This window comes from Schistocerca piceifrons, chromosome 6, assembly GCF_021461385.2.
Source record: "Schistocerca piceifrons isolate TAMUIC-IGC-003096 chromosome 6, iqSchPice1.1, whole genome shotgun sequence".
Classification (NCBI taxonomy): domain Eukaryota; kingdom Metazoa; phylum Arthropoda; class Insecta; order Orthoptera; family Acrididae; genus Schistocerca; species Schistocerca piceifrons.
The window spans coordinates 292,674,052-293,250,767 of record NC_060143.1 but is presented as its reverse complement, the minus strand read 5'-3'; the positions used below and the strand labels follow the sequence as shown (position 1 = coordinate 293,250,767).

General features: G+C 43.2%; 1 protein-coding gene and 1 pseudogene across 1 annotated transcript; one reads left to right on the top strand and one right to left on the bottom strand.

Moving 5' to 3' along the window:
* The first annotated feature begins 234,809 nt into the window (after window positions 1-234,809).
* LOC124803278 lies at window positions 234,810-538,871 on the top strand. The gene is made up of 9 exons (XM_047264461.1): window positions 234,810-234,916; window positions 344,601-344,821; window positions 354,688-354,997; window positions 405,593-406,218; window positions 435,493-435,741; window positions 470,987-471,189; window positions 522,207-522,298; window positions 532,160-532,352; window positions 536,547-538,871. Exons 2-9 carry the CDS (start codon window positions 344,610-344,612, stop codon window positions 536,879-536,881), a joined length of 2,220 nt encoding a protein of 739 aa, XP_047120417.1. The 5' UTR covers window positions 234,810-234,916; window positions 344,601-344,609; the 3' UTR covers window positions 536,882-538,871.
* On the bottom strand, window positions 396,829-396,946 carry LOC124803968 (annotated as a pseudogene).
* Window positions 538,872-576,716: the final 37,845 nt, after the last annotated feature.

Here is a 576,716-nt window from a genome sequence, read left to right as displayed (position 1 = left end):
TAAATCGGAGGGGGGTGCGATGCGGAGGTTCCCTTGTCAGGTTTCTCAGACGAAGATCGCAACACCTCTGGCTGTGAGGACGTGCACGTGTAGCCCCTAACCTCAAAATATACTAATCATCATCAAAACTTACAAATTTCTTCACAAATCTCGTATTTCGGAACAAACTACTTCACTAAAATTATCTTCAAAACGATAGAGAAATGTCCTAAAGAACAGACACCACACATAGAAACATATAATTTTCTTTGAGTTCTTAAACAACTGAAGGACAGTTTAGAAATAATACAAGGGCCATTCGGTAAGTAACGCAACACAAAATTTTTTTTTGTCGGCCAATATCGGTTAAAAAATGTGGATTTTTTCGGGGGAACATCGTGGAATATTCTCGCTTCAGCCACTATAATTTCATGGACTTCCGATAGGTGGCGGCGCTTTACACAGCCTTCAAAACGGTGTCTGTAACAGAAACAGAAGTGCGTCCCAAGTAGACAGCTGTCATTGAGTTTCTTTTGCCGGAAAACCAGAGCGTCGAAGATATTAATAGGCGTTTGCAGAGTGTCTAAGGAAAGCTGGCAGTGAACAACTGAGACGCTTGCCATCATCGCAACAAGATCAAACAAACCTGTCCGACAGCCCACGTGCCGTCCGGCCGCACACAGCTGTGATTCCTGCAATATTGGACGGACTAAAGCGTTTTAATCGCCACAAAAATGCAAACGAATTTCTCCTTCTCAATGGCAACAGAAGGCCCTACTAAAACTGCACACCCGAGAGGAGCTCACAAAACTTCATGGGACTCTTGATGTCTAATTCCATTGGGAACCGTGTGCACCATTCGTTGTACGTTGGATCGGCAGCTGCTTAGGTTAACTGCTAAGTTTACAAAATAGGCTCCTTTGTAAATTTGAAGATCATTGTATGCAGAAAAAGTGAAGATACCTGTTGAGAGTAATCATGTTACACCTCATAGAAAATGTTGTGCTTTTATGATATGGTGGCCGAGCGGTTCTAGGCGCTTCGGTGTGGAACCGCGCGACCGCTACGGTCGCAGGTTCGAATCCTGCCTCGGGCATGGATGTGTGTAATTTCCTTAGGTTGGTTAGGTTTAAGTAGTTCTAAGTTCTAGGTGACTGATGACCTGAGATGTTAAGTCCCATAGTGCTCAGAGCCATTTGAACCATTTTTTTTATGATATGGGCCTACAACTTTCCAATAATTTGCACTGAGGATGGTCACTCAGTGACCGAAATCTATCTGTAAAATATTGTTCATTGGATTCTTCTTCGTCATCCACTCTACAGTCCGGGTCTCACACCTCCCGACTTCTTCCGTTTAGCGCAGTGAAGGATGCACTCCGCAGGAAGGGGATTCCTGAGGCAGCGAGACGTTGGCTCCGACGTCGACCAGTAGATTGGTATCATGCGGACATACGGGATCTCCAAGTAATGCGCCATAAGGCCGTCGCGTTGAAGTGGAATTATGTTGAAAAACAGGGTTTTGTAGCCAAAAGACTGGATGATAAAAACAAACCTGCTTTCAGAATGAGACGTGTTGCACTGCTTATTGAACACCCCTTAAATATCGTTACCAGTACGAAAATTGAAAATAATTATTGTGACTTATCTTGTTTCTTGAGAAACGTCGTTAGCGCTGAAGATTTCACGCGTTAGCAATAATTTCGTGCAAACGACACATAACACACAACTTTTCTGGAAAATGGCGCTTGGAATTTATTATGAATCAAGATACACCACAGAAATTTCACTGCCAAAAATTTCAAATAAGTTTTACATTTATTGGATTTTTTCTGATTCAGTCAATACAGCCGGCCGGAGTGGCCGAACGTTTCTACGCGCTTCAGTCTGGAACCGCGCAACCGTTACGGTCGCAGGTTCGAATCCTGCCTCGGGCATGGATGTGAGTGATGTCCTTAGGTTAGTTAGGTTTAAGTAGTTCTAAGTTCTAGGGGACTGATGACCTCAGTAGTTAAGTCCCATAGTGCTCAGTGCCATTTGAACCAAGCCAGTCAATAGACATGCGATTAGTACACATTAAAACTACTTTGTTTCATTATACACTGGAATACATTCATGTGGAAATCTACTACGGACATGGGTAGATAAATGAAAAGCAAAAATAAAAGTGAGTATAATAATGTAGTTTTGAAAAGGGGGCGCAAAAAATGTGCGACCCCTGTGTTATCCAGTGGACAACGCCTCGATTGAGTTGTTTACTCACTAAAAGGCACGTAAAGTATCTCGTAAACAATGACCGTCGTTTTCTCACGTGTTCGTTTATTTTGGCCCCTGTTCCAGTGAGGGGAGTTTCTGGGAAATCGGCTATGGCTCTTGTCGTCTTTCACACCACGAAGGACAGATGTGCTGAAGATCGACGACACACACGTCTGGACTAGCCAGAGATGTCTGTTATGGCCGAACAGTGTCTCGGTACAGAATTCGGTATTGGCTACGAAAATACCATAATTCTCTCGTCGACGTCTTCATACTGGGACAGCGTTATTAAAGAAGCAGTGGAAATCCGCATTTCGGCTAATTTGCGGAACAGGGACACAGGATATCAACTTATACAGCAAGGGATCCAGCGCTGGCCATATGAAAATCACAGCGATCAGAAAGAGGAACTGTCGATCGTACAGCACGGGATGACGCTGCGGTGGCGACATACATATTCGGATGACAACGGCGAAGGATGGCAGACGCCAGCGCGGACGCGTATATCGGCAGGCGGCTCCCGACAGAGGGCGACGGCGCGGCTGACGGCAGGGGGCAGTGTGACTGACAGACTCTGCGAGTGCGTTCATCGCCCGACAGGTGGAGTAGCTGTCTGTCTCGTCACCCGTCAGGATATACGCACTATTGGTCGCCGAATTCGACGTGTTCACACCTGCGCTGTTTCTTTTTAGAATGGCACGAGTGGGAGGCTTCGGATACAGCCTCAGTAACCTGTTCTCTGCACCCGAAAATGTGGATCAGTTGCGTCGATGAAATATTGTGGGAATTTCACGACGACTTCCGACATATCGTCCGAGATGCATATCTACAACTAGTCCGTCTTTCTCTTATTCGTTTTTCTCAAACCATAATTATTAAACTTTGACTGATAAAGGGAACAAAGGAAACATACAAAAACATTTCGTTGCACTTTGTTACGGTTCCTCATTAAATTCGATATAATTCATGAATTAAGTTCCCAAGGACGTCTTTAATCCAACTGTGAACTTCTTTTCTGTCGCCACGCAGCAGGTGAGCAATCGTAGTCTAACTAGCAACAAAAAGAACCCGCTTTACACTTAATGCAATTAATTGTACTTCCATTAAGTCCAATTCTTCAGTAATAGAATCTATTCACTAACAAGAAGTAGATGCAGGAATATTTTGGAATTAGGATGCTGAATACTATTCGTGGGTAAATAATTTGCAATTTTGTGAAACAAACTTTTAGTATATTCAAACATTTCGATACTCTCTTGTTGCACGTCCTTCATTTTATACACCTATAGTGGTAATTTTTTCCGATAAACCTTTGTTGAGTAGAGAAATGCCTCTCTGAACTTTCACACTACATACTTCGTTAATATAGGTTAATGAGCAATGCAGTCAGAGATAACAGGCCCACCAAGAATCGTAAGTGTCCGTTCACAAATTTCACTTTGGTATTTGTCATTGAGAGATGAAACTGACTGAAATAAACCTATAGTACTCACAATTAGGTTCCATAAAGCCTTGTCCAAGTTAAATGCCGTTAATAGTTCAACTTTGTATCGCTCGCCGCAAGATCCCCGGAAACTGAATTCGAAAATTTTTGTAATAAGTCTGGCTGTTGCCTTTGAAATAGCGAATGACTGTTAACTGAATTATACCGATCCTAATACTTCACTAAAAAGTCCATTACAGGATCTAACTCTTACGTGCCTATTAATCATCAAAGTTCATTCAGAATTCGCTATCAAAGTTATTACTATTACGCGATGGGTGAAAACCTTTATCGTCTTTAACATTCATTTAAAACTTTCGTAGACTTCATGCGAGTTCTAAGAAAGTGCATTAAAGTGGGCTAATAAATCGTCCTTTAAATATAAGTCTCAAAATATTATATATCTCCATATTTAATTATCAGTCGTTTCTGAGCTATCTCAATACTTCTTTACATCGTTTCTTCAATAACAAGAATCACCACTACACATGTCTGACAGAACACAAATATCAATATTCACAGCTTGATGTCAGATACAATAATGAGTTAAAGTTCATCATCTCACTTCATTAGCATAACGTTTTAATAATATACAAATCGCGACACTGACTTCTTGGTGGAGTACGGAGAAAGGAAAGGAAAGGAAAGAAAATCTTGATGTTAGCGATAGCGGGACTACATGCGAAATCGGCGGCGACGAGTGAAAGTGCGTGCCGGACCCGGATTGGAACGCGGGTTCTCCTGTTTACTAGACAGTTGCGTAACTAGCGCCACCTATTTTCAGCCCCGGCTGTCTCCTCTATGTTCGCTACTTATATGAATGTGTGGTGTCTGTTCTTTCGGGCATGTCAGAAGCAACAGCCACCACATATTCATGTAACTGATTCGTCTCAATGGTCAATGAATCCACCACCTTCAGTGCGGGTCCACAATTCGTTATCCCTCCTGAGGGAACCTATGAGTAGCGAGCATGGAAGACATGGACGGGGAGTGCAGATAGGTGGCACAAAGTGCAAATGTGGGTCGGCCGAGAGGCGTGCCGACACAGTCGGCGCAATTGCGAAAAACACTGTGTCAGAGTGGCGCACTGCGTAGAAAGTCCCGTTGGAGCTGATATCACTTGTTCTGATACCTTTCCTTTCCCCTTCCCCTCCCCCCCCCCCCCCCCCCCCACCGGACTGGCATTTGGGAGGACGACGGTTCAAACTCACGTCCGACCGTCCTGATTTAGATTTTCCGTGATTTCAGGGAAATGCCGGGGTGGTTCTTTTGAAAGGGTACAGCCGACTTCCTTCCCCATCCTTCTCTGATCCGATGGGACCGATGACCTCCTGCTTGGTCCCCTCCCCCAAATCAGCCAACCAACCTTTTTCACCCCACCAGCGTCAGTTTACATAATATGCATCACAACTGCGGATTCGGCACCTGTCTGTTGTTTCGGGCATATTACAAGTCGGCTGTCACCCGCTGGCCGTTGGTTGGAATCCCGTAGCGTCCAGTATACACGCAGTCGCGTCGTCAGCAGAGCACTGGAACACCTTGCGAAGACTCGATCGTAGAACATGAAACAACAAAAGTAGCATTTTTATTACAATAATTCATTTAAAATTTATAATCCAGAATTGTGAGTTGTATCTATACTTGCCTAGCGCCGCTCACCGTAACATCTCAGTGGTGATCACAGTTATCGAAAACACTACAGACCGACTTGCACTACGGAAAAAAATATCAGGCTTAGTCATAAAGTTTTCATTTGCGCCAAGAAAAAATGAAATGACGTAATTGTTTGTTTGTTTGCACGTACATGCCTGCAGCCCCGATATACAGGAATATAGCAGTCACAGTGCCGTAGTACCGTAGTACGCCGCTACAGGAGACAAGGGAAAATGCGTCAGCCTTCCGATAAAGTGAAGTACCATACGGTAATTCGTTTACTGCAGTTGCAGGGGAGCAACGCTGCAACAAACAATGCTTAGTTGGTGGAAGCAAACGGCGATGATATACCATAATACACTGTCCAGTCATTAATGTGAACACCTGTCAAAATCCTGGACAATCGCGAACCGCCTGCGAGACGTGAAGGAAAAGAGTGAACAAAGTTCTGGGAAGCACTGCTAGGAACGCGGAGCTATGCTGACTCAAGTGACGTGGCTAACTGCGCTAGCTTTGTCGGCATTGGATCCATGACGCGAGCAGCCCAATCGAAGTAGTCCCACAGATTCTCGATGGGCATTAAATCTGGAGAGTATGGTGGCCAAGGGAATACGGCAAACTAATCCTGGTGCTCCTCGGACCACGTATGTACACTTCGAGCTGTGTGACACATTGCATTGTTCCACTGTTTTATGTCATCACGCCGTGGAAAAACAAACTGCATGTAGGTGTCGACATGGACCCCAAGGATGGATGTAAAAATGTTTTGATCCATTGTGTCTTCTATAATGACGAGATCACGCAGGAAATGTCTCGAAAACATTCCTCAAATCATAATACCCCCTTCTCGGATATGAGACCTCGTGACGATTGTTGCAGTGTGTCAGCTTTCAGACGTTTCACGCCGTACACAATAACAGCCATCTGAACCGATGGAGCATAAAACGTGATTCATCTAAAAAGAACATCTGTCACAACTCAGTGGGCATCCAGTTGCGCTACTGGAGTGCGAATTCCGTCTTCATCGCCAATGGACAGCAGTCGTCATGGGCGCATGAACGAGCCACCTGCTGCGCAGGCTCATACGCAGAAACATTTACTGAACGGTCGTTGAGAAGACACAATTGGTATCCCTTTGGTTTGTCTGGATGGTCATTTGAACGTCTATTCGCTCATACACATCTCCAAACCGTCATCCAACCCTGACATCTATGGCCCAAGGTGCACCACAGTTGCCTCAGCGCCGGTTTTGGATAGCACCATTTTGCCATCCGTAGTATACTTTTGTCAGCACATAAATGGACAAAACATCTCTGAACTGTCTTCTCACACCCAGGGTGTTAAACAGACATTTTAAATAAATATGAACTTGGCCCTTTAAGGCAGCTAATATCAAGTGCGGATAGTAACAAAAATCATTAGAAATACTGCTGCCACGTAACTATAATGCATGAATTAATGAAGGTGAAAGTATGACGTCTACTCTAGAAAGACAAAACCGCTATTCCGTTTTTTATTGTACATATAATTTATCAGCTGTGCTTTCAGGGATCAAGTGATACACAACAATCATATTCAAATACTTTTGACACTCAGTAACAAAATATTTAACTCTTGGACATACTGAACTGACGATTATTAAAATCATTATCTCTAAACACATGAAAAAAAATTTTAAGACAGGAAAGAAGGTCAAAAATCTTCATCACCTCATTTACATCTACATTGTCGTATGCTCTTAGTTGGTGGAGGTTAAGTTTACTTTTTGAACCAATGAAGAAACACTCATGTGCACAGTGTAAGAGTAGGTTAGTATCCAAACTTTTGATATTCAATGGTCAAAGCCTAAGCAACTTGGAGTGAGCAAAATCTAGAGTCAACATTTACTGTAGCCTAATGCGCGATGGTACTTTAGCAAGTGGCATCTGCAAATGGCGTTCCATCGATGCTGCATCTGAAGCGCCAATTCCCTATTCTGACCTTGACTGAACTCTCTCTGTCTCAACTTTTCTGCGGTCTGTAGGACGTCAATCTTTCCCTAGTCGAAACAATGGCTATTGCACACTCGCTAAGCGTTGGAGCGACGTGCACAATTTCTTTGCCCGCAAAAATTCATGCAGGAATAATGAACTATCTCTTTCCTATCTGTCGCCACGATACCTGAAGCATATCGTCCTCACTTCGCAGAAAGCAAAGCTCTCAGCTCCCTCGCTGGCCGGAGTGGCCGTGCGGTTTTAGGTGCTACAGTCTGAAGCCACGTGACCGCTACGGTCGCAGGTTCGAATCCTGCCTCGGGCATGGATGTGTGTGATGTCCTTAGGTTAGTTATGTTTAAGTAGTTCTAAGTTCTAGGGGATTGATGACCACAGCAGTTAAGTCCCATAGTGCTCAGACCCATTTGAACCATTTTTTTTTTTCAACTCCCTCGCTTCCTTCCACACACTTTTGTGGTCCTTCAAGAGACGAGAGATGACAATTTTAGGTCTCAAAATGCTTTTATATAATGGAGATCTCCCCACCAAGTCCAGTATGGCTTCAGCCAATCACTGTCTCGCTAGAGGTGAATTTTATTTTTGTTGCTGTGTTGCAGCCTAGCCCTGTTAATGCCGTGCAGCCACTTACCCTCGGGTCCCAGCCGTATTTACGTTAAAAGGAATAATGTATTGTTCTGGCCTTACCCTTTCTGGGCTAAAGCCCGCCATTCTCTTGTTAAATGGAGTTTTCCAATGCCATTAACCACCTGCTCAGTTCGTCTCCAAAATGCGTTTACTTTAACTTGTTTATTCATGCCGCTGTGCGTATATTCATAGGTATTGCTTTGTTAGTTTTTGGTACATGAGATTAACTGCAGTTGCCTTTTGTTGATATAATATAATTACTATCTTCTGAGGATCTCATACTGTATTATACTGTTGTTATGGATCAAGCTTATGTAAGGTCCATAAAATCCGGACGCCTTACACTTTAGTCACAGTGGCATGCGAACAGCTAACACAATTTGCCATTTTGGAAATGCTTCCACCCTTGGATGAAAGCTAATGATCATGCTGTTTTGGATGACAGATAAGTAGCTCCGTTTCCGCATTACAATGATCGCTTTGTTTTCTATGTCCCCAACACGCCTTATATACTCTCCACTATTAACGCTGTCACCTGGCATCCATGACTGCTTATTCTACATTGACATCGAACATAAGCGGTGATCTTATTAACCCTGCATTGCTAGTGTGTTCGTTTGTACCACCAGGTGTCTCACTGACCCGACCTGCGTATCAGTTTGAGTTGTTAAGGATAGGGAGCACAAAAGGGCTTCACGTTCACATATGTTTCCTAGATGAAGTAAACAAACACTTTCTGCTTTGGGTTTGAGTAAATTGTTGTCCTTTATTACTATGTAAGCATATTAGTGTTTATAGCACTTACATACCATACAGGCCAAAAATGGTTACACAATGCGACTGTCGTGTGTCATAGCACACAAAGTAGAAAGTGGAAGCTACGAAAACCAAACTCAGGTATGAACAGATGAGTAGAAAACATATACGAAAACACTGTAAGTAAACAGAGTCTCCACAACGTCTTTTGAACGTACTGTTTACACATGTCGTTTAACCACACCAGGCCACTACATGCAGTTTTCACAAATTAAATTTGAGTGTCTTTTGAGACACACAAACTTAGAGCATTTGTAACAAACATATTGCGTTTTGCTATCTTCATACCCATAGCAGCGTTCCCTCTTAGCCACCATACTCCGGTCCACACTCCCATCACCTTGCTGTTCGACCCCCGCCAGTCTGTTGGCAGGTCGGTTTATATGCTTACTGCCAGCCCTGTGTAGTAATTGTCCTCTGACAAGAGTCATACCAAGCGATTTCAGAAAGTCTCTCCTCCTGATCTCCCCCTGGTTGTTAGCTCTGAAGATGACGAGACTTTATGCCTGCTACATTCAGTAAGCAAAAGAATAAGGCCAACGGCCACCTTCTAGTTGTTCTTGCTACATCATAGGTGGCACACATCTGATCTATTAAATTTACCCCACCCTTAGTAGCATTATACAATCATCTCTGGCTTCATTTCTTCCCCAGTTGTTGCATCCATTTTGTTGTCATGGTGCATATTACTCATTAGAAGTAGGCGCCTGTTTTTCTTGGGTACATAACTCACTAATGTGCACGTCTCCTGAAAGCCAAAGATACTTGTAAAAGCATTTCTGCCCCTTGTGTTCGCGAATTCTGGTGGAATTTCCGTCTTGTTCTTCCTTACTGATCCCAAAAGAGTTAATTTATCGTCTTTCAGAAGTAACAGGGCCAGTTCATAGTTTGTAAACCAGTTATCCATCGTTATGTTCCTTGATGTTTTGCAAATATGATTACTCAACCTTTTGACGTCATCAGCTGGACGATTACTCAATTTATACGGTCCATCTGGCTGCTGACCTGAATAAACTACCAAATTTGACGTGTACGCCGTTCTTGCATCGGCTACATTGAACACTTTTCTTCCATATTTGCCAGGTTTCGAAGGAATGTACATTCTAAAACTACATCGTCCTCGAAATTTGACAAGCATTTCATCTGCAGTGACATATTCTCCAAGAGAATAGTGTGCTATGCAGTTTTTGGTGAACAAATCAAACATATTTCTTATAGGAGCCAATTTATCCTCTTTTCGCCTATTGGACCTCGTTGACTTATCGTCAAATCTCAGATACTGTGCCAGAAACTTGAATCTCTGTAGGGTTAGTGTAGAGTAGAATAATTCCAATCTTGTTTCATCTCTGTCCCAGAGTTCTTCTAATTAACCCTACCAACCTTGTAGATTCCACACAAATACAACAGACCAGGAAATGCTTCAATTCACCTTTGTCTATCTCATGAATGAAGGTCTGAGATGAATATCTCGACTTAGCGGATTCGATACATTGATTATATATATATCACTACTTCATCCTTGCAAAACAGCCGCCATATTTCTACATATGTCCTTTTTACTCTTTTCCATTCCCCTCACACCAGGAGTATGTGACACAATATTATGTGACGTCGTTCTGATACGAGGAGTAGGCATGTCTTTCATCCATTTAGTACGCTTGTCCTTCCCAACAAAATATTTGTTATTGTTCTGACATATATCACTGCCATCCCCACTTTCGTCGCTTTCCGTATCGTGTTCACTATATAGTTCGACGTCTACGTCTCCACCTTCGTCACCTGATTCGTCACTAACGATTTCATTTCCCAGTGCATCGTTACACAGATCTTCTGTTACACTCATTATAGCCTTCGTCTGAAATAAACAGACTGATTCAGCAATTTGAATGTGTGCTACAAACGAATTTGTGTTGGGACAAACGATAGCATCATTGCTACTCTGCGTTCTATAGCCCCAACAAGCACTTACCTCCTTGCTGTGGTCGATCTGGCAGACCCAAACACGCTACAAGCACCCCTAGACGGTGGACTTCCGCAATCACTTGACGAGAAAATGACACAGCTGTGTCAGGTAGGAAGCTACAAGGAACGCTGCTCGTGTGCAGAGGTGTGAACCTAACGAAAACGAATCGCTCACACAAGTCAGGGGCTGGGAGATCCACCAGTAGCAGTGCAGGGTTAATGTGACTGTGCCGTGTATGACGCAGTGGTTACGTAGTGCAGCCTCTTGAATCTCTCTGTGATGAACCATGAATCCCACGAGAAGTCGAGGCTCTGGTACTCGAAGACTGGTGTATCAGAATCAGGATGAGTTACGCGACTGCTCACACCCACTCAAGAAGACCTCCGAACCGACGCTGGCCAGTCCGTGCGACTTCTTTAGGCGCCTATTCGTCAAGGAAGAGTGGTGGCTGCATTGTTATGAGCCCAGACAAGCAAAGCAAGCGGTTGACATGTATGTATTCAAAACCATAGAAAAAAGGGAAAGTCCAACTACCTTCGTCCGTCTATCTGTCAGTGGTTAGTGTGTCTGGCTGCTATGCAGAGGACCTCGGTTCGACTCCTGGCACTGCCACGTATTTTTTCCTTGGTGGGAGGATTGGAAAGGAGTACATTCAGAATCGTCATGGCAACTGAGGAGCTACTTGAGTGAGGTGTAGCGGCTCCACGATAAAGAAAGCCGGCAACGGCCGGGAGAGCGGTCTTGTTGGCCACACGCTCCTACATACTGCCTCCAGTGACGCCACTGGTAGAGGATGACGCGGCGGGTGGTTGGTCCCTATTGGCCAGTCAGTGCCCGAACTTGGAGCTTTGCTTTTTGTTTGCCAACCACCCTCAGAGGATTCGACGGTGAGTGCGTTTTGGGACTGCCATGGTGTAGCTCGTAAGAGGCAAACCATCACAGGACGATTATACCGGAATCTCCTGATGGGAACTGTAAAGGCGAAACGTCGCACAAAGCTGTCGAAAGGAATAGTTTCACTCACGACAATGCCGCAGCTCACTCTGCACAGGACACTCATGGTGCTTCTTTCACCCTGTCTAAATTTGTTTCTTGACGTGGCACTCTCTGACTTCGTTCTCTTTTCTCAGTTGATGAAACCATTATGCGATAGGCATCTCCAGAATGACGTGATTGTCAAGGTGAATCGTTTCCTGAACAGCCGTAATGTAAACTTGTATAACCAAGATCTTCGCCGCGTATGTTGGGGAAAAATTGCAGCATTGAAGGATGAATACGCCATCTGCTCATACGTATCAGAACATAATCTCTATATAACGTGGAATTGACCACCAGATGTCAGGAGAGGCGGACCTGCCACTATATCTGCATTTCGCAAATACCTATTTCCTAAGTATATTTCTGTAAGAAGAAGAAATATTCGCAGTTCGTACCAGTATTTATACTTATTGCATTTGTGTTAAATTAGTTCCCCGAAACTGCAACGTTCATCATTTACCAACGATAGTGTCAAAATTATATATTAAACAAGTGTTCTTCGTGTCTCTCTCCCACCTCTAGGGTCTATGGTTCCCTAATATGGAAGTGCAATTCATATGACATCCTGATTCTTTGTATGTGCACATCACTAAAAAAGCTATTTCTGTTTGGTCTCTTTACATGCTGAGGAGCTAAACACGACAATGGAAGTGCTTAAATCCTTCACACAACTAACTGGTACACTGTAGTAAGGAATGCAACTATGAATTTGTGTGATATTTATATGTTGATACAATCACGTTGTACCGTCAAATTAAGCGATTTTATCACTTAAATCAGGTAACTCAAATCCTGCCACTAATTTCCAAGATAGCAAGTATCTACACTATCTGTTCAAAATTATCTGTACTCTACTATGTAATTCTGGATTCACCAGTAAACGTCACGAGAGGCGATCCCGCCGCTATAAATAGCATCAGGAAGCACTGTTTCGCCGGTAGAGAAGCAGCGACAGCAGAATGGGTCAGTCAAGGGAGCTTAGTGACCTCAGACGTGGACTAGTTACTGGATGTCATTTCAGTAACAAATCCATAAGGGATATTTCAACGCTTCTGAGGCTGCTCAAGCAGAATGCTGGTGTTGTGATTGTGAAGAGGAAAAGCGAAGGAAGTACCACAGCTAATCCAAGAGCAGGGATAACTCATCTACTGATGGACAAGGGCCGTCGAACACTGGGGAGACAGGGTGGATAGAATCGCCTGAAATCGGAGGAAGGAATCATTCATGAACTCTAAAGTGCTACTAGCAGTTCATCTGGCACTAATGTGAATACGGAATTAAGAATAGCGTACAATGGCGGAGCAACTGCTCATAAGCCATAAATTTCTCTAATCAGTGATAAGTGAGGATTCAAGCGGTGGAAAGAGCAAAGCCATTGGACATTGAATGACTTGAAATGATTGATTAGTAGTGATCACGCTCTGTCCTGTGGTGATCTGATGGAAGAGTTTGGGTTTCGCGAATCTCTCGAGGACGTTACCTGCCACCATGCATAGTGCTAAATGTGTAGTATGGAGGAGGTGCAGTTACGATATGGGGGTGCTTTTCGTGCTTAGGTTGCGGCCCCTTAATTCGCTTCAGAAAGCACTAAATGCGGTAGGATATAACTACATTTTATAGCAAAGCGTATTGCTTTCAGTAGGAGAACAGCTGGGAGAAGATGATCGTTTGTATCAACATGAGAATGCACACTGCGACAAAGCACCGTTTCTGAGACAATGGTTTCTCGGCGATAATATTTCTGCAATGGATTGGTCTGGCCAGGGTTCCGATGCGAAACCAATGGAACATCTGTTGTGTTGGCAGAAGAGCCAACACCGTTTTACTAGAGGAGGCCGAAATGCACGCGTTTTAGCTCACGCAGGCTGGAGTGAGGATGGAAGAACTATACTGACGTGAGGCCTGGAACATGACAAGGAATTAGAATTCAGAAAGTGGACGTAATTAGTTTGATGCTTAACTTTAATCCGTTAATGGTGAACGTCGCTCTTGACGGTACATGATTCACAATATTATCTGTTCAGAATTCATTCTAATTACTGAATATGGCGCCTTGCTAGGTCGTAGCAAATGACGTAGCTGAAGGCTATGCTAAACTACCGTAAGTAGACAGTGAACCATCATAAGCAAAGTCGGCTGTACAACTGGGGCGAGTGCTAGGGAGTCTCTCTAGACTAGACCTGCCGTGTGGCGACGCTCGGTCTGCAATCACTGATAGTGGCAACACGCGGGTCCGACGTATACTAACGGACTGCGGCCGATTTAAAGGCTACCACCTATCAGGTGTGGTTTCTGGCGGTGACACCACAACATCTTTGGCAAGAGTTGGGCCGTCGACGTAGCCCCAATGTCCAGCATCACTAACTTTTATGGTTTCGGTCCTTGAGAATAAATGAGCTGCCATTCCTTTACGACCGAGCGAAGGCGCACAGGTTTTCCGCGATTTCTCTAAACCGCCAACTTCCATCTCCATTCGTCCCTAATCTGACGAGGCCGATGACCTCGCTATTTGGTCTCCTCCCCCAGATCAGTCGAACCAACCATTCCTTCACAGCAAAGGCTGTACACAGCAAAGGATAGACACGTACTATACTAATTTCCATAAGAGCCGTTCGGATACTTTTGACCAGGCAGTGTATGTAGAGAATGACTGACACCGTCTGCGGACATCCGAATTTTTTTCTCGGTGATAATTAAAATGTTCTGGTTACCATTCGCGTGTAACTTGCTGATAGATGGAAATGTGGAATCGTAGAACTTGGCTGTAGGCCAGGGTCACGCGAAATGTACCCGCGCACCTCTGTCGGCGAGTGCTGAGCTGTAGGCAGCCACAGGACGCGGTAGGTTGCCACAGAAGCGGGACATTCGCGGAACTCGGTAGGCTTACGTCGCCCGTGCTATGGCCCGGCTAGCAGATCGTCCCTTGGCATTCTGCCATCGCGTGGAGCCGATGCTGGTGGCGGGAGGTCCGTATGTGCGCGGCCGCAGTGCGGGGCAATTTGGGCTAGATTATGCAGATGGCCGGCGTAAATCCGGCGGCCGGCGCTTGGCAAGCGTCGCGTCTGGAGCGGCCGGACGCCGCGCTCGTTGCGGTAGTGCGCCGCCGACCCAACTGGAAGGCGCTGCTATGGGCGGCGCAGGCTCCAAGGAAGGCGCCGCTGCGTCTCAGGTACGTTCCATAATCGCCAACCAGCATGTTTACTTCCGCCCAGGTCTTGAAAATACGATAAGAGGAAGTAGAGTGCGCCATCAAATTCGTCATCGTCACAAGTCTATGTACTCATTGCTGCGGGTCATGACCCCATGAACCAAGGGTCGCCATTCCTGACGGCAACCAGATTCTCTTTGAATCTGCTGGAGAAGTATACTGGAGATCTGGACCTTCAGCCCCTCTGACGTTCCTCTTGCTTAGTGAAAATAGATGCCAGCATTCAGTGACTGGTATCCAGTTTTAAGGGAGAGGCAGCGAGCAGGTGGAAGGATCAACCTTGATCCTTCCACCTGCTCGCTGCCTCCCCCTTATAACCGGCCTCTCGCATTATCAACTTTGTCAAAATATGATTTTAATTGCAAACTTTGCAGTTCACCTCTTTGTATATGTTTTCGTATTCTGTTATTCCGCTCAGGACATATACGAGAGTATCTACAAGTCGATCTCTATACAGATGGTTGCCAGACCTCGCTTGTTCATTATAAAATAGCGTATCAAAACGTCCTTATCAGTCTAAATTTCCAGTTGTTACTTCATTAGAGCAGCCAGGTTCAACGCTATATCACGCTATCTGCAGCCCCCTCACGGACGTGTAGGAAGAATCCTACAACTGGTCTAAGCAAAATAGGTGCCATCATTCAGTGATTGGTATTCGTAGAGTCCTTATTAACACAGCGATCCCTTCGATTAACATTTCTCGGCAAGTGATCATCGAAGGGATCACTGTATTAAGGAGAAATCTACGGATATCAGTCAGTGAATGCTGGTCCCTATTTTCACTAAACCAGAGGAAGGTCAGGGGGCCTGAAGATGCCGTAATGTAGCGCTGAAACTAATTTCTCGAATAAAATAACAACTTGAAATTTAGACAGCTGAAGTGTTTTTGTTGTTGTTTTTTGTGTGTGTGTGGGGGGGGGGGCGGCGTAAACCCTGTAAAGGCATCGTCGCTACTGCTGTGGAGGCCGAGTTGCCACTGTTGCGATAGGCCGAGTTTGTGAGTCCGTGAAAGGGCGTCTGGTGCAGTACACCGCTATGACAATTTCTCCCTACTGCTGTTACACAGCTGTGCACCAGGGTGAGGTTACAGGATAAGAGAACGAAGGTTCTACAAAACTCTAACAAATTACTGATAACAAAGTCACACAAATGAGTTCAAAAGGTTTACTTATCTTTGTGACTTGTCGAATAATGAAGTCCGGGACACTGTATGTAAGATAACACGAAAAAGGCCCTCAATGGCTAAGTGCAATAATCGTAGATAGACTTATCAGTACATAGCAGATGTAATTTACAACTGTCTTTCGCTTCTAAGGGTTCTCTAAACGACGTTCCCTATCAAAGTCAGCCCTCGACGACGATCTGTAACTAAGTGGGCGAAAGCTGCTCTTCTGTCTCCCGAATAGGCTTCTGCCCGTTGTCGTCCGGTCATTGGCGGATTGTACTCGGCCGGCAGTTGGCCGAGAAGAAGTCGATATCTTCGTCCTCAGCGCCGCCCGTGGCACTCTCGTGCGTGGTGCAGCTCGTAGCAGCCCATACACACTGCAGGGTGGTAGCTACTGCGCCTCCAAACACAGAGCGTTCGTAACTCGGCACTTGTGGAAAAACGAACCCTGCATCGACTCTCTTATGTTTGTTGCAGACGTTGAAACAACTCTTTCTTTGACAATGTGAAGAATATAATTTACGAATTAACTTTTAATGATTCTGTTGACAAGTACGTGCTTACGAAATTGTGCCGTAGAGTTACTAAAATATACCTACACAGGAACTTTTTGATGTTGTACCAAATCTAGGATTGAAGAGAAATAATATTTGGGAAATGAAATAACTGTAGAAGGGCGTGCTAGAAAGTAATGCCTCCGAATTTTTTATGTAATGTCTTAAAGCTTTTAAGATAAAAGAAACGGTGTTAACATTTTACTCCTTTACTGTTCATGCCCGCATCTCGTGGTCGTGCGGTAGCGTTCTCGCTTCCCACGCCCGGGTTCCCGGGTTCGATTCCCGGCTGGGTCAGGGATTTTCTCTGCCTCGTGATGGCTGGGTGTTGTGTGCTGTCCTTAGGTTAGTTAGGTTTAAGTAGTTCTAAGTTCTAGGGGACTGATGACCATAGATGTTAAGTCCCATAGTGCTCAGAGCCATTTTTTTTTTTTTTTTTACTGTTCATGTCTACACATTTGTTTCTCAACATAGGCACTCTGCCGGTCACACATTTCTCCCGTCGAGAGATTAATTTGTTGATACCGTCACCGTGGAATGTTTGCTTTTGTTGACAGAGCCGCAACCTCACATGCCCTTGTGCCGCTTCGTCACAATCATGGTGAAGCCGTCGAAGGTGTTCTTTAAATTTCGGAAATAGATCGAAATCGGATGGGGCCAAGCCGTGGCTGTATGGAGGGTGACCGATGGCAGTGAGCCCAAGGCCCCGGGTAGTTGCAGATCTCGCAGCACTGGCGTTCTGGGAGAGAGGGTGTTCCATGTGTGCACAAACTTTTCGAATTCGAAACGGTATTTCCCAGGCATCGCGCTAGATATTCTCCATCGTGTTAGACGCTACAATTCGGAGCACTTTAGCGGCAGAGGGCTGAAGATATTCACCAGTTTCTCTCCTTTTTTCATTAATTGTGGCACCTCCGTAAGAAGCTGCGCTTTAATTATAACCACCCGGTACGTAATTAAGTCCCCACGGAATCCTCGGCGCACGACTCCTCGCACTTGTCCAGATTTTTCCGTAGAGACTGGTATATGAAAAGGACGTACTGCTGTTCATGTCTTCGTAAGAAACCAAGGTACAAGAAAGGCATTTGTGCTGGTTTATGCCCCCCTGGTAGCTAATGAACATTTGCTTGAGACGTTTCTTCTGGGTAAAAAGTGGCAGCGAAGATAAATGGGACTCCGTGCATATCACAGTGAAATACATGAATTCAGCGAACGACCTCCCCCAGATTGCACTAGTGGTGCTAAAGAGCAAGCTCATCAGAAGTGGAGGACTATGCCTCCAGTTTTTGTGACGTACGAACTTACTGCTCACGCGGTTTGTAATAAATTAGAGGCTGTTAGTGCGTGCACCAGGCCCTCGGAGAGCCTTCCAAACTCGGCGGCCGGTCGCGGGTCGATAGCCGCCCTCCGCGGCTGTTCGCTGGCACGCATCCAGGCCATCGGAGGCGCACGCCGCCGTTTAATTACGCCCCCACTGCGTGTCTGCTCGGGATGTGTAAGGCTGCGTCCTCTGCAAACGGGACGAAACCACCCCGCATCTATTCATTCTCCCCGTACAAAAGAGGTTCTGACGTTATGAGGAATAAAATTCTCTGAGAAGAAGGATGTCTACATCTTGCGCGGTATACAGACTGCAGTTATAAGAGACGAATGACGGGAAAAGAGATGGGACAGAAACGGAGAGAAGAGCGTAACACTGATGTGTTCAACCTACACCACGCGATTAAAATTGCTACACCATGAAGATGACGTGCTACAGACGTGAAATTTAACCCACAGGAAGAAGATGCTGTGATATGCAAATGATTATCTTTTCAGAACATTCACACAAGGTTGGCGCCGGTGGCGACACCTACAACGTGCTGACATGAGCAAAGTTTCCAACCGATTTCTCATACACAAACAGCAGTTAACCGGCGTTGCCTGGTGAAACGTTGATGTGATACCTCGTGTAAGAAAGAGAAATGCATACCATCACGTTTCCGACTTTGATTGCGGTTTATCGTATCGCGTCATTGCTGCTCGCGTTGGTCAAGATCCAATGACTGTTAGCAGAATATGGAATCGGTGGGTTCAGGAGGGTAATACGGAATGCCGTGCTGGATCCCAACGGTCTCGTATGGCTAGCAGTCGAGATGACAGGCATTTTATCTGTCTTATCATGACTGTAACGGATCGTGCAGCCACGTCTCGGTCTCGATCCCTGACTCAACAGACGGGGACGTTTGCAAGACAATAACCATCTGCACGAACAGTTCGACGACTTTGCAGCAGCATGGACTATCAGCTCAGAGACCGTGGCTGTGGTTACCCTTGACGCTGCATCACAGACAGGAGCGCCTGCGATGGTGTACTCAACGGCGAACCTGGGTGCACGAATGGAAAAACGTCATTTTTTCGGATGAACCCAGGTTCTGTTTATAGCATCATGATGGTCGCATCCGTGGTTGGCGACATCGCGGTGAAAGCACACTGGAAGTGTGTATTCGTCATCGCCATACTGGTGTATCACCGGCGTGATGGTATGGAGTGCCATTGGTTACACGTCTCGGTCACCTCTTGATCGCATTGACAGCACTTTGAACAGTGGACGTTACATTTCACATGTGTTACGACCCGTAGCTCTACCCTTCATTCGATCAATGTGAAACCTTACATTTCAGAAGGATAATGCACGACCGCATGTTGCAGGTCCTGTACGGGCCTTTCTGAATACAGAAAATGTTCGACTGCTGCCCTGACCAGCACGTTCTCCAGATCTCTCACCAATTGGAAACGTTTGGTCAATGGTGGCCGGGCAACTGGCTCGTCACAATACGCCAGTCACTACTCTTGCTGAACTGTGGTATCGTGTTGAAGCTACATGGGCGGCTGTACCTGCACACGCCATCCAAGCGCTGTTTGACTAAATGCCCAGGCGTATCAAGGCCGTTATTACGGTCAGAGGTGGTTGTTCTGGGTACTGATTTCTCAGGATCTATGCACCCAAATTGCGTGAAAATGTAATCACATGTCTGTTCTAGTATAATATACTTGTCCAATGAACACCCGTTCTTCTTGGTGTAGCAATTTGAATGGCCAGTAGTGTATTTGTTGTAGATCACATGGAAGATGTGACACTAAGGAAAGAATTTGATGCAGTACTGGAAGACCTATGTGGAAACAAAGTGCCTTAACAGGAGATATTTCTTCGGAATTGTTGAGAGTCGGCCTTCACAGAATTGCGTGTGCGTGTGAAATCTTATGGGACTTAACTGCTGAGGTCATCAGTCCCTAAGCTTACACACTACGAAACCTAAATTATCCTAAGGACAAAAACACACACCCATGCCCGAGGGAGGACTGGAACCTCCGCCGGGACCAGCCGCACAGTCCTTGACTGTAGCGCCTTTGATTCACAGAATTATTCCACTTGGTGTACAAGATTTTGAGGCAGCCGAAATACCATGAGACTTCAGGAGAAATGCAAACATTATAATTCCAAAGAAGGCACATCCTGACAAATGTGAATTTTACCAAACCATCAGCTTAGTAAGTCATGATTACAAAGTAGACACGAATTATTTACAGTAGCCCAGATAATTGGTAGAAGCCGACCAGTGGCAATATTGGTTTGGGCTCCAGAGAAATGCGGGTCGATGTGAGGTGATATTGACCCTATGGAGTACCCCAGAAGGTAGACTGTATAAAGCCAAACTCACGTTCATACCGTTCGTAGATTTGGTGAAGCTGTTGGCAATATTGACTGTAGTACACTTTTTGAAATTCTGAAGATAGCTGGTATAAGACACAGTCAACGAAAGGTTATTTATAACTTGTACAGAAACAGGACTACAGTTATAAGAGTTGGAGGACATAAAATGGAAGCGGTGGTAGAGGTTACAGTGAGACAGGTTCGGAGCCTCTCCTTGGTTCAAATGGCTCTGAGCACTATGGGACTTAACATCTAAGGTCATCAGTCCCGTAGAACTTAGAACTACTTAAACCTAACTAACCTAAGGACATCACACACATCCATGCCCGAGGCAGGATTCGAACCTGCGACCATAGCGATCGCGCGGTTCCAGACTGAAGCGCCTAGAACCGCTCGGCCATACTGGCCGGCCCTCTCCTTGGTGTTATTCAATCTGCACATTGAGCAAGCAGCGGAGGAAGCCAAGGAGAAATTCGGAAAAGAAACGAAAACTTGAAGATTTGCTGCTGACATTAGAATTCTGTCAGAGACGGCATAGGATTTGGAATAACTGTTTAAGGAAATGGAAATAGGTTATAAGGTGAACATCAATAAGAGTAAAATAAGGTTAATTCAATGTAATCTTATCAAATCGAACGGTATCGAGGGAATTAGATCAGGAAACGTGCAATAAAAAGTGTTAGATGAGCTCTGTTATTTGGGGAGTAAAGTAACTGATGGAGGGCGAAGTAAAGAGGCTATAAAATGCACGCTTGGTAAGAATTCTTTTCTGAGAGCATTTGTTTGGAGTAAAGCATTGTACGAAATTGAAATATGGACGATAAGCAGTTCAGACAAGGAGACATCAGAAGCTTTTGAAATGTCGTGCTACGGAAGGGCGCTGAGAAGGCTCAAATACAATAAGCAGGTTCCAATGCATGTAAGATGCGGCAGTTAGGCAGAAAAGAAGATTATACAAGATAGACTAGCATGGAGAAGTATATCAAACCAGTCGTCGGGCCTCCTCTTCTTTCCAGCGACGACAGGCCCTGTAAACCTCACGCAGCATCAACGATCTGCTTCCATCTTCTTCTGTCTCTCGCTGTCTCTCTCCACTTTGTAGGGATTCCTAGTGCTGCGACATTCTTCTCTATGTCATCTTTCCACCTTGTGCGACGTCTGCCCAATGGTCTTGTTGCTTGGAGAACGCGCTCAAATGCCTTTTTCGGAATTCTGTTGCTTTCCTTTCTAGCTACATTCCCAGCCCATTGCAGTCTCTTACTTTTTTAATTTCTGGACGATAGTGGGCTGCTTCCTTAATTGATAAATTTCGATGTTCTTTCAAACACTTCTTATGTCATTCTCCAACGCAGGTCCCCAGATCTTGCTCATCGCCTTTCTTTGGGAAAAATCGGTCTTTCTTTGGAAAAAATCGGTCTTTCTTTGGAAAAAGTCGGTCTTTCTTTGGAAAAAGTCGGTCTTTCATTGGAAAAAGTCGGTCTTTCATTGGAAAAAGTCGGTCTTTCATTGGAAAAAGTCGGTCTTTCATTGGAAAAAGTCGGTCTTTCATTGGAAAAAGTCGGTCTTTCATTGGAAAAAGTCGGTCTTTCATTGGAAAAAGTCGGTCTTTCATTGGAAAAAGTCGGTCTTTCATTGGAAAAAGTCGGTCTTTCATTGGAAAAAGTCGGTCTTTCATTGGAAAAAGTCGGTCTTTCATTGGAAAAAGTCGGTCTTTCATTGGAAAAAGTCGGTCTTTCATTGGAAAAAGTCGGTCTTTCTTTGGAAAAAGTCGGTCTTTCTTTGGAAAAAGTCGGTCTTTCATTGGAAAAAGTCGGTCTTTCTTTGGAAAAAGTCGGTCTTACTTTGGAAAAAGTCGGCCTTTCTTTGGAAAAAGTCGGCCTTTCTTTGGAAAAAGTCGGCCTTTCTTTGGAAAAAGTCGGCCTTTCTTTGGAAAAAGTCGGCCTTTCTTTGGAAAAAGTCGGCCTTTCATTGGAAAAAGTCGGTCTTTCATTGGAAAAAGTCGGTCTTTCATTGGAAAAAGTCGGTCTTTCATTGGAAAAAGTCGGTCTTTCATTGGAAAAAGTCGGTCTTTCATTGGAAAAAGTCGGTCTTTCATTGGAAAAAGTCGGTCTTTCATTGGAAAAAGTCGGTCTTTCATTGGAAAAAGTCGGTCTTTCTTTGGAAAAAGTCGGCCTTTCTTTGGAAAAAGTCGGCCTTTATTTGGAAAAAGTCGGCCTCTCTTTGGAAAAAGTCGGCCTCTCTTTGGAAAAAGTCGGTCCCTCTTTGGAAAAAGTCGGTCCCTCTTTGGAAAAAGTCGGTCCCTCTTTGGAAAAAGTCGGTCCCTCTTTGGAAAAAGTCGGTCCCTCTTTGGAAAAAGTCGGTCCCTCTTTGGGAAAATTCGGTCCCTCTTTGGGAAAATTCGGTCCCTCTTTGGGAAAATTCGGTACCTCTTTGGGAAAATTCGGTACCTCTTTGGGAAAAGTCGGTACCTCTTTGGGAAAAGTCGGTACCTCTTTGGGAAAAGTCGGACCCTCTTTGGGAAAAGTCGGTCCCTCTTTGGGAAAAGTCGGTACCTCTTTGGGAAAAGTCGGTACCTCTTTGGGAAAAGTCGGTCCCTCTTTGGGAAAAGTCGGTCCCTCTTTGGGAAAAGTCGGTCCCTCTTTGGGAAAAGTCGGTCCCTCTTTGGGAAAAGGTCGGTCCCTCTTTGGGAAAAGGTCGGTCCCTCTTTGGGAAAAGGTCGGTCCCTCTTTGGGAAAAGGTCGGTCCCTCTTTGGGAAAAGGTCGGTCCCTCTTTGGGAAAAGGTCGGTCCCTCTTTGGGAAAAGGTCGGTCCCTCTTTGGGAAAAGGTCGGTCCCTCTTTGGGAAAAGGCCGGTCCCTCTTTGGGAAAAGGCCGGTCCCTCTTTGGGAAAAGGCCGGTCCCTCTTTGGGAAAAGGCCGGTCCCTCTTTGGGAAAAGGCCGGTCCCTCTTTGGGAAAAGGCCGGTCCCTCTTTGGGAAAAGGCCGGTCCCTCTTTGGGAAAAGGCCGGTCCCTCTTTGGGAAAAGGCCGGTCCCTCTTTGGGAAAAGGCCGGTCCCTCTTTGGGAAAAGGCCGGTCCCTCTTTGGGAAAAGGCCGGTCCCTCTTTGGGAAAAGGCCGGTCCCTCTTTGGGAAAAGGCCGGTCCCTCTTTGGGAAAAGGCCGGTCCCTCTTTGGGAAAAGGCCGGTCCCTCTTTGGGAAAAGGCCGGTCCCTCTTTGGGAAAAGGCCGGTCCCTCTTTGGGAAAAGGCCGGTCCCTCTTTGGGAAAAGGCCGGTCCCTCTTTGGGAAAAGGCCGGTCCCTCTTTGGGAAAAGGCCGGTCCCTCTTTGGGAAAAGGCCGGTCCCTCTTTGGGAAAAGGCCGGTCCCTCTTTGGGAAAAGGCCGGTCCCTCTTTGGGAAAAGGCTGGTCCCTCTTTGGGAAAAGGCCGGTCCCTCTTTGGGAAAAGGCCGGTCCCTCTTTGGGAAAAGGCCGGTCCCTCTTTGGGAAAAGGCCGGTCCCTCTTTGGGAAAAGGCCGGTCCCTCTTTGGGAAAAGGCCGGTCCCTCTTTGGGAAAAGGCCGGTCCCTCTTTGGGAAAAGGCCGGTCGCTCTTTGGGAAAAGGCCGGTCGCTCTTTGGGAAAAGGCCGGTCCCTCTTTGGGAAAAGGCCGGTCCCTCTTTGGGAAAAGGCCGGTCCCTCTTTGGGAAAAGGCCAGTCCCTCTTTGGGAAAAGGCCGGTCCCTCTTTGGGAAAAGGCCGGTCCCTCTTTGGGAAAAGGCCGGTCCCTCTTTGGAAAAGCAAACAGTCTTTCATTGGAAAAGCAAACAGTCTTTCATTGGAAAAGCAAACAGTCTTTCATTGGAAAAGCAAACAGTCTTTCATTGGAAAAGCAAACAGTCTTTCATTGGAAAAGCAAACAGTCTTTCATTGGAAAATCAAACAGTCTTTCATTGGAAAAGCAAACAGTCTTTCATTGGAAAAGCAAACAGTCTTTCATTGGAAAAGCAAACAGTCTTTCATTGGAAAAGCAAACAGTCTTTCATTGGAAAAGCAAACAGTCTTTCATTGGAAAAGCAAACAGTCTTTCATTGGAAAAGCAAACAGTCTTTCATTGGAAAAGCAAACAGTCTTTCATTGGAAAAGCAAACAGTCTTTCATTGGAAAAGCAAACAGTCTTTCATTGGAAAAGCAAACAGTCTTTCATTGGAAAAGCAAACAGTCTTTCATTGGAAAAGCAAACAGTCTTTCATTGGAAAAGCAAACAGTCTTTCATTGGAAAAGCAAACAGTCTTTCATTGGAAAAGCAAACAGTCTTTCATTGGAAAAGCAAACAGTCTTTCATTGGAAAAGCAAACAGTCTTTCATTGGAAAAGCAAACAGTCTTTCATTGGAAAAGCAAACAGTCTTTCATTGGAAAAGCAAACAGTCTTTCATTGGAAAAGCAAACAGTCTTTCATTGGAAAAGCAAACAGTCTTTCATTGGAAAAGCAAACAGTCTTTCATTGGAAAAGCAAACAGCCTTTCATTGGAAAAGCAAACAGCCTTTCATTGGAAAAGCAAACAGCCTTTCATTGGAAAAGCAAACAGCCTTTCATTGGAAAAAAAATCAGTCTTTCTTTCTTGGTAACCATCCAGCTTTCCGAACCATACAGTACAACTGGGCTGAAGACGGTGCCATTTATCTTCATCTCAGTGGTGACTGACAAAGCATTACTTTTGAAGGGGCTGCTTACAGCGTACAAACACCTTGATCCTGAGCCAATACTCTCATTTATGTCCGAAGTTGTTATACTTTTACTGCTGATATGCGATCCAAGGTATTTAAACTGATGAACTTCCCTGAATCTAGAGTGGTAGTCAGTTTCAGAGTGTGAATTTGGGCTTATGACTCGACTTGTTTCCATATATTCTGTTTTTTCTTGGTTGATCAAAAGTCCCATTTTTCTGGCACTGTGTCTGAGAAATCTGTACATGTCCCTCGGATATTCTTCTGTTTCGCTGAATAAGACTGTATCATCTGCGTATACCAGGCGTTCTATTTCCCTGTGTTGGAATGTAGGAATCGCAGACCGCTATATAGCTGTAAATTACTCTATCGAACCACTTTATCTAATGCAAGATTGAACTGAAAGTATGAAAGAGCATCTCCCTGTCATCAGTCTATTTTGATTGGGAAGTTGGGAGACATGTATCCTGTGAGCTTCACTACTGCCTGTGAGCCATCCGTGCACAGTTGTATCATCCTAATGATTTTACGGGGTATCCCAAATTCTCTTAGTGTGTTAAAGAGGTTACTTCTGTGGATTTTGAACATAAGATAGCTGGAAATCTATGAACAGACAGTGAATCTTTTCGTTAAATTCCCAGTATTTCTCAGAGAGCTGCTGTAGAGTAAATAAATTATGATTTGTGGAATAGTGTGGTCGAAATGCAACCTGGTATTCCTGAATAATGTTTTCTGTGAAAGACTTAATCTTTTCGAGAGTGATCATTGTCAGAACTTTGTACGTTATGTTCAACAAACTGATTCCTCTGTAATTTCCACATTCCATTTTGTTTCCTTTCTTGTGTGTGGGGCAAATTATTGCAGTTTTCCAGTATTCAGATATTGTTTCAGCTTTCCAGTATTCAGATATTGTTTCAGCTTTCCAGATCATTGTGATAAGGTTATAAATTTCTTCGTGTGGTTTGCTTCCACCCTCTTTTAACATCCCTGCTGATATTTGGCCATCGCCTACAGCCTTGTTGTTTTCAGCTTTTGAATTGTGTGCACCACTTCCTGTTCTAAAACGATAGTGATGGAATGTAGTCGAATTAAATTTATTAATACTGAAGAAACTGCATTAGTAAATTAGTCACTAAGAGTAGTAGATGAGTTTTCCTATTTGGCCAGCAAAATAACCGATGATGACCAAAACGTAGACGATGTAACGTGCAAATTGGCAATGGGAAGCCAAGCGATTCTGAAAATGAAAAGATTTTTAACATCTAATATAAATTTAAATGTTAAGAAGTCTATTCTGAAGGTATTTGTGTAAATTGTAGAGTTGTTCATAAGTGAAACTTAGACCATAAATAGAAAAGGAAAGAACAGGAGTTTTCGAAATGTGGTTGCTAGCTTTCAGTTGTGAGTGTTAAGGAGGTGGTGTGGAAATTGGGCCCACTAAATGACATGCGTTAATGCTCCAAAATAATGAATTAGGAATTGACTATTAAATGCCACAAGAAACACGATTAGTTAGATTTTTTTCTGTTAAAGAAGACATTTGACAAACAGATTTTTTTCTGTTAAAGAAGACATTTGGTAAACAATGATAATATTATTCTAGCAAAACGTTGGCAAATGTGGTAAAATGATCTGGGATATGACTGCAATAATTGCATAAAAACGCTAATTGGTACCGTGGTTCTCATCACGCTAGTAGAAAAACTTAATAGTAATAAAGAAGGGAAAGCTTCGAACCTGTGGTCAGGTTGTGGGAATTGCTGATCACTGAATCTGAATGCAAGTCTTCAAAGTGAAGCTTCAATTTGTGAAATTCTATAAAATGGTTTTAATGTCCCTACGCATCGTCTCACGTTTGCGGCTCGATCTCACCACAGTAAATATTATGTGGAGGCTGAAGTGGCTGTAGAATCAGTCAGTGGCGGCACCAAAGAATCTCGCCAGTTGCAAAGTGCGAATCAGCCCGAAATCTTTCCAAGACCTTCGATACACCTGCTCTGGGGGTGGACCCTGGCGGTCGAGAGTCTTGGAGGTGAAGCAATAACAGCTATGAAAAAGAAGTAAAAGGAAAACTCACATTTCCACGTTTTTGCTTTTTGATCTATTGGATTGGCTTGGTTATGGATCTTCTGAGCGAAGATCAGTGAAATGTTCCTTATAAAACACAGCTCCCCTTCCCTGGGCTAGTCTGTAGATAGTTAATCAGTAATCAGCACAGTAGAGATTCTCTGTCCAGCGTCTGGTTTATTAATATTAACCAATCCTGACGGTTCTTATGTTGTGTAAACGTTTGGTTTTCTTGAAGTCAACGTTCAGCGGCGTGTCACGCCTAAAAAGCGACTCAAAACTATGGCTGTCCACTCCATTTTGAGACAGCATCCGGCACTTTTTGGAGAAAACACAGCTTTCTACGTTTTCTGTACAATAGTGTCTCCTTGGTCTTCAGTAAAAACAGTGTCCCTTCTCAATCCACTACTATACTGTAAAAATGGTTGTAGCCGGGGCCTTCCGCCGTAGAAGATCTTACCTGTGTTGGCTTGCGGTGCCTTGGCCACCCAACTACAGTAATACAAAATGAGAGTCCAGCCGCCTGCGAGCCACTGAAGTAAGTGAGGCTCCACTAGGAATGGAACTTGTCGTTGAAACAACCAGTTTTCGGTTGCACTGATTTTTTCCACGCCAGTTTATCCTGACTGTTAAAAATCGCTCAAAATAACCGGTTTCTAAAGTAACCTATTTTCAGTTGTTTATTATTTTCTGTATTAAACGTGTAAATCGAGCAAAGACTAAAGTTGTTGACTCATTCAGTTTCAAGATGCATCGACTCAGAATCCACCGACCGCTGGTTTTGATGAAAAATTAATAAGTGGTTGAATGCTACAAGAAAAAACACTAGCGTTCTCCTATTTATGATTTCTTAAAGCTTCATTCATGTTGTAATCGGTAGATCGTACCGCTATTTGGGCATTACGAATAGTGAGTACAAAAGGGCGAAACCATAGGTTGAAGAACTTTATTTTTCATGTTAACTTTTCCGTTTTCAGGGGCTACAAGCAGATGATATGAGACAAACTACCGTATAGGTGACGTGGTGGCAGGTCTTACCCACTGAAAGTACACGTGGAACTCACCCCACGCTTCACTACAACGGAGGCATCATTGTCTCAGCAACGCTGTACCAATTCTTATGTCATGTGTTTGCGGATCGATTCTGTTGATGTTGTTGCTAAAATACCAATAACCACACTTCCGATTTGTTGAGGGCCCCACAAATCAACTATCATCGTCATCATCAACTCTTCAGATTTTCTGTAATAATGCAAATTTTTCAAATCAAAATTACTCATTTTTAAAAAGAGGTTTATTTAAAAAGGAAAAATTTTAATACTACTGCTGTGGTTAACTGATATTTCGGTTTTTCTACCCACTTTATTACTAAAAAATAAACACACCTCTTGTAACTGTCCGCAGCTCGTGGTCGTGCGGTAGCGTTCTCGCTTCCCACGCCCAGGTTCCCGGGTTCGATTCCCGGCGGGGTCAGGGATTTTCTCTGCCTCGTGATGACTGGGTGTTGTGTGATGTCCTTAGGTTAGTTAGGTTTAAGTAGTTCTAAGTTCTAGGGGACTGATGACCATGGCTGTTAAGTCCCATAGTGCTCAGAGCCATTTGAACCAGCCATCTTGTAACTGAGATCAGTCAGTTACCAAAAAATAGCGGTTATTCAGAACTAACCGGTATCGGTTTTAATCGTTCAGTTTTTCCCTTCCCTTCCCTAGACTCCTCGGCAGTGCCGCCTCCTTCCAGACGGCTTTCAACGCCCTCTCAGTTATGTAAGCCACGAAAATTCGAATAAAAGAGTAAATGAGGAGTAAATTTCATTAGTCAGCTACTGACAGTCAGTAGTAATGTTACATGTCACATTTCTTTGCATTGATTAATTATTTCGGTTGAATGGGTCTTTGCAATACGATTTTAAGTACGCTGTGAGACTGTTTCCGAAAAAACGGTTGTGTAACAGTGTGCAACAAGAGAAGGATGAAGGCTAAATGGGTGGATCGTATCACTAACGAGGAGGTTTGATTCGAATTTGGGAAGAAGGTATTTATAACACAACTTGACTGATTTAAGGGATCGATTGATACACGTCCTGAGACATCAAAAATCGTCAATTTGGTAACGGTACATGAAGCGGTGGGAGGGGGTGGGGAGGGGGGGGGGGGAGAGAGGGGACACTCGCTGAGGGTAGAAACACTTGCAGAAGATAGACTGGGGTGGAGGGCTGCGTCTACTAGTCTTCCAACTGAGGACTACAAGAACAGGTGAGTAAAGAGCCGGAGGACTATCACGTGATGAGATAACGTCACTGTTCCTTTCAGACAAGACTTAAACAGATATTAGCAAAGAGTCTAGAATTGCAGAGAACTGTGTCAGATGTTTCCAGTTCGCCACAGGATGTAAGTATATTGTTTTCAATGGTTCTCCTCCTTTCACAGGTGAAAAGAAAAATTTGCGGTTATTCTGCTTATATCGATGAGCGGTGACCTTGACGTTGCAAGTATAAAAGTATTTTTTTAAATCCATTTCTGCTACCGGTTTCGACCAGTACGATCACATTAGACTGATCTAAAAAAGAAAAGACATGCTTGAGATATATTAAACTGCAACAAGAAAGTTTGAGCGTTGATTGTCATGACCTGCGAAGCATCTAACAAATAACATATTTGTCTCCTTAAGTTTGCTAAAACAAACAAATGCTTTTTTAGCCCTGACTGGCTTAGAAACAAGATAGAAGAACGTGACAACACCGTGATGAACACTCACGGCCCGTGATGTATGGCCAGCTCTATTTTGAGACATCCTATTTTGGCTTATGTAGGACCTTGTCCAGGATGTCGAGAAACAGTCGGGAAAACTCGTAGAAACTCGTAAGGGTGTTGCAGGTTAGGTTCTCCTGAGAAATAACTGTTCCGAGTTAATCAGCATTGAAGTTAGGAAATCAGGCTGTTGCATTGGCAAATTCAAGCAGCCCACCAAAAACGGTCTCGCCATACGTATTTTTCGCTTCGTTTCCTAACAGCGAACAACAGAACGATACAAAAATTTGATATGACAGGGTAGTAAGGGACGAACGCTGGCCAAAGGAAAAAGAGTCTCGTGTGGTATCATCTACGCTATGAGAATAATTGACACTAACTGTATCTGGCGGGCTGCTTGAGTTTGCGCGCACAAGGTTCTGATTGTTTAACTTCAATCTCAATAAACTCAGAAACGGCGCAACGTATAGAATTTTTCTTAACAATTAGTTTCAGCACAGCCTACCCAGCAACACCCTTATAAACTTTTCACGCTGTTTCTGACCACCTTGGCTTTGTAACAAGCCATTGTACACCTACATGCATACTCTGCAAGTACCGTACGGTGCATGGCGGATGGCACCATGTATCACTGCTAGCCATTCCTTCGCCTGTTCCACTCGCAAATAGAACTAGGGAAATCAACTGTCTGGAAGCCTTCATACGAGCCCTGATTTCTCGCATCTTACCTTCTTGATACTTACGCGAAATTTACGTTGGCGGCACTGGAATCGTTCCGCCGCCAACTTCAAATACGGGTTTTCTAAAATCCCACAGTATTATCTCGCGAAAAAGCGTCGTCTCCTCTCCAAGGATTCCCATCTAAGTTCATGAAGCATGTCTGTAATACTCGCGTGCTGATAGAACTGACCAGTAGCAAATCTAGCAGCACCCCTCTGAATTGCTTCAATGTGTGGATCTCAAACGTTCTAACAGTAGTCAAGAAAGCGTTCTATGCACCGTATCCTTTATCGATGAGCTACCCTTTCGCAAAATTCTCCCAACAAAACGAACTCGATCATTTGCCTTCCCTAGTAACAGAATGACATGATTATTCCATTTCATATCGCTTTGCAGCCTTACGCATAGATTTTTAATCGATGTCACTGTGTCAAGTTGCGCCCTACTAATGGTGTATTCAAACGTTACAGGATTGTTTCTGCTACTCATCTGCATTGACTTACATTTTTTCTACATTTAGAGCAAGCTGCCGTTCAGCATACCAACTATAAATTTTGTCTAAGTCACCTTCTGTACTCCTACAGCCACTCAACGACGACACATTCCCGTACACCACCGCGTCATCAGTAAACAACCGTAAATAGCTGCTCACCCTGACCGTTAGATCATTTATGCAAACAATGCTTGCGGACACCGTGCGGCCAAGCCCCCTCAGCTGGTAGTTTAGCTGTATGCACAGTGTGCTAAGGACATCCCTTCATCAAGGATCACGAATGTTCATGTTAGTATTATCACATTAATAGAACTTGTGACTATGGCAAACATGGCTAAAATTATTTGCTTCTTTTACTAACTTTAAGGATAAAAGTATCTGTGAAATGGTTCTCAGGTCATGTGAATCAACGCTACTACTTACACTGCTGTAACTTACTACTTCTATGTCTATACATACTCCTCGATACTCTATACGGTATATGGTGGAGGGTACCATGTACCACTACTAGCCATTTCCTTTCCTGTTCCACTCGCGAATAGTCTGAAGGAAAGACAGCTGTCTAAACTACAATGCTGTTACCCATAAACATTCAAGTCTTTTTGACGTTCATCTGATGATGATCGCAATGGTGAAATCGGTGACTTATTTACATTAATTTACATTAAGAAATTTGTAATTAAATATTGTTTTAGTTTCTACGTATTCTGCTTATACTCGCAATTGTTTAGTTACATATTACACAGTTATGAGGAAACAACAATTTAACTTTCTTAGGGACAATAGCACCAAAGTGAACGAAACCTTGAATATTTGAAGATTTTGCTAAACACACTGAATTGATTCGGCTTTAACATTGGATATGATCCATCATATTAAAAGAGATTGAGAGGAAGGATACCATTGGATCACTCATAGATACAGAATTCAGGACCCACAGCTGGAGGCATACACAGCAGAAGAGCAGGAACCTGGTTACTTGCTTAATGCGAAAAGTACGAAGACCACAAAACCACAAGATAAAAAAGGGACGTATGTGTCCTCCACAGTGCTGAGAAAATTTTTATTTAATTTTTTTAATTTTCTTCCATAATTTGCTTTTTAGCAATAGTAGAAACACAAGAAAAATGTTTAAAAAATCATTCATTGCTCCTCTTCCAGTACAGAGTTAAGAAAAATCCACATTATATTCTGTTTCAAAGTGATCAGAATACACTCAGGTTACGATGACGTTCTGCAAAACTGAACTCCTGTGTAGTTTAGAACTCTTCATATCAAATACAAACAAACTGTTTACGATTAAATTCTGTAATCAGTATACAAACGAGGGTGTTAATTCAAAGAATGTGAAACAGAAAAGGATCGGCCTGAAAAGGCAAAACTAATTTACTTATTCACCATTGGTGAACAGTGCTAAGCTAGCACGATACAAATCAAATTAATTTTCGCCTTAAAACAACTTTCATCTCATTATTCTCAACATACATCGCCTCAGCTAATTACGTGCATTAATGTGGACTAGATGATTAAATTCGGTATTGCGTTTGCTATACCATGAGCACCCGTAAGCTCCTTTGCGTTTGCCATATTTTTGCTCTTATCATTATGATCACAGAGACTGCTTCATTGTCTCTTGCAACATATCTTTCTTTTAGTTGCAGATCTTTGCTTTTCCTTGCTGCAGTGTTGGATTATAATGCTGTAATACTATAACACTGGCGTGAAATCCAAAACAAAAAATTCTTGTGAGCACAAAAATTAAACTATTTTGTTGCTGCGTCCATACGCTATTCGGAAAACTAACACTTCAAAATAAATTAAATGAGGAGTAAGGTATCCTGCGTCATTTTCCTCTATAGAATTTCCCACACACAGCCCTACATTGTAATGCGCGAAAATATTTTGCCTGACGTTACTTTAACACATTTGCATATCTATTAAGGAATGTCCGAAATCTAAACCCATGGATTCTGAAAAACTGATATATCTCGGTTTACTCTGAATTAACTAACACATTAGCGCGCAACATTCCAGTTAATCATTACACGCTATATTACATGGATTGCCTAGGTGTCGGGCAGAGAGATGGTTGCGTGATCCGGTGACAAGCAGATAAAATCTCCAAAAGTTATCTGTTACATAGGCGGCAACTCCTTCCATCAACAACCAATACGTAGAACAGAAACCACCGAACATGTACTACCTCAGCGGCAATGTCACTGTCTCTGTGTGTATGCCATGTTTTTGTGCGGTCATTAAATAAGCTTTTATTTAGTTCGTCATCAATATTGTCGTCATCATCATCATCAACAGCAGCCATTTGTCAAGCAGTGTTTAGTATATGCGTCTTCCAGACTACTCGATAGATTGCGATTTACTTTTTAATTTTTTACTTGTATGTTTATTTATTCGATCTGGCTGTACTTGGGTCTTCAGGCCCTCTCTCACACAGGAGCAGGATTCCATACATACGTATTTTACTTACATCATAGTTGGTATTAAAAATTATTTCAATGTATGTAGGGACTACGTCAATAATTAGTACAGAATAAGAACTAATATAGCTAATGCCAGCAGTACTTCTACTCCCTCTAATAATATAATAATAATACGCTACTGGACATTAAAATTGCTACACCACGAAGATGACGTGCTACAGACGCGAAATTTGACCGACAGGAAGAAGATGCTGTGATATGCAAATGATTAGCTTTCAGAGCATTCACACAAGGTTGGCGCCGGTAGCGACACCTACAATGTGCTGACATGAGGAAAGTTTCCAACCGGTTTCTCATACATAAACAGCAGTTGACCGGCTTTGCCTGGTGTAACGTTGCTGTGATGCCTCGTGCAAGGAGGAATAATGCGTGCCATCACGTTTCTGGCTTTCATAAAGGTCGGATTGTAGCCTATCGCGATTGCGATTTATCCTATCGCGACACTGTTGCTCGCGTTGGTCGAGGTCCAATGACTGTTAGCAGAATATGGAGTCGGTGGGTTCAGGAGGGTAATACGGAACGCCGTGCTGGATCCCAACAGCCTCGTATCACAAGCAGTCGAGATGCCAGGCATCTTATCCGCATGCCTGTAACGGATCGTGCAGCCACGTCTCGATCCCTGAGTCAACAGATGGAGACATTTGCAAGACAACAACCATCTGCACGAACAGTTCCACGAAATTTGCAGCAGCATGGACTATCAACTCGGAGACAATGGTTGCGGTTACCCTTGACACTGCATCACAGACAGGAGCGCCTGCGATGGTGTACTCAACGACGAACCTGGATGCACGAATAACATAACGTCATTTTTTCGGATGAATCCAGGTTCTGTTTACAGCATCATGATGGTCGCATCCGTGTTTGGCGACATCGCGGTGAACGCACATTGGAAGCGTGTATTCGTCACCGCCATACTGGCGTATCACCCGGCGTGATGGTATGGGGTGCCACTGGTTACACGTCTTGGTCACCTCTTGTTCGCAATGACGGCAATTTGAACAGTGGACGTTACATTTCACATGTGTTACGACCCGTGGCTCTACCCTTCATTCGATCAACGTGAAACCTTACATTTCAGAAGGATAATGCACGACCGCATGTTGCAGGTCCTGTACGGGCCTTTCTGGATACAGAAAATGTTCGACTGCTGCACTGGCCAGCACATTCTCCAGATCTCTCACCAATTGGAAATGTCTGTTCAATGGTGTCCGAGCAACTGGCTCGTCACAATACGCCAGTCACTACTCTTGATGAACTGTGGTATCGTGTTGAAGTGCATGGTCAGCTGTACCTGTACACGCCATCCAAGCTCTGTTTGACTCAATGCCCAGGCGTATCAAGGCCGGTATTACGGCCAGAGGTGGTTGTTCTGGGTACTGATTTCTCAGGATGTATGCACCCAAATTGCGTGAAAATGTAATCACATGTCAGTTCTAGTATAATATATTTGTCCAATGAATACCCGTTTATCATCTGCATTTCTTCTTGGTGTAGCAATTTTAATGGCCAGTAGTATAGTAATAGTAAAGGGGATAGAGGCTGATACAAAAAGTATTTATAGGTGCTCGAAAGTGGTGTTTTCTGATATAGCGATTTCTGAAGGAGGGTAATTTAGGTAGACCGCACAAGCTAAGGAAATACTGGGAAATGAGGAAGATCTAGTTGGAAAGAAGGGCGTAATGGGATAACGAGTGCAAAAATGGACAAAGGCAGATATAATCGTTGCTTCTGTCGATACGATACGTCATTAAGTGCCTTTTGAGATGTTATTCAGTTCTCTGATATAATGTGGGAGTATTCCAGAGCCGTGTTCCTTCTACTAAAAAAGACTTCGGAAAAATGGCTGAATGAGGATTTGAACAGAAAAGATTTTGCACTGATGGGAACGATTTTTTCTGCTTGGTAACACAAGAGCGTTAAGGTCGAGGAGATAGATGAGGAAATGTGCACGTCGATAAGAAAATCCCTGCTATCTTCATCACAGCTCTTTCTATTATATATAGAGCATCCTCAAGGTTTGGTTGTTTGTGTATGATTTCATATTTCACTTCATGAAACTAGTATTTACATTATATACTAATTATAGCATTTCCGTTTATTTCTGTGTACAGAAATCAGTTTCTGAAATAAATTCCAAGATATTTTTGCACCCCCCCCCCACCCTCCCCCGCTACGTTTATTTTTTTCAGTGTTCTAACAAACATCCCAACATCACTTCTATCAGAAATAACCGACTTCACGTAAAAACAATAATACAACTAAATCTCTCGTATTAAAGCAGAATCTGACAAAAAATGTTAAGAGTAGGGAAACCTGACCCATTAGTACTGAAACAAGAATAAGGTCTCTAGAACGATGTTTTGGAATAAATGAAAGATGACTGTTCCGAAAATACACTGAATATTACACCAATTGGACTGAAACTATTACTGGTGTCGATCAAAGTAGATAATTTCCCATATCAGAATACAACAGTATGACACGTTTTCATATTTAAACAAACTGTAGTCAAAACATGTGTTTTAAATTTAATCCTCTCTCGTAATCTAAAAACACCAATGAAAATCCTCTTACTCTCACTGGTCGAAACCAACAGCCTTAACGAATGGCTCTGAGCACTATGGGACTTAACATCTATGGTCATCAGTCCCCTAGACTTAGAACTACTTAAACCTAACTAACCTAAGGACATCACACAACACCTAGTCATCACGAGGCAGAGAAAATCCCTGACCCCGCCAGGATTCGAAACCGGGAACCCGGGCGTGGGGCCGGCCGCGGTGGTCTAGCGGTTCTAGGCGCTCAGTCCGGAACCGCGGGACTGCTACGGTCGCAGGTTCGAATCCTGCCTCGGGCATGGATGTGTGTGATGTCCTTAGGTTAGTTAGGTTTAAGTAGTTCTAAGTTCTAGGGGACTGATGACCACAGATGTTAAGTCCCATAGTGCTCAGAACCATTTTTTGAACCGGGCGTGGGAAGCGAGAAGGCTACCGCACGACCACCAGCTGCGGACCAGCCTTAACGGCGGACCCCATATGAAACACGTGTTTTATCAACTCATTGCATAGAACACCACTTACTTCGAGTTTAAATTTACAAATACACGCAAATAAAGTCGTAAAAATCGCAAACAAAGCAAATCCCCATTTATAAGTAGAAAAAACAGCGGTAAATGGAATAATTTTATATCACAACAGAACAATGTGTAACACATGTAAATGTAAAAAAATGGAAGCCTTGTCCAAGTGAAAGCCTGTACATACAGATTTTACGTTGCTATGAAAAGAATTTAACGTCAAGTTTAGTTTCAGGTTATTTTTTAGTTACTAGAAGGGAAAGAAAATACGTGGGAACGAAGTTAAGTGACATACTCGTAGATAGCAACAGTTTCTGACACAAGTAACGAGACCCTTCGCCTCATCTTTGAGCTCAATTGCACAGCATTACTGTCTGTTGGCACAGCATACCTTACAAGGACACGAATGATTCCAACATACTGTCAATAGGCGTGAAGTCGAAAAACTACCCAAACATTGTGAGACTGTTTTAGATAATGTAGGAGACTACATTACTGCTGAATTATTTCTTATATTTTCCACTGTGTCAATAAGCTAACAAAAAACCGTTTTAGTATGAACTGTAGTAATAAAAATGAATTACAATGTATCATGACAAAGTTGCAAAAAAATCTTTTTTAATAAAACAAAGTACCCCAAATTGTCACAGATAAGCAGTAAAATACGCACTTTCGGTTCTAAAACGGTCTGGTCTATTTTCACTCCACAGTCATACTAAAGTAGCGTTACTGGTCTATCACGGAAGTATGATAATGTAACAGTAGATGTATATACATTACCAAATCTAATTAAGAAAACACTCAGCGCGACTATTAAGTCAGAAAAATTAACAGAAGCAGAAAAATCAGGCACTAGCAAATGAGTAATTCAGCAGTTTTTTCACGTTTACATCTGTAGGCCTCAGGATCAAGGTAACGGCGAAATTTATGGGAGAGAAGTTGTCTTAGTATTTTTTATTGAATTATGAGTTGCCAGCTAGTGGTTATTCACAGAAGAGGTAAAAATGTCTTCAACAAGATAATACCTAAACCTAACAGTCTCTTCAGTTAGAAAGGCATTGACCAAAAAGTAAGATTCAAAAACTGCAAAGATAATTAAACAAAATTGAATCATGGCATTCCAGGTTCGATTCCAGCTTCTGATAACATGAAATGAGGAGCAGTTGTGATGAGAAAGTGAAACAAGGAACAGAAAATGCCGTCAGTAATGTGTCGAATATATCATTCTTAATCAAAACTGTCATTCACTCTATAAAAACCAAAGATACAAAAAGTATCATCGAATCACAACAATCTCAATGTAACTGCCGCTGATGCTTTGCCAATAACAGCGAAAAGACTTCTAATGCCACGTACCTCTACGAACGTACCAACAAACTGTGGGGTCCCTGATACGCAGTATCAGTTCCAAAGACGGACAAACAAGCTAATAAGCAGTTGGTCATAATATTTTGGCTTATCTGTGTGTGTAGCTTTCTGCTGATTATCCACGCTGGTCTCTTACCCGTTTTCCGTGCCAAAATGCTGTCCCCATAGCTAGTGGTTCACGTGAACAAAGAGGACGGAGCCAAGTCCGTGCTGTACGGCGGGCGATCAAACACCTTCCAGCGACAACGCTGTGGGAGACTCCCTGCTGCAGCTGCAGAGCGCGGCCGAGAACTTTCATGAAGAAGCACAACATTCCTTTCACTTGTTCCGAATTACCCTTCGTAGATTATGTTGTGGAATCGCCCGAGCCACTCGCTGATAAAGGTCTCTGGTTGACACTCGCATCCTTCCCTGACTGCGTGGATTAAGAACGGCTGCCGGCCGCGGTGGCCGAGCGGTTCTAGGCGCTGCAGTCCGGAACCTCGGGACTGCTCCGGTCGCAGGTTCGAATCCTGCCTCGGGCATGGATGTGTGTGATGTCCTTAGGTTAGTTCGGTTTAAGTAGCTCTAAGTTCTATGGGACTCATGACCACAGTGCTCAGAGCCTTTTGAACCATTAAGAACGGCTGTACGTCCTGCTTCATGGTTACTGCATCAGTGCCGCATTTTGTTCTCACACCTGAGAGTTACACTATGTGGGCTGCATGGAAATCAGGCTCAACCACTGACCGTGAAGAAATCGAATGACGGCACACATTCTGTTGTTATAGGCAACTTAACACACTCACTATGCGCTCAGACCTGAAAAGTGCGATGTTCCGCAATCGACGGGCATACTTCAGGCACTTCACAACACAATCACACAAAGCTTCATCGGATTTTCACTGTGACTTTAATTTAGCGACGGATCGGACCTTGAAAAGAAAAGTAGTTCCGGTGTATTATTGTAATAACGAGGGATAGTCACAAGGCTACAATTATGAAACTTGATGATGGTGTTATTCCTCTACAAATTCACCCACCAATATCACCCATCCTTCACAGCGATGGATGACGGGGTATTTACTATGGTTGCTGAAGTCCACACTTTGGCTGTTCAAGAAAAGTTCCACATCGTAATTCGCATCGGCATCATTCTGCATCCTGCGCAGAATGATGTGGGGGTTTGTTGTGGAGCGGAATCTAGCTGCCGGTGAACTTCGCCACATTCACACTAACGTGCAAGATGTTCTAAACTGATCCACGACTGATTTTCACAATTGCCTCGATTGTGACGCGCCAGCCGTCGAGCACCGCGGCCTCCACCTCTCTTGTAATTCCCAATCCACCACAAAGAGACGATCTGTCTCTTCGTTCTTCACCATTCAGACTTACATGTCATTCACATCAATGTGACCACGACCTACGTTTGACGTCGACCTGCGATAACCACTCACAGACGGCAGGTGGCAGCACTGGCAGTCGACAGTATATAAAGCGCGTCGGTGGAACCCGGAAATCAGTGCAGCGGTCGTCGTAATATGGAAACGGAACAATTTACCTGCGGTCTAAAATGGCAATATCATTGGCTTTCGGGCCAAAGATGGAAGCATTTTCGAAATGACTAACTTTGTAACCTGTTTCCGTGCCGCCGTGGTTAAAGTATACAGTGCATAGCAAAATGGCACTAACGAAAACCGGAGCTGAGGCAACTTTGGTGCACAACAACCCGTCAGATGGCAGAAATGAACGACGGCAGCAGAGATATGTACGGGCGAATAGGCGTGTGACAGTTGAGCGTCTGGCTGCCCAGATGAAGCGAGGGGCTACCAGCAGTGTCCTCTCAACGACGTTCATCCAATGCTTCTACGTGCGGGCTTCGACAGCAGGCACCTGGTTCACGCACCTGTGCTAAGTGCTCTTCATCGGCAACAAAGCCTGGAATTTGCTCCTTTTACGCCCCATCGCTGATGACTTTTTGGTGTGTATGGCTTTAAACCTTCAAAGCGAACTCCCTGCAACAGTCTTCAGGAGGATCCAGGACGGAGGGCATTCGCCGCGCGGGATTAGCCGAGCGGTCTCGGGCGCTGCAGTCATGGACTGTGCGGCGGGTCCCGCGGAGGTTCGAGTCCTCCCTCGGGCATGGGTGTATGTGTTTGTCCTTAGGATAATTTAGGTTAAGTAGTGTGTAAGCTTAGGGAGTGATGACCTTAGCAGTTAAGTCCCGTAAGATTTCACACACATTTGAACATTTTTGGAGAGCATTCCCGGGGTAATATTGTTATTCCGGAAGGTACAATGGATCAACATTAGTATGCATCTACTCTTGTTGACCATGTCCACCCGCTCATGTAGTTTGTTTTTGCTCGGCATGACGGCAACTACTGGCAGGACAACACAGCGTGTCACACAGCTCGCAGTGTACGTGCGAGGTTCGAAGACACCGCTGGCAACATAATTGTTCCTGCCTCCCTCTGACCGGCGGGACCGCCTCTCGTGACATCTAGTGGTCCATTCCGAAATACATAGGAGTATCCGGGTAATTTCGATCAGATAGTTTAGGTGATCTCTAACTTGAAAATTAGTGACAGGATTTGAGATATCTGCGTTTGGCAGAGTAACGTGCTTGTATCAAAGTACAGAAGTCATGGGATAGCGTAGCGATATGCTGGTATGTAGTATCTTGTACACGACGTATAAAATGGCAGCTGATTGGCGGAGCTGTCGTTTGTACGCAGGAGATTCAAGAGTGTGCCAAGAAAAATGTGTTACTTCTCACCACGGACAACGCAGTGACCGACGACCTCTTCACGACCGCCAGCACTGGCGTTTGCATATACTTACCAGTGCTAACAGACAGGCAACACTACGTGAAATAACCAGAGAAATCAATGTTGGACGTACGACGGACGTTTCCGTTACGGCAATGTGGCGAAATCTGGCGTTTATGGGCTATCGGAGCAGAAGACCGATGCGAGTGTCTTTGCTAACGGCAGGACATCGCCTGCAGCACTACTCCTGGGCTCGTGACCATATCGGTTGGACCCTAGACAACTGGAAAACCGTGATCTGGTCAGGTGAGATCCAACTTCAGTTGGTAAGAGCCTATGGTAGGGTTGGGTTCGAGTGTGGCGCAGACCCCACGAAGCCATGGACTCAAGTTGTCAACAAGGTACTGTGGATGCTTTTGGTTGCTCCACAATGGTGTTCGCTGTGGTTACGTAAAATGGATTGGGTCTTCTGGATGTTCGGCTACTTGAAGACCATTCGCAGCCATTCATAGACGTTATGTTACCAAACAACGATGGGATTTTTATGGATGATAATGCACCATGTCACTGGGTCAATATTGTCCGCGATTAATTTGAAGAGCACTGTGGACAGTTCGAGCGAATGATATTGCCAGCCACATCACCCAACACGAATTCCATGGAACATTTATGGGACATAATCGAAAGGTCAGTTTGTGCACAAAATCCTGCAACGACAACACTTTCGCAATTACCAATGGCTATACAGGCGGCATGGCTCAATGTTTCTGAGTGGCACTGCTACAGTATGCCGGAAGAAAGGTCCTACACGATAGTAGGAAGTATCCCATGAATTTTGTTACGTCAGTGTATAAGTAGAGTATTACACAAATTCATACTTGCATTCCTCGCTAATGCGTAGAAATTATTTGTAATAAGATCTTAGACATCCACTGTCGTGATCACCCGCTTAGAATCAGGAGGGATCAAAGAGAAATAGCTTTTTTAATCATGTCCACACATAACAAATCAGGTATCTCATGCGAATTGCTCTTCAATATTGGCGAACACACAGCTTATACCTAGGCCCTAATAGTGAGAGACAGAGACAGAGCACACTTACTTGACGTATAATTCCGACATTGTCGTTGGTAAATATGAAATTTACAGTTTCGTTGTATCTAATATACTGCAAATACAATAAGTGCTCGTATAAATTTTCATAAGAATTGTGCATATTTTTCTTTGCTAGAGTCGTTTCCTTAGGGCAAAGTTATTTGGATGCGAAATTCTACGTCACTGTTTTTCGATGAATAAGGGCGACGCAGAGAGGTAACAGTGCTACCACACTAACCGAATTAGACCGGGACTTCCGATTGAGTAATTGATGACGGCAGTACACACAGGTGCTCTATTGTTTTGGGATTCAGTTTCGGAGAAGCGTTGCAGCAGGTAGCTTCGCATTTGGCTGCAGTCCCAAAGCGACGACGTAACCAGCAACACGCCGTGCCCACTGTCTAGACACGGGACGCGGGTGTCTGGCACTCTGTGACAAGGGCTTACCCACATGACGCGCTGTGTACCCAAGCATTCAACTGTCTCACGTTAGTGTCTTTTGATGTCACTCTTTGTTTTCCCTTCTCGGCATGGTTATGCGCATAGGCTTCATCAACCATCACTTTAATATCGTTTCGCAACGACGCACCTTGACATTTAACCAACTGATTTGAAAGATAAGAGTTGCATTAGTCTTACATCGAAAATCCTGTGTCGTTTTATAGCGCAGTTGACTGACTTCGAAGCAGTTCATTTTTCGACGAACTGTAAGCAATATTCTAGATTTTTTTTAGATGAGATAGTGTAGAGCAGCGCGCACACGCACACACGCGCGCGCGCGCGCACACACACACACACACACACACACACACACACACACACACACACACACGCTCGCGCGCGCGCCTAATTACGAGGGCATTCAAAAAGTAATTGTAGGTTACATATCATTATGACAGATGGACGCCGCACTACACTTCAGAGTGACACGAATACAAAATACATTTCTCAGTACAGTGAGAAAGTCTTTGTAAACAACGATCGGAACATTCTGTCTGTCTTTTAGTTCCCCGACAACAGATGTCTGCTTCCTCGTCACGGAGCCAATCGAGAACCGGTCTGTGAACGTTCTTGTTGTTGTTGTGGTCTTCAGTCCAGAGACTGGTTTGATGCAGCTCTCCATGCTACTCTATCCTGTGCAAGCTTCTTCATCTCCCAGTACCTACTGCAACCTACATCCTTGTGAATCTGTTTAGTGTATCCATCTCTTGGTCTCCCTCTACGATTTTTACCCTCCACCCTGCCCTCCAATACTAAATTGGTGATCCCTTGATGCCTCAGAACATGTCCTACCAACCGATCCCTTCTTCTAGTCAAGTTGTGCCACAAACTTCTCTTCTCCCCAATTCTATTCAATACCTCCTCATTAGTTATGTGATCTACCCATCTAATCTTCAGCATTCTTCTGTGGCACCCCATTTCTAAAGCTTCTATTCTCTTCTTGTCTAAACTATTTATCGTCCACGCTTCACTTCCATACATAGCTACACTCTATACAAATACTTTCACAAACGACTTCGTGACACTTAAATCTATACTCGATGTTAACAAATTTGTCTTCTTCAGAAACGCTTTCCTTGCCATTGCCAGTCTACATTTTACATCCTCTCTACTTCGACCATCGGCAGTTATTTTGCTCCCCAAATAGCAAAACTCATTTACTACTTTAAGCGTCTCATTTCCTAATTCCCTCAGCGTCACCAGATTTAATTCGACTACATTCCATTATCCACGTTTTGCTTTTGTTGATGTTCATCTTATTCCTCCTTTCAAGACACTGTCCATTCCGTTCAGCTGCTCTTCCAGGTCCTCTGCTATCTCTCACAGAATTACAATGTCATCGGCGAACCTCAAAGTTTTTATTTCTCCTCCATGGATTTTAATTCCTACTCCAAATTTTTCTTTTGTTTCCTTTATTGCTTGCTCAATATACAGATTGAATAACATCGGGGATAGGTTACAACCCTGTCTCACTCCCTTCCCAACCACTGCTTTCATTTCATGCCCCTCGACTCTTATAACTGCCATCTGGTTTCTGTACAAATTGTAAATAGCCTTTCGCACTCTGTGTTTTACCCCTACCACCTTCAGAATTTGAAAGTTTTTATCATCGGAAAATTTGTGATTGCTGGGAATCACTTCCTCGATTGTCTGGACATGTCGACTGTGCACACTGTCGATGGCTTTCATTCCCAATCACCAACACCCACCTCTGTGCAGCCTTGACCAAACTGTAGAGTATTTCACAACAAATTGCCGTGACACTGCGTTTGGTACTTACACCAACAGAACACAAAGGCGAATGTGCGTGCAATTTAGGCGTTTTGTCTGCGAAAATCGTTGTCTCCGGCGTACGAAAACTTTGGAGTCTGTCTCAAGTTGGCACTCCATTTCACTCCTCCAGAATTGTTACCGTAGGAAGCCCGGAACATCTACTCTCTTCCCGTAATGCACCACTTTTGTTGTGCAATGGTATCTGCGTGAGACGATCAGTCACACTTAATTTTTGAAGTCATCTCGTATTAAGGCCACACAAATGTTTGCTTAAAAATAAGGCGATTTACAACGACAAAACAGAGCGAAAGAGTGTGTCTGAGAGATTACATTATGCACTAGTATAGGGACGTCAAAAAAACTGCCGTTTTAGTGTGCTGCTGCAGCCTATATGGAACACAGTGCAACTTAGATGCAGTATATAAGCACCAACATGTAGGCAAGGGATTAGCGTGGCATTCAGATGATTCAGACATGCCTTTGGGGAGTGCAGAAACTCGAACTATGGCGATGTTGTTACCAAATGTGTCCTAACAGGACAAACGTGCCTTTGTTCTCTTCATGGATGCCAAAGACCAATCACGGATAGACATCCATTGGAGAACGAAGAATGTGTATGTGATGTCTGTCGAAAATCACCATTGTGGAATGGTGCGCCAAATTCCGTGCTGGTCGCGATTCGGCGCAAGACGCACGCTACAATTGGCGTAACGCAGAAGTTACGTCAACTCAAGCGGGAGACACGCGAGCACCCGCCCTGTACTCCTGATCTCTCCCCATTCGATTACTATGAGTTCTGTCTTTTAAAAAAGGCCTTGAACGGTTGACGATTCAAAAAATGGTTCAAATGGCTCTGAGCACTACGTGACTTGGAACATCTGAGGTCATCAGTCCCCTAGAACTTAGAACTACTTAAACCTAACCAACCTAAGGACAACACACATATCCATTCCCGAGGCAGGATTCGAACCTGCGACCGTAGCGGTCGCGTGGTTCCAGACTAAAGCGCTTAGAACCGCTTGGCCACACCGGCCGGCTGGTCGACGATTCGCGTTGGACGAGCATGTGCAGCAGGCAGTCACGGACCTCTTCATGCAGCGGGACACGGTGTTTTAACAAAAGGACATCTGCTACCTTTTGCGTCTGTCGGATGAGTCTCTGTGCTTATAGCTATTTTGCCTCATTGGCATACAGATTCCGGTCTGTGCGACTTTTGAATGGAAACTTTTTGATCGTCCCTTACACACAAAAATGTTACAATAGAATATTCTCAGGGCATAAATGTTTTAATATATCCAACGTACGTTGAATAAGCGAAAATGTAAGTAATGTAAAAAGAAAGATAAAAACGATTCATCTTAAAAATGTTTTGGAGATAGACATTGTGCTTTACATTGTAAAAGACAAAATCCAAACAAAATCAATTATACTCCGATTAAAATTGCTTTGTGATCGACATTTGCGCGAGTCCAGCGGTATGACCAAGCCGCCATCCAATCGTAACTGTTTCTCGTTTGCTACGTGCTCGCCGTGTTGCCTGTTTTATAGGCACATACTGAGAGTTTTGTCCAGCGTGGCTGGCTGCACGCCAATAACACTGCCCACCGCCACTGCAATCTGTCAGTCACAAAGTAATTTTAGTGGGAGTATATGAATAACCTGTACTCAAAATATTATGTAAAAGCACATTTCAAAAATTCTCAATAAAGGTGGGCGCCTGCCACCGAGGGTGTTTTCTATAAGCGGCTCTTGGAGGGACCCCTTGCTGTTTTATTCACAGATGTGTCAGTGTCGGACCCTCTCCCCATAATCATACAACAGGAGAGCTGAAAATGTGTAAGCACCCTTTTCCGTTTCGGATTACTTTCAAATTTCGTCGAACGGCTGTGAATTGACCCCAGTGATACCTTCTAGTACACGAGAGCAAATATTGCTATCGCACTGCACTCCGAAGAGATGCGCTCAAGTTCAATTGGGATGCTGCCCCCAAAGCGTCCTCAGAGAAGTGTTGAAACGTCTTGGGGTGTTACAAGTGTCAAAGGTTGCCAAGAACGTCTCCTGATGCTCATCGCGTTACGAACTACCGTTTTGACCACGAAATGTTTGGTAATCAACGTCCCTAAGAAAGGGGTGATTTCATTGGGGTCCATCGTGACACCCCGATAGGACTTTTCGTGTCAGTTCTGAGCGACGGTGTGTCTGAAATGTTTTCTTCGTCCACCCTTAATAAAACCGCATGATGTCAACGCTGGTCGTCTCGATTTCGACCTCCTTCGCAGAGGCGTTAAAAGAAAAAAATGGTTCAAATGGCTCTGAGTACTATGGGACTTTACATCTGTGGTCATCAGTCCCTTAGAACTTAGAACTACTTAAACCTAACTAACCTAAGGACATTACACACATCCATGCCCGAGGCAGCATTCGAACCTGCGACCGTAGCGGTCACGCGGTTCCAGACTGAAGCGCCTAGAACCGCACGGCGACACCGGCCGGCCCGTTAAAAGAAGGGGTGGTATGTTGATAAGCGGGAGGGGGGGGGGGGGGGGGGTGACGACCTGCCCATCTTGTGACGTCCGAGCTGAGTTTGGGTAGTATTGCGGCGAAATTTGGCACCAATGTGAGGTCATTAATCGACCTAAAACGTCACATGAACTTCTAAGATCTAACTTTTTTTCGCACGTGCTGTTTGACATGTCGACAATCCCAATGCTGACATCGCAGAGCGCTTTTGCATAGCTACAGAGGAATATTGTACTCACTTTTTAGCAAAATGTCAAACTTCTGCATCGCTGTGGGAGACAGTTATGGCATATTGAAAAAAGTTATGCCTGAAATCTGTTCCGCAGTGTAGAAGGACCAGTAGTTGAATATGAACTCCTAACAACGGAGCAACGCGGCTTATTTCATATTAACAAATATTGTCAGAGGTAAAAGAAGTGATCCCTGACGGATAAAAAATAATAGGACTGACGGATCGAACGTGATGTCTTGGGATACGCAGTGTACCACTTAACATCGTTTGCTTTTTGGTCGCTGATAGCAAAAAATAAGGCGTGATTCGAGTGCAGCCATGGGCGGCTGTGCAGTCTGCCGCCTTACACCTTCTAGTGGACATTAACCCGGGGTGTGTCAAACCTTCATCTTTTCGACGGGTGGAACTGTGCTGGGGATACTTTCAGTGAGGTGTCCGTATGTTTGTGGAGGAATGGCAACCCAAACTTCCTCAAGAGTCGAAATCAGAGACGCTAGGGTCTCGAGCGAGATCAGAGGAAGTAGTGATGTTAGACGATAGGGTCCGAAGAGACGAAAACGTTGTAATTCATGCCAAAGTTACTATAATCGACATTATCGTTTGAGAGATTCAGCAAATGTGAAGATGTTTAAGATACGTATCATTTATTGTTCCGTCGCAGTTGCACATTTTTGTTTAGATTACGTGTTTCGATCACTCTGGATCATCTTCAGTACTCTGATGTATGGATGTGAAGGAAAGACGGGTTGCTGACGCAAGTCCAAAAATGATCCAGAGTGATCAAAACATGTAATCTAGTCATAAATGTGTATTTGAGACGGAACAATAAATGAGAATTATCTTAATTGATCCCAAAGGTGTTCCACTGGATTCAGGTGGCGATTCCATAAAGCATCGCCTCAAAAATGTTGCTTCATGATAGAGTGCAGTTTTCTGATGGTACAGTCACTCAATTCTCTCTGTCTGCGGCTCGTGGAGTTTGTAAAAATTGGACTGTGTAAAAATTCGGACTTTATACGGGCACTGATGACCGCGCAGTTGAACGCCCCTCGAACCGAATATGATGATGATGATGATGATGATAATCATCATCATCATCGTATTCTCCTGGTTGTTCCTCTACTGCACGCAGAACACAGCGACCTGAAATGTGTTCATATCCTTACGCATATAGCGCTTACTTATGCTCAATGAGGGAACCACACCCTAACCACGAAAAATATTCCCATACCGTAACACAACTCTACCGCATTATTTTCACTGTTGCCAATATACTTGACGGCAAATAACATTCTCCAAGCGTTTGGCAAACCCAGTCGCTTCCATCGGATTGTCATAGGGTATAGCGTCACTCATCACTCCAAAATCACTCGTTTCCACTGATCCACCGTCCAGATGCGTCGCTCTTTATACCACCACATTGCTTGTCATTGATTACGGGTATGTATGGCTTATAACGACTACCCTGTGGGCTTTCAGATAAAAATACGATGTGGTGTGGCCCCCAGCTACGTACCCTCTGACTCAGAGTTGAAATATTAAAAGTTTTGGTTGGTTTCGTTGTCTAGGGGCTGGGATACGTATTTGCCAGATTCCAGGCCAAATACTGCTGAGTCTATAGTATACAATACGAATATACACATGAATCGAATGGTCGAAGGTTCCTATTGTAAGCGTATTGTCATATCGCTGGCTTAGTTGTGGAGTATCTTTGCGGGCAGGCGCGTCTGTAGAGTGTCGAGCACAGGACACGAAGCTGTTCTGTTGTGTAGTGTGTAGCTCTGCACGCAAGAAATATTGTTAGTATTCAGGTTGAAGTGTTGCTACAAGTGCTACTACGTATTTGTGTATCCTCTCGTTGCGTGTCGCACAGTATCAATCATCCGCGCCGTGTTCGGTCTCCCAGAATGAACTGATCTGAATTTGTACAAATTAGTTACCCTAAAAGAGTGTAGTCAAATGCCAGCGTCTTGTAGCGAGCGTGAGGACGTGCGTTCGATCATCGCGTTTCCGTATTATCAAAACAATCAGCCGCGCCGCGCCGGTTACGCTAACGCTCGTACAAGTGAGAACTGAGAACTGAAAAATTAGCTTTACGAATAGTGTTATATCATTACTAGTGACAAGGAGGACTATTACCAGATATCTGTATGTGTGACGAGCGTAAGAACTTTCGTTCGATCATTCGGCTTCCGCATCATCAACAATCACCCGCGTCGTGTCGGTTACGCGTACGCTCGTCCGAATGATCTTTTTGGACTGTTGCCGGCCGCGGTGGTCTAGCGGTTCTAGGCGCGCAGTCCGGAACCGCGCGACTGCTACGGTCGCAGGTTCGAATCCTGCCTCGGGCATGGATGTGTGTGATGTCCTTAGGTTAGTTAGGTTTAAGTAGTTCTAAGTTCTAGGGGACTGATGACCACAGTAGTCAAGTCCCATAGTGCTCAGAGCCATTTGAACCATTTTTTTGGACTGTTAATCATCAAGATTGTTAATTGGGATAAACAGTTAAGAGTTAGAGTGTAAACAGTGCAACCTGTGATTTCCATATCGTCTCAGAATATAGATGTTCATACCAGACATAGGACAGTGTTGAGTTTTAACGTTGGGTGGCTCCCCTAAACCCGCTTGCATATTTCGATAAATAATTCCAGGCAAGCCAACAACAGTGTGGAGCAGAACAGTACGACCGCCGCGGGATTATCAGGTACGTGGTGTGGACAGGGCGCACGGTCAAGAAAAGCAGCGGTCACGAAACGAGAAGTCAGTTTCAAGTATCCCACCCATTTGTACTTCCGGGCGTGTTACACTATCACTCAGCAATTGTGAATTTTGAATGAATAGACATTTACAAACGAAAGATTGGAATTAAATAAAATCTGCAGGTGCTATTCTTAACGACTTTAAATGACAAGTACGATAGTAGATGTACCTATAAGAATGCCATTTATTATTACAAAACACTTGGTGTCGATAGTCCAGTAATTAAATAAAATATAAGTTGAATAACAGGTAAACAATAGATTGCTACTTCACGTAATAAGTTAAGAACAACAACATAGCTCGTGAAATATTCACTTCTAAGCGCATACTACGTCTTCACTACAGAAGTCACGGGAATCTCACAAGTGCACAAGTCGGCACTACGAAATATTTCTATCTCCCGCGACCACGCGCCGACTCTTCCACTCTCCAAGCCTTTTCTCGCGACCGTGCGGCCGTTGCTGTACTTTCCAGGACTCTACGTGTCCTCTGCGACTGTTCCTCCGGTGCACTGTTCAGAACTCCCCCTCCATTCACTTCGGTAATCGCCTCCCTTAGTAAAGAGCGCTGTGATTGGCGACAGCGCTCCCGCCATGTCTCCAAGCCAACGTACACTCACAAACATTTTGAAACACATTCGAAATACTGTATTTACATTTAAATAACTTGAAATTAAATAAATATTCGTACGGCTGGACCATAAACACGCTCTAACACACATTATTAAATACATAAACAAATTAAATAAACAGATATCAAAGGAAGAGCAACAAAAGGTAGGCCAGTAGTCTATGTCTCTGTGCTTTATAAAACACAGTAAATATTTAACCATTTTCTTCAATAATAGTGTGTATCGGATATAATCAAAGACATAGATGAATAAATATATTTATAAGCATGGTGCTACCGTTTCTTCGTGTAACTGTGGAGTACTTATGGCCGGACGCGATCTATAGTAATCATCCACTTTGACCTCGAATAACTCGTGCACTATTCAAGTTACATGCCTGTAATTTATACCAATTTAGGTTTACACTAATAGCTTTCTAAAGACACGTCGAGCGACAAAATCAGATGAAGCGTTTAGATTTTGGAAATTCGTTGCTGGGTGTTACTTGTATAATTTATCGTCAAATACTAAACTTTAAACTAATAAATATATTGAAAATCTAATTACACCATCAGAATCGGCGTGCAAATAACTGTAATGTAGATGTTTCTTTTTGAGGTATCATGATTCATCTGGCTACCGTTAATTTCTATACGAACTGTGAAATGTCTGCCATGATGGTTTCACTAAGTCCGCCATCTTTGGCAGTCTCGGCATACAAGTCTCTTTCATCGACACAGCGTCGCCAAGGAATTTCCAGCCACACGGTCGGCCTGGACCCCGGCTAACGTTCGGCACCACGCGGCCGCCGCCGATCCGCGGCCTGCCGAGAGGCCCCAACGCGGCCACGCCAACTCCGAACTTGAGTATTTTCAGGGCGCCACAACTCGCCCGTTACCTCACAACCCGACCATTGTACGCCATTTTTTGAACTCCCTATGCACAGTCATTGCAGAAGCTACCCTGGTGGTAGCAATTTGGAACTCGTGAATGATACCTTCCCCAATGTTCGACGCTCCCTAACCGTCAGTAAACGAGGTGTGCGTGGTCTTTGTTTAGTTTTGGTCGCCTCTTCGTATTTCCACTTAACGTTCACGTAACCAGTAGCCGATTTGTGCAGCTTTGGAAGAGGTCAGATGTCCCTGATGGGTTTTTTACTCACGTCCACTTTCGACGTCTCTTAGCTCTGCTGCCTTACCCGCTCTGCTGCCACTGCTTCGCTACTGACGACACAGTGATCGCGCCTCCTTTTATACGTACAGGTCCGCCTCTCGTGGTATCTAGTAGTCGATGCCGCGTTATACAGAGGTGTCCGGATACTTTTGATCGGATACTCTAGTGGTCTGGTTATCGCTAGGCTATAGCGGAGAATGTGAGCAATTGCCTGACACGCCGAAGTAATTATTAACGTTTACAATACAGCACCGATGATGGTTACTATTCGCTTGTATCCTTTGTTCTTAAGTTGACCAGTTTTTAGAAATGATTCTCACTATAAACATTTTAATTGCTCGGTCATAAAGTTGCAGCAGTTCTTCTTATTTCTTGTTTCAATTTGGTCTTGTTCTTTAAAGAGTGTATTAAACGAAGGCGGATTCGGTCCTGTAAGGTTGAGATGTTCTTCAAATCTTGTTTTGAAAGTTCGTCCAATTTGCCCTATGTACACACTTCAGGAACAATACCACACAGCCAGTGACTGAACACAATGTCTGTCAGTCCTACATGTTGCAGAAAAAGGCTGTTTACGAAATGTTGTAGAAGAAATAGAAATTTTCATGTATATAAAGAATCATCATGACATTACTTTAAATGAACAGACCGTTCAAATAGCAAAGAAAGTCATCGAAAATTTCGCTAGTGGACTGTAACAGAAACACATTTACTATTCAACTATCAGAGACAATGGGAACCAGAAATAGCATTATATATACTCTCTGATGTATACCAAAATTAATTTTTGCATGTACAGCAATTGCCAATGGCAACTACATGTATTTTGTAAATAATTCCTTATGATGATTACATATATGTATATACAAATCGTGTAATCGTATTGTTACGTGACCATTACGAAATATTGTCACTGAAATATGCAACAGAAAATCACATATAAGCAAGTTGAAATTCAGTGAATTGAAATATCGCATATGCATAAATCGTTACAATATAATATACTAAGAGTAACTCATAAGAAATATGTGTCTTTTGGAAAATCCAGGTACAGCTGATCATACTACCACAAAGCAGCTTTTGTAGAACAATATGACGTGCTGACAACTTCAACGAGTGCTAGCCACCAACTCCCAGAGCGCGCTCTTCGTCGAACGCTAGTCTCACTTTCACAAATTTGATTTTGAGTTCTTCATTGTTTGCAACGCTGACGTGTTTGATCATGTATATGTCTGTGTATTTCTTACAGTCGACGTCTTGTACGAACACTATCAATGATATGTAGTTGTATAAAATTTTTAGACACTACATTCACTAATAGTGTAGACAGCGTTACACACCAGTGCTAATTAGTTTGGACTACGCACACCAAACTCCTTACAGTTTCTTTTAAAAAAAATTTAAATTTATGTTGTGGAAAGAACTGATCGAAATCATTGGTTATTCAATATGTATGATATTCATAGAATGCAAATTTATTTTCAGATGCCAAAATACGACATATGCCATCTGGCGATACTCGTTTCTTAAGGCTTTCGTGAATGTAGATTAATCAGTTTGCATTTGAATGTGATGACATTAAGGTTGACGAGTTACTGTGTATCTATAAAGGACAGGCTCATTTTGATTTTCTTTTTTCGATTATACATCGTGTTATATTTTTGGGTAAGTATAAGTTCTATTCGCATTTATGGTGTTCTTACTCTTTTGGATATTATCATATGCGTATCATTGATACCCATTTAATTGTAGATCCTTCGAAAATGGCGTAACGGTGAAAAGCTTAAGATGTATTAAAATGAATAAAATACTGTGGCCAAGAGAGTATTATTTTTATAGTGCAACTAAATGATCACGACATCTCGTAGAGCATTTATACTGGTATTAGGAATAAAGTGACCCAGTTCCACAACAGAACGGCCTGCTCTCCTGAACACTGAATTAAAAAAGACAAAGATAGAGACGGAATCGGAAGGGGAGGGAAAGGAAAAAATTAAGATGAATAGTTCTAAGAGAAGCTGTTACCAAATCTAGTTAGGAAGAGAGAGGAATATCTGTTTTTTTATGTCTGGAAATTTTCCTCTGAGCCGGCCGCGGTGGTCTCGCGGTTAAGGCGCTCAGTCCGGAACCGCGCGACTGCTACGGTCGCACGTTCGAATCCTGCCTCTGGCATGGATGTGTGTGATGTCCTTAGGTTAGTTAGGTTTAAGTAGTTCTAAATTCTAGGGGACTGATGACCACAGAAGTTAAGTCCCATAGTGCTCAGAGCCATTTGAACCATTTTCCTCTGAATAAAATGGAAACCTAATAAAAATACAGAGTTGGCTGTGATTTAAACCGCTCTTTTTCCAGCAAAAACGGATCGCCTCGCTTCATGAATTTCCTTCGCGAAATAGATAGTTCGTATTTTAAATGATAAATCTCTGCGGTGAAAGACGATGGAACTCAATACATCTGAAAGATAATACGGTCCTGTCACGTGGCGGGGGATTTAACGTTCCACTGAAACGGCGTATAATTTGAGTATTCCTTCTCTCATTCGCTGCATCGAGGTATGGACGATCATGCTCCACATTCCATTTTACCGCGTTGATGTTGTTGTCTGCAGTTCGCAAACTTGTTTGTTGTAGCTCTCCGTGGTACCCTATGCTGTGAAAGTCTCTCCATCTCTGCACAAATACTGCAGCCTACATACATTTGAACATGCCCTCTGTAGACGACTTCCTTTCTTCATTTTCTACCTCCCCCCCCCCCCCCCCCCCCCGCCTCCAGCAGAAAGACGTTTTCCACTTTTCGTTGGTTATCCTGTCTACCCAACTAATCTTCAGCATTTTTCTGCAGTAACACATTTCAAAGTCCTCGTTTCTCTTCTCATCTGTGCGAGTCATCGTCTCCATCTCTGCAACACTCCAGACAAATACATCCAGAAGAGAGTTTCTAACAATTAAGTTTATACGTTTCTCCTTTACAGAAGTATTTTCCTTGCTATTACCAGTTGCATTTTATATCTCCTATATTTCTGCTGTCTTTAGTTATTTTGTTACCCAAATAGAAAATCATGTATGTGTCTATAGAAACTCATTTCCTCATTTAATTCCCCAGCATCGCCTGATTTATGAGGGGCTGTTGACTGAAACGAGAAATATAGAAAAAATGTAAGTGAACTGTTGAGTATTTCAAAATTAACTGCCATAACTCTTAATGCATTTGCCCACTTTGAGGCTAGACGGTCAGTTCCTTCACGGTAAAATGTTTGTGGTTCGTTACGAAAACATGTCTGTAACCCGGCGTGCACATCTTCTATAGACGGGCACGAATGTCTTTCTTCAGGGCTCGAAAAATGTGGAAATCACTTGGGGAGAGATCGAGACTGTTACAGAAGATGTGTAAGGGCTTCCCAGCGAAACTTCTGCAGCGTAGTCGGATCAGCCATGGCACCGTGCTAACTCTCTCGCTGAAGAATTTTCTCTGGGAAGCCCTTAGACACAGTCCCGATCTCTTCCCATGCGATTTCCGTACTGTCGGACTCCTGAGGAAAGACAACGCTTCGGACGAAGAAGTGCACTCCTGCGTACAATGGTGTTTTCTTTCAGGAAATATTTTCCCGTGAAGCCACTGACCATCTCACATTGGGATAAATGTGGTGATAGTTAAGGCGATCACGTTTGAAATAATAAACAGTTTACATATTGTTTTCCATATTCATCGTTTATATGTGACAGCCCCTTTGTATCTGGATGCAGGCCATGATCCTTGTTTCACTTTTTTTTTCTTACTCGCATTAAAATCTTACATTATCTATTCAGTTCGATTGACTTTCCAAGTCTTTTGCCCATTCTGCTAGGATTACAATGTCAGCAGCAGACCTAAATGTTTGTTTGTTCTCGTTGAAGTTTAATTCTCCGTTCATATTTCTCGTAGGATTGCTTTACTGCGTGCTCGGTGTATAGGAGAACGGCCAGAACGTAAATTGCTACCACCTGTTGTGACTATTCTGGGTATTGTCAGGTTCCTGTACAGTTATGTATTATCTTTAGCAGTCTACAATTTATCCGCGATAAATTCATAATTTCAAAGAGCTTACTCATTCAACTTTGTCAAAAACTTTTTCTAAATTCCAATGCTGCAAATCCGTGTTCGCCTTTCTACCATCTTCTAAGATATGTCTTATGGTCAAATGGTTTAAATGGCTCTGAGCACTATGGGACTTAACATCTGTGGTCATCGGTCCCCTAGAACTTAGAACTACTTAAACCTAACTAACCTAAGGACATCACACACATCCATGCCCGAGGCAGGATTCGAACCTGCGACCGTAGCGGTCACGCGGTTCCAGACTGAAGCGCCTAGAACCGCACGGTCACAACGGCCGGCTCTTACGGTCAGTATTGCCTCAAGTGTTCCCACATTTCTGCGGAACCAAGACTGATCTTCCCACAGGTCACCTTTTAGCAGTGATTCGATTCTTCTATCCATTACTCGCGTTAGTATTTTGCATCCATGACATATTGTGCAAGCTGATCGTACTTTGTGTTCCAAAAATGAGCAGCATAGAGAAAGAAGTGGTGATACTTACTACAGGACTTGACCATCTTTTCGCACGACAATGCTCAAGCACGTACATGCAAGCTGTTACTGATTTTTTTTGACTGATGGGGCTGCTAAGTGCTATGCCACCTACTGCACTCCCTTCACTTAAACCCTCGTGAGTTCTACTCGATTTCTAAACTGAAGGAAACACTTCACGGCATTCGCTTCAGAACTGCTACAAATTCGTCTGGCAATAGACCGCGTCGCTCGAACTGTCAACACAACTGGCACTGCTAAGGGTATCCTGCAACTTCCACATCGCTGGAAATGGGTTATACACAATGTTGATGACTACTTTGAAGTTCAGTAAAACTTTGAAACACGTATCTATTTTGTACGAGCTGCAAATAAATAGTTGGCACTATTAAAGTTCCAACCCTCGTACATAAACTATTTATCAGACAGGATCAGCAGTACTGTAAAATTATTCGCTGACGCTGCTGTTGTATGCAGGGAAGTTGCGTCGTTGGACGGTCGTAACGAAATGCAGAAACATTCGCGAAAATTTCCGCTTCATGTATAATTACGGGTAAACGTATGAAAATGCTTATAACATAGAGATGGAAGCCGATGTAGTCTGATTGTAAGATCAGCGATGAACATCTAAAGGCCCTCCAAACCGCGTCATATTTAGGGTAATACTAAGAAACTATATTAAATGAAACGACCATGTAAAGCCAGTGATAGGGGAGGTGAATGGGATATTTAGGAGGGCGTCATGAAAAATTCCTCAGAAATTTGTAGGTGCAGCTCTTACAGCTTTTTCAATAAAACAAACGTTAATAACATTCTACATCTTTATTCTTCATGTCCACATATTTATTTCTCAACATAGTCACGCTGGTGATGAACACATTTCATTCAACAACAGACCAGTTTGTTGATACGGTCACTGTAGAATGCTTGACTTTGTTGACGGAGCCACAACCTCACCTCTGTTTGCACCACTTCATCACTATCAAAGTGAAGTCCATGAAAGTGTTCCTTAAGTTTTGGAAACAGATGAAAACCGGATGTAGCCAAGACGGGACTGTATGGAGGATGATGCATGACACTGAACAGCGCTCGTGTGTTGCCTAGCATTGTCATCTTGAAGGAGACGAACACTTCGAACTCCATACTTGATATTTCTCACTCACCGAAACAGCTGCGTTATACGCTGCCATGTTACAGCTTACAGTTCGCTGCCGTCTAGCGACGAATGGCTGGAAAAATCATTCGAGTGTACGAAATACCCAATGATTACAATGTTGAACTGAGCTAGAAGTCAGTAATATTTCCTGGTGAATTATTGGGACTATACTCTTGATTTTTTCACAGAACGCGGACATATGTTCAGTTTTTCTCCTTAATCAATCACTCTGGAAAAATAAAGTTTAATTTTTGAGGTATTCTACTTTTTCTGAGTGTTAAAAATGTTATCATCTGAACAAGTATTCTAAAATATAAATCCCTTAATACGCAATAATCTCTCATATTTTTAAATTCAGATAAATTACAGTCTATTAGAAGGCCTTAAGGAACAACTTCTGATAATTTCATCTTTCTACTATAATCAGACTCGGAGAAAATGTTCCTTATAGACAAAAAATTAAAGTTAGGGGAAATAGCTTCAAAGAACAGTCCAACAGCTTTCTCTTGATGGCTGTCCTATACTGACTCACCATCTTTGAATAGATTATTGCTGCATTTTCTGAAGACCTGAGCCGTTCCTTGCCAAAAGAAAGCTCAGATGTTGCAGTTCATAATCCCACAGAGAGCCCCATCGTCTGTCAAACTATGCACTTTGTTATATTGCCCTGGTTGAATGATGAAACAGTATCATAAACGGCAAACTGATGAGTGTTTACATTCACAAACACAATTTTATGTAGTTTGTTCGGCATGGTTCACACATTCATATGGATTTTTAGTCCGGCCATGGAAATATTTCTTTAGTAGACTAATATCTGAGAGGTCTCTGAATATTTGTTTTATTTCGTCCATTATGGCAGGTGGTAAGTGATGAGGGTGATATTATTGCTGCTTAGTTACCCTGCCTATATTGTACTTGCACTATCTTCTCCTTTTCGACACATCCCATGTTTGATATTCTCATCGCTTGAAGCTGAGTGAAAAAGCAGCCCAGACTGCTCTTCTTTTAATTCTGCATCTCCTATGTTCTATCTGATTGCTGGACAGTAGTACTTCCGAATATGGTCTATCGCAGCAGCGGTCGACCTTTTTTTCTCATTTTAAGTTTATCTATCCCTCAGTTTCATGCTCTTCACGCTATCCTTGAACCGTAGAGGTCTTCATCGCATCCGTTCCTGAACGTTGGCAAGACACTCTTAATTACAAATGTTTACGTTGTTCCCACAGGGCCTAGGTTCCTCACTTTCTTTGAACGCATTCATACATAATTTATGTATGTAACGTTTTGCCATTTCAGTGAGAGATGATAAGTACTTCTTACAACAGCGACTTGCATACCACCATTTGAACCATAATAATTTGCTACGCGTTCGTCTTCATTTATGTTTTTCATTTTATCCTTGCATCTGCATTGCTTGTAAAGTATTGCCTCATTAACTACCTTGTCAGTGTCCACACTTGTTGCTCTTTCACCACCATTCAGAGCTGTGTGGCCTCCATTCTACCAGCTCCCCCCAGGGGGTCCACAACTCTTTTGTGGACACGTGCGTAGCGAGCACGGGACCCCGAGCTAATGTGGCCCTCCTTCCTTTCCAGGCTGCATACCTTCCCTTCCCTTTCCGCATCCCTCCCTGTCCCCCATCTCCGCCCCCCCCCCTCACCTCTGGCTCTTTCCTTCCCTTTCCCCCCCTCTGGGAGTACGGTTTGTGCCTACGTCTGGAGACGGACGCTCGAAACTGTTCCAAATTCCTTGCTTTCTACACTTGCAAGTCCTCGTCCTTCCTCTGTCCTTCTCCTTTCCTTCCCTCTTCTCCTTCTCCTTTCCTTCCCTCTTCTCCTTGCCCTTTTCTCCGCTGCGGAGTTTGAGACCCCCTCTTCTTTCCTTTCCCTTTCTCTTTCTTCCTCCCTGTGCGTGTCTGAAGGCCGACCCACGCACTTCAATGCGTAGCCGGTGACGGGGTAACGCGTAATTCCCCGCCCCGGGTAGACAGGTAGGACACGTACGTACCCCCTGGTAACGGCCAGGCCCAGGGAGGGGTGATTACCCGAGCTGATACCTTCCGAAAGTTCCGATTGGTCCCTCCATCCGTTTGTCGGGAGGTGTGACCTGAGGTGTGAACAATCACCTAAGGCGGGTGTGCCCTCGGTGAGGGCCCCACAAGGGAGGAGCGCGCCATCGGAGACGCCGGTAATCATGGGGGATTCTTCCGCAATGGTTTCCTCACCTTCCACTATGTCTGCTCACAAACGTAAGTTCACTGAGTCTCAGCCACAGACGGTTCTTCCATCGTTGCCACAGTTCCTTGTTGTTTCTCAGCATGACGAAGGTCACGACTTTTGCATGGTCAACCCTTTCATTATTCAGAAAGGTGTCGACGCAATTGCGGGTCCTGTAAAGTCTTGTTCCAGATTACGGAATGGCACCCTGTTGTTAGAAACACACAGTGCCCTCCAGGCTCAAAAATTGCTGCGTACTTCTCTGCTCCACACCTTCCCTGTCCGGGTGGAACCGCACCGTACCTTAAATTCCTCGCAAGGAGTCGTTTATACACGCTCCCTCGATGGATTGTCTGACGAAGAAATTGAGCACTATCTGTCTGATCAGGGCGTCACGGCTGTTCATCGGGTTATGAAAAGGGTTGACTCAAACATCATTCCAACCCGCACTGTCTTCTTGACATTTGACAAAGTTCAACTCCCATCAAAAATCAAAGCAGGCTATGAGATAATTTCCGTTCGCCCTTATGTCCCAAACCCTACGCGTTGCTATCGATGTCAGCGGTTCAATCACACCAGCCAGTCCTGTTCCAATCCGGCCAAATGTGTTACGTGTGGCAAGGATGCCCATGAGGGTGCTTGTCCACCTCCATCCCCTCGCTGCATCAACTGTATGGGTGACCACGCTGCTTCCTCTCGAGATTGCCCTGTTTATAAGGACGAAAAGCTCATCCAGGAAATAAGAGTGAAGGAAAAGGTGACAACCTTTGCTGCTCGAAAATTATTCGCCAGTCGACAGCCCACCATGCCTCAGAAAGGAAAATACAGCACTGTCCTTGCTTCTCCTCGGCCAACAAAGGAGGCGGCCACGCAGACTTGCGACCTCACCTTTAGTACCATGGTCGTCAGATCGACCAGCGCAAAGATCGCCTGTTCAACCTCACCACTTTCGCCTGCCCACTCAATGGCTCACCCTTCATCGGGTTCTGCTAAATCTCGAGCCCAAAAGTCAGACGCCAAGTCTTCGAAAAAAAAGCATTCTCGTGAAGAGTTTTTACGTACCGCAACTTCACAACCATCGGTTCCTCCTTCATCTAAACATCATACTTCCAAGAAGGCTACGAAGAAACACAGTTCCTCTCCTTCTCCGCCAAGGCGTGTCCCATCTACAGCACCACCTGGCGGAAATCGCCCTCGGCCGTCTTCTGTGTCGCCGAGGCGCACTGCTGCTGGCCGGTCAACCGGCCGATCGCTGGTGGCAGGAGCTGCTCCTGACCAACCTGTGGATCAGGATCTTCTGCCTTCGGCTGAATGCCATTCCATGCTGTCGGTCGCAAGCTCTGAGCAGTCGTTGAGTTGACAGCACCCTTGGTCACGTTCCTCCATTTTCTGTTCACCCTATGTCCATTATCCACTGGAATATCCACGGCATTCGAGCCAATCGGGATGAATTGTCGATCCTCTTACGATCCTACTCGCCGGTCATCTTCTGTCTTCAGGAAACAAAGCTGCGTCCCCATGACCGCTTTGTTCTCCCTCATTTTCAGTCCGTCCGATATGACCTCCCCTCTGTTGAAGGCACTCCAGCCCATGGAGGACTCAAGATTCTGCTCCATGATACTCTCCATTATCACCCAATCCCCTTAAACAGTTCCTTCCAAGCTGTCGCCGTCCGTCTTTCCCTTTCTGGATACACGTTCTCTCTTTGTACGGTATACATTCCATCGTCCACACCAATGGCACGAGCTGATCTCCTTCATCTTCTTGATCAGCTTCCACCCCCCTATTTGCTGGTTGGGGACTTCAATGCCCACCACCCGCTTTGGGGATCTCCGCATCCTTGTCCACGTGGCTCCCTATTGCTAGACGTCTTCCACCAAGCGGATCTAGTCTGCCTCAACACTGGGGTCCCCACATTTTTGTCTGTCTCCACAACAAATTTATCTCATTTGGACCTTGCGGTCGGTACTGTTCCGCTAGCTCAGCGCTTCGAATGGTTCGCCCTTGATGATACACACTCGAGTGACCACTTTCCATGTGTCCTTAGACTGCAGCCTCAACTGCCCTACATGCGCCCGCGACGCTGGAAGTTTGCCCAAGCCGATTGGACACTTTTTTCGTCTCTAGCGACATTCGATGACCGTCGCTTTCCCAGCGTCGACGATGAGGTCACACATGTTACCGACGTTATTCTCACCGCTGCGGAACGTTCAATACCACGCACCTCCGAATTGCCCCGGCGCCCCCCAGTTCCTTGGTGGAACGAGGCATGCCGAGACGCAATACGTGAGCGGCGACGTGCTCTTCGCATTTTCCGTCACCATCCAACTTTGGCCAACTGTATCCGATATAAGCAGCTCCGTGCGCGATGCCGTCGCGTCATCCGCGATAGCAAGAAGGCAAGCAGGAAATTCTTTATTAGCTCATTTAACACCTTCACTCCCTCCTCGGAAGTTTGGAGTCGGCTTCGACGGTTCTCAGGCGCGCCTAGTTTCTCCCCGGTCTCTGGGCTCACTGTCGCGAATGATACCCTAGTGGACCCCGTCGCAATTTCTAACTCATTGAGTCAGCACTTTGCTGAGATTTCGAGCTCTTCAAATTACCCACCAGCGTTTCTCCCGAGAAACGTGCAGCGGAAGTGCGACCTCTTGCTTTCTCCTCTCACAATCACGAAAGCTACAATACTGTTTTCTCCATGCGGGAACTCCAACATGCCCTCTCTTCTTCTCGCTCCTCTGCCCCAGGACCGGATGGTATCCATGTCCAAATGTTGCTGCATTTATCAACCCATAGTCTGCGTTACCTCCTTCGCCTTTATAATCGAATTTGAACCGACGGTACCTTTCCCAGGCGATGGCGGGAAGCTATTGTCGTTCCCGTTCCGAAACCTGGAAAGGACAAACCTCTCCCCTCTAGTTATAGCCCCATTTCTCTCACGAGTAGTGTCTGTAAGGTTTTGGAGCGTATGGTGAATTACCGTTTAGCTTGGTGGCTGGAATTCCGCAGTCTCTTAACACCAGCCCAATGCGGATTCCGAAAGCATCGTTCTGCAGTTGACCATCTTGTTGCTCTCTCCACTTATATCATGAACAATTTTCTCCGGAAACGCCAAACGGTAGCAATATTTTTTGATCTGGAGAGAGCATACGATACCTGTTGGAGGACAGGCATCCTCCGCACACTGTTCTCTTGGGGCTTTCGGGGCCGGCTGCCCCTTTTTCTTCGCGATTTATGGCAGAGCGCACATTTAGGGTGCGGGTGAACACTACTCTCTCCCGTACTTTCTCCCAAGAAAACGGGGTACCCCAGGGCTCCGTGCTGAGTGTTGTATTGTTTGCCATCGCCATTAATCCGATTATGGATTGTCTCCTTCCTGATGTCTCGGGCTCCCTCTTTGTGGACGATTTTGCGATCTACTACAGCTCTCAACGGACCAGCCTTCTTGAAAGACGTCTTCAAGGATGTCTCGATCGCCTCCACTCGTGGAGCATCGAAACCGGCTTCCGTTTCTCACCCAGTAAGACCGTTTGTGTTAATTTTTGGCGACGTAAGGAGTTTCTTCCGCCCTCCTTACATCTAGGTCCTGTCAACCTTCCGTTTTCCGACGTCGCTAAATTCTTGGGTCTTATGTTTGACAGAAAACTGTGCTGGTCCTCCCACGTTTCCTATCTTTCGGCTCGCTGTCTGCGTTCCCTTAACACCCTCCGTGTCCTGAATGGTACCTCCTGGGGAGCGGACCGAGTGGTCCTTCTCCGCCTCTATCGCGCCTTAGTGCGCTCGAAATTGGATTATGGAAGCATAGTCGACTCCTCTGCTCGGCCGTCTATTCTTCGGCGTCTCGACTCTATCCACCACCGTGGATTACGTTTAGTGTCTGGAGCTTTTTACACCAGCCCTGTGGAAAGCCTTTATGCTGAGACTGCTGAACCTCCGCTGTCCAACCGGCGGGCAGTCCTTCTGAGTCGTTATGCTAGCCATCTTTCTTCCATGCCTGCTAATCCAGCCCATGACCTTTTTTTCGACGCCTCCTTTGATGTAGGGTATGCAGGCCGCTCCTCCTCCCTACTACCCCCGGGAGTCCGCTTCCGTCAACTGCTCCATTCTCTTTCCTTCCGCTTTCCTAAAACCTTCTTGACAACTTGGGGTACGGCACCGCCTTGGCTCCGTCCCCGGATCGACTTGCTCAGAGACCTATGTCAATTTCCCAAGGATGGTACCCCCTACACTTGTTTACCGTCGGGCATTTGCTGCTCTATGTGCACAAATGACGGACGCCACATTTATTTACACCGACGGCTCGAAAACATCGTTAGGTGTAGGGAGTGCCTATATTGTTGGCGACACCCCAAATCACTTTCGGCTTCCCGACCAGTGTTCTGTTTATACTGCGGAGCTTTACGCTGTTCTCCAGGCTGTCCATTACATCCGCCGCCATCAGCGGATACAGTACGTAATCTGCTCAGATTCTCTCAGCTCTCTCCTCTCTCCTCAGTCTCCAAGCTCTTTACCCTGTGCACCCTCTGGTCCACCGGATTCAGGACTGTCTGCGCTTGCTCCACCTGGGGGGCGTCTCGGTGGCGTTCCTCTGGCTCCCGGGACACGCTGGTATCTGTGCGAATGAGGCGGCTGATATAGCGGCCAAGGCTGCAGTCTCTCTTCCTCGGCCAGCTATTCAGTCGCTTCCCATTACCGATCTACGGAGCGGTTTCTGTCGCCAAGTTGCTCATTTATGGCATGCGCATTGGTCAACACTTCCCCATAATAAATTGCGGGAAGTGAAAGCCCTTCCTTGCGCTTGGACCTCTTCCTCCCGAACGCGTCGTCGGGAGGAGGTAATTTTAGCTAGACTCCGGATAGGGCACTGTCTTTTTAGCCATCGACATCTTTTAAGCGGTGATCCTCCCCCACTCTGTCCCCACTGCTCTCAGCTGTGGACCGTCACACCTTTTAATTGAATGCCCCTATTTTAATCCGTTACGCTCCCGTCTACAGCTATCGCCTGATCTATCGTCGATTTTAGCAGATGACACGCGCTCAGCCGACCGCGTTCTCCAGTTTATTAGTGACAGTGAAATGACGTCGGTCATTTGAAGCTTTTTTGGGGACAACCAACCCCTTTCTGTAGTGGATTTGTAAGCATTCCTTCTGCCTTTAGTTTCTCAAATTTTATGACTTTGTTCCCATTGCTGCTGGTTTTAAATTTTGTTTTTTTCCTGTTTCCTATGTCACGGGCCGGGCGATAATGACCATAGACGTTTTGCGCCCTAAAACCACAAAAAAAAAAAAAAAAAAATCTACCAGCTCCCATCAATAGCTATGGACAAGTCCCTGTTATTATTAATTTCAACAACACCTTCCTCAACAGCACCTTTCACATTTTCCTGTGCTACATTTTCAACAGCAAGGCCTATAGCAATGATGTGTTAGTTAGATTTTGAGAATGGAGCAGGGGGTTCATCACAGTACATAACATAGCACCTGCAGCCCTTCCTTACTCTAGACCGTAATCCAAAAACCAGCTTCATGTTTATATCATGTGGTTTGTCTGTATCTGCAGTAACATGTGAGGAACTGAAAAATGTGAACTGTGTTTGGAATAATTGCACATTAACTGTAATTCACAAGCGAGTCCTACATGTACGTTTGCCTTCATTGAAACGTCATATTTTCCTCATTATCTGCAGCATACAGTGTTCTCCAAAACATCTAATAATAAAGATACATTAATTACCTCATATTTTGTAATCCTAACATTTAGTTTCTCGTAATGTTCCAGCTAGTTATCCTTTTAAAGCACTTTCAAGTGTAGTGGCAACAACATCACTCATTGTCTCGCTGCTAGTTTAGGGATTAGACGCTACTAGGAGGTCAAATACTGATGTAGACGATGAATCAAACGAATTCTGAGTGTACCTTACTTTCTTGCGCCAATGCACACAGGTTTTAAATACTTTTATACTAGGTATTGACCTGTTGAAGGGAAGAAAACTCAATGACTTCCCCAAATATGACTTTCGCAACCAAGGAAATAGTAGAAATGGCGCAAAATCGAGTGTCAATTGTCTTTCAGTACAGCAAACACAAAAGATAACTCTTTTGGGTTCAGTTATGTCTCTGGCAAGGCGGGCTATAGCAGGCATGTTTCGAGTCCGATAAATGCAGTGCGGAATGTTATGTGCAGCATTGTTTATCAAACTATTTAAAATATTTCTGTGCATATCATCTCAATATTTTGTACACAGTTTTAAGCGGGAGAGTCTAAATATTTCGAAAATTTTCCCAAAACTCGATTTTCTCATCGAAATACTCATTCTGTATACCCTTAAGAGTTTTCACATGTTCCGCTGAGATCAGAGATAGCTTTCCCAATAGCACCAGCATATCATTTAGCCAGAAAGAATCACATGTTTCTCCAGAAACACTACGCTTATGTAAATAACAGAAGTTTAGAAAACAGCAATGACGTAACCGACAAAAATGTAAGATATGAATGTATCCAACAAAGCCACATTACATTCATTTGACGTTACAGCAGTGTACACCCACATACCAACTGAAGAAACGTTCAAAATGATTAAAAGAAAACTAAGGCAGACAAGCACTTCCCACAAACGCAGACGCATGAAGTCTCAACCAGTTTTATAGTAATTACAAGTCAAAAATTACTTCAAATTTGAGGATGAACTCCACATCCAACAGGAACAACTCCCTTGGGATCACCTGTAAGTGGCCAGCTGGCGAACATCTTCCTTAATCACCTTTAAAACGAAGTCTTTGAAGAAATAATAAACGAAAACGCCACAAATTAACATACTGTTAGAGCTATGTTGATGACATAGAATGCTTGGTGCATGAAACACATGAGTGGATACTACAGTTACACAGAGACATCAGTACTGCTCACCCAAAGATGCACTTCACCATCGAAACTGAAACAGACAATAAGATAAATTTCTTAGACGTCAAAACAGAAAATCACAAATAACGGTTATCAATATACAAAAAAACCTACAGTACAGTTACTCACATCAGGGCAAACCACACTGATAGCCCACAAGCAGGTCAAGAGAATACCAGTGGACAAAGGCAGCTATGCACGATAATCAAACACAGATTGCCACAGACAGTGGCTACCAAGTAAATACTTTTGATAAACTGAACCATAAATTAAAAACACAACTGACACCGGACAAACGCAACAGTATCACAGCACAACATACCAATAGCAATCACACAGCGCAGAACACACAGAGCACACGAGTTGAAGAAACCACAAACAATAAAAAACATGGCGCACTCTCACATTTGACAATAAAAGAATACATCGAATTATGAGGAAACAAGATATACGAGTGGCACACACAATAAACAACATGCTGCAGAAAAGATTAAAAACACCCAACACCACTGTAGATAAACTCCATAAAGTAGATAAATACCAGTTAACCTGCAAAGACTTCGATTTAGTATAGATGGGACAGGCATGCAGAAATTTTAGGACAAGGTAAACAGAAGCTTTAACAGCACATAATAAGATAACAGAATTCCACATTTCCAGACTACCTACTTATAAACAGCCACCACCGTTGTGACATAGAAACAGACCGCCAAGTCTTAAAACACAGTAATCACCTGTACATTGTGTAACAATAGAAGAAAATTATCACATCCAAAAAGGCATCACAGAAGGCAAAAAAGTCTTCAATGCCAAACGGTACGCTGCGGCAAAACACTATTAAACACTCTAAACGAACTATCAGACAATACAGAGGTAACTCAAAATATCTCACACACACACACACACACACACACACACACACACACACACACACACACTGAAAACAAATGGAACAAATTCAAAGTCGGTAGACGTCAAACAAACCATATCAAAACATTGAAGTAAACGACAGTCGAAAGCTCATGAGACAAGTGCGGTGAAACGTGTTTCCAAGCCACAGCAACCTGACAGGGTAGAGCAGATGCAGTATTCGCAAATGAGCAAGAGAAAATGTGAGTAAACATTGTCGAAATACGAAATATAATTCATAAAACAAACCACACCAAAGCTAAACAAAAATTTTTACAGATGTCCACAGATCAGTCCAACTCAAAAACACGTTCGGCGCACAAATACGAACTAGCCACAGCCCAGGACAAGCCAAATAGAGCAACGTTAAGGCCAAAAACGGCATATGCCACAAATTTAACGGAATATTCATTTTAAAGTTCGGACTACAAACAAAACTTCAATGCAGATCATATCGTATCATCCCTTATGTTTGCAGATGACGTGTGTACAATTTAAGCCTGTGGCTGATTTAGGTTGGCAGCCACAGGATACACACAACTTAAATTATAAGGAAAGCTACATATGTAATTTAATTAACAACAAAATTCAATGTAACATATTCCATAACCTAAACATAATCTGTATTTACATATTTCAGAAGAATAAAAGGAAAAAGCCCAACGAGAATGCTACAGCTGCGGTGAAGTATGTTTGGGTATCAAAGCAAAACAAATCAAAAACTTGCTAGAGGTGGATCCATCCTTAACTCATTGTTGTTTCACAGAAAGGAAGTTATTTTGAAATATACTGCAATTTGGATCGTAAGCTCCTACATCGTGCCCTGATCAGATAGTCTATAACATTTTTGTGGAACTAACACCCTTCTGAACTTAATTGTTTCCTTGTCTTTAAATTATCCCTCCTGTATTACCTTACTGTCGTCCGCAGTTACTATTTTCAGTACGTTTAATCTGTAGTACAGAATCAATAGTGCTTAGAAGTTAATTTTTATTGTCTTCAGACTTCATAGATCGCCTCTCGATGCTTGAAAGCGAGCGAGGCGCCACAACCGTCGATACAGTGGTCTCGTTTCCGCCAAAGCTGCGGTTAAAATCGCTGCCAATTCATCCACATTCAGGTTAATCTACATACTTAAACCACTTCAGGCAATTCTGGAATGGTCCCTTAAACGAGACCGCGTCCTGTTTCCTTACCTGTTCTTGTTTAAATTGACTAGCGCCTCCTCTCTAGTAACGTTAATGCCATAAAATCATTAGAACCGAAACATGCAACTCATCTTCGTTGTGTTGGTACAGATACATATAATTTATTTGTGGTTCTGTAAATCTGCTGATGCCTAACAATAACGGATTATATATAGTGAGTTGGTTAAAACAGGCCGCCCCAAATGTATCCAGAACAAGTAATCACATACACTATATTAGCAACAGATCAAATAGTTAAGAGACAGCAGTGCCGAAAACCTTTGTCCACCTACCTCCCCCGTCAGCAGAAAGTGTCACAAGCAGCTTTCCTAGTGTACTAAGTATAAGACAGCATAAAAATGATGTACTATTCGTATGTTAATCTGGGAGCTTTGAAGCAAGTCAGTGTTAACCTGTACGTATGAAGAAAATCTGTACCAGCTCTGTTGTCTTCGATTAGATAACTTGCTCATGAACGTGTTCAGACATTCACACTGTATACGATAGTCGAAAGTGGCTTTAGTCTACGGAGAATGTCACCACGCTGAGCTGGAGCAGCGGTGCGGTTACATGCTGAAAGATACTTCGATTGCGGCGAGCCTATACGGTCTGTGCTTGCAAAATACCTCAGGAAACCGGAGGTGTGGTGAATAGAATACGTTAAGGAAAGTAATTTCCTGGCTGTACTGCATTCTAAAATGCGGCGTTTCTATGCAGAATTTTATTTACGGATGGAGTGTCGATTATAAACCATGCTTCACAATACGCACTACTGGTCAGCTGGAAATTTACGCTGCATGAGAGAACTGGATAAACGACGACTTTCGTCTGTCAAGGTGTGGTCGGTCTTTTCAAGAACCGCATCGTTGGTCTTTGCTTTACTGATGGGGCTCCAACTGCTGAAAAACTGAACGGAAGGAACTTCAGAAGTGCTGGAAGCTGAAAGGAGAGCCTGAAAGTTGTCGAACCTAATCGACAACTAGCGAGTGAGCTTGTGATAAGTAAAGCTGGCTCAGACATCGCCGTACATAGCTACAAGGAGTTCTCGATTAGCGGCATTTATTCATCAGATCGTCCCATTTTCATCGAGAAAGATGATCTGCCATCGATGTTGCAGACTAGAGTAACTGTTTTACCGATGCAGCCACAGTCTAAGCTCCTAGGTTCGCGAGCAATTTTAACCACAACCGAGGACCAAGTACCTTTTCTCCCACAAAGAAATTCATTCCCCAAGAAAACATATGAACAAAAATAGACGAAAGGGAAGAAATCAGAAATAGCATCTAGGTCCCTGTACAAAAAGCGACTGGAATAGCAATTTCGAGAAAAAAGGAAGAAAGAAACGGAAGAGGAAACCATCCGATTTAGATTCCGCAAAGAACAGGATTCTAAAAAATTCCAAGAATGTCGACAGAAAACCTGCATACTTTTCTCCGTCAGGATTGTAATGAAAAGAACAATAATTCGCCATCAAAAGATTCAGTTCAATGGCTGAAATTCAATGAGCAGTGCCATGAATTCTGCTCTTGTTGTGAAGATTCTGGACGCCTCGTTAATTAGTTTCTGAGATACATGTTCCATTGATCATTTGAACGATTCTTTCATTGCATGCCGGGATGGTTCCTTTGAAAGGGCACGGCCGAATTCCTTCCCCGTCCTTCCCTAATCCGATGAGACCGATGACCTCGTAGTTTGGTCTCTTCCCTCAAAACAACCAACCAACCTTTCATTGCAACGACGTCGAACGAGTCAGTGTACAGGATATGAATATGTGGCTAGTATTAATGCAACTACATTTAAAAACAAGTTTTTGTTCTGGCTACTAATTTTTAAGTAGCAGTTCGTCTGTGGAATCTTTCAAATATAGCTTCCTCTGATTGGAAAGCATTAGCAAGTTTTTGTGTTTTTCACTCTCACTTATTCGCAAACTTTACAATTGTTCATTAAATCAATTTCTGTGTTAACAGTAGGTGTGGATGGCCAATTCAGCTGAGGGTGACTGAAGTTCATCCAGATGATGATTTGCTCGTAAGCACTGTGACAGTCGGTTCTGTTTGTAACAGTGCTAACAGCGCCCAGCATGTTGCGCAGTAACGGAACAAATCGTGACATTATCAGTGCTTTCACTCACCGCGCCGCGCGCTTTTGTACGAAATTGGCCGCAAACTGGCATAAATATTTCATAACATCAATTTTTGATCGAAGGAGCCCTGTCACTTCAGAAAACGTTGCTTTTGTTTGTTAAATACTCGTACGCCAGCCACCGATGAACCCACGTCTTGTCGCTTACCAACACAAAAATTGAAAAGGTTGGGTGTTATTTACTAGGTGGCAGAGACAAGCATATGCCTAACACGTACGCAAAAATCTATTACTGAAGATAAGAAGGGATGAATCAGTGTCTGTTAAGAATCTTCGTAGAACAATCTTCAGTACACAGGACAAAGCAGCTAAAGAGGGGATCACGGCAAGTGCCATAACCCGATTTCCAAGAAACTTCGGTCAGTGGAAGAGGAGTCAAAGTAAGAGAACACGTATCCCGGCTTCTCCGCAGATACTCTACCGTTTCTGAGAAAACGACAGTCAAATTTTTCTAAGTAACTTCTCGCTTTTGCGTCTTCCGTTCGAAACCCCATTATAATTCGTATTTATTTTACTTTTTTTCATTTATATACTAATGTCCGTAGACGGTTACTACTTGCACGTTTCTTATCAAGTTAGGGGATATAAGGGCGTTGCATTAATTTTAAAACTACAGCTCGGTTTCACAATAAGTGTCATACTATTATTGTACGTATAATACATGTTTATGTGGTATTTTTTGGGCTTAAAATCTCTTTTAATCCTCATATTCTTACGTGTCATTCTTACATCAGTTCTTGTTTCTTATATTTTAATCTTATTTTTATTCTTCAGGAATATTTGGTGCATCCGCTTGAATGGTACTCATCACTGGAACATTCGAAACATAGGAATTCCAAATGCTACGACCATGGCGCGACGGCAGTTTTTCCAGAACGACATTTCGTCGTATCAGTGTCACTCGGGGAAGAAACGTCGTTAATACTGATAAAGATCTCACGCGTTAGCAATAATTTCTCGGCAAGCCACGCACAACGGATCACTTTCCGTAGTTCGCATTTCCAAATGATTGTGAATCAAGAAAAACTTTAGGAATTTCACAGTAAACAGTTTCAAATTATTTTATTATTTATTTATTTACTTTTTTAATTCATTCGCCAGTCATACAATCACTAGCCCAATAAGGCCAACTTTACAGGTATTTCTATGTATATTGGAAGATATTCATGTACTAATCTCCTACGGACATCGTTGTTGTCTTAACAATTTCAACCACGCGAGCACGGTTCCAGGAGCTGCCCTATTTTCCATTTGTCCTGGTGTCTCCTCATTTGTGCCCGTACTATGTTACTGTGATACCGCACAGGGTGAGACACTATTTACCTTCACCATTGCCTTGTTCCGAAATATTCTACAGCTGAAGCGGAACCGCAATCGCAGTTGGTGAGTTAGTTCCTAATTAAATGCTGTTGTTCGTCGGCGCGGTGTCTCAGACGCTGCACTGCGGGATTTCAGGCCATAGCGAGGCAATGACGAGAGGAAACAGTAACTCATAATACAGTGCGGGCGCCAGGGAGTTTAGTCACCAGAGTAAATGGAGATTTGGGCAGACCCTGCAAGCACATCAAAGTCTCAAAAAGTGAACAGTGAGCACTGATACTTTGCGATGGCACTTAAGAGTGGTGGTGCCAGACAGAGCCGCGTGCAACAACATTTAGGTAACATCCTCACTAAAAACTTAAAAATCTCAACTGACAGATGAAAATCAAGAGGTGGGTCGCCAGTTCACATTTACAGTTCAGTAATACGACTTATCATAGCCCCAATAAACGGGCATAAAAGAGGAAAATGCAGGACAGCATCACCTCTGAAGAAATTTTCAAAATTTAACTCCTACTTTACGCAATTGCGAGTGCCACAAATAAAAAAAGAAATACCCCGAAAGTCTATGATGTCATTTACATTTCCGTTGATACACTAACCCAACATGCATTCGTGTGAATACATTAGCCACTTGCTCTCTTGTCGTTAGTACACTGCACAATCATTGTTGTTCCAGACACTCAGACCATTATGATCGTAAAACTCCAGATGGTCCTTCCAAAAAATCAGTTACGAGATGTTCCAGCAAACAATGTTTAGTCTAAATGGAGCCACCCAAAGCAAGCAACAGCGAGAACATTAGCAATAAAGACGGCTACAGATTATCACAAATGTCCTTGGCGAAAACAACTGCTATTCAGTCGACAATGTGAGCCAATATAGGGCTTATGACTATTAATCAGTAATGAATAGAAAAAAATTTCTGGAAATAAAAAAAGGAAATACTTTGACCTTGACGACAGCACTTTGGCGCGCATGCCTCTTTGCCCAGCTCACAGTAGATTTTACTACGACCATTTTTAACAAGTTTATAAAACGTCTATAATCCAATTCCGCTGGCGCACAACAGGTTACCAGCGAGCTAAGAATACAAAACTTCATTTGATACAATAGATCTCCATTCCACACAAGCCGCACTGAGCCGATACTTACGCAAGGTAACGTTCTAGCGGCGAATACGGTTGATGAGTCCTATTTCTCGCCAGGTTGAGGCACGTGGTACTAAACACTCTCACCGACAGTGTGACAGTAGAGCCTGTTATTATGATGGCTCAACAGGGAAGATGATGCTCAGAAAACCGCGCCGCCCAAAGCCAGTCCCGCAGTGCCCCACCGTTGGATGTGTAATAAGGAGAGAGGTGACGGCACAAACTTGACTCCGACGCCCACCTTGTTTGTTGCCCCAAACATTAAATATTTTCAACAGTCCGAACAACATCGCTTTGGTTCACTCCGAGACGCCTGGACACTTCCCTTGTTGAGAGCCCTTCCTGGCACAGAGTAACAATGCGGACGTGATTAACCGCGGTATTGACCGTCTAGGCATGGTTGAACTACAGACAACACGAGCCGTGTACCTCCTTCCTGGTGGAATGACTGGAACTGATCGGCTGGCTGACCCCCTTCCTCGAATAGGCGCTGCTCGTGTATGGTTGTTTACATCTTTCGGCAGGTTTAGTGACGTCTCTGAACAGTCAAAGGGACTTTGTCTGCGATACAATACCCACAGTCAACGTCTGTCTTCAGGAGTTCTCGGAATTGGGGTGATGCAAAACTTTTTTTTTATGTGTGTAGTATAAATCATAGAGAGATAGCTTTCCATTCATAACCGGATACAATCAAAGAGATATTTTCTATTACATACACACATGAATTTTAGTTGCGTTGTTTATTTTTACTGCGGTGGTTTTATTTCTGCCATTTGACATTACGTTTCCTATCACCCCAATTCAAAAAGCTCTATATTTGGAAACTGTCAGAAGTAAAAACTGCAAATCGACGAAACTCAGTAAAGTAAATTATCAGCATTTTTGGGTAGAGAACATAGACTGAACATTAATTTCGTCAGTCTGTATTAAGTAAAATGCCAGATTGTGAAATTAGCCTCGCCACAACATATACGTCTCTCTTAGTTGTTATCCGAAACGCTTTAAAAAGTTGAATTAACTAGACCAAATTCTTCGTATTACTGGATCAAATAAGCATTTAAGATCACAAAATCATCTGTAAATGCATTCCTGAAGTTGAGGTATTCACGAAAGCACTGTAAAATTTTCTGTATAGAACAACTGTTGCGTGCACACGACAGAAATTAAGAACGAGAAGCAATCGCAAACAGTTACCTGCTAATATTTTGAGAAGTCTTACGTGGAGGCAGCTGTTGAAGAGAAAGCAACGTACAGCGTACATCTGTGGTGCCATCTCCCCTCATTATATCTACATGGCCCCACCAGTTGCAACCGGAATCATTTAAAGGGGGTTGAAACGACTCGGTGAAGTACTGGAACTGAACCTTCATAGACAATGATGACCCAAAACGTTATGATCACTGTCCACCGCGAGGTTGAATGCCTCCTCCTGGTGTTACTGGCACGCCACGCGGTAAGGAAAGAAGGGAAACGGAGAAGAGACGAATGGGCAGTGTTTATATCAAAGATATGGGTCGCAAATGCCGAATTCCACTGATATAAGCGGTTGTGACAAAGGGCACATTGTCATGGCACTGCGGCTGTAGAAGAGAATCTCTGAAACGGCGAAACTGGTCGCTTGTTGGCGTACTGCTGTCGTGTGCACCTATGGAACATGGTTGAACGATGGTGAAATAACGAGTAGGCTATATGGTACTGGAAAACCACGTCTTATCACAAAACGTAGAGGTCGAGAGGTCGGAGGATCCCCCCGCGAAATCCAGGATAGGCGGCGACCTGCGGCCGACAGAGTACATCATCTTCAGTTAGACTGCAGTGGATACAGCCAGCATCACTCAATTTTCACTGTGGATCATTAGAAACATGTCGCTTGTCGAATGAATCGTATTTCTTATTACACTAGGTCGATGGTTGGGTCCTTACACACACCGTGATTCAGGTGAGTGGCTTCACGAAACTAGCACAGTGCCACAGATATAGGGCGGCGAGGGCAGAATTATGCTATGGGGTACGTTTAGTTGAGCTTCCGTGGTATCTGCGGTGGGTAATCGAAGGCACCAAGACAGCAGTGAACTACGTGAACATTATTGCAGACCGCCTGCATCGCTTCAAGCTTGAAATCTCCTCATACAGCGATGACATCTTTCAGCAGGATAACAGTCCATGTTGCAAGGTCAGAATAGGGCTAAAGTTGTTTGAAGGGCATTATAGAGAACTCAGATTGATGTCTCAGCTAGCAAATACGCTAGGTCTGTGCCCACTGGAACACATTTCGGACGCCACCTGCCTGCCCGTAAATCACCATCCCATAATTGCTTGACCTGTTTTGTTTGTTTTGTTTTGTTTTAGGGCGCAAAAACAATTAGGGTCATATGCGCCTATGTCAGAACTGTAGAACACTAAAAAAAGACTTCGAAACAACTACTCGTTAATCCCAATCGACGGAAGAAAAGACAGCTAAAAACAGGGACTGAGAGAATGGTCCATAAAATACGCCAAAGGGAAAGGGAGGTCCTGAACTAAAGATTAAATAACCTGTGCCATATCCCATGATGAATAAAAAGTAAAACACGGTCGACAGCCTGCGCGTCGTTCACTAAAACTGCAACAATAAATGAGAACGTACGTGGTTCAATAAAGTCCATTCCGTCAGGAAATGGCGAACTTTCAGAGGTCGAGGGCAATGAGCACATTGTGCTGGGGAAGCACCACTTAACAAATGACGAGGGGTAAAAAGACAGTGGCCAATGCGTAACCTAGCTAAAATGGTCTCCTCGCGGCTAGAGGGCCGAGAGAAGGTCGTCCAAGCCGATGGGGGAGGCTTACTTCCCCGGAGCTTGTTCCCATGAAGGGAGGGGACCATTGGTGATGCCAAAGTGACACCTCCTGCTGACAGTAGGCTACACAGAGATCATTGGAGGGAGTGGAAGAACTAGCGGGCCGTGGTAGGAGGACTGCAGCCTTGGCAGCAGCATCAGCGGCCTCCACATAAACATCACAGTGGTTCCATCAAGAGTCAGCAAGTGACAGGTTTCCTGTACCCGTTGCACCAAGGGATGGACGGTGTACAGCGTACTGTAACTCTGAATGGCACTAAAAGGGTTGCAGCACAAGACGCAACTGAAAAGCCAGTGTCGCCGGATGTACCGCCTGCCTGGTATAGAGCGAAGAGCTCTGCTGTTAAGTACCGAGCAGTGTTCAGGAAACCGATACCGAATATCATCGGTGCCAGTGAAAGAGGCACACCCGACACCAGAGGGCAGTCCGAGATCAATCAGTGTACACAAAGGCACTATCGCGAATTTCCTCGCGAAAGTCGCGAAACTTACGGCGATAGAGCGAGGCTGGAGTAGTGTCTTTAGGAAGCGAATAAAGGCCAAGGTGGACGGCCACACGAGGCTAAGGTGGTGAAGGGTTCACACCCACCGAGAAAGTGGCAGGTAGCTGGAAGTCAAGCTGCCGGAGCAAGAGCCGAAAGCGAACTGCAGGAGGTAACAAAGAAGAGGGACGCGTCCCATACTAGTGATCAAAGGAGCCATCAAAGAAGGAGGCGTAGGATGAGTGGCCAGGCATGGCAGACAAACGGCAGGCGTACCCGCCGAGGAGACGGCCGTAGGCAACGGTAGTTCGGCTGCTGCTGCATATAGACTCTCAACTGGGGCAGTGTAAAAGTCGCCAAAGGACAAACAGATGCCGCGATGGTGGATAGTATTGAATCGGCGTAAGAGTGAAGGACGTGCAGATGCATAAACGAAACACCCACAGTCTAGTTTTGAATGGAAGCGGGACTGATACAAACGGAGGAGGGTAGTCCGATCCGCTCTCAATGAAGTACCGCTGAGGACACGTAGGACATTGAGGCACCGCATACAGCGGGCAGCCAGCTAAGAAATGTCGGAGGACCAAGAAAGTTTCCAATCGAGTATGAGCCCCAGGAATTTCGTAGTTTCAACGAACGGAACAGCAACAGGTCCATGATATAAAGACAGTGGAAGAAACCAACTGCGCCGCCATAAATTCATGCAAACGGTTTTGTCAGTGGAAACGCGAATGGCATTGTCGATGCTCCATAAGTAAAGACAATCGAGACATAGCTGAAGACGCCCCTCGAGGAGACAAGTCCATGGAGAACTGCAAAGATGGCAACATCGTCAACGAGAAGGGAGCCTGAGATGCCCGGCGGGAGACAGGCCATAATAGCAAAGAGGACGATGCTCAGGACGGAACCCTGAGGCACATTGTTTTCCTTGATAAAGGTGCCCGACATGGCAGAACCCACACGTGCCTTGGAAACACGGTCTTTTAAGAATTCTTAAAGGAAATGGGGCATGCGGCCACGTAAGCCCCACATGTAGATAGTACGGATACCAGTCCTCAACAGGTGTCGTAGTCTTTCTCCAAGTCGAAAAATACGGCCATAGTCTGGCATTTTCGCAGAAAACCATTAATTACGTGGGTTGACAAAGTTCTTGACTTGTGCATAGACATCAGTGCCGCATGCTGCTTGTATCCTAGGAATATGTAGAATCCATGCCAAACAGAATCTCTATTGTAACAAGTTTGAAAAGTAGAACAACATGCTATTAAACAAGTGGTCGCATAGTTTTTGGCTCATGGTTGAACATGCTATTAAAGCCATTCCAAATATGCAACATTGTAAGATTAATTTCACGTGGACTTACCGTAGTAGATGCTAGTGTTACATGGCATTTCATATCTCCGGGACTCGTCAGATTTCCGTATAGATGCTTGTTTCAATTTTCCCCACAATTCTTGTTTTAAATTTCGCCGCAGATAAAAGACCAGAGGTTTGACTAGGCAGGCCATTCTGTTTGTGCAGTATGTGCGGAACATCAGTCCTGTTTGTGCCAGATAGATTTCCCTATCTCCAGTGGGGTGCTTTCAAGTAGCTGCGGTAGCGTATCTATGAGGAACCGTAAATACATGTTGGATAAATGACGCATATCTTGAACTTCTTTCTACCTCTTTACGGCGATGTACGAGTCCGCCTTCACTTACTCCGGGTTCTTTCGCTACTTGTCGATTACACTTGCCATTCGTCAGGTCTTCTTCTTCAGATTCTAGTATTTCTGGAGTGCATGCTATCCGTTCAGTTTTTCTTTTGTAGCGGTTCAGACAGCATAAATCTGGGTCTTCAAAGGCTGCAGTCGTTTTATAACATTCATTTCTAACGTTCAAAAACAGTTCTAGCTTTATATCATCGAGAAAAACCAGCAATGGTAACGGATAGAGTAAGATAACAGAACGGGCAGTCTTACCCTACTTGTAACGCTTAACCTCACCCCATGACAGGGCAGACAATCTGATCTGCAGCCTACGGACCAGTACCACAAGGGAGCCTTCACCACAAAAATTACAAAAGCGACTTTATTTTAAAACTCTGTCGCAAGTGCTCCTATTATTGTAAAATATGTGAACATGATTACTTTTTACGGGTTTATTTTGATCAGTTTTTCAGTGAACAAGTGAAATGCATTATGTCGGCATTCACCTCTCAAATATCGCATCATTCCAGTGGGACCTTGTCAGACGCGTTGCACTTCAGTTGGCAAAACAGCTGAGACATTTAGAAGGAAGTTGAACAGAGTTTTGGCAGCTTGAAGTGAGTTCGATTTCTCGAAAAACCGATTTATCAGTACCTCAGTCCATCCAAACCAGTCAAACGTGTTTTCCTAATATCGAGATCGCTGAATTATGATTACAGGAAGCATTGAAAAGAAGTCACTGTCAAAACTATATTTTCTCAAAAGCAGGGTGCGAACCTCCACATTAGAAAACAAGCTCAACATTATGGCCTGCTCATTATTATTTGCTCGTGTATCTCCAAGCATCGACACCAGCACGACTTGTTCGACCTAGTGGCCATCCATACTGCTACGTATAAAGACAAGTCGTTGTTTAGCGTGGTTACCAGAAGTCTCGAAAACTACTTCACCGATATACCTCAGATTTTTACTAGCTATCATAATGGACATTCGGGAGGGAAAAAGGCTACGTAATTTTTAATGTTTTTGGCATATCAATTATATTTAATACAGAAGTGGTAAATGCTGTTACCAAAAATCGTATTTGACCGATTTACTTCAAATATTTACACGATGCCCTAATAAACATTTTGACGAACACCAGCTACATATTATTGTTTAAATAACAGTGTACAGGTTTACTGTCAACCCAGACTGCATGAAAGAAAATGCTGTGCTGTGAAAATGTGTGGTTTAGCAGTACATGTAAACCTTTAGACAATTTGGTTCTCTCATATATCTCATGCATATTCTTTCTCCCCATATACAGGGAGAACATTAATATAATTGACAAACTGGAGGGACCGATTTCTGACTGAAAATAGAGGTAGAAGGATCTAATGAACATGTGGCCGAAAATGGAAAATTTGCGTGCAACGACAACGGATCGTCCCGAAACACAGTGCAGTGCTGCACCACATCCAAATCACAACAGATGTTCAAAGTGGCCTCCATGGGACTGCAGGTGATGGAGGTAGTAGCGGTTGTCATTCAGGACACGCACTCTCGTACTTTGGCATCCAACATGTTGGCGGACCACTTGCCTGGAGCTTGTAGTTCGTCTCAACGTCCTGCAGAATCCGGTCCTCCAAATCTGGCGTACGCACATTCCACAACCTGCCTGCACGTTTGTCTATCTGAAAAGGCCCATGATCACACAAACGCCCAAAATAGGCCCTGAAATAGTGCATAATGTGGTTGGTGTCTGTATAGGTACTAGTTTTAATATAGTCGTGCTGCCTCTCCAACGTTTCCATCTGCTTGGCTGTACACGAACATCATCTCGTCTTATTCCCGACATAAATATCCATCATTCTGCAGCGTACAGTACGCTACTTCAATCACACAGCCTGCGACACACAAGAAACACATGGCACGTGATCAGAGGAACTTCCATTCATCAGCGCCATCTACCGTGTCATCGATAAATTTCCTGACACGTATTCATACTATTTTTTCCCTTCATTTCCAATCAGGAATTCGTCCCTCCTGTTTTTCGGTTTTATTAATGTTCACCCTGTGTATAATTTCAGACAAAAATTGTGCACACAGGAATGGTCTGTTTAGTTTTATTTCATGCCGTCGGTTTTACAGAAAAGAGGATAGTTGTATTGATGGCTTTTCGGCTTTTCATTAGGACACTACAACGAAATCCGAGTAGTCTGAAACTTTATAATCACACTCATTCGCCGATTAAAACTGTGCAAAATACTATCATTGAAGCTGTTATACTCACAGACCCCGCAGGTGGAGAGGTCTCTCTCATGTCCTGTTTACGAGTGATACCAACCTTTTTATCTATTCATTTTAAGCGACTTCAGTTCGCCATCAGGGTTTCGTTTGCAATAACAGTAAACAAGGCTCAAGGTCAGAGAGAGGGTAAGGGGACAGGACAGATGATGTGCAGATAGATGGGGGCGGTGGAAGTAGTAATTCCCATAGATGTTCATCAGTTTCGAAGTATTGAAGGCTTCGCTAGTAAATTATGAACACGAATTTTCCGCGCGAATCAGCCTGTCTATCGGTGAACATCATATCAAAGCCCACAGGAGTTCCTTAGAAAAGCCCTCACACACAGACAAAAAAACGCAGCGGTGATCTTCAATTTGTAACAGGCTACCGGAAAAAAAATTAGTACACCTGGAAATATGACGTCGATTTTCATTCGGTGATGGTATGTGCCACCTGGGGATAGTAAATGTACTGATAATCGTTTCAACTTCGTCATCCAACACAAGGCGTAGTGTCATAGCTACCAGAGTGCCAACACTGTCTGCTCTTTAATAGGGAACGCTCAGAGCTAGAAGTTTCAGTGTGGTGCAAAAGTGTGAAGAAAGCAGCAACCATGACACAAGAACGCATTCGTGCTTCCTAAATGAACTGAGAAAGTGTGAAAGCGGTCAGACTGTTGCCTTCCGAGGGGCGAGATGATCCATTCGGAGAATTGCCACACAAGTTGGACGTGCTGCGTCAGCTGTGCAACGATGCTGGTGCAGTACAGACACACACGCACAGCCGCTAGAATCGTTGTATTGTAAGAGTAACAGTGGCAGATCGTACAGCTACCACAGCACAGACAAGAGGGCTTGTGACAACAGATGTGTCAACACGAACTGTTGCAAACCAGTTATTAGCGGTAGAACTACGGCCACGCGCACCTCTGCCCGTCTTCCACTCACGCCACAGCATCGACGTGCACGGTTCGACTGGTGCCGTCAGAGGATCACTTTTCAGAGCGAATGGCACGCCTTGGTCTTCAGCGATGAAAGCAGATTGTACCTGCACGCAAGTGATGATCATTTGCGTGTACGACGTAGATCTGGTGAGCGATGTCTCGTAGAGTGCATTCGTCCAAGACACACTTGTCTCACCGCACGCCTTATGGTCATGGGAGCGATAATGTGCACAATCTTTCATTCCTGGAGGGGACACTAAGCAGCACTCGGTACGTGCAAAATGTTATTAACCCCGTTCTTTAGCTGTTCTTGCAACAGGAAGGGTATGTGTTGTTCCCACACGATAATGTTCGCCCATACACTGCCCGTGAAACTGAACATGCTCTGAAAGAAGTGTAGCAACTTTCCTGGCCAGCACGGTCGCCAGACTTGGCTTCAATATCGAGCGCATGTGGGATATGATAGGGCAAAAAGTGTCTCGTGCAATTCGCCAGACACCAACTCTTACAGTACTATGTGAACAGATCGAGCAGGAGTGACATAACGTATCGCAGGAAAGTATTCGTCAACTGTACGATCCACTGGAAACCAGAGGTAGCGCCTGCATTGCTGCCGTTGGAGGCTACACCACTCATTAATATCGGTGTTTCAGCATGGGTCGATACGTAACACCACAGAACCGCTTGTGCTATTGATCGGTAAATGTAAATCTTATGTGTACTTCATATACACTGTTGCAATAATAAATCTTGAGTGAATTAGAAACACCTCAAAGGGCGTACTTTTTTTCTGGCAGTGTACTCTGATGAGCCAATACGCTACGACCTCTTTTTTAAAAGCGTCTTGTTCTACCTTTCAAAGACAGTACGACAGACTCTGTGCTTGACATGTATTCTAAAAGTCCTTGACAGAATTCCAGAAGTATTCGCACCAGATGCTTGCGCACAGATCAAGCAATTACGGGATGGTGTTTCACGGCAGGCCGCCTGAAATGTGTTCCAGTGGGCACAGGTCTGGCGTATTTGCTAGCCGAGACATCAATGTGAGTTCTCTATAATTCCCCTCAAACCACTTTAGCACTATTCTGGCCTTGCAACACGGACTGTTATCCTGCTGGAAGATGCCACCACTGTAGGGGAAGACTTTAAGCATGAAGCGATGCAGGCAGTCCGCAATAATGCTCACGTAGTTCAGTGCTGTCATGATGCCTTTGATTACCACCACAGATCCCAAGGAAGCCCAATTCAGTGTACTCCACAGCATAATTCTGCCCTCATCGACCTACATCTGTGACACGGTGCATGTTTGGTGCAGTCATTCGCCTGGATGACGGCGTGTAAGGACCCAACTATCGACCTGGTGTAAGAAGAAATGCGATACATTCGACAGGCGACACGTTTCTATTGATCTACGGTGAACACTAAGTCTAACTGACGATGTTCTACTCTGTCGGCCTCAGATCGCCGCCAATCCTGGATTTCGCGGAAGGAGGGAGCGTTTTGTGATAAAACGTGGTTGTCCAGTACCATATGGCCTACTCGTTATTTCACCATCCTTCAACCACTTTTCATAGATGCAAACGACAGCAGTACGCCAACAAGCGACCAGTTTCGCCGTTTCAGAGATTCTCTTCTACAGCCGCAGTGCCATGACAATCAGAACCGCTTATATCAATGGAATTCTGCATTTGCGACCCATATCTTTGCTATAAACACTGCCCATTCGTCCCTTCTCCGCTTCCCTTCTTTCCTTACTGCGTGGCGTTCCAGTAACACCAGGAGGAGGCATTCAACCTCGCAGTGGACAGTGATCATAACGTTTTGGCTCATCATTGTATATGAAGGTTCAGTTCCATTACTTCACGGAGTCGTTTCAACAACCGCTAAATGATTCCGGCCGCAACTGGTGGGGCCATGTAGATATAATGAGGGGAGATGGCGCCACAGATTTACGCTGTACGTTGCTTTCTCTTCAAGAGGTGCCGCCACGTAAGACTTCCCAAAATATTAGCAGGTTACTATTTGCGATGCTTCTCGTTCTTAATTTCTGTCATGTGCACGCAACAGTTGTCTATACAGAAACTTTTACAGGGCTTTCGTAAATACTACAACGTCAGAAATGCATTTTCAGATGATTTTGTGGTCTTAAATGCTTATTTGATCCAGTAATACGACGAATTTCGTCTAGTTAAATTAAATTTTAAAGCGTTTCGGATAACGAATAAGAGAGACGGATATGTTGTGACGAGGCTAATTTCACAATCTGGCATTTTACTTAACACAGACTGACGAAATTAATGTTCAGTCTATGATCTCTTCCCGAAAATGCTGATAATTTACTTTACTGAGTTTCGTCGATTTGGAGTTTTTACTTCTGACAGTTTCCAAATATAGAGCTTTTTGAATTGGGATGATAGGAAATGTAATGTCAAATGGCAGAAATAAAACCACTGCAGTAAAAATAAACAATGCAACTAAAATTCATTTGTATGTGTAATAGAAAGCCGGCCATATTGGCCGTGCGGTTCTAGGCGCTTCAGTATGGAACCGTGTGACCGCTACGGTCGCAGGTTCGAATCCTGCCTCGGGCATGGATGTGTGTAATGTCCTTAGGTTAGTTAGGTTTAAGTAGTTCTAAGTTCTAGGGGACTGATGACCTCAGATGTTAAGTCCCATAGTGCTCAGAGCAATTTGAACCATTTTGTAATAGAAAATATCGCTTGATTGTGTCCAGTTACGAATGGAAAGCTCTCTCTTTATGATTTATACTACACACATCAAAAAAAGTTTTGCATCACCCCAATTCCCAGAACTCCTGGAGACAGACGTTGACTGTGGATATTATATCACAGACACAGTCCCTTTGACTGTTCAGCGATGTCACTAAACTCGCCCAAAGATGTAAACAACCATACACGTGCAGCGCCTATTAGAGGAAGGGAGTCAGCCATCCGATCAGTTCAAGTCATTCCACCAGGAAGGAGGTACACGGCTCGTGTTGTCTGCAGTTCAACCATGCCTAGACGGTCAATACCGCGGTTAATCACGTCCGCATTGTTACTTTGTGCCAGGAAGGGCTCTCAACAAGGCAAACGCCCACTGCAATTTTAACTGACGGTGTCGTTGGGTCAACACAGGAATACATAGGGGTCGCGTGATGTGGAGCTCCATGTTCAACAATGACATTAGAACGGTGTGCTCCGAAACTCTTATGCCTGTACCAGCATTGTATTCTGTCGTCAGATATGCCAGAGATCGCAGCCTATCCTGGATTACACGGGAGGGGGAAGTGTGATCCTCCGACCTCCACGTTTTGTGATGAGATGTGGTTGTCCAGTACCATATGGCCTACTCTTTACTTCACCATCCTTCACCAGTACCCCGCCATAGGTGCCCACGGCAGTAGTACGTCAACACCTGACCAGCATCGCCGTTTCTGAGTTTCTCGTTTCCAGCCGTAGGGCGATAACAACGTGCTCTTTGTCAAAACCGCCTATATGAGTGTATTTCCGCATTTGCGGACTGTATCTTCGCTTTAATGACTGTCCATTCGTCTCTCTTGCGCTTACATTGTTTCTCTACTGCCCCACGTGTCCACAACACCATCAGGAGGCATTCAGCTTTGCGGTGGGTACTGGTCAAAATGTTTCGGCTCATCAGTGTATGTATACATTCTGGTTATATGTCACTGCTCTCTGGAGTTGCAACAGCTGCATACTTTCCTGCTTTCCCCCCCAGATACCGCCTTCCCTCTAACTGGCCAGCTCGTAGGTCCCTTCGTTGACACCAGATGTCCCTCCAAACGCCAATTAAATATGGAACAGATAATACATATATTACACACTGATCATTACTGTTGTAAATTATGTACACAAATCTTCCTCATTAATCATTTTATAGATCAGCGAAAACTATATCAAAATACTTAAAGCGATTCCTGATATTCTCATCACATACGGACAGAAAAACGCAACGGGCTACTTTAAATTAACTGTGTAGGATAGGAACGTATAACCATTCTTACGTCATTGTTCAGCTATTAGCATTAGCAGAGTAGCTAACGAGAGATAATCAAACTTAATTCAGTCCGAACAGGAGTTGGGAGGCCCAATGGTACCGACCGACCGCCGTGTCATGCTCAGACGATAGGCGACACTGGATGCGGATATTGAGGGGGCATGTGCTCAGCAAACGGCTCTCCGGACGTTGTCAGTTTTGGTTAGCGGAGCTACTACTGCTGTCAAGTAGCGCCCGAATTGTTGTCACAAGGGCTGAGTGCACCCCGCTTGCAAACACCACTCGCAGGCCAGCCAAGCCTGATAGGGCTTAACTTTGGTGGCCTGACGGAAAGCGATGTTACCATTGCGGCAAGGCCGTCGGGAACTGGAAATAACGCGGTGCGCAATCCTACCTGGTATGCAGACTCACCCCGCTCCACTCCACTCTACTCACAGGAATTTAGTAATGTGAACACTAACTGTGTCGTACATCGTTCTGCATTACATCAGGACTGATGTAATAAAAGCTCTGAACGCTGTTGAGGATTCATCGCAGTGTTCTTCGAAATTTTCACGCGCGCCTGCCGCGTTATATGGCTCGATAGTTTCATCAGGCAAGAAGGCTTCACCACCAGGGAATTACATAAGCATAAGCGTGCCAGAGTTGGTGCTATTTGCAGTATATCGACATACGGTTCAGCCGTTGGGCAAGTGCAGCAATGCACTTATCCACCGCACGGAAGACAGCACGTAGTTTCTAAACTTACTGACCTGATTTATCAAACCACAACCGACGCATTCTGTTGGTTCCCACTCCGAGCTTGATGCTTAAGTTCGTAACGTTTCTATTCGTTGCCACAACATTTCGTTGCTAGGTCATCACTAACTGTTTGCCATTTGCTGTTTCGCGTCAATTTTGCAGGTATGAAGAACGCTTGTGCCATTAGTGAACTAAAGGGTGAAGAGTGTCTAGCCCAGTTGAATAGGCAACGAGGGAGGCTAGAATCGTTTGTTCCGTCTATGGAGAGAATGTCATTAGAGAGAGCACGACAAGATAATAAGGTCCACTTTGACCTAAGCGATTTGCCACAATGAGAAAGGCTGTAATGTCAATATGCTGAAGACTTCAACTCACGGTAACCCAAATATGTCATCCCCATATTCACTCGATGCTACGTCACATTTGCGACTGCGACTTGCATCCCTTTTTAAGCTAAATTATTGCTTTCGTGCAAGCTTGGAAGTGTGTAACTGAATACACTTTAGATTTATCAGTCTTTCGCCCGTCTGTCTATTAGTCTAAGAACGATAATACATATGTGAAAAGTAGTTACATTACAGTGTATAGTTTACAAAGTTCACTGCAGAATATAGTCTGCACGCAATTATCAGATTATAGTTGGAATGTTACTGAATGAGTGTTATGCGACGACCAGGCGTTAGGTTTGCACTGGAACTACTTACTAATCGAACGCTCGCAAATTCGCCGTAAATAAATAACTGGGTTCGGCTGTCGGTAGTTGCAACGATCAAATATTTTGCTACTTTATTATTAATTTGTTCATTGCAAAGCTGCCTCATAGTACATCGCGAAGGTAACTTAACTTTGTTTATTCCGCTTCATTGCCGAAATTTATAAGGCTTGCATCTTTAACATTCCATATACATTGTTTAAAATCCTGCCGTGAGCGTACTGCACAGTTTGACTGAAGATCACAAACATCCCCGGGTGATCGTCTGTCCTTTATACTTTCTCATCATTTCTGGACAACACTGTTACTGCTAGTAGAAAATGATACCGTTGTGTGAATATAATTGTTACGGCGTAAAGTCGAGCGCCGGCACCCCAGTCGGAAACGATAGAGAAAGCCGGCCGCAGTGGCCGAGCGGTTCTAGGCGCTTCAGTCCGGAACCGCGCGACCGTTACGGCCGCAGGTTCGAATCCTGCCTCGGGCATGGATGTGTGTGATGTCCTTAGGTTAGTTAGGTTTAAGTAGTTCTAAGTTCTAGGGGACTGATGACCTCATCAGTTAAGTCCCATAGTGCTCAGAGCAATTTTAACGATAGAGAAGAGATGGCTGTGAGAATACGTCAGCCAGGCTGACCGGCCCCTCTCCAGGACGACTACGCGACAGCAGCGGCCCCTATGTAAAGAGGACATAAGCGCCTGGTGACGCCCCAGTTCAATAGCAGCTTCAAGACTAGTTACTTCGTTTGTACTCTCTATGTAGCACAAACTTGTAATTGTTTATATTGAAGAAGATTGCTTATTTCGTATGTAGTCCTTTGCTTGCGACACATATGTGCAATTGCAAATTTAGGTATTGTATCTTATCATTTTGTAATAAAACTCATTAATACGATTTGTTTGAATGTTTGTCTAGCGAACCTAGTAAGCAGGCTTCCTAGACACCACAATAATAAATAAAAGAGAGAGCAAAAAGTGTAGCTGAAGCACACAAAACGCAACAGATCAAACAAATGGTTTTGTCCGCTCACAGAATATAACGATATACAAAGGCTGCCATTAATATTTTGTCACTTCTTCTAGAAATATGTTTTTTTCACTCATGCATTTAATAAACAAGTGAACTTTCCACAAGTGAAAAACCAATCCTCTTAATAAATGTAAAATACACACTGTGCAACAGAATTAAAGGATCACTTTTTCGAAACCGCGTAATTGCCTGCCGTTGGGACGCAAAACTTTGAAATTTGGCTGAAAAGTGCCTGAAGTCACTCTCGGTAGTAGTGTCCTACTCTGTAGGAATCAGCATGGGTTTCGAAAAAGACGGTCATGTGAAACCCAGCTCGCGCTATTCGTCCACGAGACTCAGAGGGCCATAGACACGGGTTCACCGGTAGATGCTGTGTTTCTTGACTTCCGCAATGCGTTCGATACAGTTCCCCACAGTCGTTTAATTAACAAAGTAAGAGCATATGGACTATCAGACCAATTGTGTGATTGGATTGAGGAGTTCCTAGATAACAGGACGCAGCATGTCATTCTCAATGGAGAGAAGTCTTCCGAAGTAAGAGTGATTTCAGGAGTGCCGCAGGGGAGTGTCATAGGACCGTTGCTATTCACAATATACATAAATGACCTTGTGGATGACATCGGAAGTTCACTGAGGCTTTTTGCAGATGATGCTGTGGTGTATCGAGAGGTTGTAACAATGGAAAATTGTACTGAAATGCAGGAGGATCTGCAGCGAATTGACGCATGGTGCAGGGAATGACAATTGAATCTCAATGTAGACAAGTGTAATGTGCTGCGAATACACAGAAAGATAGATCCTTTATCATTTAGCTACAAAATAGCAGGTCAGCAACTGGAAGCAGTTAATACCATAAATTATCTGGGAGTACGCATTAGGAATGATTTAAAATGGAATGATCATATAATGTTGATCGTCGGTAAAGCAGATGCCAGACTGAGATTCATTAGAAGAATCCTAAGGAAATGCAATCCGAAAACAAAGGAAGTAGGTTACAGTACGCTTGTTCGCCCACTGCTTGAATACTGCTCAGCAGTGTGGGATCCGTACCAGATAGGGTTGATAGAAGATATAGAGAAGATCCAACGGAGAGCAGCGCGCTTCGTTACAGGATCATTTAGTAATCGCGAAAGCGTTACGGAGATGATAGATAAACTCCAGTGGAAGACTCTGCAGGAGAGACGCTCAGTAGCTCGGTACGGGCTTTTGTCAAAGTTTCGAGAACATACCTTCACCGAAGAGTCAAGCAGTATATTGCTCCCTCCTACGTATATCTCGCGAAGAGACCATGAAGATAAAATCAGAGAGATTAGAGCCCACACAGAGGCATACCGACAATCCTTCTTTCCACGAACAATACGAGACTGGAATAGAAGGGAGAACCGATAGAGGTACTCAAGGCACCCTCCGCCACACACCGTCAGGTGGCTTGCGGAGTATGGATGTAGATGTAGATGTAGATGTCACCCTCGGGCTCCGTGACGCTTCAAACAGTAAGATGTCGACACAGGCGAAAAAAGGCCAAATCTCAAAAGTTAAAGTGACGTGTATCGTCGGCTAATGATGTGACACTGGCACCAAATTGCGCCACAATACTGCCCAACGCCAACGCGGCTATGTCACGCAATGGGAAGGTCGTGACAGCCCCTCTCATCCACACTTCGCCCCTTCTTTTGACGCCTCTGCGATGGAAGACGGAACAGCGCTGACCTGCGTCGAAATTACTCGTTTTCTTACATGTGGCCGAGGAAAACACTTCAGACACACCGTCGCTCATAATCGACTTGAAAGGCCTCAAGTGGTGGCATAAATGACGTCAACAAAATCTCTCCTTGGCGCGTGGACCCCCATAATCTTCGCGGTCGAAAACAACGGCTCGCAGATGAGCAACACGATGGCGTTCTTGACAACTTTCGGCAGTGCTGACGCTTCCGGACGATTCAGCTATTCCCTACGGATGTTGTTGGACTGCACCTCATTGAATACTATCTCATCCGTTTGCAGTGAAGCACGACCGCAATTCTTGCGCTCGTGAACGGCTGTAACCACTAGGAACCGTGATTCCGAAGCTGTGTGTCGTGTTTCTGTGCCCCATCGCAGAGGCGTCGAATGAGGGTGTCACATGTGGTAAAGGAAAGGGGGGGGGGGTACGACCTTCCCATCGTGTAACACGTCCATGGTGGTGTTCGCTAGAACTGTGATGAAATTTGGTGCCAGTGTGACATCTTTAAGCCATATCACATGTCACATGAATTTCTGAAGTCTAGAGTTTTTTTCCATGTGTCGACACTTTGCTGTCTGAAGCGTCACGGAGCCCAAGGGTGTAGTCGCAGGGCGCCTCTCCTTTTCACCATAACAGAGAATCGTTGAAGTCACCTTTGAGTCAAATTTTAAACTTCTGTGGCGCAATGGGAAGCAATTACGTGTTTTTGAAAAAGTGATCCTCATCTTGTTGTATTTGAGTAATAACACAGTAAGACAATACATTCTTAAGTAATATTCGGCACAGCACAACTGTTCTTCAATAGAGAAATAATATTGGAGCTCAATACAACGTCCGCTATCTTTTTGGCTTTATTAACCGCTTCCAAATGTTCAAAGGATCCTTTTACTTCTATTTCCAGTCAGACATCGGTCCTTCGAGTTTGTCAATTTTATTAATGTTCTTCCTGGATATGTGAGAAAGAATGTATATGAAATATATGAGAGAAACAAATTGTCTAAAGGTTCACATGTGCTGCTAAACCACACACTGGCAGTTTATCGGTTTTATTAATGTTCACCCTGTGTATAATTTCAAACAAAAATTGTGGACATAGGAATGGTCTGTTTAGTTTTATTTCTTGCCATCGGCTTTCCAGAAAAGAGGGTAGTTGTATTGATGGTTTTTCGGCTTTTGATTAGGATACTACAACGAAATCCGAGTAGTCTGAAACTTCATAATCCCACTCATTCGCCGATTAAAACTGCGTGAAATACTGTCATTGAAGCTGTTATACTCACAGACCCTGAAGGTGGAGAGGTCTCTCTCATTTCCTGTTTACCAGTGATACCAACCTATCTATCTATTCATTAAAAGCGACTTCGCCATCAAGGTTTCGTTTGCAATAACAATAAATAAGGCTCAAGGTCAGAGAGAGGGTAAGGGGACACGACAGAGGATGGGCAGAGCGAAGGGAGCGGTAGAAGTAGTTGCAATTCCTGTAGATGTTCATCAGTTTCGAAGTATTGAAGGTTTCATTAGTAAATTATAAACACGAATTTTCGTCGCGAATCAACCTGTCTATCGGTGAATACCATACAAAGCCCATCGGAGTTTCTTACAATAGCCTTCATCTGCAGCTGTTAAGAAACATCTCTCTATGAAATCTGAATCCTACATAGAAAGAACAGCTACACTGTAGTATGAAAAGTCGCTGAACACTTTCATTCTAATACAATACTAACACTTGGAGGTTTGTAGCGCCCTACCTCTAGAACTCCTTAAGAAACTTCTGGACAGGTCTGGAGAACGTTGCTGAGCACGCACTGCCGCCTGTAGTGACCACAGACCATATTAAGAAGCACTTCCGCCTTTTGCGATGTCCAGCAGAACATCATGAAATCGCGGTGACATCAGCGTAATTACCATCAAATATCATTCCTGTTCTTCTCATTGTGTGTTTCTTTCGGTTACCTTTTGTACTACACCGTAAAAGTTCCATGGAGACATGTTACATTAGTGCGACACATCATAAGGAAGTTTTGCAACCCATTGTGTTATCGTGGTGTACTCGAATCCAATTAGTTCCCATTTTTCCGTCAGCTTCTTTTTCAGATATTCTTCCGGGTTGATTGTCGTTCTCTACAATCTTCTATAAAGTAAATCTCATAAATTTCTCGTGGAGTTAACATCTAGCAGCTCAAGTGGCATCTGTGTAAGTTTGAGCACTTTCTGTTACAAAGTATGACGTGTGCTTCAGGTCATTATCTTCTAAAACATTTGATGTGCGTATGATACCCAAATTTTCTGCTCACCTGTGCCAATTTTGGTTGAGGATATTGAGATAGTGCAGCTTGTTGTCATTGAAATTAGTCTATCCCACAACAGATGAAGAAATATAGCTCTGAGGCAAACCTCCCTCCCTCCCTCCCTCCCTCACTTACTCACTCACTCACTCACTCACTCACTCCCGCCCTCCCTCTCCGCCCCCATTCATCTCCGCCCCCCCTCAGCGACGCGTTTTACAGTAAGTTGCAATTGTACATCATGTACCGTGTACCTGTAGCTCGTCACTTGACTTTCGCCACACCACAATTCTTCCATATCTTGAAAAGATATCGAATTCTCTGTCACTGGTAGATATACCATAATCCCATCAGGTATCGCTTCTTCCGTTGTACCTTTCTCCTCTAATAGCCCTTTGGGCAGATACCTCCATTATTTGCATGTGATGTACTGCAGTTTAATGTGCGCTTAATCAAAAATTTTGCTTAATTATCCCTATGATTAATCGCCTTTCTCTTACATTTAGCCTCTTTGGGTGCCCTTCTTGAAGGACAGATTCTATGTAATGCTCCTCCTCAACATCTGGGTATGTCTGCCTCTGTAGATGATATGTAATTGCGGCTGACCACCATGCGGAGGAACTGGGTTCGATGCCTGATACTGCCAGAGTTTTGCTTGGTGGAGGGCCTGGAATGTGGTGCACTCAACCTTCACCGAGTAGCAACGGCTCCAGGTCACGAACTAACAACGGCTGGGAGAACAGTATGGTACCCTCACGCCCTCCTACACTGCATTAGTAACGCCACTGTCGGAGGATGACACGGCGGTCGGTCGCTACCGACGCCCTCTCCCCCTCCCCGCCCCAGGTCTTACTGACGGAATTTACGTTTACTTCTGGGTCTATTCACCAAGCTAACAATATCTGCGTCACTGGATTCCTTCAGAGTGTGAAAAATGACTAGTTATCACTGTTCGAACTTCGTTTTAAATCTCTTGCGACCCGCTGTGACCTTGTAGTCCATGCAGTGGGTTTGAAAAATAACAAATGAGCGGTCAGGAGGAGACAAGCCGTACCATACTGCACACAGCACGTATTCATACAAAGGAAGTCATGTCACGCTCTTCAGTAACCGAGCATTCATTTCTTTACTACTCGTATTCTCCAAAATTTTATTAATTTCCACAGAACGCTTATTGAATTTCACAGTGATTCAGCTAAACTCTGTTATTTAACAGCTACCTCTCAACTGATCTGGAATATTTTCGTATTCGTTTGACAGGTAATCGTTCAGCTGATGTCGAAAATTATAAAAAAATACACAACACCTGGCCAAATATTAAAGATAGCCTTTCTGCATGTGAGTAGGTATTGTAGTAACAGCTGCAACAATGTAGAAGAATTGCCGCAACGACTGAATAAATATTAGCAAGAAGAGTGCGTCAAGCCCTAATGCCAGGCGGATGCACATCCGAACGCCGATGACATGCTACAAGCAATTTTGCGATGAGATGATAACACAGCCCCCACATTCTCCTGAAACACGCGCTGTTTTTCTATTTCGTTTCCTAAAGTGTTTTCCCAGTTTGCTTTGACTGACTACGTGTTGAGTACGTCATTGATCCCTTACCCTCATTCATTAAAGGCGTTTTAAGACAACTTCAGTGTTTTGTATTTCAGCTAGCTAAAGTCGACTGAGATTTCTCAGAAATCTCTTCATTACTGAGGCTTTCAGATGGGAAGCCATGTAAGTCATGAAAGTTATATTTTGTAGGACAAGTGAAGAACATTAATGTCGTATTAAAAAGGAGTATGAGTTGTTTAAATTGGCTTGGAAACACAAAACTCGTGTGGAACAAACTCATGTGCAACAAATCTTTTTCTAGTGTAATAGTTTTTTTTCAATTGGTTACTATCTATATTACTAAATGGCTGCAAAAGTCGCACGATCCCAGTTACAAGGTGTCTATCTAACGGCTTTCAATGACAGAAAAAATTTGGTTTTCAGTGTTTCATGTGGTTATTAGCAAAATTCAAAAGTATAAAATGATGTTATAGTCTAGGGTTTAACACAACAAGTGAAGTATTAAAGTTAGAATAAATATATATTCTTTTTTGAGGCAACGTATCTCACGGCGCGCAACTTATCCAGACGATATTCATACAGTACTTGAGAGTTAGAGCACTGAGCGACTTCCAGCCAAACCAACTTTATTAATAGTTTCAAGCAACTTTTCTTGCTGGCACTTCCCACAAAATAAAGAAAGGGAAAATGTTTATTGCATACTACTTTTTCGCTGGTCATGCAGTAGAACTTCAGCATCTGGCATGACTATTTAATTTATTACTTCTTCACTACCAACTCTATTCGCCTACATGTTTAACGTCAAATATTGTAATGTAATCAGACATCTGAAGCAGTGATAAACATGTGAGTTTGATCCTTAAAACAACGTGGTTGGTGTTACAGGTGAAACATATTGGAAAGGGACAACGTTAGCACGTCAGTTGCCGCATGCCAGTGCAGGGTGTGCAAACGATAGTTGACGACATTAGATATATACTACTACCGTATTCAAGTGTTGTCTAGTCCCACACTTATTTTGTGTTTGGTTGCCATCAGGTCACAAGTAGCGCTAGTATCTGAAGAGGGATGGTGACATTAAAGCTTCTTGAAGTATTTTCCGAAAACATGGTGACCTAACGGCTGGTCAATTGCTGGCTGAAGAGCGCGACACATTTTGTAGATGTTTAAATCTACGCTTAACAATACACCCGTTAACTCCTGTCGTGAGTAATGACTTTATTTCTGGAAAGATTAAATCAGCATCTTGTTCTGTGTTACTCACTTCGTGGCGATGAGACCAGTGATTTCATTCCTCCAAGATTCTGATAGATAAAATCCGCTGTCTTCTTCTTTTTTTGTCAAGGTCTTAACACAATTCCTAGGGAGACAAAAATAGTTTTAAACGACTGAGTGCATATTAGAAAGTTATGACAAGGCGTTATTTAAGTACAATGAACAGATACTTGTTGTCTAAAGGGCTGAAATTAGGGATCACCACAACGCGACCGTGTCTTTTTTATTGCCACATAGTCTCTCACTCAGAAATGAAAATATCCTTCATTCACCGTTATTCGTTTCCAAACTCACTATACTTTTTTTCCATTCAATTCTTTTACATCTGAGAAAATTGTAGCGACGCTTGCGGGTGACCCAAAAGAATAAACTGTCAGCCAAGAAAACACGCACAAGGGGGTGGGGGAGGGGGAGGGACGAAATAAAGCCTCATTGGTAGAGAGGACACGTGGTGTTATTTTAGTGGTTACAAAATCCTGTCAGATTCACAAAGAATTTAATCGTATTATTCCACTTATTAGTAGAAAGTCACCCCCCCCCCCCCCCCCTGGCGTGGATACATGAACCTGTTCGGTTGGATAGAGTGTAACGTCTTCTGAGGCAAGCTGCCCCACAGCTGTTGTAACTGGATCCAGATATCCTGAATACTTTAACTGCGACGGAGTTGAGGTCCGAGCTGGTCTCTCACGTGTTCCGTTGAGGACAGATCTGGGGATCTTGTTGCCCACGGGAGAACTTCAGTATCACGCAGAGTGTCCATACGGACACGTTTCATTTGTGGACGAGCATCGTCCTGCTGAAGAATGATACCACTATACTGTTGCGCGAAAGCTAACACATGCGGACCCAGGATGTACGTGGTGTGCTGTTGACCCTTCAGAGTTCCCCCACTCACTACCAGCCATGAAATCATACCCGACGGCTCTCCCCACCAAGATACCTCCATTAAGACCTCTGTGTCTCTACAAAACATTGGAAAAATCGGACTTCTCCCTAGGTCATAGCCAAACCATGACGATGGTCATTCCGGGTAGTACAAAACAGCGGTTCCTCGGTGAACACAGTGCGACGCCGTTCATGAGCAGTCCATGTTTCATAGTCATGGCACCATTCAAAATGCAGCCATCTATATTGTGGCATTAACGGTAGCCTGCGCGTGGGATGGTAAAGCCCTTGTCCAGCTAATGCCAGTCTCCGACCAATGGTGCGGGATGATACAGAACGTTGCACGGAGCTAGTTACTTGTTCTCGGATGGCAGGCGCAAATAAAGGCGTCACGGCACAATATGGCGATCCTCCCTTGTGATGGTCGGACGTGCTCGGCCGAAACCTTAACGAGGAGTATACCTTTCCTAACGTTCCCATAAAGTCCTGCAGCGGATCACGTGTACATCCGAATGCCACACAAATCTGGATATTGCACAATTCAACCAGATGTGAAAATGGAGACCATAATGAGGCACCTTTCAGACTCTTTCAAGTGTTGATAACGTTGTGTCGCGGGAGTACACGGTATCTCCGTCTCCTTCACAGCTCGCATTCGGGAGGACGACGGTTCAATCCCGTGATTTCCCTAAATCGTTTCAGGCAAATGCCGGGATGGTTCCTTTGAAAGGGCACGGCCGATTTCCTTCCCAGTCCTTCCCTAACCCGAGCTTGCGCTCCGTCTCTAATGACCTCGCTGTCGACGGGACGTTAAACACTAACCACCACCATCCTTCACTGTGGTCATTCAACAACTCACTCTGTTTATGTCCCTTATACAGAGCATTTCAGGAGTGATGGTCAATAATTCACACATGGAAATAATTCATACATGGAAAGTACAGGCCAAATGTAGCTAAAAAGCTTCAATAAACATGGGTCCACAAATCAACCGTTGTCGAGATACATTTGCTGTTGCCGTTCATCAGTGTCCATGGACACATGGCATCTCTAAACGTTAAAGTAGGTGTTCGGAATGTTGTCCATGCGTCTTAATGTAACGCTGAACTCGTCTCTGAAATGAGTAGGGAATCGTCCCTCTCAGTCAGTCCTGGGGAATTCCGTAAACGCTGGAAGGCTGCTTCAATCCACAAGCGTAATTCCTCAAAAGAGTTAACCTCGGTAGCGTAGACCAGGCTTTTGACATGACGCCACACGTAGAAATTCATAGGATTTAAATCCGGAGACCTTGAAGATCGTGGCAAAGGCCATCCTCTACCAGTCTAATGCCGACCATACCGAGTTAGAAGCCGGCGCACTCGTAAATGAAAATGTAGTGGAGCACCGTCAAGCAAGAACCACACGTTCAGGCGTTGGTACAGTGAGACATCATCATGTACATGTAGAAGTACAGTTCGCAGAAACGGCGTGTACTGCTGTCCGGGTAGTCTCTGTGGTTGGCAATGTGGGGTCCAATTATGCAGTCACGGAGCAGTCATGCCCAGACGTTCAATGAACAACGCTGCTGATATCGCGATATATGTTTTGCATTATGATTATCATCGACCCAGATGTGACAGTTATGGTAGCTGAAAATACCATCACGGCTAAATTCAGCCCCATGCTTACAAACAGGGGTTCAGGGTACACTGTTGTGGAACGCATTGGCAGAAATTCTCTCCGGGATGGAAGTCTGCATTGCTGATGGCTTGCACTCGCTAGAGATGATATGGATAGAGTTCTTGCCTGTGTAAAATTCGCCACTCACTGCCATGACTCAGGACACACTCTTGGGTAACGATCCTCCTTGTTGAAATACTCGGACGTTCGTGCACAATGCGTAATACCCTTTCCCCACCATCGGATGTTATGGGTCAACCTTCTCGTACAGGGTGTGCGAAACTCCCGGCTCTCTTAGGCTCTGGTGTAACCGTCTAAATGCACGCTTGTAGGGCAGCCTGCGGAGAGGAAAAACTTCTTCACACAATCAAACAGCCTCATTGGCACTGCCATTCGCTTTGCCGTACGTGAAGTGGAAGTCAGCGTACTCTTCATTGGTGTAACCTCTGTCGATGGTGTCTTGTGAGGCCGATACGGCACAGTGCACGGAGGGGGAAAGGGAAGTAGTTGCACATGCGTAAACAAACAGATAATCGACCCCAAACCCTGATATACCAAAGTAAATAGGCGTTTACAGTTCGTTCCCAACTCGACTTAATGCGATACCTCAGCGTGGTAGGAACGCTAAATACAACAAGAGTAATGCACTCTTACGGCTGTTCTATCTCTCACAGAGAATTGCAACTCTAATTATGTGCATACCCGTTGAGGGTGTGTATGAGTACGAAGTCACACTGTCATCCAACGATGTCGTCTTAGTCTTTTACTCTCTTTGACAGATAGCGTATATTTAAAAAAAGAAATTGTCTAGAGGACATAGTCTCAAGAATTTGGTTATCCTAAGCGACAATACGAAGTGTATCTTTTAGTTTTATGGAAATAATTTTAGTTGACACTTATCCAGCCAATACAATTACTTAGATAGCAACACCGGGAAATGGAAACTCTGTTGGTAGCGTTACAGCACCGACAAGTATGAAGGTCAGCTGGCTAGAAGGTCGTTCTATGGCGTAGACTTAGTGGTCTCCGTTCAGAAGCTCCCATGCTTCTCGGTAACGCTATCTTTGGAGAGCTGAAGAAACTAAATTATTGAATCTTTCTGGTTTCAACAAGCCACTGCCATTTGTCACTACTATATTTCCCACTACAGAACTGATTTTCAGTTTAGTAAAATTTCTTGGAAATCGATCTCATGCTTCACGTACACTTGACACTCTACGCTCTGGAGAAAAGATAGACACTACTACAGTTGAAGAAACAAGAGGATAAAAATCTAGAACTAGCCCCAACATCCTTCACGAAAATTAATAGAATTATAAAGTTCTAAAAAACGAAAACTCACGGTGTGTTTGTGGAATTTCAAACAGAATTCTGAAAGGTTGTTTCAACTAAGTAAGCCGGCCGGTGTGGCCAAGCGGTTAAAGGCGCTTCAGTCTGGAACCGCGCAACCGCTACGGTCGCAGGTTCGAATCCTGCCTCGGGCATGGATGTGTGTGATGTCCTTAGGTTAGTTAGGTTTAAGTAGATCTAAGTTCTAGGGGACTGATGACCTCAGATGTTAAGGGGAGCCGGAGGTGGTCAAATCCAAAAAATTACGATTTTTTTTTTGCCACCGAAAATTAATTGGAACATTCCTCTTTAATGTAAACTTTGAATTATTGTTCTACTCGCCTTAGAAGTGGAGTTATTACCATTTTCCTCCACGCCTGCAGAGGAAATGGGCGGCCGCTGAATGCATCTAACACCCTCTCGTGACTTCCTGGCGAAATGCTTTGGATTTTCTCGGCCTGTTACGCATACAGCACCTTATGTTACCCATACAGCGAGTGTGCAAGGGTTGGCTACATTGTTTTCTGTGACAAATGAAGCGCTAAGAACGCGGAACATCTTCTCTCTGCTGTTTACCGTTTCGAATTAGTTCAGTGTTGCGCCTGTTGTTGGTAGTATTATACTTCTTGTGTAAAGCGTTGTTCTGGTTACGATGCCACGTTTTAGTAACCGTGTATATAAGAAGAGGAAGAACGCAGGGAAAAGAAAATTAAGACTAATACCAAGTTGCGATACTACAATTACTGAAACAGTGCGTTCTTCTGCTAAGCAACACATGGCCGGCCATAGCCCTGTGACATCTTCTAGCAAGAAGCTGACTGGTGGAAGTGACAGATTTCGTGAATATGTTAGTGACAAAGATTATATTAACGAAGCACTGAATATTGGATTATTATCTTCTGTGCTGAAAGAAAGTGTTCTGTGCAAAATGTGTTCAAGTGTAGGAGTGGGACTAGAGATAACAAAGCACTTTGGTTTAGCTTGTGAGATGAAGATAATCTGTGCATGTTGCAAGTGTCAAGTGGCTTTCTACAATTCACATGCCAGTCTCTTTGGTGAAAATGGACGATCTAGTGTGTTTGATGTGAATGTTCGACTTGTGTATGGTCTTTGGTCCATTGGAAAAGGGTCTGCTGCTGGTAAACTGTTTTGTGGTATTAAGAACTTGCCATCGCCTCCAAGCAAATTTGGGTACTACTGTGAACTGGTTGGATCCTCTGTTGAAGATATGGCTTTGAAAACCATGAAGGAAGTAGTGGAGGAATCTGTAGAAATGAACGGTGGTCCTAGGGATTTGGTAGTGGCATTAGATGGTTCCTGGCAAAAGAGGGGTCATAAATCCCTGAATGGGGTTGTAACTGCTACTTGTGGTGATAGTGCAAAAGTGATAGATGTTGCAATATTATCAAAACATTGTAGATGCAAAAATAAAATCAAAGGAGAGCACAGTGGAACCTGTGAGGCAAGTTTTAGTGGATCAAGTGGAGCAATGGAAGTGGATGGAGTGAAACAAAATTTTGAACGTTCAGTTCCCAGATACAACGTTAGGTACAAATACTTCCTTCGGGATGGTGACTCCAAAGGTTTCAAGATTATAGAGGAACTGAAACGATATGGAAATGAATTTGTAGTTGAAAAGTTGGAATGCATTGGGCATGTGCAAAAGCGTATGGGTGCACGGCTTCGAAGGCTCAAACAAACTTTGGGTTCAAGTAAGCTCAGTGATGGAAAGACAATAGGAGGGAGAGGCAGGCATACTGATGAGGTGATTGAACGTCTACAGAGATACTATGGGTATGCTATAAGGCAAAATACTAGTCATGTTAGTGACATGCGAAAAGCAGTGTGGGCATTGTTCCTTCATACTGCCTTTTCCAATGAATACCCTCAACACAGCCTGTGCCCAAAAGATTCCTGGTGCAAATATAATGCAAAAAAGGACTATGATCACAAACATGGTTTGCCAGCAGCTGTGATAAATGCAATAAAACCAAATTTTCATGACTTAGCACAGCCAGAATTGTTACACAAATGTCTACACGGAAAGATGCAGAATCCTAATGAGAGCGTAAACAATTTGATTTGGAAAGTGATTCCTAAAAGGGTGTTTGTAAGCATAAAAACACTGCACTTTGGCATTTATGATGCAATAGCAACCTACAACCAAGGGAACAGTGTGAAGTGTGAAGTTCTGAAGGCATTAGGATTTACAGCTGGGGTGAACACTGTACGAGCACTAAGAAATATTGACAGAGAAAGGATAAGAGGAGCAGAAAGAAGAGAACGGCATATGAAGTATGATAGAACAACAGGCCAGAAAAGAAGACAGAAGAGGAAGCTTTTGGAGGATGAAGAAGACGACCCTGATAATCCATCATATAGTGCAGGAATGTATTGAGAAACTTTGATAGTCATTTCCCGTAAATTAGAATTTTTCGAATATAAGGAACATTTTCTCAAAATCCACTCAAGCTAGAGAGATGAAATTTTTATACAGCACTCCTAGTGGTCAAACGTACATTGTAACACAGCCATTTGGCAATATGTTCAGTAGTTTCATTTCAGTTTAATTATAAAGCAATTATTTGTAAAAAAAATTTGGGTCATTAATAAAAAAAATAATTGGAAGGAAACTAGAAAAGATACTCCAAAATCCCTCTGTCATAACTGCAATACTAAACCACTCTATATGTAAAAAAAATTCAAATTTTTCTATTTGGTAGTTTATTCATAAATGTTCCTGAAACTTAGTGATTTTAACATGGGCAGCATAGGCACCTCCGGCTCCGCTTAAGTCCCATAGTACTTAGAGCCATTTGAACCAACTTAGTAAGTATAGTCCTTAGTTGAAATTTTTCCAGAAAGATTAAAATATGCAATTGCTAAACCACTTCATAGGAAAGGTGACAAGACAGACGTAAACAGTTATCATCCAGTTTCCTTGCTGACAACCTTTTCCAAATTATTCAAAAAAATGATGAGTAGTCTCACACTCAAGTGGAAACAATTTACATAGCATGTCACAGTATGGATTCCAGGAGGGTTGCTCGACTGAGTGTGCTATTCATAAATTCATTCATTAACTAGTACAATGCTTAAATACTAAACAAATCGACCTCCTGATGTATTTTCCTATTTCCATTCCATAACGTCTTATGGAATAATTTTCTGGGGTGAATGACCACTTAAAAAGAAAGTATTAATTGCACAAAAGCGAGCAATAAGAATAATATGTTATGTTCATCCACGAACATCATGTAGATACCTTTTGAACGAGCTAGGGATTTGAACTACGCCGTCACAATTCATGTATTCGTTAATGAAATTCGTTGGAGATAATCCATCATCACTTGAGAAGAGTAGTGATGTCCACACCTACAACACTAGAGGGAAAAATGGCCTTTATTTGCCATTATTAAAACTGTCAGTGGCTCAGAAAGGAGCTCAATATGCATCAACAAAAATATTTGATGATTTGTCCAATAACGTAAAATGTCTGACAGGTAGCAAAGGAAGTTTCTCCTGGACAACTCCTTCTATTCCATTGACGAATTTCTATTTAAAAACTGGTAACCAGGAAGAAAATCCTGTTTCTAAGTGTAGTTACATAAGTAGTAACATGTTGATTAATGTTGACACTAATCATGTATACACATCCTCTAAATTGAGTCGTTCGCTATCATTCCGATAAAAGAATCCTTCAAACGATGGATGGAATTTGTAACTAACTGACTAAGTATCAGTGCCTACTGCCTGTACCCAACCGATGAAAGTACAAGAAATGGGAGTTAAATGAACGTCGGAGTATTTGCAGTTACGATTTTCGCGCGCAGGAAATCGTGCAATTACTTATCAGCTCTCGTGTTCAACGACAGTCGTTACTTTCCCCCCTGAGGCTATCAGCAGCATTCCGTGAGTGGCAATACTGCAACAAAGAAACAGGGTCACTACTCACGCGACAGCTGCAGTGGCAGTCCAGTGCTGTCCCGACTAACTGGCGGGCTGCGTGATCCGGCACAGTCGCACCTCCGGAAACATCCGTCCCACGTTGCCCTTATCGTTCGGAGGCCTAGCGTGACTGCAGTCTGAGCAGTGAATACCTGAGAGGGGTCGTACACGCTCAGAGTTCTCACAAACGAGGACAGCGTGGGTCGCACGCCTCAGCTGACGCTTGACTCGGCGACGGGCTGCAGCCACGACTTTGGGAGCAACACCGAGGCACGCGGCGGAATCGCGCATGCAGAATCACAGGGAAAACAGCACCTCACAAGGGAACTGCGCCTACTTGTCCAAATTTCCGTCATCCTAGCTGTAGTACCCGGCCACGCGTGGCCTTTTCCCCTCTGTAGGTCCATTTCTTCACGTCTATCTGTCCATCTCCTCATCCCCCAGTATACCTACCATAAGTCAATAAGCATTATAGACAGCGTGTCCCATTTATCTTGACCACCCTAAATAACTGTTTTCGCAGATGCAAATTAGAAAATGTTTCAAGCAAATGTTGTTTAGCCGTCAGGGGGACATCAAACATGATTGCCTTTGTTTTAGCTATGTTGTTCGTTGTAGATATGAACAGTGGTATGACTTTTTCAAACGGCACCCTGTATTTTTTATTCGGTAATTCATTTCCTCTCCTAAAGACCTATTCAAAAATGTATCACGGTGTACCACACACTGAAACACAACGTTATCAATTACATAACACAACACTGACTTTGAGCCTGGGATCACAAACTCGTCGACTTGCTGGCGTTGTCCGAAATCAAATGGAAACCGACTAAAAACATAACATAAAATTGACTTTGACTCTCTTGTACCATTTTCCAGGAGTAGAACATTCAAACGTGCTCATAGTGGTGACCCTGGACACTCATACACTGGTGCACTCCTGGAATGAAAGAATTATTTACTGCTTCCAGTGTTGCCTGCTGAAGAGAACTACAAGCAAGCAAGAAACATTCCTGCATGTCCTCTGGAGTTGTTGGAGTATCGAAGTAGACAACGTCTTTAATGCATCCCCAAAGAAAAAAGTCTAGAGTATTTAAATCAGGAGACCTAGCAGGCCAAGTAACTGTTCCTCCTCGACCAATTCATCTGGCAGGATACCTTCGGTTCATAACACGATGTGCACGCAAGGCATTATGTGCTGGACATCCATCGTGTTCTGGTTCTTAGCGGCACTTCATCCAGAAGAGGAGGAAGAATTCGTCTGAAGAAGTTGGCATACGCAGTGCCGTTTAGACTACCATTGATGAAATAAGGGCCAATAATTGTAGTACCTAGCATCCCACACCAAACGTTAACTTTCCATTGACGTTGATGCACCTGTCTAAGCCATAGTGGGTTGTCGCTAGACCAAAAATGCATGTTCCTTGTATTTACCTGTTCTTTATCAGTTAACTCTTCCGGGCGAAGTTGCCGTGGTCGATCTGTAGAACTTCTTCTCCCTGACGTTTCGTTCTCAACTACGGAGAACATCTTCCGAGGTGAGTCGACGACTGGCTGCTAGGAGCTGGGCCGCCGCTTATATAGAGATCGTAGGGGGCGCCACCACACGTCACATGGCGTCGATGTGCAGCTATCTCTGGCTATCGTTTGTTCTCTCGATTGCAGGCAATCGATTGTCACGTGATTGATGCAACGTCGACCGCCATATCTTATCTAATTTTAATCCTTCTTCTTTACGATTAAAATTGTATTGATGTTTGTGGATTTCAATTGCCTCTCTATACATACGTGTATAATAGTGCGACGTCCTCGCTAGCACGCTTGTTTCACCAAATTTTATGTCGTGATCTCCATCCTTAAAAACATGTTCCGCTACTGCCGATTTGTCGATATGTCCCAAGCGACAGTTTCTTTTGTGCTCCGTCAACCGTGTATTGATGCTTCTTTTTGTAGTTCCTATGTAAACCCTGCCGCAAGTACACGGAATTTTATATACCCCTGGGGTGGCTAGGGGGTGACGAGCCTCTTTTGTTGATCTTAGGCATTCACTAATTTTCTTAGTAGGTCTGAAAATGGTCTCTACCTGAAACTTGGCTAGTACTTTTCCAATGCGATCCGTGATATTATGGATGAACGGAAGAAATACTTTTCCAGCTGATGGTTGTTGCTGTCTCCTATTTTTAGGCATTTTTCTATTTGGGTGAAGTGCTCGATTAATCTCGTTTTTTGTGTAACCATTTTTCGCAAAGGCCATTCGTAAATGATTTAGTTCTTCTTGTAAGTAGCCTGGTTCACAAATATTATTGGCCCTATCCACTAGTGTTTTTATGACCCCCCTCTTTTGCCTAGGGTGGTGGTTTGAGTTCTTATGGAGGTAGCGATCGGTATGTGTACCTTTCCTGTAGACCTTATGGCCTAAGGTCCCATCCGCCCGTTTGATAACTGATACATCCAAGAAGTTACGTTGTCCATTCTTCTCCTTCTCCATAGTAAATTTAATCTTTGGGTTGATGCTATTTAAGTGTACCAGAAAATCATTCAAGTCTTCTTCCTCATGATTCCATATTACAAAGGTATCATCCACATACCGATACCACTTCGAGGGGCTTTTTTTTGGCCGACTGCAATGCTTGATGTTCAAAATATTTCATGAATAAATTCGCAATTGCGGGACTTAGGGGGCTTCCCATGGCTACCCCATCGATCTGTTCATAAAATTCACCATTGTACTGAAAATAGGTTGAGGATAGACAGTGCTGGAACAAGGCTACTATATCAGTAGGGAACATATTGGCTATATGGGAGAGAGCTTCATCAACTGGAACCATCGTGAACAAGGACACTATATCAAAACTGACAAGTATGTCATTAGGACCGACAGTAATTTCCCTCAATTTCTCAATGAAGTGTAGAGAGTTTTTAATATGACTCTCAGTTTTGCCTATGTGAGGTTGTAACAAAGAGGCAAGGTGTCTGGCTAGTTCTTGGGTAGGAGCTCCAATTGCGCTGACTATTGGTCTCAAAGGAACATCAGGTTTATGTATCTTTGGTAATCCATATAATCTCGGAGGATAAGCCTCCGTTTCACAAAGATACTTTTTAACTTCTGTAGGAATTGAAGACTGTTTTATCAGAAGTTAAAAAGTATCTTTGTGAAACGGAGGCTTATCCTCCGAGATTATATGGATTACCAAAGATACATAAACCTGATGTTCCTTTGAGACCAATAGTCAGCGCAATTGGAGCTCCTACCCAAGAACTAGCCAGACACCTTGCCTCTTTGTTACAACCTCACATAGGCAAAACTGAGAGTCATATTAAAAACTCTCTACACTTCATTGAGAAATTGAGGGAAATTACTGTCGGTCCTAATGACATACTTGTCAGTTTTGATATAGTGTCCTTGTTCACGATGGTTCCAGTTGATGAAGCTCTCTCCCATATAGCCAATATGTTCCCTACTGATATAGTAGCCTTGTTCCAGCACTGTCTATCCTCAACCTATTTTCAGTACAATGGTGAATTTTATGAACAGATCGATGGGGTAGCCATGGGAAGCCCCCTAAGTCCCGCAATTGCGAATTTATTCATGGAATATTTTGAACATCAAGCATTGCAGTCGGCCAAAAAAAAGCCCCTCGAAGTGGTATCGGTATGTGGATGATACCTTTGTAATATGGAATCATGAGGAAGAAGACTTGAATGATTTTCTGGTACACTTAAATAGCATCAACCCAAAGATTAAATTTACTATGGAGAAGGAGAAGAATGGACAACGTAACTTCTTGGATGTATCAGTTATCAAACGGGCGGATGGGACCTTAGGCCATAAGGTCTACAGGAAAGGTACACATACCGATCGCTACCTCCATAAGAACTCAAACCACCACCCTAGGCAAAAGAGGGGGGTCATAAAAACACTAGTGGATAGGGCCAATAATATTTGTGAACCAGGCTACTTACAAGAAGAACTAAATCATTTACGAATGGCCTTTGCGAAAAATGGTTACACAAAAAACGAGATTAATCGAGCACTTCACCCAAATAGAAAAATGCCTAAAAATAGGAGACAGCAACAACCATCAGCTGGAAAAGTATTTCTTCCGTTCATCCATAATATCACGGATCGCATTGGAAAAGTACTAGCCAAGTTTCAGGTAGAGACCATTTTCAGACCTACTAAGAAAATTAGTGAATGCCTAAGATCAACAAAAGAGGCTCGTCACCCCCTAGCCACCCCAGGGGTATATAAAATTCCGTGTACTTGCGGCAGGGTTTACATAGGAACTACAAAAAGAAGCATCAATACACGGTTGACGGAGCACAAAAGAAACTGTCGCTTGGGACATATCGACAAATCGGCAGTAGCGGAACATGTTTTTAAGGATGGAGATCACGACATAAAATTTGGTGAAACAAGCGTGCTAGCGAGGACGTCGCACTATTATACACGTATGTATAGAGAGGCAATTGAAATCCACAAACATCAATACAATTTTAATCGCAAAGAAGAAGGATTAAAATTAGATAAGATATGGCGGTCGACGTTGCATCAATCACGTGACAATCGATTGCCTGCAATCGAGAGAACAGACGATAGCCAGAGATAGCTGCACATCGACGCCATGTGACGTGTGGTGGCGCCCCCTACGATCTCTATATAAGCGGCGGCCCAGCTCCTAGCAGCCAGTCGTCGACTCACCTCGGAAGATGTTCTCCGTAGTTGAGAACGAAACGTCAGGGAGAAGAAGTTCTACAGATCGACCACGGCAACTTCGCCCGGAAGAGTTTACTGATAAAGACGCCGGCCGTGAAAGCCTACATAGAATGATTACCTGTTCTTTGTTTGAGAAGGAACATTCATCGGTAAATAGGACATTGGAGAAGAAGTTTGGGTTGGCGAGGATTTGCTGCTGTGCCCACTGACAAAACTGTACACGGTTCCGGAAACCGATCCCATGCAATTCTTGATGTAGGTGTACATGGTATGGATGGAACCGGTGACGTGTAAGAATACGATGTACACTGGTTTTAGGAATGCCAATCTCGTGTTAAATCTATTGTGTGTTCACATGTGGAGTCATAGCAACTGAAGCGATAACAGTAACTTCGGCGCCGGCCGGTGGGGCCGAGCGGTTCTAGGCGCTTCAGTCTGGAACAGCGCGACCGCTACGGTCGCAGGTTTGAATCCTCCCTCGGGCATGGACGTGTGTGATGTCCTTAGGTTAGTTAGGTTTAAGTAGTTCTAAGTGCTAGGGGACTGATGACCTCAGATGTTAAGTCCCATAGTGCTCAGAGCCATTTGAACCATTTGTAAATTCGGCAGCTTCATCTGTGTGAGTGCTAGGACGATTGCACTGTGGTAGGTTGAAACTTCCCGTTTCCTGGAGAGTCGCAACAAGAAGAGAAAACACCCGCCGGGAAGGTGTGTTCTTGTCAGGATGTCGCTCTCTGTACAATCCCGTTGCCTGCGTAGCTTTTCGCCTACTTTCAACAACAATAAAAGAAACGTTTGGTCGTTGCAGTTTGTAGGAAGGTCAGCCTTTACTGTATGAACTACTCTACACAATAGTATTTAAAAGGACTGAACAGCTGTATTAAATGTACCCGTACATAAGAAAACAGTATCGCAATTAGTGTTCTGCTAACTTACGTTCCCCATAGATGAGTAGCATCTCTACCATCTCTTCGTTGGTGCACATTTTACTCACACAACTCTTCAACTGACGTTGGTTGACGGAATGACGGGTGTGCATTCTACTTATGTTTACATTTGTCCTCTCTCAACGTCAACACGTGGATGTGTTCCATTACCCCGAGTATCAGTACTAAGCGCTGGGAGCGTCAACGTCAATGTTGTGTTATGTAATTAATAACGTTGTGTTTCAGCGAATGGTACACCGTTATATATTTTTGAATAGGTCTCTAGGAGAGGAAGTGAATTACCGAATAAAAAATACGGGGTGCCATTTAAAAAGTCATACCGCTTTTCATATCTTTGTAAAAAAACAAAGCTACAACGAAGGCAATCACGCTGATTAATATCCCCCTGACGGCTATAGAACATTTACTTGAAACATTTTGCGTGTTCATACATTTTTTTTACAGTAACGTGAAAAAATATGAAGTAAATCGTTCGAAACTTCTCGAGACTTTTGCTAATAATATTTTCCCTTTATGAATTACACACATATTTATACATTACGTGTCATAAAAATATGTGGCCGTGGCCTGTGTACGTCTGAGCGCTCATTGGAGTGTTGTGTAACATTTTAAGAAATCTGTCAAGCTCGTATAAAAAAATGAAGCGGATGTTGGTGCACAAGATGGCAAAGCGTTTAGAAAAAGTTGCACTTTTAGGGCTGGGCGGACGAGTCGTCATCTATTCATGTTTACGTAGCTTTCAGGCAGCGGCTAGTGGAGCAGAAAGAAAACAGCAGTGGATTCAGAGGGCATGGAGTCCAATCCCTGCGCAAGAACTTTTTATTTTGAATTTTCACGTTACTCGTGTTGCAAATAAACCAAATTATTAGGTCTACTACTTTGCTTCCGCTGTTTTGGTACAGGTTGGACCAGCGGTAAATGGTGGTGTGGGTGATAGATCGTGTCATACGATACTCTTACGCATTTGTAAAGAAAACGCCATCAAAATATTAGTCAATATGTGATTGCATCATAAACTTATTCTCGATTGAATATGTCAAGTTATGAGCCCATTTCTCGCTGTCTGCGGGAAGTTACAGTTTTCTGCTTCAACATGAAGAAATCTGCGACTGAAGCTGATGAAATGCTGGGTAAGATCTAAGGTGAGGCGCCTATTGGTGAAAGGACGTGCAAAGAATGGTTTCACCGCTTCAAGAACGGTGATTCTGACGTCGAAGACCGGCACGGTAGTGGGAAAGGGAAGATTTTCGAAAATACTGACAGCGACGGAAACAATCGCAAGAGATCCTTATCGAAAGCAATGGATGCGTTTTAGCCGCAATACAACGAGAGACACGAAAAGGCGATTTTGCGGCATGATAACGCTCGACCACATGTCGCAAAACCCATCAAAACGTATTTGGAAACGTTGCAGTGGGAAATCCTACCCCTTCCGCCGCATTCTTCAGACATTGTTTCCTCTGACTGCCACCTTTTTCGATCAGTGGCACGTGGCGTGGCTGACCAACACTTCATGTCATACGAACAACTATAAAATTGGATCGATTCATGACTCTCCTCAAAAGACGCCAAGTTCTTCCGTAGCTGAATTCATTTGCTGCCCATAGTGGCCTCCGATGGCCACTACTCTCAGTCGTAAACTTTCTGCAAGTTTTTCACAATAAAGCCTCGTACTCCGAGAAAAAAGGGCAGAAGCAAAATTGTAGATCTAATAATGTTCAGAATATTATGTTTATTAAAATTTTCGTGAAAAGGAAAGGCAAAGGATAATTTAGAATTGGAAATAAATTTCTATGAAGGGATTACAAGATATACACGAGAACTTCGTAACTAAAATTAGATGCTTTTATTATTTTACAATTGATGGATGATATACACAAGCTGGGATGATAGGAATCGTAAAAACAGGAGAAGCATTAATTTTCTCGGCATCTTCGGTACTTCATAAAAGCAGCATAAAAGCAGCATATATACAGTTACATGTTGGTTTTATGTTTCTGTAGAAAGAAAAACTTTCTTTCCACCCATAAAAGGTTCTCTCCCATTGCACAGTTCGGCAGCCACGCGTAACGCATCATTTCGCGAAATGTTGCCGAGGATAAATGGTGATGTACAATGGAATGTATTTTGATACAGATTTCTCTGGGTGTGATTTCTTTTCTTCTGTCGATGCGATAAGAGCAGTTTTGAATCTTTTCGATCTAATTGTTTCGCTGATGAAAAGGAAAAAGGAAACATTTCAGGGTTGCGCTAGCGAAGTGCATTTGTACGGCGGGGTGGGGGAGGTAGTAATCTGTTATCATTTTAGAACTGCACGATGAAAGTCCTCTTTCATTTTGAAAAATTTAGTCGAGTAATTGATTGTGGATTTGTTTGTCCTCCGCACGAGAGTGTCAATAGAAACATTTGTCTTCCTGCACATCGGGCTTTATCATATCAGTCAAAAAAATTTTTGTGTACGGCTGTTGAAAGTTTCCCAGATTTTGACAAAGTAATGACAATATTTCTATATTTTGCCGCTATTCATGGACCGTTTTTACGAGTCTCGGTTCAAAAGAGCCAGTGCTCTTTTGTAGGATTACGTAGACTGTTAACAATAATTTTCCAGAAAGTATTACAGCATGTTGTGCTGTACTCGAGTGGACTATCTTGTACATTTTGCACTTTGAAGTGTTTGAAGTGTACGTAACGTAAAAATTTAAAATAAAGAAATATTTCCACATACGGACTCGACCTCACGACCCCCCGATTAACGTTCCATACTCTTTCCGCTGCGTCAATCGCTGCCTGGAAACTACGCTGTCATAAATGGCTCACGAGCCAAAAATGCCTTTTTTTCTTAGCGCTACGCCCTCAATGATGACGGTCCTCTTGTGAGGTATATATAAGGTGAACAGTCCTTCGCCTTCAGAGAGATTACTTGTCGTGGTCTGAAGGCCTCTTTGATACAGCTCTCCACTGCACTCTCTAACGTGCACAGCCTCTTTCATCTCTGCGTAGTTAGTGAGTCCTCCATCCACTTGAACCTTCTTACTTTGATGAAGCCTTCATCTCCACCTACAGTGTTTATTCCCAACTTTTTCTATTACCAAATAAATTGTTCCTCGATGCTTCAGGCTGTCTCCTATCGGTCCATAACTTTCTTTAGTCGAGCTGTGCCATAAAGCTCTCTGCTCTCCAGATCGACATACTATGTCTTCAGCAGCTGCTGCATCTGCCCAGCATTCTTACGTAACACTACGTTTCAAAAGCTTTTATTCTGTTCTTGTCCGAACTGTTAGTCGTCCAAGTTCACTTCCGCACACGGCTACAATCCAGACAAATACCTTCAGAAAAGACTTCTTAATCCTTAAAACGTAAATAGGAGTAAGCTATAGGGGATACTAAGGCTAAAGTAATGGAAAGCAGCAGAAATTAGATTAGCCCTAAATTTTACATTAAAATAGGGGACTTCGAAGCAAACAAGTTGACGAATTCTTTTGCCGAGTAGAACAATAAACACATGACAGATGAAGCAAGTAAGACATAAAAAGCAGAGTAGCCTAGACAAAGAGGCCATTCCTGACCAAGAGAAGTCTACTAACAAGGGAAACTCCCCATCGCAGCCCCCTCAGATTTAGAGGTAAGCCGGCCGGGGTGGCCGAGCGGTTCTAGGCGCTACAGTCTGGAGCCGTGCGACCGCTACGGTTGCAGGTTCGAATCCTGCGTCGGGCATGGATGTGTGTGATGTCCTTAGGTTAGTTAGGTTTAAGTAGTTCTAAGTTCTAGGGGACTGATGACCTTAGAAGTTCAGTCCCATAGTGCTGAGAGCCATTTGAACCATTTAGAGGTAAGCTGGCCCATTGGATAGCCCGTCAGAAACTGAACAGAGATCACGCATGAAAACAGGAAGAAGGTGTACTGAACTGTGGAGAAAAGAAGAAAAACAGGAGCAGTGAACGGTCCAAATTTAATGCGTGCAATATTGAGCAACATGACCGTTGTGCCGTGATTGCGTGGCCACGGTGTTGGTCTGTGACAGGGGAGATCCCGGTTCAAATCTCACGCGGTCCAATTATTATTTTTTTCACAAAATTACGAACTTTCCATCCGGTCATTGACGTCTCTATTCGCTGCATTCAAATTAGTGTATGTGTCATGGCGTAATGTCAGTTCTCAACAGCGACGTGTAACGAAGAGATCTTCGGAAGTACGTACCTCCTATTTGTTCTACACAGTTACCACATCTTATGCCACGTGAGTTCCGTTTTGGAAGTTTTGACTCTTGAATTCCTTCGTTGTAACATAATTCACTCCCGTTTATTTGTTGTTCACGTTTCTGTGAGAGGTCTGTGCGGTATCACGCCTGCTCTCAGTATACATCACAGAATATGAGCCATATACTTATATGGTCCTCTGTGCCCTCGATGGCTCAGATGGATAAAGCGTCTGCCATGTAAGCAGGAGATCACGGATTCGAGTCCCGGTCGGGGCACACATTTTCACCTGTCCCGGTTGATGTATATCAACGCCCGTCAGTAGCTGAAGGTATTGATGTAATTTCGAATATGAGTGATGTGGTAAGAATATTTTACCGTAGCAAGTAAATGAGATGAATAGTTACGGCGAGCGTGATGCCGCATAGATTTCTCACAGAAATGAGACAAAAAAATAAAAGGGTGCGAACTATGTACAACGAAGGAATTCAAGAGTTAAAACTTCCAAAATGGAACGCAATAGTCGTAAGACGTAGAACAAATAGGATGTACGTAGGTCTGGAGGTCCCTTCGTTATACGTCGCTGTTATGCCACGACACATAGACAAATTTGAATACAACCAATCCAACTGGCCAGCTTACCACTAAATCAGACGGGGTGCGATGCGGAGTTTCCCTAGTAGGTGTTAAACATCGGCCTTAATCTGAGGAAGAGATATCTGGCAATGTATTTTTGGGGCGCAGCATTGTATGATAGTGAATCATGGGCGGCGGGAAAACCGAAAAGGAAGAGAACCAAAGCGTCTCACATGTGGTGCTGTACAAGGATGTTGAAAATAACGTGGATTGGCAAGGTCAGAAATGAGGTGGTTTCTCCGTAGAATCAGTGACGAAAGGGAAATATAGAAAACCGCGACAACAAGGAGTAGTATGACGGCACGCCATGTATTAAGGTTCAAAAAATGGTTCAAATGGCTCTGAGCACTATGGGACTCAACTGCTGAGGTCATTAGTCCCCTAGAACTTAGAACTAGTTAAACCTAACTAACCTAAGGACATCTCAAACATCCACGCCCGAGACAGGATTCGAACCTGCGACCGCAGCGGTCTTGCGGTTCCAGACTGCAGCGCCTTTAACCGCACGGCCACTTCGGCCAGCCCATGTATTAAGGCAACAGGGAATAACTTCCATGGTAACAGAGGGAATTGTAGAGTTTGAAAACTGTATGTTAGAACACATCCAACAAATAGCTGTGGAAACTGGGTTCAAGTGCTAGTACGAGATGAAGAAGTCGGCACAGGAGAGGAATTTATTGTGGGCGGCGTCGAAATGGTCACACGACTGATGTCTGCATAAGAAATTTTAATTTTTATTCCATTTATATTCCATGTTAACAAATACCTGTTTTTCAGAAACAATGTTTCTTGCTCTCGCCAATCTAAATTTTATACCATTTCTTCTTCGCATGTCGTTAATTGTTTCCTTTTGGCTGATGTTCATCACATGACATCATTTCAAAGCGCTATTCATTTCTTTCAACTGTTCTTTCATGTTCTATTCTATGCCGTCTCATGTTGTTTCCTGCGTTTCACTCGCTCTTCCAAATATTCGCTGACATTGTCTATGGCATTAATATCAGGCGATTTAGCGGGCTAGTCGGAATGTGAGAGGATGTCTGAGCGTTCCTCACACCAGGAACGTGTGCCTGCAGCCCTGCAAATACGGCTGTTGTCATCTTGGGAGTGCCCACAGCTCACTCATCATGAGGACGCAGAAGAGAGGCCGCAACAAGAATGATGAGTAAACGTCCGGTTTCACGATCACGGTAATCTGAATATGTGAGCCAAAATCATGCTACGAAAAACGCTCGCAGAATATGTGGGCCCAAATCGTGCTACGAAAAACGCTCGCAGAATACGTGGGCCCAAATCACGGTACGAAGAACATTCGCAAGATCACTTTCAACCCGATCTATAACCTCCACACGCTGCGGGGTGATCGCCTTATTGAGACGTCGATACACCAGGCGCCTCGCATCATTCGAAAAGAAGCGACATAGCGACGCGTCGAGCAACACTGCACGACTACAGTCAGTTACTATCAAGTTTTTGTGTTGTTTGGTCCATTAAAGAGTTGCAGTTTTATTTGACGCTGTGACAAATGGCTTCTGCGAGGTACAGCATCCGAGATATCCATTACATATAGTTCCCTTCCCAATTTTCGCTGCGAAGCTGGTTGACATGGGCCTGCACTGATGGCAACTCCTGACGCAGTTGAAGGCGATTGTCACTGACAAGACTTGGTGTTCATCTGGCGTCTGTGAGGATTAGTAGTATTTTTTTCTTTTATTTACAGCTATTCTTAGGTTGTGCAATATAGCTGCGAGTAGTACGCAATTCCTTGTACATACTCCAACAAATCGGGCAACTTCATTCACATTAAGGATATGTGCGTGTTCAAATACGATAGTTCCTTTCCGTCATTCTTTCACAAACACGTCGACCTATCGTACTGCACTAAATCAATACAAGCCTGGCACGTACACGTCACTTCACTCTCAGACTTATATCAGCAGGGTAGGGCCAGCTTGCCCTCCTGGTATCGGTTCGACGCTATCTGCTGCGCTCTAACGGGATAAGTGCGCTCTTCCAATCAGGGTGACTAACATTTTGTGCGTTGAGCTTACCTGCAAACACATACCGCAACTAAATGGGAATATTTTCCTGGAGCGAAAAGGATACACGGTGTTGGCTGAAGAGTGACGTCCTGTAGGAAAGTTGGTACCTCACGACGGAACCACAAGATGAAGACAGTCGCTGTGAGAGCTAGTCACGAAGGAGAGACGTCGACGAAGACACCACTCAAGAGGTTCCACACACACCGCTGCTTGAAGTCTACTCACGTAAGAGAGCACCACTCTTTCAACAGTCGAGACTGACAGCAGCAGCAGCATCTCTCAGATCCAGGAGCGTGTTTGTGTCATTGATCACAACTGTGTACGTAACTTAATGGTTAAATGTACAGTGATATTTGACTATCGTTCAGTACCATTCAACCAAATAAAAAGTTATAGTATATTTGTGGTGTCTGTTCTTTCGGACACGTCCGAAAGGATAGACATCACACACACACACACACACACACACACACACACACACACACACACACACACACACACACACGCGCGCGCGCGCATACACTGACTGAAAAAAATCGCAACAACAAAAAATAATTAATGTAGAGTAATGAAATTTGGGGAATACATTTTTCTAGGTAAGATATGAGATTAAAATTGTACGCTCAGAGATTAATGTAAGCGCGAGACTAGCCACTGCTGATGTGAAATGCTGGTACAACCGACAATGTGTTGAATGCAAGCATGCAAACGTGCAAGCATTGTTTTTTACAGGTTCCAGATGTCAGTTTGTGAGATTATGATCAATGCCTGTTTGACTTGGTGGGCCAATACAGGTACGGTTAATGCTGGTTGCAGATGACGCTGGAATTGTCGCCCAGTGATGTCCCATACATGTTCGATTGGAGCCAGATCTGGTGACCGAGCAGGTCAAGGTAAAATGTCGACACTTTGTGGAGAATGTAGGGCACAACAGTAGTATCTGAGTGAGCATTATCCAGTTGGAAAACAACCCCTGGAATGCTGTTCATGAATGAATGGCAGCACAAGAAGTCGAATCACAAGATTGACGCACAAATTTGCAGTCAGAGTGCGTGGACTACCCACGAGAGTGCTCATTTTGGCATACGAAATTGCACCCCAGACCATTACTCCAGCTGTAGGTCCATGCAGACACTTGGTTGCAGGCTCTCAATCTTCCTCCTCCTAACCCACACACGACCGTCACCGAGGCAGAACCGGTTTCCATCAGAAAATACAACAGACCTCCACCCTGCCCTCCAAAGAGCTCTCGCTTGACACCAAGGAAGCAGAAAATGGCAGTGGTTTGGTGGTCAGTCGCGTCTGGCTCGGAGTTGTCATTTTACCGACTTGTTCGTTGTGGCACTGTGTTGCCAACTGCTGCTCAGATTGTTGCTGCAGATGCAGTGTGAGGCGCCAGAGCCATACCTCAAACACAGTGGTTTCTCCCTGAGTAGTGTCACATGGCCAACCGGCTTGTTTCGGCCATAAATTCTCGTGACAAACGCTGCCAGGAATCATCTACATTGGCTACATTCCTGCCAAGTCTTTATACAATATCGTAGGAGGATTATCCAGCATCTCGCAGCACTATTACACGACCTTGTTCAAACTCAGTGAGGTGTTGATGATAATGGCGTCTTTGTCGCCTTAAACGCATTCTCTACTAACATCAACTTACCATGTCCATTCTCAAAGGAAAATAACTTTCACGGCCATCACAGCATGTATTTAAAGGAAACTGAGGAGGAGGAGATTAGTGTTTAACGTCCCATCGACAACGAGGTCATTAGAGACGGAGCACAAACTCGGGTGAGGGGAGGATGGGGAAGGAAATCGGCCGTGCCCTTTCAGAGGAACCATCCCGGCATTTGCCTGAAGTGATTTAGGGAAATCACGGAAAACCTAAATCAGGATGGCCGGAGACGGGATTGAACCGTCGTCCTCCCGAATGCGAGTCCAGTGTGCTAACCACTGCGCCACCTCGCTCGGTTAAAAGGAAACTGAGTCTAAACAGATAGCACAGCTGGGAGTGTAAGTAAAAAGTCTATCTCGTCGGTGATGCTGGGCGAGGGTATTTTCGGGTGCTGACATAACAGACTCCATCTGGGCGGTGCATCTTCATTTCGCAGTGCTTAGCATGTGATTATTCGGCGAGGACGGCGGTCTGACAGCACGGCGTGTAAACTGGCCTATGCGGCTCTCGCGAAATTTGAATAGACACCATCTTTCAGATGTAGAAACAGAGCTACCAACTTTCGTTTATGTTGAACAATTCTTTTTTGGTGTTCCTTTTCTTTCCATCAGTATAAATGCGCCTGACGGCGCATAATATCATCCTCAGCACGGATGCACACTATACTTGCAGGACTCAGGTAAAGCAGCAGGCAATGACGGTAACAGACGGTGTGTACCGTGCGACAAGTTGAGAATTTGAATTGGACGGAAAGCGTGCTGAGTCTGGGTTAGTCGAAGCCGTTAACTGCGACCCCTCACGTAAAACAGGAAATCCAAGTTCTAATTCCAGTCCGGACCAAATTTTCACTTGTCTCCATTGGAATTATTTCAGTGCCCGACTGCGGCTGTGGTCTGAGTTTCTCTTACGCTGTAGTTATCATTGTGTTCCTCGGAAATACTAAATGTATGTTGTCATTCATGTGGACATTGATTTCATCCAAGTTAAGTATTTTGTATTAAAGAATTTGAACTAATATTGTCCATACATGTTGTAGTAACGGTTCGACCTCCTCAAGAAGTAAAACTGTTGAACTGTTATTTAGTCTTAGTATGGCATTTATAAAAGTATATGATAACGAGAAAATACGACACTATACCCCACTAACATCATAAAATTCTAGTTGATCTGTGGGAACACGTGTCTGGTCTGAACCAGGCACAGCCGTGGCACGAGTTTAAAATAGTGGTGCCAGCTCACGTGCAGACTGTGGTGTGTTTAGGATTTCCGCCGCTCACCGCCCTCTGATTGCCGGCCACGACTCAGACCCATCTGGCCAGTTTACACGCCGCACTGTCAGACCGCCCTCCTCGCCGAGTAATCACATGCTAAGCACTGCGAAATGAAGATGCACCGCCCAGATGGAGTCTGCTATGTCAGCACCCGAAAATACTCTCCCCCAGCATCATCGACCAGACAGACGTTTTACTTACACTCCCAGCTGTGTTCTCTGTTTGGACTCAGTTTTATCGATTATCCTTCTTAAAACATTGTGTTTAATGCTACAGAAGCCAATCTTTTATACAATTTTACATAAAGGTACTTGTTGGTAGTGGCTTTTCAACACAATCGTAGCTCGCAAAACGCGTACAGAACTACAAAACAGACTATGACACTTCATGAGCGTAGTTAACATCCCATCCGTTCGACATGTGTTCTCTTCCCATTCTCTTTCCAGTTACCTTTTCTAAGCACCAGAAAATATTTCCTCAAAGTGTTTGTCTGAAGATTTTTAAATTCTAATTTGTTCTTCAATAGATATTAATGAAAATCATCGTTACGTTACACAGGTTCAGAAAAACAGAACACATTGAGCGACTAGAGATAAGACGTCCATATTCACAGAACATGTACATTAGTATGTTCTGCTAAAATGATCAGCATTTGGACCATATTAGCCCGCGGGTTCAAGGTCATCAGCGATATCGCGGCGCAGCACCACTAACCAGAAAAATGTTCGTGCAGCTCTCGTTATCGCTATAAACCAAAGGTAACGGATCTGTGTGACTTGAGTAGACGTTTAGGATGCCTCGCAGACGCATCCGCGAAGTGTACCATCAAATCATTGAATTTTAAAGGGGTCGCATTGTTGGCATGAGATAATGTGAGGAATCAATCCGATAAATTGCTGTTCATGTGTGACAAAGTGTTTTGGCAGTGCTATTGGTTTGTGCGGAATGGTTGACTGAAGGCCGTAGAACAGACAAGATGGGTCAGGTCACATCACCTAGACCAGACCACCATCCGAGAAGATCGCCATCTCAGCCGAACGGCATTGCAAGACAGATCTGCCTTCTCCCCAGTTCCGGCGAAACAGCGGAATAGTACACTACCAGGGGTTACAATACATCGCCGTTTATTACGGGATGAGTCGCATGCGCGACGTTCGCTTCTCCTCCTAACTTTGACGAGTGTGCAGAAACATGCTAAACGAAAATGTTTTATGGAACGACGTCACTGGGGACAGGAGTATCTACGGATGAATCCAGGTTCTGTTTGTTTGAAAATGATGGCCGCATTTTGGTTCGCTGCAGACAGGGGAACCGTCATCACGGTGACTGCATTCGCATAAGACATACTGCGCCAACTCGAGGCCTTACGGTGTGAGGTGCTATTGGGTGCAACCACAAATCACAGGTGGTGCATAGCCAGGGCACTGTGATCAGTGTAACTACGGAAATGACGTCATGCGACCCGTAGCCATACTTTTTCTGCACAAGACCCCAGACACTATTTTCGGCTGCACGAACATTTCCCTTTTGGTGTCGCACAGTTTCAGCCTTTTGTCCTGACTCGCCACATAACCAGATTCTTCGCCAGCCGAAAATGTGCGGAATATGATGAAACGACGGATGCAGCGCTGTGACCCAATACCTACCACCATAGATATACTCTGGAACCAGGAAAATGCAGCTTGGATGACTATACCACAGGAAGCCATATGCGCCTTACAGGCGTCGATACATCACGCTTGGAACAAGGTAACAGGTCCCATGGCGGACCCTGTGCCTACTAGTTAACAGGACGAGGTGACTGAAATGCTAATCTTTTCTGTAGAGTATACTAATATACATGACCTGTGAATATGAAGGTCCTATCTCTAGTCGTTCAAGGTGTTCTGTCCTTTTCTGAACATAAGTACATGTGTACAGGATGGACAAAATAAAATTGGCACTGAAAAGATTTCATGCAGCTTAACAGAGGTAGGACGTCAAACAGACTGGCTTGGAGCACGAGAGGCACCAAGGGACATTTTAATTTCCACTGTCTATACTTTTACAAATAAATTTATAAAACTTTGTCAGCATGACCTGGAAGGATTCAGAATTCATAGTCATAGTAGTGGAAGTTCAAAAACATTACAAAATAATTTTTTTACCTGTGAAATTTCATCATAAGTAAGAGAGATTCTTCGATAAATTCTGCACACCGTACAAACCATACTTTCAGATGTATGAAACTCTAGAATTTATTTAATTTATGAAAATATGAGTGAGCTCTTACATTTTAAACTTCACGTTTAGAAGAAAACTCAAATTTTATAGTTAATTATATCAATTTTTATCACAGTTATTTGTGTAAAAACGCAACGAAGTTACATACTCCTACTAGTCCTAATGGCAGGGGCAGGGATAAGAAAGAACGCCATGTGAAATGTTCGAAAACCACCTCTCGGTATTTCCTGCCTGTGTTTAGTTAACTTCGAATTCTTTAAAAGTGAATCAATCTATCTCTTATCTGTGTTGTCCATTTTGTCAATCAGATTGCGAGAATGAGCGCTGTAGCAATACAATAATGTTGTCTGCGGATAGGCAACAGTTTTATATAGTGTGCGTGTAATATAAGTGACATTTGTGTACGTTAGCGTAGCTGCCGACGAAAGGTGGTTTTCAACAAAGTACGGGTAATATTTAGTCACCCTCTTGGCATTTCTCTCTAACAAAATTTCAAATTATTTTACCATATTTTATTTTCTACAGGCAGTGCTATCAGCTCTTAAATCATTCAGAAAAGACGTCTTAAAATCAAGTGCTGTAGTATTCCTTGACATGAAGATTTAAGATTATGAAATAATAATAACTGGTATTGTAACATCTTCCGGAGCTTCCAAGATGTCTGTTTAGGGAATTCAGTGTGATGTTTCAGAGTTTTCGAATCACAGCTCACTCCATTGGTGCATGAAATTTAGAGGAACGCAAGCAAACGTGCCCTCGTTGACGCCGTGTTCCTGACGACTTCCAGGAGGCATTTGATACAGTGCCGCAAAGTCGCTTAGTGAAAAACAAATACGAAATTACCGAGTATTGGGCGAGATTTACTACTGCATTTAGGCCATCCTACCAGATAGTACTCGACTCGTCGTTCCTAACTGGACGAAATCGACAGACGTAAAGGCTGTTTCGAAAGTTGGCCAAGGGAATGTTGTAGAGCTGCCACGGTGTACAATGTACACCGATCTGATGCTTAGCATCGGAAGCTCTACAAGGATGTTCGCAGACGAAGTTGTCGTCTACAGGAAAGTTGTAACTCCAGAAGACGGCACCAAAATGCAGGAAAACCTGCGGAGGATCGGTGATTGATGAGGGGGCAGGCAGTTAAGCTCTAACGCAAACAAAGGCAACGTAACGCACGCAATAGGCGCAGAGACCCATTACTGCGTTACGCAGTGCCTTTGCCTAGCACATAACGCACGTGGCGGGTCCAAGGCCTCTGTCCAGACCAGTCTTCACCACAAAAGAAGAAAGAGTAATTAAATTCGAATTACCAATTAAATTACGAGTAAACTAATACCAAGCACTGATGATCGCTTAATTAACTAACAAGACGTCGATCTTAATTACACAGTTAGTACGACTAAACTAATTTTCCCAGGTGCGCAGACGCTACCAGGTTATTGTCTACATAGAGGAACAGCGACTGGAGAGTGGAGATGAGAGCAGGATAATTCTGGCATTCCCCATTCATTTACTGTACAAAACGCTCAAGAAGGCGAAATCAGTCGGTTTCCTGGCCTTTTTTCGAATCGCCGTTGAAGCCGCGCGGTAGCAGAGACGAGCAAAGTCTCCCAAGTTCTGGGAATCCGCGCCAGCTCCGGTCACCCGACTTCAAGGCAAGAACTCAAGCCGCTCCATCCAGGCAGAACAGCAGGAAACTTCTGCAACTTCTGTTAGGTTGACAACATGGACCTTTCCTATATCGCGGAAGTGAACGAGTCTTTAAATAGCCCGCAGAGCACATCTCCATCCCATACCGTTGCGGTTACTAAAGGCGTCGACATCACCAGGTTCATATTGCAGCAGTTACTAATGTTCTGTGGCAAGTCTTGTCTTGTCTTCCGTTACCTTGGGAGCAGCCTTGTGTCCGCGAGTTGCTTGTGATGTTTGGAACGAAGCAGGCAGCAACTACGATCGTTGCATCTCTGGTGTCGTAACGTTTGCACCACGAGACACCGCCGCTGCAAATTGACATGTATTGTAGTTAGTTCATATTGTTAGAGCCGTGTTACTGCGACCGCATTCTTGATCCGTGGCTTAGCTTCTTACGTCCGCTCTCTGTAGTGACCGGTCTTTACCCTGAAGACTTTATCGTTTGTGATAACTTTTGTGCTTTTCCTTCATTGTCAGTGATAGTTACGAAAACTTGTGACAGCGCCGTCTCACATTTACGTGCTCATTTCTGAATAGAGACATTGCCAGAATGTACTGACTTTGATGGGTCTGTACCTTCCCTGCTGTCCCTTTTTGTTAATCAGTTTTTTATTAATCGACGAAACACCTGCTGTAACAGGGAAAGAAAATCAGCAGGTCTGTGATCCGCTAGGGAACAATGAAAACTGGTGCATCACCAAAGACCATTTCTCTCGTATTTCGAGAATTTGTATAATCCAACCACAGCTACAGCTATTCACCGACCGACAGACGCAACACCTCTTTAATTACGCTGTTAGCGCTAAACCACTGGAAACAGTGGAAACCCTACGTTACCTAAAAGTAAATGTCCGGAGAGACCTACCTATTGTGTCGTGGTCTAGAGCCCAAAGACTGGTTTGCTGCAGCTGTCCACGTTGATCTATCCTACTACAACCAACACCTATTTGAACCAACTTAGACTAATTTTTACCCATTTCGATTCAGTACGTGTCCATTAGTTAATCAATATACGCGTCTAATCTTGAGCACCGCTTCTCAAAGCCTTCTATTCTCCTCTTGCCCGTACAGCTTCTCGTCCCGTGCAAGGCTACACTCCAGAAAAATACTTTCATAAAAGACTTTGTAACACTTAAATTTATATTAGGTATTAACAAATTCCTCTTTTTCAGAAATGCATTTCTTGTTACAGCCATTCTGCATTTTATATCGTCTCTTCTTCGGCCATCATCGGTTATTTTGTAGCCAAATAGCGAAACTTATCTCCTATTTCCAGTGTCTCATTTCCTTTTCTAATTCGCACTGCCTGATTTAATTTGTATACGTTCCATTATCTTTGTTATACCTTTCATGACATTAGTATTTCTTTTAAAGATATTGTCCATTCCGTTCAACTTCTTATAAAAGTCCTTTACTGTCCCTGACAGCATGACAATGTCAACGGTAAACCTCGAATTTTAATCTTAAGGAATGCACTTCATTCACGAAGTGAGTTCAAAACACATGTTCGATAGATTCTTGGAAACTGCTTGACAGTTTGGTACCCTTACTAAGCAGGTTCAATGGAAGAGATGGAGAAGATTCAAAGAAGAGCGGTGCGTTTCGCCACGGGGCCGTTTAGTCGGGAGGAAAATTCTCAGCAAACTCTGGTGGATATGTTACAGGAGTAATGCATCTCGGAGAGGTTTCCAAAACTGGGTTCGAAGAAGAATTACGCAACACACTACATTCTCCAAAGTATGTTTCCCGAAGTGACAACGACGAGAAAATCAGAGAAATTCGAGCTCAGTGTCAGGTTTATGTTCAGTCATTCCTCACACAAATCTTTCGCGAAGGCAAAGGGGAGGCTAACGAGGGCATGCGGTAGAGTGTGCTGCCAAAAGTACGCTTACACGCACACACAACATAACGTGCCTTGTGCACTATTATAGATGTAGATACAGATGTAGATGTATAAATCTGAAAAAAAAACTGACTTCCTTCACTGTTGCTTTGGACTCTCGAGCTGTCGGCAGTTTGCTGAATCAGGACGCCGTGCCAGAGTCGTAATAAATGATCGTATAACACGCACATTCTCTCTCTCTCTCTCTCTCTCTCTCTCTCTCTCTCTCTGTCTCTCTCTGACTTAATGCAATGAGGACTGACAACCAGAGCCCTGAATCCGGCGTAGTAGAGACTCCACCTGTACGTACCTGTGATCTTCCTCATTCACCTGTTGGTCTAGAGTGTCGCCCTGAACTGTTCTGTGGTTGTTGGCTCTTTAACGATACACATACTCATCAGCGTAATGACATCCCTCACGTAGACGAGGTCTGTAATCCACGCTTCTACCGTGGCGCACAACTCGTACCTATTCAGTCCGACTCCTGCTTGTGGAACAAACTTCCGGCGCCAGTATTTCATTGGAATAGAAAGACTCTCTCTCTCTCTCTCTCTCTCTCTCTCTCTCTCTCTCTCTGTGTGTGTGTGTGTGTGTGTGTGTGTGTGTGTGTGTGTGTGTGTGTGTGTGTGTGTGTGTGCGTGCTCAGGATTACTACGTGGTTTTCAGATTTGTGATTTAGCACAGATTTCTCAAATCATTGAAGACATTTGCTGGGAGGGTTATGACACTAGGCCTTAGCCAACAACTTTCACACCCTATGCGTGTCATCGTGATATTGACAGTCTTATCTGGTTGCTTGATCACTATTTTTTAACTCGTTAGTCAGCCTCTAAGAACCGTGATGTGCTTACAACCATGATGACATTCAGTTTTTTCCTTATTTGTGTAAACCAGATATTATTTATCAGGGCATCTTGTCTGGCAATGGGTTCATCTGATCAATTGAGACCAGTTATTCGTTTCTCGTAGCGGGAAGTACTAACCGTCACTACAGCTGTTATGAAATCTTTTCGGTTTCACAAGCTTCTGTTTGTATATACATTTCCTCTAGATCTTTTTTGACAGTCATATGCCACGGTATGCTTGTTTTCTGGCTCAAGTCAAAATAGGCTGAAAATATATTTAGTTTATATGGAATCACGGAGTCTTCTTAAGTCTCCATAAATCCGAAATCCACCTTTCGCACTCTGTCGGTATTTTCTTTCCTTTTTCGAACATATTTGTGTTTTGAATTTTCTTATGCAGATCTCGTTTCTACAATTAGAAGTCAGTATGCTGCATAGTTTCATTCCCCTTTTCTTTCTAATTCCGCTAACAAACATCTCACGGAGAGGATAAACCCTCAGATGTTTTATAGTCACATTTATTTTGCGGCAGAACCGTTTTTTCACTGCAGTCCGTGACTGCAGTTGATGTTCGTGTGTGTGTGTGTGTGTGTGTGTGTGTGTGTGTTTATATTTAGGTATTGTAGTACGACCGGTATTTTAATACGATTCCCCCATCCTTAGCAATTGTACACATCCACTCGTTCGATGACAGACCCATACAAATCTGCACAAGTCACACCAGTACTCGAGAAATGAAACACGAATAATTGAATTACAGAACAGTATCACTGACGTCGATTTGAAGTATGATTTCGGAACATATACAGAGTTCGGACATTATGAATTACTTCGAAGGTAATGGGCTATTAACACACAGTTATCACGGATTCAGAAAATACCGTTATTATCAAACACAATTGGCTCTTTATTAGTAGCAAGTAATGAGTGCTATCGACAGGGGATCTTAAATTTTTCCATATTTCTAGGTTTTCAGAAGGCATTTGACACCGTTCCTCACAAGAGGCGTCTAATCAAGTTGCGTGCCTACGGAGTATCGCTGAAGTTGTGTAACTGGATTCGTGATTCCCTCGCAGAAAGGTCACAGTTTGTAGCAACTCACGAAGAGTCATCGAGGAAAACAGAAATGATATTTGGCGTTCCCAAAGGAAGTTTTACAGATCCACTGCTGTTTTTAATCTATATGAATGATGTAAGAGGCAATCTGAGCAGGCCGCCTCGATAGTTTGCGGGTGATGCTGTTATTCACCGTCTAGTATAATCATCAGAAGACGAAAATCAATTTGAAAATAACTTAGATACCGTATCTGTATGGTGCAAACAGTGTCAATTGTGTCTGAATAAGGAAAAGTGTGAGGTCACACGCATGAGTTCGTAAAGAACTTCAAATTTCGGTTACATGATAAATCACATTTAAATCCTGTCAATTCAGCTAAATAAGTCGGAATTACAATTACGAACAACTTAAATGGGAACTTTCACATAGATCATGTTGTGTGGGAAGAAAACCAAAGACCGTGTCTTATTTGCGGAACACGTAGACGATGCAATAGGTCTACTAAAGAGCCTGCACTACGGTTGTTCGTCCTGTGCTGAAGTACTGCTTTGGGATAGGGGACCCGTACAACATACGATTGAAGGAGCACATAGAAAAAGTCCCAAGAAGGGCAGCTCGTTTTGTATTATCGTGAAGTAGGGGAGAGACTGTCACGTATATGATAAACGAGTTGGGGTGTCAGTCGTTAAAACGAAGGCGTTTTGCGTTGCGGCGAGATCTTTCCATGAAATTCCTATCACCATCTTTCTCTTCTGAATGTGAAAATACACTCCTGGAAATTGAAATAAGAACACCGTGAATTCATTGTCTCAGGAAGGGGAAACTTTATTGACACATTCCTGGGGTCAGATACATCACATGATTACACTGACAGAACCACAGGCACATACACAGGCAACAGAGCATGCACAATGTCGGCACTAGTACAGTGTATATCCACCTTTCGCAGCAATGCAGGCTGCTATTCTCCCATGGAGACGATCGTAGAGACGCTGGATGTAGTCCTGTGGAACGGCTTGCCATGCCATTTCCACCTGGCGCCTCAGTTGGACCAGCGTTCGTGCTGGACGTGCAGACCGCGTGAGACGACGCTTCATCCAGTCCCAAACATGCTCAATGGGGGACAGATCCGGAGATCTTGCTGGCCAGGATAGATGACTTACACCTTCTAGAGCACGTTGGGTGGCACGGGATACATGCGGACGTGCATTGTCCTGTTGGAACAGCAAGTTCCCTTGCCGGTCTAGGAATGGTAGAACGATGGGTTCGATGACGGTTTGGATGTACCGTGCACTATTCAGTGTTCCCTCGACGATCACCAGTGGTGTACGGCCAGTGTAGGAGATCGCTCCCCACACCATGATGCCGGGTGTTGGCCCTGTGTTCCTCGGTCGTATGCAGTCCGGATTGTGGCGCTCACCTGCACGGCGCCAAACACGCATACGACCATCATTGGCACCAAGGCAGAAGCGACTCTCATCGCTGAAGACGACACGTCTCCATTCGTCCCTCCATTCACGCCTGTCGCGACACCACTGGAGGCGGGCTGCACGATGTTGGGGCGTGAGCGGAAGACGGCCTAACGGTGTGCGGGACCGTAGCCCAGCTTCATGGAGACGGTTGCGAATGGTCCTCGCCGATACCCCAGGAGCAACAGTGTCCCTAATTTGCTGGGAAGTGGCGGTGCGGTCCCCTACGGCACTGCGTAGGATCCTACGTTCTTGGCGTGCATCCGTGCGTCGCTGCGGTCCGGTCCCAGGTCGACGGGCACGTGCACCTTCCGCCGACCACTGGCGACAACATCGATGTACTGTGGAGACCTCACGCCCCACGTGTTGAGCAATTCGGCGGTACGTCCACCCGGCCTCCCGCATGCCCACTATACGCCCTCGCTCAAAGTCCGTCAACTGCCCATACGGTTCACGTCCACGCTGTCGCGGCATGCTACCAGTGTTAAAGACTGCGATGGAGCTCCGTATGCCACGGCAAACTGGCTGACACTGACGGCGGCGGTGCACCAATGCTGCGCAGCTAGCGCCATTCGACGGCCAACACCGCGGTTACTGGTGTGTCCGCTGTGCCGTGCGTGTGATCATTGCTTGTACAGCCCTCTCGCAGTGTCCGGAGCAAGTATGGTGGGTCTGAAAAAATGTTCAAATGTGTCTGAAATCTTATGGGACTTAACTGCTAAGGTCATCAGTCCCTAAGCTTACACACTACTTAACCTAAATTATGCTAAGGACAAACACATACACCCATGCCCGAGGGAGGACTCGAACCTCCGCCGGCACCAGCCGCACAGTCCATGACTGCAGCGCCTTAGACCGCTAGGCTAATCCGACGCGGCTTATGGGGGGTCTGACACACCGGTGTCAATGTGTTCTTTTTTCCATTTCCAGGAGTGTAGTCTGAAGGTGGTTCGAAAAACCATCTGCCTGGCACTTCAGTGTGAATTGCAGAGTGGTGATGTAGATATGAGGAGGTGAACATTGTTTCATTCCATAGGATTGTGTGTTCTTTTTAAACCGATTTCCAAAGCGTTATCGTCTTCCAGCAGTATAAACCCTCTTTGACGTTAACCGTACTGGTTTTGCGATAATAAATAAGAAATCTAAGATTTCCATACTACTGACAAAACGGTGACTCTAAATTTTACCCTCTTATCAGGTACCCAACTACCATTTTCTAAATGGAAGCCGATTTTTCCAGATGTAAAATGATGATAATGACAGAGAAACGTAGAAACATATGTGACTGCAGAAATAAATGTGAATAGTGCTTCTAGAAGCCTATCATTATTTCTGTAAATACTTTTATTAAAAAAAATAACATACCGTCGAGATTTACCCAAAGTTCCAGAAATCTCAGAAATTCATTACTCACTACTTTCGGTAAGATCTACATCAACAGAAGTTTGCATCTTATTTCTTTTCATACATATGTGTTACAAATGGTAAGATAGAGGGATTAAGAAGAAAAGTAACCTATTTCCTTTCATATGGCATTTTATCATTATGTTTGTAATCTTTTCCCATAGCTCCTATGTTTTGTTATTGCGTGGATCTTTAAGTTAAGCATTTTTCTGCTTGAAGATGTAATTAGCCATAGAGTGTTCTTTAGTATTACTGCCTTAGCTGTGTGACATAGTCGTTCACCAGGTATAAGGAATGGTCGTTACCAATTGTGAATTTTTTCAACTTAGCTTCTCAGTCCCCATACGCCACAAGAATTGATAGAAGTTACAATTTGCTACGTATTTACTGGCGCCTTCCGCACTGGTTCCATGTTGTCTATCAAACAACACGCTAACAAACGCGTAAGCGTCTGCTGTTTGGCCGCGTCCAATTATGACGCAGACGAACGGAATGACTTTCGACTAAAGTACCCTGCGACGATATTTTTGGTAGGCAGTGGAGAAAGGAAGAGATTGTCACAGGATATCCGAGAGTGAAGAGCTGTATGGAACCAATCTTCACACAGAGCACTACGACAGCAACGGATCATTCTGTTGCCTTCATCCATCTGTTAGTAATTTCTGCTAATCTGTTCAAATCTAGATATGAACTAAGGAAATTTGTTTCACGCACTGCAATCCCTTCCACCGTCTTTTTGAAACAGAACAAACGCTTCGTGGTTGAGGCGTAAGACGTAAATCGATTTTCTGTAAGTCGATGTGGCCCGCATTAGCTTATTACGTTCAGCGCACGTTAATTATTATCGACGTTTCTGAAGGACATCTTCTGATCCTCACGCAGTACAGGAATGGCGCAGTGCAGTCACTTAACCTCACATTACAGTAATTGCTCAACTGCGTACCCCACTGTGCACGGTGTGTTTGTTGACGCTACGTCTCTCTCGTAACAAGACATCCGCGTGCGTCACGTTGTGCACATAGTGAGCCAGCTCTCCTGCGTACTGTATTACTGCTGCGTGCAGTATGCTTCGGCTGCAAATGCTTTCAAGATTGCTCATTGCAGTGCGTATGAGATGTTACATCCACATCATACTCTGCAAGCCACTTATGGTGTGTGGCGGAGGGTACTTTTGTTACCGCTATCTGATCCCTCCAACCCTGTTCCACTCGCGAATAGTTTGTTCGAAGAATGATTGTCAGTAAGCCTCTGCATTGGCTCTAATTTCTCGTATTTTCTCCTCGTAGTCAATACACGGAGGGGTGGAAGTAATATGTTGTCCGACTTCTCCTAAAAAGTGCTGTCCCGAAATTTCAATAGTAAATCTCTCCGTGATGCACAACGCTTCTCTCGTAACGTCTGCCGGGGGAGTTTGTTTAGCATCTCCGTAACGCTCGCTCGCCAGTTAAACGAAACCGTGACGAAACACGCGGCTAATCGTTGGATCTTCTCTATCTCCTCTATTAGCCCTATCCGATAGGGATCCCAGATAGATGAACAATACTCAAGAATCTGGCGAACAAGCGCCTTATGAGCCACTTCTTTCGTGGACGAGTTGCATTTCCTTAAGATTCTTCCCACGAATCTGAGTCTTGTGTCTGCTTTTCTCACTATCTGTTTTATATGGTCATTGCACTTAAGGTCGCTCTGGACAGTTAAGACTATATGTCTCCAGCTGTTTGTCATCAATAGTGCAGCTGTACAGTAGTGGATTTCTTTTCCTGTGTATGCGCAACATGTGACATACATTTCAGTTCAGGGTCAACTGACAGAATCTGCACCATTTATCAGTTCTCTGCAGGTCGTTCCACAAATTCTATCTTCTGGTGTAGCTAGTTTGGTATAGACAACTGCATCATCTGCGAATAGCCTTAAAGATTCATAATTCTTGAGCATAAAACGTTTTCCATAATTCTACAACAGATTGACGTCAGCGATATAGGTCTATAATTCTATGTATCTGTCGTACGGCCTTTCTTAAAAACGGGAATGACCTGCGCTTTTTCCAGTCGTTAGCTATCTTTCATTGCTCAAACGATTTACGATAAATTACTGTTAGAAGAGGAGCAAGTTCTTTCACATAATCTTTATAGAATCTTATAAGTATTTCATCTGCTCTTGAAGGCTTTCCACTACTAAGCAATTGTAGCTGCTTTTCAGTTCCGCGATCGGTTATCTCAATATCTGCCATTTCGATGTTCGTACGACGATTGAAAGGAGGGACAGTGTTACAATCTTCCGTGCTGAAACAACATCTGAAGACCGAATTCAGTATTTCTGCCTTCTCTCTCTTATCTTCCGTTTCGGTGCCGGTGTGGTCGTTGGGAGAATGAATAGATGATTTTGATCCACTTACCGATTTTACATACGACCAAAATCTCTTGCGATTTTTACTGCGGTCGGTGGACAACAACTTTTAGAGCTGGCTGACGCGAGTTTTGCAAGGCGGCTGGTACCGCAAGTGAGTGCCAGATACGCGTGGCGTTCACACGCCTGAATAAACTTTTTTAATAGTAAAAAAAAAGTGTCTTAACAACACTGAATAGCTAAGAAATAATAAGTAATTAATCCATATAATCTGTGCTATGACATAATTATTCTTATATAAAAAGATTGTCGATGGATGTACTATCCATTTCGGTATAATAGGGGATGTAGCGCTACAGACTTCCACTGTAGTTGCTTTCATGCCGGCGTCGCCATGTCAGATGTTAAACTGTAAGGAGTCTAATGTTAACAACAGCTTCTTGTTCTTAATTTCTGTCGAGTGCTCGTAACATTTGTTTCAGACAGAAAATGGTAACTGTGCTTTCGTAAACAATACAGCATCAGGAAGGCATCAGCATACTTCTTCTGGCCTTAAATGCATATCTGACCCAGTAACACGACCAGTGGGAGGTCCTACAAAGTTTTACCAAAGTGCTGCAATGTGGTTAGCTACAGCCTTTTGACTTAGAAGCGTGCTAATCGTAAATAAATTGAATATATTAGTGTTACGAATATAAACAGAACTGTTTAAATATATTTAAATTTTACAGTTAGTCGTATAATATTGCAAGGAAAATAATTTAAAAAATGAAAAAATGAAAAAATATGGTAGCAGTGGGAACCGAAACAGAGCTGGTAAGCTGCCCGGCAGTGCACGTTACCACTCTCCCACACCACCATTGCAGCATCTCCTCCTCATGATTCTCTCATACTCTAAGTTTGCACAGTAGGTTACATGCACTTTTAAAGAAAATACTGACCTGGTGATGTAAGCAATGTAGCACTCACAGTGCAGAAAGGGATGACGTCACATCACAATATGCACAGAAATAGACAGAAAGCTGCGTCACTTTTCTGATCTGATCGCAGCGCTTCTGACTATCAGTTCAGCACTCAACGCTGGATTTTAGTTATGGCGAAGAGAGCGCTACAAACATCTTTCCGTCCGTTTTATTTGCATACCAGTACGCAATTGAAGAAAAATGGCGTAATTTTACTGTGATATCCGGCTCGTGTTCGAAGAGAAATAGCATAATTTTAGTGCGATATTTGCGGTGTGTTCAGTTGCCACTGAATACGATGCATTTCGCCTAGTTGATGAAACTTACTTTTTGTTATTCGTTTCGAATCACCAAGAATATAAGTAAGTGAGATGAAAGGCCTCCTTCGTAATCCACCACTTTCCTCAAACTGACTCAGGAATGTTCCTCTTCCCGAAAATGTTGAGAACCCATTTCGTTACGTTTGGTCGGTTTGCAATTTTTCACTTCTCACTGCGTTCACACAGAGAGCCTTTCAGGTTGGACTGATAGGAAATCTAAAGTCAAATGACAAAAATAAAACTACCGAAGTGAAAGCAAACAGTGCAACCAAAATTTGTGTACATAAAAGAAAATATCGCTTGAACAAGTACACTTACGAATGGAATGTGTTTTCTTTACACAGTAGACTAAATCAGGACGGTTAGTGCACCATAAATGACGCAGGCTGGCTTTTTTCATCAAAGCCAGTGATCTCCACACTAACTGGATGTAGATCTCTGAGCCGGCCGAAGTGGCCGAGCGATTCTGGGCGCTACAGTCAGGAACCGCGCGACCGCTACGGTCGCAGGCTCGAATCCCGCCTCGGGCATGGATGTGTGTGATGTCCTTAGGTTAGTTAGGTTTAAGTAGTTCAAAGTTCTAGGGGACTGATGACCTCAGAAGTTAAGTCCCATAGTGCTCAGAGCCATCTGAACCATTTTAGATCTCTGATCTCACGAAAATGTAAGTACATCAGCGACATTATTTAAACATACACCTCACTTTATATATGCACTGAAATAAACTTATCTTTCTGTACAAGAATAAAATTCACTACATAAGCTTAGTGGCATAAACAGCAAACAGACATCATCATACGCGAAAATAATGTGTAATTACGAATTAACGTACACGTAATGTACATAACCTGACGCGTTGTGCTAATAAATATAGGTAATGAGTGACTATAGCAAAAAAATCTAAACATGTTGTAAAAATAGATGTACGTATATACGTAATGTATTTATGTATAGATGTACATATGTTGCACATCTGCTCCTAAACCATTGGTCCCATTTCAACTAAACTTGGCACACAAACCACTTACTGTTTGGAGAGAATCGCTGTGGGGGTAAGAAACACGTACCTATCTAAGAGGAGGGGGTGGGTGTGAAAAAGTAATTTAGCTCACGACGCGGGAATTCGAGAACATTATTCATCCAATAGTTGAGAATAAGAGCACTTAGTGGCTTGCAATAAACTTTACACATAATTTCAAACCTTCACGAAACTTTTTCTAGCTGACAACCCCCAAAAATGATAAAACGGAAAAACGTTTATCGCCTACTCCAATTTTGCTGTTAATGCAATACACCTGGCGCATCAGGTCTAACGTTTCAATTTATTTCTTCTGTGCTACTAACTGTATTCGTGACACATTTTGAAGTCAGTATTCACATACACAACTGAATGTAGCTGCAAAATTATATCATTAGACGACACATTATTCAGGAGATGACGTTATACAGATGGAGCTGTGTGGAAAAGAAACTGCAAGACAAAATTCGCTAGAGATGAAAGTGTAACATGTGTACAAACTTATGTTAAGTAAATTGTGAAATGTATGTGACAAGTGTGTTCTCTGGCAAATCATCGGATAAAAAGCTCCTCCTAAACCCCAAACGAACTTAGTAACCATATTACTGTCTGGAAAGAGATACTGTGTGGGCAAGAATCAGCAACCTCCTATTGGAGCCGCAGTGACAACGTGGAGACAGAAAATGGGCAGAAAAGGATATTGGAAGGAAAGAGAGGGAGATGGATAGAGAGGTTGAGGAGGAGATGGATGAAGAGATGGAGAGGGGATGAGGAAATAGGGAAAGGGAAGAGGGCGTAGACAGAGAGGGAAGGGAGAAGGATATGGACTGAGAGAGGGGGAGAAGGAAGTTGACAGAGCGAGGGGGAGATGGAGGTGAGCGTAGAGAGGGGAGGAGGAAATAGAGGGGCAAAAGGTGTGAGGAGGATATGGATAGAGGAGGGAGGAGCAGATGGTCAGAGGGAGCAGTAGCAGATGGACAGAGAGAGTGACAGCAGGAGTAGAGAGTGGGGGGGGGGGGGGAGGTGGCAGACAGAGAGGAGGAGAAAAAGATAGAGAGGAGGGCGAAGGAGATGGAGACAGAGGGGAAAAAAAGAAATGGGCTAATGAAATAAATACATACCCGGGCAACGCCGGGTTCTGAGCTAGTTATTTCACAAATAAATGCCCGGTGCTCGTTCCTCAGTTTTTGTAAGTTGCGGATCGACTGCAGGCGAGCGCGGCAGGTGCTTGGCGGGCTCCACCACCGGCGATTAGTCGCGAGTGGAGCGGTAATTACGCAGTGAGTGAACCAGCAGCAATTAGCAAAGTGGGCCGTCAATAGAGCTCGGCCCCGCCGTGCTGCTGCGCTGCCGGGTTGCCGTCCAAAAAGGATCGGGCGCGAGTCTGGATCCCACTGGCGCTCCTCCCGTGCTAGCCAAAACACAATTATTATTGACTGGCCGCGCCTCCAAAGGAGAGGGCGCAGCGGCGCGCTCATTACCAATTCCTGTCTTCCGCTCCAGTATTTGCATTACCTTTGACTATTCGCACCCTCCAATGAAAGAAAAGCGACTACAGTCGATATGAAAAGCGAACTGAAGATCAAAGATTCTTCTAGGCAGCTGAATTCGTTGCACCATTGAGTTGAGATAGAAATGTTTGTCTCTCACGCAGAAACTGAAACGAGGAGAAATACCTATTTTTCAGTACTTTATACTCCTAAGGTTTATTTATTAATTTGATTGTTTTCCTTGATCAGATTGATGCTACCATACCTTATCTTGCATCAGACCAGACATGGTACAATAACAGATGTACATATACATATGTGACAAGCATAAAACTTTAGCGTATGAAACTGACTCATGTTACATAACTTTTTTGCTTCTCGTCGTCGGTGCTGTTGTTTTGGCCTTCAGTCCAAAATCTGCTCTGATACAGTTCTCCATCTCTTCGCAGCTACTACAACCTACCCTCCCTCGAACCTTTTTACAGTTAGCTGGTTACATGTTCCGTATACAGGATGAACATCAATAAAATTGCAGGTGCAGATTCCTGACTGGAAATGGAAGAAAAATGTCCCACGCATCGTCGCCACGGTAGATGGCACTGACGAATGGATGTTCCCATTACCACGTGCTGTGTGTTTCTTACGTGTTTCAGGCTATGTGGTTGACGCAGCGTACTGCAAGCAGTAGAATGGTCCGTTAATCATCTGGGAACAAGCCGAGATAGCGATTGTGTACGGCCAAGCAGATGGAAATGGTCGAGGGGCATTACGGTTGTACCAAAACAGGTACCCTCTCAGACACTAATCACATCACACAACATTTCAAGTCCCTTTTTGGGCGTTTGTGTGTCGGTGGGTCCTTTCAGAAAGACTAACTTGCAGGGAGGCGGTGGACAGTGCGTACACCAGACCTGGGGGAGCGGGTTGTACAGGATATCGACACAAACCGTAATACAAGCTCCAGGCAAGTGGCCCGCCAATATGGTGTAATCCAAAGTACGATTATGCGTATCTTGCACGCCAACTGCCACTATCCCTGACACCTGGAACGACACAAGGAACTAACGACGAGTGGCCGAAGGAATTCTCATTCATCAGTGCCATCATTCGTGGCAACGATGCATTTGCAGACACATTTTCATAAGACTTTTTTCCTCCATTTCCAGTCAGGCATCCATCCATGCACTTTGTGGGTTTTATTAATGCATACCCTGTATCATTATAATGGTTCATTTATTGCAATTATGTAGAACGAGTCAGTTTACACGATACGTATACATTATTAGTGTTAACATTAATGAACATATGATTTTGTAGTCCCACTCATACACTCAAGCACCTACACTTGTAAACTTGCTACGCTCGCCACATAGCGCTTCTTGGTCATCCGAACACCCCTTAGTGGATCACCAGCTTGCGTACACTGCGTTCCAAAACTGTTAGTATGTAAGTATTGAACCTAGGAATATTACAGTCAGTTACACAGAACGTTCGTCATAATCACATAGTACTTACTAACATATGGTTATTTACGCTCCTTCATTCAGGTGGCCTCACAGAATTGTATGTTGTCCGTTTCATCGATATTTAGATTTCTTACCGGTAGGTTCGAACACGCAAGTATTACCGAGATGTTTTGGGAACACAAATAGAAATTTCTGTAGGGAAGGCGACATTCTTTTCGAGGAGCGGTATTGAGAAAATTTAGAGAACCTGACAACATAACAATTCTACTGCTGCCAATATATACTTCGCAGACTGACCACGAAGATAAGACACGAGAAATTAGAACTCATACGGAGGCACGCAGATAGTCGTTCTTTTTCCCTCGCTCTGTCTCCAAGTGAAACAGGAATGGAAATGATTGTGATACAGGGTATCCTCCGCCATGCACCGTACGGTGGCTTGTGGAGTATGTATGTAGATGTACATATGTGCTGACGGAAAATAATCGCTACACCAAAAACTAATAAATGTAGAGTATTCAGCGATTAACACTGCAAGATCACAGGTTAACATAAGCGCGAGATAAGCCATTGCAAATGTGAAATGCTGGTACATTAATAACCGGTGTAACCGACAGAATGTTGAATGCAAGCATCAAAACGTGCATGCATTTTTGTCCTGGATCCGGATGTCTGTTTGCGTATCGTAGTTCCATGCCCGTTGCACATGTTCGATCAATAGAGGGATGGTTAACGCTGTTTGTGGATGACACTGGTGTTGTCATCCGATGATGACGCATATGTGCTCGATTGGAGGCCAAAGTAACATGTCAACACTCTGTAGAGCATGTTGTAACGCAACAGCAGTACGTGGTCGAGCGATATTCTGTTAGAAAACACCCCCTGGAACGCCGTTCATGAATGGCAGCACAACAGATTCAATCATCAGACTGACGCACGAGCTTGCAGTCAATGTGAGGTGCGTGGGGTAATCACGAGGGCGCTCCTGCTGTCATGGGAAATCGCATCTAAGAGCCTAACTCGAGATGGAGGTCCAGTGTGCCCAGATTCAGACAGGCTGTTTGCAGTCCCTCAACTGTCCTCCTCCTAACCAACACACGGCCATCACTCGCACCGAGGCACAACCGGCTTTCATCAGAAAACACAACAGGTATCCACCCTGCAAATGGCGGTGGTTTGGGGTCAGTGAAATGGACGCTACAAGTCGTTTGGCTCGGAACTGTCCCTGAGGTAACCAATTTGTAACTGTTCTTTGTGTCAGTGTGGTACCAATTGCTGCTCAAATTGCCGCTGCAGATGCAGTATGATGTGAGAGAGCCATACGCCAAACACAATGGTCTTAGGTCTTGGTAGTGCCACATGGCCGTCCGGAGCCCAGTCTTCTTGCGACAGTACATTCTCGTGACCACCAGTGCCAGCAATCATGTATAATGGCTATATTCCTGCCAGCCCTTTGTGCCGTATCACAGTAGGAACTTCCAGCTTCTCGTATCCCTATTACACGATCTCGTTCAGATTCAATGAGGTGCTGATATAGCGTTTTTGTCGCCTTAAAGGCATTTTTGACTAACATCAGCTCACCTCTTCCAATCAAGTATTCCCTCGAGTGAAAAGTTTACTTTTCTTCTTTTTTTTCGCAAAGTTATGATCTTTCCGTTCGTTCATTGACGTCTCTGTTCAGTGTAATAAGTTTAGTGTCTGTGTTTTGTGACCGCACCGCAAAACTGCGCGATTAGTAGACGAAAGGATCTGCCTCTCCGATGGGAACCAAAACATTTGATCGCAAGGTCATAGATCAACCGATTCCTCGACAGGAAAACACGTCTGATATACTCTATACGACACTGGTGACGGCATGTGCGTCACATGACAGGAATATGTTGTCAACCCACCTAACTTCTACACTTGGCGAATGGGTAAAAAGATTCTTCTACCTTGCCCGATTTAGGTTTTCTTGTGGATGTGATAATCACTCCCAAAAAAGTGATGAAATCATAAGAGTTTGTCACATAAACTGCAACAAATGAATGCAACAGTTTCACAGTCACATTGGACGGACGGACGGACAGATAATAAATGTCTGGAAATAAAAAATTAAACTTCCCACTCGAGGGAAGACTTGAACCAAGGACCTCTTGTTCCGCAGCTGCTCACGCTAACCACGGGACCACGGCGCTCCTGAGCTCACGTTATCCTTGATGTTGCCTATCTTGCGTATGGACTACTCAGTTTGTATATTTTGCTTATTTTTTCATAGTTCCATACAACTTCTTCCTGTTTTCTCGATTGATCTGTGTTCAGTTTTTCAAGGCCTATCCACTGTGCTAACTTATAACTAAATCTGAGGAGGGTGCGATGGGGAGGTTCCCTTGTTAGTGCTGTGAGTTTTTTTCATTAGTGTTCCATACTTTTGTGATTACAAGGTAAATTCTAAAATTTTTCTAAATTTTAGGCTCAGTTTAAGCTGCTAGGCTACAAGCTGATCGCTATGTCGTTGCGTTTGAGTAAGTCACAGAGGATCAGACTTGTTTAGTGAAGCACTCGGGACAGAACATGCGGGAGATGCGCATGTCCAGACACGTGATAGCGACCGATTGGTCCACCGAAAAAACAGCTTGCAGCATTTTCTGCGATGAGCAGCTGTACTGTTTATTAACAAGGATCAATTCCGCGTCAGTTAGGTTTAACTAGTTCTAAGTTCTAGGGGACTAATGACCTCAGCAGTTGAGTCTCATAGTGCTCAGAGCCATTTGAACCATTTTTCGTTATTATTTTAGCTTATCAAGTGGTAATAATTATTATACACATAATTTAATATGTCGCATTGCCTATTTTAGCTGATATCGTATTAAGCTTTAATTGTGAACAATGAGCAAATAAAACAAATAAACAGTCATTTAAGACGAACATCAGAGTTATGCCTTTATAAAGCACGTATGTAATTTTCTTCCCCACCTTTTTCTTATCCGAGCTCCTGCTCTATCTTCAACAACCACATTGTGACGAGATGTTAGATCTAAATCTTAATTCTTTACCTCCATTCTGCCTGGATCAAATGAGAATGACACTGATTCTGTGGAAGAAAGATTGCTGTTACGTTCCACACACGTTTACCAAATATCACATACTGATACATTGAGTTATTTAAACCTTTCAACAGGCTACATACGACTGATGTTAATAAGTAATTATTCCATTGGAGCATACTTGCAGTTCTTCTTTTCTTTTTCACGCTTAACGCTAGAGGACGAAAAATATATCTAATGTAATTGTAGCGAACAGGAATTTTCAATTTTTAAATTAGATTTAAATTTTTTAACCTGCCTGACATGATTTCAAATGCGCTGTTTTCAGTTCATGTCTGAAGGAAGGTAAATTAGCGTTTAACGTCCCGTCGGCGGTGTGGACATTACAAACGGAGCACAAGCAAGGATTCGGGAAGAATGGGAAACAAAGTCGGCCGTTAATTGTTAAAGGAAACATCCCAGAATTTTAGTGGAGCAATTTAGAGAAATCACGGAAAACCTAAATGTAAATGGATGGGTGGGAATTCGAACTGTCATCCTCCAGGATAAGAGTTTAGTGTGTCAACCACTGCATAGAGTTGCTCTTTACCAAAACTATGGATCGGTAGATTTCGTACAGTATACACATGGCATAGTAAATGGTAGGATTATTGGTAGTGTTGGTAGCACTGGTAGGGAAAGAAACATAAATGGTTGTCTGTGAGAAAAACTGGGTTGTTTATTCGTTTGTTTTCACATATAATTAGACCGCAAACCTGTAAGTGTTGTTCCATTGAGTATTTTGTATCCTAACAGGATATAAATTGCATTTTACAAGTAATAAAAATTTGTAACTCGCGTAAGTTATGCGCTTTTATGTAACCAAAGCAATTACTTTTGATGCAAGTACAGTTTACATGCACAAACGGAAAAAAAATTTGCGTATTTATTGTTGTTATTTTGCACTCAACGCTCATCATCATGATCTTATTCTTATTGATAAGTGCATAAGTTATTCGTGAATACCAGAAACATGTTTTATATAACTTCGAAGAAACACTTAAGCAATGTTTCATGTATTTTTGTATCGCAAGTTTTTTATATTTTACTTTCTTTGAGCAAATTGCGTTATATGATAAATCTGCTTCTTTTTTTTATTTTTACTACAACAGCCCTCTGTTCCACGTTACAAATCAACAGTTTTCGAATAAAATATGAATTAAACACTGAAAAATTTCAATTTTGCTGTAAATACTGTTTATTCTTAAGTAAAGGACAGGAGTATAAGTAAGTATTACGAAAATGTTCCATAGGTTAAGCATCCCTTTATACATCCTCGCTCAGTTTCTAAACGGTGCACTGCTTCAGATTTCTAGGGGATCCCAGTAAGACGCTGATCGCATATGGACAAAAATCAGTTGATATGAGGTTAACGACACGTAACGCCCGATAGGTATGCAACACACCTTACGTACATGTGATGTGCGTAAAACCTTATCTAACCAAGGCCTCTAGGAGAGCTACCATAGTCTATGCTTATTTATGTTAATCTATGGTAGTTTACAACTCTACAACTGCGCCACCTTGATTGGTGACTACATGAGTGCTGCACACATTTTCTGGCACACATTGCTGAACATTGTAGACGTTGTTGTTGTTGTTGTTGTTGTTGTGGTCTTCAGTCCTGAGACTGGTTTGATGCAGCTCTCCATGCTACTCTATCCTGTGCAAGCTTCTTCATCTCCCAGTATCTACTGCAACCCACATCCTTCTGAATCTGCTTAGTGTATTCATCTCTTGGTCTCCCCCTATGACTTTTACCCTCCACGCTGCCCTCCAATACTAAATTGGTGATCCCTTGATGCCTCAGAACATGTCCTACCAACCGATCCCTTCTTCTGGTCAAGTTGTGCCACAAACTTCTCTTCTCCCCAATCCTATTCAATACTTCATCATTAGTTATGTGATCTACCCATCTAATCTTCAGCATTCTTCTGTAGCACCACATTTCAAAAGCTTCTATTCTCTTCTTGTCCAAAGTATTTACCGTCCATGTTTCACTTCCATACATGGCTACACTCCATACAAATACTTTCAGAAATAACTTCCTGACACTTAAATCTATACTCGATGTTAACAAATTTCTCTTCTTCAGAAACGCTTTCCTTGCCATTGCCAGTCTACATTTTATATCCTCTCTACTTCGTCCATCATCAGTTATTTTGCTCCCCAAATAGCAAAACTCCTTTACTACTTTAAGTGTCTCATTTCCTAATCTAATACCCTCAGCATCACCCGACTTAACTCGACTACATTCCATTATCCTCGTTTTGCTTTTGTTGATGTTCATCTTATATCCTCCCTTCAAGACACCATCCATTCCGTTCAACTGCTCTTCCAAGTCCTTTGCTGTCTCTGACAGAATTACAATGTCATCGGCGAACCTCAAAGTTTTTATTTCTTCTCCATGGATTTTAATACCTACTCCAAATTTTTCTTTTGTTTCCTTTACTGCTTGCTCAATATAGAGATTGAATAACATCGGGGAGAGGCTACAACCCTGTCTTACTCCCTTCCCAACCACTGCTTCCCTTTCATGTCCCTCAACTCTTATAACTGCCATCTGGTTTCTGTACAAGTTGTAAATAGCCTTTCGCTCCCTGTATTTTACCCCTGCCACCTTTAGAATTTGAAAGAGAGTATTCCAGTCAACATTGTCAAAAGCTTTCTCTAAGTCTACAAATGCTAGAAACGTAGGTTTGCCTTTCCTTAATCTTTCTTCTAAGATAAGTCGTAAGGTCAGTATTGCCTCACATGTTCCAGTATTTCTACGGAATCCAAACTGATCTTCCCCGAGGTCGGCTTCTACTAGTTTTTCCATTCGTCTGTAAAGAATTCGTGTTAGTACTTTGCAGCTGTGGCTTATTAAACTGATGGTTCGGTAATTTTCACATCTGTCAACACCTGCTTTCTTTGGGATTGGAATTATTATATTCTTCTTGAAGTCTGAGGGTATTTCGCCTGTCTCATACATCTTGCTCACCAGATGATAGAGTTTTGTCATGACTGGCTCTTCCAAGGCCATCAGTAGTTCTAATGGAATGTTGTCTACTCCCGGGGCCTTGTTTCGACTCAGGTCATTCAGTGCTCTGTCAAACTCTTCACGCAGTATTGTATCTCCCATTTCGTCTTCATCTACATCCTCTTCCATTTCCATAATATTGTCCTCAAGTACATCGCCCTTGTATAAACCCTCTATATACTCCTTACACCTTTCTGCCTTCCCTTCTTTGCTTAGAACTGGGTTGCCATCTGAGCTCTTGATATTCATACAAGTGGTTCTCTTCTCTCCAAAGGTCTCTTTAATTTTCCTGTAGGCAGTATCTATCTTACCCCTAGTGAGACAAGCCTCTACATCCTTACATTCGTCCTCTAGCCGTCCCTGCTTAGCCATTTTGCACTTCCTGTCGATCTCATTTTTGAGACGTTTGTATTCCTTTTGGCTGCTTCATTTACTGCATTTTTATATTTTCTCCTTTCATCAATTAAATTCAACATTTCTTCTGTTACCCAAGGATTTCTATTAGCCCTCGCCTTTTTACCTACTTGATCGTCTGCTGCCTTCACTACTTCATCTCTCAGAGCTACCCATTCTTCTTCTACTGTATTTATTTCCCCCATTCCTGTCAATTGTTCCCTTATGCTCTCCCTGAAACTCTGTACAACCTCTGGTTCTTTCAGTTTATCCAGGTCCCATCTCCTTAAATTCCCACCTTTTTGCAGTTTCTTCAGTTTTAATCTACAGGTCATAACCAACAGATTGTGGTCGGAGTCCACATCTGCCCCTGGAAATGTCTTACAATTTAAAACCTGGTTCCTAAATCTCTGTCTTACCATTATATAATCTATCTGATACCTTTTAGTATCTCCAGGGTTCTTCCATGTATACAACCTTCTATCATGATTCTTAAACCAAGTGTTAGCTATGATTAAGTTGTGCTCTGTGCAAAATTCTATCAGGCGGCTTCCTCTTTCATTTCTTCCCCCCAATCCATATTCACCTACTACGTTTCCTTCTCTCCCTTTTCCTACACTCGAATTCCAGTCACCCATGACTATTAAATTTTCGTCTCCCTTCACTATCTGAATAATTTCTTTTATTTCATCATACATTTCTTCAATTTCTTCGGCATCTGCAGAGCTAGTTGGCATATAAACTTGTACTACTGTAGTAGGTGTGGGCTTCGTATCTATCTTGGCCACAATAATGCGTTCACTATGCTGTTTGTAGTAGCTTACCCGCATTCCATTCGTATCGAAATAAATAAGTACACAAAGACATTGACATCTGCTATCAATTAAACATGTGAATATATCCTGTGCGCTTAGTATAGTACGAGGAGGATAGGTTGACAGTTTCTTCTTTCTGACGGTGTACTTTGTCGAGTGTAAATGGGAAAGAAATTGGTGGCGAGTTGTGCAAATTGTCTGGCATTTCTTGTGGCTCATTAACAGCAGATGATGGCAGCATTGCTGTACAATAACTATTACACGCAACTTCACAGGCTTTCTCGGCGTAATAAAATGATTCGAGACGTCGGCGAACACCTAGTTTCCAATTCGGTGGATATTATTCGAAATTCGAAATCTTCGAGGCTAGATCCTTCGGATTTAATAGTGAATTTTGATGTGCTATCTCTATTTACACGGGACCCTCTAGAGGAGTTCTTGAGTTCGCTTAGTGAAAAACTGGATGAGGTGTAGGATAAGCTCTGTCGTCGTGAGCTGACGTCCACGGAGTTTTCATTTAATGGCAACATTTTTGAACAGAATGACGGAAGGCCTATGGCTAGTCCTTTATTGCCCACATTTGCCAATTTATTCATGGAGAACTTCGAGGATAGGGCACTGGGAACGTCAACTTTGCAACCAACGTGCGTCTGAAGAAAAAGACGATACATTTTTTGTCTGGCCTCATGGGCGAAATGCTCTCGAACGTTTTTTGTGTCACTTCAACTGTCTTCATCCCAGCATTAAATTTACCATGGAGGTTGAAAGTGATGATAGGCTTACATATTTGGAAGCCATAGTTTCCAAAAAGCAACATAGTACTCTGGAACATAGTGTTCACCGACAGGCGACACACACCGGTATCAACGTGCTATCAACCGTACCAACGAATTCTCGTAAGCAGAACATATGCCGTTTCCGAAGCAGACAGCTTACGCTAAGAACTTTCATGTTTGATGGCTGTGTTTAAGGAAAATCGATACTCTGAGAAACAGATCCGTCTGGCTATGGAATTACGACCATCCCTGGAGATGCACGAAGAGGAGCATAGATCTGTGGCCTTCATTCTTTTTGCTGTGGGCGTATTGTTTAAGACTGAAAGTATTTTAAGAAATTTTAACGTTGTCACGTCCGCCTTCCAAGATTAGAGCACTACTGGGCTTTGTAAAAGATGATTTGAGCCTTAGGAAGCCTTGCATGTATAAAATACCGTGTCAGAGTGGGAAGGCTTACATCGGCCGTTCGATTCGCACTATTCGAGACAAGTGCATGGAACATCGCCGTCACACAAGACTACAAAAGCCAGAAAAATCGGCGGTAACAGAACAGTACTGAAACGAAGGACATGGTATGAAATTTGCCGAGAGTGTCGTAGTTGCCAGTGCTTCCGGTTTTTGGAACAGCGTTTATAAAGACGCACTTGAAATTAGGTTGACAAACAGTTTGATTAATAGGGACAATGATTTTCCTCTCATTACGACGTGGAACCCTGTAATACCACACATCATAACTCAACGTTCTTCAGTGCGGCCAGCCCGTGTGTCTGAAAACATCCTTTGAGTGCGATATATCGTTGCCGCCGGTGTTGTACTAAATCCCAGTCTTGGAACGGCAGCAACTGTGGCGGGCGGCTCATGCGCCATATACAGTACGGAGATCTACGTGGGAAGACGATCTGCAGCCTTGGCATCAGTTTTCAACGGAACACAGTAGCAGCAGCAGTAGCAGCAGCATTCTCCTGACGGACAGATAGTTCCCGAAATATGGAAGTGTGTTGATTTTATGATGTGGAAGCAAACCCGAGTAGACTATCACCAATAGTTAAGTATTTGTACTTTTTATCTCCCTGGCGGAGAAACAGTTGCATTATTTTCGAAGTTCATAGGATGCTTTGAAGCTACATTAGTGTGCCATACATTTCTAGCACTTGTTGCATAAAGAAGAGTCTCAGTTTTTCTACAAGTGTTGCCCTGGTTCCCGGGTTCGATTCCCGGCGGGGTCAGGTATTTTCTCTGCCTCGTGATGACTGGGTATTGTGTGATGTCCATAGGTTAGTTAGGTTTAAGTAGTTCTAAGTTCTAGGGGACTGATGATCATAGATCTTAAGTCCCATAGTGCTCAGAGCCATTTGAATCGTTTTACAAGTGTTGCGTCTGGTGGTACGCTAGAGCCAGTACCAGAAAATCAGGCTCCTATTTCTTCATGCGCACCGGCCCATCCCTCGGACATTGGTAAGTAGTGTATCATCATCAGAAAAATTATTTGAGAAACGTCCAAGGATAGTTGTGCGCCATTTAACAGTTCAGAAACCTGCTGAACCTCTTTGGGGCGTTAGCTCCTAAACATGTAAACAATACCCTCAATGTGAAGTAGAACTAGATATATCCATTTAGCAGCCGCTTTCGCCATGATGGAACACTCTTCCATGCAGTCCATGAGATAATGGATGTACTTGGCTGCCATCCTAATCAATAATCCCCTCTCACATACGACTCACAGACCCTGGTCAAGTTGGGTCAAATGCGCTCCATGTCGTCGACGACGCGCTCAACACAACTGTGGTCACGTAGATAACCTTCTTGTTGTCTGTAGATTTCGCATCAACCACCCAAGCGCAATTCTGGAACGATAGGATGTCGCTTTGTCTTTCTGAGTGTACAAGTCAACAGCGAGTTACGTTAAGGGAGAAAATCGATGAACATAATCGCACGGTAGATTCCTATATAAACAGCTGGACAGTAACATTCAAATAGCATGGAGTGGCGCGCACCATATGTCGAATTGGCATCATCTGTACTACGCTTTTTGGATATACAAATGATTAGCATTTCACCACAACCACATGAAGATGATAGGAATAACGCCGTCTACATTCTATAAAACCTGTTGAGCCGAAACGTTACAAGTATTATTCACTGCAAGACTGAATTCCGCCTGGTATGGTACCGCTGTGGACATCTGAAGCGTGTAAAAAGTATATAACGAAGCAGAGGCGAATGGCGAATAATTGCGGCGACAATGTGGGCCGTAAAAGAGCAAATCTACTTGGAAAAAGATCACATTATATATTCATAGAAGGTGAAAATCGGACGCTTGCCCACTCTGTAAAGCAGGATAAATGGCGATCTGTGGATGCTATGACAACAGAGTAAAACATTGTACTTGGTGTTCCACAGCAGATGATTCCCACATGCTCCCACGTTTACTCAATACCGTCTTCAGTTACGACTGCAACGGGCTCGGTATCAACGAGACTCGACCGTGGATCAGTGGAAACATGTCGCCTGGATGGATGAATCGCATTTCCTGTTACACTTGGTCGTGTCGAGATACACCATCATCCAGGGGGATGTTCGTAACATTCATCGCACCATATACATGGACAGGGTGACCAGTGTGTCATGAGCGACTTTCACCTGGACTTTCATGGGAGTTATGCAGTAATCGAAGGCACAATGACAGCTGTGCACAACATGAACATTATTGCGGACTATTTTCATCATTTCGTGCTCAGTGTCTTCTCCGAAGACGAACACCATAAGTTCCCGTGCTACAGTAGTTGAAGTGGAATGGTAGTGAAGTCACGTTAACGTGTTGGTCACCAGATTTGCCTGATCTGATCCCCTTGAAACACATCTGGGACGCCACTGGCCGCCAGCTCTGCACTCAGAAGTCGCTGGTTCGTAATTTGCGGGAACAGTGTAATCTGTGTAGACATCTGGTACCTACCTCCAAAATCCAACTAATTATCTGTGGAAACCATGACACACAGATTCGTTGTACTGCGATCCAAATGCGGACCAATATGGTATTAGGCTGGTGGTACAGCTGGAAAAAAATTAGTAAGTGCTTTTAAAGTTTTCCCGTTCATTCAAGTTTTTTTGAGGTAACAGTGTATATGGAGTACATGGAATGATTATATGTACGGACCTATAGCACAAGCGGTTCTGCGGTGCTAGATATCGATTCATGCTGAAACAACCAAATTAGTGCTTGATGTAGCCTCCAAAGGCAGCAGTTCACGCGCTGACTGTCATCCAGTCGATCCTACAGTTGATGAATACTGTCCTGGGATATGCTATGCCATGCCTCCTCGACCTGTTCATGTAGTTATGTAAGAGTTGTTGGTTGACGAGTTGTACAATACACTTCTCGTCTCATCACATCCCACAGTTGCTCGGTTGGAGACAAATCCGGACATCGTGGTGGTCAAGTTGCTGCACGTATGGCAGAGCACATTGAGTTTTACGGACAGTGTGTGTGGGCGAATGTTATCCTGTTGGAACAACGCATCACCTTCCTCTTGCAAGAACGGCAAAAGAATGGGTCTAACAACATTCTTCACCTAATGAGCGCTGGTTAGCGTACCTTCCAAAAACAGCAAACATGTACGAGAGATATAGATTATCGCACCCCAGACCTAGGGCCCACGCCCCTAGCCTAGGGCGGTGTCAGCGTGTCTTGGACGAATGCAACTCTAGAAGACAGCACTCACCAGGTCTATGTCGTACGTGCAAACGACCGTCACTTGCGTGCAGGCAGAATGTGCTTTCATCGCTGAAGACCATAACGCGCCATTTCGTCTTCCAAGTGTTCCTCTGACGACACCAGTCGAACCGTGCACGTCTATGCTGTGCTTGAATGGAAGACGGGCTAGAGGACAGCGTGCCGTAGTCCCACTGCCAATAACCAGTTAGCAACATTTCGTTTCGACACGTCGGGGCTCACAAGAACTCATATCTGTGCTGTGGTAGCTGACCTATGGCAACTGCTGCCTTTAAAATATGCCGAGCATGGCGGGCATCTGTGCTGTGTGGATGGCCTCATCTACGGGTGTGGGAATTTTCACGTGACCACTGGTACCAGCATCACTGCGCAACTGACTCAGCACGTCCAGCTGGTGGGTCAATTATCCAAAAGGACCATCCCGCCACTCAGAAGGCTGCAACTTGACCACTTTCAAACTCGCTCAGCTGGCTGCAGAAAAATGTTCAAATGTGTGTGAAATCTTATGGGACTTAACTGCTAAGGTCATCAGTCCCTAAGCTTACACACTACTTAGCCTAAATTATCCTAAGGACACACACACACACACACACACACACACACACACACACACACACCCATGCCCGAGGGAGGACTCGAACCTCCGCCGGGAGGCTGCAGAAAGCACACCTGCGTGGCATGGTTGCCTGCTTGCTTCAGGCGTCTGCACCACACTCAGCCTCTTCCCTGTGAGCATTCCTTATTAAATGGTAGACAGAGATGGCACTTTGGTAGCTATGTCACTACGCTATCTGTTGGCAGACTACGCTGAAATCATTATCAGTATATCTATTATCCTCCAGGTGGCATATGTCGTTATCGGATCAAAATAGACGACGTCTTTCCATGTGTAGTACATATTTCTCGGCAGTATATTTTGGCTCGGCAGTGCATACGGGATGTTAAGGATGTAAGTGCAGATATTGTGATAATTGGTACCTTACTATGCATCCACTTCAGTGCGTTAGTTGTTTTGTGCCTCCGTCTGACGGTCATCCCACAAACTCATCACATAATTTACTACCTGATCTCTCCTGCACAGTCGTAACTGCGCAATGAAATGGACCACTCCTGTCGACATAGATTATCCGCTCTACATCCACATATCCACTCTTCAATACCTGATCTCTTGACCAGGAGAAAAAAACATTAATGAGTTTCTTGTGCCATGTATACATAGCGATGTTAACCAGGCTATAAACATACTGCATGCAACAGCTCTAGTTATTAGTCTGCAAATGAAGTAAATACTGACGTAATGTTGTTCAGTAGACTGTCCTCAGTCAGCAATAAATCGCAGTTGAATGTTGGCTATTCGTGAGAAATTAGAAAAAAAAGGAGAAGCGTTTACCAGCGCATGTTAGAATTCGATACTGTCAGGATGACTGTGGTTTATTGCCACCTGACACTGCTCCTCGCATTTGTTGTGCTTCTACGATTGTCATTCGTATATGAAATCGATGGGTTCAGTAAGGCCATACTCAACGCCACGCAGAATGTCAATGGTAACTAAATGCAGGATTTTACAGCCACGTCGCGTGTTTTGAGTCAAGAAATGGGTCTCTTCGCAGCAAGAGAGGTGTCCGTAGGGAGCGTGCGACAGCGGTTGGAGCACAACAGACTATGTATATACAATTCCCCGAGCAATCAGTTGTTGATATTTTGAAATTTGTGGCCCACACTTTTCCTATAATTTCAGTCCTCAGCAGTATGGACAATTTTCTCATAACCTATGTGAATAAAACGGATTACAAATTTTGCTATGGCTATTCACAAACTCTCTTGCCATGCCATTTCGGTTATTCTGTTCGTGTATTTGGAATTTCTGTACGAAGCAGACGGTCTTTCCTAACCTAAATTTCATAGTTCAGGTGCCAAACTGCGCAGCATCCAGCACTCACAAGACACCCAATTGTTGACTCCGGCATCAGTGACCACTCATGACATTCGAATCTCGCGAGAAGACCGGGGTACTCTTCATCAACAGTTTCGTCCAAATTTATGGTGTATGCATGGCTTGGTCAGAAATTAAAGTGACAGATGTAGGATATTCAGATGGCCAAGATACCAGAAAAAATAGTATTTTTCGCGCGGGTCGGGGGAGCAACGTGCCTTCACAGTTACCATAGTTTCTAGGCAGCGGATGGTACAGCGGTAAAATTACAGAAAGGTAATCCGAGGATTGTGGTCGAGCCGTTATGTGAAAATTCTCTTACGTTTTTTTGTTTTCTTTTCATATTTAGGGTTCCGTATCTCAGTTTGTAGAAACAGAACCCTTACAACATCACTTAGTTGTCCGTCAGTCAGTCAGTCAGTCAGTCAGTCAGTCAGTCTGTCTGTATATCTGTCTGACTGTTACGAACCTATTTTCTCAGGAACGGGTAAGTGTACCAAGTTCAAATTTATGTCACATACGGTCCATTGTCGGTGTAAACAAAGCCTCTACGTCAATGTAATCGATACGGCTATTTATGTCACATATTTTGATATCTTACAAGTATCGATATCGAAAACAGGCAAAAATCGTCGAAATTCTCGATTCCCGGGATGGATGAACAATCTATATACATAAATAAGTTTGACGCAATCCTCGATGCGCGAGTCTTTCACGCAGTTATCCGGACATTTTTGACTTTACTTACGCTGCAAATAATACGAAATAATGCTCAGTATATTGTTTTCATTAATATTTTCATAAAATGCGTGAAAAGAAAACGGAAAGGAAAATTTGATACATGAGTATGTGAAAAAATATAGGAACGGTGTCACTACTTTACCAAAATGTGTGAAACTTACAAACCTTATACGAAAGTGTTTTGACTGATGTCATGTAATCTTACGTGCAGCGTAACAAATTTCTTTTGTAATTGATTTTTTGGGAGAACAAAAGGATCTACAATTGTAAGACGAGATTTTCAAGATGAGAAACGATTGCATTATGTAGTATTAAAGTGATTTTTCTCCTCCCCCTTACCTGAAAACACACGCTGGTACAACACTGCGATATGTATTTTTTTCTTTGAGTAAAGAATTTGATCAAAAAGCTTCAATACAGACCTTATCTCATTTAGAGAGAATCCTAGGAAGACCGCATCACAATACATTTCACTATGAATATTTGAGGAAATAATGGTTTATGTGCGGTTTGCTATCACACTGTACGGTAAGAGAGAAACATTTATGACTGCAAACCAAGTTTGTTTTCCTATAGAAAGTTTAAAACGGCCACGTAGTTGTAAAAATGCTACGTTTATAACATGTGCATGATGCCAAGAAAATTACTGACTCCCCTGTTTTTACGATATCACCCAGCCAGTATAAATCATGAAATTTAAAACAACGAAAGTATCTAATTTTATATATGAAGTTCTCGTGTACCACTTACAATCCTTCCCTGTAAATTTGTTTGCAATCTCAAATTTTCGCTGATTTTACCTTTTCATGAGTCTTATGAAAACACCAGCTGATTTGTACAAATAATTCGCACTCTCTCCTGATCAGTTACAGATAAGTAATATATTAATGGAAAAATAAGTAAATGCAAGTATTTGTTAATAAGATATATTTGGGATAGCAGTAACAAATATTAGTCTTTCTGTATAAAATCTGTTTCATTATACACAGGGTGGGACAAATAAGTGGCCCCGACCCGTTCCGGCTTTAACGGAGGAGGAAAAGCCCTAACTCTGTTCCCAGCAGGATGGAGCAGCTGCCCATATAGCCGACTGGACCTTGGAACACATTTTACACAGTCTTCACGCCTGACAAAGTTGTTACCAGAAATCTGGCCACCAGGTCATCTCATCTGTCAGTGTGCGATAACTTTGTGTGGGGAGCCCTCAAGTCTAACGTGTATCGCAACAGCCCTCATAGTCTTAAAGAACTTCAGCAGAACATTTCGAATGAAACTGCAGACATTCCAGCAGTGCAGCTTCGTTCCGCCTTCAGAAACTTGCTGACCAGGGCCCAAAAGTGCCAATAAATGAACAGTGTTCACTTTGAACACCTGCTATAGTCGGGGTAGTACCGTATTTCTTTTCCTATGCTGCGTTTCTTTGTACGCTGGAACTCTGTTCTCCGTGATAATTTTATTTGCCTCGCCCTGCAGAGTGCAATATGGTTAACTTTGAAACACAAAAAAGCAGATAATGCCGTTGTTAGATTAATTTCACTTTTTAAAACTTCTTTATTTACAGTACTACTTCGAAAGCAATGTTAGCAGCTGTAATGCGATGATCGTTTACTTTGATTGTTTTTGTTCTTACGATAAATATAAAATATCGCTGGAAATACGAACACTTGAAAATGCGACGTGTAACTGTCTATTCGAAAATGAAATGAGAACAGTTTCTGGTAAATACACTCCTGCCCTTTGAAGCGTCTGAACTTGTGCTTTATTAATGGCCATAGGGAAGGATACTTTCACTGGACAATGTTTTCTTATCATTTTCATGCAATACACAGTGCTTCCCCAAAGAAAGTAAACAGCTGCAACTGCTGCAGTGCGTCATACTAAAACCAGATTGTCAGTAGGTGGTGCCTTCTAAATTCTTTACATGTGTAACCGAAATTGCGTGAACACTACTCTCGGGGATAGAGTCTAGACAACAGCTGTCGTGCATTTTAATCAAACGGATTGTCAACAGATGGCGCCTTCTACATTATTTTGGAAAAATGTCTTCCAAGTAACGTTTTTTAATGAAAGCAGTAACTGTAAACTCTTTCTGTACTTTTAATTATTAGTGTGAACGAATTCTTTAAAATGATGTCTCAGTCATAAATTTTGATTAAGTACTACGGAAGATATAGCGTACCGACAAAAAAAACACCCTTGTGAAATAATATATATGATAGGGGGAGATTAAAAGATTTCCTTCTGGAGGCCGTACGGTCCAGAATCGATATGCCACTCAGGAAAAATCGGAGTGTGCAGTGACGCAGTCATCCCAACGACGCTCGAGGTTGAAGATACCCGTTTGGTAAAACATGGTGTCCTGCTCCGCTAAAAGTCCTTAAGTGCCTGCAGCTCATTTTCTTCCGACGACAATCGTTGACTCTTCAAGGCACTTTTTAAGGGGGCGAAGAGGTGATAATTCCAAGGGGAGGGATCAGGACTATTCAAGGGGTGCTCGAACGTCTCCCTCTTAAGCTGGCGTAACTTCTGCGTTACGACATTTGCAATATCGGGACGTGCGTTATCATCAAGCAGCAGAACCTCTTGTCGTATCATTCCACAGCTGTGGTTTTCGACGGAGACGCTGCCCTATACACATCCATCATTCTCTGGTGAGTGTATACCGGTGTTTGTACTTAGGCAGGCAAGGAAAGAATATCAGCACATTGGGCCCTTTGGGACGCTTTTAATAATATCGCCAACTATCATGTTACCGCATTATCACACGCACGTCGGAAAGACGTGAAAGCCACACTAATCTTTTGCCTAAATGTTGGTGCTTATACAGGGTGTTCCACAATTCGTGTTACGCACTTCTATAGATTGTAGAGGGGACTTCGTAGATCAAGTTTTACACAGTCAGGAATCATCATCCAACGACACTAGTGAAAGTCATAGGCGCCAGTGTCTCCAGATGTATGTGTATAAGTGGTGGTTGTGTGATGATGTTAGAAACTTCGTAGGACGATGGAGAGGGATAAATGTATCAATGCGAGGTAAGGGTCCCTGTATCGGAAACGAACGAATGGAAAGTTATACGCATAAACCTTTCTGATAGCTCGCACGGTGAAATACATGTACTGGTACTGTTGTTGCTAAGAGTGTTCGGGATCTGATTTTCTGAGGCGATGTATGGACTAAAACAAGAAAGAATGTCTAGTATACGTGGGCTCTAGAATGCAAACCGTAAGCGCTATCTGCTCTTGTTCAACAGGTATGTTTCGCAGTAACGAAGATGAACAAGTACCTATAGCTGTAAAAGTACACATTTTACAGCAGACGTTCACTGGACATTTTTTCTTGCTTTGGTCCATACCACTATCTCTGAAAACTGACTATCCTACAATCTTAGCAAGAACAGTACCAGTACATCTACACTGTCAGGAATATCAGAAAGATTTTCGCTTATAATTTTCATCTCGTTCGTTTCAGGTATAGGGATCCTTACCTCAATTTGATAAATTTATCCGTCCCCATCATCCTACAAACTTTTAAACTCATGACGGAATCACCCCTATTATACTCGTATATACATTTACAGGCGCCGGCGCCTATAACTTTGATGCTCCGGAACGTTGTTGGATGACGTTTTCGGGCATGGGTTTCCATGTAAAATTTTATCTACTAAATCTCTTCTAGAACATCCAAAAGTGTGTAACATGAATCGCGAAACACTCTGTATACCTGCATCAGAGTCGTGCTAAAATGGTTCAAATGGCTCTGAGCACTATGGGACTTAACATCTATGGTCATCAGTCCCCTAGAACTTAGAACTACTTAAACCTAACTAACCTAAGGACAGCACAGAACACCCAGCCATCACGAGGCAGAGAAAATCCCTGACCCCGCCGGGAATCGAACCCGGGCGTGGGAAGCGAGAACGCTACCGCACGAGAGTCGTGCTATGCTGCATATACAGGGTGTTACAAAAAGGTACGGCCAAACTTTCAAGAAGCATTCCTCACACACAAATAAAGAAAAGATGTTATGTGGACTTGTGTCCGGAAACGCTTAATTTCCATGTTAGAGCTCATTTTAGTTTCGTCATTATGTACTGTACTTCCTCGATTCACCACCAGTTGGCCCAATGACAGGAAGGTAATGCTGACTTCGGTGCTTGTGTTGACATGCGACTCATTGCTCTACAGTACTAGCATCAAGCACATCAGTACGTAGCATCAACAGGTTAGTGTTCATCACGAATGTGGTTTTGCAGTCAGTGCAATGTTTACAAATGCGGAGTTGGCAATGTATGGATTAGCACGGGGCAATAGCCGTGGCGCGGTAAGTTCGTATCGAGACAGATTTCCAGAACGAAGGTGTCCCGACAGGAAGACGTTCGAAGAAATTGATCGGCGTCTTAGGGAGCAAGGAACATTCCAGCCTATGACTCGCGACTGGGGAAGACCTAGAACGACGAGGACACCTGCAATGGACGAGGCAGTTCTTTGTGCAGTTGACGATAACTCTAATGTTAGTGTCAGAGAAGTTGCTGCTGTACAGGGTAACGTTGACCACGTCACTGTATGCACAGTGCTATGGGAGAACCAGTTGTTTACGTACCATGTACAGCGTGTGCAGGCACTATCAGCAGCTGATTGGCCTCCACGGGTACACTTCTGCGAATGGTTCATCCAACAATGTGTCAACCCTCATTTCAGTGCAAATGTTCTCTTTATGGATGAGGCTTCAGTCCAACGTGATCGCCGTGCGGTTCTAGGCGCTTCAGTTTGGAACCGCGTGACCGCTACGGTCGCAGGTTCGAATCCTGCCTCGGGAATTGATGTGTGTGATGTCCTTAGGTTCTTTAGGTTTAAGTAGTTCTAAGTTCTAGCGGACTGATGACCACAGATGTAAAGTACCATAGTGCTCAGAGCCAGCCAACGTGATCAAATTGTAAATTTGCACAATCAACATGTGTGAGCTGACGAGAATCCGCACGCAATTGTGCAATCACGTCATCAACACAGATTTTCTGTGAACGCTTGGGCAGTATTTGTTGGTGATGTCTTGATTGGGCCCCATGTTCTTCCACCTACGCTCAATGGAGCACGTTATCATGATTTCATACGGCTAGAACATGTGCCTTTACAAGTACGAAACAACGTGTGGTTCATGCACGATGGAGCTCCTGTACATTTCAGTCGAAGTGTTCGCACGCTTCGGTGACCGATGGATTGGTAGAGGCGGACCAACTCCATGGGCTCCACGCTCTCCTGACCTCAACCCTCTTGACTTTCATTTATGGGGGCATTTCAAAGCTCTTGTCTACGCAACCCCGGTATCAAATGTAGAGACACTTCGTGCTCGTATTGTGGACGGCTGTGATACAATACGCCATTCTCCAGGGCTGCATCAGCGCATCATGGATTCCATGTGACGGAGGGTGGATGCATGTATCCTCGCTAACGGAGGACATTTTGAACATTTCCTGTAACAAAGTATTTGAAGTCACACTGGTACGTTCTGTTGCTGTGTGTTTCCATTCCATGATTAATGTGATTTGAATAGAAGTAATAAAATGGGCTCTAACATGTAAAGTAAGCGTTTCCGGACACATGTCCACATAACATATTTTCTTTCTTTGTGTGTGAGGAATGTTTCCTGAGAGTTTGGCCGTACCTTTTTGTAACACCCTGTACACTGCAGCGGTGACCTCAAACGTAAACTCTTTGATCTTCCCTTACATTTATAAATACAATATACCCCGAATTATTTCACTTTATTTGCAGTGTTAAGTAACGTAAGAATTGTAAATAAAAAGAAATGTTTCCGCATAGGGCCTCGACATGAAGGCCCTCGAATTACCATTCTGAGCTCTTTCCGCTGCGCCGTCTGCTGCCTGGAAACTACGTTGACGTGAATGCCCGACTACTTCCCAGTCCGCCCCAAAAATTCTGTTTTCTGTAAACGCTTTGCGATGTGGGTCTCCTACCTCGATGAGTTGTATTTCTGGTGGAGGCCTACGTGCGTTTGGAATCCGAACGAAATCGGTGAGGACGAGTATGGCCGGTCTCCTTGCCAGTGCAGGAAGAGTACACCAGGGGCGCCGCAGTGGACTCACTTGCCGCCAATAGTCGGCCGATACCAGAAAGTCGCTGCTGTAAAAGGGGCTTAATGTGTGCTTGTGGCGGCCGGCATTCCCGCCGCACGCTGTGACCCGCGCAACACTGGCCGGCGGCCAAGGCGCGCCGCCAGCTGGGCCACGGTCGCTCCACCACCACAGGCGGGGCTCTGCCGCCGCTTCCGCGTGCTGCCTGACAGCCCGTCACTCAGGGCGCTGGGCGTGACGCGAAAATACTCAGCCAACCAGGTCGCGCTGCACCTGCCCGCCTTCGTTAGCACCATTAAAAACACAACGACCACATGGCTTCCCTGCAGAGATGCTCCATGTTTCTCACATCTCTAAATCTTGACTCACATTAACCGAGCCGGCTGTGGTGGCCGAGCGGTTCTAGGCGCTACAGTCTGGAACCGAGCTACCGCTACGGTCGCAGGTTCGAATCCTGCCACGGGCATGGATGTGCGTGATGTCCTTAGATGAGTTAGGTTTATGTAGTTCTAAGTTCTAGGGGACTGATGACCTCAGAAGTTAAGTCGCATAGTGCTCAGAGCCATTTGAACCAACCAGAGAACACAGTGATTTTCGGCGCTGGGCTCTGACTCATTCCAAAGGCGTTCAGTTGGCTTCAGGTTGTCACTCGGAATAGAACGTTCAATATGACACATGTTATTTTCCTCAGCCCGTTGTCTCCCAGGTGCTGCTTTATGACAGCGTCATTGTCTCGATGACTCTTCCTCTACTGCACGCAACAGACAATGCTGTAGCCTGTATTCGTGACCTTCCGCATTTACTATTTCTTTAAGCGCAATAAGCGGACCACCAAAACACACATACCGTGACGCTGTCTCCTCGACAATTCAGGATGCCAGGTGAAGTTCTCCAGGCATTTACCAATCTCGAACCCTTTCAGCAGTTTGCCGCTGGTTGTGGAGTGATTCATCACCTCACATCACTCGTTTCCACTCATCTAGTTCCAGTTGCGTCGCTCTTCACACCAGGCTTTGCTTAACACTGACTACAGAGATGTGTGGTCATGAGTAACTGCTCGGCTGTAGAACTTCAGCGAATTTACCTACCAACAGATTGCAGTAGCTGGACTGCCCATAGCACTTTGGAACTGACGAGTGATTCTTGCCGCAAGTTTCATGCGATTTTTTACAACCAGCCTGCGCAATCACACCGTCTGTCCGTCAGTACGTGAGGTCTGCCTGATCACGGTTTGGTTGCCGTTGTTCCTTCGCGTTATAAATTCACAATCGCATCACCAACAGTCGATCTGGGCAGCCCTATAAGGTTCGAAATATCTCCGATTGGTTTATTACTCAGGTAACTTTCAATGACTAGTCCGCATTCGAAGTAACTGACTGTTCTATTCTGCTATCACTGCGTCTCTACTGACAAGACAACGCTGACCGCCTCCTGTTTTTCTGGTGAGTCCACTTCTCGTGACATCTAGTGGTCAGTTCCTCTTTACATAGCCCTATCAATTTACTTTTGACCAAGCAGTGCATGTCCATTGTGGTTGACGAACTCCTACTTTTTTGTAAGCCGACAAAATATACATACAGGGAATGACTTCGTCTTAGATATCACAAGACAGTGCGGAGTAAAGTGTTCCAATTCATAACGGTCTCTTAGTTTCGTGAACATTTTATTAACTGAATTTCCGTTATTTTCGCCTGCACCACGACCGTAGCTCCTAGCTACATATGATCCAGTATGTAACAATCCGGTAACACTTCCGTGGGATGATGACCTTGCAGTGGCTGGAAAACTAGTTAATGATACAGAAAAATCCAGAAAAGTGGTTGTTCCGTATTATACCCAAATCAACCTCCAATTAGCCGGCCAGGGTGGCCGAGCGGTCCTAGGCGCTTCAGTCTGGAACCGCGCGACCGCTACCATCGCAGGTTCGAATCCTGCCTCGTGCATGGATGTGTGTGATGTCCTTAGGTTAGTTACGTTTAAGTAGTTCTAAGTTCTGTGGGACTGATGACCTCAGATGTTAAATCCCATAGTGCTCAGAGCCATTTGAACCAACCGCCAATTTACTTAACATTGTTTCGCGAGAATTGCGTCCTCTTTCTTCCAAAGTCTTCTGTTGGAGTTCCCAGAGCATTCCTATTATACTTTCGTCATTCTTCCAGCGTGCCTGTTAATTCGTTCCATGTCTCTTGTCATCAGTGGCTTAACTAGGGTAACTTGCGCCCTGGCAAACTTAATTTTTGCGTCTCAAATCTCCTCTCTGTAGATGTTTCCTTAATTTCAATTTAATCTCCATCGCTGCTTGGCTTGTTTATTCGTTTATTGGGGTCTACACAACATTGAAATGAAGTGGTAGGTACACTTCTAAATAAATCCTGTTTGTACGACTCACTTTAAAACGTGAAGAATACCCAGTGAAGGGTTGCATTGCATTGCATTTGCGATAACTTTTTCATTGTTTCAGCCGATCAGTAAGTAGCTGCAACGATGAAAACAACAAATGGAGAATATACTCTTTACACTTTCGTTGCGTTCGCGCGGTGGCATGACGGAAGTGACTTCATCTAGTAGCTGAAAAAAAAGATTCAAACATCTCTGTACCTGGGAGAAGTAGGCCTTGTGATACTATTGTCCAGCTCATTACAGTGTGAACGTTCTCAATATTTCATTTTGTGCGTCACCGTCCACTTAGGATTTTACGGTAGGTAAGTAAAACTCCACAGGTCCCAGTAGCCGAATCGGTACCGACCGATCGCCGTTGTCATCCTCCTCCAAAGGAGTCATTGGATGTGGTATGGAGGAGCGTAGCGTCAGCACACTACACTCCCAACCTTTGCCAGTTTTCGGGATCTGAAGCCGCTACTACTCCATCAAGTACCTCCTCTGGTGGCATCACGAGGCTTAGTGTACCCCATTCTAGTCTTCTCACCTAGTAAAAATTCCTCACAGTACGGGTCATCGAACTCGGGTCCTGCACATGGCAGTCAGTGGCCCGGATCAGCCACGTAGACGGAATCATTTAAGTTTTTAAAAGCATCCAATCCTGCCCCTTCTTCTTCTACTTCTTCTTCCTCTTTCCTTCTTATTCTGCCCTATCCCCTCTCTACTCCTACTTCGTCTGTCAAATTTTGTGCTCCTATGGAAGCTGTGCTCAGGACATGACCCGACCGACAACCCGAGATACACCACTGGCTGGGTGCTTAAATCGAACAGGAAGTCTGAATGCCGTAATCTTTCCGTGTGAAATAAATACATAAATTCAAATAAATAAGTAATTAAGTGTCGGCATAAGGACAAATATTCAACATAAGGGAATATTTTCAGTATCTCTTCCATTATAGAGGGTGACATACAAAAATGGCTCTGAGCACTATGGGACTCAACTGCTGAGGTCATTAGTCCCCTAGAACTTAGAACTAGTTAAACCTAACTAACCTAAGGACATCACAAACATCCATGCCCGAGGCAGGATTCGAACCTGCGACCGTAGCGGTCTTGCGGTTCCAGACTGCAGCGCCTTCAACCGCACGGCCACTTCGGCCGGACACACAAAAATGTTTTGCTGTCTGGATGTAGTTGTCAGCATTGCGGAAGAGAACCTTTGAGCAACTGGTTGTCCTACCATCTAGTTGGTGACCACGGAAACGCACAAGAGCGAGATGACTCAATAAAAATATGTTTGGGAGCAGCGTACCGGGGTTCAGATTTTTTTATCCAGTTACGGCTGGTCCTTAGAACACGACATCAAAACGTGTGCTCCAAAGAGACTGTAGTCTTCCACAGAAACTTTGATTCAACCGTGAAGTGCCCACGCTCTGCAGAGCAACAATGCGTTTGGGCTTCCGACGTCCACATCGTTAAGTTCACAAATAAACAGCGTCGGACTAGTACGTTACATTCTTCACTCGGTTTCTCCTCGTCGATTGAACTTCACATCTCTCGTATCTGCAACTTTAACGAATTTAAGACTAGGGATCTTCGGTCTATGTTCCCTATTTTATAGTTCATCATAGGACTGCGTGTGTCAATAATGACGCTACAGTTCTTTTCTAATTCGATTCACTATTAATGACACATTTTATACGACTGCTAGTGGTACAATAAATTATCCAGCATAATACGTAACTTTTCAGCATATTCTTGGCTGAAGTAACCATTTTTTAAACATAAGAGATATTAGGGTACGCCGGCCGAAGTGGCCGTGCGGTTAAAGGCGCTGCAGTCTGGAACCGCAAGACCGCTACGGTCGCAGGTTCGAATCCTGCCTCGGGCATGGATGTTTGTGATGTCCTTAGGTTAGTTCGGCTTAAGTAGTTCTAAGTTCTAGGGGGACTGATGACCTCAGTAGTTGAGTCCCATAGTGCTCAGAGCCATTAGGGTACGTGTAGAAACATACAGACATTCATTCATTCATTTCTCGATCAATACGCATAGGGAACAGGTCACAAACTGGATAATTCTGATACGAAATTCCATTCGTTATGTGCTGTATATTGGCTTCATAATTATTACTCAACAGTGCGAGCCGTAGTCCCGGCCATAGCGGAAACTGATTTGGCCACGTGACTAGGTACAGCCACGTTCCTGTCCAAAATAGCGCGCTCTGTTGTCACACAGTGCAAGCACGGACAGTGGTCGCTGAAAATGTCTTTGCTGGTACCCGCGACACGTTGTTGTTAGCCTTATTATATTTATTGATGATGAGGAGGAGGAGCAGGAGGAGAAATTATTGACAGCTCTAACAGTAGAGGTGACGAAAAGTGCAGAGAAGGCGGTGAAGTTTAGTAAGTCGATGTGTGCAAACTACTGGAAGAGGGACGAGATGCCAAGTGCTTTGTGATCCACGTATTTTCCACAAAAATGAACAACTAATGTACACGCAGTAAATAACCTATTGTCGGAATGGATAAATACCTTATTAGGAAGCAACTTCTGCAATAAGGACTCAAAGCATTCAATAGAATTTGACAAAATAGCGTTTTGCATATGATGTTCTTTATAGATACACCACCATATCCGTATTTTAGTGAGTACTTCATCTCGTTTCAGTGGCTGGAAGGAGGGACGCGACAGCCAGATAGTTGTTTACAATGCTCGTCGCTTCCAGATACTCTTTTTCCTTCCGATATTGGCACTCTCCCTGAACGTTGTGAATGTACATTGTGTTCGGGAATGTCTGTTACGTCTAGAACTTTTAGAGGGGAGTGAGTACACAATATTTTGAATAGGAACCCACCGTTCTACAACGGATTCAGTTCAGATATCTAACTCTTCCACTTCTACTTGAGGAAATGAATGAGGCATGGCATTATGTAATAATTGGAAAGGAAACATAACGAAACATTCATTTATGACTTAAACACAATTTTTGTATTAACATTTAAACATTACGTGTTTACATTATTCCAAAACAGTAAAGAACTTAGCATACTGTAGACACAGGACAGTACTGCTCCGTTACAGCAGCGGCTCGATGTGGATATCATCAGCGTTGTTACAGACTTCGTGCGTATGAGGCATGTTTTGGTACACACTCTGGTGTCTCTTCAGTTTCCAGTGCAGAGGTCAGAACTCGTGCCAGCAGGACGTGTGCTGTCTCTACAGGAGTCTACCAGCGAGGCAGACCTTAAATGACGTGAAATGATCGACTGACGTAGCACACGTCATCCTGCCCACCCTCTTGCATACAGGGACAAGCAACTGTGAGACTTTTCTCTTTCCCTAGGCAGACGTGGACGAGTTACGTATATGAATTGAAGCCGTCGTAGAACGTAAGCGGTACGTTTACGGACATGGGTTCCTGTTCAGAATATTATGTACTCACTTCCTTGGAAGTTCCAACGGGAATTTCCGAACCTCCCGCATTATCCTCGCTACTGGAGCACACGAGAGACTGCCGTGGTTAGACAACCAAATATTACATACGTATTGATGTGTAGGTAACTGAAGTGCCCAAGAAACATTCCCACGCCTACAAGTAGGTAGCACATTAATTCGTTTACCTGCAATAAGCACACTTCGTAACTGGATTATACATAAATTGGCGTTGCCGTAATCCGGAAATGGACCGATTTACCTAACGTCCGAAAGGACATGGTCATTGGTTTTCTGGACAAGGGTGGAGCATTTCCGAAACAGCAAAGTTTGTAAACTGTTCGCATGCCGCCGAGGTTTAAATATACCGTGCATGGCAAAATGATACGAGGCAACTGTGGTGCACCATAGGCCATACATGACAGGAGTTATCTACGGCTGCGGAGGTGTGTGTGGGTGAATAGACGTGCAACTGCTGAGCAGCTGACTGCCCAGATGTACCAAAGGGGTACCAGCAGTGTCTCCTGAGCAACCGTTCAGTGAACGTTGTTGCTTATAGGTCTCGGTGCACGCGCCTGGTTCATGCACCCGTGCTGACTGCTGTTCATCAGCTACGAAGGCACACCAGTACCGCAACTGGACTTCGACTGAGTGCCGACAGGTGGCCTTTTCACGTGAATCACGTTTTGTGCTCCGTCAGACGGATGGCTGTTTACGTGTACGACATGAAGCGTGTGAAAGCAAACAGGGAAGGAGCGTTATGGTATGGGGAATGTTACTGGCATTCCCTGGGATATCTCGTCCTTCTGGAAGACACGATGAATCAACACAAATGTATCTCTCCTTGGGTACCATGTCCACCGCTATATGCAGTTTGTTTTTCCTTGGCACAATGGCGTCCATCAGTAGGACAGTGCAAAGCGTCACACAACTCGCAGTATACGTACTTTGTTCGAAGAGCACCTGGATGCGTTTACCGTACGCAAACTCCTAGAATTTAAAGCTAATCGAGAACCTGTGGTTCCGCTCCATTGGGCTATTCGCACCTCAACAGAGAAACTAGCGCGGCTGGCCACGGCACTCGAGTTCGGCATGGCTCCACAATCCTACCTTCCAGAGCCTCATTGACGATTTTCTTCCACGTTTCGCAGCAGTCCGTGCTGCAAAAGATGGCTGTTCAGGCTCTGGACAGGCGGTCACACTAATGTGACTGTACAGTTTATGTTACGCAAAGTTTCTTGAAGTTATACTCACTGTTCTAAGATCGTTATATTTCTCGCAAAATGGATGTAGAAAGTTATTTAATATTTAACCAATTCTCTCTCTCTCTCTCTCTCTCTCTCTCTCTCTCTCTCTCTCTCTCTCTCTCTCTAGGTGTCTGTACGACCAAGGATGGCTTTCTCAATGAATATGTGGAATGCGTCCCAACGCAATTGAGATATCTCAGAGTTTTCCGCCATGTTAACAGAACTCCTCAATGGCAGACGAAATGTAGCTATCGTTACAGTGAAAGGGACGTTGCCACACATGATTATGATCATGTAATCCCAGTAACACACCCCCCACCCCATTTTCCATTATCAGGTACAGAATACAGGTAGAGAAACGTTATCTACAAGTTATACATAAAGTATACTATATCACTGAGAGGCTACCGATATGAGTGGCGTCAGGCAGGGTTGTAGCTTATCCCCCACGTTCTTGAATCTTTACATAGAGGAAGCAGTAAAGGAAGCTGAGGAGACATTTCTAAAAGAAGAAATGGAGAGAAAATAACAAAAATCAAGTTTTACAGGCTCTGTGAGAGGCGGAAAAGATCTTGAAACACCACTGCAACGGAATGGTCAGCATTTGGGAAAGAGGATACAAGATTAACATTAACACAGTTAAAAACAATGGAAATGGAATGTAGTGGAATTACAGTAGGTGATGGTGAGAAAATGAATTAGATAATGAGACACCAAAACTAGTGTTTTGGCGTTTAGACAGCAAAATGAATGAAGATTGCAGAAGAAGAGGATATAAAATGCAGACTGTCAACACCAAGAAAAGTTGTAAGTAATTGTTTAACATCGAATATAATCTTCTCCGGAAGTGGCGAATACTTCAGGAACATTAAACACAGGACTACATCTTCTATGTAAACAGATTAAAATTCAAATGGCTCTGAGCACTATGGGACTTAACTTCTGAGGTCAACAGTCCCCTAGAACTTAGAACTACTTAAACCCAACTAACCTAAGGACATCACACACATCCATGCCCGAGGCAGGATTCGAACCTGCGACCGGAGCGGTCGCGCGGTTCCAGACTGTAGCGCCTAGAACCCCTCGGCCACACCGGCCGGCGCAGATTAAAACTTTGTGTGGATTTGAAACCGCACGCAGGACCACAGAGCTCTTATTTTCGGAAAAACTGTTCGACTTTAAGCGCGTACACCTTTTCCATGCAAATACCTACAAACTAGGGTAGTTCTTACATTTACATTTGGGATCAGAGTTTTCGTTTGCTTTTCACAAATGTCCAACATGCCCTCTACAATAACACAGACGATAGCGAATCTCGTTCCGGACTTTGCGGGTAGGTCTGGATTTACTGTCACTGTTACTGCAGTACGGCGTCGTTATTCAGCCATATTTGTTGGAACAGGAGACACAGAGGCGCAGTATTTCGCCGTCACCCACCAGTCCAATAATGCACTGCCAACTCGTCCGCTCCTTACAGCCAATCCGTCGTTCAGGCAACTCATTAATAATAATTGCCCTTACACGCAGGTGCCTGAATCTTTCGGCATGTACCCGCAGTAGTGGAAACAGCCAGAGCTCCAACAAATCAAGGTACGAGATTCCAGTAACCGTCTTTTCTGCAAAAGTGAACGGGCCGTAAATCTTTTGTCGAGAAATGGACCAAAACATACCAAGCTTTGGAAACCGCGAAACACCTTTTGTTGCTGTGTTATTGCTTATCTTGAATTGCTGCACATTGGATATGAACGAGCGAGCTACCGACGGCAGGAACACCCGCACCCTGAACTACGTGACGTAAAATTTTGTTTCGATGTGTCAGATAAAACTCATCCCACCACTCCGTGACAGTAATGGTAATGTTACTGATGATAGTCGCAGTAAAGCAGAGTTACTAAGCAAGGTTTTGCGGAATTCCTTCACCACAGAAGACGTACATGTTGCACAATTGTAATCAAGAACAGCTGCCAACATGACTACCTTAAAACTAGATATGCTCACTGTCTAAAAAATACTTAAATCTCTTAATAAAGGCAAGGCGGCCTGTCTACATTGCATGTCAGTTAGGTTCCTTTCAGAGTATACTGATGCAGTTGCTCCAAACATAACAATCAAATACAATAGCTCTCTCGTAGAAGGATCCGTATCTAAAGATTGGAAAGTCGCAAAAGACTCACTAATACCCCAGAAAGGAAGTAACAGTAATCCACTGAATTACGGACCCGTATCACTAACGTCGATTTGCAGTAGGATTTTGGAACATATGCTGTGTTCGAACATAATGAATAACCTCGAAGAAATCGATTTATTGACAAATAGCTGTTAACGCACAGTCAGCACAGATTCATAAAATGTGTTTCTTGTGAAACACTGCTAGCTCTATATTCTTGCGAAGTAGTGCGACAGGGGGTCTCAAATTGATTTTATATTTTTAAATTTCCGGAAGTATTTTGACACAGTTCTTCACAAGCGCCTTCTTATTAAATTGCGTGTCTGTGGAATATCATCTCAGTTGCGCGACTGGATTCATGATTTCTTATCAGAAAGGTCACAGTTCGTAGGGACTGACGGTAAGTCATCAAGTAAAACAGAAGTGATATCTGGCGTTTCCCAGGGAAGTGCTATAGACCCTCTGCTCTTCCTGATCTACATAAATGATTTAGGACACAATCTGAGTAGCCCTTTTACATTGTTTGTAGATGATGCTGTCATTTACCATCTTCTAAAGTCATCAGATGATCAAAAAAAGTTGCAAAATGATGTAGACAGGGTATATGTAAGGTGTCAATTGACTCTAAATAATGAAAAATGAGAAGTCAGCGAATGAATACTAAAAGGAATCCGCCGAATTTCAGTTGCTCGGTAAATTACAGCAATCTAAAAGCTATGAAATAAACTAAATACGTAGGAACTACAATTATGAATAGCTTAAATTGGAACTATCACATAAGTAATGTTGCGGAGAAGTCAAACCGAAGACTGCGATTTATTGGCAGAACACTTGGAAACGTAATAGTCTACTGACGAGATTGCTCACACCACTGTGGTCCACTCTCTGTTTGAATACTGCTGCACGATGCGAAATCTGCATCAGACGGGACTGACGGAGAACATCGAAAAAGTTCAAAGAAGGGCAGCTCGTTTTGTATTATCGCGAAACAGGGGAAAGGGTGACACGGGTATGATAAGCGAACTGGGGTGGCAATCATTAAAACAAAGGCGTTTTTCACTGTGGCACAATCTTCGTATAAAATTTCAGCCACCAACTTTCTCCTCCGAATGTGAAAATATTTTGATGGCGTCCACCTACATAGGGAAAATTGATCATCATAATAAAATTAGAGAAATTAAGAGCTCGCACGGAAAGATTTAAGTGTTCTTTGCAAAAACAGACATAATGTCTTATGGGATAATATCAATCAGTGATTTTATAATATTACTTATAATCCGTCTCGACTGCAAATTTTTTTTATTCATATGACCGGTTTCGGTTCATTCAGAACCATCTTCAGATCTGTAACAATAATGATACTAATTTACTATTTTCCGGAAGCAAATCTTTTTCACCCTATTTAAGCAACATCAAATGTACCAGAACGTACCTGATATTTCAGTTACAGGAGTAACCCGTCCAAATTCAGCAAATTTCACAGGCTGCGTCACATAAAATTGGTTGGCAGAGTGCACGTCATTTATATTAATTATAACACTATTGCCGGTAGGTGGCGTCTGGTACATTTGTTACATTTCATTTGCGCATACTATATTCAGTAGATTTTTTTATTAAAAAATACTTGATTAAAATACGTAGATGTCAAGGTTAAAATCTGTACTTATCAAAATTAGTATCATTATTGTTACAGTTCTGAAGATGGTTCTGAATGAACCGAAACCGGTCATATGAATAAAAAAATTTGCAATCAATATGGATTATAAGTAATATTGTTTAAGTGTTCGTTTCTCCTGCGCGCTATTCGACGCTGGGACGGTAGTGAAATAGCTTGAAGGTGGTTCGATGCAGCCTCTGCGAGGCACTTAATAGTGAACTGCAGAGTAATCGTGTAGGTTAGATGTAGAGTTTCTGTTATCATTCATAGGGAAGATACAGTCTTGTGAAATCGGATCAACCTTTTTTAATCACACTGTATTTGCCTGGAATGAAGCCCCATACGGAAACGAATCGTGGAAATTAAACAGTGGAAACAAGAGAAAAACTGAATCTCTTGGTGGTTGTTACAGAAGAATGCCTGAAGTTAGTTGGGTAGACTAGATAAACAAAGCAGAAATACTGTATTGAAATGGGGAGAGATGAAACTTACGGAACTATTTTGACTGAAAGGCAGGTTTATAAAGAATACAGTAAACAGGTTCGTGTGGATGTAGGATTCAGGAACTGTACAGAGTTGAACTGACAAGCACACTATAGTCCAGCATGGTGAGCTGTATCAACAGGCCAGTGTTGATACTGAAGACGAAAATGATATAATCTCAGTATTGCTCAACTCTGCTACGTGATTACTAATTTCTAACTACATGGGGATGTTGTCGGCAACTGACGAATCCATATCCTCAACTACTCTTCTTTCAAATGTTCTCTTTTGGGTTGTCAACCTATAAATTCGAAGAGATACCAGATAACTACGTTGATCTTCAGTATTTTCAGTGTGGTATCTTATAACTTTCTCTTTTGAGGCGATGCCCTCTGTTGTACCTTCATCATATTTTCATAAGATTACGTGTACTGTTTCTCAATTTTTAACTAATATTATATGAGAAATAACCCAAAAAAACATAATTTAAGTTCCTGAATATTATAAGCTTGGTTAAAGACAAGAAAATCAATTTATGTATAACACAAATCTTTCTAGTGGTATATATGAAATTGTATGTGTGTATGTATTGAACTGGGGACATAGAAACGACGGGAAGTCTTCATCCCCGCCGTAGCCCTCAGTGGTACACAATCCCACAACAAAAAAATGGTTCAAATGGCTCTGAGCACTATGGGACTTAACACCTATGGTCATCAGTCCACCAGAACTTAGAACTACTTAAAACGAACTAACCTAAGGACATCACACAACACCCAGGCATCGCGAGACAGAGAAAATCCCTGACCCCGCCGTGAATCGAACCCGGGAACCCGGGCGCGGGAAGCGAGAACGCTACCGCACGACCACGAGCTGCGGACAATCCCACAACAGGCTACAGCAGTCTATTCACCCCACCGCCGCCCCACACCGAACCCAGGGTTATTGTGCGGTTCGGCCCTCAGTGGACCACCCCGGGAACGTCTCACACCAGACGAGTGTAACCCTAATGTTTGCACGATAGAGTAATGATGGTGTAAGCGCGCGTGGAGACAGTGTTTGCGCAGCAATCGCTGACACAGTGTAACTGAGGCGGAATAAGGGGAACCAGCTCGCATTTGCCGAGGTAGATAGAAAACCGCCCTAAAAACCTTCCAAAGGCTGGCCGGCACACCGGACCTCGACACTAATCCGCCGGGCGGATTCGTGCAGGTGACCGGCACGCCTTCCCGCTCCGGAAGCGGGGTGCTAGATTGCACGGCTAGCCGGGCCGGCATGTATGAAATTACTTGGTATCAGCTTGTGGTGCATTATATAATGCAAGGGATCTATTAAGTACCGCTATCATTTCAATAAACGTAAGTTGCAAGCTATTAGAGGAAGAGCAGTGTGGCTTGTTGTAAAACATTTAGCAGATCTCAGAACTTTTTTATTTTTGCGTTATGTCAGAATTTCATGTACGGGTCAGCATTGCAGCATGAACATCTTTGATTGCCTCATTAATTCATACACGAAAGGTACCAATGTCAGGTGGGTTGTGCGACGGGACAACTACGAAACATCCACCATTCACGAATTGTGTCATTCAGCACAAATCGTACGTCCAAATTCAAACTCCAATGATCTGTGGTAGCAGGCAGTGTTCGTGAATGTCCAGGTAACCATATGTCGAAGAAAAGTGGCTCTGTTACCATATCGTGCATAAGGCCACACCAAACATTAAGCTTCAGACTATCACGGATGTGTTTACCTGTGTTATGTGGGTTTTCGGAGCTCCATATCCTAATGTTGTGGTGATTCACAGGTCAATAACTGTGGAACGTTGCTTCATCTGGATATAGGCACTTCTTAACGTAGTCATTGTCAGCGTCTTTGAAAGCCGCCATGGATCACGCGAATGCATCAACAGAATGAGAACCCAACCCAAGTTGCAAATATTCTTTTTATTTATTCGATGACTAGCTTCAGGCCGAGACCCATTTTCAGGTCATCATAACAAAGTCGAAAATGGCATTTCTAAAGATGACAAAAAATGTGCAATATACATTTACAGTGCATACAGATAATGTTAAATGCACATTTTTGACATATTCGGAAATGCAATTTTAGACTTTTTCCTTTGATTTGGAAATGGGTCTTGGCCCAGAACTAGTTATCAAATAAATAAAAAGTAAAACATTCGCAACTTGCACTGGATTTTCGTTCTATTACTTAACAGAAATTGCTGAACCAAGATACTCCAGCATGCTGGAAGTTCGTAAAAACGTGAATGCGTACCGTAGAGGACGAACGTTTGGCTGCAGTGTTTGGATCAGTTTCATTTTGTTTGCAAAGAGGCGTAATTGCTTATATAATACTTCAAGGACTGTTGATCTTGCTTTCTGCAATTAGTGTGATACTCGACGAAATGACTTTAGGGGCTGCGTTGAAATGTAGGTTGCACTCTGTCAACATTTACTTCAGACGCAAGGATAGATCCAATTCTAGGAACGTCTTTGACGCTGCGTGCCTCTAAAGTTTCTGAACCATGCATTATGCCTGTTTTGCCAGTGGTTGCTGCCCCGCCCCCTCTTCCCACCCGCGAAGCTAGTGTCGATAACTCAGCAATATTGGATTCCGCATGCCAGATGACACATTGCACCTCCACCTGCTCCGTCGCCATTTTGATACATTCCGAGTTCAACCTGCAGCAAAGGAAAAAGGGAAAAAATTGGGAAGCTGCTAATTGTTTTACAACAAACCTCGATTCTCTATCTGTAATAGTTTCGAAGTTATTATTTTTCAAGTGATAGTGGGACTGAGAAGGAATACCCTGTTCAACAGATAATGAGATCAGGTTAATCATTACTAAATTGACGGTTAGCTCTGTCTTCCACTGACCCCTTTCCCTCTCCAGTTAATTTTGCAGTCACCATATTTACATTTACAGGAACAAAAGTTGGGTCCCTCTTTGTGGGACCTGGAAAAAGTCTCGTTTAAATATATGGAATACATTCTACGAGAAATGCGTTATCAGGCAGCGTTTCTCTGCTTAATAAAACTTCCCCCACAGGGAAACCGTAGCTATAGCGACGGGAGACGGAAGTTGACGAACGAACTGCACAGCTCGCATGTTTATAGAAGGTTCAGTGCGGAACTCTGTGACATCCATTTGTGACGCAGGCGAGAGAATAATTCAATGTCGCACCCGAATTTGCGTGGCATCGCGTCTGCCGAGAGGCCGCCGTGCGCTCCCGTAATCAGATTTGCGGGCCTGCCGTAGCCACTGGAGTCGGCTGTTTTGCGGGGCTGCATATTTTCAGAGCGCTGGCTGCCGAATATCCGACGTAGAGCAAAAAGTGGCGACCCCGCCAGGGACGCCGAATGGAACAAACAGGCACACGCTCCTGCGTGCTCCGACGCAAACTGCTGCTCGTCGGATTCCGCAACTTGAAACTATTCGTGGCAGTGCAATGTAATAGCAGGGTACAGTTCGTGAACACACACATCACTAATACACTCAACTATTCAGATAATCAGACATAACCTATTCAGAATTACAGGTATGAATTCTCTATAAATTATCTGTAAATTGTTGAGTCAATTTATTATTCTAGTGGAGTGTAAAGTATTTTTTCACAATGACTTCGTGTAAGGCAAGAAGTATTTTTACTATACTTGAGTCCTTCTTCGTAAATCAGTGAAAGGAAGATCCTTCTTAGCGATAAAAAGGAATTGTTCTTAAAGCTTCAGCAACATAAAACTAGTCAGTAAAGGGAAGTGTCCTAAAGCCGACCTCTATTTTCTTTTTGAATCTTAAAAATAGAAAATAGTAAAAAATCGTTTTAAAAGCATGTAATATATACTTTATAATACAACACTCACATTTAACTCTTACAAATTATTATTAAAGTTACAATGCAAAAATTATTTTCAAAAATGTTACATTTAATGAGTTTGACAAATAGTTGCCAAAATCATGACTGTTCTAAAAATGACCAACATAGCACTAAAAAAATTGGAAAAATGCCTAAAATTACAAAAAACACAATCAACTTTCCAAAAAGGTATAATATAACACCTTCCAGAAGGTTATAGAATTTCGGTGTTTACTTTGCTGTACACAAGAGCAATGGTACAGGATGTTCCTGTAAGCTTTCTTTCTGATATTTTGTGTTCATAACTTTTAAGAGAAAGAGAAATTCACGTATCCCTAGCAATTTTATCTCTGACAGAGTGTTCAATATTAATTCTCTCTACCAGTTGTATGGCCATTTTTCGGAAGTAATTGCAAGTAAACATAAAGAAAGAAGCTTTCGTAGGAAGATAATACTAAACTTCAAGACCTTTCTGCAAAATTATAGGTCTGCCTTTATTGTTTTTTGCTGGTTCCTCTAGTGTACTGCACTTAATGTTGAACAACATTATAAGTGTTTTTATTTTCTATTTTACTTCTTCTACATTAAACTGTTTACTGGCCTTCTTTCAACCCATCTTCTCTTTCTGAGCTGCCCAATAGCTTTAGCCATTTTAGGAGGACTTCACTTTCTCTGACACAACTTTCCTCATTATCTTCTTCGAATCTGCAACAGAATTTCAAATGAATAGGAACATTGTACTACCAGATGCTGGCATTAAACATGGAAAAGTAAGGGATCATGTTTACTTAAGTATAGCCTACATTTTGCTAATCAAATGAATTTAAGAAAAATCTAAATGGAATTATTGAATTATAAACATTAACCTTAAGCCTTACTATTCAAACACACACAAATGTACTGACTTACCCTAAGTACCTAGGATAATAAACGAAGAATGTAGCCCAATGTATAAACTTCTCCCATTATCAGAACACACATTGCTGAGCTCATAAGTAACAAGTGAAGTGGCCGACTTAGGCTCTCCGCTAGACAATGGTGAAAGCCTAAATTACTATATACTCTTGGTTCCACTAGAGTCCAGGAGAATGGAGATCAAAGGACCAGGATGACTGGCTTGGGAGGGGTGGAGGAGGGGGGGGGGAGTCCAGAGCTTTGAGCACTTGCCTCTACTTATATGTAAATTGACCTGCTCTAATAGTTCATTGCACTGTGCACTAGCTTAGGGAGACAAGCAAGACCCAGAGCGATCAGCCAGTGGTTCAGTACGCTAGTCAGCTTGAGTGTATTTTTAGGTGGCTTTCCAAGTCCGTTTAAGTGAATGCTGAACTGGTCCATACTCTCTATCTCAGAAAGTGTTAAGTAGCTCGTTTATATGTTTCTGTGTTGGCAGCGCTATAGACTGTATTAATATCACTGACAGCACTCTGTGCCCTCGGTAAGAGACTCTGTGGTTGGACGGACTTGCAGTTAGCAGTTAGCGAGCGGACGGTTTGGATGTATGTTCTTCATTGAGATTGTGTTGGTAGGACATGCATTGTACAATGATGATTCATGTATTTTCTTATGTTTGGGTAGTGGAATTATTGTCAGTTATATAGTTTTTGGAACTGGATGCCACATTATTAAGGTAAAAACTTCTAAATACATTGTTTGCTCTTCAACAAAATCTTTCTTTTGCTAGCCATATTCCTACTAGTAGTTAGAGCCTATAGTAGTTAGAATCTTTTTATTCAGTTGGCTGTAATTGCTGCTTGCTGTAATTGCTGTAGTTAGTGATACGAAGATTTTCTGTGAGGTAAGTGACTTATGAAATCGTGACTTGAAGCTCTCACATCATTACTGTCTAGTATGGTGGTTTCATAGGAAGGGCGAAAGCAGTCGTTCTACAAAAGGCAAAAAGCAGTCATTCTACAAAGGAGACTGGTTACAAAACACTCACGCGACCCAGCTCAAGTGGGTGAGATCCTTACCAAGTAAGACTATCAGCAGACATTGAAAGTAAACAAAGAACGGTAGCACCAATGGTCAATTGTTTGTACGATGGTGAGAGAGCGTCGTGGAAATGCAGAGATATCTGAGTTGGAAAATTCTTGAAGTTAATCGCAAACTGTCTCTCGAAAGAGTACTTATAACGTTGCAAGTACCAGTTTTAAGTGATGAATCTAGGAACATACTACAGCTCCCTACGTATCGATGTTGCAGTGATCGTGAAGATGAGATTCATCTAATTACAGCTTGCACAGTTGTATTTAAGAAGTCATTTTCCCAGCTCCATACCTTAATTGCAGGGTGGTCATAAACAATCGGAAAAGTCTTTGAGGGTGTTGCAAAGTATGTTTTGCTGAGTAACAAATAATTGGTAAGAAAAATATTCGATACGTTTTGCTGTTTCCGATTTAATTAACATTGAAGAAAGCCTATCAGGCGTTGTGCGCAAATTCAAGCGGTCTGCCAGACACAGTTAGTGTCAGTAGATGATAGCGCGCGATACTGCTCAGCCTCTCGCTCGGGTTCGATGCTTACTATCGTCCCATTTCCAATTTTTAATCTCTATCTTTGTTCGGTTTTAGAGAACCAACGAACATCACGTTTGGTGACACCAGCTCTGGCGGGCCGCATGAATTTGCACTCGCAATGGCCAGATTGCCTAACTTCAGTCTCTCGGAAAAGGCTCAACCTATCGATTTTTTCTTAACAGTTGTTTCTCAGCAATACCTACCGCGCAACAACCTTTTCAACAGTTTCTGACCGCTCTGTATAGTATGACGAGAAGTGTCTTCTGCAGGCACTTCACAATAGTTTTCAGAGTGTAGAAGTGGATGGGAATGTAGAAGCAGATGTAAGTTGCGCGAGAAGCTGCCCAGTGAGGAACAGTCAAACACGGAACTCCTATAGTGATAATTACGCAGCCAGTCACGGCTGAAGTTTCAGGATGTACGGCAGTATTCGCGGCACAAAACACAAACGAGCTTGATATCGTTGCCTGGCGCGGATCGTAGCGAGCAGAAATGGTGCAGGTTAAATGCGCCAGCGAGGTTCAGTGGCCTTATTGCATGCCGGCGAACATCGAGTTGGTAGCATAAACGCACCCTAGATTAACTTACGGGTAAGAAATGTAAAGTCAAGCCTTACACAACTTTAATAAATAAACTATAATTGTAAATAAAATGAAATAAAATCAAAAAAATAATAACAATGAGTTCGTAAGCAGACGATGTGTGAAAGTAGTAGAGGACACTGCGGTGACTTCGCAAGGGACTTCACGTAACGCAGTTGCCAGAAGAACAACTGACAGTGAACAGGTACATTAATGTGACGTCTTTGATAGTAACAGGAATGGAACTAACTTCTTGTTGCTCATAGTATAACCGTGTGGCCAAGTACGAAGAGTTGCAGTCTACTTCGTGTCAACAGAGTGCACAGGCGTTCTGCCAAAGCCAGGTGTCAACTCACGACTGTTGGCGCCGCACCAGCCAGGCTATTTCCCAGGTCGTTCCAAATAAACTGACGTCAGACTGATTCCTGAACTAGTCTCCTGTCCCATTGCCGTTTATGACGGAACGATTCAGGAAGGAGAAAAATGGGACATAGTGTTCTTTAGTTTCTTGTGACGCTTGTGAAACGGCAGTGAATCTTTTAACCCACGAAAAAGTGTAATCGCTGTCAGTATTTTCACAACAGATTTCGGTCTTCCTACCCTACCCAGGGCAGTTCGTTCCGTTAATTTTGTGTCTAAGTTTTAAACTGCTTTGCTCTTCATCACGATTCTGTGTTTCTAATAGGGAAGCAAGCACACAACGTCTCACAGATTTTTCTCATCTTCAACACAATTGTAGAATCTGCTTAGGTATAACAAATTATGTTTTAATACTATGCACTTTCCAAGAATTTTCGACAGCTCGAGTGTCAGAGTCTTACGATTATATTGAGTGCCATAGAAGTACACCTACCTTCGAGCAGTGGCTTTAACGCCGGAGGACGAGGGTATATGTACTGCGTTGGAATAATATCATTTCTTTATTTTTCCTTATATTCCATCAAATACTTGTATCCCTTTAACGAATCATGTTTCTCTGGAAAGAAACGATGATGACGACGATGATTATGATTATGATGATAACGACAACAATAATAATGTTAAAAATAGCACCACATTAGTGGAAGCGGGAATCATGATGATACGTACATTTGTTTATTAATAAACTAGCGCAGTACCCGGCGTTGAAGAGGTATTAATTTATGCCGATCTTCTATTAGTCCACCTCCCACTGCGCCTCTCTCTGTCATTCTCCACCTCCCCCTTCCCTCTCCACATTATCATGCCCATTCCAATATGAGACTGGAGGTTCTTAACCCTACATTATTTCTTTGAAGATCGTAACTAATATGTGTACTAAATTTGAATGAAGTCGTTACCCATGGATTTGCCAGCGTGCGCCCATGTCAAATACATTTAACATGTATTCCCTTGGACTGTCTGCTGTACATCCAGAGATATAACTGACTACTGTTAACGAAATGCATTGTGAATAGAGTCAGAAGTAAGGAAGTGATAAATTAAAACGTCATGCATGATGCAGCAGTTTTCACACATCTCAGTGCTTATGATGTCATGTCTCCTGAATTGTGTATCTTACAGCGATGTATTTTTCTAGGTGCATTCAGCGGAATACCTGGATAATACCTGCAAAATGTGTTGCAAATAGGATTAGTAGTAAAGTAGTAATAAATTTAAACGTCGTACATGATGTGGCAATTTTTGACTCACCTCACTGTTTATGATGCCATATCTCCTGAACAATGTGTTGCACTGTGATATAATTTTGCTGCTATATTTAGTGGTGTACGTGAATACTGTCTCCAAAATGTGTTGCGAGTACAGTTATTAGTAAAGAAGTAATAAAAAAAATGTTTCATGTGGCATTTTTAGAGCACAAACAGCGAAAATGTAGTATGCAATTAAATGTTTTCCCTTTCACCATTCTGTGGAAGTTGTCAGCCGTACAAAGTTTCATAAAGGTTTGAAATTATGTTTAAAGTTCGTTGCAAGTCAGTAAGTGCTCTCATTCTCAAATACTGGGTGAATAAAGTACGGGCATTCATGTGTCATAAGTAGTAGAACAAAGTTCGTACAGCTCCACATTGCAGTGTTGCGAAACTTTATTCAAGATGGCGGATCCAAGATGGCGGCGATAGATATGGCAACGTCACAATGACGTCATTGTGGGAAGTTCAAATTTTGGTGGGAAAAAAGGGCACTTGAGCTACCTCTACTAACCCAAGAAAGCGGCGGGACAAGGACTCAGCCTGTGCTCGGCTGCTGGAGATAGAAAGGAGTCTACTTTATTTATTTTGGAGTTCGAAGCATTTTACGTCTAACAACTATGCCATCAATTTTAAAGTATTGTTCTAGTGTCTGTGATCAGTGCCACGAGGGTACTGGTAAAAGAAAACATAAACACATGCACTGCTAAGGCTACACGGTTCTGCGTTTAAAGCAGGCTATAATGTTAGGTCACTTGAGTTTCTTACCTGTCAGTCGTGTTGAATGCAAAACTGATAATATTCCAGTGTTTATGTTTTCCTTTACCGATACCCTCCTGGCACTGATCACAGACACTAGAATAATACTTTAAAATTGATAGCATAGTTGGTGTATGTAAAATGCTTTGAACTCCATCTGTCTGGAGCTCCATCATGCATAAAAATCACCTGTTTCTTTTTCTTCTTAACCGTCTGCTATTACATCACAACACTTTCAAATCTGATACTATTCATCGATTAGGAGTGCTAACCACCTCGACATGAACGCATCTGGAGAAATCTCGTGCACTTGGTACATTCATTCACGTGACGCGGAATGTAGCGGTCTACTTCTGGTCAGCTGCAGATTAAATCGGCAACGGTGCTGCAGGGCGGGTGGGGGGGTCAAAGTACGAGGTGTTCTTTCAGTCTCTAATTTTATTCTAAGACTGGGGGAATACTCTGTGACTCCCATCCGCATAGAGATAGATCGTAAATTAAGCACTATGCTTGAGGTGCTAGAAATATGTAGAGTGCTGTCTGGTATACTTTGATGACGTACGTGTTCGAGAAATAACAATGAATGGACGTACTGCACAGTCATCTATCTACATTTGCAATGATGCGTGCAAAGTAGAGAAGGGGCGGTTTAGCTATGATACTGAAATTGGTAAACATGCTGTCGCATCATTGTTCGGTGTTGAAATTACAGTAAAATGGGGGCTTCAGTGACGTCAAGCGAAAGCCCATTGGAGGGCAGGGTGGAGACCTGTTGTATTTCCTGATGAAACTTTGTTCAGCAGCAGTGCTAGTGATGGCCGCGTGTTGGTTAGTAGGAGGGCAGTCGCGGGCCTGCAGGCCGCCTGCTAGACACACTGGACCTACACCTGGTGTTATGGTCTGGGGTGGGATTTCGTACTACGGCAGGACCACTCTCGTGGCTATCCCACGCACCCTGACTGTAAATTTGTATGTCAGTCTGGTGAATTGACCTGTTGTGCTGCCACATATGAACAGCATTTCAGGGGATGTTTCCCTGCAGGATAACGCTCGCCACACTTCGCCATTGTAAACCAAGGTGGTCCACAGAGTGTCGACATGCTGTCATGACTTGCTCGATCACCAGATTTGTCTCAAATCGAGGACATATGGGACATGAGAACACCAGCGTCATCCACACACAGCATTAACCGTTCCCCTGGTGGCCGACCAAGTGCAACAGCCATGGAACTCCATCCCACAAACTGACACCCGGCACCTGTACAACACAATGTTTGCACATTTGCATCCAAAAGTCTGGTGGTTACAGCTGTTATTAATGTAACAGCATTTCACATTTTCAATGGTTTATCTTACGCTTACATTAATCTGTGAAATTGCAATGTTAATCATTTAAATATTTCACCTAGGCGTTGCGATATTTTTTCGTTAGTGTTTAAAAACATGCGTATTCTTCTGATGGTGCTTATTACAGTCTCTGTTATTCTGGAGTAATAAAATGAAGATGAATAAAACTGCGAGCTCTTTGAAGGAGACATCAGAATACCTTCATGCAGCATTAGTGGTTGACTGTTAATAAGGCAAGTGATGCCGCAGCCTGATTTTAAAGATGCGAAATTGGGTTTCTTTGCTCGAGGCGGCCGGCCGGGGTAGCCGAGCGGTTCTAGGCGCTACAGTCTGGAAAAGCGCGACCGCGACGGTCGCAGGTTCCAATCCTGCCTCTGGCATGGATGTGTGTGATGTCCTTAGGTTAGTTAGGTTTAAGTAGTTCTAAGTTCTCGGGGACTGATAACCTCAGAAGTTAGTGTCCCATAGTGCTCAGAGTCATTTTTTTGCACGAGGCGATGTGTATCCGGAATTATAATGACTGTGTAAAAGTACTGGTCATCTGTTATTTTTCGTCAGCTTAATAAAGATCGTAACATGACAGGTCTACCTCCCAATATGGCAATTTCTACGTCCACCAAGCTAAAACTGACTGGTTTGAGGAAGTTTCAGTACCAATCACAGATGAAAACTGACCCACCTAGTCCCCAGATTTCAGCCCTAAAAATCTCAACTCTTTAGAACAAAACGCCACACGTGAACGTTTTTTTACATGTTTCATTTACCACCCTCTGAGAGCAAGACTCATTTCCCATTAATAATATTTGAAACACGCTTTCAAGTCCCCCTGACAATCTTTGTCACAAATGGACGATTGAAATATTTTTAATTAAAATTAAAGTTAAATTTTAACAATGTGTCTGTGTGTCGAATCTAAATGCTAATATTTCATTAGCGAAAGTTGGCCGACTGTGAGGGTTGTTGCAGGTTTTTATTTTTCCAAAACGGTCGTTTTGTTCCTTTAAGATAGTATACGTACGAGTAGTATTTCTTTTTCTACTGTTGGTTATACAAAAAAAATGGCTCTGAGCACTATGGGACTTAACATCTGAGGTCATCAGTCTCCTATAACTTAGAACTACTTCAACCTAACTAACCTAAGGACATCACACACATCCATGCACGAGGCAGGATTCGAACCTGCGACCGTAGCGGTCACGCGGTTCCAGACTGAAGTGCCTAGAACCGCTCGGCCACACACCATGTTGGTTATACAATCATCTGTCAGTGTCTAATGAAGTTTCGGAGACTTTGCAGGGAAACGTTACATATATTTTAAAATTGTCATCGTTTTTAAAATTAATATATCATTTTGGTGATGGAGGATTGCGATATTAGTGGATAATGGTTAATAATGTGATTAAATTGTGTATGTACTCCGTTAGCTGGTTTCTATACGGCCTACATGCAAAGGAAATGTGATTGACATCTTGCACTGTCAGTCCGTCACATTTACAGCAAGGTTTATTTCGTACACTTAATTGGTGGAGACATCTGCGGAAAGAACCGTGAGTAAAACTCATGCGGTACACGGATCTAACTCTTTTTTTTTTTTTTTTGTTTTTTTTTTTTTTTTTTTTTTTTACTCGAGTTAACTGTGTAGTCAGAGCTTCGAGATTTTGTTCAGCTGTATTTGTTCATAATGAGTCCCTTTCCTGTACTTCGATGTTAAATATTTGTGTTACAAGTGCTGTCTTACTGTCCTGTAGAAAAAAACTTACTTACGTCCAATGGCGACAGTTTTCTGTTTGTATGTATGTCCTTCCGAGCTGCCGTCTTCGCTGGGATATCGACTATTTTCATTGTATTTAATAGTAGCGTGTCACTTGATCGATATAAATTTCTACTTTCCCATATTTATGTTTTCCGTGGTGACTTTGGTTCAAATGGTTCAAATGGCTCTGAGCACTATGGGACTCAACTGCTGTGGTCATAAGTCCCCTAGAACTTAGAACTAATTAAACCTAACTAACCTAAGGACATCACACACATCCATGCCCGAGGCAGGATTCGAACCTGCGACCGTAGCAGCCCCGCGGTTCCGTACTGCGCGCCTAGAACCACTAGACCACCGCGGCCGGCGTGGTGACTTTAATAATATCCCATAATAGCGGATCTGCATATCTTGGAACAAACTTCTGAAATCCACTATGAACAACATATGTTTTTCTGTATGTACTGCAATGGCAGAAGTTATTAAAGACCGACAGCCATACAAATCCTGACCCTTGTCCAATCCATGACACCGCAAACTGCAGACGCTAAATGGGCTCATTGGGCTATTAGGACGCGGGTGACTAACATTTTTTTTCCACGAGAGCTTCCGTGGAATTAACAAGGAAACCGTGAGAGATATTACCTATACTTTGTACCTCTACTGTCTGGCAGTAAGGAAGTGGCAACTTACCCAAGAAGAAGAAGACAGAACGAACACAAAAACTACAGCAAGAAGATGACAAAACAATTTGCAGAAGTGTGCCTCCAGAATCTGGAACGCTTAAAGCCAATTTACGCGATTAACTCAGTTCATTTCCAGCGACGGGCTAGACGACAATGGATAACCAAAAATACGCCTTTTTCCGCGGGCGGCTATTCCGCGAAATTTCTTCGCGGCGACAACGTGCGTAACACAAGCAATTTACGCGCGACAGCTTGCTGGCACTGTTCCGGCGGCTTCTCCCCTGTGCCGACAGCAGCCGCTGGCAAAACGTTGCGCTAGAAGCCAGCAGCCGCGTCTTCAGACGAAGGTGATGCACGGGACTGAGCAGTGGAGACGCTTGTTGACGCCGCCACCCCCACCCCCCCTCCCCCGCTTCCACCGGCCACTCTATTCACCATCCGCCCAACCAGTGCGGGCGTCCGCACACGCACTCTCGCACGCACGCATACCGACAGTTACCGACACTTTTCCTCAATGCTGTCTGCTGCAGTCCTGTTAGCCAGTTAGAGTTGACGTTTCCACTATTTCACTTGTGTGAACTACTCACAGCTGTCTCCTTATCAGAGTCCTGCCTAGTGCCACCCCGTGCAGTGTTCCTGGCGCCTCGGAAAATGTTTGTTCCGCGCCTATCTACATCTACGGTGTCCAATAGGTCCTGCAACACATATTTTTTCTCGGTCAGTTTCGGTTGAAAAAATACGGAATTTGCTGTGGGACATTGTGGATTTATTTTTGTTTTGCATTAAGGCGCAAAAAACAACTGGGTTCATACGCGCCAAAAAGTCAAAACTATAGAACACGAAGACAGAGAGGAGTTAAAAAACGACATTGTGGAATATTCCCGCTGCAGCACCTATGGTATCATAAAGTTTTGATAGGTGGTGGCGTTATACACAGCTTTCAAAATGGCGTCTGTAATGGAGAGCTGTCATTGAGTTTCTTTTGGTGGAAAACCAGACGACCGTAGATATTCATAGGCATTTGCAGAATGTCTACGGACACCTGGTATTAAACAAAGTCACGGTGAGCCTTTCTGCAAGGCGTCTGTCATCAGTGCAACAAGGTTACGCAAACCTGTCCAGTAACCCGCCTGCCGGCCGACCGCACACAGCTGTGACTCCTTCAATGTGGAACGTGCGGGCACTGTTCGAGGAGACTCACGGATCAGTTAAAAACCTCGCTGTTCAGCTGGACGTCTCTGTTGGTTGTGCTGACACACTAGTGTTCGTCGAAAAAAAAAGGCAAACTAACTTCTCCTTCTCCCTGACAATTCAAGGCTTCACAGAAGTGTGCACACCCGAAAGGATCTCACAAAAATTCATTGTACTGCTCTTCCTCATCCACCCTCCAGCCCGGATCTCCCACCTTCCGACTTCCATCTGCTTGGCCCAATGAAGGAGGCACTTCACGGGAAGCAGTACGTGGATGATGGGGAGGTTATTGATGCAACCCGATTTTGTCTCCAACGTCGACTAGTAGAGTGGTGCCATGCGGGAATACTGGCGTAAGACCATCGCATTGAACGGAGGGTATCTTGAAATACTGTGTTTAGTAGCCAAGAAAGTGAGAAATAATATTGTGACTCAACAAGACTTATTATAGTCTGTGTTGCATGGTTCTGTTATCATTTCCTCTTCCTGGCTCCCTGGTTATATGCTGTGACATCATATTTACTTTCCTTCATTAGCTGGTTACATGTTATGTAGATCAGCCGTACTATTTATATCCCATTGTAGAACGATTCAGGGTATGTATATACAACCTGTTTCTGGAAATTGCTACATGCTAACCGCTTGAAAGTTACTGATCAAAATACTGGCTTAAATTTAATAGGAACAACCACTTCAATCTTTACTCATACTCATGTAACTTCTGATACATTTAAATGAATTTTTTTCGCTACGTATACCGCCTGCCTTCATTTCAGAATTCGTCTGTGGAATAGAATGACCATAGTTCAATTCTGTTATCTTGGCCGTTCGCGCATGCCCGCCCAGACGTGGGAGACTGCTGCGTTGCCAGTTATACGCGCCAAGAGGAGCGGCGCCATAGTATAGTTCGCAAACTTACGTTTAGGGGGAAGCGCGCAGTTTATGAAGTAAAGCCACCACGGCCGCATTAACCCTACAGAGACGTGCTCCCCACATTCCCCGCTGTGCGCGATTTTGTCATCACTGCACTGCTCGCCTGTACAGACACACGGTGTTTCGACTGCTTTGACACACTTTATCATTCGATTTCACAAAAACTATTTGGCCCAAAAATTTGATTTTTACACATCTTCTTGATTGATACCTTCCCCCCATAAATGACAATTTTGTTTCGATGTTCATCGCAGTAATTGTGCAGCATTAGATGTAGTAAACCATTGCACGAAATTTTGAAGAGTTTGCAGAGGTAAAAGTCCATAGCGTATACTTTCCGTATGGTCGATTTTAGTTGCCACTAGAAATTTCAAAAAAATACATTCAAACGAATAAAATTCATGAATTAAGACACTTCGATATTGTTTTCAAATAAAGAAAATACAAAGCACCGATCAAGGATTGAACTCAGGACCTTTCGCTTAGCAGCCATACACTTTTTTTAATCTCATTTTGTTCGCTTTTGTTCGTTTCGTCTGCTCGGGGCGGACGTCGTGAGACATCCTTTTAAGTTCGTTGATGATCGATTAACTCAGTTTTTTTATTACAGAGGGCACGTAACCCTCTGACCGAACACGCTGAGCTACCGTGCCGGCAATATGATTTTTGTTCGCTTTTGTTCGTTGCATCATACACTTTAACCATTACGCTAACGCAGCTGTTATTCAGTATGTATCCTGGAGGACTTTAAAATATCACGCAAAATACCGACAAACACTGTTGGTATGATTATGAATTACTAACGTTTCGTCGAAGTACAATAGGAAATAAACAATTACCGCTGTTCTTTATTGCGGAAAAGCGGTTAGTGAGAATGATACAAACAGCTGTCCTTGCTATCGCCTGAATTAGGAGGCTTATTGCTTGTTTGGTTTAATTAATTAACAGAATATGAAGTAATTGGTACAAAGAATGCTTTTTCCAAACTCTCTATAAAATAAGGTCTGGTATCAAGACATTGCTTTTGTTCAATTACTTTATTTATGACTGAAGGTTTCTAAAACTGAAGACACTCGTCCGTGCTCTGCACTGCAGTCGAGCTCTGGCAACGTCGTTCTCTGTTCATTGACTGACTGTTTTTTGTGATGTCAGATGCGCAGAACGAACCTAAACTCGGCCGCCGTCATAAATGATGCGCACTTTAGTCGAAGTGAAATAATTTTAGTCTAGATGTAAAATTTTCTTCGCTGCCTGTCAGCCATTTTATATTACTGGCAAACCGTCGAATATATTAAAGTACTTCCTGTGCTGTTCAAATATACATATTGTGAAGTGCCTGTAAAATGGTTACGTATTAAGAATACATATATACAAGCACATATTACTGTCACTAGTCGCTTTTATACAATCAAAACTTTCTTTTCTAAATGATTAGTTACCCTAAATCAGCGAGTCTCAACATTCTTAGATTCGCAATCCCCCCAGTATGGCCGGACGGGGTGGCCGAGCGGTTCTAGGCGCTACAGTCTGGAGCTGTGCGACCGCTACGGTCGCAGGTTCGAATCCTGCCTTGGGCATGGATGTGTTTGATGTCCTTAGGTTAGTTAGGTTTAAGTAGTTCTAAGTTCTAGGGTACTGAAGGACTCAGAAGTTAAGTCCCATACTGCTCAGAGCCATTTGAAGCATTTTTGAACCCACAGTATGCATTACTATTACTAACTGAATTCTGATTGTAATTATAAACGTAAAAATTATTTAATATTACATAATCACACTGCAATAAATTTCTACATCAATAAAATGTAGGAAGTATGAAAAATATAATAAGACATGTCCATAATTTTGCGTCGCTGCGTTTGTAGCGACGGGTATGAACATGGAAGTATGACGTGTACATACATGAGCAATTTACAAGTTCCAACATGACGTGTATGTGCTTTTAATTAGTCTTCTCCTATAATATTCGCTGTGAAAGCGTATTTGATCTTGCATATAGATGCATTTCAACAAGGAGTTCTGTCACCAAGATGAAAGAGGCCCTTGCGAATGTACACGATGGCCTAACTCACGATGGAGCAAGTGAGTTCAACTGAATTTTATAGTATTTAATTTGATGAATCAACAGATGTTGCAAACATGTGTCAGTTATGTTTTGTGAGGTATGAATTTGCTAGGAAGACATCAATGAAAGAAAATATGTTGTTTTGCAAAGCAATACCGGAGCATGCAAAGGGACCAAGTCTTTTTGATCTTTTTCATGAATCTGCTACGAATTATGCTACCATAGATAGGACAAAATGTGTTGCAGTATGTAGTGATGGTGAAAAGTCGGTAACTGGAGAGAACAGGGGTGGATTAATGAAAATATTAAGAGATTATCTTGTGCTAAGGATGAAAGGGGCACAGTGCTTCCAAAAAAGAAAAAGAGGTTGGAAAATCTCAATTAAATTACATGTGAAGCTGATGATTAACCCTATTAAAAGGCGACCATTACAGAACAGGCTGTTTGTTAAACCATGAGATGAACGGGCGATAATAAAAAATCTCTCTTTTCCATACAGAAGTTTGATAGTTATCGTGAGGGAAAATGTTAACCAGGATATTGGAAATGCGAGGTTAATATTTTTCCAGGATGAACAAACGCGATTATCATTGTTCTTATAGAATAATGAGTATATGTTGTTGCTGCCTTCCTTAGCTGCTGTACCTTTAAATGACTTGAACGTGAATTCACAAGGATGTGATTTGAATGAATAAGACTATTATTCACCACAGTTTAGATTACATGAGAATACATTTGCGTGAGCGAAAAACTCAGTTGGCAGAATATTTCCCTGAAGGTAAAATATGATTTCCCGAAGCGATGTGTACTGAATCCGTTGGTGAAAACGTTGTTGCCTCTGTTAAGAGCAGCTCATCGTAATGTCTGCCGACAAAAGGCTCAGCTGGAGTTTACATGTGGGGATTTAAATATGTTTGGGCTTACTCTTCAAAATGAATGCGGAACTTTAGTAACTGGTGTATTAAAAATTTTTATCTCTTTACCACGTCTTATTCCTGTGAAAAGAGTTTTTCGTCTATGATCATGCTAAAAACTAAATACAGGAATCTCCCTTTATCACTAGAAAACCATTTGCTTTTGTGTTTCTAACATAGATCCACGTATGGACAAAATTTTAAATGAAAAACAAATGCAATCATAACGTTAATTTCTTTTCTTTACATGTGTACTTATTATAGCTAAAATGATTATAATATATAATTTTTTCTCATAAAATGAATTCATTATTTTAGGTTGTTCCGCGTGTTATTTTATCCATCAATCATTTACCTGCACGAACCCAAGAAAACTGCCTAATGAACTACACTCATACAGAGTACAAGAGCAACGGTCTCTACTCTGCCACGCAGATTCAAGCTTCGTCTGGCTCACATCCCTGTCCCCAAAGCTAGCGCCCTTCGCTGTAAGCTATACGTGCAGGTCAACTATACCACTAGGTCTTCTTACATACGGCTATGAGAGCTGGTCACTTACCACAGTGGAATGATTCTACTCTCAGAAATCTAATTCCTAAGAGCTGAGATAGGATGTATAAAATTAGACGCAATGGAGACAGAGATATTGGAAAATAGTTAAAAGCTGAACCACTGGGCGATGTACAAGATTAATGTACGAGGGGTGTTCAGTAAGTAGTGTAATACATTTTTTCCCAGCCATTTTAGGCTCAAAAAATGCGGAATTTGTTGTGGGACGTGGTGGAACATTCCTGCTTCAGTTGCTATGGTTTTATGCAGTTCCGATAAGGTGGCGGCGTTACACGTAGCGTTCAAAATGGCGTCTGTGACGGAGAGCTGTCACTGAGTTTCTTTTAGCGGGAAACCAGAGCATCACACATATTCATAGGCATTTTCAGAATGTCTGCCAATGAACAAAAGCACGGCGAATCTTTGGGCGAGGCATCTGTCATCATTGCAAAGAGATCGCGCAAACCTGTCCGACCTTCCACACGCCGCGCGGCCGCACGCAGTTGTGTCTCCGGTAATGTTGGAACGTGCGGACACTCTCATTCTAGGTGACGTACGTATCACAGACAACTTGCTGTTCCAGTGGAAATCCCTGTTGTTGGTACTGACACACTCGTTCACTAGTCGAAATTGTCGAAGGTCTGTGCCCGCTGGTGTCCTCACTGTCTGACAGAAGACTAGAAAGAGCAACACAGGACCATCTGTGTGGAACTACTTGTGCCGTATGAGGCTGATCGTGACAATTTTTCCCGAACATCACCACAGGCGACGAAACATGGGTTCATCACTTCGATCCGGAAACATAATGGCAACCTATGGAGTGGCGCCACACCACCTCTCCTCCGAAGAATAAGTTCAGAGTCATAGCAACGGTCTTCTGGGACTCCTAAGGGGTTATTCGGTTTGATGTCCTCTCTCATAGTTCAACGATCAACTCTGGAGTATACTGTGCTACCCTCAGGAAACTGATGAAACGACTTCAGTGCGTTCGTCACCACAAAAATGCAGGCGAACTTCTCCTTCTTCATGACAACGCAGGGCCTCACACAAGCCTGCGCACCCGAGAGGAGCTCACAAAATTTCGTTGAACTGTTCGTCCTGATCCACCGTACAGCCTGGATTTCGAACCTTCCGACTTCAATCTCGTTGGACCAATGAAGTTCGCACTCCGCAGGAAGAAGTGCGTGGATGTTGGGGAGGTTATTGAGGCAGCAAGACGCCGACTCCGACGTCGACCAGTAGATTGGTGTAATGCGGACATACAGGCCCTCCCAGAAAGGTGGCATAAGGCTGTCACATTCAACAGAGATCACGTTGAAAAATGGGGTTTTGTAGCCAAAAGAATGGAGAATAGTATGGTATATTGGAATCCCAAATAAAACTAATCTTCTTTCAGAAAGAAAATGCGTCGGATTACTCATTGAGCGCCCCTCGTAGAACTAAAAGGAAGAACCGTGTGTAAAGAATGTCAGAACGACGATTACAAGTAAAAGACATATATGTAGCACGTGAGAAAACAACAACGGAGATCCAAGAAAAGGTGCGATCTACACAGCCTGACAAACAAACTGAAGTATCCGGAAGACGCGGTCGGATGTCATTGTAACTTTATTCACGTGCACACCATTGACGGTTATGTAAATGATTAGAGTAGGAATTCTCTGTGACAGGAAGAATGGTCACCTGAGTGCATTAGTGGTATTTATACCCTACTGGCCATTAAAATTGCTACACCACGAAGATGACGTGCTGCAGACGGGAGATTTAACCGACAAGTAGAAGATGCTGTGATATGCAAATAATTAGCTTTTCAGAGCATTCACCCAAGGCTGGCGCCGGTGGCGACACCTACAACGTGCTGACATGAGGAAAGATTCCAACCGATTTCTCATACACAAACAGCAGTTGACCGCCGTTGCCTGGTGAAACGTTGTGTGATGCCTCGTGTAAGGAGGAGAAATGCGTACCATCACGTTTCCGACTTTGATAAAGGTCGGATTGTAGCCTATCGTGATTGCGGTTTATCGTATCGCGACATTGCTGCTCGCGTTGGTCGAGATCCAATTACTGTTAGCAGAATATGGAAGCGGTGGGTTCAGGAGGGTAATACGGAACGCCGTGCTCGATCCCAACTGCCTCGTATCGCTAGCAATCGAAATGACAGGCATCTTATCGGCATGGCTGTAACGGATCGTGCAGCCACGTCTCTATCCCTGAGTCAACAGATGGAGACGTCTGCAAGACAACCACCATCAGCACGAACAGTTCGACGACGTTTGCAGCAACATGGACTATCAGCTTGGAGACCGCGGTTGCGGTTACCCTTGTCGCTGCATCACAGACAGGAGCGCCTGCGATGGTGTACTCAACGACGAACCTGGGTGCGCGAATGTCAAACGTCATTTTTTTCGGATGAATCCACGTTCTGTTTACAGCATCGTGATGGTCGCATCCGTGTTTGGCGACATCGCGGTGAACGCACATTGGATGCGTGTATTCGTCATCGCCATACTGGCGTATCACGCGGCGTGATGGTATGGGGTGCCATTGGTTACACGTCTCGGTCACCTCTTGTTCGCATTGACGGCACTTTGAACAGTGTGCGGTACATTTCAGAGGTGTTACGACCCGTGGCTCTACCCTTCATTCGATCCCTGCGAAACCCTACATTTCAGCTGGATAATGCACGACCACATGTTGCCTGTACGGGCCTTTCTGGATACAGAAAATGTTCGACTGCTGCCCTGGTCAGCAGATTCTCCAGATCTCTCACCAATTGAAAACGTCTGGTCAATGGTGGTCGAGCAACTGGCTCGTCACAACACGCCAGTCACTACTCTTGATGATCTGTGGTATCGTGTTGAAGGTGCATGGGCAGCTGTACCTGGACACGGCATCCAAGCTCTGTTTGACTAAATTCCCAGGCGTATCAAGACCGTTATTGCGGCCAGAGGTGGTTGTTCTGGGTACTGATTTCTCAGGATGTATGCACCCAAACTGCGTGAAAATGTAATCACATGTCAGTTCTAGTATAATATATTTGTCCAATGTAAACCAGTTTGTCAACTGCGTTTCTTCTCGGTGTAGCAATTTTAATGGCCAGTAGTGTATTCAGTGTCGTTATCAGACCTTGTACGGTGTGTTTGGGCGCAAAGACTGTCAGAATTTGAGTGATCACTCTGAAATACACAGAAATGACAGAGTTATCAGCATACGGCAGAGTTTGAAACTAGTCTCATTACGGTTTTTCATTTGGCCAACTGGTCGAATCGTGTAGTATTCAGATTTGTGGAACATTTGGATGCGATACAGATCCGACGTTGCACAGTATGGGAACGTGAGGGCAAGCATATTTGTCGTCAGAGTTGCGGTCGACTATGTGTGACCAACACAAAGGATGATCGCCTTAATATACACTGAACTCATCGTAACGCCTTCACATCTGCGACTGCCATTCGAGAACGAGTAATGGACTCCCAGCAACATTCTGTGTTACCCCCCCCCCCCCCCCCCAATCATTGGTCGCGGACAAGCAGCAGCTGGACATCGGAATTCCTGACTCTTTTAAAGGCTGTCCTTAACGCCACAACATAGACGGCTGGTTTGGAGTGGTGCCCCAACTTAGAAGCACAGGCTACTGGTGAATTGTGTTAAGCCATAGTTCACGGTTCTGCACAACACATATGACTGTTGTAGGCAAATATGCTGACTGCCTGGGGAGAGATCCCATTTTTCCAATGTTTTTATGAGTCACAGCGTTGTTATTTCTGGCATCATGGTGGGAGGAGACATCGGGTATGATCTCAGGTCACGGCTGGAGTGGCTGAGGGAACTCTGACGACACTGTGGTACGTCTCTGGTATCCTGCGTCTGCGTGTATTATCTGTCACGCGTTAGTATCGTGGTGCCATTTGTCAACAGCAAAATGCTCGGCCACACATGAAATGTGTCTCTGTGAACTGTCTGTGTTAAATTGAGGTACTCGCGTGGGCAACGATATCCTCAGATCTGTCCCCGATGGAATATGCGTGGAACCAGATCGGACATCAATTTCGTCCCATAGGCATTATCCAGTATATGGAGGACCCGTGACAACAGTTGTGAGCCATCTTGTCTCAGGAGAGGGTACAACCCCTTTAAAATACCCTTCCCAACAGAATCTGTGCATACAGCCAGGCGGAGGGGGTCGAACGTCATATTGGTAAGTGGGTTTATACAGGCAAGTTCTTCCAATATTTGACTCGATAGTGTAATCAGTGAAACAACATCACGTACTTTCTCAACCAGTGAATTTCTTTCGCTTCCTCCTCCGCTTCTGGTTGCTTCACTTTTTTTTCCATACAGTTTATAAAGCTAACCCAAGAAGATGGAACAGATGTCACAACTTATTGCAGAAAGTAAAGATGTACACCCAAAAATTTGAAACATTTTACACTATTCCCCGACACCTGTTTGTGCGCTTCACGATATTGCACCGATTATTTCTACAGAAATTATCGATTACCTGCTAACAACACCTCGTCGCTTCTGCAATAGCTCTTTCTTATCATCTGTCAAATTTAGCATATTGTTAACGTTCCTCACAAGCGACTTCTAATCAAGCTGCGGGCCTATGGGGTATCGTCTCAGTTGTGCGACTGGATTCGTGATTTCCTGTCAGGAAGGTCGCAGTTCGTAGTAATAGACGGCAAATCATCGAGTAAAACTGAAGTGATATCAGGTGTTCCCCAGGGAAGCGTCCTGGGACCTCTGCTGTTCCTGATCTATATAAATGACCTGGTTGACAATCTGAGCAGTTCTCTTAGGTTGTTCGCAGATTATGCCGTAATTTACCGTCTAGTAAGGTCATCCGAAGACCAGCATCAGTTGCAAAGCGATTTAGAAAAGATTGCTGTATGGTGTGGCAGGTGGCAGTTGACGCTAAATAACGAAAAGTGTGAGGTGATCCACATGAGTTCCAAAAGAAATCCGTTGGAATTCGATTACTCGATAAATAGTACAATTCTCAAGGCTGTCAATTCAACTAAGTACCTGTGTGTTAAAATTACGAACAACTTCAGTTGGAAAGACCACATAGATAATATTGTGGGGAAGGCGAGCCAAAGGTTGCGTTTCATTGGCAGGACACTTAGAAGATGCAACAAGTCCACTGAGACAGCTTACACTACACTCGTTCGTCCTCTGTTAGAATATTGCTGCGCGGTGTGGGATCCTTACCAGGTGGGATTGACGGAGGACATGGAAAGGGTGCAAAAAAGGGCAGCTCGTTTTGTATTATCACTAAATGGGGGAGAGAGTGTGGCACATATGATACGAGAGTTTGGATGGCAGTCATTAAAGCAAAGACGTTTTTCGTCGCGGCGAGATCTATTTACGAAATTTCAGTCACCAACTTTCTCTCCCGAATGCGAAAATATTTTGTTGAGCCCAACCTACATAGGTAGGAATGATCATCAAAATAAAATAAGAGAAATCAGAGCTCGAACAGAAAGGTTTAGGTGTTCGTTTTTCCCGATCGCTGTTCGGGAGTGGAATGGTAGGGAGATAATATGATTGTGGTTCGATGAACCCTCTGCCAAGCACTTAAATGTGAATTGCAGAGTAATCATGTAGATGTAGATGTATTGCTTTCGTATGACATCGTAATCACCAGGCACAGTACTGCATTCTGAAAACGGAACATACCTTCGGAAACAAATTTAGATTCCTTAAAGAAGATAAGATACATCTCTATGAAACCAGAAGTCGCAGCCGTGTGTTAACTTCAGCCGGTGTATTACTTTGCAGTTCTCGGAGAGAGGTCGTTACCTACTGGCGCGCTGCAGGCAGGAAGGGACGTCATAAAAGTCAGCTCCCGTGCCCTGGCACGAGGCGTTGGCTCTCTGCCAGAGGGAGTGCAGTGCATCCGCGAATGAGATCGCGCAGTTAGTTGATGGCATACCAAGTGTCGCACACATCTCCCCTCCCTAGGCATGTCAACACGAGCGCGCAAGTCACCAGCCCAGCGCTCGTAGCCGTCGGTGTGAATTCAGACAAGCTTTCAGGAACTCGACGACATCTTTCTACTCACATTATACGCACTGCCGAAACAAACTGTTTGACCACCTACTGAAGACGACATTATCTCTGCAGCCGTTGTACCAGCAGCTGCTCTGGACTGATACGTGTTCCTTCTTCGAGTAAAAAGTATGTTGAGAGATTTTGATTTTCTTGTTGCCAGTCAGTGTTAATTTTTATTCTCTCACATCTTTAAGGCTTCGAGTAATAATTTTCCTGTGACAAACAGGGTATGCTGCGACAAGACAGACGACATTTGTAATCATACGGTTTGTTACCAAAGAGGCAATGACATTTCCTCGTTTTTCTTAATTTTTGGTTCCAAGAGTACTTCCACTTCACCTGCTTGTACAGCGTAACACACGGTGTGCTAACTTGTGAGACAGGGAGTTGAATCGGAGCTAATCCACGCAGAGGATTAACGAGCAATGGTCTGGTTCTCTGGTCAGCATGAGTGTGGCTTTCAGGTGGTTTTCCATATTTCCAATATATATAAGCGCTGTCTTTTTTTTTTCAGTCTCAAACCATTCTCGAAATTAAAATCACGGTGAATATTGAATAGGCGACCAAGCTTTGCAGAGACGTACAAACGAGTTGCCTGATTTCACGCTGCCCACATTACGTAACTGTCATGCGTTTCCATCTTCACAATGCAGCGTTTTCGACGGGAAGTGTTTGATGACCCACCATACACCCAGGAATGGCTCCCTCTGATTTTCATCTCTTGGTTCACATAAACCGCTGGCTATGGCGACAGCATTTGGCCCAGATAGCGAGCTGCAGACAAGCATGGGGAGCTTGCGGAAGGCACAGGTGGTTGAATTCTATGACGAGGTTGTTGGAAAGTTGGTACCACACTACGACGGATGTCTGAAGTCGACACGACGACTGTGTAGAGAAGTAGCTGGAAGCTGTAGCTAATGATGCAAATCAATAATTTTTTATTTTCGCGGTGGTTTCCATTTCGCGACCGATCGGAAATTGAAAGAAAAGTAACCAACGTATTTTTATATAGTGCACATTAATAAAAACCGACAAACTGCGTGGATGGATTCTTGACTGGAAACGGAGAAAAAAAGTTCCTGTAAAACATGTGTCCAGAAATGCACCGCTGCCACATTGGGTTGCGCTGACGAGTAAAAGTTCCTCTGAGCATCTGACGTGTGTTCTTTGAGTGTTGCCGGCTGTGTGATAGATCCAGCGTTCTGTAAACAGCGGAATGGTGCGGTATTCAAGTCGGGAACAAGCCGAGATGGTGTTTGTGTACGGCAAAGTAGATAGAAACGGTCGAGGGATAGCATGGCTAAACCAAAGAAGGTACCCTCACAGACACCAACCACGTCACACAACATTTCAAACCGTTTTTGAGCGTCTGTGTGATCAAGAGACCTCTCAAGAGGCGAACGTGCAGAGAGGCAGATGACTGTGCTTAACACGAGATTTGGGGGACCGACCGTTTACATCTACTTGGCCGTGCACAAACACCGTCTCGGCTTCTTCGGACATGAATAGCGGTCCATTCTGCAATTTACAGTACGCTGCGTCAATCTCACAGCCTACAACACACAAGAAACATATGGCACGTGGTCACGTGGTCAGAGGAACTTCTATTCGTCAGCACCATCTACCGTAGCAACAATGCACTTCCTGCACATGTTCATAGCATCTTTATTTCTCCATTTCCAGTAAGGGATCCGACCCTACAGTTTGTCGGTTTTATTAATGTCCACCCTGCATATATTCTTTGCTGGCGCCAAGAACTCACTGCGGATCGTAGTACCTATATACATAGAACATCACCAATAACAACAAATTTAAAAAATCAGGTAAATAATCCTGCAGCTTCAGAGAAAACAGAAGCTTTTGTCAAAATAAAGCACACGGAGGAAAACATTCAACAGTGAATGAAGATCTTCGGCAATGGTGTAAACTTTCTCCCTTTCTTTTAACGTTCACATCGAAGATGCAATAAACAAATATGAAATACATACACTGATGAACCAAAATATTATTACCGCCTACTTGATAGGGTATTGGCTCACATTTCGGACCCAGTACAACAGCGATTCTGCGTGCATAGATTCCACAGGTTATAGAGGGTTTCCGGAGACGTGTGACAACAGATCTGTCTACGCACAGGACACGCAATTCCAGTAAATTACGGGCTGGTGATCTGTGTGATTGCTGCTGGCGTTCGATAGCGTCTCATATGCATCCCATCTCGTTCAGATCAGGCTAAGTTCGTACCAAAATATCAACATTAGTTCGCTATGATGCGCCTCAGACCTCTGTAACAAGATTCTGGCTTAATGGCGCTGGAAGTTTTCCTACCGGAAGGTCATCGCTGTCATGATGTCTCCGATTACCACCACAGGTCCACTGTGGAGATATTCCATAGAATAACTCTGCCCGCACCGGCCTGCGTCCGTGGCGCTGTGCATGTTTCGAGCAGCAGCTCGCCTTGATGACGGCGTTTCCCGACACAACCATCTACCTGGGGTAACGTGTCTCATCCGACCAGGCGATACGTTTTCATTGGTGCACGGCTCTTTGTCGATGCCACTGTGCCCACTGCAATCGTGACTGACGAAGTCGTTGGGTTACATTAGAATTCGTTGGGATCGTTCTTGCAGAGCACTGTGACTGACTATGTGCACTGACGGTATGCTTCGAAACACTTGGACCTGCACCAGTGTGGCACTGTGTCTTCAAATAATACGCAAACTGCAGAGGTTTCACCGCTTCCGGGACGTTCTTTCATTTGGCAGAGTCCCATACGTCGGTACATTTCTCCATTTTAGGACCGTGTTGTAGTTGTAATGACTCCCCATTTGCCTCTGATCCGCTTATGTACTTTTCATAGCTCATCGCGTACCCTCAGCACCGTTAAACAGCATTTAATGTCTCGGTAGGTAGTGGTCTTATTGTTTTAGCTTATATTGTGGCAGGAAGTACACACGTTCAAAATGTTCAAATGTGTGTGAATTCCTAAGGGACCAAACTGCTGAGATCATCGGTCCCTAGACTTACACACTACTTAAACCAACTTAAACTGACTTACGCTAAGGACAACACATCCACCCAGGATCGAAGGAGGACTCGAACCTCCGGCGGGAGGATCCGCGCAATCGTGGTGCCTCTAGCCGCGCGGCCACTCCGCTCGGCAAGTACGCATGGATGAAGCATTAAAATACTTAGATTTGCAGATTATAATACAGTATTATCGGACACTGAACACAGAAGGCCATATAAGGCGTGAACAGGCTTTTATCAGGAACGGATAATATGAAAATAAAACGAAAAATGAAATATTTTTATGTAGCATAGTGATGATTGAAGCAAAACGTGACTCTCGTTTCAGTGTTGCTAATCTCCCACCAGCCATTTGTTTGTTGCAGGTAATTGAGCAACAGTGGAAATGCTTGCAGTGGTTGATTGAGTAGGGACAACATTCATACTTCCAACATTTATTTTAAAATTACACAGTCACGGCAGACGTTGTCACTGATAACCCAACAACAATGCTCAATACAATTATCTAACACAGCGTATACAAGTCCAATAAATTTTTTTCCTTAAGAAGACCAAAGTTAAAAAAATCATATTCCAACAACATCGGCACTGATGATAAAATTTACAATGTAACGTCTTAAAATTTTAACCTTTTACGAAAGTCTCACAATCATTATTTTATTAATGTTCTTCCTTGGGAATTTCATTCACCATGATCTTACCTAAACCAGCATCCAGCTACCTTCTTTCCCTACTTACTCAGCAAGCAGAATAAATCAACTACTAAAAGCTTTAAACTTGCAAGAATATACAACTGCAAATGTAGTGAATTTTGCTTAGATCATCTGTAACACTCCGTGGTAACCAAATGAAGGTAAGCTTCAGTAACATTAGTTTTGATACAATTAGAAATGTATCATTGATTTAGTAACATTTGGTTGCGTCACGACCGCTATGCATTACAAACCTTGTCCGACGATGTGCCCCATCCATCTACCTGAGTCAGCGTTAATACAAGACAGTGTCAGCTCTTACACCTAAAACAGTTTTGTATCAGAGACCAGAAGTAACAACAAGTTTTAGAAGGCGACTAGCTTCAAAAGCAGCCACTTGACAAGCAACCCTCTACCGCCTTAAAGAATAATCCGCCAATGAGCGTCAACTAATTCCGTAATTAGTATCAATCCCCACCTCACGAGTCTCTTTAGCATAACACACTCCAGTAACCGTGTAGTCTCTAAGTCAAGGGCTACACAATTCGCAGAAGACAAGACGTTGACCACAAGGATGAGCAATGTATTACCGATTCAACATAAGTTAATGTCCGACAAAGATAGTGAGCCTGTAATATTGGCGAATGATAATAGCTTTCGCAAACTTCTCATTAACCCAGCCGTTGCATTATGTTGACCACGCCGTGGTTCAGGTCGAAAAAAATCGATTTTCGGTTTTCATCATATTTCGATAGAATAAGATTTTATTTAAGTACTCTGAAAGGGTTTTTGCTGAAAAATTTTTTTTCGATCATTTAAAGAGCATTGTCCTACCACGTGTGTATATGTGCCGTGCCCACTCTTCTGTCACCCTCTGTCAACCCACCCACTGTCAACTCTAAGTCATATGGAGATGCCATTATTAGCAAAATAGAATATGTAGGCTATGTTCAAAAACGTTTGGGAACAAGACTCAGAAAATTAACTGTTGATATGAAAGCAAAAAAATTAGAAGATGGAAAATTTTTGATCGGGCAGGGTCGGTTAACTAAAACTGAAATAGAAAACTTGCAGGTATACTATGGGCAAGCAATTAGGAGAAATAAAGAAAATCTGGAGGCAATGAAGAGAGATGTTTGGGCCATATTCTTCCATAAGTCTTTTGCTGATGATAATCCATGTCATGGATTCTGTCCATCAGGAGAAAATTCGTGGTGCAAATACAATAGGGCTCAGGCAACTGGAGAGTCTTATTCTCAGCAGCATTCTCTTCCTGCAGCTGTTATTACAGCAATGAAACCTATTTTCAGAGACTTGACTCATCCTGACCTTCTAAGGAAATGTCTTAATGGGCAGGCACAGAACCCAAATGAATGTTTCAACAGCATAATTTGGAACCGCCTTTGTAACCATGCATACATTGAAACTAGGAGTTCATGATGCTGTTATTACATTCAGTTGTGGTAATATTGGAAAGTGTTGGGTACTGAAAAAGCTGGGAACTAATCCAGGTGAAAATATGATCACTGGGCTGCAACACTGCGATGAAATGAGGATAGCCGATGCATACAGATCTGCATCTAATATGGCAAAGAAAGCAAGACAAACATCCAGGAAGGTGAGAAAGAAGCTGGAAGACCTGCTGGAGGCCAAAGAAGGGCCATCATATGCAGGAGGACAGTTTTAATTAACTGTAAGCAACAAATTTCAAAAGTTTTTTCTTTAAAGTCAATTTCCTGGAAACCAAAATTTTCAGTACATATGCCACATTATGTAAGAAACTATCATAGATAAATGAATGAAATTTTCAGAGAGTCTGCATAACATAAAAAGCCACCTCTGGTACTACATTCATTAATATTCCCCCATTAGGAAGTTCACAAAAATATTTTCTGCAGAAAAAAGCTTAATATTTTTCGTTAATAAAGTTAAAAAAGTATTCCTTAAAAACTATAAAATGGATAAAGTAGATTTTAGTACAGTTGACTCTATTAGCACCATGTAACATACAGTAAAAATATTAAGGTCCTGCATCAAATAGTTTTTTTTCAGAAATGGGTCAAATACTTTCCTAAATTAACATGGGTTAGGTGGCCAGGGTGTGGTCCCCTTAACACTTCGCATATCTGGCCACCTGAGGCGCGTTACATGCAGCGTAGTCTGGTTTGAGCCACCGTGCCTCTTACTTGCTCCGTCCACGAAGCTAACCGCTCTTGCCAGTGTAGCTCCCATCAAGCCATCACCGGACCACTCGCCCGACGCCGCGCTTTCCACACAAAACGAGGCTCCTTCCGCCTCTGTGCGCTCTCCCACCCCCACCCCCACCCCCACCCCCTCTTCCTTTCCCCCTCACCATAACCACCGATCTTCTTCCTTTAAAGCCTGCCCGTTCCATATAAAGGGTGTTCCGAAATTCCCATTTCAGACTTAAAGGATTTTTAGAAGGGACTGAGTAGACAATATTTTGAATTCGAACCCATGTTGAGGAACGTACCGTTTCCGTGCTACAACCGAGTAGAAACATTCCCTTCATTAATAGCCAAAGAGACATGATGTGTGTGACCTCTTCCAGTTGAATGTGCCGCGTCTTCTTGAGGCACCATAGTCACGCCTGCTGACGCTGAAGGTACCATTTCTCAAAGCCGTTATGTAATTGTGGTGAAAAGGGTATGCGATGGAGCCGGTCGTTGTGGATAACGACCTTGATAAAGGCGACTTACAGCTCTCCTACCGTGAGCTTCGCCATACATAAGGATCGTGTCGGTGTATTCTGCAAACGTGAAATCAGTCATCTGGCTCTAACACTCACAGATACGTGAACGAGGCTCGAACCAGGTCAGAGAGACAGGACTGATGTCTAATGACATCCGCCGATCCGAAGTAAGCACTGCCGACCCTGATTACCCTGTTGCGCACCCACCTAGCCAACATATTTTCAAGTGGCTGTAGCACGGAAACGGTACGTTTCCGGACATGGGTACTTACTCAAAGGGTTACGTACCCACTCCAGTCACAAATGAAGATTTTAACGTGAATTTCCGAACACCCTGTATAGACTCCTTTCCTCCTCAGAGTTCCACATACACGGGCAGTGCAGTCCGGCCAACCTAGATAGGCTAGTGCCACTAAAATCATCGTGCCTTGTGCCACTACAAAGAACCATGTTTCTTCGGAAAGGAACACTAATAATAACAGTAATAAAATAATAGTAACAGTAATAGTGGTCCATTCGTGTCAACGTTTAATCAGGTTACGGGCAGACTATGAGCATAGCAGTGCTCTGTTGTGCACAGGGAATACAACAGAAAGTTGAATACTGTTACTCTCAGAAAACTACAAATGCCTGTTTCGGTATTTCTTTGTTATTTTTACAGTTACGAACAGCGCTAATCCTAAATATAGGCCGGCCGGAGTGGCTGAGCGGTTCTAAGCGCTGCAGTCTGGAACCGCGCGACCGCTACGGTCACAGGTTCGAATCCTGCCTCGGGCATGGATGTGTGTGTTGTTCTTAAGTTAGTTAGCTTTAAGTAGTTCTAAGTTCCAGGGGACTGATGACCTCAGCAGTTAAGTCCCATAGTGCTCAGAGTCATTTGAACCATTTGTTGACGATCATGATGGCTGTTCTTCACTTGTTGGTAGTAGTACGGAATAGTTCTGTTGAAGACATATTGAACAAGCATCTACGGTTGTCAAATCAAGATATTCGTCTTCTTCCAGGACCTCTTTTGCTGTTGATTTTTTCTTGAAGTATTTTTTCTAGCAAATCATATCTATTTGTATTACGCATGAGTTGTCCTAAATATTGCAACTTTCGGCATTTCACTATCTTAATGAAATTAGGTTTGTGTTCATTCTTCTCAAAACTTCTACGTCTGTCACTCTCTGGGTCGAAGGATCCTCTTATAAAGGCACAATTCGAAGGCCTCCAGCTGCTTCTCCGTGTTTTTATTTAAGGTCCATGTCTCTACACCGTTTGGGAGGGCAGAATATACATAGCAGCGTACAATTCTGATTTTACGTTATAGCATTTGAGGATAGCAGTCTTTTTCTGGAACACACTTCTAGCATTCCCGATGCGAGTCTTGATTTCTTGTAAGTAATACCACTTTTCATTTATTATGATTTCAAGGTGTATATTGTTGCCGGCCGGTGTGGCCGTGCGGTTCTAGGCTCTTCAGTCTGGAACCGCGTGACCGCTACGATCGCAGGTTCAAATCCTGCCTCGGGCATGGATGTGTATGATGTCCTTAGGTTAGTTAGGTTTAATTAGTTCTAAGTTCTAGGGGACTGATGACCTCAGCAGTTAAGTCCCATAGTGCTCGGAGCCATTTGAACCATTTTTGTATATTGTTTTACCCTTTTCATAATTATCTGGTTTATGACTAAGTTTACTCCTATAATATTTTCCCTACTTACGACACTGAGATTTGCCTTTGCGGTGTTTATTTCAAGCCCATACTGACTGCTGACTCTTACAGTTCTATCCAGTAATGATTATAACGCTTGCATGGTGTCAGCAAATACAATAGTATCACCAGCATATTCAATGTTGTTTAATCTTATTCCATTTATCAAAATTCCTTCTTCCCATTCTTCCAGGGCTTCTATAAATGTGAATTCTTACTACATATTAAATAGTATGGGTGACAAGACACACCCCTGTCTTCCCCCGCTGAGAATTTTGACTGCTTCAGTGTGTTCAACAACACGGATCACTGCTTTTTGATTCCAGTACAGGTTCTTGATCATCCGCAGACCTCTTTGCTCCATTCCAATATTTCTCAAAATTCCCATCAGTTTGACGTCTTACTCTATCAAAAGCCTTCTTGTAATCTATTAGGCAAGCAAATACATTTTTATTAGCATCTCCAAGCAAATACATTTTTATTAGCATCTCTGAAACAATTCTTGTACATTGAACAAGGCTTCTCTCGTACCCATGGCATTAACAGCCTCAAATTGGTTAGGGCCTATCTCTTCCTCACATAGTCTTCTGCGTATCACCCAGAAAAACAATTTGGAGATATGGTTAATTAAGCTTATAGTACCATGATCTCCGCATTGTTTTCGATTTGGCTTTTTAGAAAGAATAATGAACTCTGATTTGAACCATTCCAATGGAATGTTTCCAGATACATAAGTTTGAATGAAAATTTGGGTTACCATTTTATATGATTTTCATCAATCAGTTTTAAGAACTTTGCTTTGGCTTTCTTGACGTCCGTCATCTGATTGATGGCTGGTTGAGCCTCCACTTCTAGTATATCTGTACCATTTATTTCATTTGTACTTGAATTAAAAGCACATCTAGTGCCATGAAATAAATGTTCTATTACTTTTTCCACTCCTTTTTCCTGTCTTCTATTCCACCATCAAGTTTCCTCCTTCATCCACCAGTTTTCCACTGATGCTCTTCTTTGCCTCCCTTATTTTTCTTCTGATGTCCATATTGGTCTTCCTGTATTCCGTTGGGTCTCTGGTTTCCTCCATCAGATTCAGTATCTCATCCATGATCCACGAGCTCCTCTTCTTTCTCACTGGTTTCATGTACTTTCCTTTTATTTGCTGTACAACATTCTGTAGTTTGTTCAGTTCTAAATTGACATTGTTAGATCGTGAGAATAAAGAGCTAGTAGTGTTCCACAAGAACGATATTTTCTAAAGCCGTTCTGACTGTGTGTTAACAGCTACCTGTTAACAAATCGGTTTCTTTGAAGTAATTCATAATGTTCGAACACAGCAATTTGTCAATTAACCGTTTTCTTCGAGGTAGATCATAATGTTTGGATACAATATGTGTTCCGCAATCCTACTGCAAATAGACGTTTGTGATATTGGTCTGTAATTCAGCGGATCACCCCTGTTTTCGTTCTTGGGTGTTGGTGTCACCTGTGAAACGTTGCGATCTGTAGGTGAGTATCTTTCGATGAGAGACCGACTTTATATGATGCAAAGTTGCCACAAGTTCTGGAAATCATGGAATATCAGGGAACTTGATTCGTGTCAGGGAAATTTCAGGTAAATTCGGAAAAACACTGGAAAATTCTTGTTTGGCTCAATGGATGAAATAGTTTGTTTACGGGACCCCACGCAATCGTCGATGACACCCAACTTACTGTTCATTTGCCCTTCAGTTCTCAAAATATACCAGGGAAAAATGTTAAAATTGTGTCTGGAAGTCAGGGAACAAGGAGAGAATTTCACTTTGGGAAACTTGTGAGGCACTTTGCGATGCTAAGTATAGGGTTATTGTATCAGCACACTCTGAAAGGAACTGGTGTAAAGTCTGGACCAGAGGCCTTGCCTTTATTAAGTCATATAAGCTGCTTCGCTACAATGAAACTGGTACACCTGCTTAATACCGTGTAGGGTACACGAGTGGGTCTTCGGCTCCGAAAGTCCATATCCATCCATGATGTTTCGTTGAATGGTTCACACGCTGACACTTGTTGATGGCCCAAGAATGAAATCTGCAGCAGTTTGCGGAAGAGTTGCACGATTCTCTTCCGTCGTCATTGGTCTCCCTCTAGTACCATGGAAGTCATTCCCTCATGTCTTAGCAGATGTCCTATCATCCTGTCCCTTCTCCTTATCACTGTTTTCCACATATTCCTTTCCTCTCCGATTCTGCGTAGAACCTCCTCAGTCCTTACCTTATCAGTCCACCTAATTTTCAACATTCGTCTATAGCACCACATCTCAAATGCTTCGATTCTCTTCTGTTCCGGTTTTCCCACAGTCCATGTTTCACTACCATACAATGCTGTACTCCAGACGTACATCCTCATAAATTTCTTCCTCAAATTAAGGCCGGTATTTGATATTAGTAGACTTCTCTTGGCCAGAAACGCCTTTTTTGCCACAACGAGTCTGCTTTTGATGTCCTCCTTGCTCCGTCCGTCATTGGTTATTTTACTGCCTAGGTAGCAGAATTCCTTAACTTCATTGACTTCGTGACCATCAATCCTGATGTTAAGTTTCTCGCTGTTCTCATTTCTATTACTTCTCATTACCTTCGTCTTTCTCCGATTTACGCTCAAACCATACTGTGTACTCAATAGACTGTTCATTCCGTTCAGCAGATCATTTAATTCTTCTTCACTTCCACTCAGGATAGCAATGTCATCAGCGAATCGTATCATTGATACCCTTTCACATTGTATTTTAATTCCACTCCTGAACCTTTCTTTTATTTCCATCATTGCTTCCTCGATGTACAGATTGAATAGTAGGGGCGAAAGGCTACAGCTTTGTCTTACACCCTTCTTAATACGATCACTTCGTTCTTGATCGTCCACTCTTATTATTCCCTCTTGGTTGTTGTACATATTGTATATGACCCGTCTCTCCCTATAGCTTACCCCTACTTTTTTCAGAATCTCGAACAGCTTGCACCATTTTATATTGTCGAACGCTTTTCCAGGTCGACAAATCCTATGAAAGTGTCTTGATTTTTCTTTAGCCTTGCTTCCATTATTAGCCGTAACGTCAGAATTGCCTCTCTCGTCCCTTTACTTTTCCTAAAGCCAAACTGATCGTCACCTAGCGCATTCTCAATTTTCTTTTCCATTCTTCTGTATATTATTCTTGTAAGCAGCTTCGATGCATGAGCTGTTAAGCTGATTGTGCGATAATTCTCGCACTTCTCAGCTCTTGCCGTCTTCGGAAATGTGTGGATGATGCTTTTCCGAAAGTCAGATGGTATATCGCCAGACTCATGTATTCTACACACCAACGTGAATAGTCGTTTTGTTGCCACTTCCCCCAATGATTTTAGAAATTCTGATGGAATGTTACTATCCCTTTGCCTTATTTGACCGTAAGTCCTCCAAAGCTCTTTTAAATTCCGATTCTAATACTGGATCCCCTATCTCTTCTAAATCGACTCTTTCAATGTATTCTTCCCACCTATCTGCTCTCTCCTCTGCATTTAACAGTGGAATTCCCGTTGCACTCTTAATGTTACCACCGTTGCTTTTAATGTCACCAAAGGTTGTTTTAACTTCCCTGTATGCTGAGTCTGTCCTTCCGACAATCATATCTTTTTCGAGTCTTCACATTTTTCCTGCAGCCATTTCGTCTTAGCTTCCCTGCACTTCCTATTTATTTCATTTCTCAGCGACTTGTATTTCTGTATTCCTGATTTTCCCGGAACATGTTTGTACTTCCTCCTTTCATCAATGAACTGAAGTATTTCTTCTGTTACCCATGGTTTCTTCGCAGCTACCTTCTTTGTACCTATGTTTCCCTTCCCAACTTCTGTGATGGCCCTTTTTAGAGCTGTCCATTCCTCTTCAACTGCGCTATTCCTTATTGCTGTACCTATAGCGTTAGAGAACTTCAAACGTATCTCGTCATTCCTTAGTACTTCCGTATCCCACTTCTTTGCGTATTGATTCTTCCTGACTAATGTCTTGAACTTCAGCCTACTCTTCATCATTACTATATTGTGATCTGAGTCTATATCTGCTCCTGGGTACGCCTTACAATCCAGTATGTGATTTCGGAATCTCTGTCTGACCATGACGTAATCTAATTGAAATCTTCCCGTATCTCCCGGCCTTTTCCAAGTATACCTCCTCCTCTTGTGATTCTTGAACAGGATATTTGCTATTACTAGCTGAAACTTGTTACAGAACTCAATTAGTCTTTCTCCTCTTTCATTCCTTGTCCCAAGCCCATATTCTCCTGTAACCTTTTCTTCTACTACTTCCCCTACAACTGCATTCCAGTCGCCCATGACTATTAGATTTTCGTCCCCCTTTACATACTGCCTTACCCTTTCAATATCCTCATACACTTTCTCTATCTGTTCATCTTCAGCTTGCGACGTCGGCACGTATACCTGAACTATCGTTGTCGGTGTTGGTCTGCTGTCGATTCTGATTAGAACAACCCGGTCACTGAACTGTTCACAGTAACACACCCTCTGCCCTACCTTCCTATTCATAACGAATCCTACACCTGTTATACCATTTTCTGCTGCTGTTGATATTACCCGATATTCATCTGACCAGAAATCCTTGTCTTCCTTCCACTTCACTTCACTGACCCCTACTATATCTAGATTGAGCCTTTGTATTTCCCTCTTCAGATTTTCTAGTTTCCCTACCACGTTCAAGCTTCTGACATTCCGCGCCCCGACTCGTAGAACGTTATCCTTTCGTTGATTATTCAATCTTTTTCTGATGGTAACCTCCTGCTTGGCAGTCCCCTCCCGGAGATCCGAATGGGGGACTATTCCGGAATCTTTTGCCAATGGAGAGATCATCATGACAGTTCTTCAATTACAGGCCACGTGTCCTGTGGATACACGTTACTTGTCTTTAATGCAGTGGTTTCCATTGCCTTCTGCATCCTCATGTCGTTGATCATTGCTGATTCTTCCGCCTTTAGGGGCAATTTCCCACCCCTAGGACAAGAGAGTGCCCTGAACCTCTATCCGCTCCTCCGCCCTCTTTGACAAGGCCGTTGGCAGAATGAGGCTGACTTCTTATGCCGGAAGTCTTCGGCCGCCAATGCTGATTATTTATCAAAATTTAGGCAGTGGCGGGGATCGAATCCGGGACCGAAAACGTTTTGATTATGAATCAAACACGCTACTCCTAGACCACGGGTACTATTCCATGAAATGGTAGTACGGAAAATTCCACACGTCATCGCTACCTCGGAGATGCTGAGTCCCATCGCTCGTGCGCCGACTATAACGCCACGTTCAAATACGTTTAAATCTTCATAATCTGCCACTGTAGCAGCAGTAAGCAATCTAATAACTCCGCCAGACACTTGTCTTATAGAGGCGTTGCGCCCATAGCACCGTATTCTGCTTGTTTATATATCTCTTTATTTGAATACGCATGCCTATGCCAGTTCCTTTGGCGCTTCAGTGTAAGTTAGTCACGTTGGCAGATGTTCTTGATTCTAATTCTGGAATATTTACTTCGCCTTCTTTGGTGAGGATATTCGGGAAACAGTGTTTAGGAATTATGCCATTTTGGCACTGCCATCAGTAACAGTACCACTGCTATCACACAGTAAAGGTGTAGATTGTTTCTTGCCGTCGTCTATTTAAGATATGATCAGAATCTCTTCGGTTTTTCTGCCATATTTCGATTTATAGTTTCGTTGTGGGAGCTATTAAAAGCATATCTCTATGAAGATCGCGCTAAATTTCGAGCTTCGCCAGTCCAGTACAGTAGAAATAAATGCAGTTAAGGGGCAAGGATAGGAGAGAGGGGGCTGGGCAGGCTGTTTTCAGACGCTATGAGGCACGTGGTGCAGCTGGCAGACAGCGTTGTAGAAGTACCGGAGCGACAGGGCAGCGTTGTGGTGTGGTGTGCCGTGGTGTTACAGCGGGCGGCTGCGACACCACATGCGGGTTCCAAGAACCGGTGGCGAGACGTCGCCGCAGCCGGCTCACCCCCTCCCGGCCTTCCACGAAGCCCAGTTCGCCAGCCTCTCGCTCTCGCCGCCCGGGATCTCGCTTCGGCCTCTACATCAAGTTACCGGAAGGAGCAGTGACCCACCGCAGCCGCTGCGCTCTCGATGCCACTCGTAAGGTCGTCCTTCCACGGGACGAGGCAGCTAACGTTGACGAAGACGCGGGTGGGACGTACGACCTCACAAGGGACACGCGAGACGAGTTTGCACTCTGAGCGCTCTCCAGCGACCGCTGTCGCCGTTATTTGGCTCGCAAACCACATAGTTTTTTTGCGAAAATGCACACGCGTAAAACAGCTGTTTTAACTATGTAAGCGATAGTCGAAGAAGAGCGGAGAAAATCGCGAAGAAGAGGTACATTACATGTTCTGTACAACGATCTGAGGTACAATCATAGCAGTCGAAGTTCTAGGCGCTACAGTCTGGAACCGAGCGACCGCTACGGTCGCAGGTTCGAATCCTGCCTCGGGCATAGATGTGTGTGATGTCCTTAGGTTAGTTAGGTTTAATTAGTTCTAAGTTCTAGGCGACTGATGACCTGAGAAGTTAAGTCGCATAGTGCTCAGAGCCATTTATTTGTTAACTTAACTGCACTTTCTTTCCATTTTCGGTTTTAAATTGAATATAGTTAAAGTATCGTGTCTAATGTCAGTTTGTGCATTCATAATATCTATACTCTCGACTTTGCATTGGTTACCAACACTCTGAACTGACGTACTTTACCATATAGATTGCAAGACAGAGATTCGTTTCGTAATTTCATTCGGATAGAAGAGAACATTGTTTTTCGAAGTTGCTCCTATTACTGAAAAAGATGTTTGCCGGAAAGATACAAAAACGAGCCAGTCCATAAATCCAGAGATAAATAAAGATATTTTACAGAAAGTTCCAGTGTGTGACTTCTGTTCGCTTTCTGACATAGACTGACAGTCCTATTAAGATTCCTCGTCACTGATGAAACACTACAGCTGTTGACTTCTGCAACAGGAACTGCAGCAAATACATCACTTATAAATAACTTACAGCGACTTGTGAGATAATACATCTATTAGATGAATAAGAAATACCCAGAATCTTTTAGAAAACAAATGGTGAAAATAATTTTTTTGGAAGGAGGTGAACGCTATTAAATGCTGAGTCCCTGTTTATGACATACACTGTCTGAAAGACTGTATCTACAAATTTATCATATTTGATACATTATATGCAAACTCTACGAAAAAGACGCACTTGTGATAGACCTTAGCATTGAAACGGTATACTTTCGTAGCACAGATTAGATTAGATTAGATTAATACTAGTTCCATGGATCATGAATATGATATTTCGTAATGATGTGGAACGAATCGAATTTTCCAATACATGACATAATTAGGTTAATTTAACAACATACTTACGTTAATATAACAACTTTATTTTTTTGTGTTTTTTCTTTATTTTTTATTTTTATTTTTATTTTTTATTTATTTTTTTAATATTTTTGTTTTGTTTTTTTCTTTTTTTTCTTAATTTATATCTAAAAATTCCTCTATGGAGTAGAAGGAGTTGTCATTCAGAAATTCTTTTAATTTCTTCTTAAATACTTGTTGGTTATCTGTCAGACTTTTGATACTATTTGGTAAGTGACCAAAGACTTTAGTGCCAGTATAATTCACCCCTTTCTGTGCCAAAGTTAGATTTAATCTTGAATAGTGAAGATCGTCCTTTCTCCTAGTATTGTAGTTATGCACACTGCTATTACTTTTGAATTGGGTTTGGTTGTTAATAACAAATTTCATAAGAGAGTATATATACTGAGAAGCTACTGTGAATATCCCTAGATCCTTAAATAAATGTCTGCAGGATGATCTTGCGTGGACTCCAGCTATTATTCTGATTACACGCTTTTGTGCAATAAATACTTTATTCCTCAGTGATGAATTACCCCAAAATATGATGCCATATGAAAGCAGTGAGTGAAAATAGGCGTAGTAAGCTAATTTACTAAGATGTTTATCACCAAAATTTGCAATGACCCTTATTGCATAAGTAGCTGAACTCAAACGTTTCAGCAGATCATCTATGTGTTTCTTCCAATTTAATCTCTCATCAATGGACATACCTAAAAATTTGGAATATTCTACCTTAGCTATATGCTTCTGATTAAGGTCTATATTTATTAATGGCGTCATACCATTCAATGTACGGAACTGTATGTACTGTGTCTTATCAAAATTCAGTGAGAGTCCGTTTACAAGGAACCACTTAGTAATTTTCTGAAAGACAGTATTGACAATTTCATCAGTTAATTCTTGTTTCTCAGGTGTGATTACTATACTTGTATCATCAGTAAAGAGAACTAACTTTGCCTCTTCATGAATATAGAATGGCAAGTCATTAATATATAATAAGAACAACAAAGGACCCAAGACTGACCCTTGTGGAACCCCATTCTTGATAGTTCCCCAGTTTGAGGAATGTGCTGATCTTTGCATGTTACGAGGACTACATATTTCAACTTTCTGTGCTCTTCCAGTTAGGTACGAATTAAACCATTTGTGCACTGTCCCACTCATGCCACAATACTTGAGCTTGTCTAGCAGAATTTCATGATTTACACAATCAAAAGCCTTTGAGAGATCACAAAAAATCCCAATGGGTGGTGTTCGGTTATTCAGATCATTCAAAATTTGACTGGTGAAAGCATATATGGTATTTTCTGTTGAAAAACCTTTCTGGAAACCAAACACAAGTTACAACTCTAAAAGCATGAACTATAGGAACCTGTTACCTATCGCTTGGTTTCCTGTCATTTTATTGTAACAATTCGTCGTTAAAACGACGCATTTTCGAGAGAACCTCAACTTGCTGATGCTCTGAAACTGCTTGTATTCGTGACACGTACTCTCTGAGAAAAAAAAACCGACCGAATCTGACGTTTGACACCCTACGACAAGGCAGCTGCTATGTTCTGCTTGTGACGTAAAACGATGTCGTAACTCAGTGGCCACGTTCCTCCCCACGATGCAAACATCCAACATGCCACATGCTGTATTTCACCCTCCGCGGTGCAGTGGAACGTGGAATTCCACACTGTAACGTCACCAGCCCCTCGTCCACTTGCATTGTCACGTCCCGTGAGCGGACGGCGTAAGAAGCCAGTCTCCTCTGTCCTCTTCCCGGAGCTAAGTGAGTCCCCCCCCCGTCCTATCTTCTGCTCGCGAAAAGAAGCCTTTCCCTCAGCCCGCGACTGTAAACGCACGCTGTTGTCATAGTGTCATCACTACAGCACAGTTTCGTTCAAGTCGCTTCGTACGAAAATGACTGCTACCGAACAGACGTCTATTGCACTTTTTCAGTTTTGAGCGCACAGTCTTTCCCACCAAGTGCAATGTCCTGCTGAGAGATTTCGTCTGATTGCATGCAGCCCACATAACGTAGCTGTCATGCGTTTTCTGCTTTCTGACAATTCACGGCCGCATCGCGCAGGACCAACGAAGACGTTCATGCAGCATTCCAAGGAAAGTGTTTGATCACCCACCGTACAGCCCGGACTTGGCTCCCTCTTATTTCCGTCTCTTTGCTCACATCAATTGCTGACTATGAGGTCTGCGATTTGGCATAGACAACGAGCAACAGATCAGCGTAGGGAATTGGCGGATATCACAGGTGGCTGTCTTCTGTTTCGATGGTATTGGAGAGTTGGTAGCACGCTGCGACAAATGTCTAAGTTGGAGCGGCAACTGTGAGGAGATGTACCTCGAAGATGAAGCTAAACCGTGCGCAAAAAATTTCTGGTTTTCACTCTGTTTGCCAATTTTACGAACGATCAGAAGTTGAAAAAAAGTAGGCTTCGAACACTCAATGTTATATATACAACCATTTTGTTACATTTCGTATAGTACAGGTACTTTAATGATGATTCGAACTTGTTGTCAGGTCGTTTCAAAAAACGACGGTATGGAAGAAATCCTATGTGTCTTGATACACTCGATAAGTCGAAGCGATATATCAGTCTATAATTCGAAGTAAGCAGTTATGTAACACTTGATAATTCGAAGTGTTTCGTCGGTTGTTGAGATAATTCTCCGTCGCTGAACTCCTTGCAGAACGTCTCTGCTTTCTCAACAACGCTTAACTTAGTACGGTACATAAACCGATTGCGAAAATGACTTTCGCATGAAAGTAGTAAGTTACTGAACCTGTGGAATATGGAGTGTGTACCGAAAAGTTTCTGGATTCTGTCATCCACGCTCTCGACAAACCTAAAGCTGAGAGATAATATTTCTGAACGCCTATCATAAGACGAGAGGAAGCAGACCCGACGAGGTGACTTCCCGCCTCCTGAAGAATCGTCATGGAAGTGGCTTAGTCAGTGTACCTGTCGGAGTTTATTTGCTTAAAAAAAGCCTAAGTCTTTCGCTGTTAGTCTGGGCAATGAAGTGTCCGCTGCAAGTGAGGAGTGGCTCACTAACTTTAAAAAATACACACTTTTGGGTTATATGCATTTGTGGATAAAATGCGAAAGTTGATGAGATAGATTCTTCATTATGTAAAAGTGAATGAAACGTACGTTTTCTTAATTATTCTCGGAAATTTGTATGCGCGCCTCGTTTGAAATGTTAAAGCAATTTTAAAATGCCGGACAAGAGCGAGTAGGACTCCACGTACCGATGGTTCCGTACGAACTTAATTACAGATATGGGCAGTTGAGCCATCCGGGATATCGATGTCAATACAGGCGAGATACAAGTCTATCCATTTCTCAGAAAAAGGGATCTTAACAGACAGACAAAGAGATTGTTGAGTAGAAACGACAAAAAAATTTGTACGTGTGGTATAATTTCAAGTTAATAATTTTAGAGTTTCTTTTGTTTTCTTGTAGTGTGAAACCACGCTTCATTCCAAACTTCATGCTTGTACGTCAACGGGAAGTATCCTATAGGTTTTGATAAGGTGGTTTGCGTGTATCAAAATATGTGATATAAATGGCCGTACCTTTTGACTGCATTGATTTACAAGCTTACATTTATTACACCGCCAAGAGAGTATAGAACTTAGTATGCGACATAAATCTCAACTTGCTACGTCTACCCTTGCCTGAGTAAAAGAGTTCGTAACACACGGTCGGACAGATAGATAGATAGACAGACAAACAGACAGACAGACAACAGGTTGACCCCTGAAGATTCCGTTTTCACCGATTGAGGTACGGAACCCTAATTATAAAACTAGTCAAAATCAGCTTTTTATTTGAGTATTAGCTGATACTTTATTCTTTCCCTTTTAAAGAAATACGCATTTTACTGAAACTACAGCACCATGTTATACTCTCTGTACTCTCTTTTTCGATATTTTTTCCTGATTCGAAGTTGACGAGGCAAACTCGTGCTATATCTAACTCTCAACTATTCGAGTCTTTGGTCCTATCTCTTGAGGATCGAATCATTAAGAGTCGATTGTATCTACAACTATACCGAGGTATACGACGTGACGTTACCACATACATAACTGATTTCTAGTACAGCGTTGAATACTCTTCTATCTGGTAATCGGGAGCTCTACGCAATCTACCCAGCGAGCAAACATCGACTCTGCTGTCGAGAGTGCTGTCGATAAAAATGGGGCGCTTGCCCGGAAACTGCATTGTCCTTGGCCCAGAACGCGGTCCGGGCGCCGCGAGTGTTTATTGTGTACCGGCTGTGGCGGTATTTACCTCCGCTATTGAGCTCGCTCTGGTTATTGACCGAAGCCTGTCGGAGTATGTATGTATGTATGTATGTGTGTGTGTGTGTGTGTGTGTGTGTGTGTGTGTGTGTGTGTGTGTGCGCGCGGCGCGTTTGGCACGGTCGGGCTGACGCCGACAAACATGGGTTCCCCAGCAGCCGCCGGCGGTGGACAGTGGCCGCGTCAGCTCGCTGCCACCACTTCCCCTGCCTGTGTCTCATTTACCGCCGCTCCGATGCGCGCCGTTGACAAGCGCTGGCCGCGGGAATTTGCTCTGTTCGGGCGCCCTCGCCGCCTCTCGTACCCTAATCCTATCGACTGCTGCAGAGCTGTGGCATCAGCAGCGTTCCACCACCACTTTTCCCGCCTGTGGAGCGCAGGGGCGGAACCGAGGGGCAAGAGGGTAGGGGGAAGGGAGGGAGGGATGGAGCGAGTTAGGGTGTGCCGCATAAACGATAAATAGTGGACATTAATAAGGGTCATCTCCACAGCTTGAAATGCTGGGCACACTTTCAGTGAAGTGTCTGAATATAAAATTTTTGAAAAAATGTCAGTAGAGGAATGGCAGCCCAGCCTTCCCCAAGAGCCGAAACGAGAGACGGTAGTGATTTTGGACGTTGGGCCCCAGAGCGATGTTGACGTTCTAACTCTTCCCGAAGGTGTTCATTGGATTTATGTCAAGAGTCTGGGCAGACCACTTCATTTCATTGTCCAGAAAAAATAGCCTCTCAGAAACAGTTTTTGACAGGCTACTTTGTCAACCTGATACAATGTCACCGTCACTGTACCGTTCTTTTACGGTACAAAGTACACGATGTTGCAAACTCCACTGAAGACACTACACATGATGCCGGATAAACTTCTTCAGGCATTCGTCAAACCCAGACCCATCGGATTGCCACAGGGTATAGAATAATTCATCACTCATTTCCAGTAAACCATAGTCGACTGACGCCGCTCTTCACACCATCTCAGGCATCATTCTCCCAGGAGTCTGGTTCTGCAAGGTTCGCATAAGACCTTCTGTGAAGTCTGGAAGATAGGGGACGAGGTACTGGCAGAACTGAAGCTGCGAGTACAGGTCGTGTGTCGTGCTTGGGTAGCTCAGTTGATAGAGCACTCGCCCGTTAACGGCAAAGGTCCCAAGTTCGAGTCTCGGTCCGGCACTCAGTTTCATATCAGAGCACACTCCGCTGCAGAGTGAAAACCTCATTCTATAACTTTTCATTACAACTGACGCTACAATAATATCGATAGTATTTTGGACAAAGACATTGTTGCGAGAATTACGTTTCCATACCACTACTAGGTATAGTATTATATGTGGCAGTATGTCTTTGCTTTCCTCCAGTTTAAGGAGTTATTCTACGCTCGGTGCAGCGCGACGTCCCTCGCATTCTCCAGCCTCCGCCGGAGATAAACAATCCTGGAATCAAATGAATCGGTTCCTAGAATTTCCAACATGCAATCAGCTACTTAACTACTGAACAATGAAATACGACTGGAAAGTCTAAAACAAAATAAAACAGTAAATTCTCCAACCAGCATGCGTCAGAAATTCTCCTCGACTCCAGCGCTCGCATTCCATTACTTCATTATTCTCTCTCTCTCTCTCTCTCTCTCTCTCTCTCTCTCTCTCTCTCTTTCCTCCTAGTAGCTGCAATATTAGCTACACGTTGTGTGAATTAAACAAACACTGACCTCATCTCAGCACCAACGTTCTGCTCTCTCAATTCCCCCAACCTCTCTACCTTAATGGAAAAAAAGGAACAGCGCGAAACTCGAATATTTCATTTAGGTCCTGACGATTCGGATTCAAATTAGACCAAAAACGACCCTCTTGACTTACACTCGATAAAATATTCATGTATGCGAAGTTCACTGTGCACTGCAAGAGAGGTTTGTGGTCCTTTAAAAAAAATACAGAAGAAATCGAAATTAATGTAGCGATTACAAAAGACTATAACTAATGCAAAGCGTTCCTTTGGTACGATTTACAGAGTATTTAAAAGGAAGTTCACAATTCCCATCGTTGCACGACAGCAGTGAATCGAGTGCCGCGCCCTGCTCGGAGATGCATAAGTGAAAAGTCCCGTATCGTGCGAGTGATAATGATGGATCCTTTACACAACGGGTTACAGTTTAACAACTGTTGTGCTGTCATTGCTGTGCAGAGCGATACAAACACTTCGAAGTAACAACGACATTCGGAGTTGTCATCGGCGGATTGAAGAAACAGGATGTTTATGCAGAGAAAATAGTGCTGATTGGCCGCGTCTGTCTACTAATTGTTCCGAAAAACAATTACCGGACGTACTTGAGTAATGTCTGACTATAAAAATGGTTCGAATTACTTTAAGCACTATGGGACTTAGCATCTGAGGTTATCAGTCCCCTAGACTTAGAACTACTTAAATCTAACCAACCTAAGGACATCACACACATCCATTCCCGAGGCTGGATTCGAACCTGCGACCGTAGCAGCAGCGCGGTTCCGGACTGAAGCGCCTAGAACCGCTCGGCCACAGCTGAATGGCTGATACTACAGCTAGATACGGATTCCACGGATTAAATCTTTCAACAAGTGGAGCACTCAACATTCGCTTATGGAAGATCGCACATTTTAAAATCAACATCTTCCAAAACCTATGTTCAGTAGTACTGTATTTGGGAACCTGGATTGTCAGACATGACTCTCATCCATTTACCTTTACAGAGTCATGTCAGAGACCTAGTGTATGTGCCCACTCTCCAGAAAACAATTCCATAACTCAAAATGCGTATTCCTAGTGCGCTTCTTTCGATGACTCCAAATGCACTTCATAAGGCATGGCATGAAATGAATTATCCTCGTGACTTTTAATTATGACGTGTACATAATGTACAGGAAAACTTACGACAGTATACATTTTGTATTGAGCAGTGGCGAAAATGTATCTTAAAGTGGTTATTTTATCTTCTCTTCATTCCTTCTGGATGTATCGTTTTGCATTAAACAGTTATTATCGTTGTTAATCGCTATATTCATTTTAAACTGCTCAGTATATTACAGTAACACTTTCATACGTTCAGAACATCGATGCCTCTGAAGAAAAATGTCGCAATTGAAGACAATAGTGTGTTGTAACCTCTCCCCTCCTTTCTTCTTCCATCTATTGTCCTCATTAAACAAAGCCAACTAATTAATAAACAAAGTCTTTTATGAAGATTTGAGAGCAGCGAAGATTACAATAAACTTTCAAGTTTACTTAGCTTGTCATGTTGAGATGGCTCCAGTTCTTCTTGTCTAGAGGTCTGATTATTGAAGCTTAAAAACTAACATCACAGTTGGTTTGAACCAAATAAATTTGAAGATCGTTGTTGCAGAAATTTTTTTTACGTAAATACATTTCCCACTGATTTTCTCACATTATAGTATATCATACAGTATTTCGATTTTTCACATTAACAAAGCCGAAATTACATTGTTCGCACCTATTATACAAAAGTACGACTGATCACATCCGAGGCAAGCATACGATTCCCACACTGCGGAAATAACAATATTCCAAAGGGCTTAGAACTTTTCTTAACAAATTAATTCTTACTAGTTTTCGTTACATTATTAGTTTCTATCATTATTTCATAAATGAATCCAGAAATAAACATAGTAAACAGTACGGAATTGCGTAATTAACAACAGAAATTTTAAGCGTGGAAATAATTCGTAATTTCAAATATGTCTAAAAAAATTTAACTGTACATTCAGAAATAATACTTTATAAAGTAGTTCCTTCTCATAAATCTTAGCTTGAAATATAACATACTGTGTATAAAATTATATGAAAGTTTTCAGAAAAGCAACTGAGATAATATTGACCTGTCCACAATTCGAAAGATAATACTGGTATCGACAATTACTGTTGAGGAGAACTAATGGTGGAGTAGGATGTCCCGTTACAAAATCGTACAGGAAAGTGTGTTTCCTTCCCATGAGTTCTTAAATACTGACTATATTCTCAACATGATTTGTATTTTGCCGTAGAGGAAGGATTTTTAACAAATACTTTCGTTGTGCGCTAAACATTGCTAAAATTTATAGGCTTTGTTTAGTATTGTAATGTTTCCCAAAAATAAATAGATAGGATATATTTCTGCAACTAGCGCACTTTTTGAAGGAACTTCACGATATTTAAAAATGTGGTTTTCATTCAGTAAGAATATTTTATTTGGTTAGTGGCCTCCATTTTTTATGATGATTTTCCGATCAGTCTGTGTTAATGAAATGGCGTTAAAAGCACGAAATTTTTAAAAAAAGAGTGGCAGCATCAGAAAATATTAAAACGTGATGAAACTGAAAAACAAACAATTGTACGCTACCCTTACGGTGGAGGTAACGTTAGCAATTGATTGTATGATACGTCAGATGAGTGTACCTACCTTTTTGGCTAGCGTCATTTTATTTTTGGCACGATGACATCGAAAAAGCACAAAGAAGGGCGGCTCGTTTTGTATTATCCCGAAATAGGGGACGTTGTGCCACAGACATGATACGTGAATTGGAGTGCTACTCATTAAAACAAAGGCGTTTTTCGTCGCGACGGGACCTTCTCATGAAATTCCAATCTCCAGTTTTCTCCTCCGATTACGAAAACATTCTGTTGCCACCCACCGACCTAGGGAGAAATGATCATCACGAGAAAATAACAGACATCAGGGCTCGCACAGAAAATTTAAGTGCTCGTTTTTCACCCGCGCCGTTCGAGAGTGGAACGGTGGAGACAGCTTGAAGGTGGTTCATTGAACCCTCTGCCAGGCACTTTATTGTGAATAGCAGAGTAATCACGTAGACGTATATGAAGATGTAGGTACCATAAAAGAAGTAATACCAGCCTGTGTAACACTGACATTTGAAGAGCACAAGGGGAATAGGAGGTAATTCCACTTCTTTACCTAAGCAATTTTATTCCATTTAATGTAGCTTAAATTTTATATATCACAATGTGTAAATGCGTCATGGGGAAATGAGTTTAGTCACGAAAAACAGCTGTTGTAGTACACATTAATGAGCCAAAACAGTATTATTGCTGTCCACCGCGATACTGCCTGATGGCGTACTGGATGTATCCCCTAACGACGATTGCAGCTTCCAGTAAGATAATTATCCGTGGCACAAGACCAGAATCGTGTTGCATCTATGTCTTGGTTACCACATTCTCCTGATCTGAACTACATGGGACACATCTGGGACGCTATCGGACGTCAGTTCCACGCCCACAAACCACCGACACACTATTTAAGGGATTTGCTTGACCTCTGCGTAGACTTCTGGTGCCACATACCTGCGAAAACCTACCAAGGACTTCTCAGATCCATGACACGCAGAATCGCTTCTGTAGTCTGCTCCAAAGATGTACTAACACGTTAATAATCAGATGGTCATAATATTTTCGCTACTCAATACACACGTACAGGGTCTAAAGAAGGGGGAAGAAAGAGGACGTCTGTATATTCCGCACTGCACCAAACTACAAGTGGAAAATACTTTAATTTTCAATTGGCCTCCCCCCCCCCCGTCCCCCCGCCTCCCCCCTCTGCCGGCCGAAGTGGCCGTGCGGTTAAAGGCGCTGCAGCCTGGAACCGCAAGACCGCTACGGTCGCAGGTTCCAATCCTGCCTCGGGCATGGATGTTTGTGATGTCCTTAGGTTAGTTAGGTTTAACTAGTTCTAAGTTCTAGGGGACTAATGACCTCAGCAGTTGAGTCCCATAGTGCTCAGAGCCATTTGAACCCCCCCCCTCTCTCTCTCTCTCTCTCTCTCTCTCTCTCTCTCTCTCTCTCTCTCTCTCTTCATCTTCTCCTGCCGCCTCTTCCTGTCCATCTCCTGCTTTCCATCTCCATTGTCTCCCATTCCTCTGTCCATTATTTCTTCCCCCCTCCTCCCCGCTCTCTATTATCTTCAGCTTTGTTCATTATTATTTTATATTCGTATTAAAATTCTGTAGTAGTATATAAATACAATTTAACTGCTGCTAACAACATTTCATTACACACTTCAAGAGATTATAGGGAGGACATAGCAGATCAAGTTTTACATCGGAACCCATCTCTGAAAACGTCGTCCAACGAGGTACAGAGCGTGAAAGTTATAGGCGCCGGTGCCTTTAAATGTACGTATATGATAATTGTATCAATCTGAGGTAGTAGAGCTATGAGCACATGTTCAGTAGAGGATTAGCTAAGGTGAACAAGTGCTCATAGTTCCTCAGGTATGCATTTTAAGTCTCATGTTTACAAATTTACCAGACGTTTTTTCTTTGTTTTTGTCCATACTACCACCTCTGAAAGTTACCTACACTACAATCTTAGCAACAACAATACCAGTATATTTATTCCACTGTCAGAGGTATCAGGACGGTTTTCGCTTATAACTTTCGACTCGTTCGTTTCTCGTGCAGGGACCCTTACCTCAAATTGATACATTTATCCTTATCCATTGTCCTAGAAAGTTTGAAACATCGTCATGGTATCACCCTGTATATACATAAGCCTGCAACGGCGCTCGTATCTTTAACGCTCTGTAGCGTCTTTGGGTGACATTTATGGACATGGGTTCCTATGTAAAACTTGATATATTTTGACAATGATGTTTCCCTTTATGCGTATAGTATATACTTAAAAATAGGTAAATAAAGACATGTATTTATTCGATTTCAATGTTGTGTCGTAATTTCGAAGCATTCGGAGAAGAATTTTCGGATATTTAATATTTTGAACACTCAAACATTTAAATTTTTATTTATGTAGATGTGCCACTTCATATTGTAACAATCTAATCTTACCAAGACAGCTGTTAATCTAAATTTGAAAACAACAAAACTGCGGTAGACAGTCAAAGCACCTGAAGATGAGCCCTCAGGGCTCGAAATGCATCGTACACTAAAATAAAATCACGATTGTGACTGGAGGCGGTTGTTCTTTATTTTATAGAAGTAATTTAGTCACTTAAGAAAGACTGACAGCAATGGATAACAAAGTTATATAATAAATGCTTAGAGGTTTACTAAAAGCAAGAAAATGAATTATTTTATGTTTTTGTAATCATCTAAAACTTCAGGGTGAATAAAAATGTGCTTTTATATAAATAATTTGTCAGGTCCATGTCATTAATTTCCACTGTGTTTTTATGTACTATAAAAAGGTTCTTGTAACAACTGAAGTATGTACTGTTACTGCAATAATTATCTACTAATAGAAACAAAAGGAGGTAACAGGAACAGATATTGATTCATGAATCGTTGTATTCCTTTTTTTTCTCCTGTAAAATTTATTCACATGAACTTAACTCCATTTTCCCTGTGGTCTTCATTTAGATTACGTGCGAACCGTAAAAAACACGGAAAGACGCTGAAGTTCACCTTACGGTGGAGATACATAATAGTCCTGCGCTCTCCGGCAAGCCTAATGCAGTCCTTACTGTTCTTGTTGTAGTCTACAGTTCGAAGAAACTCCACGCCAATCTGCTGTCCTCTGCACCCACTTGAGCGTGTGTACTGTAGCCAAGCCTTTGTCTCCTTCTACATTTTTCACCTACTCCCTTCCCCTCGATACATTCCTCCATGACCAAATTGACTATTACATTAAGTTTCAGGATGTGTTCTGTCAACTGATTTTTCTAGTACTAAGTTGAGCCATAAAGTTCTTTTCTGTCGCCCCCTCCCCCACCCCCCTCCATGGATCTTCATTCGTTATCCGGTATAACGACATAATATTCAGTTTTCTTCTGTAGCACCATGTTGCTAGAGCTTCACCATGCTGCTAGAGCTTCTATTATCTTCTTTTCTGTACTATTTATTGTCAGTACCTCAATTCCATATAGGGCTTTACCCCAGACAAATACATTGTTCGGCCAGACTAATGTGACCGTCAGTAAAAAGCCTGAATAATCAGCTTTTGGAGCGCAGAATTCTGCGAGACGTGCGGGAAAAAAGTCACCGAGGTTCTGAAAGGTACCGACAGGAATGTGGAGCCCTACCGACTCCAGTGCTATTGCCAGCTGCGCTGGGTTTCTCGGCTGAGGATCAATGGCGCGAGCAGCTCGTTCGAAGTGGTCCCATAGATTCTCGATGCGTTTAAATACGGGAAGTTTTTTGGCCGATGGTGCTCTTCGAACCACGCACGTTCACTGCCAGCTTTGTGACACATTGCATTCTCCTGCTGGTAGATCCCATGGTGCCGAGGGAAAATAAACTGCATTTAGGGGTGGATATGGTCCCCAAAGATAGACGCGTACTTGTGTTGATCCATTATGCCTTTTAATATGTCGAGATCACCCAGGGAATGCCACGAAAACATTCCTGAGACCTTAATGCTCCCTCTTCCGTCCTGCACCCTTCCGACATTTGTTGCAGGGTGTTTGCCTTCAGACGTTTCATGCCTCATGGAGCATAAAACGTGACTCATCTGAAAATTCCACCTGTAACCACTCAGCGAACGTCCAATCGAGGCAGTGGAGTGCAAGTTTCAAGTGTCACACGAGTAAGCGGCATGTCCGTGTCCTTCACAGTGATCACCCAACATCTGATGGTGTTCGTTTCCCTTATATACCCTGCAAAGTCTCGTAACAACACTAAACAGGAACAACTCTAATGAATTCTCATCGCCTACGAACCTGTCACGGGGTACTGCAACTCTAATGGTTTATACAAGTGTCCATAAGGTATACGTGTACGAAGTTACATTTAGGTCCGTCCGACTCCTCTAAGTGGCTTTCTAAAGCCAAGGATGTATAAAAATTTCGTTATTTACAAACAGCCGGTTTCGATAGTTTCACTTTTTTCTTCAAGTCTTCAAAAATTTTTGTCATAAAATGTTAATTTGCAGTGTATGCTAGAAACGTTAGACAACATATTACGCTGTCTAGGGGGATATTACTTGTTACTTTTGTTTCTGTGGAAGTTATATGAGCCATCTAGAAGTAACTCATTTAGCAGCAAATATATTTTTAACTACATAGTTATCGAAGTACCAAACTGGATCCTACTGAGTTCAGAAAGTTTACGGTATCCCAACAAGGAACACTCTGTCAATAAAGCGAAACCCTTTGGGACGCCATGTGTGATTCTCACCTAATCCCAAATCATTTATAATTTGTTAAGGTGACTCCATTGCTAAGAAATGACTCCATCTACTCAAAGGTGATCTCTCTAACGCCCTGCCATTTTAGTTTACCTATGTAGAATGCTATGGTCTACACAGTCTAAGGTGAGTTTAGCGTTTCGGACGGACAGGTTTCGGTATTAACAAGCGGAATCCTTCCCAGGTATTGCAACGTTTCATAACAAAGCTGCTCTGCTGCTGAATAGCATTACTAAGGGCACTGACGCTAATTCCTGACATTCTCAGAAGAATGGAAGGATGTGTCTAGGAAACACAGAGCACTGCGTGACGGGGGCTAGGGCCGTAGCTTTCGCTGTGAACAGCTTGTCACTGTCTTTGTTCGCTAAGACGATGACGCCAGTCACCGCTTTTTACCCGCCTACTGCTTATTCCGGGCTCCGCGAATAAATTCTATGACACGTAATTCGTAGAACTTTCCTTTGAAGTTCACGGTACACAAGACATTCTCCTGAAGCCGACAAAGTTAGCCATGCAAGAGGAAATTGTGCGGGTCTTACAGTACTTGCATGAAAACAAACAAGTGGCACCCCATACATCAGTTACATATTCCGTTACATATTCCCGTTACGTATTTTTGTTCAATAAGAAGGATGTGTGGTCGAATTAAAGCGGGAGATGTTGAGGGAATTAGATTAGGAAATGAGACACTGGAAGTAACAGAAGAGCTTTGCGAGAAAATAAGAACTTGGAAGTAAAAGACGAGTTATGCTGTTTGAGCAGCTAAATAACTGACGATGACAAAAGTAAAGCTGATATAAAATGCAGACTTACAGTAACAAGAAAAGTTTTGGTGCAACAAGAAAAATACCTTAACAGCAATACAAATTTAAATTTTGGGAAATTGTTTACAACAGTACACCGCCCAGTCGCATTAGGTGACCACAGCCTATGTTCGACATCAACCTGCAGTAACAACTCTCTCTAATTAGGTGGCAGCACTAGCAGTGAGAGGTATATAAAGCGTGTAGGAGGGACTCAGAAAACAGTGCAGTCTCTATCGTAATGCCAAAACGGAGAGATTTATCTGACATACAAAATGGCATCATCATTCAAATAACTTACGGGTTTGCTGCCGGGTGACGTCGTCGACCACCGCCGATATTTCGACAGGAGCACACCCTGCCATTCTCAAGGCACAACTGCAAGGAGGAAGCAATGTGCAAGGGAACTGAATACCTCGGTTCACAGAGGAGAAACAAGGAAGATACCACACACAGAGCAAGTAACCGCAGAGTCAACACACAACCAAACATAACCAACATCAGTAGTATCGGTAGTGACTATTAATCAACGGGTGAGGTAGCATTAATTCTGTTCCTCTGTTTTTTGATGAGATACAGAGCCGGATTCCAAGCAGCATTTAAACAAAATCCACCATCTCTGTTTATAAGGTTGCGTGATAGTTTGATTTCAACAGCTTCCTTAATAACACTATCCCAATAGCTGGACGTGCAAGCCAGAATATCCGAGTTGTTGTGTATGACCGGTGTCAAGGCAGTGTTCTGCATTAGCGGATTTGCTCGGCTGTTGTAAGCGTGTGTGACGCTTATGTTCAATGCACCGGTCTTCCACAGTCCTGATTGTCTGACCAATATATGACATGCCACAGCTGCAGGGTTACGATAGACACCAGCCTTACGCAAACCAAGATCATCTTTTACGATCGCCAACAGGACCTTAAACTTAGAAGGTGGTCGAAAAACACATTTCACATCATATATCCGCAAAATACGGCCAATCCTGTTGGAAATGCTTCCTGCGTAAGGCAAAAAGGCCGTAGACTTAGGTGCCACTTGGTTGCTATCATCACTTACCCGTTGCACAGAAGACTGATAGCGTAACGCACGTTTGATCTGTCTCTCACTATAACCATTCTAACGAAATGTAACTTCGAGATGTGACAGCTCAGCTGCCAAACTTTCAGGGTCTGAGATAACGTGGGCCCTGTGAACCAAGGTACGAAGTACTCCTTCACGCCGAGCTGGATGGTGACAACTATCAGCTCGCAGATACAAGTCAGTGTGAGTAGGCTTCCTATAAACAGAATGTCCCACCGTACCATCAGTCTTCCTTCTGACCAACACATCAAGGAAGGGAAGGCATCGATTTTTTCCATCTCCATAGTGAACTGAATATTCAGGTGTTCCAAAAACCGGTTTAAATTTTCACTACCATGAGGCCAAACAACAAAAGTATCGTCTACATATTTGGAAAAACACGCAGGTTTCAAGTTCGCTGACTCCAGTGCACGTTCCTCCAAGTCCTCCATAAAAAAATTGGCCACAAAAGGTGACAACGGGCTTCCCTTTGCAACTCCATCACTTTTTTCGCAGTACAGACCATTGAATAAAAAGTAAGTGTAAGTCAACACATGTCGAAACAAATTTGTTAACTCGACACCAAACTTAACCTCAATTAGCTGCAACGAATCAGAGAGAGGAACGCAAGTGAAAAGAGAAACCACATAAAAACCGACTAAAATATCAGAGTCATTCAAACGCAATCCCCGCAATCGATGTAGGAAATCAGCAGAGTTCTTAATGTGGTGTTCACACCTACCTACTAGTGGGCTCAACAAACTAGCAATATGTTTAGCTACACGATATGTCGGAGCACCAATATTAGAAACAATAGGCCTCAACGGGACAGCCTCTTTATGGACCTTAGGGAGCCCATATAATCTAGGTGGTACAGCACAGTAAGAATTAAGACTCTTGATAGTCTCCTGTGGCCAAGAACTTTTCTTTAGGAGGTTATTAGTCTTTCTCTCAACACTCTTAGTAGGGTCAGCACCGATTTTGCGATACGCCGATTCAGAAAGTAGACGCTGATGTTACACTGGGGTGGACGGGCCCTAGTCAACACACGACAAGCTTCCCTCCTAACCTCTTCCGCAGCCTCATCATTGGCTCTCTGACCAGGGGTGGAAGTATTCCGAAAGGGCTGTGTTAGTGAACTGTTAGAGTTCCGCCATGGTGAAAGTATCCCGCGCATGCCACATGACACTATCGAAAACTGGCGCCGAGGCAACTGTGGTGCGCCACAGACCATAGACGACAGTGGTGAGCGACGGCTACGAAGATGTGTTCGGGAGAACAGACTGTCAACGGTTGGACAACTGACCGCCCATTAACTAAAGGGCTATCAACCATCTCTCTTCAACAACAGTTCAGCGAACGTTTCTTTTCGTGGGCCCTGCAGCAGGTGGCTGTTTCATGCACCCACGCTGACTTGTTCATCGGCGACAAAGGCTAAAACTTGCACGGCACTGGCTCGATTGGACGTCCACTGAGTGATTACAGGTGTCATTTTCAGATGAGTCACGTTTTATGCTCTACGAGGTGCGAAACTTCTGAAGGTAAACACCCTGCAACAAATTTCGGAAGAGTGCAGGACGGAAGAAGGAGCATTATGGTTTGAGGAATGCTTTCGTGGCATTCCCTGGGTGATCTCGACATTCTGAACGGCATAATGGATCAACGCAAGTATGCGTCTATACTTGAGGACCATGTCCACCCCTAAATGCAGTTTATCTTTCCTCGGCCCGATGGCATCTACCAGCAGGAGAATGCAATGTGTCACAAAGCTGGCAGTGAACGTGCGTGGCTCGAAGAGCACCACTGGCCACAAACCTTCCCGTATTTAAACGCATCGATCATCTATGGGGCCACTTCGAACGGGCTGCTCTCGCCATGGATACTCAGCACCTGGTAGGGTTCGAAACGGGCCTCATTGTGGGTCACCATTGGGCCGCATGGTCGAAAGGTAATATGCCGATATGTGGCGCGTTTGGATGTGATAGTGGTCCGGTTGTTGTACTGCACGGGAACTTGATGGTATGCATACCCATCGCCAAGGTTCCGATCGACCACTACTGACCACCAGAAGGGAGGATCGCGTATTGAGCCTGTTACCAAAGAAGAAGAAATGGAATCCCTGCAACATTTTGTGTTTCCTCGTACCTCTCTCGGACTAGGAAACTGCAGTTCCAGCATTCACCCTCAATGGAAAAATGGAAGAAATGACAGATGTACTAACAGAGAGTAAGTTCGATATATTGGGAGTAAGCGAAACAATGTGGAAGGGAAAAGGTGAGAAGAATTTGAGAGGAGAACTGTACTGGAGTGGGAATAACAGGTTTGGAAGAAATGGTGTGGCAGTGATGGTGAATAAGAATGTACAAAGCTCTATTGAGAGTGTGAGATATATATCAGTCAGGGCCATAGTCTTAAACTTGAGATTTCAAAAGGAAACACTAAAAGTAATCCAGATTTATGCACCTCAAGTGGGATGTAGCGCAGAAGAGAAGATGGACTTTGAAAATGAGTTAGAAAACCATATAGAGAATGCTAATATAGTGATGGGAGATTTTAATGTGCAGGTAGGCAAAGACAGAAAGGGATTTGAGCAAGTATTGGGATGTTTTGGATATGGAGACAGAAATGAAGAGAGGGATTTCTGCCAGAGGAATGGAATGAAAATAGCAAACAGCTGGTTTATGAAGAGAAAAATTCATATTATCACCAGATACAGTTGGGGTGAAAGAACCAAGAGTGTAATTGATATATTCTAGTAGATAGGGAATGGGGAGAGAAAGTAACAAATGTGAAGGTAATTCCAAGTGTGAGTGCAGATGGAGACCATAGATTACTGGTGGGGCAATGGAAAATGAATCAGTGTGTGAAAAATAGAAAACAGAAGAAATTGATTAGGATACAGGTTTGGAAACTGAAGGAGAGTGAAAGTTCTGAGAAGTATAGAGAATTAATCACACAAAAATTTCCAAAAGAAGTTTTCTACGATGTAGAAAAACAATGAAGTTTATTCAGAAACACTTTAGTCGAAGCAGCACAAAAAGTATGTGGCAGAACATCTGGAAATGAAAAAATAAGACAGATAAGTTTGTGGGATGATACCACAATCCAAGTAGTTAGAAGAAAAAATGGAACATGGAGAAAATGATGGAAAACTAAAAATGACGAAGACCATAAAATATATATAGAGGAGAAGAAGTAGTACAAAGAAATAGTGGAAACAGCAAACCAAAAAGCATAGGAAGAATTTACAAAAAAAACTTGAAGATGTGAAGAGCAATAAGAAAATGTTCTATAAAATGATGACAAATAAAAGGAAGGCTTCTGAAGTACCAGTAAAGATGGAAACAGAAGACGGTACCGTGATTGAAGATCCAGAGAATGTAAAAGATCTCTGGAAAGAACATTTTAAGAAACCGTTAAACGCTGAGGAGCAGGTACACGAGGAAACAACAAATAATGGAGAAACTGAGAGAAGTTGGGAAGCAGAATTAGGACAAATTACACTGGAAGAAATGGAAATAGCTGTAAAGAAGATGAATGGGGGGAAAGCCCCAGGACCTGATGAGGTATCAGTGGACATGGTAAGAGCAGCAGGTCCAGTGGGAATGCAGAGGCTGTATAGAGTACTATCAAGTGTGTTGAGAAATAGTACAATACCTGACTATTGGAGAAGAGGAGACATTGTTCCCATCTTCAAAAAAGGCAATAAAAGCCTTTGTAGAAACTACAGAGGAATAACCCTTATGAGTCATACAGCCAAGGTTTTTGAAACGCTTTTACTAAATCGAATAAGTGAAAAGACAGAAAAGGAGCTGAGTGAAGAACAGCATGAGTTTAGGAAAGGAAGAAGCACGATCGGCCTGATATTTTCTATCCGTCAACTGTTGGATAAAAGTTGGAAGTATAACAAAAGGGTGATAAAGGTTTTTGTAGACATAGAAAAGGCATATAACTCAGTTAACAGGGAAAGACTATGGGAAGAAACGAAGAAGATAGATATAGAAGATGCATACATTAATGTAATAAAGATAATGTAAAGAGGACACAATTGTAGAATTAAAACACAACTGGGGAATTGTGAATACTTCGAAATAAGACAAGGACATAAGCGAGGAAGTATTATATCTCCTGCACTTTTTGATGTTGTGATGGAGGGAATGAATAGAGCAGTTAAAGACATAGTAAAAGAAAAAGACAAAAAGATGATTTTTGCAGATGATATGCTAATATGGGGTGATAAAGAGGTAGATTTACATTTGCAATTTGATTCGTAGAAATAAATAATGAAAAGGTATGGATTAAAAATAAATAAAGATAAGGGTGAAGTAATGGTATTTGGAAGAGAGAAAGGGGTCAACGGAAATATTACCTTAAATGGAGAACCCCTCAAAGTGGTAGATCGTTTCACTTATTTAGGGAGTGAAATATCTAGGGATGGAGGGATAAACAACGAAATTAAGAGGAGGTTACAAAAGGGAGACAATTTCTACCAAACAATAAAACACCTGATATGGAATAAGGAAGTTTCAGAAAAAGCAAAATTCCTTATGTATAAGAATTATTACTTCCCTATTGTCACCTATGGGGGAGAAACATGGACAATGACAGAAAGGGACTGGAGCAGACTGCAAGCAGGGGAAATGAAATTTCTCAGATCAGTTAAGGGAAAAACAAGAATGGACTGAGTAAGGAATGTAGAGATTAGAAAGGACCTTAAACAAGAAAGTATGAGAGAAGAAATTGAAAAAAAAGCGAATAAGATGATATGGTCATGTTAAGAGAATGCATGGGCAAAGACTCCCCAAAATTATGGAAAAACTAAAGATGGATGGAAAAAGACAGAGGGCGCCCAAGAACACGGTGGAAAATGGGAGTGAGAATATCTGCGGAAAGGAGATGTGTGACCTGGCAGCAAGTGGAGGAAGAAAAGAGGCGGGAGGACTGAGCCAAATGGAGAGAACCTGTCAGCACCCAGACCCGGCAGTAGCTGGAGCGGGTTCCGGATATATATAGACAAAAGAGCATGATCATTGGCTCTAACGCCAAGGGTGGAGTTATTTCCGAAATGGCTAACATTGTAAGATGTTGATATACCGCTGCGGTTAAAATGCACTGTGCCGCAGCTAGAAGTCGACTGATTGGCGACAGGAGGCCTTTCCAGATGAATCACGTTTTACACTCCATCGGTCTGGTGACCATTTGCGTGTACGGCGCGGATCGTTTGATAGCAAACTCAAAAGCTAGAGGAGGATGCCTTGTGGTCTGGGGAATGATTTTCGTGGCGTTCTCTGCTTGATCTCGTTATTCTAGAAGGCACAGTGGATCTACACAAGCTTGCCTCTATTCTTGGGGATCATGTCGATCACTACAGGCAGTTTGTTTTTCGTCGGCCACGACGGCATCTACCAGCAGGACAATGCAACCTGTCACACTGCTCGCTATGTACGTGTTGTGGTTCGAAGAGCACTAGGAATGTTTACCGTACTCCGCTCGCCACCAAACTCCCCGAGTTAAAACCTAATACGCCATAAACCTAGCGCAGCTGGGCACGACACTGGAGTCGGCATATGTCTGCGTCGCAGTCGGTACCTTCCAGAACTTAATTGACTCCCTTCCTACATGTGTCGCGCTGCAAAAGTTGGTTATTCCGGCTTTTACCAACAAAAGTTGGTTATTCCGGCTTTTACCAGTTGGTCACGTTAATTTGACTAGATAGTGTATATCGGCAAACTAATACCCATTGAGATATGGTCCGATGTGTTCTGTTATTCCCATTTGTCTGATATATAGAAGTAGACACTGGACAGTGCTCCAATTGGTTACCGTGCATCCTGATACATCCTTCAGCCTTTCTTCGCACTGCCCCTTTTCAGATACACCTGGCTCTGCTCGGATTGGATCACAATCGTTGGTCACACGCTCTTGTAGCGTCTGGACATTGACGATAGTTTGGGCATACACCAATACGTTTAAATAATCCCATAGCCAGAAATCCAAAAGATTGAGATCCGGTGAACGGACTAGCGATGTTACCGGACCTCTTCGACTAATCCATCGCCAAGAAACGTTATTGGGAAGTAATGTCGAACGATCCGTAGAAAACAGGTTGATGCTTATCTCGCGAACGCCACAGTCATTGTGCAATGATAACGTTCTCCAGTAGCGCTGAGTCAGAATGTGTGGTAACGACATGCAACACCGCCTGTAGTGCCTGCTTCTACGTAACAGGCAGGTGGAACTGAGAGGACAGATTGGCCGATATCTCAACAGCTGCTGGTTCCCGGATGTATCAATAGAGGAACTTCTAGTTTTGACTGATACTACCTCCTGTAGGAACATGTGACACTTCTTTTTCATCATCGTGTATCTAGATAGTGCCATAGTTTCGGTCTCTACTGAAAACGAGAAAAAACAAGAAAACTAGAATGAAATTTTCACTCTACAGCGGAGTGTGCGCTGATATGAAACTTGCTGGCAGATTAAAACTGTGTGCCGGACCGAGACTCGAACTCGGGACCTTTGCCTTTCGCGGGCAGGTGCTCTACCGACTGAGCTACCCAAGCACGACTCACGACCCGTCCCCACAGCTTTAATTCCGCGAAAGGCCAAGGTCCCGAGTTCCAGTATCGGTCCGGCTCACAGTTTTAATCTGCCAGGAAGTTTCAACAAGAAAACTGTTTTCCATCATAACAATTGTAAAAGGATCGGTATCCGTTGTAATTAGCTTGTGAAAAACATCTCATTCTGTAGTAAAATTGTTCTACTTCTGTGCAGAAAGCGAAATATAAAAATTGTGCTCTAATGGCATAGCAAAACACGAATGCTTAAAAATTTTCTTAATTCGTAATACGCTTAATACGGAACGAATCAAAATAACACTTATGTTGTACATATAGAAAATTATGAATATGTACAATTCCAGCAATTCATCGCAGCATATTTCATTCACTTTCCCTTCTTACCGGGTTTTATTCGCATGAAAGTTTCGGTTGAGTACGATCATCTTCAGTTGCTTAAATTGATATCTGACAAAGAATTAAACATTCTCAATGCAAGCATTTTCTTTTCAGTTTCGATGTTTTAACCAGTTGTATCAATTACGTTATTTACTATACATTCTTCTAATAACAATCTGTTGTTTCTGATCCTGTAAACTATCAAGTCTCTATAGATAGATTGTCTTCCATAAATTAAAGACAATACAAACCTCGCCGCCGGCCAGAGTTGCCGAGCAGTTCTAGGCGCTACAGTCTGGAACCGCACGACCGCTACGGTCGCAGGTTCGAATCCTGCCTCGGGCATGGAAGTGTGTGATGTCCTTAGGTTAGTTAGGTTTAAGTAGTTCTAAGTTCTAGGGAACTGATGACCTGAGAAGTTAAGTCCCATAGTGCTCAGAGCCATTTGAACAAACCTCGCCCTGTCCTTCCAGTTCCATGACTTACAACAGTTAATCTTCTTGAATTCTCGTTTTTAATTTTCATTTTAACATTTCAGAGACTTAAAATTTTAACTTATGTCATCCTTTCACACTTACTTACTGCGAGAGAAGTGCCAAGTTAAAGTTCTAATGATAGTCTCTCACAAACCTCTTCCTGCTTTCGTCTCAAATTAGCATTTCTGCGCGCGAATTAAATAGACGCATCTCACTTCAAAGTCAATCCCCTGGCAGCTTGTTTGCAAGTGCAAGTTTTCATGCATTTCTGCATCATTCGTCTTGCAGTCTGAGTAGCTAATGCCTGCTAATTTATTTCAACAATATTACAGTTTGGAGACGTAGTCCAGCTCGGCAGTGAAGTCGCCTTGCGTTCGGTGACTTCAAAGCACTCTGTAGCGTAATGTAACTTTATTCATGTACAGCATATGTTAAATATAATACAGCTATAGTCGACCTTGCGTTATAAATTACTGCAGCTTGAATATACTGCCTCCAGCGTCGCCAAGAAACTGCCAAGCTAGCAGAAATAACGTCGTATAGCTTCCGTAAATAACATCTGCAGCCCATACAACTTTGTTAACAGGATGAGAACTCTAGGAACACCCCAAAATTAATCCCATATTTTAAAGCTGATCGTTCATTTGTTGATAATATACGTTCAAGACATTCGTACACCGGGTGATCAAAAAGTCAGTATAACTTTGAAAACTGAATAAATCACGGAATAATGTAGATGGAGAGGTACAAATTGACACACATGCTTGGAATGACATGGGGTTTTATTAGAACCAAAAATATACAAAAGTTCAAAGCATGTCCGACAGATGGCGCTTCATCTGACCAGAATAGCAATAATTAGCATAACAAAGTAAGACAAAGCAAAGATGATGTTCTTTACAGGAAATGTTCAATATGTCCACCATCATTCCTCAACAATAGCTGTAGTCGATGAATAATGTTGTGAACAGCACTGTAAAGCATGTCCGGAATTATGGTGAGGCATTGGCGTCGGATGTTGTCTTTCAGCATCCCTAGAGATGTCAGGCGATCACGATACACTTGCGACTTCAGGTAACCCAACATTATTCCGTGGTTTATTAAGTTTTCAAATTTATACTGACTTTTTGATCACCCGGTACATATTCCTACTGAAAAATTGCCGTTGTCCCCTGAGATAAGATGACCTCGTTTGCAGGCATTGGTGGAAGAAACGTCTTTGAGTCTCCAGGCAATATTTGTGATTTGTTCTTCAACATCTGTTGCAGCTACAGTGGTCCAACTCACCTTCACATTTTTAACTGAAATATGATACAAAGAACATTTGAGTGAGCTTTACAGCAATAGTTGTATCACATGCCACTGGATCATTTGAAAGTGCTCTTCGTCGACAAACAACAAAAAGAAACGAGAAGGATGCGTCAGCACGAACGGTAACCACTTGGATCACAGCCTAGTGTCTGCTTGTATATAGCAGACAAATGGGAATAACAGAACAGAATGGTCCATATCTCAGTAGGTGTTGGTTTGCGCACATACACTATCTAGTCAGATTAAAGTGACCAACTGGCAAAAGCCGGAACAACCACCTTTTGCAGCGCGACAGCTGTAGGAAGAGAGCGAACTAAGTCCTGGAAGGTGCCGACAGGGACGCAGAGCCATGCCGACCCCAGTGTCGTGCCCAAGGGTTGAGGATCAGTGGCGCGCACAATGAGATTGAGGTGATCCCATAGATTTGCGATTGGGTTTGAATCCGGGGAGTCTGGTGACCAGAGGAGTCAGGTAGACTATCCTGGTGCTCTTCGAACCACATACGTACATTGAGAGCTGTGTGACACTTTGCATTGTCCTGCTCGTAGATGCCACCGTGGGCGACGAGAAACAAACTGCTTGGGGTGATGGACACGATACCCAAGGATAGGCGCACTCTTGTGCTGATCCGCTGTACCTACCAGAATAACGAGATCAAGCAGAGAACGCCGCGAAAATCATTCCCCGGGCCACAAGGCTTCCTCCTCCGGCTTTTGTGTTTGCTTTCACACGTTCCACACCGTACACGCGAACGGCCACCAGTCCGATGGAGTGTAAAACTTGATTCAACTGAAATCTGTGTGATATGTCTGCAACCATTTCATCTGATGCAGATGTATCGGTAGTGCCCCTTTGCCAATTATTTAACGATCTAGTACAGTTATCTGTATCCATTAACCCTTTAACATAGATACGAACTAGCCAGGTGTAGCAGGTTCGAATCCTGCCTCGGACATGGATGTGTGTGATGTCCTTAGGTTAGTTAGGTTTAAGTAGTTCTAAGTTCTAGGGGACTGATGACCACAGATGTTAAGTCCCATAGTGCTCAGAGCCATTTGAACCATTTTTTGAACTAGCCAGAAATGTAGCGAAGCATAAAAGGCAATGAATCACTCTTTATTATACAGCCACATATTTTAATTTTCCTGGAAAACACTGGTGAATAATTATATGTGACACGTTTCGCGGAGTATATTGTGTGTTATAGGGACACCACTTATCAGTGTGTTACTAGTAATGTTATCAGCGTTATACAGTTTTTCCCATTGAGCAAATTGACGAATTTCGTTATTCGACACGATGCTGCGTTTACATGTTTTTCATACAAGCAAATTGCATTAATTTCATTCTAAATGTATAAGGGTTTTAATTTAGTAGCAAACGTTCATGAATTTTACTTATTTTTTTAAATATAAATTTCCAATATCTATACAAAAGGCAATGTTCCGACTGACTGACTGACTGAATCACTCACTCACTGTCACGTCACCGCTCAACCAAAACCACAAAGCATAGAAAAATTTGGAGAGGATGTTGATCTTATAGTGTAGGCGTCGTTTAAGAAGGGATTTTTCGAAATAGGAGAAGATACGTATTCCAAAAACATGTCGCTATTGACGCAACTTTTCTGCTAGACCTACGAAAATCGGTATTTGGCTTCTCTATCAGAAATAAAGAAATATATGTTTCAGCATTTGTTTAAAGTTTAACCGATATGGTGATAAATAAGTGGATGAAAGCTTTTTTTAAAAATAAATCATTATTGAATAACTACTAAAGTATTTTTAAAGTCAGATCTATCTAGCTTTCTAATAACAGGCAAATGGATTTCACCTCACTTACGAACAAATGCAAATTATATATTAGACGATTTCCATCTGAAGATAGTGCCAAACGGTACGAAATGCTTCGCGTAATTTAAGAAAAAAAGGTATAAATGCGTTTTTATTCAAACTTCCTGTGTACAAAACAAACTGCAACATAGTTACACAGACAAGGAAACACAATCAGTCAGACATATAGAAAACAGGTTTTAATATATCCAAAGCTCCCTATGGAGGCCAAACTAGGAGAGACTTTGAAAAAATAAGCGGTAGAACGCTGTGTTGTTTGTGATGACAGCGTTGCTCGTATGTCGCAGGGCTCGGTGAGCGCAGGCAGCGGCGGGGGCGGCGGCGGCGGCGGCGGCAAAACTGGCGGCGGCGGGGGGCGGCGCAGCGTTTCGGGGGCGGCTGGAGGCGGCGGAGGCGCTGGAGGCGGTGGCAGCGGGGGCGGCGGGGGCGGCGGCGACCACGACCTGCTGTCGACCGCGAGTTCGGCGCTGCGCCGCCTGCATTTCAAGTCAGCAGGCGGCAGCCGCACCCGCAGTAAACAGCAGCAGCAGCAGCAGCAACAACAGCAACAGCAGGGGCAGGGCGTGCCCAAGGTGAGCTTACTGTGGTTCCCAGAGAGCCTTCTCCTTTCCCTAACTTCAGATATGAGGCCCCTAGTATCAAAACCGGCGAGGTCACAATACGTACGAGAAGAAGTTAAAGTTATCAAATTAAAGTGGAAGTATATCACATTATGCGAAACAAGAACATGCTTCAAATTTGGGCATATCTTAGTGTTACAGAGCACTGAATTCTTAGTCATGCAATAGAATGGTCCATGTCTTGCAGGCAGCGAATTCATAACCGGCTATTTCAAGGAAAGGGCAATAGTCTTCATGTCGCAGCACATTTGTCTGGAATCTAATGTTGTTATGTAACACAACTATATTACCACTTCTGAAGGAAAAATAATTCCTTATACTGTATATTCTTCGAAGTCGTAAAATTTCATTTGTACCTTGTAAGCTAAATGAGAGCAAATTGAAATCTTAAAATAACAACATTAGTCACAAGGAACTCCGTTAGTTCGAGGCAGCAAAAGGCCATTGATGTTTACGGCATTCGTCGCTCCACATATTGTCTTCCATGCAACCACATTATTGGCTGCTAGTGGTAACGTTTGGAGCACAGCATTGTATGGTTGTGCAACGTGAACTGTGGGAAAACCGGACCAGAAGAGAATCGAAGCATTTGAGATGAAGTGCTATAAATGAATGTTGAAAATTAGGTGAATTGATAAGGTAAGGAATGAGGAAGTTCTGCGCAGAATCGGAGAGGAAAGTAATATACGTAAAACACAGACAAGAAGAAGGGACAGGATAATAGGTCATCTGTTAAGTCATCAGCGAATAACATTCATGGTGCTAGAGGGAGCTGTAGAGGGTAAAAACTGTGGATGAAGACAGCGATTGAAATACATCCAGCAGCTAATTAATGACGTTGGTTGCAAGTGCTACTCTGAGATGAAGATGATGACACAGGAAAGGAATTTGTGGTGTGTCCCTTCAAATCAGTCAGAAGACTGCTGACAAAAAAAAGGAAGTAGTGGGCGAGACTGGAGGCACTGCATGAGGTTATGAAGCCCAGTCCAACTGTCCAGTCGATGAGTAATTCATCGCAGTGCTACAGTGCTTGTGGTGTTGATATAAAGCAGAGCAATAGCAACGATAAACGAAACAAACGTTGCATTATATCTACAACAACGGTTGCCGAAGTCGACATTTCGTCAGAAAGGAACCCAAGGAACTTCGCAAAGTGAGAAAGAAGTGGCAGATGAATTATAAGCGTTTCTGCAAGATAAGTCAGTGGAATGTGTGTTGTATACACTTTACTCTGTGGTCAATGTACATGAGGAGTACAATGATGACTATGCGTGCTTAATAAGTGAAACTAGTATTGAAACAGGTGTTGAGCCATGTGGTGCATCACCCTTGTCGGACAGAGAGCCACTAATCCTGTTTCCAGTGAAACGTAGTCAGTGACAAACGTTGTTGTCCAAGGACTGGGTACTAAACGTAACTATGCACATGGAAGATCTTCCACAGCGTAGTAGAAAAAACAGTTATGAACGGATTTCGATTAAGTTTCCGACAGTATGACCATGTAGTGCATAAGAAAAAAATTGGATATTCCAGGAATGACAAGGCGCACTTGTAACAAAAACTAATGTTTACGCGTTTTAAGTATGCTCCATATAATTTACAGAATGTGCCTGATAGTGAACTACTGCGTTATGCACATTAAATTACGCGAGACATAGATTACAGTGATCTCAAGGGAAGCAGTGGATTGATGCATAACTGCATACGTTGCTTCAGAATGGCAAGACGTGAGATAACGAAATTTCAAACAAAGCGTCATCTTGCCGATGTGTCGGCCGGAGTGGCCGTACGGTTCTAGGCGCTACAGTCAGGAACCGAGCGACCGCTGCGGTCGCAAGTTCGAATCCTGCCTCGGGCATGGATGTGTGTGGTGTCCTTAGGTTAGTTAGGTTTAATTAGTTCTAAGTTCTAGGCGACTGATGACCTCAGAAGTTAAGTCGCATAGTGCTCAGAGCCATTTGAACCAAGCCATTTTGCCGATGCACACAAACAGCGTAGTCGTCCCGAAAATTTGTAGATGAGTTAAACAAACTTATCGCATCGTTCAGAAAGGAATTTGTTTTCAACTGGCACTTAAAGAGGAAAGCATATGAAAGGAACCCTAGAACTCAAAGATACCAAGACATTTGCATCAAGATCAACTAACATCAATGGCTTAACGCATTCGTGTACTGTTATGTCGACTGCTAATCTGGATGGTAAAATGGCTGGAATGTTATTTATTGTGCTGCGGGAAGTTTGGAGGTTCTCTGCCCCCTACGAATCTTTCTTGCGTGCGCGATCTTGCAGGGGCAGTACCTAATACTACAACTGTGGTATGAGCACTGCTTTTGGCTAAGAGCTGGTCAAAATAACTTGTTTTTGCTGGATTCCTGGTCTACGTACAAAAAACGTACCCCTTATAGTAAACTATCTCTTCTGAAAAGTGTGTGACATTACTATTTATACCACGTGGAATCACTGGTCAAATTTAGCCTCTGAATATCGGTATTTTCGGTGCATGTAAAACATATTATCCTACTATCTGCAGCCACTCCCTAAAGAACAGCCAGTTTCACCATAAGCTCCATGGCAGACTGTTTTGCATTCTGTTGCGTGCCATCACATTCTATCAGTTCCCATCACTCCGTTACACCGAAGTGATTCGTTACGCATTCGTTAATAGTGGGTACCTAGCTACACGCATGCCGCGCCATTTTTCAGTCGGTGTTCATGGTGCAAGTTAATGGTTTGTTTTCAACGATTCTTGAATGTCGATGGTGTCCATTTTGTAAAGTGTAATACATACATCCCGTAGAAGATAGATCTCTACATCTCCCGGACACTCATTTTCTGTAGCCCTCCTTATGCACATGCTAAGACATTAGCAACAGATATTTTTCTTGTCATAATTGTAACACAACGCTTTCAAATGAGCCTTAATAAAGATTGAACTTCCAAACCTGAGCTCAGTGGTTCCCTATAAGTACGTGTGAATTGCGTCTACCATAATAATTATTCTGTTAACATACTACATTATTTTCAAATATTTTTCGTTTTGTTATGTTCAAGACTTAAGTGAACTACAATTTTTTATGAGAGGAATCCCATTTTGTATTCTCCTCAGTTTTGCGATGTTCTTTTTGATATCTTATCATTATTAGGTTGAAGTGCTTTTCCTGTTTCTGTGAAGAGAGATAGTTATAATGTCACTTCATTTTCACATAATTTATTTTTTTTACGAGATTCAACAATTTAAAAACAGTACATGATTATTTAAAAAAACAGTAAAATTTCATTAAATTGTAACAAAAACCGCCAAGTCAATATTTAAATTTAAAAAAAGAGGTTCGTTATGAATCAGATTTCAAAAAAACAATAAAACTTACATATTGAGGATATAACCACGAAAGAAAAACTTTTATGAACACAATTCTTCTGTCTCTAGAGGTATTTCATTAATACTGAAAAATATGCCTTCGCTGACTTGGCCCATTTTTAATACTAGATGCCCAATACGTATATCTTATGGCGTACGATGTGTGGAGGGAGGGGGGAGGGCGGAGGGAGGGGGGCCATTGTATGAAACTTTGCTCAAATGTCTTCCTGTACGGGGTAGACCTGAAACGGACAGAGAAACGGAGACAACCGATAAACACACACACACACACACACACACACACACACACACACACACACACCTACAGATTGTGCCACATACAACTCTCAAAACCAAAGAGTAAAATAAGATTCAAACCTCCCGCCCAGAACCCATTCAGCTGTTCCCAATCTTGTTTTCTTAGCTTGTAAACTTGACACAGTGCAAGTTTACGAGTGCAGTTTCACAGTGAAGATGGCTTCCCGAAGTGTGATACAAAAAAGAATTTTCAAATAACTTCGGGGAATTCAGCCAGGTAACACTTTCAGCGACCGCCGATATTTCGGCGGGAGAACACCCCGCCATTTTCAAGGCAAACTGAAACGTACAGGCGACGTACATTCAAATTTAAAACCTCGGTTCTCTGACTGACGTAGGAAAGATAACGCACACACTGAACACTAGTGCCACCCAAAGATGACCAAAGTCAGAGCTATCGATAGTGAGACTACGAACTCGCAGGTGAGGTAGTGTTGACTCTGTACCTCTGTTTTTTGACAAGGGAGAGAGCCGGATTCCAAACAGAATTTAAACAAAAACCTCCATCCCTGTTAACGAGATTGCTCGCTAATTTAATCTCAACTGCCTCCTTAATAACGCTGTCCCAATAGCTGGACGTGCATGCCAATGTCTCGGTGTTATCATATAACATGGGGTGACCAGTATCCAAGTAAAGTTCGGCAGTAGCAGATCTATTTGCCTGCTGTAATCGTGTGTGCTGTTTATGCTCAGTACATCGGTCCTCCACGGTCCTGATAGTTTGACCACTATATGCCATGCCGCAGCTGCAAGGAATGCGATATACGCCCGCCTTAAGTAGACCAAGATCATCCTTAACAGAACTGAAAAGGCTCTAATTTTAGATGGAGGTCGGAAAACACATTTCACATCGTATTTCCTTAAAATACGACCGATCTTGTTGGATGTGTTTCCTACGTAAGGCAAAAAGGCAGTAGTAGACTTAGGTGTCGACTCAGAATTATCATCAATCACCCGATGTACAGTTGGTCGATATCGCAACGCACGTTCAATCTGTCTATCACTATAAACATTTTGACGAAATGTAACTTCAAGATGGGACAGCTCAGCTGGCAAAGTCTCAGCGTCAGAAACGACATGTGCCCTGTGTACTAAGGTACGAAGTTCCCCTTCACGCTGAGCCAGATGGTGACAATTATTAGTCTCTAAGTACAAGTCGGGGTGAGTACATTTCCTGTAACTGCATGTCCCAATGATCTATCATCCTTCCTCCTAACCAACACGTCAAGGAAGGGAACGCAACCATCCTCCTCCACCTCCATCGTAAAACAAAATTCGGGTGGATCGAGGTCAGATGATCTAGAAAGGCATTCAAATTCTCCCTACCATGAGGCCAAACAACAAAGGTATCGTCAATATATCTAAAGAAACAGGCAGGTTTCAAAGGCGCCGACTTCAATGCACGTTCCTCAAAGTCTTCCATAAACAAATTTGCGATCACAGGAGACAACGGAGTGCCCATCGCAACTTCCATCTGTCTGCTCGTAATACTGGTCATTGAATAAAAAGTAAGTGGATGTCAACACATGCCGAAAGAGATTAGTTAATTCGGCATGTGTTGACATCCACTTCTTATTCAAGATCTCACAATCTTGGTGACCAATTAATTGTACTAGCAGGAAAAATCCAGCGATTAGGGTAAGTGATGTGAAAAGTTCTGTCACACGTCCGGGAAAATCTAGAGGCGCTCCGTCATGATGGAAGTTCATTGCAGTCCGCATGGCCAAAGCAACGCCCTCAAGGTGTTTAGCACACGACTTTCCAGAAAATACTGTACCTTCATTGGCTCTTCTATAATGACTGCACCTCTCAACACGTGACTAATCACGTACATTAAAATTGTTCTATCTCAGAAAACGTTCAGAGTAGGTCATATGTCCGTATGTTGTTTTTTTCTTCTTCAGATGAGAGTTCTTGTCCTATGCCTGAGTATTGACCATTCCTCCCGGGACACCCTGTATAATTATTGACAGAATCTAAAAAATTTGAATGCTCTCATAACCTACTCATTAAGAAGTTCGATGTTATGTTAAAGGCGACAATAAGTCACCTGCTAAAGTTAGAAACTGCTCTCAAATTACACAGACTGTACTGGTCTAGCATCTGAGACTGAATGCACTTAGCGACTTTCACCAAACCTTGCACATGATTTCAAACCTTTACGAAACTTTTTCTCACTGGCACTACCCAAAAATTATGAAAAGAAAATAGTTTATTGCTTTCCACATTTTCAGAATCCATGTAGCGAACTTCAACGTTAGATACGACGTATCACTTTATTACTTCTTTACTAACAACTCTATTCGCAACACATTTCTTCAGGCACTGTCCACTTGTACCACTGAATGCACCTGGAAAACTGAATCATTGTTCGGGAATTATGACACTTTTTACGTTGGAGTTCGATCTTTAGAGAATCGGGGGTTTAGGAGAGGGGGAGTTACTGGTTAGCTACTAAACAGCAACATTACTTACATTCCATAATTTATGTTTTGCTGATCCCTGTGATGTAGAGAGTTTGATGGGAATTTTGTTTTGCAGAAAAACTTGACATTTAAAGTTTCGTAGTAATGTGTATTCTAAAATTTTCGACGCCTCTAATAAACGCTTGCTGGAACATTGGTCTATTGTGTTTTACAGTACCTGATTATACAAAAGTGTTGGATTTTACTTGGTATGCAATAATTTCGAATTGACTGTAGTCTGAATATTTCACTGTTTACACAAAACATAATAGCAAATATTGCTTGAACTCTGCTGCAAAGTACGACCATATTAATTTCTATTTACAAAAGAGTATGAATTAATTAGAGACACAATGAAATTTGTGTTTGTCATGGAATTATGTAAAATGTGATTAGCACAAGGTGAATGAAGTAAACTTACTTAATTTTGTGAAAGTATTATTACACACGTACTCCAACGTACACATCATTTCGAACCGTGGAACTAGGCATATTAGTGAGCGACATACAGCATTGATAGTAATAGCAAGTAATATTCTGTATCTAATTACGCGTAGAGTTTTGGACTTCCAACTGACAGTGTTTTCGTTTACGGATTTATTAATGCTTATGAAAATCACAGTCACTTCTCCACCCAGAAGTCTGCATAAGAATTGCGTGACAGCATAATAATATTTTTGTGCAACCTATAAGTGTTTCAGTGTGCTCATTGTTGGATAAAATGCAATGTGCATTGGTTATCTGTGATGACGTTTATAATGTACTCCAAAATGTTTGTAATGGTGAAAGTCCAGGAAGTTGTTGAGCCCGGAGGTTTAAAAGATTATTAAACCCGAGCATTACAAATACCAAATAAGTTTATCAGTTGGTACTAACTGTAGCTGCTCGCCGTACAGTAAATTGGGTAGGAAGCTAAGTTTTTGCCTTATTTAAGCAGGTGGTATGTAAAAATAGTGTCTCCTTTTCTAAGTTTCCAAATTTCCTCAAGCGGGCACATATTGCCCAGCCAGACTGACCTGTGTATAATCTGACAAAATTACAAGTGACTTTATACAGTCCACTGTTTTCGGAGGCTGAAGTGCTGTGTTTACCACAGCGCAAAAAGTGTCCAACAGTGTTGTGAACTTAAAATGATGTTTCAGAGTTCCTTAAATCCTTGATATAATGGGAATTAATGAAGATATGGCCATTTGCTCGAGGTTAGTACTGAATGATCAGACACAGTTCCCTTACTCGTCGCTTCTAACCGCTGATGCTCATCACAATCCCATCCAGACCATGTTGCAAATTTCCTCTCCTACTTACAAGCCTCATTTTTTTTCCTTTATACCAGTTACTATAGTTTCATTTTCCCTCTAAAAAATTTTTACTTTGTGTGATCACAGCTGTTTCAGTTACCTGCGTAATCTCTCTTGTATATCTTATCTGTCTGTAATTTAGGACATGTTCACGTCCTCCCTAGGAACATGTCACCAAAGTTTATTTTCTTTTAAGAACAGTTGTTCTGTTTTGTTGTAACAGTTCGTTAGTTACTGTGTAACATATTTTATCTTAGTTGCATAATCTTGTATCCCATTTTCACTGAAACATTTCCCCTCGTTTTATTCCTAAATCTAATGTTATGAGTTTTCGTCTTTGGAAATGGAGTTACCCTGTAACTGCACTAGTTTAAAATCTTTGATCTTGCAAACATTTCACTGAACCTCATATTTAATTTTTTACCTAATATTGGTGCAACAGCCGAAAACCGGACTGAAAAGTAAGCAATAAATATTGCTGATTATTACAGCAGTGTCGAGTGTGTTTTCATTCATAATGTGTAAAATATTCTATCAAGGACCGACGGAAAAGTCAGTGTTCAATATTTAGTGGGCATCTGCAGTGACATCTCGTGGTGACGATAGGAACTTTGACGAGCAGCGGTGCCCAATCCTCGCGACTGCAGCGCCAGTTCGGCGCTGGCTACGGCCGCTTGCTGGCCATCCGACTGCAATGCCGGCTAGCACAGCGCGGTCCGACCGGCCACAGGTTCAGGTCGGCGCGAACTGTGTCACTCACCCTCCGCCCAGCTCCAGCGCAAGAACGTGCTACATTTTACATGTGACCTTCCCCCGAATTTTCCCTCACGCGGCCAAACATTGACTCTACGCCAAAAAATCTTTTCTCATCAGCAACAGCTTTGCAGTGCATTAAGGAAGTCGGTTGCAACTCATATGAGCCAGACTCTCGGAGCCAGCGTCTCACTAAGATCGGTCAGCCTTTTGCCAGCCTCCTGTATCCACGTATAGATGAGTCCAAGGAGTTCTGTCAATCACCGCTAGATACCAATAGCATCGTTTTCACAGTGACGCCGGGCAGTAATTAATTATATTTCGACCAGTTTACAAGACATATTTATGAATTATATACACAAACCTTCCTCGTGAATCAGTCGGTCAGTGGCAACCGTACCGAAATCCCTATAGTAGCCCAAATATATAGACATAAATCGCGATCAAGGACTTTAATTTATATATGTATAGAGAGATAGAGGAACATAACATATAATCACTGTTTATTGGATTAACATTTCTCACTTGCATTCACCACTATTGTTACAGCACTATGTTCACTTTGGCTTGACTGATTCTGAAATATTCCCCATTGAAATCTTTGCTTACATATTATCCTCGTTAATTTTACATACCAGATTTTATATTCTACGCAACATCATTTCTAAAAATTCTGTCTGCATTACACTTACAAGAAGCACTATTTCCAGACACACACACACACACACACACACACACACACACACACACACACACACACACACACACACACTCTAATTCCAAACTCACTCTTTTGCTTGTAGAGGGATAGTCCGTTTTAGTCTGAAGAAGACTGTCGTCACAAACGTTACTCAACGAGAAGACAAATAAATGTAACATAGAAAGGTGGTAATGAAGCATTAGTAAGTGTTGTAAGTTGTGAAGGAAGGTAGTGCGAAGGAAGATTTTCGCATAAGCATGTTTTCGGTCTTACTGCCACGTCAGATTAGAGTAAAAACTGGAGCCATCTACCACAGACTCCATCGTATTCATCAGAAACAACTGACAGAGAATATAAATTATAACCTAAAAGTAACATTTTTGCAGCAAATTTTATTTTGTAATGGTAGGGTGGTGCATTTTCTGTTGCATGGTATGGAGAGTTGTACTCTGAACAGATAGGAGAAGAGAGCTGTTCAAAAAGTGCAAATGAACTCTCTAAAAAAAAATTTAAAAATCCAGAAATTATACTGTGGTAAGTTCTTACTCGGTATGTGTGATATATTGTAGTTGCATTATGAGTAAGAATTATCTGCTTCAGTATTCGTTGTTACAGTATGTACTGTATGTACACATAGAGACTTCAGGAAATAAGTTACGTATGTCGTTCCGCGGTGAGATCATAGAGCAACACGGGTGACACTCTGTCAGGAGAGAGTGCATGTGTCTGGGTTTCCTGCTGACACAACTGCATCACAGGGTGCTTGTGAAAAGGCGCGGCAGCTAGAAGACTATTCCAAAGTTGAAGTACGTGGCACAATACGGTTCTTATGATCGAAATGTCTAAACTGCCCACATATTTACCGTGAAAGGCTCTGTTTATGCTGTATGGCCTCTCTGGACTTCCTTGAGCATTACTTGGTGGAAGGCAATGATTTCGTAAGCCGTTTCACTACGAGCGATGAAACATGGGGTTATCATTTCGCACCTGCGACAAACAGAGCGTCTACGGAATAGAAACACTCTGCAGAAGAACTAAAAAACTGTGCAATCAGCAGGAAACGTCACGGCCATCGTTCCCTTCGACCGTGGAAGAGTTGTGTAGACAGTGGTGAAGGACACAGCCATCATTCGTTCTGTGCAGCGCTGGAATCGCCGCGCAACTTCAGATAAACGCAAAAGGTGTAGAAAATAAAGCAAAGGCATTGTTCCAGACCGCTACGTAACACCCCACACGGGCCGCACAACAGAACCTTTGCTTCAACATTTTCGATAGGGGATTTAAAGGTAACCGCCACTCAGTCCCGATCTTGCACCGTGTCCGATGCCCATCTTAGCAGAATAATGGGGGGAAGAGAATTTTCCAACGATGAGAAAGTTCACACAGCCGTTGTCGAATGCCTCCGTCAGCAAGGAGCGGGTTTCTATCGTCAGTGAAGTAAACAATTGATAGAACGATCCGTACGGAAACTTTATGACTAAGTTGAAATATTGTTCCATGTACTCGTATCTCTGTCACTTTAAAGTGTACTGCAGCATCCGCTAAAAGTAACATTGCCTGTCGTGATTCTGTGTAACTTACTTTTTGAAATCCTCTCGCACATTCCGCACGTTCTTTGTTTGTTTGTTTGTTTGTGTGTGTGTGTGTGTGTGTGTGTGTGTGTGTGTGTGTGTGTGTGTGTGCATGTGCACTGTTTAATGCTGCGGTGACACAGCGGGTAGTCATTAGGTTAATGCAGTATAGACGCAGTGTGTCGGATGGAAGATACAGGAGAAACCTTGGCGGTCAATGGCGTCAACTAAAGCCGCAGATGAACTCCTACGAAGTATATTAGGTTTCTCGGCGAGACTGAGGTGCACCATTTCGCCTCGCTTCGTGCTAATTTGATGGCGTTTGCTTCGCAGTGGGCGGCAGTATATTGGTATAGGGCGCGAACAAATACGTTCTAGCGGCATCCGGCGGACGCTGTTTGTTTCTTGTGGCCTCCTTGAGGCCGCTCGCCGATGTAGTTCTGGGAGCGGCCGCTCCTCCAATTCGACGCCACTGTTCGCGGAACAAGCAGCCTGTTCGTACACACCACAGTAGACACTGGACAGTGTCAACGCGGCGCCTCACATTCTGGTTGGCTACAGTCTGCTCCTTAGTAAATACTACCACACATCAAAGTGTGTTTATAGTACGTTTTCCTGTCCGTTTTAGATTAGATTAGGTTATGTAGGTTGCAGAAGCATTACGATGCGCCAGAGCCATGTGCCGTCTTCCCTGTCGGTAGTGTTACGTTTGCTTCCGGAGCCTGGTCTACTTGCGACCGTATCTTCCGTGACCACAGCTGCCAGCAATCATGTGCAGTGGCTACATTTGTGCCAAGTGTTTCTGCAGTATTGCAGAAGGAACATTCAGGCTTCTCGTAGCCCTATTCTTGATTAACATCAAGTCGCAAAGTCTAATCTCCATGGTAACTAACGCTCACGTCTGTTGCAGCGTGTATTTAAATCAAACCTGATTTGCAACTTTTGCGACTGGCGAGAAATTTCAATAGACGTGATCTTTCTGGTGGAGAAACAATCCTGCCAACTTTCGCTTATCTCGCACAACTCCTTCTTGCTGTTGGGATTTTTTTCCCGTCAGTGTTTTATGCTGAAGATCGCAGTTACTACTTAAATTCGTTGATGTTAATAACTTCAACTGAATGGCTTGTTATGGTAGATGGGAATTTTTTGTGTTTTTTTTTATTTTGAGTAAACTTAACAATTAAATCACCTACGCTAAAATTACGAGATAAGCTGTACTGCAGATAAGCTGTAAAATACGCTGTACCGCAGGAACAGCACTGCAATAAGAAAGTCGATATGTGGTGCTGTAAGATGCCATGTTATAATTCATTGAATATAAAGGCCACTTGTTTTAAGTTTTATGAATGTACAGAGAGCGCAAATGAATTTTCTTTGTAACTCTGGAAATATATATTTGTAAGGATTCGCCGACAAGTCTGTAGCTCGTATGGCGGTTAAAGAATAAAGGGGAGCTACGATTTACTGAAAAGGATCGAATAAAATTCATATTAAAGGAAAATTGGTGTTATATTAATGAAAGATTTCGGCTCGCGGGGCGTGGCCGAGTCCGAGTGCTAAAGTGCAGCTTCACACTTCCCCCGCCGCCATGCTGTAAGGAGGGGAAACAGCGAAAGTGCCGCATTTAAATAGCGTCACAGTCTTACTGTATACGACTTGTGTTTATATTGCACATTTCTCAACAACATAGACCACAAACAAAACAAATTTTCAGTACTAACTAATTATTCTTGGCGCGTTGAATATACAGGGTGTTACAAAAAGGTACGGCCAAACTTTCAGGAAACATTCCTCACACACAAATCAAGAAAAGATATTATGTGGACATGTGTCCGGAAACGCTTAATTTCCATGTTAGAGCTCATTTTAGTTTCGTTCCACCTACGCTCAATGGAGCACGTTATCATGATTTCATACGGGATACTCTACCTGTGCTGCTAGAACATGTGCCTTTACAAGTACGACACAACATGTGGTTCATGCATGATGGAGAGCTCCTGCACATTTCAGTCGAAGTGTTCGTACGCTTCTCAACAACAGATTCGGTGACCGATGGATTGGTAGAGGCGTGCCAGTACCATGGCCTCCACGCTCTCCTGACCTCAACCCTCCTGACTTTCATTTATGGGAGCATTTGAAAGCTCTTGTCTACGCACCCCAGGTACCAAATGTAGAGACTCTTCGTGCTCGTATTGTGGACGGCTGTGATACAATACGCCATTCTCCAGGGCTGCATCAGCGCATCAGGGATTCCATGCGACGGAGGGTGGATGCATGTATCCTCGCTAACGGAGGACATTTTGAACAAAGTGTTTGAAGTCGCGCTGGTACGTTCTGTTGCTGTGTGTTTCCATTCCATGATTAATGTGATTTGAAGAGAAGTAATAAAATGAGCTCTAACATGGAAAGTAAGCGTTTCCGGACACATGTCCATATAACATATTTTCTTTCTTTGTGTGTGAGGAATGTTTCCTGAAAGTTTGGCCGTACCTTTTTGTAACACCCTGTATAATTTTTATTTGTAACGAGCTGTCGGCATACGGACAGATGCAGACAATTTCACAGACTTTCGCGCACGTTGTCAGGTAATCGTGGATTATTTAATCTGATAATCGATAAATGTCTTTCACATAAGTATTTCGGTCGAAATATTGTAGCACTTATGGAAAATATGAGAAAAGCAATGTAGACATCCTGGACAGTTTTAACGTAAAAATATCTGTAACTAAAACCTGAATTATCTTGTAGGTTAACAAGCTACATGTATACATGAACAGGGGTGCTTTCAGGTGAAATGGCAAACGGTCTCGAAAACAGCTCGAAAAGAGATGTAAGATTGACTGTGCCTTCAAAACCTTCATAAAACTATCATCTCGATTGTTGTAAGGCCACAATGAGTTCTTCAAATCTCGCGCTTTCTTTAATGGCAGTGAGCTTAGGGAAGTGGATTGACTTTGTCAGAATGTGTCCCTTCTACGAAGAAATTTTCTTCTTAAATGCATCCCCATCAAATCAGAAATAAGTTACATTGCAACGTTATACTGTGGGCAGTGTGAGGTTATGTCCACTTAAAATGGGAAGTCTGCAATCCATTCCAGATTTTCTAATTTTCATTCCTGTACTCTTTTTTCCTTCATGAATTCAACAACAGAGAGATTTAAATCGAAAAATGGTTTCAGGCATGCCCCTTGACTTAACCAAAATACTTTGCAGTAATATATGAAGTCGTCATAATCTTCATTTCATTTCCATTGTAAACAGTTGCAACTGAAAATGGAGTAATAGGTGCAACTTCAGAAATTTTACTATTCATGCCACCAATTCCTTCAAGTGCTCCGAGCCTGCAAATTTCACACAAAGTGCTTCTCGATGAACAGAAAACGAATCCCGTCTGTCTGTCGTTGTAATTCTTTTGCTCTTTCAGTGTCCTTATCCTTAGTACTGTATCATCGTTTCGTGCAAACAACTTCACTCATCGCCTATGAAAACAGAATTCTCATCCCTCTCTACTGTCACTCCTACTCTTTTTAAAGGATTGTGACGATAGATCGCTAGACTGCCTCGTACTGTGTTAACAGCCACTGGACCTGTGAACGTCCTTCATACCATGAATAAATAGCGAAGCGTAAACAGCGCTGACACCACGATTCTGCCGAAATGCCAACTCAGAGAGTTGTTCCGAAAGAAAAACCCCGCACCGCAGCGCTAACCGCGAAGTCGCGCTGTTCGGGAACTTCCGAGAAAGACCGAGCAAAGCCGAGTTGCAGGCCGTGCTCGCACACGCTGCGCGCGTGAAGTTTGCCGCGCCGTGGTCGGCCCTGCTCTAACATTTAACATCTCTCCATATAAATATTTACTCATCTTCAAAGATTTTGCTGTCTCCTTGACAGTGGCAGTACTGAAAATAGGGACCTACAATAGGTGTTTAAGCCGAGAAGTGTTGAAACAATTAGGGACGGAAGTGAAGGTTACAGACAAGTAACAGATAGGCAGAAGCTCAATTAATTTCTGTATGTTGGCTCCATAAAACAAAATAAATCTGACGTGTGGAAGTTACAGAGTTCGAACTGGATACGAAGTGCGTACAGCTACTCAGAGGAAAAGACCGCAGACGTTTGTGGGCCGTCAGAGTAATCGAGAATCGTTGCAACGGCAGTTTGTGTGGCCAGCTTACCAAAAACTGTCTCAGAGTGATGTACGCAGTCCGCTCGCAGGGCACACTGTGGGCGCACGTCGTCACGTCACTCGCGGTAGTCGAGTAGATCTCGCGACGCGACCGAATTGCCTTCATGATTTAAACTCTGGACTTCCCACTCCAAGGTAATGGAAGTCGGAATATACTGTAAGCAAAGATGGCGGCAGTCTTTGCGCCAAAGACGAGAGAGTACGATTGAAAGCGTGTGAAAAGCTAGTTTTATTTAGAGATAGGAAAAACTGGAGTCAACTCATGGACGAAAGTGTGGACGTTCGCTGAAGAGAATCGTGGAAAAAAATAAGAGGACGACTGCTGCAGAAATCACTGCAGAACTCATTGTCACATTTACGAACACTATAGGCACCAGGACCATAGTAACACGAAGGGGGCTCCGTAAGCAGGGAACTGAAATTTTTAGTTTAATTTGATACTGTACCTGATGAAATTTAACTGAAGACCGGAAAGAAGTCGAATGGCCCTCATTGTACAAACACTAGCATCAGTCAATACGAGAATCCCTGAAACCTTGTCGATGTGCCGAATAAAACTCTGGGCAATACCTTTACACCGAAACTTTCCTGGTTTCTTAAATCCGTGTGCCGCAACAAGACTCTTAACTCCGAACCTTGACTTTAGTGCACAACTTGGCAGTTCACCACGACATAGGACGCACTCTGGCATTTATGATTCCCTCATTGTGTTTCTCCTATTATCCAAACTGACTGCGAGGTAGCGCAGTGGACTCGCATTCGGGAGGACGACGGTTCAGACCCGCATCCGGCCATCCAGATTTAGGTTTTCCATGCCGGGATGGTTCCTTCGAAAGGACAAGGCCGCTTTCTTTCTCCATCCTTCCCTAATCCGAGCTTGTGCTCCATCTCTAATGACCGCGTTGTCGACGGGTCGTTAAAAAGTAATATCCCCGTCTTCCTCCTCCAAACGTCACAGAATTTCCCGTGCATACCTTGCTGGACAAGCACTCCCGGAACGAAAGACGTCGTGGAGAGAAATCGCTTAGCCACAGCGTGGAGGTTATTCCCAGAACGTATATTTTACTCTATGGCTCTGCTTTCGACACAATTTGTATGTCACCCGTTAATTGGGCTCAGCCTCTAATCATCTCATTATCGATCCTTATTTCCTTTCTCCACTTCAGCGCGGAACCCCACTGCTTTGTTTTCTCCGAGGCATAAACAAACGATATCGTCTCTTAACTTCACAGTAGAGGTTTTCTGCAAAGCTGCTAAGGCCTCAGTCGAAGCGCTTGTAGTTTTTAAGACAACCGGTTTATGTCCGTCGATGGTTCTCCAATATTTATCAGACTCAACTAATATACGTACGATTAACTATTCGTATATCTCACAACATGAAAGCTATATAATACCTGACTCACGTGCAGTGATGTGGCTTGCGTAAGTACATTTAGAAAGTGCACTTGTGTTTGCCGTAATAGCATTGGAAATAAATTCTACAGAGAAAATAAGTCATCCCCTTAAATGGGGCGCTGTAGTCACACTGTCTGGCAAAAAAAGTGAAGCACCGACAAGATATGGTGGACGGTAAACTTAACTTCGTATGTGTAAGCATCATCGGTCAGTACGTAAATCATCAGAGTTGCAATTCTCTGTGACAGGTAGAACGGCCACCAGATTGCTTTAGAGATGTTACCAGGCCTTGTAGGATATATAAGGCGTCGTGATCAGAGTCAGATGCTGAGTGATAGTTGTGCTGGATACGGAGATGCCGCGTACTTGCATGAGACAGTGTTATCAGCAATGAGAGAGCTGACGGAGTGTGATATGGGCGTCATTGGCCGGCTGGTCGAATTGCACAATATTCATGCTTGTGCGGTATTCGGATGTGACAATGGCTCGACGTTTGACTGCTTGGGAACGTGAGGTCTGACATATTCGTCATCAGGGTTCGTCCACGTTGAATCACCACAAGGAAGGATAGCCGTATTGTGCACCAAGCGCATTCTAACCCCTTCACGTCTGCGCATGCCATACTAGAATAAGTAATGGACTCCGTTCAACATTCTACGTTTTGTCTCACCATTACCAGGAGACTAGCAGCAGTCTGACTAGGAATTACCACCTCATCCGTAGGCTATCGTCAACACGAAAAACAAACAGCTGCTTTGGGATTGGTGCCGTGACCGGGAAGCAGCACAGGCGTCGCATTTTGTTCAAAGATGAATCGTGTTTCTGCACTATCCTGTATGAGCATCGTGAGCGTGGATGGTGGAACCTGGCGAGAAGACCCATTCTTGCAATTACTTGGAAAGGCACAGCGGTGGACTGCTGGTGTCGTGATGTGGGAAGCCGTCAGGTGTGACTTCAGTTCGTGGCTGGTAGTGATTGAGGAAACTATGGTGCAACGATGGCACGTCACAGACATCCTGCGTCCTTTTGTGTTACTTTTCATGCAATAGTATCTTGGTGTCATTTTCCGGCCGGCCGGAGTGGCCGTGCGGTTCTAGGCGCTACAGTCTGGAACCGCGAGACCGCTACGGTCGCAGGTTCGAATCCTGCCTCCGGCATGGATGTGTGTGATGTCCTTAGGTTAGTTAGGTTTAAGTGGTTCTAAGTTCTAGGGAACCGATAACCTCAGAAGTTGAGTCCCATAGTGCTCAGAGCCATTTTTTTGTTATTTTCCAACAGGATAATGCGCGTGCTGACACGACACGTGTCCCTCTGAACTGTTAAGCGGGGACGTTGATGAAAAACACTATTTCAAAAATGCACCAAATCCACAGTCTTGGAGATATGGCAATGAAATTTTGTACCACTCTTCACATGAAAGTAACACATGTACATATAAAATCCTTTCATTATATATATTTAGCTTTTTTTTAATGAAATTTGAAGTTTTATTTTCAAAAAATAAATGTATGTTCCTTTTTCTCAGAAAGTATTCAAGAGATTTCTACAAAAATTTCTCTGTTTCATTTCGTTACATGTTGTAAGCTTCTCTCATGAGGTTTTTGGAATAGGTCAAACAGGAGAAATTTAATAATTTCTTAATTATAATTCTACAAGTACAATTTTAAATTCATGCAAAATTCCAAGCACTTTGCCCCGTATCCCAGAATCAGAATTTCAAAATTTCCTCTTGAGAAAACGTTTATCAGGTTTACAGAAATATGTGCACAAAATTTCATAATTCAAGCATTCATACAACCTGAGGAAAAGGTACATAAACTTTAAAAAACAAGCTTTTAAGGAAACGCAATTTAAAGTTCAGCCTATCTTTTTTCCTTACGTCACTTCTTCAGAAGGCACCACATTTGTACTCTGGGTCGTCTTTCCCTTCAAGGCTTCTCTTCTGGTTTCTTGTTGTCTGTCTTCTTTCCTTTACCAGGTCTTCAACTGACTTACGATTTCTTGAGCAAAATTCCTATATTGAAGCCCATTCTTTCTAATACCTTATTCCTCCCGACGTTCCCATCATTAAATACAATGGCTGCATCATACGTTGCAATTCTAACAACTGTAGCAGATGCAAGTGTGGTTTTAGGAAATCGTTTCCATATGAGTGGGTTTTGCCATGAACACACTTTTTGAGAAGTGTAGGATCGGCCAGAAACCTGTAAGTGGGCTTTACAAGGTCCAGGATACAATTTGGAAGCCTCTCCTTGTGAATTTAGGGGTTGTTATCCCTCTGAGGTTGGCGTGGCAAGGAGGCCGCATCACACTTTTAATTAATTTTCAGGCACTTCGGATGCGATTTCAACATTGAAACTTTGAGAACTTATTGTCCATAAGTTGTACTAACAGATAAAAAATAAATTGAAAATTGGCATTTTTGGTCAATTTCATCAACGTCCCCCCTTAAGGTACTCACGTTGCCAGAAAGACTCCTAGATGTACTTCCAATGCAACATGTGTGGGGCCTGCTTGGACGTCAACTCAAGAATCAGGATTCTTTCATGTGGCTGTTCTGCTTCTTTACTGCAGTGTATTCATCAGTTTCACTAATGTAACTGACCAACTCACTTCATCATTGTCATCATTATAGTCAACCACACGATCTGTTCTGTTGAAATACGCGTTCCGAGACCATCCACTCCCCTTATCCTCAGGCATGCAACATGTCTAACACCAGTAGGTTTGTAGAACAAAGACAGTTCCCCAGATCTTTCCTCTTCCATTCGTAAGAGCTTACCTTTTTTTTCTTTTATCATTTTATTAAAAACCAGTTGAGTGTCCGGTGTTGCCCAGGTATGTATTTATTCCAATCTTCCATTATTCTCTATACATTTCCTCCTGCCCTCCCCCTTTGTCCATTTCTTCCACCTCTTTTCTCTCCCCACCTCCTCCACCCACACTTCTGGTCCGTCTCCTCCTGTCCCTCTCTCTGTCGATCTCCTTCTTCCCACCCCCACCCTCTGCCCATCTCGTCCTCCTCCCCACTCACTCTCCATTTCCTCCTCTTTCCCTTCTCTGTCCATCTTCTTTTCCCCATTCTCCCGTGTCTCCTATCTCTGTCTACTTCCTCCTTCCCCCTCTCTGCCTGTTCATCTCCTTGCCCCCTCTATGTCATCACCCCCATCCCAATAGGAGGCTTGTGTTTCTACTGAGACAGTACTTCTATCCAGATCATAATTCATACGTGTACCAAATTTGGTTTAAGTCCTTCCTGGAGTTAGATATCAGCTTCTTACTCATACCTTTACCCACATACACTCCTGTAAAACATATATCACGTATTTCAGATGTACTTGTAGACCTATACGCATTTCACCTGCACCTCTAGCTAGATTCGCCCTGCAGTTTCGGCTTCAATGTCGTACAATGACATAATTTTGAATGTACATTCAGCGGCAAATGTTCATAGTGTCTCCGAAATGCGTTTGAATACTGCTTACAAAATGTGTCAGAAATACATTTAGTAGCAAAGAGGTGATAAATTATAACGTCATGCGGCAGTTTTACTCCATGAACAGTGGGTATGTAGTACGCAATTAATTTTGTTCCTTTTATTGTTTTGTGGGGGTGCGAGCGAGAAATAGTCTCGTGAAGGCTTCAAATAATGTGTGAAGTTTGTTGCAAGTGACAAAGTGCTCTCATTCTCAAAACCTGGATGAATAAAATCTGGCTATTTACTCGTCGTGAGCAACACTAGTTTTTCATCCCGCCACCACCCTTTTTTTTGTTCATACCCCCACAGCACTTCTTTCCAGGCAGTAAGTAAGATGTGTACCAAGTTTGGTTCACATCAGTCCAGTAGTTTAGGAGGAGAAGTGGAACATGCATAGATGCACACATGCGAACATACATGCATTTTTATAATGTATTTGGATTGTATACAAACCTCGTGAACTAGTATATCTATCAGTGAAAACCGTATCAAAATCCCTACTGTTGTTGCTGAGATTATCCTTCACAAATAGTCAGAAAAATGTGACGGCTGACTTGAATGTAGAATATGTATAAACATCTTTCGTCTGATGTTATCATCTACATCTGCATCTACATCTACGTGGATACTCTGAAAATCACATTTAAGTGCCTGGCAGAGGGTTCATCGAACCACCTTCACAATTCTGTATTATTCCAATCTCGTACAGCGCGTGAAAGAACCAACACCTATATCTTTCCGTACGAACTCTGATTTCCCTTATTTTATCGTGGTCGTCGGTTCTCCTTATGTAGGTCGGTGTCAACAAAATATTTTCGCATTCGGAGCAGAAAGATGGTGATTAGAATTTCGTGAGAAGATTCCGTCGCAACGAAAGATGCCTTTCTTTTAATGATGTCCAGCCCAAATCCTGTATCATTTCTGTGACACTCCCTTCCATATTTCGCGATAATACAAAACGTGCTGCCCTTCTTTGAACTTTTTCGATGCACTCCGTCAGTCCTATCCGGTAAGGATCCCACACCGTGCAGCAGTATTCTAAAAGAAGACGGACAAGCGTAGTGTAGGCAGTCTCCTTAGGAGATCTGTTACATTTTCCAAGTGTCCTGCCAACGAAACGCAGTCTTTGGTTAGCCTTCCCCACAACATTTTCTATGTGTTCCTTCCAATTTAAGTTGTTCGTAATTCTAATACCTAGGTATTTAGTTGAATTTACCGCTTTTAGATTAGACTGATTTGTCGTGTAACCGAAGTTTAACGAGTTCGTTTTAGCACTCATGTGGATGAGCTCACACTTTTCGTTATTCAGGGTCAACTGCCACTTTTCGCACCACTAAGGTATATTTACTAAATCGTTTTACAGTTTGTTTTGATCTTCTGATGACTTTATTAGTCGATAAGCGACAGCGTTATCTGCAAACAACCTAAGACGGCTGCTCAGATTGTCTCTTAAATCGTTTATATAGATAAGGAACAGCAAAGGGCCTGTAACACTACCTTGGGGAACGCCGGAAATCACTTCTGTTTTATTCGATGACTTTCCGTCAATTACTACTAACTATGACCTCTCTGACAGCAAATCACAAATCCAATCACAGAACTGAGACGATATTCCATAAGCACGCAATTTCACTGCAAGCCGCTTGCGTGGTACAGTGTCAAAAGCCTTTCGGAAGTCCAGAAATACGGAATCAATCTGAAATCCTTTGTCAATAGCACTTCATCTGAAAGAGAGGTAGTTGTGTTTCACAAGAACGATGTTTTCTAAACCATTGTTGACTGTGTGTCAATAGACAGTTTTCTTCTAGGTAATTCATAATGTTTCAACACAATATATGTTCCAAAATACTGCTGCATATCGACGTTAACGATATGAGCCTGTAATTTAGTGGATTACTCCTACTACCTTTCTTACACTACAGTGTCTTAATGTATTACTAGCAATATGAAAGCAAGCGCCCTAAATTCCGAGTGCAATGCCGTCCTTGTAATCCTTGTTTAGAATAGCCTTTGCTTCTCTCTGTTTGAACGCTATCAGTAACTTTGTAAATCACTTTCGATGTACGTGGCGCCAATTACTGAGAACTGAATCTGACTATCAGAAAGTGAAACTGAATGCAAAGAGAGGTCATCAACAGTACATAGAATGGTTTCCTCATCAAACGATCACAACACACCGGCTAAATGTCACGTACTGAATCTGTACCCTGTTCAGAAATGTATCAACTGAATTATTCGAAGAATTTGCAGATGAATACAATTTCCTAAATCTATCTCAAAATTTATTTAGGCCCAATGATTGATTCTCTCCTGGAATGCTTAATTCGCCTCTGTCTGTCTGCATAACGGCGTGATACGAATTGCCGAACTGCAGGTTCCTGGAATAAATCACTGCGAGGCTAACATACACTTTCAGCTTTTTGCCTAATGAGAATCTGATATCTTTCCAAAAATGGGGCTAGCTTTCCTTGCAATAGTGCAAGGCGTGATAGAAGATGTGTGTTAAGATTTGAATTCAGTCAGTGGTAATAAACTTAGTGAAGTAGTGGCAAATAAATCAAAAGGTTCCTTTAAATTGAAAAAACATTACGAGCATTTAATAATCTAAAAGTGGATCACATTAACTTGAAAACTATATTCTTCATTTGACATTATTATGAACAATGAAAACTAATTCAACGAAACACTAGTTAAGTTATGTAATTTACACTTTTTCTGAAACATATTTTAACTGAAAAGGAGGAAGGTGAAGAATAATCAGAAATATGAACATATGACTGATAGTTTGCATTGGTCACGCCAGAGAGCAACCCAAATGAAATTCGTTCTGTAGTCAGCACGTCCGCCGTCAAAGCTCCTCACTCACCGACGAGTCAACGTACATACTCGCAGCCGACACCTACTCCTAATACAACCACTGGTAACCGAAACCTAACATACTATTAATACGTTCAGGCATCCAAAGACGCTCTTAACGGCAAACATTTCAAACAAAACTGCCATTTCTCCGATGCATAAACCTTTCACGCTTAACGTCAAATATTGAACACATTAACTCATCAGTAAAGTAACCAGACGATTGAAGCCGTTGTATACGTGACAGTTCGATTCATTAAAGATTCGAGTGTGAGCAGTTTACTGGTTCTTTCAGATCCCATTCATCTCTTTGGAAATTAGCTGCCTGTTTGCTATCATAGGATCCTTAATGGTTATGCAAGTTAGGAAGCAGAATCACAACGTTGTGCAAATCACACCCAAGTGGGTTTATATTGAATCTGCACAAGATGTGTAACGCAAATCTTATAACAGGCGTGATATAAATCCTGCGTGGGGTAGCTAGCATCTCACATAATTTATTCATTGATCAGAGCGCCCCTCCAAAAATGATGACGGGAAAGGACTCTGGTGAATGTTTAACAGATAAATGCTGTCCTAAAAATTAACAGTCACAAAATTAATCATGAATTTGCACAAGAAAGAATTACGCATGTTAACGTAAACCAAACATGTAAATATTCCTCACTTGAGAGAGAGAGAGAGAGAGAGAGAGAGAGAGAGAGATGCAATGTGGTTCTACGGATGCAACCACTAGGAAACCTCAGTTCGTATTCTGGGTGGTGGAAAAAACCAACAGAAACCCAGCAGGCTAGAACTGCTTGTATTACCGATTGTACAGCGCAAAACGGCATGCTGATGTCGGCTGCTACTCGTTGTGGACTCCACTGCATATGGAGATGGGCTCCGTCCTGGAGACCGATCAAAGCGCGAGCGCAAAAACAAAAAAACAAAAAAAAAAAGACAAGTGGAACATCGAATGAAACTAATCTTCAGCAATGGCGGCAAAGTACGCGACCGATTCCTGCGATGTACAGGAGCCAACTTCACTCAGTTTTGTTCCGCCCCGCGCCCAGAAAGCGACAACTCCGCTTGTGCCAGAACTGGGCCAGTCGTCGCCGATAAACAAAGCTTTCGAAAGTTATGGCCTTACATGAAATCCATCTACTGTAATTCCAATCCGTCAATCCAGAAACCTGTACCACTCCTTCCCGCCAGATGCCGACAGCGGGAGCAAACGGAAAACGCTCTGGCGACGGGCTCCAACGGAATATAATACATGCGTGGCGCCGTTCTGTCAGCTATACTGTGGAGCTTAGCGACCATTTCTCCAAAATGTCCCAAACAACAGCAAAGCCGGAGCGCCGAGCTAGCGCGAGACTTTCACCATAAAACTGCTCCCAGCCATTGTAAAAATAGTGAGCGTCCATCCCTCTGGCCCTGAGACCCGATATCGAAAGCCACGGGGAGGTCGATACTCAGTTGGGAATTTTCCGTGATCGCATATTCCCCTCCCCTCCCCCTCACTCCCCCCCCCCGTCCCCCCCCCCCCCCCCCCCCCCGTCCTGACCGTTGGCTGCCGTTGTAAGCGGTTGGCCCGGCCAAGGCGTTCTGCAGCTGCAGCTCATCTACATTATGCCACGCATGCATCATATACAAATTTTAGAAATCAAATATAGACTGGTTTTATGTTGTTGTTGTCTTCAGTCCTGAGACTGGTTTGATGCAGCTCTCCATGCTACTTCATCCTGTGCAAGCTTCTTCATCTCCCAGTACCTATTGCAACCTACATCCTTCTGAATCTGCTTAGTGTACTCATCTCTTGGTCTCCCTCTACGATTTTTACCCTCCACGCTGTCCTCAAATGCTAAATTTGTGTTCCCTTGATGCCTCAGAACATGTCCTATCAACCGGTCTCTTCTTTTTGTCAAGTTGTGCCACAAACTTCTCTTCTCCCCAATTCTATTCTATACCTCCTCATTAGTTATGTGATCTACCCATCTAATTTTCAGCATTCTTCTGTAGCACCACATTTCGAAAGTTTCTATTCTCTTCTTGTCCAAACTATTTATCATCCATGTTTCACTTCCACACAAGGCTACACTCCATACAAATACTTTCAAAAACGACTTCCTGACACTTAAATCTATACCCGATGTTAACAAATTTCTCTTCTTCAGAAACGCTTTCCTTGCCATTGCCAGTCTACATTTTATATCCTCTCTACTTCGACCATCATCAGTTATTTTGCTCCCCAAATAGCAAAACTCCTTTACTACTTTAAGTGTCTCATTTCCTAATATAATTCCCTCAGCATCACTCCATTTAATTCGACTACATTCCATTATCCTCGTTTTGCTTTTGTTGATGTTCATCTTATATCCTCCTTTCAAGACACTGTCCATTCCGTTCAACAGTTCTTCCAAGTCCTTTGCTCTGTCTGACAGAATTACAATGTCATCGGCGAACCTCAACGTTTTTATTTCTTCTCCATGGATTTTAATACCTACTACGAATTTTTCTTTTGTTTCCTTTACTGCCTGCTCAATATACAGATTGAATAACATCGGGGAGAGGCTACAACCCTGTCTCACTCCCTTCCCAACCGCTGCTTCCCTTTCATGTCCCTCGACTCTTACAATTGCCATCTGGTTTCTGTACAAATTGTAAATAGCTTTTCGCTCCCTGTATTTTACCCCTGCCACCTTTAGAATTTGAAAGAGAGCATTCCAGTCAACATTGTCAAAAGCTTTCTGTAAGTCTGCAAATGTCAGAAATGTAGGTTTGCCTTTCCTTAATCTATTTTCTAAGATAAGTCGTAGGGTCAGTATTGCCTCACGTGTTCCAACATTTCTGCGGAATCCAAACTGATCTTCGCCGAGGTCGGCTTCTACCAGTTTTTCCATTCGTCTGTAAAGAATTCGCGTTAGTATTTTCTAGCTGTGACGTATTAAACTGATAGTTCGCTAATTTTCACATCTGTCAACACCTGCTTTCTTTGGGATTGGAATTATTATATTCTTCTTGAAGTCTGAGGGTATTTCGCCTGTCTCATACATCTTGCTCACCAGATGGTAGAGTTTTGTCAGGACTGGCTCTCCCAAGGCCGTCAGTAGTTCTAATGGAATGTTGTCTACTCCTGGGGGCTTGTTTCGACTCAGGTCTTTCAGTGCTCTGTCAAACTTTTCACGCAGTATCGTATCTCCCATTTCGTCTTCGTCTACATCCTCTTCCATTTCCATAATATTGTCCTCAAGTACATCGCCCTTGTATAGACCCTCTATATACTCCTTCCACCTTTCTGCTTTCCCTTCTTTGCTTAGAACTGGGTTTCCATCTGAGCTCTTAATATTCATACAAGTGGCTCTCTTTTCTCCAAAGGTCCCTTTAATTTTCCTGTAGGCAGTATCTATCTTACCCCTAGTGAGATAAGTCTCTACATACTTACATTTGTCCTCTAGCCATCCCTGCTTAGCCATTTTACACTTCCTGTCGATCTCATTTTTGAGACGTTTGTATTCATTTTTGCCTGTTTCATTTACTGCATTTTTATATTTTCTCCTTTCATCAATTAAATTGAATATTTCTTCTGTTACCCAAGGATTTCTACTAGCCCTCGTCTTTTTACCTACTTGATCCTCCGCTGCCTTCACTACTTCATCCCTCAGAGCTACCCATTCTTCTTCTACTGTATTTCTTTCCCCCATTCCTGTCAGTTGTTCCAAGTGTACGAAGAGGCCAAAAGGCCTGCCATGTTGCGTCTTACGCGAGGGAAAAATGATTGTTAAATATGCTTCCAGACGCCTCACTGCGTCTCTATTCTTATTCTCGTGATACTCCTATACGAGGATACGATGGCGGCAGCATAGTAGCCACACATTCCAATATAGGTTCTCTACATTTACCCAATAGAGTTTCAAAAGAACTAAGTTCTCTTTCTTCCAACGATTCCCACGTAAATTGCTTCAAAGGCTATGCGAAGATAGATTCTGCAGACCCACCAGATCAGAGCTTGGATCGGTGGACATCTGCCTTTGACAATGACCTCGCTGTTCTGCTCCTTCCCCCGAATCAACTAACATGTCAGTGGTAAATTAGAGGTCCAGTGTACGATTGGGGATAAGTCCTAGGTTTTTTCCTGCCACTTATAGCTGCTTTCAGTTCTACCAGTTTTTGTCAATATGAAAAATGCCGAATTGCACCGTGGACTGGAGCCGATGTTAAACTATTGTTCCCCGAGGAGCTGGCTGGGTAGGTCATTTCAGAGGTCAGATAAAGGCAATAGCATACTACCTCCAATAGGAGCGTGCCTCGCTTAGAACATACATACATAATACAGACTACACTTACCTCTATCTCTGCCCCGTCAAGGTTTGCTACCAATGTCTGCGTCACACGACAGAAGGCGAAATATGAGTGACTGTCATGAGGCACCAGATCTGTCAGTTATAGCTTTATTCATTTACGGCTTAAGTCAAGGACTAATTTTATCAGTTGAACAACTAGTTGTATAGTACAGTTACCTAACTTTTCTGAAATTCCCAACGTTAATGCGATGATTATCGTTTCTAAATTAGACGAGCTGAAATGGTAAAAAGGGGCAGAACTGCGTTTCTTCAGCATTTTCCTGTTTTTCCCACTGGAGTAAAATAAATATCAATTTGTCAAGAATCATTTACTTCTGTGACGATTCTTCTACAATACTTGTTGTACGGTGTCTGTTAATAGCGAAGTGAAGTCGTCTAGTAATCGTATCGATATTATGCATCTTACTACGTCTTAGAAAGTTCAACCAGACACCGGTATACATCTATTGCGCAACGGCACAATCGGTCATTGCTTTGGAGATATCATGGTGTGGCTAGAGCAATAAACAGCCTCCCTATGCCACTAACGGCCAGTTCCCATCGATGCGGATGAGACAGCATGCGCTACCAATTTCTTCTAAAACGCAGCGCGAAAAAACAGGATTTTTCCGGACTCATACCTCGGATTCTTTTGGTGATAAGAGGATGGGCTACTGTGTTTTGGATAGCTCTTGAGCTAGGGACCATTTGCACAACCAACTGAAGTATCGTCATACTGTAACACATTTGGAATATTACAGACTTGCTTCAACTTAGGCAACTGGATCAAATCGGTTGGTTGTTTATACTCTAGATGTGGTCTACAGGGCGTCTTAAAGGGCTTGTGGAGGAACTATTTAGTTCACGGATGGTTCCTGAGAAAACCCCAAAAAACCGTTTTTCGACATTAAAGGCGATATCTAAATAACTAACAGCAGCAAATTTCTCAGATTCTGACGGTGTATTCTGTAGACATTTATCTAGAAGTTCCATGTTCCCATAATCGAGAAACACCCCAGAAAGGTGGTTTGTGGATACAAAAACCGAGCGGTGGATTCCAAGACGCCTGTGCATAGCAAATGGCCGAAATTTTCATGAAATATTCCCACTGCCTGTCTCCTTCTCTCTAAGCATAAAAAGTGCGAATATGTTCGCTTATCAAAAGTTCTGGAAAAATTTTGAAGGTGCTGAGTATGGTAGAAGCTGGTACCCGACTTTTCAGTCAGAGTCTTTTAAACAGGAGCATATTCGCCTTTTTTGTCATCCAATAGGATCATTTCTCCGCTGGTCCTTAAATGTGGGATAAAGAAACCAAATCGTAGATACGTTTACTCACACGTGGACTGACAATGCCACACCTCCTGAGAAGAAGACTATAAGAGCTCGGCAAGCGCAATTTCGTCGTTCTACATCGTGACTTACCACACATTTACAAAATTGACCCTATTATACGACAGTGAATCCTCGTAGACATCTAATTTAGTCATAAATGAGTTAAAAATCCGGACTAGTATTAATTACAAAATATTTATTTCTTATTACTTCAGAGAGACATAAGATGGGAATATTAGAGACGGTAATAAAAATGGAAATTTCATGTAGACTTCTGATTTATTAGACTAACTGTTACAAAAAACCCTCACATAGATTAATAAAACACGAAACATCTGCTACACTTAATACAGTCACATTCTACTCGATTCCTGACTCAGCAATATTTAAAAAACCAACATAGGAATATTACCAATCTTTTTAGTGAATGGAACATTTATTGTCTGACTCCCGTCGCGGTTTGAACATGGGACGCGAAAGTCCGTAACATTCAAGGGTATGAATGTACCAAAGAATAGACTCAACACTACAACATGCAGCAATGCAAGCGGTAACCATATACTGCTGTTATTTGGAATCGGCAAATCTAACACACCGGGGGCCTTCAAAAACAGAAACACGTTAACACTTCCTGTTTATTACAGAACTGAAAAAAGTCCTTTGGTGAACGGTAATTCGTTTAAAGAATGGTTTTCTGTTGCTGTTTGCTCCGGCTGTTAAAAAATGTTTGACGTCGATAAACCTACCACCATCCCACGCAGTTGTAATGCTATACAAAGCCCCAAATCCACCCAGAGTGTCTCCGGCAAGAAGACATGAAAGCTATGTTTCTGCCCTCCCCCCCCCCCTGCCCCTCTCATGTCTTCAGTAATCCAAACACTGAAGCTGGGTGTTACTGAATGGTTAAAACGACGTTACCGAAGGAACTACGTCGGCGCTTTGTTGGAGAAAACGGAAGTGGGCTGTGATATTTTTTGAAGCAATGAAAAGACTCAATATAAAAGACACAATTTACCCAGTTGCTTAAGCTTGGGAACAATGTGAGGAAACCACTCAAAAAAAATTCGCGGAAGAACGTTTGTTAGTCTAAACCACGAGCAAGAACTTACAGGAACTAATGAGTCATACACTGCAGTTACATTCACCGACTCTTTAGAATGATAGCCAGCCTGCTGACTTAGAAGAATTGCTAACAGAAGATGACGCTGTTTCAATTAGCAATAAAGGACTTTGAAACTGTTCGCAGTTTTAAAAGACTTCAGTATTAGTAATTACTATTTGTTCTGCTGAAAGACGTACGGAAATGTGTGAGGTTTCATCTCTGACAGTAACAGTATACTGATTGAGAACAGAAAAACAGAAATTGATTATTCCTCCCACGAATCATAAAGAAATTAATTCTCAGGTATCTGATTGCGAGTTTTAAAATTTTCTCTAACATCTCCTAATAACTGTTCTGCAATGCTCCTGTAAGCAACAGGCAACTTACCTGGTCTTGCCGCTGCAACTGCGTGATCAGAAACATGCTAAAAATATTTCAAAAGCAGTACTACGATCCATTCAGTGTGCGGTGCATGGACATAACAACTGCAACAACTACTGCCGTATTTTTATGTACATATAGAAACTGAATGATCGGGAGGGGTTTGGTCACGTAGCCTTATACGGTGCTAAAACATGAAATAAACCAATAAAGACTATAATCTACTATATTTGCAATGTATATTATTTACACACTGACAAACTTTACACAGGCTTTTAGTTATTCCACAATATCCGTACCCAATAAACACTTTTCTGGCCACAACAAAGGTACGAATATTACTCTCAATGTGTGCAAACACAAATCTGACAAAATCCCTCCCGTGCGCATGCAAGCAACAACAAGTGCAGCAAAAAGGCAAATTAGCAAAAACATCGTCAGTTGATACCAAAGTCTCCCCGGCGCCACTAGCACGATCTCGGCAGGGCGACCTCTCATGTCGCGCATCTTCTGTCCACCGCTGCCTCCGACTCTTGTAAACTGTTCGCCCTCTACTACTCGCGATAGTAATATCGCAGACTCAGAGTTTGTGTATGCACACGACAGCAGAATCATTCGTCAATTTTACAAAGAAGTGTTAACGTCCAACTTCCAACTTAAAGATGATCAGATCTTCGATCATGTTTTGCAACAGCGTAGTGTCGAGCGAGAGGAGACGGATGAAGAAAAGAATGCAGCAAAGGATGCATTCGCGAATGCCCTCAAGTATTTGGAACAACAGCCATTATCTTCAGCCACAGACGCATTGTGGGCAAAGAAGTGTAGTGATGCAGCCATAAAGTCAATTTTTAAGAAATTTAAGCAGAAAAACGTTTTAAACATCTTTATATAGATTTTCAGTGTCAAAAATTTTCTGTTTTCCTTTCTCCTTTTTATAAATGTAGGTCTTTTATTTAATTTTGATTTATTACATCATACTGAGCTCTGTAGATGTTTCTTTTTTCATTCTCGTCTGATTATCCGAGATTTTTAGCGTTCCTACCACCTCCTCATTCCAAAAGTGACGGTTGATCGAGGTTCTACTGTAGATTGATTTCGGACTAATAGTCACCATTCTTCATTCTGCTAAATGGTTCTCCTTTTTCTTCTTCTTCTTCCTCTTCTTCTTTTTATAGTAACATGCACTACATTACATTGGGAGACCACTTACAACTGCCCCCGTCTGACCCTAACAGACCGGCTCATACCAAACAACAGCCTCTCTTTCTCCCTTTCAAATTCTACCTAATCACGTGGTGCGGCCATGACCTAGCCGTTCACTGTTCGAGCTACCGATTCCAAGGACCACAAGTAAAACTTAAGTATTTCCCATGTAGCAGAGATAAATATCTAAATCGATCAATATGCGGTTGTAAAGTAAAGGGAGAGTCTTCTCCCGTAATGGATACGAAAAATACGTTACCCAAATGATGGGTGGCTGAATCAACAGACACCTTTCATTGCGACAAGATTCGTACCGCTTTTACAAGAAACAGCATCCACTTCTATAAATAATATACAGTATTTAGACGAAGTAAGCGTTTATGTTTTATTGCTTTTGCTTAATCCAGTACACATGCCGAAAAAGTATCAAGACAAAAACCTAATATAGGGTGATAATAATTAAAGTTAAACTTTCAAACCGCTGTAGAAATAACCCCGCTGGTCAGAATGACGTCAAATTGCAACGGAATATTATCGGGGAAGGGGGGAAAACGCATGGCAGAAGAAAAATAAACAGTTACAAAATGTAGCAATAGATGGCACTGAAAACATCATAATTTAATAGTGGTCGACTAGAAATAACAAATGAATCATACAACAATACCCAAGCTGTACCTCTGACGTTAAACAAACTGTACTACTCAGTGTGCATGGGTGCACAGGTGTGATACTGTTACTGACGTAAGCCCATCCACCACTGCAACGTCATATCACATCGGATGGAAAAATCGGTTAATTGTCCTGAGGCCAAAAACCGCATAAAAAGCATAAATCAAAGTCAAATCAGATAATTAATTTCCTTGTGACTGGCGCGAAACATGTTCAATATGCTGTCCACTGTTTTCTGCAACAAGTTGAAATCTAGGAAACACATGTACGACAACTGATCGAAGCGTTTCGGGGTCACGTTCAGAATGTGTTGCGCAATGCATGCCTTGAATGCAGCCACGTTTGCAATCGGAATACTGAAGACATCCTTCACGTAGCCCCACAGCCAGAAGTCACACGGATTAAGACCAGGTGATCGGGAAATGACTGTAGGGAAATGACGGCTGATAGTTCTAGAATTTCCGAAATGGCGCTTCAGCGGCCACTTAACTGGCTTTGCAATGTGAGGAGGTGCGCCATCTTGCATAAAAAAATGATCCTATCCACAGATCCACGCTATTGGAGAGCTGGAATGACGTGGTTGCGAGAAAAACACTCATAGCGCTTACCAGTGACGGTACACGTAACAGGAGCGGAAGCACCTGTCTCTCAGAAAAAATATGGCCCTGTGATAAATGATGCCGTAAATCCGTGTGGTTGATTTGCGTGTGGATTTTCTGTTGCCCATATTCGACAATTCTGTGTATCGACATATCCTGTCAGATGGAAGTGAGTTTCGTCTGTCCACAAAATCTTCCACGACCAATCATTGTCCACTTCCTTGCGAGCAAGAAATTCTAAAATAAAGGTCCCTCTTGCTGACAGATCAACAGGAAGCAACTCGTGCACATGGGTAATTTTGAATGGATAGCAAAGAAGTATGCTTCGTAGGATTTTACGCACCGTGCTCACGGGCATGCCCAATGTTCGGACAGTTCTCCGTGCACTACACGTTTGTACGCCACTCGTCTCCCCCTGCATTGCTGTGGCCACTGCTTCCACTGACGTCGAATCAATTCGTTTCCTCCCTCTACCAGGTTGCACACCAAAAGAACCCGTCTTTTCCAATTTCCGAATCATTTTCTCCAGACCCACGCCTGTTTTCAAACCCTTCAGTGTCCGGAACTACTGCAGAGCGACATGTGCACAGTCATTATTCTAGTAGTACAGGTTTATAAGCAGAGCGCGATCCTGCATTGACACAGTCATGGCGAACGTCGCAGACGCGGAAGACGGAAAGCCATGTACCCGGCGAGTTTATACCAACTTCAATGGGTCGTGCGCATGATAGATTTTTTCGTCTACGTAATCTGACACATACAGCGCCGTCTAGTGATCAATTTTCACACTACTTTTTTTTCTTCTGCCATACGTTTTCCCCCTTCTCCGATAATATTCCGTTGCAATTTGACGTCATTCTGACCAGTGGTGTTATTTCTACAGCGTTTTGAAAGTTTATGGTTATAGTCACCTTGTACGTTAGAAAACTTTCGTTAAAGAAAAAACTCTTGTAATGAATTGGATTTTAAGAGTCTATCGGCCGAAAATCTTCGTCATTCGTCAAGTTTTAGCTTCAGCATACGAGTACCTCATTACTTTCAAAAAATCTTTTGTAATGAATTGGATTTTAAGAGTCTATCGGCCGAAAATCTTCGTCATTCGTCAAGTTTTAACTTCAACATACGAGTACTTCATTACTTTCAAAAAATCTATGCGGTAAGTTGTTTTATTCTTAAAATAACTATACCAGTGGAAAGGAATATTACTTTCTTTCTCACAGCTTTCTTTGCAAGCAAAAGCTGCAGAGGGTTAAACCATAATAATAAAGAAAGAGTCAGTTAAAGGAAAGATAAATTTAACAGTATTCTAAAAGTCTTCAGCCAATGGATGCCGCCAATAGTTACCTGATAGAGATGTTGGTTTCAGTGTAAAGACGTCACGCGTGATGTAAATCATATCTCAACCTGGTAAGAACAGTGACACAACTGAAAAATGCAGTACTTGAGAAAAGTCGACTTAAAGAATCAAATCTATAAAAACTATACTGAAGTAGGAGAAGCTTTCTTTAAAATTCAAGTAAGTGTTGTTGGCAGTAAATTCCATTACATTTTTCGTGCACGTTGGGGCACTTCACACACATTTTTCAGACGTAAACTAAATGTTACCGTTTTTCGACGTGCCATTTTTCTTGCTGGGATGCAGTATATGGTCTACAACGCGTTGAAGAGATACACTTTGTGATCAAAAGTATCCTGACACCCCCAGAAACATACGTTTTTCATATTAGGTGCATCGTGCTGCCACCTACTGCCAGGTACTCCATATCGCGACCTCAGTAGTCATTAGATATCGTAAGAGAGCAAAATGGGGCGCTCCACGGAACTCACGGACTTCGAACGTGGTCAGGTAATTGGGTGTGACTTGTTTTCAAAAAGACTTCGGGCTTGCAGCCGGTTGTCGTAAACTTCATTGCACGATATTTCGGCTGGATAACTGCCAGCTATCTACAGGTCAGCCGAACGAGGACTGACGAAGACGCTCTCCACTCCAGCTTACGTAGTGCGCTGATAGTACTGACGCGCATGCGTTGCAGTCGCGGAGACAGAGGGGCCACACAGCCCAGCGACAGCGCCCTCGCTGGTGGAACTGCAAGACTCAGCTGCCGTCGGTATTGTCGCTGGCCGCAGCTATCGAAGTCTTCTGGCGTCTCCGTCTGGAGAAAATTTCGAAGATGACGGGATTCCATGCGTTATTCAATTGGTAACCACTTTCACGGTTCATTAGATTTCCCGCAATGCGTATTTCAACGGATTCTTTGATAATGGAATCTCAAAAAGTTGTTGTTGTGGCCAAAATCGAAGTTTTGTTGTACGCCATTGAATGTCCGTTAGAAATATAATGTTCCGCAACTGCAGACTTGCTGGGTTGCAGTAGGCAAGTACAACGTTAACGTTCTGTACAACGCTCTTCCACTGTACGCGTTGTGTGTCCTATATAGGCCATACCACGTTGACACGGTATTTTGCAAATTCCCGCCTTCTGCAGCAACAGATCCCAGCAAATCCGAAATCTTAGAAGGCGGACGAAAAACCACTTTCACACGAAAAGTGTTATGAAACCTCGCTATCTTGAAGGAGTTATTTCCAACGAAGGGAAGAAAAGCTAGGGACTTGGCTGGCGCGTTGTCCTCTTTATCCATTTCCCGATTCCTGGCTCTAGTTGAGAAGGCCCTGTTAATTTGCCGGGTCGAGTACCCATTGTCCCTGAACACCGTCCTCAAATGTGAAGTTCCTTAGGCAAATTCTCTGCATCCGACACCGTATGTGCCCTGTGCACAGGGTTTTTAAGTACACTCATGGTCTGGGATGGGTGATGGCAACTTGAAGAATGCAAATACAAATCAGTGTGAGTGGGCTTACGAATGGAAGGCAGCCACCTTTCTCCAGTTCCATAGTAAATCGAATATTCTCACGAATGGAGATAAGATGATGAAAAAACTTCATTAGCTTTTCTTCTCCGTGGGACCACACTATGAAAGTATCATCGACATATCTCCAAAAAACAGTTGGTTTACAAACCGCTGATTCAAGTGCTCTCTCCTCAAAATCCTCGATAAAAAGGTTAGCCACCAGAGCTGCCCATGGCGACACCGTCAGACTGTTCAAAATATATCCGGATATATTTGATCACATAGTGTATGTGATGTCCAAACGAATCTTTGGATTAGTGAGGGTTTTACCTTTTAGTACATTGGTTAAATCCACGAGAAATTTTTAAAGAGAATTCGTAAATAGTAAATGTAGCGTTCAGCCATGTCATTTCACACGAAGCTGTAGAAGAAGGTTGTAGTGACGGTGGAGTATCAACAGTGAAATGTGTGCTAAGTATGCGGAGAAGTGGAACGCGGCGATAGTGGAGGAAGGAGCACAGCATGGCTGCTGCTGACACTGTTTGCCGGGAGATGCACAAAGGCAGCGGCAGGCGTCGCTTGTAAACACACTCTGCCCGGAGAGCCCTCGCAACAGCGGCACACATCAAAGGCCGCCTTTTACTGCACCGCCGTACACCTCTCACAATCGCTCACGTGCTTCTGCCACGATAATTCTTCAGATATTGTTTCGTTCTGTACGGGTCTTGTAAGTGCGATGGAGCGAGGAAAGATAACTGACCTACTGATAAAACGGACTGTCGGATATAGTTATGACCATAACGAACCTCTGCAAAAACTGGCAAGGTATCTAAGGCTACGAAACACCAGTCAAGCATAGCTCTCTCTCTCTCTCTCTGTGGCTAACAAGTTGTACCCTGAAACTTACCGCGGCCTGAGTCCGTATGATTGATGTGAAACCCGAACCTCGCATTTGGTGGGGCATACTTCCACCCACTGAGGCATCTAGGCCGCCCCGCAACTTCACTTCTTCCCTACGCAGTGGCTGAGCCATATCTCCACAATATCTGTTCTTGAAGGAGCGTTGTGGTCTGTCTGCAGACTAAGAGGAAGCAGGCGAGGCCCCGCTCGTCTCTAATCACCTATGTCACAAGGAGCACCTATTGATTGATCTACAAAGTTGCACTGAACACTCTCTATCGCGCCTAAACCTTTCGTGAAAAAATTAAATAAAATTTTGCATATTACTGTAAATACTGATTTTTGCTTTTGTAATGGATAATGAGTCAGGCCAGGTTTATAGTTTTATAATTACTTTATGTGCGGCGTACCAGAGGCGTTCAACAAGCAACACAACACTTTTTCCTTGGCCATTTTCAGTTGACAAAATGCGGAGTTCCTTCTGGGACGTCGTGGAATATTCCTTCTTCGGCCTGTTCCCATAAGTGGCGGCGCTGTAGGTAGCTTTCAAAAGGTCTGTAACGAAGATGCAGTCCAAGCAGAGAGCTGTCACTTACTTTCTCTTGGCGGGACACCAGGGCATCGCAGCAATTCGACAAAACGGCAATCCGTGGAGTAGCGCCACTTTACCTCTCCTCCGAAGAAAACTTTCAAAGCCGCACCCTTAGCTGGTAAACTCATGACGACGTGTTATTCTGTCTGATGTCCTCCGTCATGATGCAACGATCAACCTTTGAAGGGTATTGCGCTACCCTCCGGAAATTGAAGAAACGACTTCAGTGTATTCGTCGTCACAAAAACGAGCTTCTCCTTCTCCATGACAAGGCAAGGCCCCTCACAAGTCTGCACACCCGAGAGGAACTCAATAACTTCACTGGACTGTTCTTCTCCATCCACCATACAGCCTGGACCTCGCACTTTTCTACTTCCATCTGTCTGACCCAATGACGATTGCACTCCGTGGGAAGCACTATTGGAAGATGGGGAGGTTAGTGATGCAGCAAGATGTTGGCTCCCACATCGACCAATAAAGTGATACCGTGCGGGTCCACGGGCCCTCCCAGTAATGTGGCGAAAGGCCGTCGCCTCGAACGGAGATTATGTTGTAGCCACAAGTGTGGGAAATAATATTGTATATTGGAATTCTGAATAAAACCAACTTGCACTCAGAAAAATTTGATGCATCAGCTGCTGGACTCCAGAAGGAAGAAAAAAAAATGGCTCTGAGCACTATGGGACTTAACATCTATGGTCATCAGTCCCCTAGAACTTAGAACTACTTAAACCTAAGGACATCACACAACACCCAGCCATCACGAGGCAGAGAAAATCCCTGACCCCGCCGGGTATCGAACCCGGGAACCCGGGCGCGGGAAGCGAGAACGCTACCGCACGACCACGAGCTGCGGGCCCAGAAGGAAGATATGGTTCCCTAAATTTATTCCTCCGCGAGTACAGCGACACGTATATATCCCATTAAAAATAATTGTTTTACTAGGCATTAGGATCTATAAAAAGAAGAAAATAAGTCTACTATTACTTCAAACAAATTTACACTGGAGTGACATAAGTCATGGAACAGTTCCTAATATCGTGTCGGACCTCCTTTTGTCCGGCATATTGCGGCAATTCGACGTGGCGTGGAATCACCAAGTCGTTCGAAGTCTCTTGCAGAAATATTGAGCTACGCTGCCTCTACAGCCGTCCATAATTGCGAAAGTGTTGCCGGTGTAGGATTTTGTGCACGAATTGACCTACCTTTTATGTATGTGGGATTCATGTCGGGCGATCTGGATGGCCAAATAATTCGCTCGACCTGTCCAGAATGTTCTTCAAACTAAATGCGAACAACTGTCGTACGGTGACATGACGCATTGTCATCCATAAAAATTCCATCGTTGTTTGGAGAGATGTCTTCCATAATCGGCTGCAAATGGTCTCCTAGTAGCCGAACAGTCAATGATCGGTTCCGTTGGAACAGAGGACCCAGTCGACTCCATCTAAAGGCAGCCCACACTATTATGGAGCCACCACAAGCTTGCACAGTGTCTTGTTGACAATTTGGGTTCACTGCTTCGTGAAGTCTGCTCCATAATCGAAACCTACCATCAGATCATGTCAGCTAAAATCGAGACTCATCTGACCAGGCCACGGTTTTCCAGACGTCTTGGGTCCAACCGATATTGTCACAAGTCCAGGAGAGGCACTGCAGGCGATATCGTGCTGTTAGCAAAGCAACTAGCGTCGGTCGTCTGCCGGCATAGCCCATTGACGCCACATTTCGCCACACTGTCCCAAATTACACATCCATCGTAAGTCCCACATTGTTTTCTGCGGTTGCTTCACGCAATATTGCTTGTCTGTTAACACTAGCAGCTCCATGCAAACGCCGCTGCACTCGGTCGTTAAGTGAAGGCCGACGCCCACTGAACTGTCGGTGGTGGGAGGTAATACCTGAAATTCGGTATTCTGGCCACACTCTTGACACCGTCGAGCTCGGAATGTTGAATTGGCTAACGATTTCCGAAATGGAATGTCCCACGCATCTAGCTCTAACCGCCAGCCCACGTTCAGAGTCTGTTAATTCCCATTGTGCGACCATAATCACGTCGGACACATTATCACATGAATCAACTGAGTACAAATGACAGCTCCGACAATGCATTGCCTTTTTATACCTTGTGTATGCGAGATTACGGCCATCTGTATATGTGCATATCGCTATCCCAGGACTTTTGTCACCTCGGTATATCTGTTCACACCGTCATATTTTCATGAAATTTTTCAAAACATGGGTGAATACATAGTGTTGCTTTGCATCAGCTACATATAAAATCAGTTCTTATCTCTTGCCTCCGTGTCCTGCATTGTCTGCACAAATACTTCCAGAAATAGTTCCGCCGGACAGCCGTGGCTGCGTCGCCATCAGAACAGCCTACGCTCGAGCGTTTCGTCGCGCTGCAGCGGCTACCGGCCACCGGCCGGACGCCACCCACCGCCTGAAATCCGGCGCCGCCCAGGTGAACGCGACGCGACGCTGTCATTCTATGTATCAAATGCCAGTTTCGAATTTGAAGTTCTAGCTATCATCTTGCACTTTAGCATTGGATTTTGCATACTTGAAAATCATGAACTACAGTTAAGCGTTGTAAAATTGGGTCGCAAGTGGAAAAAGGTGTAACATCTGCAACACAATACTATTTACTCTTGGTACAATAGAGGGGTTAATGCAGAGGAGGCAGTTCGAAAGATTTGAACTGTGTGTAGAACGAGTGCTTTTGGGAAAAATACACCAGAAAAATATATTATTTTTATCAATAAAGATCGTCTAGCGTAAACGATTTTCCACATTTAGGAAGTCTCGATTACTAATATAAGTGATGCATTACCATTTAACCATCATGCGACATTTTCATTCAACAAGCCATATTCAGAAGTCTGCTCTAATTCGAAACAACAAAAATCAACAGAGTGACTATTATTGCAGTTTTGCTTCAACGTCATCAGGTCGCTCATCGACCATTCCTATCCAATACTGTTACTGGTGACGTGTTATGATTCCTTTATCGTTAACTTCCTAAGAAATGAAAGGCCGATCCCTACCAAAAGACGTAAACTGGAACAAAGAGTAGTGTGTACATAATATTTTCCATCTGATAGCTCCAAAACTGTGTTTTGCACTACGAATTCTTCTCCAAGTATGTGTCCATCACAGCTTGAATTTGTTGCCAACAACTTAAACACCTTTCGGTCGTAGTGTATCTGCGTAACTAATTGGCGCATGTGTTGTCCAACAGACAGCAGTCGTCATTCTCACTGGAATCAATGACTCTGTGTGTGTGTGTGTGTGTGTGTGTGTGTGTGTGTGTGTGTGTGTTTACATGTCCACGCACAATCTGAATCAATGCTATTAACATCAGAGAGACAAGCAACAATAAATATTGCATCAAATATATCTGTAAAGTATTTTAATGCAATGGTTAGTTACAACAAAGTGAATTTTTATCCAACCCATGTCCTGCATATTACGTTAAGTAAGTAAGATGTATGAACTCCATAATATCGTTAGCAGAGACAGTGCGCTCTTGTTGTCGCGGCTCGCGACGAGTGCAGCGATTAGTAGTGTCCAATGCCGCCGCGATTTGTTTATGTTGGTTGAGCGTGGATATCGCAGCAGACACTTCGCCATAAACAGAAAGAAATCACCTTGGCTCTGACTACAGTAATCAACTGACTATAGTAATCAACGTGAGACTCTACGCCATGGAGCGATTGGAACGAGTATCACGTTATTAGTCCTCAGAACCAGTGATGAAATGTCCACTCACTTTGAACCCCAACAAAATAGGAACCTTCTCGCAAAGTAATGTGAGGTGATATTAAAATTTATCCAACACACAAAAATCAACTGCAGAGCTTTCATGCACGCTGTAGTAGCACACAAGTAAATTCGTGGATGTATACACTTCATTTCTTCCTCTTATATCAACGCCCTTGTTTTAGTATGAAGTGATAAAAGAAGCACAAAAGCTAAAGTTTCTGAGAAGCATGTAACTCACTTTCTCTTCTCATATCATGGCGCTCAGTCCGGAACCGCGCGACTGCTACGGTCGCAGGTTCGAATCCTGCCTCGGGCATGGAGGTGTGTGATGTCCTTAGGTTAGTTAGGTTTAAGTAGTTCTAAGTTCTAGGGGACTGATGACCACAGAAGTTAAGTCCCATAGTGCTCAGAGCCAGTTTCATATCATGGCTTTTGTCTCAGTATGGAGTGAAAAATAAACAGTTTAGGGTTCTGAAGCATAATATGACGGCAGATTATTATCGTATGCCTCATCGGAAACGCAAAAAGTAGGGAGCTCTCCATTCTTTTGTCCTACAGCCTGTTTCTTATGCTTTACTACCGCTCGCAGATTCTTCTTATTGAAGGACTTGCGGGCATCAAGTTCTTCACCAGAATGAGCCTTACGTTATTGTGCTAATTACGGTATGGAAAAATGCAACAAAGACGAGTTCCCCTAGAGCAGTGAAAATATCTGCACGTGTCTATATTCAGCAATGACTGCCAGCTGCCACAATACTTTACAGATTTCATGTTGCAGGCAACACAACTGTGATTGCATTTCAGTCTTAATTCAGTAAGTCGTTAGGAGACGGACGAAATTGTCAAATTAACTTCGATTTCCGAGTCATATTCAATCCAAAATGAGGTGTTATTAAGGTAGTTGTGTTCTAGCAATTACACTTTGGTTATTCCCACATGAGTATTCCGATAGCCAAAAGAACCCGTTAGTGTCGGGAACTACATTAATATCAAACAAGAACTCGAGACAATACGAGGACGCTTCTCTGGGTAACCTCTTAACTGTTATTTAGGATTCTCTCTGTTCTAGGCTTAATGCAAATGGAACTTCACATTCATGGGGCGCTTTCCGCTATTATTGACAAACATCAGCAACTTGTAATCACTGCTAGTAACAACTATATGATGATAATGATACAGGTTGTCAGTGGATGTGGTGGTGATATGCTGTCAAACTGCTTACAGTAACGTTAATGGTGGCGCACACAATCTAGCGCCGACTACCTAAGCAAAATTAGCGCGGTGGCGTCGACGGTTCTCTTTATTTGGCATCAGCTTGAATAATCTGATTTAACGAACATAACACTCAATTCACGAGCTGCTAATAATACAGTATGACTACATAGATCATCGAGAGGGTATTACAAGTATTACTTTCAGCTTGACAAACATTACTGTCAGCTATGCAGCTGAAATGACTCACTACACAGGTACTCCGTGTTGCACTTGGTTAAGTGATCAGCTCGCTGCAATCCTGCTTCTACTGTTCGTAAATACTTGTATACGGACCATTCTTTATTTGACTAAATATGCGCTACACTCTGATTTGCATGTATATGACATGGGCTAGCGCCATCACAAAGCAATGACTAAGGAATGGATGCCATTGACGTCCCGTTACATTGATGCAAGACAGATGTTCGCAAATCATCTCTATAGCCTCAAAGAAACAATTGCATCTTAAATATCGAAGGACAGAGGGCTACACTGTCACAGGGCGTTGAAATACAGAAAAGGCGGCAAATGAAAATTTGTGTCTGAGCGGGGTTCGAACCTCGATCTCCTGCTTGCCCTTCTTTTCTTTTTTTAAAAAAGGAACCGCTGCAGGAGCACGACGACGGGTAGGGCAGGGGTCGACACCCGAGGCCTGGCCATCCCGCCAACATGCCCAAGCAACGTGTTCTAGGATCGAGGCAACAGGGAGAGGATGTAGCGGGATTGTCTATATTGTTCTATCTATTTATTTGTTCAATTTTTATAATTTTTAAATTTCTTTAATTGTATTTATGGATTTATTATTGTTTCAATAAAAAAAAGGCCCTAAACTGCCGTAGCCGTCTTCTCGTCTATTGGGAGGGATTCGCCCTATTCCGATAGTAGAGGATAGTAGAGATAGAAAAGCAACTGGAATCACTCAATAGAGGAAAGTCCACTGGACCTGACGGGATGCCAATTCGATTCTACACAGAGTACGCGAAAGAACTTGACCCCCTTCTAACAGCTGCGTACCGCAAGTCTCTAGAGGAACGGAGGGTTCCAAATGATTGGAAAAGAGCACAGATAGTCCCAGTCTTCAAGAAGGGGGGTCGAGCAGATGCGCAAAACTATAGACCTATATCTCTGACGTCGATCTGTTGTAGAATTTTAGAACATGTTTTTTGCTCGAGTATCATGTCGTTTTTGGAAACCCAGAATCTACTATGTAGGAATCAACATGGATTCCGGAAACAGCGATCGTGTGAGACCCAACTCGCTTTATTTGTTCATGAGACCCAGAAAATATTAGATACAGGCTCCCAGGTAGATGGTATTTTTCTTGACTTCCGGAAGGCGTTCGATACAGTTCCGCACTGTCTCCTGATAAACAAAGTAAGAGCGTACGGAATATCAGACCAGATGTGTGGCTGGATTGAAGAGTTTTTAGCAAACAGAACACAGTATGTTGTTATCAATGGAGAGACGTCTACAGACGTTAAAGTAACCTCTGGCGTGCCACAGGGGAGTGTTATGGGACCATTGCTTTTCACAATATATATAAATGACCTAGTAGATAGTGTCGGAAGTTCCATGCGGTTTTCGCGGATGATGTTGTAGTATACAGAGAAGTTGCAGCATTAGAAAATTGTAGCGAAATGCAGGAAGATCTGCAGCGGATAGGCACTTGGTGCAGGGAGTGGCAACTGACCCTAAACATAGACAAATGTAATGTATTGCGAATACATAGAAAGAAGGATCCTTTATTGTATGATTATATGATAGCGGAACAAACACTGGTAGCAGTTACTTCTGTAAAATATCTGGGAGTATGCGTGCGGAACGATTTGAAGTGGAATGATCATATAAAATTAATTGTTGTTAAGGCGGGCACCAGGTTGAGATTCATTGGGAGAGTGCTTACAAAATGTAGTCCATCAACAAAGGAGGTGGCTTACAAAACACTCGTTCGACCTATACTTGAGTATTGCTCATCAGTGTGGGATCCGTACCAGATCGGTCTGACGGAGGAGATAGAGAAGATCCAAAGAAGAGCGGCGCGTTTCGTCACAGGGTTATTTGGTAACCGTGATAGTGTTACGGAGATGTTTAATAAACTCAAGTGGCAGACTCTGCAAGAGAGGCGCTCTGCATCGCGGTGTAGCTTGCTCGCCAGGTTTCGAGAGGGTGCGTTTCTGGATGAGGTATCGAATATATTGCTTCCCCCTACTTATACCTCGCGAGGAGATCACGAATGTAAAATTAGAGAGATTAGAGCGCGCACGGAGGCTTTCAGACAGTCGTTCTTCCCGCGAACCATACGCGACTGGAACAGGAAAGGGAGGTAATGACAGTGGCACGTAAAGTGCCCTCCGCCACACACCGTTGGGTGGCTTGCGGAGTATAAATGTAGATGTAGATGTAGATGAATATGCTCGAGGATTCTTCTTCATTAGGCAGCCGCGCTGTCCATTACACTATCAGGACACAGCGGCCAACCTGCCTGCAGAACCTATCTACCCACGCTCCTCGTCAGACACAAATGGTTAAAATGGCTCTGATCACTATGGGACTTAACATCCGAGGTCACCAGTCCCTTGCACTTAGAACTACTTAAACCTAACTAACATAAGGACATCACACACATCATGCCCGAGGCAGGATTCGAAACTGCGACCGTAGCAGCAGCGCTGTTCCAGACTGAAGCTCCTAGAATGCAGCTCACTGTATTCCCGCGAGGGTTCGGACTATGACGTGAATCTAGCACTGAAAGCTTTCGATGGCCCGTCGAGAGCCGGCCGGTGTGGCCGAGCGGTTCTGGGCGCTACAGTCTGGAACCGCGCGACCGCTACGATCGCAGGTTCGAATCCTGCCTCGGGCATGGGTGTGTGTGATGTCCTTAGGTTAGTTAGGTTTAAGTAGTTCTAAGTTCTAGGGGACTGATGACCTCACATGTTGAGTTCCATAGTGCTCAGAGCCATTGAGCCATTTTTGAGCCCGTCGAGACCTGAATAATTACACAGGGTGTTTCAGGAGGAATACTAAATATTGTAGTAAGTGGTAGTATAGACAAATTGCAGAAAAAATGCCTAGTGCAGCCATCATAGAAGAAACGCAAACACGACCTTAGAAGAGCTACACATGGTGTCATTAAGAGAAAGTCAAAAGTGCATGGAAGTTGGTGGGGGAATATTTTAAAGTCATTTGCTTTTGCTTTGAGTTTGTTAGGGTTGCGTACTAACAGCTGTTTCTCTGCACTCAGTAAAAAATGGACACATTTATATGGAATTTTTTAAGCTATTCGTTTATACTACCACCTGCTAACATGTCTACTATTCCTCCTGAAACACCCTGTATACGGGGTGTTACAAAAAGGTACGGCCAAACTTTCGGGAAACATTCCCTCACACATAAAGAAAGAAAATATGTTATGTGGACATGTGTCCGGATACGCTTACTTTCCATGTTAGCGCTCATTTTATTACTTCTCTTCAAGTCACATTAATCATGGAATGGAAACACACAGAAACAGAACGTACCAGCGTGACTTCAAACACTTTGTTACAGGAAATGTTCAAAATGTCCTCCGTTAGCGAGGATACATGCATTCACTCTCCGTCGCATGGAATCCCTGATGCGCTGATGCAGCCCTGGAGAATGGCGTATTGTATCACAGCCGTCCACAATACGAGCACGAAGAGCCTCTACATTTGGTACCGGTGTTGCGTAGACAAGAGCTTTCAAATGCCCACATAAATGAAAGTCAAGAGGGTTGAGGTCAGGAGAGCGTGGAGGCCATGGAACTGGTCCGCCTCTACCAATCCATCGGTCACCGAATCTGTTGAGAAGCGTACGAACACTTCGACTGAAATGTGCAGGAGCTCCATTGTGCATGAACCACATGTTGTGTTGTACTTGTAAAGGCACATGTTCTAGCAGCACAGGTAGAGTATCCCGTATGAAATCATGATAACGTGCTCCATTGAGCGTAGGTGGAAGAACATGGGGCCCAAACAAGACATCACCAACAATGCCTGCCCAAACGTTCACAGAAAATCTGTGTTGATGACGTGATTACACAATTGCGTGCGGATTCTCGTCAGCCCACACATGTTGATTGTGAAAATTTACAATTTGATCACGTTGGAATGAAGCCTCATCCGTAAATAGAACATTTGCACTGAAACAGGATTGACACATTCGCAGAAGTGGACCCGTGGAGGCCAATCAGCTGCTGATAATGCCTGCACACGCTGTACATGGTACGGAAACAACTGGTTCTCCCGTAGCACTCTCCATACAGTGACATGGTCAACGTTACCTTGTACAGCAGCACCTTCTCTGACGCTGACATTAGGGTTATCGTCAACTGCACGAAGAATTGCCTCGTCCGTTGCAGGTGTCCTCGTCGTTCTAGGTCTTCCCCAGTCGCGAGTCATAGGCTGGAATGTTCCGTGCTCCCTAAGACTGCGATCAATTTCTTCGAACGTCTTCCTGTCGGGACACCTTCGTTCTGGAAATCTGTCTCGATACAAACATATCGTATACATCAAATGGGCATCTGCCAACTCCGCATTTGTAAACATTGCACTGACTACAAAACCACGTTCGTGATGAACACTAACCTGTTGATGCTACATACTGATGTGCTTGATGCTAGTACTGTAGAGCAATGAGTCGCATGTCAACACAAGCACCGAAGTCAACATTACCTTCCTTCAATTGGGGCAACTGGCGGTGAAAGTAGGAAGTACAGTACATACTGACGAAACTAAAATGAACTATAACACGGAAATTAAGCGTTTCCGGACACGTGTCCACATAACATCATCTCTTTATTTGTGTGTGAGGAATGTTTCCTGAAAGTTTGGCCGTACCTTTTTGTAACATCCAGTATGCATATATGTGTGGTATATGTTCTTTCGGACATGTCAGAATGAACATAAACCACACACACACACACACACATTTCTATCTTAAGTGCTATTTGGAAAATGTTTGGCAACTCAGTGATAGTGACGGGCTGGTGATGCATTAACCTATTGATTTCACTAGATATAGTTGTAATTTTCTGAACAATTCATGTTTAACAAGTGACTGCGATTTGGAATATTTACGTTTGCGAGATGGTTGCTTTATACGTTAATTACGGTGTCTCTCATTGTTTACTTCGCTTAAACTTGCTTCTTTCTGCCCTCGCCTACACCACAGCAATGATTGAATGCTCAAATTCTTGATAACTCACTGGATATGCTACTGAAACTGTAGCCAAAGATTCAAATCCAGCTGGATAATTATATTTCAAGTCAGATTGTTTTACTCCTCCTCTACTGTCGTTGGAAACGATCACAACGAAATTAAGTATAGGAATCATACGAAACCCTTGAGTTAATACTGATGAAAAAAGTAGTTTCTCACAATTATCAGATAACAGATGGAGTTCATCAGATTCCACTAATTATGACTGCATTGTTAATTGTTGGTTCACAGGCGCTTCCCTGCCGCTTATTGTAACTATTTTTTGAATGTTAGAGCTGGAAAAATAGAATCATCAGATTTTGGCCGTATGGAATATTCGAATTCACCTTGTGTCTTCACATTTAGAGCAAAAAAAAGGCATGCCAAATTTAAAAGAACGCAAACTCCCTAAGATCGGCAAAGTTTTGCAGAAGTTCTAAATATAGCGCGTGCTTCAATGCGAACGCTTTTAATAATTTCCACAGCGAAACTCTGTCTCGGAATCTGGCAGAAAACCCAAAGAGATTCTGGTCATCTATAAAGCACACCAGTGGCAAGACGCAATCTATATCTTCATTGCGCGATAATAGCTGTGAAGTCACTGATAATAGTGCCGCCAAAGCAGAGTTATTAAACACGGGTTTCCGAAACTCCTTCACCAGAGAAGACGAAGTAAATATTCCAGAATTCCAATCAAGAACAACTGCGAAGATGAGAAACATAGATGTACATATCCTCGGTGTAGACAAGCAGCTTAAATCACTTAATAAAGGCAAGGCTTCCCGTCCAGATGGTATAGCCTAACAGTCACGTTTCTTTCAGAGTATGCCGATGCAAAAGCTCCATATTTAGCAATTATATACAACCGTTCGCTCACAGAAAGTTGCTCAAGTCACACCAATACTCAAAAAGGGAAATAGGAGTAATCCTCTGAATTACAGGCCCATATCACTAACGTCGATTTGCAGTAGGGTTTTGGAACATATACTGTATTCGAACATTATGAAGTACCTCGAAGAAAACGAATTACTGACACATATTCAGCACGGATTCAGAAAATATCGTTCTTGCGGAACACAACTAGCTCTTTATACTCATGAAGTAATGAGTGCTATCGACAGGGGATGTCAAATTGACTCGATATCTTTAGATTTTCAGAAGGCTTTCGACGCCGTTTCTCACAAGCGTCTTCTAACCAAACTGTGTGCCTATGGAATATCGCCTCAGTTGTGCGACTGGATTCGTGATTTCCTGTCAGAAAGGTCACAGTTCGTAGTAATAGATGGAAAGTCATCGAGTAAAACAGAAGTAATATCCGGCGTTCCCCAAGGAAGTGTTTAGGCCATCTATTGTTCCTGATCTATATTAACGACATAGGAAACAATCTGAATAGCCCTCTTAGATTATTTGCAGATGATGCTGTCATTTATCATCTTGTAAAGTCATCAGATGACCAAAACGAATTGCAAAATGATATAGATATCAGTGTGGTGCGAAAAGTGGCAGTTGACCCTGATTAAAGAAAAGTGTGCAGTTATTCACACGAGTATTAAAAGAAATCAGCTAAATTTCGATTACGTGATAAGTCACACAAATCTGAAAATCTGTAAATTCAACTAAATACTTAGGGGTTATGATTACAAATAACCTAAATTGGAACGATCACATAGATAATGTTGCGAGTAGAGCAAACCAAGGACTGTGGTTCATTGGCAGAACACTTAGGTGCAACAGATCTACTAAAGAGACTGCTTTCACTACACTTGCCCACCCTATTCTGGAGCATATCTGCGCGATGTGCGATCCATATCAAGTGGGACTGACAGATGATATTGAAAAAGTTTAAACAAGAGCGGCTCGTTTTGTATTATCGCGAAATAGGGGAGATAGTGCCACAGACATGATACGTGAATTGGAGTGGCAGTCACTAAAACAAAGGCGTTTTTGTTGCGACGGGATTTCTCATGAAATTTCAATCACCAACTTTCTCCTCCGAATGCGAAAACATTCTGTTGGCACCCACCTACACAGGAAGAAATGATGATCACGGTAAAATAAGAGAAATCAGGTCTCGCACAGAAAAATTTTTCCCGCGCTCCGTTCGAGAGTGGAACGGTGGAGACAGCTTGAAGGTGTTTCGTTGAACCCTCTGCCAAGCACTTAATTGTGAATAGCAGAGTAATCACGTAGAAGTAGATGAACGGCAGAATATCTGTCAGAAAAGCTGACAACAAGAAGCCAAGTCATGCCTGTCTTATGGCGGGTGTGCCAATGACAGTCATCTCAGTAATAATATTGTAGAGCAAAGATACGTTGCCAACTCAACCACTGGAGAAGCTCGAAAATTGTGAATAGCGCCTGGTGAATACGCTTTCAAGGTTTCGGTCCGATTACGACAGTAAAACACACATAATTGTCGCGGTTATTAATTTAAGACGTTTCGTTTACACTCAGTACCTCAAAGTATTACAAGTAATTACACTTTAGCTTCTGAACACAGTTACAGAAATGCGAATAAGACTCATTGACATTTAATGAGGATATTTCGGACCTTGCCACCTACAACTTTGAGAAGAAGCTATGGTCACTTCCGAGGTCACTCACAGAACACATCAGCTGATATCCTTCCTGGTAGTATAACTGAAACTTGGCAACAACGCATAATATGTTTGGCAACTATGTGGGAGGCGAGTTACTTCCTTGATGGCACAGAAGTATTCTGCAAAATTCACTTGATATTATGATTTCATTGCAATTGAATAATGTGAGTGATTTTCTCTTGAGATGCGATATAAGGATATCAGTTAATAAAACTTCCTGGCAGATTAAAACTGTGTACCGGACCTAGACTCGAACTCGGGACCATTTGGCTTTCAAGGGCTAGTGCTGACAGAAGCAAAGCTGTGTGGACGGGGTGTGAGTCATGCTTGGGCAGCTCAGATTGTAGAGCACTTGCCCGCGAAAGGCAAAGGTCCCGAATTCGAGTCTCGGTGCGGCACACAATCTGGCAGGAAGTTTCATATCAGCGCACACTCCGCTTAAGAGTGAAAATCTCATTCTGGATATCAGTTAATAATTTTGAGTCAACGAAAATCGTTCCACACGGGAAATACTACTCTCGTCCATTATGTTGCCATTTATTTGTCATAGCGGCTACTGGACCAATAAGATAGAAACTCAATAAGGAAATCGTAAGACAACGCTCGAGCAAACTTCGTCTTGCTACTTTCAGTACCTCTTAGTGTCAGAACGAAAACCTTATGATACTGCAAATTTCATAATACCACTTTTGTTTTCTGCTGACGTACTTTTTGTTGTTGTGAATACATAATTTTATTTATGAACTGCCACTTTTTCATAATACTTGAGTATGATAGAGGAAATGAAGTAAATATAGACCTTTCCGAAATCAAAAGTCTCTAATATCCTATTAATTAGTGTTAAAATAGGCACAATCGTCTTACAGACACTTAATGCCTTATTGAGATAGACTGCTGTCGTGATGTTTCTGTAGTAAGTTGAATTTAATTTTAAGTTGAATTAATTGTGTTTTCTATTAGTTTATTGAACACAAGAGTAATCATCAAATTGAAGTTAATCAGCAACAGTATATTCTTTCACAATATCTAAAACAATCTGACAATGCTAAAGAAGTTTACAAATTCTACTCCTGTAGAAATCTACTGGTTCAAACGATGGGATTAGACCAGTGTAGTTTGAAGAGCATTTTTGTCTCGAAATGAACTGCCTTGAAAGGTAAAAGTCTACGAGTATACGACCACAGGGACAAGTGCCTGAAAGATGACTTGCCTGTCAATCTCCCGGATAGTTTTGTTTCTCAAAACAACTGAGTGCGTTATCATGCAGTAGGACAAGTGATGTTTTGTTGGTCGATTTTCTAACACTGCAACCGAAAGGTGTCTCAAGCAAAACCGCAATAATAGCCACTTCGTTGATTTTTGTTGTTTCGAATTAGAGAATGCAGTACTGCTACACCAGGCCTCTGAACCTCGCCTGTTGAATGCAATTGTCGCATGATGGTTAAATGGTAATCCACCACTTATATCAGTAGTCGAGACTTCCTTAATGTGGAAAATCATTCATGTCAGAACGATCTTTGAAAAAAATAATCTTTTTCTGGTGTATTTTTCCCAAACGCTCCACACACAGTTCAGATATTCGAGCTGCCTCCTCTGCATTCCGCCCTCTACTATACCATAAGTAAATATTGTGTTGCAGATGTTACACCTTTTTCCACTTGCGACCCAATTTTACAACGCTTAACCGTAGTTTATGAGTTTCAAGAATGCAACATCCAATCCTAAACTGCAAGATGATAACTAGAACTTCAAATTCGAAACGGACAGTTGATACATACACTGACAGCGTCGCGCCGCGTTCACCTGTCTCGCCGGTGGCCGGTAGCCGCTGCAGCGCGAGGAAACGCTCGAGCGTAGGCTGTTCTGATGGCGACGCAGCCACGGCTGCCCGGCGGATTTTTTTCTGGAAGTATTTGTTATTACTGGTGGGTAGAATATGAAGCAAATTATCTTCGATGTTCAATCAGACTCATAACTTTAGACAAGGGCCGAAATGTTGTAAAAAAAAAAAAAAACGGTTGGACGCGAACACGTGACTACAAGTTTAGAATGCACGACGATTACCACGGGCTCACACAACACAACAACATCTCGGAAGTAGACAACACTTCCCCCTGACGCTTCCACATCTTACAGTCTTACCAGATTGTGCTGATGCCCGGACTTAGCGATGTCACGGGCGGTCGGTTTTATTGGCCACCGTAAGTGGACGACTCGGACTTAGCCTCTGTGGCGGGCGGCCGGCGGTCAGTTTTTATGTCTATAGCTGCACTTTGATGTTGCTGTCGTTGTGGTCTTCAATTCGAAGACTGGTTTGATGTAACACCCCATGGTACTCTATCCTGAGCAGACCTCTTCACCTCCAAATAACTACTGCAATCTACATCCTGAATCTGCTTACAGTATACATCTCTTGGTCTGCATCTACGATTTTTACCCCCCCCCCCCCCCCCCCCCACACACACACACACACACACACACGCTTTCCTCCGGTAGTAAATTGTTGGTCCCTTAATGTCTCAGAATGTGTCCTGTCAACGATCCCCTCTTTTAGTCAATTTTTGGCATAAATTTGTTGTCTCCGCAGTTCTTTTCAGTGCGTCCTCATTAGTTACGCGATCTACCAATCTAATCTTCAGTTTTTCTAAAGCACCACATTTCAAAAACTTTTCTCTTCTTGTCCAAACTATTTGCCGTTCAGGTTTCACTCCCGCTGTAACCGAGCGGTTCTAGGCGCTTCAGTCCGGAACCACGCGACTGCTACGGTCGGAGGTTCTAATCCTGCCTCGGGCATGGATGTGTGTGATGTCCTTAGGTTAGTTAGGTTTAAGTAGTTCTAAGTTCTAGGTGACTGATGACCTCAGATGTTAAGTCCCATAGTGCTCAGAGCCATTTGAACCAACCTTTTGCTACACTACAAACGAATATCTACACTTAAATCTTTATTCAATGGTAACAAATTTCTCTTTTTCAGAAACACTTTTGTTGTCATTGCCAGGCTACATTTTATACCCTATCTACTTTGGCCATCGTAAGTTATTTTGCTGCCCAAATAGTAAAAATCATGTACTACCAAGTGTCTCGTTTCCTGATCTAATTCATTCAGCATCAACTGTTTTAATTCTGTTAAATACCATTATCCTTGTTTTTGTCGATCTACATCTAATATCCTCCTTTTAAGACACTGTCCATTCCGTTGAAATGCTCTTCATAGCTGATCTCATCAAGAACCCCCACTGATGACTGCGGAAGCACGAAGTTGCTACTACACCGTTTGCATTAGATCCAGTCCTTTCAGAGAAGTGACTCCATTCTATTCAAGAAACTGCTCTTCATGTCAGCCTCTCAGTCCACCTGAACAGCTTTGTCAGCATCACCCCCCCCCCCCTTTCCTTCTCCTCCCCGTGACAAGTAAGGAGTTGACGAGTTGTTCGAGATTATTTCTATTGGATAAAACAAACAAAAGCAAGTAAGAACTCAACTGTATCAATTCCGAGAGGAAGCGATACTCTGATGTCTGAACCGTGTAAGAGCTGCAGCTGTAGTTGGCGTTGACTGGCGCCACGTTTTGAGGGCAACGTCATCTGGCGCTGCTGCCCGTCGCTTTGCCGACGCTGACAGCCGTCAGAGGCGGGCACGACGGTAAGATAACCCCGGAGCACTGACCGCCATCCCTGCGCAGCCAGACGGACGGACGGTCCCGGAAGAGCGCCCCTCGTTACGTGTCGGCGCTCTCAAAGCGGCTGAAAGACGCTCGTTATAGTGCGCGCCCGCGCCGCACACTGACGCCACCCGCCCGCGGCCTCCATCGCGTCTCCCCAAACCGTCCATGTGGGTCAGCGGGCTACCGTTGCAAACTTTCTGGGCAGCTATTTTTGAGACCGGCATTTACGCGATCGCACACCCGGAGGCGTCGGTGAGGCAACTTTGGCTGGGCATTCTCGCGAAGTGCGGGCGTGGGCCACGCTTGTTTGACCCTGCCCGCCCCGTTCCCTGAACCGTGCAAACTGGGCCGCGCGCGACGCCCCCGCTCCTGTCAACAGGTGGCGCTATCGAGTTCCGTCCGCAGCTGGGTTCCCGCGCCGGAGGCGGTAGGCGTTGGGTAGCGGCCCACGAGCACAAGACAAGCGGCACTCGCTGCCTCTCTGCACCGTGTTGTGTAGAGCTGGTCTCGTGGGTCGGGGAGACGTAAAAAAAACTACCCATTTTTATAGTTAGTCTTCAAAACCGTTAACGACTTTGGATGTATCGTAGAACTCTGTCCAACTTCCGATGGCACTAAGTTGAAATCTCAAAAATTTGTTAGTACGCTATCCAGTGGCGGATTTACATATATACCAACTAGGCACGGGCCTAGGGGCGGCTCCTAAAGGAGGGAGGGTGGCAGTTTTTGCTCTGTACTCATTTTAACCTTTTACGTCTGAAAGTAGCTCAGCTTACAAACGACAAAAATTGTTATTGTTGTTAAACAACTTGCTAGTTTAAATAATCCTTAAGAACGAAGTTCGACAATACAAGCTTGGATATACGGGGTGGTCCATTGATCGTGACCGGGCCAAATATCTCACGAAATAAGCGTTAAACGAAAAAACTACAAAAAACGAAATTTGTCTAGCTTGAAGGGGGAAACCAGATGGCGCTATAGTTGACCCGCTACATGGCGGTGCCATTGGTCAAACGGATATCAACTGCAGTTTTTTTTAAATAGGAACCCCCATTTTTATTACATATTCGTGTAGCACGTAAAGAAATATGAATGTTTTAGTTGGGCCACTTTTTTCGCTATGTGATGGATGGCGCTGTAATAACCACAAACATATGGCTCACAATTTGAGACGAACAGTTGGTAACAGGTAGGTTTTTTAAGTTAAAATACAGAACTTAAGTACATTTGAACATTTTATTTCGTTTGCTTCAATGTGATACATGTACCTTTGTGAACTTATCATTTCTGAGAACGCATGCTGTTACGGCGTGATTACCTGTAAATACCACATTAATGCAATAAATGCTCAAAATGATGTCCGTCAGCGTCATTGCATTTGGCAATACGTGTAACGACATTCCTCTCAACAGCGAGTAGTTCGCATTCCGTAATGTTCGCACATGCATTGACAATGCGCTGACGCATGTTGTCAGCCGTTGTCGGTGGATCACGATAGCAAATATCCTTCAACTTTCCCCACAGAAAGAAATCCGGGGACGTCAGATCCGGTGAACGTGCGGACCATGGTATGGTGCTTCGACGACCAATCCACCTGTCATGAAATATGCTATTCGATACCGCTTCAACCGCACGCGAGCTATGTGCCGGACATCCATCATGTTGGAAGTACATCGCCATTCTGTGATGCAGTGAAACATCTTGTAGTAACATCGGTAGAACTTTACGTAGGAAATCAGCATACATTGCACCATTTAGATTGCCATCGATAAAATGGGAGCCAATTGTCCTTCCTCCCACAATGCCGCACCGTACATTAACCCGCCAAGGTCGCTGATGTTCCACTTGTCGCAGCTATCGCGGATTTTCCGTTGCCCAATAGTGCGTATTATGCCGGTTTACGTTACCGCTGTTGGTGAATGACGCTTCGTCGCTAAATAGAGCGCGTGCAAAAAATCTGTCGTCGTCCCGTAATTTCTCTTGTGACCAGTGGCAGAACTGTACACGACGTTCAAAGTCGTCACCATCAAATTCCTGGTGCATGTAAATATGGTACGGGTGCAATCGAAGTTGATGTAGCATTCTCAACACCGACGTTTTTGAGATTCCCGATTCTCGCGCAATTTGTCTGCTACTTCCTGTTTCCTTAAATAACGTAACTATCCGGCGAACGGTCACTTGGATGATGTCATCCAGGATACCGAGCACCATACATAGCACACGCCCGTTGGGCATTTTGATGACAATAGCCATAAACCAACACGATTTCGATCTTTTCCGCAATTGGTAAACGGTCCATTTTAACACGGGTGTTGGTGATGTATCACGTGAAACGTCCCCTTAGAACAATTATACATGACTGTCCTTAAACTGACACACAATATTTTTTAGCGCAACTCAATCTGACTTTCAAAAATCCCTACAAAAGAATGGCCCTGACTAACATTAACCTATACGTTTCACAAATCACTTACCTCACCAAAAATCTTCGTTACTCAAACTACTGCAATACAGCAAGCGCCACTACTGCCAGCTAAATAAAAGATTCAAACTACGGAAGGCACTAACTACCGATAGGCATAGTTAGCAAATGAAAGATTTTGATAGAGAACAAACAATGTATTTACCTTAATAGTCATAATATATATAGCAGTTCATGACATCCAGTCTTACAAATTTCAAAACTCCATCTCTCTCCCCACATCCACCACTGCTGGCGGCTCACCTCCAACTGCGCAACGCTACGCGCTGTTCACATCCAGCTGCCGCTGCCCAACACTACAATGGCAGACAACACTGCAAACTAGCCACAGACTGCACACAGCACAGCCAGTGATTTTCATACAGAGCGCTACGTAACGTTGCCAATAAGAAACATAAACAGCCTACTTACACACGAAACAAATACCGTCCGCACTGGCGGAATGTTACGTGATACCACGTACTTATAAGTTTGTGACTATTACAGTGTCATCTATCACAAAGCGGAAAAGTGGTCCAACTAAAACATTCATATTTCTTTACGTACTACATGAATATGTAATAAATAATGGGAGTTCCTATTTAAAAAAACGCAGTTGATATCCGTTTGACCTATGGCAGCGCCATCTAGCTGGCCAACCATAGCGCCATCTGGTTTCGTTTTTTGTAGTTTTTTCGTTTCATCCTTATTTCGTGAGATATTTGGCACGGTCACTATCAATGGACCATTCTGTATACGTAGTTTACTTGGTGACTGAATGGAAATTTAACATTGGGTTTCTGTCTGGTATCATCTTCATGATTGTTCAAAATATTTTGAAGTAAGCTGCCAGGAAGGAAATCTACAGTACAATGTTTGAAATGTTATAATTCCGAGAATGTTGTCGGTTTCTACTTAATCCCACCATATTTTCCCCGTGAAAGTACCGGGAACCCTGAAAAGCTGTGATAAACTAATCAGCAGTTTCTTAAATACTGCAACATGTTTGGGCCTCAGTATGTAAAACCCAGCTCTACTTAAATTTCTTCTAGAAATTACGGGGAAGTATCAAGTCAGCCCTCCACTATCGTAATTAATGTGAAAGCTCTGTGGTCTTCAATGTTTGAGCTTTGATTTAATGACACCCGTTTAACAAAACATGTTGATACTGGAAATGTTTTACATTTTTAAACACATGTTTATACCAGAAGAACGTAAGTAGAATATTTAATAATGTGTGAAATCAGTTCACAACAGTTTAAATATTTTATTTATTTACGTAGTTACTTTTTTGACGAAAATGAAGAAGAAACCAACTTTCGTTTGTCTCATTTATTGTGCTGCAGCCTGCACGATATCAAAGTTCCCACTGTATGCAACCGAATAGTATGTGGTATTGCAATTTTAAATTAAACTTTTAACCAAGCTTTTTTTCTTCGACGAAAGGTTACTTTTATTTTATGTTGGAACAAAAGGTGCGTTTGCCTGTAGGCATAACAGCAGTGTTCACACAAATGACAACACACCACATCAACTGCCAACAAGACTACTTAAACTTTGTAGTCTGTCTTCTCTGCCCACAGAAACCGCTAAAATGTTACAAGAATAAGTGGGATAATGGTCGATCCAGCACACCTCACTGCAGGAAATCGCAAAAATTATTTGCTTTTAAATTAGAAAGACAGTGTCAAGAAGATTTAGAACATACGAGGGTAAGTCAATTATTACCCGCGATTTAGTTATATTTTTGTTTATTTTGGTAGTACTGTCGTTTTACGTTGATGACGCATGTTTTGCTTATTTGTTGTTCTATCTTCGCAATTTTCAAGCTGCTAGGTTAGTTTCATTATCGCTGCTGTGCTGTTAATCATGGGTGCTCCGCTGTCTATTTACACCAAAGAAGAGCAACTTTCAGTGATCCGTTTTTTGTGGTCGGAAGGCCTATCACGGGACGAAATTCATCGAAGACTTTGGGTGCAGTACGGGATCAGTGTTTTTCCACTACGGAGTGTCTACGAATGGACTCAAAAATTCCGAAATGGTCGCACAAGAGTTACGCATAATGAAAGAGCCGGACGACCGTTTACCGCCACAAATGAAGAAACCATTGAGCGTTCACTTGAAATGCTTCTGTTAGACAAACGATTAACTATTGACGAAGTGGCACATCGTCTGAAAATTAGTCACGGTTCTGCCAACGAAATCATCCACAGCAGACTTGGGTTTCATAAAGCTGGGCGCCGAACCGCACAATAAGCCTGAGTTCGAGTGTGGGGCGGCGGTGGGTTGAGTGGATTGCTGTAGCCTGTTGTGGGGTTGTGAACCGCTGAGGTCTACGGCAGGGACGAAGCCTCTCCGTCGTTTCTAGGTCCCCAGTTCAATACAATACAATATTACAACTGATGTGTATTCTTGGTGTCTGCTGAAATGTATAGTTATCACGGAAATATACGTTATAGGAGAGTACGCTCAGATGAAAAAGTGTTAGTAAATAACGAAGTTCAGTTCTGTAGATAAATACGTAAAAGCTTTGCTAATACCATTAGAAAGACCTATGGCGAGAACAGAAGCTGCAGTACAAAACTGTTCAGCCCTTACATGGATTAAAGGTATTGTGTACACTTATTATGCAGCATCTAGCTACACAGACCCTAACACTTTACACGTTAACTGTTAGATTATAAAACTAATTTGATTTTTCCACACTAGTCTGTAAAATTATGTAATGGCAAATCCAGTTCAGTGTTTGTTCGTCTGTAATTAGTTATAAGTTCGTGCACCGAAATCTTTATTTCATTTTCACTTTTTACGTTTTTCTATCGATCCACGTATTAATACCGAACGTGTTTCTTTTACCTGCTACACATTCAAGTTATTAGATAGTAAAACGATAGTTTAATTTTAATTTTGAACGCATCTCTGTAAAAATACGTATTAATTTCTAATGTATGACACGTTTGGTTCTATTTTTAGATCGTAACATAACTTTTTTATTTTCATTTTCAATGGTTTCACGTAAAAGACCTTATTAAAAGTGAATGTATAACAAAAATCCGTTGTCTCCTACACGCTCTGCTGAATTTTTAGGCCTTAAAATAAAATTTATTTTCATTGTGTTCGTTTCTGTTGTCTTTCGACAGAAGAATGTGTTAATACAGTGCAGTTTTAGGTTTGTTTTATCCGCTGCCGTACACTAAGTACAGTTCAGGACCCATTTTACATTTTGATTGTTCGCTACTAGACCGCTGAAGCATCCTTCAGAACAACAAATAGCAGAGTACAGAAACAGCTCACAGCGTTCCCACCAAAATCGGCAGTTGTGAAGTGATCAGGTAATAGTTATTACTTAAAACATGCCTTTTTGGGGGGGGGGGGGGGGAGATGGGGCGCATATAATATGTTCTGCCTAGGGGTGCAAAATTTTTAAATCCGCCACTGACGCTATCTGATCAAGAGCACCGAGGCATCTCTACGTAATACGAAATTCACCAGTAGATGTCACGAGAGGTGGGCCGGCCGGTATGGCCGAGCGGTTCTAGGCGCTTAGCTCTGGAACCGCGCGACCGCAGGTTCGAGTCCCGCCTCGGGCATGGATGTGTGTGACGTCCTTAGGTTAGTTAGGTTTAAGTAGTTCTCAGTTATAGGGGACTGATGAGATGTTGAGTCCCATAGTACTCAGAGCCATTTGAACCACTTGAACGAGTGGTGGACCGACCTGTATAAACAGAGGGGGGTGAGTGTTGAGTTGTCAGCGTAGAAGCAGTAATTGCAGGAGGATTCGCTCAGGAGAGCTCAGTGACTCGAACGTGTAGTAGTCATCGGGTGTCACCTGAGTAAGAAAACTATCAGGGACACTTAAACGCTTCTACGGTTGCCTAAGTGGACTCTTGGTAATGTGACTGTGCACTGGAAATACGACTAGGCAGATCTCAAGTACTGATGGACACGGACAGTTGCGCATTGCGAATGGTAATTGTAAAAAATTGCATGAAATAAGCTTGCATTCCAAAGTGCAACCAGTTGTCCAACCAGCACAATGACTGTTAAAAAGAATGGGGTACAATGGTCGAGCAGCCCTTCGTAAACCATACATTTCCGTACTGAGTAATGAACGACGATTCAGTTTGTATAAAGAGCGACCCCACAGACAGCGGATGAAGGGACGCGAGTCATTTGGAGTGTTGGATCACTCAGTTCCCCGTGGCAGTTCGATGAGACGGTTTGGGTTTGGTGAATGCCTGGAGATGGTCACTTGCTATTATGTGTAGTACCAACAGTACAGTACGGAAGAGGCAGTGTAACGGCCTGGTGGGAGTTCCCATAGAGTGTAGTGTTCTATGTGGAAACGATGGGCTGTGCAGGAACTCAACGACCTCACACCACTAGCTCCCGAAAGGATATCACTCGGCCTGGTAGAATCTTACATTCGCTTCACTTACCCTGAGTTGGGAAATGGTCTTTTTCGCACAACACAAATATTCTCACAGACAGTGCAACGACATGTGCAGCACAACAGACTGTCAGCACGCGACATACGACACTGTTGCTACGGCTTGCCTTAAGGGGAGGTTCTAGTCGAGATCGATGAAAAAATAGATATTTTTAAATAATTTGCATCCATGAAGCATATAGATCGTGTCAACGAAAGGATTTTTTGATTGTGAGAGTAGTTTAGAGATTACTGTGTGTTGAATGGAACCGTGCACCGATCGAAATATAGGCAGGTGTAGGCTTTAATTGAATTAGTTCAGTAAAAGCTTCTATCAGTATAGGAATTTCTGTGCAATGAAGATTTGTATGAAAGACGCACCAGTGACAATAAGCAAAATGACATCAAGAGCTTCAACGCTCGCATTTGAAAACCAACAGCGAAAACAGCATTGTAGGGCGAAAACTCTTGAAATAGCAACTTATATAGCTGCATGTATATTCAACGAAGATTATTCATCTGTTCTGAAGACCATGAACGTTTTAGGAATCATCAAAGGAACGAACAGCAAAACTTGGCAGCCGTGAAACACGAAATGCCTCAGTTTGATAAAACAGACCGGACTGAAAAAAGTTCCAAATTCAGAACCAGAGCATGTCTGACGAAGAGGAAGGATATCTATATGGTCCTGGGATTGCAAATTAACATTAAGTTTGCAAACAACATTTTTTTTCCAGACGTCGATTTTTGTAGAGGAGATTTTCGTTATCCAAAAATATCAACTTGAAAATAAGACATGTTCCATAATTCTATAACAGATTGACGTCAACGATTTAGGGCTATAATTATGTACACCTGTCCTACGGCGCTTCTTAAGAACGAAAGCCGCGCGGGGTAGCCGAGTGGTCTTAGGCGCCTTGCCCGGTTCGCGCGGCTCCTCCCGTCGGAGGTTCGAGTTCTCACTCGGGAATGTGTGTGTGTGTGTGTGTGTGTGTGTGTGTGTGTGTGTGTGTGTGTGTGTTGTCCTTAGTGTAAGTAAGTTAGTTTAAGTTAGATTTAAGTAATGTATAAGCTTAGGGACCGGTGACCTCACCAGTTTGGTCCCATAAGACCTTACCACAAATTTCCAAAAAAAACCAATTCCTAAGAACGAAAGTGATCTGCACTTTTTCAGTCCCTACCTATCCTTCGTTGTTCCAGCGATGTACGAAAAACTGCTGCTAGAAGAGAGCAAGTTCTTTCGCATAATCTTTATAGAATTTCCACTGCTAAGCGATTGTAGTTGCTTTTCTATTCTGCGATCGGTCATCTCAGTATCTGTTATTCCACGTTCGTACGATGACTCAAAGGAGGGACAGTACTGCGATTTTCCGCGGTGAAACAGTTTCGGAAGAAAATGGGAAATTTGTGGTAAGTTTCCATGGGACCGAACTGCTGAGGTCATTGGTCCCTAGGCTTACACACTACTTAATCTAACTTAAACTAACTTACGCTAAGGACAACACAAACGCTCGAGGGAGGACTCGAAACTCCGACAGGGGGAGCCGCGCCCACTGTCGCAAGCCGCCTTAGCCAGCGCGGCTACACCCCCCCCCCCCCCTCCCTAGGGCTTTTACTGAAGACACAATTCAGTAATTCTCTGCGTTATTTTCAGTTTCGGTGCCAGTACGATCATTAGAGGAATCAACAGAGGATTTCGGAGTGCTTACTGATTTTACATAAGACCACAATCTCTTAGGGTTTTCAGATCGGTCGACAAAATTTTGCTTTCAACGTCACTGAACTCTTTTCTCGTTGCTCTCATCACTTGCGCTTCGTTCAGCTTTGGTTTTTCCCATAGGTTTTTGGCTTCTCTTGAATCTGTGATGAAACTTTCTTCGTTCAAGTACGAGTTTTCTAATACGGCTGTTAAACCATGGTGGGACTTTCCCATCCCTTAAGACCTTGCTGGGAACATACTTGTCAGAGGAACACTGAATGATGCTTTTTAACTTTTTTTAATTTGTGCGCCATACCTTCTTCCGCAGCACTGAATATATGATGCTGCATAGTGCCTTTTAAACGGGAATTTCATGACAGATCGGCCAGCTCCAACTACTTCATTCAATTCAAGCAAAACCTATTGCAAATGACAATGTAGTGGCGCGTCTGACTACAGAAAATTTAATATTCGTACCGCCAATTTTATCACGTGTGCTATGGTGACAAATTCAGCACAAACCACATAACAATGAATACCGTAAAAACAATGGTAGAGATAGAACTCATAGTTTGATCATAAAAATACTTGTAAAAGATTTAAAAAAAATTAAAAGTCATATTTTGACTCCTAAGAAGGTTAGATGCTTGACAGTAGATCAGTGAATTTGTAAGATACGACTCTATAAGCTGGCAAAGTTTTATTACCTTGGATACTAACTGAGAAAACAGGATATAAATACGTCAAATTTAACATTATCAGGGTAGTGCATTGATACTCCCTTTAAGATCTTTATTTATGATAGCAAGATGTACAAAGCCTGTCTTATGTTCAAAGTTATTGTGCTAAGGTACTCCATAGAAGAAAAAAGTAATCTACTTGCACCAGCATTTTGTTTGAAATGTAGATGATGTGCTCTGGGAGGGTTTCACACGCAAGATGTGCAAGAACCTTAGCTCTCTGCATATTAGTAATGTGTCCAAATAAATCATACGAACGTTTCTAATAACTCAGCAACTGTTGTTTCTGTTCTGGTATAACAGCAGTGGACAGAGCAACATCTTCATATCGCAGTTCCGATAATTTTACCTTAGTCCGGAAAGTTTTGAAAAGTCCTTCATCAGATCGACATCTTAGTTCAACATAAGGATGGTCTATTGGCATTTGATTGCCAACATGAGGCCTTTTTACAATGCTTTTATTAGGTCTCTCTGTTGTCCGTCCGATCAGACAAATTTTGCAACTGCTTACTTGAAATTTTAAACATAGCTCACAACTAAAAGTCAGCGCAATACTCACTTTCTTGTCTGGTATGCGGCGGAGGGTACTCTTGTGTGCAACTGCCATTTCCCCATTTTGCTGTTCCAGTCGCAGAAAGACCAATTGCTGGAAAACCTCCACGTGAGCTAGAATCTCTCTAATTTTTACCTTCACGGTCTTGCCGCGATTTTTATGTAGGAGGAAGCAAGGTGTTGATTGAGTCAGATGAAGAGAAACCGAAATAAACCTGAAATTTACCACATGTCTCTCTTGTAATCTTATCAAAATGTTTGAAATCGATTGAAAATTTTCACACACACAAGATTAAAAAGCAGAAAATTATTATTTACATTATAATAAGTTTTTAATATACCTTGTTTTTGAACGACTAAAAAATATAAAATACTTTCTCCTAGCCCCGTACAGATTTCTAACCCCATGCAGATAGTTCTGGAATTTGTGATTGTGGTTGTTTAATAACTACGAATATACTTGTAAGACTGAAATCGCAATACGTGGAATACATACAGTACATAATTTATGCATGAGTAATTCACCTTCTTAATATTTTCTATGGCACACTCCCCATACTTTCCGTTTGAAATCTCACATGTATTTACATAGCTATTAAAAATTGGCAGTCACAAATTTTTTGGACTATCTCTACACGGTTAAGAATCCCTATCGGGCTAGGAGAAATTCTTTCATACTTTTTACTCCAATTTAAAAACGTGGTTTATTAAAAATTCATTTTTATTTAAATAGTCATTTCACGCTCTGATTGGCCGTAAGTAGCTCATCAGACTGGGTTACTGAATAGTGGTGGCCCTGTTAAAAATACAAATAATGGGAGATCAAAAGGTCTCCATTCTAAGACCGTAGAACCAAAATCAGTATGCCAGTCAGGCAAAATCGCCGTGAGCGGTGAAACAATCATCCCACCAAAATACCATATTGAACATACCCGTTTGGCGCAACACCGCGGCCTGCTGCGTGAAGTAGACCATAGCTGCCACCTGCACATCCTCGTTCGACCAGAATCTTCCACCCTTCAAGGACTTTTTTTAGGGACAAAAGACATGATAATCGCATAGGAAGAGACCAGGACCATAGAGATGGTGGTCGAGCGTCTACCAGTTGAGTCTCCTAGTTAAGGGTGACCTCCAAAATGGACCGGCGTCTTGTGTCGAATCCTGACTCGCCCGAATTTGGTGTGTCATCCCACGATGGTGAATTTTCGGCAGACGTGCTGCCTCATACACTGTCGAATCGCGACCTTCCCGGAATTTGGTGCGTCATACCACAATGGTGATTTTTCGGCAGGCGCGCTGCCCATACACATTCTTCATTCTCCGTTAGATATCTACCAATCTTTGTCTTTCAGCAACCAAGAAAACAATAACATTTCATCTTCGGACGCACTGGGTAATAATGTCACCATAGTTCACATTTCCGTATTTACTGCACGGACGTCGAAAAGACACGAACGCCACAATTAATTTCTTTCCCGTATGTCGATGCTTACATACCCACAACGGAGTCGAGCTATGTTACATAAACGCTGCAGCAACACTCTCCAACGGAGACTTTGTGATCGTCCCTTATACTCTGGTGTTCCTGTTGTCTCAGAAAATCAACTGCTCAGGAAATGTTTTGCACCAGGAGATACCTGCAAACATGTCAGGGTCTAACATTGGCACGGATGACTGCTCAGAGAGGACAAGACATCGACACAGCATGACGCTACTAAACATTACTAATATTCAGAGACTGTCAAACTGTATCAGCATTCAAGACTATTAGTTACAATCAAGAACTTTACTGTCATTGTATATAACTCAGTACCACTGAAGATCCTACAGCACTTCAAAGTTACGTACTCGTGTACACCTTTCATTAAAAGCATGTGCTGTAAATAAACTTAGTATGTGTCATCTTTCTTAGATGTGTGATTGTCTTTATTACCACTTCTACTACTGACACATTCCGGCTGGGAGTGGTGGCTGATCCTTGCTGTTTCTAGTGTTTCATGGCGATCCTCTCTCTGTGGTGAACATAATAAGAAAGAATGTCGCTGTTGTGTACATAGTTCCGCGTAGTCAGCGCGTACACAACTTTCCCACTAGAGCGCGCCCCGCTAAGCACAACCGCGCAGACGCAGCGCTCGTCCGTCTCCGCACTACGAGATGGCGCTGCCTTAGAGACGGACGAAATTCTACTTCCGCCGATCCGCTATTAATATGTAACGCAGACAATGAGATTGCTGCTAACGTAGAACCTTTTCTCCTCGCAGATCACACTCGCCCAGTGATACCTTACGAGTGTACAGACCTCCGATTAGTCAGTCTGCATTTGTCTGCACCAGTCTGTACCAGTCTGCATTAGTCTGTACCAGTCTATAGTCAAGTTTCAGTCTGCACATAAGAAGATTATCGTATTCCTGTACATAGCCATGAAGATAAATGTATAGACAGTTTGTCAAGTATCAGAGATATAAGATCAACGTACCAAGACCAAAGGAACTTCAGATTGTCAATTGTAAATAGCATCCAGAATCAAGTTACGTAATGTTTATGCTTGTTATTATTTTAATAAATGTGTGTGGAAATTAATCAAGTTCTGTTTAAAGTTGGTCACCGTCAATCTGCTACTCTAAGCGTGCAAGTGGCATTTCTATCGTCTGACCTAACGGCAGAAGATAAATACGTCACGATAAGACCACGAGACATATTGCTGACACTCGCCTTCTTCGTTAGAGCTACAAGTCAAATAATCTGATGGTGTGTGTACCGAAGGTCTTACAGTATGCACACCACAGTCGCCCATGCATTTGCTCTGGTAAGAAAAGCGGCGGGGGGAGCTTGAGTCTTATTGTTCCAGAGGGAGAGAGGAGTAAAGTCAAGGATTCTCGTGGGTGATAGGGACCTGGAACGGTGTTTCATATTTCGGCTGTCTCTCTTCTCACCCATCGAAGACAACAGTAAAGAATAATGGAGGGATGTGATCATGCGACAGTGTGTCAGTGGGCAGAAGGCACAAGCAGGTGCTCCACAGTTGTGCAACAAGACACCACAGCTCTTTGTCCTCGCAGACAAATACTGCTTTCCTGAGTTGAAGGTATAGAGCGCACTGCATCTGGCTCCAGATGTGTCCGTGGAAAACATTATGTCAAATGGACGCTACTCCTGCCCACATTTGAAGGAAACTGCTTGCTGCTTTCTCCAGACTAACCTGACGTAGATGATGAACACCCAGTTGGCCTACAGGAGTGGATGGACTATCACTTTCCGCCATCGTGCAGAGTTTGAAATGCAAGATACCTAATAACTCGCAAGAATCAAATATGGGAACAATGCAATGCTTCTAATAAGTATGTTGGATTCTTCCTCCTTACTGTACTAATTTTTCAAAATTTTTCGCTATTTTGCAAAATATACTATCTTTCATTATCTTGTAGGGACTTGGCTGTGACACAGTCACACACTGCACTGTCAAAGCGCCTAACGTCACGAATTTTATTAATATTTACCAAGGTTTTGCAGAGTATGCCATGAAGTCGTTGTTGTTGTTGTTGTTGTTATAGTCTTCAGACCGAAGACTGGTTTGATGCAGCTCTCCATTCTAGCCTATCCTCTGCAAGCCTCATCACCGAGTAGCTACTGCAATTTACGTTCTTCTCAGCTTGCTTACTGTATTCATCTCTTGGATTCCCTCTACGATTTTTACCTCCCTCCCCCCCAACCGCCCCCCCCCCCCACACACACACACACACACACACTTCCCTGCAATACCAGATTGGTGATCCCTTTATGTCTCAGAATCTGTCCCATCAACTGATTCCTTCTTCTACTCAGGTCGTGCCACAAAATTCTTTTCTTCCCAGTTCTGTTAAGTACCTCCTCATTAGTTACGTGATTTACCCATATTCAGCATTCTTCTGCAGCACCAAATTTCAAAAACTTCTCTTCTTTTCTAAACTGTTCATCATCCACGTTTCCAGTTCCGTACATGGCTACAATCCTTACAAACACTTTTCTTGCTGTCGCCGGTCTACATTTTATATCCTGTCTATATCAGTTATTTTGCTGCCCAAATAGAAAAATTCTACGTCTATCTTTCGTCCCCTGACTACTTTCCTCAGCATCACGTGGTTTAATTCTTGTTTTGCGTTTGTTGATGTTCATCTTACAGCCTCCTTTCAAGGCATTGTCCATTCCTTTCAACAGCTCTTCCAAATCCTTTGCTGTCTCTGACAGAATTATGATGTCATCAGCAAACCTCAAAGCTCCCGTTTCTTCTCCCTGAACTTTAATGCCTTCTCCAAATATTTCTCTGATTTCCTTTACTGCTTACTCAATTTATAGACTGTATAAAATCGGGAATAGGCTACAACCCTGTCACACTCCTGTTTCAATCATTACTTCCTTCTCATGCCCCTCGATTGACATCTTGTTTCTGTACAAGTTGTCAATAGCTTTTCGCTTCCTGTATTTTACCACTGCTTAGTTCAGAATTGCAAAGACAGTACTTCAGTCTTTCTCTAAGTCTACAAATGATATAAACGTATATTTGCCTTTCCTTAACCTGTTTCACCTCGCGTGTGTGCACATTTCTCCAGAAACGAAACTAACATTCTTCAAGGTTGGCTTCTACCAGTTATTCCATTCTGTTGTAAGTAATTCGTGTTTGTACTTTGCAACCATGACTTACTAAACTGATAGTTCGGTATAGTTCACACCTGTAAGTACCTACTTTCTTTGGAACTGGAATTATTATACGGCTCTTGAAATCTGAGGGTATTTCGCCTGTCTCTTACACCCTGCTCACCAGATGATAGAGTTTTGTCATGGCTGGCTCTTCCAATGTCGGGATGTCGTCTACTTCCGAAGCTTTGTTTCGAATTAGGTCTTTCAGTGTTCTGCCAAATTATTCTTGCAGTTTCATATATCCCATCTCCTCTTCATCTACGTCCTCTTCCATATCTGTAATATTGCCTGCATCCAATTACAGTATCTCTGCCAGTAGGACAATGCGTTTGTTTAATGCGCGCACACACACACACACACACACACACACACACACACACACACACATTTTGGTATATAACAGGAGTTTATTTGTTTGTAATTCACACTATGATAATTGTTTAACACTTTTAAAAACTCACCAATGGTAATTTTATTGTTAATAACGCACTGCAGAAATTTTTTAACTCAGACTGTCGAAATTTGTTACACATTGTCCTGCAGCAATTGGTTAATATCTTATTTTCATATATCTTACGATGGAGATATGAGATGGATACAATTGTAACAATCTAAACCGAAACTGTAAAATTGCAATGAATTATGAGAGAGATGGTTTCAAAAAATGGCTCTGAGCACTATGGGACTCAACATCTTAGGTCATAAGTCCCCTAGGACTTAGAACTACTTAAACCTAACTAACCAAAGGACATCACACACACCCATGCCCGAGGCAGGATTCGAACCTGCGACCGTAGCAGTCCCGCGGTTCCGGACTGGAGCGCCAGAACCGCACGGCCACAGCGGCCGGCGAGGGATGGTTTAATTTTACATACTTACATGTTTAAACGCCCTACTAAACCCGCAGGACTGGGCAGGTAGTTGAAGTTGTGGAAAGGAGCCAAAATAGGCGCCTGTCAGTTACACTCGAACATACAACCTTTTATTTGATCAAGCATTACAAGAGCCATGAAAAAATTAGAAAAAAAACAGACAGCTTCAGTTTTGGAACTTAATTAGCGACTGAATGCGCCGTACAATCTCATGCCTTAAGGGCAAGACCACTTTAATTTAAAAACGGCTGAAAGTCAATAACTTAAAGCTCAACCCAAACCAGAAATTTAAAAGGCAAAACCTTATCTCAAAACAGTTCCTTAATTAGGCTGAAGGCCCAAATAATCTGACACTTTAAGAGCAAACAACTTAAACTCAAAATCGGCTGAAGGCCCAACACTTAAGACTCAACAACATTAATTTTCAAAATGCCAAAGGCTTTATGTAAAACAGTTCTTAAATTAGGCTGAAGGCCGAAACCATCTGACGCCTTAAGGGCAAAACAACCTTAATCTAAAAGTCGGTATGAAGACATACAAGTACAAACAACAAGAATAAACAAGAAAAGGCAGTACACCCGAGGGTTGGCCTGGAATTCAAACACTAACGCTCGCTTAGGTGAGACAGGCATTCGGCCCAACCATTGTCGATCCGAAGACAACCCAACCGACAGACAGTCAATGGACCCACCGCACCGACAAGATAACCTCCGCTTCACCCAACCAGCACACAACAGGGAGTTCAATTGAACAACGTAGAAGGTACTGACGTCCACAACCAATTATACAATGAGCTGTCAAACTGCAGACCGTGCTGGACAGCGACAACACGATGAGTAAAATACACTGCCTGAATTTACGTCAACGGCCAGGCCAGGTAACCGGAACGTTAACGGCCACAAGGCAGCGTTGTTGCTCGCGGAAATATCCCAACAACCGACAGCGAACTCGAAACAACACAATGTGAACAGTCATGACTTATTGCTAGATTGTCAAAACTCAACTTTCATGTCCAGGATCGGTGAGCCACGAACCTCGTAAGGAACAGCACCATACACTCCGACACCGCATAGAGGCCGCCAGCGGGCCCGGCCAAACCCACGCGCCGTAGAGATTTCCTCGCTGCTCCATGCCAACCAACCAACCGCCAGGCTCATAAATGATGAAAGGACCAAATATACGTCGGCCGATGAGACGACCAACCGAACGACCAACCAACGGTCGTCCCACTCCAATCTGCCTCCGTCGGACAGTTCATGTGTGTCGCCAGCGGTCGGTGATGTCGGCGCCTCACCGGCGCTCCGTCCCCGACTTCACTGCTGCTGCGTCCCGACTGCACTGCTAGTCCGTCTCCAACTGACTGCCAGACACACGACGACCCAGAAATACTAATGTCGCTCCAGAGATGGTATGACAGTGCACTTATCAATACGCGCTGCTGCTGCTGCTGCTGCTCCTGCTGCTGCTGCTCACCGTCAAGTAAGGCAGGAAGTGAGTGACGCCAGTAAATGGAAGAAGAAAACGAGGAGGCAGTACCGTAATAGAAGATGACAAACAATAAATGGCACGAACACGGGCTGTGCACGACTCACATGTCTTCTTATTCTGCCTTATGATGTTGGTGGCTAGTCCCTGACATCTCACGGTGATCCTTTCACTCTGATCTACAGACCTCAAATGGTGCATCCTATACATTTCCTCCAGTTGAAAAAGGTAAAGTGGGGGAGGAGGCATTTGAATCTTGTGGTTCAGAGGGATAGGAAGGGAAACTGCGAGAAGGATTTGACAGAGCACTGAAAGACCTAATTCGAAACAAGGTTTCGGGAGTAGGCGACATCCCAACAGACTTACTGATAGCCTTGGGAGAGATAGCCATGACAAAACTCTTTCGCCGGCCGGCGTGACCGAGTGGTTCTAGGCGCTACAGTCTGGAACCGCGCGACCGCTACGGTCGCAGGTTCGAGTCCTGCCTCGGGCATGGATGTGTGTGATGTCCTTAGGTTAGTTAGGTTTAAGTAGTTCTAAGTTCTAGGGGACTGATGACCTCAGAAGTTGAGTCCCATAGTGCTCAGAGCCATTTGAACCATTTGAACAAAACTCTTTCACCAGGTGAGCAGGATGTAAGGGACAGGCCTTGAATATAACTCGCCCAATTGCCTCTGGTGTAACGCAGTATCCTCTCCAAAGGTGAAGTAACCAGACACCAGAAGTATAATCTGATCAGTTACTGACATTACCTTACCAGTTTCTTGAAATCGCATACAAAACTCTCCTTTTTTATCTAGTCTCGACCCCCTCCTTTTCGCTCTCTTCCTCTAGAAAATACACTCTGTTCACAACGTCCAAGTCTCTTAGATCCTCAAATTCTGATTTATAGGCATTGCTATTTAACTCCTCGCGGGTGTTTTTGTTAACTACTTATTCACAACTAGAAATCTGTATTGTATTTATATTACAGTAATTACAACAGAACTAGCGGTCTGCCCCGGCATTGCCAAGGGTAGTTTTAAGTATCGACGGCTGGACGACTTGGTAATAAGGTTTATACCAAATTACATTCCCTCACCTTCTTCGTGAATCAGTCTATCTATTAGCGAAAACCTTATCAAAATCCCTGAAGTTGTTCCTGATACTAGCCTGAACGTTCAGGTAAAAACCGTGACGGGGGACTTAAATTCATAATATGAGTAAATATAGAAAATACTTCAAGCTTGGTTTGCTATCTCTTGCAAAAATCGCCGAACTATGCAGTGGTTTCAACAAGCCTGACAGTCGGTACCCGGATAATAGGTAGTTTTTTTGTACAATGTTGTTCGATGAGGTGCCTGGGGGTGTTCTTTTACTGTCGGGATGCTTTCTCTCCTGTGTCTTTGGACCCGCTTTCCGACAAAGACATCGCTGTTTTCAGATACCAACATGTCAAAGCTTCGCGAGTACAAATTGGAAAGGTGGGGGATCCAGTCCCCTTTTAATTTATTTTCCAACCTTTCTCTCGTCCATTTTTATCTGCACTCTGCCTGTGTGCATAATTAGGGCTCTTGTTCCAAATAACGTCCTTCTCTTGAATCTGCAGTGACTTATCGAACGGTCTAGTGCAAATTTATTACTCTTACTAGAGAGTGGCGAAGACCTGATCAGACTGGCTCCGATCAGTTCGCTGTGGCTGTAAAACCGTCGCGGGCGTTTCGAAAGAGTGCGGTGGACGCACGCTGGCAGAATCGCCGTGCGTAAACAATTGCCGACAGTTAAAGCGCTGCCGCCTGCGACAGGTTTAACGAGCGGTCCCCGCTGCCTCTGACAGCCCCGGACTAACGCGAGTGGTTGTTAGCGGGCGGGTTAACGCAGCACACACGGCGCCCCGGCCGGGCTGCGCGCCTTCAAACGTCCCAGCCGGCCGCAGAGGGGCGCAACAGGGCGAGCAAGCGGGTTAACGAGCAGCGGCTGTGCCGAGTAGCACCTGACAGCTGTATGGAGAGCCAGCTGCTAAACAGACACCTGCTGGCCTCGTTCTCTCGCTGTTGCTTTCGCAGCACCAGGTACGCGAATGGATGTCATCATCCTGGACGAAACTGATTATGATGATGACACGTTTCTTTGGCCATCTATACAGGGCGACCCAGGATGAATATTAAGGGATATGAGGATATGACAAGAACGATCATTTGGGTCAAATACTTCATATGGCCATATGCCCTATAACGAACGGTTTCCGAGATAGAACACATTTAAAATACAGGGCGGGCCTAACGTTCTTGTAAAATCATCTATATTTATTTTACAAAAAATTTAGAACTTACGAATTTGAGGTTTGTGAGAAATGAAACAAAAAATCATAAAGTTTGTTAGCATATCTTTGAGGCCGATGGAACCAGAGTACAGAGCACTAATATCACTGTTGTTGTGAAATAGCGTCATGCGAGAACAAGGCGCAGTGCGTTTCTGTGGTACCACGAGACAAAATCTTCAATTACGATCCAGCGAAATTTTCGAAGCCAATACGCCAAGAGGCGCACCTGATCGGAGTACTGTTGAATAGTACATAAATTGCAAACCGACCGCAGTGTGTTGAATCTTCAGCGAACAGGGCCGCCTTCAGTCACTGAACGAAGTCTCAGATCTGTGCAACAGATGTTCTTCGAAGCCTTTCCAAGTCTACACGACGTGCATCTCGTGAACTGGGAATTTCTAGGACCACAGTGCGAAGCATTCTACACAATAGACTGCACTTTCTTGCACGTAAGGTTCAGATAAGATATGCAACTGGGATACTGGTACGAATCGGCAGTAGCAGTCAGTATCTTCAGGGAATTTGGTATGCAATTGAGGCTGCATTCCACATATCAGGTAATGTTAAAAAGTCCAATGTGAGGACGCAGATTTCGGAAATACCAGACGTTATCTTACATCTCGTTACGGTTTCCCCTAAAATGAATGTGTTGTGCGTGGTAATTCACAGCGCAGTCATTCATCCCTACTTCTTTAAAAAAGTTAGCAACAGCTAACATCTATCTGGATATGCCTGAACAGTTGCGGAACCACAACTGAGAGACTTGCAGCCTGATCTCATTTTCCAACAAGATGGTGCAGCACAGCGTTGGGATAGCATGTTACAAATTTTCTTAACGAAACATTTCCTGGTCGACGGATCGGGCGTGATAGTCCTACTACCAGGCCTGCAATATCGCCAGACGTAACCCTTTGCCGCGCAGGGTAGCCACACGGTCTAGGGCGCCTTGCCAAGGTTCGTGCGGCTCCCTCCGTCGGAGGCTCGAGTCCTCCCTCGGGCACGGGAGTGTGTGCTGTCCTTAGCTTAAGTTAGATTAAGTAGTGTGTAAGCCTAGGGACCGATGACCTCAGCAGTTTGGTCTCATAGGAACTTACCACCAAACCATACATAACCCTTTACATTTCTTTTTGTGGGGTTGCCTAAAGCATAAGGTTTACGCTACGCAAGTTCCTGATCTGGGTGTATTAAGAAGACGGATGACAGATAGTGTTGATGGTGTTACACAAGGAACGTTGTCAATGTACGGCGTGAAATCGAATATCGATTAGACGTTCTTCGAACAACAAACGCCACATATCTTGGAGTTTATTGACATCGTAAAAAAGCCTGGTGATTTACTGTCTCATGTGTCACAAACCACATATTTGTAAATCTATACTTTTTGTAGAATACCTAAGACATTAAGCGCTAGTATCACGCACCATGTGTTTTACGGACGCAGTCTCTTTGGCGTTTTATTCTCGCCCACCTTATCTCGTTGCTTTCAGCCTTTGCTCGGGGTGTCTTTCTGCCATTAAACAAGCCAGCTGAATGCGCTTTTGTCCATGGTGTCTTGTGAGTGAAATAGTGTGAGAGACTGAGAGTGTATCAGTGAGTCAGTTAAGTGAGAGTGTACACGCGCTGTTTAAAATGCCACACATACACACTAGTGAAGAGTATGCTTATATCGTGTATGTTTACGGGTTCTGCGATGCTTGTGTCCCCACTCTGTCGAAGAATACCATCGGCGCTTTCCGATACGTCGAATTCCTGTTCGTAGTGTGTTAGCAGAGTTTCCAGCACAGCGCGTAAAGCAGGTATTCTTCCAAATTCTCATTTTTCTTCTGGGCAGGTTGTTGAGCTACATGTAATTCAACATGTTCAGGAACAGCAACACAGTGTTGAAATAGTGCAGCGTAGTCCGATTATCTGCGCAGGGCGGGTTTCTGCACGTATCAGTTTCCTACGAGCTCATATAGGCGAACATAACATACGGAAAACTTGTATCCATTTCAGATACAGCGTGTCCACAATATTCACATTGGCGGCTATGTCATACGACTTGAATTTTGCCACTGGTTAATGAGAGTCGTCATTATCTTCCATTAATAGTGTTCACTGACTAAGCGGAATAGAATCAACAATACAGATAATAATGATCGATAGTCGAATAACTACAGTGGAAACCGATTCCAAGCCCGGTTTTAGATCAGTCCTTGACACAGCATGATCGGTAACATGTTGATAGGTTTTAGATTTTAAAAGGGCGACTCTTTCAACAAAAATGCTAGAGGACGAAAGTCAGTTTTGAGGAAGAAGTCCAGTCCAGTTAATATTAGAATAAAAGCTCTTAAATATTGCCTACTGTAATTAGTTAATGTTAGAAAAAATAGAAAATATAAGTTGTGTCTAGCCATTTGTGTTCCAGCAGTATTTAACGTAATTAGAGTGTCTGAGTTAATTTAGAAGAATATCAGGCAGTTGCTGCCGTACTGCTTTACTGTTTTAATTGATCATGGTTAATGAAGTCACTCACCATACGTCGTCTTCGTACCATTGAGATCGCAAGTAGCCCCAACAGGCTTCGTACTTGTGCTATGATTAGCCTCTCCTAAGTCTAATTTTTGCTTTCAAATTCGTTGTTGGAATTACTTCAGCCTGGGTCCCTTATCAGTCTGACTTAACGAAAGAGAGATAAAAGAATCAAAGATAGGCTGCACCATTCGTTGCTGGTGTGTTTAGTCAACATTAGAGCGTCACAGTAATGCTTAATGAACTGCAGAGGGAAATATCACAATAAAGGCATTGCAGAGAGCCTCACTCACGTAATTCTCAGAGCAGCCGTTCCGAACTGACAAGGGGAGGCCGCCAATTGTGAAATTCAGATTCGATTCATACTGCGCATAATAAAAGCTCATGGCCAGAGGTGTAATGTGGCAAAGCACCAAGGTGCACTTCTCAGCCGTTGTCGAGAAAATCTACAGTTAAAAGAAACCGTTGCGGTGAAATACTCTCCACGATTAATAATTTTCTACAGCGTCGTGGCGCAGCGGTAAGCGCTCGGGTTCGTAATCCGAAGGTCGCCGGATCGAATCTCGCGCCATGCAACTTTTTTTTTATTATTAGTTTTTTGTGATTCAAATATATATATATATACATATATTATATATATATATATATATATATATATATAATATATGTATATATATTCTATTAATGAATTGCTTATGCATGTTGGTGAAGGCGGATCGCTCTCCAATTGTACCGCCTCCATTTTTCCGTTTTTTTTTTAACAGGGTGTACCAAAGCTCTCCCGTCCGCACTGATTTTCGACGATGTTATAAGTTGCGCTAGGGACCGCATCTACCTTCTTTCGAAGTTAGCACGCAACTACGCTGTTATGCTGCGGCTCGTTTTGGCCCATTCAACATCTGTCCTTCAAGTGTAACGAGCGAGTAACGGAGTTTATATTTCATACCTGCCACAGCAAATTTGTGTTCGTGGTGTCTCTATTCTAATTCGAACGTTTGACTTACGCTATACGTATTCGTTTCGGAATATCGTTTCTACGTTTTCCGTTAACTATACGTGGATAACATTATGAAGATAATTAATAACATTTGTGAAATACAACTTTGTTTGCGGAAAACATAATGATGTTCGAAGTCGCCAGTTTTTCCACGACAAACGACTTTCAACAACTTATTATATGCATAATTGTTGCAACTGATCGCCGGGAATTAAATATATATATATATATATATATATATATATATATATATGAATTACAAAAAACTAATAATAAAAAAAAAGAAACGGTTGCATGGCGCGAGATTCGATCCGGCGACCTTCGGATTACGAACCCGAGCGCTTACCGCTGCGCCACGACGCTGTAGAAAATTATTAATCGTAGAGAGTATTTCACCGCAATGGTTTCTTTTAACTGTCGATTTTCTCGACAACGGCTGAGAAGTGCATCTTGGTGCTTTGCCACATTACACCTCTGGCCATGAGCTTTTATTATGCGCAGTATGAATCGAATCTGAATTTCACAATTGGCGGCCTCCCCTTGTGAGTCAAGAAACCTATCCTCCCAACACATATCTCGAGTAAAGACGACGGAACTAAACTGTGAGAAATCCGAGTCGCCGACTACCATCCACAAATAAAGTAGGAAGGGAAAAATTATACTGGAACCCTATGTACCCTCCGCCACACACTGTACAGTAGCTTGCGGGAGTACAAGTACGGATGAAACGTGCACTTCTGCTTTGCCTTTTTTTCTATCTCTCTGTCATTTATACAGATTCCCAAACGGGTGAACAGTAAGTACATAAGAATTACTCGAACAAGGATGAAATATACTTACGATTCATAGGATAATCTCCTTTCGGGAACTACCTTCCATATCCTAGACTTGTAGAGTAGTATGTGAAAATTAAAATAGTCAATAGGCGCTAGTTAAAGTTCTTTATTACATAACGTATCTCGGGCGTAGCGCATCAACAGATGATCAACTAACGAAGCTGATGAAGCACAACATATTCAATATCGCACGCAAAAAATCACAGTTAGAAGCTACAAGTGCCAAGTGAATAAGAACAACGTCAGTACATACAATAAGTGAAGTATTAAAGTTAGAAACTGTGTGCACGCGTTGAGACAGCGTAACTCATGGCGCGTAAATTACCCGGAATATATTCATTCAGTATTTGACAATGAGAGCACTTATCGATTGCCAGCATTACACATAATTTCAAGTCGTTTTGGAACTTTCTCTCGCTGACAAACCTAAGAAATAATAACAGAAAAAAGCCTTAATCGATGGCCTGCCGTGGTGGCGAGCGGTTCTAGGCGCTTCAGTCCGGATCCGCGCGACTGCTACGGTCGCAGGTTCGAATCCTGCCTCGGGCATGGATGTGTGTGATGTCCTTAGGTTGGTTAGGTTTAAGTAGTTCTAAGTTCTAGGGGACTGATGATCTCAGATGTTAAGTCCCATAGTGCTCAGAGTCATTTGAACCAACTTACTACATCCAGCAAAACTTCAGCATTTACACTGTCCAGTTATATTAATGTGAGCACTGTTAAAAGCCTGAATAACCACTACCTGCAGTGCAAACCGTTGCGAGACTTCCAATAAGGGCGTCACTGAGGTTCGGTAAGGTGGAGCCACGCTGACACCAGTGCCGTGGCCAGCTGCGCTACGTTTCTCCATTGAGGATCCGTGGCGTGAACAGCATGATCGAGGTGGTCCCACAGATTCTCGATTAAGTTTAACTCCGCGGAGTTTCGTGACCAAGGGAGTATAGTAAACCCATCCTGGTGTTCTTCGAACCACACACGTTCGCTGCGAACTGCTGGTAGAGGTCATCGTGCCGTCGAAAATCAGTCTGCACGTAGAGGTGGGCATGGTCCCCAAGGGTAGATGAAAACTTGTGTTAATTCATTATGCCTTCCTGATCGACGCGATAACACATGGAATGCCATCTGGCGTGGACCCTTCCAATTAATGTTGCAGGGTGTTTGCTTAGCCTGAAAAGGCCACCCGTCGCCACTCCGTGGACGCACAGCTGCGATACTGGCGTACAAATTCCAGCCTTCGTTGCCGCTAAACAGCAGTCAGTATGGGTGAGTGAACCAGGCGTCTGCTGCGGAGACCCATACGCAGCACCGTTCGCTGAACGGTCGTTGGGGAGACACTTTAGGTAGCCCCTTGGTTCGTCTGGCCAGTCAGTTGCTCAACAGTTGCACGTCCGTTCGCCCGTACACATCTCCGCAGCCGACGTTCACTTCACCCCTGTCATCTATGGCCCGTGATGCACCACAGTTGCTCCGTGCCGGTTTTGGATATACTTTAACTACGGAAGCACGCAAACAGTTCACCTACTTAGCCATTTCAGTAATGCTTTCACGCTTCATCCACATTTACATCTACATAGATACTCCCTAAACCACCGTACGGTGCATGGCGGAGAGTACCCTGCACCACTACTCGTGATTTCCTTTCCTGTTCAACTCGTAAACAGAGCGAGGGAAAAACGACTATCTATATGCCTCCGTATGCGCCCTAATTTATCGCATCTTATCTACGTGGCTCTTACGCGCATTGTATGTTGGCGGCAGTAGAATCGTTCGGCAGTCAACAAATCCCGCTTCTCTAAATTTTCTCAATAGTGTTTCTCGAAAAGAACGTCGCCTTCCCTCCAGGGATTCCCATTTCAGTTCCCAAAGCATCTACGTAACACTTACGTGTTGTTTGAACCTTCCTGTAACAAATCTAGCACCCCGCCTCTGGGTTTCTTCGATATCTTCCTTCAATCCGACCTGGAACGTATCCAGAACACTCGAGCAGTACTCAACACCAGCGTCCTATGTGCTGTCTCCTTTACAGGTGAACCACACTTTCCTAATAAACCGAAGTCGTCCATCCGCCTTCCCTTCCTCAGTTCTCACATGCTCGTTCCATCTCATATCGTTTCCAACGCTACGCCCAGATATTTAAACGATTTGACTGTGTCAAGCAGGACACTAGTAATACTGTATTCAAACATTACAGGTTTAATCTTCCTACTAATCCACGTTAACCTATATTTTTCCACGTTTAGGGCTAGCTGCCATTCATCAGACCAACTGGAAATTTTGTCAAAGAAATCTTGTACCTTCCTATAGTCACTCATCTTCGACACCTTACCGTAAACTACAGCCTCAGCAAACAACCGCAGATTGCTGCCTACCCTCTCAGCCAAATCATTTATGTATGTAGAGAAAAACAGCGTCCTATCACACTTCCCTGGGACACTCCTGACGATACCCTTGTCTCTGATGAACACTCGCCTTCTAGGACAACATACTGGGTTCTATTATTTAAGAAGTCTTTGAGCCACTCACATATCTGTGAACTTATTCCACATGCTCGTACCTTCGTTAACACCCTGTAGTAGGGCACCTTGTCAAATGCTTTCCGGAAATCTAGAAACATGGAATCTGCCAGTTGCCCTTCATCCACAGTTCGCAGTTTATCATGTGAGATAAGGGCAAGCTGTGTTATGCACGAGCGTTGCTTTCTAAAACCATGCTAACAGTCAAACTGAGAATATGTTAAAGTATTCTGCACTAAACAGAAGTTAGAGATATTGGCCTGTAATTTTGTGGGTCCGTTCTTTTACCGTTCTTATATACTGCTGTCACCTCGCCTTTTCAAGTCGCTTGAGACTTTGTGCTGGGTGAGAGATTCACGATAAATGGAAGCTAGCTAGGTAAGGGGCCAGTGCCGTAGAGTACTCTTTGTAAAATCGAACTTGCATTCCAACTGGTGATTTATTTACCTAGAAATCTTTCAGCGGTTTCTCTACGCCTGGGATGCTTATTACTATGTCGTCCATACGGGAGTGCGTCAGATGGTCAAATAACGGTATGTTTGTAAGATTTCAAGTGTGAACTACTTCTTGAACATAAAATTTAAAACTTCTGCTTTCGTAGTTCTGCCTCAACTGCCACACCAGATAGTCAACAAGGGATCGAATGGAAGCGTTAGACCCGCTTAGCGATTTTACTTAAGTCCTGAATTTCCTCGGGTTCTCTGCCAGATCTTTTGCTAAGGTGTGACGGTGGTAATTGTATGCTTCGCGTATACATCTTTTCACAGACGCCCGAATCTCTATTAACCTTCGCCTACCGTCATTTGTGCATCTGCTTCCTCAGCATCCTCCGAATTTGCTTATTAAAACATGGTGGGTCTTTTCCATCCGTTATGCACTTACTAGGCACATAACTCTCCAGACCACGATTTACGGTCTGCTTAAACTTTGCCCATAATTCCTTACTGGAAGTAAGTGATGCCAGTTCGCTATCTTGACCCGAAAGTCTGTAATTATGCCCTTTTGGACGTAAGATCAATCGCTCCGTTACCACAATATGACAACGACTACACTGTTTGCTGCATCCACCCGGCACTCTTTGTGCTCCCTACACTGCTAGCTCCGTCGTCGACCGTCTGAGAGAGATTATTGCACCATTACGTCGAAAATACGTGGTGGTCACATTAAAGTGATAGGACCGTGTGTAATTTTTTTACTGATAAGTCTGTTCACAACACATTTTACGCGCAGTATCCACGTATACTATTCAATGTACGCGCAAAACTGCGTAACTGTACGACCCATGACTTACGAGATATGACGTCATAAACATTGATATGCGTAAAAAACTATGTTTTCATAAAACTAAGAGCAAATTTCTCGGGCTATACTCGCACAGAGTTACACGTTTGAAGCAGTTATATACATGTGAGTTCCATTCTTTATAAAGTCAGGGATGAAGGGGAAACTGTCAATGATTAAAGGGCCGTGAGGAACAGTGGCAGTTCTGTAACTGTTTGTAAGCTGATACTCTTTATCTAAAGGTCTCTTTGTTGATTTGGTGTAATTGCTCTGATGCTATAGACCCACCGCACTGAGAGTGTTGGAAGATTGTGTATCGAAAACATTTCAGTCCCACAAAAAATCAGGAAAATATTTCATCGGCTGATACAGAGGCTCGCATATCACACAAAATACAAATGGAATGTGGAAACTGCCCAGAGGTCACCCTCTAACGACTGATCGCTTTAATAGGTCTCCATACCACAGACGTGCAGCTATCTTCACGTTCCGGGCGATTCAGTAAAGATATCCATTCACTGTGCACGTGATATTCCATCATTGCACTGAACTATGGTCGCTGAAGCATGCACAGACATCACAGTTTCGGGGAACTTGATTTCAACAAACCCAAACTCAGGATCTGTTGATTAAGATCTCTGAGGACACTACCAAGAGGACATATATGTTACCTACCACTACAGATGTGATGTACATATTTCGAAATTCTGTAACCCTGAAGCGTTTATAATGCATTTTCAGATGGTCGATCAAAAACTGCCAGTTATATTGTTGTGGGTGCAAGAGAATACCATGTTACGTTAGCACCTGTTGCATATTCTAGCGCAAGAAGATTTAATTAAAATACTCAGGTACCGTGTTATTTGTCACGCAACAACAATTTTTTCTAGTTACCAGTCCATTTTATTTGTATCTTTGAATCTTTAACTACAGTATGTTACTCATGCTTACACCGCGTTGGGTGTCTGTTAATACGTATTTCACATCACTCATTGTCCCATTGTGAATCCAGCTTTGTGAAACAACTTCTCTTTTCTTTTCCTATCTAAGCCTCGTGTCGCGCATTTTTTCATCCAGTTCTTACAGAGGACTTTCATAATATTTGCTTCTTATAACGTTTGCCTCTGTTACGTAACAAGTAAGAAGATTTTTCTTGCATCCCGACCGATTGACATCCTTACCCAACGACGGTCGACAATCAACTACCCGATTTTGCGCCTCCAGAGCCGGCCGCGGTGGTCTCGCGGTTCTATGCGCGCAGTCCGGAACCGTGCGACTGCTAAGGTCGCAGGTTCGAATCCTGCCTCGGGCATGGATGTGTGTGATGTCCTTAGGTTAGTTAGGTTTAAGTAGTTCTAAGTTCCAGGGGACTGATGACCACAGCTGTTAAGTCCCATAGTGCTCAGAGCCATTTGAACCATTTTTTTGTGCCTCCAGACCGCGTCTCGAAATTTTCTGAAAACGCCGTTTTAGGGTAATCAGTTGCTTGAATGCAAATTCTCAGTACAGCTCAAAACAGCGCTACCACCTGATAGAACCGACTAGTAATCTAGTTTACCCTGCTAATGTTCAGAAAACTGTCTGTCAGTCGTACCAAGTTCTTTGAATATTGGTCGGGCAAAAGACGGTACCAATAACTCCAGTATTGAAATCATCCCGTCTGCCAGGTTCTGAAAGTGTTTCGCTCTTCTGATAACAGCGGATCACTTCGGCTTGACAGGGACCTTTGAGTAGCTGATCCCTAAGAGTGCATAGACAGTGCGATTGACATTATTTTTATTTATTCAGCCCTGACTGTCAATTCGCCTGCAATTCCACGAAATTTTGATCGATTATTAGCCCTGCTGTCTATCCTAAAGAGAAAACTGCGCAAAGGAATTTTCTCTACTCTCTCTCTCTCTCTCTCTCTCTCTCTCTCTCTCTCTCTCTCTCCTCCCCGTCTCCCTCTCTGATACACACACACACACACACACACACACACACACACACACGTGCGCTCACAGGTTAGAAGTCGCTTTACTTTATAAGACATTAGGGTATGTGTTGGCGTCCACTTTGGGGAAGTAGTTTAGCAAATTACGTAGATGCGTCACATTTATTTCACAAATGGAGATTACCCCTGAGACTACATTTACGTGGAACAAACATAAAAATACTAAACCTATGGCTCCATACCATCAAACAACACTAACGTACCGATCATTTGTCAGAACGAGTAGGACAAGGTAGCGCAACACGGAACACAAACATTCGAAAGCAAAGTTCACCACCTTCCATTAATAACTGGACCGTCAAAACCAGCTCATGACTCACCACGAAAACTGCAGTGGTAATGAACTCAGCATGCGTTGCAAGGACTGATTCGTAACCATACAAACATCGAATTCGGTTCCATCTGAATTTACGTAAAAATGATTCTGAAGTCGTCACCTGCGAGAGCTTCGTACTGCTCCTAACGTGGGGGCTGCATCGCCACTGAGAAACTTAATTCGAAGTCGATCTAATTTCCATATAAAAATTACTACTTACTTGATCACGGAGCAGTGGCTGCTTGCTGCGATTGCTCTTGCCCACTTGTCAGTATATTGGCCGTAAAAGTTAACATCGTTGGTTGTGCATGCAGAGAGCGAAAAAAATGTTGGGAGTGTATTGACCGATACTCAGACTGCTCGTTTTAGAAAGAGCAGGTGTTTCCATCAGGCAGAAAACAGGAGATGGAATGCCCACTTCTCTCGGCCTAAGATTTTCCACTCCGTTGAACAGCTGAAACTTCGCAGACTGAGTCCCAACGCTAGGATGCGAAGCGACCAATAACGTGGCCCCACGGCCGCATCTGGCGATGCAGAATCGCGCCGACTTGACGCCACCGGAGCTGGCTTCGAAAATAGCATTCAGCTACCTTCCCAGGCTGCTAAACCAAGAGCCTCTACCTGAATTTGCCTCGGTGCATGCATATTTTATTACGCCCACATTCATTCAAAGTGAACTGTTTTGGGACAAGTGGTAAAACGTAAATTTTGTACTAACTGACATTTGTAATTAAGGTGAGAAAAAAACACAGAGATTCGGATTCGTATCGTAATCAAATGGTTCAAATGGCTCTGAGCATTATGGGACTTAAAATCTGAGGTCATCAGTCTCCTAGAACTTAGAACTACTGCAACCTAACTAACCTAAGGACATCACACACAGCTATGCCCGAGATAGGATTCGAACCTGCGACCGTAGCAAATGCATACAGGGAAAAGAAACTCTGCCGAACTTCATAAAGCAAAACCACCAAAATTATATGACACGCGGAATAAGAGACGCCTTTCATTGGTCTAACAAATTTTAGTAATACATAGTCAAATGGCGATTTACTCTTCTAAAAGGTATTACATGACCGTGGCTCAACGTCATCGGAAACTTTTTAAGTTCAGCTACCTTTGTTCTTCGTATAACAGCTAATCTAGGGGACAAACGAATCAACCTGTTATTTTTAATATTCCCACTCGGTAATGACTCATGGAATAATTTTCTGAGGCAATTCACCACTTAAAAAGAAAGTTTTGATTGCACATAACCGACCACCAGTAAGAATAATACGTAGTGTTCACCAACGAACGTCATGTAGGTGGCTCTTCAAGGAAGCAGATATTTTAACTGTGCCGTTCAAAAATGGTTCTGAGCACTATGGGACTTAACATCTGTGGTCATCAGTCCCCTAGAACTTAGAACTACTTAAACCTAACCTAACCTAAGGACATCACACACATCCATGCCCGAGGCAGGATTCGAACCTGCGACCGTAGCAGTCGCGCGGTTCCGGACTGAGCGCCTGAACCGCTAGACCACCGCGGCCGGCAACTGTGCCGTCATAACACCTATATTCGCTAGCGAAAATCGTCATAATTAATCCCTACCATTTGAGAGGAACAGTGATGCTCACATCTGAAACACTAGAGGGGAAAAAACGGCCATCATTACATATTATGAAAGCTGTCAGTACCTCAGAAAAGAGTTCAAATTGGAGCAACAAAAATATTCGATCATTTTCCCAATAATAGAAAATGTATGGCAGGTAGCGAAGCAAGTTTTAAATCTAACTTAAAACCATTTCTCCTGGACAGCTCCTTCTTTTCCATTGACTCGTAGTTAGTTGTCGCCGTTGTCTCCAGTCCGAAGACTGTTTTGACACAGCTCTCCACGCTACTCTATCCTGTGCAAGCCTCTTCGTCTCCGAATAACTACATGAATCTACATGCTCCTGAATCTGCTTACTGTATTCATCCCTTCCTTTATGATTTTTTAACCCCTCACACTTCCCGCCAATACTAAATTGGCGATTCTTTAATGTCTCAGACTGTGTTCTATCAACCGATCCCTTCTTTTAGTCAAGTTGTGCCACAGATTTCTTGTCTCCCCAGTTCTCTTCTGCGCCTCAAAATAAGTTACGCGATGTACTCATATAATCTTCAGCATTATTCTGTAGCACCACGCTTCAAAAGCCTCTATTTTCTCCTTGTCTAAACGGTTTATCGTCGTGTTTCTCTTCTGTATATGGCGACATCACAGATAAATGCCTTCGGGAAAGACTTCCTAACACTAAAATCTATATTCGATGTTAACAAATCTCTCTTCTTCACAAACGATTTTCTTGCTGTCGTCAGTTTACATTTTCTGTAAATCCTATTTCGGCCGCCATCAGTTATTTTGTTGCCCAAATAGCAAAACTCCTCTACTACCTCAAGTGTGTCGTTTGCTAACCTAATTCCTGCAGGATACCAAATTTAATTCGACTGCATTCCTTTATCCTCTTTTTGCTGGGAAGCAGTGGTTGGGAAGGGAGTGAGACAGGGTTGTAGCCTCTCCCCGATGTTATTCAATCTGTATATTGAGCAAGCAGTAAAGGAAACAAAAGAAAAATGCGGAGTAGGTATTAAAATCCATGGAGAAGAAATAAAAACTATAAGGTTCGCCGATGACATTGTAATTCTGTCAGAGACAGCAAATGACTTGGAAGGGCAGTTGAACGGAATGGACAGTGTCTTGAAGGGAGGACATAAGATGAACATCAACAAAACCGAAACGAGGATAATGGAATGTAGTCGAATGAAGTCGGGTGATGCTGAGGGGATTAGATTAGGAAATGAGACACTTAAAGTAGTAAAGCAGTTTTGCTATTTGGGGAGCAAAATAACTGATGATGGTCGAAGTAGAGAGTATATAAAATGTAGACTGGCAATGGCAAGGAAAGCGTTTCTGAAGAAGAGAAATTTGTTAACATCGAGTATTGATTTAAGTGTCAGGAAGTCGTTTCTGAAAGTATTTGTATGGAGTGTAGGCATGTATGGAAGTGAAACATGGACGATAAATAGTTTAGACAAGAAGAGAATAGAAGCTTTTGAAATGTGGTGCTACAGAAGAATGCTGAGGAGTAGATGGGTAGATCACACAACTAATGAGGAGGTATTGAATAGGATTGGGGAGGAGTTTGTGGCACCACTTGACTAGAAGAGGGGATCGGTTGGTAGGACATGTTCTGAGGCATCAAGGGATCACCGATTTAGTATTGGAGGGAAGCGTGGAGGGTAAAAAACGTAGAGGGAGACCAAGAGATGAATACACTGAGCAGATTCAGAAGGATGTAGGTTGCAGTAGTTACTGGGAGTTGAAGAAGCTTGCACAGGATAGAGTAGCATGGAGAGCTGCATCAAACCATTCTCAGGACTGAAGACCACAACAACTACAACGTGTTCATCTTATATCCTCCTTTCAAGACATTGTCCATTTCGTCCAACTGCACTTCCGCTTCGTTTACTGTCTCTGGTAGAATTACAGTGTCATCGGCGAGCTTCAAATTTTTTTTATTTCTTCTCCTTAAAATATAATTGCTACTCCAATTTTTTCTTTGTTTTCCTTTACTTCTTTCTCAATGTAGAGATTGAATAAAATAGGGATAGACTAAAACTCTCTTTCACTCCTTTCTCAAACACTGCTTCCCTTCATGTTCCTCAACTGCCGTCTCGTTTCTGTACGAGTTGTGAATAGCGTTTCTCTCCCTGTATTTTTTTCTTTTTTTTTTTTTTTTTTTAGCTCTTCTACCTTCAGAATTTCGTCAACACTGTCAAAAGCCTTCTCTAAGTCTACAAGCGCTATAAACATACGTTAGCCTCTCTTTAACCTCTCTTCTAAGAGAAGCCGTAGATCAGTATTACTTTGCGTGTTCCTACATCTCTCCGGAATCCAAACTGATTTTCGAGAAGGTGGAGTTCTACCAGCTTTACCAATCATTTATAGAGAATTCATGTTACTATTTTGTATCTATGACTTTTTATATTGGTATTTTCGTAATATTCACATCTGTCAGCACATTCTTTCTTTGAAATTGGAATTATTACATTATTCTTTAAGTCTGAGGGTGTTTCGCTTGTCTCATACATCCTGCCCACTAGATGGAATGGTTTTGTCATGGCTGGCTCTCCCAAGGCTATCAGTAGTTCAAACTACGTGGGGTTTATTTTGACTTAGGTTTTTCAATGCTCTGCCAAATTATTCTCGCAGTACCATATCGCAGTACATCTACGTCACCTTTCTCTTGCCTTCAAGTTCATCTCCCTTGTATAAACCCTCTCTATACTCCACTGTTTATCTGTCTGTGCTCTTGTTATTCTTACAAATGCTTCTCTTTTCTCATAAGACCTCCTTAATTTCCCTGTAGGAGGTATCTCTCTTTCTCCTTGTGAAACATGCATTTAAATATTTACATTTGTTCTCCACCGAGTCCTGCTTAGACATTTTGCACTTCCTGTCGATCACATTTTCGAAACGTTTGTATTCCGCTTACCTGCTTCGTTTGCTGCATAGTCATATTTCCTTCTTTCATCAGTTTTATTGAGACAACGGTCCAAAAAAACCTTATTTTAGTGTAGCTGCATGAATAGGACTAAAATAATAACGTTTTATCAGTGTTAACACTAATCAGGTATACATATCCTGTAAACTGGCTCATTCCAGACCATTTCGATAAAAGAACCGTTGAAATGATTTACGGAACCTTTAACTAAGTAACTCACACGACTATTTCCATCGTGATGGAGTACGCAGAACCGGGGCTCATCTGCAAAGACGACGTGCTGCATCGTGTTTTGTCGCTGGGTGCACCAGTGTCGGCGACCCTCCCTCAGCTGCCCCGCCGAGGAAAGCCGCATCAGTGGTGTACGTGCTGCGAGTCCGTCGTGTTCCAGATGTCATCTCACTGTCCGTGTGGATACTTGTCTTGCAGCAAAAAAGCCCGGTTCCTGACGCTAGTTAGGTGATATAGGTGTACGATTCTGCATGGGGGAACGAACTACACATCTGTACTCTCGAGCACTAGTCGTGGGGTGTCGTTGAGAACAACATGTTGAGGAAGGTCCTGCTGATAGATTCCTTGTTAACATGACAGTCGTACGATCCCAAGCAGTGCGTGCAGTAATACTGTAGAATGGTAAAACGCTGTCTTGATATGTCACGTTCCTGCCTCTGTCGAATGCCAACAGGTGCTGGGAGACGTTTCTGCTTCTTACAGTAGGCATAACGGTATGTTCTCACAACTTGTCAATTTTCAAACGTAATTTCCGAATTAGAAATCCAGTGTGTAATCTTTCCTTACACAGGGTGTTAAAATGTCAAATATTTGTAGAGGTGATACTAATCATCAAAACAAGGAAAAAAGTTCAATAAACATAGGCTCCAAAATGTATACCTTAACAGCTATGTGCACTTGTTCATCTCCGATATTGCAAAAAGATCTCTTCTACTGCAAGCCCTTTGCTTTGCTTATTTTGGGGGGGAGGTACTATAGACAAGGAAAAAAGTCCAGTAAACATGTACTCTAAAATGTATGCCGTAAGAACACTGATCACTTGTTCAATAGAAGAGAGATGTTTCACAGTAGTGGAGATGAGCAAATGCTCATAGCTCGTAAGGTACGCATTTTACAGCCCATGTTTACTAGATATTTTATCCTTCTTTTGGTCCATTATTTCCTGCCTCAAAATACAGAAAGCAAACAGCTTGCAGCACAAGAGATGTGTTCCACAGTATCGGAGATGAACAAGTACTCAGAGCTCTTAAGGTATGCATTTTAGTGCCCATGTTTATTGGATCTTTGTTCTTGTTTGCCCGCAGCTCGTGGTCTCGAGGTAGCGTTCCCGCTTCCCGAGCACGGGATCCCGGGTTTGATTCCCGGCGGGGTCAGGGATTTTCACCTGCCCCGAGATGACTGGGTGTTGTTGTGTCGTATTGATCATCATCATTCATCACAATTACGGTCGGAGGAAGGCAGTAGCAAACCACCTCCATTACGACCTTGCCTAGTACGGCGATGCGGGTCTGAAATGGCTCTGAGCCCTATGGGACTTACCATCTGAGGTCATCAGTCCCCTAGAACTTAGAACTAATTACACCTAACTAACCTAAGGACATCACACACATCCATGCCCGAGGCAGGATTCGAACCTGCAACCGTAGCGGTCGTGCGGTTCCAGACTGAATCCCCTAGAACCGCTCGTGTGCGGGTCTCCCGCATCGTTCCCCTACGCTCTGTCAAGAAGCGTGGCACTTCATTTCCCATTTCCATTGTTCTTGTTTGGATGGTTACTACCATTTCTAAAAATATTGGACACTTTTATCAAGACCTTTGTGCAGACTGTGGATGTTCCTGTCAGCTTCATGTGGTTGTGCTGTAATGCTTATCATCTCCATATTTTGTATTGCTCTTGTCGTTGAAAATATTTTTCCATAACGTTTTGCTGTTGATCAGCTGTCTATTTTTATCATTGTTTTATTTTCCATGTCCTTCTGCCTTGGTGCGGTATTTGCACCAAGCTAGAGGTATACAGAAACAATGTTTACATTTCAGTACCTGTTAAGGTTTATAACTTCATTTGTCCAATATTGTGCAAAAATTTTTATGCTTGTTGGCACAGTTCACTGTGAGAACCGTCTGTAGCTCGACAGATATCGAAACGGTGCTCCACTTTGCTCCGCATGCTTATAAGCATGTCATCTGTTATGGACTCTGCCACAGCGTAGACCAGCTGACCCATAACTACCAGATCTCGAACCCTTGTTCAGTAAACAATGTCCTTGATAAACCCCATGCACTGAAATCCAGCGGAGTCGGATAGGGAGACCGACCCAACGCTCAGGGAACGTCTCTTGGAGAATTGTGCTAACATCCCCATGATAGTGTGATGGGACACAATCCTGTTGGAAAAAGACGTCGGAAGGCATTTGTAGAACTGCACAGTTCGCCTACATGTCGATGTAGGCGTGACATACCGGTAGTGCGCAAGTGCCTTGCGACTCAGCGCTGTTCATGGAATAGTGAGGCTCAAATATTCACTGTACCCCGAACATCCCGTAATGTATTTTCTGAACTGTGATCTGCTGTAAGCCCACACTACATTTTCTATCAAGCAACAATGTGCTGCGGCAGCTGTTGTATGTCTATGCCTGTTAGATCAGCAGCGTATCGATATCTACAGTCGTTTGTGGTATAGTGCGCAGTTACGTGGAGATGTTTGCAACTCTGAATTGTCGCTTTCCGCGTGCAGAAATGCGCCTGAAGTTGTGCAGCAACAAATAAAATCTTATTTCTGCATGAACATCAGAGTGGGAGTTTATTTTATTGACTGAATGTAATTTGCTAATTGAGGTTTAAAATTTGGCATACATTATAACTTAGGGCTACATGCTCTTGTAAATGCAACATTCGCTTGTAACTGATAAAGTGCACACAAAGCATTAAGGGAACTCAAGGGCTCGGATATGGCTCGAAGCTGTGGTTCATTGTCAGAGTGTTTTCAAAGTGAATATCCAAGTATTATGCTCCCACCTACAGCCCTGTCTCCTACTGAAAAACACACACACACACACACACACACACACACACACACATACACATACACATACGTACATACATACATAAAAAGAGCCTTTTAAATGGCGCGCCAGACACAAAAGAAAACGAATGAAATCGGACGCAGCCATACTGTGCAGTGCGAACAAAAACACCGAGTTTTTGAAGCGTGTGCGGTACGTGTTTGAATGTATCCGAGCGTCACTATTAAATCAACGAGTGCAGTGGTTTTTTATAACTTGGTTTTCACTAGCTCTGACTGTATGTAAAAATAGCAAAATGGGCAAGGCCTGTAGCTGCTGATGATATTTTCGAATAATATAAATTGTACAAACAGATTTTTATTAATTTTCACCCGAATATTCGAAATATCTTTGCAAGTGGCGGGCCAAGCAGGTAAAATAAATTTTGAGAGACCCGCGATAAATGGATATGAAGGTAAAAACTGATGCCATTATTGCAGTAGTAACTGCAAAATAGCAGAGTTAAATTTAAGTCGTAATATGATTGTGATTGTTTTAATTACGTGGAGATTTTTAGATATTAAACAAAAGCAAATTCAGTGTCGAGGAACAGATGCCGGTAAAAATGTAAGAAACGCTTTATTTTTATTTATTCATTTCTTTTGCAAAACTGGAGACGCATATCTTATTATAATCGGTATTGCTGCGTATAACATGGAAGACACTTGCAACGTAACGCTTCATTATTTTACGGTGTACGAGCCACTTCAAAGGCCATCAGTTTCGTGGACACAACCTGTACTTGAAGACAGGAGAAGCTAAGCATAGAAGATCGCGTGTACTCCGCAAGTCACGATACTGAATGTGCCGAAAGTCATATGTGTAGTAGGAACATTTTACCCATCCTCAGCGTGAACGTAAGGAAAGGTTGTCAGTTCCGCTCTGAAAAACGATCTTATCACCGTGGTCATTATGCGAAATCTGAGCTGCAGGAAGTAATGTGTTTCTTGTCACATGCCGAAGTGTGGGATGCCATAATTTTAAGGGAAATGTTCCTCTTGATGCACACTGTGAATATTGTACCGTGATCATAAATAAACAACGTAATGCAGTGCCAAATGTCCTTCTATATGTAGGAAGATGTAGTGTTCCTCTTCAGCAATACATTTTACATAGAAAGAAAGGAAAGCGTTACACCATGAAGAAATAGTCAGATACTTATCAAGCTGGTGGCGATGTTCATCGCATGACTAATATTAAATTATTAAACTTCCATTCTCTTCAGAACTGACGTCTGTCATCAACATTAGTTTGAGGTATGACCACGACGGGCACAAATATATTCTTGTATTCGTTATGGCCTGGAAGTAAACAGCCTCCATGAGTCACCTTCAGGAATTTCTTGCCAGGTCTGAAACAATATTGTGTCAGTTCATGAAGATTGCTGTCTTTAGGCTGGTATGAAAGTGTACACCTTCCTATCGCATACCAGACACGTTCCATGGCCGACAAATTAGGGAACCAGGAAGGACTGTCAAGGATACATACATTCCTTAATGTTTTTGCGGTGTTAATTGCAGTGTTGGAGCCGGCCGCGGTGGTCTAGCGGTTCTAGGCGCGCAGTCCGGAACCGCGCGACTGCTACGGTCGCAGGTTCGAATCCTGCCTCGGGCATGGATGTGTGTGATGTCCTTAGGTTAGTTAAGTTTAAGTAGTTCTAAGTTCTAGGGGACTGATGACCACAGATGTTAAGTCCCATAGTGCTCAGAGCCATTTGAACTTTTTTCAGTGTTGGAGTCTTCTATTATCCTGCTGGAATATGCCAATCGGTAGCTTGGTGATGAAGTGTATGATAACGGGGTTTACGGTCTTGCCATGTGCTGCCGAGCCATTGCCTCCCTTCAACAATTACCATATCAGTGATGTCGGCAAACCCAGTTACTCGCCACACCATAGTTGCAGGATACGGAAAGTTATGAATCTCCAGAATAATTACTCCCACCTGTCAGCAGGTCGACTACAGATACGTGGGTGCTGATTTAACCACCACATGCAGAAGTTAGTCTCATTGCACCACAATTGACTGTGGCTATATACCATGGAACTTTTCCCTTGTCTATCAAATGGTGTCAGGAGTACAAAATGCATGGCAACTCGATATCTCAACAGACCTTCTGCTAATGGTCGGAGGGGTGTGGTTGTTAAATTTATGTAAAAACACGAATGTGGGCGTGTCTGACATAATTAATCATCCTCTAATATAGTGAAATAGGAGTCCTACACCTACTAAATGAGAGAAGAATTGCGATTACTTTGATTTATTCTGGTGAAGTTATACATAAACAAATGACCAACAATGGTAATACTAATATAAAACACCTTGGTATATCTGACAGAGAGATCGCTGAGTATGTCCCTAATATTGTGCAAGTCAGTTAATTGCAATTAACGAAATACCCAGTGATTGTCGTGATGTTAATTGAAACGCAAATGCGTTGTACCAGTGGTCGGAGCTGGAAGCAGACTGCTCATTAAAGTGAAACTTTAACTTTTGAAAGTGGAAGTTGTCAATGTTAAGCTTGAAGTGTTCAAAATATAATTGACTTTAATTTTCCTCCACATCATCTTGTGGCTGCATCTTGATAAGACTTTAGTGAGCCTCGGGTGGTAGCCGCCAGGTCTGAGGCGCCTTATCACGGACCGTGCGGCTTCCCCCGTCGGAGGTTCGAGTCCTCCCTCAGGCATGGGTGTGTGTGTTGTCATTAGCGTAAGTTGGTTTAAGTTAGATTTTGTAGTGTGTAAGCTTAGGGACCGATGACCTTAGCAGTTTGGTCCCTTAGGAATTCACACGCATTTGAACATTTTTTACTTGAGTGGTGCATGTAGTGGTGGTGGTAGTACCATGATCCTCATCAATGGCAAAGTGAAAATCAGCCCAAATGTTCTCTACGTTCTTCCATCAGGTCTGGCGGTGGCAGGACAGCGGCATCTCTCAGCAGTCATTGCTGGAGAGGACCCTGATGGAAAAGCTGAAGTTGAAGTTTTCTACCAGTAAATCTTTCACTGCCCTGTTTCACATTTTGCACTGGATTCAGATTGGCTGGGCTTCGGATCTTCCGAGTCCCGACTGATCAAATTTCCCCTTAGAACGTGTTAGTCCCCTTCCCTGGGCTACCCTCTGCTTGGTTAACCAGTAATGTACGTTCTAACATTTTACACAGATAAAAGTCGTCTCCCTCTCTCTTTGACCGATCTCTTGCCAGCACGACTGAGCTTCTCTGTCTAACCTCTTGTTTCTTCATGTGAGCCAATCCCTGTGATTCTTGTATTGAATAAACATTTATTTTTTGTTAAGTCAACACATCCAGTGGTGTCTCACACTTTTGAAGACCCAAACCTACGGGCCTCCATTCCATTTTCAAAATATGTATTTGTGTCGTCTGGCGTTTTTACAGAGATAAACTTAGATTACTATTTTGTACATAATAATGTCGTCTGCTAAAACGTTTCTCCTCCTCCCACTCTCAGTGGTTGTAAACTGTTCTGTGGCACGGAGCTCCTGAGCCACAGGAGATCTTACCTGTTTCTGTCCACAACGCCCCACTGCGGCAAATACAAGAACTATCTTGCCCGTGGACTGGTGACCTGCACCTCCCTTAGGTCTTCTTTCGCGAAATAGCTCCGAACGAAGCGACCTGCTTTTACTCCCCTGGCAGTCAGTGTGCATCCGCACTGTCCAGAATACTTTTTATAAGACACATGTAAATCTCTGTCAAGAGTAAATGAAGAGTATGGTTAGACTAGTCAGTTGCCGACCATCACTAATAGTGTGGTTTGTCATATGTTTATCATATTGATTGATGTTGATTAAATGTTCTGATCAAATTGGTCTTTCATTACGAATTTATATATGTTATGTGACTGTTTCCCTGTAATACGGTCACGTAACTCTTCCAGTAATCTGTTCATGGTGGTATGTCACGACACTCCGCCTGTGATCAGATTTCAGCTGTTTTCAGAATCAGTTGAACACTCCTACGAGCTTCATGTTGTGTTGTCACTCCTGAAGGACCTTTGCCCAATCTTCCTGCCACACTGTAATACTGAATCAACGCCGTCATCATTCATTCTGAAAACACTGCAATATAAGTAGTGTCTGTGCGATCTGTCGGTATGAAGCTTCTTCATGCCACTGATTTGACATTCCTTAAAGAACGAAACTTTCTGCTGACTTACACGTACACATTCTCTGGACAATATGGACCTGAAAAGTTTCAGTAACGTTAGACATACCCAAAAGCTATCACGTACTTCCACCATTTTCCATCTATTAGAATGGCTTTTTCAGTATTGAAAATAAGCACACAGAAATATGAAATTTTAATAATTAACCTCCCTGTGCTTGTAAATATTGCAACGTCATTTTGGTAGCTTTCAGTCAAAGTGTTCATAGCCTCGCTGTTAACGATGGAGTCCCTGGATAAAAAATTCTCTGTTATTTCTGCGTCAGATCAATAAAACTGTGTTATATTGAAGCCAGGGAGAACTACTCGCAGCGTGTAAGGTTTTCGATGACTATGACCTCAAGTACGGGGTATTCCATAACATGCAGGATGCAAAAATTTGAAAGAAATCCTATCACTTTCTGGTGTCTTTTTGCTTTAAATAGCCTCAAAATATTCCTTTTTTGAAAATGTACAGCAGTCAAACATTGACACCGTATATGCGGAGTGAACGTTTCAGTTTTCTCAGTGTTGTATTTACTTCCATCACAATATTGCGGCATACGACTAGACTGGTAGCTCCGTTTAATGACTTCACATGTAGCTAGAAATTCCTAGGACTTTCTGGCAGATCTTTCGATAGATTTTATTGTGTGTTTCATTTAGTTTTTTTCCTCAGCCTTACATCCTCTTTTTATCGATTGTGTAACAATATTTATTTTCGCATAATTATCCGAATTATATCAGTGAACTGTTGTGGGTATTTATGACCGTATTTGGTAAGTATTTATCTAAAATGTAATCTAATGTTCGAATCCTGCCTCGGGCATGGATGTTTCTGACGTCCTTAGGTTAGTTAGGTTTAATTAGTTTTAAGTTCTAGGCGACTGACGACCTCAGAAGTTAAGTCGCATAGTGCTCAGAGCCATTTTTGTAATCTAAAATATGCTTCAGCTTTGAACAGCTTTTCTGAATTTGTAGCATTTAAACAAAATGTTGTCTTTTCGTATGCGAAGTAGACCTTAGTGACTGTCTATGAGTTCTACCAGGTATAAATATTCTCCTAGTTCCTTTGATGAAAGTTTTATATTTGATGACCATTGTTCCTGTAGTAGCATAATAGTAACACTCTCGAATAGACCATATCTGTTTGTAGCCAGGACGTCTAAAATAACTCTTCGCGTGTCGGACGTCGGACTAAGCATCTGATTGATGATGCTTTCAGCAATAATAAACAAGCTTGTTTGTCAATACTGTAGGCAATGTACTTGTAATTTTCCTAGTTGGTAATGTTCCAGTTACTGTTTTATACTACTACTACTTCTACTACTACTACTAACATATGCTCTCTGTATGTCGGTGCTGTCGAGATAAAGCTATCTTTGAATGACTCCACAATCAGTGCTGCTGGCACTCCGTAGAAATACCTGACATTGTGTGCTCTTGTCGATATCGCAGTCGGATCCATTTTGAAACTCTATGGCCAAATATTTCTGCTTGTTGCTATAACCACTCCGCCTTCTCTCTTTCTTACTGGCTTCCTCTCTCTTTGACTGTTTTACTAGAAGGAAATGGTTAGAAGAGTAATATTTGTCACAAACTGAAACTGCACCAATTGATGCTCATTCATTTCAGTGCTAAAATTGAAAGCATGAAGTTCACAGTCGCTCCTGCTTGTCGCGAACATTTATAGTCTGAGCGTAGCAGCATCGTTCTGTAAAGCGGAGGTGATCTGTTTGTATCCCGCCTCGGTCACGAGAGTTGCTTTTAAGAATATGCTTTTAACGAATGCACCCTTTTAGAGTAACAGAAAATAATAACAACAAATTATCATCTCTCTCTCTCTCTCTCTCTCTCTCTCTCTCTCTCTCTGAGGGGGCGCGCGTTTGTGTGTGTGTGTGTGTGTGTGTGTGTGTGTGTGTGTGTTATTAGTAGATGATACACTATGACACACGTGAATATAACAACAGTATGAGCTAGGAAACATTTTGTTTCATGAGTGTGATGACTGTCTGATCGACTAAGCTTTTCAACCAAGTTGAAGGAAAAAAAGAACTATTTCTCGAAAGTTAATGCTAAGCAACAGTGTTCTTCAGTGAGCGTGTTGGACGCTCACACTAGATTCCGACGTGTTCTTATCCGTGTTAAACTCGAGGACATCCAGTAATAGTTACTTACGGCGATGACAGAAGAGAAACCTACGGATATCTTTTGGCAGGGAACTTTATCCCAGGACATTTCAGCCAGAATATATGCAGATAGCATCTAAATAATATGAAACGCTGTGCGATAACTGCAAGTAATCTGCTGATTCATTTCGACAGAATGCTGCTGCGAACAAGACCTACCTACCAACAGCATAACTGGCAGCAGTGTTGTATTTAAGGGGACGTGGACCTCATGAGGCCCCAGAAAATGGAGATTTGTTTATTTAATAAAATCCTCTGATTCTTCCTGATTCTAAAAATATATCCTTTATGTATAGCACTTCACCATTTTTGTGTTCAAATGCTTTTCTAAAGCAGATGCGGAACTTGAAGCCCAGCTGTCACAGTACTGTCAAGCACAAAGTCTTGCCTACAATGTCTCGTTATTTAATTCCGGCCGCAATTCCGTAGTAACTCGTTTATGTAATATTCTTGAAGAACATATCGACTGTACTGTGAGCAGGGATATATTTCAATCAGTCTTTCTGTCGATACAAGCAGATTACTTGAGTTTACTTACGTTTTTCGCGTGCGTTCGTGTTGTAAACTTGTTGCTGTGACTGGGTATTTCAACCATTTTACATCGTAAAATGGCAAAAACGAAGTAGTTTAGTTGCAGTCGAATATTTTACGGTAATTAACACAAGCGTGTTGCTGGATATCGTAAAACTGAAGAATTTGTTACGCCGCAGCGAAGTGAGGTCAGGCTTAAAAATTCGCCATGCAGTGCTTCAAAACACAAGTTGAAACAACTTACCGAAAATTATAAGATTTTGGTGTTGTAAATAGTGAAAAAATAACGGTTAAATTCTAATTAGTAGGTGCAAGCTTTCAGAATTGCTCTTTCCTTGATGTTAACATCGTAATACTGAAGAATTCCTTACGTTTAACGAAGACATAAGTAAGAGAAGAGACCTGTCTAACAAAATTGTAGTGGAACGTAAAGTGTGTAAAATAACGAAATGTACAATGACATCCCCTGTTACAAGCACAAAATAGAAAGAACATTTGCCTTTCTTATGCCATGAGGTGTATTGGGAATGGAAGAGAAGCAGCCCAGAGAATCTGTGTTATGATGGATCTACCACCACCACCTGTCAAATTTGAGGTTTAAAACCGTTTGCTTAGTGCCCTAATAGAAGGCAGTGAAGCATCTATGTAGAGTACAGAGGAAGAAACTGCAGATATTTGTCGGTCGATATTGTTTCTGTATTGGACAGTTCCTGGAAGAGGAGAAGTCATACATCGGTGTATAGAGTTGTCACAATTCCATCTGTAGACGCAGGCAATTTTGCTGAATTTTGAATGTATGTTAAGACACTGCCAGGGTTGTGCGAATAAGATAAAAAACACAAATGTGACAAGAACTTTGAAGGTTTCAGTGGTGATATGGAAAGCAAGGGGACAGTTTCTATTTTTAGTAAGTCAGCTGCTAGAAATGGTGTGCGATATACTCACTACCTTCGTGGTGGTCACTCTAAAGACTTCACTAATGTTATGACTGCTAAACTATATGATGAAACTAAAATCAAGAAAATGGAATGTATAGGATATTTGCAGAAGAAAATGTGGGCAAGACTTAGGAAACTTTGCGATAACGTGACAGGAAAAAAACTCTTTGATGGCAAAACAATTGATGGACAAGGCAGACTCACCAAATCAGAAATAGAAAACCTCACAGAATATTATTGTCCAGCCATCAGGAGTGAGATGAGAAAAGCAATTTGGGCAACTCTGTTTCATTAAAGATCCACTTATGAGCATCCACAACATGGCCTCTGCCCGAATGGAAACACTTCATGGCGCAAATGTAATAGGGGTGAAGCAAATGGACAAAAACAAGCAGATGCACACCCACATGCCAGGAACTGTTATAGTAGAACTAAAGCCTATATATAGAGATCTTTCAGATTCTTAAGTCCTGAAAAAGTGTTTACATGGCAAAATACGGTATGTGAATGGAAACTTCAATAGCTGAATCTAGGAACAGTTACCAAAAACTGTTTTTGTTGGCATGTCAGCTTTTCAGGTTGATGTGATGGAGGCCATAACATGTTTTAATCATGTAGTAACAAGTAAATAAAAAATCATGAGCAGACTAGGCATCAAAGCTGGGGACAGCATGAAAAGTAGGCTTCTACGAGTGGATAGGCAACGTGTCGCTGAAGCTGAAAAACCTGCTGAAAGCTTGATAGTGGAGACCAGAATAACAAAGAAAAGAAATAAATCGAAAGACGACGAAAAGGACGCTCAGAATCGCAAGATTATGGAGCTGGTATGTTTTGACTTGTTATCGTTGAGAAGGAAAGACATGCAAATCTTTAGTTTCAGTTTCCCGTAATCGATGTTTTTGCATACGAAGGTATCATTATTTCATCCAGTATTAAATCTACAAAAACAAAATTTTGCATGAATGCTAACCTACACAATGAACCAAATTATTCTACAATGTTTTAAATATTTTAAGCTGAAGGATGTCTTTTGTTATTAAATTACTAGGAGAAAAATTGACTTCCAAACAACATTTTTTAAATACACTAAGCAACAAATTGGTTAATATTCCTGGACTGCTGTTTCAACGAGTTAATAATTAAAGAATAAAATTTGGTTTGACCTTTTATTTTGAATAGTGTGGGAGTACAGAGAACTTAAAATAAAAATTAAAAGTAGTTCAGTACATAAGATCAAAACCAATATCCACTCCATGTATTCCATAGTTTTTAAATTTTTGATACATATAGGTCGTAATGTACTAATTACACTGGTCAACAGAATTTTTGTTATAAAGAATGGGTGTGAATGGTGTATCTTCGAAAATGAAGTCATTTTTTTACTATCTTGCTCAGTTTTCGCGTACGGTACCCTTTTTCTATAAAAAAATACAAAAATACGAACCAAATAAAACTTGAAAATGTTTTATATTGCTTACTTTGGTATTGCTTAATTAATTTGATTTTATTATTTATTTTTTGGGGGTGTAATTGTTCGTAAACAATTGAAATATATACAAGGAATTCCATACAAGATCGTCAGTTCCGAAATTCACAGCCAGGATATGAAGAAGGCTGATGAGTGACGCTTACGTTGCATCGCGCCGCGTTGTGTTTTGTGTGTCACTCTCATTAGTGAAAGAACTCTGACCCAGTGAAGTGCGGTCAGCTGTGTTCCTGAAGGTTTGTGTTTTGTGTGATTTCAGAAGAAGAACTGCCCTTGCACCTGTACAAATAGCCCAAATTCTTTTTCTGATGTCTGTGGTGACTTAACTCTGAAATCGCAAAAACAAAATCTTAATCTTGAAGAGGATCATAACGCATACCCTTTGATGACCCCATGGTTTGCAGGTAACCAACGAATCGCCGAACAGATTTTTTTTTTCTGTGTGACAAAAATACCTGTAATCTCATCTAAAACAAGAAAAATTGTGAATATCCGCATTTACCATCTACTTTAAGACTTACAAGTCACAACGAAGAGCTGCCGGTACTAGCGCCTCCTGAGAATGTGACAATGAGTGAAGACGAATATGGAGACCAACACCTAGAAGACAGAGAAGAAGATATGATAACGATCCAGCATTTTATGTCCCCTGAGAATCAAATGAGCCACTTTTTTTTCTCGAGGGGCCCTCAGTGATCTTATTCGTGATTTAAATTTGTCGAAGCAACAGGCTGAACTTCTAGCGTCACGATTAAAAGAAAGGAATCTTCTTCTTCTTCTTGAGTGTTTATGGTGACCGCCATGTTCCGTTTTCTGAATATTTTTCCAGGGAAGGTGACATAATTTTTTGTAATGACATCCAACCCGCTACGGAGACGCTTGGCCTTGATTTCATTGTGAGTGATTGGCGCTAGTTCATAAATTCTAACAAACTTAGTCCGAAGGCAGTACTTCTCCACAATGAGAACAAATTTCCTTCTCTTCCGACTGGACAAGCAGTTAACATGAAGAAGACATGTAAGAACTTCAGCCTGCTACACACAAATCAATATGAGAAATACAAATGGCATATACGTGGAGATCTCAAGGTTATTGCAATTGTGCTCGACTTGCAGCTTGGGTACACAAAGTACTGCTGCTTCGTATGCGAGTGCGACAGCAGAGACAGAAAAAAAACACTATTCTGGGGAAAGAGGCCTGCTAGGAAAGAACTGCTGCCTGGAGGAAATAATAAGGAGAAGACTCCTCTCGTTCACCCAAAAATTGTATATCCACTTTCACTGCATGTTAAACTGGATATTATAAAAACTTCGTGAAAGCCATGGAAAAAACATAACATTAATTCATGTATTTGCGAAATAAGTTCCCAAGATCAGTGAAGCAAAAATGAAGAAGGGAATATTTGTAGGGCAACAAATAATGGAATTAATGGGTGATGAAAATTTCCATGATTTGTTGAGTGATGCTGAAAACCTGGCATGGCTATCTTTCATAAGTGTTTACAAGAACTTTTTAGGCAACCATAAGGCAGAAAACTATCGCGATACTGTACAAGAACTAGTGAGAGCATACCGCCGTATAGGATGTAACATGTCACGTAAGATACATTTCTTGAACGACCAGTTTGACTTTTTCCCCAGTGTCCCTGATGCCGTTAGTGACGAACATGGAGAACGGTTCCATCAGGACTTTTCTCAAATGGAAAAGCGTTATCAAGACGACTGGAGTACTGCAATGTTGTCCGACTACTTTGAAACTTACGAAGAGGTCTTCCTGAGGCGAAATATCGCAGGGCATCAGGACAAAAACATTATTAGGTATGGTTATTCACTATTCTTTACTCTTACGTTGCTCATTTCTTTGAATAACTACTGATGCAGATTTTTCGTTCTTCTTTCGCCACGAACATATAGCGCTATAATTCATAGACTGGAGTAAGCATTTACAGAAACCAGTATTACATAAAAACTGAGACCGGTACAGAAATTCTGAAATTGGATGTGGATTCAAGGATGAATTATCTTCCAGAAACAGTGTGTTTTGTTTTCATAACTGAAAAAAATTTTCTTTTGTGGACCAATGTTATTTAGTTAAAGCTTCAGTCCAATATCTGTTAGTTTTTGAGTTATTAAATTTCAAAATATTAGTAAAAACTACAGGTCATGAAGTCCAGGTCCCATTAAATACTTGTGAGCAGAGGATAGATTGAGAAGCGTGGTACTGTACTTTATTTACACTGCTTGAACGATGATAGTCTGTAACTCTTTTCGAATAGTTTCCACTGAAAATCACAATGGTAACAATACTAGTAGAATTTGGTCGATCCCAAGATAACCCATTTCCGGTTTGAATAATATCGCTTCACTTAATTGTCGCCCTGAGTTATTGTAAAAAAGTAGAACCCCAAGAAAAAGAAAGTAATCATGGTAATGATCATGATTTTTACAATTATTTTCTCTCTCTTTCTGAATGATACTGCGAACCAAAATCTTCCTGACATGCTAAAGGTCAGTTCTATTAACTGCGTTCATCACATTCTCTTCAAGCATCTAAAATATCTTAGGTCCGTCTGCATAGGCGGCAGTAGCAAATTTTCCTCATCCATAAGTCCTCCGATACCAGTACTCGGAAATATGGGTTTCCTGACATTTCATGATAGCAGCTCCATTTTTATGTCAGCAAGTCGCGTGTACTGCGAACATGTGGTCAGCAATACGTCAGACTCCTAAAGTCAAGAATAACTTTGAGGGAAGCGAAGGCATGCCAAGGCGGAAAATGCGTTCGCTAGGTACTGGGAAGGGCTGGAAATGCACGTGCTTTTATTTACGTGTGGCGTGAGGTGAACCACTGAAACAGTTAGAATTTTTGAGCGTGTGTTGAAACACTCTTTAGAATGAAAAACTACACCGTTATCCGTCGTTGATGATTTCTTCTCAAAACACCACCTTTTTATCTATATTTACGCTCACGAATGTTAGGTTCCGCGTATAACCAGGTATTATTTCGAAGCTATTACGTTTCTCCTACTTTCTCTTTAAAAAAAATCTTTGGATACTGCTCGTATTAATACTAATGATGAAAATAAAAAGTTCACATGTTCAGAAACGAAAAATAAACTGCGCTCATGACAAATGTACCAAAAATACACAGACTAGGCTCACATTGCAGGCATCTTTCGTCGTTGTTCGGTTGTACTTTGAGGAGTGTCGATGTAACATACTCAAATTATTTTATGATGACAGTCGAAACCGACTGTGTCTTCAGGCTGAGAAACGTAATTTTCAAAAACCTAGAGATGCCTAACTAACCACAGCCCACTTCCCCTGTCACTCTGAAGAAAATGGCGAGACATCGTGTCATACATATTACAAAACAGCAGAAACGTTAGGCAGCCATCTTGATAATGACGTCTTCCGTGCCAGCCATTGCGGATCGCGGAAACATCGGTCATGCGAATCCGAACTCTGGTTTTTCTCACACAACATCCTAAAAGCCACGGATAACACTATCAGGTATATGCTGTATTTCTTGTTTTCCAAAAGTATTTTATTCCTTACCACGCCAACGATTACTTACAGAAGCACGATATTATGGATTTTCAAATAAAAGTTGTCACTGGATTGAGAATTTCTTGGTATGGAGTACTCAGCATCTTATGTTGGTCGGAGCGTCATCGGCTTCAGGTATGTCCCAAGACATACCCCCAAGAGGAGCGAGTACAATGCCCGTTGCCTTCTCTAAATAATAAGAGAATGGTCGTTGAGTTTGGGCCTTGTGCACAACAGTAACGCCGTCATAGTGAGAAAAAGACTGGTTATGAACAGGTTATAATTTTTAATTAGTGGGTCTGCTAAGCCTGGGGTAGTTGTACGAAAATTTAAATGATCTTGTAATTTAAATCACGTCCGAGTATAATAGATTTTTATTTGCTGCGGTTATTGACATAATTCACCAGTAGCTGACAGAGGATAAAGTTCTCAATAATATCACAAAAATGACGCTAGCGCTTCGAGAGTATACCAAATTATACGGAAGACTACATGGAGAAAACGTTAAGATCTTAACCTTGCCTGGGCAGCTCGTGATTTCATCATTAATGAGACAAAATCGCTAATTATAATCAAATAGACAACAAGAGTTGCGTGCCAAAACAGCTAAGTGGCGAGTTGCTCAGAGTACGAATCGCACTACCACAGGTTCCAAAAATCAGCGAAGCATGTCCCAGTCAGTACCAGACGGCAGCCTGGAGACCAGTCGCGTGGTGGACGAAAGCGTGACAGCGGGCAGCGATCGAGTGACCACAAAATTTGTATTCCTCCTCAGTTCCCAGATTTCAAAAAATTCTACAAGGAGGGGATGACTCAGTGCTGCTGCCAATGCGATAGGTGAGACTATCCCTCATTTCATAAAAGAAAAACAGGTGAAAACAGCAAAAACTTTCCTGTATTGGTGTAGAAAATGCACATTAACAAACAGGGGGCTGGTACTAGGCTGTAGCAGTATCTCTCTAATTGATCGGCTTCTCTGCACCGAGCATGGTGGTGGGTCAGCTCAATTCAACTGGATGACCAAAAGCCGGCCGGTGTGGCCAAGCGGTTAAAGGCGCTACAGTCTGGAACCGAGTGACCGCTACGGTCGCAGGTTCGAATCCTGCCTCGGGCATGGATGTGTGTGATGTCCTTAGGTTAGTTAGGTTTAAGTAGTTCTAAGTTCTAGGGGACTGATGACCACAGCAGTTAAGTCCCATAGTGCTCAGAGCCATTTTTTTGGATGACCAAAATTTTGGACTTAAGCCAGTCGTCTTTTCCATGCTGGCCTGACAGCGTTGGAGCGTCTGGACCTTTGATGTTCGTGCAGAAAAGGCAAAAGTGTCGCACTCAATTCTTCTCTGGCGACAACGGTGGCGGCACGGCGTCCCCTGCCATTGGCTAGGCCAGGCGCTGGCTATTCCCAAAAAGAGCACGATGCAAGCAGCAGTCTCATTTCTGTGAAAACTGCCCATCTGTGTGGGAGATTCACTTCTCCCAGTGAGATTCACTGACTGCTTCCTGCCGACAACAGGGCCCTGACACCACAAGGCAGGTGCACCTTCCCTTCACAAAAAATGCAGTGTCTTCTTTCCAAACACAAACGTCCAGTACTCTCAATAAAATAACCACCAAATGGTGACAGGAAGTGAAAAGTTATCGCTTAGTGATATGTGACAGTTATGTCACACCATCTTATATCAAAGTACTAAATTTGTTGTGATGTGAAATAGAATCTTGACATAGGCTATTGCAGGTAAAGGACTGGCAAACTTCCGTTCGTTGGTAAGACACTGGGAAAATACAATAAAATCCTATGTCATTCCAAGCAGGTGAGTCAACTTTAATCTCCCTACCTACAATATTCTGTGAAGTATCGAATTCTCAAAAGTTACCGACTTTAGAATCGCCCTATATATTCAGCGATGTAGACGGCTCCATTCACAAAAAACTGCCGGCCGCGGTGGTCTCGCGGTTCTAGGCGCGCAGACCGGAACCGCGCGACTGCTACGGTCGCAGGTTCGAATCCTGAGTCGGGCATGGATGTGTGTGATGTCCTTAGGTTAGTTAGGTTTAAGTAGTTCTAAGTTCTAGGGGACTGATGACCTCAGATGTTAAGTCCCATAGTGCTCAGAGCCATTTGAACCATTGAACCACAAAAAACTTTCTGTTTTGCTCATGAATCGCTTAAGGGAAATGCAGGTATGGTTCCATTGCAGTGGATATGGCCGGTTTCCTCTCCCGTCGCTCCCCAGTTCTCTCTTCTATGCCATCATTAATGATTACGTTGTCGACGCAGCTTTAAACCCTAATTTCTTTCTTTCTTTTCCAACACAGAAGATTTCAGTGATGTCATCGGTCTTCAAGACACCGACTGCAGCTGCATCGCCTGTATTTCGACATCAGTATTTGAGGGGCTCGGGAGGAGTAGGTGGGAAGGGACACACCGTACGGTTACGCCAGACGATTTCTAGGTCATGCGAGGAAATAAGATAAAAAATAAGGAACTGAAATTACTAAACGAGATTTTCTATTCGGGTGGCAAAATAACTGACTATGGCAGAAGCAGAGAGAGTATAACCTGTGGATGTGCATTAGGAACAAAGGCTTTTTTTCAACAAGAGAAATATGTTAACATATATGTTAACATATTTGTTAGAGGGTCTTTTTCTTAAGGAATTTGTCTGGAGTGGAGCCTCGTATGGTAGTGAAACATTACAGGCAAGGAGAGAATAGATGCTTTTGAAATGTCCTGCAGAAGACTACTGAATATTAGACTATTAGACTGATCAGCCAGAACATCATGGCCACCTACCTAATAGCCGTAATGTCCACCTTCGGCACGGATAACAGCGGCGACGCTTTGTGGCATGGAAGCAATGAGGCCTTGGTAGCCGACTGGAGGGAGTTGGCGCCACATCTACACACGCAAGTCACCCAATTCCCGTAAATTCCGGGGGGGGGGGGGGGGGGGGCGATGAGCTCTAACACCACGTTCAATCACAACCCAAATGTGTTTGATCTCGTTCAATCTGGCGACTTAGGTGACCAGCACATCAACAGGAACTCGTCACTGTGTTCCTCGAACCACTCCATCACACTCCTGGCCTTGTGACATATAGCATTATCTTGTTGAAAAATGCAACAGCATCTGGAAACATGATCGTCATGAAGGGGTGTACGTGGTCTACAACCAGTGTACGACACTCCTTGGCCGTCACGGTGCCTTGCACGAACTCCACTGGACTCGTGGAAACCCACGTGAATGTTCCCCAGAGCATAATGGAACCGCCACCATCTTGTCTCTGTCCCCTAGTACAGGTGTCGGGGAGCCGTTCTCGTGGAAGATAATAGATTCGTGCCCTCTCACCGGCATGATGAAGAAGGTACAGGACTCATCCGACCATGCTCTGCCACTGCGCCGATGTCCTGTGTCGATGGTCATTTGCCGATGTTGTGGAGTTAACATTGGCACAAGCATGGGTCGCAGCCTGTGGTCTTTAGGAGTGTTCACTGCACTGTGTGTTCACACACACGCTTGTACTCTGCTCAGCATTAATGTCTGATGTTAGTTCCGCCACAGTTCACCGCCTGTCCTGTTTTACCACTCTGCCAGCCTCTAACGTCCGACATCTGTAATAAGAGGTAGCCATCCAACCCCACGACGTCTGGACGTGGTCTCACCTGGGCCTCGCCATGTGCTGAAGACACTCACCACAGCTATCCTCGAACACCCAACATGTCGTGTAGTTTCTGAAATCCTCGTGTCGAACCTTCGGATCATCACAATCTGGTCTCGGTCAAACTAAGATTGGTCGCGTCCATTCCCCATTCTACACACGGACGGCACGCTCACTGATACTATATGCACGATGCGGGTATCTGACTAGCACTCATTCCTCGTCAGGTAACGCTGCTATCGCCTAATCGTGTTTATATCGATAGTAGGCCGGTGGTCATAATTTTCTGGCTGATCAGTGTATATGGGTACATCGAGAAACTTTTGAAGAGGTACTGGATCTGTTCGAGGAGAAAAGAAATATATGGCACAATTCAAGTAAAAAAAGGAATAGGATGGTTCGATACATATACTGAGCCAAAAAGGAATCGTTATTTTGATAATGGAGGGAAGTGTGGGGAGTAATAACCGTTGATTTAGACCAACGCTTGACTATAACTATTGTAAGCGGGTTCAAGTGGATGTAATTTCCAACAGTTATGCCGAGATGAAGAGGCTTGCACACGATAGACTAATGTACAGAGCAGCATCAAACCAGCCATCGGACTGAAGACCACAGCAACGAAAAAACAGTAGCAGCCACCTGTCATTGTTGATTTGAATTAATGTGAATGATGGTCAGACTGCATTTAAATCGAAACAGGGTATGAGCCTACGCTCACTAATCTAATCATACCTGTGTTAATCGATATTGCGGAACACAATTGATCACTTTTTTGAAACCCCCGTAATGGTCTCCCATTGAGACGCAGGGGTTTGAAATTTGTCTTAAAGGTGAATACGGCCTTCCTCTGTAATGGCGCAGAACCGTGGTGCCATGTGACGTCACCTTCCAGCTTGACGTTGCTCCAAATGCACGGTGTCGACATATGCGAAAGAAAGGCCAGACCTCAGAACTTCATGTGACGTGTAAGAACAGTTAACGGTATCACACTGGAACCAAATTTCACCAAAATTCTTCTCAACGCTGCCGTGGCAGTGTCACAAGATTGGAAGATCGTCACACCCCTCTTACCCACGTTTCACCTCTTCTTTTGACACATCTGCGATGGAGGTCAGAACCGCGACGCCCAGCGTTGAAATCCATCGGTTTTCTTATGAGTTGCCGAGGAAAACATTACAGCCACACCGCTGCTCAGAATTGACACGAAAAGGCCTCAAGGGGTGGACAAGGGCGTCAATGGAACCACACCTTTCTTTGGGGCGTCGATTCCCACATATTACGAGGACAACGACGACAGCTCGCTATGCGAAGAGCAACAGGACAATGTTCTTGTATCAGCCCTTCTCTAAGGATGCTTGGGGAAAATACGAGGGTATTCCCAAAAGTAAGGTCTCCTATTTTTTTATAAGTACATAGACCTGTTTATTTCTACAATGCTTTACATCAGTTTACAGCTTGAACATTTAGCTATTTTTCGACATAATCTCCATTTCTGTCGATGCATTTTTGAAGACGCTGTGGCAGTTTTTGTATGCCCATGTCATACCAGCTCGCCACCATTCTGTTCAGAAAGTTATGAACTGGCGTGATTGTTTCTTGGTCTCAGGTGTGAAGTGGTCTGCCCAGCTTCCGTCACCCGTTACAATTGAGTCCAGAAAGTGGTCCTGTTCGGTTGCAAGGCGGTGAAGAAATACGCGGGAAGTATCAACTCGTTACCGCATGTGGTCCTCGGTCATCATGCGTGGCACCCACCTTGCGCACACCTTCCGGTAGTTCAATGTTTCCGTTAAAATTCTGTGAGCGGTGCTTCGGGAAACCTCAGGAACCAACGTGTGCAGAGATCATCCGTAATTTTATCTCCCTGGTCTTTTCGCGAGATCTACGCAGGGGGAGACAATCTATTGGTTGACTTTCCCTGTATTGTTCGCTCTGGAAACTTTAACAGCACACGATAACGTGATGCAGAACGCCTTTCTCGCAGAGTCTGCCCCTGGAGTTGGCTGAGCATCTCCATGACACTTTCTCGCTTACTAAATGAACCTGTGACGTAACGTACTGCTCTTCTTTGAATGTTATGGATTGCCTCCATCATTTCTGTCTGGTGCGGATCCCAGACTGACGACCAGTATTCAAGTATTGGTCAAACGAGTGTTTTGTAAGCCACCCAGTTTGCTGATGGACCACATTTCTTGATTATTCTTCCAGTGAATTTCAGTCTGGCATCTGTCCTACTCGCGATTAAACGTCCCTTTCAAATCGCTCTGTATACAAACTCGTAGCCATTTTATGGAAGTAACTGCTTCCAGATTCATGTTTTCGTTAATTCAACCTGCTGTAAACTAATTTTTCTTTTATTTTTATTGTTTTATGTGTTTCGAATACAGTCAAAAGGGAATTTCCAAAATCCGTAACTGGTTCAGACTAGCCAGTTGCCACCTGCAAAATGTTCAAATGTGTGTGAATTCCTAAGGGACCAAACTGCTGAGGTCATCGGTCCGTAGACTTACACACTACTGAAACTAACTTACGCTAAGAACGACACCCCCCCCCCCACACACACACACACACACACACACACACACACACACACACACACACACACACACACCCGAGGGAGGACTCGAACCTCCGGCGGGAGGGGCCGCGCAATCCGTGACATAGCGCCCCAAATCGCGCGGCCACTCCGCGCGACTTGCCACCTTCACATTGTCAATATACATAGAGAAAACGAAGAATCGGTGTGTAACCTCTAAATCGGCAAAGTTTTTCTCGTGGAATTCTTGACTGTTTGATATGCCGCATCATCTCCTTTCTATTTGAAATTTAGATTGAGCCAATATGGCGAATTGAAAAAGACCGTCACGTTGGTGACACAGCCTCACGAGTTTTCCCGTCTTCCATCTCATACTACTTAACTTTAAATTACTGTTTATCCAACTGTTTTGTTTTAAAAGCGTGGCTCCACTCTTGCGGACCACGCTGCGGAGTTTCAGAGTGACTGAGGTGCCTGCCCTGCCCCGCAGGTGGTGATCATGGGTTCGAGCACGACGTCCACCTCGTCGAACAACACGATCAACACGTCGACGGACTCGGCCAACACGGTGGCGACGCTCATCACGGTGACGGACGGCGACTGCGACGACGAAGCCGACCCCGAGCCCGAGACGAAGGCCTTCTCGCCGCCTCCCGAGCGGCCCGCCGTCTCGGCGCAGCGCCGCCAGGAGCTGCTCGACGAGATCTTCAGGTGAGGCGCGTCAGTGAGCACGGCCGCAAACGAGTGACGAGGCTACACAGGGCGGTCAGAAACAGTCTCAAAAGCTTGTAAGTGTGTTGCGGGCTACGTTGTCCTGAGAAATAATTACTGAGGTGCGCATTCGGTACGTTGCGCCGTTTCCGAGTTAACTAGCACTGAAGTTAGCCAGTCAGGCTGTCGTGGGCGCAAATTCAAGCTGCCCGCCAGAGACGGTGTCGCTAATCGTGTTCCTTCGTGTGCTTTCCTAAAACGGAGCAAGAGAGCGATGCAAAAATTGGACATGGGACCGCAGTAAGGATCGAACCCGAGCCAAAGGCTGAGCAGTTCTCGTGCACTATCATCTACGCCGTGAGAACGATTGACAGTAATTACATCTGGCGGGCCGCTTCAATTTGCACTCGCGGCCGCCTGATGGCCCACTTCATTGCCAATTATTTTGGAAATTTGTGGTTATAACTATGGGACCAAACTGCTGAGGCCATCGCCCCAGGCTTACACACTACTTAATATAACTTAAACTAACTTACGCTAAGGGCGAAGCACACACACACACACACACACACACACACACACACACACACACACACATCCATGCCCAAGGGAGAACTCGAACCTCCGACGGGTGCAGCCGTGCGAACCGTGTCAAGGCGCTCTAGACCCCGCGGCTACACCGCGCGGCCCAACGCTAATTAACTCGAAACGGCGCAACACAAATAATTTTTATCTTAACAGTAATTTCTCAGTACAACCTACTCTGCAATGCCTCAACAAGCTTTGCAGACTGTTTCTGACCGCCCTGTATACAAAGAGCACATAATAAGCTGAAAGTGTGAAAACAGCCATTCTTCTTCTCCTGAGCACACAATGAATCGTGGGCATTAATCATCTAACATGGAACTGGATATGAAAATTACTGCCGGCCGGAGTGACCGTGCTGTTATAGGCGCTACAGTCTGGAGCCGAGCGACCGCTACGGTCGCAGGTTCGAATGCTGCCTCGGGCATGGATGTGTGTGATGTCCTTAGGTTAGTTAGGTTTAATTAGTTCTAAGTTCTAGGCGACTGATGACCTCAGAAGTCAAGTCGCATAGTGCTCAGAGCCATTTGAACCATTTTGAAAATTATTAGAGCGAATAGTCACAACGGAAAACTCCTAGCTTTGCAAGTGAATTTTCACATACAAAGAGCACAGTAATAAATGAGCAAATTAATGGAAGAAAATCTCATGGAAGTTAGCCACAAAAACAAACCGGGAAATGGAACATGAACATATTAAACGAAAGCCTACTCGATCTCCCCGCCAATGACAAATGAATTTTAAAAAATGCTGTTCCTTCCACTCATTTTCTCTTCGTGTCCGGAGCATCCCTCTCCACGCGCAGCAATAGACGCCCTACATAACAAACAAATATCAAATGCACACAGACATCAGAATGAAAACAAAAGCCGACCGAAAAAAACACAGCGAGTGTTGGCTATACTACAAACAGTAAACATACACAGTCAATACTTGTTTAAAAAATATATATGCAGTGACAGTGAAGTGTTTAGGTGAAATGTGCTCGCAGACCCCAACAATCAGACATCCTGCTACATGTAGGACAAACACGTACAATTACACATTAGCACATATGCAATAATAGGATCCCAAAAAGTCATAAGCAGGACCAAACAATAATTTACCCTTACAAAACTTGCACTCCAAAAAGTAGTTTATTACCTAACAATGAGAGAGCAACGAAAAAACTGTAATATATCTGGTAAAATGTTCGTTATATGCGTACTACAAACATGTATTACAGGCCTCTGAGGATGCTTCGCAAATAAACGGAGTGAAATGCGTATGCTATACAAACACACAGAATTTTATTTAGTAACGTGGATTTAGAGCATCTTCAAGAAGGCGATGACGATGACGATGATAATAATAATAATAATAATAATAATAATAATGCAGAACCAACTAAGGAATGCCGGAATTCATAGAAATGATGAAATATCACTGGGATTTGACAAAGGTACACCTTTTGCTGGTAATATTATTTAGCACTCCGTCGGCGTACGGGACTAACCTACCAACAGGAACCTGGCAGAGAATACACAGACTCTTAGATAATTAGTGTCATATATTCCGACAGGAGCTAATGTTGGTCCAAACTGAAAGAAAAGTTCCTATAATGATATATCCGGAAACCAATACCTGCTGAGGTATAGGCCGTTGAAGTTCACAGTCTACATTTTGTTTACAGATTAGATTAGATTCACAAGTGTTGGCATAATAAATATACACGTGTGGGCTGTTACAACGCTTCGAGCAATAATAGACGTGAGGCATTAGGATCGCCGTATGGTGCAGGAACTGTCGGCGACAAACTCATAGACCGTACGCTTTACGAGACAGATTACCAGGTGCTGCGTATCACCGATTTCTGCGCGAAGAATTACCATCGCTGTTGGGAAAGGTATCCACGTAGAAAGACAATGACTGTGATTTGTACACGACGGACGACTCTCCATTTTCTGCGTATCGTGCGACAATACCTCACCGCCATGTTACATAGGCGATGGATTGGTCGAGGAATTCCCCGTTCTGTGTATCGTAATCATTTGAATTTCTGACTACGGGTAAATTTAAAGGCGCTGGTGTATGCTCCACCCACCAACAATGTGCAAATGTTACAGCAGAATGTGACAAATGCACGAGAAGGAATCCCAATAGAGGCAAGAAGGGCTGAAGGATGTGTCAGGAGTAACCAAATGCAGCACCGCCCGTAGTGTCTGCGTCTACGTGATAGATACATTGAAATGAGAGAACACATTTGCTCATATCTTAAATTGTATTGGTTTCCGGACATGTTATTATAGCAACTTGTGTTCGAATTTTGACCGATGCTACTCCCTTTACGAATATGTGACACTGTTTTTTCAACTAAACAGAATTAGAAAGTTATGACACAGCCGTCACGTCAAATAATAAAAAGGAATAACGTGCGTAAACATACCTTACTATCGATAGTTATATCCAACTTCTTACTTAATACTTCTGGTTTTCACTTACCCAGAATCACTGAACACATTGCCTAGTAACACATTGCCTGAACACACACACACACACACACACACACACACACACACACACACACACACACACACACACACCTCTGTCTTTCCAGTCTCCTTTCGAACTTATTTTTCGTTTATGAAGTTCCAACATACTGATGAAAGACGGAACCAGCGACTAGGCTATTACATTGTTTTCTAATATCTGTCACAGCTGCAATAATAGTAATTTCTTTGTGGTGACTAGCTAAGAACCATCAAGTCCATTTTCAAACCATGGCTTTAAACGTAAGTGTAATCATATAATTCCCAACAGTGTACATGTGAGTAAGAAAATATTCATTATACTTCACTAGTAATAATTAGATAAATACAAAATGATAAACTTCATATGAGTGTACAAAGCTATTTATTTCCACGCAAAGACCCACAGGATGTAGCGCACTGTCAGAAGGCATATAGTCAGCTGATCCTTCTCCCACGACACGGATAGGCCCTTGGCACCTAGAAGTGTCTGTAGCAATGGCCAGGAACAGAGACACCCAGCAGTAACTATGATGTTAGTGCATTAAACACTGAGAGATGTATTGGAAGATCCTCAGTCTCCCCAACAGCAGCCTTGTAGTTGCTGACCAAGTCCCATGAACAGCAGGCTATGGTTACTTGGATGCTGTCATCTCAGGAATGGCAAGCATCGAGTTTTCGAGGTGCTGTAACATCTTGTGCTGGAACATTTAATACATGGATGTCACTGCATGGAAATAATCGTTGAATCGAATGCTACAGTACAAATGCCGTCAATCCTAAAGATCAGCTGAATTCAGAGCTGATGAACTGCGGTGTTTGTGGAGAAAGGTTTAGATAATGACATGTGGCTCTGCGTGTTATGATCGAATGTAGCCTACTTTTTTACTAGTGGTCAGCGAACACCATTCTGCTGCGTTTGCTTAACAACTTGCTGCAGTCTTTAACTGCACTGTCAAGACTCTGAAAGGTGGTACTGCATCTGAAGTAAACCTTGTTTCTTCACATAACAACATCTAACGATTCTTTCTCTCTCTCTCTCTCTCTCTCTCTCTGTGGACATTTTGCTGACTGTGTGACATGCACCCAGCGATTGGTGTTCATCTAGCAACGTGAGCTTATGTATGTGACCAACCGACTTACAGTGTTTATTCTTTCTTTCTACTGTTTGGCTACATCCTCACCTCTGCCTGCAGCCTCCTGTGGCTGCGCTAATTTCAGAAAAATTTTAATTTCTTCCCCTTTTCTACTTCGTGGCGTAACAGCAGTTATGTAGAAGAAACTAAGGAACGACAGAAAACGTAAAGATGACGTATTGTCAGTTTGATATCTCACATGGCACAGTTTCTATTTGAAAATTACGAATTTCGTCCAAGCTGCTGGCTTCCAATATGGCTGCCATGTTGGAAAATAGCTTCCCTTGTTTTCGCCCTTTCTCATCTCGTTCCACTACTTGACTTTATATTTCTGTTCATCAACCTGCTTTTAATTTAAAAGGGTGGTTTTACACTTGTGAACCACACTGTATGCAGTGCGCCTGGTCAGCTGCGAGGGAGAGCCTGGTGGTTCTGATCTTGCCAGTCTACATAAAACAATCAACAAAGTAAATAAACTGTTTTCTTTGTAAGTGGGTCTGCAGCCATCAGATATTGCTTACATAAAGAAATGTTGCCACTGAGACTGTGACTTCTCAACGTCATGCATGCTCTAAAAACAGTAGACTGTTTACCGCTGAGATGCAAGTGCTTGATAACCTCCTCAGTCCTGAGAAAATTTTTATTTAAATTTTTTATATTTTCTTCCATAATTTGCTCATTAGTAATACTAGAAACACTAGAAAAATGTTTAAATAATCATTCATTTCTCCTAATCCTGCAAAGGGATGTCCACCACAGGGGACGTTAGGTCTCAAGGTGTAATGAAGTTCCACAAATCATATTTCCATTAAGAACATTATTTTTAGTTTTATCGATGCAGTATTTATTTAAATTAATACAAAAATACATTTTATTGTTGCAATATTGTACCGAGATATATCTACTGAACAAAAGAAAAGTAGATTAGAAAAAAATTTGAAATACAATAGGTCTATCATAATCATTTATTTCTGATGACAAATTTAATTTATTTAGTCTTCACAGCTCGTGATAAAGCTCCAAGCAGTTGCGTGTATCTTGCAGGCAGAGGAAAACTTTGTAGGTGGAACATCTTATTCGTGCCTTATCAGCTGAACACCCTGGAAAACAACAGCGATTTTTGGTAACCGGTTGAGGAAGTTCTGGTACATGTAGAACACTATCGGTCCGTAGGACATCGCTTTGGTGCTGGATTTTCGAAGTCAGGATTATCATCGGATATGACTTCAGATTCACGCGTATGCCGTAGATATTCCTCTTACTTTCCTCTGAACTGGAGGCAGTCTAGAACGTCATCCTTCAATGTACCCAAGACAGCTTGATCACGTCTGTGTTCTAGCCATGAAGCAGAAATAGCGAAATCTGTGAAGTGCATAATCACCTTACAGTCCACTTCTTAGTTCTGCAACTTATTCTGTAATAGCTGATCAACCTGTCGAGAAAGTCAACACCTCCCATATATGAAATGTAGGTGCTTACAACTGCGGGACAATCCACTTGGGTGTACTTTTTTCTTCCCTGCACCAGCGGCGACATTTTATCAACTGGATTTACTCCTTCTCTACTGGACATAAAGATAACAGGGCGATTGTCGAACCACTTCACTACACAAACTTGTCCTTCACTTCTCACTGACTGACCAATGGATCCCCTACCAATTTTCTTCATATCCTTGTCCAATGATAGTTTGGAATCTTCTGGAATTCTAGAGTTCTGTAATGTTCCAGTGGCTTGACACTCAGCTTCACTGTGCAGTTTGTCTCAAAGCGACTCCGATGTGAAATAACGGCCCATGTATATGGTCACTCCACGACGAAGAATGGCTGTCAGTTTTATAACAGCTTTTCCACCTACATCCAAATTTTCATACTGAGTGTCAGTCACTATAGAAGTACCTTTCCCATGGTAAAAGGAGAAATCTAAACGAAGGCCATCAGTTGCAGCCAAGACAAAATTTTTTGCTGTGACCCGAAAATGGAATCATCTGTTCATTAACAAAAACGTCAGAGGGCCTAGGGTTCAGTCTGTAACCATTCCGTACACTTTCAAGAATAGGTTGTATTTTCCAAAATTTATTATTTTGTTTTACTTCAAGAGACACTTCATCATCATTAACAATTTCTGTCACGGCAATCTTTTTTAGCAATACAATCCACCCTAGTCTTTTTGGCCCAATAAATCCTAATCCTGCAGCACAAGTATGACATCATCATTGTTGCAGACATAAACCTTTTCATTTCATCTACAGTACATTCAGCTCTCTCCCATATATATTCGGTAAGAGTGCTAAAAATATTTTCTGGCAGATGTTTTCTCACATAGTCAAGAGGTGGTAAGTTCACACCGAGTGCCACTTGTTCCTCATAATCAGGTGTAAGTGGTAAGGGGAAAAAATCCAAACTCTACTTGCAAAGTATCCTGTTCAACAACTAAACTGACTGAGCATGAAATCAGTTGAAGATAAAAAAAGAAAGATTCCACCTTTGCTGAACATGTTCTTACCGAACGTCATTCGTATGATGTTAAATGTGTTGTTCTCCATAGAGGAACTGAAGGCAGACAACTAATGTTGCTCGAAATTCTGGTCATTAATAAACATCAGTAAAAAAACTCTAAGCCGGTCCTTAATAACCAAGCACAGTTCCATTTCTCACCCTTACTAAAGTAACTGGTTACTTAATATTTTCCTCGCGATTAGAAAATGTGCCTGTTACACTTGATCCACACTCACATTCCATAGACTTCTTTCCCCCCTCCGTTTCCTCTCAGAGGTGTTCATCACATTCACCAGTCTGTCCAGATAACAATGTAGTTTGAGTCATTAATCACTTGTAAAAGACGTTTGGTTGATTGATTTCCATATGGTAAACTTTGAATATACTTTAATATAAGATTTATTTGTTCATAGCCTCTTTGGATATTACATTATCCTGTATTATGTATCGATATAGTCGTAAAATGTCACGTATCTTTTAAAAACAATTTTAATGCAGCTGTGAACCCTCGTTAAAGTGGTGGTGACTATTTGTTTAATATCATGTTATCTGACCATGTCCTAGGACGCCGAAAGCAGGTTCATTGTGAACTATTAAATAAACATTATTATAGAACATTAATACTGTGTATCCAAGTTTATAATATGCCTGCTCATTCAAGAATCGATGGAATATTTCCTAAATACACTCTAAGGAAAAAAACACAGGACGCACCACGAAAGAATTATTCGATTGGGACGGAAATCTGTAGATCTTAAAAGTTAAAAGTTGGTTTTAACTGATTGTTATCTGCAATGGCAAAGTGTTACCATGTGCGATTTCATTTACGATGAATCATCACGACTTGGATATAACTGCACTGAAGATAGCTACACAAGAAGTGAAGGTAGTCTTCATTAAACAGATAAATTTATGATTGATGCTGCCTTTCCTCCAATCTCGGATCTCATTAATACTGAGTGGAGCACGCAGTTCCTGGTGGAAACAAACCAGAGACAAACTGTTACAATTTCAGAAAAATTGGATGATTTATTCAAGAGAAAGAGCGTCACAAATTGAGCAAATCGGGTAACGCGGTTCACCTCTGGCCCTTATGCAAACAGTTATTAGGCTTGCCATTGACTGACAGAGTTGTCGGATGTCCTCCTGAGCGACATCGTGCCAGATTCTGTCCAATCGGCGCATCAAATTTTCCGAGTTTGTTGGAGGGCTCTGCCCGTAGTGCTGCAAACATTCTCAGCTGGGGAGAGACCTGGTGACTTTTCTGGCCAAGGTGGGGCTTGGCAAGCACGAAGACGAGCAGTAGAAACCGTCACCGTGTACAGGTGCGCTTTACTTTTCTGAAATGTAAGCCCAGAATGGCTTGCCGTGAAGGCCAACAAAACGGGGCGTAGAATACCGTCGACCTGCGGCTGGGCTGTAATGGTGTCGCGGATGGCTACCAAAGAGGGGCTGCTATGAAAATAAATGGCGCTCCAGGCCACCAGTCGTGGTTGTCGGGCCGTATGGCCAAGAGGGAATGGACGACCAACAACGAAGTGCTCGGATTAAGAAGGGTGCAAGACAGGAATGTAGTATTTCCTCCCTACTGTTAAAGACGCAATGATGGAAATAAAAGAACGGTACAGGAGTGGAGTTAAGATTCAAAGTGAAAGGATAAGAATGATATGATTCGCTTATGACATTGCTATCCTGACTGGAAGTGAAGAAGAATTACATGATCTGTTGAACGGAATGAACAATGTAATGATTACAGAATATGGATTGAGAGTAAATCGAAGAAAGACGAAAGTAATGAAGTGGCAGAAATGAGAGCAGCGAGAAATTTAACATCAGTATTGGTGGCCACGAAGTAGATGAAGTTAAGGAATTCAGCTACCTTGGCAGTAAAAAATCAGTGATGGACGGATCAAGGAAGACATCGAAAGCAGACTAGAAATGGCAAGAAGGGCATTTCTGGCTCAGAGAAGTCTACTAGTATCAAATATAGGTCTTAATTTGAGGAAGAAATTTCTGAAAACGTACGTCTGGAGCACGGCATAGTATGGTAGTGCAACATGGACTGTGGGTAAACTGGAACAGACGAGAATCGAAGCATTTGAGATGTGGTGCTACAGACGAATGTTTAAAGTTAGGTGCACTGATAAGGTAAGGAATGAGGAGGTTCTACGCAGAATCGGAGAGGAAAGGAATATGTGGAAAAGACTGATAAGGAGAAGAGACCGGTTGATATGACATCTGTTAAGACATGAGGGAATGACTTCCACGGAACTAGAGGGAACTGTAGAGGGCAAAAACTGTAGAGGAAGACAGAGACTGAAATATATCCAGCAAGTAATTGAGGACTTAGGTTGCTACTCTGAGATGAAGTGATCGGCACAGAAGAGGAATTCGTGGCGGGCCTCATCAAACCAGTCAGAAGACTGATGACCCAAAAAAAAAAAAAGAAAATGGCTGCAAAAGATAGATCACACTGGTGCTCAGAGCGTCTTTAGACACCGCTGGTCTTCGGAGGCTCAGTTAGAAGTGAGACTCATCACTGAAGACAGTTCTACTCCAATGAGACCGAATATGCCCGACACCTCTGCAAACGGTCTTGTTGGTGTACAGAGTCGCAAGGAGCTCCGTGAGATCAGTTCCCTTTCTGTGAGCCGCCTATTAATGGTCATTATTGTTACTGGAGCGATGGTAATGATGAATCCTGGGCTCTGAGTGCCTCTGACGATTTCTGGGTCAGGTTCCCTCGTCTTCTATGTTACCCGCATCGTTCCTGAATCTGTGTTCGGTCACCGTTCACCATCGCTGAATAGTGGTATAGCTTCTATTCAAATGTCGAGCGATTTGCCGATTACTCCAGCCGGCTTCTTCTAGATCGACCACATGTCCTGTCTCAAATCCTGACATCTGCGTATATTGCTCACGCTGCTGTCTGCGAGGAGCAGTTACTGTCCAGCTGAGTACACGGAATGAAATTCGCAAAGACTTTGCCTCGGTATCGACCGTGTCCCACGCTTACCACCCTTGCCAGCTGCGCGGTGAAATTGCGCTGCAGCGTTACACAGTCACCCATCGGCCGTCAAAGTATACAGTTTTGCATTGTCCGTCGATACCTGTATGAATATATCAACTTGTGTGCTGTGCAGCAGCGTGAGCGCCCACGCGCCGCCGGAGTCCCCGCTGGTGCCGCCGCCTGCGCCGCCGGTCACGCCGCTGACGCCGCTGCTGGGCGCGTGCCGGCGCGACACGCGCTTCTTCGCGCGCAGCGAGGACCTGGACTCGCCGCCGCCCGAGGCCAGGGGGCCCGCCCCCGCCGCCCCCGCCGCCACGCTGCCGCCCCACGCGGCCCCCGCCCCACACGGGCTGCAGCACCCGCACCCGCTGCCCGCGCTCACGCTGCGCCGAGCCTCCTCCGTCAGCACGCCGCCGACCGTCGTACCGCTCAACCCCGACAAGGTCAGCTACCCGCTACACTTGAACGTTGCCCAATGAAGAACACTACTTTTGGGCCCATAAATAAAAACTTATCGATAAGACAGAGTTAATTATGTATTTAAAAAAGTCAGCCTGTGTGTGTTTGTGCTTGCAAAACTAAAAAAGTAACCGGTCAATTGACCTGGAAATTTTGACACAACATTGCATCCTAATACGCACGTGTTTTTGTGTAACTATTTTTTAAAGCAATATGTAATATATAAAGACAAAACGTTGTTCCAAAAATCTCGCCAAGTTCTTGACCGATTAGCTTCAAATTTTTACGCGATGCTCCATCGAAAATTCGTATATATATATGTCTAAAGAACTTTGACAAGAAACTTCCTGGCAGATTAAAACTGTGTGCCTGACAGAGACCCGAACTCGGAACCTTTGCCTTTCGCGGGCAAGTGCTCTACCATCTGAGCTACCGAAGCACGACTCACGCCCGGTACTCACAGTTTTACTTCTGCCAGCATCTCGTCTCCTACCTTCCAAACTTTACTTTGTCAGCAGCGAGCAGTCATCGTAGCTTACGGTATTGTGCGCTACAGTTCTTGCGAGTCCCATATTTCCTCCACAGCAGTACACTTCACCGCATTTCACATGAGACAACCTCGACCGTACCTAGCAACATTCGAACGGATAATTATTCAAGTTGAGTAGGTGCGGCTCTCAGCCATTTTGCCAAGTCAATAACAATCTAAAACTTTGTATAGAAATTTCATTAGCGAATCCTATCCTTGAGAAGTAACTTCACATTCTGAAAAGAACCGGGAAATAACGTGTTCAGTTCATAACTAAAAGTGCCATTGTGATTTCTCAGAATTTTTGCAAAATAAATAATAATTTTCGTTAGTTTCATGTTTTTCTTACACTAACTAGCACTACTCCAGTACCGAAGTATCCTGCTAGTAACGTAAGAAATTTTGTGAATTTTTGTGTCATTTTCTAACAGCGGACGACTCCAGAAGATATTTATTGCTGAAAGTTTTTCAGGCATTTCTCTTTAGAACGTTAGGAGCGTCTGTCTGACTTCTGTAGTAGTGTGGGGGTGGAAATTGCATCTTGCAGGAGCCACAGGGTAAAGGGTACATCTCGGATTAATCCGTTGGGCAGAACGACAGAATAGCACCCCACCGCTCACACTGTATGCAACATTGAGACGGACAATAGGCAATATATATTTTGATACATAATATGTATATCATAGGACATTTTTAAGTTCTACATCTCAGCTGTTTCACTTATGTATTAAATTTATTATAGCTGGCCCGACTGGACAATTTCGGCGCTGTAGGTATAGGTGTGTTGAACAGTTATCCATATTGTTCCGTCGGACATCTCCGACAGTACAGGCACCTTTGGTAGTACAGCGGCCATAAAGAGACTATACTGCGAAAAATCAGGACTTCAGCCACTTACTGGTATTAAAATAAATCAACGGTGAAGTTTGAAAATTTATGCCGGACCGGGACTCGAACCCGGGCGGAAAACTGCGAGGTGTCTTCCTATGCGGTCTTTCTGTATCGAGTGCTCGCTTCCATGCATTGCTAAGTGCATAGCCGGTCTCGCTATTAAAGTTCTTTTCACACAGTCTGTCTTCAACCACTTTCCCGATCAAGAACAAAATCTTGTATTTATGTAACTGGTTGTTTTCGACCACCGCTGGTTTTTTTTTTTTTTTTTTTTTTTGCTTAACGCAGCAATCTGCAAAAGTTCCTATAGACTCGCCCACATAACATTTGCCACACTCGCAAGAAATGCTATAAATTCCAGTACTCTCAGGCCGAGATTATCTTTAACAGCCCTCAGTGCTACTTTTAACTTTCCTGGGAGGCCGGAAGACTGGTCTGCCTGTTTAGGACTCTTTCTTAATAGTTTTTGCACCACAAAATTGGAGACGCGATATGTGTCTGTTCATCTGGTTTCCTCGACCTAATACTCGTATTACAGACGTGACACATGTTCCTTCTGAGTCATATCGTTAATTTCGGTGGTTCTTTTGTAGTTCTGATTCTGTAAACCAAGGTGTTCAGCATAGCTCTATTCTAAGCAGGATGGTGAAACTTATGCCCATTACGAGAGACACCCCTGTGCATCCTACACAGAATGACCGACTCGTCCATCTGATTTCTGTTTGACCAGCAGATCTATAAAAGTTAATTTCCCTTTCTTCTCTACCTCCGCTGTAAATTTATGTTAGGATGTATCTAATTAAAATGGTCAATGAACTGCTGGAGGGGTCACTGCGATGCAGCGAGTTCAAGTATCGTTAACGTATCTGAAGGAGGAAGGTCGACGGAAGAGAGCACTGTTCAGTGTTCCTTCTTCAGAACCCTCCCTCAGTACGCGCCATCTCACTATTGTCATCAACACTTAATCCAGCCAATCAGATGCCGTCGTGTGAGTGTAATCGCAATTTTGGGATTTTATCCGAATTTGACACGGAAAGTAAAGCGAGGACTTTTTATGTAAGAGCTTCGTCACGAAAGACTCCGTAGCCACTCTTCACATTTGTCACTAACGAGTAATCTGCGATACCCGGTCAGATCTCCTTAGTGATTTACATTACCCGCATGTTTACCTACCCGCGTAAATTCAGGATCTCATGCGGCCAAGTTGACAGTTTTAACATTTTGACTCATTACTCTCAGCTACGTTGTAAAATCATTCGACATGCATCTGCATGACCACCATACATAGTAATCGTAACATAGGTTAACTGTATGAATGTGTAATGACAAGTAAATGTCCCACTTTTGTATATCATTTCTTATTCCTGATTTCTATCCTGTAAATGACAACCACCATCATCTTATAATTGTAATGCAGATCTTAGTTTATCTGTTTGGTCAAGTAATACGTGCGGAATATACAGAGTGGTAGTACACACTCTCCATTCCAACTGGTGTCTCTTCAGTTTCTAGTGAAGCCGCCAGAGCTTGTGCCAGAAGATCTTCCTATGTCTCTGCAGGAGTCTCGTAAGTTAAACTTTGCTTATGACCCCACAAGAAGTAATCAGCTTCATCCTATCTACCGTATTGCATCCAGGACAAGCAACTCTGGGATTTTTCTCTTCCACTCAGCAGACATGGACGCGTTACACATCTGAACTGAAACCCTTGTAGAACGAGAACGATTCGTTTTCGAACATTGAGTTCCTGTTCAAAACATTATGTACTTACTCCCCTCTACAAGCCCTGGAAGTTATTAACGGGAATTTCCTAACACCCTGTGTAACATGCTTCCAACGTACGGGGCGTACTGTCCGTCATCCAGCTCCTTATGGTACATCATGTCGTACCAATCGCTGCTGCTGGTCGCCCATCTGTTTGTGACGTCTCGCACCAACTGTCTCCGTGCACGTCCGCCTCTCCTCCCGCCACTGCCACCAGATGTAGCTCGTGCCGGACCAGCCAGCACACGGCACAGACGCGCCAGTCCCCCACACAAGCAAGGATGTTCCAACTTACGGCGCAAAACTTAAATCAGATAAACGTAATGATTATTGTAAACTGTCAGAACAGCTAGTCGCCTCACTAAACTACCTCCCACTTTTACTTTCGTCCCATAAAGTGCGACAACGATGACACGTTTATTTAAATCTGCAGCTATGTTGCAAAAGTATACAGGGTAGCTGCTATGTAATTCCGAACGAGAGAGAACAGGGCACCACTTCTGGGCGTTAAACGTAGGGACGCCAGATTCCCAGTGCCAGGAGTAAAGCAAACGAGGCGCGTCTGTTTCTTTCGGCACTACGTGATCACGTCTCCAATCTGTGGAGAATGCTTGCCTTTGGCTTGTGAGAGGCCAGAGTCAGGGTTGGTTCGTTTAGGTCAGCCCCTACTTGTGTCTGCATCCTCAGCAAGGTGGTGCGGCAGTCGCGCAACGGACAAATTCGAACGGGGAAGCTGTAAAGCAGCCAGCGTCTCGTTGTTGAAAAATCAGCTACTCAGCTCATCTCGATCGACACCACCATCGGAAGTTATGAAGAACAGCGCCTACAAGTGGACAGCCTCTCTAAATGAGGCGAGCACGTTCTTTCATTACTTTCTCTCGCTGCACACTTTAGCCTTTCATCTCTTATTTAGTCCTTAACACTGAACAGCCAAAGAAACTGGTACACCTGCCTAATATCGTGTAGGGCCCCCGCGAGCACCCAGAAGCGCCGCAACAGGTCGTGGAATGGACTCGACAAATGTCTGAAGTAGTGCTGGACGGAATTGACATCATGAATCCTGCAGGACTGTGCATTAATCTGTAAGAGTATGAGAGGGTGGGGATCTCTTCTGAACAGCACATTGCAAGGCGTCCCAGATGTGCTCAATAATGTCATGCTGCCGAATTTAGCGGCCAGCGGAAAGTTTAAACTCAGAAGAGTGTTCCTGGAGCCACTATGTAGCAGTTACGGACGTGTGTGGTGTCGCAATGTCCTGTTGGGCGTGCTCTAGTCCGTCAGAATGCACAATGGACATGAATGGATGCAGGTGATCGGACAGAATGCTTACGTACGTGTCATCGGTCAGAGTCGTATCTAGACGTATCAGGGATCCCATATCACTCCAACTGCACACGCCCACCATTACAGAGCCTCCATTAGCTTGAACAGTCCCCTGCTGACATGGAGGGTCTTGGGACTCATGAGGTTGTCTCTTACGTGTCCATCAGCTCGGTACAATTTGAAACGACACTCGTCCGACCAGGCAACATGTTTCCAATCATCAACAGTCCAGTGTCAGCGTTGACGGCACCAGGCGAGGGGTAAAGCTTTGTGTCGTGCAGTCATCAAGTGCACACGAGTGGGCCTTCGGCTCCGAAAGCCCATATGGATGATGTTTCGTTGAATGGTTCGCACGCAGACCTTGTTGATGGCCCAGTATTGAAAAGTGCAGCAATTTGCGGAAAGGTTGCACTTCTGTCACGTTGAACGATGCTCTTCAGTTGTCGTTGGTCCCGTTCTTGCAGGATCTTTTTCCGGCCGCAGATATGTCGGAGATTTGATGCTTCACCAGATTCCTGATGTTCACGGTACACTCCTGAAATGGTAGTACAGGAAAATCCCCACTTCACCGCTACCTCGGTGACGCTGTGTCCCATCGCTCGTGCGCCGACTATAACACCACGTTAAGACTCACTTAAATCTCTATAAGTTGCCGTTGTAGCAACAGTAACCGATGTAACAACTGTGCCAGATGTGGTGTCACCGGCAGACACCACACTTGCTAGGTGGTAGCCTTTAAATCGGCCGCGGTCCGTTAGTATACGTCGGACCCGCGTGTCGCCACTATCAGTGATTGCAGACCGAGCGCCGCCACACGGCAGGTATAGAGAGACTTCCTAGCACTCGCCCCAGTTGTACAGCCGACTTTGCTAGCGATGGTTCACTGACAAAATACGCTCTCATTTGCCGAGACGATAGTTAGCATAGCCTTCAGCTACGTCATTTGCTACGACCTAGAAAAAGCGCCATTACCAGTTACTATTGATGCTGTAAAACATGTACCGTCAAGAGCGATGTTCACCATTTACGGATTAAAGTTAAGTATTCCAACAGCTACGTCCTTTTTTGCTAAAGTCTAACTTCCTTGTCCTGTTACAGACCTCACGCCAGCCTGCGTGAGCTAAAACGCGTGTCTTTCGGCTTCCTCTCATAGTGGGTTGGCTCTCTTTCCAATCCACAACACCAGACACTTGTCTTATACAGGCGTTGCCCACGGCAGCGCCGTTTTCTGCCTGTTTACATCTATCTGTATTTGAATACGCATGGCTATATCAGTTACTTTGGCGCTTCAGGGTAAGTTACTCTGGATACGACTAACTGTGGAAGAGCAACGTGTTCTTCCTATGTTTTCTGTGAATTTGTGGTTGGGTGGGTGGGTGGGTGGGTGGGGGTTGTTGGGTTTGGGTGCATACGCCAATAAGGCCAATTTCAACTATGTGCCCACGGCTAAAGGCGTCAATAACTTTCTTTAATTTCTTATCTGTCTTTAGAAACAAAAAATTTTAATGTTCGTTTATTCAAAATCTTAATTATCTGAGAGTCCTTCACCGACTGCTTCACAACACAACGTTGTATTACATTACTGATATACTTTTTTTTAATATGTCTAATATATAAACACATCTATATATAATACGTAGGAGTGCAACATTTTAACAAACATGAAAGTTGTATTTATGGCTTATCGGCTTATGACTACAACTACTACATATTGCTAATATAAACAAGACCCAGAGAGAGAGAGGGGGGGAGGTGAGAGAGGGGGGAGGTGAGAGAGAGGGGTGAGAAGAGGATATGGACAGAGAGGTGGAAGAAAATGGAGATAGAAAGGGGAAAGTAGGAGATGGACAGAGAAATGGGCAGAAGGGGACAGAGAGAGGTGGGAAGGAGAACATAGGAAGGGAGGAGGAGATCATGGACAGTGGAAGGCAGAGAGGGCGAGGGACCAGGAGAAGATGGAGGGAGAGGAGGGAGGACAGAGAAAATAGGAGGAGGTGATGGACAGAGAGGGGTGGAAGGAGGAGGAGATGGACAAAGAGAGGGCGTGGAGGAGACGGTGGGGGAGAGGGGAGGGAATAGTTTAGGACGTACACGCAATTCCCATCATGTGAGAAACATGTGCTTTCTGTTTTCTTTCTTTTCGATTTAACCAAGCTGAGCCGCAGCAATGCGTGGCCATGGGCAACTTTTTCAGATAATAAAACTATAAAAGCGTCGTGTCTGTTTGAACACGCTAATTTCGAGAACTAATGGTCGAATTTCCATGGGGTCTGATAGGTAACTTAAGGGTATGGGCTTTATTTCATAAAAATTTGGTCAAGGGAAAAAAAAGATATCCACACATATTATAAAAATATGTATACGAGTATGTATGTATGTATGTATGTATGTATGTATGTTTCACATTTTCTCCGAAACTGCTACACCAGTTTTAACGATACTGGGTACACATATAACTTACGGCCTGTAAAGAATCACTGTCGGGGTAAGAACCACCTACCTTTCAAAGAAGTGGCCGTGAGGGTGAAAAAGTAGTATAGCCCATGACACGCGAATACCCATACTTCATTCATGCAGTGGTTCAGAATGAGAGCACTTATTGACGTGCACCAAACTTGATACATAATTTAAAACTTTTAAGAAACTTTTTCTCGGTATCAACCCCCCCCCCCCCCCCCCCCATATTAATGAAAGGAAAAACACACAACAATTTCCCTGTTCGTGCAGTAAAACTGTCGCTTCAGGCATAAAGTTTTAGTCTATTGCTTCTTTCCTACTAACTATATTACTACTTGGAACAAGTGGACCATTTTCTCTACCTAGGAAGCATACTGTCATCTAACTGCTCATCTGGAAAAGATGTGGAGAATAGATTACGTGTTGCCGATGTAGCATTTGGACGTCTTACAAAGCGTGTCTTCCTGAATAAAGACCTAACACTGTACACCAAACTGATGGTGTACAAAGCTGTAGTCATTTCCACCCCGCTATATGGTTGCGAAACCTGAACGTTATATTGCTGTGATCTGAAGAAACTAGAACGCTTCAACCAACAGAAGCTAAGATATAACATGAACCTGAAATGAGATGACTTCATATCCAACACGGCTGTTCTTGAGAAAGCAAAAATGTATAGCATGGAAGCTCTTATCATTGGGCATCAACTCAGATGGGTCGGACATGTCCAGCGGATGAAAAATGACAGACTTCCGCGCCAAATGCTGTACAGAAAAGTGAGCACAGGTAAAAGGCCACGAGGTGCCCCTCTCAAACGTTATAAGGATCAGTACAAGAAAAATCTGAAAAACTTGAACATCGATCCGAGTAACTGGTCCACAATAGCAGAAGATCAAAGTCGCTGGCGCTCAGTTACCTTAAATGCTCTTCAAAACTTTGAGCTGGAACGTCGAAGAATGGAGAATGATAAACGCCGGAGACGTAAACTCCTCCAGGCTCAGCCACGTGCTCCACCTTCCATCAGCTGTAAAGTCTGTGGCCGCCTGTTCCACGCTAGGATTGGATTGCTAAGCCATCAACGACACTTCCACGCCTGTACCGTGACAAAGGAAATCTCAGGAGAGAAATGAAAACTCTGATACGAGTATCAGCCGACGACTAACTGTATTCGTAATACATTTTTCTGACAGTATTTGCGTATGCCACTCAATGTGCCTGAAAAATTATAGCGTTGTACGACATATAGTTCACGAGATATGATGTCATAAACGCTGAGATGCGTTTAAATTTATACCTTCTTTTCTACTAATTCCGTTCGAAACACATTTAGCAGAGAATATCCACGTATACCGCTGAATGCACGTACGAAATTATCTCATTGTACGACGCCTATTTCACGATATTTGAAGCTATGGACATTGAGCTACGTGGAAACCGAACTGCATGGCAGTATTCGCTAGAAATGCAGGGTAAATATTTGTACTAATACGTCGAATACATGTAACATGTGTGTATACGGACAAGGCTGAAGGTGAAGAACTCCTCCTAAACCCATGGATCGATTTCAACAACGTTTAGTACACATATTTACTATCTGGAAAAAAATGCTGTGGGGATCATTAACTCCTATTGGAATGGGGGTGATAATGTGGAGAGAGAATGGGGAGGAGGACACGCAGAGAGGGGGGGAGGGGAGGAGATGGACGCATATAGGTGGTAAGAGGAAATGGACAGAGAGAGGGCGAGGAAGAAGTGAACAGAAAAAGGGAAGAGAAGAACATGGGCAGAGAGAGTGAGGAGGGGGACATGGACAGAGAAAGGACAGAGGAGATGGAGAGAGGAAAAGGTTGGAGGGTGGAAAGGAGGAGATGGAGAGAGAAAGGGAAGAGAAAGAAATGGTCAGGGAGAGTGGGGGAAGGTGAGGTCGACAGAGAAAGGAAAGAGGAGGAGATGGACGAGAGGTTGTAGTAGCAGACTAACAGATAAGGGGGGTGGAGGTGGAGAGAGGAAAGGGGAGAAGGAAACGGACAGAGGGGAGGGGGGCAGAGGGGTGCTGAGGAGATGATAAGAGAGAGGGGCGAAGCAGTAGATGGACTAATAGAACTGAAATAAATACTACCAAAGAGTACTCAGCTAGTTTGTTAATACAAATGAACATTAGTTTTTTCGTGTTCTTTGTGTTCCTATACAATTCATCCAGTGTCGATGAAGCTTGGTGAGTTGTTGCGCACACGCTCGCGTAGGTTTCTAGGTTCATCCGTAGGGATGACCATGAAAGGGGGTGACATGGAAGCTTAACTCAGGAACGCCTGGAGCTATCTCAGTCAAATTTTGTTCTTACAGGACTCATTTATTGCATAATTATTTGCATAAAAATGCTGTGGTGTTAATATACCTCAACCGCCTCTAAAGGTCGGGTGGGACTCAAAAATTGAGACACAAAATATTCGAAAACGGCCAATATTAGTATCAAATCGACTGTTTTCGACTTGTTGGTGATAGTCACGGTGACGTTTCACCCTTAGAATTGAATGTAAGGGCGCGGGGCAGGGATTGCCAAGACAGTTTGACGAACAGCGCGTCTTTGTATCCGCTGAAGGAATTTCTACCAAAACTGGCACTTACTTTCTCCAGATGTATCAAATACTGTGATAAAGGACTCGTATGGCTGAGGGTTTGAATTGAAAAGAGGTGACATAAAATCCTCACTCAGGAACGTCTGGAGCTATTTCCACTAAATTTGGTATATACGTGACTCATTATTTCTATAAAAAGTACTGTGGGAGTGATATTCCTCTACTAGCGTTCGAGGTGGTCGTACCAATAATTTATAAACGACCGAAGACAACCTGTTGGTATTTCTTTCCTGTAAGTAGACTTACAACACTTTAAAAGTATGATGCGCAACTGATCTCTTATTTGCGTTTTTCAGTGTATCAACCACTCAGTGAAAATCAAAACTGCAACGAGCCGACATTTATCCATCTTGTTTCGGGGCCAAAGATCATGCCACGCGGCTCAGTACCACAGATATAGTGGCATGGTGTAAAACAGAGAAGAGTCACAGAGTTGCAAGAGACAGCCCTTCTTATTACAGGTTTCCTCAGACTTCAGCTGAAACAGCAGGGAGAAATTCGTTAGAGATGCAGATCAAATAGCTCTACAAGTATGTGAGAAATGTATACAAGGTGAAGCGAAATTCGCGCACTACGGCTTCACAGCGCGACTCCTTACATACCAGCGATAAAAAAATGTCTGTCACGAAATTTCGTCCGGCGAGTACATCCGGCAGAAAACGAACGTTAAATAGTGGCAATCTGGAAACACTGTAATCACATGTATGGTAACTACCTGTGTCAGCACATATAAATTGTGCCGTGTAGGCGGTGCAGAGGATAGAGTTTTGGGTTAGACTGCAGGAGGTCGAAGGTTCAATCTTGGGGAGGGGCGCATTTTTTTTATTTGCTAATGTCATTCTGACATTTCATACTGTAATATACACCATTTTTTAGGTCACATGTATCCTAAGTTTACAACATTTTGTAACGTTGAACATAACAAATGAGTGGTTAGACAAATAATAAATAGACAGTTGAAATAAATGACTTGTCACAAAAAGAATCCCAATTTCGAGATGCTAAAGATGATAGCACAGTACAATAACACAACATCTACTTGCCATTTATATTACAAGTAACATGAGCGCTCAGATGTTGCACATTAGCAACCAGTGACAATAATAATGTCCATATTAATGACCGGATAACCTTCACAACAGAATACGTTGTCCTCAGAATGACAGATGCTCTACATTGCGCAACCCGTAGGATCATACAGCTCTGGACCTTTCACAGCAAAGCTGTGTCCGCAGTAACAATAATAATGATCACAGTGCATTGAGATACGTACTAAACAGCATGCGGTTACCAGACTCAATGTCGAAAGGCATAATTAATGGGACAATGGTGATAACACACACAATAACCGAGTTTCGATATTATCCGCAAAGCACGTTGCTGATCCTACCGGTAACGTAAGGCCCTAACGAAATGTAAAGGACATGAATGAGGCAAGAATAATAGTTGGTACTAATCTATGGGACCATTGGAGGAGGGTACAAAGAAAACAGGTTTCGCGTCTAGTAGATGAAATGGTGCGAATAAATTCACGCCCACGATGTGGAAAGGGCTTCATTCGAAGCGGACCAATCTTCCATTTCTACTATTGTAGTATGTAAGTGCAGATGTTTTCTATGGGACGCGCTGCAATCGCTGTTGACGATTGCCAGATACCGTACCATCTGGACTACATTTACCAAATAAAAAAGAAAACGTGTGCCTTAACACAGGACCGAACCATTGACCTCCTGCATGCCAACCCAAAACTCCACCCACTGCACCAACTGTACAGCACAACTTCTAGGTGCAGACAGAGGTGGTTACCATACATGTGATTACAGTGTTGCCAGATTGCCACTCTTTAACGTCCTTTCTCTGCCGGATGTACTCGACGTACGAAATTTTGAGACAGACATTTTTTATCAGTGGCATGTGAGGAGTCGTGCTGCGAAGCCAGAGTGCGCGAATTTCGCTTCACCCTGTATATACACACACATGAAAAGTTTTGTGTCACCACGCTTCAGAGAGCTCCGGAACCTGTACAGAAAACTGTAATAGAGATCAACGTGAACATCATTTCCGCCCTTTTTATTGCTACTGAAAACCACTCATTGCATGTTGTACCACCACACAGTGAGACCTTCAGAGATGGTGGTAAAGATTTCTGTACACACCGGTACCTCTGATAACCAGTAGCACGTCCTCTTGCATTGATACATGCCTGTATCCGTCGTGGCACACTATCCACAATTTCATCAAGGCACTGTTGGTCCAGATTGTCCCACTCATGAAAGGCGATTCGGCGTAGATCCCTGTGGGGGTGGGTCACGTCGTCTATAAACAGCCCTTTCCAATCTGTCCCAGACATGTTCGATAAGGTTAATGTCTGGAGAACATGCTGGCCACTCTAGTCGAGCGATGTCGTTATCTTGAAGGAAGTCATTCACAAGATGTGCACGAAGGGGGCGCGAAATGTCGTCCATGATACCTCGCCAATATGCTGCCGATATGGTTGAACTATCGGTCGGAGGAAGGCATTCACGTGTCGTACAGCCGTTACGGCGCCTTCCATGACCACCAGCGGCGTACGTCGACCCCACATAATGCTACCCCAAAACAGCAGGGAACCACCACCTTGCTGCACTCGGTGGATGGTGTGTCTAAGGCGTTCAGCCTGATCGGGTTGCCTCCATACACGTCTCCGACGATTGCACATGCGACACTCATCGGTGAAGAGAACGTGATGCCAACCCTGAGCGGTCCATTCGGCATGTTGTTGGGCCCTTCTGTACCGCACTGCATGGTGTCGTGGTTGCAAAGACGGACCTCGCCATGGACGTCGGCAGTGAAGTTCATCTTGCAGCCTATTGCGCACAGATTGAGTCGTAACACAAAGCCCTATGGCTGTACGAAAAGCATTATTCAACAGGGTGGCGTTGCCTTCAGGGTTCCTCCGAGCCATAATCCATAGGCAGCGGTCATCCACTGCAGTAGCAGCCTTTGTGCGGCCTGAGCGAGGCATGTCATGGACAGTTCCTGTCCGAACAACATCGCTTTGGTTCACTCCGAGCCGCCTGGCCGCTTCCCTTGTTGAGAGCCCTTCCTGGCACAAAGTAACAATGCGGACGCGATGGAACCGCAGTATTGACCATATAGGCTTGTTTGAACTACAGACAACACGAACCATGTACCTCCTTCCTGTGGAATGACTGGAACTGATCGGCTGCGGGTCCCCTCCGTCTAATAATCGCTGCTCATGAATGGTTGTTTACATCTCTGAACAGTCAAAGAGACTATGTCTGTGATACGATATCCACAGTCATCGTCTATCTTCAGGAGTTCTGGGAACCAAGGTGATGAAAACCTTTTTTTGTTGTGCGTATAAAGGGCGACCAGAAACTTTCCTTTTGAGGGCATTGCTGAAGCGTATGTGTAACTTACATATGCACCGACATGTAGGCAGAGGATTAGTGTGACATTCGTGTCTTACCGAAGTACATGTGATAAATCGGAAATGTGAAAGATGGCGACGTTATTGCCAAATGCGTCCAAAGAGGACTAACACTTTTCTTGGTTACCGAAAGACAAACGCCGGAAAATGAAGAATGAGTATACCGTTGCATGTCTGTCGAAAAACACAACTGTGTATGGTGCGCCAGGTTTTGTGCTTATCGCGATTCGACAAAAGACGCCGGTCGATCTGGGAGCCCAGTCTCATCCATTATGGACAACAATAGGTGGTCCTATAGTCGTGATCTCTCCCCGTATGATTATCAAGCCTTCGAACCCTTAAAAGAAAGGCCATGAAAGGTCAGACGAATACGTCAGCAGGTAGTTAAGAACACGAAGCAGAACACGGTGCTTTACCAAACGGATATGTGCAACCTGAAGCGTCGGAAGGATGATTGCCTCAATCCTCACAGGGTTTTTGCCTGATTGGCATACCGATTCTGCACAGTACGGCCTTCGAACGGAAACTTTATGTGTTGCGAAAAACTTGTGATATTCGTGTACGCACGCAAAGCCACGCACAAAAAGTTTGTTCTCTTATAACTATGACTTTGTTTAATAATTATGTCTTGCAAGTCCATTATCATCAAAAGTACGGGACACCAACCTCGCCTGCAAGTATGCACACAAGCCGGAATTCTTACTACAATTGTCGTTGCCCTGAGAAATAACTGCCTAGCACAGCGACACCTCTTAGGAGACTATTCCTGCCCCAGCTTTACCGTTTCTCCCTCCTCCCTCTACACCGCATTACCATAAAAATGAAATCACGCAGGATATGAGTAGAGCTGCATTGTGGAGCGTCACTATTTCTTAAACAATAAGATACATTGTATTCACTACGTGGCATTACAGATGAATCAGAACAGCAAAAACTTAAACTTTTATGAAATTTTATGTTATAAATAACGAAAACAGTGCTCGAAAGGACGTAGTGCAGCTGTCATGCGTGCGTACATGAAAACACGCAAGCACACGTAAGCGCACACACACACACACACACACACACACACACACACACACACACACACACACCAATTTACAAATGTTTCAGAAACGAAACCTATGTGTTTATACGCAAATTATTCCATGCGCATGTTTGTACGAATCCTGCCTAGGGCATGGATGTGTGTGTTGTCCTTAGTTTAGTTAGGTTTAAGTAGTTCTAAGTTCTAGGGGACTTATGACCTCAGCAGTTGAGTCCCATAGTGCTCAGAGCCATTTGAACCATTTGTTTGTACGAATAATTATTTCGAGTAAAACAACGACTGAATGCGACTCTGCTGTTTAAATGATTTTGCTCTGCTCATTATCTTCGTACCCGGCCTGACCCAAATAATTTTTTTGTGTGTGTGGGGTCGTTGGTTGAGATAGATGCATAAAAAAATTCGCAAGCCCTTATGCCTCACTCCATGCGGCAGGAAAGTACAACCGTTGTCTGTAATCGACGACTAACATTATCTATTCCTATATTTATGAACTGCTAATAGGTCCAACCAAGATGGTACCGTATATTGTGAACAACCTTTTTTATCTTACCAAACCACATTTCAGAGAATAAATATCCTCTGTTTCACTGAAAATTCTGGCCGTCACTAATTCTCGCCAGTCCGCCTCCGTACCTGAGTGGTCAGCGCTGCTGCTTGCCATGCGGGGGACCCTGGTTCGATTACCTGTAATGCCGGGGATTTTTTTTCCCCCCTTGGTGGATGGACAAGTGTAGGGTGCATACCCCGACATCTGCCGGGAGAGAAACGTGCTGACCTTATGCTCCTCCATACTGTATCCGAAGTCGCCGTTGGCCGAGGTTGACATGGTGGTCGATCGGGCCCGATTGGCCCGTCTAGGGCTAGAAAGCGGAATCTTGCCATAATAATGCTTCTCAAAATAGCTTAATCTTCTGAGAGCTTAGTCCACAGCTCTGAGAACTTGAAAAAACCTTTTATGCTGAACTCCGCTGGAGTTTTAGGGTGGATCGCTCCCGCCGCTCCCTCTCTTCCCCGCTGTTGCTCTTCTGGTCTCGTGTGCTAAAAGCATACCGACGCCAATCATAATATGTCAAGCCTATAATGTGAAGAACACAGTATGTTTTCTTACCATATTTGCCAGTTTATTCTCTTTTGGAGTGTGTCTCGTGGGAACAAAAGGTGTTCGCGTTCATGAAAAATCACGACCTTCATGGACGTTACGCTTTATTGCATGACAGCGCATCTACAACCTATGCTCCGGTAAGTTACTCACGGATCACATTTTTTTTTTATGGGAAATTAGCGAGGTCAGAAAATTGCAACGAAATGTTGGAAATCCGGGAGTGAATCGACAGTTAGTGCACGATCTGACACTTAACCCTCAACATAAATTAATATAATCTGTTTCCTATAAATACAAGAAGAGGCGATTATCATTAAAGTACACGATTCGCGATGTAGCAGTGACCGCCGTAAAATTTTGGGGGTATCCTTCGGAGCTACCTAAAGTTGAGCTACTACTTGATTCTAGTTGTAGGTAAAGCAGATGCCAGATTCGTTGCAAGAATGGAAGAATCCCACAGATACACGATGTCCGTTCACATAATGCGACCACATGTCAAAGGTTTGAATAACGAACTTTTGCAGAGTAGACGTGCAGGAAGAGAATCAGTGAGTCTCTCTATGGTACGGACAAGAATGTGCAGCCATGCCGACTGCAGTGCCGTGACGAGCTGCACTAGGGCTCTCGGGTGAGGATCCATAGCGCGAAGAAACCACCAGTTGCTTCAAAGAAGAGCGGCACGTTTCGTCACAGGGTTATTTGGTAAGCGTGATAACGTTACGGAGATGATTAGCAAACTCAAGAGGCAGACTCTGCAAGAGAGGCGCTCTGCATCGCGGTGCAGCTTGCTGTCCTGGTTTCGAGAGGGTGCGTTTCTGGATGAGGCATCGAATATATTGCTTCCCCCTACTTATACCTCCCGAGGAGATCACGATTGTAAAATTAGAGAGATTCGAGCGCGCACGGAGGCTTACCGGCAATCGTTGTTCCCGCGAGCCATACGCGACTAGAACAGGAAAGGGAGGTGATGACAGTGACACGTAAAGTGCCCTCCACCACACACCGTTGGGTGGCTTGCGGAGTATAAATGTAGATGTAGATGTAGTCGAGGTGGTTCCACAAATTATTAGTTGGACTTAAATCCGAGGAGTTTAGCGGCTGGAGGAGAACGGTAAACTCGTCACGATGATTTCTGAGCAACGCGCTTACACCTTGCATAATCCTGCTGGTAGATGCCTTCGCGCCGACGAAAAACAAACTGCATGAAGGGGTTGACGTGGTACCCAAACATAGATGTATACTTGTGTTGATCCATTGTGTCTTCCACAATGACAAGATCACCCAGCGAATGCCACGAATAATACGTGCTTCATTTGAAAAGGCCACGAACAATTTGTGGTTCATCTGAAAAGGCCGCCGTTCAGTGGACGTCCACTTGCGCTATTGGCACGCAAGTTCCAACGTTCGTCGCCGATCAACGGCTGTTAGCATGGGTGCATGAACCAGGCGCCTGCTGCTGAGGCCCATATACAGCGACGTTCGCTGAACGTGCTTAAGTACACACCGCTGGTAGTCCCTTGTCTTATATGGGCTGTCAGTTGCTCATCAGTTGCACGTCTGTTCGCCCGGACACATCTCCACAGCCGTCGTTCACCCCTGTCATATACGGCCCGCGGTACAAAACACAGTCGCCTCGGTGTCTGTTTTGGATCGCATCATTTTGCTACGCTCGATATACTTTAACTACGACGGCACACGAACAACTTACAAACTTCGCCGTTTCGGATATGCTTTCGCTTCGCCCAGACACATTTTATTTACCCTCCACTACTAGTGCGGCCACCCGCCGTCGTTGAGTGGTTATTGCACGTTGACGTCTAAAACAGGCGGTGGCCACAGTAATGCGACTGGACCATGTATATTTCATTCACAAAAGATGTAGTTTTCAAAACTGTAATTCTAGCGATTGCTAAGTATTACGCGTTTCTGTGTGGCGCGCACTAGGTAGGATTACTAGAGGAGAAAGTAACCAAAGAAGAGTGGCACGTTTCGTCACGGGTTCGTTTAGTGAGCGCAAGAGCGCCGTAGAAATGCTTTTCAAACTTGTGGCTGACGCCGCAAGACCGGCTTCGTGCATTTTCGAGAGATTCGCTGTTCAAATTCCGAAAATGTACGTTCCAAGAAGAGTCGGACAATATATATTTTTTTCCCACACACGTCTCGCGAAACGATCACGACGATAAAATCGGTGAAGTTAGAGGTTCTGCGGAGATTTCCGACAGTCGTGCTTCCTGAATTCCATTTGCGATTTTCATAGAAAAGATAAGGAATTATACTGGTACCGGAAGTATCCTCTGCCGCACACTGTAAAGCGTAAAACAATGTAGATGCAACACCCAGCACTGATAGTTTCAGCAGTGTGAGAACGTCTACGAGGAGTCTTCAACTGAAGAAACAAGAGAACATATTAAAATGTCCTTCCACGAAACTTTAAGCAGCTACAAGTAGCACAAAGATCCTTCTCTGAAATTAGCAGAATTGCGTAACTTCGAAAAAACAAAAACTTATGTTGCGTTGATAGAATTTCAAACAGAATTCTACAAAGGCGCTCAAACTTAGTAAGTAATGTCTTTGGTGACATACGTAATGCGTCATTAGCACAGGGAAGTATTCCAACACTTAAAATATGCAACTGTTCAACCTCTTTATAAGAAGGGTGAGAAGAAAGACTTAAATAATTGTCGTCTAATTTTCTTGCTGAATTCTTTTTCCAAACTATACATTGGAGAGTAGTCTCACATTTAAGTAGAAACAACTTACTTAGCTCAACACAGTTTGGATTCTGAAGGTTTGCTGTTCTGAGAATGCTGTGTACACATTCAGTCACCAGATATAACAAATCTTAAGTAATAAAATATCGCCACTTGAAATTTTTATGGTCTTCATAAGGCGTTTTATTGTGTAGATCATTTTACTCTCTCAGAAAAACTCAAGTTTTATGGAACTGATGGTTTTAAACACAATCATACTTAACAAATGGGAACCAAAAAATTGTGCTGATTAATTCAGACAATGTTGAAAGGTGATAAAATTTTAGCGAGTGGAGAGAAATGACGAAGGGAGTCCCATAAGGTTCAATTTTGGGTCCATTTCTAGTCCTTATAGGAGGGTGGGAATTTCAATAGTGGCAACTATTTATTTACAGCTCGTACAAAATAGATACGCAAGTATCAGATGCAATTGGAGATCATAAAATGAAAGCAGTGCTTTTTGCTGATGACCTGATGTTATGGGGAAATTGCGTGAAGGAGGTGCAAGAGCAGTTAGATGCATAGGAGGCAACGGCAGCACAATGTGGAATGCATTTCTCTGCAAAGAAAAGTGAAATAATCGTCACAACAAGGAAGAGGAATAGGTCAAATGTGGATATAACTTGTGGAGGGGAAAAACTACAAGTGGTAGAGAACTTCAAGTACCTGGGAAGCGTGATTGAAAGTAAGGGGGGAAACGCAATGGAAATAAATGAAAGGTGCAGAAAAGCAGGGCAGTTCTACAAATGCATTAGGAGGCTTATTTGGAGCAAGGAGGTGCCACAGAAATCCAAGGGAATTATATACCGAACCTACTTTGTCCCCATATTGAGATACGGAAGTGAGACATGGGTAATGCACAAAAGCGACAAAAGTAGAATACAGGCTAGTGAAATGAAGTTCCAGAGGAGCAGGTTGGGTGTAACAAGACGAGACAGATTGCGAAATTTGTATGTGAGGGAAAGACTAAAGGAGGAACCAGTACAAGACAGGATAGAAAAATCAAGACTGCAGTGGTATGGACACATGAAGAGAATGGATGAGGGAAGAATTCCAAAGAGGATGTTTGATCTGCAACTGGAGGGGAAGAGGCCCAGAGGAAGACCAAGAGATAGATGGGTGAAGGGAGTGAAGGAATGTGTGATGAGAAGAGGAGAGAACTGGGCGAAGGTGGAAGAGGGGGAATGGTGGAAAGACAGAACACGATGGAGAGGCTTGTGTTCCCGACAGACCCAGCCAGTGGCTGGAAACTGTCCAAGATGATGATGATGATGATGACAAAATAGATACGTGCTCCAAAGTTTTACTGACCTTCAGAGTAGTCACCAGCATTGTGTATAACCCGTTACCAGCGATGTGGGAATCGTAGGATACTCTTAGCAGTGACAGTTGTGTTGACAGTTGGAGCGGCGCGGTCTATTGCCCGACGAATTTGTAGCAGCTCTGAAGTGAATACCGTGAAGTGTTTCCTTCAGTTTAGAAATCGAGTTGAACTCACGAGTGATTAAGTCAGGGGAGTACCGTAGGTGGTATAGCACTTAGCAGCCCAATCAGTCAAACAAATCAGTAGCAGCTTGCACTGTACGTGCTTGACCAGTGTCCTAAAAATGATAGTCAGGTCCTGCAGAAAGTGTCATCACTTCTGTCTCTGTGCTGTTCATTTTTGGAACACAACCTACGACCAGCGTAGAGACAGAAGTGATGACACTTTCTGCAGGACCTGACCATCATTTTGCAGGACAATGCTCAAGCACGTACGGTGCAAGCTGTTACTGATTTGTTTGACTGATGGGGCTGCTAAGTGCTATACCACCTACTGCACTCTCTTCACTTAAGCCCTCGTGAGTTCAGTTCGATTTCTAAACTGAAGGAAACACTTCACGGCATTCGCTTCAGAAGTGCTACAAATTCGTCGGGCAATAGACCGCGCCCCTCCAGCTGTCAACACAACTGGCACTGCTAAGAGTATCCAAGACTTCCATATCGCTGGCGACGGGTTATACACAATGCTGGTGACTACTTTGAAGGTCAGTAAAACTTTGAAACACGTATCTATTTTTTAAGAGCTGTAAATAAATAGTTGCCACTATCAAAGTTCCAAACCTCGTATAATATGTGAATGAACTTTCACTTAACATTCAACAAGCAGAATTGGTACTTTTTGCAGACGACACTGGTTTTGTAATAAATCCCATTAGAGGGAAGGCAACAGTATGCTTATTAAATGATTGTCAGAAAACTGGCTCTCCTTTAATTTTTTTCTATACAGCAAACAGTCATAGTAACAATTGATGTAGTACACGAATAAAGGTCAGTAAATAGAGGAGTATACGCCAAATTTTTGTGTTACATATAGATGTGGGAGAGTCATATCATTAAGGTGCTCAAACAATTAAGTTCAGTTACCTTTGCTCTTCCTATCACTGCTACACAACCCTTGTCTCGTTGCGTCTGCCAATGTTGTTGAATATCTCCATAATGCTCTCACGTCGAATTAATGTTTCCGTGATGAAATGCGAGGCTCTTCATTGGATCTTCACTATTTTCTCTTAATACAAACTGGTGATGGTCCCAGATTGACGAGCAGTACTCAGGAAGCCGCCGAACGAGTGTTTTGGAAGCCATTTCTTACACGAACGAATTACATTCTTCATGTATCTGCCAGTTCATTTTATCCAGTCAAACAAACCAGTAACTTTACAGTATATTGATAATTATTATTTAGGGACCGTCTGCTCCCAGCCGAATAAAACAGAGTTTTTGCAAGGTATCTTAGCGTCCTGAGATATGTATTTGGTTGGTGCATATGTTCGTAATGTTTTTTCATACGTTTAATAAACGCAACAGACACACATAACAGAGACTTTAGTCATCAATAATATATTAACCTTCACTACTTACAACAGTCTGCCAACTCTGTGGTAACTCCTTAATTCTGCAACTGTAGAAATCACGTGATTTTGAAGCTAAGATGTCGTTGAGGCATGTTCGGAGCGCATTTTCACATAAAAATGCTTCAAATGGCTCTGAGCACTTTGGGACTTAACATCTATGGTCATCAGTCCCCTAGAACTTAGAACTACTTGAACCTAACTAACCTAAGGACACACATCCATGCCCGAGGCAGGATTCGAACCTGCGACCGTAGCGGTCACGCGGTTCCAGACTGAAGCGCCTAGAGCCGCACGGCCGCACCGGCCGGCCGAGCGCATTTTCATCTGGAAACGAAGTTCCTTGAATGCTGTTCGACAGAGAGTGGAAAAGGTGAAACTCTAAGGGTGCAAGATCAGGTGAATATGGCTGGTGCTGAATGAATTCCAAACTCGTGTACAGAGTTTTCTGTCAGTCCAGCAGAATCCGGGCGGGCGTTATTGTGAAGTAGCATCACTTCAGGCAGTCTTCCTGGTCGTTGTTCTTCGATTACGTCTGCAACACGTCCCAGTTGTTGATAATATATGTCAACAGTGATGTTTACACCTCGGGGAAGCAATGCATAGTACACCACACCGTCGCTTTTCCACCAGGTGCATAACATTTTCTATGGATACGCGTAGGTCTTTGTTTTGGGAGTTGCTGCGTTGTTTGGGCTCAACCATTCGTTTCTTTCCCTTATATTAGCATAAAGACACAGTTTCTCGTTATCAGTAACGATACAGCATGGAAAGATCGGTGTTGTTCACGAACAAATTGATGACGAACTATCAGAGTTGCACACACAGTCACCTGCTGATTTGCGTGATTTTGGCTTAAAGCATTCGGTACCTAAACACCCGATGTTTGAACATTCCCCATTGCTTGCAAATTTCGCACGATGGTGGAACGATCACAGTTCATCAAATGTCCCAGTTCTCGAGCACTCTGGCGTGGATCATTCTGGATTAATGCGTGTAAACGTTCTTCATCATACCCCAAGGATCTTCCTGAACGTGGAGAGCCACTAATGTCAAAATGATCCTCCTTAAAATGAGAGAACCATTTCCTCGTCATGCTCTGTCCAACGGCATTATCCTCGTACACCGCGCGAATGTTTCTGGGTGCCTCCGATGCTGTCACACTTCGTTGAACTCAAAGAGAGACATATTCCGATTTCTCCACTTAGCACTCCATTGTCTAGAGTCCACATCTCCAAATGCCAGTATGTCGACTCAAATAGCAACAATAAATTACAAATAAAAATGACAGTCGATAAATAATGTTGCAGCAACCGGAAAAATTCCAAAACGAAAACGGTACGAACGTACGCACCAGCGTAATAAATATTTTTGTTTATACTGTTTAGTTTACATTTTACTTTATGCTTTTTTATTCTACAGTAGTAATTTAAAGTTCTACTGAGAGATTTCGTATATGTTGATTTACGTGTTGTGTTCTAGTTTCTTTGTTACAGCTGTTTTCTTCTAATAACTGTTATTTGAAATTTCGTTTATACACCTCACAGCACTAGGAATTGAACATACGTTTAGATGGTTTGTTTTGGATGGTATTGCCAACTGTCGAATGCTACTGCCAACTACTGAGTGCGGTTTGCGATATTTGTCGTGTGTGTGTGTGTGTGTGTGTGTGTGTGTGTGTGTGTGTGTAAAATGGTACATACAGGGTGAATCGCCTAAAACTTGCACCGCAAATATGGCAGAAATGGAAAGTGCTATTGACGTGCTGTTTTCACAAAATGTATTGGTAGTCAGGAGCTTGTATTGTTAGTCAAGAAACAGATTGTAAAAATAATTTGACAGTGTATTTGTTGTGCAAACATACACTTTTTTAATTGAAAAGTTGCCTATTGACATTAACAAACTAAAAGCAGGGTAAATTAGAATGTTAGTGGTGTGTGTCGCAGGATTCTAGTGGGAGTAGTTTAGGTGATATGGTACTGAAAAGTTTCTACATCAACATGTTTTTGTACCATTCTACCTGCGTAGTTGCTATGTACGATGTTATGCTTGCTTACAGAGTGCTTGTGTATTCCTTGACTGCATTGCGACTTGCTGATCAGTTTGTGTATGTCAGTCCAAGCAATAGATCGTGAGTAGACGGTAGAATCTACCAATGCAGAAAAATTCGACATGCTCATTGTGTATGGAGAGTGTAGGAAGAATGCAGTTCGTTCTTTTACGGTGTATGCGGCAAGACATCCCAATAAACGTCAACCATCTCGATAACTACTTCTCAGCCTCTTCAACCAGTTACTTGAAAGCGGTAGTGTAACACCTAGACAACGTAGTAATAGAGGGAAACAAGTGACGATAGAAGAGAGGGTTCTTGTTGCTGCTGCTGCTGCTGCTATTACGATTGATCCTCACGCAAGCTCCCGCACAATCGTACGAGGGAGTGTCATGAGTCAGGAAAGCATCCTACGTATTCTCCATTGACACAGTTTCCACGCCTATCACATCTTTCTCCATGAAGAGCTACGTGGAAACGAATATGAGAATAGTGTTAACTTCTGTACGTGGGCGTTAAGACACGATACTCCAGATGTATCATGTCTCTTTTTTAGTGATGACGCCTTGGCCGGCCCGTTCCCCGGATTTGACGCCTGTAGACCTTTTTCTGCGAGGAAAACTGAAAGACGCTGTCTGCAAGGACATACCAACTACACCCAGTGATGTACAACGACGTATTCGTGCAGCCTACTCGGACATCTCCGATGAAATGCTACCACACGTGCCGTGCGGGGTTAGCCGAGAGGTCTAGGGCGCTGCAGTTACGGACTGTGCGGCTGGTCCCGGCGGAGGTTCGACTCCTCCCTCGGGCATGGGTGTATGTGTCTGTCCTTAGGATAATTTAGGTTAAGTAGTGTGTAAGCTTAGGGACTGATGACCTTAGCAGTAGAGTCCCATAAGATTTCACACACATTTGAATTTGAACATTTGAGCTACCACACGTGCAGCAGTCGTACCGTACTAGACTGGAAACGTGTAATCATTTTGCACACAACTGTCAGTTTGACGGTCAGTTGCATCGTTACTGGTCAGAGCCCACATAACTAGTGTATTCACTGGCGTTGTTCTTTAGTGTACGCTGTCACAAGTATTATACAGGGGGACGGGGGGGAGGAGTTATGGGAACTTTTCAAAATACGATACCTCATAAATGACTCCCACTAGAAACCTGCAACAAAACACCACTGACATTCTAATTTAACCTACTTCTAGTTTTGTAATGTCAGTAGGCATTGTTCTATTTAAAAATGTGAATGTTTGCACGTAAATTAGATTTTCTAAATATTATTACAATCTGTTGTTGGCTAACAGTACGAGCCCCTAACTATTAATCTATTCTGTGAAAATCGCACATCAATAGCAGTTTCCATTTCCGCAGTAATTGCGGTGCAAGTTTTAGGTGATTCACCCTATATCTAGTTTTCTTTGAATTTGATTGTGTGTGTGTGTGTGTGTGTGTGTGTGTGTGTGTGTGTGTGTGTGTGTGTGTGAGAGAGAGAGAGAGAGAGAGAGAGAGAGAGAGAGAGAGAGAGAGAGAGAGATTGTTTTATCACGACCCAATGTACACATAAAGTGTTACTTATCTTTTCTTTCATTAAGTTTATTAGAGAGTCTGTATTGATCTGTGTCAGATTGTTTATCACATGTTTGTTCTAAGCAATGGCTTTATGGATGTGCTAGCTTTCCTGCATTTGTAACCAAAAAACCTAGAACACAACGTGTAGTCGCCATCCAGAATTTAGTAAGTAGAAGTTTAAATTATTACTACAGCAAAGAATAGCTGGAAGTGCCAGAACTGTTTACAATCTAGATATCAACGTCCTTAATGTAAACTAAGTATTATAAACAATATATGTACATATTCCAGGCTAGTGAAGATGCCTTGCAAAGAATAAAGGCGAAACGCGTATGGCACAAAAACTGTGTTTTATTCAGTTGTGAGCAGACGATTCCAAAGGAATGATTCTTAACATACCGTAATATTATACGCAAGTGAAGACGACAGGACTACAAAAGTCTGAAAAGTAATTATTCTTCCTGCCCTTCTTTGTATATGTTCGATATCCTTTGTTAGTCCTATTTCATACGAATCGCAGATACGTGGTCAATTTTCCAGGATGAATCGCACGAGTGTTTTGTAAAAATCTCATTTGTATACTAATTGTATTTTTCCAGTATGCTACGAACGAATTGAAATTCTCTTGTTTTACCTACCACTAGGCCGATGTGATTGTTCCGTATCATATCCCTGCTATTTGTTACGACGAGGTTTTTCATGAGTTTTACGAAGAGCACAATTTTAAATTTATGAACCCTGAAAGCATGTTGCCAATCTATGCATCATTTTCAAATGTCATCAACGCCCGACAATATTTTTGCAGCGTTTTTCAGACAGTACTTAGTTATAGCTACTGCACCATCTGCAGAAAGCCTGAAGTTACTACTGACGTTGTCCGCCAAGTCATTAATACACAACATGGACAGCAAGGGTCTCAATACACTTCTCTAGGGCACACCTGACGTCACTTGTGCATTTGTCGATGACTCTCCGCCCAAGATAACTTGTTGCGCTGTCCCAACCAAGAAAGCTATAACCGAATCCCTAATTTTGCTGAATATCCTCCGTGAGCTTACTTTCGTTACGAAGCATTGGTGCATTAATGAGCCAAATGTTTTTCTGGGGGCAAGAAATACTGCAGTTACATGATTGGTTTGATCCGTGGCTGTCAGGATGTCATGTGAAAAAACAAGAGTGACCGAAGGTTTCGGAATCCATGCTGGTTGGCGTCCAGTTATTGGTAAGGGTTCGAGATTCCTCATTACGTTTGAGTCGGAATATGATCTAAGGTTCTACAGGAGATGGATGTCAGAGTTTTGTGGATCACTTCTGCTAAACTTCTTGTTGACGACTGCGGCCTGTGTTATCTTCCAACTACTGGACGCAGTGTTTCCTTGCAGGGATCTACGGTATGTTATGGTTAGGGGCTAACTCAGCCACGAATTCTATATACGGTCCGATAGTGATTCCATTGAACACTGGTGCTGTCGTTAATTTTCGTCATGTTTCTCAACGCCATTGCCACCAATATCTATAAGGGGCAGTCAAATGAAAACCGAACACCTGTCGCAACGGGACCATGGAACAGTCCCATTCAAAAGTAGCCACTATACGCGTTAAGACATTTATCACAATGGAAGACGAGACGATCAATTCCTGTTTCGTAGAAAGCGGTCGGCTGCTGACGGATCGACAACCATACAAAATCTTACATAATGTCGTCCGACTGAAACAGAAGAGCACGAATGTCTTTCTTCAGTTTCCCAAAGATGTGAATATCCCACGGTGAAGATCTGAGCCGTGCGGAGGATGTTACAGCGTTTCCCAACCAAATCGCTGAAACGTGGCTTTCGTCCAATCGGCAGCTTGGGAGCGGGCGTTATTGTGCGACAGGATAATTCCGTCCAGCAGCATTCTGATAGCCTGAGAGCAAGTGGCAAAGGCAACAAGGAAACATCCCATATCTCCGCCGCCAAAGGAATCCAAATCTGTTCACGCAAGTTCCGATAAAGTCAAGGTGACCAACTTGTTCGACTGCAGGGGCCCTGTGGTCGTAGAGTTCCTCGAGTGTGGAATTACTATCAATGCGCAGTGCCACGAAGACACTTTGCAGAAACTGCGACGCGCCATCAAGTCAAAACATCCAGCTACTATCCATTTCCTGTGTTATTTGGCCCAGTGAAGGCGTAAAAATCGATAAGCCACTGTGAGTAATTGCGTTACACGGCTGTAAGTGTCCTTTGCATGTAGTTGCCTTCGCAATGATTGCTCTGAATCTGGTTAAGGCATACATGCATTCACTGACACGAGCAGCTTGTGCCGGGTTTGAATACGATTATCATCGACAAGAGATGTGTCTCGTCTCTGGTCATGGTTCTTTGTCGTGATACATGGCTGCGAATGGTACCTTGTTTGTCGAAGACACGTTGGACAGTCCGTGTTGACACACCAAAATATCACGAAATGTCATTCATGGTGTGGTCATGGGCACGTCCAAACCTTTGTCACGTCTCCTAGTCCACCCATTATACTGCACGGTTTCCCATAAAACGATCTGCGCGTACATACCTACTACATTGCCGGGACTTACCGTGAGCAATGCAGTCTCATGACCGCTATCTGCATCGCTCCAAAGGGACCAGTGTTCTGGTTTATGGGGATAACCAACACACTGCGTAACAGAAAAGGTGAAGCACTGAGTAGGCATAGTCGGATGTCAAAGTAACCGTACACGTACCCACAGTCAGCTGGTATGTAAATGACTAGAGCTGCAATTCTCTGAGACAAACAGAACGGCCATCAGTTGTATTAGTGTTGTTCATGTTTAGTGTAGTTATCAGGCGTGTTGTGGCATATGAGTGACATGAATACCGTCTGATGTGTTATCAACGTGAGGGAAACGAAGATGCCGCATATTCGTGTGAGAAACGTTCTCAAGACTTAGCATACTTTGATAGAGCCTCATAATGAGTCTTCACTTACTTGTTAGCCAGCTGGTCAAATCGTGCAATGTCCAGATATGTGAGGCATTGCGATGTGACAGTGGCCCGATATTCGAGTGCACGGGAACGTGAGGGAAGGTTTCTGAATGCATGCTTAATGCACGAATGTCGTCAAGGTTATGTTGAACAACGCCTCATTACCACAAAGGAATGTGACCCTATTGTGCATACGTGTCATAGCAAAACCCCTTCAAGTCTGCGATTGCCTTTCAGCAGCCAGGCCAGAGAATTACCGTCCCTTAAGTAGGCTGCCGTTGACACCAGAACACAAATAGCCGCTTTTGGATTGGTGTAACTGGGAAGGATGGACTGCTGATGAACGGCGTCTGAAAGCTTTCAGCGATCAACCGCTGTTCTGCACTACCGCACAGGTCACGGTCGGCGAGTATGGTGGTGAAATGGTGTGAGATTCCATTCTTCCCACGTTTTTCAGAGGCACAGCGGTGGTACTCTTGGCGTCACGGTTTGGGGAGCCATCGGATAGGACCAGATCACGCCTCGTAGTGATTGGGGAAACTCGAATGGTACAACGGTACGTCACGGACATCCAGAACCACCGTATGTTACTGCTCATCTGACAGTATCATGAGGCCATTTTTGAACATAACAACGCTCGTCTACAATCGCACTTGTCTCTACGAACTGTGTGGTTCAAATGGTTCAAATGGCTCTGAGCACTATCGGACTTAACTTCTAAGGTCATCAGTCCCCTAGAACTTAGAACTACTTAAACCTAACTAACCTAAGGACACCACACACATCCATGCCCGAGGCAGGATTCGAACCTGCGACCGTAGCGGTCGGGCGGTTCCAGACTGTAGCGCCTTTAACCGCTTGGCCACCTCGGCCGGCACGAACTGTGTGTGTGTTATGTTGAGGAGCTCCCGCGACCTGCAAGATTTCCTAGGTTCTCCCCTGACAGAGCGTGCGCGGGATCAGCTCGGACGATCCACTTGCAACAGTCGTGGACCAGCTTGCTTCATGACACCCTCTCCTATCGAATCACTGTATGCATCCATACCAGAGAGGGTGCAACGTCATACTGATAAGTGGACTCCTACTGTCAAGTTCTTTGTACATTTAACTCGTTTTCGTGTTCGGTGAAACGTCAACACGTCCCCTCTCGACCCGCGAATCAGGCAGTGGATTTCGGCCGGTGAGCGTGCGTCGTCTCCAGACTGATGTGGCACACTTTGCTCAGCAGAGCTCGGCCAGGGCGCGGCGTTATTCCCGTCCCTCGTCCCGGCCGTCATCGGAAAGCGGGCGCCGGGGAGGGAAGCGCGCGTTATTTCGCGCTCTGCGTCCTCGGCCGGCGGCGACACACAGGGGCGGCTGAGTCAGCGGCCTGGGTCACCGGCCGGCCACCGTCCCTCATACGTGGAACGCCGTCTCGCCGCCGCGGCGCTCCCTCAAAATAGCGCTTCTCGTTACGTGACGCCGCCGGAACACACGTTTCACGCTGCCAGGACTTTTCGTACCTTCCGGGTTCTCTGTAGTCTGTACACTCGTACAGTACACTTCCTGTAGTGAGAGTAATACAGCCAGTATCGGGTCTGGAACTTCTTTATTTTTATCTGGAACTTCTTTACTTTTACTTTCGTAGTGACGGACTAGGATCACATAACAACTCAGATTCCTATTCTTTCTTTGTTGTTCCCTATTTTTCCAGTACCCTTTCATCTTCTCCAGAAGTTGTCTTTTCGTTTCTTCTGTCCGTGCTGTTCCTGATTCCTCATTTCTTCTGCCTTGAGATCCTTCTAAATTTAATATTTTATCCTTAAAAACATTTCTCTCTGTCATTGTGATTCTTTGATGCTGTTTCCTTCTAGTTATGAAACTTCCTGGCAGATTAAAACTGTGTGCCGGACCGAGACTCGAACTCGGGACCTTTGCCTTTCTGGGGCAAGTCCTCTACCAACTCTTTTTCCATTTTTGTATATTTATTTACTTATTTTAAATAATTTTTATTGAACAAACTAAAAGTACATATATGTTCACTATGCAAGAGTTCTTCAAGGTACCATTTAAACATATACAAATTGTTAGTTAAACAAAAAAAATTAAAAAACATTAAATACAGCAAAATATAACATTCTGTCTTCTTCCTTTTTTTAAATTTGTTTTTCGGTCGATGCATGAGAACGTGGAGAAGGGTGTTGCATCATGTGACGGGTAGGCATGGCGCACCCCAACTTTGAGGGGGGTCAAGGAAGACGCTGCGGAGATAACCGGCAGAAGTTTGTCGGTAAGATGGTTTTCGGGTGAGGGTGCTGTGCGCGGTCACAACTTTGTACCAGAAGTCAAAGACTGTATGCGGACCACTCTGAAAGAGGTATTCTAAAGCCTGTCCTCGAAACCAGATTAGGGTATGGTGCTTAGCAAGAGGGTAGTGAAGTGTCTGGCGCAACAACAGGACATCCGGGGTTACCGTCGTTGGCGGGGCACGGAGGTAAAAGCCCACGATTCGTTGGATGAGCAGCCATACGTTTTGTTTCAGGGGGCACGTAAGATGGTGCTCGTCGGTGTCTTCGAGCTGACAGTCAGGACAGAGTGGGGAGGTGGCCAACCCTATGCGATAAAGTCGACTATTAGTCGGAAATTTTCCATAGACTAAAACATACCAGAGTGCAGACACAGACGACGGTAAAAAGGGTGCATGCACACACCCCCAAACCGTTCGCCAGTTAATGTCAGGATGCTGTAGCACTATGGGGTCGCAAGGGTTGGACTGCATAAACAAACGATAATAATCTTTTGTACGGGGAGGACGGGTGACTGGAAGACCGACCCGAACGTAGCTGAGTTCTACGAAACAATTGGCGACGTGGTACAATAATGGAGAAATAGGTGCCACATTGACCGGTGGATCGAGAGAAGCTGGTCGGAGGATATCTAAGAGACTGCGTGTTAAGGACGGGACCGGCTCCTGCCAGTGCCGCAACAAAGAGTGCAGAAGATCGTGCCAAGGAGTAACGGCATGGGGAGGATCTGGGCGACGTGTACCAGTTTAGGGGCGACATACATGTTGACATAGGACACACGTTGGAGTTAGTTTAAGTTACGGTGCACTTGACCGCGGACATAGTGCCGAATCGACTGCAAAAGCCGCCGGTAAGCCAGGGCAACGAATTCAGGTGGAATTGGGAAGGACGGAGTAAAGAGTTCCTGAATCATTTCCGTCCAGCGAGGAAGCATTAACGTGGTGAACGCCCCGTAAAACTCCACTAGGAGACCATCTGGTCCTGGTGATTTGTTCTTGGCCCCTTTGTTGATCGCATCTACCACCTCGTCTGCGGTGATTGCAGACATCATGGACGTTGATGCCGCTACGGTGAGGGTCCGATCAGGGGAAGGACGGAGATCATCAGGAATTGGCGTTGCCATCGGTTCATCATCATAAAATTGGCGATAATGTTCAGCAAAGGCAGACACCACTGCCGCCTGTGTTGTGTGGTGAACACCATCGGAGGTCGTGATGTTGGGGACGAAAAGTCGACGTCGACGACTATGGCCGGATGCGGCATGGATTGTGGATGGGGTTTCGTCGTGGAGGAGGTCTTGTCGTCGGGAACGCACCACGACACCATGCAGTCGTGCACGTTTGAGAGAGAGGAGACGAGCTTTAGGACGCTGTCGTTCCCTATGGGCGTCAGGTGATGGAGGGAGCGCATCGAGCTCACGGAGGACGGCGTGGTGAAAATTTGTGGTCTCTCGATGCCATGCTGCTGCTTCCTTGCCACATTGCATGCAGACCTTTCTGATCGCAGGTTTGGCACATTTGAGCCACCAATGGAACGTGGATGTGTACTGCGGGAGGCGTCTTTCGCAAGACGCCCATGTAGTGGCAATACATTGTCGGCAGCGTGGATCATAAAGGAGGGAGGTATTAAGCTTCCAGTAACCTCTGCTGTGCCACACTGACTGAGGTGGCAGATCCAGGGAGCAAATGACGGCGCAGTGGTCCGAAAATGCAAGGGGCCATCGTTCAGTTTGGGCGACTTCATTGCCAAGGTGGGCAGAGACATAAAACCGGTCCAGTCTGCTCACAAAATGTACCGTATGATGGGTAAAACCGGGGGTATTGCCATGAATTTTCTCCCAAACGTCCACTAGATGAAAATCTTCGATTAAGGTGAGCAGCGCCGGGCATGGCGAATAACCAGGCTTTTGGTCCTGCGGATGGAGGACACAGTTGAAATCGCATCCCATGATAAGGCGATCATAGCGTCCGGAAAACAGGGGCACCACGTCATGTCCGGAAAAAGTGGACCGCTGCCGACGGTTCGTGGAGCCAGACGGAGCGTAGATATTGATGACGCGCGTGTCGAAGATGGTAACAGCCATGCCCCTTCCACAGGGAAGGATGGTCGTGTCCTTGAGTGGGATTCCTTCGCGTATGTAGAAAGCTACTCCACGCCCTGATTGATCACATGTGGATGTGTATGAGTCGTAGCCGTAGACTGGTGGTAGTGTGGCAACGCGTACTTCCTGAAGAAGGGCGACGTCGACGTCAGAGGCCCGAAGCATGTCACGTAGGAGTTGCAGCTTGGGTGCAGTGCCGATAATGTTGATGTTCAGTGTGGCAAACCGGTACATTTGTTTCAGTGCTGGTGGATGCGCATCTACCATCACCAAGGGAAGTGTGGGGAGGGCACCGACAGGAAGTCCCGTCCCATCAGCTGCAGTGCCTCGCTTTTGATGTTAACAGGCAGCCTTGTCCGGCGGAGGCAATTCATCCGGAGGAGGGGGCGTATCTTCCTCAATGTCGTCGGCCCATGCTCCTGTGCCGTGGGTCTGTCCAATGTCCATGGGAATTGCGTCGTGGTGAGAGAGATCTGGAGTTGTCGACGGGGAGACAGGTGTCTCAACCTGCACATCGATCGTTACATTGTGCGTGGCGACCTCCATGGTGGTCCCGTCCTGCGAAACGTCGTGTTCATCGTGAAAGTTGTCCGCCGACCTCTGCGTGGAAATGTCGGCTGGTTGGGTGTCGTCTTCGTCGTCGCGGGTGGCGACGCTTTGAGAGCCCGTGGGTGAACGGCGACGGCGTTTGCGCCTACGTGGCGAGCGTTGTTTGCGCACGTTCAGTCCTTACTACCGTCCAACGTCCAATTTTTGCACCGCTCTCTTGTTCGGTTTTAGGAAACCAAACGAAGGACACTTTTGGTGACAGCCTCTGGCGGACCGCTTGAATTTGCTCGTAACTGGCCGATTGGCTACCTTCAATGCTTATTAGCTCGGAAATGGCGCAACGTATCGATTTTTTTTCTTAACAGTTACTCACAACCTACCCTGCATCACCCTTACAAGCTTTTCAGACTGTTTATGACTGCCCTGCATGCCCACATCGGAGTCGCGCTACGTTGCATTTAACGACGTCGCAACTGCCTCAACCCTTTTGACGGGCTTTATAACATAAACTAGTCACACACAGTGGTTTATGAAATGCTCCGAATGAACTCTAGTCTTGCAGCACCATTGAGTTGCCGGAACGACTGCCACTGTATTCTAGTACTGTAATGATATTATTTCCTGTGGCTCAGCGTCACAGTGTAAGTCTTTCAACAGGATGCTACTTCAGCTACTTGCTTTCACTATCCTGCCCTAGTTAAACAACCAGGAAATGGGACCTTCCGTTTAATGTAGAATCCGAATCACGTGTCATGTCTGGCGAATATCTGTATCTTTGAGAGGTGATTGCTAAGTTAAAAGGCAGATTAAAAAATCCGACCGAGATTCGATTCCACGACCTTTGGGCTAGAAGTACGCGCTTAACCGCTAACCAACCAAGCCCGACAAATCTATAACGAACGGATCCCAACAGTACAGTACAGTTTAGTCCACTCAGTTCTATTTCAAGAAGGATCTGAAACTGAGCACTTTCATACAGAGAACTAATGGTCGGCAATAAATAATTCAGATGAAACCGGTCTTAGGTCATCAAAGCGTATGAGACCTCTGTTGTAAAGTGCATTTGTTTCGTAGCGCTCTACCTAATCGATAGTGGTAGCGCTCTTCTGAAATACAACACTCAATTGTCTGTGATCTGTTGTCAGGACAGTTTACCGTTCATAACTTCCTGTCGAAGGTGCAACATTACTCGTAATGGAAACTTACAGACATGGATTTAATATCTGACGTACCAGGGCGTAATGTCAAAATCTGAAAATTTGTGGTAAGGTAAGGTCTTATGGGACCAAACTGCTTAGGTCATTGGTCCTAAGCCTACACACTACTTAATCTAACTTTAACTAACTTACGCTAAGGCCAACACACACACCCATGCCCGAGGGACGACTCGAACCTCCGACGAGGCGAACCGCGCGGACCGTGAAAGACGCCTCAGATCGCGCGGCTATGCATGGTTACTCTGCAATTCACACTTAAGTGCGAGGCAGAGGGTTCATCGAACCATTTTCATACAACTTCTCTACCATTCCACTCTCGAATGGCGCGTGGGAAAAAGGAACACCTAAATCTTTCCGTTCGAGCTCTGATTTCTCTTATTTTATTATGATGACCATTTCTCCCTACGTAGTTGGGTGTCAACAAAATAGTTTCGCATTCGGAAGAGAAAGATGGTGATTGAAATTTCGTAAATAGGTTTCGCCGCAAAGAAGAGCGCCTTTGTTTCAGTGACTGCCACCCCAACTCGCGTATCATGTCAGTGACACTCTCTCCCCTATTGCGCGATAACACGAAACGAGCTGACCTTCTTTGCTCTTTTTCGATGGCCTCCGTCAATCCTATCTGGTAAGGATCTCACACCGCGCAGCAATTTTCCAGCAGAGGACGGACAAGTGTAATGTAGGCTGTCTCTTTAGTGGGCTTGTCTCATCTAAGTGTTCTGCCAACAAAGCGAAATCTTTGTTTCGCCTACCCCACAATAGTATCTATGTGGTCTTTCGAATTTAAGTTGCTCATAATCGTAATTCCTAGGTATTTAGTCGAATTGACAGCCCTTAGATTTGTGGGATTTATCGTATACCCAAAGTTTATCAGATTTCTTTTAGTACACATGTGAGTGACCTCGCACTTTTCTTTGTTTAGTGCCAATTTCCACTTTTCGCACCATACAGAAATTCTCTCTAGATCATGTTGTAATTGGAATTGATCGTCTGATGATTTTACTAGACAGTAAATTACAGCGTCATCTGCAAACAATCTAAGACGGCTGCTCAGATTTTCACCTAGATCATTTATGTAAATCAGTAACAACAGAGGGCCTATGACACCTAGCGGAACGCCAGATATCGCTTCTGTTCTACTCCCTACGAACTGTGACCTCCCTGAGAGGGAATCACAACTGAGACGATACTCCATATGCACGCAATTTGATTAATAGTCACCTGTTAAAATGGGTCTGAGCACTATGGGACTTAACATCTGAGGTCATCAGTCCCCTAGAACTTAGACCTACTTAAACCTAACAAACCTAAGGACATCACAGACATTAACGCCCGAGGCAGGATTCGAACTTGCGATCGTAGCGGTGGCGCGGTTCCAGACTGACGCGCCTAGAACTGCTCGGCCACAACGTCCGTCAGTCGCCGTTGAGGAACGGTATCAAAATGTCAAAATGCCTTAATAACGTCAAAACCTGAGCGGATTACAGAAAAAAGATTTGTAACTGGCATCAACGTAACTAGAAAAAAATTGGCTTGTATAGAAACTGGATCGTTCAAGCCAGGCAAAACACTTCTACGACGCATAACTCGTGAGTATGAGACCCGGATTCGGTCTGACAGGCAGAGTACATCGAGTGTGCACAAAGAAGCGCGGAGTGCTTGGTCACAGGCTTCTTTCAATGGCAAATACGTGTACCGCTGCGTTAAGTAAATTTCACCGGTTAATGCTCGGAGAGGGGCGTCGTACGTGTCTTGTGAAACTGCTTAGGAAATTCAAGAGCCGTCTTTCCAAGGCAGACATTTCGAATATTCTTCAGGCCGCAGTTGTTCATCACGTAAGACGATGTGATCAAAATCAGGTAAATAGCAGTCTGCATACAGGCTTTATTATAAGAGGCAGTCAAATTGAAACGTGACAAGAGGGGAAAAAGCAAGTAAACTGTTTATTATTTCCAAAAGTAATCATCGTAACTGTTCACAAACTGTGAAACAAGACGGTCACTGCCTTCATGGAAAAAATGTTTGAGGATACCTAAGTAACCATCATTGTACTCAGACGTGCCCCTCTTCGTCCGAAGCAAATAGACGGTCGCGAACGTCTTTCTTTAGAGCACCAAAACCATAGAAATCACTCGGGGAGATTTCGGGTCTGTGGGGGACGTGTAAGGGCTTCCCAGTGAAACATATGGACCGGCCCACATCTTGCAAGATTGTTTCGAGCATTCTGCAGAAATTCCTGTGGGAAGCCATTATACACCCGACGTATTGTACCGATCTCTCTCCATGCTTTTTCCATACCCTGAAGAAAGACATCCATGGACGTCGATTTGCTTCGGACGAAGAGGTGTACGCCTGGGTACAATCAAGGTTCCGAAGGAATCGCAAACATTTTTCCATGAAGTCGTTGGTCGTTTTGTCTCACAGAGGGATAACTTTTTTAACACTTATTAAGGCAATTACTTTAAAAATAATAAACAGTTTGCATACTTGTTTTCCATCTGTCACTTTTTCACTTGACTAACACTTATTAAACGCATACATGAAGAGTTATGGGCACATGTTCAATGGAAGAGACGTGTTTCACAGTAGCGCAGATGAACAAGTGTCCATAGTCTTAAGGTGTGCTTTTGACAGCCCGTGTCCATAAGACTTTTTTTTTAATTTTGGTCAATACTATCATCTGTCAACTTCTCGTTCACCATATGTATCAAAATGAAACAACGCTCGAAGATTTCAAGTACGTTGATTTTCATTAATAAGCCATATTTATACTTTATTGAGCTGGACGCACATTTTTTAAACCGAGTTTAGAAAACCGATGTATGATAGTCGAAAAGACTAATCTTAGTTCAGATTAATCTCTTCTCATATCACTTCACATGTTCAGAAGTAGACACACCAGTCACAAAGTTCGCAGGAATAACCATTATTCCGTACAGAGTTCTGTTATAATCATGACAGGACTTTTAAAACACCTTTCACGAACGCATGTAGATGAATTTTAATTTACATGATCATATCCCATCACCCCCTGTCGGTGGCCTTCACCCCCACACTTTTTGGAGTCACAATTCCACAAATAAACTCTGTCTCGAAATCTGTCAGAAAATCCAGAGAGCTTGTGGCCGTATGTAAAAGTACACCAGCTGTAAAATATACTCAATACCTTCATTGCAAGATACCAATGATGATATTACCGATGGCAGCGCCACTAAACCGGAGTTATTAAACAATCTTCCCAAAATTCCTTTACAAAAGAAGACGAGGTAAATGTTATATAATTCGAAAGCAGAACAATTGGCAACATGACATATTCTCGGTGTAGCGAAGCAGCTTAAATCACTAAATAAAGGCAAGTTTTCCGGTCCAGATGGCACACCAGTTAGGTTCCTTCCAGAGAATGCTGATACGATAGCACTATACTTAGCAATAATACACAACCGCTCGTTCGACGGCAGATTCGTATCAAAAGACAGGATAGTCGCACAGGTCACATCAATACTCAAGAAAGGAAATGGAACTAATCCGCTGAATTAAAGACCCATAGTACAGACGTGGATTTGCTGTGGGATTTTGGAACATATACTGTGTTCGAATAGTATGAATTACCTCGAAGTTATATTGTTCTTGTGAAACACAACTGGCTCTTTACGCACACGAAGTAATGAGTGCTATTGACAGGGGATCTCAAATTGATTCCATATTTCTAGGGTTCCAGAAGGCTTTTGACACTGTTGCTCACAAGATATTTCTAATCAAATTATGTGGCAATGGAATATCGCTTCAGTTACGACTGGATCCGTATTTTCCCGTCAGAAGCTCACAGAGCTTACTAAATAATAATAATAATAATAATAATAATCGAGTAAATTAGTAGTGGTATCTGTCGTTCCCCAAGGAAGTGTTAAAGGCCCTGTGCTGTTCCTAACCTATTGAAAAGTCCCCTTTAAATTATTATTAACGATTGTGCTGGTAAACTTCTACGTTATTTGATTTTCAAACATCTGAGCAGAACTCAACGTACTCAAACAGTTTTATCTTTACTTATTCTGATCATCACTAAACTGACACACAATATTTTTTAGCGCAACGCAATCTGACTTTCAATAATCCTTACAAAAGAATGGCCCTGACTAACAATAACCTATACCTTTCATGAATCACTTACTTCAGAAAAATCTTCGTTACTCGAACTACTGCAATACAGCGAGCGCCAATACAGCCACCTCAATAAAAGATTCTAACTACTGAAGGCACTAACTACTGATAGGCATAGTTAGCAAATGAGAGTTTGATAGAGAGCAAACAATGTATTTACCTTAATAGTATTCAAAAGTCATCATATATATATATATATATATAAAAATTCATGACATCCATCTTTACAAATTTCCTTTTTCTGACGGACACACGTCCAGATCGTCCGCTTATAGCAACCTCTCAAAACTCTGGCGTCTCTCTCTCTCTCCACATCTACCACTCCTGGCGGCTCACCTCCAACTGCGCAACGCTACACGCTGTTCCCATCCAACTGCCCAACACTACAATAGCGAATATTACAACAATGCCAACCAGCCACAGACTGCACACAGCACAGTCAGTGATTTTCACACAGAGCACTACGTGACGTTACCAACATAAAAACCTAAACAGCCTACTTACAATATGAGCAGCCACATTTGATTGTTTGCAAATGAAGCTGTCATTTGCCGTCTAGTAATGTTAACAGAAAACGAAAACCAATTCCAAAATCATTTAAAGACGATATTTGTACGGTGGCAATCGCCTCTGAATAAGGAAAAGTGTGACGTCATCCAGATGAGTACTGAAAGAAATACGTTAAATTTCGGCTGCCCGATAAATCACACAAAGTTAAACGCTGTCAGTATCTAGGAATTACAATGACGAATAACTTAAATTGCAACGACCATATAGATAATGTTGTAGGGAAGGCAAATCATGGACTGCTTTTTATTGACAGAACCCTTAGAACGTGCAACAAGTCTATTAAAGAGACTGCCTTCACTACGGTTGTTCGTCCTCTGCGTGAGTATTGCTGTGCAGTTTGAGATCCTTACCACGTAGAATTGACGGAGGACATCGAAAAAGTCCAGTAAAAAACAAGTCGTTTTTCATTATCGCGAAATAAGGGAGAGAGTGTCCCCAGTATGATAAGTGAGTCGGGATGACAATCATTACAACAAACTAGTTTTTCGCTGCGGCAACATCTTTTCACGAAATATCAAACACCAAACTTCTCCGAATGTGAAAATATTTTACTGTGTCATCTTACATCGGGAGATATGGTCATCGTGAAACGATAAGAGAAATCAGAGCCAGTACAGAAAGATATAAGTGTTCATTTTCCAGCTGTTAAAGAGTGGCACAGTAGAAAAATAGTCCGAAGGTGGTTCCAAGAACCCTCTGCCGGATTCTTAAATGGGAATTGCAAAGTGGTAGTGTAGATTTAGATCTCCAATTCAGTGCAGTCTGTACGTACCTTTTAATTTTTATACTATGCTGTCCTTCCATTCGTATCTCTCACGTCAATACATTTTCACCATATCCTTCATATCTTTTTGTTTTTATTTCTACCAGACTACTTACCCGCACAGAGTCCTTAGTATTAACAGGGTGTCTCTTTCTCGCCAGACGTGTAGAAGAGAAGCCAGTCATCATTTCCCTTCCACTAAGTATCCGTCGCTCGTACCGACACCCAGCAGCTGGTATACAACGAACTAGCTCACAGACTGGGGTTTCCTGCGAAAAACACACACCGCGCGTCAGCAGTTCGGACCACACATTTATACTTCCTTCTGAGAATACTGTTTTGGCAGCCACTGTCTGTTGCTCATCATCTCGCCTCCCTTTCTCGAAGTTGACTCTTAGTTTCGGAAATTAATTAAATACCACACAAGGGGCTGAGCATCGGACTTTCCTCCCTTAGTACTATAAACATATAACATTTCACAAATATATCACAATTAGCAGTTCCGTAAATTCCTCGCAGTGACTTCTTCAGAAACGTGCCAGTAATCGTAGCTTCTCATTGCCACAGTCATCGTCCTGGCATATTAACCGAAACTTAAGTTATCGTTTTAGTAGAACAATAGCTGTGTGTGTTGCTTTGTCGAAAACTGACATTTGAGGCTGTCGCTGGGCGCAGAGTATGAGTTGATTCTCGAACAGAAGAAAACAGCATCTAGCCACTAATTTACACCCTTGTTCAAAATCTTAAATCTCCGAAAGATTTTCACAATTTCTTTGAAGCTTTGACACAACGTTGCATTCGAATACGCGCATGTTTATGTACATACTGGAGCAACATATGGTGTTTAAATACATATACTACACTTATTACATTTTTATTTATTATGTATATGTCTCAAAATTTGAAAGTAATCGGTGAAGAACTTTCGGAGATTTACAGTTGTGTACAAACGAACATTTAAATTTTTTTATGTGGATTATGTGTTTTTGCCAAAAAATACTCCTGGACTGCACTGAGTAGCTTATGTAAATTAAAATAACAAAAATTGTATATTGTGTGGCCATTGTTAATGTAAAACGATATCAAATTAAACTGATATCAAAGTGTGAATAGAAACGGTACCCGAAAATGTTCTTACAACAGAGTGACACAGCAACGACATTTCCCCTTGTATGTAGTAAACTGTTCTGTTAAAAGTAATAAGTACTTTGACAAAGCAGGGGGGGCGGGGCTGGCTGGGGACTATGAACTAAAATTTAGTAACAGCTTGTTGCTAAAATGAGGGATTAGGTGGGGCAGTGGGTCATGCGGATTTTCGAAAATTTCGAATAATATGAAAATACAGCAAAAGATATAATTATTTAGTTGAATGCGATAAACATACGCTCTCGATATTTATTTTGATGTAAATATACGAACTATACGTTATGTTCACGTACTGTGACCGGATACAAAAAAAAAGAAAAAAAATGAAAAGACAGTAACTTTCGTTTATGTGTACCATGATCTTGCAGACATTTCACCAGCAGATATGAAACTTCCTGGCAAATTAAAACGGTGTGCCGGACTGAGACTCGAACCCGAGACCTTTGCCTTTCGCGGGCAAGATTCGCAGGAGAGCTTCTGTGAAGTTTGGAAGGTAGGAGACGAGATACTGGCGGAATTAAAGCTGTGAGGACGGGGCGTGAGTCTTGCTTGGGAAGCTCAGTTGGTAGAGCACTTGCCCGCGAAAGGCAAAGGTCCCGGGTTCGAGTCTCGGTCCGGCACACCGTTTTAATCTGCCAGGAAGTTTCATATCAGCGCACACTCCGCTGTAGAGTGAAAATTTCACCAGGATTTTGTGGACGAAGTTGTTTCCGTTTGGCGTTCTAAATAAACCATTATTTTGCTGTCTCTGTACATGTCGTCATGTCTGTAGATTGAACGCCAACTTTGTGAACTGACCCGTCACCACAGGCGTCATTTGCTGTAGAAAATCATATGGCTACAATTTCATCATCGGAGATAGCCATTAACACCTGTATCTGCGATCTCCTACGGGGCGCCATTGTCACAGTTCCTTTACTCACTGTGCAAACTGCGTCAGCGGACTCACAAATGTCTGGCCTTAGTGCATCTAACATTTTGTTCGTGGGCACAGCCATCTACTTTTCCTTCTAGATCATTTTACACTCGCAGCAGTCCTGCGCTGTACAGAACTGTAAAACGCAATGTTACCTTGATAACTGACACCACGCCAAGTCCGTGTATGACAATGACTGAATTTAAATATTACGATTGTCTTCGTAGATTGCTGCCGCTATTACTACCGAAGTACCAAGTACTGTACAATCACTGTACAAAAGCAGTGCAATAACGAACCGGAGATCCGAATTGATCAGGGCTGGATAAACGAGGATACTCTGTACCACCATAAACTGCTGAACTTAAGCATTCTGGTGTGCTAGATGTTGATATAATGTCGACTCTATTCGAAGCAGAACAAACATTTTATCAGCTTGTGGAAGTATACATAGAACATTACATACTCGTACAGCAGCTTGAAGTGGTACACATAAAAGCACTCCGACTTCAGGCCACGAGTGCACTGCCGGGACCATCCGACTGCCGTGTCATCCTCAGTAGACGATGCGCATAGGAGGGACGTGGGGTCAGCACACCGCTCTCCCGGCCGTCATGATGGTATTCTTGACCGAAGCCGCCACTATTCGGTCGAGTAGCTCCTCAATTGGCAACACGAGGCTGAGTGCAACACGAAAAATGGCAACAGCGCATGGCGGCCTGGATGGTCACCCATCCAAGTGCCGACCACGCCCGACAGCGCTTAACTGCGGTGATCTCACGGGAACCGATATATCCACTGCGGCAAGGCCGTTGCCTCGGTGTATATAAAAATATCACACCGGACATCTCTTAGACAAACCATGTTTTGTAGTACTTTATCCGTTCTTCAGGTCGTAACAAGTCAACAACAAAATCAGTACAGTAATCAAGAGGGTGTTTCTTTCCATAGTAATTGTTAGGGGCTTTTCTTATGTATCATCTCCATAATTAGCTACACTAATTTTTTATAAAGTACCTAGTCACAAACAATAGACATCTGTTTTTATCTCTGGCCCTTAGTCGTTTACAAAATAAACGTAGCCAGACACCTATTAGTGAATGTAAATTATGGGTGTGTCTACTTTTCGCCTTTGTGACGGCTTGGACTCTGGACTCTGCTAAGGACATTTTTCGATGATGTGTCTGAATGTCTGTGAGGGAATGGCAGTCGTTTTTTTTCTCAGTAGCAGACCCGGAGTAGTTGCTGACGTTTGGCGCTGGGCTAAGGGGCAAAATCGACCTTCTAACACACCCTAAAGGTCTCCCATTGGACTCAGGCCGGACTTAGGGCAGACCAGTCCATTTCAGAAATGTTATTGTCCACATATCATTGCCTCAGACATGCTGCTTCATGACACGCCGCACTGTCGTGCTGGTACGAACAGTCATCGTCTCCGTATAGTTCCTCAATTGTTCGCTTACACAATTGTGTGTTCATATATTTCCTCATTTAGCTTTTCCTTAAATGCAATAAGGGAACCATACCATAACACGAAAAACAGTCCCGTACCGTAACACCACCTCCTGCATACGTCAATGTTTGCACATGTGATGACATGTAACGTTCTCCAGGCATTCGTCAAACCCAAACCCTTCCATCGGATTGACACAGAGCGTAGCTTAATCATCGCTTCAAATCACTCGCTTCCAAAAGTTCACTGTCAAGAGGGTCGCTTCTACACCACTTCAAGCCTCGCTTTGTACTGACTGATGTGTGACTCATGAGTAGCTGCTCGACTATTGTACCCCATTGTTTTTAACTCCCTAAAGACAGTAATTGTGTTAGATGGACTGTTGGTAGCACTGTGAAACTCACATGTGATTCCTTCCGCTGTTTTCATGTGATCTTTTACAAGCATACTCCGCAGTGCTCGACGGTCCCTCTCCGTCAGTTCATGAGGTCTGTTTGGTCTTGGTTTATCTGTTGTTTCTTCGCGTTTCCACTTCATAATCATATTGCCAGCAGTCGACTTGGAAAGCTTTAGAAGGGCTGATGAAATGTCCAGGATGAATTTGTTACTCAGGTGGCATCCAACGACTAGTCCAGGCTCCAAGTCACTGAGCTCTCTGCATTCTGCTGTTACTGCTTATTCACTGTCAACACTATACTCCCTGCCTCCTATTACTCCGGTAGGTCCGCCTCTCCTGACGCATAGTAGTCGATTCCGCATTACGTAGGGGTGGCGGAATGCTTTTGATCAAAAAGTTTGGGCACTGATGTAGACCCCACAGATAATCTCTCTTGCCTTGAACATCGATTCGTGTATGAGATGCTAATTGATGGGTAACAGCCCATGGTTTTATTCTTTGATCTATGGGGTCAGGGGGAAGCGGGGTGGGGTGGAAGGTAGGGGGGGGATGGATACAGAAGATATGACGCCACGTCGTATCCGGGAAAGCACAAATATCGAAGGAATGGCGGGATGTGATTATTTTGTCAACATACAGCAAATAACGAGGGCGTAACGAAGCGTTGCAGTGTTGCCAGGCGGCCACCGGCTGCTTCAGGCCACGTCTGTGGACGACTTGCGCGTCTCCAGTGATGGATAACGTGTTCTGGAATTTCATTCTCCAGCCAGATAAACGACAGCCGTCGACATTCTCCCTCCTACAAAGCTATCGCGTAGTGACGTTGAGCCAATATGTTCGGCATTGTGTCGCATTTTGGAAGGGCTTTATCAAATTTTCTTTTATGCTTTTCCGCTCCCGAACCCCTCGTCACACGTGGAGTCTCCAAGAACTGCATTGCTTATATTCGTAGCGCCTTACGAGTATTGTCCACGGTAGACACGTAACATGATACGAATAAAACCAACGGTAGCCCTAAGCAGTGCACAAGAAGACACAGGAAGATTTAAATCAATGCCTTTCCGACTATACTTGGGAAGCCTATCGTCAGAGATAGGATTTCAAACACAAAGTAAAAGCGATTTTTCGCCCTCCACCAAAGACAACAGATTCTTGGGTTGCGTCAAGGATGATCTGATGCCGGTGAAGGTGATATGATGCTCCGAAAGGCTGAATTTACAGGATCCCATGCAGCTGAGGCCTTTCATACATCAGACAGACGACTCGAACAGTCCGTGAGAGATGTGCGGAACACCGTAGACACTCCTGCCCCTTACAGCCAAATAAATCAACTATGGCACAGGACTGTATTGATACTGGTCAGTCTATGTTGTACGAAAACATCGAAATTTTAGAGCCTACTTTATCTTTCTGGGACTCGCTGGTGAAAGACGCGATTGAAATTCGCTTTGATGACTTCAGCTTGTATAGGTCATAAAATCCGATGCTTTCTGTAACAAACTTACAAAGACGTCGCGAAGTGTAAATGACGGTGATACATCGACATCCCGGAGTGCGTATGTGTACTTCTTTGCCTTCAGTCAACGTGTCTGGACGCCTATGTATCTGTGGCCGCGATCCGCGATATTATAAGGACGGAGAGAGTACTGGAGCGTCAGTCTTCCGGCTCGCTCTGAAGATGCCAGAATGATACACAGCCGACATATTAGAAGAAGCTGAATTTATGCAGCTACACACACAAAATTTACTGGAGCAATCATTGCTTTGCGAAAAAATGAAGATGCGGATTTTCACTTTTGCTACATATGTCCTTTCCGCATCTTGTAGTTCATGTATTTTCTGTTCTGCTTTGCTGCTTTAAAACAGTTCGCTTTTTTTAGATTGGAGCTATCAGATAGTTGCACAATATGCACTTCTCGTTTGTTTCCCGTTACTTCTTTTCTGACCACCGATCACGTCTGTGTCTGTTCCGTGTTTGTTTCTGTGTAAGGGTCCTCCAATGGTTCCTGTTCTTGTCTCTATCTGTGTTCTGGAAATATATAAACACGTAATTGCTGTTCTGGGGCATTCATCCTTCGCAAGAATGCTTAAAACCGAGGGATCTCATCAGGAAGACCACGGCCGATTTTCTTCCTTATCTTTCCCCACCTATGCTGTTCCTCCGTCTCGAACAACTTCGTCATCGGTGGGGTATCAAATTCCGACGTTATTTCCTTCTTCTCTTCCTGACTCTTATCGTGGACCAGTGTCTCTTTCACCCTTAGTAAGCATTCGTAGACTATTGGGGAGTGTTGGCTGCCGCCTCCTGTAAGTTGGGTAACCGCCGCTTGCCGGAGCGAGCGGGTCTCTCCCAAACGACGAGGGCGCCGTGTCGCGCCAGCCACCTGTTGCAGCGCGCGTGCTCTCACTCCGATATTTGCGAAGGGAACAGCACGCGAGGCAGCGCGCACCGCCGGCCAGGCAGGCAGCTTCGCAAGAATCCTACAGCTCACGGCTAAAACGATAACTACAGGCCGGCGAGCCAGAAACGCTAATCACATTCACACGCGACGTCTTCCGATCTCAGCGGATGTTTGTTGTGTTGTGGTCTTCAGTCCGGAGACTGGTTTGATGCAACTCTCCATGCAACTCTATCCTGTGCAAGCTTCTTCATCTCCCAGTACCTACTGCAACCTACATCCTTCTGAATCTGCTTAGTGTATTCATTTCTTGGTCTCCCTCCACGATTTTTACCCTCCACGCTGCCCTCCAATACTAAATTGGTGATCCCTTGATGCCTCAGAACATGTCCTACCAACCGATCCCTTCTTCTTGTCAAGTTGTGCCACAAACTTCTCTTCTCCCCAATCCTATTCAGTACCTCCTCATTAGTTACGTGATCTACTCATCTAATCTTCAGCACTCTTCTGTAGCACCACATTCCGAAAGCTTCTTTTCTCTTCTTGTCCAAACTATTTATTGTCCATGTTTCACTTCCATACACGGCTACACTCCATACAAATACTTTCAGAAACGACTTCCTGACACTTAAATCTACATTCGATGTTAACAAATTTCTCTTCTTCAAAAACGCTTTCCTTGCCATTGCCAGTCTACATTTTATATACTCTCTACTTCGACCATCATCAGTTATTTTGCTCCCCAAATAGCAAAACTCCTTTACTACTTTGTGTCCCATGTCCTAATCTAATTCCCTCAGCATCACCCGACTTAATTCGACTACATTCCATTATGGATGTGGGTAAGGAATACTTTCGCCTCGACGTTGAACCTCATCTATAGCGGACCGAATGTCAGCGAACACAATCGAACGAGCATTCGCAGACAATTCGCCAGTATTCGGTATCATTCGCTCGTATCTATGTACAGGCGTTAATGCCACAGAGAACGGAAAGGGACTCGAGAGGGCGAGTATCAACCCTACGGTCTACGTATTGTTGTATTTTTGGCGCTAAATTCATTGATACACAGGTTTCACTCAGGAAACACTATTTATGATCGAGATGTAAAACTGTGATGTTCAGGATTATTTCGTATGGCGAGCGTTCTGTTGGTGTCGAAGCAAATAAAGCAACAGAAACATGTAGGCTGCAACAAAATGAAGAGCCTCAATTAAAAATAATGTCGCATGCGAGATGATTAAAATATAACATGAACCGCAAAAGTAACAACACACTTCCCTGGAGCACAAGGACTCTCCATCTAACGTAATATGGAGCGTCCTACCTACCAAGGAATTCTCAATTTCGCTTGATGCCTCATGCAATCTCACCTTCGATGATTAGAATGGGTTACCATTAGCATGAAGAGAGGACCAAAACCTCAGTGTGCGGTGGACCAAGCTCTATAGCTGTCCCAAACGTTAAATTAAAAGTAATCCAGGGCGTGTCAAAAGTAAACGGCATAATTTCAGATACCTTTTCCACATATGTAGACAATAAAAAAAAAATCTTCGGTATAGCATGCTCCGAAAATGATTTATTGCAGCCTACAAAAGAGTGGTATTCTTCGAACTGATTTTCTTCCAGCACGTAGTTGCCATTTACAAAATATGTTAAAAATGCCTACGTCCTCATGTTGATTAATCGGGTTTCTGCTGGTTATTCGCGTCTTTCCTGCACGATATTTCAACTGCGTGACTCGCAGTCTTCTTCAGGTGCCCGGCCGGAGTGGCCGAGCGGTTCTAGGCGCTACAGTCTGGAACTGCGCAACCGGTACGGTCACAGGTTCGAATCCTGCCTCGGGCATGGATGTGTGTGATGTCCTTAGGTTAGTTAGGTTTAAGTAGTTCTAAGTTCTAGGGGAATGATGACCTCAGAAGTTAAGTCCCATAGTGCCCAGAGCCATTTGAACCATCTTCTTCAGGTGCTGTCTGATACTGATTCCAGTGCGGAACGAGACCGGTATTTATGCCTACCTTGTGTTAAGCGTTCCCTCTGCCGCCCGCGCCGCGTCTGGCGCTCTGTCTGTGGTGTGCGCCGACCAATAGCATTTCCTTCTAGCCGCAGCTGTTCCGCACGCTGTGCGCGTACTTTGTGGTTGTTATCCGTTGTCAATACAGCTGAGTTAAGTTCTGAATGGCGTCCAAGCTGTGCTAGACGTTTTCTCTTCCGATTGTTGTCATTTGAGTCCTGTGAATTAGGACGTTCTGTTACCGTGCTCCCCAGGAGCGGTTGAAGCGTCATTTTCAGGCCGATTGTGTTCAGATCGTCGCTCAAGACTCGGAAGAGCGTCCTCAGATACTTTGTCAGTTGTCTGAGGTGCCATTTTATGTAAGTCCTTAGTTACATATACTGGGCTGTCATCTCTAATTTCATTCTTATACTTGTGTCCCTTGGGGTCTGGATATTGTCTACGTTGCGCCTTCAGAAGATCGAGTGCTGGGTTCCAGGCCGAGCTCAGCTTGAAACCGGTGTTTCCGCAACCTTACTCTCAATAGATTTTTTGATGACGCTGTCCCAGTATCTCGATGTTTGTGTTAAAATCTTGGCATGATTATGCTTCATAGAATGATTGAGTTCGAAACAATGTTCGGCAATCGTTGCCTGTCTCAGTCTTGTGTGCCTTTGGTACTTTTTGCACCTGATATCAACGGTCCTGGTCGTCTGGCCGATGTATGCCAGTCCACTTTCACATGGTACGTGGTAAACGCCCGGTTCCTGTAGACGAAGGTCATCCTTCACACTCCCTATCAGAGCCTTAATCTTGGTGGGTGGATGGAACACGCTTTTATGTTTGCGAAGAATTCTGCTGATTTTGGCAGATATCGGCCCAACATATGGCAAATCTGCAACCTTTTGCGTTTCTCCGTGTATCTCTTCAGGAACCTCTCGTGGGGAAACAGGGCGCAGCGCCTTTTGAAGATCTCGAGAAGAGTACCCATTTTTGGAAAACACGGATTGTAGATGTTCTATCTCCGTCGCCAAATTATCCGGATCTGACAGAGCTCGTGCGCGATGTACCAGTGTTATGTGCCGGGTGGTGGTAATTGCTGGCCTGCTGGTACAAGTCGGTGTGAGTGGGTTTGCGGTACACACCGTGACTGAAGGTACCATCTCCCTTCCTCCTAACTAGTACATCTAGGATAGGGAGTAGTCCTTCCTTTTCCAGTTCCATGGTGAATTTAATGTTAGGGTGGCATGAGTTTAGGTGGTCGAAGAAAACATCGTGGATCCTGATGCAGTTTGGAATTCCCGTGTGATGGTCTGGATAGATGTCTGCCTGTTACACATTAAGACCCTCTTCAACAGTCGCCGGTCTCTGTCAGTCAACAGGCGAGATCGGCCTGTACGCTTTTATGCTGTACGTGTCCCTTCACGTTCTACTTCACTATCACATCGGAAACAGTGGACCTAGGGATGTTTAGTAGTGTGGACGTATGACACAAGTGACATGCAATCACCTAACCACTTTGGAAGTCCGTGAGTTCCGCGGAGAGCCCGATTCTGCTCTCTCACGATGTCTGATGACTACTGAGGTCGCTGATATGGAGTACCTGGCAGTAGGTGGCAGCACAGTGCACCTGATATGAAAAACGTTTGTTTTTGGGGTTTCCGGATTCTCTTGATCACGTAGTGTATTTGTCATAATACAAGTACAGAAATACTGGAGCAATATTTTAACTTATATAACTGTAGTCAACAAAAACCATTTCTCATTTTTTTTTACATTTTTTAAAACGAATATAACGAAATTGTATTCATGACAGAAGTCGTTCGGTATTGACCTCCGTATCTTAGACTATCCATTTATGGGATCAGATGTTGCAAAGTGTCCTGTAAAACTGCGTGTGGTGTTCAAGAAGATATGGCAGCATTACTGTCCTGTAATTGATAAAGATGGCCGGTATTTCAGATGAAGTACGTCATGGCATATATCTGCCAAGGGATTTTCTCTCTTAAATACAGTGACATTCCTCCATTCTTCTGCTTCTGGATAAGAATTTTTAATAGCTACTTGAGATGGATGAGCAGCTTTATACTCTAAGTTTGGAAATCTGACACGCATGAATTGACAATGTTTCACCAGCATCTTTAAAATCAAAGACGTCAGCTGCATCATTGAAATTACATGGAATAGGTTCATAGCTTTAGCAGACAGATTTGCTGAGGGAAGTACTGCTTGGCACAAAGACCATGAATGTTGGCATGTTTTCTCCACATCTGACGCTGGAAAATTTGTGTACATAGACAATTCATCCATCCCGCGAATCGATAACGTTGATGTTTTTCTCCCTTATCGACATTGGTACTGACAAGATATCAGTTCCCGGAATTCCAAGACTTCCGAGAATATTTTAATTCTAAATCTGAAGTCGCATGATAAATGAAAAAAGAAATTTTTTCGTGTGCTGTAATTACGAATTAACAAATTTGGGAATTTTTCCTTTCCTTGTGCTGTGAAACCTTGATTCTTCCAAATCTCGTGTTTCTAGGTCATCGGGAAGTACCCTATATTTTTCAATGGATGAGACTGCAAGTATCAAAATATGACATGAATGGCCGCCTCTTCTGATTGCACTGACTTAGAAGCCAAGGGACCATATACCTTATTATGTGACGTAAATTTCAATTTGTACGTCTACCGGTTCATGAGAAGAAAGGGGCCTTAACAGACGGACGGACAGTCAGTCAGATAACAAACTACAAAAGAAATTTTCGCGTAAGTTAATTACAAATTAACGGTTTTAGGGCTTTTTCCTTCGTTTTCAGTGTGAAACCGCGCTTCGTGCTTAGTTCAATGATTCTAGGGCAACGGGGAATTCCCTATAGGTTTTATTGAGTGAGTTTGTATCAAAATATGTGACATAAGTAGCCATAGCCATTGATTTCATTGATTCAGAAGCTTATATTTATTATACCGCCAAAGGCCTAGCGACATCTGCCTGTTGCTGAGAAAAAGGGTTTTTAACAGTCTGTTTTCTGTCAGGCAGACAGACAACAGAGTGAGCCCTTACCGATTGAGGTACGGAACCCTAAAAAAGTAGTGCATAGAACTTTTATATTGTCATCCTTCAGTTGAGGCACAGGCGAATTGTTTGGTTAGTGGAAGAATTACATGTCGCGAACGGAGAACGAATGGGTGAGCTCGTGTGTTCGCCGGACTGTCCGCAGGTGCCACCGCGAGGCGGCACGGGTACGGGGGAGGACGTGTCGGAGGCGGCGCCGCCCCCGCGGCTGCACCGGCGCAGCACTCGCGGCTCCCGCCACAAGCGCAAGAGCACCAGCAGCAGCAGCGGCGGTGGCGGCGCGACGTCGGGGGCAGCGCCGGGGGCGGCGTCTGCGGCTTCCAAGGGCAGGGCGGCGGCGGCGGCGGCGGCCGTGGGGTCCCCCGCGCCCGACCTGCGCGTCGACTACTTCTCGGAAGACAGCGCGGCCCCCGTGCTGCCGCCACCGCACCTGGACGCCAGCCAGACGCCCACCGCCGACGTCGACGTCAGCGTCAGCGCCGCCGTCGGCGGTGGGGCGGCGGCGGCGGCGGCAGTGGCGGGGGGCGGCGCTATATGTAGCGGCGCGGCGGCGCCCGTGGTGAACACGACGGCCAACCCGCTGCAGGCGATCGTGGCCGGCCGACACCCCAACCAGCAGCCCACGGCCATCGTAGTGCAGCCCGGAGCCAGCCCAGGCGTCGCCACGGTGCTGCTCAAGGACGCGCGCGCCCAGCGCGAGGAGAACATGAAGCAGCTGCTCGACGTCGCCAACAACCTCACGCTGCAGGAGCTGCACGACTTCGAGATGAGGTACGGCTCGCGTCTCGTGTGCGCTAGAGTGCCGGCGACTGCACCGTGGCCCCTGTGGTCAGTTTACCAGTATCCCAGCGTCCCAAAGCCGCAGTTACTGCCATTTTTCCAGTTTGTGGTAGGGTTCGCTACTGGTGAATAGCAATTACTTTTATTCTGTAGGCGCAAGTCCTCCCTGGCATCGCGCTACAAAGCGTCGAATGTTAGCCAGGTACACTCCTCAATTATCGCATCGTACGCAGATCACTACCCAGTTGATGGGGGTCCCAAAAGTAATGTACCCAATTGAGCAACAAGAAAATTGTTTTGGTAATGGTATCGCAACTGAAATGTTTATTTATGAAAAAAAATTAGCCACATGTCGACCATTTAAGTTTTGACAGCAAGGAAACCATAGTACAACATGTTGCACGAGTTCTGAAGCTCTCTTGTCTAAGTTCGCAAATTACAGTGCTAATGACATCTCTGAAGGCAACAAGTGTCCGTACTTCATTTCTATAGACACTCTCCTTCTGAAAACTCCGAAGAAGAAGAAAATCAGAGGCCGCGAAATCCAGCGGCCAGCTAATGATATTCATAGGAAAAATCTTAACGTGCTGTAACTCATCCCCGAAGGATATGCCTTACAAGCCGTCTGTTCGACCGATTCTTGAGTACTGTTCATCAATCTGCGGTATTTACCAGCTGGAACAGATCAGACAGAGAAGTGTCGCGTTTCGTCACGGGATGGTTTAGTCGGCGGAAGAGAATCACAGAGATGCTCAGCGAACTCCAGTGGCAGACGTTACAAGAGAGGCGTTGTGAATCACGGAGAGGTTTATTATTGAAATTTCGAGGTAGTACTGGTAGGGAAGAGTCGGATAACATATTAGTGCGTCCCACCTACATCTCACGAAATGACCACGACGAGAAAATTCGACAACTTAGAGCTAATACTAGGAAAGGGCCAAACACGAGATGCGACAATATCCCACACCAAACTGTAGCACTTTGCTTGTGGAGAGCTCGTTCGTGTATAATTTTTGGCTGTTCTGTGACCCAAATGCGGCAATTCTGTTTGTTAAAGCCACTGACATCAAAATGAGCTTCGTCGTTCATCGTAAGTTTCTTGTGAAAACTGGGTTCTTCTGCCAATTACATAAATTGATATGCAAGCTTCGTCGTTCATAACTTTCTTGTGAAAACTGGATTCTTCTGCCAATATGAGAAATTCATATGCAAGCAACAGTCTTTTTGACAAGTCAGTGGGGAATTTTCTTTGGAGAATGTGAATTTCATAGGGGGACGTGCGTGCGTTATCTGTGGCCGACCCGGTCCTTACCGCTAACTAGTGAGCGTTCCAGCTTTCAGGGTAAGCGGTCGACTGCTTGGCCGTTGAAGGTTAAACATACTTTCATTACGTTTACATAATAGTCTGACATAAAGTATTTGGTGATTATTATTAAATGCTTTAACTTGCTGCATTTTGCCTTTATAAATCTTATAAAGTTAAGTTACTTCCTTACTCTGTGAATCATCATCACGATGGAAATGGTGGGCGCTTACAAAATTATACTCCTAACGCAGATACAAAACTGAGCGGCAGGTAAAAAAGGTTGATTACCCCTGCTGTAGGGGACCTGCCAAAAATCGTGTGTAACGAGGATTTGGCTGTGTCATGTTCTGGAGACAGACGATGAGATGACTTCTTTCATTGATGCGCGGGCTTTGTCAGTCCTCCCTGGGTTCCGCGAGGATTTTGGACGTCCACTTCTGAGTCAATCTGCAATATTACCAGTTTCACGGAACTCACTCATGCATTTTCGTAAGATGTGTTTTGATGACGCAGTACGAAAATTAAATCTTCTTTTGTACGCCCGCTGGGCTTGTACAACACTTTTCCCATGTGTGAAGTACAGTTCAACTGCAGCAGTACGGTCCTCATTAGTCCATTTATTTGCAATTAATGTTCAATATCACAGGAAAAACCTGTAAGAATGGAAAAGTCTATAATTAATATATTAACCGTTTTATTTGCATTTCAAATGCGTAAGCTAATTTCGGGACACACTGAACCTGGGAACTGATCGTCTGTACGGATCTCGTGAGTATCTGTACATTGCTGTAGCTGCCAGTCCTCTGTTTCTTTACTGCTGCACTCAGACATACGGCGGTGCTGTTCCAAAACGAAACAGTTTAAGAGTAAGGTAATACGCTGTGAGAAATATTGAAAATTGCGCGTATATAGCGAGGGAAGCACGGCCTATAGATATTCGTGGGGTTAGAACTACACAGTTTAGTTAGCAGTTTGGTCTTGATTGTGAAATTTTAGTAAAATATTGAAATTCGGCCCAACGACATTTGAGAGAGCATCGAATGCAAAGTAAGACGGCGATTGTTTAGTCCGATGGTTATACTGCGTCTTTAAAATGGTAAAGTATTAGACTTTCTCAAAGATTTGTGTATATTTTAAAAATATAATAGTTCCACCGCCAAAACCTGCTAAAAAAGAGTTCTTTATTGCAACCGGTTTCAATGCTCAGGTCATCACCAAGTAAATATATTAAAGTCATTTAAAACACCTTGCGCGATAATATTACAGCTTTGTCGTGAAATAGTATAAAATCCATCACAGATTAACACACCAGATAAACAGTGACTGGTACTAAAACTTGTTTTCACATGGGACTCGCCTTCAGAAACATAATTTTCCTTCTTTTAGCCACACATGTTTCACTGAAGTTAGAGCATAATTTTCTTTCTACTGAATAACAGCAAAATCTCTCATTACTGTCTGTTCATATTTAAATTTCAGTTTGAAAAAAAGTATCCGCAAATTTAAGAACGGACAATATTTTTTATAAATACCTTGCTACCACATGCCGAGATTTTTCCTGGTTTTCTGAGCTATGCATTACAAGTGTTTTCCTCTCACAGTTTGTCGTCTGCAACCATAGAGAACGTAATGTAGAACTTTCACTGTCACCGTTTACAAAACAATTTACTGTCACTGTTTTCATACGTTCGTAAACAGTGAAAGTGTATGTTCAAAAAGTCTAGTTTCTCACAGTGAAGATATTGGGGAAACCAGAAAAAATAAGTGAAACATATTGCGCGCTCTTATCTGTTTTCAAACTTTTTTAAATACAAACTTAAAAACGTAAATTTATATATGTGCAGATAGTAAAGGGAAGGTCACTTGCAACAGTGACCGAAACGACGGTAGTTTTACATATTGACAATGCGGTCACAAACTCAGAAAAAATTTATTGGCTGTGACATGAGCCACGGTGGCCTACATTTATAGAAATTTTTATGTTATTTAATAGAAAGAAAATAAAAAAAATCTGCTGATAATGTAGTAACTTCAGCGGAACGTATGTGGGCATAGCAAGAAAAATTGTGTTCGCTCAAGGTGGATCCCATACAAAAACAAATTTGTGTAGACAAACACGGAAACAAGAGCTTCAACCCCAAAATGAGTTTGTGGAGCTTTTTGTTACTGACAGTGTAGCATATTTTACTACTTGGCACCAGTGACCTAGTATGTATTTTATGCTACTTTACACCATAGGTGCAATATTGCCACATAAGCTGCTTCAAAAGACTTTAAATTGTCTGATGATGATCTGAGCATTATTTATTATCAGGTACTGGCCGTGGAACCATACCCATTTAATTCTTACGAACTGCAGGGCATCACCTTCACAATATAGATTGTATTTCTACCTGAAGACGGGAACATAGTCTCGAAACGCATCGTGTGACTTGTGGTCTGATCACGAATCTCAAGTGGTTGAGCCGAATTTTAATATTTTACCAACATCTGTGGACTTGATTTTTGATGATTTGAAGTACGTGGAGAAAAACTAACATTTTCTTTCATCTCCATTCTTGTAACTACTACTAGCTGATGAACCCGGTATTGCCTAGGATTAATTTTGCCGATTTTCTATTAGAAACTGAAAGAAAACATGAAATGTGGTTGTAGTTTAACACGGAGAAATTTCATTTCCATATATTTGTGGAAACACCTGTGAAATTATGAAACTGTCGTACAAAGGAATATGCATAATGTACAAATGTGTACGTATAGCTGCTTCGCGTGTCTACAACGCGGTTTTGTAAACGTGTCTATGGCAACGCCTCTTCGTAGTTCTCTAGACAGTCATTGTTTTCGCTTACAGCCGTTTGCGCTTCGCAATTGAAAGCTGGCAAAAGATCTGCCAGGTGTCAGGGATTTCCTTAAGCTGACTCGACTGCAGGGGCGTCTTAGTAATAAAGAATAAAAATGCATTAAAATTTCATGCATGATGTGGTATTTTTTCACCCATCCCAGAGTTTATGACATCATATCTCTTGTACTATTTGACGTACAATAACATATTCGTGTAGGTACATTCAGCGACATATGTGAATATTGGCTGCGAAATATGTTACAAATAGAGTTAGTTGCGCAGAAGTAAAAAATTTAAAAGCGGTAATGTTTGAGGCTTCTCAGTGTTTATGACGTCATATCTCCTGATCTGTGTGTCATACAATGATATAAGTTTGTAGGTACATTCAGCGGCATAAGTGGACACTGTTTGCTGAATGAGTCGTAAGTAGATTTATTAGCAAAGAAGTAATAAATTTAAGCGTCATACATATTGCGACAGTTTTTCAGACATTTCATTTTTTGTGATATCACATTTCCTGTATTATGATAGGGAGATGGTTCTTGTCCCAACAGCGATTGTTGCCCGACAGTAGTGGACATGTGTATCAAGTTTGGTACAAACGGTCCAGTGATTTAGGAGGAGATATGGAACATACATATGTACATTTTCATAACATGTATGGACGTCTAAACAAACACTGTACGTGAGTTTAAGGAGGACTGATTCAGTCAGGCTGCACAGTTAAACCGTAAATGCTGAGTTTAAATTCCCCGCTCAGTGTGCTCCACTGTATCATCATCTCGAAACTCTTTTGTCAACTCGGAAGTCTGTCTTTGCTTTTACTTTACTACCGCACGTCGGCTTCCTTGCCTGTTGCTTCAGCGAATGGGGTGGAACTACCAATGCACGGTAATCTAATATTGTACAACAGAATAACGACGTATAAGCAAATAGGTGTTGTAAAGTGACGCGGTGAAACGCATATAGCGTTTTGACATGTTGTACATAATTTAACTCCGCCGTGATCAAATACTGATGGGACACATTATTCAGCCTCTCCTATTTTTTCTCACTGTAGAAGTTGTAACGTGGGAAAAATCTCGGGAATGGTCGGGATGTTTAAACATAAACGGAGAAATGTTTCCATAATATACAATGAGAATCTTTTATTTCTTAAAACGAGGGCAAGTTGCACAACACTCATTTATAACCGCAGTCATATTATTTATAACAATAACCGAAGGTCCCCTAACACGGAATACTACAATAGCGTACGAGTCCTTAAAATGTCAAAAATACACTCATTGGGGAGGAACTGGTGTAACATTTTTTGATAAACAAACATTACCCTCTCGCATTCATCTCAGATACACATGGAAAAAATGCCTTTCTATCAATTACTACTGCAAAACAATGGTGAAAGAGTGGGTAAGTTAGCACTGCCTAACGTTGAACTGAAACCCTAAGAAACTCGTATTAAATCCAAAGTCATTTTAAAATGAAATAACAACACAAAATCTTCCCCAACATAACTGATAGGAAGACCACACTACAACCGGATTTTTGGAATCTTTTGTAGAGTATTTGTCATATGTGATGTTCAGTACTCATCTTCATCTACATCGATATTCTGTAAATCACATTTAAACGCCTGGCAGAGGGTTAGTCGGACAACCTTCGCAATAATCCTCTATTATTCCACTCTCAACAAAGCGCGAGGAAAAAACAAATATCTATATATTTTCGTCCGAGCTCTGATTTCCCTTAATTTATTATGATGATCGTTTCTCCCTAAGTAGTTCGGCGTCAACACAGTATTTTCGCATTCGGAAGAGAAAGTTGGTAATTGAAATTTCGTAAAAATATACCGTCCAGCATCATGTCCGTGGCACAGTCTCCCCTATTTTTCGATAATGCAAAACGTGCTGCCCTTGTTTGACCTTTGTCGATGAGCTCCGTAAATCTTCTCTGGCATGGATCCCACATCGCGCAGCAGTATTCCAAAAGAGGACGGACGTGCGTAGTGTAGGCCGTCTCTTTAGCAGATCTGTTGCATTTTATAAGTGTTTTGTCTATAAAGCGCAGTCTTTGGCTAGCCTTCACCACAACATGTTCTATGTGTTCTTTCCAATTTAAGTTGTTAGTAATTGTAATTCCTAGGTAGTTAGTTGAATATGTGGCCTTTAGATTTGATTGATTTATCGTGTAACCGAAGTTTAAGGGATTCCTTTTAGCACTCATGTGGATGACCTCACACTTTTCATTATTTTGGTGAATTGCCAATTTTCACACCATACAGATATCTTTTCTACGTCGTTTTGCAATCTGTTTTGATCTTCTCATGACTTTACTGGGCGGTAAACGACAGCCAATATTGGCTTCTAAAATACCAATATCTCGAAGCTGTTCAATGAAACTCTCTCAAATTCTTGAGAAAGTCGTCTTTAAAGTTTTCCGAACAAGTTTACCTCGCTAAAACTAGGACGATTTTTCAAAGCGCCATGTGTGTGTGCGGTAGAGTGCTCGCCGGCCGTGTGGGCGGCCCGAATTCGATCCTAAGCAGTTGCAAGTTTCGAAACAAAGGTGAATGTCCTACGAGCATTTCTGTGAAGTGCAAAATATATGAAGATGAAGAAAAATACTCTGTATTTTTTTATTCGAACGATCTTCTATAGAAGGTCGCTAATAAACAATTTATATTTTCAATGATAATTGGAACGCTGTTTGCCATACGTAATTGGAAATAAGAAAATGTGCATTTTTGATAAAAAAAATTACAATTATATGTCAATTAATTAGCATATATTCGATGAATTTTATATTAAAATGACAAAAGTATTCGAACTGAACGGAAGAAAACGAAGAAAACAATGACAAAAACGACATTCGAATCAGCAATTACCAGCCTTGAGCGCTACCGATAATTTTTTCCATCTTTATGTAGTTTACGCTTCACTTGAAATGCTCTTAGACATGTACCTTTGCTTAAAAATTTGCGTCTGCCGGCATTTGAACATCGGCCACTCATGGCGCAGGCGATCGTTCTATCACAGAGCTACGTGGCCCATCGACAGTTCGGCCTATGTTCAGAGAACTAAAGATACATGGAAAACTTCAATCGATTTTCACGAGAATTTTTTAGAGTTCCAGCGATAAGCTTTTGGGCGTTAATATTTGAGTTCTGAACTTCACGTATCATAAAAATAAAAAAAAGCAAAAATCCGATTCCGAATCGTCTCCTTGTGAACTAAATTAAACGTAATCTAAAACGATAAATTACAAAAATAACACATTCTGATACCTTTCTCCCATGATCACATACAAATGCTTTGATCAGCACGTCTGCTCACGTATATAGCCGAGGCAGACGTGTTTCGGAAACATCCCTGCTACCGAAAAGACTCCTCTGCCCTTAAGAGTTGGGGGCGAGATCCCTTGAGTTTAAAGTGACCATCCAGAATCATGTCGATCTAACTTTTTCATTCTTGTCAGAGCCTGTCTCTGTCGTGTCTTCCTCGACACCAACGACTGGTTCATATTTTCAAAAAGCGGATGGGGGAGATTGGTTGGGTTCGAAATGTGCAACGACTCTCTCGCTGCAGACTCCGCTTTTTGGTCCTACTCATTATCAGTTCCCTCTTCTGTCCTGTCTAAGATGACATTGACTAATGAACGATTCCTCTTTTGAAAAAAAATGGGGGGGGGGAGGGAAGGTTCGTTGTGTTTGAAACTCCCAGCCAACTTTCTCGCCCCGTGCTTATCATGGCCCATTCCATTTTCTGTCTCCACGCTACATTAATTTTCAAACAGATAGGCCTACTACTCACGACCCTGATTTCCTCCAACAGATTCGTAATGTACTGCAAGCGAGTGAACACTGTGGATTCATTGACCGGCGTGTCTGAGCTGTTGTACAATCTGTTGCTGCGGCAAGCGGAACAGCAGTCTCCTGTACATCCGTATGTGTCACTGACTGTCAGAGATTCAGATGTTCAGAATAAGTGAAAATATGATAAACAGTGACACAGTGGTAGAAAGCACTGTTTGCTTATAGAGGCAGGAGAAAGGGGAATCAACAAAAAATGCCAAAATGGATAAAAAATCAGCTGTACTGCAAAAACAGCAACATAAACATCAGTATGCGGTACTAAGAAAAATAATGAAGCCACTGACGATGGTGAGATTTCGCCGAAATATATTTGCGTGTTACACAAGAATTTGTGTTGCTAAAGCCAAACCCACAATTATGCACGTAGCGGTACGACCGCTTCCTCTACCGGCGATGGTTTCAAACTTTGATTCTCTCCTTTATATAGACAAGGACTTCAATTTTCACGGAGTATTGACACTCCTTTGAGAGCTCTTGTCTTCTTATTTATTGAACCACCGACGTATGTGATAGCTGTCTTTTTTTTCTTGTATTGTATTTCTCAGCCTTGGGGTAACACAAACGTACTGGTGTGCAAAACGAAAGTAAATTTCGTATGATGTGACACTCCCAAGTGACACACTTGGCTAAACAAAAAGAGAACTGCTACAGTATATTACAGAAGGTAATTCAAACAAATACGCAATGAGACCAACAGAAATGGAACTTTTATTCGAAGACTGTAATTACACAGTATGTGGTGGTTCTTTGAACACTATGAAAGCCGAGACGTGGTTCTTATGCTCTGCATTGAGATTCCATGATGGTCACGTGAATGTAAGGAGTTCTTATTGTGTGACGTTCCATTACTCAAGCAGTGCGGCTGAAAACTGCTGGATAGCCGTTGGTGCACGTGTACGGGTTGCAGTACGTTTCCTCAGTGCATCCCACACGTGCTCTGTGGAACTTAAGTCAGGTAAAAGACCAGGCCAGTCTCTCGTTTCAAGAGCTCCTACACCTGCTCAGTTCTATAAGGTCGCGTATTGTCATCCATAAAAATGAAGTCAGGGATGAGTGCACCCTTGAAAAGATGTACGTGGGGAAGGAGTAGATTATCACAATATTATTTACCAGTGAGTGTATCGTGTTCGAAGATATGGCGGCCAGTACGCCCGTGCGACACTGAATCTTCCCACACCATAATACCTGGACCACCTAAATAACTACGTTCGACAACATTCCTGGATGCATTATTGCTCCCATCACTCGCCGTATAAGGGTATATTCAACATTGACGAACATGATCGTTTTGGTGGTCCGGTTGTTACAGCGTGGGTAGGCGTAATGCTGCATGGGCATACTGACCTCCAGGTCTTTCAAAACGGGACACTCACCTGTCGACGTGTGTCTTCCCAGTGGCGCATTTGGCCCTGACTTAATTTTTATGGATGATAATGCGAGACCGCATCAAGCAGAGCAGGTGAAGGAGCTGTCGGAAAGAGAGGATATTTGACGAACAGACTGGCCTCCTCTTCCCCCCGACTTAATTCCCTTCGAACACGTGTGACATTCGCTGGGGAGACGTAGTACTGCACGTCCTCGTGCACCAACCGCGCTGGTGGGGGAATAGAACGCCCTACCACAACAACTGCTACCCACCTCCGCTGCAGAGCACGACTGCCTTCAGTGGTGGCCGCACACCCTATTGAGAACCGTGTCCCGCCTTTTGCAGTGTCCACGGGACAACCGTGAATCGCGCTGGCTTCAGTGTAGTCATTGTGCTTGAATAAAAATATCATTTCTATTCGTCTCATTATGTATTTCATTCGGGCACCTACCATAATGTATTGCAGCATTTCTTCGCATACATTATCTAAATTTCATCGTGCTGTGCTAGGCCGTTTTTGGCAATCACATCATGCGAAAGTTAGTTTCGTCAGTAAGGTTTGAACACCATTGTAATACAATGACTGGTGTCGACTTATTCGCAATTTATCATCGTATTATTTGAGTGTTTTACATAGTAACTCGTCACCTCAACAAGCGAGGAGAGTTGTTGACAATACGAGCATTGACCAGAGGCTGAGAGATACAGTAAAGGAAATTCCGTTACACTGTGTTTCCCTTAGGCAGTATGCGTAATCCATTTTATTTCTGTTTGTTTCATTCCAAATTTGCAGTAAATCTCCTATAACATGTGTGTCGTAATGCGCTTGAAAGGTTATTGCCCCAATCGTACCACGATAATATGTTACTCAACACCTTAAAAGAATTTGGAGCTGGCATCAAATCAGTAACAATCGTAAAAGATACACTAATAAAGTGGAAAATTAAGTTCTTAGGTGAAACCTCCAAGGCTTTTGGGACCAAAACTGGTGTAAGGCAAGGATGTGGAATGTCCTCACTGCTGTTTAGTTATATGCTAGAAAAAGTAATCAGGGAGCAGAAGAAAAGAACAGAAGAAGATGGAATTTAAAAAATTGTAATTGTTTGGTTTCTGCAGACGATCTTACCATCTTAGCTGAACCTATATCATATGCAACAGTGTAGGTAAATCTCCAACAAGAGACAGCTTCAAAAGCAGGCCTATGTATACTTTCTGAATAAAACAGAGCACATGACAGATGCGAAGGAGGCACCGAAATACATGGAAACCGATTATGGAAGAATAAAGAAGGCTACAAAATTTAACTGTCTAGAATAAATACTACAACCAGTTGCTTTGGGCAAAGAAACTAACTTAGCAGGAGCGAGGAAAATGGGAGTGGCTTTTCTACACTCCTGGAAATTGAAATAAGAACACCGTGAATTCATTGTCCCAGGAAGGGGAAACTTTATTGACACATTCCTGGGGTCAGATACATCACATGATCACACTGACAGAACCACAGGCACATAGACACAGGCAACAGAGCATGCACAATGTCGGCACTAGTACAGTGTATATCCACCTTTCGCAGCAATGCAGGCTGCTATTCTCCCATGGAGACGATCGTAGAGATGCTGGATGTAGTCCTGTGGAACGGCTTGCCATGCCATCTCCACCTGGCGCCTCAGTTGGACCAGCGTTCGTGCTGGACGTGCAGACCGCGTGAGACGACGCTTCATCCAGTCCCAAACATGCTCAATGGGGGACAGATCCGGAGATCTTGCTGGCCAGGGTAGTTGACTTACACCTTCTAGAGCACGTTGGGTGGCACGGGATACATGCGGACGTGCATTGTCCTGTTGGAACAGCAAGTTCCCTTGCCGGTCTAGGAATGGTAGAACGATGGGTTCGATGACGGTTTGGATGTACCGTACACTATTCAGTGTCCCCTCGACGATCACCAGTGGTGTACGGCCAGTGTAGGAGATCGCTCCCCACACCATGATGCCGGGTGTTGGCCCTGTGTGCCTCGCTCGTATGCAGTCCTGATTGTGGCGCTCACCTGCACGGCGCCAAACACGCATACGACCATCATTGGCACCAAGGCAGAAGCGACTCTCATCGCTGAAGACGACACGTCTCCATTCGTCCCTCCATTCACGCCTGTCGCGACACCACTGGAGGCGGGCTGCACGATGTTGGGGCGTGAGCGGAAGACGGCCTAACGGTGTGCGGGACCGTAGCCCAGCTTCATGGAGACGGTTGCGAATGGTCCTCGCCGATACCCCAGGAGCAACAGTGTCCCTAATTTGCTGGGAAGTGGCGGTGCGGTTCCTTACGGCACTGCGTAGGATCCTACGGTCTTGGCGTGCATCCGTGCGTCGCTGCGGTCCGGTCCCAGGTCGACGGGCACGTGCACCTTCCGCCGACCACTGGCGACAACATCGATGTACTGTGGAGACCTCACGCCCCACGTGTTGAGCAATTCGGCGGTACGTCCACCCGGCCTCCCGCATGCCCACTATACGCCCTCGCTCAAAGTCCGTCAACTGCACATACGGTTCACGTCCACGCTGTCGCGGCATGCTACCAGTGTTAAAGACTGCGATGGAGCTCCGTATGCCACGGCAAACTGGCTGACACTGACGGCGGCGTTGCACAAATGCTGCGCAGCTAGCGCCATTCGACGGCCAACACCGCGGTTCCTGGTGTGTCCGCTGTGCCGTGCGTGTGATCATTGCTTGTACAGCCCTCTCGCAGTGTCCGGAGCAAGTATGGTGGGTCTGACACACCGGTGTCAATGTGTTCTTTTTTCCATTTCCAGGAGTGTATTAACCAAAGTCCTGTATAACGAAAAATATTTACCCGTAAATGCAAAACTCCAGCACTACAACACTGTAAATAGACCACAGTGTCTTCATGCTACATAGTGCCTTTCACTAAATACAGCCAAACAATTAGGAGAAATAGAAAAGAAGGAAATGAAAATAATCAGGAAAGTCTTCCAACCAAAATATGACAATGGGAAATGGAAATTAAGAAGTTTGTGAAAGAACAGAACGAACATGAGTAAGAAAAGAGCTGTATTGTACGGACACCTAAAATGACCAGCTGAAAAAAGAAAAACAAAAAGAATTATCAACTTTGACAGAAACCCAAAAACATGAACGACGAGGATCAAAGGAGTTAAAGCTGGCCATAGGAAAATAGCAACAACTAAGAAAGAAATAGAAGAAACAGAAAAGTTCATAGCGGAAGTAAAAAATTTGGAGGGCTTCCATGAGAACACAAAGAAAAAGACAGGCGCGATATAGACAGAAGAAGGAATAGACCAACAAAGGGTAAGATTAAAAAACTACTGCAAAGAAAGAAATGAAAAATGGGAGAAGACATGAGTTATTTCAAGTGGTCGTCAGTAGGCCAAACGAATAAAGGAAGATGGATTAAGCAATAAAAAAAGATGGATAAGAAAATTGTAAATTTTGACATCATGCTGATACCTCGCGATTTCGGGGTTACAGCAGAGTTCGCTGTTCTAGATTTCAAAGACACGGACAGCTTATGTGGGGTGGGTTGGGGGACCGCTCCCAAAGTAAACACAGTTTGTTGGCCGCTGTATAGAGGCGAGTCGCAAGCGCTTGTTGGTGGCCGTCGTCGCTGGCCGTGCACTGCAGATATGTGTAGCCGCGAAATAGAACACAAACAGCGGAACCTGCGGGCCTAAATGTTTCTGCGACCCGCTTCTCGCAACGAGGCTAAACGAGTCCCGGTCGGACGCGGGGGTGACACCTTACTTTAGAGAACAAAGCTGTTCTCCGGGCTATTTTCGTCGGATGGAAAACAAACAAGCCACAAGTGCACCTCGTCGTTTGTGCACTTCGCAGAAAGGTTTGGACAGGCGGCAAACACAATAGCTTGGCGCTCGGTCTCGCCAGTGCACACGTGTCCCGCGCTTTTACATCAGAACATTGAAACTGGCTGTCAAGTTATCGCGTTAAATGGAGTTGGTACACAGTATCTGAAACTGAGATTCCTACCCATTTGGGGGGGGGCGGGCTAGTTATGTCAGTGGTGGTCACTATTTTACTGTGGTGTCAAAACATACTAGTAAGAAGGAGAGGAGGTTAGGGTGTAACGTCCTGTCGCCAGTGAAGTCATTAGAGACGGAGAGAAAGTTCGAACTGGCTTACTTACCGTTACGAGCCCGGAGACTAACAAGGAAAAAGACTTCGGCCGCCGTGCAGTTTTATGATGTTTCATACACTGGAGAAGACGCTACGTTTAAGTGTGAAGACTGTCAGGACGTGCATATCTGCTCTCTCATGACCTGGCAAGTCTGTCTACCGCAATGTCAAGTGAAATATGTGTTCAGTTACTTACGTAGAGTGCCGACTGGCTTTAGTGTATAAGGGGCGATCAAAAAGCTTCCATTTGAGGGCGTTGCTACAGCTTGTATGTAAAGTAGCACGACTCCGATCCCGGTATATCAGCACCGACATGTAGGCAAGGCATTATTGTGGCATTCGTCTCTTTCCGAAGTACTTACGATAAATACGGAAACGTGAACTATGGTGACGTTATTACCAAATCCGTCCAAACAAGACCAACACGCTTTTGTTCTTTTCTTGGTTGCCGAAGGACAACACAGGTAGACATCCATCGGAGACTGAAGAATGTGTGTGGGACAGCATGTCTGTCGAAAACTGCTGTTGTAGAAAACGGTGACAAGGAGTACTACTGTTTAACGGACGTCCCCATTATCGCATATGTCATAAAGCAGAAGTTACGCCAACTAAAGGGGGGACACTCGAGCCCACGCCCTGTAGTCCTGATCTCTCCCCATGCGATCTTCACGCCTTCGTCCCCTTAAAAACAAAGTCTTGAAGGCCGACAATTCCTGTCACGCGAGAATGTGCAGCAGGAATTTACGGACGTGGTGTTTTACTAAACGGGTGCGTCGGTGGCAAGATTGCCTCAGTGCATACGGCGATTTTGCCTGATTGGCATACCGATTTCGGACAATATGGACTTCGACCGGAAATGTTTGATCTTTCCTTGTAGAATGTGTTGAGTGTTTAGGCGAATGTTTAAATTACTAGTGTGCATGATCCAAGTAGCTGCTTTATTGGCAGTAATTTCCGGTTATGGGTTGCGGCTGTTCCATCTTCAGGCCAGAAAGTGATTTACTGGCATGGCATGTAGCAAAGTAGTGGCGCCCTGTACTGGGCACCAGTACACGAAACGATTTTCAGTTGTTCGGTTCGTACAGCTGGTAGCCCTACACGTATTTCAGAGCAGATGCGCCACATTCACGATCCAGAAATGTATTTGCGGTTGACAGTTATCTGCCTTTCCGTCAGTGCCTTACACATCATGATAATAAACAGGAAACATTTTCCTTGCGTTCTGCAAATTTTTTTTTCCGTGCATCATGAAAGTCATCCGTATGTTCTCGGTCATAGCCCGGCAAAAAGGCCTTATCTGTTGACGAATGTAATCAAAAATAACATGATCTTTAATGTTAGAGGATCAGCAGCGCTATTACACATTTACATTATCCCAAAATCATAACTCTTTCTCCACGATGAATTTTCCCAACGCTGTTTCACCTTCAGCGAAAATCGACACGTAATATACGAAGGAAACTGACTAGTGCTAGCTGGGGATCTAATGCCAATACCTTAAGGACTAAAGCACAGGCACTTCTGCATCCTGCTGTTTGGAGTAGAAGTAGCCATGCCAACTAAATGGGTATCTATCTAAATGAAGCGATGAGAGTCGTGACACGAACTCTTACATCCACACCAACACCATGGCTGTCAGTACTCGCTAATGCTGCCTCTCCAGATCTCCTACAACAAGTAGTAACACATGGATGGATGAAACGCAAAGATCCAGAGACATACCGATTCATGAAACATTCAACAACTTACCACGCACTCGGCTAAAATATAGAGAACGTATCTGCGTAACAATGGCGAACTCGCCCCCAGAAAGCTGTAATCTAAGAGATGAACGTCCGCAGCTCGTGGTCGTGCGGTAGCGTTCTCGCTTCCCACGCCCGGGTTCCCGGGGTCGATTCCCGGCGGGATCAGGGGTTTTCTGTGTCTCGTGATGACTGGGTGTTGTGTGGTGTCCTTAGGTTAGTTAGGTTTAAGTAGTTCTAAGTTCTAGGAGACTGATGACCATAGATGTTAAGTCCCATAGTGCTCAGAGCCATTTGAACCACATTTTTCTAAGAGATGAACGGAGAAATCAGAGTACGTCCTTCCATAGTCGTAAGAAATTAGGTACAATGTATCCGACCATTCAATCACCGAGTGCTGACCAATCAACAAAAATATGGAACTCCCTCAACCGCGTCAGGACTGGTCACTTTGCGACGAAAGCAACGAAACACACGTAGTTAGTCGTCGATAATGACATGTGCGACTGCGAACGAACACTACAGCACGTTTTGCTCGATTGCGGAAAAAAAAATTATTTCGAACTTGGAAAGACTTCGTCGAGCAACACCCGCGGTTAACTGGCTGTGTTCTTTGGATCTCCACCTTTGATAGAAAATGGATTTCTCAACTTATTTTAGCTGCTGCTGGTTCTCCAGCTTTCATTATTACCGAGACGTACATATTCATAGATGTCTCTGCTTATTATGATTCATATCATTTTATCTTTCTTCGTATCAACTTAATTGTGTATACTTGTAAAATATAATTCTGTGAGCTTTATGCTAAATAAATAAAGAAGCACACACATAATGTCGCAACATATTGATGCACTAAAGCTTCAGTAACATGGGGTCAGTACATCGAAGTTCTCGTGTCTTTTCCATTTATTTACCATTTTATTCTCTTCCAAGTGCAACTAACTGACGAAGCCATGATGAAAAGCCTCAGTTAAATCTGTGAGCTCTGAGGACAGAACTTTCGCTCTTACATACATGTAGGTTCAAACAAAAACCTAAACAGAGAAAGCTGATGGACTTCTACTACCAAAATATAACACATGGCTTGCTTTTTTGTAGGAGAAAAATATTATCCCGTCAAGTGTCTACCTGAAATACAGCCGTGATGAATGCTACTGAAAGCTGCGGCACAGCCCCGTCCCCACTTCAGAGATGTAATTTGGCGCGAGATTTAGAGCGTCGTAATTCCTGGGAAGCCGGCAGAGGTGGCGCTGAGCCCGCGGCGTGGTCGCGGTTTCGCTTCCCAGTAGAGGCGGGCGCGATGCCAGCGCCCCACGTGGCCGCGTGGCGAAGCGCCAGCGCGTCTGAGTCACCCTTCCCAAAGCGCACGCCACACGTGAGCCAGCACGAGCGCGCCTAGCGCCGCCTCACAGCTGATATCTCTGTCACCGCCCGAGTTTCTCCGGCCGGTGACGTCATCTCGTAACGAGACTGAGGACTCACGCCACATCAAAAGAACCAATGATTTCATTATTTAATCCGCGACGATGGTGGCTGGCCACCGTAGTTGTGGACTGAAAAACGATACAGTCTAACTTAAATTATACTCCTTTCATAATTACTTAACATTTCGGCAGGAGCACATGGAGGCGCGGGGAAGTTGCCACGTGGCATATGGAACACACGCGTAATCATACACTTTATTTAACTCGCTCAAACTCACAAGCTATTCAGTGTGCAAAGATGAAACAGGCATCAATGTGTTCTGGAAGAGCTGTGCTATGTCTTATTTTAGTTTTATGTACGGCGACAAATTTTTAAGACAACATACGGAATGTTTACAAAAATGCATTTACTGACGGCGTCACCGAATTTTTGACGTGCGAGAATCTTTTTTTGTTGAGCTTATTGTTGCTATTGTAGTCTTCAGTCTTAAAATTGGTTTTATGCAGTTCTCCATGCTACTATATCCTAAACGAGCCTCTTTTTCTCTACACACTTACTGGAACCACCATCCATTTCAACCTTCCTCCTGCATTCATTCCTCGTTCCACCTCTAACATTTTTACCCGCCACATTTCCTTCCAAACTGACAGACCCTTGATGCTTCGAAATGCGTCCTTTCAACCGATCACTTCTTTGAATCAAATTTGCCACAGATTTCATTTCTCCCCTGTTCGACTCAGTGCTCCTTATTTGTAATTTGGTCTGCCTATGTAATCTTCAGCATTGCTCTATAATATTATATTTCCAACTTTTTATTCTGTTCTTGTGTAAATTGCCTAACGCCCATGTTTCACTTCCATACAAGGCTATACATATGACAAATACCTTCAGAAAAGACTTCGTAATATTTAAATTTATATTACATGTTAACAAACTCTCATTTCTGATATATGCTTTTCTTGCGGTTGCTTGTTGGCATTTATATCTTCCTAACTTCGGCCATCATCAGTTATTTTCCTCCCTAATTAGAACGACTCATATACTACTTTTACTGTCTCAGTTCCTCATCTATTCCCTGTCCATTACCGGGTTCACTTTTTTTTTACATTCTGTCACTTTGTCTTACTGTTATTGATGTTCATATTATACCGTCTCTTAAAGACACAATCCATTTCATTTAATTTGTGAACACATTACATACTAAGATGCAAGAACACATCGTCTTTTCATCTTTTCCACGTCAGAATCCCAAACACGAATTGATCTGAGTTCAATGTGACCCATAATGTTCAGATCGCTAACGCGTCAAAATCAAAGCAGTCACCTGGTTGGTTTCATTAGGAGAAACAAGTCGCTAAGTTTATAATTATCCTGTAATTACGTCTTCACGTCAAACTTTGTACTTGCTACTAACACAACAAAAATATTACGCCTTCAGTTTGAACGCATACCAATTATACTGAATTGCAGTGGCATTAATGAGGTGGCAGCCTAATTAGTATGCCTATTTCGACATTGCGACGCTGAATACAATCAATCATCATCTCCTTTCGCTTTAGCGTGGTAGGAATTGATTGGGGACTTTATCAAGAACAATTGTTGACAGTATAAGAACGTGCCGAACAATTAATTTTCTCGACTAAGCTCGTACGGCAATCCTGTGGGCCAAGAGAGCTGACATTGTTCAGTATCACGCAACACTTAACAAAGCATCGTAATAACTTACAAAATATTAACTCCGTGAAATGGATGAAACAAACACAAACAAAATGTCAGCGCACAGCGAACGATTACACAGGGCAGAAAACCGCGTGAAGAATAGTGAAAGCGGCACGTAAAAAATCAAAAATTTTTGTATTATACGGATCCCTATAATGACTTTAAGCTGGTCAAAAATCTGTTCCTTATTTTAATTAGGAGCGGAGTTACTAATGTTGTTGAAACGGATGATATTTTGCCACCCGGAAAACAGTTTCAAACTATCACGTCATAATTCTAAAACAATTGAACACACTTTAAAACTTAGTTTTAATTACCGAAATACCACGCTCGGCAACTTTATTTCCGAAATTTCATGTCACTACATTTGTTGAGTATATTCTTCGAAAATATTTTTTTTGCAATTTTGTCAGTATTTAACTCGTAACTTTTAGTTTCACCAGTGATATTGTAATTCTGACAGAGATGGTGAAGAGCGTAGTTCAGTTGAAAGGAATGGATATTGTATTTGGAAGAGGTTATAGTACGCATATCAGCAAAAGTCGGACTAAATCGGGCGTCTGCATTTTATATCCTCTGCACCTTGGCTGTCATCCATTCTTTCGCAGCCGAAGTAGCAATGGAAAAAATGTTTTCTGTCCTTATCGGCAGTCCGCTACGTGTTGTCCGAACCTTAGCGTAGGCCCAAATGTGACATTGTTATAGCGCCACATGACAAACTTCCAAATAAACGGTAGTTTCAGTTAGTAGCCACTACCCTGCAGTTTATTTTTCCACGAAACGATTTTGAAATGGTATATTACTGTTACTTTGCTACAGTACTAATCTCAAATGCATTTTGTATGGGACAATTTTCACATATAAAGTAATTTCTTTACAATGTCGCATTTTGGAGCTAACACCGCTTCCTTTACCAGTATACCTGCACGCACATGCTATATGTTCAAAAGTATCCGGACACCTGTTAGTGGACATTAATAGGCAGTGTGTCCACTCTTTGCCTTATGTAGTCTTGAACTCTGCCTGGGACAATTTCAATGAGACATCTGAGTGTTTGTGGAGAAATAGCAGGCCATTCCTCCTCAAGAGCCGAAACAAGAGACAATTGTGATGCTGGACGCTGGTATCTAGAGAAAAGTCGACGTTCCAACTCATCCCAAGGATATTCCGCCATCTGGCGTTCTCTTAAGCGCAATAAGGAGGCGACACCCTAAACACGAAAAACATCCCCATATTGTAAAGCCACCTCCTGCATACAACACTGTATTCTCTATACTTGATGACACGTAACAGTCTGAAGGCATTCGCCAAACCCAAACCCTTTCACCGTATTGCCACAGGATAGAGTATGATTGATCACTCCAAATCCGTCGTTTCCAGTCACCACAGTCATTATCTCAATCGTCGCTAAGGAAATGTGTGACTTATGAGGAACTAATCGATCATTATATTCCATTCTTTTTAGCTCGCCACGAGCAGTCATCGTGCTTGCTAGACTAATGGCTTCGTAGTTCGTGAGTGACTCCTTCCGCCGCGATGTTCGACGGTGTCTGTCCGTCAGTAGCCCTACGTGATGTGTAGCTATGGTTGTTCCTTCGCGTTTCGATTTCGCAATCAGATCACCTACAGTCGACTTGTTCAGCTTTAGGAGGGTTTAATTGTCCCTGATGGATATGTTAATCAGGTGGTATCCAATGATCAGTCAGGTTCAAAGTCACTCAGCACTTCTGACCGACTCACTCTGCTGTTACTGCTTTGGTACTGACAACACAGTACACTCCGCCTCCCTTTATATTGGCGAGTACGCCGCTTGTGACATGTAGTAGTCAAGTGCGTTTTATGTAATTGTGTCTGGATATTTTTGGTGGATAGTGTATGTACAGTGCCCTTGTCAAGGTCGCAGAGACAAGACTTAACGTGAGTCATTGGATCGTGTTCTTTACTAACACGATGCTTATGTGGAATCACATGCATCTACACTAGCAGCCGGCCGGTGTGGCCGTGCGGTTCTAGGCGCTTCAGTCCGGAACCGCGTGACCGCTACGGTCGCAGGTTCGAATCCTGCCTCGGGCATGGATATGTGTGATGTCCTTAGGTTAGTTAGGTTTAAGTAGTTCTAAGTTCTAGGGGATTGATGACCACAAATGTTAAGTCCCATAGTGCTCAGAGCCATTTGAACCATTTTTGAATCTACACTAGCGCGCAGGTATTCTCAGTGCGATAGCGTCACCAAAGTGATTAGAGATACAATCCGGACATTTTACTGTGTAATAAGCCACTAGAGGCCAATGGTCCCTACTGTTTCGGGAACACTACGGATCAAATTCCCCTACGGCCAACCAAATTTAATTTTCCGCGTCATCTGACAATGGAATTGATTGTCTACCCACTACATTTTACGTTGTTGTCATCCAGCGAAACACTTTAAATAACGATCGGTAATAGCGCTATCTTTGCAAAATATAACTGTTCGCCGATACATTTTTACGTGGTTTCTCTGCTAATCGTATAGTACTATTGGTAGTAGTTTTCTGATTACTGTTTGTTTCACGTATTTTCAGTTGTCCTCTTCGTGAACATAATGGTTCCCATACTTTAGCTGGCGCAAAGAGCTGTTGATGCTTTTAATTACTGTAATTTTTTTTCGAAACTGCAATGTTGAAGACTCCTTATTATGTGAGAAACTGCATTAGTTAATACAAGAAGTCACTGCATCCGGTAGTCCCAAACATTATCGTCCTTTGACAACATTGACAAGCTGATTTCTACTTCAGACTTCGATATTTTGCAAGTGATATTTCACTGCTCATAGCAATCAGTTTGCCATTGAGACTTCTGCTGCATAACGGGGATCATTCTAAAATACCACGTGTTCGGAATTTCCTGTCACCAACTTATAGTACTTGTAGAGGGGAGTGAGTGAATGAGATTTTGAATAGGAAAATGGTCCAAATGGCTCTGAGCACTATGGGACTTAACATCTGAGGTCATCAGTCCCCTAGAACTTAGATCTACTTAAGCCTAACTAAGAACATCACACACATCCATGTCCGAGGCAGGATTCTAACCTGCGACGGTAGCGGTCGCGCGTTTCCAGTCTGACGTGCCTAGAACCGTTTCTCCACAGCGGCAGGATTTTTGTATAGGAACCCATGTCCGGAAACATAGGCTTGAGGAACCGAATTAGGTATGACGCAGAACAATTATTACGTAACAATTCGAAAGGAAATATAACGAAATATCCGTTTATCATTGAAACACATTTTTTTGAATTATCCCGAAACAAAACACAACCGAGCGTACTTTAAGTATAGTATTAATGCAAACAAATGTGCTTCAGCGGTAAATTGATGTTTCGTTACGTTTCCTTTCGAACTGTTACCTAATAACTGTACTGCGTCACATCTAACTCAATTCCAGAAGCAGAAGTGGAAGAGTTAACGATCTGAACTAAAACCGCCGTAAAACGGAAACGGTAGTTCCCGGACGTGTGTTCCTATTCAAAACATTATGTACTCACTCCTCCCTACAAGTCCTAGAAATTTGTAATGGAAATATCCCAACACGCTTTATGTAGACAATGTTCTATATACATTATTTACTGGGAGACTAATAGGGCTAGATATTTCGTAACGCTCAACGCTAAGTCACAGATGCGATCATTGAGTTATTTGACGACTCCAACGCCGCCGTTTGCTTCCTTTTCATTCAATTACCTCTCCCACGCGTGTATTTTCTTACAGTACCGATGACGTCAGCAGCTAGGTGGTTTGCAGCGACGCGTCATCGCAGTGTTAAATCTCGCTACGCAGCGGCACGGAAACAAATTAGCGGTGATTCAGTGCCAAAACTTGCAACGAAACACAGGGCGGGCTATTCACAAATGGGGCTCCCCACTTGGCACGCTGTCAATGTGTCATTCCGATCGCCGATAAAACTATTCCGAGAGCGCGCGGGGATATAAAAAAATCCGTTCTCCTGATTCCTGTTTCGACAGATGTCGTTTCGAAAAAGCTGCAGAATGAAGCTGTGAGTCTCGCAAGGCGACTCTGTTTTAGAAACTGCCGTCTCTATTCATAGACTCTCCCTGGCGCAACAACCTCCGTTCGCCATCAAAATACCGTGCAGACTTTCCTCTTGCAGTGGACATTGGCTGTTATTAGTTGGCGGAAAACTGTCTGTCACTGTTCACACAATATGGATCATTCTGTACCATCTTCGCCGCTAATTTGTGATAGGTCATGTTCCAACAGCTGTCTCCGAGTAAACCCTTACACCCAAATTCACACAACAGCTACATGAACAGAATTTACGTAATGTGGTCACTTAAAATAAGCGTTTAAAATTTGACAAGCGGGCGGAATAAGACGGCGTGTGTAATTGACAGAGAAGGCTTAGCTTGGCTGGATCAGCAACCGTATACTGAATTACGAAATGAAAGTTAGCGAGGTATTCCAGCTAGTTCAGCGATCTTCGAATTGCGAACACGTATTTTATTTCGGTGATTCATCAGCTTTATTTTATGCTCCTCCCAACTGAACACTGTATCAAGTTTCAATGCCAACAATTTAACTCTGTCAGTTGCTTTATACTGCGTGCTCTCACATTTTATTTTTCAAAGTTTCGCAACAGCAGTGAACAGGGTGGAAAACATGGACGTTTCCAGAAATTTATCCAGTGGGAGGGAGAGGGGAGGAGAGCGAGGAGGCTAGAATCTGATACTGCAAAACAAACGTAAGTTACACAGCAACCATTGAAGCCACAGTATTGTCTCACGCCGTTCACCCTTAGCCACGAAATACTAAAACTGGCTAAACGAGAGAGATAGCGGAATCACGGCAAATCTCTGCTCCAAATTCCAGGAAGAAGGGGGGGGGGGGGGGGGGGGACAATTGCCCCATCCCCTCTCTTACGATTGAAACGATTACACTTTCTGTATACTGCAAACATTTGTAACGTCTGCAATGAAATAAAACTAACGCTGACCAACCAGTGTAGCTGTTCAAATATCAGATATGTTAAAGAAAAATAAAGGTCCTTAAACGGAAACTTATGGGAGTTCCCACTCTGTGCCTCGTGATGACTGGGTGTTGTGTGATGTCCTTAGGTTAGTTAGGTTTAAGTAGTTCTAAGTTCTAGGGGACTGATGACCATAGCTGTTAAGTCCCATAGTGCTCAGAGCCAGTTCCCACTCTGATGAGGATTAATAGCATAGCACAGGATTCTTTCCCAATGATATCCTCTTTATCCTGTTAGTTATGACTTAAACTGTTCTACAAATTTTCTGTGACACCCCAATATTCTGATTTACTTGAAAAGGATTCTGTCATTTACAGTCAAATGGCTTTCATAGATCACATGCGGTGGCGTAACAAGAATCATACCCACTGAGCCTGTTTATTTGTTTATGGAGATTAACACGAATTTGCAGTGAAATAAAAGGAACAAATTTTATTAGCTGTTTTTCTGATGATACAGTTCAAAGCGCGGAGCAGCACGCAGTTAAAATCGCATTGTTTCCAACTGTGTCGTGATTCGGTAGTTATTGTTACATTGCCGATCAAAGCAAAGCCGTAACAAGCAAAACAAAAACTCAAAATACGATTTCGCTGCGTTGCCTCACTTGTCATAACGAGACTCACTCCACCCAATAGTTAAAAACAAAAGACAAGCTTCTCCCTACCAGGAATAGAAACGTACTGTGGAACTGTTGCTCACCTCAGTGCAGTCTTAATCATCTGTGACTTCCATTTACACACTTCCACCCACTTAAGATTTCTGAGGCTAACGATCTATCGTCTTTTCTCCTTCCTCTCCCTGCCTCTTGGCTGCAGCTCTTCCCTTTTTGTTTTCCCGTCCCCCATTACATTCGCCCGTCACAAAACTGTGCCCTCATGTGAAAGGTGCCTGGACACGCACCGCGGCTGCCATTGTGCACGTGTATTACGCTGAGACGACAAAAGCCGTGGGATACCTCCTAACATAGTGTCAGACGTCCATTTGCCCGGTGTAGTATAGCAACTCGACGTCTGTAGCCGTCCATAATTGCGAAACTGTTGCCGGTGCAGGATTTTGTGTACGAATTGAACTCTCGATTGTGCCCCATAAAGTGTTCGATGGGATTCATTTCGTGCGATCTGGGAGGCCAAATCATTTGCTCGAATTGTTCAGAATGTTCTTCAAACCAATCGCGAACAGTTGTGGCCCAGTGACATGTCGCCTTGCCATCCATAAAAATTCCATCATTGTTTGGGAACATGAAGTCCATGAAAAAGTGCAAATGGTCACCAAGTAGCCTAACATAACCATTTCCTGTCAATTATCCGTTCAGTTGGAACAGAGGACCCAGTCCACTCGGGCCCACAACTTTGTGAGCCTCTGCGCCACACTCGAACCGTAAAGTCAACAGTTCCAACTGAAATCGGAACTCATCTCACCAGGCCATGATTTTCCAATCGTCTAGGGTCGAACCGATATTGTCACGAGCTCAGGAAAGACGCTGCCGGCGACGTAGCTGTGTGAGCAAATTAAGGCCAAATTTCGCCGCACTGTACTAATGGACACATTGATTTCTGCGAATTTTTCAAGCAGTGTTGCTTGTCTGTCAGCACTGACAACTCTGAGCAAACGCCACTGCTCTGGGTCGTTAAGTGAAGGCCGTCGGCCACTGCGTTGCCCGTGCTGAGTGGCAATGCCAGAAGTTTGGTATTCTCGGCACACTCTTGACACTGTGGGTTGCGAAATATTGAATTCCCTGTTAGTTTCCGAAGTAGAAAGTCCCATGCGCTTAGTTCCAATTATCCAAGTACCATTCCGCGTCCCCGTCATGCGACCATAATCACGTTGGAAACCATTTCACAATAATCACCAGAATGCAAATGACAACTCCGTCAATGCACTGCTCTTTTATGTCTTGTGTACGCGATACTACCGCCATCTGTATACGTGCATCTCGCTATCCCATGATTTTTGTCAACTAGTGTATAAAGGAATGAGATTACGTAATATGAGCGAGAGTAACAAGAAAGTAATATCTAACGCGATGCTATATGCAGTTTCACTCGTAAGCACGTCTAGGTTTCCAGAAAATGTTTGTATGAAAATCACAAGACATACGGGAAGATGTATATCGATGAATAGAGTACCCCTACAAGTTTTAATTCGTAACCCCACCCTTGGCGTAGTTGTATTGGGCAGGGGTGTCAGAACATGTAGCCAGATCGTCCGCTGCTTGTTGTCGCATAGGATTAGTTCGCATCTGCAGACAGGCAACACAATCAAAAGATTTCCAAAGCGGGCTGCTGCTGTGGCTTCGCAGGCAGTTCGAGTTGGCCACTTCAGTGACTGCACGCACACATTGACATTTGCAGCATCGCAAACGATGCTCATAATGAGAACCTGTAACTTGAATTCAAAACTTGGATAGATGCTCTATCCACTGATGTATTTTCTGCATATCTTGCAGCTTACAACCAATTATCTTCTCAGATCCTGGGGGTACTTATGGATAACTACATTTGAACGCCGTCATATGTATCTCCTATGAGAAATGAATAGAAGGCAGCATGATGTAAGATTATACTGGATACACTCTATGTTCCTTAGATCCATAGTAAGGAGACCCTCAATAATTATAATATATTCTAAGAAAAAAAGGATGCTAATTACCTACCACAGATCTTGAGTGAATTGGAATAAATCAAAAACTCCGAAAGTTAAATTAATTTAAAAGGTAATAAAAAACTTGTGACGAAACATGCAAATACAAATCGAAGCGCCAAAGGAACTAGTATAGGCATGCATCTTTAAATCCAGAGGTATGTAAACAGGCAGAATACGGCGCTGCGGTCTGCAAAACCTATGTAAGACAACAAGTGTCTGGCGCAGTTGTTAGATGCTACAATGACAGGTTATCAAGATTTAAGTGAGTTTGAACTTGGTGATATAATCAGAGTGCGAGAGATGGGACACAGCCGCATCTCCGAGGTAGCGATGAAGTGGGGATTTCCCCGTACGACCATTTCACGAGTGTACCGAGATGAACATCAACAAAAGCAAAAGGAGGATAATTGAATGTAGCCAAATTAAATCAGGTGATGCTGAGGGAATTAGATTAGGAAATGAAACACTTAAAGAAGTAGATAAGATCTGCTATTTGGGGAAGTAGGGAGGATATAAAATGTAGACTGGCAATGGCAAGATAAGCGTTTTTGAAGAAGAGAAATTTAACAATTCATAGATTTAAGTGCCAGGAAGTCTTTTCTCAAAGTATTTGTATGGAGTGTAGCCATGTATGGATGTGGAACGTGGACGATAAAAAGTTTATACAAGAAGAGAATAGAAGCTTTCGAAATGTGGTGCTACATAAGAATGCTGAAGATTACATGGGTAGATCACGTAACTACTGAGGAGTTACTGAATAATTGCGGAGAAGAGGAATTTGAGGCACAATTTGTCTAGATGAAGGGATCGGTTGGTAGGACATGTTCTGAGGCAACAAGGGATCACCAATTTAGTACTCGGGGGGCAGCCTGGAGGATAAAAATCGTAGAGGGAGACCAAGAGATGAATACACTAAGCAGATTCAGAAGAATGTAGGGTGTAGTTGTTACTTGGAAATGAAGAAGCTTGCACAGGATAGAGTAGCATGCAGAGATGCAACAAACTAGTCTCTGGACTGAAGACGACGACGACAACAACAACAACAACAACAACAACAACCGTGAATATCAGGAATCCGGTAAAACATCAAATCTCTGACATAGCTGCGGCCGGAAAAAGATCCTGCAAGGTCGGGGCCAACAACGACTTAAGAGAATCGTTCAACGTGACAGAAATGCAACTCTTCCGCAAGTTCTGCAGTTTTCAATGCTGGGTCATCAACAAGTGCCAGCGTGCGAACATTCAACGAAACATCATCGATATGGGCTGTCGGAGCCGAAGGCCCACTCGTGTACCCATGATGACCGAACGGCACAATGCCTTACGCGTCGCCTGGGCCCGTCAACACCGACGTTGGTCTGCTGATGACTGGATACGTGTTGCCTGGTTGGACGAGTCTCGTTTCAAATTGTATCGAGCGGATGGACGTGTACGGGTATGGAGACAAATCATGAATCCATGGACCCTGCATCTCAGCAGGGAATCGTTCAAGCTGGTGGAGGCTCTGTAATAGTGTGGGGCGTGTGCAGTTGGAGTCGTATGGGACCCCTGAAACGTCTAGACACGACTCTCACAGGTGAGGCGTACGTAAGGATCCTGTCTGATCACCTGCATCAATAATTTCAGGTCCGTTGTGCTTTCTGACGGACTTGAGCAATTCCAGCAGAACAGTGCGACATCCCACACGTCCAGTATTGATACAGAATAGCTCTGAGTTTAAACACTTCCAATGGCCACGAAACTCCGCAGACATGAACATTATTGAGCATATCTGGGATGCCTTGCAACGTGCAGGTTTCATCGTGTCAATTCCCTCGAGCGCTACTTCAGACATTGTTGGAGTCCATGCCACGTCGTGTTGCGACACTTCTGCGTGCTCCAGGGGGCCCTACACAATATTAGGCAGGTGTACCAGTTTATTTGACTCTTCAGCGTATAATACACTAATGTACATATGATAATTTTTGGCCATTGTAGACAAGCAACAACGAACAGAAAATCAGTTTACAATGTTGTCTACATAACTGATGTACTACACTAAAGATAAGCAGAAGTGAGTGAATCCAGATATAACTTCAGACATTCTGTATCTGCCTCAGTTTCCTTCTGATACCAGTTTTTGTAAAAGCTTACGTTAGTCTATGTATTATAGCTTTATACGTATCAGCACAAAAATTAATCAAATGATTGAGCAGCATAAGAGCAAAAAACTGAATAAACATATGTGATAATATTTTCTTCCTGATTTCCTGTGATTCTTTGCCTCAGAAACGTCTCTTCGTTAAGGTCCAGCAGTAATTGGACAACATTGCAATAATCTAGGATATTGCATAAATTTATTTGTTTTAGATGTAATTTCAGCGCACAGAAATAAGTCTGTTGTGCGATCCGTCGGTTCCTTGCAAATCATGCGGACACCAACGGACATCTGACGTGATCCTTTTAACCAGCTTGTCAGGCGCATAATAATGTCAAACAGAATATGTGAGGCGGGGGGGTCCATTTTTTTGTTTCGGTCGCCAACGTTACACCGAAAATAAGGTACATGGGATTTTTATAAAAGAGGATTAAGCTTTTGTTCTTGAGATTTCAGAATTAACTTACCACAGACTTTGAGTTATTCATATAGGTACGGGGCATTATTTATTCTTCTTCTTCTGAATTCACACGAAACACAAACCTTCACGAGCCAACAGCAACTCACTTCACAAGGTCAGAGCTCTCGCACTGCTGAGACTGATGTGAGCAAGACTTACCGGCCTCCTTCGTATCCCGGCGGTGAATGTCGGAAGTGAGTACCATTTACGGAATTCCTTGTGCATATTTCGATTGTTCGACAACAATTACATCCACAAAAAATAAATAAAAATAACTTAATTACGGAATATCAAAGTAACCAATACGCAACAGTTTCAAGGTATTTTATAGACAGAGTGTCCAGTATGACGAAAAGTGAGCCCAATAGGCAAAAACGGATTTCGTTTTGGAATTCAGTAAGCACTACTTAACCAAGGTGACCATTCACGTTCTTTGTGACAAAACTGAAGCTGAGCAGCGGGGGTTACTTGTGTGACGTCAGACAGATGTGTAACATAGTCAATATTGCGGGCTCAGCCCAGTTGTAGGCTGCCGCAGCAGTGGGTGCAGTTGTGGTGTGTGTGGGCAGGTACGGATCGCCGCACCACAGCCGGTCGCAGAGCGTGAAGGCGGCGGGCAGCAGCCGGCCCACGTACCTGAGCCTGCCGCAGCAGCGGTCGCGCGTCGCCTCGATGCCCAACACGGGCGTCGAGGAGGAGTACTACCGCCTGCGCCACTTCAGCATCACCGGCAAGGGCGTCGTCAACCGCGGCGACTCGCTCAAGAGCCGCCGCTCGCGCTCCAACAACAGCGTCACTTCCAGCAACTCCAGCCACAGGTCAGCTGCCACAAAAACCGCTTTCCGATTGTCTTCATTCCCTCTTCGCATGTACCAGGTGATCAAAAAGTCAGTATAAATTTGAAACCTGAATAAATAACGGAATAATGTAGATAGAGAGGTACAAATTGACACACATGCTTGGAATGACATGGGGTTTTATTAGAACCAAAACAATACAAAAGTTCGAAAAATTTCCGACAGATGGCGCTTCATCTGATCAGAATAGCAATAATTAGCATAGTAAAGTAAGACAAACCAAGGATGATGTTCTTTACAGGAAATGCTCAATATGTCCACCATCATTCCTCAACAATAGCTGTAGTCGAGGAATAATGTTGTGAACAGCACTCTAAAGCATATCCGGAGTTATGGTGAGGCATTGGCGTCGGATGTTGTCTTTCAGCATCCCTAGAGGTGTCGCTCGATCACGATACGCTTGCGACTTCAGGTAGCCCCAAAGCCAATAATCGCACGGACTGAGGTCTGGGGACATGGGAGGCCAAGCATGACGAAAGTGGCGGCTGAACACACGATCATCACCAAACGCCGCGCGGAAGAGATCTTTCACGCGTCTGATAATACGGCTTCACTAAAAGCGCCTTTTCAGGTAACGTCAACATGCTGCGACTGCTGGTGCATCTATTTCTCTCTCTCATTACAGCTCCTTTTATACACGATTGTCATGTGCAGTCACTGACGTTTTGCTGTCCAGCGCCATCTGTCGGACATTTTGTGAACTTCGTTTTTTTTTTTTTTTTTTTTTTTTTTTTTTTTTTTTTTTTTTTCTCTAATAAAGCCCCATGTCATTCCAAGCATGTGTGTCAATTTTTACCTCTCTACCTACATTATTCCTTGGTTTATTAAGTTTTCAAATTCATACTGTCTTTTTGATCACCCGGTACACGCACCACTGAGTTAGACATTTGCACAGATAACACTACACGATCAGCAAATGAGTATACGGCCGCCAGGTCAGTGGGTAACTGGACACCAAATGTTAATAGAGAGGCTTTACAGCTCATAAAAGGAGCCTTCTGCGAGTGTCAACTATCTCCAATTAGTTGGGTCAGTTAAGTCCTGACTGAGATCGGGGTACGAGCCCGGAGTCGAGAACTGGAAAATATTTCAGCTACTGAAGAAAAGAAAAACTCTCCGAAGCAAGGGTGGAGCTCTGTAACTTCACGAACGCTGGAGGTATTCAGGAGGTACCTATCGTCTGTCTATTGACGTTAAGTGTCCAGTTACGTATGGAGAGAGAACGTCCACAGAATTGTCTTATGGAGTGAGGAGAGACGTCAATTCTGGTATGCATAAAGCTAGAATAACAGGAACGAGTTGACGCTGTGTGGTAGAAAGATTATAAATTACGATGGTTATAATTAGAAACTTTTCGTATAAGAGATGTTACACAAAACAGTCCTGTCAGAATCTTTTTAACATTATGGACTTCAATGCTCGAAATCATGATAGCCAGTAATTTTGTATTTTTATTACTAGTTTCAGCTGCACATGAACCATCTCCCGATCATGAAAACATTCTTGATTAGTGTAATTATTATAACGGGTCAACAAATGGTTATCGCTCACAACCAATCAATTACAACGAAGGCCACAAAAATAACGTATTGTGCTGGTAAAAGGGACTGACACAATTTAAACACCTGATGATCTCTGCTATCAGATAATACAAATACTGATTAAACTGTGTCAGTCGCTTCTAACCGCATAACGCCTTAGTTTTATGACCTCCCTTCTACTTGATTGGCAATGAATGATATAAATTTACTTACCCATGCATTCTGTATGGATTTGTCGTTTCACAAAAAAGAGAACCGTGTTGAGCTATTAATGCAACGACACTAATCAACAATGTTTTTATGATCTGAAGATCTCTCGTGTAGCTGAAACTAGTAACCAAAATAAAAATGTATTCGATCTTGAGTTCAAGAGTCTAAATCAGTGGTAAACAGAGTACCCTACACCGCACACGAAAGAGGATGAATAGTGCATTGACACAGAGTTCTGAGCTATGTCGAAAGTTTCAGGTCTCTAGCTCATCGTAAAATGATAGTGGTAAACAAAGTACCCTCCATGACGCATCAGATCAGAAAACGTCCTATTGAAAACATGTTAAAATAGGAAAAAAGATGGTGGGTTTAATACTTCTGGTGTTTTACAGTGTGTTCCCCCTTTCGAGTACAATGCACAGAACGTTCATACAACCAACTGAAATTGTCAGAAAATTACTTCTTTGGAATGATGATCAACTCGCGCGTCACATTGGCTTGAATTCCGGGTTATGTCATCGACGTGGTCACTCTTGCTGTGAATTTCCGCACTTCGTTTTGTGGTAGGTTCATATTGATAACACCAAGAGTGATAACCCTTGATGACATTTTCCAGAAAAGAAGTATCCGCGGATTGCATAATTTGGATCAAGCTGGAGCGGACGTCCACGCGTCACTGCTTTTGTTCGGAAATCAAAGTGTCTGGGACAAACTTAACACATACTTGTGTCTTGAATACTTGATTGCCCTAATGCGATTTGTGACACAACAGCCCGCAGCCCGTGGTCGTGCGGTAGCGTTCTCGCTTCCCACGCCCGGGTTCCCGGGTTCGATTCCCGGCGGGGTCAGGGATTTTCTCTGCCTCGTGGTGACTGGGTGTTCTGTGGTGTCCTTAGGTTAGTTAGGTTTAAGTAGTTCTAAGTTCTAGGGGACTGATGACCAAAGATGTTAAGTCCCATAGTGCTCAGAGCCATTTGACACAATAACGTTCACACGCTACGTCCACACTGCCTACACAGAACTGAGTTGTCGAATGCCCATCTGTTGTTTACAGTTGCTAGTTCAAGCTTATACCCAGCGATAAAAACTCGGAACATTTTGTCGGACGTTGTACTTACAATGGGAGACGGTACAAGTTAGTCTTAACGCATTGCGTAAAGACTTTCTCTTAATATATCATTTTTATTCTTTCCAGGACGAGTGTACAAGCGTTTTACTTCCTCCCACATTCGCCTCGAACAATGAGCAGGGTAGTAAAATTACAGAAACTCTGCTTTAACGGCGGTGTACAGACACCTCCACATGCGCCGTCCCCCTAATGGTAGAGGACGGGATTGATTAGGGTATTCCCCGCCACGCACTACACAGCATGTTACGTTCCGCGAAACAGGTGAGGGGGAGACCATGTTGTGGTCGGATGCTGCGGCCGCTGACCCGCGGAACGTCAGCAGCGGCTTCGCTCGTGACGTAACGGCTGTTGTCACAGGCAGGCGCAGGCGGGCCAGCTATATAACCGCTGGCCGTGACGCAACGGCGACGGTGCATTGTGCAAGCGGCAGTTTTTTCCTGCTCCGTTTGGCACGCGGCGTCTTCCAACAGCTGTGCGTTCGTCCGCTGGGCAACCGCGAATAGCCCTTCCGAGGCGTCTGTTTACACTTCGGGAGCAGCCTCCTGCTTCGGCAGGGAAACATGCCTGAAATATGCGCTAACACGCGCCATATTTCACGGGAATGTGCGGCTGCAATAGTGTTACCGTCAACATTGCTGCAAAGTAACTGTTATAACGAGCAATATTGCTGCATGTAAGAGCAATATTGCTTATGGGCTGGCAATATTACTGTATGAAAGGACAATAGTGCTATGTGTCAAGGCTATATTGCTGTATGATCTGCCTGTATTCCTGTGTTAGCGGGCAGTTTCGCTTAATGTCCTTGCAATATCGCCAATCAATAATGCAGATGCAGCAGGCATTTGCCGGTAGTAGTAGAGGTATGGCCTACGTGTTGCCATTGTTGTCCTCAAAGAATGGAGAATATTTCGTATGGCCGGCCACATCTACCTTTGTATTTGCCTTTAAATGCATCAATCTCACTCTGTCTTGCTTCCTCTTTCTCAAATGGTTCAAATGGCTCTGAGCACCATAGGACTTAACATCTGAGGTCATCAGTTCCCTAGAACTTAGAATTACTTAAACCTAACTAGCCTAAGGACATCACACACATACATGCCCGAGGCAGGATTCGAACCTGCGACCGTATCGGTCGCAGGGTTCCAGACCGAAGCGCCTAGAACCGCTCGGCGACACCGGCCGGCTCTCTTTCTCAAGCCGACAGCGTTGCAGTGGCAAACCACGAAATCTGATCAGTGAAACAATACTCTCTTCCATTCTGAAGACGGCGTGTGTAGACAGAGCCACTCAATCTTTTTGTAATCCAGAGGATTGGATAAGACGCAAACGAGAGGACCATGAATTTTATTAAAAGCGAAACGTACATGTACGACCAGAGCAGTGGGATCTACAAAGTAATGTACACTAACGCCGCAAGCTGAAAAAGTACTTTCAGAATCGTTTCTCGTCATTCTACTGAAATCCTGGATAAGGTATGTACCCAGCATCAGCTCACGAGTTACAGTTTCGGAAGCAGTTCTCTGACTTAAAAAAAAATGAACGCATCCATAAACGCCGATTTTTCTTGCTAACTTTTTTTTCCTTTTGAATGCAAGTTCAGAAGTGCCGCATTCACTTTCTACAAGCTCGCTTTCGCCCATCTCGCGGCCATACTGAAGCCCCTGTAAACACTTGCGTCTCGGAAATGTATTGCCAAAAATACTGACAAGCAGTAGTGGCTGGTAATGTTTCGGAACATGTGGCTGCAATTCATGTTGCCGGACAACATTGCCTGCAATTTCCATGGCCCGTGTAAACGTGTCTTTAAAGAGTTGTGACGCCTGCCCATTAACTGCACTAGGTACGGAGTGGTACCCCACTGAGGCCTACGTTGAGTCTGTTTTAGCCTCTCGACAGTGTGAAACCTCCGAGGTATCTCATTATTGAACCCATTGGTAAATACCTGGATCAATAAGTCTGGTCAAACGTCGGACGAAGGGAACGGTATACCACTTCCAACAAGGAGTAAAACAATGCGATGCTCACCACCAACCTCTGAGTAGAATACAGCTTCACCTTTCCAAACTAAGTATAATGGCCTAGTAATCATCGCTTCACGTTCGGTTCGTTGCCGTTACGAACGACTTGTTCGCACACAGAAACTCCACAGTTTTGTCACAGGGCCAAGCAGAGAGAGGCAACAATACGGTAAAAATTAAAGGCAATATAGGTTACGAGAACGTGATGAGAAGTGATAACTCCGAATGTTTTGTACAAGCTTTTTAAATAAAACAAACGTTATTAACGTTCTACATCTATGTTCTTCATATCTTCATATTTATTTCTCAACATAGTCAACCTGGTAAGAATGTTTTAGTTTGTTGATGGAGTCACAACTTCACCTCTGCTTGCTCCGCTTCTTCACAATCAAAGTAGTCCTACAAGGTGTTCTTCGATTTCTGGAAACAGGTAAAAGTTGGATGGGGGCAAGTCGGGACTGTATTTAGGATGATCGATGGCAGTGAACTCGAGGCATCGGATTGTTGCAGATGTCGCAATGCTCTAGTGTGGTTTGGCATTATGCTGAAGGAAAGTGTGCTCCATATGCGGACAAACTCTTCAAATCTCGATTTGAACACGCTGTTTCTCAAGCACCGACATAGTTACATTACACATAGCCATTTTACACGTTAAAATTCGGAGCGCTCTAGCGAAAGACCGCTGCAAATTTGTAGACACGAAGAATAAGAACGTATGATCTTAACAACTTTGGTTTTACTTAAAAATCTTTAACAATTTCCGCATAAAAAATTCGGAAGCGTTACTTTTTAGCACACCCTCACAGTGATTATTTAATAGAAGTTTTACTGTACTTAACTTGAGTACGAAGACTGCGCCTGTCTATTGGCGACGACTGTAGATGAGTCCTTAGGTACTATCTTGAGGTAAAAACTGATTGACTAACTTACTGAAGCCGTGTGTCTGCGTTTGGCGGATGGATGTCCACTTGGGAACTAGGTGAGTGACATAAGGCGAAGGCTTAACATTCACAACGTGTCTATGAGACTCTCAAAACCGTATTTCATACACCATTTCCCAGTACCACCTCTGTTTGGTCATGTAGACACCCTAGTACCGATTCTTGAAATGCAGTTCGAGCTGCCGGAGTTTCTCTTCCACACCTGATTTTCGCTTTAGTGTTTTTGAAACGTGCTTCTGTTTGTCAGATCACGTCTTGTTTTTAAAATTTTTTGGCTAATCCGGATGGAGTGACTTTTTGCGGAGTGAAGAAGAAGTAGAAATATTAGACTGAGCATGAAGTCTGTATACGTCTGGTATTTACTTGAAGACAACCAACCATTGCGCTAACTAAATCGGAACAGCTGATGTCCGGAGACCGTTTGTCTAAAAGAGCTGGCGATCGGAAAATCTATACTTGACTGGTCTAGCAAAACCACTCCTGGCCTTGACATCTTAACGCGACAGAGAAAAACGGTTTCCAAAATTTGGTTCTCGTTTCTCACAAGTTTTCTCCCATGTAAGCTTACCGAAGTGACTTCAACTATGTTGCGCCTGATTCATAGGCAACTCGGTGCTCTTCTAGTAGGCTGTCCCCCGTAGGATACAGCAGCTTTATGTCTGCAATGTGCGCTTTGCCCAGCATATGAGGACGAGATCACTATATCCCAATAATACAGATTTAATCTCCACAGTATGACAGTCAAGGAGTTCCAGTGACTAAATACTCTTCCCGAATACCACGGCAAGTCTGTGTGAAGTTGACCTACGTTGAATCCCAAGCCATTCTACTGCACCGTACCAAACGAGGACGTAATGCATTGTTCACATTCATCCGTAGTTTAGATGACATTAAGCTGGTTGGAGGAAATGCATGTCGAGGAGATCTGCTCCTAAGAAGGGATGTGGCGTTCCTGCCAACCAAAGATCACATGGGTATTAGAAGTGGTCAAGATGTATGCATCCTCCCCAATCTCTGTGGAGTTTCTTTTACTCTGTTTTGGCAACAGTTGATACCATATCTCAGTCCTTTAGCTACACATGTTGTGCCTATGCGGATACTGCAAAACAGTCTTAAATCACTGTTAAAACTCTTTAAATTGCGATTTATCAGAATACTTGTCTTTACATTTATACCATATCACTTGCTATATAGCCCGTGGACTAGTCACAGCACCAATGAACATCTTTGATTCGACGTCTTACTGACTTTCAGAACACTTATGAAACGTTATATAGACAGATTAACGTAATTTGAAACGGGTTTACTAGTGTTTTTTATGACGTTATGGCGACATCATATATGACTTCAAATCAGCTCTTCTGTCAGCCGACTCATGCAGGTGTTAGAAGTTGACAACTAAAGCCAAAGAGAGAGAAAGAAAATATTTTCGTTCTTTTTTGCATGTTTATACAGTGTATGACTGCAAAGTCAGCATTTTAACAAACGATAGAATTTGGCTGAACAAGTGGGAAAAACCTCAAAAAATCCGTTCTGAACTCGCGCCGACTTCATTCGGTTACAAAACTGAGCTTATGGTCTCTCTCTCTCTCTCTCTCTCTCTCTCTCTCTCTCTCTCTCTCTCTCTGTCTCTCAAACGAATTCAGGAAATACTTGCCGGGGGAAATTTGCGGAGCTCTTCCTAATTTCTGCAGACGGCTGGCATTGGTGAACAGGAAACAAGAGCAGGCTGTAGCGAAGATGCCCCGTGACAAGGATGCCAACACAACTTCTCGCAACAGCAAATAACTTAACTCGCAAATCAGATTTAGGCTAGGCGCCGAAACCGCGACTTGTAACTTTCGGGAGTTGTCAGGCACCAACTTCCACTCGTAGCCACTGAAATTTCAGCATGTCATACTCAATTTCAGTATTAGATCGTGCAACGACAGAACAAGAAGTAAACGTCTGCTAAACCACAACTTCCACCACTTCTTGTTGGTGAAACTAGTCTGACCGTAAGTCTCCAGGAAAGAGTCCCCTCACGCTCGCTATCCAGTTATATTGAGGGTTGAGTTCCCGGAAATTAAATCCTGTTAACTACCTTGAGAGCGGAGATTAGCTATTCGATTAATACCACCTGTAAGTGGAGAGCGGTACCTATTTTCGATTAACATCGCTGCCCGAAAGCTTTACTAGCGCAAGAGGAGAGATCTTCAGTGCGCTCTTCATACGACCATAACGTTATATACAGGGTATTTCAGAATTTTTGTGGAATGTTAGGTTGGATATAGGCTATTCATATACAGCGTTTTTCATGATTCGTATTACACTTCTAGAGGTTGCAGAAGGAACCAACGCTACAGAGCTTCAAAGTTACAGGCGCCGGCGCCTGTAAATGTGTGTATAGACACGGTGATAACGTGATGATGTTACAGACTTTCAAGGATGACGGAGACGGATAAATATTTCAATTTGAGGTAAGGAGCCGTTGTTCGGAAACGAACGAGCCGAAAGTTATAAGTCACTCTGATGCCCCTGACAGTGGAATACATGTACCGGTACTGTTGTTGCTAAGAATGTGCGCTATGCAACTTTCAGAAGTAGTAGTAAGGACCAAGACAAGAAAAAATATCTCGTAAACAAGATCTCTTAAATGCATACCTGAGGAGCTATGAGCACTTGTTCGTCTTCGCTAGTGTGAAACCCATGTCCTTTACTGAACAAGTGCTCATGGTTCTAACGTATGGATTTTAGAGCCCATGTTTAGCAGACATTGTTCCCTCTTCTGGTCCATACTACCATCTCTGAATGTTGCCTACCCTACAATCCTAAAAATAATAGTCCTGGTAGATGTGTGTCACAGTAGCAAGCACCATAAGGGTTTTTACTTATAAGTCTCGACTTGTTCGTTTTCAGTACAGGGACCCTTGCCTCATATTGATACATTTATCCTTTCTGAAAGTTTGTAACATCATCACGGAATCATCCTGTGTATACATACATTCACAGGCGCCGGCGCCTATATACCGAGTGATCAAAAAGTCAGTATAAATTTGAAAAGTGAATAAATCACGGAATAATGTAGATAAAGAGGTACAAATTGACACACATGCTTGGAATGACATGGGGTTTTATTAGAACCAAAAAAATACAAACGTTGATAAAATGTCCGACAGATGGCGCTTCATCAGATCAGAATAGCAATAATTAGCATAACAAAGTAATACAAAGCAAAGATGATGTTCTTTATAGGAAATGCTCAATATGTCCACCATCATTCCTCAACAATAGCTGTAGTCGAGGAATAATGTTGTGAACAGCACTCTAAAGCATATCCGGAGTTACGGTGAGGCACTGGCGTTGGATGTTGTCTTTCAGCATCTCTAGAGGTGTCGGTCGATAACGGTACACTTGCGACTTCAGGTAACCCCAAAGCCAATAATCGCACGGACTGAGGTCTGGGGACCTGGGAGGTTAAGCATGACGAAAGTGGCTCTGGCTCTGAGCATTATGGGACTTAACATCTGAGGTCATCAGTCTCCTAGAACTTAGAACTACTTAGGACTAAGTAACCTAAGGACGTCATACACATCCATGTCCGAGGCAGGATTCGAACCTGCGACCGTACGGTCGCGCGGTTCCAGACTGAAGCGCCTAGAACCGCTCGGCCACTGGCCGGCACGAAAGTGGCGGCTGAGCACACGATCATCACCAAACGACGCGCGCAAGAGATCTTTCACGCGTCTAGCAATATGAGGTGTATTTTTTTTTTTTGGTTCTAATAAAACCCCATGTCATTCCAAGCATGTGTGTCAATTTTTACCTCTCTATCTACATTATTCCGTGGTTTGTTAAGTTTTCAAATTTATACTGACTTTTTGATTACCCGGCATTTTACGTTCTGTAGCGTCGTTGGATGACATTCCCGGACATGGGTTCCTATGTAAAATTTGATCTATGAGGACCCTCTACAACCTCTAGAAAAGTGTAACATAAATTGTGAAACACCCTGTGTATTTTGAAACGTAATGGTCTTATAACAGTCCCTTTGGGTACGCCCGAAATTAATTTTACGTCTGAAGGCTTCTCTCCATTGAGAATGACATGCTGTGTTCTGTTTTCCAGAAACTGTTCAGTCCAACAATACACATAGTCTGACATTCCGTACGCTCGTATTTTGTTCATTTGGTGGCAGTGCAGAAATGATAACTTGCATCTATGTTATAGACCTAATTGGCAGTAGCTTAAAAACTACGTCCAGTTTTAGTTCTGACAAAAAATTTATGGCCTCGTTTGTTTGTCCACAAATTCTTGCCTACAATTACCGACGTCGAAGTTATTCGAAACTGTCTAACAAGAGAAAAACCGCTCGTCTCCTGCTTTAATAGCCATCCCAGTATCCGCCGTGATCGGATACAGTGCTCCTGTCCCCCGGAGTAATGATATTCCAACAGGAGGGCGAGGTAGTAGCCTCGAGGTGCGAAGTGAGGCTGCACGTTGATTCGTAACCTACTTTTGGGATCAACAACACAAGCGTCGATTGCGTAAGACGGAGACCCCAAAACGAACTCTGGGCGACTGGAAAAAGAAATCCAGCAGGGTCGTAACTTATTCTTAGACCGGCGGCTAGCCATCAAAATCCGAAACGTAAGCAAGCGTGCGCCGGCCAGCAGATGCGTGTCGCGGCCCGCGAGCTGCCCAAGTAAGCCGCCGCTCCGTCTCGTCACCCAGACTACTGTACACTGGGCCCGTTCTTCACACTGTCGGCTGGAACAGTGACCAACACCGTCAGAAAAAAATTATTTGCTCTGGTCTATACTCGCAGAAGTATTTGACAAATGACTACCGGTTCCGGAACCAAATACCATCATCAGGCCATCTCACAAACAAAATTTTCGCAGTGTACAGTTAAAATACCATTTGGGAAACATTTATTAAATATTTTATGTGATACTCGGAAGTACAACACAAAGTGCAACCTTTCAAGGCAGCCCCTTACCCATAGCTCCCATTCCCCAGACTAGATTATACAAGTAGGTGTGTCACCATACTCTTAAGGCCCGTCCACACGCAACGATCTGTCTGCGCAAATGTCTGCGCACATCACATCTGCGCAGACAGATCGTTGCGTGTGGACAGAAGATTTGCACCAACCTGAGGTGTGTGCAAACCTGGAAGTCGGAGGTTTGAGCGAAACCTCTCAAATCTGTGGGTTCAAACCACATCTGCGCAGACAAGTTGGAGCGTGTGGACAGGAGATCGCCGCAAATCTGGCGCGAAACAGCTGTTTGCTCTGTCTAGTGTTTGTATTTGTGCGCACAGGGCATTAAAATGGCTGATACTCGTCAGTGTTCTAGAGAGTTTGTAAGTGAATTCATTGAAATATATAGAAACCGCCCATGTTCGTGGAAGATTAAAAGTAAAGAATATAGTGACCGAGACAAAAAGACAGCAGCATACAATGCTGTAATTGAAAATTTGCGGGCAGTTGACGCTTCGGCAAACAGAGAAATGGTAATAAAAAAATAAAATAAAAAAAAATTCGTTGCGAACTGGCGAAATTATTTGCGGATGGATGTCGAGACTTATAATTATCTCTTAAAGCTTGTAACCCCTCATATTATGAGAAAAAATACTTGTATGAGAAGGGCAATTTCTCCTCATGAACGGCTGGCGATAACATAAGATTCCTAGCAACAGGAAGGAGATACAAGGATTTGGAATTTTCAACTGCAATATCGAAACAAGCGTTGAGTAAAATAATACCCAACACATGTGAAGCTATTCACGCTGTCCTGAAGGATGAGTTCATGAAGGCAAGTCAATTAAATTAAGTCTATCAGCGAACTGTTTACCGAAAAGAGCTATCCAAAGTTCAGAAATCTAGAAGATCTGGTGTAAGAGTAGATCAAGTATACCAGCCAACGTTATGGTATTTTGATCTGCTTGGCATTCTTAGTGATCAAGAAACGCCAAGACCAAGCAGGAGTACAATTGAAGATGAAATTGGAGTGTCAATGTGCCAGGAAATGGAACACGAGGTAATGTAAAACAAAACAGGTTCGCCCTGCAACTCTCGCAGTAAACGTACGTGAGAAAACTGCTTTCGCTGTAGCAGCCACTGTCTACACCATTTTGACCGCTTTCTCTGTTTCCTGCGGTTGGTCTGAATGTTTGTTGCAACACAAGTTGCGAACACAGACCACAACAGAACTTCCTCTATTTCTGTATTTCAAAATAACTGAATTAAATTTTTGACGTTTACGGGGAGGGTAGTCGTTTGCCACTGATATTTCTTTTCTACACCGACAGATGGCGGGCGAGTAGTAGATTGGGGTTTGTGTCGTGTGAACACACCACATCTGCAGCGATCTTTTGCATGTACAGACATCTGCGCAGACAGATCGTTGCGTGTGGACCGGGCTTTAGATAAAAGCCAATGTTCCGCGTTAAATAGGTGCAAATTGCCGCCAGAAGTGTCAAGGGAGCCTCCTATCTACAGTGTTTTCTGTTAGTAGGCATTCTCCTTACCGGATTTGTTACACCTTTTAAGTGTTTTGCGAAAATAGCGTGGTCTTTGGTTGCTCTTCCCCATAGCAATTTAAATTGTAGTAACTGAAGTCCCTAGGTATTTAAATACTTCATTTCTGTGGCCACAGTTTTCGTAGTTGCCTGTTTTTTACATACTTTTTTTTCACCAAACGTGTTTGGTTTTATTGATATGAAGTATCGCCAGTGCTCTGTAAAAAAACACATTCAGAATTTGACTTGTCTTCTAGATTTAAAAACAGCTCGTTGAAAAAGGTATGTGATTTTACTTACGCTCCCGGTATTTTATGTCCTATTTAAGCTCACGTTAAGAAGTATCGTCTGCTTGAAGCTGTTTTTCATCATCCATATCAAGAAATGTGTAATGCTGCAAAGCAATGTGGGGCTAGTCAACAAAAACAATGTCAGACGAGGGAATGCCTTCCTTACCGCTCTTACCGCTTCACATGCCCGTAACGCCATCACGCGGCATTCACTATTGAAGGAGATCAGTGTTTAGCGTCCCTTCGCCAAAGAGCTCATTAGAGAGGAGCACAAGCTCGGATTAGATGAGGATTGGAAAGAAAATCGGCCGTGCCTTTTCAAAGGAACCATCCTGGCATTTGCCTGAAGCGATTTAGGGAATTCATGGGATACTAAATCAGGATGGCCGGACGCAGGTTTGAAGCGTCGTTCTGCCGAATGCGAGTCCGGCCACCTCAGTCGTTAATGTGGGTAGAGATCGTAATGTTTCTCATTGTCAGTGTATGTTGTGAACGTTTCACAGTTCGCTTTCTGTGAGCAAATGGTTGCTATATTATACCCACTTCAAAAAAAGTTTTACATCACCTCGCTTCAGAGAGTTCCGGAACCTGTACAGAAAATTGGAATAGAGGTCAACATCATGTCCGCCCCTTTTATTGCTCATGAAAACCGCATATTGCATGTTCTACCACCGTACAGCGAGACCTTCAGAGGTGGGGGTCCAGATTACTGTACACACCGGTACCTCTAATACCCAGTAGCACGTCCTCTTGCATTGATGCATGCCAGTATCCGTCGTGGCATACTATCCACAAGTTCATCAAGATACTGTAGGTCCAGATTGTCCCACTCCTCAACGGCGATTCGGCGTAGATCCATGTGGCGGTGCGTCACGTCGTCCATAAACAGCCCTTTTCAATCTATCCCAGGCATGTTCGATTGGGTTCATTTCTGGAGAACATGCTGGCAACTCTAGTCGAGCGATGTCGTTATCCTGAAGGAAGTCATTCACAAGATGTGCACGATGGGGGTGCGAATTGTCGTCCATGAAGACGAATGCCTCGCCGGTTCGTTGCCGATATTGTTGAACTATCGGTTGGAGGATGGCATTCACGTATCGTACAGCCGTTACGGCGCCTTCCATGACCACCAGTGGCGTACGTTGGCCCCACATAATGCCACCCCAAAACAGCAGGGAACCTGCACTTTGCTGCACTCGCCTGACCGTGCGTCTGAGGCGTTCAGCCTGCCAGGGTTGCCTCCAAACACGTCTCCGACGATTGTCTGGTTGAAGGCATATGCGGCACTCATCGGTGAAGAGAACGTGAAGCCAGTCCTGAGCGGTTCATTCGGCATGTTGTTGGGCCCATCTGTACCGCGCTGCATGGTGTCGTGGTTCGAAGATGGACCTAGCCTGGCCGTCGGAAGTGAAGTTGTGCATCATGCAGCCTATTGCGCACAGTTTGAGTCGTAACATGACGTCCTGTGGCTGCACGAAAAGCATTATTCAACATGGTGGCGTTGCTGTCAGGGTTCCTTCAAGCGATCATCCTTAGGAAGCGGTCATCCACTGCAGTAGTAGCCCTTGGGCGGCCTGTGAGGCATGTCATCGACAGTTCCTGTCTCTCTCTATCTCCTCCATGTCCGAACAACATCGCTTTGGTTCACTCCGAGACGGACACTTCCCCTGTTGCGAGCCCTTCCTAGCACAAAGTAACAATGCGGACGCGATCGAACCGCGGTACTCACCGTCTATCTATGGTTGAACTACAGACAACAAAAGCCGTGTACCTTGTAAGAGGTATGCGCTGCCTGCGATATGTAAGCAATAAAAGAGAATCTGAGACCAAAGATCAGTGTTGACTGCAGTACGAACTGTGTAGCAGTAGCAGTAAGTAGTTGCTAGCGAGCAGTCTGGTGTATCGTGTTGGCTGGGCCGGTCGCGGTGCAGCGATGCCGGAGCCTGAGTATTATTGTATAAGGTAAAGCAGCCTCGCGCATATCTAGTAATGTTAAGTGAACTCCCATGTAAATCTTTTAAAAAAATGTTCTAATAATAATCTTTGTCATATAAAGTAATTTCTAACAAGCATTCATTTCAATTTAAAGAATTTACTAATTTCTCCAATCCATGATCATTCCGATTGTTGCAAAAGAAAAATCAGTTGCTTTCTTTCATAAATCACAAATGTATAGGCCAGCATTGCACAGAGCTGTGCCGGAAAAATTTTAGGTAAGAGCAGATATATTCGCCGTTTTTATTGAGGTAAGAATTTTTTTTTTGCTTTTTTTATTCAGAATCATCTTACAGGACCATGACGCAGCACTGCTGTCGTCCAAAAATTGACCAGGTTACTGAATTTATTTATTTTTTTTTTTTATTTCGAGGTTTAGGAATTTTTCTATTTCGAGCTTACATTAAATGAGAAAACAAATTTTGTGTGGAGGTTAAATGTGAATGAATTTCTGTAGGGAGGTTATAAATGGGAACCAGTTTTGTTCTGAGGTTACACAAAAAAATAGAATCACATTATTCATATTAATATTTATTAATTTTTCTGTGGGGAGGTTACACTTGGCGACATCCGGCCAGGATCGTATTTCTTTGTGAATCTCTGAGAAGTAGTCATATATCTGCTCTTATTTACTTAAATGTAGTTTGCAGCTGGCGCAACGCACTTACTAATTTGTCACTCTTTCTTTCACAGATCATCGGCAATTTATTGCTCTTTGTTGTAATTGTGTTTGTTCCATTTCGCTTTTTCTTTGTTTCATTTTGTGCTTAATTTTGATTTGTGGAAAATGCCGCGAAAAACTGTTAACAGTACATCGCGGTGTGAAATGAGTGAAATAGCCGACTCGAATAATTTGACCGATAATACTTACGACACTCTGTGTAATAATAATGATAATCCTCCATTTACAGACAATCAGCCATACCTCTTACAACCTCCTTCCTGGTGGAATGACTGGAACTGATCGGCTGTCGGACCCCTTCCGTCTAATAGGCGCTGCTTATGCATGGTTGTTTACATCTTTGGGCTGTTCCGTGACATCTCTGAACAGTCAAAGGGGCTGTCTCTGTGATACAATATCCACAGTCAACGTCGATCATCGGGAGTTCTGGGAACTGGGGTGATGCACAACTTTTTTTGATGTTTGTACTTCTTGTTACCAATGCCTCGTATTTCCAATACCCAACGAGGAGTAGGTGGTGTCAGCTCACCCCCCAGCCCCCCCTTTTTTTCACACACATCTCATTCGCTGTGGGGGAAAAAGTATTCTCAAGGTGTACTCACATCCTGCCACACCGAACGTAGAGGCATATTAACGCAGTACGAGTTTGAAGAAAGCCAAAATATGTAGTAAATATTATCTCGTAGAAACTCTGCTTTGAGCCACTGGTCGTGAAATTTCAAAATCAGTTTGCCGTTCACAGCGAAACCAGCATATCAGTACCTCGCTTAGAGAGAAAGTCATGGCGTTGAGTGCTAAAAGAAAATCAGCAGTTCTTGTTTGGGTCAAGTGCCTCTGAGCACTATTGGACTTAACATCTGAGGTCATCAGCCCCCTAGAACTTAGAACTACTTAAACCTAACTAACCTAAGGACATCACACACATCCATGCCCGAGGCAGGATTCGAACCTACGAACGTAGCGGTCGCGCGGTTCCAGACTGAAGCGCTTAGAACCGCTCAGCCACAGCGGCCGGAGCTGTTCTTGATTTACCTGTGGCCGCTACATCGTATGCCGCGGCAGTGAGCAAAATGAAAAGAGGAAAATGTTATTACGGGTGAAAAAATGAATGAGCAGGCGGCAGGGGGAGAGAATATTCACATTTCTTCAAAAGTAAGTTCTTGGAGCAAACGAATACTCGTTTCGAAGTTAATTTGGGATGAGCGAATATAGTTGTCGATTCATACTGCAGCTTGTGCAACAGAAATTAACGAAGCAGGACACCGCTATGAGAAAAGCATTTATTTGTTCCCCAAAGTTATCGGCTACTCTAGATGCCAGAAGTACAGAGGTGACGTCAAAAATTAAGCTGCACAATATTCTGGCAGGACAAGAAACTTTTGTTGAATGCTGCTCTGCACTCCAGAGTGACGCAGATACATGACACCATTTTTCAACATAGTCGTCAAGCCACGGTAAACAGAACGTCCCAGCAATTGTTCACTTCCTCGACGATAGAAAACCTCTCCTTGGTTAAGGAACCATTCGAAAGTCGCTGTGTGATCGTCCTCATAGTTGAAATCTGCGACTGCTGCGAATCACTGTTCCTCGATTCCGTGGACGCCGTCATCTGTCGTCGATGTCGACGGCGTTGCTTCCCGATCGGTATCACCCACGTCTGTGCAGCCACACTGGTCACATCTTTGACACCATCTCACCACTGCTGGACGCGACATTGCATCTGGCCCGTATAACGCCACAATTCCACGCCGAATCTGTGTGCAATTTAAACGTTTTGCCCAGAAGAATCGTAGTCTCGCATAAAGTTTGTAGTAAGTTTTCAGTTGCGGCGCCAGTTGACCCACACAGTGTGAAGCACCTGTTATTTGTACAGCAGTAGAACTGTGTCCGCAGGAAATGCAGAGCTGGCCGCTGGTGGCCGAGCGGTTCTAGGCGCTTTAGTCTGGAACTGCGCGACCGCTACGGTCGCAGGTTCGAATCCTGCCTCGGGCATGGATGTGTGTGATGTCCTTAGGTTAGTTAGGATTAAGTAGTTCCAAGTTCTAGGGGACTGATGACCTCAGCTGTTAAGTCCAATAGTGCTCAGAGCCATTTGAGCCATATGATAGGTACTTTAGGCAGTCTGGGCAACCTCGAGAACTCTTGTGTGCGCTTAAAGTAACATGTAAATAGGTCATAGGCCATAAACCTCCGGAATTGGGAAGGGGAGGAGTGGGGGAGGGGGAGGGGCAAAAGGAGGCCCTTGTCAACCCTAACTCCCAAGGCATCTACACTTCAGAAAATTTGTCACAGGCTTCAGGACTTTGAGATGTAATAACTCCTACAAAATTCAGTTGTTGTGCCATGACACATCCCGAAAACCATCTACTCAATCAAAAATTGGCAATTTTAAAGTCTTACCCTCATCCATTCGACATACTCTGAGCGACAAAAAGTCACGGGGTTCCGATATGCACGTGCACAGATGGCGCTAGCACTGCGTACACCAGGCACAAAAGGGCAGGGCATTGGCGGAGCTGTCACTTATACTCAGGTGATTCGTGTAAAAAGCCTTCCGACGTGATTATGGCCGCACGACAGGAAGTAACAGATTGTGGACGCGAGTGTTAGTTGGAGCTGGGCGCATGGAACATTCCATTTCGGAAATCGCTAGGGAATTTAATATTCCGAGATCCACAGTGTCAAGAGTGTGCCGAGTACACCAAATTTCACGTATTACGTCTCACCACGGACAACGCCTTCACTTAACGACCGGGAGCAGCGGCGTTTGCGTAGAGTTGTCAATGCTAATAGACAAGCAACACTGCCTGAAATACAACCAGAAATCGATGTGGGACGTACGACTAATGTATCTGTCAGGATAACGCGGTAAAATTTGTCGTTAATGGGCTATGGCAGAGACTACCGACTCGAGTGCCCTTCCTTACACCTGCAGCGCCTTTCCTGAGTTGGACCCTAGACGCCTGGGAACCGTGGCTTGGTCAGATTAAGCCCCGATTTCAGTTGGTAAGAGCTGAAAGGAGGGTTAGAGTGTGGCGCAGAGCTCACAAAGCTATGGACCCAAGTTGTCCATAAGGCACTGTGCCATCTGGTGGTGGTTCCATGATGGTGCGAGCTAGGTTTACGTGGAATGGACTAGGCCCTCTGTTCCAACTGAAGCGATCACTGACCGGAAATGGTTATGTTCGGATACTCGGAGACCATTTGCACCCATTTATTGACTTCATGTTCCCAAACAACGATGGAATCTTTACTGATGACAATGCGGCATGTCACTGGGTCAAAATTGTTCGCGATTGGTTTGAAGGGCGTTCTGGACAGTTCGAGCGAATGATTGTGCCACCCATCGAACATTTACGGGATGTAATCGACAGATTAGTTCGTGCAGAAAATCCTGCACTGGCAACACTTTCGGAGTTATGAACGGCTATAGGGGCAGCATGGCTCATTATTTCTACAGGGCAATTCCAACGCCCACGTCGAGTTGCTGCACTACACTGGGCAAAAGGTCATCCGACACGACATGAGGCGGTATCCCACGACTTTTGTCACCTCAGTGTACTCTTGCAGACGTCCGTGAGATAAGCACTTAACGTGGGGAGGAGAGCAGTGACCACTGCGGTGGCTCCGCGCCGCTAGCCCGCCACCAGGCGCTAGCGCGTGTGCGGCCGCTGCCACGAGTTTGCCGCTAAGCCCCGCCACGTGGTCATTCCATTAACCCGCCAAAGCAGCCGACTAGCGCGTGCCGGTGAGCCAGTACTGACTGCACGGACTTGGAGCTTAGCTCCAACTACCAGCGGCACGGCATCCTCCACAGTTCCAACGCGACGTGTCAGCCAAGGCCCAGCTACTAATTATTTCCACAAGCGCGCATCGCAGTACGGAATCCGTTCAGTGTGACCGATGGAATTAAATTTCAGCACGTGATACGCTCTTGCGTTAACTACAGAAAAACACCGGCCAACGTTGTTGCACGATAGGTCTCTCATACAAATACACGGGAATACAGTCAACTCGGTAATTCGAAGTTAGGGCCGCACCGAGGATGTGGCGAGAATGGCCTCCGCCAAGAGCGCGGCATTCAGGGCGCGCATAAGCTGACCAGAAAAATTGCAAGGAAGAGAGACGTTTAAACAATTAACAGCACTTGCGAGGTCTGAATTATCTGAATAACGTGAGACAGCTTCAGTTCCCAGTACTGGTATCGTTGAAATCTTTATTGCATCTTAAGGTTGAACAATCAAATTTTAGACTAGATAAGATTTCACAGGGTTGGTACGCCGACCGCTGTGGCCGAGCGGTTCTAGGGGCTTCAGTCAGGAACCGCGCGACGCTACGGTCGCAGGTTCGAATTCTGCCTCGGGCATGGGTGTGTGTGCTGTCCTTAGGTTAGTCAGGTTTAAGTAGTTCTAAGTTCTAGGGGACTGGTGACGTCGGATGTTAAATCCCATAGTGCTCAGAGCCATTTCAAGGGCTGATACTTGAATGAAGGGAAACACAGTCAGTAATCCACTGCCCTTACAGGATTACATCTACTTGTATACTCTGCAAGCCACCGTGAAGTGCATGGCAGAGGGTTCGTTCCATTGTACCAGTTATTAGTGTTTCTTCCCGTTCCATTCACGTGGAGCACGGGGACAGTGATTGTTTAAATGTCTCTGTGCATGCTGTTATTAATCTAACTTCTCCTCACGATCACTATGTAAGCGATACGTAAGGGGTTTTAATATATTCCCACGGCCATTATGTATTGAAGTCGGTTCTTAAAACTTCGTAAATGGGTTTTCTCAGGACAGTTTACGTCTATCTAACAGAGTCTGCCTGCTCATTATCCTGCGATCATTCGAGCTGCTTTTCTCTGTATACATTCTCCTGTTAAACCTATTTGGTCTAAGGCGCTGCAGTCATGGACTGTGCGGCTGGTCCCGCGGGGGTTAGAGTCCTCCCTCGGGCTTGGGTGTGTGTATTTGTCCTTAGGATAATTTAGGTTAAGTAGTGCGTAAGCTTAGGGACTGATGACCGTAGCAGTTAAGTCCCATAAGATTTCACACACATTTGAGCATTTTTTCCTATTTGGTACCGAGCGAGGTGGCTCAGCGATTAGCACATTGGACTCGCGTTCGGGAAGGCGACAGTTCCTTTGAAAGGGCACGCCGACTTCCTTCCGCATCCCTCCCTAATCCAATAGGACTGTTTGCCGCTCCCACTCCCAAATCAACGAACCAATCTAATTAACGCGGGCACCACACTCTTAAGCCGTATTCTAGAATGGGTCGCACGAGTTATTTGTAAGCAATCTCCATTGTAGACTGATTCCCCGGTGTTCTCTCATTAAAACGAAGTCTAATACCCGCTTTATCCACAAATAAGCCTAAGTGATCATTCGATTTCATATCCCTACGAAATGTTGATCCCAAGTATTTGTATGAGTTGGCCTATTCCAGCTGTGACTCACTGATGTTACAATCGTAAGATACCACAGTTTTTCATTTTGTGAAGTGCACAATTTTACATGTATAAACATTTAAAGCAAGTTGACAGTCTCTTCACCACTTTGAAATCTTATCAAGATCTAACTGAATATCTATGCAGCTTCTTGCAGACAGTAGTTCATTTGTAGATAACTGCATTATCTGCAAAAATCTGCGAGAGCAGTTCTTTCAACGTAAGCATATGAGCGCAATCAGTTAAGCTGCGCTCTATTCACGAGCTCAGGGTACAGAATTTTGGGGAATCTCAGGGTACAGAATTTAGTGAATTTATCTGAGGCTGAACTGAATAAAACACGCTACTAGGGACTGTTGTCCCAGCAAGAAAAAAAAGGCCTAACGGAACGCATCGTGTCACGTCAGCCCTTGCCCCCAGAAGAGTACGAGTCACAGCTTAAACCAATGTCGTCTCCCAAAAGAAAACTGATTCTTCCCAAGTTCAACGCTAGAAGAACACTTATGTCTGTACTTCATTTCTGAGCGTCACTTGGCTCTACACAAAAAAAACCGCATAGGCTCGCTTTTAGCCAGATATACAACAATTTATCCATCAATCAGGAGAGCGACTGTTTGTAGGACATATCCCTTCCATGCTGGTTTATGGAGACTGGCCATTGGGACACAGAGTAGCCGACCTTCTGCCATCCTCTCCCAGTAAACTCGAGTAAAAAATTTCCACGTAAGACCAAAGAGAGCAAAAGATAATGTGCTAGGGAGATAAGCCGTTTTTACGCAACCAACTCCCTGGCACCAGCTTTGCCGACCATTTCAGAAACATCCTGTTGTCATGTTTGCGTCGGAACCTACAAAGAACTCCTCTCCATTTGACCCGTGACAAATCCGAGTGTCTACTGAGAAGAATTATTGGCCCGCCTCTACAGGCGCCACCAGACCATGCCTCGGTGTCAGGATGTGCCTTAAGTCACACCACTGTATCTTATGGTGAAAAATGTACAGACGATTTTCGTGACAAATATAGCAGAGGTATTGGTAGAGCAGAACTAGTCAGTCAAGTTCCAAGTGAAACAGCTGACGCAGGGTGCTGACGCGGTTTTCAATCTGGATGCGAAGGGCTGTCAGTAAGTGATGCAACACATCTTTTTTGTGAAAGCATGTTGGTTTTATTCAGGATTCCAGTACGCTATACTATTCCCCATTCTTCTGGCTACAGAACTTACTTTTCAACATAATCTCCGTACAATTCGCCACCTTATTAGCATGACCTCCATGCCCTCGTGGAACTACTTGCTACATCAGTAACCTCCCCAACATCCACGTACTGCTTTTCGTGGAGAGCATCCTACATTGGACCAAACAGATCGAAATCGGAAGGTGCGTGATTCGGGCTGTAGTGTGGATGAAGAAAAATGGACCACTGTAGTTTTGTGAGCTCCTCTCGGGTACGCAGATTTGTATGAGACCTTGCGATGACGTGGAGAAGGAGAAGTTCGTTTGCAGTGTTGTGGCGACGAACACGCTGAAGCAGTTTCTTCAGTTTGCTTAGGATAGCACAATACACTTGAGAGTTGATCGTAGTACCGTGAGGGAGGACATCAGGCAGAATACTGTAACAGAGTGCCAGAAGACCTTCGCCATAACTTTACTGGCTGATGGTGCGACTTCGAACTTTTTCTTCGGAGTAGAGGTGATGTGGCGCCACTCCATTGGTTACCGTTTTTTTTCCGGTTCGAAACGATGAACCCATGTTTCATCGCCAGTGAAGATGTTGGACAAAAAATTGTCACGATCAGCCTCGGGACACGCAAGCAATTCCGCACAGATGGTCTTTCGTTGCTCATTGTATGGCCTTCTGATAGGCGGCTGGGAACCCAGTGGCCACAAACCCTTGAGTATTCCAACTGTTGGACGAGAGTGTCAGCACCAACAGAGACGTTCAGTTGTGCAGCAAGTTGCCTAATCATGATCCGTCGATTGCTTCGAATGAGAATGTCCACACGTTCCAGCATAGCCACATGTGGCCGAACGGCACGCCGGAGATCGGACAGGTTTACCCGACGTAGGTGAGATGACAGATGCCTCGCCAACGACTCATACATACATACATACATACATACATTACATACATTAATCTTTGTTCCACAGATCATGAATACGACATTTCGTAATGATATGGAACGTGTCACTTTAACATAAGTTTCCTTTACACAAATTAATTAATTAATTTTTTTATAGTTACTACTTCGTATCTAAGAATTCATCTATTGAGTAGAAGGAGTTGTCATTCAAAAATTCTTTTAATTTGCTTTTAAATGTTGGTTGGCTATCTGTCAGACTTGGCAAATGACCAAAGATTTTTGTGGCAGCATAATTCACCCCTTTCTGTGCCAAAGTGAGATTTAATCCAGCATAGTGAATATCATCCTTTCTTCTAGTATTGTAGCTACGCACTTCGCTGTTATTTTTGAATTGGGATGGGTTATTAATGACAAATTTCATAAGTGAATATATGTATTGCGAGTACTGTGAATATCCCGAGTTCCTTAAGTAAATGTCTGCAAGGTGATCTTGGGTGGGCTCCAGCTATTATTCTGATTATACGCTTTTGCGCAATGAATACTTACCCTCTTAATGACGAATTGCCCCAAAATATGATGCCATATGAAAGCATTTAATGAAAATAGGCATATTAGGCTAATTTACTGATATGTTTATCACCAAAATTTGAAAGAACCCTAATAGCATAAGTAGCTGAACCTAACCGTTTCAGCATATCATCGATGTGTTTCTTCCAACTCAATTTCTCATCAACGTACACACCCAGAAATTTTGAATATTCTACCTTAGCAACAGACTTCCGTTCATAGTCTGTATTTATCAATGGTATTATGCCATTTACTGTACAAAATTGTATAAACTGTGTTTTCTCAAAATTTAGTGAGAGTCCATTTGCAGAGAACCACTTAATAATTTTCTGAAAGGCATTATTTGCAATTTCCTCAGCTGATTCTTGCTTCTTGGGTGTAATTACTATACTTGTATCATCAGAAAAAAGAACTAACTTTGCATCTTCATGAATATAGAGTGGCAAGTCATTAATATACATTAAGAACAATAAGGGACCCACCATTAATATGTATTAAGAACAATAAGGGACCCATCGTGTTTTTCTTCATAGCCAGATCTCCGTAAACACTCTGCAAGCGTCTATGAATATGTGCAATACTGTGGTTTTCCGCCAAAATAAAGTCAATAACAGCGCGCTGCTAGGAGCGCACCTTCGTCACAGACGTTACTTTGAAGGTTGTGTATGGCGCCGCCACCTATCGGACTGTGGGGTTCAAGCGGGAATATTCTACGATGTACTGCAACAAATTCCGAATTTTTACAAGTGAAACTCGCAGAGAAAAAGATGTGTTGCATTACATATTTGACGCCCTTCATATTATTTCTATTATCAACTGTCTATTCCGGGCCTATCATACATAGGCATCCTAAGTCGGTCTATTTTTCCGTAGTAACATTGCGACAAGAAGCCTCAGTGTCAGAATCTCTCTCTCTCTCTCTCTCTCTCTCTCTCTCTCTCTCTCTCTCTCTCTCTCTCACACACACACACACACACACACACACACACACACACACACACACACATTGAGCACGTGCTGATGTCGTTGGAGGCGACTCCTGAATTTTTACCTCGCCCGCCAGGCGATGAAAAGAACGCCCGTGCCAGCGTCTCGTGCCGGCAGGCAGCTCCGTCGCTCAAATGTTGCAACTTGCGCGCCTTTCCTGAAACATTAACGAGACGGCGGTTCCGAGCGTCCAGACTGGAGACACGCGAGCCGAATGGGCTGGGATCCACTTGAGTTGGAACCCTGGGAGGGGTGGGGGGGGGGGGTGCGTCGGTCGGAGCGTGTCGTGAAAGCCCAGGCCATCCCAGCTGTGTTCTGCTCGCGTGCTCGCCCACTGCGACCAGCACGCCACCCACCCGTCATTTCCCGGTGGACGCCAGCACGCGAGCGGACACTTCAGCAGGGACCACTGTCTCCAATATATGTGGCGTAGAAGAACTCATGTGTGAATGATAATCTCTACATATAAAAGGCAGTGTCCCGACTGACTGGCTCAGTGACTCGTCATCCCCTAGCTCAAACCACTAAGGATAGAAATTAGAAATTTGCCGAGGGTGTTGATTTAAAATTGTGAGCGTTGTTTAAGAAGGGATTTTTTTCGATGGGATGAAAAAGGGAATGAAGGTTTTTTTAAAAAAATATGTCGCTATTAAGACTATTTTGAAGCTAGACCTACGAAAATTGATGTTTGGTTTCTCGGTCAGAAATAAAGAAATACGCGTTTCAGCATTTTTGGAAATTCAACTTTTATGGAGTGAAATGATAGGTGAAATTCGTTTTGAAAAGGAATCATTATTAAAGAGCTACTAAAGCATTTTTAAAGCTACATCTATGAACACTGTTATTTGACTTCTCGATTACAAATAAAAAAAATACGTGTTTCGGTCCTTCTGGAAATTCAGCCCCTAAGGGCTGAGAGCGTGACCTGCATTAGGAAAATATTTCATCACGAAAGCATCTTTAAAGCTGAAGGTTTGAATTTGGCTTCTCAGTTAGAATAGAAACTGTAAATTTGGAGAGGGTGTGTATCTTACATTGTAGGCATCGTTTAAGTAGGGGTTTTCAAAATTGCACCCCTGAACAGGTGAAATACGAGATGAAAGGTTGGTTGGTTGTTTGGGGGAATAGACCAAACAGCGAGGTTATCGGTCTCATAGGATTAGGGAAGGATGGGGAAGGAAGTCGGCCGTGCCCTTTCAAAGGAACCATCCCGGCATTTGCCTGGAGCGATTTAGGGAAATCACGGAAAACCTAAATCAGGATGGCCGGACGCGGAATTGAACCGTCGTCCTTCCGAATGCGAGATGAAAGGCTTGTTGAAAGTATTTCGCTATTAAGACAGTGTTGAAGCTAGAATTACGCAAACTGATATTTAGTTACTCGGAAAGGTAGAAAAAAAGCGTGTTCAGAATTTTTGGAAATTCAGCCCCAAAGGGGGTAAAACTGGGACGAAAATTTTTAAGTAAATATTTCGTTGCAATAAGAAAATTTTAAAGCTACATCTGTGATAACTGGGATATCAGTTCTTGGTTAGATATAAGGAAATACGTCTTATGGGATGAAGTTTCTATGTAAATACCGCCACAAGGACGCAAAAGGCATGATTAACAAAGACTTTGGACTCCAGCTACCAGAATCGCTTTTTGGTCAGAAGTACATTCTGTGGTCTCGTGTTGCAATTTGTGAACAGCATAAAAATTCAATTCAAAAAAAGTCAGTGAAGGTTATACAGTCTGCACAAGCGAAGCAGCGGGCGTTAGGCTAACGTATCCTAAAAATACGCAAAACGCAACACATCTGTACACGCAGGGGTTAGACAAAAATATGGAGACACCGGCAGAAATGCATGCTTGAAAATAAATGCAAGTGCTAGCCATGCCTGTAGTGTAGGCATTTGACCACAAACGGCACCTGCGCAAGTTTCTCAATTTGTACTAAGAGTCAGCCGTGTTCTGTGTAGTGGTGAGGGCATTAAGTCGCGCAGCTAAGTGAATTCGAACAAAGGCAAATTGTTGGTGCTCGTATGGTGGCTGCTTCTGTAAACAAGGTAGCCCAAGTGTTTGGTTTTTCAAGAACCACCATATCGAAGCTTTATTCCGCACACAGGGAAAGCGGAAAAACATCGTAAGCTAAGTCACAAAGCACACGAAAGTGTCAATCCAATGATTGCGACAGACAGTCGTTGAAGTTGATTCTGGCAAGCCGGCCGGAGTGGCCGAGCGGTTCTAGGCGCGACAGTCTGGAACCGCGAGACGCTACGGTCGCAGGTTCGAATCCTGCCTCGGGCATGTATGAGTGTGATGTCCTTAGGTTAGTTAGTTTTAAGTAGTTCTAAGTTCTAGGGGACTGAAGACTTCAGCAGTTAAGTCCCATAGTGCTCGGAGCCATTTGAACCATTTGATTCTGGCGAAAAATAACAGGACGGCTCCTGCAGAAGTCTATGAGAACTGAAGCAAAATGAAGGCAGCTCCATAAGCAGGGAATTTCAGGGTGAACTGGAATTCCAGAACTACACATCAGTAACGCGAATTCCTATAACAGGAAAACCTCAAGCTGAAGCCACTTAGCTCCGACTATGGAACAAAAGAAGGATGGCATTTCCACATTCTAGCCGAGCTTACCCGCTAAAAGTGAAACTTGGCGGTGCTTCGATAATGATTTGGGTAGCCATGTCGTGGTATTTTATACCCTCCATGGGTACCCTGCAATTCTAATGACTGCCAAGGATTGTGTGACCGTTTTCGCTGTTCAAGGTCCATCCAGTACAATGTTTCTTCCCCTATGGTGACGCTGTGTTCCAAAACGACAGAGCCCCTGTTGCCCCTGTTCACACAGTTCGCCTCGTCCACAACTTGTTTTGTGGCTGTATAGTTCTTTTTTTTTCTTATCTTGGTCTATGCTACCAGCTACGAACGTTTGTCGGTGTAGTTCTGCTTGACCCAGTACACTAGAAACAATCGAAGACTCACGAGGAAGATTATGTATATAATTTATAATTGCAGTAATGATGAGTGTATCTGGCAAACCCTCCTATTTGCGACTGCCTCTGCTTTGATTCCTTGGTATTTGACTGCAAAGGCCCTGGATCCTGAAATGGTTATCACTTGAAAAGCCCCTCTAATTATAGGGGTACGAATGAAAGTAATAATAAAAAATATATCTATATCTTGTCGCATTCACGGATGCAGTACCGATTCAGGTTCACAGCATACCTCGTGAGTCCAAAAACAAAACAAAAAGAGTCCAGACGGGACGAATAAAAAATTGAGAAAAATTAACATGGTTGTTTTAACGCTTCAGATATTCTATATAGTCTCACCCACCTTGAGCGAAACGCTCAGAACGTTCATACAACCGTGTGAAACTGTCAGGAAAGTCATTCTTTGGGATGCTGTTCAACTCCCGTGTCCCACTGCTTTGAATGTCAGTTATGTCGTCAAAGCGTTAACCCTTCATGTGAATTTCTGCACTTTGTCGTTTGTGGTACGCTCGTACTGGTAACTCCCGTCCTGCACGATGCTTTTTTTTTCAGAAAATAATTGCCAATGTTTTTTATTTCAATCAAGTAGTGGCAGGCGTGAACGAGTCGATGTTTTTGTTCTGGAATCAAGGTGTCTGGGAAAAACTTTTCACACCATTTTCTCTTCTTCAAAACATTTTGGAAAGCGTCTTGAACTCTTGGATTTAGAGATGTTGCTCCATTGCGATCTGTGACACAAAAACGCTCGCATATTGCTACCGCACGTACTCTACTTAATACTGGCTGCCCACAAATGACTGGTCGAATGCACATCTGTTGGTTACGGTTGTTCGTTCAAGCTGCTACCGCGACTACTGCGCTGACGTCACTTATACGCGAGAAACACTTACAGTATTGAATCCACTTTCCTAACTTTCCTCTGTTTTTTATTTAACCAATCACGACACTTTTTTGGATGTCAACTCAGCGGTCTCTAATTTCTCGGAACATGTTTTCCAATCCGGAGTAAAATAACAGTAGTATACGTGTTACCTCATTTACGAAGGCAGCGCGTCTGCACTCGTCACATCTAGGCTGTCACAATCCAGATATCTTCGTATAATGTCCACAAAGCGCAAGAAAGCACTGACTGCGTTTCCATTCCAGGTATTGTAAGCGAAATGAATGCAAGAAATCACGTTCCTGTCGATATCTGCCTTTTCTAGATATCTTAAAAGTTAAATTGTCCATCCGCTCTAATTTTCAGTGTTTAATGGAAATTTTTTTTTTTTTAATTTTATCAGGACGTCTCGAGCCTCTCGTACCCCCTTCCCCCTGCCCTACCCCCGCCAAATCTTCAAATACCACTCGTACTGCTGTTCTCAGGTTAGAAACATGGTTTTATAACAATAAATGTCCGCCCCCGGTAGCTGAGTGGTCAGCGTGACAGACTGTCAATCCTAAGGGCCAGGGTTCGATTCCCGGCTGGGTCGGAGATTTTCTCCGCTCAGGGACTGGGTGTTGTGTTGTCCTAATCATCATCATTTCATCCCCATCGAGGCGCAGGTCGCCGAAGTGGCGCCAAATCGAAAGACCTGCACCAGGCGAGCGGTCTACCCGACGGGAGGCCCTAGCCACACGACATTTCATTTCATTTCATAACAATAAATCTTAGCCATAATGCACACAAACTGCTATATACCATTCATTCAAAATGTGCTTTCGATTTTTTAAATACAAAACTCTATACCTAGCAGGGGCGAAGGGTCTCGTAGATTAACTACCTGACTAGTGGACTGATAAGATAAAAAAATGAGGATATTCTCCTCAGAATCGGAGCTGAAAGGAATTATGTGAAAAACTCTGACTGAAAGAAAGGGCAGCACGGTAGGACGTGTCTTGCAACGTAAAGAAGTAATTACCATGGTACTACAGGTAGCCGTAGAAGGCAAAAACTGTAGGGGAATCCAGACTGGAATATCTACAACAAATAATTGAGTATTTTGGGTGTAAGTGCTACTCTGAAATGAAGTGGGTGGCACAGGAGAGGGAATGTGGCGGGAAGCATCAAACCAGTCAGAAGACTGACGGAAACAACAGAAAATTGGTTTCTAGAAGAAGGGTTGTAGAATATTGGCTAGGATACAATTCCGTAATTTCTATGTTACCAGAAGAAGTAAAGGGCCAAAACCGTCGGAGAAGATAGAGATTGGAATATGCACGATGAAACAGAGCTCCACCGAAAAAGTTTTTCAGAGGAGGTAGTGTGGACCAAAACAAGAAAATGTCTAGGAAATAAAATGTATACCTTAAGAGCTGTGAGCACTTGCTCATCTTTGCTACTGTCAAACACATCTGCTGAACAAGTACTCATAGCTTTTAACATATGAATTTTAGTGCTCATGTTTACTAGGAAGCTTTTTCTTGTCTTGAACTACCGTCTAAGAAAGTTTGTGGATGGAGTTCTGGTTGACGCCGTACTATACAAATAATCGAAGCCTTTTGGCTACTCCGAGATGAAGAGGTTAACACAGGTAAGAAAGTTGTAGCGGGCCTCATCAAACCATACTCATGTACAAAAATAAAAAATAGTCGTAGGCCGTTTGATGGATAGATTAGAGAAAAACGGGAGTTGGAAGAAGGAAAACAAGTTTAAGGTCGAGCTGCATGTTTTAGAGGCAGCGTAGTAAATCAATTTGGACAGCTACGGCGCATAGATCCGAATAAGGCTTTTTAAAGGAACCGTTGCTCTGTAAAATGATCAGTTTTTGTCAAGAATATTCACCGAAATAATTAGAACAGCGTAACATGAAAGCATTACTGAATAGGCAGGCGCCACGTATACGCTATTGTAAAGAACGTTAACGCGTACCCTCGCAAAAAAATAAATGTACCTGTGTACTGCAGTTTTGTATAGAAATGCAAACTCAGGCACAAAAACGAGACGCGAAGCGTTCGTGGCTGAGGTACGTTTGGGTGATGGTAGTGGGGGTCCTTGCGCTGCTACCGAGGCAAGTTAGGTTTTTGCACCGAACCGTCCGACGGCAAATTGCTCGGGCAGCCAACCGAGGCGGCATCATTAAACGTTACGCAATTATCAGCCGCAAATCATACACAGCCGCCGTGAGTGGGCGTGGCGCGCCCGCGTTGCCCAAATCCCTACGCAAACACGGCCACCGCACCGCACAGCTGCATTTGCTCATTTTCACCGATGCCGCCGGCAGATGACAAGTTTTTTTTTTTTCCTACGACAACACACCGTGGTTTTGTCGTCCAATGCGCAGGCTTAATATACTCTCGCTTTTTTTCTGTTACTGCGCTGCGCTTCACACAGCAGCAATACAGCGAAATTTTTCGCAGGTCCTCACGAACCTCGACAACGTTAAAACGGAAATCGTGCTTTATTAAAAAAAAAAAAAAAGGAAATATTGCCGAGCGCTAGAAGGAGAGCAGTGCAACTCGTGTTTGGCCATTGCGGCACTTCACGCATGAATGCGTCCTAACTGTTTTCAGCCACCAGGCGAGAGAGTTCCCCTTCGATTCAGCGTATGGGGCTCTGTTTTGTAATAAAACCGCTCAACTCGTCGTGTAACACGAACGGGGGAAGGAATATTAACTGGCTATAGGTAGCCAGTATTGCCTCTGAATTTTAGGGTTTCTGACTAAAACTACAGTTTTATTCCTCATGTCTACAAACTTGCAGCCCTCTGCTGCTAGATGGATCCGAATTGTAGCGCGTAATATGCCCGCGTGTAACGTAATATGTCGATGCGCGAGAATCAACGCGCTATAATAGAGTTTCCAATTCGAAAAGTTCTTCCACTCATGGAGCATTCTCTCTCTGACCATGAAAATGCCAGACCACACACGTCTGCTGCGATATCTTCAATAATCTGACGCCTTGACTTCGCTGTCATCAATCATCCACGCCAGTGAGGCGCCGAAAGTGATAGTCAAATGAAGTAATTAGCAAAATTACGCCTGTCGGCATTTATTTTCTTAAAACCCACCGCACTGTATCGACTTGGTCCCCATCCTATTTTCGTCTGTTTCCAAAACTCATAGAAGACCTTCGAGGAATTAACTTTGATAGTGATGAAGCGGTGTGAGCAGAAGTGAGGTAGTGGCTCCGTCAACCGAGACCAACATTGTACAGCGATGGTATCAAAAAACTGTTCTCTCGTTGGGGGAAATGTGTTCGTCACTAGGGTGACCATGAAGAATAAAGAGGGAGAATGTTAATAACGTTTGTTTTATTTAAAAAGCGTTCAGAGTTTTCAAAAACATTCGTAGGCATTATTTCTCAGCGCATCCTCGTATTTACTCCTGTCAGAAGCCGTACGACGGATGATGATAATATAAACTGAAAGCATATACAGGGCAGCAGACACATGTACTAAGTTACAAGTCATACCTCGACTGCAGTTCTGTGATGTGAGATTGTTACTGCAACTTTTGTACAGTTAATTAGTTGCATCACTTTTGAAAATTTACTCTTTAGTCAAAATGGAAATGCCGTGTGTCTAGGGCCTCCCTCCGGGTAGACCGTTCGCCTGGTGCAAGTCTTTCGAGTTGACGCCACTTCAGCGACTGGTGTGCCGATGGGGATCAAATGATGATGATAAGGACAGCACAAAACCCAGTCCCTGAGCGGAGAAAATCTCCAACCGAGCCGGGAATCGACCCCGGGTCGTTAGGCATGACATTCCGTCGCGCTGACCACTCAGCTACCAGGGGCGGACTCTGTAGTAGAAGAAACCTTTTAACGTTTATGGCGTGTAAATGTAATTTTTTATTACGAAACGGATTCGCATTTTCCAAATTTGAATTAATGTCAGTTGTTTGCGACACACGGAAATCTGTGTCGGAACGGGACTCGAACCCAGATTTCGCGCTTATCGCGAGCGGTCGCCTTAACGACTTCGGCCTCCAGGACCGACCCACACGTCACGGAGTCCGCAACACTTACGCTCGCACATTTCATGATTCCCGTCGATGCATGGATCAGTATTGATAGTTACAATACGTGTGTTTGTACAGTGTCTGTATTTTCACATTACGTTGTAGTACACATCAAGAATTTGTTTTGGAAGTATGTTTCCAGGCATTGTATTCACATGTTCCCGCCATGTGTTTCTGTATAGGTCTATTTTCATGGGCGTGTAACTGATTTGTAATTCATTTATAACGCATTCATTTCTGAAGTTACCTTCTCCGGTGCAACCTGTAACACTGCGGAGAATTCTGAGGATCCTATTATAGGTTTCACTGTCGAAGTCTAGTGCTATGTCACAGCCATGGGTTTCGTTATTGTATTATTTACTATGATTTTCGATGTTGTAGGCGATTTTCTCTTAAATGTCATAACTTTTGTTTTATTAGAGCAGATAGTCACGTTTTCTCTACAACCCAACAAATCAAGACGAAAAATTTCGCTCTGAAGATTATCTCCATTTTCTTGAACTATTATCTGATCGGAGTATGTTATTAAAGAGGAAATTCTAAGGTTTGTATCATTGTCATCTTGTCCATGAAGCTATTACTTATCGTTCAACCCTAGTAGTATGTTTCTTTTGACTTCGAAGGAATCATATCGTTGTTGAACGTAAGCGGCAGTTTTTGTAGAAGTGTCACATTTGAAAACAGGAAACATAACCCCAGAACCCCAGTTATATTTTCTCTAAAAAAAAAAAAAAAAAAGGACAGCGCTGAGCCACAGATTCGACCATACCAATTTTACTTAGCAATACAAATTAGCGCTGCAGAAAGTGTTACGCTGGTTGGACTAAACGCGTTTCACTTGTCGAATGGAAAAGAATGAGCAGCATAATTGGCTATGAAATTCGTCTAACTTTAAACGTACATTGTGGCTGAAAAATAAGAGTGTTTCTTTCCCCACGCGCGAGTGTTGGTTGAGCGTCCTTTGAGGGAGAATAAATCGTTGTCAGAAGACCTGAAATATGTCTGTGGAGCCAGCAGCTCAGAGGCGTTGACTGACGGCTTGCGTCAGCGGGGGCGTACGAATGGCGGCGCTGAATTCGCCGCCTCGTCGCCGCATCGGTGGCCGTACTGCGCGCAGCAGTCTCGAATAGATCACAATGTGTGAAGGTCGGCAGGCGCGCCGACTGCGAGCAGGTCGGCTCGCAAAGATCAAAGACCGCCCCGCGACCTTTGGCTAGCGCAACGCCGACAAAGAGCACCTATAGGCTATAGCGCAGCACGGCCTCTTCCGGGCGCCCACGGTAATTCTTTTCTTGTCCGGCGATCCAAGCTACACGTATTTGGCCGGCTCTTATTTTCACTTACACCGTGGGAGGAAACAGTATTAACCGTGCACCAGCGCTGAAAGAGGTCACACGCAAAGTGGCAGTGGTAGAACAGCGGAGAGTCACACAGCACGAAAAGGATGGGATATCCGCAACGAAGTGATTTCGAATACGGCAGTCCTTAAGTATCGGCGAGGGGTGGTGGTGGGAGGGGGACAAGAGGGGGCGCTTGCCACCTGTCCCCCCTCCCCCCTCCCCGGAATCTCTAGTATATGGTTTTCTTTCATAACAAAATTCTAATACACTTCTAGAAGTGATTGGATAACGAACAATTCTGTGAATTATAATAATTTTCTGGTGTCGCCTATAAACTTTAGAACTTGAAGCACGACGTCTCGAAGCCGACCAACTCGTTTGTATAAAAAATGGCAATTTTAGAGTCTTACCCGTCACCCCGTATAAATTCCTGCGTACACCCGTGCGGTAGCACTTTAAAAGAAAGGAAGACCTACAAGGGCGTGTTGAAACGCGATACCTCAGAATTTTTTTATGTGAAAACTCTGAAAGCTTTATAAATAAAATAGACGTTATCGACATTCTGCATCTTTATTCTTCATATCTACATATTTCTTTCTGAGCATAGTCACCCTGGAAACACATTTCCTGCAACGAAAGACCAGTTTGGGGTACCATCACTGTAGAATGACTCGGTTGGCGGAGGCACAATCTCACCTTTGCTTCTACCGCTTCATCATTATCAGAGAGAAGTTCTCGAAGTTATTCTTTAAGTTTTGGAAACAGATGAAAATCGAATGGAGCGAAGTCAGGACTGTATGGAGGACGACAGAGCACCCGATGGGTCGGACTGTTGCAGATATCGCAGCGCTCGGACGTAGTTTGGCACTGTCATGGCGAAGAAGAGGGTGGCTCCGTGTGTGGACCCGTCGACATAGTGACGCTACACACCAACATGTTAAACGCTACAATTCGGATGCCTCTAGCGGCAGACGGCTGCAAATATGTGGACACGGATAATAAAGATTTACAGTCTTAACAACGTTTGGACTTTTTTGAAAAGCTTTACGAGATTTCACCAAAAAAATCAGCACACCGTAGTACTTTTTACGATGGAAAGTGATATACTTTGTAAATTATAGAATTACAGAGATCCGCTATTAAAATAAAAAATTACAGAAATTGTATCTGTTGCTTCCTTCCACCCAGTTCAGTAGCTAGAAAATTTTTATTGAAGGTGGGACAACACAACAGGTCAAGTTCTTTCTGCTTTCACGAAAAGATTTTGAAGATGTCACGAATTACCTTAAGTGGAAATGAGCTGTTTCTTTTAATAATGTACACTGGATAAGATTCTGATTTTAATTTTTGATACAGAGGTATGTCTGTGTAGTAGTTATTTTAAAAGGAAAGGCAACAGATGTCTGAAAGGTGGCGCAGCTGGCGCGTCAGATGTATGAGCGTGACAGGGGGAAGGGTATAAAATAATATTTCGCTGACGTGAACCGACCCCGTGTGGGTTGCAGTAGTTACGCAGGGAGAGGCAGCGCGCTGACGGGCGGCTCGTCGTGTTGCAGCACGGAGCACCTGACTGCGCAGCACTGCGGCTCTGCGCGCACCAGCGCCACGGCGTCGCTGGCGTCGAGCCGCGAGTCGAGCGCGGCGTCGCCTCCCGCCCCGCTGCGCGTCGTCATGCTGGGCGCCGCCGGCGTCGGCAAGTCGTCGCTCGTGTCGCAGTTCATGACCTCCGAGTACCTGCACGCCTACGACACCTCGCTCGGTGAGTCACCTGCACACTGCTCACAATGGCGAGGCCTATTCATCCATTGTACCCATCCCAATCGAAGAACGAACATGTTGTAAATCGACGTCTGTGACGGATTTCTTTTTTATTTATTTGATAGTCTTTTTCCCGCAGCTTCGCCCGCACGCGCGTTTGACACATGTATCGCGGACGTTTCCTCCTCCTCGCTCTCTGTCCTCCTATCTCTCTGCCCTCATCCTGTCAACTCTACATCTCCTCCTTTCCACTTTGTCTCTCAATCTTCTCCATCCCCTTCGTCCACCAGCTCTTTCCCTGTGTCCATATTTTCCTCCCCCTTTTCTCGGTCCACCTGATCCTTCCATTGACTAACTACACAGTACATCTCCTCTCCCCATCTCTCTGCTCAGCCGTGCCCATCTGCGCATATAGCGCTTGCAAAGTAGATCGATAAGAGAGGCTGTTGCTGCTTCCACACACCACACGTGTCGTGCACGGCGGCCTACACATTGGGGGCTGATAAACCGTTTATTGCTCTTGACGTGTAGGCTGCATTTCAAGTTAAGGCGGAAGGCAGGCCGATATTATTCTCACGCAATCTACCTGTTACGTTGAGCAGTCTTTGCACGTGGATGGAGAACACATTTTTGCTCATATCTCCACTATTATTGGGTCTAGGAGGTTATAAACCCTACACTGCTAATATTCGATAAGCCTACTATTTTTGCCCTACCCCCATGAACCATGGACCTTGCCGTTGGTGGGGAGGCTTGTGTGCCTCACCGATACAGATGGCCGTACTGTAGGTGTAACCACAACGGAGGGGTATCTGTTGAGAGACCAGACAAACGTGTGGTTCCTGAAGAGGGGCAGCAGCCTTTTAAGTAGTTGCAGGGGCAACAGTCTGGATGATTGACTGATCTGGCCTTACAACACTAACCAAAACGGCCTTGCTGTGCTGGTACTGCGAACGGCTGAAAGCAAGGGCAAACTACAGCCGTAATTTTTCCCGAGGGCATGCAGCTTTACTGCTAGCTATGTATGGAAGTGAAACATGGACGATAAATAGTTTGGACAAGAAAATAGAAGCTTTCGAAATGTGATGCTACAGAAGAATGCTGAAGATTAGATGGGTAGATCACATAACAAATGAGGAGGTATTAAATAGAATTGGGGAGAAGAGGAGTTTGTGGCACAACTTGACCAGAAGAAGGGATCGGTTGGTAGGACATGTTATGAGGCATCAAGGGATCACCAATTTAGTACTGGACGGCAGCGTGGAGGGTAAAAATCGTAGAGGGAGACCAAGAGATGAATACGCTAAGCAGATTCAGAAGGATGTAGACTGCAGTAGGTACTGGGAGATGAAGAAGCTTGCACAGGATAGAGTAGTATGGAGAGCTGCATCAAACCAGGACTGAAGACAACAACAACTATTTTTGCGCCAAATTTGGTTGAATTCGATACAGTTGTTTTGGAGGAGGTCCAGACATACACACACACATGCACACACGCTTTATATACAGGGTGTTCATTTTAACTGAAGACATTCAAACATCTCAAAAACTACACATCGGATCAAAAAAGTTATAATTCCAAATTTTTTGCCTCGGAGGGGGACATCCAACGATAACACACACGCCCCCCCTCCCCCCTGCGCCCCACCCCATACTTGGATGGCAGGGAGCAGCTTTAAAATGTTCAGTAAGCTCCACCATTTTTTATTGCAGATTACGATTCGAAGGCAAAATCTATATACAATTTGTCTAAAGCATTTTCTTCGTTACGCCACAGTCGGCTCTGTAATCGGAGGAACAGAAATGGGTACACAATCGTAATTTACAACACGCTACTCAATGACCCTTCGATATCCAATGGCGCGTGGAAACACCATTCTCAAAGTTGTATCCCTCCATCGTATCGAACAGGAGAGTATTCGTTGCGCCGCTGTGTCTGTGGCCCGAGGCGAACGCTATTCTTTTCCAATTAGTGTGCGTGTTCAAACTTAGTACTGCCAACTTCAGTACACTTAGTGATCCGCTTTCCAAATGACTGTACACCAGATAGAAACGTATCTGCGGGAATGTCAGCACAGGCATTTCTGATGCGGTCGACCATCTCTTCATGGCCTGTTGGCACTTGCTGGTACATTTTATGTTTTAAATATCCCCAGAGAAAGAAACCCGGCGACCTAGCAGGCCAATTAATAGGGACATCTCTGCCGATCCGCCGACCAGTGTAAAGACAGTCTAATACCTTCCCTGCTTCAGGTGCATAATGCGCTGTGCAACCGTCATGCTGAAGCCACATAAGCTGTCGGACGTACAGGGCAACATCCTACAGTAGTACCGGCAGTTCCTGTTCCAAAGACGTTCGCCACTTGGGTCCACTCGACGTGCCGTCGACAAAATACGGACCAAAGAGTTGGTTCCCCATAATGCCGCTCCATCCGTTAACCGATCAAGGACGTTGATGGTCACCTTGCCGTAACCAGTGGGGATTGTCTACACTCCAGTAATGCATGTTATGCCGCTTAATGCTACCTCGTTTTGTGAATGTAGACTCATCGGAAAATAGTAATTCAGCAAAGAACATGGGGGTTGTTTGCATTAGTTAACGTGCCCATTCACAAAACACTACCTGGTTATGGAAATCAGTGGAATGAAGTCCTTGATGCAGTGGTGTGACAATACTACCTACGGACATACCGGACTTGAAGTGTATTATCTGGGCGCTTATCCGTGGGTTGTGGTGCACTGCCGCTAGTACCGATATTTCTTTAATTTCTCCTGTAATACATTTGCTTCGTTTACTTTTACCGGTCTGTACACTACCATCAGACGTATAGGCGTTCACGACGTTCAAAGGAACGAACGAGAGCGAGCTTTCTCTGGAAAACCCTCGGCATACAAGATAATAGCAGCCGCAACACTTCTCCTACAGTCTCCATAAATCAGGAACATGTCAATTTTTTCTTCTGCTGTTACAACATTCAACGTCCACTTGCACGCCTTTTCTCAAAATAACAGGTAGGTATGCCGGCAATAAACACTGCGCAAGTATTGTAATGTTTAGAGCTCCTGTCTGTTCTACGTCAGCACGATACGTGAGCTCCGATCGCAGTGTACTGCCTCTTATGATACGGCCACGGCGGCGCGTCGAGTAGTCCCCTGTTCGATATGTCGGAGGAATACAACGTTGCGAATTGGATTTCCAATTAAAAACTGTGAAATACTGGCCTATGCTACCCTCGCAGCATGGAGGTGGGTTCCGGCGTGTCATTGGATATTGAAGGAACACTGAGTAGCATGTTCCCATTTCTACTCCTTCGACTACAGAGCCATCTGTGGCGAAACTAAGAAAATGATTCAGACAAAACGTATGTAGATTTTGCCATATAATCGTAATCTGCAATAAGAAACGGTGGTTCCCATTGAAGATTTCAAAGTTGCCCCCACCACCCACGCACGGGGTGGGGTGGCGGGTCGGGTGCGCTATCATTGGATGTGCCCCTCCGAGACAAACAATTTGGAATTGTAACTTTTTTTGATCCGATGTGTAGTTTTCGATATATTTCATTCTCTTGAGTTAAAATGAACACCCCGTATGTAGAGACTTAAAAAAAAAAAAGGTTGCACTATTCTGACTTATTTGATGAGGCTCACCACAGCTCCTACTTCTCGAAGTATCATTTGAAACCTATGTCTTCAATTATTTGTTGGATATATTCCAGTTTTTTCCCCTCTATAGTTATTACTCTTTACAGTTCCCGCAAGTAACGTGGAAGTTCCCTGATGTCGAAGTATCATTTGAAACCCATGTCCTCAATTATTTGTCGGATATATTCCAATCTTTTTTTTTCCTCTATAGTTCTTACTCTGTACAGTTCCCGCAAGTAACGTGGAAGTTCCCTGATGTCTCATCACATGTCTTATCATCCTGTTCCTTCTTATGTTAGTGTGTTCCATACTTTCCTTTCTTCACCATTTCTGCAGAGAACCTCGTCATCCTATACCACCACATCTTAATAATGCAGTGCTCCAAGCGTACATTCTGAGAAATTCCAGCTCTTATTAAGGCCTAGTTTCATATTAGTACACTTTTTTTCCGCAGGAGTGCTCATTCTTTGACTGCGCTAATCTGATTTTTACGACCTTCTTGCTCCGTCCACGACGTGTTATTTTGCTTCTGCTGTAGCAGAACTCCTTCGCCTGCTCTCGTGTGCTGATTTCCCACAGTGCCGCCGTCTATCCTATCAGTTTATTATAGGCTTCAGTCGTCAAGGCACATTTCCTGATCTATTCATCTTGATACACTGCAACACATCAGCTTCATCCCCATGTATGGTTGGCTTATCATTAAAAATTTATTTATTTAATGTGGCCAGGTAAAAAGCCACCAGGTTCCCCTTTATATCTAACCAGGCATTCTGCGTATCTTACATTACATATTTCACAACAAGCATTTGCTGAGTCACGTACAATAGTTACAAATTAATGTAGTGGAGAAAAACACGAGTATAGATTGAAACTTCCTGGCAGATTAAAACTGTGTGCCCGACCGAGACTCGAACTCGGGACCTTTGCCTTTCGCGGGCTAGTGCTCTACCAACTGAGCTACCGAAGCACGACTCACGCCCGGTACTCACAGCTTTACTTCTGCCAGTACCTCGTCTCCTACCTTCCAAACTTTACAGAAGCTCTCCTGCGAACCTTGCAGAACTAGCACTCCTGAAAGAAAGGATATTGCGGAGACATGGCTTAGCCACAGCCTGGGTGATGTTTCCAGAATGAGTTCTGCAAGGTTCGCAGGAGAGCTTCTGTAAAGTTTGGAAGGTAGGAGACGAGGTACTGGCAGAAGTAAAGCTGTGAGTACCGGGCGTGAGTCGTGCTTCGGTAGCTCAGTTGGTAGAGCACTTGCCCGCGAAAGGCAAAGGTCCCGAGTTCGAGTCTCGGTCGGGCACACAGTTTTAATCTGCCAGGAAGTTTCATATCAGCGCACACTCCGCTGCAGAGTGAAAATCTCATTCTGGACGAGTATAGATTGTTCATGAGACGTACAGCAGTAAAGACAAATTATAAGAAGGTAGATTTAATCTACGAGCGCTAGCAGCAATGGATATGATAGGAAATGTGGAAGAAAAAGAGAAAGAGGAGTGTGACAAAACACAATTAATGAAAATGGATGAAGACATTAAGGAGTGATGAGAGATAGAAGGGTACCTCAGAGAAGCTGTGAGCTGTATTGTTTGACGTAGGAAAATTGATAGTGCATGTCAGTTTTTGGGGAAACGTTATTTGGATGACAGGAGGAGGCATTTCAGCTTCTTGAAAGCAACAGAGCATCTGAACTGCGCGCAGAGAAGAGAGTTGCTTGTTCCAGAGGGCGACGGCAGCAGTAGAGGAGTTTGCGAATGTTTTTGTTTCGTGGATGTGCAAAGTTCAGATCTTGTGTTCCCATTATGATGAGATGACAGGAACTATCTCAGATGGAAGGTACTGAGGACCCGCTGAAAGAGAGACAGTGTATAGTAGTGACGTATCTTGTCTGGGGTGGGGTGAAACACTGGCGCGGTCAAATAAACGGATGTTGCAGATACAAGCTTTCGTGGTAGTTCTAAAGTCTAGTCTCCTCACTACTCGTGCCACGTTGAACTACATCGCAGGGCTGACGTTCGATAAGGAGTGACTGCACAAGTATACGTTTCACACACTGTCGAAATATGCCCCTAAACTTTTTAAAGGCGCAGAGGCAAGTACCGACAGTTGTTTCTGCGTAATTGAGGGGCTCGTGTAAAGTTACACCCAAGAGCTTCACTGTCTTGGGCTACGGTACTGGAATAATATCGAGGGGAATAGCAAGCAATTGGTCACAGAATTCAGAACTAATTAATTTCCATTAAAATTACTTGATACATTTTAGCCTTTATTTTAAGTTACAGGTTGGTGCGCATCTTAACACTGAAGATAGATCAATACTACGCTCGTCCAGATCATTCACCTACACGATCACAGTACTGATATCATCAGATCTGACATCAGCATCTGCATCTGCATGTCTACTCTGAAATTCACAGTTAATTGTCTGGTAGAGGATTAATCGAAGCGCATTCAAACTATTTCTCTATCATTCCAATCTCTAAGAGCGCCCGGGAAAAACGAGCACTTACATCCTCTCTTGCGAGTTCTGATTTAGCTTATTTTATTACAATGGTCATTCCTCCCTATATAAGTGGGCGCCAACAAAATGTTTTCGTATTCAGGGGAAAAAGTTAGTCACTGAAATATCGTTAAAAGATCCTGCCTTGTCGAAAAAAGCCTTTATTTTAATGATTGCCAACCCAACTCGCGTACGATGTCAATGAGATTAGCGCTCTCTCTCTCTCTCTCTCTCTCTCTCTCTCTCTCTCTCTCTCTCTCTTTCTCTCTTTCTCTCTCCCTTCCCTCCCTCGCTCCATTCCTCTCCCCTGTTTCTCAATAATACAAAACGATCTGCCCTTCTTTGAATCTTTGTGATATCCTCCGCCAATCCTATGTGATGTGGACTTCACACCGCACAGCAATGCTCCAGAAGAGGACAAGCGTACTGTAGGCAGTCTCTTTAGTAGACCTGCTGCATCTTCTAAGTGTTCTGCCAATAAATCGTAGTCTTTGATTAGCTTTCCCCACGAAATTGTCTATGTCATCGTTTTAACTTACTTGTACTTGTAATATCCAATTATTTAGTTGGATGTTCAAATGTGTGTGAAATCTTATGGGACTTGACTGCTAAGGTCGTCAGTCCCTAAGCTTACGCAATACTTAACCTAAATTATCCTAAGGACAAACACACTCACCCATGCCCGAGGGAGGACTCGAACCGCCGCAGGGAGCAGCCGCACAGTCCACGACTGCAGCGCCCCAGACCGCTCGGCTAATCCCGCGCGGCATTTAGTTGGATTCACAGCATTTAGAATTATGTGATTTATCATGTAATCGAAATTTAGCGGATTCCTTTTAGTACTCGTGTTTATGAGTTCACACTTTTCATTATTTAAATTTACTTATCACTTTCCGGATATTTCATCGAGCGAGCGGTTGCATGTGGTTGCTAAGTATGGAGCTGTTGTCTTAGCATAACTGGCACCCAATCTGAACTGGAGGACTTCCCTTCTTAAGTGATTTAAGTTATTACCTACACTGAGGATATCTGCTTGGGAGTTACTCACGTTGGTATCTGTTCTTGATTCTACTTGTGGAACATTTACTTGGGTGAAGCTAGAAGTCGCCGACATAGAAATGATATTTGCTCTAAGATACTAAGTGGTGGGGAGGGGGGTGCAGATGAATACCCACGAATGTATACGTGAGTAATAAATAATGAATTGTAAACTACCATAGGTTGTGATATCTCTCGACGGACATTATGTGTGCCCTCATGATAAACAGTCGTGCGTAAAGACTGTGCTATGTCTGTAGCCGATGCAACGACAATGCGTCAGCAATTCCCCTTATCGACTCGTCCCGGTGGTTCTTGGAGCACGTCAGACGGCCTCTCCAGAAAAGCTGCACAAGACACACAGCGTAGAGGCAGAGTGAGATAAGAGAAGTCGTCGTTACGGGGAGCCACTCGTTGCCAGCGTCCGTGACCGCGCATGCAACGACGCCTCGGGCAGATAGTGATCGCGGGCGGCTGCCGCCTTGTTAGCGGGTAGGCACCGTACAGCCCGGCGTGACAGGGCTCACTCTCGTACCAGGCGTCCAGCACTCGAAAGCAAGGTCACGCTGGAATCTGCATATTAGAAGGAAAAGGACGTAAATGTAGAGGCGATTGTACACATCACGTAGGGCCCATATGTATTACAAAAACGAATGGACGTAAATATGAATGCATGTACCGGTATGACTGCTGGATCGATTTCAACAAAACTTGGTACTCAAGTCACTGTCTGGGAAGAATCGTTGTGGGGGTGAGAACAAGGGAGAATAGGGGTGGGAGGGGGGCGAAGAAGCATTGTAGCCGACGACACGCAAATACCCGCACCTTTTTCATCCAGTACTTGAGAATGAGAGCATTTAGTGACTTGCAACAAACTTTACATATCATTTCAAACCATTACGAAACTTTTTCACTCTGACAACCCCCACAAAACGATGGAAGGAAAAAGCTTATCACTCACTACAGTTACCCTGTTCATGCTATAAAACTACCGTATGAACCGTGACGTTTTAGTTCATTACTTCTTTAGTACGAATTGTATCCGCGACGCATTTTGCAGACAGTAGTCAAATACATCAGTGAATGTACCTACAAGAATATATCGGTGTACACACACACACACACACACACACACACACACACACACACACACACACTGAAGATCCAAAGAAACTGGTACACCTGCCTAATATCGCGTAGGGCTCCCGCGAGTACGCAGAAGTGCTGCTACACGACATGTAATGGACTCGACTAATGTCTGAAGTAGTGCTGGAGAGAATTGACACCATGAATCTTGCAGGGCTGTCCATAGATCCCTAAGAGTATGAGGGGGTGGAGATCTCTTCTGAACAGCACGTTGCAAGACATCACAAATATGCTTAATAATCTTCAAGTCTGGGAAGTTTGGTAGCCAACAGAAGTCTTTAAACTCAGAAGAGTGTTCCTGGAGCCACTCTGTAGCAATTCTGGACGTCTGGAATTGCCCAAGTCCGTCGGAAGCGCAATGGACATGAATGGGTGCAGGTGAACGGACAGGATGCTTACATACATGTCACCTGTCAGAGTCGTATCTAGATGTATCAGGGGTCCCATTTCACTCCAACTGCACACGTCCCACACCATTACCCGAGCCTCTATCAGCTTGAACAGTCCCCTGCTGACATGCAGGGTCTATGGATTCATGAGGTTGTCTTCATACCCGTACTCGTCCATCCCCTCGATACAATTTGAAACGAATCGCGTCCGACCAGGCGAGGCGTGCAGTCATCAAGGGTACATGAGTGGGCATTTGGCTTTGAAAACCGGTATCGATTATGTTTCGTGTAATGGTTCGCACGCTGACACTTGTTGATGGCCCAGCATTGAAATCTGCAGCAGTTTGCGGAAGGGTTGCACTTCTGTCACGCTGAACGATTCTCTTCATTCGTCGTTGCTCCCGTTCTTGCAGGATCTTTTTCCGGCCGCAGCGATGTTGGAAATTTGATGTTTTACCGGATTCCTCATATTCACGGTACCCTCGTCAAATCGTCGTACGGGAAAACCCCCACTTCATCGCTACCTCAAAGATACTATGCCCCATCGCTGGTGCACCGACTGTAACACCACGTTCAAACTCACTTAAATCTGGATAACCTGCCATTGTAGCAGCAGTACTCGATCTAACAACTGCGACAGACACTTGTTGTCTTATACTGGCGTTGCCGACCGGAGCGCCGTTGGCTGCCTGTTTATATATCTCTGCATTTGAATACGCATGCCTATACCAGTTTCCTTGGCGCTTCAGCGTAGTTCAGGAGACACTGCAGGGCTTAATTCGCAAGAGATAGGCCTACGCGTGAAATGTGTGTGAAAATATGTTTATGACTGAAAGGTCTTCGGTTACTTAGATGCTGCCCGCCACGAATTCCTATCGTGCGCTAACCTCTTGATCTTAGAGTAGCGCTTGCAACCTACGTCCTGAATTATATGTTGGTCGTACTCAAATCTCTGTGTTCCCCTACATTTTTTACCTTCTAAAGCTCCCTCTTGTTCCGTGGAGGTTATCCCCGGATGTCGCAACACACATAATATCATCCTGTTCCTTCTTCTTTCCAGTGTTTTCCATATGTTGCTTTCTTCACCCATTCTTTAGAGCACATACTGATTCTTAATTTTATCAGTTCAGGAGGTAGCTGTCAGACATTCAGCTGCGTGAAAACGAAACAGCAGGGCTTAAATCGCAAGAGATACGCGTGTATGAAAATATGTTTGAAATATGTTAAATATATGTGAAATACATTTGACATGTGAACATGCGGGCAAAGCCGTGGGTAATGAGTTCATCCTAAACGCTTGGTACGATTTCAACTGCATTTAGTACACGGATTAGTTACGATCTGGAAAGAAATACTGTGGGGCTAACAACCGGTAGCCTCCTGGAGAGCTGAGAGTGATAACGTGAAGAAAGAAGGGGCGACGAGGAGATGGACACACAGAGTGGCGAAAGGAGGAGAGAGATACAGATGGGGGAGGAGCTGGAATCTGGGAGAGATGGAGATGAACGCGTCACAGTTTCATATTTATAGGTTTTCGTTCGATCCCAATTCCGTACATTTCACAGTACAACCGCCCACAATAAGCAGGAACATTAGTTTATTTTTAATTTGAATAAACAGTCCGCGGTATTAATCGAACAATCCCTGCTGTGCACAAACGTCAGCGTGTAATCAAAGCAGTCTCGCGGCGATCGGTACACCATACATTCTCGATTACAGCTCTTAATATCAGTTCAAGACACGGAAATGTGTTATCATATTTCTGTTTAATTTCACTGTCTGCGGTATGCACTAAACTGTCTGTGCTGTGTAAAATCAAAACAGAACACAAACCGTTCACGCATCTGAGCGGTCTGCACATCATAGTTTTCAAGGTTAGTGTGTCGAGTGGCTGTTGAGTACAACCAAACCGAAATGACAAAAAGTATCACCATCCAAACAGTTGTTTTTCGTCGGCCAAGGACACAGTATACACCAGCACGCACGCGGCGCGGCAGTCACCTTCCCGTTCTCGTTCCCGACGCTGTGCTGATGCTTTTCACTGCCGACCTGTCGATCTGGTTCTACACCGCACTACACAACTCGCTTCACACTACACTTTCAAAATTTTCGAGTACGTCAGTTTATAGTTTCGTATAAAATTACAACTTCATACTGATGTTTTCACGGAAAATGAATTTAAACACCATGTTAATAAACTTGAAAACATAGAGCGTCAGAACAAATGAAAATAGCAAATTACACTCATGACAACTGCATGACGTAAATAGAAACGTAGTTGTACAAAGAAATGAATTTACAAAACTCTTTCAATATGTAAAGGAAATAAAGCAGAAAATGAGGAAGAGGAAAGCACTTTTTTGAACCATCAGTATTCTGTTGGGTCTGACGTTGCCACTATTCCTCTCCTGTGCCAAACTTTCATCTCTGAGTACCAATTACAATCTACGTTCTCAACTATTTGTTGTTTATATTCCGATCTCAGTCTTCCCTCTACAGTTTTTACCCTATACAGTTCCCCCTGGTATCAGGGTAGCTATTCCCTGGTGTCTTAACGGATGTCCTACCATCATGCCCCTTTTGTTCTCAGTGTCTTCCACGTATCCCTTTCCTCGCCATTCTGCGTAGAACTACGACGTTCTTACTTTAGCGCTCAGCCGATCGCGTTCTCGAGTTTATTAGTGCCACTGAGATGACGTCAGTCATTTGAAGCTCTTTTTGGGGACAGCCAACCCCTTTCTGTAATGGTTTTTTAAGCTTTCCTTCCGCTTTTAGTTTCTCCAATTTTTTGAGTTTCGTTCCCATTGCTGCTAGTTTCCATTTTCGTTTTTTACCTTTTCCTAAGTCACAGACCGGGCGCTAATGACCATAGCCGTTTTGCGCCCCAAAAGCAAAACAAAAAAAAAATTCTTGCTTTATCACACCACCTAATTTTCGATATTCGTTTTCAGTGCGACATCTAAATGCTTCAAGTCTCTTCTACTCCAGTTTCCTCACAGTCGTTGCTGCTTTTACATGTCGTTTCCTTACTGAAACGCTTTATTTTTCTGTATTGCGAAACAGTGAACGTTTTCGAAGTGCTGTGCCAGTATTGCCCTTTTAGACAGGGCCACACTGATTTTTATGTCTTCCTTGCTCCGTCCATCATCCGTTAATTTGCTGCTCATGTAGCAGAATTCTACATTTCGTCGAAACCGTGATCCAAAATTCTGATGTTCCCTCGCTGTTCTCCTTTCTACTACTCCTCATTACTTTCTTCTTCCTTCTATTTATTCTCACTCCGTAATCTATACTCCCTAGACTGTCCACTTCAACGAACAGCAGACGGTAGTCGTCACTCGGGCAGCAGAGTGTCGCAGCCCCACTCTCTGCAGCGTTGGCCACCGCCACGATTAACCGCGCCTGCTCTTCCAATTAGCGCAGCTCCGGGACAATAATGCCGCATCGATACCAGCAGATCAAACGGCGGCGCCGCCGCTGCGTTTTGTGCCGCCTTCCTAATTAGCTCCGTAATGAGACGTCTCGCCCCGGTGGCTGCAAGTGCTGCAGCTATTGGGGCGCGGGTCTGTCTGCCGAGCAGAAATTTTCTGTTTTACTGCCTCCATCGGCAAGGGTTGCAGTACTCAGCATTGTCAGTCCGCCTAGGTGCCCTTTTAGCAAACTGCACAAGCAGGCGAAGTTTTTACGCCAACAAAAGCACTGGCAGCGGTGTTTCATTAATTAAACGTACAGCGTCTCACTGGAGTTTTTAATTCCAACTTCCTTCATTATTCGTACTTTCGGCGAAACTATCACGACTCGCTTCAACTATGAAATGTTTACTGTTTCTTTACTACACACTTCATTTTCCTGTGTTGTAAAACAGTGAACATTTTCGAAGTATTTAATATAGGAATCCCTACACGGACGTTTCGAAAAACTTTCCACTAGTAAAATTTTTCTTCGGGGCTCGGGACAAGTAATAGTACTGTTTCCTCACATTACATTCGTTATACAGGGTGATTCAAAAGTAACTGTACACACTTCGTAGGTGGAATGTATGCATCAAAATATGACTAAAATTTTAATTAAAGTTTCCTCTGAAACTGTTTATTTCCGAGTTACGATGCATTATGCCATTTGTGGTTGGCATTACATCATGGGGTAGTAACTGTGTGGCGCCTGCTTCGGAGAGACCAATTCCAGCCATTTCACCTGCAAAAGTTATAAGAGCTGACACTTGTGACGTCAGAATTTCTGTCAATGGTTACTCGGACGCCATACTGCTGCGCCACTGTTCAGACGTCGGGTACTATTGATAGATGAGAGCCTCTTTACCCTCGGGGGCATTGCAAGTGTGGGTATGCGAATCCTCGCGTAACTGCAGTACGAAGATATCAACATCGTTCTGCAGTGAACATTTGGTGTAGTAAAGCGGACGATCAGTTAGTCGGACCGCATGTTATTCCACGGCGCCTGGCTGGAAAAGTGTATCGTGAATTTTTGGAACTCGAATTGAGTGGTTTACTTCAGATGTCCCATTCGCTACATGAACTATTACGAACGACGGCGCACCTGCACATTTCAGACGGGGAACAAGAGTTTATCTCACTGTTAACTATCCCGATAAGTGGATAGCCCATGCGGGACCAGTTACTTCGCCCGCCAGATCTGCGATCTTAAACCCTTGTACCTTTAGAGCCATCTCGGAAAGCATTTGTACGGTGTTGCAACTGAAAATGTAGGACAACTACAGCAGCTAACTGAAAATGGCTCTGCAACTGTGCAGAGTGTGGTGAACAAAATCTGCAACATTCCGAGACTGAAAAGACTAAATGTACAATACGTAGTTGTGTTGAATTTCGGGTCCATTCGTGTCTTCCCTTTCTGAGAAGAATTAATCTTGCGTTGTTTGTGTTGAATTTGTGATCCGTGCTATACTGCATAACGCTAAAATAAAGCAAATTCAGACAAAACTTTGTTTAACGTTTTAGGCTTATTTTGAAGCAGTGTGAGCTGTTGCTTTTGAATTACCAAGAATTTATTTTGTGTTGTTTCTGGTGCACTTGTGATCCTTACTCTGCTGCATACCTCAAAAATAAAGCTACATCGGACAAAACTGTATTTAACACTTTACTCTTATTTTCATAGACACATTGCCCACACCGACTGCCCCCGGTAGCTGAATGGTCAGCGTGACGTATTGTCAGTCCTCTGGACCCGGTTTCGATTCGCGGCTGGGTCGTGGAATTTTTTCCGCCCAGGGACTGGGTGTTGTGTTGTCCTCATCATCATCATCTTACCATCCTCATCGACTGTAGGTCGCCGAAGTGGCGTCAAATTGAAAGACCGGCACCCGGCGAACGGTCTGTCCGACGGGAGACCCTAGCCGTACGAATAAATAAAATAAATTGCCCGCACTAAGTGTGTACAGTTATCTTTGAATCACCCAGTCAGATTAATGTCACAACGTGCCAAAAGCCTGAATAACCATCTTTTGCTGTGTGGGAAATAGGGGAAGAGAGTCAATGAGGTTCTGGAAGGTACCGGCAGGAATATGGAGCCATGCCGACTCCTGTGCCGTGGCTAGCGGCGCTAGGTTTCTCGGGTGAGGCTCCATGCCGCGAACAGTCAGATAGAGGTCGTCTCGCAGACTGATTTTGGTGGCCAGGGGAATACAGTACACTCATCCTGGTGCACTTACGCTGCGAGCAGCATCACACGTTGCGCTGTCCTGCTGGTAGATGTCGTAATGTCAAGAAAAAAACGAATTACATGTAGGGTTGCACAAGGTCCCCAGCGATAGATGCATACTTGTATATTGCATACTGCCTTCCACAATGACGAGATCAGCTAGGGGATGCCATGAAAATATTCCCCAGACCATAACGCTCCCTTCTCCGGCCTGGACCCTTCCGACGATCGTTGCAGAACGTTTGCTTTCAGACTTTTCACGCCGTACTCTATAATGGTCATCTGTCCGATGAAGCATAAAACTTGAATCATCTGGAAAGGCCACCTCTCGCCACTAAGTGGACCTCCAGTTTCTGTATTGGCGTGCAAATTCCAGCCTTCGTCGCTGATGAACAACATTCGGCGTGCTGCGTTAACCAGGCGCCTGCTGCGGAGGTCCATACGCAGACACGTTTGCTGAACGGTCGTTGAGGAGACACTGTTGGTAGGCCCTATGTTCATCTGGGCGGCCAGTTTCTCAACAATTGTACGTCTATTCGCCCGTACACATCCTTCGCAGCTCTCGTTCACCCTCGTCATTTACGGCTGGTGCCGCACCACAGTTATCATGGTACCGTTTTGTACAGCGTCATTGTGCCATGCACAGTATACTTTAACCACGGCGGCACTCGAAAAGTTTAAAAACTTATCCATTTCGGAAATACTTGCACCCATGGCCCAAAATGATCATGCTCTTTGGATGTCAGATAAATCGCTTCGTTTCCACATAACGACAAAGGCTGGACTGCTTTCCGCGTCCCCCGACACGCTTTATATACGCTTCACCGCTTGTGCTGCCACGTGTCCTCTGAACATAGGTGGTAACAGGGCCGAGTAAAATCTTTAAAATCGTAATGTGAACAAAGTTCAGCCCAGCTCCTGTAGCTTAAAGGCAGTGTGCTGCCTTGCAAGACTAGCAGGATCAGCGAACCCGCTCAAGTCCCACTGCTCCACAATCGCTTACGCAAATGATGGGCTGGCTCCCATCTGCACTCCAGAAAATGTTATAGTAAACCAATTCTTCTTTTTTTTGCGCTGTTGTCCTGCGTCGGTGCAGAATCAGTATGGTTATTAATTAACGTATTTGCAGTGATTAATTTAAGGGACGGGCGGACTCTCTTCCTTTTCCCACCGGAAGGAATATGTATACCCCATCTGTCTGCGTGCAGTGGTCAAAGTGAGCGAGCGTTTTCTAAATGTCTACAAATCGTATAACTGAGGCAGGACGGGGAGCCAGCCCAGTAGTCACATAGTGGTATGTGGGAAACCCCCTAAAACCACATCTAGACTGGCCGGCACATCGACCGTCGTTGTCAATCCGCCGGGTGGATTCGATTCGATAATGGCGCCGATCCTCCCCCCCCCCCACCCCCACCCCATCCCCTCTCGACCTCCTCCCATCCGGTTCCCGGTCCTAGAAGTGGTGCTATGAAGAGGTACGGCTACTGGGGCGGGCGACGATAATCAAACATTTAAAATACGACAACACACAGAAAAATGTTTAAACTATTACAGGCAGGTGGCGCACACAACTTCCCTGCTTCCCTCCCTTTCTCCTTTAGAATAATTGACGATGTGACCAATTAAAGAGCATCGGGCCACATAGTTAAAATGAAATGAATGTGACAAACCACGAAAATTGCTGGCGGTGTACGGCAGGATAAACGCTACGAAAGATATTACGAAGAGTATTTCATTGCTTTGTTTTAGCGCTATAAAAGCAGAGTTTGTGGTACAAGTTCTTGACCGGGCATTTGGGCTGATTGCTGGTAGAGGAAGCCATTGTTCGCAGAGGCACTAGGAGAGTGGGAGGTCCGCCCCATCGGCTGCCTATATAAGGCAGGAAAAATCATTGGTACTCATTAGATAGCAGGCTGAGTAAACTTGCAGCCGTTCTGGAGGAAATGGAACGAGGATATGAAATTGAACGCAGTACACCCAGGGCCGGAGTCCAATGCTCTACCCGCTAGACCACCACGGCTTCTGCTTCAGAAGTACTAGTATATTCAAGGTATTCGGAAATTCCCGTTACAGATTTCTAGGACTTGTATAGGGGAGTGAGTGCATAATATTTTGAATAAGAACCCATGTACGTTTCGCACCCGTTTGAAAACATGTTTGCCAGGTAGGTATGCAATTGGTTACTCATGGTAGTGAGTCGATACGTCGGATCGGCTAACGTCATTTGACGTCTGTGCTACCCCTCTGACCTGGTTCCAGCTTCATTCACATGTCTGTGAGTGTTAAAGCAACATGGATGAGTGCACGTTTGCAGAACAAACCGAAATGATCCTTCTGAATGGCGAAGCTCATGGTAATGGACAAGCTGCTCGTCGCCTTTATTAAGATCGTTCTTCACATGGTTCGACTTCATCGGATACCCTTTTGCCGCAGTTAGCAATCGCTTCGACAAAGGGTACCATCACCATCAGCAGGCATGACTGTGATGCTCTAGGGAGACGGTGCACACCCGAATTGGAGAGCCCGTACTGCATCAGGTTGAAGAGAACCCGTCAATGAGTACACAAGTAATTTCTTTGGTTATTAATGAGTGGAACTGTAATGGTTCACGCCTAATCAATTACTTGTAAAAGTGGTCGCATTACCAAAATTTTTTCAAATGGTTGTAGCACGGAAGCCGTACGTTTGCAGACATGTGCGCTCATTCAAAATATTATCTACTCAGTCCCTTCTACAAATCCTAGAAGTTTATAACGTCAATTTCCAAACACACTGTAAACTACTAAATAACGGAAGAATTTTCCCTTTTTCTTTTAAAACTTAATTTATTATGTGAGACTAAAAAGTTTGATGAAAAACGGGGAAAAGTTAGGGTGACTGTTTTAATGCTTCTGGAGTTTATAGCCACCCTCCCTACACGTGAGTACAGCTCACAGAAAGTGCTTACAACTATGTGGAATTGTCAGAAAGTCATTCTTTGCGATGTTGTTGAACTCGCGCGTTAGACTGGCTTTGAATATCCGTTATGTCCTGTAAGCACTGACCCGTTATCTGAATTTCTTCACTTTGTGATCTTCTGGTAGGTTCGTACTGATATCACAAAGTCTCGTTACCCGTAATGATTTTTCCCAGATCCGAATTGACTGTGTGTTGCATTTCAATCAAGTCATAGCAGGTGTCCATGTGTCAGATGGAATTTTTTTTTTTTCAGGAAGTCGAAGTGTACGGGAAAAATTTCACACTGGCTTTCTTCGAAACATTCTGGAGAGATTGTTGAACGCCTGATTTGGAGGTGTTGCTCCACTGCAATTTGTGACTCAATAACGTTAACACACTGCGGCCAAATCTGCTATTTAACACTCCCTACTCACAACTAACTGGTCGAATGCACATCTGCTGTTTACAGTTCTTGGTTCAAGTCGCCACCGTGGTTACTGCACTCACGTTGCTTGTACGCCAGGAGTAAAATCTGACTCGGGACTTTTTAATGGACTCTGTATATTATCAGAAGTTCCCACATTAAAGAGTAGCGTGTGTGATAGAAGAGAAAATGTTCCTGGTTGTATTTAGTTTCGTTCGTACCTGTAACGAGTGCATTTATCATGTTTCTTTAGCGTTTAAGGAACGACATCGAGGAAAACCAACGAAGATCCTTTTTAATAATAGTTTTTATTCTGAAGCTAATTTCAGTAGTAATACCATCTTCTGGAAGACATACTATAATAAGAAAATTCGTATAAATACGTAGAAAACTCTGTAAGTTAAACTGTGTTCATACTCTAGATGATAAATTCCGACAGTTTCTGCACAAAAGACTCCAATTCTGAATCGTATCCTTACTGCTTACGATCATTCAAGGGTGCACAAATAATTTGTCGCGGAACCAATAGTTACTAAAAGTTTTGCTCTTTGAAACGAGATATATTATGTCCTGAAACGTTGTTTCCAATTCTCTCCGGGTAGACAAGCCAGTGTGCATCGGAATAAGCTTTTAAAGGGTTAATATCCTGGATAATTATGTCAATACTGTCATAATTCTCTTATTTCGTCTTGTATTTGAATGAGGAAAACAATCCAGTTACCGCAGTTCAAAGAACAAGTTAAGCTGAAGAAATATCCTGCTACGCTAATTTTCGTCTTGTGAGGAATCCCAATAACAACCATGCCTCCGTCAAACCTGTCTGCTCCTGATTGCCATTTTTTTCTTTCTCTGCTCTCTTCCACCAACTCCAAACACCTCCTCCTCCTCCTTTGCCTGTTTCTTGTGGTTTTCCAGTCAATGACTCCATTTCCCGTTTTAATAATCGACTTACCACACATGCGTCAGTAACATTCACTCTTCTTTCCTGGTCCATTTATCAACATGTTCCGTAAATGAGTCACTTTTAAAACGGTTTAGGGTACATTCCCTCACGTGACCGTTACAGAATTTGGTACCTATTTTCACGAAAACTTGTGTTTACGGTACATCCAGCATTTTCCCTTGTTTTGCAGTATTACACTTGTAACCTCCCCACAAAATTTAATTGAAATTAGTAATAATAATTATGGATAGCGATTCTAATTTTTTTGTGTGACCTCAGAACAAATTTGGTTCATTTATAATCTCCGTACAGAAATGCATTCACATTTAATGTACGCACAAAATTCTTTTCTCATTTAATGTAAGCACAAAACAGAAAATTTCTTAAACCTCATAATAAAAAAATAAATTCAGTAACCTGGTAAAATTTGGACGACAGCAGTGCTGCGTCGTGGCCCTGTAAGATCATTCTGAATAAAAAAGCAAAAATTCTTACCTCAATAAAACGGCGAATATATCTGCTCTTACTTAACATTTTTCCGGCGCAGCTCCGTGCAATGCTGGCCTATACATTTGTGATTTGTGAAAGGAAGCACCTGATTTTTTGAAATAAATGCTTTTTTAAAAAATTACTTTATTTTACAAAAATTATTATTGCGACATTTTTAAATCATTTGGATGACAGTTCAGATACATTACTAGATATGCGCGACGCTGCTTCTTTGCCTTATACAATAATACTTCATCTCCAGATTCCCGACCAAAGCAGACTGCAAACAAGCGCAGACAACCTCAGACAAGCGACTAGCAACAACTACTGCTACAGTTACACAGTTCGTACTGCAGTCGACACTGCTCTCTGGTCAGCGATTCTATATCGCAGGCAGCGCATACCCCTTACATAACCCTCCACTGGGGGCGGGGGGGGGGGGGGGGGGGCAAAAATTTGGCAGCGATGGTGAGTCAATTGGACTTGCCATGAGCAACAAATTTTTCTTAATTAACTAAGTTTACACTCACAGAATATATACATATATATAAGGGCAGAACATGAAATAAAATATAGTGCACATGCACTGAGTACAGAACGTATCAAGCAATGACAAAATGTATACGCAATGAGTACAAAACATATTAACAAATGAAATAAAGTACACACGCACTGTAGTACAGAACATATCAGGCAATGACAAAATGTATACGCAATGAGTACAAATCATATTAGCAAATGACATAAAGTGCATACGCACTGTTCTACATTCGCCTATATTTGATCTCTGGATTGACATTCTGGTCCTGACGCAAGATCCTTTCACGCCGATACTCGAATGCAGCAGGAGTTGCCAGGAGAAGTGAAGTTGGCAGTTATTCAGCAGTACGTAACCAGCCACCACCGGTCTCTATATCTCGGGAAGTTAGTCAAGTGGAATATGTTACGAAGCACTGCTGCCTTTTGAGGTCTTTAACGATCGTTACGTTGACCTGCTTTGCGCAGAAATACTTGAAAGAGAGACCCTACATTCCGCTTGCTTGCAGTCACCGCCATCAAACGCTCTCGATTATACCTACAGCTAAGGGCGCAGTTGACTGCCGGACGTGTAGCGCAGGTTGCAGACCGTTCAGGCGCACGCCAAGTACAACCAGCCACGCTGCCGAGCCCTTGTGTTCGGCGCGTAATGAAGTTAGTGTCGCAACTCACGCCACAGTTCGGCGGCCCACAAAATGGCGAATCGCTTTGGCACGGCTCGCCCGTAATTGGATTGTAATAATCCGGCGGCAGCGGCGTCTGTCCGACAGACTGGCTAATTGGAAACCAGCGGCGACGCAATTAGATATCCGGGAGTCCCCGGTGCGCCGAAGCTGCTGCGAGTAACAGCCATGACACCGCTCAACGGAAAATCTGATACCGGATGCGTACATAACTGCTGTCGACGAGCCTTTCACACGCCGAAATTCACCGATATGTGAAAGCTCCAGCCCACGCTCAAACAGATACTTTTCATAGTCTTTAAAATATACAAGGGTGTAATATTGACACGAGAAACACTTCACAGCTGCTAAGAATACAGGAGTAGGTTCTGTCTAAGGTGGCGTCTACATCAGTGCTGTTAGGCACTTGGAACCAGAACATTATACACTGACGCGCCAAAGTAATGCGTATTCAAATACAGAGATATGTAAACAGGCAGGAAACGGTGCTGCGGTCGGCAACTCTAGTATAAGACAAGAAGTGTTTGTCACAGTTGTTAGATCGAGTACTGCTGCTACATTGGCAGGTTATCAAAGTTTAAGTGAGTTTGAACGTGGTGTTATAGCCGACACACGGGCTATGGGACACAGCATCTCCCAGGTAGGGATTTTCTCGTACTACCATTTCACGAGTGTGCCGTGAATATGAGTAATTCGGTAAAACATCAAATCTCCGACATCGCTGCGGCCGGAAAAAGATCCTGCAAGAACGGGAGCAACGACGAATGAAGAGAATCGTTCAGCGTGATAGAAGTGCAACCCTTCCGCAAACTGCTGCAGACTTCAGTACTGGGCTATCAACAAGTGTCAGCGTGCGAATCATTCACCGAAACATCATCGATATGAGCTTTCGGAGCCGAAGGTACACTTGTGTACCCTTGACGACTGCACGACACAAAGCTTTCGCTTCGACTGGGCTCATCAACCCCGTCATTGGACTGTTTGATGTCTAGATTGTATTGAGCGGGTCGAACCTCATAAACTCATGGACTGTGCATGTCAGCAGGGGACTGTTCAAGCTGGTGGAGGCATGTAGGGCGTGTGCAATTGGAGTGATATGGGACTCATGATACGTCTAGATAGGACTCTGATAGGTGACACGTAAGCATCCTGTCTGCTCATTTCCAGCAGTTCATGTCTCTTGTGAATTGTGACGGGCTTGGGCAATTCCAGCAGTACAATGCGATAATCCGCACGTCCAGAATTGCCACAGAGTGGCTCCAGGAACACCCTTCTGAGTTTAAACACTTCTGCTGGCCACCAAACTCCCCAGAAATGAACATTATTGAGCATATCGGAGACGCCTTGCAACGCGATGTTCGGAAGAGGTCTACACCCCCTCGTACTGTTACGGATTTATGGACAGCCCTGTAGGATTCATGGGGTCAGTTCCCTCCAGCATTACTTCAGACATTAGTCGAGTGCATGCCACCTGCCGGCCGGAGTGGCCGAGCGGTTCTAGGTGCTACAGTCTGGAACCGCGCAACCGCTACGGTCGCAGGCTCGAATCCTGCTTCGGGCATGGATGTATGTGGTGTCCTTAGGTTAGTTAGGTTTAAGCAGTTCTAAGTTCTAGGGAACTGATGACCGCAGTAGTTAAGTCCCATAGTGCTCAGAGCCATTTGAGCCATTTTTTTTTTTTTTTTTTTTTTTTTTTTTCATGCCACGTCGTGTTGCGGCACTTGTGCGTGCTCGCGGGGGCCCTACACGATATTAGGCAGATGTACCAGTTTCTTTGGCTCTTCAGTATATTACAGTCAACGAGTGCATTTTTTGTAGGGTTGGTGGCGTCAGCTTTGCCTCGCGCGTCGCGTTCTGTTCCTTAGAATTAAACAGTGTTTTGTTGGTTTTGTTCGTTCCGTGAAAACGTCTGTTAACAATAATAAAGAATATACACATTTGGTGTATGTTTACGGTTTCTGTGATGGTAGTGCTTCTGCTGCTAACGAAGAACGCCGTAGACGCTTTTCAGCATAATAGGCGAAAATCGTGATCATGAATGATTACCTTCAGTAACATACAAGAAAAAAATGTTGTCGCTTGTAAAATATTGCAGGTCTGTGGACACAGGTAAGCAGAAAATTAAAAATAGACTCGAACGCAGTATAGCCATATGTAGCAGTTGGCACTAACGCTGTTTTTCGAAGAAAGCCAAAAGAAATAAATAAATAAAATAAGTAAAGAGAGGGAGGCATGAGATATTCTGGGGCTGCAAAGGGGGAGGGGGGGCATGGGGTAGAAAAATTGGGAACGACTGAGCTAGAATAAAACGGCAAAGAGGTGCGCCAAGGTAGTCAACAGTTTTGTAAGACTTTGAACCTCAATTTCATGAAAACGCATGAGAAGCGCGTAGCACTAGAACTGAATTTGCTTGATCTAAGTAATGCTCACTACCATGCGGAAAGATGAGTAAAATCGGTGATCCGTTGTGTGCATGCTTCCCTTTGAGTGTAAGAGAATAGGGACTCGTGGAAAGTAAACCACAGTGATTTGCCTGTTGGTTTCCATGTACTCATAGCTCTCCGCCCCACTCCGTCGACAGGCCGAATGAAGGGCGCGCAACGTAGGTGGTAGGTGGCGACGCAGCCGGGTTTGGCCAACGGTGGTGAGATCCCGCAAAGAGCCGCCGCAATGTAATTACGACCACCTGCTGGCTGGAAGGTGGAATTCAATTTAACAGCCATGCGCAGCTGTGGCGGCGGCGCCGACTGCCGACTACCTACCGCTGGCATTTGCGTCGTGCGCTCCGTCCGGCAGCAGGGATGGTTGGCCAACCCCCACCACGGCACTCAATATTGCAACACGCGCCGCTCTCAGCTCTGCTGGCGCAAATGAAATCGTTCCCTCTGGCCCCTAAGCGCTTTCACGCAGCAGTTAAACACAAATACGCCAGCCCTCACTCTATCCGTTTCAATTTGTTCATCGTTGTACTGTTGGTAGCGGCGACAAGTTGCCGGTACTCGGCGCGTATGCACGACAGCACTGCAAGCGCGTGTCTTTTCCGCGAGTGCAGTAGTTCAGTCAGCTGCGGTGTGCGAGTGTGTGAACACACAGCTTGGCGGAAGATGTCGAAGATGCTCGACACTACACGTCAAAGTTTTTGCTCTCAGTTTAGTTCTCTCAGGTAGTAATCGCAGAATTGTTTACACTGGGGTGAATTTTCGCTGATACTGTCCGGTACTTACTTGCGACTACTGTCTGTAAGAGTCTGACAAGGAGACCAAATGGTTCCGAGCACTATGGGACTTAACATCTGAGGTCATCAGTCCCCTACAAGACCATCAGAGCCGTTACTCACAGATTTTGATGAGTCTTAGGTATGTTGTATAGAGATCTGTCCTGATTACCTCCCAAGCCGTTTTTCATGCGACGGCTCCTAGTTCCCGATATTTTATGTGTACCTCCTGCATCAGTTATATTAATCGTGTTTCGAGCGAGCATAGTGTGTTTCCACGGTTACCACAATGACGGTACATGTTCAAACCTTGCCCGTGTGCCTTTTTTCCAGTTTATCGTACGGAACATCATGAAATAGCATATGTTACGCGCAGTGATTAAAAAATAGTCGTTTTCGCCGTAGTAATTTCATTAATAAATCAGCCATTACAACAAACTTTCTTCAAATGTGTATTCCGTTTGTTGAAGAGTAGATTACAGAATCTTCTTACTCTCTGTCGGTTGAATCACTGCTGTGCTACAACAAAATGCCGGATTGCATTTGTCGCAGAAACAACCAAAACACAAATTCGTAGAACCCCACACACATTTAATGACAGCTACTACCTTGCAGGAGTACGGATTTATCAGAAGCGATACGGGAGTTCTCTTAAATTCAGAAAGACTGTTCTTTCATCTATCAACTTCAATCCGAACCACTTGATTTGATCGAACCTGTGAAAACAGGTGCTCGAAATTGGAGCGAATTAAAGAATTTATTTGTATGGAATCTTCTGTCGAAGCGATTTCTGTGTTTGGCTTTAGCAAGTCGGGAGAATTTTTTATTTGTGAAAATTTTAACCTGCCTGGAAAAATAAACATCACAGGGTTGGCAAAGTGGAGTACATTTAGGTATGATAATTTTTACGTTGCAGATTCATACTTTTCTCATCTACAAAGATTTGATAGTGAAGTGTCTGGTCTGTCAGTCTTCCTTGCATATCAATAACGTAAAAAAAAAAAAAAAAAAAAATCTTGTCCCACGTAGGGAAAACTGACAGATTTTAACACTCTTTGTGCAGCACTTTCGTGAGCTTCTCTGATTTCGTGCAGGCTACAATTATATTTCTTAAATATATGTATCAAGTAATCAACTCTCTTTTGAATAATCCGAACAAATTTCCCTGATGGTTCTTGCGTAGACAAGAAAACTTAAGGAAACATCTTTCCTGACGTAGATACAGGTACAGTGCTGTGAAGGAATGACTAATTTTGTTCAAATTCGTTTTCGCTCCTTGCTCCGAAAGGAATCTGTTGTACGTCGGCTGATACTGGCAGCCGGTTTGACCGCTGATAATTACAAAAAAATGTTCAAATGTGTGTGAAATCTCATGGGACTTAACTGCTAAGGTCATCAGTCCCTAAGCTTACACACTACTTAACCTAAATTATCCTAAGGACAAACACACACACCCATGCCCGAGGGAGGACTCGAACCTCCGCCGGGACCAGCCGCGCAGTCCATGACTGCTGCGCCTCAGACCGCACGGCTAATCCCGCGCGGCTGATAATTACATAATCGAGGTAAAGGATGAGTGGTTTCTCCTCTATCTGTAATCCTTCTGCAGCTGCTAATACTTCGTCCATCGTTGAGAACTCTTTGGAGCTGCCCTGGAATTTCAACTACGAATCACAAACAGAATAATCATTTGAAGAAAATGTGTCGTAGTGATTGATTTATAAATGAAATTACTACGTTGGAAATGAAATTTTTAAAAATTTTGCATGACATACACTATTTAATGATATTCTCTAAGATTAAATAGAAAAAGTAACACTTGCAGTACACGGACAGGGTCTGAACCCGTAGTAGAGTCGTAGCCTTGAACCTTATTCCCACAACCACACTCGCTCCGTCGAAACACATTTAACGTTACGGATGTAGGAGGTACGCATAATACTTGAATATCGATTTTTTATGAAACAAGAAAAAGCTCTAGCTAGGTACTCATGACAGGTCCATTTACAACAAACCTAAGACTCAAAATCTATGATTAACAAGTCTGATGGTCCCCTCGTGAGAGTCTTACGAGAGCAGGCGTTGGAAACCTTTGCAAACAACAAGATGAGAGAGTTTATGAGAACTAGGAGATCACCCTCCACGCGATTTTTCAGTCTTTGTTCTGTGCGTGAAGGAAGAGGTAGCGATGGAAGAGCTTCGGGTTGCAGCTACATTTACAATTAGTGGCAAAAAAAAAAGGTCGTGTCGGATAAGAGAGTGCATAAACCGGCGATATGATTTTCGAGCGTTCGAGAATCTCATTGTAGAGCTTGTGGTGCAAGAGCCACAACAGCATGTTAGACGAATGACAGCCGTGAAAGTGGAAGAAATTCTCCTTGTAATTGGACGCAAATTGTCAAGCAAAACATTATGATTCATAATTCCATTAGCGTTAAAGACAGACTGCTTGTAACAGTTAACATTTTTAGCGTGAGGTACGTTTATTACCTTTAATGTTTGGTAAAGTAATATTTATACATCCATACTCATTCAGAAGCTAAATCGACAAATAGAGCATATCCAGACATACATTTATTTGAACGCTTTTTCTTGTAGTGGCCGGCCGCTGTGGCCGTGCGGTTCTAGGCGCTCCAGTCCGGAACCACGCGACTGCTACGGTCGCAGGTTCGAATCCTGCCTCGGGCATGGATGTGTGTGATGTCCTTAGGTTAGTTAGGTTTAAGTAGTTCTAAGCTCTAGGGAACTGATGACCTCAGATGTTAAGTCTCATAGTGCTCAGAGCCATTTGAACCATTTTTTTCTTGTAGTGGATTAAGGAACCACTCGTAACTTCCTGAAGGTCTGTTCTTCAACATCCAACATATATTAAGTGACTACCACGTCATAAAAAATTGTAGGTACAGCGGTATTACTGTGTGTGTGTGTGTGTGTGTGTGTGTGTGTGTGTGTGTGTGTGTGTGTGTACGCGCGCGCGCGCGCACTTTCTTACAGTGTTAGTTCTGTTTTTGCTTATAATTACAGATTTAATCATTTTGCACCCTTCAACCACCCTGGTCTCGTAACATTTTAGTACGGGCACTAAACACCTTGCTGTCGTGCACTCACAGCAATATATCATCATTAACAACAACGAGATCATCATCATCACGCATGTGCCAACCCATCCTCCACTGAAAACAAAAAAGCGGGCATTATTTATTTATCCGTATTATTACTTCTGACTACGACCTTAATTCAAATAACTATTCATTAACGTCCACATTCCGAAAAAAATCGCAGTGAAAGGTTCAACAGGACGAGCGACACGTGCTGTGCCGCAGTTGAGCCTGAGAGCGCGCGGATTGCTTACGAAATGCGGCGACACGTAGCGTTGTCTAGTGCTGCGCCGGCGATTCTTCAGCTATTCGTGCCGCGCCTCGTGGGGTGGGATAAGCGGCCTCGCGCTCCTCCAGCCATGCTTATTTAATGGCGCCGGGGACCGCCGCCGACTACCACGGCCCGCTCGTGTTTACCTCTGCTTCCCGTATCGCACTCCTGGGTAGCAGAACGAATCCGCATGCTGGAACAATCCCTCCCACCGCATCTGTATAACGGGAGTATGTGGGACACAAAAGGTCCTTCGCAATACGAAAGATACGAGATCTATCTGAAAAGAAACCTCTATGTTCGTGCAGAATGCGAAGTGGTGCTGGGGAATGGAGCAGTGGCTACACTGGCTCACGCTACATATCAGTGCATTTACAGTCCTGTATTTGAGTGTACTCCCCCTCCCCCCACTTCCTCTCTCTCTCTCTCTCTCTCTCTCTCTCTCTCCCTCACACACACACACACACACACACACACACACACACACACACACACACACATAAATTACATGCATCACAGTGTTTTAGATAAAAGCTCTAGATGGCAAATAGGGCATCGCTACTAATGGTTGCGAACGTGAACGTGATTTTTCAAGGTGATTTAGAGATTAAAGTGATTTTTTTAGGGGAACCCTAATATTTGATTTAAGATTTGAAAAGAGCGGCAAATCTTACGCATAAAATGGTACATTATTCAAGATCACATAAGCAAATATGTTTTTAGTTCCTTCAGGGATAGAGGAGCAATACAGCAAAATACAACGTTAGATACAAACTGGAAGGGGCTTAAGGGGGTCAGGTGTCATTACCAGTAACAATGATCTTAAAGGTAATCATTGAGGGTCATTCGAAGGTTGAGTTTTGTTTCATGGTAACCCTATTTGCGACGTAGGGTTTGAAAAGAGGAAGAGAGGTTAGGAAGTTCTGTTTTAATTTAAGCGTTTATTGACAAAAATATATATCATAACGCATAAATGTTATCTTGACATTTACAAAACACAAGAGACGTAATTAAAATATCGATCATTGATTTACAAGTCGTTTAGTGAGTCCTCTAGCCTTCAGTTCCTCGAGATGTCTGTTTTTCTTTTTTTTTTTTGGCTTGGGTAATGGACAACATTGTCGTTTAACATTTCCGACGTTGCTTGTAAGGCAAATGCGGTAACTGATAACCCATTCCCCATTACTTCCTACACTCATAAAACTACAATACAGAGTAGATGATGAAAAAAATCGTAGACACATACAATAAGGACGGACTAATATTAAATTTATCTAAAACAAAATGTCATAATAGATGGAAATAGTGTTGAAGCTTGTCAAAAAGTGGGGTGGCCGAGCGGTTCTGGGCGCTACAGTTTGGAACCGCACAACCGCTACGGTCGCAGGTTCGAATCCTGCCTCGGGCATGGATGTGTGTGATGTCCTTAGGTTAGTTAGGTTTAAGTAGTTCTAAGTTCTAGGGTACTGAAGGACTCAGCAGTTAAGTTCCATGGTGCTCAGAGCCAGCAGCTGTTAAAAAGTATAAATACCTGGGTGTTACAACCTCGTATCAGGGTGCTAGTAAACAATAAATAAGCCCGAAGACATTGTTAGGTTAGAGAAAATCCCAAATAAGGAAATCAGGAAGAGGACGAAAATATCATTGAAGAGATGCAACAACAGCGGTTAAAATGGTATGGGCATATGATGAAATTAGGGTATGAACAATGGCTGAAAAAATTATTTTGTTGTCAACCTCCATACAACAGAAGTAAAGGAAGAGCCATGCAGAATGAAGAAAATCGACTAAATGAGAAATTTGAAAGAACTTTTATTCAACGATCAAGAGGCCTGGTTATAAGGTAGCTAGTAACGGCCGCAGGTGTTGTAAACAACTCCCATGTAACAGGGTTAAGTGCAGACATTCATACAGACGACTGAAGAACACGTACTGAACTACATTACGTCAGTATTTACATCATTTGCAGGATAATAATTATAGCTGTTAGGAGCAGTAGTGTATGTTTTTTGGTTGGTTAGTACCTCCAAGTACATGAGGCAAGAGCAGCCCACTAATGCTTTTTTTCCTCTGGGCTGCAGGTCAGATTCTTAAGTCTGACACATGGATGCGAAACGGTTAGTCTATACCGAAATGCCTAGTCCACTCAGTGGTGCAGTTACGACGAGACAGAAAACATTAGGTAGTAAACTATGTGACGTGTTTGTGCTGAGACTCTTCTACACAGAGAAAAAACAACCAAACACTTATGTCTGTACATATGAGGAACTACATATAAAAATATCTGCACTTGTACCCACTCTCTGTCTTCCATCTTCACCTCCCCCTCTCTTTGTCCATTTTGTTCACCCCCAATCTCTGCCCACATCTTCCTGCCCCTCTCTCTCTGACCATAGCCTCCTCCCCCTCTATCTTTCAATCTCTGCCTCGCCCTCTTCTTTTTCCATCTGCCCACTACTCCTCTACACCTTCCACCTATCTCAGGCATCTCCACCTCCTTCCCTCTCTTTGTCACTTTCCTTCTCCTCGCGCTCTGGAACTGGGAGGTTATAAACACCACAGTGCTGATACTATGAGGTCTGCTGTTCCTGTGCCAAATTTTGATGAAATTGATCTAGGTGTTTGGGAGGACATCCTGGAATCCTTTTTGCACACTAGCAGCTTTCCTGGTATCTTCATGTCCTATGATCTTCCATCTTATTCAATGGTACAAAGTTCTGATTTATGACATCGAGCAGAGAGTATCTTTCCACAACATCCTGTACCTGAGGTTTGGTCTTTCTCTTTCTCTCTTGTCGCTGAGTTTCTAATCATACGTTAGTCCTGGTAGCGTGTTAGTATCCATGCTTCTCATATGTCCGTATCATCTCAGCTGCTGTGAAATTATTTTGTCTTACAACATGAGTCTCTTTTGGAATTTCCTCGTTCCTTATTCTGTCTCTTTCCGACAATGCTATTAACAAACCTTGTTATATCGTGGCTTCTCGGATCGCTAGACAACGATTCAAGCAAATCGTATTAAAGAGTTTTATTACGAAATTAATCGTTGACAATACTTAACTTTGAGAAATACAGATGGGTCGCGATCAAAGGGCGACAGATAATCTCTTGCTTATATGCAATGCGTAATAAAAGAGAAGTGAATGCTTGTATCCAGGTCGCTTCTCGCAGAACTCGGCTGCGGCTAGGCGGCGCGGCGAGGCGCTTGTGTCCTCTTCGTGTAAGGGCGCTGCCGTCGCGGAGAGGGGTCGGTCAGCGTGCAAGCTGGCTGACTCGTCTCCCAGCCCTCTCTGCTCTAACGTCCCCGCCTGGCGTGCCGGCCCTCGACTTTACGCCGGAACAAATCTCGTCTCAGCTGTTTCAATCTGCCGATGTCTTTATTTCTCATGGTCTATGTTTTACAACCATATGCCAAAATGAGGATGTAATAGATTCCATACATGACTTTCTTACATTTTAGTGGTACTTTTTTGCTCAATATTATGTCTTTAACTGTTTGATGGACGTTACCATCTGCTTGAATTCTGTGAGTGATTTCTTTGTCTATTGGAGACAACATGCAATGTATCTGAAATTACGGATCATCTGTAGCAGTTTCCCCTCCATTGTAACATGTCCCATCAGTTCCAATATATTTTCATAACCGTCCTCTCTCTTTTCGCCTGCCTGAAGATGATGCTATGTACACTGCTCTGCAAAACTAAAAGACGTGATAGATAAAGTGACATACGAACCACTTGGTGGAAATGACTGAAAATACTGGTGCATGTTGTCAGACGTCTCCTAGGCGTGTACAGAACGCTGGACATCAAATAGCGTGAAGTTATCGAGACTCGAGCCCAAATCTGCTACCGGCCGGGGTGGCCGAGCGGTTCTAGGCGCTACAGTCTGGAACCGCGCCACCGCTACGGTCGCTGGTTCGAATACTGCCTCGGGCATGGATGTGTATGGTGTCCTTAGGTTAGTTAGGTTTAAGTAGTTCTAAGTTCTAGGGGACTGATGACCTCAGAAGTTAAATCCCATAGTGCTCAGAGACATTTGAACCAAATCTGCCCGCACAACACGAGGCATTTGTTGGAACAACGTGGCTCATGGACAACATTTGAATTGTTGCACACGGATAAGATTCATCAGGAAACTGGAAGGAGGAAGATGTGTGACGAGTGTTGTCCAAGAGTTTGGCGTTGCTCGCAACATCATTCCACGTGCATGGGGACTATTCGGATCCACAGGCACTGCTGCGCGAAGAGAGGAGGTGATCGAACAGTCACTTACACCAGCAGATGTGCATTCTGCAGCAGGCAGGACGGGACCGACGTCAACCAGCGGGTGCAATTGCAGCAGGACTGCGCGGCACCCACAGTGACACGAAGCCTGCACGAGTTTGGTCTCTTTGCCCGATGACCAGCACACTGCGTCCGTTGGCACCCACACATTGGACGCACCGTTCGCAATGGTGCCGAGAGCATAAGGACTGGAACAACGAGGAGTGGAACCGTGTGTTCTTCTCGGATGAGAGCAGTAGTTCTGTATCCAGAAATGCCAGCCATACGTCTCGTTTGAGTTCACAATATTTTTCCGTTTATTGGCGGAGAGCAAAAACTGAATTATTTATTCATCTTCCGTTCCTGAATTCATACCGTTCTTCCAAGAGATTTTCTTCAGTGAGGAGTCTGATCTTACGCTCTACAATTCTTTCATCAAGGTTACCCTCTTGACATGTGTTAATGTGATACCCCTTTAGTTACATTATTTCTTTATCAAGTTTCTTCAAAACTGAGAGTTTGATTGCCCAATTTCCAATCAGTGAGAACCTTCCCTCTTTCCATATCTTATAAAAAAAATCTGTAGATCCATTGTTCTCTAGCAACTCTTGTGTCTTTGATCATTTCTCCAGTTATTTCATCAATATCAGACGATTTTCTGGTTTTGATGTACTCCCCGGTATATTCTACATCATTGCATGTTATGTCCAAGGGGGAATGGGTGCGACAGAAAGGACATGCGGTCACCTTGTGCCACTAACATAGCGAAATCTACATTAACGTGCTGACCTCCTGGAGATATAGCATAAGGCTAGGAAGAGGAAAGAAGAAGAAGGTAACACTTTTATGTCTAACTGATTAATTGAAAAATGCTTGCTTCCATTTGTACTCATTCGAAAATTCTTGAATGGAGAACAAGAAGTTGCTAACGAAAATTACTTCATTTTGATTTTGAACTTGTTCCTGTTCCCTTTCACTACATTTAATTCATTCGTGACGTTATTAAATATTATAAAGACTGCTTAATTACCCTCTCTCTGTCATAGAGTTTCAATGAAAGTGTTGAATATATATTTATATTTATAAAGGCAGCTGTCATTATAAATTTCTGGACGGATGTTCTGACAGCAGTCGTAAGGTAGGAAATGCGCTCTATAATTGTTGATAGCGGTTTTATTTGCGTAAAAACTCTACACGTGGCTTGCAGATCAGTGCTACAAACTAGCTTTACTGCATCTTTTTTGTGCAATAAATACTTTACGTATAGATACCAGATGGCCAGAGAATATTTTTTCACATAGCAACAGCGAGGAAGTAAATCGGCAATCATACGCAAAGCAAAAGTTGTCGTGGTATAGTTTTTTTTAGAAAACTGTTTGCAGCCCACTTTGTATATTTTCGCACTTATAAGAACGCGGACGAAGCAGCCTGTACGAAGCAACAGAAGTCACAAAGTAGGACGAAATGTCTCTCTCCAAGATTTCTCAACGCTTATTTACATTCAGTAGCCAAAAACTCAAATGCGGCTATCCCTTTTAGCACTAAACGGTCGATAGTGGCCCTTCGCTGTTGAGCAAGTGCGACAGTGTCTTTATTAAGTAGACGCAAATTTATGCAGCGTTCGCCTGTGTGTGGAAGGGCCATTACGTACTGCCACGTCGAAGCGTTCATCTCGTAGAGGCCACCCACTTTGATTAATGAGCAAAGCGAGTCGTCCGTCGTCGGTGTGGCCGCCCATTCACTCCGTCTCTCTGGTTTTAGAATGAGCTCCCAATCTGTCTTTTGGCGTGACGCTGAACGAACGATTTTCTCGGCTAATTGCATGGCGAGAGCGAGGAGGTAGAGTTTACTTTCGGGATGACTAGAACCCGGCATAAAGAACAAAAAGCGGGAAGGTGCCTCGGAGCCAACTAACTGACACTCAGCAAAAGGCAGAAACAAAGCCTTTTTGCCAGATAAGTCTACAGCACCTGTGTCACGCGCATATACACCAAAGGCAAAGGAAACAGCACACGTCAAAACTGCAGCATTGCAAGCTGACAGCTGTTCACTTTAGCAAATGGCGGCCGCGTGTGCCTCACTTAGTCGTGTATGAGCATTTCCATACAACCAGAAGCACATTACTTAGTAAAATTAAGAGTTCCAGTGAAAACTCACAGAGATTTTATATCTGACGTATCATGTACACATATGGTACGTGTATGGTGATGGATTGTACGCCTGGATACCGGTCTGAAAAATAAATTATTTTCAAGTGCAGCTCATGGTGTGTAACAAGGCGTTCTGTATTATTATTATTATTATTATTATTATTATTATTATTACTACTATTGTGTTAAGACATTTTATACATAACTGCCTGAGTACCTTGCACTGCTCGGGTACGGTCTTATCCCAACTCTAATAGTTTATCTCCTCCTTCCCCCTCTCTTCTATCGATCTCTTCTTCCCTCCTCTCTCTACCCTTCCTCTCTCCACGTTAACATCCCCACCTCAAACAGGAGGTTGCTGGTTTTTAACCACACGGTATTTCTTTCCAAATAGTTAATAACATAGTATTATTAGTAATAATTCTAGTAATATAATAGTGATAAATTTAAACGTCGTGCACGATAATACAGTTTTTCACACATCTGCGTTTATGACGTTCCTGAACTTTGAGTTAATTAAGTAAGTACATTCAGAGGCATATGTCAATACTGGATGTAACATGTGTTGCGGATAGAGTCAGTAGCAAGAAAGCAATAAATTTAAAAGTCATGCATAATGCGGCTGTTTTTGAAGCACTTAGTGTATATGATGTCATATCTCCTGGACTGTGTGTGTGTACGCTTATATAATTCTGCAGGTAAACTCCGTGGTGAACATGAATACTATTTGTAAAATGTGTCACGGATACAATTAGTAGTAAACAAGTAATAAATTAAAACGTCATGCCTGATGCGACAATTTTACTGCATGAACAGCGAAAATGTAAACGATGAACGTTTTGCTTTCCAACATTTTGTTAGGGTTGCCAGCGAGAAAAAATTTCTCAAAATATTTGAAATTACGTGTAAAATTTGTTACAAATCGCTAAGATTCTCATTGTCGTATACTGGATGAATAAAATCACGCGTCGAGGGCTACACTTCTATTTCAACAACACCCTTTTTATAGATACGTAGTTCTTACTCCCACAGCGATTGTTCCCAAGCAGTAAGTGATGCGTGCACCACGTTTGGTTGAACCCGGTTCTATGGTTAAGGAGGAGATGTGTAACATACATATATTCATATACGCGTACATACATATGTATGTCAATACTGGATGTAAAATGTGTTGCGGATAGAGTCAGGAGCAAGAATGCAATAAATTTAAAAGTCATTCATGATGCTGCTGTTTTTGACGCAGTGAGTGTATATGATGTCATATCTCCTGGACTGTGTGTGTACGCTTATATAAGTCTGCAGGTAAACTCAGTGGTTAACATGAATACTATTTGTAAAATGTGTCACGGATACAATTAGTAGTAAACAAGTAACAAATTAAAACGTCATGCCTGATGCGACATATACAATATGTACGGGTTCGATGTGATACAGCCCACACTACCGCTTATGCAATTACATATTTTTCGTTCTAATATTCAGATTTCGGAGTAACCGTGTTCTCGAGTACTGGACGCCTGGTACAGGCCGGAGCAGCCTGCAACCGCTATTTTTATAGTATATATGGATTTTATTGCTATTATCGAAGCCATCTGAGACGTGTTGTAAGTGGTATGACGGCAAGTTACTTTTGTGGTGGTATGTGTGGAGAGACATACAGTCGCGACGCTTTATCTTCTGTTGCTTTCAGCTGGATAAGGAACTGTTACGTGCAGTTTCGAGAGTATTTCTTCACGAATGTAAATAGTATCGTTTATATTGATTTGCAACATTATTCGTAAAAAAGGAAGCGTTCGTTGCACAATAAACAGTAACAATAACAAAGGACCACAAGAGGAATGAAACAGAACATTACAGGCCTTTTTAGTTGCGATGAGCCTTCAACCTGGAGATTTTTACTATAGAACAGCGTTTCTTTTTAAGAACAAGAAAAAGATACTAAATAGCATAAGACATGATTAACTGTAGAAATACGTTGTATATCTGCTCAATAACGTAGAGTTTTGTTCGCTGCACTTCGAAACAAACCAATTTATGAATGCCTAACATAGGAAACTGGTATGGAGTGCAGTAATCACGTTATTTAACGTACCAGATGAGCCACCATAATTGAAGCGAGGGACAAATTACCCCACAAACGTGATAATAAAAAGATAAAGACAATAACAGTGTCTCCTGACTGAAAAGAAACCAGTTGCTCAATTGTTGCTTCATCAGACCAACGAACACGAAATTTCCATTGCATTTATCTGTTGGCAAAGAATTAATTATACTAAACCAGTATTTGCGAATTGGGAAGTCGGGTGGGGAGCAACTGTGAGCAAATCTTTACACTTCATGTAAAATCATTCCGTGTGAGGGAAAGCTCTAATCATAAAAACATTCAGCAAGAGAAGTATACGCATCTTATAAATGAAATGTTGTGTTTATATCCTCGTGGTTTCACCGGGATAGTTTGCAGTTACATGTAGTTCGAGAGTATTTCTTCAAGAGGACACTGTAGCCCATGTCATTTCATTCATGAGTTTTGGCTCTCCCCAGCGCGTCTCAAACGTGCTCGATGGGATTTAGGTCGCGAGAACAGGCAGGCCAGTCCGTTCGCCGAATATTCTCTCCTTCCAACAGCTCCCCCACCTGCGCTGTTCCAATGCGGTCGCACGGCGTCATCCTTAAAAATGAAATCAGGGCCGAAGGCACTCCGGAAAGACGCACATGCGGGTGTAGCACAGTGTCCAAATAATTTTTACCAGTAAGTGTACAGTGTTCAAGGATTTTGAGATCAGTAGGCCTATGCAACATTTTGCTTCCCCACACCATAATACATTGACGTCAAAACCAACATTCCGTGTTCCCATCTCTCGCCATACGGTCATATGTGATGCAGTCTCGAATATGCTCATGTTGGTGGTCTAGGTGTCACGGTGTGGGGAGGGATGTCACTGCACGGGCGTACTGACCTCAAAATGTTTGAACACGGCACATTCACCGGTCAACGCTATTGCGACACTAGACTGCTTCCCGGCGTGCATCTTTTAAGGAGGCGTCCGGCGAGGACTGTTGTGGACGACCGCAATGAACTGCGCAGAGGAGCCGCTCTTGAAGCGACAGTGTGTTCGGTGAATTAACTGGCCTGCCCATTCACCCCACTTACATCCTGTGAAGCACGTATGGGACGACTTGGGGAGACGTCCACTTGCATCAACCACCATCCACCAGTTGTCAACCGCCATGCCGGACGAATGGATCGCTCTACCACAAGAATTCCTTATCGACCTTGTGGCCAGCGTGGGATAACGTTGCAGAGCGAGCATTGCTATCCGTGGTGGTCAGACACCCTATTAAGAACCATGTCCCGTCTTTTGTAATGTCCAGGGCAACACCATCAATTGCGAAGGTGTCAGTTTAATTAACGTCTTTGAATAAAATTGTTATTTGCATTCGTCTCATAGCGTACTTCTTTCAGTTGACTTATGTATTTTCTTTCTATGCGTGTTCTAAATTTCATCAAACTGTGTTCTTGGCAGCGACGCATAATGCGAAAGTTAGTTTCATCCTTAAGCTTTGGACGCCACTGTATGACGTTAAGTGACGAATGGCTTTCTTGCCCTTAGGGGCACTAGTGTGCGTCTTCAGCTGTCAAACTGCAAGAACTTTCATAGCAGTTGCGACTGACATATTACATTGTGGTAACAGACTTTGGTCGCCTCCCGCCCCCTCCCCACCTCCGCCTTTCACGCAGAAACGAACATTAGGATTCGTACCTTTCGGTGGCTTTGAACTGCACGCGATCCCGTAGGAAATACGACACGCCGCGCCGCCTGGACCAGAGCGGGGCTCGCCAGTAGGGATTAGAGCGGCCTCACCCTCTGGCTGGTCTGGTGGTGTCTGCGCGTGCTGCTGGCAGCGGCGAGATGAAACGCCGTCCCGCAGGGAGCGGGACAGACGCAGTAATGGATACCGGATCAAAGCCGCGCCCCAGTCCGCACCCTCCACGACGTCTGCTCCACAGGCCAGTGTTTCCTACCACCCTCACAGTTTACAGACGGCCGAAAAATTAATTGCTGGACTGGTAATTTGTGTCTAACGATTTCGCACAGCTTAGATTCAGCACTTAAATAAATTCAAATTATAGAGTTATCATTATGTTAAACACTGCCGGCAAAATACAGTGTGTTTCGGAAAGAATGTACGTTTTTCGAAGTACACTACTGGCCATTAAAGTTGCTACACCAGGAAGAAATGCAGATGATAAACTGGTATTCATTGGACAAATATATTATACTAGAACTGACATGTGATTACATTTGCACGCAATTTGGGTGCATAGATCCGGAGAAATCAGTACCCAGAACAACCACCTCTGGCCGTAATAACGTCCTTGATATGCCTGGGTATTGAGTCAAACAGAGCTTGGATGCCGTGTACAGGTACAGCTGCCCATGCAGCTTCAGCACGATACCATAGTTCATAAAGCGTAGTGACTGGCGTATTGTGACGAGCTAGTTGCTCGGCCACCATTGGCCAGAAGTTTTCATTTGGTGAGAGAGCTGGAGAATGTGCTGGCCAGGGCAGCAGTCGAACATTTTCTGTGTCCAGAAAGGCCAGTGCAGGACCTGCAACATGCGGCCGCGCATTATCCTGCTGAAATGTAGGCTTTCGCAGGGATCGAATGAAGGGTAGAGCCACGGGTCGTAACACATCTGAAATGTAACGTCCACTGTTCAAAGTGCCGTCAATGTGAACAAGAGGTAACCGAGACGTGTAACCAATGGCACCCCATAGGATCACGCCGGGTGATACGCCAGTATGACGATGACGAATACACGCTTCCAATGTGCGGTCACCGTGATGTCGCCAAACACGTATGCGACCATCATGATGCTGTAAACAGAATCTGGATTCATCCTAAAAAGTGACGTTTTGCCATTCGTGCACCCAGGTTAGTCGTTGAGTACACCATCGCAGGCGCTCCTGTCTGTGATGCTGCGTCAAGGGTAACCGCAGCCATGGTCTCCGAGCTGATGGTCCAGGCTCCTGCAAACGTCGTCGAACTGTTCGTGCAGATGGTTGTTGTCTTGCAAACGTCCCCATCTGTTGACTCGGGGATCGAGACGTGGCTGCACGATCCGTTACAGTCGTGCAGATACGATGTCTGTCATCTCGCCTGCTAGTGATACGAGGCCGTTGGGATCCAGCACGGCGTTCCGTATTTCCCACCTATTCCATATTCTGCTAACAGTCATTGGATCTCGACCAGTGCGAGCAGCAATGTCGCGATACGATAAACCGCAATCGCGATAGGCTACAATCCGACCTTTATCAAAGTCGGAGACGTGATGGTACGCATTTCTCCTCCTTACACGAGGCATCACAACAATGTTTCACCAGGCAACGCCGGTCAACTGCAGTTTGTGTATGAGAAATCGGCCGGAAACTTTCCTCGTGTCAGCACGTTGTAGGTGTCGCTACCGGCGCGAACCTTGTGTGAATGTTCTGAAAAGCTAATCATTTGCATATCACAGCATCTTTTTCTGTCGGTTAAATTTCGCGTCTGTAGCACGTCATCTTCGTGGTGTAGCAATTTTAATGGACAGTAGTGTATTATGCTGTCAAAACTATCGGTTGCCGCGCCACGGCTCGGTTATTGGAAGAACGAATACATTGTCTGGTTTATATTCATTGCCGCTACGTGTCGGTTGTCCTCTGTCTGTCTAGTTACTGTCCCAGGTTTTGAAAATGGCTACTCCGCAGCAGAGATCATTTTGTGTACCCGAGTTTGCGAGTTGTAACTCCGTGATTACAGTGCAAAGACGTTGCCGGCTGAGGTATCACACTGATCCTCCGAATGGATGGAACATTCGTTGATAGTATCGACACAGGATGCGTATGTAAAGGAAAGAGTCCCGGCCGTCCCCGTGTTTCCGACGAAAATGTCGCACGAACTCAAACCGCTTTCCAGCGTAGTCCCATAAAGTCAACTCATCGTGCCAGTCGGGAATTAAAACTGCCTACAACAACAATTTGGCGTGTTTTAAGACGTCGATCGGTTACGAAGCCATACAAGTTACAGCTGTTACAGCCTCTACGTCACAATGACAAACGCAAACCTGTAGCATTTTTTGACAAGCTTCGGAATGCTGTTGACAACCGTAACACTTTCGCACAATGCATCGTGTTCAATGAAAAAGCGAATTTCCACCTTGGTGAGAAAGGAAAGAAATACCATGTTTGAATTGGAGGGGCCCACACAAGCTAAATGCGCACATAGGAAGTGTACGAGGTTCAACCAAAGTTAATGCGTTTTGTGCGATATCCCTTTCATCTGTTTTGGCTCATTCTTCTTTGATGAAAAGACAGTTGTCGCTCAGCAGTATGCTGCTACATTATAAAACTGGTTGTTTCGGGGGGTGAACAAGGACAGTTCCATTTTTCAACAAGCCCCCGGGCTCAGCAGCTGTTGTGGCTGAGCACCTGAAGGATAATTTGGAAAATATTTCGAGTAGATTTCCCCGCCATGTTATATTTCTTGGTGGAGATTTTAATTTGCCGGATATAGACTGGGAGACTCAAACGTTCGTAACGGGTGGCAGGGACAAAGAATCCAGTGAAATTTTTTAAGTGCTTTATCTGAAAACTACCTTGAGCAGTTAAACAGAGAACCGACTCGTGGCGATAACATATTAGACCTTCTGGTGACAAACAGACCCGAACTATTTGAAACAGTTAACGCAGAACAGGGAATCAGTAATCACAAAGCGATTACGGCATCGATGATTTCAGCCGTAAATAGAAATACTGAAAAAGGTAGGAAGATTATTCTGTATAGCAAAAGTGACAAAAAGCAGATTACAGAGTACCTGACGGCTCAACACAAAAATTTTGTCTCAAGTACAGATAGTGTTGTGGATCAGTGGACAAAGTTCAAAACCATCGTACAATATGCGTTAGATGAGTATGTGCCAAGCAAGATCGTAAGAGATGGAAAAGAGCCACCGTGGTATAACAACCGAGTTAGAAAACTGCTGCGGAAGCAAAGGGAACTTCATAGCAAACATAAACATAGCCAAAGCCTTGCAGACAAACAAAAATTACGCGAAGCGAAATGTAGTGTGAGGAGGGCTATGCGAGAGGCGTTCAATGAATTCGAATGTAAAGTTCTATGCACTGACATGGCAGAAAATCCTAAGAAATTTTGGTCTTATGTCAAAGCGGTAGGTGGATCAAAACAAAATGTCCAGACACGCTGTGACCAAAATGGTACTGAAACAGAGGATGACAGACTAAAGGCCGAAATACTAAATGTATTTTTCCAAAGCTGTTTCACGGAGGAAGAATGCACTGTAGTTCCTTCTCTAGATTGTCGCACAGATGACAAAATGGTAGATATCGAAATAGACGACAGAGGGATAGAGAAACAATTAAAATCGCTCAAAAGAGGAAAGGCCGCTGGACCTGATGGGATACCGGTTCGATTTTACACAGAGTACGCGAAGGAACTTCCCCCCTTCTTGCAGCGGTGTACCGTAGGTCTCTAGAAGAGCGTAGCTTTCCAAAAGATTGGAAAAGGGCACAGGTCATCCCCGTTTTCAAGAAGGGACGTCGAACAGATGTGCAGAACTATAGACCTATATCTCTAACGTCGATCAGTTGTAGAATTTTGGAACACGTATTATGTTCGAGTATAATGACTTTTCTGGAGACTAGAAATCTACTCTGTAGTAATCAGCATGGGTTTCGAAAAAGACGGTCGTGTGAAACCCAGCTCGCGCTATTCGTCCACGAGACTCAGAGGGCCATAGACACGGGTTCCCAGGTAGATGCCGTGTTTCTTGACTTCCGCAAGGCGTTCGATACAGTTCCCCACAGTCGTTTAATGAACAAAGTAAGAGCATATCGACTATCAGACCAATTGTGTGATTGGATTGAGGAGTTCCTAGATAACAGAACGCAGCATGTCATTCTCAATGGAGAGAAGCCTTCCGAAGTAAGAGTGATTTCAGGTGTGCCGCAGGGGAGTGTCATAGGACCGGTGCTATTCACAATATACATAAATGACCTGGTGGATGACATCGGATGTTCACTGAGGCTTTTTGCGGATGATGCTGTGTCGAGGGGTTGTAACGATGGAGGATTGTACTGAAATGCAGGAGGATCTGCAGCGAATTGACGCATGGTGCAGGGAATGGCAATTGAATCTCAATGTAGACAAGTGTAATGTGCTGCGAATACATAGAAAGATAGATCCCTTATCATTTAGCTACAAAATAGCAGGTCAGCAACTGGAAGCAGTTAATTCCATAAATTATCTGGGAGTACGCATTAGGAGTGATTTAAAATGGAATGATCATATAAAGTTGAACGTCGGTAAAGTAGATGCCAGACTGAGATTTACTGGAAGAATCCTAAGGAAATGCAATCCGAAAACAAAGGAAGTAGGTTACAGTACGCTTCTTCGCCCACTGCTAGAATACTGCTCAGCAGTGTGGGATCAGTACCAGATAGGGTTGATAGAAGAGATAGAGAAGATCCAACGGAGAGCAGCGCGCTTCGTTACAGGATCATTTAGTAATCGTGAAAGCGTTACGGAGATGATAGATAAACTCCAGTGGAAGACTCTGCAGGAGAGACGCTCAGTAGCTCGGTACGGGCTTTTGTTAAAGTTTCGAGAACATACCTTCGCCGAAGTGTCAAGCAGTATATTGCTCCCTCCTACGTATATCTCGCGAAGAGACCATGAAGATAAAATCAGAGAGATTAGAGCCCACACAGAGGCATACCGACAATCCTTCTTTCCACGAACAATACGAGACTGGAATAGAAGGGAGAACCGATAGAGGTACTCAGGGTACCCTCCGCCACACACCGTCAGGTGGCTTGCGGAGTATGGATGTAGATGTAGATGTAGAAGACGGGACCCCTCCTTACTCGAATCGCTAAGTGCGTGAATATCTAAATGAAAACCTACCGAGCCGTTGGCTTGGTCGTTAAAGAACCAGCGACTTAGAACTTCTAAGCTGACCTCCACAGTCACCGAATTTGATGCCCTGTGACATCTTCCTGTGATATTTCATTAACGACAGCGTTTATGCTCTAACGCTACCAAAGAACCTTGAGGATCTGAAGAAGCTGTTTTATACTGCGATAATGTCAGTGACGATGGACATGCTCACCAGCGTATGATAGGGATTAGCGTATCGAATATCGATGTGATATTGTTCGTGTCGCTGGTGGTGGACGGATTGAACATCTGTAATTTAAACTTCAGAGATTCGTAAATATTGTAACAAGTGTCAGTTGTAGATCTTACTGTTTAATATATATATATATATATATATATATATATATATATATATATATATATATATATTAATGTGTGTGTGTGTGTGTGTGTGTGTGTGTGTGTGTATTCGAAATCCGTATATTCTTTTTGTCGAAATCCATATATTCTTTTGAAACACTCTGTATGTTCAGGTGCATTTAATAACAGATAAAAAACTGTTATAGAAGTGTTAGTTCTTGAAGAAGGAAGATCTCGTAGCGGTAATATACTTACTGTGCGACAAATAATACAGAACATAAGATAACTTAGTTTACCAATCTACCTGGCTTTCATAGTTTTTGAAAAAGTGTTTGACAGGGTGGATAGTATATGTATATCCTGTGGAAAATTATAGCAAAACGTGGATACCCAAATCATTCAACAAACTGCATCAAGGATCTTTATAATGGAACTTACATTGTACCTTACGATCCCAATCGCTGAGGGGACAAAATTTTGATAAAATATGGGACAGGTAGGTAATCTATCGCCTAATATTTTTGATATTTATATAGAAGGTGCCATCCGAAAATGGAAAGAAAGAGCGTCAGAAGGGATCCATAAAAGCAAGAATAAATATACGCTGTCCAGTCACATTAATGTGACCATCTGTCAGAAGCTTCAATAAACATCTTTTGCTGCGTGTACTGCTGCGAAACGTGCAGGAGGGGAGTCGTTGAGGGTCTGGTAGGCACCGACAGGATGTGGAGCCATCTCACTCCAGCGCAGTGGCCAGTTGCGCCAGGTTTCTCGGTTGGGGATTCATGGCGCGAACAGCCCGATCGAGGTGGTCCCACAGATTTTCGGTTGAATTTAAATCAGCCAGGGTAGTACGGTAAACTCATCCCGGTGCTCTCCGAATCACGCACGTACACTGCGAGCAGTGTGACACGTTGCGTAGTCATGGTGGTGGATGCCTTCGTGCTGAGGAAAAACAAACTGCATGTAGGTCTGAAAATGGCACCTAAGGATAGATGCATACGTGTGGTGATCAATTGTGCCTTCCTGAATGACGAGATCACCCACCGTAAAGCTCCATCCTCCGGCCCGGATTCTTCTGACGATTGTTGGTGGGTGTTTGCTCTCAGATGTTCCACCCGTACGCGCCAACAACCATCTGTTCGATAGAGTACGAAACCTGTCGCCACTCAGTGGACGTCCAGTTTCGGTATTGGAGTGCAAATTCCAGCTTTCGTCGCCGACGAACAGCAGTCAGCATAGTTGCGTGAGCCAGGCTCCTTCTGCGGATGCCCATAAGTAAAAGAAGGAACTTATGGCAGCTCCTTGGCTCATCTGGTCGGCCAGCTGCTCAACAGTTGCACGGCTGTTGGCCCGTACACATCTTCGCAGGCGTCATTCACCCCTGTCATTGGTGGCCGGGGCCGCAGCACAGTTACCTCGGCGCCGGTTTTGGTTCAAATGGCTCTGAGCACTGTGGGACTTGACATCTGAGGTCATCAGTCACCTAGAACTTAGAACTACTTAAACCTAACTAACCTAAGGACATCACACACATCCATGCCCGAGGCAGGATTCGAACCTGCGACCGTAGCAGTACGTGGTTCCGGACTGAAGCGCCTAGAACCGCTCGGCCAACGTGGCCGGCTCCGGTTTTGGGTAGCGCCATTTTGCAATGCACGGTATACTTTAACGAAGGTGTCACGCGAGCAGTTTACATAGTCGATTCGGAAATCTTACCACCCTTCGGCGGAAGCCTATGAAAGTGTCCTTTTGCCATCAGATAAATCGTTCCGTTTCCGCATCACAACAATGACTGCACTGTTGCCCGCATCCCGCCAACACGCTTTACGTACCCTCCACTGCTAGTGCTGCCACCGGCTGTCTGTGTGCGGTTATTGCACGTTGACGTCGAACGTAGGTGGTGGTCGTATTAATGTCACTGGGCCGTGACGACGTCGTATTAATGGCTATTCTGAAGACAAACCACAAAAATCAACCGATCTCTTAAACATAATTGAAAACAATTATAATTTTAAGATAGCCTTAAAGAACACTTAAGACAATGCCATTTCGTGGGCAATCCCCTCTGCGAGACAAAATTGTAGTTGAAGATCACCTACTCGTCATCACAGATTTCGTTGAGATTTGTGGCTCGAACAGAAATGAAACTGACAGAAGTGGCAGCTCCAGATGGCAAAGCGTTCAGGGAAAACGCATTTTTGGAGCGCTCGGCGGAGGCATGAGCCCTTTCCGTTAGTGCAACTAATGGGCAGTGCTCGGCGCAGCGAAAGGAGAATAGAACGGTAATCTGAAGGCCGTAGGGTCGTGTCGATATGCGGTGAATCTTTTTATTTTTATTTCTTACATTAGTCGCGGTGCAAATAATCCGAAATAATGCTCAATGCATTGTATTTATTAATATTTTCGTAAAAGGCATCAAAACGAAAGGTACTGGAAAATTTGGGATTGCAAACAAATGTCCAACAAAGGCCTGTTCTTACAGAGTCCACGAACAGTTTGCAGATAAATTTCCAAGAAGGAATTGTAATTATTGCGCATAGGACTTCGCATTCGTCAGTGTAATCGTGACCTTCGAGCACCCGTCGACAGCTCCACGCAAATAATAGGTTCCAGGTGCCCATAAAATTGGCCCATCGGCCATTGCAAAAGTAACGGAACTCATTCGCTTGCTAGCTGCCGACCGAGTAATCTGAATCTGATGATAATATTGTGAGAACTTAGTGAGGACATTGTTTTCTGTAGAAACTTTAAAACAACTAAGTAATTATAATTATTCGGTGTTTATAACGTGCGCAAAAATTCATGAATAACTGTATTGAAAGGAATAGAAAGACAGCGCGATGTAAAAGAGATAAGAAGGAAATAATGACTTACCTGCGCCGCTGGCACTGTGGCAATGCAACGGCGAGAGCTGAAAATTTGTGCCGCACTGGGACTCCAGGATGCTCCTCTTTCTGGAACGGCCAACCGGAAACCCTTTTCTTCAGACCCAAACTGCCAACTGCCCGCTCGCCGCAACGTAACGACCCCCGCCCATTAATCCCTACTCCCAGATTGCTGCTTCCTGCAGGAGTCCGAACGTTGGTTGTGCATCAACATTGAAAGTTTTTCACGAAAAACCCGTGCGCGCATGGAATTATAGTGGAGTCTGTTCTGTTGGACATGGCCTCGATAGCTGTTTGATTCAGTGCGGATGCATAACCAATGTCCGTACTCCTACACGAATCAGAAATCTGCGAGTAGGGGGTTAATGGGTGGCAACCGTTGCAGCTGGAGGTTGCGAATTTGGGGCTGACGGAAAGCGTATCCTAATGGCTGAGGCGGTTGAAGCAACCATGCTCCACAAGCAGAGCGTCCAGATTCAAGTCACGGCCCTGCACAAATTTTCAAGTCTCGCCGTTGTTTTGCACAATGCTCTGTGTGGCTGGATGTCATCATTCCCCCCCCCCCCCCTCTCTCTCTCTCTCTCTCTCTCTCTCTCTCTCTCTCTCTCTCTCCCTCCCTCTCTTTCCCATCCCGTTTCCCTTCCATTCCTTTCATCCCAATCTTTCATGTACATGACCCATTTGCTTTATCGACAGAACAGAGACTACTCATATATATATGAATGGTCCCTGTTCCGTGCGTGCGTGTGTGTGTGTGTGTGTGTGTGTGTGTGTGTGTGTGTGTGTGTATGTGTTTGTTTGCCTGCGTGCGTGCGTGCGTGCGTGCGTGTGTGTGTGGGTGGGTGCAATATGCCGAAAAATTACTTCGTCACCTGTTTTTATGATGAATTTCACCCTATCATTGTAAATCGCCAAGTTTAAAACGTTAAAAGTAATGTTATACACAAAGTATACCATACTGTCCTTCCTGGAAATTTACTTGCAATCCCAAATTCTCCTTTGCATTTCATTTTCACGGCTTTTTTGAAGTACAGTACAGTACAGTAAGCATTATTTAGGTTTATTTACAGTTTAGGTAACGCAAAAGTTGGGACCCGATCGCACTAGCCTCGGTTCCCGTTCTGTACTTTTTCCGATTCCCCAACCACTGCTTGGAAACGCCCCTTATATAATTAGCTCATGTCTTGACCGATCCATGGCGCGCGCACGCACCACTTCACTGCTAGGACTCATATTAGCGAATGAGAGTCACATGAGGGCGTGGTATTACTTCTGTATCGTCCACAGAGCTCGAAAGCGAACAGTGTGTTTTTTGAAGGGGTGTGGTGAGGATATGTTGCGGTCACGGCTGTTTGCTGCCATTTTATACTAGCTCAGCGCCCGTTGCTTCGCTCGCATAGACTGTTTGGTCTGCATAATTTCTTTTGTTTTCCTTTAATCGAATTTGTATGTTGTTACGCCTGTTCCTCATGTGTACGTCAACGCACTGCACAGTGTATCCAGTTTACGCAAACTAAACTGCAGAGAGGACATTAAAATTTAATAAAGCAGTTCATCGTCTAATATTTGCAAATTTTTTTAAAACATTTAATGATATGCACATTATTCATGTACAAATCAAAAGTCTAGAAACAGCATACCTGGTTTATACGAACAACGCTGCAGACGATAAGCTGGAATTTATTGAAACACTTCTTTGTATACTACGTTAGTAGATGTGCTGTTTGGCGTCCCTATTTCACTCCCTTATGTGTTGACAGATGTGCAAATTACCGAACTATCAGTTTAATAAGTCACAGCTGCAAAATACTAACGCGAATTCCTTACAGACGAATGAAAAAACTGGTAGAAGCCGACCTTGGGGAAGATCAGTTTGGATTCCGTAGAAATGTTGGAACACATGAGGCAATACTGACCCTACGACTTATCTTAGAAGAAAGAGTAAGGAAAGCCAAACCTGCGTTTCTAGCATTTGTAGACTTAGAGAATGCTTGTGACAATGTTGACTGGCTCTTTCAAATTCTGAAGGTGGAAGAGGAAAAATACAGGGAGCGAAAGCCTATTTACAATTTGTACAGAAAGCAGATGGAAGTTATAAGAGTCGAGGGACATTAAAGGAAAGCAGTGGTTGGGAATTGAGTGAGACAGAGTTGTAGCCTCTCCCCGATGTTATTCAATCTGTATATTGAGCAAGCAGTAAAGGAAACAAAAGAAAAATTCGGAGTAGCTATTAAAATCCATGGAGAAGAAATAAAAACTTTGAGGTTCGCTGATGACATTGTAATTCTGTCAAAGACAGCAAAGGACTTGGAAGAGCAGTTGAACCGAATGGACAGTATCTTGAAAGGAGGGTATCGGATGAACATCAACAAAAGCAAAACGACGATAATGGAATGTAGTCGAATTAAGTCGGGTGATGCTGAGGGAATTAGATTAGGAAATGAGACACTTAAAGTAGTAAAGGAGTTTTGCTATTTGGGGAGCAAAATAACTGATGATGGTCGAAGTAGAGAGGATATAAAATGTAGACTGGCACTGGCAAGGAAAGCATTTCTGAAGAAGAGAAATTTGTTAACATCGAGTACAGATTTAAGTGTCAGGAAGTTATTTCTGAAAGTATTTGTATGGAGTGTAGCCATGTATGGAAGTGAAACATGTAGCTATGCATGGAAGTCAGACATGGACGATATATAGTTTAAACAAGAAGAGAATAGAAGCTTTCGAAATGTGGTGCTACAGAAGAATGCTGAAGATTAGATGAGTAGATCACATAACTAATGAGGGGGTATTGAATAGAATTGGGGAGAAGAGGAGTTTGTGGCACAACTTGACCAGAAGAAGGGATCGGTTGGTAGGACATGTTCTGAGGCATCAAGGGATCACTAATTTAGTACTGGAGGGCGGCGTGGAGGGTAAAAATCGTAGAGGGAGACCAAGAGATGAATACAATAAGCAGATTCAGAAGGATGTAGGCTGCAGTAGGTACTGGGAGATGAAGAAGCTTGCACAGGATAGACTAGCATGGAGAGCTGCATCAAACCAGTCTCAGGACTGAAGACCACAACAACAACAACAACAACATGGGTTACATTTCTAAAACAAAAGACGAATTTTTATTTCTAACACAGAAGTCAGGTACCACTTTTCATAGATCTAGGGTCAAAAACGCTTTAGTAGTTCTTTAACCCGCTTAGGGTTGAATTCCAGAAATGCTGAAACTTGTTTGTTTTTTTTCTAGCTGAGATTCCAAATACCAGTTTTCGTAGTTCTAGCTTCAGAAGAGCCTTAGTAGCGACATAAACTGACGGAAAGAAACCCCTACATCAAGAACTAGTTGTGCGACATAAACGAAAGTTGCTACACGTGCTTCTACATCTGAAACATGTCTGATTTTGCACCAGACGCTTAAGAATGGCGCTAGTAGCTTCAAATACATGCTGTAACCCTCGTGAGCGTTAATTACCTTTGAGGTTGGACGTGGTGAGTTGATGTTAGTCGAGAATGCCTTTAAGACATCACTATCAACACTTCATTGAGTTTGAACAAGGTCGTGTAATAGGGCTACGAGAAGCTGGATGTTCCTTTTGCGATACTGCAGAAAGACTTGGCAGGAATGTAGTCACTGCAGATGATTGATGGCAGCGGTAGCTACGAGAACGTATTCTCGCAAGGAGACCGGGCTCCAGACGGCCACGTGGCACTACCGAGCGAGAAGACCATCGTGTTCGGCGCATGGCTCTGGCGCAGCGTACTGCACCTGCAGCAGCAATTTGAACAGCAGTTGGCACCACAGTGGCACAACGAACTGTTACAAAACTCCAAAGACAGCTCCGAGCCAAACGCCCTGCAGCGTGCAATTCACTGAAACCAAGCCACCACAATATGCGACTTCTGTGGTGTCAAGAGAGAGCTCATTGGAGGGCAGGGTGGAGGTCTGTTGCGTTTTATGATGAAAGATGGTTCTACCTCGGTGCCAGTTATAGCCGTGTGTTGGTTAGGAGGAGGCCACCTGAGGGCCTGCAACCAACCTGTCTGGATGCTAGACACACTGAACCTACACCTGGAGGTATGGTACGGGGTGCGATTTCGTATGGTTGAAGGACTATTCTCGTGGTTATCCCACGCACCCTGACTGTAAATTTGTCCGTCAGTCTGGTGATTCTGCCCGTTTTGCTACCACTCGTGATCAGCAAGCATTCCACGGGGTGTTTTCCAACAGGATAACGCTCCCCTACATACGCTGTTACAGCTCGACATGCTCTGCAGAATATCGACATGTTGCCTTGGAGCTCTCGATCAGCAGATCTGTCTCCATTCGAGCACGTATAGGACATCAACAGACTACAACTCCAGCGACATCAGCAAACAGAACTAGCGGTCCCTGTAATGACCGAGCGAGTGCAACAGATATGGAACTCCAACCCACAAACTGACATCCGGAACCTGTACAACAATATGCATGCACGTTTTCATGCTTGCATTAAACAGTCTGGCGGTTACACCGGTTATTAAAATACCAGTATATCATTCTGTCAACAGCGTTTATCGCGCTCACATTGTGTGATTTGCAATGTTAATCACTTAAATGTCTTACCTAGACGAGTGTCGCCCAGAAATTTCATTACTCTACGTTAATTACTTTACGGTGTTGTAATTTTTTCCGTTATTGTATTTTCGAAAAACTTTTCACCTCCTATTTCAGCCAGTTAGGTGTGGATTTTCGAAAAATCCCATGTTAAACGATGCCTGCAATATAAGACAAACACCCTCTCCAAATTTAAAGTTTCTGTCGTTAACTGTTTGGGTTGGGCGATGATGGGCCAGTGAATCAGTCAGGACATTTCCTTTTATACGAGGGTTGGAACTTTATTAGTGGTAACTATTTACGTACAGCTCGTACAAAATAGATAAGTGTTTCAAAGTTTTACTGACCTTTAAAGTAGTCATCAGCATTGTGTATAAACCGTTGCCAGCGATGTGGAAGTCGTAGGATACTCTTAGCAGTGCCAGTTGTGTTGAAAGCTGAAGCGGCGCGGTCTATTGCCCGACGAATTTGTAGCAGTTCTGAAGTGAATGCCGTGAAGTGTTTCCTGCAGTTTAGAAATAGAGTTGAATTCACGAGAGCTTAAGCCGGGGGAGTGCAGTAGGTAGTATAGCACTTAGCAGCCCTATCAGTCAAACAAATCAGCACTGTCCTGCAAAATGATGGTCAGGTCCTGCAGAAAGTGTCATTACTACTGTCTCTAAGCTGGTCATAGGTTGTGTTCCAAAAATGAATAGTTGCCACAATTAAAGTTCCAACCCTCGTATATAGAGAGTGTTATCGTGGTCGTACCTTCCAGCGCAAAAATGATCAGTTTGTCAGTTTTTCTCTGTAGTAACAGACGCAACATGGCGCTTATATAACGACTTGTTGTCTGCTTTGTTTTCCAGATGATGAATACGGAGAGAAGTCCGTCAGTGTGCTACTGGACGGCGAGGAGTCGGAACTGACGTTTATCGACCACCCCTGCTCTGAAATGTCGGTAAGTGTTGCCTGTAGAGGTTTCGCCATTACACTACTAGTTTGAATTAACAGTACTGTCATGTCTCCTATGAATGTCATCGGAGTATTATTAAGTAAGTAAAGTTCACATCAGCCCGAAGGCTGGTTTGAACGTAATAGTGCTTTACTAGGCATGTCTCTGAATTATATTCAACCAGTCTAGTACAGCCAGTAAGTGTAGTTGCGTGTACTCTTCTATAAGATACCTGCAATGCCTTGTACTGCGTAACACCTAGCAACAAGAAGCATGAATCACAGAAATGCAAATCTCGATGTATTTAGGATAGAAAACGCGTCCTAAAGTTCTCTGCAACTCAAATCCAGCTCGTGTGGCTGGAAATTGGGTGTAAAGAAGAAAATACTTTGGTTGCTAAAAGCAGTTTTAGTACTATGAGTGCTTCTGTTCGCAGATAGTATACAGCAAGCTGTGCTCGCATTGGCTACTAACGTGAACCCCATAAGCCCGTCCCCCAAGTTAAATCCCATCGAGCACATGTGGGATGCGTTAGGGAAGATGTATTGCAGCACGTCCCCATACAGCAGTTGCCGGCAGCCCAGTTAGAGGAATGTAACGCGCCACCACAAAAACTCTTTACCAACCCTGTGTCAGCATGAGAACACGATGCATAGAATGCATTGCCCTCCTTGGTCATCACACACATTTTTAAGAACTGCGTCCCGCCTTTTGTAATGTCTAGAGGACCAGTATAAAACGCGATGACTTCGGTGTAATCACAGTCTTTGAATACAAATGTCATTTCTGTCTGTGTCATACCGGATTTATTTCAGTTACCTATTATAATATAGTGCAGGAAGTCTTTCTATGTATGGTACAAGTTTCATCGAGCTGTGTTATTTGGCAGTAAAACAGCATGCGAAAGTTACTTTCGCCAGTAAGTTTTGCATAAAAGTGTATTTCATCAAAAATACGCTGTTGAGTCACATCAGTGTGCTCTCCGTACTCATTATCTGGAAAACAAAGCAGACAACAAGTCGTTATATAAGCGCCATGTTGCGTCTGTTACTACAGAGAAACACTGACAAACTGATCATTTTTGCGCTCGAAGGAACGACCACGATATTTCTCTCCATATACGAGGGTTGGAACTTTAATTGTGGCAACTATTTATTTACAGCTTGTACAAAATAGATACGTGTACTATTAAATCCACCCCAGTCCCTTGGCTGCATACTCTAAGCAATATCCCACCTCCACAATTGAGAAGCAAGAAGCAGCAGTAAGAGATTGGTCAAAAATTCATGACTCAGATTACCCACAGAATCTACCAATCCATGATGTTTTGAACGAAATACCATCGATCCGCTTGAAGTCACGGAAGCCTATATGGGTTAATATACAAGAACATCAACCTGACATCAAGGAGCAATGGCGGCACTTTTGGAATGATTCTGGAATTAATAAACAAGGTATCCAAGATCCTACTCTGGAATCATCGGGCTTTGACCTGAAGAGATGTACCTGGACTAAATTAAACCGTATCAGAACGGGCCATGCAAGATTCAATGCATGTAAGTACAAGTGGGGTCTATGCTACCCACCAGCCTGTGACTGTGGAGCACCAGAACAGAACGTCCGACATATTCTTGAGGAATGCCCCTTAAGAAGATACGCCAGACCTGTCTCTGAGGTTATATATGTGAAACCCTCTCCTTTGGACTGGCTGTGCTTTAAATATATGAATGAGTTTCTAGTCGGGCTTGCCAAGCTTTTAACGTGTAGTTATTTTGTCTTGAGTGTTTGTACTTTATTCTCTTGTGCTATTGCTTGTTTTTTGCACATGTACCATTTACACATTGTTTTGTTTTATACATTTCGTTTACATATTGTTGTACTTATATAAAATATTGTCGCTGTATTTCCACACGCAAAATAAAATAAATAAAAAGTGTGCTGTCATGTCAGAAGCCTGAATAAGCAACATCTGCAGAACGGACCACTGTGAGGAGTGCAGGAAGATAAGCACTGAGGTTCATTCTGTGGCTGGTTTCTAAGTTGAGGATCCATGTCCTGAACAGCCCGATTGATGTGGTCCCACATATTCTCGATTTGGTAAGTTTGATGGTCAGGGGATTATGGTAAACATATTCTGGTGCTCTTCAAAACACGCACGTACACTGCGAGCTGTGTGACACGTTGCATTGTCCTGCTTGTAAATACCATCGTGTCGAGGAAAAACAAACTGCAGGTAGGGGCGGACATGGTCCCCAAGGATAGCTGCATACTTATGTTCATTCTCTGTGCCTTCCAGAATAATGCCATCACCCTAGGTATTTCGCGAAAACATTCCCCAGACCATAACGCACTCTCCTCCGGTCTGGACACTTCCGACGTTGTTGCAGGATGTTTGCTTTCAGACGTTTGCTTTCAGACGTTTGACGCCGTATAGAGCAAAAAACGTGATTCATCTTAGGACGCGACCTGTCCCCACGCACTGGGCGTCCAGTGCGGTATTGGCGTGCATATACCAGCCTTCGTCGCCAATAAGCAGCAGTCAGAATGGGTACACGAACCAGGCGCATGCTACGGCAACGTTCGCTGAACGGTTGGTCGTCCCTAGGTTCACCTGGGCGGTCAGTTGCTCAACAGCTGCTCGTCTATTCGCCAGTACACATCTACGCAGCCGTCCTTCACCCCTGTCACCTGTGGCCCGTGATGCACCACGGACGCCTCGCGTCGGTTTTGTATAGCACCATTCTGCCACGCACGATGTTCTTTAACCACAGTGGCACGGGAACCGCTTACAAACTTAGGCGTTTCTGAAATGAAATGTTTCCATACTTATTCCAAAGCCAATGATAGTGTCCCTTTGGATGTCAGATAAATCACTCCGTTTCCGCGTTACGACAGCGACTGCACTGTTTTCCAGGTCTCTTCGACACGCTTTATACAGCCTCCGCTGCTAGTGCTGCCACCGGCCGTCTGTCGGTGGTTATTACACGTTGATGTCGAACATAGGCGGTGGTCACATTAATGTGACTCGACAACATACATTAGAATGTGCTCCGTCTTAAATACACTCGTAGTCCAGAAAGCACGTTGCCGATTATCTTGCTGTGAGATTCTGTGGCACTCTGCGTAGTGTTCTGTTTCGCTGTTAGATGAGTCAACACTGCGTCTCGTTTCTATTAAACGTTTCTTCTTTTTTCTGGTAAGCTCTTTATCTGAGGAAAGGTTAACATGTAATACTTCAAAAAGTTAACTGACTCACTATACATACACTGTAAAGTGGAAAATGAAAAAACAGGTAAATAACAAAATCTGTATTCAACTGTGCATCTTCCTTGTTTCTTCCTTACCAACATCGTGCTCTCTCGAGCATTTGGCATCAATGAATAAGTGTTGATTTGTACCTCGTACTTCTGTACTTCCAGCTAAATTAAATTTTAGAGTCTGGGATCAGCAGCGCGGGAGATTTACTGCGGCGAACACACCGGGGCACCTGTTTAATACTGCCGGGACGGAACCCGCCGCGAACGAATCCGTTTTCTCCCCGATGCCGCTACTCCTGGTGCAGCTTAAATATGGAGCGCACAACCGCACTCCCGTGCTACTCGGCTATGAAATATGGTCGGCCGCGGATATATGGAAGGTAAACTCCGAGGCTGGCGTTTATTTTTGAGGCCGCGGGCCGCGGCGAGGAGCCGACGATGACGCAGTGCGCGTTGAGAGCCGTTGTGCGGAAGCAGGTAGTTCGTGCTACAGTGAACATGTGCAAGTATAACTAGGTTTCTGGCCAAAAAAATTGGATTGCGCAGCTGATTTCCTGCCCTTTCATTTTCCAATACTGAGCGAAGAGGAGCGTTGGTAAGACACGGGACTCCTGTTTGGAACGACTGCGGATCGAGTCCTCGTTACGTCACCCAGATATACACTGATAACCCGACAGATTATGACCACTTCCTTAACCCTTCGAGTTCCAACAACATAAAACAAAATTAATTTTAAAAATTTTCACAAAATTGACTTTTATCAGCATAGTAAGCAACGAATACAAGTACAAATTGGTAAAAAGTAAACTATCAAGTATTTTAAGGAGGTGGTTCCGCTTTTGGCTTCAAATTTAGGCCACCGGTATATCCGACATTGTTCTAACATAAGTTATTACTGTTTTAAAAAATCTTGTTTTGTTTGGATTTTACGTGCAAAAAACACGTTTTCTGGGAGATTTTTGAGGCATGCCACTTCTGTACTTTAAACTTGTACGAATTGGTTCAAACTTTGCACGAAGGTAGGTAAATGCATAAGTCAAAACGATTCTATTTTTTATTCAGTATTTTTTGTCCGTTGTCGAGATGCGACTGTTTAAATTCGACCTAAATGTAGCATGTGAAATTCGTTCTTACGTGAATTGAATGCCCAGAAATGGTTTAAAGTGAACCGAATAAATAAAAAATCCATTAGTACGATAAAATTGAAAACTCGCTTTCAAAATCTATCTTCATTCGGATTTTATGTGCACAAACCACGTTTATTTTTATTTATTTATTTAGAATTTTTATACGCGCGCCACTTCTGTATTTCAAACTTTTGCGAATAGGTTCAAATTTTGTAAGAAGGTAGGAAGTACATGTACTTAATGGTCGTCCTGTTGTTTTGTGAAAGCTTTGTCCGTTGCTACGACATAAGCAACGAGGTTCTAAAGATGACAAAAAAAGACCGGATCAGTCGTCGTCCGAGTCGACAAAATGAACGTCGGTTTGCTGAGCTTTGGCGGTCTAATGTCAAAGCTATGGCAGAATAAAAGTAGGGAGCTAGAATGAAAAATGCGCCTGTCGTAACACAAAAAAGGCGAATATGTCCTGGGCAAAGTTAGGGATCTGAAAGATTGGAATTAGATTTTCGACTTATCTGGCAGCTTCAAAGACCTTCAGATGAAAAGATCTTCACATATTTGTGCTTTTTTATAATCTTGCATCCCCAGTGCAGTGAGCTCTCTTAAACACAGGCCTCATTATATGTATGGTGAATTATGTAAGAACAAGTAAACACAAATTTTTGTGTTTCTAGAGAGTGAGATGTATCTACAATACGAAGTGTGGTGTCACCGCCAGACACCACACTTGCTAGGTGGTAGCTTTTAAATCGGCCGCGGTCCATTAGTATACGGCGGACCCGCGTGTCGCCACTGTCAGTGATAGCAGACCGAGCGCCACCACACGGCAGGTCTAGAGAGACTTACTAGCACTCGCCCCAGTTGTACAGCCGACTTTGCTAGCGACGCCACACTGACAAATACGCTCTCATTTGCCGAGACGATAGTTAGCATAGCCTTCAGCTAAGTCAGTTGCTACGACCTAGCAAGGCGCCATCACCAAGTATATTGAGATGATAATACTGTATCAACAAGACCAATGTTCACCAATTGTGGATTAAAGTTAAGTATTCCAGCAGCTACGTACTTTTCTTTGTTGCATTCATTACGTATCCTGTTTCAGACCTCACGCCAGCCTGCGTGAGTTTCGGCTTCCCCTCATTGTGTCTTGCCTAGACACAACACGAAGTATCTGCGACTGGGAGTGGTTCTATGATAGGAAGTATCCCAGAGTGGGGATGCATGCATCCGAAACTTAAATGACACGTTGTATCATGCTGCACGACCTGACAAACGCCTTGTTGGATGACACTGTGGCATGTGTAGTTTTATACGACATGACATCGTTGTCATGTTCCTTACTTGACAAGATGCGTTATATTACATGACATGGGTACTAATACTAAGCAGTGAAAAAGCGCGAATATGTCAAGATGTTTTGATTCAGTGTCTTATAAGCCGCCAGGTAAGTCGGAAAGCAAGTTCCCTTCTTTTACGTCCCTATGTCCAGGACATATTCGCCTTTTTGTGCTACTATAGGAGCAATTTTTGTTTTGATAATGATATTAATAATTTCTAAGAATCTTCGCGCGAGCACCTAGGATTGTCTGTTGTCTGCTGCGGAGCTCCGTGTTCTAGTATTGTGTGCTGAACGTCGTGTTCCGATATTGTTGTGCCTGCACCGGCGCTGTATTATCTTCAAACCTGCTACAGATCGTCGCCTATCACGCTTTACAAAACGGGCAAGCCTCCGACCTCCACATTCTGTGGTGTCGCATGACTGCCCTACGCCTTGTCGCTTTCTCGTGCTTTCGGTATCCCTCAGACGCTCACGACACTAGTACGCAATCAGCCGACCAGGTTCGCCGTTTCTTAGCTGTTAGTTCCCAGGCGCAGGGCCAAAATAATGTGATCTTTGCCAAAGTCGCTCATGTCAGTGGATTTCCTCATTTGTGGCCCCTGTCGTCGTTAGAATGATTCTCTATTCGCCTCTGTTCCTCTTATACAGGGTCTCCCGAAACGGTTCGTTAAAATTCATACAAGATGCAGAGAACATCAAAACAAATGTGTTTCGATAAGGAATATGTGGTGTCTGAAGTCAACCTGTCATATTACGGAACATGTTGTTAGTGGTGCTGACGTAAGCTATTGCGTCGCCGTCGCTGACAGGGAATGTGTACTGACATTCAAAACTGCTCTGCGTACGGATGGTTGGTTCTGAGGTCTGCTTGGAAACACATCAATTAATTCGCAGGGATCACCACCTACTCACTACAACGGCTGTATTTTGAGGGGACCACACCTTGTTCCATTCTGCCTCAACGGACGGAGATATCGCATCTTCGTGGAACAGATGTTCCCGGAACTATATGGGGCGCTAGTCCAGTTCAGCATTGCTATGAGGAATCATCTAAGAGCCAACTTCGAGAATCAAAGGATCGACCGATCTGGGCCTGTGGCCTGGCCACCGAGGTCACGTGATCTCACGTGTCTGGATTTCTTCCTCTAGGGGCATATGGAGCACTTGGTGCATGAAACCGTTCTGGAAACAGAAGACATCGTCGCTAGCACTGCCGTCGCTGGTGATGCCATTATCAACATGCCAGGAATTACGATCGTGTAATCCGTCCCTAGCATCAGAAATTGCCGACAGACACCATGTGTAGCAGAACTTAATGGCCGCGCGGGATTAGCCGAGCGGTCTCGGGCGCTGCAGTCATGGACTGTGCGGCTGGTTCCGGCGGAGGTTCGAGTCCTCCCTCGGGCATGGGTGTGTGTGTTTGTCTTTGGGATAACTTAGGTAAAGTAGTGTGTAAGCTTAGGGACTGATGACCTTAGCAGTTAAGTCCCATAAGATTTCACACACATTTGAACATTTGAGAACTTAATGTATTTGTTTTGATGTTCTCCAGCTGCTGTATTAATTTGAACGAATAATTTCGGAAAATCCTGTGCACTTTCCTTACGTCACATTCCCGCAACGTCACCAGGCGTCATTCGATCTCGCAATGGGCCGTGGTCATATAGTTTTGGATGATCAGTGTACCACATGTTAGTTACGTTCACTTGCCCTACCTCAGCGCCGCATAACGCACATGCACAGTTACAAGAAGAACAGAGCTCGTGTAACGGACGGTGTGATGGAGAGCTGTCACGATGTTTCCGAAGTGAGAACAACAGAGATGGATAAAAGCAGGATTTGGAAGAGCGAACGTACAGCTCGATGTTGCCATCAAGGTCTGTTAAAGGCTTGCGAGGAATGTACATTGCCTCATAAAACAAGGACAAACTGGATAGTTGTACTGAATGAATGAAACGTATACCAAGTCGTCCCATGTCAGTGACGTAGTAGAGACTGCTTTTATCGCGTTACGGAACAATCATCGACTCCGAACGATTCTGCAGCTGGCCGGAGAGAGTGCATTAGTGCTTCTCATTCTGAAGGAACGTCTGAGTATGAAAAAAATTGCACCACGAAGAGTTCAGAATGACGTGACGGAAATACAGAAATAGATATCATAAGGACTTCGAACGTGATCAACGCGAAGGAGACGCTTTCTTACGCCGTGTCATTACTGGATAAGACACGGGTCGAATCGTACTAACCACACTTGAAACGTTAAACAAACGAACGAACGGCGTCATTACTGGTCATCACGACGACTGAAAGGGTATGCTGAAGTTATACTATTTCTCGTGTACGAATGCGTACACCTTACTCGTCGGCAGACCGTCATTTCAGCTTTTAGAAAGAAGCGGCGACACTTTCTGCAGAATCCGACCCTCATTTTTTCAACACAATATTCGGGTACACGCACTCCGATCTCTTGAGTGGTATGTTCGATCGATACGATAGAGACTGTTGTACTATCCGTCATATCCCAATGGGCTTAAGTCCTTGGGACTTCGACTTCATTCCTAAGATGAAAGAAGAACTTTGTGAAATTCGCTTCATAACTCTTATACATATACATTTGGAAATAGACGGCTCCATTCGCACTGTCAACGCAACTGGCACTGTTGAAGATATCCTACGACGTCTACAAGCAATGGGCTATACACAATGTTTGTGCCTGCTTCAAAAGACAATAAAACTATTATGCATCAGTTATGAAGAAACTGTTGCCACTATTAAAGGTCCAACGCTCGTTTAAATGGATGCCTCTCTAAACTCCGGAAACTTTATTGTGTAATTAGCTGGAAAATGTTATTTCTTTGAATATAGTGTGCGTGTGTGTGTGTGTGTGTGTGTGTGTGTGTGTGTGTGTGTGTGTGTGTGTGTGTTTGTGAGAGAGAGACAGGGAGTGTTCTACATCTACTCCGCTAACCACCAAGCGGTGTGTGGCGGAGGGCACAATTCGCGCCAAAGTCATATTCCCCCCCTCTGTTCCATTCGCGAATCGCGCGAGGGAAAAACGACTGTCTGAACGCCTCAGTACGAGCTCTAATTTCCCTTATCTTTGAATGGTGGTGATTGCGCGATTTGAAAGTTGGTGGTAATAATATATGCTCTACATCCTCGACGAAGACCGGATTTCGGAATTTAGGGAGCAGCCCCTTCCGTTTAGCGCGTCGTCTGTCTGCAGGTGTGTCCCACTTCAATCAAACTTTCTATGAGATTTGTAATGCTCTCGCGATGGCTAAATGTACCAGTCACGAATCTTGCCGCTCTTCTTTGGACCTTCTCAATCTCTTGAATCAGACCCAACTGGTAAGGTTCCCATACAGACGAACAAATCCTCCTAAAACACTGGACCGATTTCATCCAAACTTGGGTGTCATATAACTTACTGTCAGACAACAATCGCTTACCTATGGATGGGGTGGGAATGAAAAAGAAGCGTAGCCAGTGAAGCGAGAATTGCCGGACTCTGTTCACCCACTTTGTTGACAATGAAAGCACTTAAGTACTTGCAAAAAACTTCTATATAACTTTAATCACGAATTTTTTTCTCGAAAACAACCGCTACAAAAGGATGAAAGGAAAAGCGTTTGTCGCTTACAACTGTCCATGCAGTAGAAGTACCGCCTGAGGCATGACGTTATAATTTATTACTTCTTTACTGCAAACTGTATTCGTGACACATTTTGCAAGCAGTATGCATATATAGCACTGAATGTAACTGCAAAATTACTTCATTGTACGACCCGTACTGCAGGAGATATGACTTCATAAACATTAAGCTCAAGGCCAGACGCTGCATGGCACGGGCGTGGACGCACGGGTATAAATAAATACCTGTGCAATGCCGCAACTCCCTGCTAGTAAAATTGTAAAATGATGTGATAAACAATGAAAGCTTAAAATCTGATGTACTTTTAGGTAGCACACCTTTAGGTATGCATATAGTAAATAAAACATAGTTTAAATCTGACACGAAGTTTGGAAACATTGCTCACTGAGGTGAAGAGGGAAAGATTTATTGAGGACGACACAATGATGTTAGTTTGTTGCTCAAGTTGATGCTACGCTCTTGTGCTGTAAGTGCCTGTCTCTTACGTTTCAGCCGGAGAACTGCGTCACGACGTACGACCCGCACGCGTTCTGCGTCGTCTACTCGACGGCGGATCGCGGAAGCCTCCGGGTGGCTGAGGAAGTGCTGCAGTGCCTCTGGAAGAGCGACTCCATCAGCACCAAGGCTGTCATCCTGGTCGCCAACAAGACGGACCTCGTGCGCAGCAGGACCGTCACCACCGACGGTCAGTGGGCACGCTTCTTACACACTGGTCTTAAGGCCCGTTTAACGAGCGACTCTCTTCTCTCTGCATCTTCGCAACATACTATCTGATCAAAAGTATCCGGACAGCTATCAGCGGACATTAAAGTGGGGTGCGTGATGGCTTGAACTCTCTTGGGACATGTCCGAAAGCCTGTGGAGGAATGGCAGCTTATTCTTCCTCAAGAGCCGAAACCACAGAATTTGATGATGTTGGACGCTGGGGTTTGGAACGAAGCTGACGTTCTAACTCATCCTAAAGGTGTTCCATTTGCTTCAGGTCGCGACTCTAGATAGGTCAGTCCACTCCAGGAATGTTATTGTCCACAGACCACTGTCTCACGGGTGCTGCTTCATGACAGGGTGCTTTCTCAAGCTGATACAAACAGTCATCGTGTCCGCCCTGCTCATCTGCTGCACACGGTACACAACGCTGTGTAATGTGTCCACATCCTTGCGAATTTAGCGTTTTCTTAAGCCTAATAAGCAGGCCATAATCTAACTACGAAATACACCCTTATGCAGTACCTCCACCAACTCCGTACTTCACCTGTTAGCACTACACATGATGACAGGTACCTTACTCCAGATATCTGCCACAGGACGTCACTCCAAATCACTCGTTCCCAGTCATCCAGTGTTCAGTGACGTCTCTCTTTATACCACCTCGAACTCTCTCAGCATTGGCTTCAGAAATGCGTGCCTTGTGAGTAGGTGCTCGACTGTTTTACCCCATCTTTTTAACACTTTGTGTTGGCTGCAATGTTGCTAGCACTTTGATACTCACGAATGATTCCTCCTCCTGATATCATGCGATTTTTTACAACCACCCTTCGCAGTGCTCGACAGTGCCTGTCCGTCAGTACCTGGCATAGGCCTGATGTTGGTGTAGTTCCTTAGTGTTTTCTATTCACGATCACACCATCAACAGGCGACTTGGGCAACCTTAGAAAGTCTGAAATGTCTCTGATGGATTTATTACTCAGCTAACATTCAGCGACTAGTCCATGTTCAAAGTTAGTGGCTTTTCCTGACCTACCCTTCCTGCTATTGCAGTGTACTGACCCTGCCTCCTTTTAAAGTGCCGGGTCCGCTTCTCGTGATATCTAATGATCATTTCCGCATTACACAGGGAGTCTGCATACTTTTGAACAGATAGTCTACTTCACAAGGCAGCATGTGTCACCAACCCCATCCATCTCCATAGCTCAATGGTCAGCTTGTCTGACTACTATGCGGAGGAGCCGGGTTCGATTCGTGAGAGGACAAAAAGGGGATGCACTCAGCTTCGTGATGTCAGTTGAGGAGCTACTTGGGAAACTGGCAACGGCCGGACGAGCGAAGTGATGATCCCATGCCCCTCCGTACAACGTACGATTTAGGCCATTGCCAGAGGGCGTTAAGGCGGTCGGTCGGGACTGAATATTGCGATAGGGTCAGACTGGAGAGCTTTGCTTTCGATTTTCCAGATTTCTCAGTTAACCATTGGAGAATCAGGGAAAATGAAGCACAACAGTCTAGATAAAACGGACCCTGGCGAAACTTCTATGGATAGATAAATGGAGGCTTCAGTATGGGATAGGGCTGACTGCGGCATAAGACAGACAATAGTTTTTGTTTCTTTGTTATTATTGCATAGGATTCGTGTTGTTTCTTTATGTGCGAGACTGCTATTGTGACAGCTATCAGTAAGTGTGAGAAAGAAATGGGACCTGTATGTGTATGGAGAAAGTATTAAATGGATGGAGGTGTGTGGTCAGTGTCTTACTTTGGTCAGGATTGCGGTTGGGTAGCAGTGAGGGTTGGAAACCTAAGTGGATGGAATGGTTAAGGGAGGGATGTGGGTGATAGGATGGAACAGTTCTAGAGGTGGGGTTGTTTGCAGCTGCCGTGTCATTGGAGCTAAGAGAGTAGGATGTGAGATTTCTCAGTAGCAGTGTGACGAAGTGAACAATATCTTCAGCTGCAGGAGGGTACAGAGGGTGTGAATCTGTTGGGTGGTCATTGAGGTCAAGTTTTATTTGGGATTAACTTTCAACTGGGGAAACATGTGGGATGGTATTAATTACATGTGGGACGGAATTTCACGTCTCTATGAAAATGATGAGACTTGATATGAGGACATGTGGACGGGTCTATGGAGCAGTGTGTTTGGTGGGCGCTGTATTGGATGCAGCGGCGGTAGCTTTAGATCAGGGCCAGCCGCGGCGTGTCAAACCGCACTCGTCCCAGGTGTGCGCGACGAGGCCCGGCTTGTCTCGGCTTTGCTTCATGCTTATCAGAAGTCCTCGATACAACTCGACATTTCATATAATATTGCGATCTGACACTTTTCGATCGGCACAACTGTCCACAGTTCGGTACAGTCGTGTTGCCAGAGCTATTTACGCTTCGCTATTTGTTCGTGGTGTGGAGGACATGAGCAGAACTAATCGACTTTCGCCAAAAGGGGTAATATATTGTCGCAAGTTTTAAAAATTAATGGGAATGAGAGAAGAGAGAGATGACAATTCTCAATATCTATTGTGCAGTCGCATAATCGATGCGTACTGCAGATTTGCTGTGAAACGAATTACAGTGCCATCTAAAAACAATTTAAATATTTAGTTGACAATGAAAGAGCAAAAAATTACAAACGATCACTATAGTTGGAGTGACGAACGACGGCGGTCGAGTTTAGGCTTGTTGTGCGCAACTACATCGCCCATACTCCGACAGCCAGTCAACTTTCAGTAGTGTTCTGAGCGCTCTGCCCTGAATGCCGTAGCTAATACGAGCATTAAACGTGATCGTAGCGAGTTGTTCTATCGCATTTGTTGCGAGTAGTCATCGCTGATAATGGTGCTAAGTGATAAATTCTGCATAAGCAAGCGAGAGACATAATTTGCAGGATATACTCGTCTTTCGACCGGAAAGCACGCGCATGCGCGTATTGCAACTGTCGCTTCAAATCGTCAACAATACTCTTCCCGTCCGTGCCCCGACATGCGCGAACTGCCATCGTTCGTGGATCGGACTATAGATGTGATCCATTGTTCCGTACTTCGAGAAACACTCTTTGCTAAATTCTTAAGCATGGAGCACAAGAAGAAATTCGTGGTGTGAGCAGTAAACTTCTGAAGTCAAACAGTTTTCAATGGGATTGAAAGTATGTTGGTTAAGTCAAGGGGCATGCCCGGAATGATTTTTCTATTTAAAACCGACTCTTGTTAAATTTATGAAGGAAAAAGGAGTCCAGGAACGAAAATTAGAACATCCAGAATGGACTGCAGACCTCGCATGGACTTCACTGCACGCTGCCCACAGCAAGGTGTGAAACGACTTATTTCTGATTTGACTGGGATGGATTTAAAAAGAAAATCGCACTGTTAGGGACAAATTCTGATGAACACAGTCCAGTTCACTAAACTCATTGACGTTAAGGAAAAGGTGAAGTTTGCAGAATCCATTGTGGCCTCGAAAGAATTACGAGTATAGTTTTCTAAACATTTTAAAGACACTTCGAATCTTACATCTGTTTCGAGCTGTCTTCAGCACCATTTGCTGTTTCCGGTGAAAGTGCCACTGTGTATGTGGAGATGTAACAGATTGATTTTCAATGTAATTCCCATTTTAAAGACAAATTCTTTTATGTGAAATGAGGCTTACATTGTCTTCCTATGTAGAGCTTCCACATATGTGTAATGAGGTTGCAAAAGTGCTACAATATTTCGATCAACATACGTGTACGAAAGATCTTTGTTTGATTATGAAAATAAATATGTCACGATTACGTGGCAAGCTGTTGGTGAAAATCTGTCAAACAATCTGTATCTGTCCGCACTTCGGCAGTTTGTACCGGATAAAAATTATATTATATCTAGCGCTCCAAAAATAAATAAATAATACTGAACATTTGTTTTGATGATCTATGTCGTTGAGTAATGTGAAATATAAAACTAATTCGAAAGCAGTGCGACTGCATGGCCATTTAAATGCAGGGAGTTGGCAGTTTCGCCCTCCTCGTGCACAGACAGCGTGCCATGGCGCTGGGGAAAGTGTCCAGCTAGGGTGAGCGCCGGCACTCGCGAGAGGGCAACGCTTGCGAGCCTATTCCTTGCCCGCCCCTGCTGCAGATAAACCATGTTTCTGAAATAATCAAGTAGAATGTCACACGGTAACAACATTATGTTCACAGAGGGAAAGAGCATGGCGACATCGTACGACTGCAAGTTCATCGAGACGTCGGTGGCCATCAACCACAACGTGGACGAGCTGCTCGTGGGACTTCTGACGCAGATCCGGCTGAAGCGCGAAAACCCGGAGCGCGCCCGGGACCTCCTGCGCAAGAGGTCGAGCCGGAGGAGTCCGGCAGGCGGCAGCACCGGCGGCGGCGGAGCGGTGTCGTGCGGTACTAACAAGCCCTACCGCGGCGCGCGCACCTCCACCTCGCTCAAGGTGAAAGGCCTGCTAGGCCGCGTGTGGGCGAGGGACTCCAAGAGCAAGAGCTGCGAGAACCTGCACGTGCTCTGAGCGCCCACCGCGCCACCTCCTCACGTAAAAGACAACAGTACAACACGCCGACAAGCTACGCTCTGATTAAAACTACTTGTTATTTGACCTCGATCACTTGACACTACAACGCGGCGCTGCTTCTCGACTCAAACGACAGAGCGCGCTTTTCGCTCGCTGCGGTTGGCGACAGTCAAATGGGCAGCAGCAAGTATCCCGTAACTGGTTATGTGTGCACACTACACTGTTCGCAAACTGCAAGTGAAATGGCGCTTACTGCCGGCCGCGGTGGTCTCGCGGTTCTAGGCGCACAGTCCGGAACCGCGCGACTGCTACGGTCGCAGGTTCGAATCCTGCCTCGGGCATGGATGTGTGTGATGTCCTTAGGTTAGTCAGGTTTAAGTAGTTCTAAGTTCTAGGGGACTGATGACCACAGATGTTAAGTCCCATAGTGCTCAGAGCCATTTGAGCCATTTTTTGGCGCTTTACTGCGGCACGTTGGTAACACCAAACAATCTGTGAGTGACTTTTCGAAGGACTAAATTCGAAAATGTAAATTGTCAGCTGACAAGTAAATTTTAATCAGACTACCGTGACAGGACTCCCTGCTGCAGCCAAGGAAAAGATAAAGCGCGAGTAACAACTACTCTCAGGACAATCAGTGAAGCCGAACTCCCCCTCCACTTCCAATCCCTTTCTTACTTCATGACAATGATCCCATACTCTTTGGAAAATACAAAATGTTAACAGCTTATTCAAGAAAACTAAAACTTCGAAGAATCGCCCATTGTCGACAAAGTCATGCCCTACTGGAGCAATATCTCTATTGAATCATTAAGCGGCCACATTAAACTTCCAGATTGCAAGTTGAAACTTGATATTACATGTTCTATCGGCAACAGGGAAACATAAGCTACTGCTTCCTTTGGGCCGCCTCCAGAGCAGCCGTGGCGAGTTTCCAAGATTAGACCTCCAACTCTCCACTGTGTTATGGCAAATCTACATGTTATTCTGCAAAAGTAGCCCTTGCCGAAAAATGTGAGGTTGATAGTCAGAAAGGATGGGTCACAAAGTGTTGTTTGGTGAACTATAAGGAAGAATATGAGCAAAGGCGTAGGATACATGTGGGTTAAGCATCGTATTATATCGAAACTGTAAAACCTTCTGAAATTTTGCTTTCTCTTTTGCTTCCTCTGAAGTTACCAATCCTCATTTTTTTTATTGTTGATGAAACGTATGACCCTAAAGGGACTATTTACCTCACTGCAGAAGACACCTGCAGGGAAGTTTTGCTTCAGGAATGACTGCCACAACGCTGTATCTACAGACAGTAATTGAAACAGTGCAGCAGGGATTCAGATCACTGCACAATGTGTTTCCACGACTCAAGTTTACCTGTAAAGTTAAGTAAAAACGGAAACCATTCCCGTTTAGTAACTGAACGTCAGGAAAATATTCTTTGTCAGGTTTTGGATAGTTTATATATGCTATTAATTTAATAAAATATTTGTAAGGTTTTCTTAATTTGTAGCTTTAATACATACTTTTGTACTCCATTGCAGTTGAACTATTTATACTGTTATTATTTTTATACCGTTTTGTACTTATTAATCTCTTATTTTTATATTTACTATCTGTGTGTTGTTTGTAAGATCGTACATGTAGAAGTGTATAGTATAATGACTAGGACTTTATGCTGTTTTTTTTATAAACCAACCAATTAAGATAAACATAAAGTTCCATATCAGCAGAGGATATTTGGAAGCTCAACAGATACTCCATTTCGGATTCTCCCAAATGAAATGTCAAAAATTTCAAAATTACTAAGATCACTCTTAGTGGTAATATCAGCATGTGAGGGAGGAATTGAAGTTTACCAACTCTGGATCCTTTCCCCCACTTTTATATAGTGCTCCGCTTATTTACAATGTAATGAAATTCCAATCATTTTATTTATTTTAATTTGTTGTATTAATTACAACCAAAATCTTTTTGTACTCTCTTCATTGATCTGTCCAATCTTACTTTACTTTTCTTGTGTAGATAGAATGAGATTTGTTACTTGATTTTATTTTTATATTCATAATGATTTCTGTTTTGTACTTTTTGTTATTTTTTACAATAAATAAGTTTAAACAAGTTACACTTCTCCTTTCCATTATCCACATCCCTAGATCTATAGAATCTTCTGGCACCTCCATTGCTAGCAATACTGGCTGAAAAACAAAGGCTAATTATAAATGTCTTCATCCCATATTCTCAATTGCACCAATTACAGGTAGTTGTTATAGCACAAATCAAATGAGTAGCTGAAAAGGCTGTTTCTACGTGTGCATTCTAATATCAAAATTATTCAAATATTTCCTTTATTCTGGGTGAACACTATCCACTTCCTAACACAAGTAAGATGCAATCAAAATATATTACAAAATTTTGATATATCCAAAACAATTCCTGTAAAACAGCAATGGAAGACTCTGTAGAATTGAAAGGAAAAACCATATCACAGATATTCAGAATATTTGCAAAGATATTATATTTCAGCAGCAGTAAAAACTGCTATTAATCAACTTTCTTAGCCTCAAATAGTTAACTTGAGATAATATTAATACTTTGCTCCATGAATGTCTTTGTGATCAAAATAATTATAGGTTTCAACTATACCCTGTCCAAAATTAAGATTACTGGTAACGTTACTGACATAACATGTATAAATGTGTCCATGAGGCTCTACTTGTCAAAAAAATAAGGATAAAATGTAAGTAACTGATGATAGATCAGAATGTTGGGGAAAAGATATCACTTTTTCCTCTTTGTGTAAAGTTTTCATCTCAAACAAGTACATACACAGGAAAACACAACCCTAAAGCAGATAACTGATAGTCATCCATTTTGATCTACAAGCCTGCATATATCACATTATATTATGAGAAACAAGGTAATATCAAAAACATCTTATGAGGCAGACTAGACATTACACTTATAAAATTTTTAGTCTCTCAAGATGTTACTTTGAGCATATAGATATCAATCAAGTTCCTCCAAGAGAATGAATTATCAAGGGAAACGGCATATCTGAAAATGAAATGACATCCAATAGATTGCACTGCTTAGCACAGCTGACAGCAAACATTGCTTGATTTACTTAACAAGCATGATGTGACAGGTGATCTCTGTAATACCATCTACTAAACTACAAGACGGACAGAGAAATTTTCAAATTGACCTACATTTCTGCATGAGACAAATAAGAATACATTTGAAGGCTTTTAATATCTATTGTTTATAAAAATTACCTATAATCAAGAATTTGCAGAAATGATTGTATTGAATATATGGGAAGTGTACTAAACACCACCTAGTGCCACAAATATTTTTTATTATATTACATTTATGTATGTCATCAGTGGGTGTTCATTTGCAAGTGAAATTTCACTTTTTCTAATGAGTTAGGATTGTGCAGTAGTGTTTGTCTACCATGGAAAATTGTGTGTTAGGTAACTGAAAATAAATCATAGAAACTAAAAAAGTTGAAAATTACATAATTAACAGAAAAATTAATCAGAAATGATGCTAGACACACTTTATATGCTGTTGAATAGTGTACTTCACCTTTACATGTCACATCATTCTAGATGTATATGTTTATATACAAGCCAAAGCAGTTCAGAGTTAACAGTTAAAGATGAAGCTTCGATTAATAATTGAAATCACACTGACGTTTGTATTATTATTATGTTGCAGAATATTCTAACATTAAATTCTCTGAAGTTACATGAAGCTGTTGCACTCACTAAAATAGATGTTCTTCATTGAATGTGGGACCAAGTGTTTTCACTTTAAGTAGGTATTTGTTCCAATAGATATACATTGTTATCATGGTAGGTGCTCCACACTGGTGTGTCTGTCATCTTAAAAGATGTTTTCTGCCTTGTGTGCACAATAAAATATGAATATTTGTGGTTTCAGGCGGTGTTTGTGTACTCTATGTACTTTTGTGTGAAATATGGAAGTAATGACTTCCGATTGCTGAGCCACATTACGAATTAATAAAAATTTTCTGCCAGCCAGAATGAAAACAACTGAAATTCTGAATAGCTCAGTAATCACATATGCAAATCCATTTACGTAATCAAAGTTGTCACATCACAACGTATCCTTTTGTTGGGTATGCTTTTCAGCAGATATTATGAACAACACGTGACAGGTAGTTAATGTGAGGTAATCAGAGCAAAATGGTATGGCATATTACTTTGCTGTAAATTATTTTTGCAATAGAATATCTGTAGAAACAACTGCATCACGGCATTATGCCGTCCCAAATATTACAGTGTGCCTTCTACAAATGAATTATATATGATTATGTCTTTAGAATACAGCTTGTGCTGGATCTAGCTCAGTGAAACATCTTCAGTAACTGATGCTGGCACCATCTAAGAATACAAATTGGTCATAATATTAATTGGCTTTTATTTATCACTGTGCTCTTATTACTGACAGAAGAACTGCTCTGTCTTCCCTCTTGGGATCTCCCACGAGACTTCAGAATGTCATCAATATAGTTAACATATTCTGGCCTCTTACATGCATATGTACACAAATACTATTTTTTTTTACCAAATATAGTTTCTTACTTTTGATATTCAGTAGTTGGAGAGCTTATTTTTGTCCCCATTTCAGTTCATCTCAAAATCAACATGCAGATCTGTAGCGAACTGAGAAATGACGAGTTACACTGCTGCATGTGAAATAATATATTTCAGGTCGGTGCACGATATCACTGCAGCATTTCCTCTTACTCTTATTAATGATGGTCCTCTGTTTCTGAGTCGCTCTTCAAAATCATAACATGACGGAATTACTGTATTTATGGTTGCTTCTTTTAGTGTTCTTCTTATGAAAAAATGACACCAGGAAAAAACCTTTAAACTTAATGCTCACGAGATCTCGATTGATTCTTTGTACTGAGGGTGGGAGAGGAGATATTCGGATTTCCTGTACGACAGGTTTCCAGTAAACGTACTGCGTCAGTTTTCTATCAAATCCGAGGTTTTGAAAATATTCATCATTGTCTTCTCCAGGAAAGCAACTGGCTGTCGAAAAAGAAACAGAATCACACAAACGAAAATGATGTACAGTTTCCTGAATGAGGGATCCCTAATTCTTCATCAACAAAACTCTATAGAAGTCTGTCGTCTTTAGTCCACTAATGTTTTGTGTTCAGCCTGTGCTAACATTTGAGATCTAACGGCCATTACGAATTTATCGTCATGCCGCGCGGTGCCAGGGAGACGTTAGACTCACTACAGTGGTATCTCTCCGTGACTTCGCTATGACGCGTACAAGCTCAGTTGCAACCATTCAGGATGTATATCATCTTCCGTGCTCATATCAAATTCTGAGGAGATATCATGTTGGCTCTCGTCGTTTTAGTGAAGCTCGAATTTGTTGGGTTTTATATTTTATCCTATGAATATACGCTCTTTCAAATACTGAAGATCTCTCACACAATGCTTATGTGGTTCCAGCACTTTGTGACAATAGTGCGGCTTGCTAAAATCGCACTGCCTCTCCTCAACTGCCCACGTATTGATAGTTGGTGGGTTGAGCGCACATTGACACCAATGATGAGACCTCATCTGTAGCGTCTATCCTCCACAGGATGGGACATACTTGTAATCATGGTCTCAGAGTCCCATGTGTTTACAGTATTCCGTGTGAACGTGACAGGGCAGACGCGTATTCTAGCCCACATTTCAAACTGTTGGGAGTCAGTCGTCGAAGAAGTTGAGGAAATTAAAATGTGCGACAACAACTATAATAGAGATAAGGGCTCCGCAATGAAGCGACTATGTGATACCGGGAGAATGCATAGCAATAAGTCATGTATCCACGTTACGCAGTGGTCTTTAGACTACTTGGATGTATAGCTCTAGCGTATGAGCATAAAACATGCACGCTTGCTGATTCCTGTGCTTTCCATCATACACCTTGTTGTGGTTGAGCAAAAAATTTCAATTGGTCTATGCGTGTTCAGGATTATGTAGCCATTTCAGATTATAAACCTTACATCATGGACTATAACGGCAGCTTATGTAGGGAATTGTCAGATCAGCAGTATACTGCAATATTTCATTAGAAAACACGTAAATAATCACAATAATTGCTCTTTCACGTCTGCTTTCACAATCTCTCATGGACTTGTTCCTGCAAATGATAACAAAAATGTTGTGCTCCAGTGATATTTTTTACGCTTTGTGTCTGTACTGTCTCTCCTGCAGAAGACTGACAAGCATTTTCAACACTATTCCCGATATTTGTCAGCTCATACTCGCATTTGCGTTGTCAAAATAGATCGCATGTAGCACTTGTAAGTGCAGATAACTTTCATGAAAACCTCAATATTTAAGCCCTGTTGAAGGAAATTTATTGTTGTACTTGCAGTACGTGTCGCTGTGACAATGACTGGCAACATACTCGTAAACAGCGGTAGGCCATGCATCACTTCAGATTATCAAGTGCGTAAAAATCTGTTTCATTTCGGATTGTGGTGCATGTGCCATTCTATATTTTAATATCAGTTTATATTTAATAAATCGAATCACATCATACTCTACAAGCTATCATATATAGTGCATGGAGGGCAGTACCTTTTACCACTGCTAGTTATTCCCTTTCTTGTTTCACTGGCAAATGGAGCGAGGCACGAGCCCTGATATCTTTTATCTTCGCAGTCCTACACGGTATGTACTTTGGCGACAGCGGAATCGTTCTCCAGTCAGCTGCAAATGCCGGTGCTCTAAACTTTCTCCATAGCGTTTCATGAAAAACGAACATCGTTTCCCTCCAGGGATTTCCATTTACCTCCACGAAGTATCTCTAAAGCACTCACGTGTTGGTCCAATCTACCTGCAACAAATACAGCATCACGCCTCAGAATTGCTTCGATATCTTCTTTTAATCCGACCTTTTGGGGGTCCCAAATACTTTGGCAATATTCAAGAAAGAGCACACTGGTGTTGTGCAGGCAGCCTCCTTTGTAGATGAGCTGTGCTTTCCTAGTAATCTCCCAACAAACCCAGGATAATCATTCACCTTCCCTACTATCGATCGTGTGTGTTCTTTCAGTCTTACATTTTGTTCACAAGTAATATTTGTTAGTCGTGGCATACCTCAGCATACGATGTCAACTTTGTTCAAGAAGCCTCTGCATTGCTCGTAACACTTGATTTTACGAATTAATTATCTTTAAAGATTTGGCTAATATATTACCTAATTTATTTATTTTTGTTGTAACGAAATGAAATGATCGTATGGCATTGCTGGCTGACGTTGTTCAACTGCATGGTCCAAGTGTTTCTATTTTTGCTGTATCTCATGGCTTTCTTTTACATAACGATGTAAAACAAAGCAGAATCAATTTTTTGACCATCCTGTCAACGTCTAGACCACGGGAGATTCTTGAAATGATCTAGCAGGATTATCTCCATCTGTCTGCAATAGTTTTGAAACAGCCCATCTTGTTCTCCAGAAGTCTGGAAAATTTGATGTCTTAGTCTCATGTGAGCGCAGACTCGAAAAGTGTTTTCTTTTGCATTCTAGTTCACTTAGTGGCCGCCATATTGCACTTGGGCTCGATACGAGCTACAAGGATCTTTGACTGCTCAAGCCTGACATCCAGAGCTTTGGCACTACAACATATCTGCATGTCCCTGTCATTTCTTCAACATTTAATATTATTGCTTTCTTGACGGAGGTAATGACGTGTATTTTTTTTTTAAATAGCATGCGGAGTCTTCATTTCTTAGGTAGAACGGGCTGTCCTACTTATAAACGAGTGAATTTGATCCAATAAAGTTCTCTAGATCCTTTAAAAAAAATGAAGATCTGTGTAGAGTTAGGGACCTTTCAGCCACGTATTAGGTGAGCTGTTGGGAGAAAGACAGCGGAAACCCAGTTGTTAATATTTGGGAGGTGTTTTCCAGTTTCGGCATTTGTTTTACCACTAGGCTGTCATCACTTACATTGCCAACCCCGGATAAATTATTCAAAAACCCGGACGTTTGGCTCGAATTAGTTTCCTGGGCAGATGCAATTTGTCAACAATAAGTTGGCTGCCTCTCACACAAGGAAACATCACCAACTTAACCTCATATTTTAAATATAAAAAGTACACTAGTGAGATATAAGCCCCAGAAATCGAATTTGCGAAAATTTGAGACACAATTCTGATAGTACGTAGTTATGACCTCCTGAATGTACAGCTTTCAAACAATCACACGCAGCGGTTGTGTCACACTCCGCCCCACTGCAACTGGCTATGCATGAGCGTGATACATTATACAGCAGTGTGACAACAGGTGCCCTCCTGTTTGCAAGGTGATGAAGGCGAGGGAACATTCTGGGGGGAGGCGACCACGTCTGCCGAACTTGTTTTGAAATCTTGTTCTAGACTACGTTGTTTTACGTGAAAAGAGTATGTAACTATGTCAACCTCACGCACATTGGTGTTTATTTCAAAGCAACTGAAGATTTATTATGAAATGGGGTTAACGATTTTCGATTTATAGTTTCATCACACCAAAAACGTTGAAGAATAGCGGAACTGCTGGTAATGTACTTCACTTTCACAGTGTCACCTTTTCAACCCAAGGAAACAAATACACAACGGAAATGTTAACAATTAAATAGCGCTACGCTACTTCTGTAGTGACATACTCATTCATTTCATTAATTTACCTGCATTCGTGGCTCGCGACGTTAAATTGTTCAAAGCACACTGATCTCTGGCACCAGCTACAGGTAGAATGAGCGCGCAATGAACAAAACACTATCGCTTGTTGGTTTACGGATATGGTGAACACGAACCTCTTCTCACTGTCCTGTATAGAACTTCGCGCTCGGGCACAGGAGGCTGTTGTAGGGCAGAGAGAGTGCCGAACAGCCGAATGTTTAAAAGCTAAACATTCATGAGGTCATAACTGCATGCTATCACAATTATGGCCCAAGTTTTCTCGTGGGATCGACCACTGGGGCTGATATTTTGCAAGTTTGCTTTTCTCACGAAAAAGCATGTGGTCAGGTTAGTGATGTTTGCTTGTCAGTGTAGGCTTCATGCTTCTCGCTTCATGCTTCACGAAAGAGAAAATCATGCAGAGGAGTAAATATCGATTACGTATTATACATAATCGAAAATGAAATGGTTGTATGTACTGACATGTCTAATAAAAATTCTAACTACACCAATTACTCATACGGTACAATTAAAAAACACTCGAAACAGTGAGGCACAAAACAGTAACGCAGTAGACAACGATAGCCGTCTCAGTCGGTATTGTTGTTCAAGTAACGTTAGCTGCACTCAAAAATAAATGACTACCGGCCGAAACCTTCCGACTTCTACCGATTCAAGTGTAGGGATCCGATTGGCCAGATTAGGGATAACGTTTGTTTCTTAGCACATCCACATTATTGTTCTCTATGATAAATTGATATCATACTGCTGAAGTCTTCCACGAACAGTCGATTAATCGAAACGCAGGAACTCAGTAGAAATACACGGAATTAGCGACAATGTCCGATGCAACTCCCGCAAAAAAAATGAAGCTGCAAATGAAAGGCATCATAGACCTTAAGAGAGTAATTCATATCGATATGCCCAATAGAAATAGAGGAATTATAAGATTTTTGACTGAAATTCGGCCGTCCTCTTCATCACAACGTGCCGTCATTCCAAATATCCCAGTCCACAGGGTCCAGTGCATAGACTGCAATCGTAGAATTAAGACAGTATTCATAGACTGGTCTGAAAAGGATAAAAGTAGCGAATCGTAATCATTCCGACCAGAATAATTCGATTAAACGTGCCTTCATTTACATCTCTGACTGTCCATGTGGGATGGTTTAACGTCACAGGCGGTCAGCGCCCCATATGCTTCTGATTCAGGGCCCATAGACCAATAGTGCTAAACCGGAGAGAGATTCCGGGAAGAAAGTATAAAAATGAAGATCTGTACAACGTGTAATTGAACCATGTAGAACTGCTGATACGTGTGAGAAAACTTTCCAACATAATTAAACGTTATCTCCTTAACTTTTATTGATGCGTCGCTGTTGGTACTTCGTGTCGCTATTTGATTTAAGCTATGAGTGGTCATTCTCAGCTTATGTTCCTATTTTAGTTCTGAACTTGAATCTTCAAGCTCAGCTCATTTCTAATATGATCCACACCTAGGTCCAAGTTCAGCTCATAAAATCGATATTGCACAAAGTTTTGTCGTAAAATCAAATTATGATCTGATTATAGCAAATTGGTTTGTACTCCTTGGTCTCTACGACACGGTACCATACCTCAGCACTTTCCTCAGTACAATTCTCCCAGCTTTTATTTGAACACGTCTATCACACTGCTACTTGTTTCAAATTTTAATCTGTCCTTGAAATGTATTTTCAAGTAACTAAAATGATACAGTAGTTAAACAGCAGATGATGTTAGTTTGGTTAAGACTAATGACCAATTATATTCATGTTTTATCAGAAGCTGCATCTTTAATAACTGTCTGCAGAATTAGTGTCCCTCTAGAAACGTACTTTCTGAGTCACATAATGACGTACGAATGAGCTAGTGGTTGGTATTGTATCTGTGAAGAACAGAAGCAATACTGATGAAAAAAGATTATTGCCTGGACTAAAAAAGAAGGGCATATCAACTTCTACGCTCATTCTGTTGCACATTGTCCTGTCGACTTCATACTGATAAAGAAAGAACCAGACATTTTACCAATGTGTGACGTATGGAGACCATTGTGGGTAAGTTTCTGCCATGATAATATAAGCCAAGTACAGGCTACATAGAAGAGAATCTGGTTTGCTGTTATTTATGGTTGTGCTTAAGCCCGATTCATGATGTAGCGAACCGCTTCCCCCTCCCCCCTTATCCCACAATCAGTAATATTATATGTCTGCCAAAGTCACACCTTCGATATGAGCCGCACATCGCAGTGCATTTAAACGTCTGTTATTGAAAATAGAATTGAAACAAAACATTTTACCCTTTATGTCTTTTGATGTGTGTATTGCTAAATGATGTTGAGTATAGATTATATGTAATAACATTGTACATACATTTTAGTGTTACTGGTGTAATCATATGTGTATTGTATAAAGTGTGTCATACAGTATTTTAAAAATAATATTTTAATATGTGTAAAAACTCAGAGTATCTTAGACAATTTTATTAGTAGAACGTAAGCAATATCAGATGTTATCGTTTATAAGTTAGTGCCGTTTTCTATCCAGTACCCCTTGAGGTGCCAGATGCACCAAACAGTTGATTCTCGTTTAAGAAGGGAACATAGTGGCGGCAGCCAAAGGTACTGACTTGAAAGTAATGATGGAGCACGGATGTTTCTCGTTTGAAGCTATTAGTTCCAACCAAATCCTGTATTGTGGCACTACTAAAATGAATGAAAACTTAGCACCAACCTCTACATCAGGATATCAGTTTCCAGTATGATGCATGCGTGAATGTGGTTATATACAGTTGTGCTGAAGTTGTGCTGCTGTTGCATGTATCCTCCGATTGAAGATAGAGTGCATGGGACGTTTGACGCCTTCCCTTTATGTACTTAGAAAGTCAATGACATTTTAATTTCAACCTGTAATTTCGGGTTTTCGTTTGATATTGGCAAGAACAGCAATAAGTACTCTGTAGTTTGTCTAACTGGCCACTTTGACTTTTCAGCATGTATCTAATTCGACAGCACATAATCTAAAGGCATTACTTATATTTACTGTACCAAAACGGTGACTGGAGGCTAGGATAAAAATAAATGTCCCATAAGGGACAATTTTATTTACAGAAAGTGCAGTACAAAGAATTAGAAGCGTCAACAAAGGATAAAAATTTAGGGTAAACAAATTATGCTTGCTTATGATATAGCAGTCTTAGCAGATTCTGAAAAGGACATGACCTATATTTTAAATATGTTGTCTAGTGTCTTGGACAATCACAAGCTATAAATAAACATAACCAAGACTAGAAAGTTGGTGATAGATAAATCAACGAGTCAAATAAGGGCAAACTTCGGCAATGAAAATACAGTACTATGGTAAGTAAATGAATTTTGCTACTTACGAAGTACAACAGAGGTACAAAAGATTTAATTAATTTAATTAAATTGACGTTGAAAGAAAACTTGCGAAGACCAAAGAAACCTTCAGAAAGAAGAATAATTTATTAAAAAACTTTAATATAGAAACAAGAAAGAAATTTATTGACACGTTTATTCGGAGCACTTTAAGCTATGATTGCAAAGGATGGACTCTGGACACGAAAAGAAAAAAGTAGCAGCATCAGAGATGTTGGTATGGTGAAGAGCCAGAAAAACATCCTGCACTGCAAAAAAGTCCGATGAACGAATACTAAAGGAAATTAAAGAGAAATACACTGATTAATATGATGCAGAAAAGAATAACTAAAGTAACTGGAACTTAATTGGACGTAAAAACTTCATAATAAAAATCTTAGAGAGGGAAAAAACTACAAAAAATGTCAAGAGGCAGGCCAAGAACATCCGTACTGCAAAGTGTTATCAGCAGAACGAGCTGCAGCAACTACAACAGCAACTACAACTAAAAGGTGAAGATATTGAGAGACAGAGAATCGTGGCTACCTCAACACGGTGTTGCCTGTAATGTCTGACAAAGATGAAAACGCGACCAAGCTATTCTGCCTGAGACTGAAAAAACAAGTCTTTGTGTCATAAAAGCAAGGTTTTTCTTGGCTCGTAACGTAAAGACAATATAGAAGCCTTTCACAATTTGTGCTTTTAAATCGATACTACTCGATGCCAACATCCGATCGTGATAAAGTGTGTAGCCTATACACAGGCTCACGGGTTCACAGTTGCCATGGGCAACCACCCAACCTTCTCTTTAATAGCGACAGTGTTCACTAACCTGCATGTTGTCGATTACGTTCATGAAACTGAGTGCCGGAATTGCATGACGCAGACAGAGCATTACTCATGACTGAAATAGTTCTATTTTAAAATACCAGTGCAGTTAGAGGATTCAAAGCGACCTACGTGAATAAATTGTCACACTCAAACACTGTCTAGGAATACCTGAATGAGAGACCGTTTCACGGACTATTTAACACCTTACGTAACATAACACCATCAACTGCGAGCAACGCAGGTGCTGTTCATTCATAACTGTCCGGCTATTTACATGATTATTTTGTTTGTTGTCGCCTCATAACAAAATAATTGCAAAAAATAAAAAGGTAATGGTTTTACATACCACTATCGCACTTCCTCCCGTTGTAGCACAACAAACCATACTAAAAATGACGTGTTTTGCAGATATCTTTAGTGTGGTGTAATAGTCGAACTGCATAATTTCGCAATATGTAGATACAAATACGAAAACCACCAAATACGGCCTGTTAACTTCGCAAACACTGATATCAAGATGGCGGCTGCTTACTTTGTTTCTGTTAGCCAATCAAAGCACAGGGCATGTGATATAACCAGCCAGTCGTAACATATTCGGAAATATACAGTTAAATTATAAATAATTCAAAAGCCAAGATCGCTTAAATGCTGTTTACTGGATAACCGGTTTCAACACGCTAAAGGTGCCACCGTCGGATCTGTGAAGATATAACATGATAGGTTTGAGGGAGGGCTTACACGAGTTACACTATATACATTACCATTAGCACAGAACCACATACCTGAATGCAGATTAACATTTATAAACCATTTGGATATTACGATACATGAGGCAGACCAGCTGATGTAAAATCATTGTCACAAAAAATAAAAAACAACTGCTCTCATGGTCATTCTTTTCCATAAGATATATCTCATGGTCATTCTATTCCACAAGACATATCTTATGAAAAAGAGTGACAATGAGATAAGTTGTTTTTTATTTTTTGTGACAATGATTTTACATCAGTTGGTCTGCTTCATGTATCGTTACATCCAAATTGTTTATAAATGTTAATCTACATTCAGGTATGTGGTACTGTACTAATGGTAATGTATATAGTGTAACTCGTGTAAGCCCTCCCTCAAACCTGTCATGTTATATCTTCACAGATCCGATGGTGGCACCTTTAGTGTGCTGAAATCGGCTATACAGTAAACAGTATTTAAGCGACCTTGGCTTCTGAATTATTTCTACAACAGAGTGATCGCCCCATTACACACTATGTGTTCACTGCAAAACATCTAAATATTTGTGATAAACAACAAAATAAATGTCATTGCTGCTCATTTCACTCGTAGCAATTAAAACTGTGCTTTACCATATCCTCAGAAATAGCGATATATTTGTAATTAACAGTCAAATATTTGTGAGAAAGAACGAAGCAAATCTCACTTCCGCTCGTTTTTCTTTCAGCAGTTGAAAATAAACTTTTAGGTTTCGTGGTAATCGCAACATATTCGGAAAAAATCGCAAAAATTTTATATACTCAAGAATGCGATTGTTATCTGTGATTGGTTGACGAGATCACATATCCTGTGCTATGAGCGGCCGATAGAAACAAGTCGAACGGCTGCCACCTTAAATTCAGAGCTTGGGAAGCTAACAAGCCACATTTGGTGGTTTCCTTGTTTATATCAGGGTATTACGTAATCATGCAGTTTGAATGATATTCTGCGTTAAAGATCTCTCCAAAACTCGTCGTTTTTGCACTGTTTCGTTGTGCCACGGGGACAGCAAGTGTGATAAAGTTGTATAAAATTCTTATCAAGAAAAATTTACTTGAGAAAATTGTGAAATTACATGACAGAGATGGCTGGTCGATACTCCATAAGGCGCAATACCACTTGCTGCCGTACATCATCATCATTATCTTCTAAACGCTATACGTTGTCGCTGCAACCATTTTCTACTATTTTGTGATCCCTTTTTCACATATTAATAATCATGGAACTTTGTGACATGCAGTAAATCTACGATTATTTTCTTTCTGGAACTCCCCTCGGGTTTCTCACTCTTAACACCCCATCACGTGTGTTAAAAACTTATTGTCCCTCGTTTAATGATCAAAAAATTTTGCTTTTTTGTTTTTGTTGTTACTATGAGGTTTCTCTGGTCATTAACATCTTTCACAACACCTTCATTGTCTTTTATTTCTGCCCAGTTGGTTCTTGTTATCTTCTCCAGAGCTACATCCGTCGCTTATAAGCACTTTCCGTTTGCTTTTAACGATGTACAGCTTTCATAGCTGAGTGGAAACGCACTATAGATGGATATCTTGCCAAGCTGGTTTTTTTTTTTTTTTTTTTTTTTTTTGACCATACTGAACGACACTTGGCTAGTAGTTGTCTTCATTAATTGATAGGGCGTTCAGTTGCTTCAATTCTTTTTCTGTTTTCCATGGTGCTGCTGTTGACTTCTGTAGTTACGGTGCTTATACAATAATATCAACGGTTTCAATTTTATTACATTCAATTTAGATGACATCATTTTTTATTTACTTACTATCATAAGTTTAGTTTTTTGGTCATATATTTCGTGTTCAAATTTTTATTTAACTGCTGAAAATTTTAAAAAGTATATTTTTCATACGTTTTCACTATCAGCTGTTATGGCAACATCATCTACAAATTTTATGTAGTGAATGGGAATTCCCTTCACATTAAATCAAGGTGCTTTTCATTTTAAGATCCAGCTTTTCCGATAAAAAGGTGCATAACTAACGGCAGTAAACATTTAAAAATGAGAAACTGTATCTATCTTTCAGAACTATTGGTCCCTCAAGAAAGAAAGAAGATTAGGTTTGGGAAAAATACAAAATAAGGACACATATTTCATACCCCACGTAGAAGGGGCTACCTGTTGTGAGCATGAAGGGATACAAAGATAAAGGGGAAGGCATAAGAGAGGACGGAAGGTTAAAGATAAGTTTATTAAGAAGCATCGTACCAGTTTCATTTCAGACATTACAGAAAGACAGAGTGAAAAGTAGAGATCGATTAAGAGGAAGAGAACCTCACCTCTCTCTTTCTATGTAATTTTTCTCTCTCTCCTACGGCCGGTTCTACAATTTGCTTTTTCGAATGATGCTGTGTGTTTTGCGATCATGCAGTTTTCTTTTATATGGACACAAAGGACCTCAATAGCTCCATAGCTTCTTTCCGCCCTTTAAGAAACATCTGGAATTGAAATACTGAATGTTATGCTGGAGAGAAGTTAAAGCAACGCATTGCTGACTTTCGCTATTTTATAAAAATATACATATAAATTTGACCTAGTGCCACAAACAACTTCAGCACATGTTTTATATCGTGATCGCTGTTCGTGTGGTGTTTGTACCCTTCGGCTGCCGTCGACTAGTTCCAGCCGTCAGGACTGAGGACGAAACACCAATCATTTTTATACGTGTTACATGTTGACACTGTAACCAAAGAGTAGTGAGACAATTTATTTTTGAAATCTTGCAAAGCTGTATCCAATGACGAGGACAACTTCCGCTGTTTTTTACAATTCCACAACATTTAGTTTTTGCACCTACAGCGCTAATTATGCAAACAGACCTGTTGCAAGAGCGCCACGCGTTTGTTAATTTCGATTCCAAGTTGAACCGAGTAAGATTACGACGTATACGAGGGCGCAGTTGCCAGTAAGACATCGAATTGAAGGGTGCAGAATTTGCACGGTAAGGAGAGAACTGTTAAGTTCAGCAAGCACCGTCATTGCAGAGTGTTGTCAGTGGAATGAACTGCAACAGCTACAGTCGAATGGCACAGATGGCGAGAGACAGAGAATGTTGGTAGCTTCAACAAGCTGTAGCCTTTAAAGAATGATGATCACTATCACCGATGAGTGAGACGTTATTGAAGACATCAGTGGCTGCTGTAGAGAGATAAGTATACACCATGTGTCGCTCCTTAGGGTCGTCAGGCGCATTTTCTCCGGTGTTTCAGCAGATACCTGCAATTTTGTTTTTGCAGTGGATAGCGGGAGTCAGCCCAAACAGATATTGCTCACCACTGCCTCCAGTGTCGGCGGAAATCGTCGCTTTGTTTCCGGTTACAAACAAAATGGTTTTTAAAGTACAATTTTACGTGCCCTTTCGATAGAGCGGCCCCAAATTATAATAGTTTGAAAGTTGTTTTATCGATATGTGTTAACAGGGACAGTAAAGCACGAAGAATAATCAGTATTCTAGCAGCGACTGCGCAGCATTGCTTAATGGTGGTAGCAGTCAACGCGGGCCGGAGCAGTACTGTTGCCATTTTACTGTGTCTGTTAATACACAACGATAAAAATGAAAATCGAGCTAGTCTAATTTGGGGCCGCTCTATCTAACGTAAAATTCTGCTTTAAATATCATTTTGTTTGTAACCGTAAGCAAACCGATGGTTCCTGTCGACTTTGGGTGTCACGCATGAAAGACATGATGAGGAGTATTTGTTTGGGCTGACTTCAGCCATACACTGGATAAACGAATTGCAAAAATCTGTCGAAACACCAGAAAAAAGGCACCTGATGACTCCTACAACGGACACCCTGCATATCGAACAAAGGCTATGCATGGTTCCCATTCTTATTAAGATTAGCATTAGACATGGCCTTGCACTATCTGCAAGCACAGAAATAATTTTTACAAACTTTGGGAATGGATTGTTTACACAAAAACAAGAAAGTTATCCATGTAAACACGTGTGAGAACATTCTTAGGGTTATAAATTTAAAAAAAAAGTTTTGCCATGTTTTCAAATTAGAAACGTCCTATGTTCTCCCCTGCGTACGCATGTACTCGTCGAATCGCGGACACACTATTCTAAGCCGCTGGATGGCGCAGAATGGCTTCAGGTGTTTCCATAATACATTAAATGTCTCTGCATGAGGAATGTTCGTTATATAAACATTTTGGTTCAGGTAGTCCTACACATAATTACGTAAAGGACAAAGGTCGGAAAATATAACGACCTTCAGGCTGTCCCCTGCCAATCTATTTGTCATGGTAGATATCACCCAATGCAACTCAAACAGTGTGACTGAAATATGCTGGCCCTCCATTAACCATAAACTACAAAATTCCTCTTGTTTGGAGGGGAAGTTTCTGTGGCAATACTTGAGTAGTGCTCGGAATATGAAATGAACGAAAGCTAGAACATTTTCTGACATTACTTTTCTTTTTGTTAGAACTTCTCATAGCTGTGCACCAGGAACAGTGCACAACAGTGCAATGAGTTTTGTGCCTTTGACCCCAGTAGTTCATGCTGTGGCCAAGACTCAGAGGAGAGGAACATTTTGATTTCCCCTCATTACACCGTTAGAGCTTGCACAGCGTAACACAGCACCAGCACAGAAAAGCATGCTCGTCTTGAGCACTGGGTGAGTGCATCCGTATGTTCGAAAGGGGCGGCCGCCCCAGTTAACTGTCCTGCCGACATGCGCGCTTTGAAAAGTTCCACTGTAACGCTTTACTGCATCGCATGGCTCCACGTTCTTCTTGAACCGTAGGTGAAGGGAAAATAGTGCATAATGCAGTGCCCTTAAATTTTTGTCAGAAAAGACAAACGGGGAAACAAAAATCTCGTTAGAAACTACTCGAGAAGGTTACAGGAATCGCTATCTGAAGTTTCAGTCGCTCAGTAAAGAATAAGGAAGGAAGGAGGGGGGGGGGGGACATAGCTAGAAGTACTTCCGGATGCTTCACTGCTTCGGAAAGACGCGGAAGAAAGAGAAGAAAATTTTCTTTTTTAGGAAACATTGCCAGAATGTTTATCAGGGGACTGACATTTAATTACAGCATGGTACATGTTTTTTTTTTTTACTTTACGATGTAAGCAACATTCTCTACTATGTTACAACTTTTATCCAATTTCTGTTCTATGAGATTTCCTTCTGGTTTTGCATCGGTTGATCCTTTCTTCACGTGACTCGTATTAGTATAGCAGGGAACACCTAAATAGTTCTGAGATTTCACTGTAAATGGTTATGGGCACAATTGACATACATGATATGCCTTTCTTCGAACTGTTACGGAACTGATAGGCCTGACTGTGTGGTGGGGCAGTATGCGAGTTTGGTTTGTGTGCATATTTTTTTTCTATGGGAGAAAGGGTTGGCAACCGCCGTCACCCGCCTCTGAGTGGGCCATTGGGTATACCCATGTGTGCTCCTGTGAAATTAAAATTCTGCGAATGTTCTTACTTCTAATTGATGACTTTTTATTTGGTGTGACGACTGAAAAATTTAACACATACAGATTAAGCACTCTCCCTAATGAGTACCATATCAAAGAGATACACCAGAAGAGGGCTTCAAATGCGCCTTTATTCTAAAATTCCTTATTACAGGTGAATTTGTAATGAGAATTTCTTAGCCATTGTCTCCTCATTAGCATTGGAGATGTCTCTTCTTTTTAAAAGAGAGTACGACATTCGAACAGGCCTCTTGTTAAATTGCTTATCTTGATGTTTGATCCATTCCTAATTTCCAAGAAGAACTATTACCCTCATCTAGGCGCAAGTTCCATTGAATAAGGACTTGATTGCAACATTGTGTAAATTATGTAACTTTCAGGCAAACGACGTATCGGCAGATGTCAGAACTATGGTGTGATCCAACAGCTCCAGCCCTGCACGCTATCTGTAACGAAAAAAAACTGTCAAAAAATGAACCAGCAGTTTCATATATTCAGGATTTAAAGAAGAAAGTGGTTAAAATAAGCAGAAGCATGTTAAAATGATCTACACAGTTGGTAATGTACAGCCACAGAAGATCCCTGGAGAGGGCTTGGTGCAGTTGCTTTGAGTGTCTACTGCAAACAACCACGTAATGCGAGTTTTTTTACGTCTGCATGATAAGGCTACACTGTTGCCACAGTTCCAGGCAACTATGATTTCCATTCAGTAGCGACCAGGGAGCTCTGTAGTGACTGCAGCGTTTTGCGCGTTGCGATTTAACGCCGGCAACAGTGCTAGCATCTTCTCTCGCCTTACGAACTTGATATTGACTAACGGAGTAAGGTGATGCATCAAATACATTCGTAAACAACTGGATCCGTCCTCGTCTAGCAGCTGCAGTTCACTTTTTTTTTGTAAAAAAAAGAAACAACGTTGCAGTCATGGTTTACCATGAAGGAGCAATAATGTTTAATATTATAAAGGAAGAAGCGCAAGTTGTGGAGAAAACGACGAAGCTGTCCTCACGTCTTCACCAGTAGTTGCATCATTGTAAAATTCTGTACATATGTCATTTGCGGTGTATAATAGAGATGTAACAGCTGTTCGGGAATTCCGGGTAAAAACTTATCAATGTTGCGATTTACAGTTGTGTAAGTACACAATTTTAACTTTATTTGGTCTCATTAATTCCTATTGACGGCAATGCCACTGCTCATACATTTTGAATCGATGGTTAGTAGTTAATTGTTGTAAGTAATGTACAGATAATCCTTTATCACATTTGAGTCATGGTTATAACTGTTCAAGCCTTAATGAACCAGTACTCACTTTTCGGACTCTAGACAGCAGAAATTGATTTTTATTTCCTGTTTTGTTAATTGACAAGATTGGGCAGTGAGACCACACATACGCTGATGAATTATAAACTTGAGCAGAATACTTAGTATCCTGCAATATCCAAAGCATAAAACTTCATTAGCTTACAAGAATGTTGGTAAATTAATACTCACATGTGATCACTTAATTTATGACAAACTTTAAAATTTTATATGAACATTTGTGACAAGTTAGAACTGTTTGCCACACAAGGACTTACTCTCGAATTCTAAGGATCCAGTCTGGTACAGAGTTTTAACAAACTTCCAGCATGCTGGAATAATTGTAGGTCAGCAACGTCTGTTAATCAGTACAACAAAAAAACAGCAAGAATTGCAAATTTCACTTTTTTTATTCACTCGATGACTAGTTTCAGGGCAGGACCCATTTTCAAATCATCGTTAACAGATAAAAAATGGTATTTCCGAAAGTGCAAAAACCATGACAAAAATGTGCAAAGGAACGGTTATAGCGCATACAGATAACAAACTATCCGTTTGCACATTTTGATATGGTTTTTGCATTTTCCGAAATAGAATTTTCATTATCTTTTACGATGATTTGAAAATGTGTTCCAGCCAAAGTTGCAAATTTCACTTTTTTTATTCACTCGATGGCATTTTCAAATCATCATTAACAGGAAGCAAAATGGTATTTCTGAAAATGCAAAAACCATGACAAAAATGTACAAAGGAACAGTTGTAGTGCATACACATAACACACTGTTCGTTTGCACATTTTGACATGGTTTTTGCATTTTCGGAAATATTATTTTCACTATCTGTTACAATGACTTGAAAATGGGTTCCAGACCAACACTAGTCATCGAGTGAGTAAAAAAAGTTAAAATTTGCAATTTCGGCGGTTTTTTTATTGTATACAGTTTCAACTTGGCACAAATGTTGGTTGCAACATATACTTTTCCAAACAATAGAAATAATTCATCTCAAGTTTGATATTATTGCTGACAATATCACAGCAATCTTGACTGCAAAATTATTTTGCTAGATATTTGCAGTTAACAGTTTTAAAAAATCTAATTTCAATCATATTTATTGAATGGAAGATTATAATTTATATTTTTATAAATGGGGAGAGAAAAGGAAATAAATGAGAAGAATGAAAAGAGCATGAGCAAACTGAGCAGTGGACATTATCGTCTCCACATACCGCTACACAAATACTTTCTGATATATGGGAAATATAGTGTGTGCTCAGTTGTTTTCCAGCTTCACAAATATCAAGAGGAAAATTTGAAGTTTATAACTTGTTTTGTAACTGATAAGCTCTGTTTATAAAGGCCACACATGGAACAGCAAACTATTCCGAACGTAATTGTGAAATGTGAAAAAAGACTTATATTTTCAGGTAAATAATTTATCATTAGATGACACATACCAAATATTCATATCTCTTGGAAAGCATTGTGAGGCCTTTGACAAAGTTCACAAGTAATTTGATATAGCATGAAGACATTCAGTAATCAGAGAAAATTGATTTCAATAGACAGAGTGCAACAACTAATGAGTTTATTTTCATAGGGAATCATGTCCCACTTGGGCCTAAATATCTGCAAATACAGTGAAAGCGTCTTTACATTTGTAATGTCCTCTGTGGTGGAAATTGTAAAGCTGTTGGCATTATGTCCCTTGTCTTATTCTGACACCAATAAATAATTACAGATGTGTAGCCACAATGAAGATTTGTGCCATATGCCTGAACAATGTCTCTTGTTAATGCAGGAAAACTGCTGGGACCAGAAATTCTGTTGACTTAACTGGTAGTACAATGTAAACAAATATTTTATGGGAAAAATTTACTTTTTGGTACCCTCTTAGCTAGTAATATGTTTCAGATGACTAGAGTAGAGTGACTCACTTCCTAACTTGAAAAGTAATACTACAAAGTAGCTACAAAAAGCATTCTCAGACAGGCCAAGCATTTGAACCTAATCACCACCAAGAGACACTCTGCACAGAAAACTTAATGAACGTTCACCAAAATGAGGGAAACATGAGAGATGTGAAGAACATCGCAAAATACAGTGGGGATCTGAAGTGCAGACTTTATCACTATCTCTAAGCAAGCTGTATAATTGTACCATCTATGGGGGTATCACCAAGTGAATTTTAACCAAGTTTATATTTAATTACATATTTGTTTCAGTATTATTGGGAAAAATTTCAGGGAGACTCTCATATAATGTACAATCGCTAAATTTTACTAATAATGTATTTGTAAATTTTAACAGTGTTTGTTTTGTATTTGGTACCAACTTTCCAAAATATTAATAGTCCATAATGTAGAAAGATTCCAACAGCTGCATACTACTGAAACATCACTTATGTGAACTGATTTGAAGTTTACATTTTTCTCTAATGTGCAGTTGTTGCTCACCTAACACAAAATGATTAATGTGAAGATATGATATCTGTTGTGATCACACATATTTTCAGAAGATATATCTGTGTAATAATATATTGGATAAGCATACATTGGTTACATGGAGTATAGATGTGTGTTGATGTTTATAATATCAATGTGTCGAATATTATACAACTGCATATAATATTGAATGTTGCATGTATTTCTTCCAAGGTATACAAAAGAAAAAATACAGTATTGACCAATAAAATGATGAAATGCAAATATTTCATAATGGTTTTGTTAGCTTTATACCAAATTCTTCCATTTTCTTTCCATTTTGTGCATATGTGGCATTTGAAACACACAAAAAATATATATGTATACGCATTAGCAAGTTAATTACAAACACCCACATACTAGTGTTCAACATTCCTTTCATCCAGACAATGACAGTGGTATGCCATTCTGCTCTCTTCATATTTGTCTAGCAGATACAACACAATCTCAGTACCTGCCATCATTCCAGTTAAGTCACCTTATTTTGGCAATATCTTTATTAACCTGATATTTAGTCAACTAAATAATTTTCATAAATAATACACACATTTAGTAAAATCAGTATCATCAGGTAATTGATTTCTAATAAATAAAACACAGCATACATATGAGTAAACATAATTTTTCAGTGAATAGTTATCCTTAAATGATCTGCCTAATGAATATTTTCACTGTGAACAAGGACAAAGTAGTCAACAATGTGAACACTGTCTACACTTTCTTTCATATAGGATGCTGTGAAGCAACTTTCTTGAAGCATGTGTGGCTAGTGTTTCGTATAGTTGTAGGCACGCCTATCACTTAATGATCATAGAATGAGAGAAGCTGATATTGTGACTCAAGATGGTGTGGCAACAGCATTTTCAGCATTAGAATTACTGAGAGCTATAGCTGGCTTTGGTAAAGTTAGGAATAGGGTAGTCATGGGAACTGTAATCAGACTTACCACATCATACAGCACATTCAAGATTAGATTAGATCAGATTATTCATTCCATAGATCCACAAAAGAGGGAATCCTCCTGGGTGTGGAACATGTCAGATAAACATATTACAAAAATGTAATTAGAAAAACTTGAGTTTCATTACTTTTGATAATCCTCAGTCAATAAACAGTAAAATTATGTACATGAATTAAATTTAAACTTCTAATATTTACAGGTTTAATACATACATCTGCTTTCATTAAATTCATCATTCAGACATTTGCTAGTTTCTCTGCTATTACAACCAAGTATTGTCAAAAATTAAAGTAAATTATTCATTTCAGTGTTCCTCAGTTAAGAACAACCAGATTACGTACAAGATTTAAGATTAAACTTCCACAATTTACAGACTTAAGACTTACATCTGCCTTCCATATATCCATCATTCACGCAGTAGGGATGCTGCAAGTCTGCTAGCTGGCTGTAACAGCTTTAGTGCTTTGGAGACTATGGCCAAAAGTGTGCAGAGACTATAGGGAGTTGGCAAACAGTCTTACAAGATAGCAAAAAACCTATATATTAAGACCAGTACCAATCATGCAACTTTTAGGCTGCCTAGGGAAGTTTTATATGTTCAAAAAACTAATGGTGTCACATCTGAAGGAGGAATATGAAACATTAAGCTGAGGACAGAAGCATGTGGAAGTGTGTTTCAAGCTCAGTAGAACAACTGACCATGCACTGGATAGATATGTACCTAGCAGAACAGTTCATGTCAAAAGTGACTTTCCATGGAATACAGTCACTATATAAAAAAAGTTCCGAAGAAGCAGCATAATAGGGCAATAGACATTGATTGAAATGTGCTGAGAAGGCAATGCATGAAATCTGCAGCAGATATCATATCAGAACAGTATCAAAAGATCTCTGACAAAACCCAAGGAAATTCTTATCATATGTAAAGGCGGTCATTGACTCCCCACTTAGTGTCCAGACACTCATGAATAACACCGAAACTGAAATCGAGGGTAACAAAACAAAATCAGAAATACTGAACTCCATTTTCTGATTTTTCTTTACAAAGGAAAAGTGTCTCAGTTTCAATCTTGCATCACAGCAAAAATGAGTGAAATGGATGTTAGTACCAATGGCAATATGAAACAGATGAAATCACTAAAGTTGAGGTACCAGGACCAAATTGAAGCTCTATCAGATTCTACACAGAATTTGCAACGGAGTTAGCTAATCATTTAATCTACATCTACATCCATACTCCGCAAGCCACCTGATGGTGTGTGGCGGAGGGTACCTTGAGTACCTCTATCGGTTCTCCCTTCTATTCCAGTCTCGTATTGTTCGTGGAAAGAAGGATTGTCGGTATGCTTCTGTGTGGGCTCTAATTTTACCCTCATGGTCTCTTCGCGAGATATACGTAGGAGGGAGCAATATACTGCTTGACTCTTCGGTGAAGGTATGTTCTCGAAACAATAATAATGTACCAGATCCCTCAACGAAATGCTGTGCCCAGTAAATGGAAGAAAGCAGCGTCTACAAGAAGAGTGTCAGTACTATCTGAAAGAAGCTATAAAATTATCCAGATAGATATAAATATGATTTCAAAGTGATGCAAAAATTGGCAACTTGTTTTAAATGTTCATAAATGTAAAATTGTGTACTTCTCAAAATGCATAAAAGAAATATCCTATGATTAAGACATCAGTGGGCCTAAACCGGTATCAGTTGACTTGGGTGTAGCAATCTGTGGAGATATGAAATGGAATGGTAACACAGACTTCATCATAGGTATGGCAGGTTGCAGGAAACTGGGAAAATACAGTCAATCTCTCATCACAGGCTACACGTCTGGCTAAGTAGGACTGAATGGATCATGTACATACAACTTCTCTGTTGCGCAAGAAAGGCATCCACTCCGAGAAACAAATGAGATCAGTGAAATGTAGGTGCGGTTATAACTGAATCGCGAAGCTCTGTGCATGCACCAGTGACTATAAGTCGTAAAAGCTCCATTAAGGTTAAATGAATATAACATTTGGCTTGATGGTATTAAGATTGTTTCTTGCATTTGGAAAATGTTGTAAGTTTAGTTACTGAATTAAAGAAAATTAGAGGTCGCCAGCCTATTAAGTGTGCAAAATTACTGTCATTATAATCACTGTCTATTAATCTTCACGCGCTCGCGCCAGACGCAGTCACGTAGGCGCCTGCGCGGGCGGTCGTTCGACTGCCTAACATTTTTCAACAGTCTTTTGAGATTTTCTTTTTTTAAAGTCCAAAGTCCCAAAAAATATCGACATAGGAAATCTTACAGAAAATTTCAAGCATTTTTGATCAAAATTGTTTATTCTTCAATAAACTATAAAAAGGTACACGAATATAACATTTTTCTAATTCGATGTTTTGAGAATGTATACTATTAAACTTAGGAGTAGAATTGTTCACTATCTTAGCTCATTGTAAAATAATTTAATTTTGGTTTATGGAAAGAATTTTGGTTTAAAAATTACAAACTAAATATCACAATCATTTCTGTGAGATCAATAACTCACAAGTTAGTCAATACCTATTTCATCTTCGTTGTGAGGCCGGCAACAATTGGTGCACTAGACAGTGATAGTTGAATGTTTTATAGGCACACCGATTTCCACAACCTACACATTCTCACTTGGTTTTTATGTTCTTTTTTGAGCCACACAAGTAACATATACCTCTCCTAGTGGGGGCTGATTCCACTGTATGAACTATATCACTCTCCCCGTTCTTTTCTAAAAACCCTAACAAATCTTTTGATAGTTACTTCAATTTAACTACTTTACAGCTTTTCGCTCATCAATAACCAAAGGTAACTCGTGTAAGAGTGACCTTCTCGTTATATCTTTCACAGTACCTATATTGAACTGAAAAATCCGTAACGAATATATTCCTTCCAAGTACAGTAAGCGGAAAAATACAGACGCAGGCCACCTTTGCGTCTTTCTTGATGTGGAAATTCGAGAGCATATGAGGTGGACAGTATCAACCCCGTCTTTCATTGAATTATAGTCAGTGATTTGTACAGGCTTTTTGTTAACTTCATCAATGGCGTGCGTATCATGCATGGTTGAGAAAACTACTACTGCTTTCCCTTTTTTTTTTTTGTAATCACAGAAATTAGAGTTTTGTCACCTTGACTACCGAACATATAGTCCGCTGCCACTGCATTCCTATTTACTGTCAGAAATTCTTAGGAAATTTATTTTTATTTTTTCTCATTATGCCTAAAAAGGTAGGTCTTTGCTAAGGAGGTATTCTCCCAATGGGTAACTTGAAAAATAATTATTGGTTGTTACATTTCTATTTGTCCCTTCTATACATTCAACCAATCTAGCCATCAAGTCATGCGGTTCGTTGGATTGTACGTTAGGGCCCGGAATTTGTTTTATGCAGAACACTTCTAAATTATTTGTATAAAAAATTCCTTCATCACACAATGCATACATTTTTAATTCATATTTGGCTGGTTTTTAGACATATATTGCACGGAACAACAGTGTCCTCTATATGTGACCAACATCTCATCAATAGTAACAAATTCACCTGAACTGAACGATCTTGGGCTGTTTACAATAAATTGCTTGATGTTTCAACTTTGTGCTTAAGTCATCAAATCTCAGAGCCCATCACAAAAATCTAAATCGATTTAGGCTGATATTGGTTCGCAAAATCGTCCTGCCCACTTGTGTCTTACAGGGTGCCTAGGAAGCTGTATTCTCGGATAACTAGACAACATACAAGCAAATCATATTAATGGAGTTTATTACTGTAATTGAAGTGAGAATATTTGATTTACAATGACATTTCGCAATCAATTGGCGACATGAAAATAATCAGTGTCCTTCAATGTACACAATTTCGTTGTAAGCTTATCACACATGTTCGTAAGTCACTGCTATCGTTAACATCACTGCGGCTCCACTATTCCTCTCTTCCGGTGCGCGTCTTCTACTGTCCAGCCATGCCTAGGAGTCGCGTCGCTTTTACTTTCTTCATGTAGATGCCGCTCCTGTCGTGGTGACGCCCTAGTCAGGGTGCTATTGGCTGACGTCGTCTCACAGTCCTCTCTGCTGTATTGTTCTAGATCTTCGTCCCAGTGCTTATCCTTACGTCAGAACATAGGTATTGAAATATTCGGCAAAATTCGTATCGTTTCCCCTTTTCACTGCAATCAAAAACAAAGCGCCAAACAATGCTAACATTTCAGCCATTGTTGTTGGCCTATAATCCCTATCGCATCCCTCAAAGTTATTGCTTCCTTCGACTAGAGTTTGATGTGCCAGTTTTTTTTTTTTTTTTCTTTCAATATAAATATTCGTGTATCTTCCGATCCCTTCTAACATTTCAGGAGTTATTATTTACTGAAAACATTCCAGCCGAGTTTTACATTGTCTAGCTTGTCTTCTAGGGCCTAGTAATGTTTGGAGATTTTTTTGCTTTGTTTTTGAGCCAGCAATACTGGCGCAGCTCGCCCAAATTGTTCCCATACCCTTACCTATATAAAATCTCAAATCACTTGCTGTTAACTCTTGTTGACCTATGTCTTCTTCTTCACCGATTTTCAAATCAATCTCTGAGTCACTTAGATGTATATCCTCTTCAATCCTCTCTTGTTCATAATCTGGGTCATCGAAAATATCACTTTCTATATATTCCTCGTGGAGTTTACCCTCTACTTCCTCCCTATCCAATTCATGCAAAATTCAATGTATGTCATCAGACGTAAGCTATCCTCATTCACTTTAAAAGATAGTAATAATTGTTACTTTTCATAACAGAATGTTGTTTGAATGAAAATATGCAAAAGCAGGATGAAAAATATAATTTGTGGGACAAAAAATTTATGTAAAGCAATGCACAGACATTGGAGTATGGAAACAGCCCATAAAAGTGAGAAATTTTAGAGGGATGACAAACAGAATTATAATCTTAAGTAGGCAAGTAGAAAAAAAATCACGTAAGCGCTCGCAATGCGGTGCACTGACCATAGTTCATTTGTTGTGTGCACTCGCATGGTGGTCAAATGACCACCTGATCTGTTCAGACTTGTACTGAGAAGCAGAGAGGAGTGATTTAGTAAACTTTGAGCAGGACCTGTCGGAATAAATGGCCGCCCCACCGCCTTCTTACCTTTGTGGAGTTAGTGTGGCGAGTTGTAAGAGTGCATGAAGGTTAATGGTGAAAAACTTACGTAAGAATGCTTGGTTTAGTTTCAAAGCGAAAACAGCACAAAATTGCTAAAAAACGCTCTAGCGTGATTTCACATGCATTTTTCACAGTAATCTTTCAGTTAGGTAGCAGCTCCGGTGTGAGGCGCTGCAGTCATGGACTGTGCGGCTGGTCCCGGCGGAGGTTCGAGTCCTCCCTCGGGCATGGGTGTGTGTGTTTGTCCTTAGGATAATTTACGTTAAGTAGTTTGTAAGCTTAGGAACTGATGACCTTAGAAGTTAAGTCCCATAAGATTTCACACACATTTGAACATTTTTTGGTAGCAGCTCATGGAAATCAATTATTAATTATCAAAGAACAGCAAAATCTCATCACTAGTAAACAGTTGCGTAAATGAAAAATTCGTGACATCACTCACTGTAATGCATACTGTCTTTAATTTCATTCGAAAGGTTCATTAAGTTTATTCATTATTGAATGCTGCCATTTAGCTGAAAATATATTGAAATGATATAGTGCAATTAAACAATCATTTTCCTGAATGAGATTTTCACTCTGCAGCGGAGTGAAAATCTCATTCTGGAAACATCCCACAGGCTGTGGCTAAGCCATGTCTCTGCAATATCCTTTCTTCTATGAGTGCTAGTACTGCTAGGTTCGCAGAAGAGCTTCTGTGAAGTTTGGAAAGTAGGAGACAAGGTAGTGGTGGAAGTAAAGCTGTGAGGACGGGGCATGAGTCGTTCTTGGGTAGCTTAGATGGTAGAGCACTTGCCTGCGAAAGGCAAAGGTCCCGAGTTCGAGTCTCGGCCCAGCACACAATTTTAATCTGCTAGGAAGTTTCATATCGGAGCACATTCCGCTGCAGAGTGAAAATCTCATTCTGGAAACATCCCCCAGGCTGTGGCTAAGCCATGTCTCCGCAATATCCTTTCTTCCAGGAGTGCTAGTTCTGCAAGGTTTGCGAAGAGCTTCTGTGAAGTTTGGAAGGTAGAAGACGAGGTACTGGCAGAATTGAAGATGTAAGGACAGGTCGTGAGTCATGCTTGGTAGCACAGTTGGTAGAGCCCTTGCCCCTGAAAGGCAAAGATCCTGAGTTATAATCTCAGTCCCGCGCACAGTTTCAATCTGCCAGGAAGTTTCAATAATTTTCCTGTCAGTTATAGATACTAATTTGGAAAGTCAAAACTTCGATTGTAAAAAAATAGCAAAGTTCGTGGTACAAATCTGCTGACTCATTGGTTTGTTGTTAACTTCGACTTTCATCACTATCCATTAACAGTTACCGCTAATAAACTTTGTACAATTACTAGTATTATTGACTGAATGGTAACACACATTTCTGACTGACTGCAATTGTATGGAAATGAAAACTTATTTATCCATGAAAAAGTTGAAACAGTTTTTACTGTGTTTTGCTTTGTTAAGTATTTTCTTTCAAATTATACTGAGCCCATTTAATGCTATATGCTCTGCCCATCCACACCAAATGAACGCCAAGCCATTACACACTTCAGCACCATCGCTTCACAACCATTCCTCAACAAAAAGGACGCAGCGCCACTCGACTCGACTGTCTCTCTCAACACTCTTATGTTCTGCTCTTCACTTTGCTCAATTGCTGACGCAACTGCGTGCCCTCTGACAATGCAACTGCAAGTTCACTATACTCACCAACAATATAGCGTCACGCTGACTAACCCAGCCTGTCTAATTGTAACTAGATTACAACTAACACTTACTTAACTTTAAAATGATAAAACATTTAATTTCATCATACAAATGTTAGTACACTTATTTAAAAACTTTTACAGATAGAAGAAGTACATCGAATAGTAAACTAGCAAGAAAAACATTTGGTAGCCCACAGAGCTGTGTATTGTGTGCCTATGGGTGGAGCTTACAGGCGCTCAATGCTGAAGTCATCAGTGCCCTAACTGTTACATTTCACTTGTGTGTCCCATCTTATAACATTGTTTTAGTGTAGGGAACACATGTCAAATCGGGGACACTGAACATATCCAAAGAAGAGTGAAATGGATGGTCGTAGGCTTTTTTGACTTGTGGAGAACATCTGGCATTTCCATCAAAGACCTACATACAATACATATAAGAATATGCCCATTCAACTCCATAAGACAAGGCACAACTTGAAATTCAACAGAAGGTGTAAACAATACTATCTGACTACAAATTACATTAATGTAAAGATAAGTAGGAATTCTCAAACAGCAAGCAGAGCCAAGTTACCAGCATAGAGATGTTGATTAAATAATGAAATTAGCCTACACATTGCAGAAAAAGCCTTGAACTAAACAAAAAACTGTACAATTTTCATCTGCAGACAGCATTTTACCTAACAATAATGGATTTCATGTTTATACAACTAAGAGAAACAGGAACAAATTTGTTAGAGATAGCTAATGACTAAGAGTAACAAAACTGAAATAACAAATGCAGATATTACAGATATCATAATAAAAATTAATCAGGGAACTGATAGCAAAGCAAGTAAATAGCTTCATCAATAACTAGAAAATCCATAGAAACATGAAGGAAGGTAGTAAAGAAGCATTAGCAATTAAGGCAATTAAGTGAGTAAAGAAGAACTACAGAGAAGGGTGTCAGTGGCTACAAAAGCAGACAGAAATACCATTGTAGTGCTCATGGATAAACAGAAATACATTAACAAAACAAAAGAATCAGTACAGGAAATAATGTTAAACTATAGTCTGATTCAACTAATAAATTTCAATTGCAACTAAAAACATATTATAAAATGCCAAAAACATACTTACAGAAACATAGAAACAAAACTTAGTATAACAAAATCCCACAACATAAATATTAAGAAACCAGCATAAAATACATAAAGACATTATTCCCATGAGACCAGTAATCAATTTCAAGACTTCTCCCACTTATCACATTGCAAAATTCACACATAAATACTTAACTGAACATTTAAAAAATGGTTAAAATGCCTCTGAGCACTATGGGACTCAACTGCTGAGGTCATAAGTCCCCTAGAACTTAGAACTAATTAAACCTAACGAACCTAAGGACAGCACACACATCCATGCCCGAGGCAGGATTCGAACCTGCGACCGTAGCGGTCACGCGGTTCCAGACTGTAGCGCCTATAACCGCGCGGCCACTCCGGCCGGCAACTGAACATTTCAAACTATGGAAGAATATAAGTATAAAAACTCCTTAGAATTAATCAAGAACTGAAGGATACACGCATATCACAAACTGCACAACTCTTATGCTTTGATATTAAAGATGTGTACACTTGAATCCCACTTGGTGACAAAGTTAACATCATGAAAGAACAACTGACAGGAAACTCGGAAATCTCAAACGCTACCATAGAAAACCCTATACAAATCATAAAAGTAATCATCCAGTAAAACTACTTTTCATTCAACATTCTTTCAGTCACATACACACTAACAAACATCCTACTGAAACACCTTGAAAGGAGAATTTTTGCAGAAATAATAGAAACAAAAAATGCAAAGTATTTTACTGGCAGAGATATGTAGACAATATTGTATGCCTAATAGGCAAGCCATAAGAACATATAAACAATTTACATTAGCAGATAAATAACATACACAAACCATCCAGTTCACTCTGGAAATAGAAACAGAAGAAACAATACACTACCTTGATCCCAAATCACAAAATCTAACAGCGCACATGGTTTCAACATTTTCAGAACAGAAACAGCTACAGAACTGCTGATACACAAGAAATCAAACCTCCCACATTCTCAAAAAGTGGCAGTCATCAGACATATGGTATACACAGGGCCAGTCAAGAACATTTTTCCACACAAGTGGCATATAATTTGCTGGCCCCCTTCCCACTGTTTCGCATAGGGGACATATCAAATGGTGTTCCACCCACCTCCCCATTAGTTGTCATTCCTTTAAAAGTAATTATTATGATACATCCTGTGTACACCACACTAGGGGTGTCTCTGGTGACTCTAGCTGTGCTCCAAGTAGTCACTTGTGTTGCTTGGGCCTTGAACTGGCAGCCAGCCGTGGTGGCCGAGCGGTTCTAGGCGCTTCAGTCCGGAACCGCGTGACCGCTACGGTCGCAGGTTCGAATCCTGCCTTGGGCATGGATGTGTGTGCAGTCCTTAGGTTAGCCAGGTTTAAGTAGTTCTAAGTTCTAGGGGACTGATGACCTCAGATGTTAAGTCCCATAGTGCTCAGAGCCATTTTTGAACCTTGAACTGGCCCTGAATACAGACTGTGCAGAACACCTCTAAGCAAAAAAAAAACTGTAAAGGAGAACTAAACATAATCATCAACATAGCTTTGAACGAAATGACCTGCTCCGTAAATTCTGGAAAGATCAGCCATACAAAACCTAGCTGTGCTTTTATCACATGACATGGATCAAGGCTGTCAGACAGTCAGTTTGGTGCGTATTCTTGAGATTCTAAAAGCATTCAACTCAGTATCACACGTTAATTTACGAAATTATGATTATATGGGCGACAAACCAAATTTTTGACTGGTTGACAATTCTTGGCATGGAGGATGCAGTATGTCATCTTCGATGGAGAGTCATCGATAGAAGTATCTTCAGACGTGTCCCAGGTAACTGCGTTGGCACCTTTGCTGATTATGTTGTTTATTAACGACTTGGCAGACAAAATCAATAGTAGCATCAAACTTTTGGCAGTCGATACAGTTATCTATACAGGGTGTTACAAAAAGGTACTGCCAAACTTTAAGGAATCATTCCTCACACACAAATAAAGAAAAGATGTTATGTGGACATGTGTCCGGAAACGCTTAATTTCCATGTTAGAGCTCATTTTGGTTTCGTCAGTATGTACTGTACTTCCTCGATTCACCGCCAGTCGGCCCAATTGAAGGAAGGTAATGTTGACTTCGGTGCTTGTGTTGCAATGCGACTCATTGCTCTACAGTACTAGCATCAAGCACATCAGTACGTAACATCAACAGGTCAGTGTTCATCACGAACGTGGTTTCCCAGTCAGTGCAATGTTTACAAACGCGCAGTTGGCAGATGCCCATTTGATGTATGAATTAGCACGGGGCAACAGCCGTGGCGCGGTACGTTTGTATCGAGACAGATTTCCAGAACGAAGGTGTCCCGACAGGAAGACGTTCGAAGCAATTGATCGGCGTCTTAGGGAGCACGGAACATTCCAGCCTATGACTCGTGACTGGGGAAGACCTAGAACGACGAGGACACCTGCAATGGACGAGACAATTCTTCGTGTAGTTGACGATAACCCTAATGTCAGCGTCAGAGAAGTTGCTGCTGTACAAGGTAACGTTGACCACGCCACTGTATGGAGAGTGCTACGGGAGAACCAGTTGTTTCCGTACTATGTACAGCGTGTGCAGGCACTATCAGCAGCTGATTGGCCTCCACGGGTATACTTCTGCGAATGGTTCATCCAACAATGTGTCAATCCTCATTTCAGTGCAAATGTTCTCTTTACGGATGAGGCTTCATTCCAACGTGATCAAATTGTAAGTTTTCACAATCAACATTTGTGGGCTGACGAGAATCCGCACGCAATTGTGCAATCACGTCATCAACACAGATTTTCTGTGAACGTTTGGGCAGGTATTGTTGGTGATGTCTTGATTGGGCCCCATGTTCTTCCACCTACGCTCAATGGAGCATGTTATCATGATTTCATACGGGATACTCTACCTGTGCTGCTAGAACATGTGCCTTTACAAGTACGACACAACATGTGGTTCATGCACGATGGAGCTCCTGCACATTTCAGTCGAAGTGTTTGTACGCTTCTCAACAACAGATTCGGTGACCGATGGATTGGTAGAGGCGCACCAATTCCATGGCCTCCACGCTCTCCTGACCTCACTTTCATTTATGGGGGCATTTGAAAGCTCTTGTCTACACAACCACGGTACCAAATGTAGAGACTCTTCGTGCTCGTATTGTGGACGGCTGTGATACATTACGCCATTCTCCAGGGCTGCATCAGCGCATCAGGGATACCATGCGACAGAGGGTGGATGCATGTATCACCGCTAACGGAGGACATTTTGAACATTTCCTGTAACAAAGTGTTTGAAGTCACGCTGGTACGTTCTGTTGCTGTGTGTTTCCATTCCATGATTAATGTGATTTGAAGAGGAGTAATCAAATGAGCTCTAACATGGAAAGTAAGCATTTCCAGACACATGTCCACATAACATATTTTCTTTCTTTGTGGGTGAGGAATGTTTCCTGAAAGTTTGGCCGTACCTTTTTGTAACACCCTGTATATAAGCTGTTGTTGTTGTTGTGTTTTGGGGGAGGAGACCAGACAGCGAGGTCATCAGTCTCATCGGATTAGGAAAGGATGGGGAAGCATGTCGGCTGCGCCCTTTTCGAAGGAATCATCCCGGCATTTGCCTGGAGCGATTTAGGGAAATCACGGAAAACCTAAATCAGGATGGCCGGACAGGGGATTGAACCGTCATCCTCCCGAATGCGAGTCCAGTGCGCTAGCCACAGCGCCACCTCGCTCGGTGTATATAAGTACTATGTGAAAAAACAGGCACCAATTTTCAGACAGTGCTTGATAAGTCTAAAAGTATTGAAAGATTGGAAACTTGCTTTAAATTTCCAGAAATGTAAAATTGTGCATTTCACAAATCAAAAACACTCAGTACTCTATAACTCTCATGTCAGTGATTCAGAATTATAGCTGGCCACCTCATAAAATACAAGGGTGTAACGATGTGTAAGAATATGAAAGGGAATGTTCACATAGGTTCAGTCAAAGTGAAAGTAGTTGACAAATTTTAGTTCATTGGTACATTATTAGGAAAATACAATTAGTCTGCAAAGGAACCAGCTTACGGAGTTTTAAAAACCAGCTTTAAGTGAGGAATGCAGGAATATACTACAACCTGCATGTATCACTCAAATAGGGATCACAAAAATAAGATTAAACTAGTTACAGTGCACTCAAAGAAGTTTAAGCAATCATTCTTGCTATGATCCGTATGTGGATGGAGCAGGAAGAATCTCTATAATCAATACACTGGGAAGTGTCCTCTGCCATGAACGTCACGGTGGTTTTCAGAGTGTAGATGTAGATACAGATGCTAAGGACAAGGAACTATGAGGGCTGCTGATTGCCAAGACTCAAAAAAGGTTTATTTTAAATTGAAAGAATAATGATACTCTAAACATGAACAGATATTTGTCTATAAATTTAGAAGTGAAATAAATGTATATAATACATAAATGGATAACATTTAACAGAATATCTATTAATATGAGAATTTTTAAGCTCAACAAGAGTCAACAGCAGGACTAACCAATGGCTATTGACCCTGCTAACAAAGGAGAAAACATGAAGGAGAAGCCACCATAGGGAGTAGCAGCATGAAGCTGATGGTGAAAAAATGTATTGTCAAGGCACAGAGGTGAGGTGGATTGGGCTATGTAAAAGGCTGTACTAAAATGTTCTGAACAGGCTGTACAGTGCTACACACTCGTGAGCATCAAGAGTCAAACAGCTTTGTTGAGGGAATCCCTACTTATTAAACAGCAGTATTAATTGCTGTGATCAACAGGATGTTTCTTTCACCATATTATGCTCCTTCTATCATGCACCTCACTAAATATTGACAACATAGACAAATTAATGGCGAAAATCAGCTGGTTGTAGGATGATTCAGTGTTATTCAGAAAGTGCAATAACTTATACAAATATTTTCTTTGAATGGTGACTTTATCTGAAGCTAATGATCCCCACAAGTCATGCAGACCATATATGTGAAATACTGTAGCTCCTGATTTTTTCTAACTATAACTTAGCTTTATGCTGGAGCAGAATAATTTACAAGTCTGACAAGCTCAACAAATAATCGCAGTTTCTGCAATGACCTGTATGTGTTGTGCTTGTCAACAGCAAATACCAGTCCAAATGACAAAACATTTACCATGGTCTTGTAATTGATCTCTAACTTCTGTCAGAACTTCACAGAAGTTTGGCAATTTATTTCCTATTGAAAACTAACCATGTGTGAATTTAGAGAGCTTCTGAAATTCTGCAACTGGATTGTGCCTAAGATAAAAATAAATTCATTCAGAACATAACAGTTACATTTACATTCCCCTTTCCCATTTTTTCACGGCACCCAGTTACACTACAATTAATTTCAGCCCGAAAGAAACAAATTTGCTGAATACAGTCAGCAATAACTGTATAGTTAAACAAATTTTTAATTAGTGTGCCTAATGTGCGTTTTGTTTGATGTACATTCTGTAGTACATATAAGTCATTCCACGAGTATTTTTGTATACTTATCATGTTAAGCACACCACATTTTAGAATTTACATCTTTGGTGTGCCTCCCAATGTGAAATGTTTTTCTCTCTATACACTCTCCATTTAAGTGCAAAGTGAGGGTATTTCATTATTTTTAAGCTGTGCTGATAATGCTGAGTAGAATTACTACATTTGCAATAACATGCAATGTTGTTCTTTTCATGAATATGTATCTTCTTTTAATAAACTGATCTCATCTGCACAATCCATGCAAGTAAAGTAGGTAGGCAACTGTAGAAAATTTTCAGATTCATCACTAAAAATTGCTTCTTGAAATAATGTAGTACATCGCTTAGCATCTGCAGATAATCCCTAATAATGTTTCAGTTCCAACTGATGCTTATAGTCTTAGTAGTTAATCTTTACTAAATTTGAATGTTTCTCACAAAACAGTTATCTTTGTCTGAAGTAGGGTGCTTGAAGAATGATGATTTTGTTTTATTTATTTGACCATCAACCATTTAGCTCATTTACAGGATTTTAGAATAACAGTAAATTTGATGTGGTTAGTTGGAAGAAATGAAGTGAAAGCTACCTTTTCACATATGGGACTTATTTCATAGAGTAGGTGTCCTCATTAATTGTACTACAACTATCATAACTCAGTCCCCACTGCCCTCCTGAAACATTACAAGCACATACACTACTTAAATTAACATCACATCTTCACCAAATAATACAAATGTTTACTGGAATGGAAGAAGTAAAAATAATGTTTCAAGCTGTGACCCTCAGTATGTACATCCACTTGATGCAATTCATTTCTGCATCTTCTGTGCTAGTCTGTTTACCACTCTGCTTCTGTTGCTGGTCCACTGCAAGCAAGCTCTGCAATTTTTGCCACTGTGCTTCATTTCCTTCCAAACATTAAGAGTATGTGTGACTATAATGCCAAACAAAAACCCCTCTTTCTAAAAATTTATCATATTTACTCAATATAACTCAAGGAATAAAGCTGTTCCTAAAATTTCAGCACCCGTAAGTGGTGCCAATGGTGAACACCTTAAGGATCACAACCAATGATAATTTGTTAATTCCATATTTGGTGGACCTTACATTCCCAAGCTATGGGGTGTACTTCTCTATTTACCTTAAGATACGCGCATGTTTCAAAAATCATTGTTTAGGGGCAGTGGTGACATGATATGAGGCTGATTTGGTAAGTCTGGTGAAAAGGTAAGAAAAATACTTGTTTCGTAAACAGTTCACCTTACTTCTCAACATGGACTCCTTTGAGGGATATACACTCGGTGTAGCGATCCTCCAGCTTTTTCATCCCATCGAAAAAGTTGGTTCTGTGAAATTCTACAAAATATTCGCTGACTGCAACTATTCCCCATTTGATGAAGATTTCTTCCCAGAAATCCATAGTTTCGAGTTAGGGAACAGGAAGAAGTCATATGGAGCTGAGTCTGGTGAATAGGATGGAGGAGAAACGGATTCAAAGTCCAGTCCACCCAATTTTTTTGCATGCCAACCTTGACCTTTTTTCAGCTAATGCAAGATTCAAACGACCCAACAATGAAACATAATAGGGTCCAGTTATGATTCTGCTTTCTTCCAAATAATCTATAAGGATTATTGCTTGGGAACCCCAAAAAAGAGTGGCCATCATCTTGCTGGCTGACAAAATGGCCTTTGCCTTCTTCAATGTGCTTTCGCCATTGTACTCACTGCCGTTTTGACTCTAGTGTGTAATGATGCATCCAGGTTTCATCAGCAGCCACAAAGTGGCCCAAAGTCTTGTAGAGTGCGATTAAACATCGCCAGACATTGTGGTGAAACGTTTTACCAGATGCGCTTTTGGTCGACTGAGCAATCGCGGCACCTGCCTCACACACTGTTTCTTCATAGCCAACCCTCTTAAGCACTCGCTCAGTTGAAGTCCCTAGAGTCTCAGCAAGCTCACGAATTTTTATTCGACGGTCGTGCATTCTGTCAATGGTTTCCTTTGTGGTAACCTCACATGGACAGCCGGAGCACACATCACCTTCGTTGCTTGTCCGATCACGTTTAAATTCATCAATACAAAAGTAAAATGGTCTTTAATGATATTGCAGAGACCTCACGAACGTCATCAAATTCTCTTTTGATTTATGCAGCAGTACAACCCTTCAAATGAAAGTGTTTAGTAACAGAACGATACTCGGTTTTCTCCATTTTCAGTCACAGTCGACATACTAAGCGATTTAGGCGGCTATCAATAAGGAAGCGTTCGCTGCAGTTGTTGAAATCCTGTATATGATTCTTGGAGTAATGTAGCTTACCAACCGTGAAGGTGCAAAAAAATATTCCATACTTCTCAGACCACCCTCGTATGTATGATGGTGTGCTCACACTGTGCGCCAGGCCGAGACGTGGCGGGAAAGGCTGTGACGTGCCGGGAAATGAAAC

What these genes read in the sequence shown, in the direction of transcription:
- LOC124803278 (XM_047264461.1), top strand. Translation starts at nt 344,610, where the DNA reads ATGGGTTCGAGCACGACGTCCACCTCGTCGAACAACACGATCAACACG. An exon ending in TCCAGCAACTCCAGCCACAG is followed by an intron (nt 435,742 to 470,986) that starts GTCAGCTGCCAC and finishes GTCGTGTTGCAG; the next exon opens with CACGGAGCACCTGACTGCGC. An exon ending in ACCCCTGCTCTGAAATGTCG is followed by an intron (nt 522,299 to 532,159) that starts GTAAGTGTTGCC and finishes CTTACGTTTCAG; the next exon opens with CCGGAGAACTGCGTCACGAC.